The sequence below is a fragment of the Homo sapiens genome, chromosome 7, assembly GCF_000001405.40.
Source record: "Homo sapiens chromosome 7, GRCh38.p14 Primary Assembly".
Lineage (NCBI taxonomy): Eukaryota > Metazoa > Chordata > Mammalia > Primates > Hominidae > Homo > Homo sapiens.
Window position 1 is genome coordinate 38144149 of NC_000007.14, and position 487587 is coordinate 38631735.

At 39.6% G+C, this 487587-nt stretch overlaps 3 protein-coding genes, 1 long non-coding RNA gene, 10 pseudogenes, 13 gene segments (V, D, J or C) and 1 further gene, besides 70 other annotated features; 3 read left to right on the top strand and 25 right to left on the bottom strand.

Annotated features, from left to right (window-relative positions):
* Positions 3046-3145: a silencer, noted in NCBI's record as "silent region_18108". NCBI's record gives its function as "represses an Ori minimal core promoter by ATAC-STARR-seq in GM12878 lymphoblastoid cells {active_cell/tissue: GM12878}" and the evidence as "EXISTENCE:reporter gene assay evidence [ECO:0000049][PMID:35858748]".
* Positions 30797-31996: an enhancer, noted in NCBI's record as "BRD4-independent group 4 enhancer chr7:38214547-38215746 (GRCh37/hg19 assembly coordinates)". NCBI's record gives its function as "activates an origin of replication core promoter dependent on BRD2, P300/CBP, MED14 and CDK7 cofactors, and independent of BRD4, by STARR-seq in HCT116 cells {active_cell/tissue: HCT116}" and the evidence as "EXISTENCE:reporter gene assay evidence [ECO:0000049][PMID:35650434]".
* Positions 33744-33823: an enhancer, noted in NCBI's record as "active region_25864". NCBI's record gives its function as "activates an Ori minimal core promoter by ATAC-STARR-seq in GM12878 lymphoblastoid cells {active_cell/tissue: GM12878}" and the evidence as "EXISTENCE:reporter gene assay evidence [ECO:0000049][PMID:35858748]".
* Positions 34074-34353: a silencer, noted in NCBI's record as "silent region_18109". NCBI's record gives its function as "represses an Ori minimal core promoter by ATAC-STARR-seq in GM12878 lymphoblastoid cells {active_cell/tissue: GM12878}" and the evidence as "EXISTENCE:reporter gene assay evidence [ECO:0000049][PMID:35858748]".
* On the top strand, positions 34097-86521 carry STARD3NL (STARD3 N-terminal like). 13 transcript variants are annotated; one of them, NM_001363340.2, is made up of 10 exons: positions 34097-34272; positions 34942-34997; positions 63299-63581; positions 70209-70286; positions 70880-70957; positions 72877-72930; positions 73040-73157; positions 75417-75512; positions 84651-84723; positions 85775-86521. In NM_001363340.2, the coding sequence occupies exons 3-9, from the start codon at positions 63357-63359 to the stop codon at positions 84704-84706; spliced, it is 705 nt and encodes a 234-aa protein (NP_001350269.1). In that variant the 5' UTR covers positions 34097-34272; positions 34942-34997; positions 63299-63356; the 3' UTR covers positions 84707-84723; positions 85775-86521. The 13 variants fall into 13 exon arrangements, with proteins under 13 accessions (NP_001350269.1, NP_001350275.1, NP_001350268.1 ...); NM_001363346.2 differs by lacking the exons at positions 34942-34997; positions 72877-72930 and adding exons at positions 57566-57818; positions 57922-58049; NM_001363339.2 differs by lacking the exon at positions 34942-34997 and adding an exon at positions 57566-57818.
* Positions 38339-38633: a silencer, noted in NCBI's record as "tiled region #13548; HepG2 Repressive non-DNase unmatched - State 23:Low". NCBI's record gives its function as "represses a minimal TATA promoter and a strong SV40 promoter by Sharpr-MPRA in HepG2 cells {active_cell/tissue: HepG2}" and the evidence as "EXISTENCE:reporter gene assay evidence [ECO:0000049][PMID:27701403]".
* Positions 43955-44004: an enhancer, noted in NCBI's record as "active region_25865". NCBI's record gives its function as "activates an Ori minimal core promoter by ATAC-STARR-seq in GM12878 lymphoblastoid cells {active_cell/tissue: GM12878}" and the evidence as "EXISTENCE:reporter gene assay evidence [ECO:0000049][PMID:35858748]".
* Positions 89129-89208: an enhancer, noted in NCBI's record as "active region_25866". NCBI's record gives its function as "activates an Ori minimal core promoter by ATAC-STARR-seq in GM12878 lymphoblastoid cells {active_cell/tissue: GM12878}" and the evidence as "EXISTENCE:reporter gene assay evidence [ECO:0000049][PMID:35858748]".
* Positions 95076-95276: a silencer, noted in NCBI's record as "peak6494 fragment used in MPRA reporter construct". NCBI's record gives its function as "represses an SCP1 promoter by STARR-seq MPRAs in K562 erythroleukemia cells {active_cell/tissue: K562}" and the evidence as "EXISTENCE:reporter gene assay evidence [ECO:0000049][PMID:32103011]".
* Positions 95876-105424, bottom strand: TRGC2 (T cell receptor gamma constant 2). The segment is given in 4 exon segments: positions 95876-96018; positions 98280-98327; positions 101035-101082; positions 105095-105424. Coding segments are annotated over 4 exon segments (569 nt in total), but the record flags the coding sequence as incomplete, so codon positions are not given.
* TRG (T cell receptor gamma locus) lies at positions 95876-223907 on the bottom strand.
* Positions 109232-109281, bottom strand: TRGJ2 (T cell receptor gamma joining 2). The segment is given in 1 exon segment: positions 109232-109281. A coding segment is annotated over 1 exon segment (50 nt), but the record flags the coding sequence as incomplete, so codon positions are not given.
* TRGJP2 (T cell receptor gamma joining P2) lies at positions 112189-112248 on the bottom strand. The segment is given in 1 exon segment: positions 112189-112248. A coding segment is annotated over 1 exon segment (60 nt), but the record flags the coding sequence as incomplete, so codon positions are not given.
* TARP (TCR gamma alternate reading frame protein) lies at positions 115495-129488 on the bottom strand. Of its 2 annotated transcripts, none has more exons than NM_001003806.2 (4): positions 129439-129488; positions 121201-121530; positions 118023-118070; positions 115495-116082 (listed from the first exon to the last, which is right to left on the bottom strand). In NM_001003806.2, exons 2-4 carry the CDS (start codon positions 121343-121345, stop codon positions 115940-115942), a joined length of 336 nt encoding a protein of 111 aa, NP_001003806.1. In that variant the 5' UTR covers positions 121346-121530; positions 129439-129488; the 3' UTR covers positions 115495-115939. Both variants share the same exon structure in this region, with proteins under 2 accessions (NP_001003806.1, NP_001003799.1).
* On the bottom strand, positions 115940-121530 carry TRGC1 (T cell receptor gamma constant 1). The segment is given in 3 exon segments: positions 115940-116082; positions 118023-118070; positions 121201-121530. Coding segments are annotated over 3 exon segments (521 nt in total), but the record flags the coding sequence as incomplete, so codon positions are not given.
* TRGJ1 (T cell receptor gamma joining 1) lies at positions 125343-125392 on the bottom strand. The segment is given in 1 exon segment: positions 125343-125392. A coding segment is annotated over 1 exon segment (50 nt), but the record flags the coding sequence as incomplete, so codon positions are not given.
* On the bottom strand, positions 129439-129500 carry TRGJP (T cell receptor gamma joining P). The segment is given in 1 exon segment: positions 129439-129500. A coding segment is annotated over 1 exon segment (62 nt), but the record flags the coding sequence as incomplete, so codon positions are not given.
* TRGJP1 (T cell receptor gamma joining P1) lies at positions 132111-132170 on the bottom strand. The segment is given in 1 exon segment: positions 132111-132170. A coding segment is annotated over 1 exon segment (60 nt), but the record flags the coding sequence as incomplete, so codon positions are not given.
* Positions 147468-147930, bottom strand: TRGV11 (T cell receptor gamma variable 11 (non-functional); annotated as a pseudogene). The gene is given in 2 exon segments: positions 147468-147781; positions 147888-147930. Coding segments are annotated over 2 exon segments (357 nt in total).
* Positions 147777-147781: a sequence feature (TRGV11 leader sequence).
* Positions 147888-147930: a sequence feature (TRGV11 leader sequence).
* TRGVB (T cell receptor gamma variable B (pseudogene)) lies at positions 151615-152085 on the bottom strand (annotated as a pseudogene). Its single transcript is given in 2 exon segments — positions 151615-151931; positions 152043-152085. Coding segments are annotated over 2 exon segments (360 nt in total).
* Positions 151921-151931: a sequence feature (TRGVB leader sequence).
* Positions 152043-152085: a sequence feature (TRGVB leader sequence).
* Positions 155662-155981: a sequence feature (TRGV10 leader sequence).
* Positions 155662-156132, bottom strand: TRGV10 (T cell receptor gamma variable 10 (non-functional); annotated as a pseudogene). Its single transcript is given in 2 exon segments — positions 155662-155981; positions 156093-156132. Coding segments are annotated over 2 exon segments (360 nt in total).
* Positions 156093-156132: a sequence feature (TRGV10 leader sequence).
* LOC103689914 (coiled-coil-helix-coiled-coil-helix domain containing 10 pseudogene) lies at positions 167160-167830 on the top strand (annotated as a pseudogene).
* TRGV9 (T cell receptor gamma variable 9) lies at positions 172869-173344 on the bottom strand. The segment is given in 2 exon segments: positions 172869-173188; positions 173299-173344. Coding segments are annotated over 2 exon segments (366 nt in total), but the record flags the coding sequence as incomplete, so codon positions are not given.
* Positions 173175-173188: a sequence feature (TRGV9 leader sequence).
* Positions 173199-173344: a sequence feature (TRGV9 leader sequence).
* Positions 174778-174957: a silencer, noted in NCBI's record as "silent region_18110". NCBI's record gives its function as "represses an Ori minimal core promoter by ATAC-STARR-seq in GM12878 lymphoblastoid cells {active_cell/tissue: GM12878}" and the evidence as "EXISTENCE:reporter gene assay evidence [ECO:0000049][PMID:35858748]".
* On the bottom strand, positions 178298-178715 carry TRGVA (T cell receptor gamma variable A (pseudogene); annotated as a pseudogene). Its single transcript is given in 2 exon segments — positions 178298-178593; positions 178673-178715. Coding segments are annotated over 2 exon segments (339 nt in total).
* Positions 178583-178593: a sequence feature (TRGVA leader sequence).
* Positions 178673-178715: a sequence feature (TRGVA leader sequence).
* TRGV8 (T cell receptor gamma variable 8) lies at positions 186195-186673 on the bottom strand. The segment is given in 2 exon segments: positions 186195-186505; positions 186631-186673. Coding segments are annotated over 2 exon segments (354 nt in total), but the record flags the coding sequence as incomplete, so codon positions are not given.
* Positions 186495-186505: a sequence feature (TRGV8 leader sequence).
* Positions 186631-186673: a sequence feature (TRGV8 leader sequence).
* Positions 190893-191366, bottom strand: TRGV7 (T cell receptor gamma variable 7 (pseudogene); annotated as a pseudogene). The gene is given in 2 exon segments: positions 190893-191202; positions 191324-191366. Coding segments are annotated over 2 exon segments (353 nt in total).
* Positions 191192-191202: a sequence feature (TRGV7 leader sequence).
* Positions 191324-191366: a sequence feature (TRGV7 leader sequence).
* On the bottom strand, positions 196552-197023 carry TRGV6 (T cell receptor gamma variable 6 (pseudogene); annotated as a pseudogene). Its single transcript is given in 2 exon segments — positions 196552-196861; positions 196981-197023. Coding segments are annotated over 2 exon segments (353 nt in total).
* Positions 196851-196861: a sequence feature (TRGV6 leader sequence).
* Positions 196981-197023: a sequence feature (TRGV6 leader sequence).
* TRG-AS1 (T cell receptor gamma locus antisense RNA 1) lies at positions 197273-234492 on the top strand. Its single transcript, NR_040085.2, has 4 exons — positions 197273-197651; positions 201873-201979; positions 206198-206302; positions 231409-234492. It is a non-coding gene; the product is annotated as a T cell receptor gamma locus antisense RNA 1 (long non-coding RNA).
* On the bottom strand, positions 200882-201351 carry TRGV5P (T cell receptor gamma variable 5P (pseudogene); annotated as a pseudogene). The gene is given in 2 exon segments: positions 200882-201194; positions 201309-201351. Coding segments are annotated over 2 exon segments (356 nt in total).
* Positions 201182-201194: a sequence feature (TRGV5P leader sequence).
* Positions 201309-201351: a sequence feature (TRGV5P leader sequence).
* Positions 205204-205253: an enhancer, noted in NCBI's record as "active region_25867". NCBI's record gives its function as "activates an Ori minimal core promoter by ATAC-STARR-seq in GM12878 lymphoblastoid cells {active_cell/tissue: GM12878}" and the evidence as "EXISTENCE:reporter gene assay evidence [ECO:0000049][PMID:35858748]".
* TRGV5 (T cell receptor gamma variable 5) lies at positions 205207-205676 on the bottom strand. The segment is given in 2 exon segments: positions 205207-205517; positions 205634-205676. Coding segments are annotated over 2 exon segments (354 nt in total), but the record flags the coding sequence as incomplete, so codon positions are not given.
* Positions 205507-205517: a sequence feature (TRGV5 leader sequence).
* Positions 205634-205676: a sequence feature (TRGV5 leader sequence).
* TRGV4 (T cell receptor gamma variable 4) lies at positions 209567-210035 on the bottom strand. The segment is given in 2 exon segments: positions 209567-209877; positions 209993-210035. Coding segments are annotated over 2 exon segments (354 nt in total), but the record flags the coding sequence as incomplete, so codon positions are not given.
* Positions 209867-209877: a sequence feature (TRGV4 leader sequence).
* Positions 209993-210035: a sequence feature (TRGV4 leader sequence).
* TRGV3 (T cell receptor gamma variable 3) lies at positions 214364-214831 on the bottom strand. The segment is given in 2 exon segments: positions 214364-214674; positions 214789-214831. Coding segments are annotated over 2 exon segments (354 nt in total), but the record flags the coding sequence as incomplete, so codon positions are not given.
* Positions 214664-214674: a sequence feature (TRGV3 leader sequence).
* Positions 214789-214831: a sequence feature (TRGV3 leader sequence).
* Positions 218716-219180, bottom strand: TRGV2 (T cell receptor gamma variable 2). The segment is given in 2 exon segments: positions 218716-219026; positions 219138-219180. Coding segments are annotated over 2 exon segments (354 nt in total), but the record flags the coding sequence as incomplete, so codon positions are not given.
* Positions 218806-218855: an enhancer, noted in NCBI's record as "active region_25868". NCBI's record gives its function as "activates an Ori minimal core promoter by ATAC-STARR-seq in GM12878 lymphoblastoid cells {active_cell/tissue: GM12878}" and the evidence as "EXISTENCE:reporter gene assay evidence [ECO:0000049][PMID:35858748]".
* Positions 219016-219026: a sequence feature (TRGV2 leader sequence).
* Positions 219138-219180: a sequence feature (TRGV2 leader sequence).
* Positions 219239-219338: an enhancer, noted in NCBI's record as "active region_25869". NCBI's record gives its function as "activates an Ori minimal core promoter by ATAC-STARR-seq in GM12878 lymphoblastoid cells {active_cell/tissue: GM12878}" and the evidence as "EXISTENCE:reporter gene assay evidence [ECO:0000049][PMID:35858748]".
* Positions 223438-223907, bottom strand: TRGV1 (T cell receptor gamma variable 1 (non-functional); annotated as a pseudogene). Its single transcript is given in 2 exon segments — positions 223438-223745; positions 223865-223907. Coding segments are annotated over 2 exon segments (351 nt in total).
* Positions 223735-223745: a sequence feature (TRGV1 leader sequence).
* Positions 223865-223907: a sequence feature (TRGV1 leader sequence).
* Positions 223933-224022: an enhancer, noted in NCBI's record as "active region_25870". NCBI's record gives its function as "activates an Ori minimal core promoter by ATAC-STARR-seq in GM12878 lymphoblastoid cells {active_cell/tissue: GM12878}" and the evidence as "EXISTENCE:reporter gene assay evidence [ECO:0000049][PMID:35858748]".
* Positions 226007-226056: an enhancer, noted in NCBI's record as "active region_25871". NCBI's record gives its function as "activates an Ori minimal core promoter by ATAC-STARR-seq in GM12878 lymphoblastoid cells {active_cell/tissue: GM12878}" and the evidence as "EXISTENCE:reporter gene assay evidence [ECO:0000049][PMID:35858748]".
* Positions 230340-230634: a silencer, noted in NCBI's record as "tiled region #15414; K562 Repressive non-DNase unmatched - State 12:CtcfO". NCBI's record gives its function as "represses a minimal TATA promoter and a strong SV40 promoter by Sharpr-MPRA in K562 cells {active_cell/tissue: K562}" and the evidence as "EXISTENCE:reporter gene assay evidence [ECO:0000049][PMID:27701403]".
* A 5063-nt stretch (positions 234493-239555) lies between the features above and the next one.
* On the bottom strand, positions 239556-487225 carry AMPH (amphiphysin). 8 transcript variants are annotated; one of them, XM_011515271.4, is made up of 21 exons: positions 487135-487225; positions 390783-390863; positions 359502-359556; positions 350285-350379; positions 346902-346997; positions 332714-332821; positions 331183-331268; positions 322025-322100; positions 321319-321401; positions 318827-318965; positions 317135-317263; positions 292124-292240; positions 288041-288064; positions 284908-285429; positions 282806-282838; positions 278273-278329; positions 273677-273802; positions 249857-250066; positions 247600-247869; positions 245656-245757; positions 239556-240777 (listed from the first exon to the last, which is right to left on the bottom strand). In XM_011515271.4, the coding sequence occupies exons 1-21, from the start codon at positions 487201-487203 to the stop codon at positions 240670-240672; spliced, it is 2586 nt and encodes an 861-aa protein (XP_011513573.1). In that variant the 5' UTR covers positions 487204-487225; the 3' UTR covers positions 239556-240669. The 8 variants fall into 8 exon arrangements, with proteins under 8 accessions (XP_011513573.1, XP_016867484.1, NP_001626.1 ...); XM_017011995.3 differs by having other exon boundaries at positions 283690-285429; NM_001635.4 differs by lacking the exon at positions 284908-285429 and adding an exon at positions 285694-285717.
* Positions 249034-249203: an enhancer, noted in NCBI's record as "experimental_98536 CRE fragment used in MPRA reporter constructs". NCBI's record gives its function as "activates a minimal promoter by MPRAs in K562 erythroleukemia cells, with activity observed for the non-introgressed 7:38432867 variant allele {active_cell/tissue: K562}" and the evidence as "EXISTENCE:reporter gene assay evidence [ECO:0000049][PMID:34662402]".
* Positions 249831-249880: an enhancer, noted in NCBI's record as "active region_25872". NCBI's record gives its function as "activates an Ori minimal core promoter by ATAC-STARR-seq in GM12878 lymphoblastoid cells {active_cell/tissue: GM12878}" and the evidence as "EXISTENCE:reporter gene assay evidence [ECO:0000049][PMID:35858748]".
* Positions 250388-250557: an enhancer, noted in NCBI's record as "experimental_98538 CRE fragment used in MPRA reporter constructs". NCBI's record gives its function as "activates a minimal promoter by MPRAs in K562 erythroleukemia cells, with activity observed for both the introgressed and non-introgressed 7:38434221 variant alleles {active_cell/tissue: K562}" and the evidence as "EXISTENCE:reporter gene assay evidence [ECO:0000049][PMID:34662402]".
* Positions 250830-250999: an enhancer, noted in NCBI's record as "experimental_98539 CRE fragment used in MPRA reporter constructs". NCBI's record gives its function as "activates a minimal promoter by MPRAs in K562 erythroleukemia cells, with activity observed for both the introgressed and non-introgressed 7:38434663 variant alleles {active_cell/tissue: K562}" and the evidence as "EXISTENCE:reporter gene assay evidence [ECO:0000049][PMID:34662402]".
* Positions 250830-251090: a biological region, named in NCBI's record as "Neanderthal introgressed variant-containing enhancers experimental_98539 and experimental_98540".
* Positions 250921-251090: an enhancer, noted in NCBI's record as "experimental_98540 CRE fragment used in MPRA reporter constructs". NCBI's record gives its function as "activates a minimal promoter by MPRAs in K562 erythroleukemia cells, with activity observed for both the introgressed and non-introgressed 7:38434754 variant alleles {active_cell/tissue: K562}" and the evidence as "EXISTENCE:reporter gene assay evidence [ECO:0000049][PMID:34662402]".
* Positions 252291-252460: an enhancer, noted in NCBI's record as "experimental_98545 CRE fragment used in MPRA reporter constructs". NCBI's record gives its function as "activates a minimal promoter by MPRAs in K562 erythroleukemia cells, with activity observed for the introgressed 7:38436124 variant allele {active_cell/tissue: K562}" and the evidence as "EXISTENCE:reporter gene assay evidence [ECO:0000049][PMID:34662402]".
* Positions 259223-259392: an enhancer, noted in NCBI's record as "experimental_98547 CRE fragment used in MPRA reporter constructs". NCBI's record gives its function as "activates a minimal promoter by MPRAs in K562 erythroleukemia cells, with activity observed for the non-introgressed 7:38443056 variant allele {active_cell/tissue: K562}" and the evidence as "EXISTENCE:reporter gene assay evidence [ECO:0000049][PMID:34662402]".
* Positions 262167-262336: an enhancer, noted in NCBI's record as "experimental_98548 CRE fragment used in MPRA reporter constructs". NCBI's record gives its function as "activates a minimal promoter by MPRAs in K562 erythroleukemia cells, with activity observed for both the introgressed and non-introgressed 7:38446000 variant alleles {active_cell/tissue: K562}" and the evidence as "EXISTENCE:reporter gene assay evidence [ECO:0000049][PMID:34662402]".
* Positions 264964-265133: an enhancer, noted in NCBI's record as "experimental_98550 CRE fragment used in MPRA reporter constructs". NCBI's record gives its function as "activates a minimal promoter by MPRAs in K562 erythroleukemia cells, with activity observed for both the introgressed and non-introgressed 7:38448797 variant alleles {active_cell/tissue: K562}" and the evidence as "EXISTENCE:reporter gene assay evidence [ECO:0000049][PMID:34662402]".
* Positions 289852-290070: a silencer, noted in NCBI's record as "fragment chr7:38473600-38473818 (GRCh37/hg19 assembly coordinates)". NCBI's record gives its function as "represses an EF-1alpha promoter that drives an FKBP-Casp9 reporter gene in an ReSE screen in HepG2 liver carcinoma cells {active_cell/tissue: HepG2}" and the evidence as "EXISTENCE:reporter gene assay evidence [ECO:0000049][PMID:32094911]".
* Positions 309240-309409: an enhancer, noted in NCBI's record as "experimental_98556 CRE fragment used in MPRA reporter constructs". NCBI's record gives its function as "activates a minimal promoter by MPRAs in K562 erythroleukemia cells, with activity observed for the introgressed 7:38493073 or rs74932767 variant allele {active_cell/tissue: K562}" and the evidence as "EXISTENCE:reporter gene assay evidence [ECO:0000049][PMID:34662402]".
* Position 309325: a transcriptional cis regulatory region, noted in NCBI's record as "Neanderthal adaptively introgressed variant 7:38493073 (GRCh37/hg19 assembly coordinates) or rs74932767 in the experimental_98556 CRE". NCBI's record gives its function as "modulates activity of the experimental_98556 enhancer by MPRAs in K562 erythroleukemia cells {active_cell/tissue: K562}" and the evidence as "EXISTENCE:reporter gene assay evidence [ECO:0000049][PMID:34662402]".
* Positions 310126-310295: an enhancer, noted in NCBI's record as "experimental_98558 CRE fragment used in MPRA reporter constructs". NCBI's record gives its function as "activates a minimal promoter by MPRAs in K562 erythroleukemia cells, with activity observed for both the introgressed and non-introgressed 7:38493959 variant alleles {active_cell/tissue: K562}" and the evidence as "EXISTENCE:reporter gene assay evidence [ECO:0000049][PMID:34662402]".
* Positions 312423-312592: an enhancer, noted in NCBI's record as "experimental_98567 CRE fragment used in MPRA reporter constructs". NCBI's record gives its function as "activates a minimal promoter by MPRAs in K562 erythroleukemia cells, with activity observed for both the introgressed and non-introgressed 7:38496256 variant alleles {active_cell/tissue: K562}" and the evidence as "EXISTENCE:reporter gene assay evidence [ECO:0000049][PMID:34662402]".
* Positions 315261-315430: an enhancer, noted in NCBI's record as "experimental_98569 CRE fragment used in MPRA reporter constructs". NCBI's record gives its function as "activates a minimal promoter by MPRAs in K562 erythroleukemia cells, with activity observed for both the introgressed and non-introgressed 7:38499094 variant alleles {active_cell/tissue: K562}" and the evidence as "EXISTENCE:reporter gene assay evidence [ECO:0000049][PMID:34662402]".
* Positions 319522-319601: an enhancer, noted in NCBI's record as "active region_25873". NCBI's record gives its function as "activates an Ori minimal core promoter by ATAC-STARR-seq in GM12878 lymphoblastoid cells {active_cell/tissue: GM12878}" and the evidence as "EXISTENCE:reporter gene assay evidence [ECO:0000049][PMID:35858748]".
* Positions 320624-320793: an enhancer, noted in NCBI's record as "experimental_98573 CRE fragment used in MPRA reporter constructs". NCBI's record gives its function as "activates a minimal promoter by MPRAs in K562 erythroleukemia cells, with activity observed for both the introgressed and non-introgressed 7:38504457 variant alleles {active_cell/tissue: K562}" and the evidence as "EXISTENCE:reporter gene assay evidence [ECO:0000049][PMID:34662402]".
* Positions 322297-322466: an enhancer, noted in NCBI's record as "experimental_98575/98576 CRE fragment used in MPRA reporter constructs". NCBI's record gives its function as "activates a minimal promoter by MPRAs in K562 erythroleukemia cells, with activity observed for both the introgressed and non-introgressed 7:38506130 variant alleles {active_cell/tissue: K562}" and the evidence as "EXISTENCE:reporter gene assay evidence [ECO:0000049][PMID:34662402]".
* Positions 327574-327743: an enhancer, noted in NCBI's record as "experimental_98581 CRE fragment used in MPRA reporter constructs". NCBI's record gives its function as "activates a minimal promoter by MPRAs in K562 erythroleukemia cells, with activity observed for both the introgressed and non-introgressed 7:38511407 variant alleles {active_cell/tissue: K562}" and the evidence as "EXISTENCE:reporter gene assay evidence [ECO:0000049][PMID:34662402]".
* Positions 331035-331204: an enhancer, noted in NCBI's record as "experimental_98586 CRE fragment used in MPRA reporter constructs". NCBI's record gives its function as "activates a minimal promoter by MPRAs in K562 erythroleukemia cells, with activity observed for the non-introgressed 7:38514868 variant allele {active_cell/tissue: K562}" and the evidence as "EXISTENCE:reporter gene assay evidence [ECO:0000049][PMID:34662402]".
* Positions 331496-331665: an enhancer, noted in NCBI's record as "experimental_98589 CRE fragment used in MPRA reporter constructs". NCBI's record gives its function as "activates a minimal promoter by MPRAs in K562 erythroleukemia cells, with activity observed for the introgressed 7:38515329 variant allele {active_cell/tissue: K562}" and the evidence as "EXISTENCE:reporter gene assay evidence [ECO:0000049][PMID:34662402]".
* Positions 333207-333376: an enhancer, noted in NCBI's record as "experimental_98595 CRE fragment used in MPRA reporter constructs". NCBI's record gives its function as "activates a minimal promoter by MPRAs in K562 erythroleukemia cells, with activity observed for both the introgressed and non-introgressed 7:38517040 variant alleles {active_cell/tissue: K562}" and the evidence as "EXISTENCE:reporter gene assay evidence [ECO:0000049][PMID:34662402]".
* Positions 339153-339322: an enhancer, noted in NCBI's record as "experimental_98599 CRE fragment used in MPRA reporter constructs". NCBI's record gives its function as "activates a minimal promoter by MPRAs in K562 erythroleukemia cells, with activity observed for both the introgressed and non-introgressed 7:38522986 or rs1558617 variant alleles {active_cell/tissue: K562}" and the evidence as "EXISTENCE:reporter gene assay evidence [ECO:0000049][PMID:34662402]".
* Position 339238: a transcriptional cis regulatory region, noted in NCBI's record as "Neanderthal adaptively introgressed variant 7:38522986 (GRCh37/hg19 assembly coordinates) or rs1558617 in the experimental_98599 CRE". NCBI's record gives its function as "modulates activity of the experimental_98599 enhancer by MPRAs in K562 erythroleukemia cells {active_cell/tissue: K562}" and the evidence as "EXISTENCE:reporter gene assay evidence [ECO:0000049][PMID:34662402]".
* Positions 365326-365495: an enhancer, noted in NCBI's record as "experimental_98607 CRE fragment used in MPRA reporter constructs". NCBI's record gives its function as "activates a minimal promoter by MPRAs in K562 erythroleukemia cells, with activity observed for the non-introgressed 7:38549159 variant allele {active_cell/tissue: K562}" and the evidence as "EXISTENCE:reporter gene assay evidence [ECO:0000049][PMID:34662402]".
* On the bottom strand, positions 386894-387190 carry RN7SL83P (RNA, 7SL, cytoplasmic 83, pseudogene; annotated as a pseudogene).
* Positions 445599-446160: an enhancer, noted in NCBI's record as "OCT4-NANOG-H3K4me1 hESC enhancer chr7:38629347-38629908 (GRCh37/hg19 assembly coordinates)". NCBI's record gives its function as "activates a minimal SCP1, AML or CMV promoter by ChIP-STARR-seq in naive and primed H9 embryonic stem cells {active_cell/tissue: H9 hESC(naive and primed)}" and the evidence as "EXISTENCE:reporter gene assay evidence [ECO:0000049][PMID:30033119]".
* Positions 487226-487587: the final 362 nt, after the last annotated feature.

Sequence of the window (487587 nt, forward strand, 5' to 3'; positions counted from 1 at the left end):
TTAAACAATAAAACCAAACTGCTTGATAGGATGGATGGATGTGGTGTATATAAACAGTGCCCCCAACAAATACATGAAATATAAGCCTTTTTTTTTTCTTCTTTTTTTTTTTTTAAAGACAGAATCTCACTCTGCTGGCCAGGCTTGAGTGCAATGGCATGATCATAGCTCACCACAGCCTTGAACTCCTGGACTTGAGCATTCCTCATACTGCAGCCTCCTAAGCAGCTGGGACTACAGGAATGTGCCACTACGCTCAGCTAATTTTTTAAGCTTTTGTAGAGATAGTGTCTGACTGTGCTGCCCAGGCTGTTTTCAAATTCCTGGCCTGAAGCAATCCTCCCACCTCAGCCTCCCAAAGTATTGGGATTACAGGTGTAACCCAAAACACCGGCTGTGAAATATATTCTTTTAATGTGCACATAGATTATTCAGAAAAGTTGAAATGCATTGAATATTCTTTGCTGATATCTGGTCAAAGAATTAATAGCATGTAAATTGTGACCTCTGACTATAATACAATGCTATTAGAAATAAACACTAAAGATTATTTAAAAGGAAAATTTCCCTTAAGCTTCAATATTTGAAACCTTTAAAATGTAATGAGGCTATTACAATAGAATAGTCATAAATTAACACTTATAAAAGTACTATATATCAAAATGTATGAGATGCAGCTAAGTGGCATTTAGAGGTAAATTTATTAGAATCGAATGGATATATTAAAAACTAAATGACTGAAAATTAAATCTTTAAATCAAGATATAAAATAACAAGAATATTCTGAAGAAAAAAATAAGCAATAAAGATTAGAATAAAAATCAATGCAATAGAAAATAAAAGAAACAGCAGAGGGCATTCACAGTTGCTTTTTAACACTGATATTCTAATCAAAACAATAAAATAAGAAAAATAAATATATGACACAAGAATTGGGAAAGAATGGATGAAACTGTTTATATTTTCATATTCCATTATTGTCTACAGTAGTCCTTCCTTATCAGCAGGGGATACGGTCCAAGATCCCCAGTGGATGCTTGAAACCACAGATAGTACCTAACTTTATATATCATATGTTTGTTTCTGTACATACTTACCTAGAATAAAGTTTAGTTTACAAATTAGGCACAATTATGAATTAATCTGGGTGGCCAGATTCCCCAGTTTCAACTACCCACCATCAATCAAGGTCCAAAATAGGTGAGTACAGTATAATAAGATATTCTGAGAGAGAGAGAGAGAGAGAGAGAGAGAGAGAGAGAAAGATTTCATTCACAAACTTTTTATTACAGTATATTCTTATAATTGTATTATTATTAGTTATTGTTAATCTCTTATTGTGCAAATCATTCTAATGATCTTTTACAAAGAACAGCAAAAAAACAATACTGAAGCTTAGAAAAAAGAAGACATAAATTAATGGGAAAATTACCAACTCCAAAGATTGGAAAACTCTATATGAAAGAGTCTGTAATTATCTTTAAATAAATCTACAAATTAAATATAAACACAAAGTCTTACCTGACAATTTCATTGAAGTTGACAAAAGACTAAGAATTTCAAAGACAAATTTGAAGAGGAACAAGAAGGGGAGGGGGCATATTATATAAAGCAATAGTATTTAAGACTGTCTGGTATTAGCTCAGGGTATTAGCTCAAGCAAGTAGAAGTGATAGCTCAAAAGTAGATCTACTCACATATGGAAACCATATATGACAGATGTGTGAGAATAAACACACCATTCAATACAGAGGGCTGGGGAGGGGAGGACATGGAGCAAGATGGCCAAATACAACCCTCCAGCAGTAGTCTCCCACTCCCCTGAAGGAACACCAAATTGAACAACTGTCCACACAAGAAAGCACCTTCATGAGACCCAACTCTCAAGTGTGTGAACACAGTACCTTGTTTTAACATCACGACATTTAACATCATAACAAGAAAAGAGGCACTGAAGAGGGTAGGTAAAACAGTCTCGAATTGTTGTCACCACCCCTCCTTCATTCCCTGGCGGTGACTTTGTGGCACCAAGAGAGAATCTGTATGCTTGAGGGAGAGAGAACAAAATAATTGTGGACTTTTGCATTAGAACTCAGTGCTGGCCTGTCACAACAGAAGGCAAGATAGGGCAGAATTCAGCTGGCATCCAAAAAGGGAGCATTTAGCCAGCCCAAGCAAGAGAGGAATCATTCATCCCAGCAGTTGGAACCTGAATTTGGGCTAGCCCCACTACTGCGGGCTGTAGGGCAATGGGCTCCTAAATAAATTTGAAAGGCATTCTAGGCCATAAGGACTTCAATTTCCAGGCAATTCTTGGTGCTATGCTGGGCTCAGAGCCAGTAGTCTTGGGGTACACATGACTTAGTGAGATACCAGCTGGGGCAGCCAAGGCGGTGCTTGCATCACCACTCCCCCAACCCCAGGCATCACCACCCACAGCTCTGAGAGAGACTCCTTCCTTCTGTTTGAAGAAAGGAAAGGGAAGAGTAGAGAGAATTTTGTTTTGCAACTTGGACACCAGGTCGGCCACAGTATAATAAAGCACTAAACAGAGTCCTAAAGCCCAGAATTCAGGCCCTAGTTCCCAGATGACAGAAGGGAACCCACTGCCCTGAATGGAAAGACCCAGTGATGGCAGGATTCATCACTTGCTGACTAAAAAGCCCTTAGACTTTGCAGAAACTTCAGCAGTAGACAGGCAGTAGTTGCCACAGCCCCTGAGAGAGACCCATTAGTGTACTGGCTTTGGGTGTAACTCTCTACATTCCCAGCTATGGTGACCATGAGGAGAGACTCCTTATTTTCGAGGAAAAGAGAGGGAAGAGTAAAAAGGATTTTGTCTTGTGGCTTGGGTCCCAGCTCAGCCACAGTAAAACAAAGCACCAGTTAGATTCCTAGGATTTCCAATACGAGGGCCTAGCTCCTGGATGGCATTTCTAGACCCACCCTGGGCCAAAAGGGACTCTGTTTCCCTGAAGGGAAAGATCCAGGCCTGGCAGGATTCACCAACCTGCTGAGTAAAGAGCCCTTGGGACTTGAATAAACATCAGTGGTAACCAGGCAACAGTCACTACAGGTCTTGGGCAAAACCAAGTACTGTGCTGGTTTCAGGCATGACCCAGCACAATCCCAGCAGTGGTGGCCATGAAAGTTCTTGTGTCACACCTCCCTCAAGTCCACTCAGTATAGCATGGGGAGATAGACTCTGTTTGTTTGGACGAAAGTAAGGGAAGAGAATAAGACACTCTGCCTTTTAATCCAGGGAATTTTTCTAGATCTTACCCAAGATCACCAATGTGGTACCACTACAAGTCTGCAACAGCCACAGTGATACTGAGCTTGGGGTGTCCTCTAATGCAGATATAGCTACAGTGACCAAAGACTTAGATGACAACACTCAATTTCATTTGAATACCTGAAAAGTATTCTCAAGAAGGATGGGTACAAATAAGCTAAGACTGCAAACATTAGAATACATACATAACTGTTCAACGCCCAGACACAAACATCCACAAGCATCAGGACCACCCAGGAAAACATAACCTCATCAAACAAACTAAATAAAGCACCAGTGACCTATCCAGGAGCGACAGAGATATGTGACCTTGCAGACAGAGAATTCAAAATAGCTGTTTTGAGGAAACTCAATGAACTTCAAGATAACACAGAGGAGGAACTCAAAATCTATCAGATAAATTCACCAAAGAGATTCAAATAATTTTTTAAAATCAAGCAAAAATTCTAGAGCTAAACAATTCAATTGAGAAACTGAGGAATGCATTGGATATCTCAATAGCAGAATTGATCAAGCAGAGGAAAGAATCAGTGAGCTTGAAGACAGGTTGTTTGAAAATACACAGTCAGAGAAAACAAAAGAATAAAAAATAAAAAAGAATGAAGCATGCCTTCAAGATCTAAAAAATAGCCTGAAAAGGGCAAATCTAAGAGTTATTACCTCAAGGAAGAGGTAGCGAGAGATATAAGGGTAGAAAGTTTATTCACAGAGATAAGAGAAACTTTACAAACCTAAAGAAATATACCAATATTTAAGTACCAGGAGGTTATAGAACAACAAGCAGATTTAACCCAAATAAGACTACCCCAAGACATTTAACAATCAAACTCCCCAAGGTCAAGAATGAAGAAAGGATACTAAAAGCAGCAAGAGGAAAGGAACAAATAACATACAAAGGAGCTCAAATACATCTGGCAGCAGACTTCTCAGTGGAAACCATACAAGCCAGGAGAGAGTCGCATGACATATTCGAAGTGCTAAAAGGAAAAAAAACTTTTATTCTAGAATATTATATCTGGCAAAAATATTCTTCCAATATAATGGAGAAATAAAGACATACCCAGACAAACAAAAGCTGAGGGACTTCATCAACAGCAGACATGTCCTACAAGAAATGCTAAAGGAAGTTCTTCAGTCTGAAAGAAGAGGGCATTAATGAGCAAAACAAAAATAAAAACAAAAACAAAAACCCTGAAGGTATGAAACTCACTAGCAAAACTAAGTACACAAACACAGAATATTATAACACTGTAATTGTGATGTGTAAACTATTCTTACCTTAAGCAGAAGTACAAATAGATGAATCTATGAATCCATAAAAATAATAACTATACAACTTTTAAAGACATGGAGTAATAAGATATAAATAGAAACAACAAAAAGTTTAAAAGTAAAGGGGATGAAGTTAAAGTGTAGAGTTTTTATTCATTTTCTCTTTGCATTTTTTTTGCAATGAGGGCTAAGTTGTCATCAGTTTAAAATAATGATTTATTTGATGTAATGTGCAAACCTCATGGTAACCCCAAATAAAAAAAACCTATAGCACACACACACACACACACACACACGTGCACACACACACACACAAAAGCAAGAAATTAAAATATACCACCAGAGAAAATCACCTTCACTAAAAGAAAGATAGGAAGGAAAAAAGAAAGAAGAAGGAAGGAAGGAAGGATGGAAGGAAGAAGGAAGGAAGGCAGAAAGGAAGGATGGGAGGAAGGAAGGAAGGAAAAGAGAAGGGGAAGGGAAGGGAGGGAAGGAAGGAAGGGAAGGAAGGAAAGCAAGGAAAGGAAACGAGGGAAAAGAAGGAGGGAAAAACATAAAGCAACCATACCACAAATAGCAAAATAAGTCCGTCCTTACCAATAATAACATTGAATGTAAGTGGACTAAATTCTCCAGTCAAAAAATCAAGTGACTGAATGCATTTTTTTTTAAAAAAGACCCAACTATCTGCTGCCTACAAGAAACACATAGAAATTAAAACAGAGCAGGACAGGAGCAGCTATACTTTTATCAGATAAAATATATTTCAAGACAAAAACTGTAAAAAGAGGGAAACTGAATCATTATTTACTAACAAAGGGGTCAATTCAACAAGAAGATATAACAGTGGTAAATTTATATGCCTCCAACACTGGAGCACCCAGGTATGTAAATAAAATATTATTAGAGCTAAAGAGAGAGGTAAATCCCAATACAATAATAGTTGGAGACTTCAATAGCCCACTATCAGTATTGGACAGATCATTCAGACAAAAAAAATCAACAAAGAAACATCAGACATAATCTACACTGTAGACCAAATGGACCTAATAGATATTTACAGAACATTTCATCCAGAATATACATTCAGCAGAATATACATTCTTCTCCTCAGCATATGGATCATTCTGAAGGATAGACTGTATGTTAGGCTACAAAACAAGTATTAAAATATTCAAAAAAACTGAAATCACATCAAGTATCTTCACTGACCTCAATGGAATACAAGTAGAAATCAATAACAAGAGAAACTTTGGAAACTATACAAACACACAGAAATTAAACACTATGTTCCTGAATGACAGTTGGGTCAATACAAAAATTAAGAAGGAAATTGAAAAATTTCTTGAAGCAAATGAAAATGGGAATACAACATATCAAAATGTAAGAGATACAGCGAAAGCAGTACTAAGAGGGAAGTTTATAGCAATAAGTGCCACATCAAAAAGTGTAAAAACTTCAAGTAAACAACCTATTGACATATCTTAAAGAACTAGAAAAGCAAGAGCAAACCAAGCCCAAAATTAGTAGAAGAAATAATAAAGATCACAGCAGCAATAAATGAAATTGCAACAAAAAAGAATAGAAAAGATCAACAAAATGGAAAGTTGTTTTTTAAAGATAAATAAAGTTGACAAAAGTTGAGACAGACTAAGAAAAAAAGAGAGAAGACCCAAATAAATAAAATCAGATTGAAAAATTAGACATCACAAGTGATACACCAGAAATTCAAAGGATCATTATAGACTTACTATGAGTAGCTATGTGCCAATAAATTGGAAAACCTGGAAGAAATGGATAAATTCCTAGATACATGCAATGTACCAAGTTTGAACCAGGAAAAAAAATTTCAAAACCTGAATAGACCAATAATTAGTAACAAGACGGACACCATAATAAAATGTCTCCTAGCAAAGAAGAGTCCAGGAACTGATGGCTTCACTGTTAAATTTTACCGAACATTTCAATAACCGATACCAATCCTACTCAAACTATTCTGAAAAATAGAAGAGAAGGGAATGCTTCCAAACTCATTCTATGATACAAATATTACACTGATGGCAAAACTAGACAAAGGCACATAATAAAGAAACTATAGGCCAATATCTCTGATATAAAACTGGTCATTCATCATGACCAAGTGAGATTTATCCCGCTTGCAGAGGGGACCAGCCTGTCTCCCATGGGTCCCACACCCTACCCCAACCCTACAACTATGTGTCACTGGACAAGGAACCCCTGGCTTGCTTGGGCTCACAGCACAGACCCTCCAATTCTGGGCTGATTGCACTGACTAATTGCTGACACACATCTCTCTGGAGTAGAGCCCCCAGTAAACAAGCAAAGTGGTGGGGCAGCAAGCCAGCTGATACGGAGCCCAGAGGGTTGGGTGCAGGATCATGGCCAGGGACAGCCATCCCTCTAAGCTTGACTTGCTCCCATAAGAGACTTTAGCTTTAAGGGACCTGTTGAACCTGACCTCTGCAGGGTGGTCTTGCATATCAGATGGAGCTGGTCGGACCTGAGCACTCCTTGGTCTGCTGTCCTCTCTTGGGGCCCCAGCCTGGCCATGCATGTTTATAGGGCAGTCTTGGGTACCCTGGAGGCCCTCCTCATAGCTTCTGCCCTGGTGAACTGTGACTGACTGGAGGAGGGCTCCAGTGAGGTGGCTCCTACAGCCACACACCCGTCCTCACATTTCCTCCCCATACTATAGCTTCCCCAAGCCCACATCAATTCCCCACATCACTTTGCTGACACATGTCTGCAGGGGCAGGTTTTGTTTTACTTGCCCAGCCAGCACACGGGAGTGCAATAGGCCCCTCCACTCCTGCTAACTGCCACTGCAGACAAAGCCTTGGTGGACACAGAGCCAGCAAGCCCTGTCCCCACCAGCACCCCTCCCTTGTGCTACACTGCAGAAAGAACAGGGGATCCTCTCACACCCTGAGAGATCACTCCTGCTCGCAAGGCACAGAGAAGGCACCCAGACCTCCAATGGCCAGCACCCCACCCCAAGCCAACACCAACTCCAGGGCAATAATGCAAACAGGATTATGTAAAGAGACTGAATCTACAACTGATTGTTCTACTTGAAAGAGATGGGGAAAATGAAACCAACTTGGAAAACATATTTCAGGATATCATCCATGTGAACTTACCCAACCTAGCTAGAGAGGTCAACGTTCAAATTCAGGAAATTCAGAGAACCCCACTAAGACACCTCACAAGAAAATCATCCCCAAGACAAATGACCATCAGATTCTCCAAGGTCAAAATGAAAAAAACAAAGTTAAAGGAAGGCAGCTAGAGAGAAAGTTCAGTTCACCTTCAAATGGAAGGCCATCAGACTAACAGTGGATCTCTCAGCTAAAACCCTACAAGCCAGAAGAGACTGGAGGCCAATATTCAACATTCTTAAAGGAAAGAAATTCCAACACCGAATGTCATATTGGCCAAACTAAGCTTCATAAGCAAAGGAGAAATAAGATCCTTTCCAGACAAGCAAATGCTGAGAGAATTTGTTACCACCAGACCTCCCTTTCAAGAGCTTCTGAAGGAAGCACTAAATGTGGAAAGGAAAGACCATTACCAGCCACTACAAAAACACACTAAAATACACAGACCAGTGACACTATAAAGCAATCACATAAACAAGTCTGCAAAATAAATAGCTAACATCATGATGACAGGATCAAATCCATACATATCAATACTAATCTTAAATGTATATGAGTTAAACATTTTAATTAAAAGACATACAGTGGCAAGTTGGATAAAGAAAACATTGGTATGCTGTCTTCAAGAAGCCCATCTCACATGCAGTGACACACATAGGCTCAAAATAAAGGAATGGAGAAAAATCTACCACAAAAATGGAAAACAGAAAAAAGCAGGGGTTGCAATTCTAGTTTCTGACAAAACAGACTCTAAATCAACAAAGATCAAAAAAGACAAAGAAGGGCATTATATAATGGTAGAGGGTTCAATTAAACAAGGAGATCTAACTATCCTAAATCTATATGTACCCAAAACAGGAGCACCCAGATTAATAAAACAAGTTCTTAGAGGCCTTCAAAGAGACTTAGACTCCCACATAATAATAGTGGGAGAATTTAACACCTCACTGACAATATTAGACAGATCACTGAGACAGAAAATTAACAAAGATATTCAGAACCTGAATTCAGCACTGGATCAAATGCATCTGATAGACCTACAGAACTCTCCACCCCCAAACAGCAGAATATACATTCTTCTCATCACCACATGGCACATACTTTAAAGTCGATCACATAATCAGAAGTAAAACATGCCTCAGCAAATACAAAAAACTGAAATTATAGCAAATAGTTTCTCAGACCATGGCACAATCAAATTAGAAATCAAGACTGGGAAATTCACTCAAAATAATTAAATTACATGGAAATTGAATAACCTGCTGCTGAATGACTTTTGAGTAAATAATTAAATTAAGGCAGAAATCAAGAAGTTCCTTGAAATTAATGAGAACAAAGACACAACATATAAGAATCTCTAGGATACAGCTAAAGCAATGTTAAGAGACACATTTATAGCACTAAATGCCCACATCAAAAAATTAAAAAGATCTCAAGTTAACAACCTAACATCACAAATAAAACAACTAGAGACCCAAGAGCAAAAAAATTTCAAAGCTAGCAGAAGACAAGAAATAATCAAAAGCAGATTTAATCTGAAAGAGAGAGACACATGAAAAATCTTTCAAAAGATCAACAAACCCAGAAGCTGGTTTTTTGAAAAAAATTAATAAAATAGATAGATTGCTAGATAGACTAATAAGGAAGAAAAAGAGAAGATTCAAATAAACACAATCATAAATCATAAGGCAGATATTACCACTGACCCCACAGAAATGTAAACAACCATCAGAGAATATTATGAACTCTCCTATGCACATAAGCTAGAAAATCTAGAAGAGATAAACTACTTCCTGGACACATACACCCTCCCAAGACTGAACCAGGAAGAAATTGAATCCCTGAACAGACCAATAACAAGCTCTGAAACTGAAGCAGTAATAAATAGACTACCAACTTAAAAAAGCTTGGCACCAGATGGATTCACAGCTGAATTCTACCAGATGTACAAAGAAGAGCTGATTCCATTCCTACTGAAACTAATCCAAAAAAATGAGGGGGAGGGACACCTCGTAACTCATTCTATGAGTTCAGTATCATACTGTCATCAAAACCTGGCAGAGATACAACAAAAAAAGAAAACTTCAGGACTATGTCCTTGATAAACATTGATGCAAAAATCCTCAACAAAATACTGGTAAACCAAATCCAGCAGCACATGAGAAAGCATACCCACTACGATCAAGTAGTCTTTATCCCTGGAATGCGAGGCTGGTTCAACATACTCAAATCTATAAATGTGATTCATCACATAAACAGAACTGAAGACAAAACCTACAGGATTATCTCAATAGATGCAGAAAAGTCTTTCAGTGAAATTCAACATCCATTCATGTTTAAAAATTCTCAATAAACTAGGTATTGAGGAACATACCTCTAAATAATAAGAGCCATATATGCCAAACCCACAGCCAACATCATACTGAATGGGCAAAAGCTGGAAGCATTCCCCGTGAAAACCAGCACAAGACAAGGATGCTTTTTCTCACCACTCCTATTCAACACAGTATTGGAAGTCCTGGCCAGGATAATCAGGCAAGAGAAAGACATAAAGGGCATCCAAATAGGAAGAGGGGAAGTGAAACTATCCCTGTTTGAAGATGACATGATGCTATATCTAGAAAACCCTATAGTCTCAGCACAAAAGTTCCTTAAGCTTATAAGTAACTTTAGGAAACTCTCAGGATACAAAATCAATGTGCAGAAATCACTAGCGTTCCTATAAACCAACAATAGTCAAGCTGAGAGCCAAGTCAAGAATGCAATCCCATTCACACTTGCCACAACAAGAATAAGATGCCTCGGAATACAGCTAACTAGGGAGATGAAAAATCTCTACAAGGAATACAATAAAGCACTGCTCAAAAAATTAGAGACGACACAAACAAATGAAAAAACATTCTGTGCTCATGAATACAAAGAATCAATGTTGTTAAAATGGCCATATTGCTCAAAGCAAGTTATAAATTCAATGCTATGCCTATTAAACTTGAGATTCTTCACAGAACTAGAAAAAACTATTTTAGAATTCACATGAAACCAAAAACGAGCCTGAATAGCCAAAGCAATCCTAAGCAAAAAGAACAAAGCTGGAGGCATCATACTACCTGATTTCAAACTATACTACAGGGCTACGGTAACCAAAACAGCATGATACTGGTACAAAAACAAACATATAGACCAATAGAACAGAATAGAGAGCCAGAAATAAGACCACACACCTACAACTATCTGATATTCAACAAACCTGACAAAAACAAGCAATCGGAAAATGACTCCCTATTCAATAAATGGAGCTGGGATAACAGGCTAGCCATATGCAGAAGATTGAAACTGACCTCTTCCTTACACCATATACAAAAATTAACTCAAGATGAATTAAAGACTTAAATGTAAAACTGAAAACTATAAAAACCCCCTAAAAGACAACCTATTCTGGACGTAGAAATGGGCAAAGATTTCATGACAAAGACTCCATAAGCAATCACACAGAAGCAAAAATAGGCAAATGGGATCTAGTTAAACTAAAGAGATTCTGCACATCAAAAGAAACTATCAATAAACAGACAACCTACAGAATGCAAACTATGCATTTGACAAAGGTCTAATATCCAGCATCTATAGGAAACTTAAACAAATTTACAAGAGAATAACAACCCCATAAAAAAGTGAGCAAAGGACATGAACAGATACTTTTCAAAAGAAGACATACATACAGCCAAAAAGCATATAAAAAAAGCTCAACATCACTGATCATTAGAGAAATGCAAATCAAAACCACAATGAGATACCATCTCACACCAGGCAGAATGGCTAATATTAAAAAGTCAGAAAATAACAGATGCTGGCAAGGCTGTAGAGAAAAAGGAACACTTATACATTGTTGGTGGGTGTGTAAATTAGTTCAACCATTGTGGTAGACAGTGTGGCAATTCCTCAAGACCTAAAGACAGAACTACCATTTGACCCAGCAATCCCATTACTGGGTATATACCCAAAGGAATATTAATTGTTCTATTATAAAGACACATGCATGCATATGTTTATTGCAGTACTATTAACAATAGCAAAGACACGGAATCAACCTAAATGCCTATCAATGGTACAATACATAAAGAAAATGTGGTACATATACACCATGGAATATTATGCAGCCATAAAAAGAACAAGATTATGTCCTTTGCAGGAACACGAATGAAGCTGGAGGCCATTATTTTTAGGAAACTAATGCAGGAACAGAAAACCAAATACCTTATGTTCTCGTTGATAAGTGGCAGCTAAATGATAAGAACACATGGACACATAGAGGGGAAAAACATGCACTGAGGACTACTAGAGGATGGTGGTTGGGAAGAGGGAGAGGATCAGGAAAAATAACTAATGGGTGTTCGGCTTAAAACCTGGGTGATGAAATAATCTTTACAACAAGCCGCCATGACAAAAGTTTACTTATGTAACAAACCTGCACGTGTACCCCTGAATTTCAAATAAAGGTTTAAAAAACCTGCACATGTATCCCTGAAATTTAAAAATAAAAGTTAAAAAAAACATGTTAATGCTGCTTGCTTAACTAAAGGAGAACAGAGATATACAACTAAATGAAATCAGGAAAACAACGGATGAATAAAATGAAAATATCAATAAAGAGATGGAAACATTTTAAAAAAACAAATTCTGGAGCTGAAGTGTACAATAGCTAAACTTTAAAAATTTACAGTAGGTATTTAATAGTAGACCAAGTAGAAGAAAGAATCAGTAAACTTGAAGACAGCTCATTTGAAATTATTAAGTTAGGGAGTGAAAAGAAAAAAGAAAGAAGAGAAATGAGGAGAGACTAAGGGTCTTATAGGACACCATCAAGCCAACCAATATACACATTATAGTAATTCCAGAGGGAGAAGAGAGAGAAAAGAGGAAGAGAGTCTGTTTGAAGAAATAATAACCAAAAACTTCCCAAATTTGAGGAAATAAATGGACATACAAATTCAAGAAGCTCAAAGAACTTCAACTAGGATAAAATAAAAAAGAATTACACCAAGACATACTGTAATCAAACTGTCACATCACAATGAAAAAATCCTGAAAGCAGCAAAAGAGACTAATCACTTATGAGGGAACCAACTCTGTAAGATAATCAGCAGATTTCTCAGCAGAAACCTTGCATGCCAGAGGGAGTGGGGTGATATATTCAAAGCACTAAAAAAAAAAAAAGAAAATAACTGCCAATCAAAAATACTATCCAGTAAAACTATTTTTCAAAAAATTAAGTGCAAATTAAGACTTTTCTAGATAAATAAAAGTTAAGAGAATTTAACACCTCTAGACATATCCTACAAGAAATGCTAAAAGGAGTCCTTCAAGTTGAAATGAAAGGACACTACATCTTAACTTTTAAAAAAATTACAAAGTCTTTACAAATTTGGAGAAGGAAGCTGGGTGCGGTGGCTCATACCTGTAATCAGCACTTTGAGAGGCCAAGGCAGGTGGATCACTTAAGGTCAGGAGTTCAAGATCAGCCTGGCCAACATGGTGAAACCCCATCTCTACTAAAAATACACAAATTAGCTAGGTGTGGTGGCACAGGCCTATAGTCCCAGCTACTCAGGGGGCAGAGGCAGGAGAATCACTTGAATCTGGGAGGCAGAGGTTGCAATGAGCTGATATCGTGCCACCGTACCCCAGCCTGGGCATCAGAGCAAGACCTGTCTCAAAAAAGATTTGGAGAAGGAGACTTTACTTATTGTAAAGGGTTACAGCATGCAAGGTGGCCATTCTTCAGGCAGGGAAGCATGGCCTCTGACAGAGACCCAGAAACTGGCACTTCAAAGGAATAGGGGTTGGGGTAGGAGGTTTATGCTGAATGAGTTGGTGAAACATACATATTTAACAGGTTATAGGAGGAGCTATGAATATTCATGAAGGTGGTTCTAATGCATGTGTATTGAACACACATGCACGTTACATGGTCATACATAGCCCATGTTCATTTTGGGATGGAGCCTTAACATATAAATGTATTACAGTTAGGCCCTAAATGTCAAAGGATCTTTTCAGAACACAAAGGCACTCAAGTGCATAACCCCTGTAAACTGGCCAGAAACAGTACATTGTTGGTGGTCTTCTTTTCAGGGGAAAATAACTAAAATCAGTGTCTTATTCAATCAACACTGTATTTACAGCTTGAGGAACAGAGGGACTCAGTTAGTCAGTGTTTGTTGGTTGGTGAGCTGCAAGTGCTTCAGCATTGCTTACCTCAAGGCCAGCGCTTGTTTAGCTGCTAGAGAAAGAGAAAAACCTTGTGGCACTTAAAACATAGTTTATTATCTAAGTGTAGAAGTACATGACTTAAACCATTGCTTGCATGGCCTTAGATCCTATTTATAATTTGGTATCTTATGGCCCTAGAGAGCCAGTTCTGTCAGTCTTATAATCTCTATTTTAATATTAATTCTGGTCAGTTTTTGTATCTAAACCCCAAAAGGGAGGGAGTATGAATGAGGCATATATGATCTCCCACCCCATCATGACCAAGAACTCAGTTTTTAAGGTCTTTCTGGAGTCCCCTTGGCTGGGAGGGAGTCCATTCAGTAGTGAGGGGCTTAGGTTTTTATTTTTACTTTACAACAGCAATATAAAAGCATATGAAAATGTAAAGTTTTCTGGGAAAGGTAAATATGTAAATAAATATAGAATCCTCTAGTATTGTAATCACTTTTATTCTGGTATAGAAGTTAAAAGACAAAAGCATAAAAATAACTATACATCTATGTCAACAGATATACAATATAAAAAATGTAATTTGTGATATCAATAACATAAAATCAGCAGGGGACAGAAACGTAGAGTAGTTTTATATGCAATTGAAGTTGTTAGCAGTTTAAAATAGATTGTTGTAACCTTAAGATGTTTTACATACTTCCCATCCTAACCACTAAGAAAATTTCTATAGAATATCCACAAAAGGAAGTAAGAGAAGAATCAAAGCATGACACTACAAAAATCAACCAAACACAAAAGGAAGGCAGCAAGAGAGGAAAAGAGGATTAAAAAAAAATAGCTTCAAGACATACAGAAAACTAGGAACAAATGGCAAAAGTCTTTCTATCAGTAATTACTTTAAATGTAAATGGATTAAAACACCAATCAAGAGATATATTTGGCTGAGTGGATTTTTTAAAAATCCACTTATATGCTATCTATAAGGGACTTTAGATCTAAGGACATACATAGACTGCAAGTGAAAGAATGTAAAACTATATTCCACACAAATAGTAACCAAAAGAAAGCAAAGGTGGTGTGTTAGTTCATTCTGATATTGCTATAAAGAAATACCTGAGGCCAGGCACAGTGGCTCACGCCTGCAACACTCTGGTTGCCAAGGTGGTTGGATCATGAAGTCAGGAGATTGAGACCATCCTGGCTAACACGGTGAAACCCTGTCTCTACTAAAAATTCAAAAAATTAGCCAGGCATGGTGGCGGGAGCCTGTAGTCCCAGCTACTGGGGAGGCTGAGGCAGGAGAATGGAGTCAACCTGGGAGGCGGAGCTTGCAGTAAGCCGAGATTGTGCCACTGCACTCCAGCCTAGGCAACAGAGTGAGACTCCATCTCCAAAAAAAAAAAGAATACCTGAGACTAGGTAATTTATCAAGAAAAGAGGTTTAAATGGCTCACAGTTCTACAGGCTGTACAGAAAACATGATGTTGACATCTGTTCAGCTTCTGGGGAAGCCTCAAGAAACTTACAAACATGGCATTAGGCAAAGGGGGACCCAAATTCTTACATGGCAGAAGCAAGGGCAAAAGAGATGGAGGCGGGAGGAGCTACACACTTTTAAACAACCAGACCTTGTGAGAACTCACTCACTATCACGAGAACAGCACCAAGTGGATAGTGCTAAACAATTCATGAGAAACCACTCCCACGATCCAACCATCTCCCAACAGGCCCCATCTCCAACACTAGAGATTACAATTCAACATGAGATTTGGGCAGGGACACAGATCCAAGCCATATCAGGGGGCTATACTTACATCAGACAAAATAGACTTTAGTCATTTATGCCTAGTGTTCCATTATTGGAATGCTAAGCTGTAGGAGATCTGTCATAGTGGTGGTAGAAACTATAGGGAAAGGAGCAGGCCTTCTGAAAGGTTGGAAGGCTCTGCAGAGCTTTGGGGGGAATAGCTGAAGGCAGCTGTTCTCTAATCCTGAGACAGAGGCCAAAGAGTATGTGCAAGGGAGTGAAGGGGAAGTTATCTTGATCAGGCTTGTTTGTTTGAAGTTGTCCAGGAATTGACCTTTGAACATCCATGCACGTGATGTTCCCTGAAAGGGGAATATATACATGTTAATTACCCACAGATAATACACGTTAATTACGTGCACATTGTGTTTGCTCCAGGCTCTTGGCATGTGCCTGCACTGAATAAAAGCAAGCAGCTCCAGCTTCTCTAGGCAGCACTTTGGCCACTAGAGCCAGGCAGTCTGCTAGCTGTTCTTACACGGCATACCTGTGTCTGAGTACTCATTTCATCCATCAGCCAGGGTCTGTGGGACAGACTTGGCAGGTGGTGCCCCATCTGAGGAATGCTGCAACGGATCATGACAGAATCCTCAAAAACAAAGGTGAAGTGACTGTGCAGTAAGTAATTGGTGCCTGCTCAGGATTTCCAAGTTCAAGGGGATTTTCAAGCTAGGGTTTCACCATGAGACAACAGTTATCATCTCAACAGCAACAGTATATAAAAGTATTGAAACAGCTGCTTAAAGCTATTGGATCCTCTGTCTCAGAGGCCTAATTAAGGGACCTAATGCGAACTGTTGTTTCCCATAACCCATGGTTCTCAGAAGAAGGCACGCTAGACTTAGAGCTCTGGGAACAAGTGGGAAGAAATCTTAAAAGACATCATGCACAAGGGCAACGGGTCCTAGTAACATCTTTAATGTTATGGGCGTTAGGTAGGGCTGCTTTGTCCCTGCTCTATACAGAAGAGCCTAAAAAGGGAAGGGAAGAGGAACCATCACCTACCTTACTGCCCCCTCCTCCTCCCTCAGCCCTGCCGTTATGGGTATAGGTGCCACAGAAGAGACAGAGAATTTTCCTGAGCCCCCTCCCCCAATAAATTGGAAAAAAGACAAGGGATACACTACGGGACGCTCTCTTAGGCAAGTGGCATTAGAAGGGGAGCTCTTGGCCTGCCCAGTGATGCAAGATCAACAAGGCAATTGGGTACATGAACCCACTACTTTCAACACTTATAAAGAAATAAGAAAAAGCATTAGAGAAAACGGAGCTGCTAGCCCATTTACAAAAGGATTAATTGAGGCCATAGCAGATAACTTCCATATGACCCCATGGGACTGGTCATAGCTAAAACAACTTTAGAGGCCAGTCAATACCTCCTCTGGAGGGCAGAATATGATGAATTGTGCGAACAAGAAGTCAACCAGAATCAATTGGCCAGGCAAAACATAATGGCTGCTATGCTCCAGGGGAGGGGTCCCTATGTCAATGTACAACAACAATTAAATTTTGTCCCCCAAGCCTAAGCACAAGTGTCCTTGTGCACCCTCAGGTTTTGGGACTGAATCCCCAAAGATGGAGTTCAACAGGGATCTTTTGTAAATGTAGAACAAAGGCCTCAGGAGCGATTTGTTGAATTTATAAATCAGTTAACCAAGGCAATTAAGAGACAAATTAGTCATGCCCAGGCCACTGATATCTTATTGTTGCAACGGGCTTATGAAAATGCTAATGTAGACTGCCCGCAGACAATGCAGGTAATCAGAGGAAAGGCAGCTACAGTCGGGGAACTTATATGAGCATGTCAGCTGGTGGAGACTGAAACATACAAAGCCAAAATATTGGCTATGGCATTAAAGCCTCCTTCCCGCTGGCAAACTACTCCAGTTCTTATCTTATATTCCTGTAGTTATACCTACAAAGGTAGTTCACTACCCCATATCTAATGCTTTAACACTTTTCACTGATGGCTCTGGTAAAAATGGAAAAGCAGCTATCTGGTGGGAACCACATAACTCCCTCACTCGATCTGGGTTTACTAGTACTCAGAGAGCTGAGGTTGGAGCCCTGGAATATTGGCCCTGGAATCCTTTTCCACTCAGCCCATCAATATTGTTAGTGACTCTGCTTACTCCATTTATTTATTGCAAAACCTTGAAACAGCCCTCATTAAGTCCACTCTTGAGCCCACCTTCTGTGTCCTTTTTCTTCAACTTCATTGCTGGATCAGCATACACATCCTATTTTTATTACACACATTCAGGCCCACAGCTCACTGCCCAGTCCACTAGCTCATGGCAATGATCAAGCAGACCTGCAGGTTATGACGTCACTGCTTGAACAAGCCACCCAGTCACATCAATTTTTCCACTAAAATTGGAGAAATTTAAATAATTTCAGTTAACCCAAAGACTAGTGAAACAAATTATCCTGCAATGCCCTGATTGCCAGCTCACAGGCCCATCCCCTCCTTCAACAGGTGTTATAACCCTAGATGACTAGAACCTAATGAGTTGTGGCAAACAGATGTTACGCACGTCCCTGAATTTGGAAAACTAAGACATGTACATATATCCGTAGATACCTTTTCCCACCTAATTAGTGCACATGCTCTTCCTGGAGAGTCCACCCGATATGTCATTAAACATCTTCTCTTAACTTTTGCGTTTATGTGGCAGCCCACAAAAATTAAAACTGATAATGGTCTGGCTTACACCAGTTCACAATTTCAACAATTTTGTCACACATGGAATGTCCAACATTCCATGGGTATCCCCTATAACCCCCAAGGACAGGCCACAGTAGAACGTGCCCACTCCACCCTTAAAAATATGCTCAGAAAATAAAAAAGGAGGAATACGAGTAAGGACCCTACAACACTACTAGCACAAGTCTTATTCACCCTTAATTTCTTAAATTCAGATAGTAAATTTTAATCAGCCATATAAAAGCACTTTGCTAAAACCTCCCAAGATGTAAAACCTTTAGTTTTATGGAAAGATGTAAATGGTAATCTATGGTGCAGTCCAAATGATTTATTAACATGGGGAAGAGGATATGCTTGTGTTCACACCCCCTCAGGTCCTCTTTGGATTCCAGCATGACACATCAAACCATACCACGGCATGGCTGGGACCCAACCTGGTACCAGAAATGAAGGAAATGATCCTGCAGGACCCACATCCCCAGATGATGCAGCTTCCTTGGACAACACAGGCCCTGGACATTATGCTGATGGAGACAACTCAGAAGGCTGAGCAAATCCTGCTCCAGACACAAACACTGTTCACTCCAGATAATCTGTTCCTTGCTATTCTCTCTGTTGGACATTGCAACTCTCGTAGGGTATTGGTTTTTCTTATTCTCTCACTCTACCTGCAGCCTGTACCTGCTACACTCTATTAGGTCCATCTTCTAGATCCTCCTTTCTTCCACTCTGTTACTTTGGTGGACACCCCCTTCCCAGCTTCTAACAATGGGACTGCTTGGCTAGGAGGGATTAATATACCCCTGGTGGGGTTTCTCAACAACAACCCTATAGAACAATGTGCAAAAACACCCCTGCTGGATAGACCCCCACTCCTGGGGGTCACTCTTTAATTGGAAAAAAATATTACTGATTATACTCATGTTTGCCTTATGTTATCTACTGGTTCTAGGATGCAAAGCCAGAACACAACTGTAACCACTGTGCCTGTCAAGCCTGTCACTGTGCACATCTGTGTGCTACTTCAATCAACAAAACCTGATGCAAAAAACAGAAAAGGGGGGGATGTAGGACATCCATTAGAGTGATGGGAGAAACTATCGGGAAAGGAGCAGGCCTTCTAAAAGATCAGAAGGCTCTGCATAGCTTCAGGGGAGAATAGCTGAAGGCAGCTGTTCTCTAACCCTGAGGCAAAGGGAGAGGAGTATGTGCAAGGAAGTGAAGGGGTGATGTTCCCTGAAAGGAAAACAATAAATGTTAATTACTCGCAGATTGTGTTTGCTCCAGGCTCTTGGCATGTGCCTGCACTGAATAAAAAGCAAGCAGCTCCAGCTTCTTGAGGCTGCACTTTGGCCACTAGAGCCAGGCAGTCCCCTAGCTGCTCTTACACTGCATACCTGTGTCTGAGTACTCATTTCATCCATCGGTCAGCGAGGGTCTGTGGGACAGACCTGGCACTAAGCATGTGGGAGTTATTTATATCCTACTGCTCAAGATCATCGCCAAGGTCTGATTGCAAAAATTCAAAAAATTGCAACCTCAGGCATAAATGAGTTAAGTCAGAAACTGCCCTAGAAACAAAGAAGGACACTTTATAATGACAAAATGATCAATTCTCCAGAGAGCTATCACAATCATAAGCAAATATACTCAACATCAGAGGTCCCAAATGTATGAGGAAAATATTGACATAATTGACAGGAGAAATAGACAACAATAAAAATAGTAGAAGGCTTCAATATTCTATTTGTAATAGTGAATAGAATAATCAGACAGAAGATCAATAAGGAAACAGAGAACTTGCAAAACACTATAGCTCAATGGGACCTATAGACATATACAGAACACTGTACCCCAAACAGCAGAATATACATTTTTCTCAAGTGCACATGGAAAAATTCTCCAGGACAGACCATACGTTAAGTCACAAAACAAGTCTTAACAAATTTAAAAAGATTGAAATCATACCAAGTATCATTTACAACCACAATGTAATAAAACTAGAAAACAATAGCAGAAGGAAAACTGGAAAGTTTACAAATATGTGGAAATTAAACACCAAACTCTTAAACAAACAAGGTCAAAGAAAAAAATCATATAGGAATTTAGAAAATATCTTGGGACCAATGAAAATGAAACCACAATGTACCAAAACTGATAAGATACAATGAAAGCAGTACTAAAAGGGAGGTTTATAGTGATAAATGCATACATTGGAAAATATGAAAAATCCCAAATTAATGATCTAAAGTTACACCTCAACAGAACAGATGCAACTGATGCAACAGAAATGAAAAGGATTATATGAGATTGCTATGAACAATTATACAACAACAAAATAGAGAACCTAGAAGAAATGGATGAATAGCTAGAAACATAAAACCTACAAAGACTGAATCATAAAGAAACTAAAAATCTGAACATATCTATAACTAGTAAGGAGATCAAATTCATTATCAAAAATCTTCTCCCCAAAAAAGCCCATTATTAAATGGCTTTATTGAAGAATTCTAAAAAATATTTAAAGGACAATTTATACCAAAACTCCTCAAAATCTTCTAAAATATTAAAAAAGAGGGAACACTTCCAAACTCGGTTCATGAAGCTGACATTACCCTGATAAGAAAAGAAAACTTACTATAAGAAAAGAAAAAATTCAAACCAATATCCATAATAAATATTAATGCAAAAATTATAAACAAAGTACTAGCAATTCGAAATCAACAGCACATTAAAAGAATTATACACCATAACCAAGCAAGATTTATTCCTGGAATGTAAAGATGGTTCAAGATATGAAAATCAATCAATGTAAAACATAACATTAACAGAGTGAAGGATTAAAAGCACATGATCGTCTCAGTCAATGAAGAAAAAGCATTTGACAAAATTTAATACACTTTCATGATAAAAACACACAATAAGCAAGGAAAAAAAGGAATGTACCTCAATATAATTAAGGCCATATATGCAAAGCCTTCAGCTAACATCATACTCAATGGTAAAAAGCTGAGTTTTTTCCTCTAAGATCAGGAATATGGCAAGGATGCTCATTCTCACCACTTCTATTCAACATAGCACTGGAAGTCCTAGAACAATGACACAAGAAAAACATATAAAAGGCATCCAAATTGGAAAGGTAAATGTAAAATTATTCCTGTTTATAGATGATGTGGTTTTATATTGTAGAAAACCCTAAAAGTTCAACAAAAAAAGCCTGCCAGAACTGTTAAACAAATTCAGCGAAGTTGCAGGTTACAATACCAACACATAAAATTAGTTGCATTTCTATAAGCTAACAACGAACAACCCAAAAGGAAATTTAAGAAAACAATTTCATTTACAAAACCATAAAAACGATCCTTAGGAATAAATTTAACCAACAAAAATAAAAATATGTACACTGGAAACTACAAAATATTGCTCAAGGAAATTGAAAAAACACAAATAAATAAATAAAAACATATCCTGTGTTCATAAGTGAGAAAGCTTAATATTGTTAAAATTTCCACACTACCCAAAGCAATCTACAGATTCAAGGCAATCTTTATAAAAGTAGCAATGTCACATTCTTTGCAAAAATAGCAAAAACCATCCTAAAATTCACACAGAAAATCAAGGGACCCCCATATAGCCAAAATATCTTGAAAAAGAAAACAGTTGGAGGCCTCACACTTCCTAATTTCAAAACATTATAAAGCTACAGTAATAAAAACTATGGTAATGGCATAAAGACAAATGTTTTGACCAATGGAACATAATATAGAGGCCAGAAATAAACCCTTGTGCATATGGTCAAATGATCTTGGTCAAAGGTGTCAAGACCATACAATGAGGAAAGGATTATCTTTTCAACAAATGGTGCTGGGAAAATTGGATATCAACATGCAACAGAACAAAGTTGGGCATTTAAGCTACACCATAGATAAAAACTAAATGGATTAAAGATTTAAACATAAGATCCAAAACTCTGAGACTCCTAGAAGAAATTATAGTGGAAAAGCTTCATAATATTGGATTTAGTAATGATCTGTGTATAGTGAATGAGTTCACCATGAATGAATATTGATTATTATGATGTTGTCTGCTTGTATTATGTTTCATTTTTTAAAAAGCAACTTTTATAGATAGCATAATTTTATGAATAAATTTTTATATCAATATCGTGCAGCCAAAAGTTAAAAATTATTAACAGTGCTTTCATTTGAATTCTTTTTTAACACAATAATTTGTTAAATTATTTTATTATGACACCAAAAGTGCAGGAAACCAAAGCAAAAATAGACAAATGGGACTATATCAAACTTAAAAACTTATGTGCATCAAAGGAAACAATTTACAGAGTGAAAAGGCAACCTACAGAATGAGAGAAAATATTTTCAAATCATATGTCTGCCAAAGGGCTAATAATTGAATATATAAAGGACTCCTACAACTCAACAGCAACCAAAAAAATCCCAAGTAACTTGATTAAAAACCTGGCAAAGGACTTACATATATATTTCTCCAAAGAAGATATACAAATGGCCAAAAAGCATATGACAAGATGCTCAATATCATTAAACATTAGAGAAATGCACATCAAAACCACATAGATATCACAAAAACAAACAAACAAAATATACCAGGAAATAACAAGCATTGTCAAGATATGGAGAATTGGAATCCTTGTGCACTGCTCACAGGAATGTAAAATTGTGTAGCTGCCATGGAAAACAGTATGAAGTTTCTTTTAAAAATTAAAAAGACAGTTACATATGATCCAGCAATCTTATTTTGGATATATATCCAAAGAATTGAAAGCAGGATCTTGAAGAGCTATTTGCACGCCAGTGTTCACTGAAGCATTACTCACAATAGCCAAGAGGTGAGAGCAACCTCAAATGTCATTTAAAGGAAGAATGGATTTTTTAAAAATGTGGAATATATATGTGACGAGACCAGCTCAGTCCGGGAGACCCTAACCCAGTGGCGCTAGAGGAATTAAAGACACACACACAGAAATATAGAGGTGTGAAGTGGGAAATCAAGGGTCTCACAGCCTTCAGAGCTGAGAGCCCCAAACAGAGATTTACCCACATATTTATTAACAGCAAGCCAGTCATTAGCATTGTTTCTATAGATCTTAAATTAACTGAAAGTATCCCTTATGGGAAAGGAAGGGATGTGCCGAATTAAAGGAATAGGTTGGGCTAGTTAACTGTAGCAGGAGCATTCCTTAAGGCACAGATTGCTCATGCTATTGTTTGTGGCTTAAGAATGCTTTTAAGTGGTTTTCCACCCTGGACGGGCCAGGTGTTCCTTGCTCTCATTCTGGTAAACCCACAACCTTCCAGCGTGGGCGTTATGGCCATCATGAACATGTCACAGTGCTGCAGAGATTTTGTTTATGACCAGTTTTGTGGCCAGCTTATGGCCAGATTTTGGGGGGCTTGTTCCCAACATATATGCAATGTTATTCAGCCTTAAAAAAAATCTCATCACATGGTACAACATGGATGAACCTTGAAGACATTATGCTAACTAAAATAAGTCAATCACAAGCAGATGGTCTTATTGATTCCTTTTAGATGCGGCACCTCAAATAGTTAAACTAATTGAAACAGAAAGTAGAATGGGGGTTGGGGAAAAGGGGAAAGTGGGTAGTTTTTCAACAGGTATAAAGAGTTTCAGTTTGTGAGATGAAAAACTTCTAGAAATCAGTTGTACAACAATGTGAATACAGCTAACACTATTGAACTATGCACTTAAAATGGTTAAGACGGTAAATTTTATATTATGATGTGGTGTGTGATTTTTTGGCCACATTAAAACAAAACAAAACACCCTGGCCCAGAGCCATCTTACAAAAGTTCATTAACATTAACATCATTCCTGTCTGACTCTCTCCCCGACCTCTCCTTCTCCTCCATTCTCACCCCTCCAGCTCCAACTTCAATTGGGATCAACCATCACTGTCAGAGAGTGGGCAAGGATGCTATTAGAAAGACAGAAGAAACAGACAGCATCCTTTTATCCAGGAGCAAGTTGTCCATATGTAAAGGACCTGGCTAAGAGAAAGGGGATGGCTTTCCTCTGAGAGGAGAATGAAGTGCTGATCAACATAAAAGACTAGGCATTCGAATTTCTAGTATAGGACTATAGTTTACAACTTAGAGTAAACTAGGAATGAACAGAAGAGTCAATAGACACACCCAGTTTTAATCTGTTGGCCAAAAAAAAAAAAAAAAAAAAAATCCTACTTAGCTTGTTTAAGGAGACAATAGGAAACAAAAATAAAGATGTTTTAAAATTATAGCCTGCATATTTTACCTGTTCAATATACTGGTTTAAAATATTAATGCATACAATGTTAATACAGACAGAAAGTTGGAAAGACTGTACCTAGATGGTTAACAGTTAACAGTAATCATCTTTGGGGAGGGACTGGAAAAGGGTGTGTTTGAAAGGAGATTTTCACTCTACACTCACCACATATTTATGCAAGCAGTATGTATTCCTATGTCACTTATGTAAGTGATGTGGTATTTTTAAAGTCAAAAGTTGAAATTAACATATTGTGCAGGTTTATTTCATATAGGTAATGGGTCTAAGTACTGTCTAACTTTGTTATAATCAGATATTAGTGAACCCCTGTGAAACACAAACTTTTTTTGAAACTGTTAGAACCCAGCATTGATAATAGAGCCAGATGAGAAAACTGTTTTTCTAGATTTTTCTTTTTTCTGTAGCTAAAAGAGGAAGAAAGAAAAGAGGAAGGAAAGAAGGAAGGAAGGTCCAATTTCCTTTTCCCTAAAATTTTAAACAGGCTAATTTTTAAAACAAACAAACAAAAAGTACCTCAATAACTCTATCAGTTTCTGATTATAGGAAGTGAGTTCACCACAAATGAATATTGATTATTATATTGTTGTCCGTTTGTATTATTTTTCCTTTTCAAAAAAGCAACTTTTATGGATAGCATAATTTTACGGAGAAACTTTTATATCAATATCTTGCTGGCAAAAGTTAAGAATTACTAGCAATGGTTTCATTTGAATTCTTTTTTAAACACAGAATCAGCATCAGGTTTCACATGCTTACAAAAAGACTAAGAAAACCCCCAATAACTCCAAAAGGCAATGTGGATAACTTCCTTTGAAAATAATTAATGATAATTGTAAACATTGCTTTCCTGGATATTCTGCCATTATGTTGGCCCTTCCTCACACGTTACCACTAGAATCTTTAGGAGCATCTTCTTGCCAACATAAACTGTGTGAAAACTTTACAAACACAGCTGGGAAGAATAGACCAATGACCTCTGTATGACTTCTTGGCAGCTTTGCAAGTCAGAGGCCTAATTTGAAGTGTGGAATTGGTGGTTTGACCAGTTTTGGCTAACACTGGGTCCACATGTCAGAGAGATGCAGCAGCTCCCTCCCCGGGTCACCAGCTCAGTCCCATGCATGGTGAGTCACAGTGGCAGAGGGTGCCTCCTTCCTGGCTGTCTTGACTCACTCAGTGGAGCAGGAGAGGATTTTCATGGGAGTTGTGGTCCTGTGTTACATGACAGACCGCAGTGAGCTAAACTGCTTCACCAAAATGCAATCAAATACCTCAAAGAAGGAGAGAACAGGATGGAAATGACCAAATTTACTGATGGTTTGGGTTGGCAAAGTTCTATTAAGTTCTAACATTAGCTCTGGGCTCATAAATCATCATTAGTTCTGTCTCCCACTTCTGATAGTTAAATTGCTGCAGTTGAAGTTGACTTTTCAATAAGTTCTATAGCAATTTACATGCAGTCAAGGTCGAATGGATGGTAGACTCGCACGTTGTTCCCTCCATTTTTCTCCTGTAATGCTTGTCTTTCTCCGTCTTCCACTTACTGTCTTACTGCTTTATATCACTTATATCCTTGAAGATTAAAATTGCAGCTGATCTATTTCAGTAAATATTCCCGTATTTGTGTCATTCTGTTAGGATTTCTATTCTGTGTTCTCTTAATTTTTGCTCCATATCACTTATTACTTGATTTAAAGTCTTTATCACTTCGCACTCAAAGCACTATATTTTCTAGTCACTCCCTATGTTTCTTCTCTCACCTGAGTTCACTGTGTCCATGTTTCCTTTTGGTCTCTTCTGCTCCAGCCTACTCTAAATAATGATATTCCCAAGATTCAACCTTGGTTCTCTTTCCTTCTCAATCTGTACACTCACTTTGAGCAATAGCATCTATACGCATGCACATGATGATGTCTCTCTTGAGCTCTCCAGGTTTATCATCTAGTTGCCTTCTAGACATCCAGATGAACTACACCTATCTCAGACATGAAATGTTGAAGAATGAGTTTATAGCCTTCCTCCTGAATTCCTGATTTAAGTTCATGGCAAAATTCCTTAACCAATCACCGTTTACCCACCCCTTTATTTTCCCAAATAAAGACAATTGTCAGCTTTTGTCAATTCCACGTCTTTAATAGATTACATATTTAAAACTTCTTTTCCATCTACCCTAATGTGTATTACTGATTTCCATTATCAATATATTTCTTGCAAAACTTCAGGATTTCATCATGTCTCATATGGATTCAGTAGAGGCAACGTAGAGAATGGATTTGATAGAAGCATTGTGTTTACATGAAATTATAAACTAATATGTTCATTGCATCATTTATTCAACAAATATTTCTAAGCCCCAGTTCTGAGGCAAAAAACAAAAGGTATACCTAATTTAAAATGCAAAGTGGGAGGATGAGTGGCAGATGAATTGGGGATATAATGGTAGAACTTTCCCTAGTAATTTCAATGTTGACATTGTCATAATTTAAGTGAAAAATTGCAAATATTTCAAGTAATTTAGATAGTTCTTTCATATTTACAGTAGCTATAGATCTCCCTACTACCTCAGCTCCATGAAAGTTTGGGAAGGAGATAAAACCTCTTCTGAACATATTTCTTTTGATAGTAGTTGAGACATTGACATTGAATTAATGTTTTTTAATTGAGTTGAAATTCACATAACATAAACTTAAGCATTTGAAAGTGAAAAACTCATTAGGGTTTACTTAGTATATTTCAAATGTCGTACAACTACCACTTCTGTCTAGTTTCAAAATATTTTCATCACCTCAAAGGAAAACCCCTTATCCCGTAAGCACTTTCTCCCACCCTCCCCCTACTCCCAAACCCTGATAAGCACCAATCTGTATTCTGTCTGTATGGCTTTACCTATGCTTAATATTTCATATAAATGGAATCGCACAATATGTAATCTTTTGTGTCTGGGTTCTTTCATTTTGCATAATGTATTCAGGTTTATCCACATTGTAGCATGTTTCAGCACTTTGTTCCTCTTTATGCTAAATAATATTCCATTGTATGTATACATCACATTTTTTTCTGACCATTAATCTGTTGATGGATATTTGGGATGTTTCCAACTTTTGGTTCTTGTGAATGGTGGTACTATTAACATATATATGTACATATACTTGTTTGAGTACATGCTTTTAATTCTTCTGGGTATATACTTAAAACTGAAAATGATGAGTCATATGGTAAATCTATGTTTTATTTTTGAAGAACAACCAAACCGTTTTCCACAGCAGCTTCCCTATTTTACATTCTCACCAGAAGTGCACAAGGGTTCCAATTTCTTGTCATTCTAGCGGCTGTGAAATCGTACCTGTGGTTTTGATTTTCATTTCCCTATTGACTAATGATTTTGATCATGTTTTCATGTCTTCTTGGTGATTTATATATCTTCTTTGAAGAAATGTCTATTTTGTTTCTTTTCCTATTTTTTAGTTGTGTTGTCTTTTTATTGTTGAGTTGAGGAGTTCTCTATATATTCTGGATATTAGAACCTTATCAATTAGATGATTTGCAAATATTTTCTTCTATTCTGTAGATTGAGTTTTCATTTTCTTGATAATGTTCTTTGATGTAAAGCCCTTTTAATGTTGATGAGTACAGTTAATAGCAAAATTTTTGTTGTTGATCTTTATGATTTTGTTCGGCTATCAAGGAATCCACTGCCAAATTCAAGGACTTGCCAAGATTTACTCCTATGTTTTCCTCTAAGAGTTTTTGGTTTTAGCTCTGATATTTAGTCTTTGGCCTATTCTGAGTTGATTTTTGTAAATGGAGTGAGGTAGGGGTTCTCATTTCACTCTTTTGCTTATGTATTTCCAGTTGTACCAACAACATTTGTTGGTGAGATTATCATTTTCTTCATTTGGTGCCCTTGTTCAAAATCAAGTGGAAATAGTTGTATGGGTTTATTTCTGGACTCTCGATGATCTATATGTCTCTATACACCAGTGCCATACTTTCTTGATTACCATAGCTTCTTTGTAAGTTTTTAAGTCAGAATATATGAATTCTTTAACTTTGTTTTGTTTCAAGATTGTTCGGCTATTTTAAAATTATTGTTAAATTCTTGTAGAATTTAACAATGACAATTCTATATGAATTTGAGGATTAGTTTTTCCCTGTTTGTAAAAAGGCTGTCGAAATTTTGACAGAGATTTCACTGAATCTATAGATGATATTAACATAAAAACTTTTGAGAAATTAAATTTAACAGCATTTGAGCAAAGAATGATTCATGAATTAGGCAGCACTCAGAATAGAAGAGGTTCAGAGCTCCACTTTGCAATATGGGCAGTATTTATAGACAGAACGTGATGTAAAGTGCAGAAATAGCTCGATTGATTAGAGCTAGACATTTGACTGACATGGACATGGTCTGATCAGTTGGCTGCCTGTGATTGGTAAAGATCAGGCTATGTGTTCTAAAAATCAGACCCCCAAGTTGTTTCTTTATGTACTAAGTTAGATTGTGATGCACTATGAAGGAACTCAAAGTATGGAGACAGCATCAGGTCAATGGCCTCCTGTTTATTTAATTTAACAATGGCGATCAGAAATATTGCCATCTTAACTATATTGTCTTCAATTCTTGAATACGGTATGCAATTCCAATTATTTATGTATTAAATTGCTTTTAGCAATGATTTTTAGTTTTCAGTATACGAGTCTTTCATTGTTTAAATTTATTTCTAGGTATTTTAATTTTTGAATGCTTATGTAAATGAAATTTTCTTAATTTACTTTTCAGTTTGTTCATTAATAGTGCAAAAAATACAACTTAAATTTGTGTTTATCTTGTACCTGCAACTTTGCTAAATTATTAGTTTTAGTTGTGTCATTCTTGTTTTTTCAGATTCCTTGGAATTCCCTAGATATAAGACCATGCCATCTCTGAATAGAGAGTTTTACTTTTTCCTCTCTAATTTGTATGCATTTTATTTCTTTTCCTTGCCCAACTGCTCTAACTAGAACTTCCAGTACAATGTTGAAGAGCAGTAGTAGAAGTGGGCATCCTTGTCTTGTTCTTGATCTTAGGGGGAAAGCTTTCTTTATTTCATTATTGAGTATGATGTTAGGTAGGTGTGGGTTTAGGAATTTCCCTTCTTTTCTTAGTTTCCTGAGTGTTTTTATCAAGAAACAATGTTGATTTTTTTCAAATGCTCTGTGTCAATTGACATGATCACATGGTTTCTTTCATTTTATTATTATGATGTGTTAAGCAAACTGATTCTCTTTTGTTGAACCACCCTTCCATTACTAGGATATACCCCACTTGGTCACAGTGTATAACCTTTTAATATGCTTTTGGATTCAAATAGCTGATATTTTGTTGAGGATTTTGAGTCTATATTCATATAGGAATATTGGTCTCTAGTTTTCTTATGGTGTCTTTGTCTGGCTTTGGTATGAGAATACTAGTGGCCTCATAGATTCAGTTAGGAAGTGTTCCCACCTCTTCAATTTTTTGGAAGAGTTTGAGAAGGATTGGTGTTAATTCTTTAAATGTCCAGTAGAATTCACCAGTGAAGCCATCTGGTCTTTGACTTTTGTTTTTTAAGGTTTTGTTGTTGTTGTTTTTAAAGGACTGATTAAATCTCTTTGTTATAGATCTGGTTATAGTTCCTATTTTTTCTTGAGTTAGTTTTGGTAATTTCTGTGTTTCTAGGAACATGTCCTTTTCATTCAGGTTATTTGTCAGCACACAACTGTTCACAGTCAAATCTTACAATCCTTTTTCCATATATAAGTTTGATATAATGTCTTCACTTTCATTTCTCATTTTATTTAATTGAATCTTATCTTTCTCTTTTCAAATTTGGGGAGTTCTGAGACATTTTTCTCCGCTAATGTAGTTTTTCTTTTTCTCTCTTTTCCTTGTGTGACTTCTGTAATATATATTTCGGTATCCTTGTTGATATCCCATAGGTTCCTTAGGCTTTGCTCATTTTCCTGTTATTTCTTTCTGCTCCTAAGACTGGATAATTTCAGTTTTCCTATCTTAAAGTTTACTGATTCATCCTTCAACATGCGAAAATGTTTCTTGAAATTCTCAAGTGAAGTTTTCACTTCACTTATTTGTACTTGCAAGCCCAAGATTTTCTATTTGGTTCCTTTTGATAATTTCTATCTTTTTATTGATATTTTCCTTTTGTTTATACATCATTACCCTAGTTTCCTTCAGGTTTTATGTTCTTGGTTTTGTGTCTAGAATTGGTGAGTTTCTTGGTCTCGCTGACTTCATGAATAAAGCTGCGGACCCTCACGGTGAGTGTTACAGTTCTTAAAGATGGTGTGTCCAGAGTTTGTTCCTTCTGGAGGGTTCATGGTCTTGCTGACTTCAGGAGTGAAGCCACAGATCTTCACAGTAAGTGTTACAGCTCTTTAAGGTGGCATATCCAGAGTTGTTTGTTTCTCCCGGTGGGTTCGTGGTCTCGCTGACTTCAGGAGTGAAGCTGCAGACCTTCGCAGTGAGTGTTACAACTCTTAAAGCAGCGCATCTGGAGTTGTTCATTCCTCCTGTTGGGTTCGTGGTCTCCCCGGCTTCAGGAGTGAAGCTGCAGACATTTGCGGTGAGTATTACAACTCATAAAGGTAATGCGGACCCAAAGAGTGAGCAGCAGCAAGATCTATTGCAAAGAGCGAAAGAACAAAGCTTCCACAGTGTGGAAGTCGAGGTGGGTTGCTGCTACTGGCTCGGGTGGCCTGCTTCTATTCCCTTATTTGGCCACACTCACATCCTGCTGATTGGTCCATTTTACAGAGCGCTGATTGGTCCATTTACAGAGTGCTGATTGGTCCGTTTTTACAGAGTGCTGACTGGTGCGTTTACAAACCTTTAGCCAGACACAGAGTGCTGATTGGTGCATCTACAATCCTTTAGCTTGACAGAAAAGTTCTCCAAGTCCCCACCCGATTAGCCAGACACAGAGTGCTAATTGGTGCATTTACAAACCTTTAGCTAGACACAGAGTGCTGATTGGTGTGTTTACAATCCTTTAGCTAGACAGAAAAGTTCTCCAAGTCCCCACCCAACCTAGAAGCCCAGCCGGCTTCATCTCTCAGTTTCCTTTAGTTCTTTGAGCATATGTAAGACAGTTGACTTAAATCATTATCTAATAAGTCCACTATCTGGGCTTCCTTAGGAATGGTTTCCATCAATTTCTTTGAGACTTCAGAGGCTACACATGAGTGAATGCAATTAAATCCACAATGTGATGCCTCTACATATTCACCAGAATGTATAACATTTAAAAAGGAAAAGAAAAAGGAAGAACACAAAACACAAATGAGTATAGTAAGTGTTGGCAAAGATGCAGAGTAACTGAAATTTTCATTCACGACTAGGGCATGTATAAATTAGTAAAACCTAAAAACTATTTGGCAGTGTCTATTAATGTTGAATATATTGAATATATACCCTGTGCATAGTAACACTACTTCCAGGGATCTTCCAAAATCAAATGTGTAACTATGTGCATCATAAGACAGGTACAAGAATATTCATAGCAGCGTCATTTGTAATTACCCCAAACTTTAAATAATCTAATGTCAAACAACAGTAGAATAGGCAAGTAAATTTTAGAATTATATACAAAAATGAAAATGAAACTATTATATTCTTGAATATGGATCAATCTTACAAATATAGTATTAAGCAAAAAGAGCCACATAAGAGTGCGTATTATGTATGACTATTTATAAACATTCAGAAGCAGGCAAAACTAATTGGGTGGTAGGATTCAGAATTGTGCCTATCTGTGTGTAGGGGTATAATGACTAAGACTGAGCATGAGGAAAGCTTCTAAATTGCTGGTAAACATTTAAAATTTTGCTGTGAGGCGGTGGTTACACAAGTTTGTTCACACTGTCACTAAGACAAGCACTTATGATTATTACACTTATTTTGTATATGTGTTATGCTTTAAAAGGTTTTCACATCTATCAGTTTATAAAATTTTTTTAAATTGTATTTTATCAGTATTGGCGAGGATACAGGGAAAAATTGCTCAAATACTAGCAGTGGGAATGTAAGTTAAAACAACTACTCAGGGGAGCAAATCAGTGAAATCTATTAAGGATTTACATCGTGCAAACTCTGTGATCCAGTACATTCTCTTGTTGGTATCTGCACTCTAGAGAAATACTTGGACCTAAGTACAAAAAGGCATCTACATATATATTTATGGTACCATTGCTTCTCATAATAATATTAATAAACAAACGTGAGGGTGGGGGAATGGTACATTAATTATGTATGTATATATATACACATATTGGTTCTGAGGACATGCAGCATTTTCAGAGAATGAGGTAGATTTATATACAGATATGGAAAGATTTCAATGCTAAGTGTAAAAAAGTAACATCTACACTTGCAAATGCACAGGAACTAGGAGTCATCATCTACAGACTGGGTTTGTAATTAGGGCCTAAAAGGGATATAAGCATAATTGTAACGTTTAAGCTTTTTTTTTTTTTCGCATGGACAAAATCTTACTTGTGTAATTTAAAATTAATAACGGTACTTAGAATGACTTTGGAAAAATATACAAATAATGAAATGGGGATCCAAAGAATGTTCACTGTATACCTCTGTACTTCTAAAAATGTGAATAAGTGTAGCATCCGTTGGGAGAAAAGTTTAATTAAATTTTAAATAAAACAATAAAAGGTGCCTAACTTCGTGTGAAAACAGACATATAGATATAATTAAATGTGACTACCGCTTAGAGATGTTAGTTATGAACTAGGAGCGCTGAGAAAAGGTATCCTAAATAGGTCTGGGGGAAGTGAGAGTTAGAAGAGGTGACTCTTGAGCTGAGTACCGACATAGAAATGGTATGCCCTGTTTTTATTCCTGGAGGGCTCAGCATGAGGTGCCCAAGAGGCCCTGAAACCCATTTCCATGACATTTTCCCACGAGCTGGAGCATAAACCCCCACCGAATAACTGAAGGGAAGCGGAAGGCGCAGAAACGCGGACGAAGAGGAAGCGGGCGCTTGTTAAACCGTGCGATGCACAATGCGGGAAAGTCCAACCAGCTCCGTGTTTCAAAGCTGGATGCCCAGATTTCCCACCCATTCCTACAGGCAGACCGGCTCGCCCTCTCCCTCCTTCCCGCGTCGTTTACTGGTCAGTAGAAGATTGACATGTCATCTGGCCAATAGGTTGGCTCCTCTATGGAGGCACTCAGGAACCAGTCGGGTCTTTGGTCCCTCGAGCGAGATGCGAGCTGTGTGCGTCGACGTCAGCGTGCTGACGTCACGGGCCGGAGGTCCCGGGGCTGCTGGGTGCGGGCGGTGGGCTGCGCGTTGTCCGCTGGACTGGGTCCCGGTCACGCCCCGCCAAGCCCCGCCCCTCAGGCCGGGGCGCGACCGCGGATCCGCAGTTCCCGGGCCAGCCTGGGGCGGCCGGCCAGGAACCACCCGTTAAGGTAGGCTGGGTTTCTCGTTCCCCTATTTGACAGGTTGGAAAACTGAGTCTCCTGGGTCAGATGACTTACATGGGGGCGTACAGGGGACCCGCGGACGGAGGCCATATCCTGGTCCTGTTCTGTTTCCTGAGTCCTGCGCGAGCCTCCAGGGGAGGAGGAGGGGCGAGGCAGGCTGTGCTCATAATGGACACAAGAGTGAAGTTGCAGAATGCTGAGCCCCGCTGCTCCCACGGCGTGGGCCGGGATTCAGGGATGGATATAGGTAGCGGGAGTGTCCTCATTCCTCCAGCCTGCGGACCCTGAGGAGTCCCCGGTGGGGTCGGCCCCGGGCTGGCGCCATGGGCCCCCAAGAAGGACCAAGAATTGGTGACTGGGTGTAATGCGTGGGTTGTCCAGACACAGGCGGTTGTGAGTCTCTTCTATTCATTGAGAAAAGTCGTGTTCAAAAAAAAAAAAAAGAAAGAAAGCACGAATCATGAATGTTCTCCCTGTGGTTTCAGTTAACTGCTTCACCTACTCGTAGATATCTCGCCATTGTTTGAAATCTTAGTTGCTTGAATACTTTTGATTTAGGGTTAGGGATTTTTCCCCCTCTCTTTTAGTTCAAACATGGGTGGACATTGTGGAACTTTTCTTTGTTCACTGTGTCATTTGTCTTCTATTTCACAGATGGAATCACTGAATTCATCACTTGACACAGTACTAGTTTGGATAAGTTTAGCAAGGTAACCAAGTAACGGGTCTAATTAAATCTTTACTGGAATTAGTCCAGTTTGCCACATTTCCTTGTTAGGAAGAATTCTGAAAGGTAATTCCCGTCTGTATACCATATCTACCCATACGCCTCTTTCTAGAAGCAGGATCTCACAAAACGACTTATGGTATCCTTGTTTTATTGATGGATTCTGATAAGGTGGTGGATTATTCATGTTCATAAAATGAAAACATACAATATGTTGTCGTGTAGAAGTCACTGTCTTTAAAATCTAACTGTCTCAAACATTGGTCTTTTAAAACTGCATTATTGCATTGCCTAAAACTGCATGAAAGAAATGAAATGAAACAGCCTCTGAGGGATATTACCTTACTTATGTTCACAGAAGGATGGTGATTAACATCATTTGGATTTATTCAATGGACAGTTTGCCTGAGTGATTGTCTATGCCACTCATTGTTTTAGGTTTTAGAGATTGAGTAGTGAGCAATTTAGATAAGGCCCATACCCTCAAAGACTTTAACTTTTGTTGGAGAATATAATAAACATGTAAATCAAAGAGACAAGTTTAGATAGGAATAAATGTCAGAAAAGATACTACTGGGTAGAGAGTTTGAGAGTGACTGGGTTGTATGGAGAAATGGGATGGTCAGGGAAGACCTCCCTAAGGAGGTAACACGAGGTGACATTTTGGGTGATAGCTGAATGTTTAGCTGAGTCAGCCATGAGAAAATGGGCTGGAAGTTTCTAGGCAGATATAAACAGTGTAAAGGAGCTAAAGGAAGAATGAACTTGGCATGTTCCAGGGACAGAGGGAAGCCCGTGTGGCTGGAGCTGAGTGAACCTAGGGGAGGGTGAGGTGAGGAGACAGTGGTCAGAGGTGACACTGGAGAGGTGTACAGGGATTGGATCATCTTGTATCCCATGTGAGCCTTACAGGCAGGCAAGGGAAAGATAATTTGTGTACTGCAGAGTCTTGTTTTCTTTTAGTGATACTCATAAACTCTAGCCAACTTTCTGCTTTGTTTTGGTTATGAAATCATTGCAGTAATTTATTGTGTATATATTTTTTCTCCAGAGGCCCTCTTAATGAAAAGATCTTGTTTCCTTCAGCACCTTATCCGATGTAGTTTGTTTCCTTTCCATTGTTATATGCAGAACTCAAAGTCTTTGCTTTTTCTTAAGCTCCCTGCTTTTAATCCTTTCTACTTCCAACCGTGAATACTCTTTCTTATTACCTGTACCTGCCTTCCACTTGGAAAGCAGTGGCAGTTGGTCCCTGCTCTTCTCCAAGCCAAATTCTAGGAAGCTGCATTGGCAAGTGGATTATTGTTCTTCATTAGAGCTTGTATTACTGACCAGGAACATAACGCTTGCCTTTTTTTAGTACCTACGATATGCCAGGTATGTTACATACATTCTATTCCTTCCAACTTGTGGCAAAGGAAAATATTAAGCCTTTTTGATAGTGAGGGAAACTTACACTTCAGCTACTGAGCTAGTACTGATGGAGCTTGTATTTGAACTCCCATTAGGTTTACTTCAAAGCCTAATTCATTCTACCCCACCTCCTGTTAACCTCCAACCTTGCTACCCTGAGCAGCAAGTCTCTATTACTTAAAATTATGTTTTATGATGTGGCATTTTAGAGATCACATGATTCACCCCTCTTAGTTTAGAGCTAGGGCTGTGGAGGCCCAGAGAAGGTCAGTGAGTTTTAAAATAATGCATCTAATGGCCAAACTTCTATCAAATTTTCACCCTGCTCATTTTCAGGCTAGTGTTTTTTCTGCTTTATTTTCTTCATGAAAGTCCCCTATCAATATATTTCTGTACATATAAAAATATAATATTTCAACAGCATGAATTTATTGTCCATAAACTTGTAAAAGTTAATTTTAAAGAGATGAGACATTGCTTCTTCTTGGGCTACAATAATCATTTGCCTTATTTTCCTTCCCTTTTCTGAACAATGAACAGGTATAAACTTTCTGGATGAATCTAGTCTCTGTTAATAGAAAGCTGTGGTTTAAAAATGACTTTTAAATTTTTGTTTTAATTTTAGAAATGTTTGAAAAGGAGTTTAAAATGTGTTACTATTTTCCTAGCCTTAATCTTACGCTTAGAAGTATGGGAATATTGCCTACAGTTTGCTAACTCATAGTTTCTCTTAGCAAGTAGAGTTTCTTCCTGTTATTGAGGAAGCCCTTAGGTCAGTGATATAACTTCTTTTTCTTAGTAATATGTTATGTTTAAAAATAAGTCAAAATCAGTTTATAAATTAATATGAATAAGAAAGCTGTTAACAGTGGTCTTAAAATTTAAAAATGCCCATTATTTATTTCTAAGGTTTGCATATTTTAGTAATTATGAGTGGAATATGGTAGATGAATAATAACAGACTAATAAATAGCTTAATTTACTTTCTGTATGTCTTTTTGACTCTGCTGTAACTTAATAGAATTTATCTTTTTCTTTAGAATAATTTTAATGGAATTAGTATCTTCTTTTTTAAATATTGGAAGGTACTTAAGTTTAAGCAAAAGAGAGTTTTTGCTCTTTAGGCCAAAATACCAAACCTAGACATCCTGGCTATCTCTATTCTTTAAGATCGTTCATGCAACTAATGCCCATATTCTGAAGACCCAGGTCATCATGATTTGACCACCATCTTCTGCCATGAGCCTAGTGCCCCAAATTGGACTCCTGGTCTTTGCCTCAGGCTTTCCAGCTTCAGTGCCATTACTAGTTCTGCTTGGAATGCCCTCTGGATAGACAACTCCAGCCAGCCAAAATTCTACCTGTCCCTCTAAGTCCACTCAAATGCTGCTTTATCAATAAAGCATTTCCCGTGTCTCTATAACAGAAGCCTTCTTTTCTCATAGCACTTTTGGGAGCCTCTCTTTGACACCAGTTACCAATCCTGATATCTTTAGTATTGTACTATTACATACACAGGTGTTAAAATATATGTTGACTTGAGCTTAAAAAACTTGACAATTTGTGTTATATACGTGCACAGTTTTTTGCAGATTGTAGAGCCCTGTTATTTTATTTACACTTTTATCATCTTATCTTTGAGAGACACACTGTTAGGCTTTTCTCAGCTTTGGTTCACAGAACCTGTTTTCTGTTTTAGTTAAGGGTCTGCCTTCTGCAGTTATCAAGGGGTCCTTTGAGAGGAACTCATGTCTTTGGGCTATAAATGTTGAAGGCACACTGTCACAAATAAAATCAGTGTTCTCTGTGTTTATGGTATTGGAAAATACTAACAACGATTTCCACTTTTTAATATTATAGATGAGAAAACTGAGGCCCAGAGAGACTAGCCCTGTGTTACTTGCAGTGCTAGGCTAAGAAGCCTGGTCAGTACCCCTGGTTCATGGCTGCAGAGGCTTGTAGCAGGCTGTCATCAGTTCTGATGTCCTGTGTTGGAACTCCTGGCAGCCTCTTACATGATGTATCAGTACAGCTCAGGCCTTTCCAGTTGTTTTGCTTGCTTTATTTGTGAGCTGACCTGGATCCGGAAGATACCTCTTGTGGTGAATCAAGATTAAAGCTTTAACTCTGACCAGGAATCCCTGACTCTGAGCTATTTAAGCCTGGAGGATCTTCCTGAACAGGCATGGGTATGGAATCAAGTTCAGTAGGCTCTTTAGTTTAAAACCCTTCTCTTCTTCCTCTCTAGTTACAGTTTTCAAAATAGTATTGTGAGACTAGCGAGCATCCTCAGTGTATTCAATCTGGAGTTTGGAGGAATCTGGCCCAGGACCTTTCATGTTGCAGTAATCATAGGTTTCTCTGTCCTATATTTTCCAGGACGGTATACTTTTCAAATACTGTGCATTATTGCTCACCAAAGTATATTCTTGTTTGCTTTTTGTTTCAGGAAAATATATTCTCAGAATTATTTTTTAAAATTAAGCATTTATTAAATTAATGATGTAGAAACTGAATTTCAAGTACCTTTTTCTATTTTAATTGTATGTTAAATTCCTCAAAGGTAACACAGAGGACGTTAGACTTTTTTCTAGCCCAGGGAGGAACACCAGCCAAGACTTGCCTTGGGCATTGGTGGTAATAACTGATGCATATAGAGGGCTTTCTTTGTGCCAGGAGTTGTTCTAAATGCTTTATTTCAGGGCCTCTGTTCCTCAGCACTGTTGATATTTTAGGCTGGGTAATTCTTTGTTGGGGACTGTTCTGTGCATTGTGGGATGTTTAGCAGCATCTCTGGCCCCTACCCACTAGAAGCTAGTGGTACCTCCTCTAGTCCATGTCTTTTCCATTTTATTTCCTGCATAGCATTTAGCATAGTGTTTTACTTATGAGAGATGCTTAATAAATATGTCCATTTGTTTGGGTTAGATGGGTTCCTACTCATGTAGTGATTTCTTTCTGTTTCTATATACTTGTATTCATTTTTGTAGTGTGTTGTTAGAATGACTTCACTAAATAGCATTCAAAATATATTGGAAAGAAAGATTACCAATTTAGTTAATTTGGGAGAGTTGGGAACATTTTTATTAATTTCATTGTAAATGAAATTAACTGGAGATTAAATATTCTTAGCTTATTTAATATACTGCTGACCCTTGAATAATACAGAAACCTGTCTAGTTGTATGTGAATTGTTTTAAATAAAACAGGGACCTGACCTAAAATAGTTTTCACAGCATGTGGAACCCATGTATGCAGGTGGTTCTGGAACCAATTCCCTGCATATAATATACCAAGGGAGGACTGTACCATATTGCAACTCCAACCATATGTGTAAGTTTGTCTAACTTTAGTTAGCAAGTACTCAGATGACTTTGTGCTTTCATACAATGATAGTTGCAATTTTTAAACTAATTGAATACCTAACACATGCCAGGCATATCTTTGGGTGCTAAGAATATAGAATGTTCTCTAGGAGTTTTCAGTATAGTACTGAGAAGAAGACATGAACAATATGTGAAACATGTGAAAGACTGGAGGTGCTCTTAAAGGTATATGGGATATATATTATACATACGTGGTCAGAGAAAGTTTCATCCAGGAAGTGATACCTAAGCTACCTTGAACAATTAATAGGCTTATTCTTGCTGTTAATATGATAGTTTGGTGGTTCAAGGAAAAGGCATTCCAGGCAGAGGGAGAACTGGGGCAAAGGCAGGATGGCGAAACTTCCTGTGTCAGTCCATATGTGTCGCTTCCTATAGATACTTTAGGCTGGATAATTTTATAAAGAAAAGAGGTTTAATTGGCTCACAGTTCTGCAGGCTGTACAGGAAGCATGGCTCGGCTTTTGGTGAGGCCTCAGGAGGCTTACAGTCATGGCAGAAAAAAAAGCTGGAGCAGCATGTCACATGGCAAGAGCGGGAGCAAGAGAGAGAAGGGAGATGCCACACATTTTTAAACAAGCAGATCTCATGCAAACTCAGAGTAAGAGCTCACTCATCACCAAGGGGATGGTGGCAAGGGGATGGTGCCAATATATAGTATATGATATATACTATATATAGTATATAACCGATATAGTATATAATATATACTATATATATAATATATAACCCATATAGTATATAATATATATATAATATATAACCCATATAGTATATAACATATACCATTCTTGAAAAACTTGCTCTCAAATAATGCAACAAAACAAGCAATAAAGAAAATTATGACTATGGAAATACATATATATATAGGCAGCATATATACTATATATATGTATTTCCATAGTCATAATTTTCTTTATTGCTTGTTTTGTTGCATTATTTGAGAGCAAGTTTTTCAAGAATGCTGCTAGTTTCAAACTTTTATTGAGAACTTTATGAAATTAAAGAGATCCTACTACTTTTGTTGTATTCTCTGCCTCTGTAACGTGCTCTGAGTCTGTTCTTATTATTAGACTGTAAAGCACACTTTATTTTCTGAATATTTTAGCCTGTAGTTGAATTGAGTCTTGTGATTAGTGGTCTTTGTGTGATTCTATTTGCTAAAACATGAGTTAGGCTGATGATAAAGGGGATCACGAGGTTACTTCGGTTGCTGATCTTCTTGAGGGTCTGATTTTCTTTATGACTGCCTAAGAAGTCTTTCAGAGAAAAGGATACTGGTGATTTTTAAAACCTAGGCATCAAGATTTTGAGACTGACTTTCCCTGTCTGTCACATGCACTAATCTTTGGACTACAAACCTTTATCTGTGGTATGATTCATAATTTCTTTTTGGACCTATGTGCTGTTCTTGTATATCACATCATAGGAGATAACATATGTAACTTCTGCCTGTTGATAGATACCCCTGGGCATAGATGTGAATGGCACACCTTTCATTAACCTGCTCTATTTTGTGACATGGGGAGTTGGTCTCAGCTGTCTCCTGGGGCAGTTAAAGTAACATCTTCCCTAGCATTGCTGTTAGTGTGCCACTTCCACCAACCAAGAGCCACCAAAGGGACAGTGAGTAGAAGATGGCTCTGTCAACTGGAGTGACATTTTCAGGAACACTTATCTCCCGCATTCCTGAGGAGTTTTATGTTGTTGAATGAAAAGAAACCTAGCTTGTCTATGAATAGCTGTGCTGGCTTTGCTGACTACTTATCAGCTGGCCCCTGGGAATTCAGCTTCTGTTTTCTCTGTATAGAAAGATAGGTCTGGGGAGGCGTTGAAGAATGTGTGGTGAACACCTTCTTTGGGATGAAGGATAGTTACTAAAAGAAGGTACACTTTTAGCCACTTGCCTATGATTCCTGGGAGAGCAGTGAGCTCACCACTGTGGATACTATTGATTTTCAGATCTAGATTAATAAGATCTCAAGTCCTGTGCTGAAAGTTGACAGCATTTGTTTGAAAATTGCTTGTAGTAAGTATCGAAGGAATGACATTATGTGATGCAGAGATGTCCTCATATGCATTGGAAAATATTTCAAGTTCCTTAATTGAGGGACCTTCACCTGTCTAGATAGTAATATGACTCTTGACTCCTCCATTGCCAAGGCTGGTGATACATCTCTAAGAGGAAGTCGTAAATATTCATAGGAATATTTATATGTACACTGAGGAGCAACACGACTCCTTGAGTGCTGGTCTGCTGATGGTTGACAGAACTAATGAGTCAAAATTGGCAAAAATAATGGTAACTTCGCACTAGCCATCAGGTATTTTATAACTGATGTATTGTGTGATTTTTTAGGACGGCTAAAAGTAGATTTTGTTATGAGGGACCAAGGAAAAGTTCTGGAAAAAGATAGTCAACAACTGAAAAATCAGCAGTATTTTGTACTTGTGGAAGTGACCTTATTAGTCTCCTAAAGGAAAAATTGGGTTACAAATAGCTCTATGACCTGGAAGATTAAAACAAAGGAGTTTCTAGGTGAGCTGTGGAGAAAATACAGCCATGTGCTGCATAACAACATTTAGGTCAACAATGGACTGCATATATGATGGTGGTCCCATAAAATTATAATACCATATTTTTGCTGTATTGTTTCTGTTTAGATATGCAAATACTTCTCATTGTGTTACAGTTGCTTATAGTATTCAGCACAGTAACATGCTGTACAGGTTTATAGCCTAGAAGCAATAGGCTGTACCATATAGCCTAGGTGTACAGTGGGCTCTACCATCTAGGTTGTGTCAGTTAACACTGTGATAATGAGGAAGTCACCTAATGACGCATTTCTCAAAATGTATCCCTGTCATTAAGTGACACATGGCTGTATTTAAGTTTAGGAGTTAGAGCCAAAGCTGAGAAAGGGGGAAAAAAGCTGCAAAATCAATTTGAATGCCAGGAGAAACCACTGTGAGAATAAAAGGTTGGAGACAATAGAAGCTGGAGGAAGGTAGCTATAGAGACCCCGTTGTTTCAGTTACTTTGGGCTACCTGACAGCAGCTTCTAAAAAAAAAAAAGAGAAACAAATGAAAGAACATTCTTAATCCTCAGGGCCCATCTTGAGAGAGACTTGCGTTGAACGAGTGGTGAGACCCAGCTCCAACATGCCAGCTGGCTGACTCAGCCCATGCTAGTGAAATAACTGACTACCAAGTTGTTGACCCCTGCAGGGTTGATGAGCTAACAAGTATTTCATACCACCCAACATTACTGGGCAGCTGTGTGGCATCTTCCCATTTTGCCAACCTGTAGTCTATGGAACAACTTATATACATTGTCAAATGCCTTTCTTCTTTCTGGCTTGCTCTTCTTTGCCTGGACCAAGCAACAGTCCTAGTGGTGTAGTTATTGTCAATAATATATACTTGATTTTTTTCCCTCTCTTCAGTCATTCCCTTGTATTATTTATATATCTTCCCTATTGACTAGATGTAGGTTCTGCTGAGAGCATGAGAACTCTTGTATTACCTTTGAATCCTTTTAAATGCCTGTGTGGTGTTACATTTTTTCGGTGCTCAATGCTTATGGTTTACTAAAATGGGAACTCTTAGTGGACTTACATAGGGCCCACTTCATAATTGTTTTCTGTTCTACAAATAGATACAATTTATTAGTTTTTTTTTCATTTTTATGGCATAGAAGAACATTCTTATTTCTGCCTATCTTATGTTTTAAAATTTCATCTCTATGCTCCCCTGAATTCCTGATTCATATCCAACTGCTTACTTTATCTCGACTTGGATATTAATAAGCATCTCATGCTTTATGTCTAAACTGAACTGGTATTCTTGCTCAAAACTGCCCCTTGTCTAGCTTCCCGCTTTCACTAAATAGCACATCCATCCTTCCAGTTTCTCAAGCTCTAAATTTTGCAGTTCTGTTTTAGTCCTCATTTTCTCCCATACCCCATGGCTAATCTGTCGCCAAATGCTTTGGGCTCCTTACTTGGAACCAATCTATTCTCATCCCCTCTACTGCCCTCACCCTATTCTATGGAGTCAGTACGTCATCTCTCTCCTGAATTATTGCTGCTGTCTCCTAACTGGTTTCCCCACTTCTTTGCTTCTTTCAGCAGAGCCTCTTAAAACTTAAGCTACATTATTTTTCTCTTCTACTGAAAATCTTCCGGTGTCTTCCCATCTCATTCAGAGTAAGACTTTACAGTGGCCCACACACAAGGCCCAGCCCTTTGTTAACTGATCTGTCATCATCTGAGGTGCTTCCCCTCTCTCACTTGGCTGCAGCTTCGCTGGCCACCTGGCTGCACTCCTCTGTGACCAGCTCCACCCCTCCTCAGAACTTTTGCCCCTGTTCTTCCCTCTATCTGCAGTACCCTTCCTCCTTGTATCTACCTGGCATTTCTCCCTTATCTCCTAGTCGTTGCTCAGATGCTGCCTCAATGAAATAATCTCGACCCCTCAGTTTAAAATGACCATGTTTCCAGCCCTACTTTGTCTTCCATCCCCTTCCTGTAGAAGGTAAACTCTGTGAGGATAGATGTTTTGTTCATCACCATGGGAGTGCTCAGAAGGGGACCTGACACAATTTTAGTGCTCAAACATATTTGTGGAGTGAATGAAGTAGATGTGGTATATTCTTGGCAAACTTGAATTTTCAAACATTATGAAGTGCGGTTCTTAAACCATGTAGTTCACATCCAGATTCAGCTTCTCAATGTATATTTTAGGTTTGTCTCGTAAATTATGAAAACATTGATATGCATTTACCCAGCCATCTTTAAATCTTAATATTTATCTCTGCATTACATGTCAAATGAAAGTTTAGTAATATTTTTAATATTCCTATAGGAAATAGATCACATAGAAATTGCGTTGCTTTAAAAAACAGTCGGAGTTCGGGAGATAAATTAATGTCTGCCAGAGGAGTGACTTAAAAGCACCATGACATGTATTTTTCCCCTTAAATTTTTCTAAGTCATTGATGTTAATTTCTAAATCAATCTGAGTCTTAAAGCAGATTGTTGAAAGGTTAAGTTCTGTTATGTGCACACAATTACTTTTATCTGCTGATGGTAATAGAAATCATTGAATGAGACAAGACTACAAAACAATGACCAAACTTTAACAGGCAGCCTTGGATGTGTGTGTGTGTGTGTGTGTCTGGGAAAAGGGCAGAACACAAAGCATTCAAGAGTGAGAAGATTTATTAAGATGGAATGAAAGCATTAATTACATCCCAAATGAATATAAATAACACTGGAAAATATGATGCCTAGAAAATAAAGATTAAGAATAACACCGTGGAAATAATATATAAAGATGTTACCATGGAGTTGGGCTGTCGAAATTCATAAAGAAAAGTAAGGAGAGGAGCAGAAGGAAGTGCAGTTGAAATGTGCATCCAAGTGTAATAAGTCAGCCATGTGAATTAAATAACACATGGTGTGTCTGAGCCTTGGTAGGTGGTGCTTTGTAAAAGATCTGTCTTTCCCCAGGGGTCCCTGAGTTCTAGTGCAGGGAACAAATGAAGGAGCAACTTGGCTTGTAAAAGCTTGTGGTGTATGTTGTACACGTTTTTACTAAAGACCTGAGCAAACTTTAGACCCCAAACCATTGGATGATGTGACTCCACTATTTCACATACACCTTATAGCAGCAACAATAATAAAACACCATTTTCAGTTATATAAGTGACATTGGCTCAAAATGCAAATAGAATGACTTCTATCTATTAGTCATGCATGCTTTAGAAGCCTTTAACTACCTCCATTTGTGTTTAGGTAATTTGATAGTTGTATTAAGGGCAGAATGATTTGGGTATCTGGAATTCTTATATGGCTTTTCCTTTAAGTCTATCAGTGCAACTCAAACTTGTGTATCTAGGAATTTTTATACAAAGGTACGTGTACAAAATTCATATGCATTCTGTTTTATAGCATGATTTAAGAGGTTTTTGAGGATGTTTGGTTTGTCTTTGCCTTTAAGTGTAGCATACTTAAGAGCAAAGTTGGTCTCATGATTTTTTTGCCATGAAAATTTGCCTTTGCTTTCTTTGCTATACAATAGTTACCTCTTATCCATGGACAGTACATTTCAAGCCCCCCCAGGGGATGCCTGAAACAACAGATAGTACCAAACCCCTATGAATATTTTGGTTTTACTTATACAATAATGGGCAGATAGCATATGCAGTGTGGCTATTCTGGACAAAGGGGTGATTCATGTTCTGGGTGGGATGGAGTGAGATAGTGGGAGATTTCATCATGCCACTCATGATGACACACAATTTAAAACTCATGAACATTTATTTCTGGAATTTTCTATGTAGTATTTTTGTAGTTCAAGTGCTTCAGGTAACTGAAACTGGAAAGTGAAACTTCAGATAAGGTTGGGGAGGGGGATTATGGCACATACATATGCTACATGTGTGTATGTATACTGTATGCATCTTATGTTTAAATGTATTCATATTGTGTGTATGTGTGTATATACTGTGTATAGATAAACAGGTACAGACACAGCAGTGCCATCTCAAAACAGCCTTATGCCCTTACGTTTTTCCGAATGAATCAGAAATAAGTTGCATACATGATGACACTTATCCTTCAGTACTTCAGCGTGCATCTCCTAAGAATAAGGGCACTCTCCTGCATAACCATTACTAAACTGTAATCAATTCTCCAATTGACTTTTGTGGCTTTTGTTTTTAATTCAAGATTCATTCTAGGCTTGTGCATTGCATGTGATGCTCGTGTCTCTTTATGCTCTTTTCTATTTGAAGAGTATTCACACCACTATCCTTTTTATTTTTGTTTTTCACCACATTGACTTCTCTGAAGAGTCCAGGATAGTCGCCTTTAGAATGTCCCATATACTGTTTATTATTGTTATTTTTAATGACTAAATTCAAGTAAAACTTCTGGCAAGGATTTATCACAATTGATGTTATATAGTTCTTGTTGCAACGCATCAGAAGGCAGGTAATGCCAGCTTGCTCCAGTATTGGTGATGCTGTTTGATTACATGGTTCAGATGGTGACTGCCAGATCTCTCCACTGTAAAAGCATATTATCCCCAATGAAATTATTAAATAATCTGAGAGATGCTGCTTTGAAACTACAATATCATATCCCCCAACAACCTTTTAATAATTGCCAGCATCCATAATGGTCCTTGCCTGAATCTGTTACTACACTGGGAGTTGCAAACCACTGATTTTTCTAATTTTATTATTCCTTTTACATTTTTATGTGACTTTTTTCTGTATAGAAGAACTCTTCCCCTGCCATCTGTCTTTTATTTACAATATTACCATGGACTCATGGAATTTTTAAATTTGTCCAATGTAAATTCCAACATTACTGTCATTATTCATTTTTATGTTTAAGTTGTCCCAAATGGACCAGGGGGAGCCCCTTCATGACAGCCTACACAATTTTTTTAATGGTTATAACTTTTTGTGTCTTCTTTAAGAAATCTTTGCAAAAAATATTGCAAAAAAAATTGTCCTACACATTCTTCTAAAGCTTTGTATTTTTAATTTTTACGTTTAGGTCTGTAAATCGTCTTAAATTATTTTTTACCTGGTGTGAGTTAGGGTTTGAAGTTCTTTTCAGTTTTAATATCTGGTTGTTTTCTTCACTGTTTGCAGAAAACAGACTTTATTTTCACCATTGGATTACTTTGACAGCTTTGTCAAAATTGAAATGACCATATATGTGTGGGCCTATTTATATACTCTCTATTATGTTCTATTGACCTATTTGTTTATTCTTATGCTAGTACCATACTGTTTTGATTACTGAAGCTTTGTGGAGTCTTTAAGCTAGGTAATGTGTCTTCTATTTTTGTTCTTTTCCCAGATTGCTTTGGACAGGCTTATTTCTTTGCATTTTGTATACATTTTAGAATTAGCTTGTCAGTTTCTATTAAAAAAAAAAGCATGGTGGGATTATGATTGGGATTGAGTTGAATCTGTAGATCAGTTTGAGGAGAATTGATATCTTAACAATATGAATTCTTCCAATCCATGAACATGGTATATCTCACGATTTATTTTCAACTACTTCCATTTCTCTCAGCAGTATTATGTAGCTTTCAGTTTTGCAATATTGCATATCTTTTATTAAATTTATTCCTTAGTGTTTTGTTTTTGATGCTATTTTAAATGGCTGCCTTGCCTTTCTTTTTTTGCTTTCTCTTTCTCTTTCTGTGTCTAGTCTTTTCCCACTCCCCTGGATTGAAGGAATTGGTAAATATATGAATCACAAAATCATAAAAGTGAGCTCTTGTTAACAAAGTTTTGTTGTTGTTGTTTGTTTCTTGCTTTTTTAAATGGAAGGCAAAAGTATGCGGCATGATAGATGTAATTATAGAGGTCTGTGTACACTCTTCTTTGATAGGGGCAGAGAGGGTTAGAAGAGTAAGAGGAAACAAAGGTTTCCCTGAGAAAATGGGCTTTGAATTAAGGCTTATCAAGTGGGTCAGAACTTTACAGATAAGGAGAGTGGCACTCAAGGTGCTACTGGAGAGAAAAATGCAAGCAGAGGTTTGTGAGAACATAATGTCTTTAGGGAACTGCTTGTGATTTTTTACCATGATGAAGTGGCTATGGAGAAGTAGGCCAGTGTTAGGTTAGGCAAAATTAAAGAGTTTGAGCTCTACCTGAATGAAGGTCCCAAGAAACCATTTAATAAATAATCTCATAAATTTAATTTGCTTCTCTAAAAAATCGGCTGCTGTCAACTAAGTGCTTTTTTAAAAAAATGAACTAATGCTTAATATTTGGAAAATTTCCTGTTACAATTCAGATTTCTGGCATCCACTGATAAATATAAGTCTGCCCTCTCTTTCCACACATATAGCCCCTGAAGATCGGGCGCACACTCCTCTCCTGTTTGTTCTCCTTGTCTCCTGAGGCCAACTGTCAGTTTCCAATTTTCTTTCAGCTTACATTGTTGTTGGTTTTTTTTTATGTCAGGGATGTGTTTCTCCCTGGCTCTTTCCAAAATCCTTCCCTCTCTATGTGTTTCTCTGTGTCTCTTTCAGAATAAGAGACTTAGCCACATTTTAAGAGAGTGAAACAGATATCCACTTGGAAATGAAGAGTTGTCCTACAAAATTTGAAATTATGCAAGTTCCCCCTGCCACCTGCCTCCAATTAAAAACCAATCAAAATGTACATAATTTCAAAGCTTTTGGCCTAAATGAATTGTAAGTTGTGTTCGTGCATGCTTTTGAAATGCAGTGAAACGTTTTAATGAGTAAACAGAAATGTCTGTCCTCCTATTAGGATTAGTTTTTTGTTGTTGTTGTTGTTGTTGTTGTTGTTATTTTGAGATGGAGTCTCGCTCTGTCGCTCAGGCTGGAGTGTAGTGGTGCGATCTCGGCTCACTACAATCTCTGCCTCCTGGGTTCACGCCATCCTCCTGCCTCAGACTCCCGAGTAGCAGGGACTACAGGCGCCCACCACCACGCCCGGCTAATTTTTTGTATTTTTAGTAGAGACGGGGTTTCACTGTGTTAGCCAGGATGTTCTTGATCTCCTGACCTCATGATCCACCCGCCTTGGCCTCCCAGAGTGCTGGGATTACAGGCGTGAGCCACTGCGCCCAGCCAGGATTAGTTTTTATCTATATGTGTTTTGAATTATGTGAGGTTTTAGGAATAAGCTCTGATATGTTTGTCTGACTTGTGGGAGCGGTTGTGAGGTTTAAATGACATAATGTATCTTAAGTACTCAGCATTGTGCCTGACACAGTAAGTCCCAGTGTGAGGAAGCTCTATTCATTTTGTTATTGTTAATATATGATATACAATGTTATGTAATATATAATTATGTTATATTAATATGTGTGGTTAGTTTATACTTTTGTCCTGTAGTATGTTGCAATCTTTAATATTCTTGTGTTGTTACATGTTCTTGTTCAGATAATGTCAGTATTATCCTAGCTTTATTTAATAATAGGATAGATTTCCTTTTTAACATTCTGAATCAATATGTAGGATTTTGTCTTTTATTTCAAATATTGAAATGCCCATAAAACTGTCTGACTCCAGTCCCTTTGCTAGGTAATTATTTTTCACTATTCTTTTTTTGGAATGGTTTATTCTATTCAGGTCATTTGCTGCTTCTTAGTGTAATTTATATATTTCCAGAGTATTGACTTTAGTTATGGTTTTCAAATGGAATTAAAATATTACTTATACTTTGAAAGTGACCTCTTCTATAGTGGTACTTGTATTCCTTTATTAGTACTCCCTTTATTAGTACTTTACATTTGCCCTTTTAAAGGACTGATCATTGGATTTATCTATATATTTTAAATTTGTTTATGAAGTGTTCATCAGGCACAAAAGTAGAGTTTTTGTTATAAAGAGTCACATTTTTCCCACTCCCCAGGTTGCAACAGTTATCATCATCCTCCTTTTGGATTTACTAATTGTATTCATTGTTTTTCTTTTTTCTTTTCTATCCTTTTCCATATAGAATAGTTGCAGCTTTCTAACCTTATTATTTAAATGCCGAATTATTTAATTTTATTCTTTATTTTAAAAGTAGTAAATTACTTTAAGGTAGTGATTTTGATAGTAAGCCCAAGTTTACAGCTTTCCATTGTTTTTACTGTCATTTTTTTCCAATAGTTTGTTTTACTTTTTAAATATTTTTATCTCAATGTTATTTTAGTAAATAGTACTACGTTATGGAAGTCTATTTTATGCACTGCTCATTCTCTATAGAGTTCCTTATTGCAAGATTTATTACGTGTTTTTTGGTGGTCTAGTTTTGTGATCAATTTTATAAATATGGCTTACCTCCTCAACATAGTATATAGTCTATGACTGTAAAGTTAAAAAATAATTATCTGTCTTAAAAATTTTAATTATAGTATTGAAATAATCTGTATTCGTATCATTAAAATATCAAATAGGCTAAAAAAGTAAATGTCAAAACCTTTCATTGTGATTATAATCTTCCATTTACATAGCATTTGCCTTTTTTTTGTTTTTAAAACATTTTGTATCTCTGTTCTTTCTGATAAAGCATACACTGATACTGAGTGGTGAATATTAAGCCTAATTTTATATATATATTTGGACTGAGTCTTGCTCTGTAGACCAGGCTGGAGTGCAGTGGCACAGTCTCGGCTCACTGCAACCTCTGCCTCCCTGTTCAAGTGATTCTCCTGCCTCAGCCTCCTGAGTCGCTGGGAGTACAGGCGCACGTCACCATGCTTGGCTAATTTTTATATTTTTATTAGAGACGGGTTTTACCATGTTGGCCAGGCTGGTCTCGAACTCCTGACCCCATGTGATCCACTTGCCTCGGCCTTTCACAATGATGAGATTACAAGCGTGAGCCACTGCCCCTGGCCACACTTATCAGTTTTTAAAAATCCCAGTGTTAGCCATACTTGCTGAGTTGAAAGAATATGTGTCAGAATTTGCAGAGCTTAATTATGCACCTTGAGTTATTGTGGACTTATTAAAAGCCTTTGTGTGAGCTGTGAACCTCCTCTGACTTTTATTGGTGTGAATTAGTAATCATACCCAAATACTTGCAAGTCAGAATAAACAAATTATTGTATAGTCAAGTTCAGTGATTCTAGCTTTGCTTTGAGCTTGCTAACTGTAGTCCACTTAATAATTCCAGTTAAGGAAAATTATTGATAATTACCTGTAAGTTTATAAAGAGATACTGGGGGAATATCTGAGTGATGATACAACCTTTCTATAATTCTTTTTTTGGAATTACCACTTGCATACCATGTACAGAATGTGCGAGTATTTTGTAATAGCTATCCATCATTTAGACTGTGTCTGAATGATATCTCTAGAAGTTCCCAAAGAGTAGTTTGTAGCTGATGGTGCCAATGTAGGTCATTAGAAATATCTAGACTCCATCTCCCAAGAAACTACTCCGTATTATCACATTGGTGACATTATTCGTGTTTGAACCCAGCCCTTCTCCTTGTTAACTGAGAAACCTGATTAGTCAGCAGCTTAAAGAGCCCACTTGCAAGTGGCTTTGCCTTGCATGAGTAGGCTCATGTCTCAGTGTCTGCAGTGAACACCTTAACTGCCATGTGGACTGAATGTTTACTTCAACCTGACCAGCCTGTTGTTTCCTTACGTAAAATGTTACATCTTAATCAGAAACATGGAATTAGAAAAAGGATGTGGGAGGCATGCAGAGGATTATTAAATTAAATTGTTGTCAATTAATTATAGGAATCACTTGGCCAATGGATGGGAGATAGTTGATGCAGTGTCACATTGGATCATGACACTCCTTTTCCTGTGTTTTCCTGGCTGACCCATCCTCTTTCTGATGGGCACATTCCCTCTTCTCCTCTTTAGACTTGAGCATGTGCCTGTCAGCTTGTTCTCATTGCTTGGCTTGTGAGCTATTTTGTTTCTTTGAGGATATAGCACATCTACTGTGATTCATTATGTGTTTTTTTAATAGTGTAACTCTCAGTATTCCTTTGTTTCAAAATTATTCCCCATTGTAGACCTGATGATATATATCTATGGAATGCTTTGTAGAGTTTCATACATAAACTTCTTTTTCTCTGTTTCTTTTTTTAAAATTTCACTCGTTTTCACTTGGCACGTTAGGAATTTGCTGACAAAATTTGATTCTTTGACTCCAAAAATATTTTTTAATTTGAAGTAATACCAAATAACTGGCCGAGTGAGTTTATTTAAATGCCTTATAGAATTTTTCACATAATATTTTGAGATGACTGGTTTTTACCCAGATTTCTCTATATAGTAGCTTTCTATTGCCTCAGCTATTAATTTGGATGTAATTTATGAAATAAATTTTTAGAAAAAATATTTCTAAAATTGGGACTACTGGATTTAAATTTTAAACCCCTGTTTTTTTCTGGACATTGTATTTAATATGGATCATATAGGGCACACAGGAAAACAAGGCTGCTTTGAAATGTCAACGTAATTGTAATGGGCAGTTCGCCAAAGAAAGATTTGTTTGCTTTTGGCTTTATGAAACTTTTCCTGTAGAGCTTCGTGGTGAAGCTTCTCAGACTCAGGAGGTTGGAGTGTCACACACATGCATCAGCTCCCTAACCTTGCCCACTGCCAGTCCTTTCCCTGTGAATTTCTGATCCTGTGAGATAGCATTACCTTTTTTCTTTCTTTCTTTCTTTCTTTCTTTCTTTCTTTCTTTCTTTCTTTCTTTCTTTCTTTTTCTCTCTCTCTCTTTCCCTCTCTCTTTCTTTCTTTCATTTTTTTTTTCTTTCAGGGCCTTGCTCTGTCTCCCAAGCTAGAGTGCAGTGGCGTAATCTTAGCTCACTGCAGGCTGGAACTTCTGGGCTCAGGTGATCCTCCTGCCTCAGCCTCCCGAGTAGCTAAGACTACAAGTCTACACTGCCATACCCAGCTAATTTTTAAATATTTTGAAGAGATGAGGACTCACTGTGTTGCCCAGGCAGCTCTCAAACTACTTAGCCTCCCAAAGTGCCAGGATTATATTTGTGAGCCACTGTGCCCAGCCACTTGTTTCTTTTTTTAAGAATAGCTTATCTACAAACCATCTTTGAGGTGTTTTCAAAATGTAGACAGCCTCATGTAGGCAGACATTAAGCAGAACTTTTTATTTTATCTAAGTTTGAATTACTGGTTGAATTTGACATATCAGTTTTCCAGGTCTTGTTAGCATGCCATAATGTTCCTCATGTCACATGGGTGCCTTTAGAATATGACGGTGACGCTGTCTTGCTGTGTTTTAGTACTCTGGATTAGCTTCCTTCCCACATCTCTCTTCTCTAAGCATGCTTATTTTTAAAGCATCTGTGTTTTTTCAGGCCTCTTTCTCATACTAGCAAGGTAAGTTTATAAATGTCAGGTTATTCCCTCACTGTTCCCATTTCCTACTTCTAGCTGCTTCACCTCGGAAGGTGAGGGCTCTAAACAGGACTTTTGTGTCATTAACCAGGTCTCATAACAGTGGGGGGCCTTGCAAGACAGCCAGCTCAGGCTGCTTCCTGCTTCCAGGGGCACCCAGTCCCAGGATACAGTGGTCACAGCCATGGCAGTCTGTCCTTTGGGACTCTCAAATCCCATGACTGTATTTCGCACACCATGTGAACACTTCTTGATGTGTCTCCTACTTTCTTCTGTGAATCTGGGGTAAGGCAGGACGATAGAGAGGAAAGAGCCAAGTTTTAATCCTAACTATACACTATCTTGAAATATCTCTTAGATGGATCCATGTAGGCCCCACCGTTTTTGCCTGTAAAAAGAGTCAGAAAGATCAGGCTGGCAAAGTCAATTGCCTCCAGGCTAGGTGAAGATTGAGGCCAACTGGAGAGTGCGTGCCCCACTGAAAGTGGTCAGCAGCTTGGCTTTATTATCATGGTAAGAGAATGCAGACCTGGTGATTCTATATCTTTTGACTTTTCAAGAGAAGCTGGAAATCTGGGTAAAAAATAATTAATTAAAATGTTAGCAGTTAAGTCAGTATCTTAAGAAACACTGTACAAGACCAAGAAAACATGTCTCTAAGCCAAATCATCTCCAAAGACCTTTAGCTAAGATGATGACTAAGGCCTTTCTAAATTAAATATTTTTAATGTCTATTATTCCAACATTCTTTTGGAGGAAAACATACAGTGTCCTGGCTGCTGCCATAAGTAGTGCTGAGAAGGCTGGGTGGTTGGGTTGAGAGACTTGGCTTGGCTGTCAACAGGAGGTGCACAGTCTCTCTCTTCTCCTCCTAGGAAGGCTGAGAGATTGTGGGGCTCCTGTAAAATGCAAGTAGTGGTAGCTCCTGCTCCATAGCAGCTGCTGTCCACCATCTGGGTAGTGTCACTTCTGTGTGGAAGCAGATGGAGCTGATGTTTTGACCCGGCTCTGTACCCATCATGAGGTGCAGCCTAGATCAGGTGAAATTCAGGCAACGTACAGACCTGTGAGCTTGAGAATAAATGTATAGGTTACTTTAAGCCATTGAGTTTTTAGTGATTTGTTAATGTAGCATAAATAGAAATAGCTGACTGATAATGTAGTATAGAGGAGGATAGTTACACATTGGTATAAAACAAGACATCAATCTCTTTTTCAGAAAACAACCAAAGGGGATTCTCATCTTCTCACCCAAATGTTTTTCTTTATTTTCTAATTCTTCACTCCCATACTTCCCACACAGTTGGGATAAATTCTGAATTGCAGATTTAGCTTCCTGTGTATACAGCCAATCAATACTTAGCACCCTCTTTAGAGAGGTATGGCTTTCCTTAAGCCAACCCCAGAGAGGATCTCAGTACCCCGGATTGAATATTTAATACTTCTGAAATGACATCTGGAAAAATACCCAAGCTTTTCCTCAGAAACAAAAACAAACAGTTGTAATCTCCTGAATTCAACAGAGATTGCTGAGAGCCTACTCTCTGCTAGTATATGTGCTAGATGCTAGATAGAATTTATGCAGTTGATATTTGTTCTGTTCCTGCTGTCTGTCGTGTGCTGTGGTCAAATTCAGAGCCTTTAAGGAATATACTAGTTAGTGGGAGAGGCAGTGAAGTGGATAATTAAGGCCTAGTGTGGTAAGCAGTATCATTAAGTGGCACATCCACAGACTTAGGGGAGCTTGGGGGAAATGCATCTGACTGCCTGGAGGTTGGAATATGGGGAGCATTCAGAAAAGTCTCTCTGAAGGAACTCACCCTGTACTTCAGCTTTCTGAAGGATATGGTTAGGATGAAATCCAATAACCAGACAGTAGAAAGTGGCTGTAAGGAATGATCCTTCTCTTTACTCATTAAAAGGAAGGGCTCTTTCTCAATGAGTGTCAGAATCACATGGTTCAGGTATTGGGGATTAACCAAGAGCCACATGTGATATTGGTGCATATGCACACCAAAAATTTATAACTTGATTGTGTATGAAAATTCCATGACACTTTTTCTGCACTTTCTCAGACTCTCTTGGCATTGCCTCAAGAACCTGCAGCCACGGGCTTTGCTGGGCAGGCAGCTCTAATCTAGTCTGTGGGGTTCCAGCACCTAGGCTAGCCAGTCCCACACACAGTTTTTGTATCTTCCCTCAAGACTCGAATGAAATGCCATCCCAGAAATGTGTAATCTGGCTTTAAGAGAGGCTACCTTAGGCAGATGAAGCAACTAGAAATGTAGTAGAGTTAACTCACTGTCAGGAGGAATTTGACAGGTGGAAATAGGCAACAAGAAGCAGCTGGGTAGATGTAGTCCTCCCCACTGTTCCCCTCAAAGCCCCCACCCCAGACTGCTCTGAGGCATGGTTTCTCCATTTCACCCATCTGGAAATGTATCACCTGGCTGAATGTACCTGTCTGCCCTTAACCTGCTGTGTCGCTTCAAGGCTGGTGAAGAAGCTAGTGCAGTGCTTCTCGTTCTTCCCTGTTCCACTATTTTTAATTCTCATTTAACCTATATATTTTTTAAGGAACTCAGGCTAAACGTTCTATGTGTTAAGCCTGAGTTCTTAAAAACATTTAGAAGTGTATCTAGTATATTAACTCAAATACATTTGTATTTAGAATGTTTTAACTCAACAATGAAATGAGTCACAGAAAAAGAAGCCAGTCTTATTTTAAGGGCTAATAATGCAGAAATCAAGAGTTTCCTACAGAGCATAAATTAGCTGATATTTCCTTAGTATTTTTCACCAGTGCTTCCCAAATTTCCCAGTTTACAGTCTGCTTTGTAGGAGTAAGAAAGATTCTTGAGCTCTCCCTTCCCACTAGTCCACAGGCCCTTACCGATCCCCCAAATAGATTATCAATCAGCAGTAATTGTTTTTTTGGGGGGATGGGGAGTAGAGCCTGTCAACTTTGTTGACCTGCTGTTGTGTGCTGCAAGAGGCCATATGTGACTGTTAGTTTCACCAGCAGTAAGGGAGATAGAAGACAAAGATGGCCAAATGTTTCTGAGTTTGAATAGTATGTTTCTAACATGAGTCCCTCAAACTAATTTTTCTTCTTCTCTAATTTTTCTGTTTTTAAGTAAAAGTTTCACTCAAAAAATTAATTCTAGAAGTCTGAACCATATGTTTTCATAACCTAACAGAGATTAACCTTGTCATTGGTTACATCTAGACCAATTAATTCACTGGATTAAGTAGGTAAACTATAAAGAAAAAGAAAAGCAAGCTCACTCTCCTTTTTACAACTTCCCTTTTTCCCAGAGAAAGATCAGTTTGATTAGAGCCAATCTGCTCAGAGATGTCTCTGCTTTGTGTAACTTTTTTTATTGAGGTGAAAGTATCTATAAATTCTTGCTAATTAGCAGTTACACATATACATATGAAAAATAATGTAATGATTCTCATTTCCCAAGCCATGTATTTCCATTGTGTATTTAATGTCTTTTTTTATTTTGAAATATATTTCACATTTCTGAGATTGATACGTTTCTTAATCTTTCTTATTCACAAGAAGTGGGTTTGTGGAAGGAAAAAGGAGTGAAACTAAGAAAATGATTTAATTTCCTTGAAAATGATCTTCCTCCTAAAATCAGTCCTTGGTTTGAATTTTGAATTCGTTCAATTTTCTGTACATATTAGTGAATTTAATAATTTAAATTAATTTTAAAATATAGCTGCTAATTATTAGACTGGCTTAGAATTATTTGAGTTGCTTTTTCATAATGTAGGATATATTGTTGCAAAAATATGTCTGTATTCATTCATCCAGATTTCTTTTTTTTTGTTTGTTTTGTTTTGAGACAGGGTCTTACTCTGTTGCCCAGGCTGGAGTGCAGTGGCACCATCTCAGCTCACTGGAGCGTCTGCCTCCAGGTTCAAGTGATTCTCCTGCCTCAGCATCCCAAGTAGCTGGGACTACAGGTGTGCACTACCACTCCTGTCTAATGTTTGTATTTTTTGGTAGAGACAGGGTTTCCCTATGTTGGCCAGTCTGGTCTTGAACTGCTGGCCTCAAGTGATCTGCCCGCCTCGGCCTCCTAAAGTGCTGGGATTACAGGTATGTGCCACTGCACCCGGCCTCAGCTATTTTCTTAAACTTAAAATATGTGTTTCATCACAAAAGATGTATTAATTACATTCATATTTACTTACTGTTTCAGAATTAACTCCTAGAATTCTGACAGGCGGTAGTGCTTTGCAAGCTTTGTGTTAAGAGCTGCTACTGGGGAATATGTTGTTGCTGTACCTTCCACTAGGGTGGCATTGATCTCATTAAGACAGAAATTATGTAAGAATGCTTTTAATTTGGGAGCTTATTATTTTCTTTCCTTTTACTAAATGCTTAAGTGGCTTCTTACTGAGTTTTTCAAAATGCTTTGCTGATTTGCTGACTCTGAGGAAACAAATTGAATGACAGAGACACATTACCTAATGTTGCCTATATTGGCAGAAAAGAAAGGGAAAGGCTGCTTAGGGTTCTGAGGACATCTGTACAGAACCCCAGCAAAGTGATGTTTGAATTTAGTGCCTCTCATTGTAAACATATAACAAGTGCAAAAAGTGTGAAAAAGGCCAAAGGAGGGGGAAAATATAATCTCATTAGTCCGAGAGAATCATTGGTAATATCTGATATATTTCTTTTTTTTTAACATTTTTATTTTTTTATATTTTATTTTTATTATACTTTAAGTTTTAGGATACATATGCACAACGTGCAGGTTAGTTACATATGTATACATGTGCCATGTTGGTGTGCTGCACCCATTAACTCATCATTTACATTAGGTATATCTCCTAATGCTATCCCTCCCCCCTCCCCCCACCCCACAACAGGCCCTGGTGTGTGATGTTCCCCTTCCTGTGTCCAAGTGTTCTCATTGTTCAATTCCCACCTATGAGTGAGAACATGCGGTGTTTGGTTTTTTGTCCTTGTGATAGTTTGCTGAGAATGATGGTTTCCAGCTTCATCCATGTCCCTACAAAGGACATGAACTCATCATTTTTTATGGCTGCATAGTATTCCATGGTGTATATGTGCCACATTTTCTTAATCCAGTCTATCATTGTTGAACATTGGGGTTGATTCCAAATCTTTGCTATTGTGAATAGTGCTGCAATAAACATACATGTGCAAGTTGGAAAACACTCTGCAGGATATTATCCAGGAGAACTTCCCCAATCTAGCAAGTCAGGCCAACATTCAAATTCAGGAAATACAGAGAATGCCACAAAGATACTCCTCGAGAAGAGCAATTCCAAGACACATAATTGTCAGATTCACCGAAGTTGAAATGAAGGAAAAAGTGTTAAGGGCAGCCAGAGAGAAAGGTCGGGTTACCCACAAAGGGAAGCCCATCAGACTAACAGCTGATCTCTCGGCAGAAACTCTACAAGCCAGAAGAGAGTGGGGGCCAATATTCAACATTCTTAAAGAATTTTCAACCCAGAATTTCATATCTAGCCAAACTAAGCTTCATAAGTGAAGGAGAAATAAAATACTTTACAGATAAGCAAATGCTGAGAGATTTTGTCACCACCAGGCCTGCCCTACAAGAGCTCCTGAAGGAAGCACTAAACATGGAAAGGAACAACCGATACCAGCCACTGCAAAAACATGCCAAATTGTAAAGACCATCGAGGCTAGAAAGAAACTGCATCAACTAACGAGCAAAATAACCAGCTAACATCATAATGACAGGATCAAATTCACACATAACAATATTAACCTTAAATGTAAATGGGCTAAATGCTCCAATTAAAAGACACAGACTGGCAAATTGGATAAAGAGTTAAGACCCATCAGTGTGCTGTATTCAGGAAACCCGTCTCACGTGCAGAGACACACATAGGCTCAAAATAAAGGGATGGAGGAAGATCAACCAAGCAAATGGAAAACAAAAAAAGGCAGGGGTTGCAATCTTAGGCTCTCATAAAACAGACTTTAAACCAAGAAAGATCAAAAGAGACAAAGAAGGCCATTACATAATGGTAAAGGGATCAATTCAACAAGAAGAGCTAACTATCCTAAATATATATGCACCCAATACAGGAGCACCCAGATTCATAAACATAAAGCAAGTCCTTAGAGACCTACAAAGAGACTTAGACTCCCACACAATAATAATGGGAGATTTTAACACCCCACTGTCAACATTAGACAGATCAACGAGACAGAAAGTTAACAAGGATATCCAGGAATTGAACTCAGCTCTGCACCAAGCAAACCTAATAGACGTCTACAGAACTCTCCACCCCAAATCAACAGAATATACATTCTTCTCAGCACCACACTGCACTTATTCCAAAATTGACCACATAGTTGGAAGTAAAGCACTCCTCAGCAAATGTAAAAGAAGAGAAATTATAACAAACTGTCTCTCAGACCACTGTGCAATCAAACTAGAACTCAGGATGAAGAAACTCACTCAAAACCGCTCAACTACATGGAAACTGAACAACCTGCTCCTGAATGACTACTGGGTACATAACAAAATGAAGGCAGAAATAAAGATGCTCTTTGAAACCAACAAAAACAAAGACACAACATACCAGAATCTCTGGGACACATTTAAAGCAGTGTGTAGAGGGAAATTTATAGTACTAAATGCCCACAAGAGAAAGCAGGAAAGATCTAAAATTGACACCCTAACATCACAATTAAAAGAACTAGAGAAGCAAGAGCAAACACATTCAAAAGCTAGCAGAAGGCAAGAAATAACTAAGATCAGAGCAGAACTGGAGGAGGTAGAGACACAAAAAACCCTTCAAAAAATCAATGAATCCAGGAGCTGGTTTTTTGAAAAGATCAACAAAATTGATAGACCGCTAGCAAGACTAATAAAGAAGAAAAGAGAGAAGAATCAAATAGATGCAATAAAAAATGATAAAGGGGATATCACCACCGATCCCACAGAAATACAAACTACCATCAGAGAATACTATAAACACCTCTACGCAAATAAACTAGAAAATCTAGAAGAAATGGATAAATTCCTCGACACATACACCCTCCCAAGACTAAACCAGGAAGAAGTTGAATCTCTGAATAGACCAATAACAGACTCTGAAATTGAGGCAATAATTAATAGCTTACCAACCAAAAAAAGTCCAGGACTAGACGGATTCACAGCCGAATTGTACCAGAGGTACAAGGAGGAGCTGGTACCATTCCTTCTGAAACTATTCCAATCAATAGAAAAAGAGGGAATCCTCCCTAACTAATTTTATGAGGCCAGCATCATCCTGATACCAAAGCCTGGCAGAGACACAACAAAAAAAGAGAATTTTAGACCAATATCCCTGGTGAACATCAATGCAAAAATCCTCAATAAAATACTGGCAAACCGAATCCAGCAACACATCAAAAAGCTTATCCACCATGATCAATTGGGCTTCATCCCTGGGATGCAAGGCTGGTTCAATATCTGATATATTTCATAGGTACCTTCTTATAAGAATTCGGTTTAGGTTTATTTTACAGAGTTCTGAACATACTGTGTCTGTGTGTATTCCATTTAGTATTTGATTTTTAATTTAGTTATCATAACCCAGGCATTTTTTCTAAGTCATTATAAATGCTTCATAAACATTTATTTTAGTGACTATACTGTGGCTATACCATGATTTATCTAATTATTCTAATTAGTTATTTAGGTTGTTTTCTAATTGATACTATTATAGATACCTTATGATAAAGTCTTTTAATATGGATTTTTATTGAAATATAATATACACTATTCAGTTGTGTATACATGTATATACTATATAGCATTTTGAATTTTTCATGAGCCAACACATGACTAAAACTACTGTGTACATCAATAAATTATCACTAAATGAACACAACTATGTTACCACTACTCAGGTAAAGAAATAGAACTTTACCAAGTCCCCTAAATATGCCCTCTACCCTCTGCCTTCTAATCACTGTTTCTTTCCTCTTTCTTGAAGATAATCACTAACCTGACCTTTAAGGCCATAGATCAGTTTTTGCTTTGAAGGTCTGTAGTTTGATTAATTTCATTTAGATTTAGGGTTACAAGATCAGGAAGTATGGAGGTTTTAAAGTATCTTATTTCACATAATCAAATTGCCTTCATAAATGCTGTGCCATTTTACCACCACATTGTTAAAAAGTATGAGAAAGACTTTTGTTCCTGAGTGTGGAAAGGAAGAGAAATCAGGGTCAAGTGTAAAGAGACGAAGTTCTGGACAGTGAATAATAGGACCAAATGGGATCATATTGCTTTAGGGAAATCTCAGCTGTCTGTTTCTAAATTCTATTTTATGGCTTTGAAAATCCTCTTCTTTACCTAGACATTGCCAGTCATTGTGGCAGAAAGAAAGGAGAGTGTGGTGAGCCACATACTGGCGATTCATGTACCAGCTCTGGACACAAGTGGCATATGAACTTCTGCCCACGTTACATGCCACGTTCATGGCTAAAGAACAGATAGGAGTTCAGTAGAGCCAGGAGTATATAATCCCACAGGGAGAGGTCCTACAGGAAAGGAAACTAGGCTGCTTGACAATCATACCATCCACCACACTTCGTTTAATGTCTTTGTCCCATCCATAAGCAGATCAGATTATTTGGATTACTCATTTTTAATTTTTATTATAAAAGTGCCCTCTGGTCTTGAGGGGCCTGCATCTCTGTATAGGACTATATCTTCTGTAATTATTGGTCAGGTGGTTTGCATAGTGCTAAACTTTTTGTTTAGTGTGTGCACTTCTTTTCCAAGAAGAGGCCTAGAAACATGCTTGTTCATTAAGAGGATGGGGAAATGCTAACTAACTTTAGTTTATAAGGTACTTTTGATGGAAAGAAATTCCTCCTCAGGAAGTAAGGATATTTGTGTGATTTTTGTTTTTCGTTTGAGGCAGTGTCTTGCTCTGTTACCCAGGCTGGAGTCCAGTGGCATGATCATAGCTCACTATAACCTCAACTCCTGGGCTCAAGCGATCCTCCTATGCAGCTCCTGAGTAGTTAGGACTATAGGCATGTGCTGCCATGCGCAGCTGATTTTTCTTTTTTCTTTTTTGTACAGACAGGACCTTGCTATATTGCCCAGGCTTGGAAATAAGCTTTTTTATAGCTAATTTACACATTCTGCTTACATGCTCCAGGAAAGCATTCAGTAGATGATTTTCTAGCCCATGCACAGTTATACTTACAGGACTGTGGAGGTTTTCTCCCTGTCACAGCAAGGTAACTGAGTCGTTCACCAAGAGGTTTGGTCCAGGTCATCAGGAACACCTTTCAGTTGTAGCTAACATCCTGCCTTCACCCTTTCCTACAGTCAGTTTGCTTCTTCTCTCTTGCCATTCTTTGCTAAAACAGCTATTTTGTAGTATTGCTCTAAAACATTATGTGTTGCTTCTCATTTCTCTTTCTCTTTATGTCTTCATGAAAACATAAATCAGTCAAGGTACTCTGTTGTTCAGTTAGAGAAATAGTTGCACAGTGGAGAGGGTTGCACAGTTATATTTGATCAGCTTGGATTTAACATGGTGTCTCTTTTTTATTTCCCAAAGGTGTCTTCTCTTTAGGGATGGTGAGGTTGGAAAAAGGCTCCTGTAACCCTCCTCCAGGATGAACCACCTGCCAGAAGACATGGAGAACGCTCTCACCGGGAGCCAGAGCTCCCATGCTTCTCTGCGCAATATCCATTCCATCAACCCCACACAACTCATGGCCAGGATTGAGTCCTATGAAGGAAGGGAAAAGAAAGGCATATCTGATGTCAGGAGGACTTTCTGTTTGTTTGTCACCTTTGACCTCTTATTCGTAACATTACTGTGGATAATAGAGTTAAATGTAAGTTGGTGGTTCTTTCATAACTTTTTAAGAAGTGTTTCCAGAGACAACAGGGTTTTTTTGTTCGTTTCTCTTATCATTTGTTTCATTTAGTAATTTCCATCTTTTTCCAAATGAAGCCATTGCTTTTCTCCTCCTGATTTGGACCTTTCTTGTTCTTTAATATTATTGTTTAAGGCAAATGTGATCAGTTTAAAACTCATGTTGTCTGGGGTTTTGAAATTTGAATTCCTGGTATTTTGCTCTGTAACAGGAGTTGACAAACTATAGGCTGTAAGACAAATTCAGTAGGCCTGTTTTAATAAAGTTTTATTGGAACGTGGCCAGGCCTGTCTGTTTACATATTGTTTATGGCTGGCTTTTGCACTGAGTAGTTGCAGTTGAATAGTTGTGACAGAGACCCTCTGACCCACAAAGGCAAAAATATTTGTTCTCTAGTCTTTTTCAGAAAAAGTTTACCCATCCTTCCTCCAGAAAATGTAGAATGCTTTTGGAATATGTTTTAGATGTTTCATGTACTTTTCTAGTTCCTAGGTTTAAGATTTTGCACATGTTTGTTCTTTACTTTCTTGCAAAGAGATTACTTATTTATATTTCATCGGAAAAGTTGTCCTGGAGGCATTTGGAGGTTTATGCAGTTATTCTGTATTACCAACTAATTGTTTAGACCAGTACTGTCCAATAGAAATATAATGCAAACTATTAAATATGTAATTTAAAATTCTCTAGTTGCCACATTAATAAAAATCAAACAGATGAAACTCATTTTAATAATATTTTTTATTTAACCCAATATATGTGTTTTCTTCCCAAAGCCTTTGGTCTGATTGTTTACATTTCTTACCAACCAATAGGTGAGCTCCTCCAGGAGGTTTTCCTCACAAGCAAAAAGTGTCTGCTTTCCTATTTTCAGCAGTTCATTTATTTCCAGGAAATGTTTGCTAAGACCTAGGTAGTAATCATTATTCCCTGTTGTTTATTTTTAGGGGGTTACTCTTTGCTAGGCACAGTGCTAGATGTTTTATGAGAATTTATTATAATACAAAAATATGAAAAGATGCTGAGATTCCTGTTTGAAAATTATTTAAAATTTTGCCTTTTAACAGCAAGAAGCAGCATCTTAATCTAATTTTTGATTAGTATTCTAATTCATAGCATAATTTCAATTCTAAACTCTATTCTCTTAATAATTAGGGTCACTGAATCTCATTTAATTTCATCATGAATCCTAATAGAGGAACTAAACTCGTTATGAAAGCAGACAGTTACATTAGAAAATAATATTTGTCCCATAATCACAGTGACATGGAACATGAGTCCACTGTTAAGTTTCTGTTTACAGATTTTTCTTCTGTTAATTTTGCACTGTGGGATTGTTAAGTTTTGTTTATAATCAGACAGCCCAGTGATATGACATAGTAATTTAGAGTCTCTTTTTGCTATGTGTTCCACATATGCACATTAAAGAAAATATTTTAATTAATGTATATTTTAAAGGAGTAATATGATTTCAAAACTGTAGCTATGTAATGAGAGATGAAAAGGAAATGCGTCTTTTTTTTTTTCTTTTTTGAGACAGAGTCTTGCTCTGTCACTCAGGCTGGAGTGCAGTGACACGATCTTGGCTCACGCAACTGCCACCTCCTGGGTTCAAGCAAATCTCTTGCCTCAGCCTCCAGAGTAGCTGGGACTACAGGGCGCACACCATCACGCCTTGCTAATTTTTTTGTATTTTTAGTAGAGACAGGGTTTCACCGTGTTGGCCACACTGTTCTCTATCTCCTGACTTCATGATCTGCCTGCCTTGCCCTCCCAAAGTGCTGGGATTATAGGTGTGAGCCATCGCGCCTGGCCGGAAATGCATCTTTTAACAGGAAACACATCAGTAGTTTTAAGGGGGCACACTTTAAATTTATTTTAACGTCAACAGCAAGTCCGGGCATTCATTGCTTTGGCTGCTTATATCACTGTATGCCTTTAAATGAGGAAAGTCATGGGGTAGAACTGTGGTGGGGTTCATGGGATCACACTTCTCATTTCTCTCCTTTCTGTTTTGTCCAGGGAAGTGGAAATGAAGTAGGCTGCCCCCTGTTCTTGTTCACAGACAAGTTATCTGTTTACATCTGCATGCAACGTGTTATAAATGAAAAATCACCAGGCCTAGCAATTTAGAAATGTGTTTTTATCCTCACTTTTCCACCAACTACTAGTTTCCCCACCTGTAAAATTAAAAGATTGGAAAAGGGTATATGATCAAGCAAGAACATCAGGACTTTTTTTAGTATGATTGTTTTTCGATGCCCAATTTCTAGTTCTACTTGTTTTGAATTGTCAGTCTTGACCTGGTGTTTTCACTACACGCAGTACCATTCATTTTGCTTTGTTGTCTCTCTGTAACTCTCTAATCATTCAAATCCATTTTTTTAAACATGTCTTTACATTTACCAAATGCCAGAGAACAGGCTTCTAATTCAGGTGTTGCAAGCTCTACCAAAAAAAACTATATGGGATTTAGAGTTTAGCTGAATAAATATGGCACATAATCTTATACTGCCTTGTGATGTAGTCTTTAAAAGAAGAAAGAAAATGTCATAAAGGGTGCTTAGAGCTTTAGAATATGGAGAACCAGCTGTTCTTTGCAATTATAACAATAACCAAACTACTTTGCCTTCATGTATGACTTCCACCTTAGCCACCTTCCCTCCTTGCCACAGGGACCTGACTGGCACCATCCCAGCCTCAAATGCAGGGCTCGGTGAGCCAGAGAAGCCTAACACCACCTTAGTTCATTTTCCTTCTAGAAGATCTTAGGGCTGCTGATCTCTTTTCGGTCAATCAAAAGGATGGTTTTGATTCTATCCAAGGCCTCTTGGTCCACCTTTGAGTAGACTGATTTCCCAAGTTGGATCTGGAATTAATTATGGCTTGCGTTCCCTGAGGACTCTTTTCCCTCTGCAGACTCTCTCCTACACTCTGTAGACAGTGTGAACAGGGATCAAAGTAGTGACAGTTGAAAGGAATTTGGTTTTCTTTTTAGCTTTTGATACTTGATTGAGACTATGGTTCAAAAAAAGCCTTTATCAATGCTTAGTGACTTTTTTCTTACTATTTTCTAACTGGCGTTCTAGAAAATGTCATAACAGTCCTAATTTGACTTAGAGCTGTCGTGACCAGGTCTTTGGCCTTGGGCAAGCTGTTTAATAAGTTCTCTGGGCCTTTTGATCAATTTAATAAACTAATACTGGTCTTGCCTTCCTCATGGGTCCATGTGAAGATCAAATGGAAAGATGTATACAGCAGCCCCTTTGAAGATACAAAGGTCTGCATGATTATAGTTCATGTAATTTATTAATAACTAAAATAAATTTAACCCAGAAAGAAGAAAAAAATGCAGGTTACTGTTTTCTCACTATTGTTACATTTAAGTTTCAGGTACTTATTACCCTGCTAATTCTGATTCTATTACCTCATTCCTACTATGCTCTATAAATGGTGATGACCAAGTATAATAGAAATTCAGATGAGGTAGATCAGTGGCTTGGACTGTTTGAGGGAGTGAATGGAAGAGATGGACTGTGAATTGGATTTGGAAGGATAGGTGGCAGTTAAGATGGGAGGATGATCTGGGAAGGATGATCCTTCAGTGTGGGAGCTTGGGGAGAGGGTTTGGAGATCACGGCGCATGGAAGTACTGAGGCAGGAGTGAGTGCTTATGTGTGGGGAGTACGTGCTCAAGTGCTTGTATTTGGAGGGAACAGGGACAGAGGCTAAGAAAATACTAGCTTGGTTAGAAAGTAAGGTGCCTATTGGAAATGAAATTGAATAGGTAGGCTGGTGCTAGATTATTCAAGTTATTAAAAGGTATATAGAAGGATTTGTATTTACTGCAATGGTGAGCTGTTACAGATTCTGGAGCAGATTGGACAACATGATTTTGAGATTTTCCAGAAGTCAGTGACTCACAGTCTACATCACAGCCTCCTTGACCTGTCCAGTTGGATGTCTGACTTAACATGTTTCCCCCAATGCATACACACACCTGCTTTCCCCCTTTTTCATCAGTAAGAAAATGCAGAGACTTAGGCCAAACATGAAAACGCATTTTGATTTGCTTGTTTTGTATTTTTCATGCTTCATATCCAGTCTAAAAGTAAGTCCTGTCAAATCTGCCTCTAAAATATATTCAAAATGTGACCACTTCTCTTCTTTTCCACTGTTTCTCCTTTTCCACTGTTTCCCTTCTTTTCCACTGTTTCCCTTTCTTTTCCACTGTTTCCAGCTTCAACCAAGCCACATTATCACTCATCCAAACTGCACTCCTGGCTGGTCGCCTGCTTCCTCTCACCCTGCAATCCATTCTTCTCACAGTAGCCAGGGTAACCTGTGAAAAACAAAAGTCAGATCATGTCACTTTCTGTTACAGCTCTTCACTGGCAGGCCATGCTTTTAGAATAAAATCCAAATGTCGTACTTTGGCTTGCAGAGGCCCCAGAAGCCTCTCAGACTTCCTCCCCACCCTCTGTTCCTGGCTCACGGTAGATGAGCACACTTGCCTTCTTCTGTTCTCAGAAAGGAATAAGCTCCTTTCTATCTTGGGACCCTTCTACTAGTTGTTTCTTCTATATGAAATGATTAATTTCCTTTATCTTTTTATAGAATTCAACTTCTTATTTTGCTAGTATCAGTTTAAATGTCTTCATTATTCTGTCACACTGTCCTGCTTCTGTTGTCTGTGTAGCATTTGTTTTCTTATTTGCTATCTCTCTCACCTTGCCAGAATATAATCTCCATGAAGACATATTATTTTGTTTACTGAAGTATTTCCTATATTTAGAACAGTGCCTGGTGCGTAGTAGATGCTCAGCAAATATTTGGTGAATGGATAAAGATCATTGTGGCAGTGGTGAGCAGGTGGGACAGATTGGCAGTAAGAACATGAATTCGGAAGCTGTTGCAGGAATGTCATGGAAGGCGGTGGGAATAGGAAGGAAAGAACTAACCTGAGAGTCACTAAAGGAAGGAGTATGAGAAGACTTGTTGATAGGCCGATTTTATCATCCCCAGTATGCAAAGATGACTCTAAAGTTTCCAGTGATGAACTCTAGAAGAGTAGTACCAGAACTGACTGGGAAGGGATTTTGTGTGAAACTAAAGATAGTTTATTTAAGACATCTTGAGGTAGAGACAAAAATTTTGAAATGAGGATTTAGAGTATAAGTTAGGGATAGAGATATACATTTTAGATAATGTCTGTTTAAAGCCAACTCCAAATCAGAGCATTTTAAAGTATGCAGATACCAGAGAAAAGCTATGGGCTATTTATTGCAAAACTCTATGGGCTGCTTTGATTCCTGTTCTCCCAGGAATAGCAAGGGGAGGTCTCTATGTGGTAGAGAACTCCTGTTTGCTGTAGGCCGCTTGGAATAATCATTCTTATAATATTCTGGATGTTGACAAGTTTCCTTAGTCCGGAGAGACAGTAATGAGACTAAATGGTTGGGTGTCTTTCAATCATTATTCCTCCTTCCTCCCAGGTTTTCAATTCTATTCATTTGTAGAGGTCTGTAGCCAAGCAGGTCTACAGAGGATCCATACTAATTACAAAGAAATGTAGACCTCCTTAAGGGATTTTCGGGCACAGGATAGTATTTATGGTATGCTTTCATTTTTGCATAACAAATACAAATATGTGAAATGATACCTAAGCTAGGAATACCCTTCCCTATGGCAACTTTCATTCGAATTTGAACCTGGCAAAGGTGTTCCTTAATGTTTTCCCTCTTATCCAGGTCTCTGGTTAACTGTCCTTCCATTGGTCCTCTTTTAAACCCTCTGCATTTGTTTGCTCCCTCTGATCAGGCTAATCCAGGGGCTCTGACAGTTACCCTGCTTGGGTGCTGCATTAGCTGCCGACACATGTCCCCTTACTTGATTTTTTAAAAGTATTATGCTCCATAGTTTCATTTGTCGAATTTTGAGCTCGATAATACAAGATTTATTTTGACAGTAGCATTGGGAGAGGACAGAAAGTTGTATCAGGTTTGAGTCTAGTACTGTCCTTATTTCATTATCTATTCATGTTAAAAATATATTTAAATTGATAAAAGTGCAGAATCTTTAAATGCCAGGAGAAATAAAAATGAGAAACCACAGAGAATGTTTACACTTCTATCCTGTGTCATGCTAATGGCCATCATTGACGTTTGCCCGGATGTCGGGGAGTCTTGGCCTTCCAAGACCTAAGACAGTGGAGCGTGATCAGAAAGTAAGGTAGTCCTGGATAAAGGTGAATTGCCTTCTTTAAAAATATACTTTTGTATGATGGAAGACTTTATCTTAGAAGGGAAAAAATAATTTTCTTAACATTTTAATTTTCCCAACTATGAACTACAGAAGCCATTATTTTTCACTATACATTTATATCTGTTGAGTGAATGAATTCAGAGTTGAGGAATTGGAGAGTGCCATCTAGCCCTTTTCTATTAAAATTATGAGAGTTCTTTTCTTCGCACTTTAGCATTTCTGGGTTCTGAGAAGATAGGCAGGAAAGTTGGATAGGAAATCTTACCTTGTTTTATTTCCACACATAAACCTCTCCTTGTTTTTGCTTCTTACTCTCCTTTCTAGGTGAATGGAGGCATTGAGAACACATTAGAGAAGGAGGTGATGCAGTATGACTACTATTCTTCATATTTTGATATATTTGTAAGTATTTTTTATGTTTCATTTCAGATGTGATAAAACTGACCCAAAAGGCAGATTTCCTCTAAATAGACTTCAAATTCCATGCCCTTTTTTCCTCTTTTGAACACTGACCATATTTTCCTTTTCTTTTAATTCCCCACCCATTCAATGTTCTCTCTCTCTAAATAAGGAATTGTGTCATCATCTCAAGGAAATAAAAGATTAATGACAGATAAGGGAGGGCAACAGAAGGAGCCATTCCTATTTTCTTGTTGGAGAGCCTTTATTCTTTCAAATGGCTCAAATAGAACCCATTGACATATCTAGTCACTGAAAGGAAAATTCACCTATTTGTATAATAAGATGATGAAAATGACATCTTTTTTTTCTTGCCTTGTTTTTTCTTTCATAATGGGAGATTAATGTGAGACCTAATTTGCTATTACATTAAGTTGTAGAGCAGGGATTCCCAAATGCTGGTCTACAGACCAGTGCCAGTCCCTGGTAGTCTCCAGCTAAATCACAGTAATGAAGACAGTCTGGTGAGTTTTTCATAAAGCTGTGTCATTTTTGTATATATTTTTTAAAACATCCCTTTATTTTCTTACTTTCAGCTTCTGGCAGTTTTTCGATTTAAAGTGTTAATACTTGCATATGCTGTGTGCAGACTGCGCCATTGGTGGGCAATAGCGGTGAGTATGCCCTGCATGAGTGGGTCATCTCCTCCAGTGCTGGTGGCCAAGTCCTGCTCTCAACAGGCCTGGGCTGGGAGAAGATACAGTTCTAATGCAGGTGGAATCCCACCAGCTTTCCTGAGTCCCGTTTCCTCCATACTTAAGTAGGTTTAATACTCCAGGGCTTCTTTCCAATGTTAATGAGTAACTAGATTTGTCTCTTGGTGCTGAGCCAAATGAGGAATCTAGAAGCCCAACAGTGATTATTGGCCAAGCACCAAGCCACCCTCTACCTCATTTTGCAAATAAGAGATGAGAGGAGACCTCTGTCACAGAGATATTTGGAAAATGTCTTATTTGGTTGAAACTGCTTAGTGATTGTTTTCATGACATGGTCTGTACTTATTTAGGTAATTGCCTTACCCCCTCCTTTCTTCCCCACAACCCCCTGTCTTGGAGGGAAAAGCTCTCAGTCTCTCTGTTGTTGCCTTGGACTTCTCAAGGACAAGGACTTTTTTACTCCTCTGTTTCCTGGCATCTAGCACAGAGAGCTTTGGTATTCTTAATAAGTATTTAGAGATTGATAGAATTACTAGCAGTTCTGCCTGACAGATGTCTGAATATTTGCCTTTTGTAAAGCTTTAATAAGTCAGTTCTATGGGAAGAAAATGTGGAGCTCCTCAGACTAGAGAGAGCTGCTCAGAAATAACCTGCAGTTCTGCAATTAGAGGGTGAGAGCTCGGGTCTGGGTGGCCCAGGCCTGGGTTTCTCCAGCTGGGAATAGGACTTGTGCTGCCCTCCTGAGTCCACTAGGGGGCGATGTCTGTCTGGGCCATGTCTTCTGAGCATTCTCAGAATCACGGGGCAGCGGTCAGACCATCTGTTAATCCGGAAGCTCTCATTTCATGGATATAGGCTGACAGTCTTGGCCAGACTTGACTCCCTTTCCTGAATACTCTTTTGCTGATATCATCATAGCTTTTGATGATTGTACCCTCCCATTTTTCTGCATTTTCTACAACAGATCCCTTTGGGATGTTGTATTCCTGAGTCCCCATATGTATGCTAGTATTTGTCAGACTATCCCTCTCAATGTTTGTTTTAGAAAAGTGTTTGACATATAGATATTCAGTGAGAGCTGTAAGACAGTATCTTCAATATCTGCTTTCAGATTATCTGAAGAATAAGTCTAATTTAGCAAATCATTTTATTGCTTCTGATTCTTGTTTTAAAAAACATTTGCAGAGAAGAGTCTAGAAGCTGGAAGGAGGAGAAGTCAGCTGGTATTTAAAGAGTGCTTAGTGTGAGCCTGTAAAGTTAATTAGTGTCAGAATATAAAATGCTAAACTGCCTCCTCTCCCAAGCAGCTCTGTGTGTGTGTGTGTGTGTGTGTGTGAGTGTGTGTGTGTGTGTGTCTGCAACTTTGTTAATACTTATTGAGCAAGATACTTGGTGTTCCCTGTCCTCCTTCTGTCAGTCAAGCTACTATTGGTATTCATTTTGGTCAGGTTTCACCATGCTAAAAATATTAGTTGAAGGAACAGTGACAAGGCTCAGGTATTATGGTATCTCTGGACTTCACAACCCCTGGCGAGAGCCCTACCTATGCACTTTACCAGTCTCTTCATGTGCTTGTAGAGGCTTTGGAATTGTACCTTCTGGTGGATCAAACTTAGTTACCTAGCACACCAGCCTGCTGAAATGTGGGAGAATAAACCACACACAGTCATTTAGGGATTGTGTCACATGTAGAAGCCCATTTTGCCCCAGTGTGGGTCTAGGGGAGAGAGACTGAGTGATATGGGAAGGAGCCAGGCTAGGCACAGGTTTTTCAGGCCTTGCCTGCTCCTGGCTCAGACGGGTCTCTTGTGAAGAGGGAGGTACCTTCACAGTGTGAGATGCCTAGTGTGAACAGTGCTGGATTATGTGTCTTGCAGTTGACAACGGCAGTGACCAGTGCCTTTTTACTAGCAAAAGTGATCCTTTCGAAGGTATGGCCTACCACTTTTTCTATACAGTTACCATCTTCAGTGATGAAGCCTCGTTTTTCAGTGTGAGTTTGTGGTAACTGCATTTCCCTTTCCTGGTCGTATTTTCCAGCTTTTCTCTCAAGGGGCTTTTGGCTATGTGCTGCCCATCATTTCATTCATCCTTGCCTGGATTGAGACGTGGTTCCTGGATTTCAAAGTGTTACCTCAAGAAGCAGAAGAAGAAAACAGTAAGTTCCTCTCAAAGTCAGCCTCCTGAGGCGGACTGGATACCAAGCTGGGAGGAAGAGATGTGGTTTCTTGGTGTGAATGGGGCTGCAAATGGGTAGAGTTAGGCAGTGGTGGGGTCTTCATTCTTTAGTGGCTACAGCAGAAATCGAGAGAAGGGTTGGGTGGATGAAAGGGTAAGTAACAGAAAGCAGCTCCTCTCTCCAGCTATCAGGCCAGGCTTCCCCTGGAAGAAAATGTGAACACTGGTGAAAAGGGCATTCAAGCAATAACAAAAAATAGCCAGCACTTTTTTCTCCCCAGACAGGTTGTTCTTTTCTCCCTGTTAGCAATAGACAGGACAGTAAGCATTTTGTGCATGTAAACAGAACTGTGCTGTTTAGGGTCAGAGAAAATAAAACCAATTTTAAGTGAGTGGAAGCAACTATTCTAAATACAAGCCAGTGATTCTCCAAAGTCTCCCATTGTGATCCATACAGCAGTTGGTGGCTTCAGATGGGCCTCTGTTAGAACAGTTAAATGCCTAGGGCTGGGGACCATTGGTGGGTTTAGGATGAAGATTATTCACAGGAGGATGACAGCAAGCCAGAGCGACGCTCAGCCTTTCACCATCCTCTGAGTAGCTGAGTCATAGCTAACAAGGTGTACTCATGAATCCTGCCAAAGCTGCTATAATCTCATCATGGCTTTCAATATCCCAGAATATTCACTAGGAAGGCCAAATGATTGATTAAGCTTTATGGTAAATTACCAAGCTGAAATTCTTCTCCACATAATGTCCTTAATGGAAGCCCACATGCCCCACCCACCCATCTTAAAGGTGAAACGATCAAAGCTCATTTCAGACACCCATGCAGTTTCAAGACATGCTGTTTTTATGCCTCTGCTGGCCATCTGGCTCAATTTGCCCTGCCTCATAGGAAAAAAAAAGTATCTTATAGAAAGTTAAGCATGATTATAACTTCAAAAAACAGCAGGATGCAAAATAATCTTGCAAGTGGTTTTATTTTGGAAAATCTCATTTACATAGAAGAAATATATAAGAAAAGGATAATTCAAGAGTAGATTTTAAAAACCCATTAATCAGACTGAGTTGTACCTTCTATCCTGTGCCGTCTATTCCTTTGTGAAAGTGTATCTTGGAGAAGTTATAAGTAAAGCTAATGAAAGTCTTTTTTAATTGTATATAAATATAAAACTGAACTTTGTTGAAAACATATGAACTATTACTATGACTGAGGCTTGAATGGTTATAGGATTAAACCACATTCAAAGTGACTAATAAAGCAGAACACACAATTAATGAAAATTTTAAATTAGCACTTATTTTCATTGTCAGTAGCATGTATGACACACATACCTGGTATCTGCTATTTGGCCTGGTGCTTCCTCCGACTTTATCCTGAGGTTAACTCAGCTTTCAGTCAAAAGAACTTAAGTGTTGGTGGCCTTGCGTGTGTTAGTGTTCCTCAGCTGTCCACGTCCTGCTTTCTTACCTTTTCTTTGCTTTTTTAAGACACTTTTTTTCTTTTGAAACCTTCTTGTTGCATAAATATTTGTCATCTTGATTGTTCTTTATATATTTATAAAAGGCCATCCCTGTATTGCACTTTACATCTGGCATCTCTCTAACCAGATGTAGCCAGCAGACCGTTTGTAGGAACTGACCATGTTTTTTATTTTACTTTTTGTTTTGGTTTTGATACTGTGCTTTTTTGTAGGAAGGCAGGTACTCACAAGGGAAAGATGTAAATACTGAATTATTTATTCTGAGACAGGGCCTCACTTTGTGAAGTGCAGTGGCACAATCATGGCTCACTGCAGCTTTGGCTTACTGGGCTCAAGCAATCCTCCCACCTTAACCTCCCCAGTAGCTGGGACTACAGGCATGCACTACCACACTCGGCTAATTTTTAAATTTTTTATAGAGACAGGGTCTTGCTATGTTGCCCAGGCTGGTCTCAAACTCCTGGGCTCAAGCGATCCTCCATCCTTGGCCTCCCAGAGTGCTATGATGACAGGTGTGAGGCACCATGCCCAGTCTCATGAGGCACTTATTTAAGCTGCTTAGTTATCTGTCTTTACAGTATTGTTTGTCATTTGTTAATGAAACTTATTGTTTGGTTGAAACATTTTTAAAGTACCTCTTTTTCTAAAGGTATTTCATTGTAATAATAATACCATTTTATTTTACTTAATCTTGCCAAAAAGCTACCAGAAAGGTGACCTCATTCCCAACATCTGAATTTCTTCTCTTCCAGGACTCCTGATAGTTCAGGATGCTTCAGAGAGGGCAGCACTTATACCTGGTGGTCTTTCTGATGGTCAGTTTTATTCCCCTCCTGAATCCGAAGCAGGTAAAAAACTTGATTATTATTTGTGCTTGTATCTCTCATTCAAAGGCTCTGCTCTTCCTTCCTTTCCCTACCCCCTCTGTTTCTCAATATACTTAGCTAACATCTAACATGCCAGGCATTAGGGATATGAAAATAGGTGAGACACGGTCTCACATGAAACCAGTGGTAAGACACAGAGTTGTAAAAATAAATGTCATGGAGGAGTGATTAGACACCATGATTTGTGATATGTATCTTAGAAGACACACAGACAAGGGGAAGCGTCTCAGTGCTCTCATTATTGCGGTTCATCACCAAACCAACCTCCCTCTAGGACTCCCATATCTGAGAATGGCAGCACTGTCCAGCCAGTTGCCCAGCTCAAACACCAGAGCCTCACTGTTGGCTTCACCCCGTTCTTATGGCTCACATCTCATCATTCACAAAGCTGTTTCCATCCTCTCTCCCTTATTTCTACCTCCATTTTCTCATTCAAATCCTGCCACTTCTTATCAGCTCCAACCTCATTTCAGCATTACTTTCTGCAGTTTCTGCAAGAGCCTTTGTCTCCCTGCCTCCAGTTTTGTCTTTCACTAACCAGCAACCAGAGTGCTCTGTTAAAAATAACAATTACACTCAGCAACAAAAATAAACAACCTGATTAAAAAATATGCAAGGGTTTTGATAGACATTTCTCCAAAGAAGATAAACAAATGGCCAATAAGCACATAAAAGATGCTTAACATCACTAATCATTAGGAAAATGCAAATCAGAACCACAACAAGATACCGCTTCATACCGATTAGGATGACTGTTACAAAAAGCAAAACCAAACAAAAAGACAGAAAATAAGTATTGGTGAGAATATGGAGAAATTGGACCCCTTGTGCATTACGGGTGAGAATGTAAAATGGTATAGCCCCAGTAGAAAACAGTATGGTGTTTCCGTAAAAGATTAAACATAGAGTTACCATATGATTCAACACTTCTACCCCTGGGTATGTACCCAAAGGAAATGAAAGCAGAGACCACAGCAGATATGTGTATACCCATGCTCATAGCAGCATTATTCACAGTAGCTAAATGGTGGAAACAAATCAAACAGCTGTCAGCAGATGGGTGGATAAACGACATGTATGTACATCCAATGGAATATTATTCTCCATTAAAAAGGAATGGAAAGCTGGGCACAGTGGCTCATGCCTATAATCCCAGCACTTTGGGAGGCCAAGGTAGGAGGATCGCTTGAGCCCAGGAGCTCAAGACCAGCCTGGGCAACATAGGGAGACCTTGTCTCTATTAAAAAAGAAAAGAAAAGAAAAGAAAAGAAAAGAATAGAATTCTGACACATACTATAACATGTATGAACTGTGAACACATTATGCTAAGTGAAATAAGCCAGACACAAAAGGACTGTCGTATGATTTCACTTAGATGAGATACCTAGAGAAGTCAAATTTTCAGAATGGTGATGATGGCTGCACAACAGCATAGATGAACTGAATGCACTGGATGGCATGCTTAAAAATGGTTAAAGTGGTAAATTTTATGTTAAATATATTTTTCTATGGTAAAAAACCCACTATTTTTAAAATTGCTAACACTTTTTTAAGTGTCAGGTGCTGTTCTAAGCTTTATTAATATTCACTCATTTACTCCTCCCTTGTCTGCTTATCTTCTGAGATACAGATCACAAACCATAGTGTCTAATCACTCCTCCATTACATCCATTTTTTATAAGTCTGTGTCTTACCACTAATCTCTTGTAAGATTGTGTCTAACCTATTTTCATATTCTTAATGCCTGGCATATTAGATGTTTGCTAAGTGCCTCCACTCTGTGATGTAAAACTCGTATTATCCCTAATGTAGAGATGAGCAAATGTGGCACAGAGAAGTGAAGCAATTTACCCAATATCACACTAATAATAAGTGGTGTAGCTGGGATTTGAAGCTGGGGTCCAGTGCTAGAGTTCATGCTTATAACTGCTAAAGTATATTAGCCTCTTGGTGTTTATGAAAATATAGACTTGGTCATGCCAGTCCCCTGCTCAAAAGCCTTCAGTAGCATAAAGGATAAAGAAATCAGTAGATCTTAGCCTGGCTGGAAGTGCCCCTGTGGGCACTGTCACCAGTTGTCTAGCTTCTCACCTTGTGACTGCCTTCTGGTGTGCTGTTCATAGCTCTTCTGAAAATGTTGTGCTCTAGGGCCCTCCAGCCATTGTCCACCTTGCTGTTTCCATTCTGAGCATGATCTCCTCTGCAATCCTAGTGTTTGCTCACATGTTCCCATGTTCTTCCCAGCCATGCCTACCCTTCCCATCGCTCCCGGCAGTCTTAGAACATCCTTAGCATGTTCTTTGGAACCTCTTCCACAGCCCTGTCATCCTGTGTTGTCTGCACTGCCTTCAGCGCTGACCTGGTCTGTTTCTACTGCGGGTTGTAAACTTGAGTTAGAGACTACATCATTGTATTCCCTACATTAGGCCTAGTTAATATTTTCACACACACACACACACACACACACACACACACACACACACACAGAGTGGTAAAAGGGATTCCAGACAGAAAGAGCCATGAATGATTGAAGATTACAGCCATGTGAAATATCAGTGTACTGGAGGAACTCCAAGTAACTTGAGATTCTGGACTATTGGTGTTGGATCTGAAAGCAGCATACAACACAGAAACATAGAGCTAGATGAAATACAGATATGGATTTGTAGAAAATCTGTTTCTAAAACAGTAAAAACTAGAATTTAGTATTAAATTGTTTATTACCTCATAAGGATTATTTCATTGAGATGTTTTGTGTCATAGGACTTTACTCTTTGAAAAAAGGAAATTCATATTAGAGTTCATGCATCTCTACTTCTTTTTCTAAGACTAATACAGGTTCTCAGTACTAATGTATTTTCTTAACTAGAGTTCAGAACATAGAATAGTAGTGATACGAGGAACACGGTCTCAAGCATGCCTCATCAAACTTTCTAGTTCTGGGATCCATCTGCATTTCACCTTTATCATTTACCACCACCTAGTGGTACCTTGGAGCATTACCATTTCCTTGAGTCAGGAAGGTAAACAAAAACAAAACATTTTCATGGTGTTCCACTGTGTAGCTGCTTTGTTTGACAAAAGACAGGTTACTAATGGGCAGAGAAGGAGTGGTCAGAGTGGACTACCTTATTATATTTGCATTGTCTGAATGTTCAATTTAGGAAAGAATTAAAAATGAAAACTGTTACTGGAATTAATATGCCTAGAAAAAAAAGACTACTCTAGAGCAAAGCTTTTCCCTTATGCCAATAGCTAAAAATTGAAGCCTTTCAGTAGCTTGAGGTTCTAAGCTGCTGTTGCCCTGCTACAGCACTGACTTCCCTGGTACACATGAGGGCGTCCGAAAAAGGCCTGACGTGCCTTTTTTTGTCTTTTTTTCCTCCACCACCTAATACAGTACCTGGCTTATATTAGACTTACAACTGTTGAAGAAAGGGATGAAAAGAAAAGGGAAAGAAATAGGAGGCACCATAAACAAAAATGTTAGCATTTTTCCTTGTAAAGGAGCAGCCTGAATTTTAGTACCACAGGGATAGCACGGTTTATTAGATATACTTGTAAAGGATATAAAAATAGTTTGTTTGCAGGCTTGCTTGTTGATCAGACCGCATCCTGCATCCCTTTGTATTAAATGGAAAGAATTAGGAAGCATGATCCTCTCTCAGATGACTGGGTTGAAATTATGTGTGGTCAGAGAGCTTAAGTGAACCAGTTATGAAGCTGAAGAAAGGGTAATTTTTCACTTCCTAAACCATGGAAAGATTAACTTAAAATGAGGAATTGCTCAATTGCATAATATAGCCTGTCCTGTGCAAGTCTAGATAAGGCATTCATTACAATTCTAAGTTGCCACCTCCCCAGAGTAGCCATGCATCCTGGTTTGCCTGCAGCAGCCTTGCCTTCTTCTGGTTGCCCCATATAGTTATTATTAGAAGCCCTTGTATCTCTCAGCAGTGTTCTTGTTTAGATGATCATTTCTATGATCACCCTATGTGTCGTGAATAGATTCGAAACACAGCTTTTTCCTTTTAATCAAAATTTTGAAAATTATTGAAAAGTCATTGCCAGGGATACTGAATTATATTGACTTTTTAAAAAAGCTTGATTGAGGTGTAATTTGCATATAATAAAACTCATCCATTGTAAATGTATAATTGCATGATTTTTAGTAAATTTATAAATTTTTAATCAATATTACAGTGTAATTTTGGAAGTTTCATTACTTGAAAAACTTCTTTCATGCTCATTTGCAGTTAATCCCCACTTCTACCTCTAATCCTAAGTAACCACTGATCTTCTTTGTATCTTGACAAATTTACCTTTCCTGGGCATTTAATGTAAATGTAGTGATATGATACATGGCTTTTTGCATCCAGCCTCTTGCTTAGCATAAGGTTTGAGGACCAACCATGTTGTAGCATATATCAGTGTTTTGCTCCTTTTTGTGGCTGGGTATTATTCCATTATATGGATATACAACATATTGTCTGTATCCACAAGTTGATGGACATTTAGATTGTTTCCACCTTTTGGTTATTATAAGTATATCCAGCTATGAACATTCATGTACATGCCTCTGTGTGGATGTTTATTTTTGTAATTCTTGAACAGATTTCTAAGAGAGGATTTGCTGTGTCATGTGGCAAGTTTCTGTTTAACTTTTTTTAAAATTGTCAAACTGTTCTTGATCGTGGCTGTTTTATTTTACGTTCCCTCCAATAATGTACAGTAGTCCTTTCTTATCCACAGTTTCACTTACCTGAGGTCAATTGAGGTCTGAAAATATTAAATGGAAAATTCCAGAAATAAACAGTCCATAAGTTTTTAATTGTGTGCCGTTCTGAGTAGCATGATGAAATCCCACACTCTCCTGCTTCGTCCTGTCCAGAACGTGAATCATCCCTCTGTCCAGCAGATCCACACTGTATGCACTGCCCACCTGGTAGTCACTTAGGAGCCATCCAGGTTATCAGATTGACCATCCCAGTATCACAGTGCTTGTGTTCAAGTAATCCTTATTTCACTTAACAATGGCAAAGTAGTAATTCTGGCAATTCATATATGCCAAAGAGAAACCATAAAGTGCTTCCTTTAAGTGAAAAGGTGACAGTTCTCAACTTAATAAGAAAAGAAAAAAAAACATATGCTGAACTTTATCATGTTCGTCTTATGGCAAACTTTTTCATAGGTATGTATGTATAAGAAAAAACATAATACTGATAGGATACAGTACTATCTGTGGTTTCAGGTATCCAGGGATAAGGGAGATTACTGTGTATGCATTTCAGTTTCTCCATATATTCACCAATGCTTAGTATGGGGTCTTTTTGATCATATCCCGGCTAGCAGATTTAAAGTGGTATCTCATTGTGGTTTTAATTTGTATGTTTGTAGTGATACTGAGATATTTTTCATGTTTCTATTATATGTAATTCATAAGTCTTATTTAGAGAAAAATCTATCTCAAGTCTTTTGCCATATTTTTAATTGTGTTTTCTTTTTATTATTGAGTTGTAAGAATTCTTTACACATTCCAGATAAAAGTGTTTTCATATATGATTTACAAATATTTTTCCCAGTCTATTATTTGTCTTTTCATTTCTTCCTAGAGTCTTTTGAAGCACAAGTTTTAAATTTTGATTAAGTGTAGTTTATGAATTTGTTCTCTTATGGATAATATATTTGTGTTCATATCTAAGAACTCTTTAACTCTATGACATGAAGATTTTCTGCTACATTTTCTTCTAAAAGGTTTTTTAGTTTTACATGTTTCAATTAAGATTACAATACATTTTGAATTGATTTTCAAATATGGAGGAGGTAAGGGATTAATTCATTCTCTTGCTTTTGGATACTCAGTTGAACAGCACAAGTTCTTGAAAAGACAACCTTTCCCCATTGTACTGATTTGACACGTTTGCTAAAATCAGTTTACTATAAACTGATTTTGTGCCAAACCAATTTTTATTTTTTTAATTCTGCTTTCTTAAGGTGAATACTTATATGATTGATTTGATACTTTTTTTTTCTTTTCTTATATAGCCATTTAAAGCCATAAATTTTCCTCTAGGAATTGCTTTAGTGATATCACATGAATTTTGATATGTTGTGTTTTCATTTGAATGCATTCCTTGGCTTTCAGCAGGTTGACACGGATGTGTCTGCATGTGGATCTCTTTGTATATATCCTAATCTGTGTTTATTCTCCTTATAAAATGTGTGGATTAATATTTCTCAGCCAATTTGAGAAATTTGAACCATTAATTCTTCAAACATTTTTCTGACATTTTCCTCCTTCTGGGATTCCCATTACATGGTTGATTGATATGCTTGATGTCTCTGAGCACTTCAACTTTTCTTCAGTCTTTTTCTTTCACTCAGAGATAGTTTGTTTTGACTGTCATTTTTTCCTGGGAATGGTCACACTTTCTTGAATCTTTGCCTATCTTGTTTTTTTTTTTTTTTTTTTTTTGATGAAAAGTATTTTGCTGAAAATAAAGTAACTCTGGATTCTGATTTTTTTCCTGAAACATTGCTGTTCTTGCTCTTTGTTTAGTAAAGAGCTATATCTTTATATAGCTGTGCTAAATCTGTGAAATCTATACACCCTAGGATGTGTGGCTGCTTCTGTTTTCTCTCAGTTTTTTGTTTTATTGTCCATTAATTCTTGCCTATATTTTTAAGCCTAGCTTCCTAGGAGTTACCCATGTCTAGAGCCTACTGATTAGGCAGAGCCTAGCTAGTGATTACACAGAGGATTGCACTCAAATACCTGGATCAAGGCTTCCATCCTCTGCCAGGTAGAAATGTACATGGGTTGGATAGCACCTTCAGCGTTCAGGCCATTTTCAAGTCCTCCCCAGCTTTTACTTTCTGCTAAGTCCTTTCCTGCTCTCTCTGCGTATGCTTAGAGCTCAGGCTAATTGGCTGGCTTGGGCTCTCTTGGGTCTCCTCTGTGCATGGAGACAACACCAGCTGGGCATATGCTTGTCCCAGTGGTGACCACAACTCAGCCTCCCAGAGTAGTTGGCCCTTTCTGCTCACCTCCCTCTGAATTTGTCACTTCACTGTCAGTGTCACTGGGCATGAGCATGGCTCCCCACTCCAAACTAAGCGATCTCCCTTCAACTGAGTAGCTTTACTGCCAGTCCCCATGGCCTGCCTCACCCTAGCAGAACCTCCATGCCCATTGAGCTGGGTACTGGGAGGTTGGAGAAGAACAGGAGCAGCTCCAGGCAAGACACAACTGCTATTCCCTGAATTCTGCAGTGTTTCAAACATAAACATTTCTCCAGTTGTTGTGTGCTTTTGGTCATTTCTCCAGTGGTGAGATGGCTAGTTTTGCCCATTTTGCCACATTTTGGGGGTGCCTTTCAGGGAGAGGATTTATTGACTTCTTCACTTGGCCGTAGCAAGAAGTCTCTTTTAAAATATGTAAAGAAGACATATTGTTATATTTTAATTAAGGGTTTAGCTTTATTTAGGACTCCCAAATAATTCCAAGACATGGCAACTCACTGTGGTTTCAGTGCCACTGGCCTAGCAGATTGAAGTGAGCTTGGGAACAGGAAGATCTGATGTGACCATCTTCCTCATCCTCCTTCCACAGTAAGGACAGGCAGTTCCCCACCTCCTGTCTCTATGATGGACAGTGTGTTAATAGGGTAGAAAGTAAAGTCTTCAACAGTTAAGTCTTTACCTATTCATTTTACTACAAATTCAACCTAACCGTGTGACATTTATGAGGTTAAAACGTTTTCTTCAGATTATCAGGCATTCTTTCCCTATAACAAATTTGTTCTTGGCTATAATTCAGGTAGACATTCTCCTTAGGGAAAAAAAAATGTCCTTTTTAAAGTATCTTATCTAACAAGGTTCAGGCGTAGTTGAGAGAGGCTGCAGCTTTTACGTGTGAATTGATGGCATCTCTCACCCCCTACTTTGGTCTTCTCTCAGGGCCTCCTCTGCTTTTTTTTTAATTCCTCTTCCCTGATTATGAAAGCCATGCATTTAAAAAAGTGGAAAGAACAAAAATTAGAAATCACGTATCCTTCAAATTATTTGGTAACATCAGTATTGACAGTTTAGTTTCCTTCTTGGGGTGTGTGTATGTGTGTGTGTCTGTGTGTTTAATCTCACATCATTGTGCCCATGCTGCCTATATTATTCATATTCTGCTTTTTAAAAATATAATTTAAAAATTATTAATAAAGTCAATTCAAGTTTATTGTAGAAATGTTAAAATATCCAGAAAAATATATAAAAGTTACGTGGTTATTTTCTTCTACTCTTTCTCGTTTGCACACATATATTTGGTTTTTAATTTTATCAAATGTGATCTCATGGCATTTAAAGTTTTATTTGCTATACATTTGCTTTTACCTTACAGCGCATGCATTTTTCATGTTATAAATTCTATATAACCATAATTTTAAGTGGATACAAGATATGTTATGGAACTACAGTATTAACCTTTCTTCTATTCTCAGACACTTAGCTTTCTTTTCTAATTTTTAGAGAGAAAATCTACATAATGAATAATAAGCATTATTTCCTCAGGGATAGGTCTATCCTAAGGAAAGAATTCCAGAGCGGAATGACCAGGTCAAATCTAGGAATATCCTGAAGCTCATGAGACATTGATCCAGAAGGGCCAGACTGTGGTCACTGCCACAGTGCTCTCTCACTGCTCTCTCGCTCGTCTGCCACAGCCATTGTTAGAAACACCTAGATTCAATTATTTGTACCAAGCTCAACATTTTTGCATGTAAAAAAATATATGCAAGCTTGTCAGCAAAGAGGCAGAGGAAGAATAGTGATTGATAATAGTTATTGGTCTGCATGAATATTCTTAGTACATAAGTGAAATCCATTTTGACAGATTAGTGTAAGTGATAGATTATTGTTTAAAGGTTTTCCTGTTACAAGAAATAAATAAAGCTTTCAAATAGCAGTTAACCTAAATCTCTTGAGGATTAAACATATGTTTAATGTTTTTATGTGTATATGTTATAATTTTAAACCTATTTATTTAAAATAGTTTGTTACTGTAATGGAATGAAATACTTTTTCTTTGTCCCCTTCTCCACCACGTAGGATCTGAAGAAGCTGAAGAAAAACAGGACAGTGAGAAACCACTTTTAGAACTATGAGTACTACTTTTGTTAAAGTAAGTGTTTGAAATGAAACCATAACAACAAAGTAGTTAAGTATGGAGATTTCCTTTGAGTAGAGTCAAAGTAGAATTCAAAGAATAAGAGTGTAAGGATAGCCAGAGTTATCTTACTTGCATGAATTTATCAGTCACATTTTATTAATGCCAAGTGTCTTAACATTTTTTATACAGGTATACATTTATAAGGTTTTGAAAATACCTCAGATTTCTAAATTTCTAAAGAATAGAGATGAATTTATGTTAATTTACTTAGCCAGAATGTCTACATGCCAGTCACATGTCATTGTTTTAATGACAGGTACTAATCTATGTTAAGAGGACAGCAGTCCTGTGAGATGCAGGTGCTGTTATCACCTCCATTTTACATTTGAAGCAGCAGAGACATAGAATGGGTCACTTATCCAAGGTTGCACAGCTAGACGAGGCAGCGCTGGGGCTCAGGCCCACACTTTCTGGTACCAGGTCCACTGCAGCCCCTCACTGGGACATTTCTCAAGGATTTTGGAGCCTCTGAGATGAAAGCTGCTGTACATCCAAAGCAGTCATGCTTAATGGGCTCCAAAGTGGAACACATTGTTAAATCCCTTTAAGTCATCAAAGAAAATCATTTTAACCTCATAAATAGAAGGCAATTGAAGTAAATTGTAGTAGCAGCAAATCTGCCTGACAGTTTAACCACAGAAGGAAAAAGCTGCCAGATTGTGAGTCATTGGGAAGCTGGGATAGAAGCTGACTGGGTGGGAGAGGTAGCCAAGGTCACGGCGCATGGAGCCCCAGTGCCTGCCTCCTCAGCCCCCAGCACACCTCAGCCGCATCTCTCCACCACAGTCATGTAGACGCGAAGCAAAAATGTGGGCATGCTCGTAGTTGAGCCTTTTCTAAAATGTTTTAACATGAATTCTAATGTGACCACACGCATGGTCCTTCGTGTGTCTGTCACAGCCCCTCTTCAGCACACAGACTTTTATGTACATGTAAGGTGACCGTGGCATTTTGCCTTTTAATGCTATTTATTAAATACTTTTGTCTTCTCTCTTTTTCTAAGTGTGAAAAACCCTCACAGAAAGTCATCGAGGCAAAAAGAGGCAGGCAGTGGAGTCTCCCTGTCGACAGTAAAGTTGAAATGGTGACGTCCACTGCTGGCTTTATTGAACAGCTAATAAAGATTTATTTATTGTAATACCTCACAGACGTTGTACCATATCCATGCACATTTAGTTGCCTGCCTGTGGCTGGTAAGGTAATGTCATGATTCATCCTCTCTTCAGTGAGACTGAGCCTGATGTGTTAACAAATAGGTGAAGAAAGTCTTGTGCTGTATTCCTAATCAAAAGACTTAATATATTGAAGTAACACTTTTTTAGTAAGCAAGATACCTTTTTATTTCAATTCACAGAATGGAATTTTTTTGTTTCATGTCTCAGATTTATTTTGTATTTCTTTTTTAACACTCTACATTTCCCTTGTTTTTTAACTCATGCACATGTGCTCTTTGTACAGTTTTAAAAAGTGTAATAAAATCTGACATGTCAATGTGGCTAGTTTTATTTTTCTTGTTTTGCATTATGTGTATGGCCTGAAGTGTTGGACTTGCAAAAGGGGAAGAAAGGAATTGCGAATACATGTAAAATGTCACCAGACATTTGTATTATTTTTATCATGAAATCATGTTTTTCTCTGATTGTTCTGAAATGTTCTAAATACTCTTATTTTGAATGCACAAAATGACTTAAACCATTCATATCATGTTTCCTTTGCGTTCAGCCAATTTCAATTAAAATGAACTAAATTATACTGTGTGCTGTTTTTTCAAACATGAATATTCCCCTTGACTCAAGGGAAGTCAGGATGTCTGTTAGTTTTCTTTCATCATTCATTGTGTCATTGAAGAAAAACCTAATTGCCTGTAGTGGTGATGATGCTGGCTTGGGTAGAAACTGACCTTTTGTGCATATCAAGTCACTTCTGAAGGGGTGGCCTGCCCCTCCACACCTGTGGGTATTTCTAGTCGGGTGGGGCGAGAGACTGAGAAAAGAAATAAGACGCAGAGACAAAGTATAGAGAAACAATAGTGGGCCCAGGGGACCGGTGCTCAGCACACCAAGGACCTGCACCGGCACCGGCCTCTGAGTGTCTTCAGTTTTTGTTCATTATTATTTTCATTATTTCAGCAAAAAGGAATGTAGTAGGAGAGCAGGGTGATAATAAGGAGAAGGTCAACAAAAAACGTGAGCAAAAGAATCTATATCATAATTAAGTTCGAGGGAAAGTACTATGCCTGGACGTGCACGTAGGCCAGATTTATGTTTCTCTCCACCCAAACATCTCAGTGGAGTAAAGAATAACAAGGCAGTATTATTGCAAACATGTCTCACCTCCTGCCACAGGGCAGCTTTTCTCCTATCTCAGACTTGAACAAATGTACAATCGGGTTTTATACCGAGACATTCAGTTCCCAGGGGCAAGCAGGAGACAGTGGCCTTCCTCCACGTCAACTGCAAGAGGCTTTCCTCTTTTACTAATCCACCTCAGCACAGACCCTTTACGGGTGTCGGGCTGGGGGACAGTCAGGTCTTTCTCATCCCACAAGGCCATATTTCAGACTATCACATGGGGAGAAACCTTGGACAATACCCCGCTTTCAAGGGCAGAGGTCCCTGCGGCTTTCCACAATGCATTGTGCCCCTGGTTTATTGAGACTAGAGAATGGCAATGACTTTTACCAAGTATACTGCTTGTAAACATTTTGTTAACAAGGCACGTCCTGCACAGCCTTAGATCCCTTAAACCTTGATTTTATACAACACATGTTTTTGTGAGCTCCAGGTTGGGGCAAAGTGGCTGGAGCAAAGCTACAAATTAACAACATCTCAGCAAAGCAATTGTTTAAAGTACAGGTCTTTTTCAAAATGGAGTCTCTTGTGTCTTTCCTTTCTACATAGACACAGTGACAGTCTGATCTCTCTTTCTTTTCCCTACAACTTCTATCTGTGCTTGTTCTAAGAGTGGATCAGATCTCAACAGTGCAACAGGGAGGCTTGCTGGGAGGCTGGAGTCTAACCAGGATGAGCGTCTCATAGTGGAGAAGGGGCAAGGAAAGTCTCAAATGTCTGGCCTTGAGACTAAAACCTTAGAACTCAATGGTGTTATGGGAGTGAGAATCTCCTGTTTCAGGATTGGAGTTGCATATACACCAACCTCATAGATGATGCTTAAGTTGCCAATCAGGTTGTTAATTTAACCTGAGAAGGAGCTCTCACCCAGACATGCTGGGGGAACCGGTAGGATGTTGCCAATCCTCAGAGGAAGCCAAGTCTGGCTCAGAAGTCTTACCTCTCTAAGCACAGACCAAGCGGAATGAGGTATAGTATTTGAATATGCTAGGAAGTCAGACTGTGGGAGCCTACAGTGATTATCTCAACGATTGAGTTATATATTCTCCTGGGACTGCATAGATTCAGCCCAGGGGCATGGGCACCCACTCTGCCATGTTTCGGTGGGGTAGGAGTGGAGACATTTGTCCTTTATGCTCACATTGCTGAGCAATCCTCTGATGGACCCTTATCACTCATTTATCTGATGTTATTGTCCTCTAGTAATCCTTGGTCTGGTTGATGCTGAAATCATTTTGTCTCTGTAGAGGGACTTGATGTGATTCCATTTATGACATTTGTTACACAGTTGAACTCAGGGCTTCTATATCCCTGGTTTCCTGTGGAGAAAGAAGCACATCACTGTTGCCCACATCTGTGATCTACCTGTGCTAATAGGTTCATGAGTCTTGTGTCACCCTGTTTACACTGAGGAAATGAAACCAAAGGTATTAGTGTCTCTGAATCAGGTGCCTCTGGAAGGTACAGATACTGGGTGGAATGTTAGGATCATCTCCGTGCTGCAAGATGTCCTCTGGTCTTCAGGACAGTGTCATGGGAGTGGACCGAAGGTGCCATGTCTGAACAGTCCTGGGCATCAGATTCCCAACTCACCTGGTAGCTAATGAACCTTGAATATCAAATGCAGGGAGCCCCACCTACCCACAGGGTGGAGAGTGTGTTTGATAGTAATCTTGTATGTGTGAAGATGGATATTTTATTTCCATTAGCTGTGGGCTCTTGAAAGTGAGCAAAGTTGGTTGTGGTTTAACTGTCCTCGTTTTGTCTTACAACACCCTAGCCACCCCATGCACAGCCCCAACCAGTAGGGGCCGGTTTGACTTTGAGCATTTTCCATGAATCAACCACATTTGCCAGAGCACGTAAACAAAAGAAGCCTGAGAAAATAAAACACCATCCGCCACATCAGCGCCCTCCCACCACCCACTCTGCCTCCTCCACCACCACCACTGCATTCTCTCTCTACATTGCTGAAGTTCGGGGCAGCCCAGCTTGCGTTGGGGAAGGAAATCGCTAAGAAGTGTGAAACCACAGGAGACATTGCCCAGTACCTCGGCTGGTGATATCAGCCCCACAAAGCCCTTAGTGATCTGAAAGTTTCCTCTCCCAGTGCAGAAATCATTCCAGATTTCTCTATAGAGGCCAGGTATTTGCCCTAAAGAGATTCAATCAATTCATGAGAATCAAGGAGTAGATCTAAATTAAATTTGATCTTTCTTAAGTCTGGTTGGTCTTGCTTTGTTTACAAGTAGGATTCTCTACTTGGTTTCCAAAAGAACATGTTTCACAGAAACAAGCTGATTGTAGGCAAACCAGAAAACCTTCCCAATGTTCAGTAACACATTGTTTTAATTCTAATATATAAAAATGTTTACTTTAAAAGGATTCACCGGAGAAAACAGAAAACACACAATCACTTATTTTTTCACCCACATACCAACAATGAACATTGTTTTATCTTTGTCTGCAGAAATACACAGACACACATATAAATGAATGGCATGCCTATTTGTGTTATTACTCAGTAGAAAAAATGGCCAAAGGACATGAACAAATATGGCACAGAATAATATAAAATAGACCTTAAACATAAAAAGATGTTTATCTTCACTCACAGTAAGAAAAAAAGCAAATTAAAACCACAATGCAGTACTATTTTTACCTGTCAAATTAGCAAAACCCAACATTAAGCAGTAGGCTGTCAGCACTCACACACATTGTGGGAGAAGGGGTTAGGGCCATTTCTATGGAGGGCAGTTTGGCAGTACCCATCAAAATTACCAGTGCATATGTTCAAATGACATAAAACACTATCATTCATTTCAGCATTTTTTATAATAGCAAAAGACTGGTACTAAACCAAGGCACCGATTGAAAGTATGTTCACCAGTGAAAAATATCTGTATTTAGCTGGGCACAGTGGCTCACACTTGTAATCCCAGCACTTTGGGAGGCTGAGGTGGGCGAATCACTTGAGGTCAGAAGTTCGGGACCAGCCTGGCCAACCTGGTGAAACCCTGTCTCTACTAAAAACACAAAAATTAGTTGGGCATGGTGGTGGGAGCCTGTAATCCCAGCTACTCGGGAAGCTGAGGCAGGAGAATCGTTTGAACCCAGGAGGCAGAGGTTGCAGTGAGCCGAGATCAGCCACTGCACTCCAGCCTGGGCCACAGAGCAAGACTCTGTCTCAAAAACAAAAAAAAGAAAAAAAAAATACCTGTAGTGAAGTGCCCCTGTATATAAACATAAAAAGAGCTTTAAGATTTATAAATGGAAAGAGATGTGCAGATTAATATATGCTATATACTCCCTGTGTAAAAAGGGGAAATGAGAACATATATACATGTACATGGATACTTATATATGTACATCCATATTTAACTAAATAAAAATTGGAGTGTTTTCGAACCATGTAAGTGTTCAAATGTATTTATCTCACAATAGGATTTATGCTATGAATATTATTTTTCAACTCCATATCTATTTATTTTCCAGTTTTTAACCCATTTCCTTTTTGCCCCAAGAATACTCATTTCTAATCCTAATGCAACAGAAATGTACATGATGTTACATTAGGATTAGAGAGAAGTTCTGTTTAGAAATAACTCCAAGAACAGTTTTTGTTTTGTTTTGTTTTTAAGAGAGAGAGAGTCTCACTGTGTCGCCCAGGCTGGAGTGCAGTGGCGTGATCTCAGCTCACTGCAACCTCCGTTCCGCCTCCGGGTTCAAGTGATGGTCCTGACTCAGCCTCCTGAGTAGCTGGGACTACAGGTGCACGCTGCCACTCCCGGCTAATTTTTTGTATTTTAATAGAGACGGGGTTTCACCGTGTTGCCCAGGCTGGTCTCGAACTCCTGAGCTCAGGCAGTCCACCCGCCTCAGCCTCCCAAAATGCTAGTATTACAGGCGTGAGCCACTGCACCCAGCCCAGGAACAGATTTGACATTTTATATTCACGTTGAAAATCAGTCATATTTGCTTCAGCCTCAAAAGAGTGTGTTTATGTAAAAACAGCGAGCTGCACTTTTTTCTAAATGGGAAATGGGTTAAAGAATCTATACTTTTTGGAAGATGCGTATTTGTCTATTTATGAATTTCTGATTGTTCACCTGGGTTAATTTGGGGCTGTTTGAAATAACACTATCGTGAATGAACATCCTTGCACATAAATCTTGGTACACCCCTTTCGTTTCCTTGGGAAATAAATGGGTCCCATGATAAGAACACCTTCCAGGTGGCGTGTGTTCCACCCGTGTGTAGTGAGCTCTGAGATGTTTCCTTACGGCTTGTGTGGAGCACAGCTGGAGTTCAGGCACTATTTCAGTCACTTGCTGGCCTCCACCCTGGCTGCATATTAGAATTATGAAAAGAGGATTTTCCAAGGTCCTGATGCCTGGCCCGTGATAAAGGCTCCCATAAGGAGAGCCCCTGGTAGGATGGATAAGGCAGCAGGTCTTAAGTCAGACAGTCCTGGAATCATGTGAACTCTGGGACTCACTCAGTGGTTAATTGGGCATATTTTTTAACCTCGAGATCTGGTTTTCTTATCAGTGAAATGAGCATAATGGCTGTAAGGTGATGCAGTTGAGAGCATTAGAGAGAGAGGACGCAAGCTGCCAAGCCATATTTCTGCTGCTCAGTAAGTGGTTGGTACTCACTATTCCTCAAACACAACAGAAAAAGCAAATAAATGAAAAAGAACCTAACAAATCATGGTGCAAGCTACGCATCTACTCAAATAACTTTTCATGGCTAATGAAAATCTTGAATTTCTAGCTGTTTGGCTGAATTATATGGGTGTAGTGTCTCTGGTTATCTCTTATTACTCAGAATTTCTCACTGGCAGTTATATAGGACTTTGATTAGTATAATGGGGAAAACATTAATCGTGACCTTCTTGAAAGACCAAAAACCTTCAAAAATAAAATCTATGAGGAAAGGAATTCCAAAACAGTAGAAAGAATAAATAATTAGAAATATTTTGAGAACTGTTGAACTGAAGTTTTACTTTTTTATAGTTGAGAAATATATGGAGTTTTTTTATATATAGTTTTTCCTTTTTTTTTTTCTTTCTTTTTCTTTTTTGAGACAGAGTCTCGCTCTGTCGCCTAGGCTGGAATGCAGTTGCGCGATCTCGGCTCACTGCAACCTCCGCCTCCCGGGTTCAAGTGGTTCTCCTGCCTCAGCCTCCCAAGTAGCTGGGATTACAGGCACAAGCCACTACACCTGGCTAATTTTTGTATTTTTAGTAGAGACAGGGTGTCACCATATTGGAGTTTTTTTCTTTTTTATTTGACAAGCGTGTGGAGTATGCTAACTCTGTAGTGACTATTGAGATACGTGTTTTTGTGTAGAACTGTATAAATCTTTGCCTAATTTTTCCATTGCACACCTGTGGGCACTGCCTGTTCTGGTACTTATTTTGTCCAACCATGTGCTTCGGTCTTTAATCACAGAAGTCCTATATGATGGATGGGAGCTCAGCATATAAAAGTCTTCCCAGCATTGACAAATTGGCAGGTTGGCTTATAACCCTCTAATTATCTGAACAGCATTGGAGCAAGGAGGGGAAATGTGAACAGCCAAAGAGGCAATTTCCTTCCTACTTCATAGCCTAATAAGGAAGGACATTTTCATGTGTTAATTGAAACTACAAGTAACCTGTTTTCACTCTAAGAGGAAATAACATAGAAGGTAAGAGCGGAGGTCCTGGAGCCTGGCTGCTTGAGTTCAAATTCCAGCCCTGTTTCTTAGTAGCTGTTTGATTATGCGAAAGTTCTTTAGCCCCCTCTGCCTCAGTTTCCCCATCCATAGAACAGAGATAATTGTACATATAGAATTTTTGTGAGAATTAAATGAGTGAACACGTCCTTAAGCCAGGACCGGGTACATGGTGGGCACTGTATTTGTGATTGCTATCATTACTTCCTCAGGGTGGTAATCACTGAATTTGTAACTTTAGGTAGAAATCTGAAATTATTTAATCTAAACACATTCTTCTAAAGACAGATGAACTTAGGCAATGTGGGATGGTTAAGAACAAATTGTGGCCGGTCATGGTGGCTGAAGCCTGTAATCCCAGCACTTTGGGAGGCCGAGTTGGGCGGATCGCCTGAAGGCAGGACTGAGGTTAGCTGAGTGTGGTGGTGGGCACCTATAATCCCAGCTACTTGGGAAGCTGAGGCAGGAGAATCACTTGAACCTGGAGGTGGAGATTGCAGTGAGCCAAGATCATGTCACTGCACTCCGGCCTAGGCAACAGAATGAGACTCCTTCTCAAAAAAAGGAAAAGAAAAGAACAAATGGTACAGCTTGTTAGAGCCAGACCAAGTGGCCAGGGCTCTAACTAGCTGTGAAGTGTGACTAGTATTCCTCCCACACCATGTGACCTCCCGATATGTGGTAGCTGTGCCATGGTGGAAACGTACTGGACCAAGAACAATGCATAACCTTCTTCTACCTCCTACCTCAGAAATGCACGTGGGTGTTCCAGAATCTCCTCCAAGGTGATTCTGCAGAGCTCTGAGCCTGTTTAGTCTCTGGAAGGAGCTGGGGTGTCAGAATGTTATACATACCCAGAGAGCACCATGAACCGTCCTGCTGTGTCTGAAATTTACAGTCCATTAGCACCCCCAAAAAGAGCAGCTGCAGATCTAGGACACACACTCACAGGGGTAGAATTTCTATACTCTTTACAGCCAAGGAAGCAATAATGGTAATTCCAGAGTAGGCCAATTTTACCCAAAGAGAAAAAACAAATGGGAAATTAGTGACAAACCAGTGGCCTGGAGTGTAGATAAGGAGAAAACACAGGTGCACCATTATTTCCTTAAGAAAATTCTCATTGACTCTGGTGAGGATGCCTTTAGTAAAGAAACAACGCATGTTTTGTTTTGTTTTCCCCAGTTGAAAGTCGGTGAAAGGAAAGTCGTGATGTTGGATAAATGTGTGTGTGTGTGTGTGTGTGTGTTTAAATATATGGGCTCTGGGTTCAGAGGGACCTAGCTTTAAATTACGACTATTACTTTAAAAATAGTGACCTTGAGTAGGTAATTTAATCTTTCTCATCTGTGAACTGTGAGCCTTAATTGTACTGACCTCAACTGGCTCATCAAGGATTTCGGATGCCTAGTGCATAGTAGACACTCACTGGGTCCCTATTCCCACCACCTAACCTCTCTGCGGAGAGGTGAGAGTAGAGATAACTGTTAGTGCTTTTGCATATGTGTGGAATCTACTATGTGAAAGGAAAAGAAAAACTCTGGATCCCAATTCATCATGCTATGTTTTAGAAAAAAATAAGCCAAAAGCTGGGTCATGTGAGAAGCTGCCTTTCCTTTTGTGCCTAAACAGAGAGCTACAGATGAAAGGTGAAATAGCTCCAGAGGTAGCTACTCTATGTTAACCATATCTTATGTAAAGTGCTGATTTATTGAGCGCAACATGAATACATAATTGGCAGTTCCCCTACCTGCTCCCTTGCTCTTGCAACATGTGGATAATTATACCCTCCCTCTCTCCCCTCCAGCCCACTTTCCTTTTTTAAACATTGAGGCCCTCAATTTCATCTTTGGAGAAAGGTGTAGACCATAGACTGTTTCTGTGATTCCATGTTATTTTCTTCTGATCATGCCCTTAGACTAGGCAAAATAAACTTCTAAGTTGATTGAGGCCTGTGTCAGACACTTTTTGGTTTATTACTGTCTCTAGAGCACCAACAGTGCGTGCCGATACTGTGGAGGACTTGCATGTGCCAGGTGTCATTAACTCATCTAATCCACATAACTTCAGGAAATGGGGCATTATAACTTCATTTTACATGAGGAGATTATGGCACATAGATTTCCTGGAACTCACCTGAGGTCACACAGATACGAAACACCATACCCAGGATTCCTGGGATCAGAGAGCATGTGCTGAACCTCTCCATCACGCTGCCTCTCTGCTTTTAGGGCAGCTCTCACGGGGGTATCGTGAGGATCAGGAAACACAGTGTCTGCGAAACACTCTACAGCTGAGCTCACACGGTACGCGTCACAGTAGATAGTGTCCTATAGCCACTGGAATGTCCTAAACCAGATGAATCTGACTCTGGTGACCTTTCAAACAGAAGCCACATGGGCTCCTTCGTTTGGTTGTAGTTCCTCTTAGAAGGTGTGATAACCACGATCTCAGGGAAAGAATTAGAAATGGGGTGTTGGACCATTCTTACAACCAATACAGAATTCCACAGCCCAATTGCCATGTTGTTTCTTACCTTGGATGTTCAATTTGATGTCATCCAATTAAAATACCATGGACAAAAGTCAACTTTTCATTTTTTTAAATTTATTTTGCTTATTACGGAAAAACACACCACATAATTCAACTAGCAAAGAAGACTGCTTCAGGGCGTGTAAAATGAAAGGCTTCCAGGCAGTTATCTGATTAAAGAACACTAAGAGAGGGACAAGGCTAGAAGCCGCAGGCTGTCTACACTATAGCAGGCGCTATTTGGGTTGGCTGGAGGAGCTGTGGAAAACATGGAGAGATTGGTGCTGGAGATCGCCATGGCTATTCCTCATTGTTATTACAGAGTGAGGTTCTCTGTGTGCCCACTGGTTTGAAAACCATTATACAATAATGATAGAATAGTACACACATGAGAACTGAAATGGCCCAAACCCAGAAAGAAAGCCCAACTAGATCCTCAGAAGACGCTTCTAGGGACAATAACCGATGAGGAAAAGATGGCCTCCTTGTGCCACCGTCTGTTATGATTTCTCTCCATTGCAGCAGAAAGCCGTTCTTCTAAGCAGACAGCAGGTGATGATGGCAAAATAGACCACACTCTTGAGGAGCAGGAGGAGGTACGTGTAATATGCAGAGGTGTTTGTGAGCTGCAGCAGTAGTGTATCTAAGAGAAATTGCACATGTTCTTTTTACAGAATAAGATATATTAATGCGAGAGGGGTTCACAAATACTTATTTCTGATGATTTACGTTGAAGTGATATTCCACCACCACCAAAACCTAAAAGTAAACATCTACTGCTACCAGCACCACCAAGAGTCAGACAAGTCAGAATTCAGCTTTCAAGTTGATTAACAACCTCTGCTAAATTCACTTAGAACATTCCCAACTATTAAAAAGTAAGGTTGCATTGTGGAAAATCAAAGAAAGTGGTTAATCCAGATTTGCTGATGTGTTAGGTAGTTGTGGCACACTCACCTGTCTTTCCTAAATGCCTCTAATTATGGCTATGCTATTATTGGGTGATTGCATTTAACATTATTTGAGGTTTTACAAGAGATATGTGATGTCAAGGAATAAGTAAAGACAGTGGGGGTGGACCACTAGTGCCTACTCAATGAGCTACAAGAGTGAGTCTCTTCCTGCAGAAATTTCCATTTATATGTTTTGTCTTCATAAAGTGAGAATTCCAGAAACATCAGTCCTTGGTGTGGAAAAGGATCTCAGGAAGTGATGTGTCCGTGACTCCCTGCCCTTGGTCAAGTGAGGTGGTACTGCCCCTCCTTGCCTGGTGTGGCAGCCTAAGTCAGAGCCCCTTGGTATTGGAAATAGAGGAAAGTTGAGCAGGGCTAGAGCCAATGCTTCTAGTCACATTCTTTGTGCATATGTAGAGAGAAAAAGCCAGAAACAAGTATTCATTCTGTGTCTGCTAAATGAGATACCCTACGCCAGACATCTCACATTCATGCCCTTATCTCTTCAATAACTGTGAATCTGGTGTAATTATTCTTAGTTGGCTGATGAGAAAACTGTTACTCACAAAATGTAGGTCACTTACACCTAATCATTAAAAGAGCTGGAATGAAAGTCTAGTCTGCAAAGCTCATGCACCCACCCAGCCCCACATTATGTCCCTTTCGTTTCAGATTCCTGCCTTGTAATGTCTTGCTATCTGTAATTCTTGCTATTTTTTCTATTGTAGAAAAAATAGAGGACTTAGTAACTGCACGAATTCTTTGTTTGATGTCCTGATTTGAAATGCCAGACCTAGCTGTGTGACATGTATAAGGGATTTTTATAGTTATTTACTTTAAAGGGACTGTAAAATGGGAGAAAATATATTGTACTACTTTATAGGAGTATTAAGATGATTAAACTAGAAAATGCAGAACAAGCCCTTCTGTGTAAAAAGCACTTGATAAACACTAGTTCGTGTTATTAGCTACTAGCAAAGACCAAAGACTAAAACAAAACAACTCAAGAAGCAACATGGTATCATGTTTTCCCCAGTCATTATAACAAAAGACAGAAGGCCGGGCACAGTGGCTCACGCCTATAATCCCAGAAGTTTGGGAGCCCGAGGGGGCAGATCACGAGGTCAAGAATTCAAGACCATCCTGGCCAGCGTGGTGAAACCCCATCTCTATTAAAAATACAAAAATTAGCCAGGTATGGTGGTGTGCACCTGTAGTCCCAGCTACTTGAGAAGCTGAGGCTGGAGAATCGCTTGAACCAGTAAGGCGGAGGTTATGGTGAGCCGAGATCGCGCCACTGCACTCCAGCCTGGGTGATAGAGTGAGACTCCTCCGTCTCAAAAAAAAAAAAAAAAAAAAAAAAAAAAGACAGACGGATGAATAAAGTCTGTTTTTTGAAATAACTGAAAGCATATCACTGTACCCTCTAATTTACAGTCATCTCATACCCGAAGCAGTAGTTAGGTTTGTTAATACAACTCCTAGAAAAAGAGGGACTAATTTAAAATATCACTAGGTCCATTCTGCAGCATCCAACCTAGCAAAATCCATTCCCTGATTTTTCTTTTTTTTTTTTTTTTTTTTTTTTTGAGACGGAGTCTCGCTCTGTCGCCCAGGCTGGAGTGGAGTGCAGTGGCGCAATCTCGGCTCACTGCAAGCTCCGCCTCCCGGGTTCACGCCATTCTCCTGCCTCAGCCTCCCAAGTAGCTGGGACTACAGGCGCCCGCCACTAAGCCCGGCTAATTTTTTGTATTTTTAGTAGAGACGGGGTTTCACCGTTTTAGCCGGGATGGTCTCGATCTCCTGACCTCGTGATCCGCCCGCCTCGGCCTCCCAAAGTGCTGGGATTACAGGCGTGAGCCACCGCACCCGGCCCATTCCCTGATTTTTCAAGCCAGAGAAGTTCAAAACTTAAAATGATCAGGAGGAAAGGAAAAACACAAAAGCTTACCATTTGCATCTTTTGACCAATTGTCTTTGGGATCCATTGTGATGACATCTAGAAGAATGAGAGCAAGTACTAGTCAATTGTTCATGTCCATTATTTGTCAAGGTGTGTGTGTGTGTGTGTGTAATTAAATGAATATTTATAAAACCTGTCAACAGAGAGGCAGGAGGACAGTTATTAAAAATATGAGCCCTCAATTCCAGAAATAATTGGTCTGATTCTACGTAATCAGGTAGATCTAATTTATATACTATGTTTTTGCATATCAAAATGTTGAAGTTCGTGAAGAATACATTTTTCTTTTTTATCACAACTGGAGTGTAGTATCCAAGAACATTTGGTTTTCCTTCTGTATTCATGGCTCCTAGCACAGTGCCTTTTTATTTATCAAAAACAGACCACAAAGTATGTTTTTGATAAATACTTGTTCAGTGGAAAAATAAACTGATCAAGTGGCTACTTTACACCCTTCAGCACACACTGCTGACCTGAAATCAGCAAAAACAATAATTTTGGGGTTTTTTTTTTGACGCAGAGTCTCACTGTCGCACAGGCTGGAGTCGAGTATAGTATGGTGTCATCACGGCTCACTGAAGCCTCAAACTTCACAGGTTCAGGAGATCCTCCCATCTCAGTCTCCCGAATAGCTGGTAATACAGGCACACACCACCAAGCCAAGCTAATTTATGTACTTTTGTAGAGACAGGGTTTCGTCTTGTTGCCCAGGCTGGTTTCAAACTCCTGGGCTCAAGCAATCTTCCTGCCTTGTCCTCCCAAAATTCTGGGATTACAGGGATAAGAAACCACACCTGACCAAGAATTCTTTCCGTCCTAGAATCCACAACAGAATCTTACATATTTGAAGGAGTCTGGCTTAGAAAAATTTCTCATCTAAGCAGAAAAAAGCAGTCATACCTTTCCAAATCATGCATATCCCCAACATCCCAAGCAAGTACCCATGATTTTCTGGAGGTATAGTGTTTCCGGACATAACAACAACAATATTAATAAAATCTAACATCTACTGAGTGCTCATTATTGTGTCAGGCACTATGTTAAATGCTTGCCATGCATTTTTTTGTTTAATTCCCCAGTAACACTTAAGTGAGCATTATTACGTAATACTCACGTACATGAGTATTACATGGCCCCATGTTCTGAATGAGGAAATAAAGTTTAAAAAGTGCAGGCAACTTGCCGAGAATCATATCAGCAAATAGCAGAGCCAGTATTCAGACGGTAGTTGTAGGGGAAGAAAAGAAACTGGACATATGAAAAGTACTTTGTAGGAATAATCCACAGAAATAGATAGAAAGTTATTTATAAAGAGACAATATAATGTCACCATTGTGTACTCTAAGAAAATCTCTTTCAGTATGTTAATTACTCTCAGCAAATGGTCATTTTTATTACAGGAGCTCAGCATTTCAGTGCGATTCTTTCTGGGACTAGAAAGACAGAGGCCAAGTCACATTGACAGTTCTCTCAATAAAACCTGAGGTGAGAGTTGAATTTATCTGTGATGTTAAAAAAAAAAAAGGAAGAAGCAAACATGCATACAAAGACAACATATTTTAAAACAGAAGAAAACACAGTTGCATTGGTGTGTTGGTTTATTATTTTTCTAGTAGATGTGTTCTTGTCTATACGGATATGATTCTGGTGCGCAATTTTATGCACTCACTGAGATCTTTATTTCATGAATTCTAAAAACATGGACTTGAGGTATGGGTTTTGGGTAAGTCTCAAGAATGCAAACGTTAGTTATCAAGTCTGCATGTCCAAATATCTTTAAGGGCTAACTTTAATGGGTTTTCAATGTCTTTTTATTTTCCTCATGGTGACTTCATTTATTAAAAGATAAATGAATATGACTATCACTTATTTCCATGAATTGATTGAGGAAAAAAGAATAAAGTAACTATTCCCCATAATAAAATCTCCAAGTGTATCCTGAGTTCTCTCTCTCTCTCAATCAAGGTTGGTTGCAAACGTGGACCAGATTAGTTTTATCTCCTTGAAAAGCACTTCATTGATTATACAATATGATCACTTCCATGTTATATTTTTAGCTTTTCTCAGAAAAACAAACTTCCAAGAAAGAGCATTAGAAATCTACTGTAGAATGACATTAAGAGAAGTGTCCTCCTTAACGTAGTTGCCTTGAGAAGCGCATGAAAGACATTTTACTGTTAGGCCGGGCACAGTGACTCACGTCTGTAATCCCAGCACTTCGGAGGGCTGAGGGGGCAGATCACGAAGTCAGGAATTCTAGACCAGCCTGGCCAACATAGTGAAACCCGGTCTCTGCTAAAAATACAAAGATGACCCGGACATGGTGGCATGTGCCTGTAGTCCCAGCTACTTGAGAAGCTGAGGCTGGAGAATCGCTTGAACTCCAGAGGCGGAGGTTGTAGTGAGGTGAGATCGCGTCACTGCAATCCAGCCTGTTCAACAGAGCGAGACTCCGTCTCAAAAAAGAAAAAAAAGAAAAGAAAAAAGACACATGGATGAGTAAAGTCTGTTTTTTGAAATAACTGAAAGCATATCACTGTACCCTTCAATTTACAGTCATCTCTTACATGAAGCAGTAGTTAGGTTTGTTAATACAACTCCTAGAAAAAGAGGGACTAATTTAAAATATGATTAGGTCCATTCTGCAGCATCCAACCTAGCAAAATCCATTCCCTGATTTTTCAAGCCAGAGAAGTTCAAAACTTAAAATGATCAGGAGGAAATAAAAAACACAAAAACTTACCATTTGCATCCTTTGAATAATTGTATTTGGGATCCACTGTGGTGACATCTAGAAGAATGAGAGCAAGTACCAGTCAATTGTTCATGCCCATTATTTGTCAAGGTGTGTGTGTGTGTGTATGTGTGTGTGTCTGAGTGTGTCTGTGACTGTGTGTAATTAAATGAATATTTATAAAACCTGTCAACAGAGAGGTAGGAGGACAGTTATTAAAAATATGAGCCCATAATCCCAGAAATAATTGGTCTAATTCTGTGTAGTTAGGTAGATCTAATTCATATATTATGTTTTTGCACATCAAAATGTTGAAGTTTGTGAAGAATACTTTTTTCTTTTTTATCACAACTGGAGTGTAGTATCCAAGAACATTTGGTTTTCCTTCTGTATGCATAGTTCCTAGCACAGTGCCTTCCACAAAGTACGTTTTTGATAAATACTTGTTCAATGGAAAAATAAACAGAACAAGTGGCTACTTTACAGCCTTCAGCACACACTGCTGACATGAAATCAGCAAAAAGAATAATTTTGGGGGTTTTTTTGAGGCAGGATGTCACTGTCACCCAGGCTGGAGTGGAGTATAGTATGGTGTCATCACGGCTCACTGAAACCTCAAACTGCCCAGGCTCAGGTGATCCTCCTATCTTAGCCTCCTGAGTAGCTGGGAGTACAGGCACTCACTCCCATGACCAGCTAATGTTTGTATTTTTTGTAGAGACAGGGTTTCGCCATGTTGTCCAGGCTTGTTTCCAACTCCTGGGCTCAAGCAATCTTCCTGCCTTGTCCTCCCAAATGATGAGATTACCAGGATAAGCCACCACACTCGGCCAAGAATTCTTTCAGTCCTAGAATCCACAACAGAATCTTACATGTTTGAAGGAGTCTGGCTTAGAAAAATTTCTCATCTGAGCAGTAAAGAGCAGTCACTCCTTTCAAAATCATGCATATCCCCAACGTCCCCAGCAAGTACCCATGATTTTCTGGAGGTATAGTGTTTCTGGACATAGCAACAACAATATTAATAAAAGCTAACATCTACTGAGTGCTCATTATTGTGTCAGGCACTATGTTAAATGCTTCCCATGCATTTATTTGTTTAATTCCCCAATAACACTGAAGTGAGTTGTATTTTGTATGGCCCCATGTTCTGAATGAGGAAATAACGTTTAAAAAGTGCAGGCAACTTGCCGAAAGTCATATCAGTGAACAGCAGAGCCAGTAGTCAGTCAGTACTTGTAGGGGAATAAAAGGAATTGGACATATGAAAAGTGCTTTGTAGAAATAATCCACAGAAATAGATAGAAAATAATTTATAAAGAGACAATATAATGTCACCATTGGGCCATTGTGCACTATTCTAAGAAAATCTCTTTCAGTATGTTAATTACTCTCAGCAAATGGTCATTTTTATTACAGGAGCTCAGCATTTCAGTGCAATTCTTTCTGGGACTAGAAAGAGAGAGGCCAAGTCACATTGACAGTTCTCTCTCAACTGAGGTGAGAGTTGAATTTATCTGCGATGTTTAAAAAAAAAAAGGAAGAAGCAAACATGCATACAAAGACAACATATTTTAAAACAGAAAAAAACAGAGTCACCTTGGTGTTTTGGTTTATATTTTTCTAGTAGATGTATTCTTGTCTATACGGATATGATTCTGGTGTGCAGTTTTATACACTCACTGAGATCTTTATTTCATGTATTCTAAGAAATGGACTTGAGGTATAGGTTTTGGGTAAGTCTCACGAATGGAAATGTTAGTTATCATGTCTGCATGTCCAAATATCTTTAAGGACTGACTTTAATGGGTTTTCATTTTCCTCATGGTGACTTTATTTATTAAAAGATAAATGAAAATGACTGTCACTTATTTCCATGCATTGATTGAGGTAAAATGAATAAAGTAACTATTCCCCATAATAAAATCTCTAAGTGTATCCTGAGTTCTCTCTCTCTCAATCAAGGCTGGTTGCAAATGCAGACCAGGTTAGTTTTATCTCCTTTGAAAGCACTTCATTGATTATATAATATGATCACTTCCATGTTATTATATTTTTAGCTCTTCTCAGAAAAACAAACTTCCAAGAAAGAGCATTAGAAATCTACTGTAGAATGACATTAAGAGATGTGTCCTCCTTAATGTAGTTGCCTTGAGAAGCACATGAAAGACATTTTACTGTTAGGTCCGGCACAGTGACTCACACCTGTAATCCCAGCACTTTGGGAGGCTGAGGCGGGTGGATCACTTGAAGTCAGGAGTTCGAGACCAGCCTGGCCAACATGGTAAAACCCGATCTCTACTAAAAATAGAATAATTAGCGAGATATGGTGCCAGGCACCTGTAATTTCAACTTCTCGGGAGGCTGAGGCAGAAGAATCGCTTGAAACTGGGAGGTGGAGGTTGCTGTGAGCCGAGATCACACCATAGCACTCCTGCCTGGGCTACAAGAGTGAAACTCTGTCTCGGAAAAAAAAAAAGACATTTTACTTTTAGAATTTAGTGTAAAGTAAAACACATTATAAAACTGTAACTTGTCTCCTGTATGGTATTCACTGCCCTGGAACTTACTATGCTTTTTATTTCACCCTGATCACTGGAAAAATCAGAACACTTAAGCACAGTGGTAAAACTACCCTCAAGCTTTGCTCTTTTGTCTCCTCTTTGTGTCTCAGCAAAGGAAATAGAAAATTGGGACTGTTTTTATAACCCCACTTCAGTTAGTTTCAGGAAAGGCTATACCTAATACAGTAACTACACGAATGAACACATCCATGCTACCATTTTGAAAGCAAGCATTTTCCCTGCCATTGTTTCCTTTGCACTCCATTATAGCCCCAGGAGAAAGTCAACGCAACTGTCCAAATCACATTTGATCATTGCAGAAACTCAGGATCTGAAAAGCTAAAGACTTACCCTAGAAATTTGGAATGGTACGTGGCAAAGATCTTCAAACATTTTGTTAATGCTTGTTCCCCCAGGCTAAAAAGGACTTGTTAACCACAGGAAAAAGCACAAAATGAGTCCTTTTCATGCCCACTCTTGAGATGTTGGACTGTTATGTTCATATTCAGGATGTTGACATATAGTGACAGACTGGACCACTGGGCCAGAGCACATTCAGCCCTTGGACCAATCGTCTAGAGATGTACAGAATCTGCATCAAAGGCACTGTTTTGGGACCTCGCGCATGAATCATGAGTGACCCTGAGTGATCAGGAAGAGAGTATATTCTCTGCACTGTCATGCATCATCCTTAGGACAGTAACTCATCCTTGTCTGTTCATCCACATTTCCACTAAGCCTGGCGTGTCATAATTGTACAATAAATGTTTATTGAGCTGCATTCACCAATGGCAGGAAATGCATTTATTATGGAAAATGGAAGAATGTTTGTACATGTAAGCCTTACCAACCTGTAATTATGAAATGTTACTTTATGGTGATATATAAAATGAAACTCTGAAAAACCCAAGGCCTCTATAAAACTGCAGTGACCAAGACTATTCTATGTTTTGTAGAGCCACACTCCACAGATAAACATTATCTACAGATAAATATGATCTACAGTTATCTTCAGATAAACATTATTTTGTCAACAATGAACCCGTTGTTTTTAGGTTAAACTTTGTGGGTAGCAAGATTGAGGTGAGTGACTCTCCTGCTTGGGCAGAACATTCCTGAAAGACATATATATGTTATTTCCTGATCAAGTAAAGTCATCAAAAGAAGGGAGAACACTTTTTGAGCGTTTACCACGTGTCACGTTGCTAGATGCTTCTGTGTATGTTGTTTCTTTAATCCATCTAACAACCCTAAAAACCAGCACGTGACTTTCTTATTTTGGATAATGGAGCTGAGGCTGACAAACCTTCAGCAACTTTTTCAATTTTGTTTTCTCCAAAACCTATACCATTTTAATTCTATAGAAAAGTAGCAGGGCATTTACGCTACCATTAAATGTAACAATTTTTAAGAAAGATTTATGTTTTTCATTAATACTGAAAGGAAAAAATGCAGCATTCACTTTCAAAGAAGTGTTCTGACAGATGATATGTGTAAACACATACCTGTCTTTATTGGAGGAAAGATAATTTCTTGATCAATTCCGTTTTTATTATTCTCATGTCTGACGATACATCTGTGTTCTTTGTCCAGTGACTCTTCTGGCACCGTTAACCAGCTAAATTTCATGTATGTGTCGTTAGTCTTCATGGTGTTCCCCTCCTGGGATCCCAGAATCGTGTTGCTCTTCTTTTCTTGCCAATGTATCTTAATAATATCTGGGAAAAATTTCTCAAGAAGACAAAGGTATGTTCCAGCCTTCTGGAGTTTTGTTTCAGCAATCGAAGGAAGAAAAATAGTGGGCTTGGGGGAAACATCTGCATCAAGTTGTTTATCTATGGGGAGAAATGAAATATGAGTTTAAAAGAATCATTAGAGAAACACACACATTGCACGGTTTGGAGTGGCCTAGTACATAACCATAAAAAGAGAAGATGCCATTGAGCTGGTGTCCACCGCGGCCTTTCATCCAGGATAGGCTGCACAGTACTTATTATTGTGCTTATTTTACAGATGTTGAAAAGAGAATCAAGACATTAAATAACTTGCCAAAAGTCACAGCTCTCAAGTGTCAGATGCTGGACGAAAACCTGGCCTTTGTTTATTCTGCACATGCTGTGATGAGTGTGATTTTTAACTGCCTCCTACCAGGGCTTCCAAAGTTCATGAGCATATTTATTTTATTTTTAAATCTCTTTTGTTTCATCACAGTGAAGCAGGTTTTCAAGGTGGATGGCAGGGGAAAGTGGAAGGTCAGAAAACCTTAATGATCTCTCTACAGATGAGACTCTTTGGTCCTTTTCTCACTTCCCTTTTCCATCCTTTGTAACTTATGTTCTTTGGCCAAATATGACACATTCTCATGTTCTGCAATTTCGTGTACTTCCACTCTTCATTTAACTGATTCTGCGATGCACCATATTTATCTTGTTATTTATCTTATTTCCCATATGAATCAATGTCAAAATTTTTGTTGTTGTTGTTGAGACTGGGGCTTGCTCTGTCGTCCAGGTTGGAATGCAGCGGCAAGATCATAGCTCACTGCAGTCTCGACTTCCCAGGCTCAAGTGATCCTCCCACCTCAGCCTCCCAAGTAGCTGGGACTACAGGTATGCATCACCATGCCTGGCTAATATTTGTTTTTTCTAGAGACATATTTCACCATATTGACCAGGCTGGTTTAAAACTCCTGCGCTCAAGTGATCTGCCTGCCTCAGCCTCCCAAATCCTGGGATTATAGGTGTGAGCCACCATGCCTAGCCATTTTGTTCACTTTTATTTTTAACATACACAGTCACTTGTTTTAAAGAGAATCTACTTCCGCATGTACATACTGTCTATCAAGTTGACCATGTAGCTTCAATGTGTATACCATGAGCAGTCCCCCTAGTTAATATCTAACTTTATATAACATCTCAATTTCACATCTGCACCCTCCAAGTTTTGGGATGCAGCAGTACTTACAGCTGTACCTCCAGATTATTCACCATCTCTTGACTTTAGAAACAAAATGGCAACATTTCCAAAATTCTTATTTAAATTTTTTCTTGATTATTTTCAGAAATACTCTTGTGTTAATCTTCTCCAGTAATGCACTTATCAAAATTTCATTTTGCTTTAGAAAATATTCACCAAAAGCACATTTTATTTTGGAATTTCATTTGAAGTTTAAGAATGACTAAGAATGCACCAGGGGTGTAATTTTTATACTGGTTTTTATATAAATTTACCCCATTAATGAGAAGGTCTATGTAAATCAGTGTATCTATATTTTGACTCTTTATGTCTCTCCCAGAATTTGTATCTGTCCTAATATGCTATTTAACTGTTTTAAATCTCCATTATTCTCTTTGTCTTAGCCTGCTGAATAAAATGAGTATGTAATTGCTCTATTAAAAGTCATGATTTCAGAGCTTCTTATAGGGATAGGGTCAAGATACATAACAAAGCATCATATGTTTACAAAGGCATATCACTTGAATCTGGGATGTTAATGGGTTATACACGTATTTTTAATCTAATAACTGAAATTATAAATGTTACAATTCTTTCTATTTTGATTTCCCATTGAAACTCCAATGCTTTGGCTGGTTTGAAGTGAGTTTAATAATTGAACAATTTCTTAAGAAAATAAGAATTAAATTTCTCATTTCAGAAGAAAAGAAAACAATCTTGATAATTTCTGTCTGTGTAGCAAAGCTTCTGATTTTCATACAAAATTAGTAAACATATACAGAAATATTAATTTGTGAGCATGCTATAAATTTAATTAGGCATAATGTGCTCATCTTAATTTCATACTCTTTGCTTTTAGTGCAAATAGTATTTTACTTGTTATACTTGTGAGACAGTGTATATTTCTCCACCATATAGTTTGCTTCTAATTTTAAAAGCATGTTATAAAATATGAGTAATTTTTCAATTGTACATTATATTTATATAATTTTAGTCTCTAGTCAATGTATTTTCCAATCTAATTTTCATCCTAAGAACTAGTGTCTCTTCATTGAAATACTTCTAATTCATTGTACTAAAGAAATTAAAAATCAAATGATAAACTTGGACATTTTCTGTACGGTACCACAGCATTCATTGTCTCTTGCCCCTTTCTTTAGCTAGATTCTTTAAGTTTCATTCTTTTCAGGACAAAATGAATCTGGAACTTCCATAACTTTCTCAAGGTAATAGTTAACGAATCATTAAATAGCATACTCGATTATACATGGTAAGGGCCGATATTCTGGATCATCCTCTCACATGATTTTTAAAATACTACTTTTAAAATGTACATATTAAGAGTGTTTTTTATGGTCAAGTATGGTACATTTTTACTTACTTCAGTAACAAATAGAATATATATATTTTATTTATTTAAATAAACCTGTTGGATTCATTTATATACATTTATTTGCATAATCAAATAGTATATTTGAGTTAAATTGCCTAAGTTGTTTGTAGTTTATTAAAATGCAGCGTTGTAAATTTACCAAGTATCAACTACAGTTTTATAGACGGTATGATATATTAAATCTACATGTGGATATTTATTTAAGAGTTCTCTATTTCTTATTTTTTCACTAGCTAAATAGTTATAGCCATTTTATGTTTAAATATGTATTTCAGATTTATGATGTTTCCAACTGGATTTAATTGATTTGATATCTTGACTATTTTTGGTAAGATTTTAACCTTTTTTTCCTGAGACATATGAACAGAACCCTAAACTAATTGGCTATAAATCTTAGGACCAATATGTTGGTGTTAGAAATGATATCAATTAAGATAAAGGATTAAGTAAAGCACATAGAACAACAAAAATAAAAAACAGACATCTTAATACAATGTTTTTGCCACGTGATTAAAAAGTCTGCTAACAAGAAACGAATCCATAAGTTCAATTTTTGTCTGTGAGCTGATGTTAAGATAACCTTCCATTTGAGCAGTTAGAAGTACAGCTGAATCCTCTGGAGAATTGCTGCTCTGTAAATTAGATGGACTGAGAGCAACTCTCCATAGTAGATCCCATTGTCTCTTTACATGTGAATCCAGAAAACATTTGTTGGGCACCTATTTTGGGTTGGACAATGTGCCAAGTACTTAATTCACACTATGTTGTGCAATTCTTATACAACCCTGCTGAATTCATACTGTTATCCCATTTTATGGATTAGAAAACTGAGGCCAGAGAATAATCACTCAATTTCACTAAGCAGTGAGTAGTGGAGCCAGAGTTCCAGGTGGACCTGACTCCAACACCCGGGCTCCTTCACAACAAGAGTCAACATCTCTTTGACCATCAGAGATGAACATGTGTCCGCTTTATAGAGTCTATCACAAACTAACCTGTCATAATACATTTGGTCTCAGGGCCAGACATTTTAATGAGATCATTTCATACATTACATATGAGCCCTTTATGGAAGTCCGTATATGCACAAAGCCAAATCCTATTATGATATCTGTGCCATGTTATCTATGTTCTCTTTTAGTATGAGCATTTGTTTTAAAGTCTCTCCTAGGATTTCTACATCAAATCCCCATCCAATTCCTCTTTTTTCTAAACATTATTACATTATTCCAGTTTAATCATTTCCTGCCTTCCCTCTATTACCTTGGAAATGTTGTATTCTTCCGATACTTACCTGTGACAACAAGTGTTGTTCCACTGCCAAAGAGTTTCTTATAATAATTCCACAGTGATTCAGTCCATATCAAAAACTCTAATTCAGTTTCCCTGAGTTCTTCAAATTCTGGTGGTCTGGGATTCTCAAAAGACCAGGGTTCCAGTCCTGGTTCATTTTGCTCATAACAAGTTCTGTTGCTCCACAAATCAAATAACTTAAAGCTTTTGGTGTTTTATTTGTCTAAAAACAGTGATGTTTCAAAATCAGTTCAACATCGCTACCAACACTGAAGTGAGACCAAAATGAAACAAGATATAAAAAAGCAATTTGATTAAAATGTTATAGGTCCCAGTGCAGTGGCTCGTGCCTATAATCCCAGCACTTTGGGAGGCTGAGGTGGGAGGATTGCTTGAGCTCAGAATTTTGAAGCCAGCCTGGGCAACCCAGTATCTAGTGAGACCCCATATTTACTAAAAATACAAAAAGCATTAGCTGAGCATGATGTGCACGACTGTACGCCCAGCTACTCGAGAGGCTGAGGCAGGAGGGTCACTTGAGCCTAGGAGTTCGAGGCTGCAGTGAGCCTTGATCACACCACTGCACTCCCGACTGGGCAACAGGGGAAGACCCTGCCTCAAAAAAAAATGCTGTGGAAATATAAGAGATTATGATGAATATGGTGTCATTGTTATGATTGGCAATCTGTTTGCTATGATTGTGTGCCTTGACATGACATTTTAACCCTATAGGACCAAGCATTGCCCTTACTAAAAAAAATTCAGCATTTTGGAGTGGCAGTTAAATCCATAGCAATTAAGCAGGAAGAATAATTTCTCAGTTCCTCTGTTTGCATTCCACTTTGCTCTGGGATTCTCAAAGCCATCGTCCCCATCATCACAAGAAACATGCCTTCCACACACCCAATCTTTAATAGGTTATCCTTTGCCTTACCTGCCGTGTTAAGAAAATCAAAGGGAATATTGGCTAAAGTCTAATATATGCAGTCAGTGTCAGTGTATGGAAATTCTTCACTTGTGTTTTTCAAAACAAGTGAGCCTTTTTCTAATCAGCAGCACAACTTATTTGCCTTCCAAGTTTCACCAGAAACTTCAGCCTCAAACTGACTTCTGTCTAGTTTATGCCAAAGTCCCGCTCGAAACACCTGGCTTGACCCTTCAAGGGAGAATGGGTAGAGAAAAGGCAAGAGGCCTGGTCCTCAAATCCATCTCTCTGTTGTCACTTTAGATCACTACATGTTATCTGCCTGACCATGTCTGCTGAGCATCACCATCTGCGCATTTCATTAAATGTCAGGATGCCCATAGCACTGATGCAGTGGTAATATGCAGTGGGTTTTTCATGACCATTCCTTTCATTTTCCAAAATGGAAGTTGAAGGCACTGCCCACTCTTCCATTTCCTTCTAAAGGACTCATGCATTGAAGTCTTTTTCCAATTTAGTAATAGAAAAAATATGATATTTGAAAATTTGGTGTGCTTCTTTTTATCAATTAGTAAGATGTATGTATTCCCCTACCTTTTTCTCCTTCTTTTGAGCATAAAATTTTAAACTGTGCTCCTCACTAGGTAATCACAGGCCTTTTTCCTTCTCCTTTCCTTAGGGCTTTAGATCATCTGTATATATTTAATGGTCTGACTGTGCTTGTGTATTTTAATTTAGGTCTTCTCAAATAGATTTTAGAAACAGATAGCTTAAATAAATAACAAAGAGTTTGTGCATTTAGCATGTTTCTCTTTTGTCCCCAGGAGTTGATGGTTTTGTAAGGTCAAGCTCAAATAAGACACAAGGAATGGAGAATATGTTTGCAAATCCTAGCTCTGTGATAGGGACACCTACATACTAAATTTAGATAGAAAGTGCCAGAACCTAAAATGAGGCTTTTTTTCCAAAATTTTTCTCTCACAACATGGGGAGGTGCCTTATGTATGGTACAGTCTTTGTGTAAACTCTCATATTAAAAAATGTTCTTCTAATACTCTGCTTTGATCCAGAAGGACTAACTGGAGGAGATACCGACATGAAATGAACTCAATGAATGCTAGTTTTGGGGATAGCACTGGTAAAAGGAAAAAAAGCAAAGAAATTTATCATGGATTTGGTCATTATTACTTGGAGCTAAAGTCCCTGTAGTTCTTACTTACTTCATACAAGTGTAGAATAACAGAATAAATCGGAAAAAATAATTTCCTTTTATTTTGTGAGTGGATCATTGTTTCTTAGAGTAAAATATTCAGGGACATCATCATTTGAGGAATCCAAAATGGACACTGAGACCTGAGATGCCTTAGAAAGTTGCTCTGAGATAGATGCTTTACATGCATGTGAAGCATAAAACAAAAATTTTAATGAAATATAAGGGCAAAAAAGGCAATATTTCTCAACTGATATTGGTATTGATATAATCTTTAACTTTGAGGTATGATCCAGTTAAGAAATTGAATGTTATAATTAGACATTTCACTTTTTTACTTGTATCCCTATAAATTTACATATTCAAGTTGGGGGAGGGGAAAATACATATTTTCTTAAACTTGTATAAATTTTCTCTGGAAAATGAAAAATCACCTTGTATTCAGGCAGATCATATTTGAGATAATACGTAAAACATTCTAATTGCTTTTAGAAGCAGGTACAATTAGGCTTTTAGAAATAAAAAGCATTTTATGAATAGTGACATTTCTTCTGAAGTGAGCTGTTGAATAGATGGGGATTGATACATTTATCTGTATTCCTGAGTGTATAAAGACCTCTCTTGGGTAGTAACTTGAATTCTGGAAGAGGAAATAATATTTCTATCACCTACCAAGTGCCAGGCATTCAGCTACCCTGAAAAATTGCTGTTCGTATACTGAGGCCAGGAATGTGACATATTCAGGTAAGGTTGATCATTTTTTTCTAAAAAACATCTATCAGTTTTTCATTACTGGAATAAAAACAGAAAAAAAATTACTTACCAGGCGAAGTTACTATGAGCCTAGTCCCTTTTGCAAACGTCTTGATCCAATCACTACTATCACACTGGTCTAAGCTTCTACAAAAATCTCAACCTTCTGATCCTCATGACATGACTAGCAATCCAACAACTTTGAACTAGCAATTTCATCTTCTGGCTTTTTTGGAAGTCCTTGAATATAGGTTTTGTGACATGTGATAGTTTGTAATTTTTCCTCATAAATTGCCTGCTTTCTTCTAAGGCAGTAATTCTTGAAAAGCATCAACAGAAAAAAGAAATGTTAAGATAAAAAACCAACAACAACAAAAAAAGAAAGGCCGGGCGCAGTGGGTCACGCCTGTAATCCTAGCACTTTCAGAGGCTGAGTCAGGTGGATTGCCTGAACTCAGGAGTTCAAGACCAGCTTTGGCAACACAGTGAAACCCCGTCTCTACTAACATACAAAAAAATATTATCCGGGCGTGGTGGCGTGTGCCTGTAGTCACAGCTACTCGGGAGGCTGAGGCAGGAGAATTGCTTGAACCAGGGAGGCAGAGGTTGCAGTGAGCCGAGATCGTGCCATTGCACTCCAGCCTGGGCGATAGAGAGAAAAAAGAGCAGGCTCAGTGGGTCAATGCACTACTTTTCTAAATTACCAGGAAAAGTATTCAGAGAATTGTCGTTTTTTTTCTTTTTTAATTTCCAGGGGTTCAATTGTGTTGAAACTGCTTTGAGATTACATCAAAGGAAAAGCCCTTCTGTTCCCACAAACACCAGGGCCTGTTAGTAATTTGGGAAGATACTTCTGAAAGGAGGAAGCTCTTTAGTAACTGAAAATGCAAATGTGTCAACACAGATATACTTGAGAAATTTGAACAAAGGTCTCCACTTTCAAAAAGCCACTTGTATCATTTGGCAACACGATGCTTTACCAAGGCAATGCCAAATGAGGAAATGTTTTCCACAATGACTTATCATTTTTCCTGGAATAGCAGAAGAAATTTGTAGAATTCTATGTCCCATGAAGTAATACATTCTTTATTTAAACTATGGCATAACCAAAAAAAAAAATTTAGTTATCTGATATGTTGAAAAATCTGCCATCTTAAGCTGGTGTCGGCTGTGTGATCTCCTGTGTACAGATGAGGTGTTCAGTTGCAAGGACTGAGGAGGACAAGCCTTGACAACCTCCATGTCCACTCCAGATCCACCCTGCTCCAGCCTAAGTCTCCTGAGTCTTCATTCAGGAAGGTATGAGTGAGGTCACAGAGGGCACCTATCCATACACGGCAGGCCACAGCCCCCACAACAATGGAGAAGACAATGGGGCTGGGTGAAAATTATGTTTGGAAAGGGTTTCTTCTTAATAGAAAATTCAAAATTATTATGTGGCGCTGTCAATGACCCTTTACACCTGTGATAGATGGAATGACGCCCACTCAATCTCTTTTTGTCCTCTGGCCTTCCTTATTTCAGGACCATGAGGGGAAGCATCAGAAGTCTTAGCAGCTGTCAATATTTCAAGAGCCATGAAGGATTTAACTAATAAAATGTGAAGAAGTAATGAATTATAAAATCTTTTATTAAATTTACCAAAAAAATACAAGAATGATATGAAGAACACAGTATTTAGTTTTCCTAAGGGCATAAAATAAAACCTAAATAAATGGAGAAACATACATTGATGAATAAAAAGCTTCTATCATAAAGAGGCCAATACACCCTAAATTCATCTATAAATTTCCAGCAATTTTAGTCAGAATTACTACGACATGTTGTTGTTCTAGGGTGTGAGGTTTAATGTTAGGCTAGATAAGTTGATTTTAAATTCTACAGGAGTGAATAAATATGAGATGATTGAAAAAGAATTTTCTGAAAAATGGTACAGTGAATAGACATTTGGCATAGTAGATCTTAATACTTGCCACAAAGCTACTGAGATAATATGATAATGATACAAGAATAATGAAATAGACAAATAAAACAGAAATTCTCCAGAAAATGTGTCAAATATGTGTAGCTATTAAAAACATGCTGGAGCATTTTTAAATTGTAAGGAAATGGTGGATTATTTGGAAACAGGCATTAGGCAAATAATTACCTGAGAAAATAAAAATATCACTCTACCTCATCCCAGATAACACAGGGTCCAAATAGATTAAAATTAAAATGACAAAGCTACACATGGCCAGAAGGAACATGTAGAAGAATAATTGCATCCATTGAGTAAAGAGGCATGGGATGGAAATGGAGTAGGAGAAACTTAAAACACATTAATTTTTAAGAAGTAAGAATGTGGAAAATTTTCTATTTTAATAGTATTTTCAAATAAATGTTTTTGAAAGAAGAATAGACAATGAGGACTTGCTAAAAGATTTAGGGAGGAAAGTCACATGATCACATTTGCACTTGAGGAAGATAAATGTGCAAGCAGAAAGGAAGGGGCACTCCCCAGGACAGCAATTTGGGTGAAGCAGATGGTTTTATAGGTGGTCACCATAAGCCAATAAGAGGCAACAAGGACCTGCGTTGTTGCAGTGATGGTGGAGATGGACAGAGTGGCTGCAGCAATAAACATTAACAAGTTTACTCGAGTTTTTAAAATATTCTTATGAAATAAATTATTATCTCAGGAAGTTGGGCATGCCCTTAACATAGGCAAAATAAACTTCTAAGTTGATTGAGGCCTGTGTCAGATACTTTTTGGTTTATTACTGTCTCTAGAGTAGAGCTACCAACAGTGCGTGCCGACACTGTGGAGGACTTGCATGTGCCAGGTGTCATTAACTCATCTAATCCACATAACTCCAGGAAACGGGGCATTATAACTTCATTTTACATGAGGAGATTATGGCACATAGAGTTCCTGGAACTCACCTGAGGTCACACAGATACGAAACACCATACCCAGGATTCCTGGGATCAGAGAGCATGTGCTGAACCTCTCCATCACGCTGCCTCTCTGCTTTTAGGGCAGCTCTCATGGGGGTATCGTGAGGATCAGGAAACACAGTGTCTGTGAAACACTCTAGAGCTGAGCTCACACGGTACGCGTCACAGTAGATAGTGTCCTATAGCCACTGGAATGTCCTAAACCGAATGAATCTGACTCTGGTGACCTTTCAAACAGAAGTCACATGAGCTCCTTCATTTGGTTGTAGTTCTTCTTAGAAGGTGTGATAACCACGATCTCAGGGAAAGAATTAGAAATGGGGTGTTGGACCATTCTTACAACCAATACAGAATTCCACAGCCCAATTGCCATGCTGTTTCTTACCTTGGATGTTCAATTTGATGTCATCCAATTAAAATACCATGGACAAAAGTCAACTTTTCATTTTTTTAAATTTATTTTGCTTATTACGGAAAAACACACCACATAATTCAACTAGCAAAGAAGACTGCTTCAGGGCGTGTAAAATGAAAGGCTTCCAGGCAGTTATCTGATTAAAGAACACTAAGAGAGGGACAAGGCTAGAAGCCGCAGGATGTCTACACTATAGCAGGCGCTATTTGGGTTGGCTGGAGGAGCTGTGGAAAACATGGAGAGATTGGTGCTGGAGATCGCCGTGGCTATTCCTCATTGTTATTACAGAGTGAGGTTCTCTGTGTGCCCACTGGTTTGAAAACCGTTATACAATAATGATAGAATAGTACACACATGAGAACTGAAATGGCCCAAACCCAGAAAGAAAGCCCAACTAGATCCTCAGAAGACGCTTCTAGGGACAATAACCGATGAGGAAAAGATGGCCTCCTTGTGCCACCGTCTGTTATGATTTCTCTCCATTGCAGCAGAAAGCCGTTCTTCTAAGCAGACAGCAGGTGATGATGGCAAAATAGACCACACTCTTGAGGAGCAGGAGGAGGTACATGTAATATGCAGAGGTGTTTGTGAGCTGCAGCAGTAGTGTATCTAAGAGAAATTGCACATGTTCTTTTTACAGAATAAGATACATTAATGCGAGAGGGGTTCACAAATACTTATTTCTGATGATTTACGTTGAAGTGATATTCCACCACCACCAAAACCTAAAAGTAAACATCTACTGCTACCAGCACCACCAAGAGTCAGACAAGTCAGAATTCAGCTTTCAAGTTGATTAACAACCTCTGCTAAATTCACTTAGAACATTCCCAACTATTAAAAAGTAAGGTTGCATTGTGGAAAATCAAAGAAAGTGGTTAATCCAGATTTGCTGATGTGTTAGGTAGTTGTGGCACACTCACCTGTCTTTCCTAAATGCCTCTAATTATGGCTATGCTATTATTGGGTGATTGCATTTAATATTATTTGAGGTTTTGCAAGAGATATGTGATGTCAAGGAATAAGTAAAGACAGTGGGGGTGGACCACTAGTGCCTACTCAATGAGCTACAAGAGTGAGTCTCTACCTGAGAAAATTTCCATTTATATGTTTTGTCTTCATAAAGTGAGAATTCCAGAAACATCAGTCCTTGGTGTGGAAAAGGATCTCAAGAAGTGATGTGTCCGTGACTCCCTGCCCTTGGTCAAGTGAGGTGGTACTGCCCTCCTTGCCTGGTGTGGCAGCCTAAGTCAGAGCCCCTTGGTATTGGAAATAGAGGAAAGTTGAGCAGGGCTAGAGCCCATGCTTCTAGTCGCATTCTTTGTGCATATGTAGAGAGAAAAAGCCAGAAACAAGTACTCATTCTGTGTCTGCTAAATGAGATGCCCTATGCCAGACATCTCACATTCATGCCTTTATCTCTTCAATAACTGTGAATCTGGTGTAATTATTCTTTGTTGGCTGATGAGAAAACTGTTGCTCACAAAATGTAGGTCACTTACACCTAATCATTAAAAGAGCTGGAGTGAAAGTCCAGTCTGCAAAGCCCATGCACCCACCCAGCCCCACATGATGTCCGTTTTGTTTCAGGTTCCTGGCTTGGTAATTTCTTGCTATCTGACTCTATTGTAGAAAAAGAACAGAAAACTTACTAAGTACATAAACTCTTTGTTTGATGGCCTGATTTGAAATCCCAGATCTAGCTGTGTGACATGTATAGGGATTTTTATAATTATTTGCTTTAAAGGGACTGTAAATTGGGAGAAAAATATGTACCATTTTATAGGAGTTTTAAGAGGGTTAAACAAGAAAATGCAGAACACAGCCCAAGCCCTTCTGTGTAAAAAGCACTTGATAAACACTAGTTCGTGTTATTAGCTACTAGCAAAGACCAAAGACTAAAACAAAACAACTCGAGAAGCAACATGGTATCATGTTTTTCCCAGTCATTAAACAAAAGACAGGACAGGAGGCCGGGCACAGTGACTCACGCCTGTAATCCCAACAGTTCGGGAGGGCGAGGGGGCAGATCACGAGGTCACAAATTCGAGGCCATCCTGGCCAACATGGTGAAACCCCAACTCTACTAAAAATACAAAAATTAGCCGGGCATGGTGGCACGCGCCTGTAGTCCCAGCTACTCGAGAAGCTGAGGCAGGAGAATCACTTGAAGCCGGGAGGCGGAGGTTGTGGTGAGCTGAGATACTGCCACCGCACTCCAGCCTGGGTGACAGAGCAAGACTCTGTCCAAAAAAAAAAAAAAAAGAAAAGAAAAAGAAAAAAGACACATGAATGAATAAAATCTTTTTTTTGAAATAATTAAAAGCATATCACTATACCACTGTACCCTCTCTAATTTACAGTCATCTCATACCCCAAAGCAGTAGTTAGGTTTGTTAATACAACTCCTAGAAAATGAGGGACTAATTTAAAATATCACTAGGTCCATTCTGCAGCATCCAACCTAGCAAAATCCATTCCCTGATTTTTCAAGCCAGAGAAGTTCAAAACAAAATGATCAGGAGGAAGGGAAAAACACAAAAGCTTACCATTTGCATCTTTTGAACAATTGTCTTTGGGATCCATTGTGATGACATCTAGAAGAATGAGAGCAAGTACTAGTCAATTGTTCGTGTGTGTGTGTGTAATTAAATGAATATTTATAAAACCTGTCGACAGAGAGGCAGGAGGACAGTTATTAAAAATATGAGCCCACAATTCCAGAAACAATTGGTCTAATTCTGTGTAATTAGGTAGATCTAATTCATGTATTATGTTTTTGCACATCAAGATGTTGAAGTTGGTGAAGAATACATTTTTTCTTTTTTATCACAACTGGAGTGTAGTATCCAAGAGCATTTACTTTTCCTTCTGTATTCATAGCTCCTAGCATAGTGACTGCCACAAAGTATGTTTTTGATAAATACTTGTTCAATGGAAAAATAAACTGAACAAATGGCTGCTTTACAGCCTTCAACACACACTGCTGACATGACATCAGCAAAAAGATTAATTTTGTTTTGTTTGTTTGTTTGTTTGTTTTTTGAGGCAGGGTCTCACTGTCACCCAGGCTGGAGTGGAGTATAGTACGGTGTCATCACGGCTCACTGAAGCCTCAAACTCCCCAGGCTCATGAGATCCTCCCATCTCAGCCTTCTGAGTAGCTGGGAGTACAGGCACATGTCAGCACTCACTCCGAGCTAATGTTTGTATTTTTTGTAGAGACAGGGTTTCGCCATGTTGCGCAGGCTGGTTTCAAACTCCTGGACTCAAGCAATCTTCCTGCCTTGTCCTCACAAAATGCTGGGATTACAGGGATAAGCCACCACACTCGGCCAAGAATTCTTTCAGTCCTTGAATCCACAACAGAATCTTACATATTTGAAGGAGTCTGGCTTAGAAAAATTTCTCATCTAAGCAAAAAAAGCAGTCATTCTTTTCCAAATCATGCATATCCCCAATGTCCCCAGCAAGTACCCATGATTTTCTGGAGGTATAGTGTTTCTGGACATAACAACAACAATATTAATAAAAGCTAACATCTACTGAGTACTCATTATTGTGTCAGGCACTATGTTAAATGCTTCCCATGCATTTTTTGTTTAATTCCCCAATAACACTGAAGTGAGTTGTATTATGTATGGCCCCATGTTCTGAATGAGGAAATAAAGTTTAAAAAGTGCAGGCAACTTGCCGAGAATCATATCAGCAAATAGCAGAGCCAGTATTCAGACAGTAGTTGTAGGGGAAGAAAAGAAATTGGACATATGAAAAGTACTTTGTAGGAATAATCCACAGAAATAGATAGAAAGTTATTTATAAAGAGGCAATATAATGTCACCATTGTGTACTCTAAGAAAATCTCTTTCAGTATGTTAATTACTCTCAGCAAATGGTTGTTTTTATTACAGGAGCTCAGATTTCAGTGCAATTCTTTCTGGGACTAGAAAGACAGAGGCCAAGTCACATTGACAGTTCTCTCAATAAAACCTGAGGTGAGAGTTGAATTTATCTGTGATGTTAAAAAAAAAAAGGAAGAAGCAAACATGCATACAAAGACAACATACTTTAAAACAGAAGAAAACACAGTTGCATTGGTGTGTTGGTTTATTATTTTTCTAGTAGATGTGTTCTTGTCTATACGGATATGATTCTGGTGCGCAATTTTATGCACTCACTGAGATCTTTATTTCATGAATTCTAAAAACTTGGACTTGAGGTATGGGTTTTGGGTAAGTCTCAAGAATGCAAACGTTAGTTATCAAGTCTGCATGTCCAAATATCTTTAAGGGCTGACTTTAATGGGTTTTCAATGTCTTTTTATTTTCCTCATGGTGACTTCATTTATTAAAAGATAAATGAAAATGACTATCACTTATTTCCATGCATTGATTGAGGTAAAAAGAATAAAGTAACTGTTCCCCATAATAAAATCTTCAAGTGTATCCTGAGTTCTCTCTCTCTCTCAATCAAGGTTGGTTGCAAGTGTGGACCAGATTAGTTTTATCTCCTTGAAAAGCACTTCATTGATTATATAATATGATCACTTCCATGTTATATTTTTAGCTTTTCTCAGAAAAACAAACTTCCAAGAAAGAGCATTAGAAATCTACTGTAGAATGACATTAAGAGAAGTGTCCTCCTTAACGTAGCTGCCTTGGGAAGCTCATGAAAGACATTTTACTTTTAGGCTGGGCACAGTGGCTGACGCCCATAATCCCAGCACTTGGAGGCCGAGGTGGATGGATCACTTGAGGTCAGGAATTTGAGACCAGCCTGGCCAACATGGTGAAACCCCATCTCTACTAAAAACACAAAAATTAGCCAGGTGTGGTGGCAGGCGCCTGCAATCCCAGCCTGTCGGGAGGCTGAAGTAAGAGAATCACTTGAACCCGGGAGGTGGAGGTTGCAGTGAGCTGAGATCATACCATAGCACACCTGCTTGGGCAACAAGAGTGAAACTCTGTCAAAAAAAAAAAAAGACTTTTTACTTTTAGAATTTAGTGTAAAGGAAAACACATTATAAAACTGTAACTTCTCTCCTGTATAATATTCACTGCCTTGGAACTTACTATACTTTTTATTTTGCCCTGATCACTAGAAAAATCAGAACACTTAAGCACAGTGGTAAGACTACCCTCAAGCTTTGCACATTTGCCTCCCCTTTGTGTCTCAGCAAAGGAAATAGAAAATTGGAACTGTTTTTAGATAAACATCATTCTGTCAACAACAGATAAACATCATTTTGTCAACAATGAACCCGTTGTTTTTAGGTTAAACTTTGTGGGTAGCAAGATTGAGGTGAGTGACTCTCCTGCTTGGGCAGAACATTCCTGAAAGACATATATATGTTATTTCCTGATCAAGTAAAGTCATCAAAAGAAGGGAGAACACTTTTTGAGCGTTTACCACGTGTCACGTTGCTAGATGCTTCTGTGTATGTTGTTTCTTTAATCCATCTAACAACCCTAAAAACCAGCACGTGACTTTCTTATTTTGGATAATGGAGCTGAGGCTGACAAACCTTCAGTAACTTTTTCAATTTTGTTTTCTCCAAAACCTATACCATTTTAATTCTATAGAAAAGTAGCAGGGCATTTATGCTACCATTAAATGTAACAATATTTAAGAAAGATTTATGTTTGTTTTTCATTAATACTGAAAGGAAAAAATGCAGCATTCACTTTCAAAGAAGTGTTCTGACAGATGATATGCGTAAACACATACCTGTCTTTATTGGAGGAAAGATAATTTCTTGATCAACTCCGTTTTTATTATTCTCATGTCTGACGATACATCTGTGTTCTTTGTCCAGTGACTTTTCTGGCACCGTTAACCAGCTAAATTTCATGTATGTGTCGTTAGTCTTCATGGTGTTCCCCTCCTGGGATCCCAGAATCGTGTTGCTCTTCTTTTCTTGCCAATGTATCTTAATAACATCAGGGAAAAATTTCTCAAGAAGACAAAGGTATGTTCCAGCCTTCTGGAGCTTTGTTTCAGCAATTGAAGGAAGAAAAATAGTGGGCTTGGGGGAAACATCTGCATCAAGTTGTTTATCTATGGGGAGAAATGAAATATGAGTTTAAAAGAATCATTAGAGAAACACACACATTGCACAGTTTGGAGTGGCCTAGTACATAACCATAAAAAGAGAAGATGCCATTGAGCTGGTGTCCACTGCGGCCTTTCATCCAGGATAGGCTGCACAGTACTTATTATTGTGCTTATTTTACAGATGTTGAAAAGAGAATCAAGACATTAAATAACTTGCCAAAAGTCACAGCTCTCAAATGTCAGATGCTGGACGAAAACCTGGCCTTTGTTTATTCTGCACATGCTGTGATGAGTGTGATTTTTAACTGCCTCCTACCAGGGCTTCCAAAGTTCATGAGCATATTTATTTTATTTTTTAATCTCTTTTGTTTCATCATAGTGAAGCAGGTTTTCAAGGTGGATGGCAGGGGAAAGTGGAAGGTCAGAAAACCTTAATGATCTCTCTACAGATGAGACTCTTTGGTCCTTTTCCCACTTCCCTTTTCCATCCTTTGTAACTTATGTTCTTTGGCCAAATATGACACATTCTCATGTTCTGCAATTTCGTGTACTCCCACTCTTCATTTAACTGATTCTGCGATGCACCATATTTATCTTATTATTTATCTTATTTCCCATATGAATCAATGTCAAAATTTTTGTTGTTGTTGAGACTGGGGCTTGCTCTGTCGTCCAGGTTGGAATGCAGCGGCAAGATCATAGCTCACTGCAGTCTCGACTTCCCAGGCTCAAGTGATCCTCCCACCTCAGCCTCCCAAGTAGCTGGGACTACAGGTATGCATCACCATGCCTGGCTAATATTTTTTTTCTAGGAACATGTTTCACCATATTGACCAGGCTGGTTTAAAACTCCTGCGCTCAAGTGATCTGCCTGCCTCAGCCTCCCAAATCCTGGGATTATAGGTGTGAGCCACCATGCCTAGCCATTTTGTTCACTTTTATTTTTAACATACACAGTCACTTGTTTTAAAGAGAATCTACTTCCGCATGTACATACTGTCTATCAAGTTGACCATGTAGCTTCAATGTGTATACCATGAGCAGTCCCCCTAGTTAATATCTAACTTTATATAACATCTCAATTTCACATCTGCACCCTCCAAGTTTTGGGATGCAGCAGTATTTACAGCTGTACCTCCAGATTATTCACCATCTCCTGAATTTAGAAACAAAATGGCAACTTTCCAAAACTCTTATTTAAATTTTTTCTTGATTATTTTCAGAAATACTCTTGTGTTAATCTTCTGCAGTAACGCACTTATCAAAATTTCATTTTGCTTCAGAAAATATTCACCAAAAGCACATTTTATTTTGGAATTTCATTTGAAGTTTAAGAATGACTAAGAATGCACCAGGGGTGTATTTTTTATACTGGGTTTTATATAAATTTACCCCATTAATGAGAAGGTCTGTGTAAATCAGTGTATCTATATTTTGACTCTTTATGTCTCTCCCAGAATTTGTATCTGTCCTATATGCTGCTTAACTGTTTTAAAGCTCCATTATTCTCTTCATCTTAGCCTGCTGAATAAAATGTACATATAATTGCTCTATTAAAAGTCATGATTTCAGAGCTTCTTATAGGGATAGGGTCAAGATACATAACAAAGCATCATATGTTTACAAAGGCATATCACTTGAATCTGGAATGTTAATGGGTTATACACGTATTTTTAATCTAATAACTGAAATTATAAATGTTACAATTCTTTCTATTTTGATTTCCAATTGAAACTCCAATGCTTTGGCTGGTTTGAAGTGAATTTAATAATTGAACAATTTCTAAGAAAATAAGAATTAAATTTCTCATTTCAGAAGAAAAGAAAACAGTCTTGATAATTTCTGTCTGTGTAGCAAAGCTTCTGATTTTCATACAAAATTAGTAAACATATACAGAAATATTAATTTGTGAGCATGCTATAAATTTAATTAGGCATAATGTGCTCATCTTAATTTCATACTCTTTGCTTTTAGTGCAAATAGTATTTTACTTGTTATACTTGTGAGACAGTGTATATTTCTCCACCATATAGTTTGCTTCTAATTTTAAAAGCATGTTATAAAATATGAGTAATTTTTCAATTGTACATTATATTTATATAATTGTAGTCTCTAGTCAATATATTTTCCAATCTAATTTTCATCCTAAGAACTAGTGTCTCTTCATTGAAATACTTCTAATTCATTGTACTAAAGAAATTAAAAATCAAATGATAAACTTGGACATTTTCTGTACGGTACCACAGCATTCATTGCCTCTTGTCCCCTTTCTTTAGCTAGATTCTTTAAGTTTCATTCTTTTCAGGACAAAATGAATCTGGAACTTCCAAAACTTTCTCAACGTAGTAGTTAACGAATCATTAAATAGCATACTTGATTACACATGGTAAGGGCCGATATTGTGGATCATCCTCTCACATGATTTTTAAAATACTACTTTTAAAATGTACATATTAAGAGTTTTTTATGGCCAAGTATGGTACATTTTTACTTACTTCAATAACAAATAGAATTTACATATTTTATTTAAAATAATAAATAAAATTTATTTTATTGTTGGATTCATTTATGTACATTTATTTGCAAAATCAAATAGTATATTTGAGTTAAATTGCCTAAGTTGTTTGTAGTTTATTAAAATGCAGCATTGTAAATTTACCAAATATCAACTACAGTTTTTAGAGACGGTATGATATATTAAATCTACATATGGATATTTATTTAAGTGTTCTCTATTTCTTATTTTTTCATTAGCTAAATAGTTATAGCCATTTTATGTTTAAATATGTATTTCAGATTTATGATGTTTCCAACTGGATTTAATTGATTTGATATCTTGACCATTTTTGGTAAGATTTTAACCTTTTTTTCCTGAGACATATGAACAGAACCCTAAACTAATTGGCTATAAATCTTAGGACCAATATGTTGGTGTTAGAAATGATATCAATTAAGATAAAGGATTAAGTAAAGCACATAGAACAACAAAAATAAAAAACAGACATCTTAATACAATGTTTTTGCCACGTGATTAAAAAGCCTGCTAACAAGAAACGAATCCATAAGTTCAATTTTTGCGTGTGTGAGCTGATGTTGATAACCTTCCATTTGAGCAGTTAGAAGTACAGCTGAATCCTCTGGAGAATTGCTGCTCTGTAAATTAGATGGACTGAGAGCAACTCTCCATAGTAGATCCCATTGTCTCTTTACATGTGAATCCAGAAAACATTTGTTGGGCACCTATTTTGGGTTGGACAATGTGCCAAGTACTTAATTCACACTATGTTGTGCAATTCTTATACAACCCTGCTGAATTCATACTGTTATCCCATTTTATGGATTAGAAAACTGAGGCCAGAGAATAATCACTCAATTTCACTAAGCAGTGAGTGGTGGAGCCAGAGTTCCAGGTGGACCTGACTCCAACACCCGGGCTCCTTCACAACAAGAGTAAACATGTCTTTGACCATCAGAGATGAATATGTGTCCACTCTGTAGAGTCTATCACAAACTTACCTGTCATAATACATTTGGTCTCAGGGCCAGACATTTTAATGAGATCATTTCATACATTACATATGAGCCCTTTATGGAAGTCCGTATATGCACAAAGCCAAATCTTATTATGATATCTGTGCAATGTTATCTATGTTCTCTTTTAGTATGAGCGTTTGTTTTAAAGTCTCTCCTAAGTTTTCTACATCAAATCCCCATCCAATTCCTCTTTTTTCTAAACATTATTACATTATTCCAGTTTAATAATTTCCTGCTTTCCCTCTATTACCTTGGAAATGTTGTATTCTTCCGATACTTACCTGTGACAACAAGTGTTGTTCCACTGCCAAAGAGTTTCTTATAATAATTCCACAGTGATTCAGTCCATATCAAAAACTCTAATTCAGTTTCCCTGAGTTCTTCAAATTCTGGTGGTCTGGGATTCTCAAAAGACCAGGGTTCCAGTCCTGGTTCATTTTGCTCATAACAAGTTCTGTTGCTCCACAAATCAAATAACTTAAAGCTTTTGGTGTTTTATTTGTCTAAAAACAGTGATGTTTCAAAATCAGTTCAACATCGCTACCAGCACTGAAGTGAGACCAAAATGAAACAAGATATAAAAAAGCAATTTGATTAAAATGTTATAGGTCCCAGTGCAGTGGTTTGTGCCTATAATTCCAGCACTTTGGGAGGCTGAGGTGGGAGGATTGCTTGAGCTCAGAATTTTGAGGCCAGCCTGGGCAACACAGTGAGACCCCATATTCACTAAAAATACAAAAAGCATTAGCTGAGCATGATGTGCACGACTGTAGGCCCAGCTACTCGAGAAGCTGAGGCAGGAGGGTCACTTGAGCCTAGGAGTTCGAGGCTGCAGTGAGAATTGATCACACCACTGCACTCCTGCCTGGGCAACAGGGGAAGACCCTGCCTCAAAAATAAATGCTATGGAAATATAAGAGATTATGATGATGATGATGTCATTGTTATGATTAGCAATCTGTTTGCTATGATTGTGTGCCTTGACATGACATTTTAACCCTATAGGACCAAGCATTGCCCTTACTAAAAAAAATTCAGCATTTTGGAGTGGCAGTTAAATCCATAGCAATTAAGCAGGAGGAATAATTTCTCAGTTCCTCTGTTTGCATTCCACTTTGCTCTGGGATTCTCAAAGCCATCGTCCCCATCATCACAAGAAACATGGCTTTCACACGCCCAATCTTTAATAGGTTATCCTTTGCCTTACCTACCGTGTTAAGAAAGTCAAAGGGAACATTGGCTAAAGTCTAATATATGCAGTCAGTGTATGGGAATTCTTCACTTGTGTTTTTCAAAACAAGTGAGCCTTTTTCTAATCAGCAGCACAACTTATTTGCCTTCCAAGTTTCACCAGAAACTTCAGCCTGAAACTGACTTCTGTCTAGTTCATGCCAAAGTCCAGCTTGAAACACCTGGCTTTACCCTTCAAGGCAGAATGGGTAGAGAAAAGGCAAGAGGCCTGGTCCTCAAATCCATCTCTCTGTTGTCACTTTAGATCACTACATGTTATCTGCCTGACCATGTCTGCTGAGCATCACCATCTGCGCATTTCATTAAATGTCAGGATGCCCATAGCACTGATGCAGTGGTAATATGCAGTGGGTTTTTCATGACCATTCCTTTCATTTTCCAAAATGGAAGTTGAAGGCACTGCCCACTCTTCCATTTCCTTCTAAAGGACTCATGCATTGAAGTCTTTTTCCAATCTAGTAATAGAAAAAAATATGATATTTGAAAATTTGGTGTGCTTCTTTTTATCAATTAGTAAGATGTATGTATTCCCCTACCTTTTTCTCCTTCTTTTGAGCATAAAATTTTAAACTGTGCTCCTCACTAGGTAATCACAGGCCTTTTTCCTTCTCCTTTCCTTAGGGCTTTAGATCATCTGTATATATTTAATGGTCTGACTGTGCTTGTATATTTTAATTTAGGTCTTCTCAAATAGATTTTGGAAAGAGATAGCTTAAATAAATAACAAAGAGTTTGTGCATTTAGCATGTTTCTCCTTTGCCCCCAGGAGTTGATGGTTTTGTAAGGTCAAGCTCAAATAAGACACAAGGAATGGAGACTATGTTTGCAAATCCTAGCTCTGTGATAGGGACACCTACATACTAAATTTAGATAGAAAGTGCCAGAACTTAAAATGAAGCTTTTTTTCCCCAAAATTTTCTCTCACAACATGGGGAGGTGCCTTATGTATGGTACAGTCTTTGTGTAACTTCTCATATTAAAAAATGTTCTTCTAATACTCTGCTTTGATCCAGAAGGACTAACTGGAGGAGATATCGACATGAAATGAACTCAATGATGCTAGTTTGGGGAATAGCACTGGTAAAAGGAAAAAAAAAGGCAAAGAAATTTATCACGGATTTGGTCATTATTACTTGGGGTAATGTCTCTGTAGTTTTTACTTCATACAACTGTAGAATAACAGAATAAATTGGAAAAAAATATATCCTTTTATTTTGTGAGTGAATAATTGTGTCTTAGAATAAAATATTCAGAGACACCATCATAAGAGGATTCCAAAGTGGACGCTTTGACCTGAGATGCCTTAGAAAGCTGTTCTGAGATAGATGCTTTACATGCATGTGAAGCATCAAAACAAAAGTTTTAATGAAATATAAGGGCAAAAAAGGCAATATTTCTCAACTGATATTGATATTGATATAATTTTTAACTTTGAAAGTATGAACCAGGTAAGAAATTAAATGTTATAGGTAGACATTTGACTGTTTTACCTGTAGCCCTATAAATTTACATATTCGAGTTGGGGGAGGGGAAAATACATATTTTCTTAAACATAAATTTTCTCTTGAAAATGAAAAATCACCTTGTATTCAGGTAGATCATATTTGAGATAATACGTAAAACATTCTAATTACTTTTAGAAGCAGGTACAATTAGTCTTTTAGACATAGAAAGCATTTTACAAATAGTGATATTTGTTCTGAAGTGAGCTGCTGAATAGATGGGAGTCGATACATTTATCTGTATTCCTGAGTGTATAAAGACCTTTCGTGGGTAGTAACTTGAATTCTAGAAGAGGAAATAATATTTCTATCACCTACCAAGTGCCAGGCATTCTGGTAGGTAATTTCCATATTTAATTTCATTTAATCTTTATAACATCCACTTTAGATAAATAATCTCCATTATCTTCTTTGTACAGATCAACGTGAAAACAGAAGTTTCAACTTTGTTCTGGTATTGAAAAATATTAAGGACATTTGAAAAGAATGTTTATGAAGCAGTGTGAAGTGAAAAAGCCAGATCTATTATTGTGTATCTAGTATGATTCCAACTTTGTAAAACAAACAAACAAAAAGCAGAGAAAAATGTTTAAATAAAAATATAACAAAATGATAATGTGATGAGGGTCAATATCAAATTATAATTTTTTGTTTATTTTTGTGTTTTCCAATTTTTCTATAATGAACCAGCATTTTTATAATTTGAACAACTGGTAAATCAAAATACACTTCCTAAAAGGGAGTTACATAGAAAGTGCTAGCTCCAGGAGTCGAGAAACAAAGTCCATACCTTTTCTTGCACCGCACTTTCCTGAAAAATCACTTCTCAGAAAATTACAAATTATGAATTTGATTGCTACAATTCTCATTAAGTCAATTGGATAAAAGAGAATCGGAAGGTCACTTTTTAACTTATAAGTTCATTTTATCATAAGATCTCAACCACTAAGGAATTAAAAATGTAAAACTGCTTTCATTTTTTCCGATGCTTTATCAACTTTGTGAAAATTCTCTGAAAACTTTCATTTCAGTGGATCTAACAGACTAAGAGTATCTTTATGAGATGTTTTCTCTCATCCAGGCAAAATTACATCTTTAAACTTAAGCTAACAAATAATAAACAAACTCATTGGACCAATTTAAATAACAATAAATGCAGCTTATGTTACTTCTAAATATGGTCACACCGAGAAATATTTTAACATTTGATATTAACCATTCTTTGGTCAAATTATCAAATATTTCATCTTTTGGTGACCAAATAAGGAGGGTAGCTGATTTTACTTTTTTTTTTTTTAATTTTTTCCATTGGTTATTTTTAGAACTGAAGAAATAAAATCTCAAAACTAAACTTGTTCACAAAACTTTCAACAGAGAGATACCAATGGAACAACATAAGGCCTCCATCCTTTAGAGATTTGCAGTTGGTCTAAGCTCCTTAGTAATGTCTCCCATGCTAGGGCAGGAAAAGTTCTGACTCCTAAGGCATGAACCAAGTCACCTGACCTCTCTGGAGATTTCACCATGATTAGTGACCAAGGAGGGAATCCTAGAATTCTGAGCCAGCTCCTGCCTGCCAGCCTCCCATCCCTTCTTTACATTGCAAAATTTAAAGAAAACTTACCTGTAATGATAAGCTTTGTTCCGGGACCAAATACCTTGATTTTTTTGCCCAACTCTTGCCCACCACCTGAGAAGCCTTTATAAGAATCTCCCTTTGTGTTTGTCTTAAAATTGTGCCAACATTTTTTTCAATATTTACATAAATACATAAAAATTGGCCCTGCTGACGTTAAGTCAAGACAAAGGTCAAACAAAATCACACTGGATCTGAATGTAATCAGGAATTTAAGAACTGACCTCACCTTGCCCTGGGCACTTTGGGCTATGTACATTCTCTCCTTGTATCCCATACATTAGAGAGTCTGATTTTACCTTTTCTCATGATTTTGCCTGAATCTTCTAAATCTTCCCTAAAAAGTTTTCTTGTATACACTTTGTCTTAAGTGTAATTTAGAGTTAATATTTCCTTAATTTTCAAAGAGAGACAATAATAGGATTCCTATGTTTGACATTTAATAAATAGATATTCAATATGATTTATAGGTATTTTGGGATTCATATGTATGGAGGGATGGGTATCTAGATTGATTCTAAAATAACTTCTTTTTGGCCAGGCACAGTGGCTCATCCCTGTAATCCTAGCACTTTGGGAGGCTGAGGCAAGCGGATCACTTGAGCTCAGGAGTTGAAAACCAGCCTGGTCAACATGGTGAAACCCCATCTCTACTAAAAATACAAAAAAAACCCAAAACATTAGTTGGGCGTAGTGGCAGGAGCCTGTAATCCTAGCTACTCAGGAGGCCGAAGCAGAAGAATCTCTTGAAACTGGGAAGCGGAGGTTGCAGTGAGCAGAGATGATGCCACTGCATTCCAGCTGGGCGACAGAGTGAGACTCCATCTCAAAAAATAAAAAATAAAAATAAAGTAAGTTCTTTTTAGAATCCAGTTCTCACTGATAGAATACTGATGAGTTGTTAGAAAATATGAATTCTTAATGATGATTCATTGCTGAAAGACTGCTACTTTTGACTTGAAAATATCTATACAGTTTCATCAAATTAAATCGTGTGCTACTCAACAGAGAATCTGAGGCAGCTCTGAGTTATGCGACTTAGCACTGCAATATAGCATAGCTGCGATAGCTCCTACATCAGTTTCAACATATCTAGCAAATTTGATGCCAATACAGAAAGACAGCTGAGTGGAATGACGTCAAAATGACTCATTCTACAGAAATACCCTAAAAATTATATTTTGAGTATTTAATAAATGTATATCCCATATGACTTTTTGGAGGAGAGAGGTCATTTCAGTGCCATAATTAGAAGTAGAAGAATTGTATTAATACACAAATAGTAATACAAATTGGGAGTTGTTACTAGAAAAATAGTCAACTAAAGAGTCCATTCATAGGGTCAAGCTACAGAAGAAGAAATATTCAAAGTATAAAAATATGACTTAATATTTCTAAATATCACATAAGGGTCCAGACCAGGCACTTTGGAGTAGACAAGCTTAGATAGATCCCAGACTTTTCCACAGTGACTAGTCATGTGACTTTAAGAAAGTAACTGAGCTTCTCTAGGCCTCAGTTTCCTCATCTGTGAAATGGGACTAAGAGGATCTCCTGCATAGGTCTGATGAGGAAGGAGATAAAGCATTGAAACTATTTAGCATGGTGTCTGGCTCTCAATAAACTTTGCTAATATTAATTTTCTCCTTAAAAGGACAATATTGGGTCATTTTATCAAATCCTCCCACCAAACGCAATACATAGATCTTATAAGCAATAACTGCTACACAAATTAAGAAAGAAAATGAGCTCATGAACCCAAGACCTTCTGCTTCTCCGGCAGCCACAGGCCAAAGAACGTGGACAGGGCCCAACCAAGCCAGAATCTAGAATACTTATCTGCCAGACTGGCAGCTTTTGAGTGTTGAGACTGTGTCTTCTTTGCCCTTTTATCTCTAGCATCCAGAACAAAAACTGTTTTTGATAAATATTTGCTGAGAGGATGAATGAACAAATGAAGATGTAAAATGATGAAGACTCTTTTCATTGACCTTGGAGCTGACATGGCTGGTTGAACTTACAAATTCTATTAAACCGGGCCATTTCCAGGTGATATAACAAGAGTCCCAATTGCATAAATTTTGACTGACTTCAGCCTCCCTCAAAGAAACTAGAACACTAATAAGTGGGATGTATTGACCTTCTATAGTAATTTACTATAAGAAGTAATTTTTTTCTATACTATTTCTCAGGATGAGATCAAAATCAATAACATGGGTTTGGCAGGCTAGCAGAAGAAGGGAGCACTATGTTATATCTCAAAATACAGAGAAGAAGTAATTAATAAAACTCCATTTTTATGTCTCTCACTTAAAAGACCAACAAAAAAGTAACTTGGACCAAGGACTTACACTAATGGTGTATAGACATGGGCCTCAAAACATTTTAATTTCTTGCCAGAGTCTATCTTTTGTGTGTGTGTGTGTGTGTGTGTGTGTGTGTGTATTCTTAAAGTAGAATTTTAATCCGCTTACAGACAGGGAAGGGAAGATATCATGTACAAAATCGTTTTGTTTCCATATTCAGCTAATCTGCAAAATTGCTGTTCGTATACTGAGGCCAGGAATGTGACATATTCAGATAAGGTTGATCATTTTTTTCTAAAAATCATCTATCAGTTTTTCATTACTGGAATAAAAACAGAAAGAAAAGTTACTTACCAGGTGAAGTTACTATGAGCTTAGTCCCTTCAGCAAATATCTTGAACCAACCAGTGGTATCACACCGGTCTAAGCTTCTACAAAAATCTCAGCCTTCTGATCCTCGGGACACGACTAGCAATCCAACAACTTTGAACTAGCAATTTCATCTTCTGGCTTTTTTGGAAGTCCTTGAATATAGGTTTTGTGACATGTGATAGTTTGTAATTTTTCCTCATAAATTGCCTGTTTTCTTCTAAGGCAGTAATTCTTGAAAAGCACCAACAGAAAAGGGAAATGGAAAAAAAAAAGCAGGAAGAGAAAACAGCAGGTTTAATGGGTCAACCCACTGCTTTTCTAAATTACCAGGAAAAGTATTCAGAGAATTGTCTTTTTTTTTTCCAGGGGTTCAATTGTGTTGAAACTGCTTTGAGATTACATCAAAGGAAAAGCCCTTCTGTTCCCACAAACACCAGAGCCTCTCTGCTAGCAATTTGGGAAGATACTTCTGAAAGGAGGAAGCTCTTTAGTAACTGAAAATGCAAATGTGTCAATGCAGATATACTTGAGAAATTTGAACAACGGTCTCCACTTTCAAAAAGCCACTTTTATCATTTGGCAACATGATGCTTTACCAAGGCAATGCCAAATGAAAAAATGTGTTCTGCAATGACTTATTATTTCTCCTGGAATAATAGAAGAAATTTGTAGAATTCTATCTCCCATGAAATAATACATTCTTTAATTATACTGAGGCATGACCAAAAAAAACAAATCCAGTTATCTAATATGTTGAAAAATCTGCCATCTTAAGCCGGGGTCAGCTGTGTGATCTCCTGAGTACAGATGAGGTGTTCACTTGCAAGGGCTGAGGAGGACAAGCCTTGACAACCTCCATGTCCACTCCAGATCCACCCTGCTCCAGCCTAAGTCCCCTGAGTCCTCATTCAGGAAGATATGAATGAGGTCACAGAGGGTACCTGTCCATACACAGCAGCTCACAGCCCCCAATTCAATGGAGAGGACAATGGGGCTGGGTGAAAATTATGTTTGGAAAGGGTTTCTTCTTAATAGAAAATTCAAAATTATTATGTGGCGCTGTCAATGACCCTTTACACCTGTGATAGATGGAATGACGCCCGCTCAATCTCTTCTTGTCCTCTGGCCTTCCTTATTTCAGGACCATGAGGCGAAGCATCAGAAGTCTTAGCAGCTGTCAATATTTCAAGAGCCATGAAGGATTTAACTAATAAAATGTGGAAAAGTAATGAATTATAAAATCTTTTATTAAATTTACCAAAAAAATACAAGAATGATATGAAGAACACAGTGTTTAGTTTTCCTAAGGGCATAAAATAAAACCTAAATAAATGGAGAAACATACATTGATGAATAAAAAGCTCCTATCATAAAGAGGCCAATACATCCTAAATTCATCTATAAATTTCCAGCAATTCCAGTCAGAATTACTACGACATGTTGTTGTTGTTCTAGGCTGTGAGGTTTAATGTTGGGCTAGATAAGTTGATTTTAAATTCTACAGGAGTGAATAAATATGAGATGATTGAAAAAGATTTTCTGAAAAATGGTACAGTGAATAGACATTTGGCATAGTAGATCTTAATTTTTATCACAAAGCTACTGAGATAATATGATAATGATGTAAGAATAATGAAACAGACAAATAAAACAGAAATTCTCCAGAAAATGTGTCAAATATGTGTGCATATTTAAAACACGCTGCAGCATTTTTAAATTGAAAGGAAATGATGGATTGTTTGGAAACGGGCATTAGGAAAATAATTACCTTAGAAAATAAAAATACCACTCTACCTCATCCCAGATAACACAGGGTCCAAATAGATTAAAATTAAAATTACAAAGCAACACGTGGCCAGAAGGAACATATTGGAGATTTATTGTATCCATTGAGTAAAGGGGCATGGGATGGAAATGGGGTAGGAGAAACTTAACACATTAATTTTTAGGAAGTAAGCATGTGGAAAATTTTCTATTTTTATAGTATTTTCAAATAAATGTTTTTGAAAGAATAGACAATGAGGACTTGCTAAAAAATTTAGAGAGGAAAGTGACATGATCACATTTGCACTGGAGAAAGATAGATGTGCAAGCAGAAAGGAAGGGGCGCTCCCCAGGACAGCAATTTGGCTGAAGCAGATGGTTTTATAGGTGGTCGCCATAATCCAATAAGAGGCAACCAGGACCTGAATTGTTGCAGTGATGGTGGAGATGGACAGAGTGGCTGCAGCAATAAACATTAACAAGTTTACTCGAGCTTTTAAAGGATTCTTATGAAATAAATTATTATCTCAGGAAGTTGGGAATGAAGAAAAAGACACTTTAAAATTGGAAAACCCAGGTTCAGATTCCAGTTCTTCCACTCCTGGTGATGTGCCCTTGGGCACACACACTTCTCAGAGCCTGGGTTTCCTCATCTTTTAAATGGAGAGAATTAGACCTATTTCCCAGGACTTTTGTACGATATTTATAATCGAGCATGGGACACAGTAGGGGCTAAAAACTGTTTAATTTTCTCTTATCATTTATGTAATAATTCAGACAGAGAGACTTCACTTCATAAGGTAGAATGGAAAGATCTTATTTCTGTGTCTTTTTATCTGAAAATAATAAGTTATTGTTACTTCGTACTGTCAATTACCCTTTGCACCTGTCATAGATGGGATGATGCCCATTCAATCCCTCTTTGTCCTCTGCTTTTCCTTATTCCAGAACCATGTGGGGAAGTATCAGAAGTCTTAGAAGCTGTCTACATTTCAACAGCCATGAAAGATTTAAGTAATACAATGTAAAAAGTAAGTAATGAATTATAACATATTTTATTAAGTTTACAAAAAAAAAGAACTATGTGAAGACCATGATGTTCAGTTTTACTAAAGGCGTAAAATGAAACCCAAATGAATGTGTATAAAGATAAGCAGTTTCGCCTCTAACCCTGTGTTTTGGAACACATACATCCTCCCCGCCACATTTGTCATGTCTTGAGTTAACAAACTGAGGCAACTTAAATCCTGCTTCCAAGAAGATGGGTTATGAATGAACAAATATATAAATAACAAGTAAGTCAAGTGAGGTAAAGCACAAGTTGATACTGCATTGCTTGAAGTTTTGCATCACTTTTTCAAGTCTGATGATAATAATTTTCATAGAGAACAGCTTCAACCAAATTTGTTAGACCATCAAAAGATACGAAAATATATCTCACATTTCATTTCAGGGTTTGGTTGCCAACATGAACCAAAATAATAATTTGCACATTTTTTTCACATTGGTTTATCTTTCAGAAATTGTAGTGGATCTTAATTAAATCAGGTACAGCAGTAAGTTAAGACACTTCTGAGAGAGACCACCCTCTGAAGCAAAAAAAAACACATTATCTGACATGTACAAGAGATAAAAAAATCACATACTGACAATCTGTGGACCACTAACTTTCATAAATTAGCATAATTTGATTTCACATATGTCATCACTTAGATAATATCAGATATGTTACAATATAGTCCAGTGGATCTTCACTTGTTTCTAAAAACACCAGGGCAGTGTTTGGGAGAGGCCGGGTCACTGCACTTTCAATCAGATTCTCCCTTTTAGCAATTGTGCCACCTGTCTTCATTCTTAACCTGAAGATTTAGTCTTTTAGGGTTTCTTTTGCACTTGGGGTACTTAACATGCCACTATGCATATTGTAGATTTATAGATACTTTTCAACTGATACTGCTCCCACAGGCAAACATGCCTGGTGAAACACTTGTTTCTTTTTGGCAAACAAGAAATGTTTGCATAAAAGACTCGTGTCTGGAAAAATGTCTTGAGAAATTGATATGCTACTCTAAGCCCCAAATCTCCTTTTCACTTACCTTCCCCCTGCTGCAGGATGACAATCCATGGGCCTGTGCTTTCTGATAGTGAAAGAGAAGAAAACTCATAAATATAGTGTCTACCATGAGTCAGGCACTAACTATGCATTTATCTCTTTCTGCTTTACCCTATAAATGGTTATTACCATTAAAAGTCATGTGAGGAAACAGAATTAGGGAGTTCAAACTGAGCCAGGATTTCAGTTCAAGTTTTCCAGATCCCAAACCCTGTTCATCAATTACTTCACAGTTGGAGAGATATGTGTGGAAGGAACGCAGTTCCCAAGTATAGTCTAGGTCTGTATAATATAGAGAATCTGTATCTCAAATGGCCATATAGAGGATGCTGGGTATTGCTTTCTAGGAATCACAGAACATATTAAACGAAATAAAAAGCAGATGAAATGGTTGATTTGCATATTCTAAAAAGCATTGAGTAGTCAGTGACAACACCTAGCAAAATAATCTGTGAGGAGCGGGGCTAGTTGAATCTGAATATCAAATTATATCTCACAATTTACTTTCTTTTTATTTGTCTTTCAGTGACACCAGGAGATTATACATCCATGGGGCCATTTGGGCCATGCACTTCAGAATGACAATCATTGCCGTCATGGCTGGCCTATTGCCCTGCACATGTCAGGGGGAACACAAAGAGTTTCTAAACCTGCAGTAAGTTAGAGAGAAGACTGGGTCTTCCCTGCATTGGGTCTGTAGTGTTTCGGTCAGGGGCTCTGTTGAGACAGCCTACTCCAGTCTCAGATTGGACCACACAGGGTTGGGCCTGGTTTGTGGGTGTCTTTCTCGCAGGTGAAACCATAGCTTCAAGAGCTCCTGTAAACTCCCTTCAGATCTCATATCACAGGAAACTCAGTAATAGTTGGGTCTCTGCACTCTTCTCTCATTACTAGGAGAAACAAAAAACACAGAAGTCAACAAAACACTATCTGCTTGAGAAAACACCCTTGCCATTCCATCAGATGATACAATATACTGTTGCCATTTACTGCAATAGGAAAGTCTGGGGAGGAAAATAATACATGCTTGGAGATTGGGGGAAGGGAGTGGAATTGGAATCAATAATTTTTTTGGCTACTTGTCAGACATCCAAAAAGAGAGGTACTGAGCTAAATGTAATGGTATAGATATGGTTGCTACTATTGTTCTTGCTATTTTCTAGGTGTGGCTGGTAAGGCCTTGGACATGAACAAGTCCTAGGTCACTCTAAGAAGGCAGAAAGCAGGCCAGGACTACCCAATTTGAACCAAGTGTGTGGCCAGCCCCTTGGGATTGGTTCCAGCTTTCAGAGTGAAGAGTAGGAAATTCCAGCCTTGGTTCAGCAGGTCCTTCTATTATAAGAATTTACTAATCTAGTCAGAAAAAAAGCTAATCTCTATGTCCCACATGCCCATATGTGTGATGGGCATACCAGGGAAACTGCTCTGATTAGTAAGGGATTTCAGAACAGTTAGGAAGCTGTAGAAACAAAGGGCAGTAAATAGCTATGGGAAGACAACATGGGTAGATGGGTCAGAAAGAAATGCAGAGAAAACAGTCACTTTTTGTCCCCACCAACCAGAGACAACTACTATTAACAGTTTGGTGTATTCCCTTACAGGCTAATATCTGCTCATCTTTTTCATTTGCTTCACATAGATATAATATGTGTGCTCGATTTTAAGCTCTGTCTTTATAACTTAAGGTAACACCAGGAATATTTTTCTGCTCTGTGGTTACTTTCTTATCACGTTCTGACACTTAGCAAGATTCCCTGGTTCACTACCACACTAACCATCAGATCACATAGGGGTCTGCAGATTTTATTTATTTTACATGGCCAGTCCCACGAATTAAAGGAACAGAAAAACAAGAAATTATGATTTAATTGATCTGTTAGGTTTTGAACTTCTATGAGGTTCCTGTTGCTCATTTAGTATCTAATTAATGAAAGTAATTTAATTATCTGCCTTCCTTTTCTTAACATCATCTCCTCACTCTCCTACTAGTCTTCCTGTGTCTCCCAAACAAACTAGCTGTCCTCAAAGCCTGAGGCTCACTTCCTGGGGGAACTCAAACTAAGACCGGTTGGCTGTGTCCCTTTCAATACAGATACCCTCCCGGTTGTTATAACAGTTCCATGTCCCTCCAGACTTAAGAGTAGCAAGGACTTTTGTGTTGCAATAGCCCATTTGTGTAGTTACAACAGAGACTATGTTGTCCACCAACGTAGAATATATTTACTATTGGGTCCTTTGCAAAAATAGTTTGCCAACTCCTGTTTTAGAGCAATTAAGGTTTAAAGGACTATGTTTTACCTTCATTTATTTTATTTCCAGTTCTTATCATTTCCTTGTGTGAATTCAAGTTTTTGACCCATATCATTTTTTTTTTTTTTGCCTGAATAACTTCAGACATTTCTTGTGAAGTGCAACTGCTGGCAATGAATTCTCTCAGTTTTTATTTTGTCTGAAGCTGTCTTTATGCCAAGTGACAGTTTTTTCATTTAACACTTTGTAGATTTCACTCCAATGTCTTCTTGCTTGCGTGGTTTCAGATGGAAAATCTGCTTTTTTCCCTCTAGCTACCTTCAAGAGTTTCTCTTTATTTTTGGTTTTCAACAGTTTAAATCTAATATGTCTAGGTATTTTGTTCTGTTTTTAATATTTATCCTGGTTGGTGTTTTCCTAGCTTTTTTGTTCTGTGGTTTGGTATCTATCACTACATTTGGAATACTCTCAGCCATTATTTTTTCAAATATTTGTTCTGCTCTTTGTCTCTTTTGTTTCAGGGATTCTAGTTACAAATATGTTTGAAAATATGATATTGTCCACAGTTCTGTTCTTCCATGAAGATATGCTTTCTCTCCTGTTCTTTCTTTCTCATCTCCTTGCATTGCAGTTTGGGTCATATCTAGTGGCCTATCTTTATGTTAACCAAATCTTTCCTTATCTCCATAGGGTCTACTGGTGAGCCCTTCAAAGGCATTCTTGATTTCTGTTACTGTGTTTTTTTTTTATGTCTTGCATTTTCATTTGAATTTTTTTATGTAATTGCTGTCTCTTTGCTGAAATTCTCTGTCTGACCTTGCATGTTGTCTACCTTTTCCATTAGAGCCTTTAACATACTCATCAGTTATTTTAAACTCCCTGCCTGACAGCTCAAACATCTGAGTCATATCAGAGTCCGATGCGTATGATTGCTTTGTGGCTTCAAGACTGTGTTCCTTCTTGTTTTGGGGTAAGGTACTTAGATTTTTTTATTGAAAGGGGACGATGTTGTATAACACAGTAGATACTGAGATAACTATATTTGATGCTTAAAAATGCCTACATTGGCCAGGCACGCTGGTTCATGCCTGTAATCCCAGCACTTTGGGAGGCCAAGGTGGGCAGATCACGAGGTCAAGAGATTGAGACCATCCTGGCCAATATGGTAAAAACCCCGTCTCTACTAAAAATAGAAAGATTAGCCAGGCATGGTGACGCATGCCTATAGTCCCAGCTACTCGGGAGGCTGAGGCAGGTAAATCACTCGAACCCGGGAGGTAGAGGTTGCAGTGAGCTGAGATCAGCCACTGCACTCTAGCCTGGGTGACAGAGCAAGACTCCGCCTCAAAAAAAAAAAAAAAAAGAAAAAAGAAAAAAGAAAAAAAAAATGCCTGCATCTTTCTTTCTGCCAGACCTTTAGTGTGGGAGTTTGTGTTAATCTAGTTAGGAGTTAGACTGGGTTAGAAGTTTGTTGTTGCTACTAAGTTGTCTGGATTGGAGTTTGTTCTTCATAGGACATTAGAGACTTTAGATTTCTCTAATCATCCCTTGTTCTTGGCTTTGAGCCATCCCTTTGTTCTGCTCCCCAGAGACAGTCTGTCTTTTGAAGCTCTCTTCACTGCATTCTACTGTTGCTTTTGCTCAAGGTAGTATGGTGGTGAGGTGAGGAAGGGAGCCATTCTCTGCTATTTTCATTCAGCTTCTGTCTTAAACAGGCAGGGTCAAACCGGGACTTGAGAATGTAACTTCACAACTGTTGCTGCTCTTATTCCAGAGGTGGCACATTTCCAGTCATAGGAGGCACCCACCAGTGTCCTTGGGCTATGATTTTGACACCCACCCTTCTGCACATTAAAACTCATTACTCTGTGGAGATAGGGATAAAGTATTGGGCAGAGTTGATGGTGGCTTCCTTTTCCCTCCCTCAACTAAAATGAAATTCCATAGAAACCTTCTCTTGCAGATTAAGTCCTTCTACAGTGGAGAAGAGGTGGGGTAGGTCTGGGTGAATTTAGACAGTGGCTACTGTTCCCCTTCTAAGCCAGTACCAAAAAGGGGAGCTTTCTCTGGATTCTCCATGCTCTTCCCTGCAAGAGCCTGCATAGGGTTCCTGGAGAAAAAGTCTAAAAGATGGTGGGAAATTCCCTAAAATTTTGGCCCCCAGCGGCTCACACTCTCCCACTAGTCTGCATTCAGCCTTTATAATTTCACTAAAATGTCTAGTTTAATTTCCTATCAGTTTTCTTTCTAGCCGTAGAGACCACATATTAGATGCTATTTTTACCTCCTCTCTCAGAGTCAGGACACAGCGTGGTTACGAGGACAGACGCTGAAGCCAGAACCCCAGCCCCTCCCCCCCCCCAGTTAAGAACTCTGACCACAAAGTAAATCACATCGCTCTGCCTCTGTTTCCTCCCCCGTAAGATGAGAATCACAACAGACCAATGTGAAAAGATGTCCCAAGGATGAGATGAGTTACATGTAAAGGATTTAGAGCAGTGCCCAAGAGGGAGCAGAGTACCCTGAATAAACGGCTGCTGCAATCACAGGCAGAAGCCGGGAAGAGGATCCATCCTGGTGGGGATCCACCTTGTCGGTGGATCATCTAATGCCCCCTCCCTTCCCTAGGAGGATCTGAGACCTGTGCAAAGGAAGTGTGCTGGCTGGACTGTAGGAGGATCCCTCAGAGTGGAATGAGCCTGAGGAGAGGGCAGGAGCTTCATTTCACACTCACCCCCAACATGAGTGGAGCAAATGAATGCTAACTTCTTCAAGGTCACAGGACACAGCTGAGGAAACATGGGCATTTGGGGTTTAAGAAGGTATTTTATCTTTCAAATTATTTCATATTAAAGTGGAAAAAAATGAAGATGACATTGCGAAAGTATTGCAATGGTTATATAAGATGTGTAAGATACCCAGCACGTTTCCTGCCACTCAGTGATTCCCTCTTTGAGTCTGGATCATATAAACTTTCAGGTAATCCCTGGACCTTGAGCACAGAGTACACTGATTTCTGTATGTCCTAATGTGTGAACATAATCAAGTTTCCAGAGGTTGAAGGGGAAGTCCTGGGAGGTGCAGTCCAACCCTGACAACCCTGCTAAGCCTATGCTCCTGTTGGAAGGGGGCTGGTACACACAGACCTAAAGAGGGATTCTGTGCGGGTGTCCTGACATCTCTCATCTGTGATTCCAGCAAGCACATAACTATCTCCATTTCCTTTTTCCTGAGAATTTATCTTGTAGGTCAAAACAGATCTAGGAACATCATTTTCAGCTACAGCCCCTAAGTGAATTGAGAGGGTCATGTTGTTGAGGAAAATGCATCAAGTTATGTCTCAGCCAGTATAAGCGGCTAGATACCACCCCAGATAGTATTTGGACTTTTAATATTTTTCTCTGGAAATTAATATTTCAGGTTGCTCCAATTTCTTGTATCCAAAACAAGCTGTAAGCAAAGAAGAGAAATCCATATGAAGACCTGAGGTATAAAGATGCACCATTAAATAATTTACTTGCTCTCTCCTCAAGAGTCAAAATGATGGGGAACCCGTAAGAGTCCAGAGAGAGGAAAAGATGATGCTTCCAGCAACGACATCCTGCTGTGTCCCAAGGAGAAGGCAGGGAAGTGTGTGCTTGATGCCCAGTGGGCTCAATAATCACAGCAGTAAATGACCTCATCTTCATGTTTGTGAAATTTACTTTCAAGGTTGAAGTGGAAGGATGAGCATCATTGTAAGCCACAACACCTAATGGACCCTGAGCAGGTGCGATTGTCAACACACATCCAATGCCGACTTAGGTTTCAGCTGACACCAGTATTTGACTTCATTTTTAGTCTTGGCTGGATATTTTACAAGGTATAAAAGCATCCTTATCTTTTGCCCTGGGTATTTTAAATTTGTGCCAACTTTAACGCCCTGAGAATAACTGTAAGCAAAGAAAATTAATTCTCATGAACACCTGATATGTAAAGATGAAGTGATAAAGAATTTCTTCACCTGATATACAAAGTGAAATGACTGGAGCAAACCCCAAGGTGAATCCCTACATGCTCCTGGTGCTGACATGCTCTGGTCTGCCAGGCTGTGTTCCCAAGAAGAAGCAGGAAAGTGAGGATGCCTGTGCCTAGAATGTTTAGTGTGTGGCAAGGGTAGCTTGGTCTGAGCAGGTGTCAGGGAAAGAAGTAGTGGGTCACAGTGATTCCCTGACAACCCTTTCTGTAGAGTGCAGCGTTGTCAGATCTGAAATGGCTGGCCCTCTAAATACTCCAGTGCCCAGGAGATCTGGCAATATGGTGATGGTTAGAGGAGAACTCTTCCTATGAAGGGTGAGGTGTGGGTGAGTGGTGACAGTGGCAATTAACTTCAATTTCTCTCCCCTTCCCTGTTGCCTCCTATTTCGTTTTTCAGTAGCCCTAGTGATATGAGGATATGTGATATGTGGATATGAGGATACAGTGATATGTATTTTGTACTCAAAGCAAAAATTACTCTTCCTGTGGGTTGAATGTGGATCTAAAACTCAAGGTTATAAAACACCTGTATTTCTCACTATATAAAATACTGAAAATTTGTGCTGATTTTATAACAAATTTTATAAATGAAAATAAAAGTACATATACGTGGACAATTGAGTATATTTGTTTAATTAATTGGGAGGATGCCATCTATTTCAGCCCCAGAGAGGCCAAATATCAGTTCAATATTGCTCTCCAGAAATTAGAGAGGACACTAGACACAACCATCCTATGGAAATGGGATTGGCTTGCACTTGTACCAGACTGTGGAGCTTATATCTTGAACAGTTTGGCCCTTAGACTCCCACTCCCCACACCATAGTATGTAGGAGGGACCTTCTGAAAAGAGCTTCTGACGCAGTAGGCCTGGGCTGAGGCTTGACTGACTGGATTTAAAAGAAGCTCCTAAGTGAAGCCAATGCTGCTGGTTCACAAATCAAACTTTGAGTACCAAGGACTTAGAGTATTAGTCTAAATAATTTTATTTTCTAATATGCAATAATAACTCATATGATTAATGTAGTGCTTCAATTTGTTGAGCATTAGGCATGCCCCAAGCACTTGCAAGAACTTTATTTGTATTATTTAAGTTACTTTTCTCAACAGTTTATTTGAGTAATCATTATTATGTTCTCCATTTTACAATTAGGAAAATGAATCAAATATATGCTAACTAATTTATCTGAAGTCACACAGCTAATATGGGGAGGGTGGATGTGTAACAAAGGGTCATTAAAGAAAAATTGAGAAATTGGGAAACACTAAATATGAATAAATGTCACTCATGAGTCTATCACTCTAGGACAGTGACTGAAAATCATTTTCTGTAAAGACCCAAATAATAAATATTTTGGGCTTTGTGGGTCTCTGTTATAGCTACAGTCATCTCTCAGAATCTTCAGGGGATTTGTTCCAGGATCCCCGACAGATACCAAAATCCATGTATGCTCAAGTCCCTGATATAAAATGGCATAGTACCTGCATATAACAAATGCACATCCTCCTCTACACTTCAAATCATCTCTAATTATGTATAATACCTAATACAATGTAAATACTATGTATGTAGTTGCTATATTATATTGTTTTTATTTGTATTATTTTTATTGCTGTATTGTAATTTTTTATTTTTTTCAAATATTTTTGATCCACTGTTGGTTGAATTCGCAGGTATTTAATGCACAGATAGTGAAGACTGACTGAATGTACTCTACCATTCAAGTGCAAAAGCAGCTAGCAAAAGCAGCCATAAACAATATATAAATAAATAGGCATGGTTGTATTTCAATAAAACTTTATTTACAAAACTGGAGACTGCTGGTCATAGACATAGTTTGCTGACCTTCTGCTCAATAGTAACCAGTATTAACATGAAGGTTGGTATTTTTGTTTTTTTTTTTCTGAGAGCTATAGAGTAGTGATATGATTAAGTGGAAAAACATAAAAATAATTTTAAGTGTGCCATATATAGTTATATTTTATGTTGTTATATAAACAGTTTCATTATTAAATGCATGAATCAATAAAATATTGAAGCCATTATGGCATACATCTTTAAAAGTAGTAGCAGCTTTTTGTTACAATGTGTAAAATCTGTGCAAGTACCAAGAAGATGTTAAAATCACCCATCCTTTCAGAGACACCCACTCTTTAAACTTTGGAGAATTTTTTTCCTTTTGCTCGTTCTTCAATATATACATGTATGTACATGAGAGCTTACTATTTAAATCAGTTCTGTGTTCAATATCCTCCTGCTAAATACATGGTGAATATTTTCAATTTTACTTATAGTTCTTCAAAAACACTGCTTAATTGCTACATAGTATTTCATTACTTTAAATTCACACAGATACGGTGTCTCTTTCCTTCCTCTTCCTCACTCTAGTGTGTCTCTAAGTTTTCTTCCCCATAAATCTCCCAGGAGTCTCTTAAAAAGTCAAAGTGACTGCATCTTCTAAGACCTGACCTTGTGTGGCCACTACAGTCACTCTACACTGCTCTTTTGAGGATTAAATAAAATAATCCATGTAAAATACTTAACACTGACATTGTGAAAAGCTGAATTCCATCTTTTCATTCACCTATTTCTTGAAAAGTTCATGTTCTCAGGCTCTGTATTTCCTTAACAATCTTCTTCCCTTTGCTTTTATGTATGCATCAGGTGAGAGGTGAGGTCTGTTGAGGACTCACTCAGGCGCTCAGGTCATTCTCCCTGTGGACCACCATGGTCAGGAATCATGGCGGACAGGATGCGGGACTCCAGATTCTGAGTCTGCACCTGGAAAGGGGCTGACCTGCCATGGAGGCTCCTGGTATTCCCTCATTGGGCTTTCAATAGCATTTCTCCTCTTATCCTATCAGGATGGTACAAGCTGATTCTCAGAAGGGAGAATGGAGAAAAAATACGTTGCAATTACTTCAAGGACTGTAAGTAGACTGCATGTATGGCAATATGCTGTCAGATATCCATAGTACTAAAGGTATAAATAGGAGAAAATCTTTGAAACTCCGGATTTTTCATCATTAATTTGTTGTTTGAAAGTTTCAAAGAAGTGAGAGAGGACTTTTACAGTTTTACAGTTTTATATTTTGTTTCATTATTTTTTGAAAGTTCCCAACCACCCAATGATTAATCATGGAATAAACATAAAATAATTGTCAATCATTATTTCTTATTTATTAATTTCTGAGGGGTATTATTATGGTTATTTCCTTTACCGATGCAGGAAGCATGTATTATCTTTCTTCTTAACTATCTAATCCTATTTTACTCAGGATTTTTAGTTTTCTTTGCAGAACCCTGAAAGACAAGATCTCCAAAGCATAGCCCCCATCCTGAGATCCCCCACTGTGCCTAGGAGCTGGGTTCCACTGCACAGTGCTTGTTTTGTCCCAGCACTGAGCCCTGAGTGTGAAGTGAGCTGCATGCTCTTCCTCTAGGACACAGGATTTATACTTTCATCTCTCATATACCCCAAACAGGTGATTGTTTACTTACAGATCTACTTACTTGTCCCTAGATTTCTTCAGGATGGCCTCAGGTGCGAATAAAAAGCACACAGTTACTATGTTTGACAGATCACTCTAACTTTGAAAACCTCCAATGCTCATGAACCAAATGGGAAAATAATGATAACAGCAGGGAATATCTATGTAAAATATATACTGCTTCCTACTTTCATTCTGAACCAGTTACTAGAAATCTCTACGTAGCGAATTACTAGACAGATGAATTTTGCTCTAAGCCACCCACTCTGTATTTTCAGAGTTCCCAGATATCCTAATGTTGTAGGAAATAGTGTCAAAATGTCCCTAATTTGGATCCTAATTGCTGACACTGATATGGGATTGGGGGAGGGAAGTGCAGGGAAAGGAAGGACGTGGTCCCTGTCGAGGGCCCCACTCCCAGGCCTGTGCCCACGGACCTAGGTGAGGACAGGCACTCCTGCCTCCACGCCCAAATGTTGCATTTCCCAAGACCACCCTGGCCCGCCACGCCTCCATCTTGTGCCTATAAAACCCCTGAGACCCTAGTGGGCACACACACAAGTGGCTGGACATCGAGAGGAACACTAATGTGGAAAAGCACACCTACAGAGACTGGCGGGCTGCAGGCCATCGACTGGCAGAACAAAGCAGAGTTTGGCGAGACTGGCGGGCTGCAGGCCATCGACTGGCAGAACAAAGCAGAGTTTGGCGGGGTGGTTGGAGGAAAGCCTGGCCGCTGAGCAGTCAACTCCAGGGGAAAACCACCTTCCCACTCCATCTCCCGTCTGGCTCCCCCATCTGCTAAGAGCTACTTCCACTCAATAAAACCTTGCACTCGGCCAGGCGCGGTGGCTCACACCTGTAATCCCAGCACTTTGGGAGGCCGAGGTGGGCAGATCACGAGGTCAGGAGTTCGAGACAATCCTGGCTAACACGGTGAAACCCCGTCTCTACTAAAAATACAAAAAATTAGCCAGGCATGGTGGGGGGCGCCTGTAGTCCCAGCTACTCGGGAGACTGCCCAGGAGAATGGCGTGAACCCGGGAGGCGGAGCTTGCGTGAGCCGAGATTGCGCCACTGCACTCCAGCCCAGGCGACAAAGCGAGACTCCGTCTCAAAACAAAAACAAAAATAAAAAACTTGCACTCATTCTCCAAGCCCACATGTTATCCAATTCTTTCAGTACACCAAGGCAAGAAACCCAGGGATACAGAAAGCCCTCCGTCCTTGCAATAAGGCAGGGGGTCTAATTGAGCTGGCTAAAGCAAGTCACCTATGGACAGCCAAACTAAAAGGACACCTTGTAACACAGGCCCACTGGGGCCTCAGGAGTTATAAGCATTCACCCCTAGACACTGCTGTGGGGTCGGAGCCCCACAACCTGCACGTGTGCATGCTCCCCCTAGAGGTTTGAGGAGAGGGGCACCAAGAAGGGAGCCACATCCTTATCGCACGCCCTGAGAGGGAACAAGAAAACTTTTCCCGTTTGGACACCATGAATCACCAATGTGATTCTGCACACCAAGGGAGCAGAATCTAAGATGTCTTCCTGCAACATTCCAGAAGAGCTGCAGGGAGGGCAGGCTCCGGCTGGGCACCCAGCTGAGCAAACCGCTGTGGTTGCCCACATGGAGAAGGATGTGGACAGGCACAGACTCGGAGATAGTTTCTGTGTAGGTTATCTTGACAACTCTAACACTGTGGTGCCTAATCCAGCAGGCACAGTGGTACACCACCTCATCTTCTTTCTCTAAGAACTTTATTTTCAAAGTGGAAGTGGAAGTGTGAGCATTTTTACTTACCTCAAGTTTCTTAGTCTTCCCACCTGAGCAATCTTGAGCAGAGATTGTCAAGAAGACATGTAATAAATATTCTAAGCCTTTGTTTGGTTTCTGCCAGTACCAGTGTATGATTTTACTGCTAAAGCCTTGGATGGATGCCTTCCAAGATATGTGGGCACTCTTATTTGCTGGTCTGGAAATAGATATTTCAGGTTGTTCCAACTGCCCAAGTGCAATTGCAAGTGAAGAGAAATTCCCATAAGCCAACGATACGTGAAGAGGTAATAATACAGAATGACTTCAATCTCTTCTGTAGACTGAAATGATTAGGGGGCAACTCACAAACCCAGAGGGAGAAGAAGATAACAGCTACTACCAGTGGCATGCTTTCTGCCAGTCTGGTTCCCCAGGGAGAAGGTAACCCTGTTCACTGGAGGTCTCAAGTCAGTGGCAGAAGGCGGGGCTGTTGAGGTCTCTCAGAAGTACTAGATGAGGTGGTTCCTTAGGGTTCTTCATGAGCTGCTACAGTTATGAGCAGTTCCAGGGTTTCCTGCATCCCATGAGTGCTGGGCAGATCGGGTAAGTGGGTTAACTATCTGGAAAGAAATACCTAGTATGAATGTGTACCTCTAGGGGTGGGGCAGGGATGTTCTCTTGCCCACTCTCCCATTCCCCAGCAGTACCATATTGCAGAAATATGGCTTTGAAAATGTGAAGATAAACCTGCAGTGTTCTGTCCCAATGACTATCTTTCTGTAATTAGCTGTTAATTCAGAACTGCAGTAAGAAACTTGACAAGCATCTAATATCCATTTACAACTTGCTACTTGTCTAGATGTTTTCTTATATTATTTTACTTGATCCTCTCAACAGTCCTGTGCAGTAAGTTTTATGATTATCTCCATGTGTCAAATGAGGACAACGGCAAACAGAGTTTGAGTGACTCATTCAAAAACACAGAGCTGGTAAACATAAGAACTCAGGTGAGTAGCAGTCATCCGTTAAGGAAAATCTGAGTAAAATGAGATATAAAAATTGACAACAAAAGGCACCCATCATTTACTTTTCCTTTGAATTTTTCTCAACATATTTATGGTTGGAAATAGAATAGCTTGGTATTGTTCATTGCAGCACTATTCACGGTAGCAAAGACATGGTATTAACCCAAATGCCCATCAATGATAGATTGGATAAAGAAATTATGGTACATATATACCATGGAGTACTATGCAGCCATAAAATGGAAGGAGATCATGTCCTTCACAGGAAAACGGATGAGCTGAAAGCCATTATCCTCAGCAAACTAATGCAGGAACAGAAAGCCAAACACTGCATGTCCGCATTTATAAGTGGGAGCTTAATGATGAGAACACATGGACACAGGGAGAGAAACAACACACACTGGGGCCTATTGGCGGGCAGGGTGTGGGGAAGGATAGCATTAGGAAAAATAGCTAATGCATGCTGGGCTCAGTACCTAGGTGATGGGTTGATAGGTGCAACAAACCACACAGCACACGTTTACCTATGTAACAAACATGCACATCCTGCACATGTACCTCAGAACTTAAAAGTTAAAAATTTTTAAAAAAGAAATAGAATGGCTTGGTATTATTTATACATATGATATATGTATATATTTCGGTGGGATTTACATATTTGGCTTTATACTCTCTTATTTTGGTTACTTTATTATCATGAGCAATACTGCAGGTCTTGAGTCTATGTGCACATTATTTTTAGTGACCGAATACAATTAAACACTCCTATACCACTTAACCCTATAGAATGTGGGCTGAGTTATTTAAGCTCTTGGGCCTCAGTTTCTACATGTGTACCTTGCCTACATATATATCTTCTAGAGGTACTAAGGGGCTTATATTATCGTGTTACACAATGGTAATGCATAAAATACTCAGATATCAGTACCTGGCACAGCATGAGTCCTTAATGACGTTATCGTGTCTTAGTATTACTACCAAACAAGAGAAAATTACTTTGTTAAGTATATCTTACAACAAAGCCTTAGTATCTCACTTAAGAAAATATATAAAAATTAGTAAAAGTACATAGAATAATTTAAATAATTATTCCCTCGGGAATAATTATTCTAAAATTTTGGATAATTTCTTTCTGTTTTTAAAAAATTATTCTATCAACACAGACATTTATATTTTTAAGAGGTTTTGTACACTTCAAGAACTTTTCTTTACATTGTATTGTGAAGATGTTTGAATTTTATTAATAAATGCATACAATATCATTTTCACAGGCTGCATAGTATTCTGTCATTTGAATGCACTATGAATCTAGTATCTCTTTCTCTGTTTCTCACCATTTAGTCTGATGCCTGAAAGGCTGCAGGAGAGCTCTGCTCTATGATCTGGACACAGGGATCTGGCAGTGGATACCTCATTGCTGCTCTCTGAGGCTGTTTTGAGTAGTAGATGAGACAACCACGAGAAGAGGGTGACACAAGTATTTCCGCAAGCCTGTCTATGCATCCCTGTCTGAAAACAGCTTATCCTCTCAGATTCGCTGTGTTTTTCCTCAGATCTTACTGTCTACTTTAGCTAATATTAAAGTTAACAAGTAAAGGCCCATATAGGTTCAAGAAACCAAGTGTGGCCCACCCTGAGGGAATATGATGGTCAGGAATTACACAGACAGGATGTGGATCACAAAAGGCTGAGTGCATCGGGGTGGGAGGATAAAGGATGACGGATTGTCTGATTCCAGCCCCAGGTCAGCCTTTCCTGGAACCCCCTTTATTTCCTTCAGTAGCCTTCCTGGCTCCTTGGAAAAGGGGATGATGAGGATGAATATGTTGTCCTGACCTTGGAAATTATCGAATAAGTAAGACAACACGTGGCACGAATGCAAGGTGGTATCTATATTTTTCCATGGGGGTGCCTAGTATGTACTGCTATAGGAAAAGTACATGGATTAAAGGTATTCTTCATTTCTTTCTCAATTATTTTAGAGATGGCATCATAAAATAATCGAATTTGTATCACTTTATATTTTGAAAAAATGGATAATTTATTGGTATTTCACTTATTCAACAAGGATTCCTAATTGCTCAAATTCTGGTCACCTGATTCAGTTCAAAATAATAATTGTGCCAGTAAATGTTTTACAGAAGTTGTCAGTATTGTCTTCTCCATGGGAGTAGGAACAATGTACTTCTCTTTACCCTTCTGTGACTGAGGAGTACAGACTCTGGAGCCAGACTAGCTGGGTCCAATCCTACACTGCCATGAACCAGCTGTGTGACCTGGATGAGTGGCTAGGACAAATAGATCTCACTTACCTGAGTAAAATGCACTTCTGTTCATAACAGAACAGACCTCAGAGGTTGCCAGAGGTTAAAGGAGTTAATAAATGCAAAGTATGGCTCATTTAACAGTCCGATGCCTGGGGCTCTTTTCTGATGATATCACACTGTCACACCCCTTAGTGTGAAGTGAGGAACCATCTTCTTCTCTACAGAAAAAAGACACTTGCTCCACCCCAAAGTCACCTCAAAGAGTCTGTTGTACAACTGTGACTTTTAGATATTCAAGGTGGCCTCATGATCCAGTTTTAAAAAACAAAAAACATGCACTTCTCAACTTCGACCAGTCATTTTGAACTTGTAAGCTTTAATTTCTTTATTAAAATGGGCAAATAATAGTTCTGTTGCAGAGGTGTTGAAATAATTATATATGGGATTCCTATACACAACGATTCTCTCCCTTGGCCTAAGCCGTTTGCAGTTAATAGAATTATCTGGATGCTGACAGGAATGGGACCTTAGCCTGTGTCCACTCATTCCCAGGCCAAACCTTAATTCATTAGGAAGTAGTGTTCAATGAATATCTGGGAACGTCATGATCAGGCATGCTTCCTGCTTAAAGCATTAACCCAAGATGGCTTCCCAGAAAGATCCAGAAGTGCCGCAGAGAAGGCAAGGCTGAGGGTGGGAGCCCAGCTAGGAGTCCATAGAGTTTGCTCCCATGGGAAGGATGTGGTTGGGCAGAGACCCAACAGAGGTTGTTGTGTGGGACAGTGTGGCACTGATGCTGTGGGTCCTAAGCAGTGCAGTAGTAAATGGCCTCATCTTCCTTTCCTATGAAGTTTATGGTAAAGACTGAAGTAGACATTTGAAAATTTGTTCTTGCCTCAAGTTTCTTGTTTTTCTCACCTAAGCAAACTCGAACTGGGGCTTGTTATTGAAGTGATATTTGTCAGATGGCTCATAATTTAGATTCAGTTTCTGCTGGTACCAGTGTATAACTATATTTACAAAGTCTTCAGTGGACACCACACAAGATACCTAGACACTTTTATCTGTTGCTCTGTTGACAAAAATGTAGTTGACATTTTTTATTGCTTTAAATTTAACTTACCAAGTTCAACTGCAAACAAAAAAGAGAAATCCCCATGAACCTGGGACATAGAAAGAGGAAATGATAATGAAACACTTTCATCTGGCCAGGTGTGGTGGCTCATGACTGTAATCACAGTACTTTGGGAGGCCAAGGAGGGCAGATCACATGAGGCCAGGAGATCGAGACCAGCCTGACCAACATGGCAAAACCCTGCCTCTACTAAAAATAAAAAAATAAGCTAGGCACAGTGGCGCATGCCTGTAATCTTAGCTACTTTGGAGGCTGAAGCACAAGAGAGAATTGCTTGAACCCAGGAGGCAGAGGTTGAAGTGAGCTGAGATCACACCACTGCACTCCAGCCTGGGTGAAAGAACGAGACTGTCTTAAAATAAAAGAAAAAAAGAATCACTTTCATCTCTCATCTATGTTGAAATAATTGAGGAGCAACTCACCGCTGCAGAGGGAGAAAAATATGAATATTCTCAGCAGGGACATCCTGCTGTCTGCTGAGCCATATCCCCAGGAGAAGGACCCTGGTTGCTGGCTGGCCCCAGTCAGTGGGGAGACAGCATGGCATGACTTGGTGAGAGAGAAAAATGTGGTGGGTCAGGTGCCCTCTGGGGACTTCATGGCCTACTGAAGAGCTGAGCAGTTCCCAGGAGCATTACACTGACCACTGACGGGGTGTAGGGTGCATTACCTGACAAGAATGTGTCTGTGGAAAGGGATGGGAGCAGCTCTGGAGTTGAACTAATTCTGCTTCAAACTTAGCTGTTCTCTCCTTGATTTTCAGACTGTACAATATTTTTCCAGATATATAAGCATATAACTTTCTTTACCTCACGTAAAAATTGATCCCTCTGTTAATGTTTTGGGGATGCAGGACTCAGGAGTATAAAACATGGACAGTATTTTACAATTTTAAAAAAGGCAAACTGAAATTTTACACTAGCATTATTCATACCTCATTTAAAAAGCTATAGTCATTTCTGTTTGAAATACAGTAAAGTATTTGGTTTATAATTAATTGGGATGTCACAATGCAGATTATAACTCAGAGAAATCCAATTTCACTTATAAAGAGGGTGCACCTCAAGAGGAAACTTGATTGAAATTGCTGGAGGGACCGACAGGGCAGTCTGTGGGAACTCACCTTGGACTTCAGAACTATCTCATGAACACTATGTCACAGAGAGGGGTGTTTTTAAATAAAGTTCATTTTTATGTGTAATCATAAGCCTTTAAAATTAACGTTATATCAAACATCTATTGTAGACTTGCTAACATTGTTCTAAACGTTTTCTTCCATTACTTCCTTCACACTTCTCACCAGCGTTGAGAGGCAGTGGTATTATTATCTCTCTCTGATAGACAAGAACAGTGTGGCACGCATGACGTCCCAGATCACAAAGTTGGTAAACATGGGAGCTTGGATAACTACCCAATCCTCACTGAAGAAAACCTGACCAAATGTTGCAAAATGATGAAAATATTTTGAGAAGACTCTAGTAGAACATTAATTAGTTAATTAAAATAAAGAAAATAAGAGCAATCAGAATTTACTTTTAAGCATGTTCTCTACACATTTGTAGATAGTAATATATTTGTTTGGATCATTACACAGGATCACAGGATTAAATTTTTTTTTTCTTTTAGACAGAGTCTTGCTCTGTCACCCAGACTGGAGTACAGTGGCACGATCTCGGCTCACAGCAACCTCCACTTCCCGGATTCAAGCAATTCTCCTGCCTCAGCCTCCTGAGTAGCTGGGACCACAGGCGTGCACCACCACACCCGGCTAATTTTTGTATTTTTAGTAGAAACGTGTTTTACTATATTGGCCAGGCTGGTTTCAAACTCCTTACCTCGTGATCCGCCCACCCTGGCCTCCCAAAGTGCTGGGATTTCAGGCGTGAACCACTGCACCCAGCCATGATTAAACGTTTTTTAATGGGTTTTACATTTACAGTTTTATATTCTGATCTTTTAATTTTATATTTAAAAATATATCAGGTCCTTCAAAAGCTCATCTGAATATTACTATTAATGACCTATGACAATATGCACCCTTCTAGACTACTTACCCTATCTAACATCAGCTGAGTTATTTGAAATCTTTAGGTCTCAGTTCTACATCTATAAGTGCCTAAATGGCTTCCAGAGACTTAAGAAATTTACATGATCACATAATAATGATAATGAACATGAAGTATAGATAACAGTACCTGTCACGTACCTAGATATGGAAAACCCAAATTTCTTATGTTTTTATATTGAAAAGTCAATCGGTGGCCGGGTGCAGTGGCTCACGCCTGTAATCCCAGCACTTTGGGAGGCCAAGGCTGGCGGATCACGAAGTCAAGAGATCGAGACAATCCTGGCTAACACAGTGAAACCCCGTCTCTACTAAAAATACAAAAAATTAGCTGGGCGTGGTGGCGGGCGCCAGTAGTCCCAGCTACTCGGGAGGCTGAGGCAGGAGAATGGGGTCAACCCGGGAGGCGGAGCTTGCAGTGAGTGGAGATGGCGCCACTGCACTCCAGCCTGGGCGACAGAGCGAGACTCAGTCTCAAAAAAAAAAAAAAAGAAAGAAAAGTCATTTGGTACTTTATTGGCATTTTACTTGTTCTCTGAATACACCTAATCACTGGAACCCTGGGCACAAGTTTCAGCACACGGTAGTAATGTGTGTCAGTTACTGTTCCATGATGGTCAGTTCTGTCTCCTCCATGGGGACAGGAACAATGTGTCTTTTCTTTTATACTCCTGTGATTCAGAAGCAGTTTAGTGTCATATTCAAGAGGAACCAGATTACCTGGGTCCCTCCCTAGGCTGTCCTGCCACCTATCAGCTCTGTGATTTGGACAAGTGCATGAACTAATACTCCACTTATTTCAGGAGTTAGATATGTTTGATGAGAACAACAGAGCAGACACTATAGGTAGTGTGGGTTAAAGGAGCTAATATATGCAAAGAATTGAGAACACTGTAGAGAACTTACACACACACACACACACACACACACACACACACGATACAATTCTCTCTTCCTTTACAGGTAAGACCAAAGGTTATTCCAACATGAAGGGTCTCATCCAATGGCCCCTGGGATGACTTGGAGCTCTATTCTGACGATCTCATGCAGGCAAATTCTCCTCCCTACCCCTCCCAGAAAAAAGGGCACTTACTCCTTCCCGAATTTATCCCAGATATCCTAGCATTTACTTAGAGAATTGCAATCCTTAAACTGTTCGGTGTGGTCTCATAGACCAGCTCAAAGACATGACTTGTCTGGCAGATCATGCAACCTCAGTTCTCTAAGCTTTCATTTCTTTCATTGTAAACTGGGCCAGTGATAGTTATATTGCAGGGGGGTTGTCTTGACTGTACGTAATAAGGATCCCTGTCTCAACTGCACCTTGCTACTTACTGGAAGTCTCTAGGTGGTGATATGATGGACAGTGGCACGACCTATGTTCTCTCAGTCCCCAGACAAGTCTTTAATGCATTAAGAAACAGTGTCAAATAAAGATTCTGGAGCACAAGTCCTGGGATCAGGTGGGAACGAAGGTATAACCCATAACAGCTTCCTGGAAAGCCCCGGAAGAGCCTCAGAGAAGGCGAGCCTGAGTCTGGGAGCCCAGCTGGGGACTGGCTGTGGTTGCCCCTGTTGGGAAGGATGTGGTGGGCACAGACCCTGGGAGGGGATTTTGTGCATGTTGTTTCAACAGTTCTAGTATGGTGTAATCCCACGCAGCACAGTAGTAAACGGCCATGTCTTCTTTCTCTACGGACTTGATGGTAAGGATTGAAGTGAGAGTTTGAGAATTCTTTCTTGCCTCCACTTTGTTGCTTGTCTTACCCATGCTGCGTCGAGCTGCGGATTTTGTTGAGACAATATAGATCAGGTGCTCCAAAGCCTGATTTGGTTTCTGCCGGTACCAGTGAATGACATCTGTTTCAAACCTTGTGCTCGATATCTTGCAAGGTATGTCAATACTTTTCTTGACTTCCGTGGAAATGGATAGCTGGAACTGCTCCACTTTTGATAATCCAAGTCCAACTGTAAGTAAAAGAGGAGAATTTCCAATGAACATCTGACAGTAGAAGAGGGAAACATTGAAGAATGATTTTGGTCACGCAGCTAGACTGAAATGTTCGGACAGCAACTCAGGAGCCCAGGAGGAGAAGGCAAATGCTTCCAGCAGTGACATCCTGTCTTCGGGGCGGTGTACCCAAGGAGAAGGCAGGAAAGTGCGGACCTGGTGGCTAGACGACTCTGGTCAGGTTCTGGAGGGTGTGGCCTGAACTGGGGAGAGAAAGAAAATGGTTTTTTGGGCCCTTCAGTGCCTCCTGCAGGCTCAGCACTGAGCCCCCCTCCTGCTCACCCTGCTTATCTCAAATCAGGCTAGCAATCTCGATGGTGTTCTCTGCACGAATGTGAGGGGGCCATGGGGGTTGCTTAATTTCTGTGGAAATGAGAAGGATTTCTAATTGCCTAGGAGTTGTTCGTGAACACTTTTCCTCAGCATAATATTTTAAATTGTTGCATATTTAATAAACATTAACTTTTATAATAGCAAATACTTATTGAGCATTTTCTATTTGCTAGCCTTTTTTTTTTCTAAACGTTTTTCACCTTCTAATCTTCACAATGATCACTTAATATGGGTACTTGGAATTTTCATTTTTTGGATGAGGGAATGAGGCACAGAGTCATCAACTCCACAGAAGTCACACAGCTGATAGGTAGAACATGCTGGTAACAGTGCTCATTGAAGAAACTCAGAGCAATGGGGAAAGATAACAATAAAAACATCTACGGTCATATCACAAAGGCCCACTACTATTCACATTATCATATGCTCACTTGTAGATATTTTCATTTTGGATACATGAATATTAATATGATTTTATGGACTATAGATATATTTACATGTATAGTGTTCTGTATTCTTTCAGTTCAGCTTATATTCTGAGCAACTTCCCATGTCATTGGAGAATTTTTTCTTTACATATATTTTTTGAGACAAGATCTTGTTCTGTCACCCACCCTGGAGTGCAGTGGCACACTCATGGCTCACTGCAGCCTCAACCTCTGAGGCTCAAGCAATCCTTTCATCCCCAGCCTCTTGAGTAACTGGGAATACAGGTGCACACCACCATGCCTGGCTAATTTTGTATTTTTTGTAGAGACGGGGTTTCACCATGTTGCCCAGGCTGGCCTCCGACTTCTGAGCTCAAGCAGTCCACCCACCTCAGCTTCCCAAAGTGCTGGGATTACAGGCGTGAGCCACTGCACCCAACCAAAACATGTTTTAATGTCTAACTGTTCATCTTTATCACATAGGGGCTGTCTGACCCTGTGCAAACTTCTTAATCTCTTTGTGCCTCAAATCTCTCATCTGAAAATGGATACAATAATAACACTGGTATTAAAATTTTATGCAGACTAAATAGCTAAGTACACCTAGTATAGTTCCTGACATATAGTAAATTTTCAGTAATTATTAGATATTATTACTACTACTCCTACCACTACATTTTTATCTCCCCTCCACTTCTTATTTTTATTTTTGTAGAGATAGGGTCTTGCTATGTTGGCCAGGCTGGAGTGCAGTGGTGTGATCATGGCTCACTGCAGCCTTGAATTCCTGGGCTCAAGCCACCCTCCTGCCTCAGCCTCTTGAGTAGCTAGGACAACAGGCATGCACCACAATGCACAGTTTCCCTCCACTTCCAGCCATTTAATTTCCCCAACAGCTTTCATTGTTAAAATGCTTTGCTGACTGTTTTGAAGTAGTAACCTGGCTAAATCAAGGGAAAACAGTCAAATATTGTTAGTACTTCATTTTTCCACATTACAGAACTTCTCTTTTCCTCCATTCAGCTCCATTTTATGATTTCCATGTGGCTTTCTTGGAGATCTTCTGGTGCCTCAGGGCTCACTTAACCTTGGACAGTGGTTGTCCCTGTCACTTTTGTCCAGCTCTGGCTCGTGTTTTGTGGGACAGGTATGAACTCCGACAGCTTGGGTCCTCCCTAGGAGACAGGAGAGGAAGCAGCTGGCTCGGATGGCTCCTCCTAAAGCAGTTGCCCTGTTCACCCTCTTTTCTGAAAAATACTGTTTTTGAGACACTCAATGCTGGGGAGTCGAATATTGAGGAGGTGGAGGTCAGCAGACCAATGGGCCTGTGGCTACAACTAGAAGGACTCACTCTTCCCCTGCACAGGATGTGTCCTGGGAATGGGAAGTAAGAGAGAGCGCCCATGCTGCAGATTGAGCCAGTCTGCAGGGCCCGGCTTAGAGCCCTGGTGCTGCCACAGCCAGGGCAGCCACGGCCACGCTGGAACTCACTAGGCACCCTGCACACTCCATCCCTGCCAGACAGTTCCTTCCAGACCCTGCAACTCCAGCAGCCGTGTGTGTGTGTGTGTGTGTGTGTGTGTGTGTGTGTGTGTGTGTGTGTAATGGAGGGGTTGTGAGGAGTGTATCTAATTGCTGGAGTCCATAGTCTACCTGACTACCTGGAATAAAGGCTGAGAAAATGCATCAGGCATTCTTCTTTTCTGTAGAGGGAGATGAATTCATTCACTCACCAAAACCCATGAGGTGAAAATTCCCTAAACACAGGAAAGCGTTACTAGGAGTCAAGAAGAAAGACAAATGGACACTTTTAAGACACTTTTTTGTTTGGTTTTTTATTTGTTTTTTCAAACAAATAAAGTGAACAAAGGCAGAATTTATATTATTGAAAACATTGTCAGAAAACAGATACTCACTTTTCATAATATTAATAGTTTGCATTAATTGAAGGCATTGTCTGTAGCAGGCTCTGTGCTGCAAGCAACTTTTTCCATTATCTATTAAGTGAGGATTCTTATTATTGTTCCCATTTTCTAGGTGGGAAAATAGAAGCTTTGACCTAGCAGGCATTTTATTCAAGATCAAGGCATTTTTACAGAGCAGGCATTTTGTTCAAGTATGCACTTTGTTCTGGCAGGAGTTAAGTGACAGGACAGTAATTTGCGACAGAGGGTCTAACTCTAGAACTTGTGTGCTTAATGAAACCTTTTATTTCTCCCAAATATATCAATTATACAGATATATGTATACACAAACATATATATGTACATAATGTACTTGTGCATGAATAAATTTATTCTTCTTTTCTGTTGCAGATATAAATATTTCTGATTGTGCCATTTTGATTACCCAACTAGGAAAAGAGACAGAGAGACAGAGAATAACATAGGCTTTTGAATGAACACCTGAAATATCAAAAGAGCACATTAAATTCTTTTTTAAAAGTTTCTCACATAATTTGAGCAAAGAGAAAAGCAATCTCAATAGCTCAGAGGAAATTGCAGAAGATTGCTGGTAACCAGGCATCTTGTCTACCCAGTCTTTGCCTCCGAGGACAGGCCAGAGGCTTCAGGTCAGTGTCAGGTGTGTGTGATTGTTGGTGTTAGGAAAGGAGGTAAATGGTTCAAGCAGGGACTGCCATTCCATGCCACTCATGAGGTTTCAGATATGTCTGGATAACATTAGCCAGGCTGCAACAACAACAAACCCACCAGTTCATTTATAAATAATTAGATAGATAAACAACAGGAAGATAGAGATAGAGACAGAGAAGAGATGGAGGTGAAGGTGGAGGTGGAGGCGGAGGTAGAGATAAGTGTATCTAGTGAAGATTGCAATATCAGCAATGTCCCTGAGGGAAAGTTTTCCTTAATTAATTATCCAAACCATTTCACACAAGGGAATGTAGACAAAAGTGAAATTAAATAACAAATACTGGTAATGAGTACTTACTTGAGACCTTTCTCTACTCTAGGTTTGATGCTCAGCATTTTGTATTTATTATCTCAACTAATCCTCACAAGCGTCACTGGAGTGGGCACTACCATCTCTGCAACACAGAGAGTCAAAGCTGTGTCTTCACAGTCAAAGCTGAAGATGCTCAGGTTGACTCAAGCCCTCTGACTCCAGAGTCTGTGCTCCTTGACTTCACACCATGGTGTCACTTGTGCGAATGACTTTTTTTCATGACTTTTTTTTCATCAGTTTTTCTCAAGGCTCTGGAATGTAATGTCTGGTGGCTGAATTCAAACATTATTTTCATTAGTTCTTTAATGATTATTTTTGTGTAAACTAATTTTGTGTTTCCATGGGGTTAGGAAGCTTCATAGATTCAATTTATTTAAATTGAATCTATCTTGTCTGTGTGGTTCTATCACGAATTACCTCCTAAACAGCACCCCCACTCTGCAGAGCACAAATAAGGCTTCCTTTTACTAATTAACAAAAGGCATGCCCTTAGGCAGAATAATTAGACAAAGACACCTTTCTCCAGCATGTCACAGCCCAACTCCAGAGTGTGCAGGGGGTGGGTGTAAGATGGGATTTTTGGCTCCCACGGGCGCCCCTCACCCAAGTGACTTTGAGCAGGGCACAGCCACCCAGCTAACTTTGAGCAGGGCACAGTGGTGGAACACGCACACGCTATCATTCAACGCAGAGGGGAAATGTACACAACCTATACCTGTCGTCTCTTGCTCGTTCTGATATTGTGGGGAGGCACTAAACTTACCAACTTAAAATAGTTTCCACCAGGTTAGAGCAGCCTCTTTCAGACGGGCTCGGTCTCTTTGTGGTGCCTGCTTAGGCTTTTCTGCGTTTCTCTGTCTTCCTCCTTCTCATCCCCAGGATGACATCTCTACACAGGGGCAGGGTGTGTGAGTGAGTTCTCAGAGGTGTCTTCCTGCTACTCTCTGCATCCTCGACAACTTCCAGCATTTTGCCCTGCTGATCTTGGGGATTTCACTCTTCCTCTGAACCGGCTGATGTAAAAAACCAGACTGAACTTGCCACTATTGACTCCACACCATGCCCTTGGGGTGCAAAGTTCCCTTCCTGCAGCTTCTCATCCAAATCCCAGGTGCTGTGCCCTCTGGCCCCCTCAGTAGCTTTGTATCCTCTCAGAGACCCTGAGAAGCATCTGGGCCTTCTACATGGACAGCCTGTGTGGAAAGGGGTGCTGGTTTGGGCTCACCTTTGCAAATGCCTTCCACTGTTGATGAAGTTCTACCAGGGCTGTATTAGGGAAGCTTGACAGGAGACAGACACTCGCAGATTCTCCTTCTTCTATCTTGAGTTTCTGTTGGGCTTTCTATCCCCTCTGGCATAAGACCCTCAGACGCAAGGGAACCGGGAAGTACCTCCACATAATGCTCTACTCCTCTCTCTCCCCCCACCGGCTCGCACTTCCCAGCCAGAAGGAACAGCGCTTCTCCCTGGGAAGGTATTAACGTCACCGATATCATATGCTGAGTCTTCATATCTAGCAGCTGTAATAAAATTCTGTGTTGTTACTTTGCCAGTGTGGCCTTTTGACCTATGAATGAGAGAATCACAACTATAGAAAACTCTTTAAAAAAAAATTGAACCTGATTTTCAAGCCCAACATCTCACAATTAATTCAAAAAGTGAGTTTGTGGCAGGCTGTGGTGGCTTACGCCTGTAATCCCAGCACTTTAGGAGGCTGAGGCGGGCGTATCACGAGGTCAGGAGATTGAGACCATCCTGGCTAACACGGTGAAACCCCGTCTCTGCTAAAAACAAACAAACAAAAAAAAATTAGCCAGGCGTGGTGGCGGGCGCCTGTGCGCTGCACTCTAGCCTGGGCGACAGAGTAACACTTCATCTCAAAAAAAAAAAAAAAAAAAAAAAAAAGTGAGTTTGTTCTGGGCAACTACCATCTCTTTCTATGGGTAGTAAATATCATGGATTAGCTACAATAAAGAAAGGACAAAAGGTGACATGATTTATTTTAGAGAATAAAAATATGTTGGCCACATTTCCAAAACATGATCCTCATTACACATTTTGATCATTTACTTAAGTCTGGGCTGTGAGGTTTTGATCCCTCTCCAGGTATCCCACCCATGATATTATCTGCTAAAGCAAGTTCACAAGAACAGAGAGGGTTTTCTGTTTTCTTAGCCTTTTCCCCTCCAGTGAGAAGAAGGGTCCTAAGGCAGAATGCCGGTGGGGAGCAGGGTGGGGGTGGGGTGGGGGGTGGGAACTCTTCCAAATGTGTGTTCAGCATGACCCTTTAGCCATGGCTTCTTGAGTCACTGCCCATTCTGTCTTGAGTCACTGCCCATTCTGTCTTGACCTAGCTCTGCAGGACTAGGCAGTAAGTCCGGGCCAGCGCATAATTACCCACAAATGCCACAGTTCATTCCTATAAAGTTTTGTTTGTTTGTTTTTGAGACAGAGTCTTGCTCTGTATCCCAGGCTGGAGTGCAGTGCTGCAATCTTGTCTCTCTGCAACCTCTGCCTCCTGGGCTCAAGTGATCCTCCCACCTCAGCTTCCGGAATAGCTGAGACTACAGGCAAGCTCCACCACACCTGGTTAATTTTTGTGTTTTTGTAGAGATGGAGTTTCACCATGTTGCCCAGGCTGGTCTTGAATTCCTGAGGACAAATGATCTGCCTGCCTCAGCCTCTGAAAGCGCTGGAATTATAAGCCTGAGCCACTGCCCCTGGCCCTATTTCCATTAAGTTAATAAACCCAAAGGGTATTCAAAGTGGCCCAATAGTGCACTTGAAAGAGCATGAACTATTTGTTTGGACAGATAACTGCCCCTGTCTAAACATCAGTTATTTCTTTCATGAATAAGTTTATTTACCAGGTTCTTATGACAATCACCTGAAATTCTGAATATGTAGAACATCTATCCCATTTTCTGGCAGCCAGTGGGAACTGAGTGGATATGAATTCCATCTTGTTCCTTGCTGGCATCTTCACCCTGAGCAATTCACCATGACTAGAAGTTTCTAAGAAATGATATAATGGACCTTGCTTTCTCTCTGAAATAATCATGCAGTTTCAACAAACATAGTCTCTAAATAGGAACCTAAGTCAATAGGAAATGATGTCAAATCAGACACTTGGGGGTATAGGTACTGGCATTTGTGGGGTGAAATTGATAGTCATCAGACTCCCTTTCTGGTTTCCTGTGATCACAGAGGCATCATCTGAGGAACACAGGAAGTGCTGCAAGCTGAGGCTGAGGCCTAGCTGGGGCAGAGGGCTGGACGAGGCTCTTCCACATTGGGAAGGATGTGGTCGCAGACATGATAATGGGGCAAGTGCCCATTACCTCAGCTCCAATGTCATGCTAGTTTCCTGGGGGCCATTATATTGGGTCATCATGTCTTTCTATTTTTCTAGGAATTTTATATTAAGAACTAAAGGGAAGTAGACAGAATTTTATATAGAGAATTTATATACAGAATTTTATATATGGTTGCAGCTCTTTGCCTGTAATTGACCTGGAACAGGGTTTTTTTCCAAGTAAATATCAAATCCTCAAAAGCCTGATTTGGTGTTGGTCAGTACCTGAGTGTGTATGAAAAGTTCTATCTAAATACCCTACAGTGAAAATATATGCTTCATTTCTGCTAATGAAATAAAGATTTTTACTTGCTTCAATTGTTTTTACCCAATTTCAATTAGAAACAAAATAGCATTTTCAATGAAACCAAAGTTATCAAGAAATGAGACATTCATTTTCAAAAAAATCCCTCAGCCAATCTGAGAAGTAGGAGAACAAGTTCACATTCCCAGAGTGAAGAACAGGTGCATATCTGTAGCTGTGACGTCCCGTCTGCTCAGGCTGAGTGCCTGAGACAAGGCTGAGGAAATAGGGAACCTGGAGCAGGAGAAGCTGCACCAGGATGAGGAAGGGGAACCTCAAAGAGTGTTCACAGAGAAAATGGGTGTCCTTAGGCCCTGCGCCCAGATCAGTCATTTCTGAGGTTGCTGATTGGTCAGGATCACATGGGAACTTTACCCATAGCTGTATGACACCATGATAATCAGTCCATTTGCCAGGGTAAAAGTTATTCACCTTGTTATCTTGCTAACTCTTAGAAACTTTTAGAAAGATTCTTTTTCATTATTATTATTTCATCATGATTATCTAACTGATTTCAGGGGAGAGTTGGTCCAAGTTACCACGTGGGCTATGACCTGAAGCCACCTGTCCACTTTTCCAGGTGAGAGTCCTCACTGGTTTATCTGGCCACCAAACGCTCACGGCACAGACCCAACACTTCCATGACCCACACACAGGGCTCTGCTCTGGACCCATGGTGGATGTAGGACCTGAGAGTCCTATTTGGTGTGGAAGTAGAAGAGCTACCTCATCACCTCCTCACTGGGAGAGGAGGGGGTTTCCAGGGAAATCCCAACAGTGCTTTTCAGAGAAAGTCTTTGCAAAATTAGAGTCCCCAGGAAAGCTCTTACTGTAATTAGCCTGGATATAGCTCATGAGCCAAAGGTTGGAGTCATCAGTTTTGTCTACCTCTTAGCAAGTCTTTGAGAAATATGGCCAACTACCCCAGGGTTTCTCAGCCTCTGCATTATTGACATTTTGGGCTGGATAATTCTTTGTTGTGGGGCTGTCCTGTGCATTGTAGGATGTTTAGTAACACTTCTGGCCTCTACTCACTAGATACCAGTAGCATTCTCACTCTGTTTGTGACAGTAAAAAATGTCTCAGACATTACCAATGTCTGCTGGAGAGGGGCTTGCCCTCCACTGTGAATCTCTGGTTTTGTCCCCTTCTTTTGTATTACTACCATTCTCCTGAGCTTAGAGTGTCAGCGGAGATTGGGACAAAATGAAACTCCCACTGAATATCCAGTATGTAAAAATTCTCATCATTTAATGAGCAATATCACTTAATCTTCTTTGCCACCATCTATTTTCTTGAGGAATTGGAGTGGATGTTACAACAAATACCTCTATCACTCAGCATATAGCACTGCAGCTTTGCTAGACCACTTGTTACCTGCTACTTTCATATAACACATGCTAGATTTCGTTTTTGTTAAGTCAAAGTCATAAGTTGTAGGGATTGTTAAAGCCCCTTATTTCATCAAGAAGGATGCCTTCCCTATAGTGGGAGCTCCATAAATATTGACTATCCTTAGGAGATAATTCATATGAGAAATCATATTAGAATGAATGAAAATGTGTTTAAAAAAAACTATAACTCTTTACTTTGTTATGGTGTCTACAATTTCCAAAACTCTTTTACAAACATTGGCTTATTTAATCCAAACAATATTTTGAGGCAGGAAGGGATTCCCCATGGGGAAGAGGGGGTAATGTAAGGCCTCTCAGCTAGTAAATGGTAGAGCTGGAACTAAAACCTATTTCTTCAATGCCAAGCAAATCCACGTAGTGTGCTATACAGGCGAGCATGCAATCATTCAGTCCTGCTTTTAATTCCAGTTCAGCCTGCTGTTAGCTTGACTTGTTGCTATCTGACACCCAGTGCCCTCAACTATGAAAATGAAATTGAAATCCCTATCTACCAGCATTGGCTTAGATAGGTGCATAATACGCCTGGAATAAAGTGGGAGCTCAGTGGGTTCCATATCTTTCACCTCCTTCCTCTCTACTCTGCCTCCTTGTTGAAGCAGGATGAGCACAGAGCTACTGTTAGGAGGCCTAGTTTGGCTTTGGGGTATGCTCTTTTTCTTAGGATTTTAGTTCCTTGACTTGAATGACAATAAATAACATCTCTAGACAGAGGAATTCCCCATCATGAGGTGTGGTGGGGCTCTCAGCATTGCCCTTTAAGTGGAGGCTTTTTGTGGTGGGGCCTCACGACCAGTCGTCGGGCTGCTGCACCCATCCTCTTCCCCCAGAGAGGTTCCCCACATCCACGCCCCACCTCGCAGCAAACATGGGCAAGGAGGAAACTGGCTGCAAATGTCCCATTTATCCTGTACCTGAGGAGGTGGTAAAAATTAATTCACTGAAGAGTTTGATTTAAAAAAATGAAGTTCTATAAATAACAACATACCTATAAATTTGGGATGCTTTTTCCTAAAATATGTCCTTTCGATATTAGAAAATGTGATGATGACAAAAGCTAGTTTTTACTGTTGCAACCAGACTGTGACAAAAATGAACTTTCTCCTTTTCTTGTTTGGCAAGACTTTTACTTGAATCTTCTGGCTCTATGAAGCCTTCCCAGTGATCCATTAACTTCTTCCTTCTCAGAACATTTATCTATGTCATGGAATCAAGGACTCATTAGTTTCATTTTTTCCTTTGAAGAACAAGTGAATGGTATAGTGGTATTCCTATTGATATTCACTCAAAAGAGTCGGGCTGTTTGATTGCTGCATTATGTTTCATCCAGCAAACTGGAAGTCTTCCTGCTTCAACCTTTTTCTTTAAAGGACCAAATTCCCAACTTGGGTACGCTTACAGGAACACATTCCACATCCTTGTGAATATACAGAGAAGTCTGAGCCCCTCTTCCCTCCCTTGTCATTTATTCCAGTTCTTGCTGGGTGAGTGTGGTGTGGTGGGAAGAGAGTAAGTCTTATGGACCGTCACACTTGCTCTACATCCCTTCTCTGCTACTAGTGATGCCTGCGTGATCTTGGAGGCTACAGAGTCTCTCTGAATCTCTGGTTCCTCCTCTGAGAAAGGAGATGACAATATTTAAGTGAGAAAAGCATGTAAAGTTCCCAGCCTGACACTGACTTGGCCCTCTGCCCATCCAGGCCCTCCCTGGGCAGCCAGGCAGGAAGCAGAACATGATGTGGCCATCTCAGGCCAGGCTGCAGTTGGGTCTCAGCCTTTCCACCCTTTCCCATCCACCTTTGGATAACATTTCTGTGCTCCCCAGCGGACTGAGGGTAAGGGAGTGCAGCGGAAAGGTGATAATCAGGGGGAATATCTCTGTGTTCCATCTCGCTGCTTTTCTGTTGCTCAATAAACACAGTTTTGGTTACGCTTTTTTTTCTTGTTAAAAAAAGAAAAAAATCTTAGAACCCAGAAGTCAGAAAAACTTGATTGCATAAGAAAATTCTCTGTAGAGAATTCTCTGCAGATTGTCTGTAAGTAAACACCGTTAGCATCAATTTAACTAACTTCATGTGACCCTGGGGAAAGGAGCTTAAGGCCGCAAATGAAAAAAAAAAAACTCATAAAACGAATTATAAATTTTTTTATTTCCCCCTGAAATGTCTCTATTTAAAAGTTCGTGTTTGGTTTTGTTTTTCTCATCACTGTAGGAGATCAAGGCAATAGATTTTGTAGTCAGACAGACCTGGATTCAGATCCCAGCCTCGCTGCTTACTATCAAGTATCTTAATTTATCAAAGTCTCAAATCTGTACTTAGAAAATATCTATAAAGGGCATTTGTCCCCGCGACAGAACCGCTGCCGCCATCGCTGTCATTTAAGATCGCCCGGGTCCCTCCGCCGCCACCATGTCTCTGGGAAGCCGCAGCGCGGCGGTCCGACCACCCAGCCCCCTCCCGCCGCGCCCTCTGCCCACCTGCCCCCACACAGCCACCGCCTCCGGCAGCCGCCCCATCTCCGCCCCTTCCGGCCAGCCGAGCCTCATGGCTTAGATGGCGTCCATGGCCGCAGGGGTAGCCGTGGGCTCGGCTGTGGGACACGTCATGGGCAGCGCCCTGACCTGAGCCTTCAGATGGGGGAGCTCGGAGCCCGTCCAGCCTGCTGCCCAGCAGACCCCCACACGCGCTGCCCCCCAGCCCCTGCAGATGGGGTCCTGCGCCTACGAGATCCGGCAGTTCCTGGACTGTTCGACCACGCAGAGTGACCTGTCCCTGTGTGAAGGCTTCAGCGAGGCCCTGAAGCAGTGCAAGTACAACCATGGTCTGAGCTCCCTGCTCTGAAGAGGTTGGTGCAGACTGGGGGGCCAGCCCTGCACCCACCTCTACCCTTTGCCGACAGCTGGACCACAACACCAGATTGTACCAGATGGCTGGGATTGGAAGTGTGGAGGTTTCTCACCCCACGAATAACCCAAGACACAAACGTGCAAATAAAAGAGTTTATTAAAAAAAGAAAATATCTATAAAAATGAGATAATAATAATGATAGTATTTTGTTAGGCTCAAATGACATAAAGCATGCAGTATAAAGTGCCATGCACATAAGAAGTACTCAATAAACAATAGCTACTATTACTACACTCATAAGAATATTTATTACATTATTCATTTTCACATAGAACTGAGCTCTTTCAGAGAATAGTCTGTACATTTAATTCTGTGCATGTAAACTCACTGATTTTTCTGTTTTTCTGTGGCTAAGCAAAGAAAATAAGGAAAGTCAGAGAAATCTGCTGACCTATGGACTGCAAATTCAAATTCTGCCAATTTCAGAACACAAATATGGAGTTTTGATAATTACTCTGTAACTTTAGTTTATAAGTAAAATATAAAGAGAACGGGACTACAGTAAAGTATAGCACGTGATTCAATCTCTCTGAATCCCTTAGCACTTTGCTAATTTGCTAGTTAAAAGTTGACTTAAAAGTGACAAGAAATTAAATTAGGGATCTACAGAAGAGACACATCAATTATAGCAACAGGGGTGAGGGGATAAATTCTACTTGACATGAACGTGACAGGCATTTCTCTATCCTCAATCATCTAATGAGAGTTGAGATTGTTTCTCTATTTTAAACTTAGTTGTTGTAAAGAACACTACGAGCACAATTGGATTAATCATACTATCGATTCATGAAGCACTACAAGCATAAAGCACTATAATCATTTATCTAAATGTGTATCACTTTTATGTTTCTTATTTGAGTCTACTACATGTTGGTGATTTATTTAATGAGTCAACAAATACCTAAGACTCCTTCACTTAACTCAAGAACAAAAGCATTATTAATAATCTACATGCTCCTCCATATTAAGAAATCAACTAAAGAAGTACTAATTAATGATGATCTCTCAAGATTTGTCCAGTTTCCTGTTTTTTTACTCAAGGAACAGTCACACATCCTGTTCTGTTGGAGATGGGACCTTGGTGGTTTTGTGGAAAGTGAAACAAAACTAATAAAACCTTCTGGCTCCCTAGCTTGTCCTACTTATCTGAAGTCAAACATAATCCACTTATTGGGCCATCTGCAGGATTTCCTCCTTGGCTCATCCAAGTCCATTTTCCACATAACTCTGCCTTAAAAGTCTGACCGCCCTGGGCTGCATGGATGGTCTTCCCTATCCTGCAGGTGTTGTTTGGGGGTAGAAAATGGAAACATCAGCAGGCAGCTGGGAAATAGGAGCGTGGGGTCAGCGTTCCCTCCCTGAAAAGGGGCCTTAAGTTGGCTGCATCCTCCCCACATTGGCCAATATGCAGTGCCATTTGCCCCACAGCCAGAGCTGATGTCCAGGATCCAAGAGGTGTGGGTAGGAGTCGCCATTCTCTTCTATTTCAGTTAGCTCACTGAAAAAAGTTGTTTCTTTTTTCCCAAGACCTTTGATCTACAGGCTTGAAAAATCCTAGTGTTCCAGGAAGACATACAAGCCCAATAAGCTGCCTTGAGCATTCAAATCACTAACATTTTCTTTAGCTCAGCACAGTGATCAGTAGGAAACAGGAGAAAAGGTAAGATTTTGCTTTTTACAAGAAGCAAACGTTGTTAGAGAAGAGGAAAGAAAAAGTAGTCAAGCAGAGCCCCTTCCAGGTCCTTCTAACCAACACATTTTACATATTGTCTCTAGGTGCTCAATAATGTGCAGGGATATGTTTAATATTATAAAACAGGAATTCTTTTTTTAAGTCAATTTTAAAATAAAATTAAAAAGTAATGTGTTTTCTATTAGACCATTTCAAAAGTACAGAAATGACACAGATAAAAATACTCATGAGCGCAATGTCTGGAGATAAGCATTTCAAAGTCTGTGCCCTTTTTTTGTCTACCCCAGTCTGCCTCTTGTGAACCCCTTCACAGGACTGAAAGCAAAAAGCACCCGAGACAAAACAGTCAGCATGGATTTCCAGGTGGGTACAGCAACTTCTAGAATTGTGGTTTCTATAAGATGACTCCTGGGCAGTAGACATTACTTTTTCCATAGTACTTGTATGTGTGGGGAGTTCGGCAACAGATGATATGGTTTATGAAAATATTGCTTTCCAAGATTTCCTTAGATTTTATTCAGATTTTATATTAACTAGATAATATAATGTTGATTCTATTATTCAGAGTCATTGTAGCTCACCCACCTCAGGTAGAAAAGAAAAGAAGTCGAACCCAAATCATCAGAATATTCAGGGCATCCATCCATACAACGCGTTGACCCATTAGGTAAAATGAACCCATCAATAATAATGAAAGTATCAATCTCAATTCAACAGATATTCATTGAGCCCCTACTATATGCAGTACAGTATATTCTAATAAGATGCTGTCAGTGTTTCTGTGAATCCAAAACTTAAACCATTTAATTGGCAAATATTAACTTAGAGCTGGTTTGCCTCTGGCTAGTTTTCCTTTGGTGTGGCGAAAATGTTCCTGGTGAAGCTCACCTTAAGCAAAAGGAGAAGGGCAGGAGGAGTAAAGGACTATGAATTTCGACTTGTTTTTCCCCTATAATGGTCATCTGCACTATGCACAAGGCCACTGTCCTGTCCAGCTGTGTGTGAGTCAAAGGTCTTAGGGAACCATGACCAAAAGCTTAGAATTAAATTAATCTGGGATAACCTCTTGTAAGAGTTTCTTCATACTTAGCTATTCTCTCTATAAAATGTAATAGCCACACTATGATAGACGTAGCACTAAGCCCTGGATATATAAAGATGTGTATATGGGCCAGGCGTGTTGGCTCATGCCTGTAATCCCAGCACTTTGGGAGGCCGAGGTGGGGTGATCACGAGCTCAGGAGTTCGAGACCAGCCTGGCCAACATGGCGAAACCCCATCTCTACTAAAGATACAAAAAATTAGCCGGGCATGGTAGTGCGTGCCTGTAATCCCAGCTACTTGGAGGCTGAGGCAAGAGAATCGCTTGAACCTGGGAGGCAGAGGTTGCAGTGAGCCGAGATCGCGCCATTGCACTCCAGCTTGGGCAACAAGAGTGAAACTCCATCTCAAAAAAAAAAAAACCAGATGTGTGTATGTGTGTGTGTGTGTGTGTGTATGTTTTCTTGTATATATAGTCATACGCTGAATAATAATGTTTCAGTCAAAGATGGACAAATTATAATGAAACTGCCCTACACATGTGTAGCATTTTTTTTATATTCTATTTTTACTGTACCTTTTCTATGCTATGTTTAAATACACAAATATTTATCAGTGTTACAATCGCATATAGCATTCAGTACAGCAACATGCTATGCAGGTTTGCAGCTTAGGAGCAATAAGCTATACCATATATCCTAGGTATGTAGTAGGCTGTACCATGTAGGTGTGTGTTAAGGGCACTCTACAATATCTGCACAACAAGGACATTGCCAAAGGATGCATTTCTCAGGATGTTTTCCTGTCGTTAAGGGACACATGACTATATATGTGTGCTTGCTGTTATTTTTTTGTTGTATCTAGTTTTGTCTCTTGTCAGATAACGCTGGGCTGTCACAATATGCCAAGCACTAGGCCAAATCCTTGAAATGCATCATGTCAGGAGTTCTCACAGCCACCCATATGATAACCACAGGACCATTGCCTCACAGGTGAGGAAATGGGGCTAGAGAAGCTCAAGGCCTTGCCACACAGCTTATCCGTGGTAAGTAGAGCCCCATTTGGACCTATGTCCTTCTGACATGACAGGCCCAGGTCTTGACCACTTTGTACATTATATGTATACTCAGATAATTATTGAGCTGTTGAAAAATCAAAGTATCAGAGAAATTTGAGAAGATGAGACTAAGGATCATTCATCTCTGAACTCTTTCCCAGTGGAAATCTACTTTTCTCTATTTTATATTTGTAAGATCACATTTCAAGAAAGGGTTTCATGGCAAAAACATAAATTAAAACAACACCATCAACAATAATAAATTGCAAAGCCTGAGTTGAACTAGAAGTAACGAAAATTCATAAGAGACTTACAATCATGAGTTATATTCAAGTTGAGGACTGCCATTTTAGTGGTGAATGGCAGCCCAGTAGCAGAATGTGGTTCAACAGAAGCAACCTCGGGCCTTTGCAGAGCGTATGGGCCTTGTAATTTCTGCTGTGCATAATGCCTGGCTCAGAGTAGTCTATCAAAAGCTCATGGTTGGATGACCAGGCACGGTGGCTCACGCCTGTAATCCCAGCACTTTGGAAGGCTGAGGTGGGCAGATCACGAGGTCAGGAGGAGATAGAGACCATCCTGGCCAACATGGCGAAACCCCGTCTCTATTAAAAATACAAAAAAATTAGATGGGCGTGGTGGCACGCACCTGTAGTCTCAGCTACTTGGGAAACTGAGGTAGAAGAATCGCTTGAACCCGGGAGGCAGAGGTTGCAGCAAATGAATTTTTTCTCAAACCCCAATCCAAAGTGGACTTTGACTTAGATTCGATTAGTGGAAGTGTTTACGGATTTTGTACAAAATCAAACATCACCACTCAAGGCATGCATGTGATAGATTTGTCATTGCAGTCTGCCCTGCTCGTGGTTAGATCATGCTGCGTTTGTTACATGTTAACCTCCAGAAAAATGAATACCATTTAATGTCATATCCATTTTTTAATCGAGAGAAATAGGAAGGTCAGAGAAAACTTATGTAATGCATATTGACTAGTACAAAAGAATCACACTAAAAATGTGTATATATTATACCAGAAAAAAAATATATAATGAGTAGGAGAGGTTGAACCAGAAAAATAAGCATGGGTGACCTAGAAAAGCTGTTGGTGAGAGAGTACAACCCTGAAAAAGAGGAGGCTGGTCACTTGTATAGACTTATGCAAAGCTTCTGCTTTGAGAAAATATGTGGAATTTGGCAACTCCAAGTAGAGTCACCACATGAATGTTTATCTTAAAAACTGTTTACAAGCACACTGGTGGTAACTGTGGCTTCCCAATTCGTAATTATAAACAAAGACTCAATAAACATTTATTGAATGGGATGGCTCAAACTGTCTGCTGCTGTGCACCTCCCACAAGGCACAGTAGTAGGTAGCTATGTCCTGTTTCTCTACATTGTGAATGGTGAGAGTGGATGTAGACGTTTCAGGTATCCTATCCACCTCAAATTTGCCTGACGGAATGCCGGATTCCTTTCTGACAGTGCCGTCATATGAAATGGACACCAGGAACTGTATGACTTCACCAGGTCTCTCTCGATACCAATATACAGATGTTGCAGAAATTGTTATTCCAGACACCACACATTCCAGGCGGGCTGTTTTTGACAGCGTTTTAGTACTGGAAATTTGAGGTTGCTCTAGGTGACCTGCACCATATACACACACTGGGGAAAAAAATGGGAGGGAGTAAATAAACCAAGAATTTGGAATTTATAAAAATATATAACAATAGAGAATATCAGTCCAAAGTGATTGGGGGAGCAAAACTACTTACGAGCCCCAAGGACTGCCAGCGTTGATGTGTGGAGCAGTGACAGCATGTCTGCAGGCACTGTGCTTTCTGCCAGGGCAGCCTGAAATCACCGCAGAGAAGCGTTAGACCTCTGTGGCTTGGCTGAGTCCACCAAGTCAAACTTCCCATGGGTGAGGGTGACATGGGGCCCCCTGCATCGTTGTAAAGCGGTGTCCTCACCACCTGTTAGCACTTCCAGTCTGTGTGAAGACAGTCCTGCAAGGTCTGCAGCCTGAGATCAGACCACATAGTTTAGACGGCCACCTCAGACCACAAGGCGGCCACCCCAGCAAGTTGTCAGGCTGGTGTTGTTGGTTGCTGGGGCTGTGACATGCAGCATTGTCTTCTGAGAGCTTGTCTTCAACCAGCTGGAGAGATGTTGGTCCGTCAAGCCGCTTAGCTCTGCTCAGCTACCCACACAGCCTGCAGCACCGGGTCCTTCTGGTCACCTTCATGAGGCTGGGCCCTCCATCCCAGTTTGTTTGCTTCTGTTGAAGATTCAGGTTCCTGTCCCCTCCCTCAGCTACCTGAATAATGTACATCTCCTGAATCCCGGCTTCTCCTCAATGACAGTTTCCTATTGTCTGTTGTTCTTTCTCTAAGCCAAGACATTTAATCCGTCCCAAGGTATTTTTACAAACTGCTCTCCCCAGTGCATCCCTTAAAAGCTGCTGTGTTCCAGATTTCCATGCTTAATTTACCCACTGGGAGCTGCAGCTCACTGCCACTGCCCAGCATCGCAAGAGAGTATCATAACCTTATATCACTGTCCTGGGGAAACAGCAAAGGTCAAATTATGTTTTCTACCAAATGCGTGTCACTTTTGCACCATCATAAAGTAAAAAAAAATCTTAAGTCGGACCTCAGTTAAATCGAAAGCTGTCTGTACCCATATCCAGCTAACTCTTGGACATTTTCAAGTACGTCTGACATGGGATCTCAAACAAAGTCTGCTCATAGCCAGAGTGAACTCATTCCCTTCCCCCAAACCATATCTTCTTCCGAGTTCCCTGTATGACATAACTACCCACATTGCCCAAGCCAGGAGCTTGAGCATCAGCCTCAATTCTCCCCTCTAATTCACCGCACTCTAATTCCTGAGGATTCTACGTCCTAAACATTTCCTGGCTCACCACTGCCTCCACCTCACGCACCTCCATACATCCCATCTCGGCCCCTCCCACCCACCTTCCCCATGGCCACTAGACTGACCTGGTCCTTTTCCTGCTCTAAAGTCCTTGCTCTCTCTACCTTGCCTCTGAAGATGAAGTCCAGAGTTCTTAGGATAAGAGGTTCTCTGTGATGTGGCCACCCCCTCCCTGTCCTTCCATCTTCATTTAGTCACTTTCTGCCTGGAATTCCACGACCCACTTCTATGGATTGACTTGAATTTTTTTGTGTTTGGACTGCATTCTACTCCACATTCCCTGGCTAATTCCTGTTTATCCTTCTGGGCTCAGCCCCAGGCAGTCTTCCCCAGGAAGCTTACCTCACCCAGTAAGTCCAGGATGGAGATGCTTCAAATTGCTTTCTCTTCACGCCACCTAGTGCCTTCCTCTCTCCTAGCACCTCCTACCCAAGTCTTGGCCTGTTTACCCATTTCTCTCTCATTCTAAACGACAGTTAAGAGTTCCCAGGGGAGTAAGATCATGTGCTGTTTATCTCTCTATTCCCAGGTGTTTGTTGAATAGATGAAAGGGTGGAGTGAGGGAATGGATGGCCATTGTAGTATTTTTTTGTCGTTCTGATGTTAACAAAACATCACCATTTAAAATACAGTTTTTAAAGAGTTACCAAGCAATGGACACTTAGTGAATGCCTTAATGTGTCAAGCAGTTTGTAGCCATTATGATGTTTAATACCATAAATTTAGTATAATCTTCACAAAGCCCTACTCAAAGCAGGTCAGGTAATGGGTCAAGGTTTAACAGCTTGTTGGTGACAGATTTAAGATTAATTCTATCGGGCTGCAAAGCCTGAGCTCTTTGAGTAGTTCTCTCTGCCTCTGTTTTCTTATCTACCAAAGGAGAATAAAATCACAGCCTACCTTACTGGATGTTGCAAAGAATAAATGTTTGCCCAGGTAGACTGTTTAGGGCAATGCCTGACACAGAGCAAGCCCTTGGAAACTGATGGTGATTTCTGTTATACTCTCCCATGCTGCCTTCTGTGAACTTGCCCCTGCTCACCAGCAGCAATGCACCAGCTATGCCCTTGTCTTGCTAAGACAGACTAGCTGGGAGGCTCCCTAAAGCAAGAGACGATGAGAGGGAAAGAACTTGGGACCATTTCTAAGAAACAAAACTTGAAAAGTCTGGTGATGATGCCTCTGAAGGTGAGATCACTTAGGAAAGATAAAATCTTGGTCTCTAAGCTGGTCTATCACCCTGGAGGTTGAGGCTGAAACCAGGTAGTATAATTCAGAGGGAGATTGATTTTGGACATTGCTGTTTTCTTTATTTTGGAGATGAGGAAACTGATGGCTAGGAAATTTAAGAACTCGCTCAAGCTCACAGCATTCATGAAGAGTACAGCAGGTGTTGGTGAGGAGTGAAGGTGGAGGTTTGTGGTGGTGAAGGTTCACTGCAGTGGCAGAGTCTCCTCTTGAGGAAATGAAAGATGTTGTTCCATAAGGAGGTGACTGGGGAGCTTGCGCCTCCATTTGGCCACACCCTGATAGTCACCATTTCACCAAATTTACTCTTGTTTGGAGTAAAGCACTGAGAGAGGGGGCAGGCAGAAGAGGAGGCATCTCCTCTCTGTGCCCATTTGGTTTTATCAGCACAATTAGAAAAATGAAATGAAGGAACAACTCCAAAACAGAATGAAAGTTTCCTCCTGTATGGCCTCTGTCCTTCTCACACAAGTTGGAAGGCCTTAGCCGTGAACTGAGCCTTCAGTAGAGGTTAGAGACGCTGGGCTGTTTCAGAAGCAAGGCGTAGCGTTTTTTTTTTTTATTTCTTGTTGCTCAGACTGGAGTGCAATGGCACGATCTCGGCTCACCACAACCCCTGCCTCCTGGGTCCAAGTGATTCTCCTTTTGTTTTTTATTTGTATAAATTTAAGGAGTACAAGTGCAATTTTGTTACACACATATAATGCACAGTGGTAAAGTCTTGGCTTTTAGTATACCCCACACCTGGATAATACTCATTGTGATGTGAAATTACTTAATTTCCATCTGTATTCCTTCTGCCCCCCACCACCCTTACAAGCCTCCAATGTCTGGTTCCACACCCTATGTCCACTTGTACACATTATTTAGCTCCCACTTATAAGTGAGAACATCCAGTATTTGTCTTTCTATTTCTGAGTTGTTTCACTTTAGATAATGGCCTCCAGCTTCCTCCATGTTTCTGCAAAAAACAGGACTTCATTCTTTTGTATGGATAAGCAGTATTCCATTGTGTGTATATACCACATTTATTATGGATGAATAGTACTCCACTGTGTATATATACCACATTTTCTTTATCCAGCCATCCACTAATGGACATTTAGGTTGATTCCATATTTTTGCTATTATGAACAGTGCTGTGATAAATATATGAATGCAGTCTAATATAATGATTTATTTTTCTTTGGGTGGATATCCAGTTATGGGATTGCTGGATTGAATGGTAGTTCTATTTTTAGTTCTTTGAGAAATTTCCATACTGTTTTCTAGAGAAGTTGTACTAATTTACATTCTCATCAACAGTGTATTAAGCATTCTCTTGAAAAGGCATTTAAATTCAGCTTAGACTTCAAAGAATTTCTTTTTTTTCTGCACATAGAGCAGCAGAGGGGTTTCCTGTTTGGTGCTGGAGGATCAGTAACACAGGCTTTCTTTTTTTTTCTTTCATTTATTCTATGTTAAAAAAGACTGCTTTATATGAAGGTAGTGGGCATAGTGATCTTATGTGTATGGCTTTGCTTTAATACAAAAATCATAGTCATATAACTTAGCAGACATTTGGCTAAACCCCCTCATTTGTCAGATAGGAGAACAAAAGTCTAGAGAAGCTTGGGATACACACGTGTTCCACACTGGGGTGCTGTTGAAGGAGAAGTGGAAGGTAAATGTCTCATCCAGGGAGGACTGCATCACCCTGCCATGGCGACTGTCTACTCACATCAGTTCCTATGCAGCCCGCCCACGGGTGAAAGTACTGAGAAGTGGGCAGTCATGTTTCCCATGCTTCTAATTGCTGACTCTATTGCAAAATGATAACAGTCCCAGGGCCAAGAGCTTGGAAGCTGGAAACAGGAGTAGGCTTCTAGTCTCAGCTTTTCAACCATTTTGTGGTAAATCTCAGCAAGTCCTCCACCCTTGAAATCTCTTCCAAAATATTTTATTTGTGCATTCTTCAGGGGAGATGGTCAGATTCTTAAATGATCAGTCTCTAACAGCACTGTCCAACAGAAATAAATGAGTCACCAATGTGAGTCACACACTTTAATTTTTTTAGTTGCTGCATTAAAAAAAGTAAAGAGAAACAGGTAAAATTAGTTTTAATGCTATTGGCTTTAGTCCAAGATACCTAATCATTTCAACTTTTGATCATTATAAGAGTTATCTCACTTTTAACACTAAAGCTTCAAAATATGATTTTAGACACACAGCCCATCTCAGCTTGGACTATTGCACTTGGTATGTTTCCCATGCTCAATAGCCACAGGTGGCTAGTGGCACCTGCATTCAGGAGCACAGGTCATCCTGCAAAGGCTTCAGAGACACTGAACTGGAGCATCTTTAAACAGACCCCTTTCGATGAGATATAGATCACTGAGTCTGCACAAGCTGAAAGCCTCATCTGTAGTGGGACCGGGGAAGGGACCTCCAGGATAGATGGGGAGGTGAGGGACAGGGGATAAGACTTTTTTCTTCTATGCCACAGGGAAACCCAAGGGACCAAGAGTAAGTGAAAATGCCCAAGGCCTTGTTGGATCGGGAGGAAGAGTCCTTTTGTGTAGGGCTGGGGCAGCATGCAAGGCTGCGCAGGGCCCAGGTTGTGCAGTAGTTCATGCCCTCGATGCCTGTCTCCAACTTCAGTACTGCCAAGATAGAGCTGCTGCCATCCTTGGCTATGATTTTATCTGCTTTCAGGATGGAATCCCACTGCACATCCAACTTGGACATGGCCAGCTGGTGGAGTGCCTCAGGGACCTGGCCCTTCTGCTGGTACCAGTGGGTGTAGCTGATCCTGGTGCGGACCACGCACTGCAGGATGACCAAGCTTCCCTAGTGCCCCAGGACATGGGCCAGCTGCTCCGGCCTGATGAGCCACCAGCCAGCTGTCAGGGAGAGAGCAGTGAGGTAGGGATGTCCCAAAGCCTCGCCACCTCTACACAGGTCCTTAGGTAGGAGACTGACCTGGAAACAGGATGACCCAAAGGAAGGCAGGGCAGCCCACCATATCTCTGATCCTGACTGGGGGAGAGGAGCCCAGAGTGACCTGTTTCAAACTATGGACCTGAGCCACACTTTCCTGAGTTATGGTAGCGACCAGCTTAGGGCCTGAACTGCTATTTCCCTGGTGGTGCAAGGAGGTAACTGATGAGAGAAATGGGGGAGGAAGAAAGAAGTTCCAGAGGAGAGACAGAAATCTGACCACAAGGTGAAGGGAGGGATGACCAATGGCTAGAGTGCTGAAAAAGGCTTAAAGAGTGTTGCTGGTATAATTAGCAATAATAGCAATCATTGGTTGGACACCAGCAAAACTCTTGCACTGCACTAATTGGTTTAGGGCCATTGCTTTATTAAATCCTAAAATAACTCTATAGGACAAATGTTATCTTCAGTTTAGAAATGAAGGAGTAAGGCTGTTATTTTAAGTAGCTTTTCCAAGGCTGTAATACCTAAAGAGAATCAGAGTTGGGAGAGAAGCCAGGCCAGGCTGGTGACAAATTTCTGCTTCATGTAACCATCTTATACTCAGAGAACAATGAGTGTGCTGCTTGCTCCAGAGGAAGGGACAAACACAAAACAGCAATCCCTAAAAAAACCCATGCCAACCGTCTGAGCCAGCATCGGAGCGTGTCACCCAGAGGTCCTAGTAGAAGGAGATTTTCAGTGCCCTAAAATAACATGATAGCTGTGTAGTCTTGGGCAAGTTGTTTCACCTCTTTTTCCTCATCTGTAAAGAGAGGTGTCATAGGGCCACATGGACAGTAAACAGGAGAATGTGAGCAGAGCACGCAGCACAATCCCAGCTGCATAGACCATGCTCAAGAAATGTGGGGTGTTGTTGTTTCACCTGGAAACTGGATGGGTTCCAGTAAATGATCTCTGGGGTTCACACAAAGTAGAAATTATAGGGACTAATGCAGTTTTCAAGAACCAGGTGTGTGCGTGCGTGTGTGTGAGTGTGTGTGTGTCTCCAAAGGAAGAAGGCTAAGTCAGGCCAGCAGACAGAGAGGGCCTGGAGGCAGGACCAGCTCATCCTCTGCCAGTGGCACGTCCTTGGAAATGGTGAAGACTGTGCATTGGGAAGGGCCAGCGAAGGACACACCTGCCAAAGGCTTGGAGAAATAGACCCAGCCTTGAGTTCCTACTGAAATGAAGGTTCATTTTCAGCTTTGCTAATGACACCCAGGACCTCCTGAGTAGTCAAAGAGATGGCCATGAGGGGAAGGTTGTGGGCATGGCAAGAAAAGGGGTCTGGCTTGGGAAGGGAAGCTGTGAGTCCCTGGGCTCCCACGACCAGACCCAGTTCCTGAGCTTCTCTTCGATGGCAAAAACTGAAAGTCATGATTCCAGTTTTCAGCATTCTCACATGCAGGGCTTAGGGTTGTGCTGAGTTGGTGAGAAGGTGGTCAAATACAAAGCTAGCAGAACGTTTTGACAGAGGGATATTCTGGGGCTATCATTTATACACTCTATAGACCTTTAGCCCAGGGGTGGGCTAGGGTAATGGGAAAGAAAGTGACAGCTATGGTCAGAAAAGGTCAACGCAGGGAAATGACAGGTAGAAAGTGCAAAATACAGACAGTGAGCAATGGAAATGGGCAAATTATTTGTCTTCAATCTTTCTCTATTTTCTAGATTTTTTTAGAAATAAGAAAATATTATTTTAGAGGAGAAAAAAATTATAACAACTACATATGTTTTCAATATTCAAATTGGTTATTTAATTGCACCTTGTGCTTATAAGGTGCAATATGCACATGAAAAAAGTGATATGTTTCATTTTAGTCTCGTCATAACAAATCAAACCATATTAGAGTCACATCTGAGGTAATATACCAAGTCAACATGGCATTGCATAATGAAGTGCAGTGGAAAGCCTCATCCTGAAGGCATATCTTGAAGGTAAATTTAATAGAAAAAAAAAAAACTTCAGTAATGCTTACAAGATACTTATGTCATCACCGATTCATGCACAAATTTGGTTATTACTATTCTATAATAAATTTGGTGACATTTGGACAACCTCATTGGTGAGAATAATTTTTGTAAAGTTTCCGCTTTCTAATTTTTTTGTTTGTTTATTTCAATAGTTTCGGGGGAATAGGTAGCTTTTGGTTACATGGATAAGTTATTTTGTGTTGTCAGTGTTCAAAACTATGTTTCTCTCAATTGTTGTTTTAACCGTTTTAATTCAATTACTGATCATTAAAGACTCAAAAGTTGTTAGCAATAGCCAATCAGCCAATCATAGATTTTTTGTTTGTTTGTTTTTTGAGACAGGGTCTCACTCTTTAGCTCAGGCTGGAGTGCAGTGGTGTGATCTCTGCTCATTGCAACTTCCACCTCCTGGGTTCCAGAGATTCTCCTGCCTCAGCCTCCCCAGTAGCTGGGATTACAGGCGCGTGCCACCACGCCTTGCTAACTTTTGTATTTTTGGTAGAGACAGGGTTTTGCTCTGTTGGCCTGGCTGGTCTTGAACTCCTGACCTCAGGTGATCTCTCTGCCTTGGCCTCCCAAAGTGCTGAGATTAGAGGGGTGAACCACCACACCCAGCCCAACCATAGATTTTAATAGAATCTGCTGTAAACCTGCAGCCATACATTCTGTCTGGTGACATTTGCTTTCCTTTCCTCTACTTGTCTTCCCAATTCGGTGGCCCTGTGCTCTTCTCAATGTAGCACTTACAGGTTCTATTTGTCTAAATTAGACACGTTTAAAATAATAATATGGGGGAAATCTTGGGCAAAACGCAGTCAAGGTGTAGGAGGGCTTGCCCTCTCAAGCCCTGGGTGGCGTTTGAAGGATTCTGACCAAGATCCCAGATCTCCAGGGAAAGAGAAATGCGATGCTGGGCGAGGGAGAGGTGTGTCCTCTCATCCCATGTCATCCAGTCACTGCCCAGGTGGAAGCAGACCTCAGCCAGCGTGGGATAGGGCTGCAGTGGTGAGGAAGAGCAGATCCAGGCTGAGGCGGCCCCTGCATGAAGATCCAGGGACTAAGGGCTGGACCTTTAAAGTCACGCATCCCCTGCATCTTCCACGTGATTTATCCGACCCAGGACAGTGCTCTTCTGGCCATGCTAGAATCTGAGAACTCATCTAATCAGACTTTGTCATTTTGTCATGTAGGATAAATTGGGTATTCCCAGGATGACAGTTATTAGCAAAATTGACAAGACTGGGACACCAGAAAGAGGAATGCCACTGAAGGGTTTTGATGAGAAGACTGTGGATGAAATTTTATTTCTTTTGTTTCCAATTTACAACTTCATAGCACTGTTTGTTGAATAAAAGTTTTTGTTAAATCTGTATTTTGTGGGAATTAGTAATCCCCTCTTTCAGCTTTATTGAGGTATAATTGATAAATAAAATTATATATTCCAGGTATACAACATAATGTTTTGGCAAATGTATACATTGTGAAATGGTTACCACAATCAAGCTAATTAATACATAGTTCCCTTTGGGTTTGTGTGGTGAGAACATAGTTACCTTTGGGTTTGTGTGGTGAGAACACTTGAGATTTACTCTTTCAGTAAGCTTCAAGTGTACAATATAGTATTACTAAGTATAGTCACCATGCTGTATTCCAGATGTCCAGAACTTATTCATCATAGAACTGCAGGTTTATATCCTTTGACCAACATCTGCACCTCCCTACCCCTATTATTTTTGTTATGTTTTGTAATATACACAATGCATTTCTATCCTAGTTCATGGTTCATAGTTATAAATAAGTGTACATATATAAGGGGTTTATTCTTCAATAAAAGTATGCTTTTTTGAAAAAACAAAAAAGCAAGAAAATTTGATTATGAAAAACTATTAATTATTTTTTTAAAAGCTATAGCAATTAACATATTGTGCTTTTGCACAAGGATATACAACATAGGGACTCAGCCCCACATGTAAAGTTGAAGTTGTGCACACACAGCCACCCCACCTCTGGTTGTGTCTTTAGAGAAACTGGCAAAAGTACAAGCCGACATGCACAGTAGAGAAGAAGAGAGAGCAGAAGGGGCTGAGTGAGCATGTGGAAGCTTCACTATCACAAAGGTGGCCTTGAACTGGGGGTTAAGGATGGGTTAGGTCAGTAATTTGGGAAGAAACTGGCTCTCCACTTTAAGATTCCTACCTAACTCCCACCCCACGCACAAAAGGCAGATCAAACAAATACATGTGCAGAAGAAAACCTTCAAGGTATTGGGAGAATAAAAATGAGAATATGTTTGTGCTTCAAGGTAAGGGACAGGCTTTCTTAAAAAGGTGTGATCCCCGAGGAAGGAGAGCAAGTTAAAGCAGATTCATTTAGTACACAACTTTTTCTTGCGTGAGGTCACAGGAAGCCAGAAGGAATTGCAGTTGTGGGATTATCATGCAAAAATGTGAGAAACTGTCAAAGCAGCTGCTTTGAGGGGCTGGGGGAGATAAGAGTGAGGCGGATTTGGTGGGCTGCGAAGGAGCCTGTGAGCAGCTTTCTAGAACACCTTTCTGTGTCAGGCTCAGGACAGCCCCTCGATCTCTTGCCACTAGTGCAGCAGTTTTTAAAAGTCAGTTTGAATAAGAATCAGCTCTGGAGGTTATTTTAAAATGCACATTTTCACCCTTCATTCCAAGATTCTGTCTTATTGTGTTGGATGCTTCCCAGAACCTGTACTTTTTTTTTTTTTTTTAATTAAAAGCCTCACGTGCTTCTTATCCAGGTGGTCCGTGGAGTACACTTTGAGAAACACTCTTCTAGGAGCCAGGACTATAAGGCTGATTCAAGGTTTAGGGTTCTGGAAGAAAGAGGATCCAATAGACAAGAGACCAGATAAACATGAACCCAGCACTGCTCCCCTGCAGTATTCTGGACTCTGGATTTCTTGTAGACTCAAGCTTCTCTATCATTATTCAGAAACCTCTTCCTCATGACCACATTTGTTTAATCTCATTCCTGCATACCGGGGCCTTTGACACATCAGCTGTGATATTTTCTAAACGGAAATTAATTCTTCAGGGTAAGCGTTGCTTCTCTGCTTTCTTCTCCTGCTGTTTCCTGGCTTATAATTAGTTTCTTATTCTTTACACCAGCCATGTGCTTCCAATTCATCAATCAGAATGAAGGACTGCATTTTGAGACAGGAAGAGTCATTTTCTAAGACCTGCCTCAAAGTCAAGATATTTTAAAGAGAAAAAGATTTAAGACAGGTTACAATAGCCAGACTGTGAGCTCCAGTCAGTGAAAGAGAATAAGCCATATGGGTTCCAAATGAAATAAAGGAATGAAGGCTGCCTGGACTATCCGGGGGTAGGGGGGCAGCCTCCTTATTTTATGTCCATTCATCATATCCACTCTGATATCCTCAGACACAGGGTAGAGACCACAGTCAGTCCATCCACCTATGGGACTGCCCTTTTAGATAGACTTGGGCCTTTAAAACTAGCATTAGAGGGGGAGCTTCTATGTGTCCTCACTCTAATGGGGGACCACGTTGACAGTATGCATTTCTTGGTATCAAAGTTAGCTCAGATGCCGTCTCCAACAGCCTTGAAAGACCTAGTTATTCCCCTTCCCTAGGTGTACAAATTTCTCAGGTAACTAGTCTTCGATCTTTTGGGGGAAAAGGCTCGGAGAATCACTGCCATATATACTTGCTAGAACATTACAAGGTTCTCCCTCAAGGCAATCTGCCTTCCCCTTCATTCAAAGGACTCTGAGTTGGAGAACAGGAGGAGCTGACATCATTCTTTCATTCATCTTCTCTTAATACGTTCCAATTACATATATATATATATATATATATATATATATATATGAGAGAGATATGTATTATGTATATATGAGAGAGATATACATATCTATATCTCATATATATCTCATATATATATCATATATATCTCATATATATCTCATATATATCATATATATCTCTCCCATATATATCTCATATATATATCTCATATATATATATATATATATGGGAGAGATATATATGTATATATGGAATACATATGTGGAATACCACTGTGGTAGCCCAATTTCCTTACCCCTAGGAACACTGTGGTTTATTAGCTGTCACCCCAGATTTCTGTAGAGCAGGGCTCCTTGGCTGCTTTTCTGGCTTTATGTCTTCTCACACTAATTCTGCCCATTTGGACTCTTATTTTGAAATTACATCATCTCCATTGACCCTTGGGAGCTAATTCCTTAACAGCGTCTCCTATAGTCAACCCTGCCCCACAGGGCACAGCTTCCACCAAGACTCTCAAGAACGCTGATTCCTCCCATTTCAGAACATGCCCTTCTTTCCTAATTCAGAGGGTTCTCTGGGCTCTCGCAGGGAATACAGTTATCCAGTGAGTTCTCAGGTTTAGTGGGAAAGTCCACTCTAGCATGCCTACCTCTCGAAGCCTTTTAATGCCTCCCTCTGTAACTGTGTCCAGGCAGCTCCAACATCTCCGTATCATGTCATGCGACCAAGGTTTCCTCCATGTTTCCAGGGAGCCATCCCAGGAGTGTCTAAGGACCAACACCAGGAGCCCTGTCAGGGTACTAAATTATGAAAGCACCCCCGTAGAATTAAACTCTGCTTCTTCAGGCTTACATTCCACAACCCACCACTGAGCACCCTCCAAGTCTGCTTCTAGGCACGTTCTCCATGTCGGCCCGGAGGTGTGAACTCCTTGAGTGGATAATCCTTTTTATCTCTCAGCAGGGCTGTAGTGTTCCTCAATGGCCCATGCTGAGACCTGATCCAAATTATCAGTCTAATATCCAGAGGGGACATGGAATGAATTCTGCTGCAGGGCAAGGGTCAGATCCTTCAGATACTTGCATTAGGGCAGGGATGCTTGAAATGGTTGAAAACCTATGATATGACCCACAAGTTGGCGTACCTATGACTATCACTTTTTTACCCATTCTCCTGCAGACCAATAGTACCATGATTTGTTATGTAGAAAAAAATGTCAGTGTGTCCAAAAGATAGCAGATCTGATACACGTTAGATGTCTTACTGAAGTGCAAAGTTGTTATTCCAACATTTATCCTGAGCAATGAATAAGCACTATTTTAGCCTATAGACAATAATTGGATAAATGCTTGAGTGAAGCTAGTCTTCCCATATAGTCTCCTAAATGAATCCCTTTACAGACCAGTCCTTGAGGAATTTGTCTGTCTTAGGAAGCAGGTGGAATGGGTCTCCACCAGCCCATAGAAGAGCTGAAAGAACTTTGCTGTCAGCAAGGCTGCTTGGCTGACACAGCTGGGAGATTGTAGTTTGGTCTTTAGGTAACTCATGAGGGTGGGGTGGAGAACAGGGTGCAGCTGCCGCCAGGGGAGTGTGATATTAGGGGAGAGATGAGGAGTTAAGCTGTGTTTCTCTTTGTACAGAATACAGTGAATTCATGGGCAGGAAATGAGATGAGGCTGGTCTATCTTGTGTACCAGGAGTAGTCACAAGGCAGATTTTCAGTGTGGTGTAGCACAGGTCTGAATCACTGTGCCTATCCCAGGTGGCACAGTAATAGACCCCAGAGTCACGTTCAATTAGATTTTCCAGTATAAATTTAAGGCTCTTCCCTGTGCTTGCATAAGTATGATACTTTTCTCGACTGATTCCTGATTCCAACACAACCCTGGAGTTGTAGGAGTCATAGTACAGAAGACGCTGTGGGGCCTTCCCCTCCTGGTGTAGGTACCAGTGGGTGTAGACGGCATTTTCTACAGGAAGATCACAAGTGATTACAGCTGATGACCCAGTTGGCCTGGTGACTGACTTTGTTCTCCCTTCCAAGTTGGAAGATTTCTGACTGGCTGCAATGGGAACAACACAAAATGTAATGAGGCATTTCTTAGTATGGTATCCCTTGCAAAAGAAGAAAATAAACAAAACGAAACAAAATAAAACCTGTGAGCCTCTCTGTAGGCAGCACTCTTACCAGGAGGCAGGAAAGCTAGAAGCAGAGCTAGAGCCAACAGCATGCCTTCCTCTCTGGGGTCTTGGAAGTAAGGGACCAGACGAAGAGGAGCAGAAGACCCTCTCAAAACTCAGGTCCCACTCAACAAGGAAGTGATCCCTAACACAGAAGACAGTAGGAGGAGCTGGTCTTCCTGATTCACAGGCAGAGATAAGTGATTGAGGATCTGTCTTAGGGGACTCTGGGTGGTGCCTAGGAGGACCTGCAGAGGAGTTTCTGCCTCTCTGCTCAGGCCAGTTCTCCAGCGCCCTCTGTGGCGGCTGAGAGCAGGCCCTCTAAGGAAGAGAGCTCCGGGCATAGAGAGCTCAGGCCTGCAGCAGAGGGAGTGCAGATGTGGGGGAAGCTGACCCTGGAGTTAACAGGCTCAGACCTTAAAGGGGGTAGTCTCACAGCAGGTTCACACCCAGCACTTCAGAGTTTCAGCAAGTAAGGCAACTGCAAGACCCTCATTCTGCCGGGAAGCTTCTGATTAGGGCCCTAAACCACCATCCTTTTCACATCTGCAAGGACACTAGAGGCAACACCCAGGGTCACTCTGAGAGGGCCTGAACCTGCTTTATTAACAGGATCGAGGGTCAGGTATGTTGGTGGGTCTTGGACTCTCCTCTAAGGTAAATGGGTGTGTGGGGGTGGGGCGGGTGTTTGTGTGATCCTCTGTGAGTTTGTGTGTGTGTGTGTGTTGGGAGTGTATGCCTGTGTGTGTGATCTCTTTATTAGAGGATTTCCGTTCATTCAAGTAGAAGTGTGAGTTTTTTTTTTAAAGTAATACAGGGTGCCATGTCATGCAATATTTGGGACATACTTCAGCTAAAAACTTGTTATTTATCTGAACGTCCAAATTTCCTGAGTATTGCATATTTTACTTAGCAACCGTATCCTCAGAAAGCTGACTGATGTCTGCAGTGGACCTGGACTCATAGATGGAGATACAGGTGATAAAACAAGTATAGTAAAATAATTGTGAAAATTCAGTAGTGCATACACAGATTTTCACTTCGGTAAAAAAAAAAAAAAGTTTGGACACATGTTTAAGATATTCATAAAACGTAGAACAATGTCCCTCTTGGTTGTTGTTTTGGCCTAGCTCAGAGAGTTCAGTTTTTGCTGACATCACAGCTGGGAATGAGAAAGGCAGGGGGCTCCAGTTGGTCTCCCTCTGCCTCTCCACCACACGTACAGGACTTGAGGCTGCCAGGGGAGGAGCTCTGAAAGCTGAGTCATTGGGGTCCTTGTGAAGGAGGGAAGCTCACCTGCCTTGGAGCCAGGAAAATCCTGCCTGGGACAGAACTCTCATGGTTTAAAAATGAGAAGGGAGAGAACTGCCATCACATTAGAATGCACAGAAAATCCTTAAAACAAAAAAGTAATGAGAGAAACAATCTCCACTGGAATATAAAATGAACTACAAAACTACAGTGCTGAAGATGTAATGCCCAACCGTGTTTTTACTAACCCTGTTTTTAGACTCTCCCTTTTCCTTTAATCACCTGGCCTTGTTTCCACCTGAATTGACTCTCCCTTAGCTAAGAGAGCCAGACAGACTCCATCTTGGCTCTTTCACTGGCAGCCCCTTCCTCAAGGACTTAACTTGTGCAAGCTGACTCCCAGCACATCCAAGAATGCAATTAACTGATAAGATACTGTGGCAAGCTATATCCGCAATTCCCAGGAATCCATCTGATTGATAACGCCCAAAGCCCCAAGTCTATGACCTTGTAATAGTCTTAAAGCCCCTGCACCTGGAACTGTTTACTTTCCTGTAACCATTTATCCTTTTAACTTTTTGCCTACTTTATTTCTGTAAAATTGTTTTAACTAGACACCCCTCCCCTTTCCAAACCAAAGTATAAAAGAAAATCTAGCCCTTTCTTCGGGGCCGAGAGAATTTTGAGCATTAGCCGTCTCTTGGCCGCCGGCTAAATAAACGGAATCTTAATTTGTCTCAAAGTGTGGCATTTTCTCTAACTCATTCAGATACAACAAAGAGAGGACAATACTGGCACTAGACTGAAAAGATTCATGGAACACAGTGGAAAGTCCAGAAAGAGAGCCACGTGTATGTAATATTTTATCATGTCATAAAGTTGTATGTTAATATCCACAAGGAAATACTTGATTATTTACTATGTTCTCCTTTGGGAATTGACTTACCATATGGAAACAAATATCCTTGGGTTGCTAACTTAAAAGGTACAAATAGAGATTTAGTTGTAATAAAACTGAAAAAAGGAAATCAGACTTAAACGATGATGAATTGCACACTAATTGTAGGTGACATTGGTCTCGCTGAGCCTGACATCATAATACAGACCCTAGAAAAATTGATAGATTTTATTAAAAGTAATATACAAAGTTCAGTTCACCAAAAGGTGCTGAAAATAAATAATAGCAAATGATGAGAAATATTTTCAACACGTTTGATAAAGGATCAATATCTCGAAAATGGTGTATATTAATTCTTACAAACAAATAAGAAAAAATTAATACCCCAACAGAAGGATAGGCAAACAGTATGAAAAGGCAATTCACAAAAGAAGAAGTATAAATGGCCTATAAAATTGTAAAATAATGCTAGTATTCATAAAGATAAGAAAATGCAAATTGAATGAACAAATCTCATTTTCTGAACCCCAGAGCTTGGATTGCAATTGCTATCAAATTAAACTATATGACTTAGGGAATGTTAGTTAACCCCTCACTTTCTCATCTGCTATATTCAATGTTACTTAAACCCGTTGATAAGGTTTCTGTGAAGATTAAATAAAATATACATGTAATGTGCTTAGTACAGTAACTACCGGAAAGTCAGTACCCATATTTATCATCAGTATTATTATTATTGCTATAGTAATTATTGTATAAAAATTCCAGATAGATCATATCAAGTAATAAATGAATAAAATATTAATGAAATGATATGAATTTCTTTAGGCATACTTCTGAAGTATGTTCACCTTTCCAAGTAGGACACAAAATCCAGACACCAGAAACTAAAAGATTGATTGAAATGTATAAAAACAGAATATCAGAACAAAAACATAAATATGCCATTCAAATAGAAATAATGCATACTGCACATATATGACAAGCAAAAGAGGTATTTCTGTAATAGTGATAGACTTCTGAATAAATAAGAAAAAGTGAAAAAGTTCAACTGAACTAATAAAGATATTGTTACCTATAGGGTGAGACACAGAAGAGAAAAGAGAATTCTAGAATGGAAGCTAAAATCTCTAAATTGATCTTGTTTTATAATTTTGACTTCAGTTCCATGTAAAGGTTTTACATATACAAATCAAAATAATACAACAGATTTCCAAAATATAAAAATGAAAACTGAACGAATAAACTAGCTGTATCAAAGTTGGCATGAACATATAGAGAATGATTCTGTATTCTGATTGTGTGCCCAAAAAAGAAAGAAAGAGAGAGAAAAGGAAGAAAGGAAAAAAAGAAGGAAGTAAGAGAAGGAGGGAGGAAGAAAGGAAGGAAGTAAGGAAGGGAAGGAGAGAGGGAGGAAGAAAGAAAGGAAGGAAGTAAGGAAGGGAAGGAGAGAGGGAGGAAGAAAGGAAGGAAGGAAGGAAGGAAGGAAGGCAAGCTAGGGAGGGAGCTAGGGAGGGAGGGAGGGGAGGCCAGAAAAAGGGATGTGTAGAAAAATAGCAAGTAACCAAGAAAGTAGAGAGAGAGACAAAAAGGAAAGCAGAGGGAGACAATGTTCAACTGCATACCTAGGCTTAGTGTTATAGTGGTAATTATACTATTGCTTATATTGTTATAGACATAAAGAATAAGCAACACTCTCAGCTGTGATCTCTAGATATATGATTCAGTATAAATATCCTTCCCATTTGCTGTCCAAAATATCTCGCTTCGCAGTTGGACCCTAGGTGTACCTGTTGGTCCGAGGAAGCAGAGTGAGTGGGCCTCCCCCATGTCCTCGGAGAGCTGAGAGAGTCTTGCTCTCAGCCAGGCTGCTTGGCTGAGGCCTGAAGATGACAGCTTGTCTTCAGGAAAGTCCTGGGGGAGGGTGGGGAACAAGGTGCAGCTGCTGCCAGGAGAGTGTGATATTAGGGGAGAGATCAGGAATTATGCTGTGTTTCTCTTTGTACAGAATACAGTAAATTCGGTGGCAACAAATGAGAGGGGGCTGGTCTATCTTGTGTACCAGAAGCAGTCACAAGGCAGATTTTCAGTGTGGTGTAGGGCAGGTGTGAATCACTGTGCCTGTCCCAGGTGGCACAGTAATAGATCCAGAATCATTTTCAATTAGATTTTGCAGTATCAATTTCCAGCTCCTCCTCATGCTTGCATAAGTAAAATACTTTCCTCTACTGATTCTTGATTCCAACACAACCCTGGAGTAGTAGGGGTCATAGTATGGAAGATGCTGTGGGGCCTTCCCCGCCTGGTGCAGGTACCAGTGGATGTAGAAGGTATTTATTACAGTAAGATCACAAGTGATTACAGCAGATGACCCAGCTGGCCTGGTGACTGACTTCCTTCTCCCTTGCAAGTTGGAAGATTTCTGACTGGCTGCAATGGGAACAGCACAAAATATAATGAGGAACTCCTTAGAACGGCACCCCTTGCAAAATGAGAAAACAAAACAGAACAAAATAAAACCCATCAGCCTCTCTGTAGGCAGCACACTTACCAAGAGGCAGGAAAGCTAGAAGCAGGGCTGGGGCCCACCGCATGCCTTCCTCTCTGGGGTCTTGGAAGGAAAGGGACCAGATGAAGAGGAGCAGAAGACGCTTTCAAAACTCAGGTCCCACTCAAACAGGAAGTGTTCCCTAGCACAGAAGGCAGTAGGAGGAGCTGGTCTTCCTGAGTCACAGGCAGGGAGAAGTGATGGAGGATCTGTCTTAGGGGACTCCCCAGCCTTCCTCCCAGAGGGGTGGTGTCTGGGAGGACCTGCAGAGGAGCTCCTGCCTCTCTGCTCAGGCCCCTTCTCCAGCGCCATCTTGTGGCAGCAGAGAGCAGGCCCTCTGCAGAAGAGAGCCAGGGGCATGGAGAGCTCAGGCCTCCAGCAGAGGGAGTGCAGATGTGGGGAAAGCTGACCCTGGCGCCAGCTGGCCAGGGCCATAGGACGGGGCAGTCCACAGCAGGCTCACACCCTGCCCTTCAGAGTTTCAGCAGTTGATGCTGCTTCCAGGGCCTTGTCCTGTCAGGAAGCTTGATTTGGTCTTTCAACTGCTTTCCTTTTCACATTCGCAAGGACACTTGGAGGCAAAATACCCAGGGCCACTCTGAGAAGGCCTGAACCTGCTTTATTAACAGTGTAACACCTAAGGTTCTTGCCTAGCCACGCCATAGAATTGGTGTGGCGGCTGACCGCAGCGAGTGATAGAAACACGGACCGAGAGAGAGAAAAAGCTGTAGGCTTTATTGAGCAGAGTGAAAGTACAAAGCTTCCAAAGCATGGAGGGGGTCCAGAATGGGTAGCCAGAGTTAGATTATAGGATTGCCTTTTAAACTCTTCAAGGCGGGAAATACCTGAGGCGGGAAGATGTTACCAAAGCGAGAAACAAAGGCAATTAACCATTTGTAACATGTCTTAGATCTTGAGGAAAACCGGAATTGCAACTTAGGTTTTATCTACTTTATGACCTTGCAGCGTCATGGCAAAGGAGACAGGATCTTACAGGACTTTACAAAGTATGTTTACAAGGAATTGGAATTGGGAGTATAGATAAGGTCTGCTGGTTACAGAAAAACGGGCAGTTAACGTTATTTTACTTTAGTTTTGGGGCAGGGGGAAGGAAGAGAGGGAGAGAGAACACAGGGAAACTTACAGGAAAATTTTCGCTGTTCATAGCTTTCATGGGGAAGAAAACACATGCACAAATCCTGGTGTTCGGAATATTTTAAGCATATATCTTCAATATTATTCATCCAGGACCGAAGTAAGTCGTGATGCAGGAAATGAGTGCGTTTCACAGCTTGCTGAGCCCCTACTCGACCCAGGAAGCCCAGCTGGCCCCTCCTCTCAACAGGAGTGAGAATCAGGTATGTTGGTCGGCCATGGACTCTCCTCAATGGTAAATGGGTGTGTGGGGGTCAGGAGGGGGTGTGTGTGACCTTGTGTTTGTAACCTCTTTGTTAGAGGATTTCTGTTCATTCTCAAGTAAAAAGGCCACATCAAGTAGGAGTGTGAGATTGGCTCACGCCTGTATTCCCAGCACTTTGGGAGGCCGAGGTGGGCAGATCACGAGGTCAGGAGATTGAGACCATCCTGGCTAACACGATGAAACCCTGTCTCTACTAAAAATACAAAAAAATTAGCCGGTTGTGGGGGTGGGCACCTGTAGTCCCAGCTACTCAGGAGGCTGAGGCAGGAGAATGTTGTGAACCCGGGAGGTGGAGCTTGCAGTGAGCGGAGATTGTGCCATTGCACTCCAGCCTGGACAACAGAGTGAGACTCCGTCTCAAAAAAAGAAAAAAAAAAGTACAGGGTGCAGTGCCATATGCAATATGTGGTACATACTTGAACTCAAAACTTATTTGTTATTTATCTGAACTTCCAATTTACCTGGGTATTGCATATTTTATTTGGCAACTCTATCCTTGGAAAGCAGGCTAATATGTGCAGTGCACCTGGATTCATAGATGAAGATATGGGTGATAAAACAAGTAGAATAAAATAATTGGGAACATTCAGTAGTGTATACACAGATATTCACCTCCTCTATAACAAATATGTTTAGATTCATGTTTAAAATATTCCTAATAAGATGTAGAACAACATCCCTCTTGGTTGTGGTATTGGCTTAGCTCAGAGAATTCAGTTTCTGCTGTCATCACAGCTGGGAATGAGAAAGGGAGGGGCTCTGGTTGGTCTCCCTCTGCCTCTGGAGCACACGTGGAGGACATGAGGCTGCCGCAGGAGCAGCTCTGAAAGCTGAGTTCTTGGGGTCACTGTGAAGGAGGGAAGCTCAGGTGCCTTGAAGCCTGGAAAATCCTTGCTGGGACCGATGTCTCACGGTTTAAAAATTAGAAGGGAGAGATTTGCCATTACATTGCAATGCATAGAACACCCTTAAAACAAAAAAGCAATAAAGGAAAGTAACTCCACTGTAATGTCAAAAGAACTATACAGCTACAGTGCTGAAGAGACGGCAATACTGGCACTAGAATGAAAAGATTCATGGAACACACTGGAAAGTCCAGAAAGAGAGCCATGTGTATGTAATATTTTATCACATGATAAAGTTGTACGTTAATATCCTTGAGAAACTACTGGATTATGTAATAAGTTCTCTTTTGGGAATTGACTTACCATATGGAAACAATTTTTTTTTTTTTTTTTTTTTGAGACAGAGTCTCTCTCTGTCCCCCAGGCTGGAGTGCGGTGGCACAATCTCGGCTCACTGCAAGCTCCGCCTCCTGGGTTCACGCCATTCTCCTGCCTCAGCCTTCTCAGTAGCTGGGACTACAGGCACCTGCCAACATGCCCAGCTAATTTTTTATATTTTTAGTAGAGATGGGGTTTCACCGTGTTACCCCGGATAGTCTGGATCTCCTGATCTCGTGATTCACCCACCTCAGCCTCCCAAAGTGCTGGGATTACAGGCGTGAGCCACTGCACCCGGCCAGAAACAAATCTTCTTAAGTTACTATGTTGCCAGCTACAAATGGAGATTTTCTTGTAATAAAACTGAAAACAGAAAATCATTAGACTTTAACCATGATGAATTGCACACATATTGTAAGTGAGATTTGCCTCTCTGATCCTAACATCAAAATAGACCCCTTAGAAAAATTGATAGGTTTTATTAAAAGTAGTACACAAAGTTCAGTTCACCAAAAGGTGCTGAAAATAATAGCAAACCACGAGAAATATTTTCAATACATTTGATAAAGGATCAATATCTCTAAAATGAGGTGTATTAATTCTTACAAACCAATAAGAAAAAAATGATAACCAACAGAAGAATAGGCGAAGAGTATGAAATGGCAGTTGACAAAAGAAGAAGTATAAATGGCCTACAAAGTTGTTAAGTAATGCTAGCATTCACACAGGTAAGAAAATGCAAATTGAATTAACAAATCTCATTTTCTGAACCCCAGCGCTTGGATTGAAATTGCTATCGAATAAAGTATATGACTTAGGGAATGTTAGTTAAGCCCTTTATTTCTCATCTGGTGTATTCAATGGTACTTTAACCCCTCAATGGGGTTTCTGTGAAGATTAAATAAAACTTACATGCAATGTGATTAGTACAGTAACTACCAGAATGTCAGTACCCGTGTTTATCATTAGCATATTATTATTACTACGGTAATTATTGTATTAAAATTCCCAATAGATCAGAGATGCCATCATTAAATAGTCTATGAATAAAAGCATTCAAATAAATGATATGGACTTCTTTATTCATACTTATGAAGTGTATGCACTTTTAGAGGCAAGACACAAAATCTAGACACTGGAAGATAAAAGATTGATTAAAATGTATAAAACCTTATCAGAATGAAAATATAAATATGACGGTCAAATAGAAACAATATATACTGCACTATGACAAACAAAAGACTTTTCTGTAATACTGAAAGACTTGTTCTGAATAAGAAAAAGTGAAAAAGTTCAACTGAACTGATAAAAATATTGTTACCTATAGGGTCAGGGAGAGAAGAGGAAAGAGAAATCCAGAATGGGGCCTGGTGAGGTTGCTCATGCCTGTAATCCCAGCACTTAGGGAGGCCGAGGCAGGGGGATCATCTGAGGTCAGGAGTTCGAGACCAGCCAGGCCAACATGAGGAAACCCTGTCTCTACCAAAAATACAAAAATTAGCTGGATGTGCTGGCGGGCACCTGAAATCCCAGCTACTTGGGAGGCTGAGGTAGGAGAATCTCTTGAACCCAGGAGGCGGAGGTTGCAGTGAGCCGAGATTGCTCCACTGCACTCCAGCCTGAGTGACAGACTGAGAATCCGTCTCAAAAAAAAAAAAAAAAAAAAAAGAGAGAGAAAAAGAAATCTAGAATGTAAGTTAAAATCTCCAAATGCATCTTCGTTAAAATTATGACTTTAGTTCCATGTAAATAGTTTACATATGCAAAACAAATATGAAACAAAACAAAATAATACAACAAATGTCTAAAATTTTAAAATGAAAACTGAACAAATAAACTAGCTATATCAATGTTGGCATGAACATGTAAAGAAAAATTATTTCAAATGATTTTGTTGAAAAAATATTCGGATTATGTACCCAAAAAGGAAAGAAAGAGAGAGAAAAGCAAGGAAGGAAGAAATGAAAAAAGGAAGGAAGGAAGGGAGGGAGAGAGGGAGGGAGGGAGGGAGGGAAGAAAAAATAATAAAAGCAAGCAAGGAAGTAAGAAAGGAGAGAGAATAAAAGGGAGGGCAGAGGGAGAGAGTGTTTAACTGCATATCTAGGCCTAGTGTTTTAGTGGTATTTATAATATTGCCTATATTGTTATAGACATAAGGAGTAAGCAGCACTCTCAGCTGCGATCTCTGGACCATGATTGGATACATGATTCAGTATAAATACCCTTCCCATTTGCTGTCCAAAATATCTCGCTTCACAGCTGGACCCTAAGAAACAGAGTGAGTGGGCCTCCCCCATGTCCTAGGAGAGCTGAGAAAACCTTGCTCTCAGCCAGGCTGCTTAGCTGAGGCTTAGCTGAGATGGCAGCTTAGTCTTCAGGAAAGTCCTGGGGGAGGGTGGGGAACAGGGTACAGCTGCTGACAGGAGAGTGTAATATTAGGGGGGAGATCAGGAGTTAAGCTGTTTCTCTTTGTACAGAATACAGTAAATTCAGGGCAGGAAATGAGAGGGGACGGCTCTCTCTTGTGTACCAGAAGCAGCCACAAGACAGATATTCAGTGTGGTGTAGAGCAGGTCTGAATCACTCTGCCTGTCCTAGGTGGCACAGTAATAGACCCCAGAGGCATTTTCATTTAGTTTTGGAGGTATAAATTTCCAGCTTATCCTTCTACTTCCATAAGTATCATGCTTTCCTGACTGACTCCTGATTCCAACATATCCCTGGAGTTGCAGATGTCATAGTACAGAAGATGCTGTGGGGCCTTCCCCTCCTGGCGTAGGTACCAGTGGATGTAGAAGGCATTTTCTACAGGAAGATCACAGGTGATTACAGCAGATGACCCCATCTGCCTGGTGCCTGACTTTATTTTCGCTTCCAAGTTAGTAGATATCTGACTGGCTGCAATGGGAACAACATAAAATATAATGAGGTATTCCTTAGTATGGCGTCCCTTGCTAAAGAAGAAAAATCCAAAACAAAACCCAACCTGTGAGCCTCTCTGTAGGCAGCACACTTACCAAGAGACAGGAAAGCTAGAAGCAGGGCTAGGGCCCACCACATGCCTTCGTCTCTGGGGTCTTGAAAGAAAGGGCCCAGATGAACAGGAGCAGAAGATCCTCTCAAAACTCAGGTCCCACTCAACAAGGAAGTGATCCCTAGCACAGAAGGCAGTGGGGAAGGCTGGTCTTCCTGAGTCACAAGCAGGGAGAAGTGACTGAGGATGTGTCTTAGGGGACTCCCACGCCTTCCTTCCAGAAGGGTGGTGCCTGGGAGGACCTGCAGAGGAGCTCCTGCCTCTCTGCTCAGGCCAGTTCTGCAGCACCCTCTGTGGCAGCTGAGAGCAGGCCCTCTGCAGAAGAGAGCCAGGGGCATGGAGAGTTCAGGCCTCCAGCAGAGGGAGTGCAGATATGGGGAAAGCTGACCCCTGGAGTCAGCAGGCCCAGCCCTAGGAGGGGGCAGTCCCACAGCAGGCTCACACCCTGCCCTTCAGAGTTGCAGCAGCTAATGCTGATGCCAGGACCTTGTCCTGCCAGGAAGCCTCTGATTAGGGCTGTGAACCAACTTCCTTTTCACATCTGCAAGGACACTTGGAGGCAACTGCCCAAGGCCACTCTGAGGAGGGTTGAATGTTCTTTATTAAAAGGACTGAGGATCATGTGTGTTGGTGGGCCTTGGACTCTGCTCTAAGGTAAATGTGTGTGTGTGTGGCGGGGGGCGGGGGGGGGGGTGCCTGTAATCCTGTGGGTGTGATCTCTTTATTAGACAATTTTTGTTCATTAAAGTAGGAGTGTAAGTTTGTTTGTTTGCTTGTTTGTTTTTAAAGTAGTACTGGGTGCCATGTCATGAAATATTTGGAACATACTTGAACTAAAAACTTGTTATATATCTGAACTTCCAAATTCCCTGGGTATTGTATATTTTATTTGTCATCCCTACCCTCAGAAAGCAGACTAATATCTGCAGTGCACCTGGATTCACAGATGGAAATAAGGGGACAAAACAAGTACAGTAATATAATTGTGAAAATTCAGTAGGGCATGCACAGATTACCACCACCTCTGTAAGAAGTATATAGAGACACATGTTTGAAATATGCATAATGAGATGTAGAACAATGTCTCTCTTGGTTGTTGTGTTGTCCTAGCTCAAATTTTGCAGTTTCTGCTGTCATCACAGCTGGGAATGAGAAAGGGAAGGGGCTCCAGTTGGTCTCCCTCTGCCTCTGGAGCACACGTGGAGGACATGAGGCTTCCGCAGGAACAGCTCTGAAAGCTGAGTTCTCGGGTCCCTGTGAAGGAGGGAAGCTTGCCTGCCTTGGAGCGTGAAAAAGTCTTGCTGGACAGAAGTCTCACGGTTTAAAACTGGGAAGGGAGAGGATTGAGATCACACTAGAATGCACAGAAAATTCTTAAAACAAAAAAATGAGAGAAACTTCATCAGAATGTGAAAAGAACTATAAAGCTACAGTGCTGAAGAGAGGGCAATACTGGCACTAGAATGAGAAGATTCATGGAACACAGTGGAAAATGCAGTAAGAGAGCTGCATGTATGTAATATTTTATCATGTGATAAAGTGATATATTAATATTCACAAGGAAATAGTCAATTATTTAATAAGTTCTCTTTTTGGTATTGACTTACTGTATGGAAACAAATATTGTTGCATTTCTACCTTACTAGTTACAAATAGTGATTTAGTTGTAATAAAATGAAAATCATTAGACTTAAACGATGATGAATTGCATAGAAGTTCTAGGTGAGATTGGCCTTTCTAAGCCTGGCATCAAACTAGACACCCTAGAAAAATGGACAGATATTATTTTATTTTTCAAAGTTCAATTCACCATAGGTGCCAAATGTAAATAATAACACATGAGGAGTAATATCTTCAACACATTGGATAAAGGGTCAGTATCTCTAAAATAGTATATATTAATTCTTACGAACCAATAAGAAAAAATTAATCCTCCAAAAGGAGAATAGGCAAAGAGTATCACAAGGCGATTCTCAAAAGAAGAACTATAAATGACCTATAACGTTGTCAAATATTGCTAGTACTCCTAAAGATGGGGGAATGCAAATCAAATTAACAAATCTCATTTTCAGAACCACAGAGCTTGGATTGCCATCATTATTAAATTAAAGTATATGACTTAGGGAATGTTAATTAACCCCCCAATTTCTTATGTTACATTCAACGGTACTTTAAACCCTTAATGAAGTTTCTGTGTAGATTAAATAAAATGTGCATGCAATGTGCTTAGTACATTAACTACCAGAATGTCAGCACCCATATGTACCATCAATATTATTATTATCATTATTCATTTTTTTGAGACAGAGTCTCACTCTATTGCCCAAACTGGACTGTAGTAGTGTGATATTAGCTCACTGAAACCTTCACCTTCCTGGCTCTAGAAATTCTCCTGCCTCAGCATCCAAAGTAGCTGGGATTACATGTGTGCGCCACAACAGCCGGCTAATTTTTTGTATATTTAGTAGAGACAGGGTTTCACCATGTTGGCTGAGCGGGTCCAAATCTCCCGGCCTAAGTGATCCTAATGACTGGACTGGCCAAATGCTGGGATTACATGCATGAGCCACCGGGCGTGGCCAGTATTATTGTTATTAATACAGTAATTATTGTATAAAAATTCCTGATGGATCAATGATGCCATCATTAAATAATCAACACATAAAAACATTCAAATAAATGATATGGACGTCTTTATGCATACTTATGAAGTATGTGCACCTTTAGAAGTAAGACACACAATCCAGACACAGGAAAATATAAGATTTATTAAAATGTATAAAAACCAAATATCAGAATGAAAATATAAATATGGCATTGAAATAGAAACAATACATACTCTGCTATGACAAACAGAGTGAAACAGCTCAAGTGAACTGACAAAAATATTGTTACCTGTAGTGTCAGGGAGAAAAGAGGAACAAGAAATCTACAATGGAAGCTAAAATCTTCAAATGCATCACCTTTTATGATTTTGACTTCAGTTCCATGTAAATATTTTATATATACAAAACAGATTTGAAACAAAACAAAGTAATACAACAAATTTCCAAAATGTAAAAATGAAAACTGAACAGTTAAACTAGCTGTATAAATGTTGGCATGAACAAATAGAGAAAAATTATTTCAAATGATTTTGTGGAAAAAGTATTCTCATTATGTACCCAAAAAGGAAAGAAAGAGAGAGAAAAACAAGGAAGGAAGGAGGAAAACAAGGAAGGAGAATGGATGGAAGGAAACAAGGGAGGAAGGGAGGAAAGGATGGATGGAGGGAGGGAGTTAGGGAGGGAGAGAAAAATAAAAACAAGCAAAGAAGTAAGAAAAAAGAGAGAGAGAATAAAAGGGAGGGCAGAGGGAGAGAATGTTCAACTGCATACCTAGGCCTAGTGTTTTAGTGGTCATTATACTATTGCTTATATTGTTATAGACATAAGGAATAAGCACCACTCTCAGCTGTGATCTCTGGACCATGACTGGATAAATGATTCAGTATAAATAACCTTCCTATTTGCTGTCCAAAATATCTAGATTCGCAGCTGGACCCTAGTTGTACCTGTCTGTCATAGGAAGCAGAGTGAGTGGGCCTCCCCCATGTCCTAGGAGAGCTGAGAGAACCTTACTCTCAGCCAGGCTGCTTAACTGAGGCCCGGAGATGGCAGCTTGATCTTCAGGAAAGTTGTGGGGGAGGGGTAGGGAACAGGGTGCAGCTGCTGCCAGGACAGTGTGATATTAGGAGGGAGATCAGGAGTTAAGCTGTCTTTCTCTTGTTCAGAATACAGTAAATTTGGTGGCAGGAAATGAGAGGGGGCGGCTCTATCTTGTGTACCAGAGGCAGCCACAAGGCAGATGTTCAGTGTGGTGTAGGGCAGATCTGAATCACTGTGCCTGCCCCAGGTGGCACAGTAATAGACCCCAGAATCATTTTCAATTAGATTTTGCAGTCTCAAATTCCAGCTCCACCTCCTCGGTGTATGAGTATAATACTTTCCAAGACTGAGACCTGATTCCAACACATCCCTTGAGTTGGAGACATCATAGTGCAGAAGATGCTGTGGGGTCTTCCCCTCCTGCTGTAGGTACCAGTGGATGTAGACGGCATTTATTACAGTAAGGTCACAAGTGATTTCAGCAGATGACCCAGTCGGCCTGGTGACTGACTTCATTCTCCCTTCCAAGTTGGAAGATTTCTGACTGGCTGCAATGGGAAAAACATAAAATATAATGAGGTATTCCTTTGTATGGCACCCCTTTCAAAAGAAGAAAACAAAACAAAACCCAACCTGTGAGCCTCTCTGTAGGCAGCACACTCACCAGGATACAGGAAAGCTAGAAGCACCGCTAGGGCTCACCGCATGCCTTCCTTTCTGGGGCCTTGGAAGGAAAGGGACCAGATGAAAAGGAGTAGAAGATCCTCTCAAAACTCAGGTCCCACTCAACAAGGAAGTGATCCCTAGCACAGAAGACAGTAGGAGGAGCTGGTATTCCTGAGACACAGGCAGAGAGAAGTGACTGAGGATGTGTCTTAGGGGACTCCCAAGCCTTCCTCCCAGAAGGGGTGGTTCCTGGGAGGACCTGCAGAGGAGCTCCTGTGTCTCCTCAGGCCCTTTCTTCGGCGCCCTCTTGTGGCAGCTGAGAGCAGGCCCAGGGCAGAAGGGAGGCAGGGGCATTGAGAGTTCAGGCCTCCAGCAGAGGGACTGCAGATTTAGGGGAAGCTGACCCTGGAATTAACAGGCTCAGACCTTGGAGGGGGCAGTCCCACAACAGGCTCCTACCCTGCCCTTCAGAGTTGCAGCAGCTAATGCTGATGCCAGGACCTTGTCCTGACAGGAAGCCTCTGATTAGGGCCCTGAACCAAGTTCCTTTTCGCATCTGCAGACACATGGAGGCAACCACTCAAGGCCACTCTGAGAAGGGTTGAACGTGCTTTAAATTAAAAGGACTGAGGATCATGTGTGTTGGTGTGTCTTGGACTCTGCTCTAAGGTAAATGTGTGTGTGTGTTGGGGGGGGTGAGTTGTGCCTGTAATCCTGTGTGTGTGACCTCCTTATTAGAGGATTTTTGTTCATTAAGTAGGAATGTGAGTTTGTTTGTTTGCTTGTTTGTTTTTAAAGTAGTACTGGGTGCCATGTCATGCAACATTTGGAACATACTTAAACTAAAAACTTGTTATTTATCTGAACTTCCAATTCTCTGCGTATTGTATATTTTATTTGTCATCCCTACCCTCAGAAAGCAGACTAATATCTGCAGTGCACCTGGATTCACAGATGAAAATAAGGGGACAAATCAAGTACAGTAATATTATTGTGAAAATTCAGTAAGGCATTCACAGATTATCACCACCTCTGTAAGAAGTATATAGAGACACATGTTTGAAATATGCATAATGAGATGGAGAACAGTGTCCCTCTCAGTTGTTGTGTTGGGCTAGCTCAGAGAATTCAGTTTCTGCTGTCATCACAGCTGGGAATGAGAAAGGGAGGGGGCTCTGGTTGGTCTCCCTCTGCCTCTGGAGCACACATGCAGGACAAGAGGCTGCTGTAGGAGCAGCTCTGAAAGCTGAGTTCTCGGGTCCTTGTGAAGGAGGGAAGCTTGCCTGCCTTGGAGCGTGAAAAAGTCTTGCTGGACAGAAGTCTCATGGTTTAAAAATGGGAAGGGAGAGGATTGAGATCACACTAGAATGCACAGAAAATTCTTAAAACAAAAAAATAATGAGAGAAATTTCATCAGAATGTGAAAAGAACTATAAAGCTACAGTGCTGAAGAGAGGGCAATACTGGCACTAGAATGAGAAGATTCATGGAACACAGTGGAAAATGCAGTAAGAGAGCTGCATGTATGTAATATTTTATCATGTGATAAAGTGATATATTAATATTCACAAGGAAATAGTCAATTATTTAATAAGTTCTCTTTTAGGTATTGACTTACCATATGGAAACAAATATTGTCGCATTTCTACCTTACCAGTTACAAATAGTGATTTAGTTGTAATAAAATGAAAATCAATAGACTTAAACGATGATGAATTGCATACAGATTCTGGGTGAGATTGGCCTTTCTAAGCTGACATCAAACTAGACTCCCTAGAAAAATTGATGGGTTTTATTGTTTTTTTTTCAAAGTTGAATTCACTAAAAGGTGCCAAATGTAAATAATAACAAATGAGGAGTAATATCTTCAACACATTGGATAAAGGGTCATCATCTCTAAAATAGTACATATTAATTCTTACGAACCAATAAGAAAAAATTAATCCTCCAAAGGGAGAATAGGCAAAGAGTACGACAAGGCAATTCTCAAAAGAAGAATTATAAATGACCTATAACGTTGTCAAATATTGCTAGTACTCCTAAAGATGGGGGAATGCAAATCGAATTAACAAATCTCATTTTTGGAACCACAGAGCTTGGATTGCTATCATAATCAAATTAAAATATATGGCTTAGGGAATGTTAATTAACCCCCCATTTTCTTATGTTTCATTCAACAGTACTTTAAACCCTTAATGAAGTTTCTGTGTAGATTAAATAAAATATGCATGTAATGTGCTTAGTACATTAACTACCAGAATGTCAGCACCCATATGTACCATCAATATTATTATTATCATTATTCATTTTTTTGAGAGAGAGTCTCACTCTATTGCCCAAACTGGACTGTAGTAGTGTGATCTTAGCTCACTGAAACCTTCACCTTCCAGGCTCTAGAGATTCTCCTGCCTCAGCATCCAAAGTAGCTGGGATTACATGTGTGCGCCACTACAGCCGGCTAATTTTTTGTATTTTTAGTAGAGACAGGGTTTCACCATGTTGGCTAAGCTGGTCGCAATCTCCTGGCCTAAGTGATCGTAATGACTGGACCACCCAAATGCTGGGATTACAGGCATGAGCCACCGGGCCTGGCCAGTATTATTATTACTAATACAGTAATTATTGTATAAAAATTCCTGATAGATCAATGATGCCATCATTAAATAATCAATGCATAAAGACATTCAAATAAATGATATGGACGTCTTTATGCATACTTATGAAGTATGTGCACCTTTAGAAGTAAGACACACAATCCAGACACGGGAAAATATAAGATTGATTAAAATGTATAAAAACCGAATATCAGAATGAAAATATAAATATGGCATTGAAATAGAAACAATACATACGGCACTATGACAAACAGTGAAAAAGCTCATGTGAACTGCCAAAAATATTGTTACCTATAGTGTCAGGGAGAAAAGAGGAACGAAAAATCTACAATGGAAGCTAAAATCTTCAAATGCATCATCTTTTATAATTTTGGCTTCAGTTTCATGTAAACGTTTTATATATACAAAACAGATATGAAGCAAAACAAAGTAATACAACACATTTCCAAAATGTAAAAATGAAAACTGAACAATTAAACTAGCTGTATAAATGTTGGCATGAACAAATAGAGAAAAATTATATCAAATGATTTTGTGGAAAAAGTATTCTGATTATGTACCCAAAAAGGAAAGAAAGAGAGAGAAAAGCAAGGAAGGAAGGAAGGAAAACAAGGAAGGAGAATGGATGGAAGGAAACAAGGGAGGAAGGGAGGAAAGGATGGATGGAGGGAGGGAGTTAGGGAGGGAGAGAAAAATAAAAACAAGCAAAGAAGTAAGAAAAAAGAGAGAGAGAATAAAAGGGAGGGCAGAGGGAGACCATGTTCAACTGCATACCTGGGCCTAGTGTTTTAGTGGTCATTATAGTATTGCTTATGTTGTTATAGACATAAGGAATAAGCACCACTCTCAGCTGTGATCTCTGGACCATGACTGGATACATGATTCAGTATAAATACCCTTCCCATTTGCTGTCCAAAATATCTCGCTTCACAGCTGGACCCTAGTTGTACCTGTGTGTCATAGGAAGCAGAGTGAGTGGGCCTCCCCCATGTCCTAGGAGAGCTGAGAGAACCTTGCTCTCAGCCAGGCTGCTTAGCTGAGGCCTGGAGATGGCAGCTTGATCTTCAGGAAAGTTGTGGGGGAGGGGTGGGGAACAGGGTGCGGCTGCTGCCAGGACAGTGTGATATTAGGAGGGAGATCAGGAGTTAAGCTGTCTTTCTCTTGTTCAGAATACAGTAAATTTGGTGACAGGAAATGAGAGGGGGCGGCTCTATCCTGTGAACCAGAGGCAGCCACAAGGCAGATTTTCAGTGTGGTGTAGGACAGGTCTGAATCACTGTGCCTGTCCCAGGTGGCACAGTAATAGACCCCAGAATCATTTTCAATTAGATTTCGTAGTATCAATATCCAGCTCCACCTCCTGGGTGTATGAGTATAATACTTTCCTGGACTGAGTCCTGATTCCAACACATCCTTTGAGTTGGAGACGTCATAGTACAGAAGACGCTGTGGGGCCTTCCCCTCCTGGTGTAGGTACCAGTGGATGTAGAAGGCATTTATTACAGTAAGGTCACAAGTGATTTCAGCAGATGACCTAGTCGGCCTCGTGACTGACTTCGTTCCCCCTTCCAAGTTGGAAGATTTCTGACTGGCTGCAATGGGAACAACACAAAATTTAATGAGGTATTCCTTTGTATGGCACCCCTTTCAAAAGAAGTAAACAAAACAAAACCCAACCTGTGAGCCTCTCTGTAGGCAGCGTACTCACCAGGAGACAGGAAAGCTAGAAGCACCAGTAGGGCCCACCGCATGCCTTCCTCTCGGGGGCCTTGGAAGGAAAGGGACCAGATGAGGAGGAGCAGAAGATCCTCTTAAAACTCCGGCCCCACTCAACAAGGAAGTGATCCCTAGCACAGAAGACAGTAGGAGGAGCTGGTCTTCCTGAGTCACAGGCAGAGAGAAGTGACTGAAGATGTGTCTTAGGGGACTCCCAAGCCTTCCTCCCAGAAGGGGTGGTGCCTGGGAGGACCTGCAGAGGAGCTCCCGCATCTCCTCAGGCCCTTTCTTCTGCGCCATCTTGTGGCAGTTGAGAGCAGGCCCAGGGCAGAAGGGAGGCAGGGGCATTAAGAGCTCAGGCCTCCAGCTGAGGGACTGCAGATGTTGGGTAAGCTGACCCTGGAATTAACAGGCTCACACCTTGGAGGGGGCAGTCCCATAGCAGGCTCCCACCCTGCCCTTCAGAGTTGCAGCAGGTAATGCTGATGCCAGAACCTTGTCCTGACAGGAAGCCTCTGATTAGGGCCCTGAACCAAGTTCCTTTTCGCATCTGCAGACTCATGGAGGCAACCACTCAAGGTCACTCTGAGAAGGGTTGAACGTGCTTTATTAAAAGGACTGAGGATCATGTGTGTTGGTGTGTCCCGGAGTCTGCTCTAAGGTAAATATGTGTGTGTGTGTGTTGGGGGGGCAGGGGTTGTGCCTGTAATCCTGTGTGTGTGACCTCCTTATTAGAGGATTTTTGTTCATTAAAGTAGGAGTGTGAATTTGTTTGTTTGCTTGTTTGTTTTTAAAGTAGTACTGGGTGCCATGTCATGCAATATTTGGAACATACTTAAACTAAAAACTTGTTATTTTTCTGTACTTCCAATTCCCCCGGTATTGTATATTTTATTTGTCATCCCTACCCTCAGAAAGCAGACTAATATCTGCAGTGCACCTGGATTCACAGTTGGAAATATAGGGGACAAAAAAAGTATAGTAATATTATTGTGAAAATTCAGTAAGGCATAGGCAGATTATCACCACCTCTGTAAGAATATATAGAGACACATGTTTGAAAGATGCATAATGAGATGTAGAACAGTGTCTCTCTCAGTTGTTGTGTTGTCCTAGCTCAGAGAATTCAGTTTCTGCTGTCATCACAGCTGGGAATGAGAAAGGGAGGGGGCTCCGGTTGGTCTCCCTCTGCCTCTGGAGCACACGTGCAGGACATGAGGCTGCTGTAGGAGCAGCTCTGAAAGCTGAGTTCTCGGGGTCCTTGTGAAGGAGGAAAGCTTCCATGCCTTGGAGCATGAAAAAGTCTTGCTGGACAGAAGTCTCATGGTTTAAAAATGGGAAGGGAGAGGATTGAGATCACACTAGAATGCACAGAAAATTCTTAAAACAAAAAAATAATGAGAGAAATTTCATCAGAATGTGAAAAGAACTATAAAGCTACAGTGCTGAAGAGAGGGCAATACTGGCACTAGAATGAGAAGATTCATGGAACACAGTAGAAAATCCAGAAAGAAAGCCGCATGCATGTAATATTTTATCATGTGATAAAGTGATATGTTAATATCCACAAGGAAATAGTCAATTATTTTATAAGTTCTCTTTTGGGTATTGACTTACCATATGGAAACAAATATTATTGCATTTCGTTCTTACCAGATATAGATAGTGATTTAGTTGTAATAAAAACAAAATCATTACACTTAAACAATGATGAATTGCATAGAAATTCTAGGTGAGATTGGCCTTTCTAAGCTTGACATCAAACTAGACACCCTAGAAAAATTGATAGATTTTAATGCTTTTTTTTTCAAAGTTCAATTCACCAAAAGGTGCCAAATGTAAATAATAACAAATGAGGGGAAATATCTTCAACACATTCGATAAAGGGTCAGTATCTTTAAAATAGTGTATCTTAACTCTTACGAAATAATAAGAAAAAATTAATCCTCCAAGAGAGGAATAGGCAAAGAGTATGACATGGCAATTCACAAAAGAAGAACTATAAATAACCTATAAAGTTGTGAAATAATACTAGTACTCCCAAAGATGGGGGAATGCAAACTGAATTTACAAATCTCATTTTCGGAACCACAGAGCTTGGATTGCAATCATTATCAAATTAAAGCATATGACTTAGGGAATGTTAATTAACCGCCCAATTTCTAATGTTACATTCAACAGTACTTTAAACCTTAATGAAGTTTCTGTGTAGATTAAATAAAATATGCATGTAATGTGCTTAGTACATTAACTACCAGAATGTCAGTACCCATATGTACCATCAATATTATTATTATCGTTATTCATTTTTTTGAGACAGAGTCTCACTCTGTTGCCCAAACTGGACTGCAGTAGTGTGATATTAGCTCACTGAAAACTCCACCTACCAGGCTCTACAGATTCTCCTGCTTCAGCATCCAAGTAGCTGGGATTACATGTGTGTGCCACTACAGCCAGCTAATTTTTTGTATTTTTACTAGAGACAGGGTTTCACCACGTTGGCTGAGCTGGTCACAATCTCCCGGCCTAAGTGATCCTAACGACTGGACTGCCCAAATGCTGGGATTACAGGCATGAGCCACCGGGCCTGGCCAGTATTATTATTACTAATACAGTAATTATTGTATAAAAATTCCTGATAGATCAGTGATGCCATCATTAAATAATCAATGCATAAAAACATTCAAATAAATGATATGGACATCTTTATGCATGCTTATGAAGTATGTGCACCTTTAGAAGTAAGACACACAGTCCAGACACAGGAAAATATAAGATTGATTAAAATATATAGAAACTGAATATCAGAAAGAAAATATAAATATGGCATTCAAATAGAAAGAATACATACTCCGCTATGAAAAACAGAGTGAAACAGCTCAAGTGAACTGCCAAAAATATTGTTACCTATAGTGTCAGGGAGAAAAGAAGAATGAGAAGTCTACAATGGAAGCTAAAATCTTCAAATGCATCATCTTTTATGATTTTGACTTCACTTCCATGTAAATGTTTTATATATGCAAAACAGATATGAAACAAAACAAAGTAATACAACAAATTTCCAAAATGTAAAAAAGAAAACTGAACAATTAAAGTAGCTATATCAATGTTGACATGAACACATAGAGAAAAATTATTTCAAATGATTTTGTGGAAAAAGTATTCTGATTATGTACCCAAAAAGGAAAGCAAGAGAAAAGCAAAGAAGGAAGGAAGGAAAACGAAGGAGAATGGATGGAAGGAAAGAAGAGAGGAAGGGAGGGAAGGAGGGAGGGAGAGAGGGAGGGAAGGAGGGAGGGAAGGACGGAGGGAAGGAGGAAGGGAGAGAGAGAAAAATAATAAAAGCAAGCAAAGAATTAAAAAAAGAGAGAGAGAATAAAAGGGAGGGCAGAGGGAGAGAATGTTCAACTGCATACCTAGGCCTGGTGTTTCAGTGGTCATTATAGTATTGCTTACATTGTTATAGATATAAGGAATAAGCACCAGTCTCAGCTGCGATTTCTGGATCATGATGGGATACACAATTTAGTATAAATACCCTTCTCATTTGTTGTCCAAAATATCTTGCTTCACAGCTGGACCCTAGAGGTACCCATTTGTCCTAGGAAGCAGAGTGAGTGGGCTTCCGCCATGTCCTAGGAGAGCTAAGAGAACCTTGCTCTCAGCCAGGCTGCTTCTCTGAGGTTTAGCTGAGATGGTGGCTTGGTCTTCAGGGAAGTCCTGGGGGAGGGTGGGGAACAGGGTGCAGCTGCTGCCAGGGGAGTGTGATATTGCAGGGGAGATCAGGAGTTAAGCAATGTTTCTCTTGTTCAGCACACGGTAAATTTGGTGGCAGGAAATGAGAGGGGGCGGCTCTATCTTGTGTACCAGAAGCAGCCACAAGGCAGGTTTTCAGTGTGGTGTAGGGCGGATCTGAATCACTGTGCCCATCCCAGGTGGCACAGTAATAGACTCCAGAGTCATTTTCAATAAGATTTCGCAGTATCATTCTCAAGTTCTTCCTTGTGCTTCCGTAAGTATCATACTTCCCTGGGCTGATTCCTGATTCCAACACAACGCTGGAGGTGTAGGAGTCATAGTACAGAAGACGCTGTGGGGCCTTCCCCTCCTGGTGTAGGTACCAGTGGATGTAGCCGGTACTTCCTTCAGCAAGATCACAAGTGATTTCAGCAGATGACCCAGTCTGCCTGATGACTGACTTCGTTCTCCCTTCCAAGTTGGAAGATTTCTGACTGGCTGCAATGGGAACAACACAAAATATAATGAGGAATTCCTTAGTATGGCAATCCTTGCAAAAGAAGAAAATAAAGAAAACAAAACCCATGATCCTCTCTGTAGGCAGCGCACTCACCAGGAGACAGGAAAGCTAGAAGCACCGCTAGGGCCCACTGCATGCCTTCCTCTCTGAGGCCTTGGAAGGAAAGGGACCAGATGAAGAGGAGCAGAAGATCCTCTTAAAACTCAGGCCCCACTCAACAAGGAAGTGATCCCTAGCACAGAAGACAGTAGGAGGAGCTGGTCTTCCTGAGACACAAGCAGAGAGAAGTGACTGAGGATCTGTCTAAGAGGACTCCCAAGCCTTCCTCCCTCCCAGAAGGATTGGTGCCTGGGAGGACCTGCAGAGGAGCTCCTGCCTCTCTTGCTCAGGTCCGTTCTCCGGCGCCCTCTTGTGGCAGCTGAGAGCAGGCCCTCTGCAGAAGAGAGCCAGGGGCCAGGAGAGCTCAGGCCTGCAGCAGAGGGAATGCAGATGTAGCGGAAGCTGACCCTGGAGTCAGCAGGCCCAGCCCTAGGAGGGGGCAGTCCCACAGCAGGCTCACACCCTGCCCTTCAGAGTTGCAGCAGCTAATGCTGATGCCAGGACCTTGTCCTGCCAGGAAGTCTCTGATTAGGGAACTGAACCACCTTCCTTTTGGCATCTGCAAGGACACTTGGAGGCACCACGCAAAGCGTGTGTTTATTGCGGCACTATTCACGATAGCAGAGACTTGGAACCAACCCAAATGTCCATCAGTGATAGACTGGATTAAGAAAATGTGACACATATACACCATGGAATACTATGCGGCCATAAAAAGGGATGCGTTCATGTCCTTTGTAAGGACATGGATGAAGCTGGAAACCATCATTCCGAGCAAACTATTCCAAGGACAGAAATCCAAACAGTGCATGTTCTCGCTCGTAGGTGGGAATTGAACAATGAGAACACTTGGACACAGAGTGGGGGAACATCACGCACTGGGGCCTGTAGTGGGGTGGGGGCAGGGGGGAGGGATAGCATTAGGAGATATACCTAATGTAGATGACAAGTTGATGGGTGCAACAAACCAACATGGCACATGTATACATATGTAACAAACCTGCACGTTGTGCAAATGTACCCTAGCACTTAAAGTATAATAAATATAAATAAATAAAGAAATAATAAAAATAAAAGAACTGAGGATCATGTGTGTTGGTTGGTCTTGGACTCTGCTCTAAGATAAAGGTGTGTGTGTTGGGTGTGTGTGTGTGTGTGTGTTTGTGTGTGTGTGATCCTGTGGTTGTGATCTCTTTATTAGAGGATTTTTGTTCATTGAAGTAGGAGTGTGAGTTTTTTTTGTTTTTTTTTTTCTAAGTAGTTCAGGGTGCCATGTCATGCAATATTTGGAACATACTTAAACTAAAAACTTGTTGTTTACCTGAACTTCCAAATTGTTTGGTATTGTATATTTTATTTGTCAGCCCTACCCTCAGAAAGGGGACTGAGATCTGCAGTACACCTGGATTCACAGATGGAAATATAGGGGACAAAGGAAGTACAGTAATATAATTGTGAAAATTCAGTAAGGCATACACAGATTATCACCACCTCTGTAAGAAGTATATAGAGACACATGTTTGAAAGATGCATAATGAGATGTAGAACAATATTCCTCTCAGTTGTGGTATTGGCCTAGCTCACAGAGTTCGGTTTCTGCTGTCTTCACAGCTGGGAATGACAGGTGGGAATGAGAAAGGGAGGGGGCTCCGGTTGGTCTCCCTCTGCCTCTGGAGCACACGTGCAGGACATGAGGCTTCCACAGGAACAGCTCTGAAAGCTGAGTTCTCGGGTCCTTGTGAAGGAGGGAAGCTTGCCTGCCTTGGAGCGTGAAAAAGTCTTGCTGGACAGAAGTCTCACGGTTTAAAAATGGGAAGGGAGAGGATTGAGATCACACTAGAATGCACAGAAAATTCTTAAAACAAAAAAATAATGAGAGAAACTTCATCAGAATGTGAAAAGAACTATAAAGCTACAGTGCTGAAGAGAGGGCAATACTGGCACTAGAATGACAAGATTCATGGAACACAGTGGAAAATCCAGAAAGAGAGCTGCATGTATGTAATATTTTATCATGTGATAAAGTGATATGTTAATACCCACAAGGAAATAGTCAGTTATTAAATAAGTTCTCTTTTTGGTATTGACTTACCACATGGAAACAAATATTGTTGCATTTCTACCTTACTAGTTACAAATAGTGATTTAGTTGTAATAAATAGAAAATCATTAGACTTAAACGATGATGAATTGCATAGAAATTCTAGGTGAGATTGGCCTTTCTAAGCCTGACATCAAACTAGACACCCTAGAAAAATTGATAGCTTTTATTGTTTTTTTTTCAAAGTTGAATTCACCAAAAGGTGCCAAATGTAAATAATAACAAATGAGGAGAAATATCTTCAACACATTGGATAAAGGGTCAGTATCTCTAAAATGGTGTATATTAATTCTTACGAACTAATAAGAAAAAACTAATCTTCCAAAAAAAGAATAGGAAAAGAGTATGACAAGGCAATTCTCAAAAGAAGAACTATAAATGACCTGTAAAGTTGTAAAATGATGCTAGTACTCCTAAAGATGGGGGAATGCAAACCAAATTAACAAATCTCATTTAGGAACCACAGAGCTTGCATTGCAATCATTATCAAGATAAAGTATATGACTTAGGGAATGTTAATTAACCCCCCAATTTCTAATGTTACATTCAACAGTACTTTAAAACCTTAATGAAGTTTCTGTGTAGATTAAATAAAATGTGCATGCAATGTGCTTAGTACGTTAACTACCAGAATGTCAGTACCCATATTTACCATCAATATTATTATTATTATTAGTCTTTTTGAGACAGAGTCTCGCTGTGTTGCCCAAACTGGACTGCAGTAGTGTGATCTTAGCTCACTGAAAACTCCAACTTCCAGGTTGAAGAGTTTCTCCTGCCTCAGCATCCAAAGTAGCTGGGATTACATGTGTGCGCCACTACAGCCGGCTAATTTTTTGTATTTTTAGTAGAGACAGGGTTTCACCATGTTGGCTAAGCTGGTCGCAATCTCCCGGCCTAAGTGTTCCTAACGACTGGACTGCCCAAATGCTGGGATTACAGGCATGAGCCACCGGGCCTGGCAAGTATTATTATTACTAATACAGTAATTATTGTATAAAAATTCCTGATAGATCGATGATGCCATCATTAAATAATCAACGCATAAAAACATTCAAATAAATGATATGGACTTCTTTATGCATACTTATGAAGTACGTGCACCTTTAGAAGTAAGACACACAGTCCAGACACGGGAAAATATAAGATTGATTAAAATGTATAAAAACCAAATATCAGAACGAAAATATAAATATGGCATTAAAATAGAAACAATACATACTCCGCTATGACAAACAGTGAAAAAGCTCAAGTGAACTGCCAAAAATATTGTTACCTATAGTGTCAGGGAGAAAAGAGGAACGAGAAATCTACAATGGAAGCTAAAATCTTCAAATGCATCATCTTTTATAATTTTGGCTTCAGTTTCATGTAAATGTTTTATATATACAAAACAGATATGAAGCAAAACAAAGTAATACAACAAAATTCCAAAATGTGAAAAAGAGAACTGAACAATTAAACTAGCTGTATGAATGTTGGCATGAACATATAGAGAAAAATTATATCAAATGATTTTGTGGAAAAAGTATTCTGATTATGTACCCAAAAAGGAAAGAAAGAGAGAGAAAAGCAAGGAAGGAAGGAAGGAAAACAAGGAAGGAGAATGGATGGAAGGAAACAAGGGAGGAAGGGAGGAAAGGATGGATGGAGGGAGGGAGTTAGGGAGGGAGAGAAAAATAAAAACAAGCAAAGAAGTAAGAAAAGAGAGAGAGAATAAAAGGGAGGGCAGAGGGAGACCATGTTCAACTGCATACCTGGGCCTAGTGTTTTAGTGGTCATTATAGTATTGCTTATGTTGTTATAGACATAAGGAATAAGCACCACTCTCAGCTGTGATCTCTGGACCATGAGTGGATACATGATTCAGTATAAATACCCTTCCCATTTGCTGTCCAAAATATCTCGCTTCACAGCTGGACCCTAGTTGTACCTGTGTGTCATAGGAAGCAGAGTGAGTGGGCCTCCCCCATGTCCTAGGAGAGCTGAGAGAACCTTGCTCTCAGCCAGGCTGCTTAGCTGAGGCCTGGAGATGGCAGCTTGATCTTCAGGAAAGTTGTGGGGGAGGGGTGGGGAACAGGATGCAGCTGCTGCCAGGACAGTGTGATATTAGGAGGGAGATCAGGAGTTAAGCTGTCTTTCTCTTGTTCAGAATACAGGAAATTTGGTGGCAGGAAATGAGAGGGGGCGGCTCTATCTTGTGTACCAGAGGCAGCCACAAGGCAGATTTTCAGTGTGGTGTAGGACAGGTCTGAATCACTGTGCCTGTCCCAGGTGGCACAGTAATAGACCCCAGAATCATTTTCAATTAGATTTTGCAGTCTCAATATCCAGCTCCACCTCCTGGGTGTATGAGTATAATACTTTCCTGGACTGAGTCCTGATTCCAACACATCCCTTGCGGTGGAGACGTCATAGTACAGAAGACGCTGTGGGGCCTTCCCCTCCTGGTGTAGGTACCAGTGGATGTAGAAGGTATTTGTTACAGTAAGATCGCAAGTGATTTCAGCAGATGACCCAGTCTGCCTGGTGACTGACTTCGTTCTCCCTTCCAAGTTGGAAGATTTCTGACTGGCTGCAATGGGAACAACACAAAATACAATGAGGTATTCCTTTGTATGGCACCCCTTTCAAGAAGAAAACAAAACAAAACCCAACCTGTGAGCCTCTCTGTAGGCAGCGTACTCACCAGGAGACAGGAAAGCTAGAAGCACCAGTAGGGCCCACCGCATGCCTTCCTCTCGGGGGCCTTGGAAGGAAACGGACCAGATGAAGAGGAGCAGAAGATCCTCTTAAAACTCAGGCCCCACTCAACAAGGAAGTGATCCCTAGCACAGAAGACAGTAGGAGGAGCTGGTTTCCTGAGACACAGGCAGAGAGAAGTGACTGAAGATGTGTCTTAGGGGACTCCCAAGCCTTCCTCCCAGAAGGGGTGGTGCCTGGGAGGACCTGCAGAGGAGCTCCTGCATCTCCTCAGGCCCTTTCTTCGGCGCCCTCTTGTGGCAGCTGAGAGCAGGCCCAGGGCAGAAGGGAGGCAGGGGCATTAAGAGCTCAGGCCTCCAGCTGAGGGACTGCAGATGTTGGGTAAGCTGACCCTGGAATTAACAGGCTCACACCTTGGAGGGGGCAGTCCCATAGCAGGCTCCCACCCTGCCCTTCAGAGTTGCAGCAGGTAATGCTGATGCCAGAACCTTGTCCTGACAGGAAGCCTCTGATTAGGGCCCGGAACCAACTTCCTTTTCGCATCTGCAGACTCATGGAGGCAACCACTCAAGGCCACTCTGAGAAGGGTTGAACGTGCTTTAAATTAAAAGGACTGAGGATCATGTGTGTTGGTGTGTCCTGGACTCTGCTCTAAGGTAAATGTGTGTGTGTGTTTGTGTGTGGGGGTTGTGCCTGTAATCCTGTGTGTGTGACCTCCTTATTAGAAGATTTTTGTTCATTAAAGTAGGAGTGTGAATTTGTTTGTTTGCTTGTTTGTTTTTAAAGTAGAACTGGGTGCCATGTCATGCAATATTTGGAACATACTTAAACTAAAAACTTGTTATTTATCTGAACTTCCAATTCCCCCGGTATTGTATATTTTATTTGTCATCCCTACCCTCAGAAAGCAGACTAATATCTGCAGTGCACCTGGCTTCACAGATGAAAATAAGGGGACAAATCAAGTACAGTAATATTATTGTGAAAATTCAGTAAGGCATTCACAGATTATCACCACCTCTGTAAGAAGTATATAGAGACACATGTTTGAAATATGCATAATGAGATGGAGAACAGTGTCCCTCTCAGTTGTTGTGTTGGGCTAGCTCAGAGAGTTCAGTTTCTGCTGTCATCACAGCTGGGAATGAGAAAGGGAGGGGGCTCTGGTTGGTCTCCCTCTGCCTCTGGAGCACACATGCAGGACATGAGGCTGCTGTAGGAGCAGCTCTGAAAGCTGAGTTCTCGGGTCCTTGTGAAGGAGGGAAGCTTGCCTGCCTTGGAGCGTGAAAAAGTCTTGCAGGACAGAAGTCTCATGGTTTAAAAATGGGAAGGGAGAGGATTGAGATCACACTAGAATGCACAGAAAATTCTTAAAACAAAAAAATAATGAGAGAAACTTCATCAAAATGTGAAAAGAAGTATAAAGCTACAGTGCTGAAGAGAGGGCAATACTGGCACTAGAATGAGAAGATTCATGGAACACAGTGGAAAATCCAGAAAGAGAGCCACACGTATGTAATATTTTATCATGTGATAAAGTGATATGTTAATACCCACAAGGAAATAGTCAATTATTTTATAAGTTCTGTTTTGGGTATTGACTTACCATATGGAAACAAATATTATTGCATTTCGTTCTTACCAGATATAGATAGTGATTTAGTTGTAATAAAAACAAAATCATTACACTTAAACAATGATGAATTGCATAGAAATTCTAGGTGAGATTGGCCTTTCTAAGCTTGACATCAAACTAGACACCCTAGAAAAACTGATAGATTTTAATGCTTTTTTTTTCAAAGTTCAATTCACCAAAAGATGCCAAATGTAAATAACAACAAATGAGGAGAAATATCTTCAACACATTGGATAAAGGGTCAGTATCTTTAAAATAGTGTATATTAACTCTTACAAACTAATAAGAAAAAATTAATCCTCCAAGAGAGGAATAGGCAAAGAGTATGACAAGGCAATTCACAAAAGAAGAACTATAAATGACCTATAAAGTTGTGAAATAATGTTAGTACTCCCAAAGATGAGGGAATGCAAACTGAATTTACAAATCTCGTTTTCAGAATCACAGAGCTTGGATTGCAATCATTATCAAGTTAAAGTATATGACTCAGGGAATGTTAATTAACCCCCTCAATTTCTAATGTTACATTCAACAGTACTTTAAACCCTAATGAAATTTCTGTGTAGATTAAATAAAATATGCATGTAATGTGCTTAGTACATTAACTACCAGAATGTCAGTACCCATATGTAGCATCAATATTATTATTATCGTTATTCATTTTTTTGAGACAGAGTCTCACTCTGTTGCCCAAACTGGACTGCAGTAGTGTGATATTAGCTCACTGAAAACTCCACCTACCAGGCTCTACAGATTCTCCTGCTTCAGCATTCAAGTAGCTGGGATTACATGTGTGCGCCACTATAGCCAGCTAATTTTTTGTATTTTTAGTAGAGACAGGGTTTCACCATGTTGGCTAAGCTGGTCGCAATCTCCCGGCCTAAGTGATCCTAACGACTGGACTGCCCAAATGCTGGGATTACAGGCATGAACCACCGGGCCTGGCCAGTATTATTATTACTAATACAGTAATTATTGTATAAAAATTCCTGATAGATCAATGATGCCATCATTAAATAATGAATGCATAAAAACATTCAAATAAATGATATGGACGTCTTTATGCATACTTATGAAGTATGTGCACCTTTAGAAGTAAGACACACAGTCCAGACACAGGAAAATATAAGATTGATTAAAATATATAGAAACTGAATATCAGAAAGAAAATATAAATATGGCATTGAAATAGAAACAATACATACTCCGCTATGACAAACAGTGAAAAAACTCAAGTGAACTGCCAAAAATATTGTTACCTATAGTGTCAGGGAGAAAAGAAGAATGAGAAGTCTACAATGGAAGCTAAAATCTTCAAATGCATCATCTTTTATAATTTTGACTTCACTTCCATGTAAATGTTTTATATATACAAAACAGATATGAAACAAAACAAAGTAATACAACAAATTTCCAAAATGTAAAAAAGAAAACTGAACAATTAAAGTAGCTATATCAATGTTGACATGAACACATAGAGAAAAATTATTTCAAATGATTTTGTGGAAAAAGTATTCTGATTATGTACCCAAAAAGGAAAGCAAGAGAAAAGCAAAGAAGGAAGGAAGGAAAACGAAGGAGAATGGATGGAAGGAAAGAAGAGAGGAAGGGAGGGAAGGAGAGAGGGAGAGAGGGAGGGAAGGACGGAGGGAGCGATGGAGCGAGGGAGGAAGGGAGAGAGAAAAATAATAAAAGCAAGCAAAGAATTAAGAAAAAAGAGAGAGAGAATAAAAGGGAGGGCAGAGGGAGAGAATGTTCAACTGCATACCTAGGCCTGGTGTTTCAGTGGTCATTATAGTATTGCTTATATTGTTATAGACATAAGGAATAAGCACCAGTCTCAGCTGCGGTTTCTGGATCATGATGGGATACACAATTTAGTATAAATTCCCTTCCCATTTGTTGTCCAAAATATCTTGCTTTACAGCTGGACCCTAGGGGTACCCATTTGTCCTAGGAAGCAGAGTGAGTGGGCCTCCCCCATGTCCTAGGAGAGCTAAGAGAACCTTGCTCTCAGCCAGGCTGCTTCTCTGAGGCTTAGCTGAGATGGCGGCTTGGTCTTCAGGAAAGTCCTGGGGGAGGGTGGGGAACAGGGTGCAGCTGCTGCCAGGGGAGTGTAATATTGCAGGGGAGATCAGGAGTTAAGCAATGTTTCTCTTGTTCAGCACACGGTAAATTTGGTGGCAGGAAATGAGAGGGGGCGGCTCTATCTTGTGTACCAGAAGCAGCCACAAGGCAGATTTTCAGTGTGGTGTAGGGCGGATCTGAATCACTGTGCCCGTCCCAGGTGGCACAGTAATAGACCCCAAAGTCATTTTCAATTAGATTTCGCAGTATCAATCTCAAGTTGTTCCTTGTGCTTGCGTAAGTATAATACTTCCCTGGACTGACTCCTGATTCCAACACAACCTTGGAGTTGTAGGAGTCATAGTACTGAAGACGCTGTGGGGCCTTCCCCTCCTGGTGTAGGTACCAGTGGATGTAGCCGTTACTTCCTTCAGCAAGATCACAAGTGATTTCAGCAGATGACCCAGTCTGCCTGATGACTGACTTCGTTCTCCCTTCCAAGTTGGAAGATTTCTGACTGGCTGCAATGGGAACAACACAAAATATAATGAGGAATTCCTTAGTATGGTACTCCTTGCAAAAGAAGAAAATAAAACAAAACCCGTGATCCTCTCTGTAGGCAGCGCACTCACCAGGAGACAGGAAAGCTAGAAGCACCGCTAGGGCCCACTGCATGCCTTCCTCTCTGGGGCCTTGGAAGGAAAGGGACCAGATGAAGAGGAGCAGAAGATCCTCTTAAAACTCAGGTTCCACTCAACAAGGAAGTGATCCCTAGCACAGAAGACAGTAGGAGGAGGTGGTCTTCCTGAGACACAAGCAGAGGGAAGTGACTGAGGATCTGTCTAAGAGGACTCCCAAGCCTTCCTCCCTCCCAGAAGGGTTGGTGCCTGGGAGGACCTGCAGAGGAGCCCCTGCCTCTCTGCTCAGGTCCGTTCTCCGGCGCCCTCTTGTGGCAGCTGAGAGCAGGCCCTCTGCAGAAGAGAGCCAGGGGCAAGGAGAGCTCAGGCCTGCAGCAGAGGGAGTGCAGAGGTGGGGGAAGCAGACCCTGGAGTCAGCAGGCCCAGCCCTAGGAGGGGGCAGTCCCACAGCAGGCTCACACCCTGCCCTTCAGAGTTGCAGCAGCTAATGCTGATGCCAGGACCTTGTCCTGCCAGGAAGTCTCTGATTAGGGAACTGAACCACCTTCCTTTTGGCATCTGCGAGGACACTTGGAGGCACCACGCAAAGCATATGTTTATTGTGGCACTATTCACGATAGCAGAGACTTGGAACCAACCCAAATGTCCATCAATGATAGACTGGATTAAGAAAATGTGGCACATATACACCATGGAATACTATGCGGCCATAAAAAGGGATGCGTTCATGTCCTTTGTAAGGACATGGATGAAGCTGGAAACCATCATTCCGAGCAAACTATTCCAAGGACAGAAATCCAAACAGTGCATGTTCTCACTCGTAGGTGGGAATTGAACAAGGAGAACACTTGGACACAGAGTGGGGGAACATCACACACTGGGGCCTGTAGTGGGGTGGGGGGAGGGGGGAGGGATAGCATTAAGAGATATACCTAATGTAGATGACAAGTTGATGGGTGCAACAAACCAACATGGCACATGTATACATATGTAACAAACCTGCACGTTGTGCATATGTACCCTAGCACTTAAAGTATAATAAATATAAATAAATAAATAAATAATAAAAATGAAAGGACTGAGGATCATGTGTGTTGGTGGGTCTTGGACTCTGCTCTAAGATAAATGGGTGTATGTGGGGTGTGTGTGTGTGTGTGTGTTTGTGTGTGTGTGATCCTGTGGGTGTGATCTCTTTATTAGAGGATTTTTGTTCACTGAAGTAGGAGTGTGAGGTTTTTTTGTTTTTTTTTTCTAAGTAGTTCAGGGTGCCATGTCATGCAATATTTGGAACATACTTAAACTAAAAACTTGTTGTTTATCTGAACTTCCAAATTGTTTGGTATTGTATATTTTATTTGTCAGCCCTACCCTCAGAAAGGGGACTGAGATCTGCAGTACACCTGGATTCACAGATGGAAATATAGGGGACAAAAGTAGTACAGTAATATAATTGTGAAAATTCAGTAAGGCATACACAGATTACCACCACCTGTGTCAGAAGTATATAGAGACACATGTTTGAAAGATGCATAATGAGATGTAGAACAATGTCTCTCTTAATTGTGTTGTTGGCCTAGCTCACAGAGTTCAGTTTTTGCTGTCATCACAGCTGGGAATGAGAAAGGGAGGGGGCTCCGGTTGGTCTCCCTCTGCCTCTGGACCATATGTGCAGGACATGAGGCTTCCACAGGAACAGCTCTGAAAGCTGAATTCTCAGGTCCTTGTGAAGGAGGGAAGCTTGCCTGCCTTGGAGCGTGAAAAAGTCTTGCTGGACAGAAGTCTCACGGTTTAAAAATGGGAAGGGAGAGGATTGAGATCACACTAGCATGCACAGAAAATTCTTAAAACAAAAAGATAATGAGAGAAACTTCATCAGAATGTGAAAAGAACTATAAAGCTACAGTGCTGAAGAGAAGGCAATACTGGCACTAGAATGACAAGATTCATGGAACACAGTGGAAAATCCAGAAAGAAAGCTGCATGTATGTAATATTTTATCATGTGATAAAGTGATATGTTAATATCCACAAGGAAATAGTCAATTATTTCATAAGTTCTCTTTTGGATATTGACTTACCATATGGAAACAAATATTGCTGCATTTCTACCTTACCAGTTACAAATAGTGATTTAGTTGTAATAAAAAGAAAATCATTAGACTTAAATGATGATGAATTGCATAGAAATTCTAGGTGAGATTGGCCTTTCTAAACCTGACATCAAAGTAGACACCATAGAAAAATTGATAGATTTTGTTTTTTTCAAAGTTCAATTCTCCAAAAGGTGCCAAATGTAAATAATAACAAATGAGGAGAAATATCTTCAACACATTGGATAAAGGGTCAGTATCTCTAAAATGGTGTATATTAATTCTTACGAACCAATAAGAAAAAACTAATCCTCCAATAGAAGAATAGGAAAAGAGTGTACAAGGCAATTCTCAAAAGAAGAAATATAAATGAACTGTAAAGTTGTAAAATGATGCTAGTACTCCTACGATGGGGGAATGCAAACCGAATTAACAAATCTCATTTTCTGAACCACAGAGCTTGGATTGCAATCATTATCAAATTAAAGTATATGACTTAGGGAATGTTAATTAACCCCCCAATTTCTAATGTTACATTCAACAGTACTTTAAATCCTTAATGAAGTTTCTGTGTAGATTAAATACAATATGCATGCAATGTGCTTAGTACATTAACTACCAGAATGTCAGTACCCATATTTACCATCAATATTATTATTATTATTAGTCTTTTTGAGACAGAGTCTCACTGTGTTGCCCAAACTGGACTGCAGTAGTGTGATATTAGCTCACTGAAAACTCCACCTTCTAGGCTCAAGAGATTCTCCTGCTTCAGCATCCAAGTAGCTGGGATTACATGTGTGCACCGCCACAGCCAGCTAATTTTTTGTATTTTTAGTAGAGACAGGGTTTCACCATGTTGGCTAAGCTGGTCGCAATCTCCCGGCCTAAGTATTCCTAACGACTGTACTACTCAAATGCTGGGATTACAGGCATGAGCCACCGGGCCTGGCCAGTATTATTATTACTAATACAGTAATTATTGTATAAAAATTCCTGATAGATCAATGATGCCATCATTAAATAATCAACACATAAAAACATTCAAATAAATGATATGGACGTCTTTATGCATACTTATGAAGTATGTGCACCTTTAGAAGTAAGACACACAATCCAGACACGGGAAAATATAAGATTGATTAAAATGTATAAAAACCAAATATAGGAACAAAAATATAAATATGGCATTGAAATAGAATTGATACATACTGCGCTATGACAGAGTGAAAAAGTTCAAGAAAACGGATAAAAATATTGTTACCTATAGTGTCAGGGAGAAAAGAGGAATGAGAAGTCTACAATGGAAGCTAAAATCTTCAAATGTGTCATCTTTTATAATTTTGACTTCAGTTCCAACTAAATGTTTTACGTATACAAAACAAATATGAAACAAAACAAAATAATACACAAATTTCCAAAATATAAAAATGAAACTGAACAATTAAAGCAGCTATATCAATGTTGGCATGAACAAATAGAGAAAAACTATTTCAAATGATTTTGTGGAAAAAGTATTGTGATTATGTACACAAAAAGGAGAGAAAGAGAGAAAAGCAAGGAAGGAAGGAAGGAAAGAAAGGAAGGAGGGTGGGGTGATGGAAGGAAAGGAGGAAGGGAGGGAGGGAGAGAAAATGATAAAAGCAAGCATGGAAGTAAGAAAGGAGAGCGAGAATAAAAGGGAGGGCAGAGAGAGAGAATGTTCAACTGCATATATTGGCCTAGTGTTTTAGTGGTCATTATAGTATTGCTTATATTGTTATAGACATAAGGAATAAGCACCACTCTCAGCTGCGATCTCTGGACCATTATTGGATGTATGATTCAGTATGAATACCCTTCCCATTTTTGTCCAAAATGTCTTGCTTCACAGCTGGACCCTAGCTGTACCTGTCTGTCCTAGGAAGCAGAGTGAGTGGGCCTTCCCCATGTTCTAGGAGAGCTGAGAGAAACTTGCTCTCAGCCAGGCTGCTTAGCTGAGGCTTGGAGGTGGCAGCTTGGTCTTCAGGAAAGTCCTGGGGGAGGGTGGGGAACAGGGTGCAGCTGCTGCCAGGGGAGTGTGATATTGCAGGGGAGATCAGGAGTTAAGCTGTGTTTCTCTTTGTACAGAATACAGTAAATTCAGGGCAGGAAATGAGAGTTGGCTGGTCTATCTTGTGTACCAGAAGCAACCACAGGCAGATTTTCAGTGTCTGAATCACTGTGCCTGTCCCAGGTGGCACAGTAATAGAACCCAGAATCATTTTTAATTAGATTTTGCAGTCTCAAATTCCAATTGCTCCTTGTGCTTCCAGTGTCATACTTTCCTGGAGTGATTCCTGATTCCAGCACAACCCTGGAGTAGTAGGGTTCATAGTACAGAAGACACTGTGGGGCCTTCCCCTCCTGGTGCAGGTACCAGTGGATGTATAAGGTACTTGCTCCAGGAAGATCACAGGTGATTTCAGCAGATGACCCAGTCAGCCTGGTGACTGACTTCGTTCTCCCTTCCAAGTTGGAAGATATCTGACTGGCTGCAATGGGAACAACACAAAATATAATGAGGCATTTCTTAGTATGTCGCTCCTTGCAAAAGAAGAAAATAACAAAACAAAACAAAACCCGTGATCCTCTCTGTAGGCAGCGCACTCACCAGGAGACAGGAAAGCTAGAAGCACCGCTAGGGCCCACCGCATGCCTTCCTCTCTGGGGCCTTGGAAGGAAAGGGACCAGATGAAGAGGAGCAGAAGATCCTCTTAAAACTCAGGCCCCACTCAACAAGGAAGTGATCCCTAGCACAGAAGACAGTAAGAGGAGCTGGTCTTCCTGAGTCACAGGCAGGGAGAAGTGACTGAGGATGTGTCTTAGGGGACTCCCAAGCCTTCCTCCCAGAAGCGGTGGTTCCTGGGAGGACCTGCAGAGGAGCTCCTGCCTCTCTGCTCAGGCCCGTTCTCCATCGCCCTCTTGTGGCAGCTGAGAGCAGGCCCTCTTCAGGAGAGAGCCAGGGGCATGGATTGCTCAGGCCCACAGCAGAGGGAGTGCAGATGTGGGGGAAGCTGACCCTGGCGCTAGCTGGTCATGGCCCTTGGGAGAGGGCAGTCCCACAGCAGGCTCACATCCTGCACTTCAGAGTTTCAGCAGCCAACGCAGCTGCCAGAACCTGGTCCTGCCAGGAAGCTTCTGATTAGGGCCCTGAACCACCTTCCTTTTCACATTTGCAAGTCCACATTTGCAAGTCCACCCAGGGCCATTCTGAGAAGGCTTGAGCCTGCTTTATTAACAGGACTGAGGGTCAGGCATGTTGGTTTGCCTTGGACTCTACTCAAATAAAAACAACGGCAGTGGCTCTCACTAACCATCGGTAGGACATTTTAAGCACCAAAAGAATAACACCTACACAAATTCTTGAAAAACATAATATAGCAAAATAAAGTCTCCTCTGGAGGTTGCTAAGACACCATCTCATTCTGAAAACAGAAAAGAAAATAATCAAGCATTTACCTTGCCATTTCTGTACAAACATTTTAGAATACCACAGAGCTTAAGAATGAAAGTTCTTTTTTTTTTTCTTTAGATAGATAGAGTCTCGCTCTGTGTCTCAGACTGGAGTGCAGTGGCACAATCTCAGCTCACTGCAATCTCCACCTCCGGGGTTCAAGCAATTCTCCTGCCTCAGCCTCCCAAGTAGCTGGGATTACAGGCACGCGCCACCACACCTAGCTAATTTTTATATTTTTCATAGAGATGGGGTTTCACCATGTGGGCCAGGCTGGTCTTGAACTCCTGACCTCAAGTGATCCACCCACCTCGGCCTCCCAATGTGCTGGGATTACAGGTGTGAGCCACTGTGCCTGGCCGAATGAAAGTTCTTTTGTGGAAGTATTACAACCAATAAATTTAGGAGAAATGTTAAAATGAGAATATTAGCATTATGCAACCGTAATGATATGTTGAATTTAGACAACTACCATGAATTGCTTTATAGCTTTCACGTGCCCTGGCTCTATTTCTCTCTCTACTATTCTATTTCTCTATCTCCTGCATTGCTTTCTATCACTATGTCCTTCCATCTCCGTCTTTATGTCCATATTTCTTTTTTCTCTGTCCCGTTTTTGTTCCTCCCTTTACATTTTTCCTTCTATAGCTCCCTCTTACAGCTCTCAGTCTCCTCTATTTTGCTTTAGTGCTCCTGTTTCTTACTCTGTTCATATCTTTATGTTTCTGTCTCTCTATCTGCCTATCTCTATTCATCTCTTTTTCTATTTCTCTATTTGTATCTCTCCTATCTATTTACTTTCTACCTCCTTCTCTCCTCCTCTCTTTCCATTTCTTCCTGTGGTCACTATAGCTCCTTTAAAGTCTTTGTTATTCCAACACCTGTGTCGTGTCAGGATTAGCATCTGTTGTTTGGCTTTTCCGTTTGGAGATGCTAAGATTTTCCTCGTCCTCCACATGCGGAGTAATTTCGGATTAAATCCTGTACACTTTGAATATCATGTTATAGAGCTCTGGGCATTGTTTAAATATTACACAGAATGTGGAGGGGGTTTTTTTGTTAGCAGGCAACTGACGCAGTTAGGGATTACAACTTCCTACTGGTGTTTGGTGGGCAGTTCCAGTCAGTTCCGTTTTCCAGCCTTTGCAGTACTTGTCTTGTCAGACCTGTCCTGTGTGTGCGCCACCCAGTGGCCATTCTAGGACCTGGGCAGTGCCTACTCCTGCTTCGGTTTGCAAGGCCTTTGGCTTTGGAGCTGTTTAGGGTCACGTTTATGCATGCACAGCTAGTGGGTGAGCCCAGGAGTCCAGACATCATTGCATGATGTTTCTTGCTTAATCTTCTTTCTCTCTGCAAGCTCTGCAATACTTTCTAGTTCACAGGAAATGCCCCTCCAGTCGTCTGGCCAGACAGGTGTGGCTTTAGCACACTGCATTTCCCACCATTGTGTCTCCCTCCAGGGCCAAGTGGTGAGAGGATAGAGAACAAAAACCACCAGGATTCTCTCTCAGGGCCACAGCTTCCCTGGTCAGAGAGAAGGATCCCTTTCCTAAGAGCTTTAGGCTCCTGGCTCACCATAGCTGCTGCCACTGCCACTCAGATTGCCTGGGGGCTGCGAGAGAATGGAAAAGGACAAAAAACAGAAAACCAGGGCTCTCTGACCACAGAGAGTCCCCCTTTCTCTCTGTCCTCACCTGGTGTACAGTTCTGCATTTCAGATTATCTTTGTACATATACTCTGATTATCTGAGTACAGGCCAGGGGATAATTGAGGAAAAATAAATAAGAAACTTACTGGGAATTCATAGTGCTTCACTTTCCGATTTCCTTCTCCAGTTGACTTGCTATCATTTATTTTTCAAAGTCCTCAGATTCAGGGTTCATAGTTGCATTTGTGAGCCAGACAAGGCAGTGTGGGCTCACTGCAAATTTTCCAGAAGTGGAACTCATTCTTGATAAGTCAAAGCTCCTTCGATTAAGAGGCGCCGTTTATGCCCCCCGCCTTTTTTTTTTTTTAAATACAAGAAGAACTCATAGGGCTCCAGTTCTGAATTGAGGCTTCAAGTGGCCTGATGTGCTTCTGCTAGCTCTTTGCTTTCTGTCATTGTCATTAGAACAAATCCAGGCTAGCCTGTTGGAGGATGAAACCCTGTGTGTAGTGGAGCTGATTTATTCAGACCCAGGCACTTTGACCAGGCAGTCCCCCTCCCAGCTAACCCAGCAGCTGCCTGACATGTGGCCAAGCCCAGCCAAGATCAGATGAGCTTGGTTTAGATCAGCAGAACAGTCTAGCAAACCTACGCATTTGTAAGAATTTGTAGATGATTATTGTGCTAAGCCACTGAGTTTGGGATATTTGCTACATGGCGTTATTGTGGCAATAGTATGGATAGACAGACAGACAGATAGAATATATGAAGAGAAAAGGAAAGCTAGAAATACATATAATTTTTTTTTTTTGAGACGGAATCTCGCTCTGTCGCCCAGGCTGGAGTGCAGTGACGCGATCTTGGCTCACTGCAAGCTCCACCTCCCTGGTTCATGCCATTCTCCTACCTCAGCCTCCCGAGTAGCAGGGATTACAGGTGCCCGCCACCACACCCGGCTAATTTTTTGTATAGAAATATATATAATATTTTATATATAACATATTATACATGTATAAATACATTTATGTATATTTTTACAATATATAAATATGCATATTTCTTTGTTTTTTCTCTTTATATATATTTTTCTATCTCAATATTTACCATTATTTCTGTATATTTATCTCTATCTTCCTAACACTGCCGCACTCTGTGTGTCCACGTGTATGCTTCTGTCTCCACAGGTCTATCGTTCTCTCTCTCTCCCTATCTCTCCCCCTAACTCCAGTTCTCTCTTCTTGTATCTTTCCCTATTTCTCTGTCTCTCTCCATCACTGTCCCTGTCCCTGTCGCTATATTTATATCACAGTTTCTCTCTCTTCTCTGTTGTTTTCTCTCTCTCCATCTTCCCTCCCTCTCTCGCTGTCTCTCTGTCCCTTTGTCTCTCACCCTCTCTCTGTGTTTTGTATTTCTTTCTCTGTTTTCTCTCTCTCTCCCCCGCCATGATAGAGAACTATACCTCTCCACGTGTCTCTGTCTCTTGCTCTTTTTGCTTGTATGGCCACTGTCCTAGTCATTTTCTTTCCTTCTCACTTCCACTCTGCTCTCTGTCCCTCTTCAACTTTCTACTTTCTGTTGCCGTCACTGTCTCTATATCATGCCCTCTCCCTCTTCATATGAACACTCTGTCCCCTCTTGTGTCTCTCCTTTTGTCTCTATCAAGTCCTCCTTGCCAGTCTTCTGGGGTCCTGAGGGTGTGATCTGCTCACTATGGTGGGAGAGAGGTGCAAACTCACAGATGTAAATGTTCTTCTGCTTCTCCTCGTAATTGTACCTTTACATATCAAGAGGTCAGCATTATGATGATGATGATAGAAGAATTGTTTAAAAAAATAGCACTGCCTTGGGGAGAAAGTTCTAGTGCGCAGACAATTGCTTGTATTTCTATTTCAGTCTGCTGTGAGATGTTCCCTAGCAACACTATGGGAAACAATCTGCTTACCATGAATTATTAGAATTTCCTCACCTCTAAATGGTTGTCTGGGCTCTCTGTATCACTTTGTGACCGCAGTGACGCAGGTCAATAGTGTTTTCAATGAGCTTAAGGGGGCACACACCTCAGTATCAAGAGCACACAGCACAAGGCCTGGAACGTAGTAGGCATTTAATGTGTATCAATGAGGCTGGGCACGGTGGCTCATGCCTGTAATCCCGGCACTGTGGGAGGCCGAGGCAGGCAGATCAGTTAAGCCCAGGAGTTCCAGACCAGCCTGAGCAACATGGTGAAACCCAGTCTCCACAAAAAATACAAAAATTTAGCTGCACGTGATGGCACACGCCTGTAGTCCCAACTACTTGGGAGGCTGAGGTGGGAGGATCCCTTGAGTCTGGGAGGTCAAGTCTGTAGTGAGCTGTGATCGTGCCACCGCACTCCAGCCTGGGCAACAGAGTGAGACCCTGTATCAAATATATGTATATTTGGATGGGATAAATGATCAGGTGTGTAGTTTAGAAGGCTATTATAAGGGTGTCAATAAGGCTGAATTATATAACATATATTCTTTCCATAGAAAATTAAAAGGAAAAATGAAAAATTCTGCAAAGAACAGGGTTTGTATATGCTCAGTCTGGGCTGGGGCATAGATGGGAATGAGTAACTCATGCACATCATCACTGATCATCCCGGGCTAAAATAGGAGTGGACAATGGAGAAGATACGAAGCCAGAGTGGATGGATGAAGGGTCCCCAGTTTACGTTCCTGTGTCCTGTGCTGCTCACTGGCCGCTGCATGTTCCCAGAAGACAGCAGCATCTCCTGCCAGTGCTGTGGCCAGGCGGTGTCAGGCATCGTTTCCAGGGAAGTTAAGTGTGTCCCAGAAACCTCAGCCAAAGCTTCACTTCCTGCCTGCTCTTCTTACAGGCCCTGTGGCTGCCTGGTGCCCTGGGAATGGTCCGGTCATGGGCCTCAGCCCAGGATGAGCAGCCAACAATGCAATCCCACGAAGAGTGTGCGGAAGGGAGAGGTTACTTCTCAAGATGGAGCTGCCAAATAGGGACACTTTGGAGAGTCTGGCCTGAGAACTTTTAGTTTCAAGAATGTATTGCTTTGGAAAAGACAGAATAAAAGTCCAAGCACTGCCACTTAGAGGTTGTATGTCCTTGGGAAAGTCACTGTACTTGGCAATTATAACCTTTACCCTGGATACACCATTCATCTCCTGGGGCCAGGGGTTGTGCCACCTTGTTCATTTCTAAACTAAATGATATCTAAGCTAGTCTTTACCACAGTTTAATTCTTACAATAATACTCCAAAGGAGATATAATCAACCACATTTCACAGATGAGAGAGTTGGAATCTTAAAAAGGTTAAACTCTTCGAGGTCATTTGACGAATAAATAATGGAGCCTGGATTTCAACTGAAGTCTAACAAATTCCAAAATCCTGGCTACCGGCCATTTATATTCGTGTGTGTGTGTATATATATATATATAAATTATATAACATATATACATATATCATATGTATATATATTATATATATTTCTTTTTAAGTTATAAAGTATAAGAGACCATGAAGAAAATTTCAGAAAGATTTTAGAAACTCAAGGGTCACTCTCAGCTGCCAGTAAGAAAACAACCTAAGATACTGTTGAATAGTATTCATTCAGTTAATTATGGTGGACCTCAAAAAGTCATAGGAATTTCCTCTAGCACTGTTAAGTAAATAGTTAATGGCCTTTTATTAAAAGACTAATTTTTAAAGTCATAGCAGAAATTCTTGATCCATTAAATGATAGCAAATACCCTTTGAGTGTCAAACATTGTATATATTTATTCTTTTCTTGCAAGCAGAAAATAGGTGTTACTTATCCCCATTTTTCAGATGAAATTGAAGCTTACAGAGAGGTTAAATAACTCCTCGAGGTCACCTAGCTAATAAACAGCACACCAAGAATTTGAACCAAACAGACAAGTCTCCAGAGCCTGTACCATAAGGGAACTGCTTGGCTGTTTATGATTCAGGGATTAATTTCTGTCTTCATGAAGCTGCTGCATTTTGATACAAAATGTTATATTTCCGATTTGATTTCAACTCCCAGCTTCATGCTTTAAAAGAAGTAGTGTTTTGACTGCATTTAGTTATTTGTACAAACCTGTAGCACCCCCTCCTGGCCATTCGAGGTATACCATACATGTTATATTACCCCAATATTAGACCCCAACGAATGGCAAAGACTTCGTATAACGAATGGAAAGGTCCCCAAATGCAAGGCAGGTTCCAACTGCACACCTTATGTGCTTGATAGTTTTAGGCAAGAGACTCCTTCTTGCAGGGCTGTCATTTCCCCCGCCTCAAAATCAGAGGAGTGGGTGATGTTTTTGGTCTCTTCTAGTTCTAATTGTGATTCTGAATTGAATTGATAAACTGGATATTGAAGGAATAGGTGTGGTGAAATGAAAAATGGAAGCTTCTAGTTTTTATTTTGATCCAACAATAATGCATGTTATTTGCTTCCTCTTGACTCAACATTGCTCTAGGAAAAGCCTATTCTATATAGACTCCTTAACAAAAACATTGATTCCTAAAGGTCTTCTGAATGTTTGGATAGCCAATGGCTTTGCAGCCCAGCCTGGCCACTACATGAGGCCGATGACTTTAACAAACTTATTTCAGGCCAGTGTAAATGCAGTGTTCAAAAATCCCACCTAAGAAGGATGGGAACACGGAGGTTTGTGTAGGTAACATGCAGGTGTGTGCACATGTACCCAAGAATGCACACACACATACATGGACACAACTGCAATTGATACAAAAGGCTGAACTGTGCTGATTCTTACAGGTACTTGGTTCTGGCCCAGTCTGGAAAAAAAGAAAAGATCCTTAGTCTAAACATGCATACAAAATAGAATTCCCACCATGCTTTGATGTTATCTATTTATAATTTTCAATGTTTCAATGTTTTGTGGTCTTAAAAATTACAAGGATTATTATCAATAATCCTTGTACCTAATGTGCCTTGACTCTGAAGGACATGGTAACTGCCTGTGGTTTAGAAAATGTTTTGGCTAAAAGACAAGTTCTCCTCCCTCCTCTCATTTTTATATCACAGAGCTGCACGGGGGCTTGGATCAATGCCTGAATCCAGTGTTCCTGAGTGCAGAGCATCTTTGCTCTGGGTGAGCTTTGACCATCCTGGAGAAGAAGGCTGCTGCGGGGGTGGGACAAAGCCAAGACCAATGCCCAGCGGCCAAGGCCAGCCAGATGGCTCTGTGCTGGCAGCCAGTGTACACGGATTTTACCTGAAGGAAAATGTCACATTTTCCACAGACAACTGAAGAAAGAGAGCTCTTTGGATTACCCTAATTGTGATTTACTCATTGGAACCACTGTTTTGGATTGTCCAAAATTAAGTCTCAAAGCTTAAATATGAGGCTTCAGGGAGTTATCCTGAAATCAGTGCTTGGTATCTTCTTGTTTTTTGCTTGTTTTTTAAAACCTTAATTCTCATATTTTTCTGTCATATTTCTCAGTGCCTGGTACATTATCACCATTAATCCATGCCAGTTATGTACAGTTTTGCATGTTTGTTTTTTATTTTACTCTTTTCTCTCCTTCATTCCCTATTCCTGTTCCCCCATAGGTGCCCAGTCTAATGTATTTGATATCTGTCCTTAGAGCCTCCGTATCTGTGAAGACTAGAGTCATGCACTTCATCACATTTCAGTAACGATGGGCCGCATGTACCACAGTCCCATGAGATGATAGAGGTGCAGAAAAATTCCTGTCATCTAGTGACATCGTAGCCATCATAACATCACAACACGACTCTCATTTGTGGTGACCCTGGTGTACACAAACCTACTGTACTGCCAGTTGTATAAAAGTCTAGCACATCCAGCTACGCACAGTACATACTTGAAAATTATAATAAATGACCATGTTACTGGTTTATGTAATTACTATATTATACTTTTTAATCATTATTTTAGAGTGTACAACTTCTACTTGTAAAAAAAAAAAAAGTTAACTGTAAAACAGCCTCAGGCAGGCCCTTCAGTAGGAATTCCAGAAGAAGGCACTGTTGTCCTAGGAGATGACAGCTCCATGTGTGTTACTGCCCTGATGACCCTCCGTGGGTACAAGATGTGGAGCTGGACTACAGTGATATTGAAGATCTCGACCCTGTAGGCCTAGGCTAATGTGTGGCTGTGTCTTGATTTTTAGCAAAAATGTTTTAAAAGTGAAAATGTTAAAAATAGAAAACAGTTTATAGAATAAGGATATAAAGAAAATATTTTGTACAGCTGTATAATTTTTTTTTGTTTTTCTTTTCCTTTTTCTTTTTTTTTTTTGAGACGGAGTCTTGCTCTGTCGCCCAGCTGGAGTGCAGTGGTGTGATCTCGGCTCACTGCAACCTCTGCCTCCTGGGGTCAAGCGACTCTTCTGCCTCAGCCTCCTGAGTGGCTGGGACTACCGGCAAGTGCCACCATGCCTGGCTAATTTTTGTATTTTTTGTGGAGATTTTCACCATCTTGGCCAGGCTGGTCTTGAACTCCTGACCTGGTGATCCACCCGCCTTGGCCTCCCAAAGTGGTGGGGTTACAGGCGTGAACTACAGGGCCTGGCCTGTTTGTGTTTTAAGCTAAGTGTTGTTAGGAGTCAAAAAGTTAAAAAATAAAAGTTGCTAAAGTAAAAAAGTTACAGTCAGCAAAAGCTAATTTATTAATGAAGAAAGAAATGTATGTTTTGATCAATTTAGTGTAGCCTAAGTGTCCAGTGTTTATAGTCTACAGGAGTGTACAGGAACGTCCTAGGTCTTCACATCCTCTCACCACTCACTCATTGACTCACTCACCCAGAGTAGCTTCCAGACCTGCAAGCTCCATTCATGGTAACTCCCCTATACAGGTGTTACAGTACTTAAAATTTTATATCCTATTTTTACTGTAGGTTGTCTCTGTCTAGATATATTTGGATACACACATACTTACCAATGTGTTACAGTTGCCTGCAGCACTCAGTACAGTAACATGCTGCACAGCTTTGTAACCTAGAAACAACAGGCTACACCTATAGCCTCTGTGTAGTAGGCTGTGCCATCTGGGTTTGTGTTCTACAACGTTGCATTCTACAATGTTCACACAAGGATGAAATCGCCTAAGGACACATTTCTCAGAATGCTTCCTCATTGTCAAGCAATGCATGACTGTATATAGAATTGTTCATAAATACTGTGTTTTTCATCCATGTAAATGGCATGCCATTTCTACCTATCCACGTCTGCACACCAGCTCATGCCCCTCATTCATGCTCCTTTCTGCTGCTCACCGCTCCACAGCTGGCAGCCCCTGCATTCCATCCATCCATTCCCCCAAACATGGGCATGTTGCTATCAGCAGGGAGCTGTGATGGACCCCTCACAGGGTCCTCTTATTCCTCGTGCAAGCCTTTCCCTGGGAAGTTCCTCCCAGCATTGCTGGTCAGGGGGAACACACACTCACATCTTCACTAAATGCTACCAGTGCTATGGTGTTATCAGAAACTTTATTTATTTATTTTTTGCCAATATGATAGCTATCAAGCTACCCCATCTCTACTAAAAATACAAAATTAGGCCTTTAGTAGAAACCCTGTCTCTAGTAAAAATACAAAAATTAGCTGGGCATGGTGGCACACACCTGTAATACCAGCTACTTGGTGGCTGAGGCAGGAGAATTGCTTGAACCCAGGAGGCAGAAGCTGCAGTGAGCCAAGATCGCACCACTGCACTCTAGCCTGGGCAACAGAGAACCTGTCTTAAAAACAAAAACAAAAAAAATGGCACAGGTCTGATTATTAGGAAGCTGAGGTTCTTTTTTATACTTAGTATTCACTGAAGTGTGAATTACCTTTCATGTCCTCTAAACATACCAACAAGGAGGCTGGAGTTAGGACTTATGTTAGAGCCAGCCTGCCTGGGGCACAGCCTGGCCCTGCCATTTATTGACTGTGTGACTTTGAGAAAGCTTCCTCATGTAACTCTATCTTAGCTTCCCTGCCTGTAATAAGTAAAAACAGCAACTACCTCATAGATTTGTAAAGATTACATAAAATAATACATGCAATGCATGGCAAACGACAGTCAACGAATGTTATTATTATATTAACTATTGCCATATTATAAATATAAATAAATATAAATGATATAAACAAACTAATAATAGTAATTATTCATTTATTCTTGACTTGAATGAGATCCTTGTGTACTTTAGACATTTATCCTTTGTGAATTTGGGATGGTACAAATATCTTAGGCAAGTCTATCATCTGTCTACCAACTAACTATCTCAAATATCTTTTCATTAAATATAAATTCTTAATTTTGGAGTCAAACTCTTTTTTTTTTTTTTTTTTTGCCCATATACTTTGGGTGTTTCCGAGTCTCATTTAAGAAAACTTTCCCCTCTCCAATATCACAGAAGTATTTTGCATTTTCTTCTCACACTCAGTTTCAAATTTTATTCCATGTTGATCCTGGGATTAGGGTTTCTGGACTTCCCTGAACTAATCGTTCAATCAGCCTCTTGTTCGTTCACTCAGCACACAAGTATACAAGATCCAGAAGTGAATACAGCATGCAGAGAAGGTTGGAGACAGTGTGCCTCTTGGTAGGGGAAATGAAGGGCTAGGGAGTATCATATTTACTCTAAATGTGGAAAGAATGTAGAAGGATGAGAGGACGGGGGATTTTGAGGATACAGGGCTTGGACTACGCCTGGGGGATGGGATTAGAGGCCAACAGGAGAGGGGAAGGCATCCCAGGAGAGGGGTTTTGCAAAACGGCAAGAAAGGTGTATAGCTGAGGGGGAGAAGGCGGGTGGGGTGCTGAGGAGACGCCTCTGAAGCAGGCAGTGGATGAATACTGGGGAAGAGGTGAAGTTCAGCTCTGAAGACCAAGCAGAGGCTCCTGGATCTGGTATGACATGCAGCAGATATTCATCATTTGTGTATGTGTTTCTGAGAGGGAGAGGCGAGGAGGGAGTGGGGACCTGTTGGGTACTTAAAATGGGTGGGCAGTAGGGTACGAGGAAGACAAGAAGTCAGGTGGCAAGGGAGACAACAAGGATCCAATTTGTCTTCTCTGTCAGTGTGAAGAACAGAACCCCGACTAGATTAAAGTGCAAGGTTGTATGTTTTGCAGGGAAATCATAGCAGGTGCCCCAAATCTGGAAAATGATGCACAAAGGAAGCTCCCAAGTCTTCAGGCCCAAGATTCTGAAGAATGGAGGAGCCCCTCAGTGACGCACCATGGAGGGGTTTGGAAGGAAGTCCCTCAAGCGTGAAGTCTAAATCTTATGAATGCGGTCCCCATGTACAGTAACTGACACTTAGCTGGTGCTTGATATATTTTAATGAACAAATGAACATGTGGACTTGGAAGCAATAATTGGACACTCCAAAGGCAACATTCCTTGGACAACTGGAACACAAATTGAAGGACAGGTCGCTATTGCCCCACCCCACTTCCAGCAACCACAGGAAGGAGGAAAAAAAATTAGGAACAGTAACAGAGAAGGAACAACAAGAGAGGTAAGAAAACAAGGAAAGTTCGTATCTTGGAATCTTGGGGGAGAATTGGAAGTTTGGTGGCATCTCCAAATGCCACAGACAGCACTTTGTGATCACTGGTAGGGTTTTGGAGAGCAGAGCATAATGACACAGAGTTTAATATTTACTGGTGGGAGAGGGTGTAGGGTATCAGCCATGTGGCAAGGTGCGTATGGACAAGGCACTCCTGGGCTGGACTGGTTTTACAGGGCATCAGAGTGCAGCAGGGAGGGAAATAAGCATGCAATTCTGACCCAACCCTCAAGAATCAAACAACCTGAGTGTTTGACCTGAGATCGGGGGGACTGGGAATTAACTGGATTTTAGGAAACAAAGATAAAATTTAGATTTCTTTGGAAAGAGCTTCAGGGTACCTACCTGGCCTTCCTCTCAATTTGCATAGATGTAAGGGTTATGTCTCAAATATCTTTTAAGTGGAAAAAGTCACTATTTGCTGCTGCTTGTTAAGTGATCCTTAAAAGGTATTACCAATGAGTCACAAAATATTTGGATGGAATATTAAGCTTATTCGCGCATGGTTTATTTGGCTTTATGAACAACTTATCAACCCCCTACTGTGTGCCTTGAAGAACGCTGCCCGTGAACATCCAGGCGGTCTCCTCCTGGTGATTCAGGACAGGATCATCATCAAACAGGGATGCACCTGCAGGGCTCAAAGATGAACAAAACCACCTGGATCTCCATTTTCTAAGTCTTCCAAGAGAATATTGGTCATTGTCTTCTCTGTGCTGTTACCAAATGTCCGATTCCATTTACTGAAGTCCTAGGAAAGTCTCACACCAGGAAGACGGTAGCTACAGCACTGTGTAGAAAAGCTGTGCGATCTGCTCATCTCCAAGTTCTGACACGTTTGTAAGGTTTTTAGTTGAGTTCCAAGTAAAAACCAGAAGGCAGCTGTTAGTTGGGCTCCTTTGAAAAGAGGAGTAGAGTCCTATCAAGGCCAATCCATTGGCCAGTCTATTTCTAAGGCTTCAAGGTGTTCAGCCATGCAATTTTGCATGGAATAAAGCACTGAGCTTCCGCCATCTTTAAACTCATTGAGTTCTCATAACTTTTGTAGTTTCCCGAAGGCATTTTCTTTAATGGGCCATCTGAATGGGCCATGGGGTCATGCTGGGATTGTTCCAATGACCTGGTTAGAGGCTTCTTTATGTAAGAAAAGAGGGCTCAGAATTCTAAACGTGCACACTCCACTGGGCAGCCTAAGATGTGATGGATATGGTTTTCTGGCTGACTCCAAAGCCACCCCAGCTTTGTCAGGAAGAGCAGGCGTGGTGGAAGCAATGCAACAGCATGGTATGGGAGCTTTTACCTGTCCCAGGGGCCCTGGCTACCCTGAGATAGTGTTAAAAATTGAAATTGCTGGCCAGGTGCGGTGGCTCACACCTGTAATCCTAGCACTTTGGGAGGCTGAGGCCGATGGATCACTAGGTCAAGTTATCAAGACCATCCTGGCCAACATGGTGAAACCCTGTCTCTACTAAAAATACAAAAATCAGCCAGGCATGGTGGCACGCACCCGTAGTCCCAGCTATTTGGGAGGCTGAGGCAGGAGAATTGCTTGAACCTGGGAGGCAGAGGTTGCAGTAGGCTGAGATCATTCTACTGCACTCCAGTCTGGCGACAGAGCGAGACTCTGTCTCAAAAAAAAAAAATTCAAATTGCCAGGCAATTTTACTTTGCAATTATATGCATCACACAGGTTTACATGAGTGACTATTTGTCATATTGGTAGGAATGCCAGGTAGGTGTATGTTTAATAAGAACTACTGGCTTTCTTTCCAAACAGTTCTGACTCATAACTATTTGAAGGTCTGCATGACATTGGGTTTCTAAGAAGAATCTTAAATCATGGAGAGGAAGCTCAGAAAGGACCAAGGCCTGACTGGGTGTGGTGGCTCACGCCTGTAATTCCAGCACTTTGGGAGGCTGAGGTGGGCAGATCATGTGGTCAGGAGATCGAGATCATCCTGGCTAACACAGTGAAACCCCATCTCTACTAAAAAATACAAAAAAAATTAGCCGGGTGCGGTGGCGGGCACCTGTACTCCCAGCTACTTGGGAGGCTGAGGCAGGAGAATGGTGTGAACCCGGGAGGCGGAGCTTGCAGTGAGCCGAGATCACGCCACTGCACTCCAGCCTGGGCAACAGAGCAAGACTCCGTTTAAAAAAAAAAAAAATGAAAGGACCAAGGCCTGGTTCAAGGCCATTTGGGATACAATACAAACTTGCCATTATATGACTGGGTGATGTGCCTAGGATGGGTTGGTGGTGTGAGAACTTGAACGGAATAACTGAGAAAGAGAAGTGGAAAGAACTTTACACTAGTAATCCCAGAAAGTCCTTGAAACTAACATTCCTTAGAAAATCCACTGAAATGGAAAACAATGTTCACTCCACATTCAAGGACATTTCTGGGGAATGCCACCACCACACGCCCATCCCCTCCATCTCCTTCATTTTCAATGCATTAGGAATTCTTGGATTTTGGCAATTCCTGAAACAAACAAACAAAAAATCTGATAACTCTTATTTAGTGTAAAAAAAAATCCAAAGGCATTTTAAAAAACAGGACTAAATAGCTAATTAAAATCACGTCATTTCAGAAGAACTTGTTACATTCATCTAGGAACATTCATCTAGGGCTACAGTTATCTGGGCCATGTCCTGGCAAACTGTACACTGTGAGCAGCCACTGTGGGCAGGAGGGTGAAAGGAATTTAAGAATGATTCATCACATCTTCTGCTCCAGGAGATGTGGCAAGCCAATTATCTTTGCAGAACATTAGGTGCATTTTATTATTAGAGCGAATTTTTCAGTCTTGGCTTTTAACATCCTGTGTGTACTCTACTGTCAGGAGTGGCTTTCTATTACGAATCTTACATTGCTGCATTCCACTTGCTGAATTATCAGTCATGCTCCTGGGCAGTGACATTTGCTTTTCTTGCACTAGAATAGCATTCATGATGACCCAGCTTCTCTGTATATTAGCCCCTGGAAAAATCTTGGCTCAAAAACAGTTATTTCCCTATTCACACTTAAAACAACAAAGTCAGTAATACACCAGGAAGATTCAAACCATGAATCAGGAATACATACTAAATCTAAAAGTCTAATAATATACATTCTTGATCAGCCTATGTTGTATAAAGAATTATATTAGCAGAAAAGAGTCCAAATCAACTAAAAGGATTTGCGTTAAGAATTCTCTTTTGGAAATAATGGCCAAGTGAATTCACTTTTCTATTCCAACTGATCTAATTTTTATGTACCTACGAACATAAACATGCCAAAAAGGAAAGTGACCAGAAAATGAAGCTGGTGTGAGAAGAAATTGCTGATTATGAAGGTCGTAAGATTATCAGTGATTCACGGACTGGGAGTCTACAGCCGGCACCTTTAAGGGCTCTCCGTTGGCAGCTGTTATTGGTGCTGCAGTAATTGCTGGATGTCAGGGAACACCGAGTGACCAGCAATGACTGGAATGAAAGAAGTGGGGAGGTGCGGTGGGGGCGTGGAGTGCAACCTAGTGGAAGAACAAGCATATTTCTGCACAAATAACAACTCCAATACCAACTGTTTCAAGCAGAGTATCCGACTGGAACAAAATTTCCAAAAAAAAAAAAAAAAAGACTCATCAAAAGGAATTAGGGTAATCGTTGAAGATTACCAAAGGTTTATTTGGAATGACACAGCACTGAAAACATAATTGTTACAGATGATTTGTGGATACAGCATACACCATCTATTTTACTTTAGAACAATCTGTGAAGATGAGTTGCATAAATAGAAAGAGGTGGAAATATAGAGGAGCTGTTTTTATAGTGTTCTTTTGGGGGTAGATGAATATGCCCCATCTTTCTACCCAATCTCATAAAGGCAGAAGAGAAGACTGCTTAGCTGCCCATCCCAACTAGCCTACCTCCAGCCACAGCGGCTGGACAGCTAGATAAATCAGGCCCTGCCTTCTCTGAGGGTGCCTCAGTGTAGTCGTGCTATCTGTCATCTCATCCTGAAAACTGCACAGTACAAACACAGATACTGTTGACTCTTTTGCCAATGGGATGGCTGGTTTTGCCATTAGGCAAAACTGCAATTGTAATGCCAGACAGAATAAGAGCAATGCATGTATCAATGACAATTGAGAGGCAAAGAGCTACAATGGAAAGGAAAGAAGCAACTATGTATATGTAGCCTTCTGCATACACATAGATCCAGGAGTCATGGGAACTAGCTTGCGTGACTGTGTGTCCATATATATATAGATGTGTTGGAAAAGAACATTGAGAACTTTTGCAGCAGTTTAGTTTTAAACATAGTAAACCTGAAAGGGAGCGAGAGCACGTGCTCACACCTGGGCAGGGGAATAAGATAATCTTGTACTACAGGATAATTCATCACATCTTCTGCAGGGCAGCCACTCAATACGATACACCTGATGCAGAGAAATTAAAGTCTGATCTGGAGAAAGCTACTTTAGAATTGGTGGGAGGGGATCAAGTACAAGAGTCTCCACAGCTTGGACAAAGCACAAACAAACCTGTTATTGACAACATGGGAATGAGTGAGGATTTTTTCCTTAATTTACTTTTTTTCCTCTTACATTTTTTTGCACACATGCTCCATTGATACATCTTCCCAAGGTTTGTCTGGCATCAGTCTGTAAATCATTAAGAGCATAATAACAAAAGTGAACTCTTCAGGTTTTCATGAAGGTTTAAAAACCCCGTAACTGAGCTCCTTCTTGCAGTACTTGTTGCCCTAATCTAAGCGTCGGGTGAAGTTCTCTGGAAAGAGGCCTTTGTAGGTGGCAAGGTCTCTGTACTGAAGCCAGTCTGATTCCTTCACTCCCACCAGCCAGCCTGCATCCTGAAAAACAATGACAGAACTTTCAGGGTCCAGCAAACTACTGGAAAATCCACACTGCCACAATTAATTAATAATGTGTTACATTAGTGTTGTGGTTCTGAACCAGGATGTCACATTACAGGTAAAGTGCTGTGCCGTGATCAATGGGAAGGCCTATCCCAAATAAGTTGTTAGTTAAAAAAAAAAAGAAAAAGAAAAAGAAGGAATAAACATTTGCAATGACTTATTGACTGTATAAAGTATAGCTAATGCTTTGTACATTGTGACTGTACAAAGCATAGTTAATTGATATTAACTGGATTATAATATGAGTTCTTAAAGAGGAGAAAAGGATTACAATTACAACCAGTGCAAAGACAGGAATACCATGTGAAAGCATTTCATGCACAAGAGCATGACCTGTTCTGGGGTCACAGTGTAAAAAAGGTTTGAGGTTGCTTGGGTTAGAATGGAATACTGATGAGGCCATGGAATATCTTATATTTCATCCCAAGCCACTTGCTCATAAGAAAGAACTCTGACCCCCAGCTCATATCCTATAACCCCAATAAACTACCTATGTAGATGTAGGGCTCATCAAATACTAAAAGCTAGATGTGTGTTGCCTTATATTACTATTTTTGTTTTTATAATACCTAATTTTTCAAGTTTATATAAACTACAAAGCAGTTGGATGTCATGGCATTCTTGCTGGAAGCGCTCCTATATCCTTTATAAATTATTCCTCATAAACATTTGTCTGTCATATAGAAGTGCCATCACAAAAATGAAACAGTTTGCCCCAGAAAGGGTAAAGAACCCATCCATATATGGTCATGCAGAATGGGAGATGATACTTAAAACTGAGAAACAGAGGCTGTGGTCTGCCCTTGGCTTCCTGAAGTTAAGCAGAGTCTAGCTGGAAAAGCTGTGTTGAAAGGAACAGTGGGAAATGAGACCATAGGAAGTGCAAGGAGTGGGAAATGACTATCTTTATTATGTTAACCAGTGCAGAAAGGAAATTCCAGTTCAGATGAGGGATGGCCAGGTTTAGTCTGAACAAACCCCCAACATAGTTCAAGTATATCAGATAAAATGAGGCCTCAAAAATTAAATGAAGAAGCTGAATTCATTCCCTTTTGATATAATCTGAGACTCTAAATTGATGCTGCCATATAGACAAGAAATATAAGTATTTAGACAGCCCAATTTTTGAAGGCAGGAAAAAAACCGCTGAGGAAAAAAACGACTCAATAAAATAACTGATAATATCCTAGCTGATGAGGAAAAGTGCCCTCTTTAAAATTATGATGTCATATATGTGAAGGACAAAGCTATGCTTAAAATAAAAGATGATAGCTAAATATTTTCTGAAGCTCTAGAAAGCATATAAAAGGTCATTTTTCCCCCACAAGTGTCTATATTTGACTTTATTTACAGTAGGTGAAAAATCTAATGGAGCCAAGTAGAGTTAAGCACTTAAAAATTGTTTCAATAAAGAAAACAAGTAAAGGACTACACAAACCCACAATCAAGATATATTCCAACACATATAATCTGAAAGACAACTTGTAAAGAATATTAGCCAACATCAATCTTTAGCTGAGGAAAATATAAAAAATTAAATATTAACTGCTTAAAATATGTGGTAGAAAAAGATTTCCTGTCTTGGTAATGGTAGAATGGCTTGTATTAGACAACTCCTTCTGGAGAGAATAATTAAAAACATTGGAATAACTATATATCTCCAAATATCTATATATACACATATGCAACTATTTATATAAACAAACAACTCTTGGTTATACAATATATAAAGTGTAAATTTATATATAATGGGATGGGTATAAATAATGGGTAAAACTATTTGAAGATGCTGGAAATGACCAAAAGGAGGCAGAAATTAGAAAGTATTTGACCCTTGAAAGTAGAGAACTGCAAGGGGTGAGATCTATGCTGATACAGCTTTTCCCCTGAGGATTATCCTCACTCAGTGTGATGTGGGGCATTCACAGCATAGAGTGTAAGGCTCCCAGAGAAGCTGTACACTCAGGGGGGTTATCTTGAAAAGAAAGGAATCACTGGGGGATGGGTATCCTAACGTATGTGGATAAACTGCCTTGAAATCCTGGGCTGACCCCCAAGCTGTGCATGCATAAAGGGTACAGACCCACCCTAACAAAGTATAAAACCAACTCCCATCAATTCAAGGGAATTATCCAGTAATTTATATGTCTGCTAAAACAAAAATAAGCAATTTTCAGATATAGAAAACAGAGTCAGACTCTTTACCACGTATGGTCTACCTACTATGTCTAGTATCAATTAAAAAATTATTAGACATGGAAAAACAGGAAAATATGACCAAAAGATTAAAAAGCAAACAATAGAAATATGCCCTGAGATGGCCCAGCTGTTGGAATTAGCAGTAAGAAATTTAAGGCAGCTATTATAAATTTGTTCAAGTATATAAATTGAGAGACAGTAATAATGAAAGACTATAAGTGGGAAATCTCAGCCAAGAAATGGAAACCCATATGAAATAACAATATGGAAATGAAGAATTGTAAGAATCTAATATCTGAGATGAAAAAGTCACTGGATAAATTTAACTACGAACTCAAAGTAGCAGAGGAAACACTCATAGCACTTGAAGGCAGATCAATAGAAATTATCCAACCTGACTACCAGAGAGAAATAGTGAAAGAAAAAGAACAGCATCTTAGCTATCAAGAAGTCCAACTTAAGTATAATTAGAAACCCAGAAAAAAAGAACAAAGAGAATAATTCAGAAAAAAATTAAAGATAAAAAGCAAATGTAGTGAAAAACATTAGGTTACAAGTCTAAGGATCTCAGTGATTTTCAAGTATGAAGACCATAAAAAAAAAAAACCTACCCAAGCACAATATATTTAAACTGATGAAAATCAAAGATACAGCGAAATTTATTAAAAGTAGTCAGGGAAAGTCACTTTGCATACAGAGAAGCAATATTAAACAAATGACAGCTGATTTCTAATTATAAACAATAGAGACCAGAAAACAATGAAACATGTTTAAAGAGTTGAAAGAAAAAAAAATCAACTCAGATTTCTACCTTAGTGAAAGTATTGTTAAAAATTAAGAATAATAAAGACATTTTCAGATATACAGAAGCCAAGAAGATTTGCTGCCAGCAGACTAGCACTTCAGAAATAGCTAAAGGAAGTTCTTTAAGCAGAAAGGAAATTAAGACCAGATAGAAACTCGGACTTAAGGAAAGAATGAAGACCTGGAAATGGTAAACATGGTGGTAAACATAAAAGACTAACTTTTTTTCCTTTTATTTCTTTACAAAATAACTTCTGGTTAATGCAGACAAAAATCCCATTATAAATGGGATTTTTAATATCTTTGAGATGTGTGATGCTGACACCTTTTCTTTGTATTGGTAATTTATGCTTTGTGACTTTTCTTTCTTGAGTATTTCTAAGGTTTTAATAATTTTGTTAATCCTCTCAAAAACCTACTTTCGGCTTTATCAATTTTATCTGTTATAGTCCTTTATTGCATTCATTTGTGAATTTATTTTTATTATTTTCTTCCTTCTATGCATTTTTCTATTTAATTTCTATTTAATGATCATTATGAAATTTTTTTTTAACTCACACTATGATTTATTTGACCCATGGGTTATTTAGAAGTGTATTTTAAAATTTTTAAATCTTTGGGGGCTTTTAAAGATATATTATTGTTATTAATTTTTTGTTTTTTGAGACGGGGTCTTGCTCTGTTACCCAGGCTGGAGTGCAGTGGTGTGATCATGGCTCACTGCAGCCTTGAATTCCTGGGCTCAAGTGATCCTCCCATGTCAGCTTTTTGAGTAGCTAGGACTACAGGTGCACACTGCTGCACCCAGCTAATTAAAAAAAAAATTTTTTGTAGAGATGAGGTCTTGCTATGTTGACCAGGCTGGTCTGGAACTCCTGGCCTCAAGTGATCCTCCTGCCTTGGCCTCCCAAAGTCCTGGGATTACAGGCATGAGCCACCCTGCCCAGCAGATTATTGTTATATAAATTTCCAATCTATTTTATTGTGGTAGAGACTGCTTGACCCAACACCTGATGTATCTTGGTAAGTGTGTTGTCAAAAGAAAGAACAAAATGTTGAACATATTAAGTCTTAACCTCAAAGGCAGTGATGCTTGAATTTATTTTTTAAGGGGAGAGCTCATAAATCTCTTTGAGAATAGTATGGAAGTTAGAGTTTTTCTCTCCAGAAAAATATGTTTACAGATGCATTTACTTGCTCTGCATACCATTTCAAGGGCTCACATATTTTATGAATGAGAACAAGATGGGAGTTCTCAGTACCTTACATCAGACCACTCTTTTAGGAAGTGATATTTTTAAAGAATCTCTTTAAGTTGAGGTATAACTTAAATACTGTGTAATGCAGAGATGATTAGGTATATATAGTTCAATGAGTTTTGACAAATACATGCAGACATCCCTCTCAAGATACAAAGCATTTCCATCACTCCAGAGGGTTCCCCAGGTTCTTTCCTCATCAATATCCACACACCCAGAGGCAACCACTTTTGAAGGGGTCTTTTAGTTCACATTCATAGTGTCTGCATTTCCTGAAGACAGGTGTTACAGAGATAACATTCCCAGAAAGTGGTTACGTGATAAGAAACAGTCAACTGTTTGTATTATATAAAAAAAGAATGCAACAGCATCCCAAAAGGGTGTCCTAGAAACCTCGTTAATGATCTATGCTGTCACAAGCCCTTAAGCCCTTTTCAGATGGCTTGTAGCATCTCAGAAAATAGAAACATCTTTAGGAAGTGATTGTGTCCAACAGACCCTCAGAAAAAAATCAACGTAGCCCAAAGCATCTTCCTATCTTTTCTTTTACCTGATCAGCTTCTGAATCTGAGGGGACCACCAGCACCACATCACCCCTTTGTAAGGTAAGTTCATCAGAATTTGCTGCCTCAAAATCATGCAGTGTTTCCACCTGCAGAAGATAAGAATACATAAAAATCAATTTCCCAGCCAGATTTCAAGCAGACACTCTTACAAGTCACTCTCCAACCTGGATGAAAAGAGGAAGATATTTGCCATATCCCAAGGAGGAAGAAGGCCTCTAAAGCCAGAAGGGAAGTCCTATTCTCTGATATGAGGCCATTCATATGTATATTTATTAATAGTAATGCAATGCCCTCTACAACAGGGAAAAGCACTATATTAATCAAATTTTAATTCATCTTATTTTTGTTAGAGATTTGCATTTTATTATCGCTGATGCTTTATTACTGTTTGTTGTTTAACTGGAACCCAAAATGTCTAAAGCTCCTCTAACCCCAGCTTCTGTCAAATAATAATAAGGAAAACCACCACTTGCAGGTTATACAGTAATTACTACTAAATAAAACTCTGTGATCAATTCTGTGTAAATATATTTCCTTCCTTCCCTATCCTACCTTATATACAATGGCAACCAGTTTCTTTTCCTTTCCCATTTTGAAAAAGATTTCCTTAAAATTTTATTATAGAAAAATATTTTAAAGCAGAAGAAATAACATAATGAACCCCTATGCGTCTGTCACCCAGTCTGAATCACTCTACTGTCATGGCTGATTTTATTTTTCCCACCTTTCCCTCAACTCCACCCCTGAGAGTAAACATTGGCTTTTAAAGTGTGTATTTTGCCATTGAGCATATTCATAGAATCACAAGCTGTCAGAGCTGGAAATGGATTATGTTATCCCTAAATTAATTTTTCTGATTGGAAAACTGATACCCAGAGAGAGGGTCTATATGGGGTGCCTTAGGTTATTCTACAGTTAGTGAGGAGGCCAGAATGGGCCCAGCAAGCTCCAGCCGTGCTTGGCACAAGGCTTCTTGGACTGCTTGTGCTCCAGTTAAAACGGAACCTGGCAGGAAACAACCCCTTATCTAGAGGTTTAGCTTTTCCTCCAAATTAATTTATTCATAAATCCATTATAGCCACCCCTGTCCCCACAAGAGGTAGCAAGGTAGCAGTTACTTTCTAATGGAGAGAGACAAAGACAGAGAGAGAGAGAGAGAGAGAGAGAGAGAGAGAGAGAGAGAGAGAGAGAGAGAGAATGATACAACATTTTACACTTTAGAAGAAAAAGAGCTGATTTTTAAATGTAAAATCAAATTTAAAAACTTAAAATTCCTTTTCAGATTCTATCAGGAAACATCTGAGACAGGAAACACTTAGGTTAAGCCAGTGTTTTTAGGTATTTACTAAGTTTTTTTGGTAAGAACCCTTTGGTTTATGAAGGCTCTAAGTAGCCTGTCTGAGCAAAACCTTCTTCCCATTAACTTAGCCGCCTTTTTTTTCTGCCTTTTGGTGCAAGTTCATTCATACATGAATCCATTAATTTACCAAATATTTATGGGCTCCCTACTCTGTGTCATGCACCCTACAAGGTGCCAGAGTTGACTGAAGGATTGCTGCCCGACCCCCAGGGGATATAGCCGAGTCAGGAGCTCTTGGTGATTCCAAGGCCTGGTCTGAGCCAGGCTCCACAGATTCACAGGCACCTGGGGGAGTAGAGAGGAGGGAGGGCTGGAAAAGACTCTCCCATTCATTACCCAGGGGCATACTGTTTGCCCTGTGGTGAACTTCCCTTTAATTATTCTTTGTTAAAACATGAAAATCTATTACTGTAGTCCTGGCTTGTCCAAGTGATGTTGTGGTGAAGGGAAAGCAGTTCACAGAAATAATAATTGCAAAAAGTAAAAGTAAAAACTGGAAAACCAAAGGCTTGAGCAAAAGGGCCTTAAAGCAAAAAAAGGATAAATGAGACTTAAAAAATAAGAATACCTTGTAGAGAAAGCCAGGAGGCAATTCCTGAGAGGCCTCCCTTGCAGATGCTAGCTGGTCAGCAGCCCCCATGGCTGGTGCAGAAGGCGTGGGCTGAGGGTCCTGGATAGGCTTCTGCTCCGTAGCCAGCTCCGGTGTCTCGCTGGTGGGGCCCGGAGGAGCCGCGTCCTCGGTGGTCTCCTTGGGCTCTGCACCTATAGTTATTTCGTTTTCTCCTTCCTCTTCATGGTTGGAGGCAGGCTCTATGACCACCGAAGGAATGACCTTCTCCTGGGGGAAGAAAAACCGTGGCGATGCCCGGCAGGGCCTGGAAAACAGAACCTCCTTGTCCTGCACAACCTGCCTTAGCCCCCAGCCCAAAGCTGGGGCTGCCACTTCCATACTTCCCCACTAGCCAGACTCAGGTCTGGGCCTTCCGCTGTGCCACACAGCCTCCTTCTGTTCCTCCTGAGGCCTAAACCCTTAGTGGAATTAATTTCTGGATCCTTGAATAGCCAGGCAGTTTGGTAAGCATGAGGTTTCGGTGGGAATTGGGAGGAGGGATAGGGGATGGGAGACAGAGTCTTGAAGGGTGAGGGAGGCCATCCTGAGAGGGATTGCAGGAGGAGTCAATGCAGGCCGGCCTGGTTCTTTTTTTTTTTTTTTTTTTTTTTTTTTGAGACAGAGTCTTGCTCTGTCGCCCAGGCTGGAGTGCAATGACGCGATCTCAGCCCACTGCAAACTCTGCCTCCCGGGTTGACGCCATTCTCCTGCCTCAGCCTCCCGAGTAGCTGGGACTACAGACACCTGCCACCACGCCCAGCTAATTTTTATATTTTTAGTAGAGACGGGGTTTCACCGTGTGAGCCAAGATGGTCTAGATCTCCTGACCTCGTGATCCGCCCACCTCGGCCTCCCAAAGTGCTGGGATTACAGGCGTGAGCCACCACGCCCAGCCCCGCAGGCCAGCCTGGTTCTTGTCCCACGGAACCCTAACTCTTGCGGTTGGCAGTTCACCTCCTGTGAGCCCCTTCCTCCCCTCCCCCAGTCCCAGGAGGCCCCCAGTGCCTGAACCATGCTTGCTGATGAAGATCCAGCCGGGGTTTGGAGATCATCCACTAGTCCTTCGCTTGTGATTATCATTCCAGCCCCACACTGCTGTGGCCGCTGGAGGGACCACACCTCCACAATCCACTCCAAGTACTCTAGTGTCTGAACCAAAGGATTAGGACCACCCTTTCATTTGTTTAACAAAGATGAGCATGGAGGGGAGTTTCATCAGCAGAACGGGAGTCTTTCTATATTCCCTCTGCTATCAGCAGACTAGAGCACTAACATTCGTCAACTTGGAGAGATAATACCGTCTTTCCATGAGTAGAACAACATACACAAAAACACTCTGGGCACTGTGATGAGAAAATCTAAGGGGAAAAAGGAATATTCTTTTAAGTTCCTTCTCCCATAACACTGTTATCTGCCTCAGCCCCCAGCCCAAAAAGGGATAATGAAAGGGATAATTCAGTTTCAAGTTTTAAGTAACCCTGGAGAAATTTTTGAAAACTTATTGGGAGTAAAATCATCAGAAGAAAACAATGCATACCATTAAGCCCTCTCTTAATGTTGCCTTCTAGAATACCGAAGAACCAGACAATGGAGGCAGGCCCTGGGGTTGGAGGCCCTCGCAGTGGTAGAGTATGTGGCTTTGTGGCCTCTCAATGCTGCTCTGAGGCAGTGCCGAGCAGGGCCCCCTCCCGCCTCATGCACGGACCTAATGGCCCTGGTCCCTTTGTTTCCCTTCTCAAAGTGCCACCCAGTGGTGGGCTCTTGGTAAAAGGGGCCTGATGGTGAATTTGGGGCACTCTAATGATAATAATAACCACCAAACAGTAATAAGAATAATAAGATCTAAATACTATTGAGTTCTCCCTGGGCTGAGTGCTCACTTCATCACATTCTCTTTCTCCCGGCTCCATTCTCATCCTTTTCACTGTCCTGCTTCATTCCTTTCTCCACGTCACCCCAGTTTCCCATTCCCGTTTCCATGCTTAGGCCCAGTCAGCCACAGGCCCTGAGGGCCTATATGCAACATTGCAATGCTGATACTGAGCAGCTGGGATTAGTCTTTCTGAGAATCTGATAATAATGTTGTTTGGTGGAGTCACAAAATTGCTACAAACCTATTATACATCCAAAGAGTTATCACCATGAACCAACCAACAGAGCACCCAGCCCATGCTACTTCCCAGGAGCTCCCCTGGCTGCGACATGGGACACTCACCTGAGGCACTGTTGCTTCGAGCTCCTCTGCTTCAGGTTGGGCACTCTCTGCACCCTCAGTGGTTTCAGTTCCAATTTTGGCCTCCTCTAAACTTACTCCTTCCCCGGCAGGGACAGTGGCCTTCTCCGCCTCTGCTTCCTCTCCTGGGGCCCCCTCAGCTGCTGACACCAAGGTTCCAACAGCTGCATCAGCATCAGCTCCAGGTATGATCTGCAGGGCAGAAACCAGCAGGCCACGTCTGCATCTCCATGGGCCTCTGCCAGGAGTCAAACTCAAGCCTATTTCTAATCTCCCCTCTGTGGAGGCTATTCAGATTTGGAACATTCTTTGCACTCCCAGGATTTAGGTACAGCAGAATCTGCCATCTATTCATCAACACTCCGACTTCTCTTCTGCTGAGCTCCCAACAATTCTACACTCCTCAGCTTTCCCTGCTGTCAGGTGTAGCAAATGGGATTAGAATGGAAGTGACATACACCATTCCAAAGACATGGCTTTTAAGGTGTAGGTGGTCCTCTCCACAAGCTATTTCCATTTTTATTGGCTGGAAGCAACAAATGAGGCCTTAGGGGAGTGAAAGAAATAAAATTGAATCTCGGGACCTTAAACTTACCATGCCAAAGGAAAGCTAAGCTTGGGAACGGAGTCACACGAAAACCACCTTCCTTTTGTTCCCAAACACAGGGCTGTAATTTCACACACTTCCTTCATCTTATGTAACATGCAGAACTACAGAGCATGAGATGAAGGCATGAGTGAGTTTGTCCCCACTCCCTCTTTTCACATGTAAAATGTAGATTCACTGAGCGCTAATCAGAGCCTCACAAGAATGTGACACTTGCCTCATTGCCTAACCACCCTCTTTTTAAAAAAATTATTTCCTTCTTGCTTGCTATTTCCCCTTTAAATACTGAAGTTCTCAAAACTCTCTTCAGAAAAAGCACACGTCACAGATCCTCCTTTGACTCGTGTCTCTTTTTCCTGGGTGCATCCTTAACCTTGGCTAAATAAGCCTCTCCATGACTAAGACGTGCCTTGGTCACTTTTTGATTTACATGGCACATCTGGGTCACAGGATGGAAGTGGCCTGGGTCAGAGAGAAAAGCCATATCAGAAAAGCATCCTCATCACACAAAGTCAAAATTTAGAAAGAGTGCATTTTAGTATAAACTTTCAAATCTTTGTGAGGAAGGTTCCAGAAGCCAAATCACTTTCACAGGAAAAAAAAATACATAAGGAAGCTTTCTCAATGAAAACCCTCGAGAATGAAGGGGAAATCATTTTTGTAATCAAATATGCATGGTAATGCTCCAAATAGCTGTAGAGCCTGTTATAGGCAAAATGCCAAAATCATAGTTTAGGTCCAGTAAGGAGAAGTGAAATAGAAAAAAGTCAGAATTTTCTTTCTAAGGTAGAAACACAGAAGAAGAGTTTTAAGTACTATTTAAAATTTGAGATAATGAAATAAAGGAAATGCAATCAGAAATTTTAGTTTTGAACAAATGGGTTGGAGTCCAACTCTTTAAACAGGATTCTGACAACATCAGCTTGGCAGACTTGATTTGAGAGGTTCACGTGAGAAAGACTATGTTAGAAGAATCTCAGGTTGATCTTATATAATATATCCGGGACACATATTTCAAAAATGGCTCTTACTATCTGATGGGATTAGGATTAACTATTTTTTCTTTGTTGAATACATTCTATCCAGTTCAACATCTTAAGTTAGGAAGGCCCTAATATTGCAAATATTAACTTTCAAACTCAGAAAACAGAAAAGGACAATGAAGAGTACCTCCGAGTGAGCATCAGAAATCGGAGATGAAGAACATGAACCACACATCTACACTTATAACAAAGCAGTTTTAAAAACGTTTCTGCTGGCTCAAAGGTACAGGTAATAGTTTAAATAAAAATGCCTGTTACAGAATATATACAGTACATTTTTCTATAAGATAATATTTTATTTGGGAATGAAAAAGAAATGTTAACAGCTATACTACTCATTATATGTCCAAGTATTTACTCATATTCTTAGAAACTTATTTCCCTCTCTTATGAGAATCTCCTATTACGAGGATGTGGCTCTCCAAATGTGCAATCCCTAGCCATGACATACTTCCTTCTTTCTGCCCTGTCATGAAAGTACATGTGACATGGTTTGGCTCTGTGTCCCCACCCAAATCTCATCTTGTAGGTCCCATAATTCCCATGTGTTGTGGGAGGGACTTGGTGGGAGATGATTGAATCATGGGGGTGGGTCTTTCCCATGCTGTTCTCATGATAGTGACTGGGTCTCACCAGATTTGATGGTTTTAAAAATGGGAGTTTCCCTGCACAAGCTCTGTTTTTGCCTGCTGCCATCCATGTAAGATGTGACTTGCTCCTCTTTGCCTTCCATCATGATTGTGAGGCCTCCCCAGCTATGTGGAACTGTAAGTCCAATAAACCTCTTTCTTTTGCAAATTGCCCAGTCTCAGGTATGTCTTTATCAGCAGCATGAAAATGGACTAATACAATATGGGTTCACAAAAGTAATGATTTCTCATGAATTGTAACAGACACTTATTTAAAGTGAATTATAAATGCTGATCATTATTGAAGTGGGGTAACAAGTACATGAGGGTTTATATTTTGGCAAATGGCTGAAAATTCCTATAATAAAAAGTTTATTTTGAAATCGAATAGACTTTCATCACTGTTTTAAATAAGCACCGACCTTTTTATGGATGCTATTGTTACTGTTGTCAAGAGAATAGTAATCAGAACATAAATTAGTAGGGCATCTTAATCCTGAGAAGAACAAGGAGCAATTGCTCATAGCTTTATTGTCGGAGACATTAACAGGATTTCTCTACGACACTAAGGACCTAATAAAGTTTCTTCTATGTTAAAAACTATACTGAAAGAAAATGTGCATGCAATAAACTTATGAGCTCAAATGTAGAAAATAAGTTGTGTCATGATTACAAGCTTATTCTCTCCATCTGTCTGGAAAATCACACCTATGAATATCCCACTAGTTTCAACAGCTTGGAAGCAGATGGACTCTATCTACATGCAGACGGTATGGACAAACAGAGCAGCAGACACCACCACTACACACACATGCAGCAGAGGCACTGCTACAGATGAAAAAGCAGACAGGATGTTATTCCATGGGCTACTCTCCCAAGTGATTATGCATAAATCCTTTTATACATATATGTTCCAACCACACATTATTACTAATTGGCTTTTAGTCTCAGTTGAATTGATACTACATCTCTGGGAGAGGATATCTTTCCATGACCTATAGATGGTGTTGCCACAGGTGATTTTTTAAACTTGTTCCATACGAACATAATGTTTATTATTAACCTGTAACTTGTCTCTAGATATCTATCAATTTGGTTGTATAAGATTTTACCATCACTAAATATACATGTTATCACCTTTCCTTTGCTAGATAATTTAAGCAGGCAACGAAACTGGACTCCTATCTTTTGCCATATACAAAAATTAAATAAAAATGGATTAAATACTTAAATATAAGTCTTCAAACTATGAAACTACCAAAAGGAAACATTGGGAAAGCTCTCTAGGACACTGGACTGGGTAAAGATTTCTTGAGTAATATCCCAAAAGCACAGGCACACAAAGCGAAAATGGACAAATGGGATTACGTCAAGTTAAAAAGCCTCTGCACTGCCAAGGGAACAATCAACAAAGACAACCTGCAGAATGGGAGAAAATATTTGTGAACTACCCATCTGACAAGGGATTAATAACCAGAATACATAAGGATCTCAAACAACTCTATGGGGAAAAAATCTAATAATTCCAATTAAAAAATGGGCAAAAGATCTGAATAGACAGTTCACAAAAGAAGACATAAATAGCAAACAAGTATGTGAAAAGGTGCTCAACCTCACTGATCATCAGAGAAATGCAAATCGAAACTACAATGAGATCTCATCTCACCCCAGTTAAAACGGCTTTTATCCAAAAGACAGGCAATAACAAATGCTGGCGAGGAAGTAGAGAAAAAAGAAACCTCATATACTGTTGGTGGAAATGTAAATTAATGCAACTATTATGGTGAACAGTTTGGAGGTTCCTCAAAAAAAAAAAAAAACACAAAAACTAAAAGTAGAGATACCATATGATCCAGCAATCCCACTGCTAGGTATATACTCAAAAAAAAAAAAACAAAAAAAAAAGGGAAATCAATATATCAAGGAGGTATCTGCACTCACATGTTTATTGCAGCACTATTCACAATAGCCAAGATTTGGAAGCAACCTAAGTATCCATCAACAGATGAATGGATAAAGAAAATGTGATACATATATACAATGGAGTACTATTCAGCCATAGAAAACAATGAGATCTTGTCATTTGCAACAACATGGATGGAACTGGAGGTCATTATGTTAAGGGAAAAAAGCCAGGCACAGAAAGACAAACTTTGAATGTTCTTACTTATTTCTAGGTGCTAAAAAGTAAAACAATTGAATTCATGGAGACAGAGAGTAGAAGGATGCTTACCAGAGGCTGGGAAGGGTAGTGAGGAAGTAGGGGGGATGGTTAATGGGCACAAACAATAATTAGAAAGAATAAATAAGACCTAGTATTTCATAACACAAACAGGGTGACTACAGTCAACAATAACTTATTGTACATTTTAAAATAACTAAAAGAATATTACTGGATTATAATGCAAAAAAAGGATAAATGCTTAAGGAGGTGATAGATATATTTACCCTGAGGTAATTACTACATGTCATATATCTGTATCAAAATATCTCACGTACCTCATAAATATATCCACCCCCTACGTACCCACAAAAGTTAAAAATAAACATAAAATAAAATAATAAAAAACAGGTATTAGCTGCTGTGACACCAACCACCAGCAGGTGGCGGCCAAAGGCTCTGCCTGACTGCTCTGACGTTCCTGACGTTGTAGGAGCAAATACCTCAGCCTCAGCACCTCAGCTGTGATTTTTGTCACATAAAAAAGAACTGCAGCATGCAGAAAACGAATTTTAAGAATGATAAATAAATATCAGGAAAATACCGAAATTAACAACTCTGGCAAAGGTAAGGTGCTAAGGAATTGGCACTTTAGACTTTAAAGAGAAGCCAAACAATTTTAATGATCTACTTGGAAAACAAACAACACTCCTACACCCTACTTTGAGTCCATTAGTAATGAATTCCCATTTTTCCAGCTGCTGTTTACTTACCACGTTGATTTTACAGGGCTTAAAAACTACATAAACAGAGAAGGATCATCCACTATCTGCGTATCCTCATAGCTTTCTGTTTCTGACACTAGTCTGATGATCAGGGGGCATCAGTCCTCCCTTTATGTCTGGAATCTGGTCCAGATGTTTTGCTCTTACCAAAATACTTCCAATGCCGTATTTACTGACCGCAAGAATAGAACAACATAAAAATACAATGGAAAACAGGAACCCATTTGTTCAGATTAGGTGTTAGCTGTAGATAAAATCAAGGAAAGAGTAAAAAGGTTTTCATCAATGAAAGTTATACCTCTTATTATTATTGTTGTTGTCATGCATTTCAATTTGTTAGCTATTTGTAGAGCTATAAAAGAAAAAACATTTTCTATGCTCTGCTTGCTACAGTACATGTTATACCTGCTAGGAAAAACCACAATGATAAATGACTACCATTTGCTTTTTAAAAAATGTTACTCACAAAGACCAGGGACTGAATCTGCTGAAAGTACTTCAAGCCTTTCATACCCAGTGCTATCAAATGTTTCTCTTCACTCTAAATGTTCAGAAAAACACAATTATCCTATCTTCTGCCCAACCTATACTATCTATTGGTCAAATATATTTATGGGGGAAACAGCTATTGCAAACAGAGACTAAAAATGTTCTCCTTGACCTTGGGCACATATTTACTATATCCATGAGGTCTATGAGGTGCAGAAACTAGGAGTATTGCTAAACCGCCTGTCCATCACACAGAAATCACAGCGACCAGCACAAAACCTTCTGGAGAGAGTAGGTGGTGGCTCTCTGCACCATACATACCTCATTGCTTTCTTTTTTCTTTCTTTTTCTTTTTTGAAATGAAGTCTCACTCTTGTTGCCCAGGCTGGAGTGCAATGGTGTGATCTTGGCTCACTGCAACCTCCGCCCCCCAGGTTCAAGCGATTTTCCTGCCTCAGTCTCCCGAGTAGCTGGGATTACAGGCACCTGCCACCACACCTGGCTAATTTTTTTGTATTTTGAGTGGAGACAGGGTTTCACCATGTTGGCCAGGCTGGTCTTGAATTCCTGACCTCAGGCAATCCACCTGCCTTGGCCTCCCAAAGTGCTGGGATTACAGGAATGAGCCACCGTGCCCAGCCCCTCATTGCTTTCTAATCTTCTGTCTCAATCATCTCCTTAGTGGAAAGCCACATAATTATGGCATTCATGCCAGGGTCCCCTAAACACCAGTTTAAATTTGCTTTAGCAAAATTTTCTGGAAATGTAATGACATGAATGAAATGCAACAATAGCCTAGGTTATCAATCATGTAAAATAGGGAAACACAACTGGGTGACAGAAACTAGCCAGTCCTGCTATGAGATGGTGCTATGAAAGCAGGTCAACAAGGACCAAGACCCCCAAACATGTCAGAGTAGTGATAGGCTCAAGAGAACTTGTCGTCTCTGAGGTTTATGTCATGCATTCATACATTCATTCACTCATTTATTTACTTATTTGCTTGTTTTCTTTGTGATATTAGCTCTGACCAATGCCTGAAAGTAGTGTGTCAATCACGCAACTGGTCGGGATGAGACAATTGAAGATACTTTCATTATCCTTCTGCCCAGCATGAAATTCCATACTTATTTATAAAGTAGGTTATTGTAACTGATCATAGGCATTTTTCTAATAAAGCAATTAAAAAATTTTTTTCTAACAAATTTTAAAATAATAAAAGAAATAATTTATGGTAACATTTTGATATATTTAGTTGTATTCATTTTCTAATCATACAAGGGTTTATCTTACAAAACATGAGTCATGTTTCTGAGAAAAGTTATAGTAATGGATATATAATACTTTATTGCTTATTCTATTTATCAAGTTATTTAACAGTTCTATTAGCATTAAACACTAGTTGGTTTCATTTTTAAATGTTACTCTAACACTGTGAGAAAGATCTTTGGTTTGTAACCCAACAATTATTAGGTTACACATTTCAATAATTTAAATACTAAACACTGCTCTATTTCTTTATGATGTCTCCATTAAACATGTTTTGGGGGTTTCTGCTCAACATTATAAGAAATTTTTAAAAAATTTCAAAAACATAGAATCATACAATGAACTTCCAAGTGCCCACCACCTAGGATCCTCAATAGACATGTCACCACATTTGCTTTATCACGTCTTCCCACCTATCTGCCTTGATTTGAGTCATCTTCCAGTCAATTGCAATATAGCTTCATAAAATGCTTTTTAGGAATTCTATGGAAAGTCTCTAGCACCTTATGTAATTGGTAATGTCTTTCTGCTGCTTTCCTACATGACCAACTATTGACTTGGGGTAGAATTACTGTATTGTGTTTCTTTGTGCTCAAAATTTGTATGTTGTTCTAATAGCTTCTGACCTTTAGTACTGATATGGATAAGTCAGAGAACAACCTAATTGTTGTTCATTTGTAGTGCTTTCTTATTTCCAACCTAGATGCTTGCAGAACTTTTTTTTTAAACTTTAAACTCAAATATTTAAAAGAATACATTTCAATGTAGTCTCTCCCCATTAAGTTTGCTTTTTTTGGTGATTTCTTATGATCCACATGCAGGAATTCCATCAACTAGGAAAACTTCAGTTTGAGCATGTTTTTTTCTATTATACTGGCCACTTCTGCTTCTGTAACATTCTTATAGTCTCTTCTTCAGGATGAACTTCTACCCATGAGCTGTATCTTCACTCCTTGGTCCCTAAATCTATCATCTTTGCTTGTGCTTCTCTTTATGTGTTGGGAGAACTCCTCCAGCTTGTCCTCATATCACTAAATCGATTCTCTATAGTGTTGCTTCTCGTCTTTACCACATCTCATGCAAATTTTAATTCTAATATTACATTTCCTCCCCTTAAAATCTTTTCTCATGTTATTGAGTTCCCTTTTCATCTGCCTTTCAAAGTGACTTTCTTTTCTTCTCAATATGGTTGCCTTATCATCTCACCCTTCATCTTTTGTTTCACCTATCGAGGTCATCTTGAGTTTTACTGACAACAAAAAGGAAGGCAATTTTCAAATTTTGTCTTTGTATGTCAGGTAATTTTTGTTATTGTTGCATGTTCTCTAAAGAAACTTTTAACTCTGGCATGCAATAATTATTTTTTCTTTTGTATTGCTCTATAGGTGTTTGCTAATCTAAAAATGTATTTACTTGCTTAGTTTTCTCAAATCAGGAGAAATCTCTATAGGCTTGATGTTTACAGTAGACGTGGAAACATTTTCTTTGTTCCATTTTACTCGCTATCTGGGGACTCTTAGATATCCTTTTCAGAACAGGAGCTGGAGAGGGATTTATCAAGTCTTGACATAGAATCACCTGCTCTGAATCCCCTAAATATATGTGTCAAAGGATATACTTCTGTGAGAGTAGCAGCAGGCCCCAAATGGCCTGGATGCTTCAGAAAGGAATCCCATACTCATGGCGGGGTAGATGCGAGTTGTCTCTGATCGAGGGTGGAGATGGATGACACTCTCAGATATTTTCCCTTGCCTGGCTCAGGTATTATGCGTCAAGGATCCATTTATACTTTGTTTTATGGAAAATTATCTTGGGTTTAGCTAACATTTCTAGAATATACTTTTGAAATGTTGACTTTCTTTTTCTATATGCTGGGTTTTTTCTTTAAGAGTAAAATCATTAAAATGAAAACAAAAAAAACTAGTAATAGTGAATCTGATTTTTTGAGTGATTTTTAAGTGTTTTCAGCTTTCTCGTGAATCTTCTTTTACACATCCCAATGATAAATTTCATTTTTTTAAAAAAATGCTCCAAGGTTTTTTTGTTGTTGTTGTTGTTTTTTCCAAGATGGCTGACTGGAGACGTCAGAAGCCAGTTCTCTTCAGAAAGGGGATCAAAGTTACAGACGAGTGGCCATGATCTGAATGGAAAGCTGAGAGAAGAGAGCCAGGACCTGTTGGAGTTCCCATGGAAATAAGCTGGGGTGTAGAAAAAGGAAAGCTACGAGAGTCTGGCAGAGACTGACTCTTAAGGAACTTAGAATTCGGCAGAAAGGGTAGGTGGGGGTGCTTCTCTACTCCCCTCCCTTCTGTGACAAACTGCTGACCACTAAATTGTCAGAGAGCACCTCTGCCCTTGTGACCTTCGGCAATGCTGTTGGTGGCAATCTGAGAACTTCCTGAGGACAGAGCAGCAGTGGCCAGCTCCTCCAGGTGCACTCGGACTCCCCGCAGGCCTGCACTGAAATGGCAGGTGCCATACCGGCTGTGCACCCAGTGTAGGTCACTGCCTGCCTGAAGAACCTGCCTGTCTGTGTCACCAGACCCCTGCAAACATACCTTAGAACCCACTCTGACTTGGCAATGATAGGGGACTGATAGGGAGGATGCTGGGAAGCTCTGGGTACTCCAGAGAGCTAGCTCTTGGCAGAGGCCGCCCCGAGGGAAGGGGGAATACGGCCTGCCAAAGTGCCCCTTGGAACAAAGGAAATGCAGGCATGGTGCTGATTTCTGAAAGGGGTAGCACCAGTGGCTGGGAAAGATCATGGAAAAGAGGCCATTTCCCACTTCCCCCACCCACCATTGTGGATGCAGAGCAGACTTCCCCTACTGGGGCCTTGGGCAAGTGCACTTGGAGAAAGCCTTTTCAGTGCATTTCCAGATGGCCGCACCCCCAGTGAAAGTGAGCCTATGCCATTTGGGTTTGCACAAAGGGCAGAGCCCATCTTCCCCTCCCTAAACAGAGTGGGCAGCATGGTGGCAACAGAGGACAGACAAGTCACAGAGCTGTCTGCTCTGGATTGGGGGAAGAAGCTGTGCCCCAAGGCCATTTTGCTGATAGCCACCAGAGAGGTCCTTTCACAGACCTCAGTCACACTGCAGACTGGAGTCAAAGGACAGCATCTATGTGAACTGAAGGTCACGAGTCCTGCAACAGGAAAGTGAATCACATCCCTGCCTATCTAGGATGGGAAGCTGCTGCAGCCCCCTAACCCTTATCCCCAAGAGCTCAGCACATCCTCCTCCTGTCACCCTTGTCAGGGCAGGTGCCTCCATTCATCATCCAGCTACCCAAGGGTAAGCCAGCTGTCATCCTTAAGTGCCACCTACTGGACTGGAGACTGAAGACCAAATAAAAAACCTGCTGCAGAAGGGCATAGTGCTAATGTATGAGATAAACTTCTTGAGACCTCCACACTCCCAGCCCCACAGAAGACAGTGTATCAGTTCATACACCCAATATACTGCTACAACAAGCAGTGTTTGAGAAAGCCACCACACAACAGATATCCATAACCAAGGAACCCATGTAGAGCCTTGGCCTCCTGAAAGCACCTAGAAACAAAGCCAAACAATCATATACAACAAACTCCACAGCCATATCCTCAAGGGAAAAAAGAGTAAAAATTTAAATGTCCCATCCAAAGGATGACTAATTTAAAAATAAGAAGTGACAGCTTCTTCACATGAGAAAGAATCAGCAGAAGAACTCTGGCAATACAAAAAGACAGAGTGTTTTGACACCTTCAAAGGAGTGCAGTATGTTCCCTCAAACATATTTGAGGGAATGATTCAGAAAAGTTTTCCTGATCTTGATAGAGAAGTATTTATTCAGATACAAAAAACTCAGAGAACATCTGGGAGGTACTATATGAGATTAACATCATCAAGAAATATAATCAACAGAGTATCCAAGATCAACACTAAAGAAAAAATCTTAAAGGCAGCTAGAGAGAAGTGTCAAATTTACCTGCAAAGGAAATTCCAACAGACTAACAGTCAACTTCTCAGCAGAAACCTTATAAGCCAGAAAAGATTCGGGGCCTATTTTTAGCCTTCTTAAAGAAAAAAAAAATGCCAGCCAAGAATTTTATATCTTGTCAAGCTAAGCTTCATAAACGAAGGAGAAATAAAGTCTTTCCCAGACAAACAAATGTTAAAAGAATTTGTCACCACTAGACTGGTCATACAAGAAATGCTGAAAGGAGTTCTCAACATGGAAGGGGAAGGATGATACCACCATAAAAGCACACATAAGTACAAAGTTCACACATCCTATAAAGCAATTACACAACTGAGATTATAATGCAACTAGCTGATAACACTATGATAGGAACAAAACCTCACATGTCAATATTAAACTTGAGCATAAATAGCCTTAATGTTCCACTTATAGATTAGAAAATTGGATTAAAAAAACAAAACCCAACCATCTGCTGCATACAAGACACCCATCTAACATGTAATGACACCCACAGGCTCCAAGTAAAGGGGCTGGAAATGATATATGATGCAACTGGAAACAAAAAGAGCAGGAGTTGCTATCCTTATGTCAGATAAAACAGACTTTAAGCCAATAACATTAAAAAGACAAAGACAGCATTATATCATAACAAGAGTTCAATTCAACAAGAAGATTTAACTATCCTATATATATATATGTAGATATATAGAGAGATACATATACATCCAACACCAGAGCACCCAGATTTATAAAATAAATGCTACTAGACCTGAGAAAAGAGATAGTCATCACTACAATAATAATGGAGGACTTCAATACCCCACTGATAGCATCAGACTGATCACCAAGGCAGAAAACTAACACAGAAACTCTGGACATAAATGTACTTCTAACCAAATGGACTTAATAGACATCTATAGAACATTCCACCCAACAACTGCAGAATATACAATCTTTTATCTGCACATGGAACATTCTCCAAAATCAACCATATGCTTAGCCATAAAGCAAGTCTCAATAAATTCAAAGTCCTGAAATCATACCAAGCATCTTCTCAGACCACAGTGGAATAAAATTAGAAATAAATACCAGGAGAAACTCTAAAAACCACACAAATACTTGGGAATTAAACAACTTGCTCCTGAATAACTTTTGGGTAAATAAGAAATTAAGGTAAAAATAAAAAAATAGAAACAAATGAAAATAGAGACACAACATATCAAAACTTCTGGGATACAGCAACAGCAATGCTAAGAGGAAAGTTTATACTGTTAAAATACTTACATCAAAAAGATATAAAGATCTCAAATTAACAATCTAACGTCACACCTCAAGGAACTAGAAAAATAAGAACAAACCAAACCTAAAGCTAGCAGAAGAAAAGACATAACAAAGATCAGAGCGGAACTAAATGAAATTGAAAATTAAAAAAAATCTTACGAAGGATCAACAAAACAGAAAGCTGGTTATTTAAAAGGATAAATAAAATTTATAGACTGCTATAATAATTAATATTAGGTGTCAACTTGACTGGATTGAGGGATGCCTAGATGGTTGGTGAAGTATTGTTTCTAGGTGTGTCTGTGAGGTTGGTGCCAGAGGAGACTGACATTTGAGTCAGTGGACTGGGAGAGGAAGACCCCTCCTCAATGTGAATGGGCACCATCCAATCAGCTGCCAGCATGGCTGGAACACCAAGTAGAAGAGGGGGATAAGCTTGCTTGCTCTGAGTTCTCTCTCCTCTCCTCTCTCTCTCCCTTTCCCTCTCTCTCTCTCTCTCTCTCTCTCTCTCTCTCTCTCTCTCTCTCGTGCTGGATGCCTGCTTTCTCTCCTACTGCCCAAAACTCAAGGTTTTGGGACTTAACACCAGTGGCCTCTTGGGGGTTCTCAGGCCTTTGGCATCACACAGAGCTTCATTGTCAGCTTCCCTGGTTTGAAGCTTTCAGACTTAGGCTGAGCCTTGCTACTGGTTTCTCTCTGTCCCCAGCTTGCAGATGGCCAATCGTGGGACTTTGCCTTGTAATTGCATAAGCCAATTTTCCCTAATAGACTCCTCTCTCTCTCTCTCTCTCTCTCTCTCTATATATATATATATATATATATATATATGTGTGTGTGTGTGTGTGTGTGTGTGTGTGTGTGTGTGTATAAATATATAGACATAGATAGATAGCTATAGAGATATATCTATCTATATCTATCTATCTAGCATCCAGCAATTACTCTCTCTCCCTCTCTCTATATCTATCTATAGATAGATAGATATAGAGATATATCTGTATCTAACTATCTATCTATCTAGCTAGCTAGCTTTCTATCTATATAGAGAGAGAGAGAGACAGAGAGAGAGGAATCTATTAGGGAAAATCTCTCTCTCTCTCTCTTTCTCCCTATAAAAGTGAGAACACCACATGTTCTCACTTTTGAGTAGAAACTAACCAGTGGATACACATTGACATAAAGATGGAAATAATAGGCATTGGAGCTCCAAAAGTGGAGACGGAGAGGAGGCTGAAGGTTGGAAAATTATCTATTGGGTATAAAGTTCACTATTTGGGTGATGGTTTAATAGAAGCCCAAATCTTACCATTGCACAATATAACCATATAATAAACCTGCACATGTACCCTCTGGATCTAAAATAAAATTTAAAAATTTTAAATTAAAAAAATTCAAAAAATTAAATATACACTAAGGTAAATTATACAAGCCATAAGTACAGAATAAAGACATATATATTTTAAATTTTAGCCAAATGATATTCTTCCATGGCTATGGAACACTTTATACTACAGTTAGAGAACAGCCATCTTCCTGGCATTTGCTCTTACAGAGACATTTGACTACAGGACCACTGAATTCAAGGCTTACTGATTTACCCCAAAGATGGAGAATAATAATTCTGATTCTGATTCATAAGCAGGTTTCTGCTTGACAGTTTTGATATATGCACATTCTGTAGACTGAGGGGGAAATGGATATTTATCATGAATTTACAATTTTCCAGACTGTATCTCAGGTGGTTTACATTTATTACACATTATTCTTCCAACAACCCTATTAAATATTCCCCCATTTTCAAGAAAAATTAACTAGTACTTCAAGTTTAAGTAACTCACCTAGTCAGTAAACAAGGACTGAAACAGTTTGTCTAACTCTAAATTCTGTGTTTTCTCACACCATCCCATAACCAAGAAGACCACACATCTCTCAAGTAAGGGAGTTCCACGGAAATTCTGAGACCTCCTAAATAATCTTTGGTTCCCAAGTGATGTTTGACAAAGAATGTGAGTGTATTCTTATAAACAGTTGATACATTCACTTAAATTGTTGGAATGCTACTCTTTAAAGTGAGATGCATAGATTATAATTTTTTTTCTTTATTCATGTACACATACTATCTGGGCATCAAAGCAAACATATCACAAAATGCCTCTTAATCAATAGCAAATTATACAATAAAAAGATATCAAGAAGAGTTTGGTTTGATAGAATTTCTCCACATTACTTAGGCCGGGCGCAGTGGCTCACGCTTGTAATCCCAGCACTTTGGGAGGCCGAGGTGGGTGGATCACGAGGTCAGGAGATTGAGACCATCCTGGCTAACATGGTCAAACCCTGTCTCTACTAAAGATACAACGGCGTGGTGGTGGGTGCCTGTAGTCCCAGCTACTCAGAGAGGCTGAGGCAGGGGAATGGTGTGAACTGGGAGGTGGAGCTTGCAGTGAGCCAAGATTGCGCCACTGCACTTCAGCCTGGGTGACAGAGCGAGACTCCATCACAAAAAAAAAAAAAAAAAAAGAATTTCTCTACATTACTTTTGCCTACTTTATTATTCTACATTATTTTGTCCTGTATTTGTTCTATAGATTTCATTTTTGTCCTGTGGATTTCATCGTTAAGTTATGTACAGGCTGGAAAAGTGGAAAAGATGACCAGTTGATCCATTGCACTACAGAACTACAACTGAGAACATTTAGAAGTTTCATTGATAGCTATGTTCACAAGTTAGAGATTAATCTGATCCCATGGCTGGAAGGACCATAGGGCCCAATGTTCTCATTTTAGAAGGGAGGAACTATTATAAAGTAGAAGCAGCACTAGAGACAGACTAGAGATTGGGTTTTAGTTTTGACTCTTCCACTAATTTGCTATGGAGCTGGAGGAAGTCCCTTTGGGCCTAGCTGTGTAAACTCATGGGGAAAAGTAACAAAGGAGAATAAATACAGCGGGAATTCTGGCTGCAGGGCACCATTGCCTTTTCTTGCCCATCTCTAATTCTAGATCCAACTTGAGCTCTTGACTTGTCTGAAGTTCCTTGGCATTTTAATGAAAATACAGCATTTTCTTCAGAATCCATTTTAAGGAAAAGCCCAAGAGGTAGGTAGGGTATCCAGATCCTCATTATGGCCCCAAATAGAAGATGATTGGACTATGGCACAGGCTGGTGACTGGTAAATCTCTTCACGTGAACTATATTTAAAACAATTCAGGTCATAATTTTCCTTCAGTGTGACTGTAGGGGCAAGCTCTCTCATGGTACCCCCGGTCCCTAGTAGCGTTCCTTTCAAAGCTGGCACTTGATACCGCAAATTTCATTTGACACATTTATGCGCTTTTTTTCTAATAAAGGAATTTAGTGGTGTCCCCCTCACAACCTTCAGCTCAATCATCTTTTTCAATCTGCTCTCCTGGTATTGCCTGCAGTCCTATCATGAACCCTCAGCAGCCGGGTCCCAGAGCAACTCAACTGCAGGCAGCACTGTTGCCATGGCAACGTCTGTTAGAACTAGCTCCATCACTTTCTTCAAAAATTAAAGTCTTCTACAGAGATCCCAAAGTTAATGAATTTTTGGTTAATTTGGCCTTTAAGTTTGTGTCAGTATATCCAATAATAATACAGATCAGTATTTAAAGTTTTAATTAGTGATTTATCCGCAACGCATAGGGGAGAAGTGGATAGGAAAAGGGGACTTATCTTTTAATGCAAACGTAAATACCATGTATTGTTCTCTCTCAGAGATGAGGAGATAAGCACATACTAGTTTTTGGAGCAGCCGCCGTGGACAGCTTCAATGGGGATTGCAAATAGTTTGTTAAAGAGATTGCTTAAGGAAGACACATTTATGGTACAATAAGCATTTTTCTATGGCTGGCTATGTCATCTTTGAATGATATGTAAGGTGCCTGCTGTTACACCTCAAACTGCCTTCTCCTAAGCAGGCCCAGGCTCAGGTTGGCAGAAGGCAGAGGGAAGGCTGCCAGACATACCCAGAGACTAGACTGAGAAACAGTGATCTGCAAATCACCTGAATGTCATTACACTTTGTTGGCAAAACTCCCAAACCTGACCCTGTCAAGCACGACATATATCTCACCGTGCAACCTGGGACCCAACCCAGATGGCAGTGTGGGGCCTGAAGCTTGAGGAGGGGCAGGCAGCTGAAAGTCACACTTGGAAGGCCTGACTGCCAACCTCTGAGTTCACAGCCTTTGAACTGGCCATGGCATTAGTAAGTAAAAGCCACTCCACAATGATATGTCATCCCGATGGCCTAGCAAACAGAGGCTGGAAAAAAGCCATAAACACAGGGTGCTCTTGTTACTACAAAGAATTGTTACTACAAGGAATTTTTAAAGTAATACATTTTGATTTTGGGGGAGCAGGAAGAGGTTATCATGTACAACCCTCTTAAAGGAAGAATGAGAAAACTGGCACAGAGGGTAAAATGATTTCCCTAAGGCCACTTCACTGGTTGACCATGCAGTTAGTTCCCCATATTCCTAATTCAAGGTCTTTCAAATACATCCCCTTTGAAATTTGCTTTGCCGCCAAAGTGGAGGATTAGGACACACATTATCTCTGAGAAGCTCAAGGTTGAGGCTGCACAGAGTTTCTGTTTCATTTCAACTCCTCAGCCACAAACCAGGAACATCCATCAAGTCTAAGCATTCGTTGTGGGAAGTCTTTGTGTCCACTTGGACCCTAAGTTGTGACCCTAACGGCTTTAGTTAGATGTGATATGAGACGTGTTGATAAATATATTTTTATAAAACCTCCTCTTTTTAAAAGCATCTGGAGTAGTCAGGAGATAGACAGCTATGGCTTAAAATACCAGGATTTGAATCACATGTCACTACTTTCTAGATGTGTGATCTTGGTTAATCAATTAATCTCTTTGTGTCCGTTTTCTTAATCTGTAAAACGAGGGACCTGATGCCTAAATAATCCTATTTCACGGGACTGCTGTGAGAGAATGCATGACAATGCTACTGCTCCCTAGTATCTCTTATCACAGTATGGCCTTCTTTACTATCACCTTACTCTCTTTGATCATACTCCTTCATTTCAGGACACACACAGTAGTCCTCAAAGGCAGTATCTGAACTGCTTGAGCACCGATGCTGGAACACAAGGCAACTTGCTGGGGAAAAGGAAGGGATCTCTAATCTCAAATCAAGCACTTTTTCCTGATCATGTTTAAGGTCCAGCTCATGTCTGTGGAGGGCTAGCAGGAGGGATTCATGCAAGGGCCTTTCTATCGTGCAGGTGAGGGATGGACAGAACAGGAACAGGCAAGAAGTGAATGAGAACTCAGCACACATGGTCTAGGGGGTTGGTTCCATATTATCCATGGACTAAACAAATCCCAACACTGCCACCTGTAGGGGAAGAGGAGTGAGCCAGTAAGTAGAACACATCTGTAAGGCTCTTGTAGGTCTAAATTCTGATTTCTGGGGTGGGACTGGGCTTCATATTGGGGTGGGGCTTTATTATCTCAACAGAGTTGTCTTTTTAACATCTGAATGGGTCTGGTCTTACATAGGCTACCCAATTGTGTTGATGACCAGGAATGGTTTCAATGAGGGATTATGAATTGGGCCCAATACATATTCAGAAGACAGAATAAGAGTTTCTTATCCTGAAGCTAATGATAACTAGTCATATTAAATATATCAAGCTAAAGCTCTAGATTTAGTATGTGACAAAAAGTATACACCAAGGCAGACACAAAACCATCTTATAATCATGTGTTGTATGATTCCATTTATATCAGCTCTCTAGAATAGATAAATCCATAGCACATTGGCAGGTACCAAGGGCCTGGGGAGGGGAAGATGGGAGTCACTGCTTAATGGCTATGGGGCTGTGATTTGAGGTGATGAAAATGTTTTGGAACGAGATAGAGGTGATGACTGTACAACACTGTGAATGTACTAAGTGCCAGTTAATTGTTACTTGAAAATGGTTAATTTTATTTTATGTGAATTTCACCTCAGAAGAAAAGTACATGCCAAAAGTAATACTTAAAAGTCACTGGGCATCTATCACCTAAAAATGGCTCCTCAATAGTGGAAGAACAACCTGAATCTTGAGTTCATGTTCACATAGATTTATAACAACACTCTGAATAAACAATGACATTTATTAAAAAGTCTCACTTGGCCCTGTTTGAGATGGGGCTTTGGAAATCACACTCCAGAAGGCAGGGAAGATGCCGCTACTAGCAGTTGGTAGGTGGTTAATGAATACTTAATATCAGCCACATCTCAAAACAGCAGTGGCCCCATATTTCAGAGATGGCCACCTACAAACCCAGATCAACCTGCTCTGTGAGGTTGGGGGAACTGATCACTGTGTTGTTACTTTCACTTTATTCTTGGCTAATTTTATCTCTTCCCTATGACTTCCTGCAAAGACAGAGAGAAAGATCTAGGTTCAGTTACTTGTATCAGATTTGGATGTATCATGTTTGTAGATCATCTGCCCTTCTTTTTCCTTCTACAACCACATGGAAGGAGGACGCAGCTGAGAGGGCACTGCCAGTTCTCTGAATACTCACATCTCCTGGGCAATGAAGATAGAAAAATTCCCTATTCATTCACTGAGTATGAAGGTGCCTGGAAAAGGGGAAGTCTTCTTAGAAAGGACAAAGAATTTTGATGGGACACAGCTTGTTTGGGAACCACATGGAAATTTGTGTTGATGGAGATCTAACAGGGACTGGGTCCATTGCCATTTCTGACATGAGGCAACACTGGAAGAGGGGGCTGTTATCTTTGCCTCTGCTGCTTTCTCCTCCCCAGAGTACATATTTCACATGCTTCTGCTTATTTGCTTCTCACCAACTTTTCATGACGATGATAACAATAATGATATCACCAAACTGTCATTAACTAATAACCTCTGCACGACAGATGTTGAAACTGACAACATGTTTTATTTCTAAGCCCTCATGGGAAACTTTTAAGGTGATTATTATTAACTCCATTTTATATTTGAGGTAAGTGGGGCTTAGGTGTCACAGAGCTGTGGGGCAGAATGAAAAAACTGACATTGCTTTTGATCATAATAACTGGCTTGCTTTTCCTAAATATAAAAAAAGCCAAAGTATCTGAATGAAAAAAAAAAGAGAAGGAAAATGACCATATACATATTTGTACTTTAAGAAATCAAACTGCAGCCCCTTTAAGGACCCCAAGACTGCACTGTCAACTAACTAACAAATCAATGACTTAGAATTTGATGGGCATGGATTATGCACTCTGCTGTGTGCTTGGTATCATGAACAAGAGAGAAACAGACACTTATTTAGTTTGAGGGGCATTGAAAATGTAACTATTTGCTAATGGGAATACAATCAAACTCAGAAAATAACCAATTCTGTGATTTTTTTTTCTAAGAAAGGTAAACAGGAACATCCATCTCCAAGGTTCTCATAAAAAAAAGAAAAATCCATATGTATGTTTCTTGACATCTTAAAGCATGCTTCAGTGTAAGCCCTTGGAGTTGGAAGATCATTCTATGTTAATAAGGGCAGACAATAATTCAAGCTTCCTGGCTTCCTCTGATCTTCAATGTCTTCTTCTGACATACTGAGAGATCACATCTAGAGGCACAGGGGAAACGCTAGCTCTCATGTTTACTCTGCAAAAGGATAAAACCCAAATGCTGTTTCCCGTGAACATGAGTGTCACTGAAGGACACCTCAACCTCTGTGTAACGTGCATCTCAACCACCAGTCTGTGGAAACTAGGAGGCAGGAGCCATATCTATTTACCACATCTCTGTATTCTCCAGATCCAGAACAGAGCCTGACACCTACAGAGGACTCAAATATATCTGTCAACTGAGTAAAAGAGGAAGTGAGCACATGCATTCTGTTCAGACAGAAATATTCTAGCAAGATGAAGTTGATAGACTATAGTCTGGCAATTCTGATATGTATATATTTGTTGGTTTAAATTGGTCTTGACAAGTTTAGTGGTAAAATTTTTAAAAAACAAAACACAGCAAAAACCAAAGTTGTCCCCAGAATAATGGGTCAATAATGTTTCATAATCCAGGATTCCCCAACAATTCTAAGAACGTCTTTACCACAGTCTTCCTTACATTTATATGTTCTAAAAACTATGCTAACTCTAAATTTAATTACACGGCATTATTTTGAAAAAATAATAGGCAAAAAAGAACACTGGTATAATTCACATCATTTAAGCAAAATACAGGCACTGACAGAAATTTAGAGAAAATTAGAAGGGGCCTCTTTAGAAAAAAATGGAATAAATGTGGGTAAAAATCTAACCATAATTAATTGTAACCAAATAATACATTATGAATTGGCTCTGTGCTCATCTTTACCTGCTTTACAACCTGATTCTCTAACACATATTGAAACGAATATTGAAATCATATTGAATTTTTTTTTTTTTGAGACAGAGTCTCACTCTGTCGCCCTGGTTGGAGTGCAATGGTTAAGATCTCAGCTCACTGCACCTCTGCCTTCTGGGTTCAAGTGATTCTCCTGCCTCAGCCTCCCAAGTAGCTGGGATTACAGGCACCTGCCATCATGCCAGGCTAATTTTTGTATTTTTGTAGAGATGGGGTTTCATCATGTTGGCCAGGCTGGTCTTGAACTCCTGACCTCATGTGATTTGCCTGCCTTGCCCTCCCAAAGTGCTGGGATTACAGGCATGAGCCACCACACCTGGCCCCAAATCATTTTTTTTCTAACAAATATTTTCATTATTTACATAACATAGAAACATCTGGAAAAGTAAAGACAAGAGTGTTGTTTTTTTAAATGCATCCTGTAGACATACCAGTAAAATTTGATGTTGTTGGGAAAAACTGAAGACAATACTACCTATATGAGAAATAAAACAACAAACAAAAATGTAATAATTAAACTTTTCTTAAAAGCCCTAGGTTTCTTTTGGAAACACCGTTAAAATTTCCCATGTTTGAAATTATACGTGCCTCTTTACAAAAACAAAACAAAAACCAAACAAACAAAAAAAACCAGAACAATCACAAACTTCATCTCAGGTGAAATGCATTCTGTCAAAACTTGAACTAATAATTATGGTGACATTTCAGTAGTGAAAGGGATTACCTCAAAAGGTCATGTCAACTCAACGCTGACTGACGACAACCACAGCCAGCCAATTAATTAATGCTAGGGACACAATGTGGATTTTTGTTTTTACAACTAAATACCACGTATCTAGCAACCTAATAGACCTTTCTCCAGAGAAATATAACCCTAATATTATGTTAGATTATTATGACCGGAAGGAAGAAGCTATAAATCTACTTTAGGAAACAAAAATACATTTTATCTGATTCTATTTTCCTAAGGAGAAGGGAGAACGAGGGGAAAAATTGATTTCATCCAAGTATGTCCATGTTAAAAACATGGAAGGCAGCCACTACTGATGACCATTAGGCAAACTAAATTGCTGTAAACTGTCTCCTCTTAGTTAACATTGTTACTATTATTTTTCAGTCCATATGGAGAAATGAACTTGAATTTTTTCTCTGTGGAAAGCGTGGATCACACTGTGAGCTCTGCACCTATGATTCTTGCATCACCTATGGATCTCAGGAAGTGCCTGAATCCTTCATTAGACTGTAAATTGCCTTATATTTTACAAGGAATCAAAATTTTTGATTCTCTACAGTTCACCTGTGAGCTTCAGGAGAAAAGGTATTTTCAGAATGAAGCATTCTTCCAAACAGCTGCTTACCCAACATGAGGGAAGCTGGTTTGAGTGATGGTTGGTGCCTGTGCCACAGGGTGTTGAATATTTTTCATATTACCCTTAGTTTAAACAATGATCAAACATATGAATATATATATATATATATATATATTAGCTATTACATAGTAGGTACTTAATAATTGGTGGCCACTAATATTGTCCACTGGAAAACCATAAACCTGGATTCTGAAAAAAACAAAAGCCTACTTAGATCGGTTTGTTGAAATGAGGATGGGTGTGGGAGGTATATGAACATGACACTCTTAGAAGGGATCATAGAGAATCAACATTCAGCCGTATTGAACACAGTAGCTTGTCTATTCCACATTTCCAATCTATTGCACAACATCCAATGCTGCCCCTGCTCATGGGCATGATGGCATTAAGCCTTACACTGAATAGTCTTGGGCATAAAATCAATGAACTAGTTTTAAAACATTGGTGAAGATGAAGTTGGTGCTGCTGTTCAAAATAGGGATTTGATGAGAGCTTTTTCAGAATCAAAACAATTTCCCTCAAAACCTAAATCAATATCTTTTTAACTCCCTGGCATCATCCACATTCCTTTAAAAATAAATTATCTTCTTAATTATAATAGTAACGAAAAATTAAACTCCATTTTTCCCTTCCTTTGTTATTTAAATAATCTTAAAGCTAAGGTGAGTAGACAGATCACCATTGGACACCAAGTGAAAAAGCACTGTCTGCATGGACTTGCTGAAATCTCCAGTGAATCTGGGAGTGGCCCTGGACACAGCACTCCCTGGTCTAAAGTCCCTGCAAGCAATGCCTCTAGGAGAGATTCAGTCCAGCTTTAAGTATTTTCCATTACTATCTTGCACTATTATTTATTTTTCTACTTGATTAATGAACTGTTGATGTGACAGATGACCTACCATTTTCCCTGTAAAATGACTTAAGGCACCAACGACATGAAGTAAGACTCATTTCTCTAGGTATCTAATCTAGGGAATGTTATTTTTGGTAATAGAGAAATTGTTTTTCCTATTTGTACAGTCTATGAAGGGTAAATGGTACCCTGATTGAAATTGTTGGAAGACATTTTTCTGCATTTCATAAATAAATGACTTTTCACTCGCCATGGGTATTTGGTACTCTACACTTTCATGGGTATTACAATGTCCAATTCTACTTGGTACATATCAGAGCTCAGCCCAGTTTGCAATGTGGTGTTCTTTATGGCTGCATGGATTAGGGTAAGAGCAGGTTTCCAGGCAGACAAATGGATCCCCATCCCAGCACAAAAACAAAACATCCTCAAGGTCCGTATTATTATGAGTCATCAGCAGACTTAATTGTGAGCAAATGGTGGTGCATATAGGAATCCTTACAGATTCATGGAGTTGTGATATGGGATTTCAACACCTCATTGGACCTTAACCAACCTATGAAACTAATATTGTAAGTAATCAATATGTACACACAATGAACAAAGTTATTATTCTGTTTATCACATGCAAGTTCCCTAATAAAGGCACGTCTCCAGCTGTCACAGGTAGAACAAAGCATTAACAGGTCTGATTACTCGCAAGTTCTACAACCCTTCTACTGTGCTATACCTGTGGCTATGTACAGTTTTCTTTAGATCATAAGATCAGTTATCTGGATATCTTCCTTAATAAAAAATGAAAGAGAACAGGCATGAAGGCTATTTGAACCTGGGAGCTACGACAGATATGGAGCATGTTTGGCCCAAGTGAGGCAAAGATGAGAGCGATGCATATGGTCATGAGATGAGCATGGCTGTGGCAGCGAGGCAGATGGAGGGTGAGAGGGAGGTGGTGCTCACCACTGCCTCCTCCACTGGCTCCTCAGCCCGAGTGTCCATTCCAAGGTCCAGACCAACGGCAGGTGTGACAGCAGCCAGAGGCTCCTCTGCTTTTGGCTCTGTGGGTGGAGCCTGTTCAGATTCAGCCTTGGAGTGTTTGTTTTGAGGGTTAGAGGAAAAAGATTCAACAGGTAAATAGATAACATTACAGAATACTGGACAATTAAGATTTTCTTTGTCATCCCATAGGCAACTAGCTTCATGAAATCCGTGCTGGAGAAAAGCCCCCATTTGCCATCATAGGCTTTTAGAGAATGGAAAAGACTAGAAATAAAATCTTATTAAGCTTCTGCTTTACCATCATCAAGACTGTCATTTCCCTTGAAGTCAGGCAAGACTTACCATTTTACCTACCCATTTTACTTACTTGCAACATTTTGACTACCCACTTACCTATGATAGCTATAAGAGGTTCTGCTATTTTCCAGAGAGAGAGAGACAGAGACAGAGAGAGAGAGAGAGACAGAGATAGAGACAGAGACGGAGGCAGAGACAGAGAGAAAGGATTCTAGGAGGACCCACAATTACTTGCCAGTGGGAAGGAGTAAGGAAGAAATCGCAGGGCACACAGTTCCAGGGCCTTTCAGTTTTATGAATATGCATTGCACCAAAAAAATCAAAGAGTCATTCTAATAGTCAGACTAAAATGCATTCATTTGACCCAACAGGTCACCATGAAGCTAGTGTTCCACTTCCAAGGCTGGGAAGAACAGAATCAGCTACCTGGCTATTTGCTACTACAATCATAGATACTTTACTGCCTTGTTGTAAATTCCTGTTCAGTCCCTTTTTCCCTTTCTCCCTCCAACAAAATCCTTAGTAATGCATTTATTTCATATAATAGTTGTTTAAAGAACCACAGGGCAGTATTCTCCATGGTTTCAATTATACCCCCTGAATTGTGTAGGCAGGGTGAGGTCTTTTTGTCCCAACAAGACATATAAACATCATCCTGATTTCAATTACATATATGCTGAATCAGGCTTCTGGCATCTCTTAGATCAAGGCCTTTTTAGTTTTAAAATTAGCAATATAAACTAACAGCAAGCCATTAAAAGCACCACAGCCAATGCATGTTACTACAAATACTGAAAATATTCCTTCTTTTTCCATTCTTATTAATATAAATAAACATATTTATCTAGTATGATTCTTTCACTAAATGAATGGCCATTAGAGGGCTCATAAGATCCTTTTCTATCACCAGAACACTTAAACTAAAAAAAGTTTAAAAGTGATTTCCCAGTGGAGTAAGAAGTCTCTAATTAATGCTGTGATTGGAGAAATCAGTAACTTCTATCCAACTCACCATAAGCAATCAAAACACACCTCTATTTGTCCTGTACATTTATCTGAGTCAGTGCACATGGCAAGTTCCACAGAGAAGTGCTGGAAAAGTTATGCTGAGATAATACAAAATGAATATGAATAGCCTAGTGTTGGACAAATACACAAAGTATTTGTCTTATGTTTCCCACCAAATCATTCCATTTTTATGCATGCCAGGATCACACGACTATTCTTTTCAAAAGGACATAATAAATTCAAGGGACTGGTAGACAAGTGTGCAGACATTTGATTTTTATGGGCTTTTTTCAGCTTTAAGAGGTGGCCTGACATAATTTTTAAGGAAGAATGAGATAAAATTCACACTAATATGCTCTCAAGAGTCCTTTATGGAAAAATACTTCACTTTTATTGTTTGAAAAGAATTATCTTCATAGTGGAACAAGTTTTCATAACAGCAAATAGATACTGTAAGTGCTCAGGGAATGATCTTACCATTTGGGAAGTCAAGGTGATTTGCTATGACAGCCTGGTATCAAATGACCTTCACAATGAAGGATAAAAGGGTAATTTGAGAAAACACCAAGAAATCCACGAGCAGATGCTGTTCACTGCAAACTGAGTCTACTCTATGGAAGAAGTAAGATCGAAGCCAGATGAGAAGCCAAGAGATGTTTTAAAACATGAGCCAAAGAAATATAACATCATATATTTTATAAAATGCAAAGATATCTTAAAATGCAAAAAATATTTGCACCAGAGTCTGGGTTTCTTAGAAGTCTGAAGAAATTCTGACATTTTTTATAAGGCAAGAATAAATAGCTAGGGTGATTTTATAAATGAGCCCAATTGCATTTGCTTGTTGAAATTTGACAGTGCAGCTGTGGTCTAGTATAAAGAGAACATAGGATTGCTTATGTTCCCCACAAGTCACAAGATGTTTCACATACGACAATAACACATGAAATTTTACAATATGGCATTACAACTTAACCTAAATTCCAGGAGGATAGTATAGCTCACTAAATGATGAGTAACAATGAAGCATGGTTATATATAAAATCAGCTACCCAAATTTAGAAATAGAGGCCACCTTTCTATTCCAAGATAATGTAAAATTCTAAGTATTTTGTCAAGAAAGAGGGAAAAGCAAAGATAAAATGTGAGCAACCGCTTGTGGAGAGATTTAATATAGTCCTGTGGGAATTGTGCCCTACCTTCACTGTTTTTCCTACAAGATGCCTCCCTTGAAAGACATTGCAAATGGGTTGATCCCATGCCACACCTATTTTGGAGTGCTGAGAATGATTTCCTATTGTTTGCTTCAGTAGCAGTCATTACACACTCAGAGAAGAGGTACATCCTTTACAGATATTGGTGGCAGCAGATGCCACAATGGTTTAACTCTGAGGACCATAAACCAATTATTCCTTTAGAATAAAATGAGGAGTGTAGCCTTGCAGCACCTTTTCTGGTATCCTTTGTGATAAGATGAAAGGCGGGTCAATACAGAGGAAGAGGAGATGGGTTGGGACAGCAGGGGCAGAAGTCTAGTCACATCCAATGTGGCCTTGTATCCAGTTTCTCCAATCCTGAGAGAACTAATTTAGTGAGAACTCCAAAGGGCTTTAGAGGCAACCCTGAGCCCCGAGCAAGAGTTACTGATTCAAAAGGGTTTAAACCTGTACTCAAAAGATGTCCTGCGGGGCTGTATGATGCAGGCTGGGAGATGTACAGCTGATTACCAACTTCACCCCCTACCTCGCTCAGAATAGTCAATGAGCCAAACACTGGGGCGTTTTCTTGCTCCTGGGAAGATCGTGTACAATCACGACTCACTGGGAGACATCAGTTCACTGTGATTTCCTAGATCAGAGGGCAGGACCAAGGTTAGCAGCATTTGCAATGCTGAACATGACAAAGCTAAGTTCCCCATGGAAAGAAGGGGCAAGATGTCTGCTTCAGAGAATACATACAAACAGAAGAGAAAGACAAGCATGGAAGCTCCTAGGACCAGCCATGGATGACAGGGAAAGGTTCACTGAAACTTAAAAACCACTGAATTCTAGACCTGAATCTTTTGCATCCGTGTAGTAGGTGTGAGTTTAATTATAACCAATTGCCTTTCCTTTTATACTGGTATTTCTCCATTTCTCATAAACCATTCATGATTGATAATTAAAAATTCCGTTCTCCATCTTCATCACTCAGCTGGAGAATCACCAATGAACATGAAGAATGAGCTTCACTGGCTCCATTACTAACACAAGTATAATTTGTATTTGAAACATTTAAATATTTATTTGCAGGCCAGAGAGACTCTGCCTTTCAGCTGGTTGCCCAAAAGGCAAAAGTGTGACAATCTATTGACAAGGTATGAGAGACACACCTGTCTTTGCAAATATATCAAACCAGCCTTGAAGACAAACTTTCCAGAAGAGAATTCCTTACTTAAAATAGTTTAAAAGAAATCATTCTATTTAATCTCAATTCCAAGCATCCAATATGAAAGGCAGGAGCTAGGATAAGTATGCACTATTCCCATGAGAAAACCATAGTGCTACAAATAACCCTCATGAACTAGTCCTCAAAGAGCCCAAATCCTCTGAAGTGTAGCAATGACATGCTCAAAAGTGATATCTCTTAAGGTCTCTTCATTCATCTTTACTAGTAAGCTTTAAGCTGTTGCTAAAAATGTTTCCCATCATAACTGCAACACTGATCTTTTAAGAATCTTCTCTAACGCCAGGAGTAACTATTTCTATTTCTTACTCATCCCCTAACTAAGCTTTTCTCTCTCTTCTCATTTGGTATCAAATTAGGAATCACAACTCTACTATGCATTACTGCTTTCTACCTCTCACAAAGTGGAGGGATGAGATGATAAATGGGGTAGTTTCACGTTCAAGAAACAAACAAGGATTTATTTTGAAGCATGAATTCTTGAGACAATTTCACTTTAAATACTGGAACTTAAGTTATATTCACATGGAAATATACATGTCTTTAATGGATTCACTGTGTTCTGCTGGGGTTCATCATTAGGAGACTAGTTTTTGCTGGAATCACTGTGCCTGTGTGAATAGAAATAACCAAATGCAAAGTCACACTGAGGTTTTACAGACACATTCTCTCCTGTTTTCTAGAAAAGTACAGGATCCAGAAACCACATTCTGGATATTCAAACTCTAGACAGCCTAGAATGATCAGCTTTAGAACATTCAGTGATAACTAACAACTTCCTGAGAGCACAAACCCAAATCAACTTACCAAGTTGCAGATCATACTCTGGTCTGTCTGCATTGTGAATAATGAAGTATCCTGGGGCTGAAAATCAAGGATAAAAATAGAAGATGTTTTTTAAAGATATTTAAATCAGCTACCATCAATTGTGTCTGCCTACGTATCTATCTATCTATCTATCTATCTATCTATCTATCTATCTATCTATCCATCTATCTATCGACACTCTATCTATCTAATTTTTTTTTGAGAAAGGGTCTCCTCTGTTCCCCAGGCTGGAGTATAGTGGTATGATCATGCTCACCGCATTCTCCACCTCCCTGGGCTCAGGCGATCTACCTCAGCCTCCTGAGTAGCTAGAAGTACAGGCGCACATCACCACGCCTGGCTAATTTTTGCATTTTTTTGTATAGACAGCGTTTCATCATGTTGCCCAAGCTGGTCTCGAATTTCTGGGCTCAAGCAAACTGCCGAGCTTGGCCTCCCAGAGTGCTAGGATTACAGGTGGGAGCCACCATGCCTGGCCTCAATAAATATTATTTGAAACATGTTCAAGTCCCCTTTTATTTTAAATCATTAAGTCAAAACATGCAAAAGTAAGTTTTAATAATAGTTATTCTAAATATAAGTCTCTGCTAGCAGAATACTATGAGAGTCATTAAACAGAGGCCACTGGCTTCAGGGGCATCTTTAGTCCACAGCTTCTCTTCTGGCCGTTGATATCAAATCAGAAGTTAGTGGTTGAAGCTCCAAAATTTAAACTTTTTAAATGTTGTGAATTCAATCTCACTATATTACTTAAGTGTTCCTTCTATGGGTTATGTATGAACCATATGTTAACATTTCATAAAATATGTTCATTGACCTAAACAAATCAAGCTGGAGGAAATCTAAAGGAAAAGTAATCTCTAAAGGAAACTTCATCTCTCATTACATTGGTAGCCAGGCTTGCACCCTCCAAACAGGAGACCCAGGTGTCTTTCCTGGGAAATCTGCCAGCTCAAGGAAAAAAACAAAATGCCTGAAGAAATTGACATCAGGGGATGCCTAACGGAAAAGATGAGCCAGTGCCTTTTGGTTGAAGATGGTGTTTTGAACACATGCAGTTGCCTCTGTTACCTCCTGAATCCAAACTAAACAACAATAAAGGGATTTTTAAGGCATCAACCTATAAGAATGAAAAGAATGAGAAGAAAGATAGAAACAACAAAATGTTGAAATTGGAAAGCAGATGAAAGAGTAGTAACTTGGTAGATCAAAGAAATCTGTATCCTAAGGTGATGCTAGAAATGCTGCAAATCAGTCCGATTTGTTCCTTAGAACTCCCAGTGGTGAAAAATTAGAAGCATAAAGAGCCACAGGAAACAGGAGTGAGGGTGGTGGTAACAACAGAAGAATAGTAAAAGTCTATTACAAAGTCATCAGACCTCAAGATATTCTTACCTACTAAGAACACCAAGCAACATCCTTGCCTACCCTAGCAGAAGACTTGAGATTAATTATATAGAGGCTGAAACAGGGTCCCTGGACTGGGGAACACACAGGCACATCAGGAAGGTAGAAGCACTGAGTACTTACATAATAAATATTGAGACCATGCACCCCTCTCTCGCCACTCTGCTCCCATTTTTTCCCCAATCACCTCCATTACACTAGTAGTCAGACTTGAACTTCACAGACAGGAGACAAAATAAATCTTCCCTGGGAAATCTGGCCAGCCCAAAGGAAAAAAAATGCCTAAAGAATCTGACTTCAGTGGCTCCCCAACAGAAAAGATAAGCCAGAAAGTCCTGCAACAATGCCCACAGTCAATGAACTCTATCTACCTGTACAAGGTTCCAGTCAGCTTTTCAGCATCCCACTTTTAAATATGAATATTCAGTCAAGATCACCAAACATTTGAGAAGTCTCAAATATAAAAGAGAGATGGAATAGAAAGGGTTAAGCAAGAGGAAGAAACAAAGATTTTGCAAAAATAATTCAAAATGATTATTAATACCTTCAGAGATATAATGGAAGAGAATCATTCATGACACAAGAAGAAGATGCTATTGGAAAATAAATATGCAGTAAACAAAAAGAGTTATTGGAAATTGAAAAAATTATAGGGTGAAAAACCTGTTAGAATAGTTGGCAGAGAAAGTAGAGAAAGACAACAGAGAAAAGGAAACAGCAAAGAAACAATAATAGAATACTAGTCAGGAAGTTAAAATATGAAAAAGAGAAGTGTTATGGAATGAGAGAACAAAGGAAAAAAAAAGATAAAGCCATGAAATATTTTTTTAAAATTCTCCCAAACCAAAACCCATAAATTTTGAGATTAAAAAGGCTTATACAGTGGATGAAAAGAGACTCAGACCATAGCCCATCATTGAAACATTTCAGAAACACTGAAGTAAAAAGAAGATGCTACAAAGTTCCAGAGAGAAAGAGAGAAAAGGAAGATGAAAGAGGTAGGAGGAGGGAGATAGAGAGAAAGAATGAGGAGAGGAAGCAGGTTTCTTACAAAATATCAAGAATCAAAATGACAGTTTCTTGAAGGCAACACTAGGTGGTAGGATTGAGTGGAGCGATGGCTGTAAAATTATAAGGGAAAATGATTTACAGCTTCGAATATAATACCCAAACTAGCAGTCCAGTATATTAATATATATGTAGGACATGTTCAGATGTGTAACGTCACAAATATACACCTTCTGTGTATGCACTTTTTTCAGAAAGCTACTGGAGGTTGTGCTCCACCCAAATGAATGATTAAACCACAAATGAGAAAACTTGCATCAGAAAACAGTGGAAGGACAGGAAAGAGAGGTGAAGGCAGTCCCCATGACCAACAGGATGGAAGAGCCAGTGAGAACAGCTCTACAGCAAGTCACAGTCATAGAGTACCCAGTTCAGCCCACAGCAGCCCAGGAGAGGAGGACAGATAGGCAATTTCTTCAAGAAGATGAAACTGATTGAATGTCTAGTGTTTTCAGCAAAATAGGAGATTTGTATAACTATAGAGTATGGGGTTGAATATGTGATAAGTACCTAGAAAACTAAGCATATCAATCAAAAGGCAAATAAATTAGACCCACAATTTTTTTATAATTACCACAAAGGAAAACAAAAAGTTGGCATGAAACAAAATGTGAAATTCATGACTTGGCTGTTAATAGCATTTTCATCACTATTACATTACCACAGATTGCCTGGATGGCTTTGATGGAACTCTATCAGAGGAAGGGCAGGAAGCAGAAGAGGGGGCGAATTGGGTGGGTAGGAGGTGGAAAATACTTTAAGTCTTCACCTTCCAGAGAGATGAGTCAATAGATAATACTTTAGAAATCAAGAAGCAGCATTATAAGAAACCCATGCACACATATAGGGCGGAAACAGAGAATTTGTTGAAGGAAGTGAAACTATTTACCTCTAAGAAACAGGAAATGAAGGGAGTGTATGGTGGTCTGAAGTTTTAAAATAAAAGCCCTTATAAAAGTTGTTACTTTTAAAATTATGTGCATTAATAACTCTGATGGAAATACAAACCTGAAAAGAATGAGAAATTGATGACAGAGCCTATCATAACCTTTCAAAGGAATTTTCTGAAGATGGAAGAGATGCATTAACGTCTCTTTGTATTTGTGTGTATCTGTATTTGGATGTGGGAATATCAGTGGGTTTTTATCTTTTTACAGGTAACATGGGAAAATAATGAAACCTTTAAATACAGAATTCTATTTATGAATATATTATGAATATATATTTAGAGAATTATAAATGCTAAATTATTAGAAACTGTGCATGTCTGACATTCTGAGACAAAGCAGGCATCACAGACAAGCCTGTCTGAGGTCTCCATTGAAGAGGTTGTCAGAACTGATCCAGGAGCCTGAGAGCCATGTGGCCGGCCTTTTACACAGGTTACACCTGCCTACCTGTTGGGACATACACATACACTGTCCTAATGGGACAGTTCATCTTGTGGTTTCTCTTTCACAGACTCTCAAGAAAAATACTGCCTTATTGGACACAACCAGCCTATGGTTTCTGATCTTCCAACAGCTCCTTCCTGGAGAACTGCTGAAGAGGTAAGGCTCTGTGCAGTGTGGCTCCTATAGGAATCTCTAGAAGGAAGCTCCTAAAACCCTCTCACATTTTCTAAAGATCCATCTCATTAGTTCAAAACAATCCTAGCTCTTCTTTAGAACAGCTGAATCCAGTGGATCTCTCAGATCAGAACAACTTCTAATTTCTAGTAGAGGAATCGGTAGAAGGTAGAAGCCCATGGTATAGCTAATCATATTAATAAAAGCTAAACTAAAGTCAGGGAGAACTTAGTGTGTGCTAGCCTGCTGGGCTAAACACTCTGTTGCATAGCTCATTTAATCTTCACAATAATCATACAATGTTGCTACTATTCTGTTTCCATTACTCAGTCTGTAAGTAGTGGGGTCCAATTTTGTGCTGATATTCTTAATCATTACGCTATACTAGTGGCACAGAGAACCAAACCACATTGAAAAAAATGTGCATCATTCTCAGCAGATGGATCTTGTAAGAAAACAGATTCCTTACCTGTGTGAATCCATTAAATGAACCACCAGAAGCCTAAACAGAAACGAAAATCAGATTGTGTTATTATTTTTCATTATCATTTTGTAGGACCAGTAAATATCCATTAGACAAGTTGGAAAGTAAAGACTATCACAAGTTTTAAAATAATACAAAAGGTTGCTGTGCATGAAAGAACTTAGGAAATGCAAAGGCCACACTGTATGATTTTAAATAGGCTGACAAAAAAAAAAAGAAAGGTTAATTTTACAATTATTGCTGCTGCATTATTGCTTGGTGCCAACCAAAACCCACTTTCTCTATAATGAGAAGATGATTCCAGAAAAGGGCCATTAGGAGTTAAATTGCTTGTTTTTCAGGCCATTGATAGAATCTAGAAGAAACTTCTCCAGTGTTTCTACAATGCATCATTTTGATGAACAGCAATTATGATATTTTACAGTTTCAGTGGGCCTGGGTTGAAACATTTCGTGTGTTCTTTTTGGAGTGGAACCACTTCAGGAACAGTAAATTAGTCTGTGCTGCTCTTGGTTTAGCACATTTTTAGTACCTGCATAGTAAAAGTGAAAGTAGGGAGAATAAACTCAGAAAATGAGATGGTAACATAGACTGTCATTAATTCCCAACACAATCATTCCGCTTTGTGTGTATGTGTCTATGTTGTTGGGTTCTTTTTGTTGTTGTTGTTGATGCTGCTGCTTTTTTTTTTTTTTGGTCAACCTATTTGTGTTTGGTTTGCACAGATTTCAAGAAGTACATGACAATCTGTTAGAGAGATCAGGCCTCCTAGAAGATAGTGATGGATAATGAAGTAGGTGACAGACATGAGGAAAAACAGAGCCTACAGAAGTCTTTGGCTAGTCTATGCTACAGACCAGGGTAAGTACCTCGTCTTTGTCAGCCTCTATTTCTTGGTACAACAATCCATATCTCTGGTTAGCAATTTCATCTTCAGATAAATCTGAGTTGTTGATGTCCTGGTCTCGGGAACTAGCAGAACTCTCAGTGCTAGCATTCCAGGAGGTCCCCAAAATCAATGGTCTTGCTATCTCCTGGCTTTGTTCCCAGCAGCTAGCAATGGCTTGTTCCCTACAATCACCTGCTAGTAAGTCCACCTTCAGTTCTTCCTTGTGCTCAACTACATCTGAATGTGTCCAGCTATTATCTAAGCCTTCTGTATCTCTGATAGGCCAGTGGTTAATAGAATCCAGACAACTGGCAAATCCACTTGCTTGGCCATCTGGTATACCAGAGAATCCTGTTATATCCAAATTATTCATTGCTGAATCCAAGCTTGGCTGCCAGATTTGACCTGGATCTGTTCCCCAAGAGTCTATCTCTGCAATTCTTGGCAAGTTAACAGTATGACTACGGTTCTCAGTTACTGTTCTTTCAGACCCTTCTATTAGTGAACTTTCTGCCTTACATGAACATAAATCTCTTCTGTTTGCATCTCTTCCCAGAGAATAATTAAGGTCAGTCCTAGACTGAGCTTCTACTTCAAGTTTTATTGATAAAACAGCCTGATTTTTATCCCTGTCACCTACAAGAGCATTTAACACAGTCTCACACTGAATTTCTTCAGCATCTGTACTGTCTTGTGCTGGGTAAAATATCATATCATGGTTGGGAGTGTCTATTGCATTTTTCTTTATGTCTTTTCTAGTCAAATCCCATCCCTCAGGGCTGCCATCTTCAATATTAGATACAGAGTAGGTCTGGAGAGATGGATTCAAGATATCTGGGTGATTGGCAGGTTTGGCTCCAAAGCCTTCTATCATTCCACAATTATTGATTACCTTTTGAATTCCATCATGTAGACCTTGGTCTCTGTCACTAAGTTCTTTTGCCATATCTCCTCCTTCCATGTCCTTTTCTAATAGGTCAGTTTTCTCAAAATAATTTTCATTGGCGTTTGTACTTTCCTTATACCCTGCTCTTAGATCTTTTCTAGTTTCCACTTCATTAATTTTTAAGGTCTTATGGTCTTCCTTTCCTATGGTATTAAGAAGTTCTACCACTCTGTTTCCTGTCCTTTCACATGCTTTCTCTTCAAATTCCTCTGTACCTTCTAGTGTCTTGATATCAATAGCTCCAGTGTCTACCTTTTGACACGCCTCCACACCTGCCCACAGAGAATCTTCCATCTTCTGTTTCTCTTCCTCTTCATCTGACTTCTTCATATCTTCATGACTTTCTTTGAACAGGCCAGCTGTGTCCATGGCTGGCATGTCTGAGTCAAGTGGGTCATACAGCTGCTCCATCTCCACACAAGCAGCAATGGCAACTCCAGCCTCCGGCGCAGGCTTTGGGGGCAGTTGTTCATTTCCACCTGGAAAGGCTGGCCCCGGGGCATGCTCACTCTCTTCAGCTACAGTGGGCCAGTCAGCAGACGAAAGCAGGCTGGTGGATAATCTTATGTCTTGCTCTGTTTCGGAGGGACATGCAGAGTCTTCTCCAAACCCACCTGAGGTAACTTCTTGGCTGACCCTGTCTGTACTAGCGTCAGGGCCCCAAGTAAATGCACCTATATCATTTTGAGATCTTTGAATTTCTTCGGCCAACCCACTGTCTGGAGTTTCCTCCATGATCAGGTTACACAAGGAAAGACTTTCTGAAGAGTCAGTCTTTAAAGTATGCAGAAGAGCAAAGGAAAAAAAACAAAAACAAAAGATGAAACAGAACATGGTAAGATTTGATGAGAAACACAAAGCTCTTCAGGCGAGTAGCACCAGTAAAACCAAACTGGAAAGTGATTACATTCATTGGCTTAAGGTTTAAATCTATGACTAGCAATGCCATGGGGAAACAGTTCATTCTAGAAAATATACTATGTATGTAATGCATATCAAATACCAAAAAAATCCAGAATGATCTGGATATTTACCTACCGGCTGTACCAAATCAGTGCTTGTCTGTATGGGTAAAGAAAATAGTAACAATAAGGCGAGAGAGAAAATTCACTAACACAATAAAATCCTATGCTGTCTAGAGTCAACATTCTGCTGAAGGCTATAGCTTTTACTGGTTTAGGAACAAATTTTACAACTTGTTTTGTGATAGGAATGATTTTTGTTCCAAAATTGTTTAAGACCACCATAGAAAAGGCACAAATGAAACACAAAGAAAGCCTCTTTCACTTTCTAGCATCAGCAAGGATGTTTTATGGCTAGTATATGACTTCTGCTTTAGCAGACTCTGAAATGCTAAGTTTCAAACACATAAGCAAGTTTGAGAACATCGGAATAAGATCAAGCACTAGAGGTCAAGAAATTACACAGTAGCACACACTTTGACACAGTATCAGAAGAAAATATTCCCCAAACTCATCCTATACTTGGCTCTGTCTTTGAGATGGGTGTTTAGATGGAGAATGGTCTGATATTAACCAGTCTGACTGCCTGCAGAGTTCTCTTGATGTCATTCCCCCAAATTAGCAGCCATTTTCTCCACATAATGAAAAAATCTTGCAAAGTTGAGAAGATTAATAGCTGTGAGCAACTATGTTCAGAAAGCTGTTGTTTTGCATTTTGATATCGCTACCATTCCTAGCAAGTTTGTCCTCTGAAACGTTCAAAAGCTCTTTTTAGACGATACCTTCACCCTCTCCATACCCTCCCAGCGAGGGAAGGAAAATGTGTTACAGTTCCACTAAAGATATAAAATATTGGAATAACAAAAAATAGCATTGTCTTTTTAATCTCCAAGGAAATTAACACAGAGTTGAAGTTAGAATTCAAATGACTCGAACATCAATCCATGCATGCCTTTTTGTGAATATATGAGTAAAACTTTTCACTAGAAAAGATATAACTTAGTCATTGGTGGTTTCAATAGACATTTTTAATCTCTCTTCTTGAGCACTTCCCTTGATGCTCCAAGGATCTTAAAGAGTGCAGTATGAGCCCTGCAACTGCAGAAGGAAGGGACAGACATCTTTTTGTTTTGAAGGGAGAAAGAAAGTGGCAATGTCAATTCAGAAGTGGCATTGCCCATGAATAGCTAGATCTATCGAACTTTCCTTTTTCTGCCTCACAATAAAAGAAGAAAACATACAACTTAAGTTGAGTTCTTAAGACCACATCACCAGGGCTTTTCTAAAACAAAGACCCTGCTCCAAGGGATATGAGGCTGTAGAGGTGTGTGACCAATCACCTAATTTCACAGCACCAATGAGACCACCACAAAGCTCTGTTTGTGACACTTTCCCAAGTCTAAATTATGGAGTAGTTATCCTTACACATCAGATTAGCTGAAAAAACATCAGTAATAACATCTACCTTTTATTGATACACACCAGACACCATGCTACATACTTTACAATTATCTTATTTAAACCTCACACAACCTTCCGAGGTAGGCATCATTACCCTTATTTTATAAATGAGAAAAAAATGATGCTTAGAGAGTTTTAGAAATTGCTCAGGCTGGCCGCAGTGGCTCACACCTGTAATCCCAGCACTTTGGGAGGCCGAGGCGGGCAGATCACAAGGTCAGCAGATCGAGACCATCCTGGCTAACACGGTGAAACCCCATCTCTACTAAAAATACAAAAATTAGTTGGGCGCGGTGGCGGGTGCCTGTAGTCCCAGCTACTTGGGAGGCTGAGGCAGGAGAAGGGTGTGAACCCGGGAGGCGGAGCTTGCAGTGAGCCGAGACAGTGCCATTGCACTCCAGCACTCAATGAAACAGCGAGACTCCGTCTTAAAAAAAAAAAAAAAAAAAAGTAATTGCTCAAAGTCTCAAGGTTATGAGTAGTAGAGTTTGGACTAAAATCCAGGGCTATCTGGCTCTAAAACTCAAGTTCTTATTAACCCAAGCTTCATTGAATACAATCACTTTTTTTTAAAATGGTACCATGTGCCAAGTAGCCCATCTCTTCCATTTTCTCATTCACACTTTCCTTGTCTTCTATTTAAGTGTGTGTGTCCTTCACTGCAACAGCTCCTTTTGCCACCAACCACCACAGAAAGAAACAAAGGGCCAAACTCTTGACCATTATTCAAATTATTGACCATTATTCACCCAGGAGTCTGGTCCACTGTACTCTTCCTTCACCATCATCTTCCGGTTCTGATAATGCTCAAGACTTTCAGTGGCCTAATGATCATTCTAGGGGACTATATCATCATTAAATGTATGTGTCTTCTTTCTGTTGCAAATGAAATAAAATATAACAAGGTTTCCAAATTTCTGGGGATCAAGATACATGAAAAAACAGAGTTATTAGTGGCTTACCGTCCATAGGTCCCAGGGCAATGTCTGAAAGCAAATAAACAAAAATACTGTTAGTTATACAAATCTAAAACATAAAAAAATGCTGAGGTGACAAAAGTTCTTGAAATCATAAGCATTTTTTAAGCATTTTGTACAGTACTGTTCAATAAAACTTTTTTTGGTGAAGGAAATGATCCATATCTGTGCTTATCCAGTATGGTAGCCACCAGTCACATGTGGCTATTGAGCACTTGAAATGTGCTAGGGTAACAAAACCACATTTTAAATTTTACATAATTGTATTATACTTAATATAAGCTTAAATGGCACTTAGCTTTGGATAGCACAGGTCTAATCAATCTCAACTTTCACTATGTGAGTAGAAAACTATATTTGAAACACAAATGAGGTTATTTTAATACACACACACACACACACACACACACACACACACACCTCATTAAAATGAAGTAAACAAGGTGTCCAAATTTTAGAGCTTGTCACATCTTTGAGGAAATGCAGGCCCTAATCACTGCTAATGCTATTTCCTTCCCATCTCATTCAAGAGGATGTAGGATGACCAGCTTAATGGTAAATGAGCCCCAGAAAAATAGTTCTTCAATATGTTAAATTAGATGATAACACACTGCTCAATGAATTGGTAATCATACAAATTGGCAGAGCACCCCCTAAGACATGAATGAATTACACTTACTACTGGTATTTTAATTATAAAGCTTATGAATCCCGGGGAGTGAGGCCAGATGGTTCAAATGGCTTCCACTATGGGTGAGGGGAGCAGGGAAGACTTCTCTTTCTTATTTCCTTTATGATTGAGAATTGCTGCTAAAGCCACATCCGATTATGCCCATGTCTTTGTGACTAGAATGGATCCACGTTTATGCACTTATTTTGAACTACTAAATGTCAACAGCAAACTAGAGAGCCTGGCATTGCCACCTTAAAAATATGATGGTTTTCGGTTGAGATTGCAGAGGCCTCATTTGGGCTCCGTATTATAGAAAGCAGGCCCTGTGGTTCTGATACCCACCCACCTGGTTGGGTCCCATTCTAACCGTTCTGCATGGCCTGCCTTGCATCTCCATGCAGCCTGCCTGGTCTCTTGCTTAGCATTTTCTCGTAGGATGACTAAGACAGGAGAGAACAGCTCCATGGAAAGCCACAGTTTTTTGTACATGGATCTAATATATGTTTTCTGATTATCTAGATGATTCTCATTTCATTGCTTCATAGCCACTTAAGAATCAAAGATCATGGCCGGGCGCGGTGGCTCACGCCTGTAATCCCAGCACTTTGGGAGGCCGAGGCGGGCGGATCACGAGGTCAGGAGATCGAGACCATCCCGGCTAAAACGGTGAAACCCCGTCTCTACTAAAAATACAAAAAATTAGCCGGGCGTAGTGGCGGGCGCCTGTAGTCCCAGCTACTTGGGAGGCTGAGGCAGGAGAATGGCATGAACCCGGGAGGCGGAGCTTGCAGTGAGCCGAGATCCTGCCACTGCACTCCAGCCTGGGCAACAGAGCGAGACTCCGTCTCAAAAAAAAAAAAAAAAAAAAAAGAATCAAAGATCATAAAAGCTAGTGCATGTCTCTGTATAATGCACACATCACCAGTTATTTTCTTTAAAAGGAAGGCAGGAAATATGAAATGTCATGTTTATCAGTCCTCAGGATCATGAAAGGATGCGTTAGCGTGCACAGATACTGCAGAGATCACAAGATGAGGTGTTCTGCTAGCAGCAAGAACACCACTTGAAAACATGGGGTCAGGTGATGGGTAAAGGAGGTCATTTTGAGTGAAGAGGAAAGAAACCAGGCAGACCTAACAGTGCTATGCTTTTTTTGTCATTCAGTCAAGACTTTTGTTCTTAGCAAAAGAGGAGAGGTATGATCAAAGCTGGACTGCAGGACAACTATAGTGTAATGACTCAGTTATGGCCACCAGGAGGCTAGAGGGTTTTATTACCTGGCCCTGAGGAAGAGCACAGGGACACACACAGCTTGCCGTCACTGCGGTGATATATGTCCTTCAGAACTAAAACTTTTGAAGATTAAACCAAGGTCATTTTTGTTTAATTTTGAAGAATCTCTTAGTCATAAGGCCACACACAGTTTCATGATTTATGGATTAATGTAATCATGAATTAACATAAAAGAGGTTTCTCTCCTGATTCAAACTTGTAGACAGAAATGCTATGAAATCTCACCCACTAATCATTCCAGCATCCACTGCAGAAACTTTGCATCTGCCACAAAAGAAATGAAGCATGGGCCGGGCATGGTGGCTCATGCCTGTAATCCCAGCACTTTGGGAGGCCGAGGTGGGCAGATCACGCGGTCAGGAGATCGAGACCATCCTGGCAAACATGGTGAAACCCCACCTCTACTAAAAATACAAAAAATTAGCCAGTCGTGGTGGCAGGCGCCTGTAGTCCCAACTACTCGGGAGGCTGAGGCAGGAGAATGGCGTGAACCAGGGAGGTGAAGCTTGCAGTGAGCCAAGATCGCACCACTGCACTCCAGCCTGGGCATCAGAGTAAGACTCCATCTCAAAGAAAAAAAAAAAAAAAGAAGCATGGAGAGTAAGGCAGAGGAAATCCTGTGAATTCTGCAGGCTGTCTATATAATGAGAAATCTCTGAGAAGGAAGTATATTCAATTATATGTACATTCACTTTGTACTTTTCTTGGTCACCAAGGTGGAACCCTCAAACTTGTTGACAATACTTTAGCATTTCTCAAAATATTGTTTTAGAGAACATTCCAATGAATATTAAGAAAAGTGTAGTTAACATAGATTTCTGTGGTCAAACAAATTTGGGAAACTCTAAGTTAAACAAATATAAACAGTTTTTTTAAATTGCAGAACTTCTCAGCCTTTAATATTCTAATGCACATCATGAATCTTCTAGAAGAGAGTTAATACAGGAGGCTTCCTGGAACTTTCACCTAAGAGACCCTTTTGTTTTTTGCAAAGCATCTTCAAGGCTAGTGTTTAGACTATTAATTTCTTACTTTATTAACACCTTGGACATTTATTGTTCATATTGCACAACAGGAAAGCCTTTAGAAGCCCAATCACATTCTAGAAAAAAGCATGGACTAGACATAATCCTTATTTATTAAGGTTCATATTGAGCCATTTATTCCCTAGCAGTTTACTGTGATATACCAAGAAGGCTTCAAGGCCAGGGAATCAAGCTAGGTCTTAATTCCTAGGTTGAATGTTACAATATTCTTGTACTAATTCATTTGAAGCATACTCTAGCAACTTTGGATTTGCCTAAATTCATATGTGGGGCTCCAACCATATGCAAAGTACTTATATAAACAGTTTCTGTTTTGTCAAATTTTGAGTTAACTTCCTTCTATTAGCACAGACAGTTGTAAACTAACTATATTTCAGAGGACCTACCCACAGGTCATTATGGCACCTACCACCAGTATCCTCTGACAGAGAATGTAATGACAGTTACTATAAGAAAGGAAGAAATATGGAGTGTGAGGGAGTGGTGAGCAAAAAGGCTTGGGGAAGCAAGGCGACTCTCCATCAAACCATAACCATGATCACAGGAGGGGAGCTTCTTCAATGGGGAGGATGAACACAGCATCATCAAGTTCAGAACGATCAACACTGAAAACGGCTTCTGCTGGCCCGTGCTTTCATGGTCATTGCAAACACACTTTAACTTGCAAAGTATGAGGAAGGGAAGTAGAGAAAAGAGCAAGAAGAGTAAACCCAAAACCAAAAGAAAGAGCTTCATCCAGGGAAACCATAAAATGTATCCTGTAAACCTGAACAGTTCTGAGTGCAACGTGGGCACTGGTAACAATTACTCTGGGGGAGAAAACAGGAATGTATGGTTATGCCAGCTCTATGGGTAGAGAAAGCTGATGGCATGGGAGTCTTAGAATAACTGATATAGATAAGGTCCCCTTTCTACCCCTCTTTCCTATTAGGAAATATCTGTCAACCAAAAATAAAAATAGATAGTAGTCATGAAAGGTATAGGGATCATTGGTTACCACACTGAGCTTACTGAGGTTTATGAAATATCTCCAAACATCCAAAAAGCACCTGATACCTGAGACATGGGTGAGTGGGTCACTCCAGCAGAACCTGCAGGTGTCACCTCGGGCTTGAAAGGATCAAAGTCCAGATCCAGCAAAGTCTCCTCTTTCTTCACCTCAGGGACTTCATTCTGTTAAAGCAAACAACAAAACAAAATAAAACATGTATTAGCTTGAATCTGATAAGACCATGATATAGCCCATGTATACTCTCTCTAATATTATTATTGAGTATCTCCAAAACACACTTTTATAAGCATGGTGGCTCACCCATATGCACCCAGTCACTCAGCTAAATGCAGTGAGAAGGAAATAACTAACTCTGGCCAAGTATAACCTAAGTTGCCCTGGAATGTGTCCCAGGCTCTAGCTCTTGTCCTTTGTCTAGCTCCAAGTCCAGTCAACAGAGAGAATGTTCCAAGGATGTATCCTAATATACCAAGATGCAAGGAGTCTCCTCTGTCAGCTCAGAGAACTTGGATCAAGAAATTACAGATGACCCAATCGATAAAATGGGCCAAGATCTGGACTCATTATAGCAATACTGCTGATGTTCTTCTGGGAAGCTAAAATTTTAAAAGGAAGGTGCCATTGTGTACTGCTGACCACATCCCAACGGCCTCATTCCCTCACTGGTACCCTACCCCTTGATTTGGTTATCATTTGATCCAGTCTTCATCCATAGCATTGTTAGTTTCAATTGTGTATGTGTATGAGTGAGGGTGAACGGGAGGGAGAGAGGAGAGAGACAGCCATGCCTCCCAACATTTGCTGCAAAATGAGCTCCCATTAATAATATTTTTGGATTAGAAAGAAGGTAAGCCAAATAAGACACAGGACGAAAGTCCTGCTTTGATAATACAAAAAAATCTATAATACTAAACATTATCATTTGTTCATTTATTTGTGGTATCATAATACATGAAAACAATGTGGGCTTGAAGTCAGCATAACCCAGGCTCAAGTTACACAGTAAAGGGCCAGGCTAAGACAAAGTCCCATAAAGTACATCACAGAAAAGGGAGTTGGGGTCAGTTTTCATACAATTTAAATTACATGTGTTTAGCATTCAATATAAAATTCTTTTTAAAAAAACTTTGTTGCCTAGAAATTGAAACGTCAAACCAATGGGTAAAGTATACATAAAAACAGATTTTTGGAGACAGATTTTTGAAGAATAGGAGTTATTCTAATTAATATTCATCACAGACATTAAAAACTGAGAAATGTATGAAAAGTGAGGGCCAGACACAGTGGCTCATGCCTGTAATCCCAGCACTTTGGGAGGCCGAGGTGGGCAGATCAGGAGGTGAAGAGATTGAGACCATCCTGGCTAACATGGTGAAACCCTGTCTCTACTAAAAATACAAAAAAAAAAAAAAAAAAGAAAAGAAAAATTAGTTGGGCATGGTGGTGCATGACCGTAGTCCCAGCTACTTGGGAGGCTGAGGCAGGAGAATCGCTTGAACCTGGGAGACGAAGGTTGCAGTGAGCTGAGATCATGCCACTGCACTCCAGCCTGGGTGATGGACCAAGGCTCCATTCCCCCCCAAAAATAAAAAAAATAAAAATAAAGAAAAGCGAGGTGGTATAACCTAAATACTTTCCTTAGCATATCCGTACTCATTGCAGAAGAAAGCTGCTAATATGTCATGCTATTAGCCTTGCATTTTCTATTCTGCAGCACAGTAACTCCCCATATATACTTTTTAAAAATTTCACAAGGATAATGCCCTTCTGAGAGCTCTACTTTCTTTACTAATTACAATCACAAAACTATCAACCGATTCCCTATTCAAAATCTGCATAAGCTTTGTTTTTCCCCAACTTTTATGTAGGTAAAAATTATATTTTTAAAATGTAGTAAACATATTATACTTGGAGTATGATAGGCACTGTTCGAAGAACTTTACACATATGAACATTACCTCATGTTAACACACTTTGGTGCAATCTAATGTTGACAACACTTTATTGCCTTTAAAGCATTTATCTTGCCATGTTCTCCAGACTGCATTGTACCTGCCTTTTCAAATATAATCCTTACAAAAAATTGAGGGAGAGATGGCAGCAATTCTCCATTTGGGAGAATGAAGAGAATTGGCTGAATGGTGATCTATTGTCATGGCCCCCAGCTGCCATGTAGCAGAGGTAAGACTGTAGTTGGTACCTCTGACTCCAATGCCTGCCAGGCTGTCAACTGATGCCCCAGACCCAAGTTTCTTAATTAGGAACCCCAAAAATCTGCAGAGGAATTCTCAAAGTTCTGCAAGTTCTCCATAAAATTTTAGGTCATGGGAATATATTCATTATTTCCTTTTAAGCATAATGAATCCCCTTAAGGAAGCTCAAATGGGAATTTAGAGATGAAGGATGAAATGAGGCATCAGACTATAATGGGCTATGCTCAGACTTTGATTGAGATCAATCTGTGGTTATACCCCAATTTTACCACTTGCTAGCTGTCTCTCCCTGGCCAATTAATTGAGCTTCTTTGAGCCTCGGTTTCTTCATGAATAAAATGGGATTAATAAGACCTAATAGGATTACCATGAGTAGTAAAGATGATAAATGCACATGTACGTAATGTCTAGGAAATACTCAAAATGGAAATGGAAGCTAATGTTATTAATTACCATTAGCAACAATGCATACATGTGATTATAGTTTGGCTCTGTGTCCCCACTCAAATATCATTCAGATTGTAATCCCCATGTTTGGTCAAGGGAGGAACCTGGTGAGAGGTGACTGGATCATGGGGGTAGTTTCCCCAATGCTGTTCTCACAATAGTGAATGAGTTCTCATGAGAGTTGATGGTTTTAAAGTGTGGCACTTCCCCCCTGCTGTCTCTCTCCTGCCACCATTTAAGATGTGCCTTGCTTCCCCATAACCTTCTGCCATGATTGAAAGTTTCCAGAGGCCTCCCTAGTCATGTGGAACTGTGAGTCAATGAAACCTTTTTTTCTTTATAAATGACTCAGTCTCAGGCAATTCTTTATAGCAGTGTGAAAATGGACTAATACAACATGTGAATATGTAAAATTACTGTCATCAAATATCCATAATGCCAATTGGACTGCCTTCAAAATATGTGGCTGGTTTTTTCAGGCTCAACTTCTACTTAGCTTTGCCCTCTTAATCTTGAGAATTATCCCTTAAGGTACTCATGTCAAAGAATATTCTGGTAAAGCTACAAACATAGCAAAAGGATTTTGCCAGCTTATATAGTATTCCTTTTTAAAAGGGCAGGAACGTACTCACAACTCTGTCACCACATGTTGAAACACAGAAAAGTGTAATTTTCCTTAACAAGACAAATGAATCCTGTACACCTTCATCACAATTAGAGTACACATGGTATGGTCTCAACATTCTTAGCTTTTTGGGAACTTGATTGTAAGTACTGCTTTACCATCAGAAATCTACAAGGGGTGACTTGGAATGTGCTCCTAAGAAAGGAGACCAGCTGTGGAAACCACAGTGGGAGAAAATCTTCCAATAGGAAAACATTGCCAATTATAATCATCTGTACTATGTTTCATGAGGTGTCTTCTACTTGGGACATCTAAGTTTATCAGTAAAGTACCGGACCTCTTCCAGTGCAGATGTGCAATTTGAGCATAATCGGCATGCCTAGCCTTGCCACGGCTTCGTGATAGATGGATTTTACTTCCCCATCCCTTACGTGGGGTTGACCATATGTCATGCTTTAGCTAATGGATATTAGTTAATGTAATGCAAACAAAGGCTGGAAATGTGCTTGCATGTTTGGTTGGTTGGTTTGTATTCCGCCATTCACCGTGAAAAGTAGAGCCTTGCATAGCTGCTAGTCCAAAAAGAATGAGAGACACATGAAGCACATGTGGACCAATCATAATCTAATTTTCTAATCAGTGTTAAAGATAAATTCATAAAAAGAACCAGAGAAAAGAAGACATTTCACTAACAGAGGAACAACATGAAGGTAGCAGTAGATTTCTCACCAGAAATAATGAAGCAAAAAGACAGTGAGGCAAAGTACTGAGAAAAAGAAACTGCCAACTTATAATTATATGCCCCTTGAAAATACTTTCTAAAATAAAAATTCAATGAAGATTTTCAGACAAACAAAATCAGAAAGAATACATCACCCTCATATACACACTACAACTAATGTGGAAGATATCTTTCAGGCAAGGGAAAAATGATAACAGAACTATGCATCTACACAAAGGAGGAGAACCAGAAATAGTAACTGCCTAGGTAACTATATGTGAGTTTTTATTATTTAAATCTTTTAAAAAGATAATTGGCTGCTTATACAAAAATAATAACAAAATAATGTGAAGTTTAAAACGTAGATAAACTAAAATCAATGACAAAAATTGCATAAAAAACAGAAGTGGAGAAATGTGAGTATATTATCATTAGATTTTTATACTGTACCTTAAATGACATCATATAATTGAAAGTTAGACTGTGATAAATTAAAATGTACACTAAAACCCTAAAGTAACAACTAAAATGACAAAACAATGTTATAGCTAATAAGTAAATAAAGAAAATTAAAGAGAATAAAAAATGTTCAATTAATACAAAAGAAAGCAGAAATGGAAGGGTTAAATGAACAGAGAGACAATGGAAAACAAGTGATCAATGTGCTAGATTTAAACTTCACCATATGAATAATAACCTTAAATGAAAATAGTCTAAATCATGCAATTAAAAGGCAGAGATTATCTAATTGTACAAAAAAGCAAGACCCAACTAGATACTGTCTATAAGAAACTAACTTGAAGTATGTAGACACAAATAGGTTCAAAGTAAAAGGATATAAAGGATGCACCATGCCAATCTAACAAAAAGAAAGCTGTAGTAATTACATTAACAATAAAAAAAGTAGATCTCAAATCAAAGAATATTGTCATGGATAAAGAGGATCATTGCCTAAACATTTATGCACTCAATTAGAGAGCTTCAACATAAAGCAAAAACCAAGAAAGCTGTAAAGAAAAATAAAAAAGCACACACACTTTTATAGGAAAGACTTCAATATTCCTCATTCAATAATTGAAAGAACAAATGGAGAGAAAATAAGCAATGGTATAAAAGATTTAGATAACACTGTGACTAAATTTGACCTAATTTACACTTATAACATTCTATCCAACAACAGCAGAATATATATTCTTTTCAAGTGCACATGGAAATGTAACATGATAAGCAGTATTCTGGGTCATCAAATAGGTCTCAACTAATTCTTTTTTAAAGGTCCTATCTGAGATTTTATTTCCAAAAACAAACAAACAAATGAACAAATAAACACAATGGAACCTCTTTCTTGCACAGACACCAGAGACAATGCTAAAGTTCCCAGTATAACTCTATTATAAAGACACATGCATTTGTGCGTTTGTCGCAGCAATATTCACAACAGCAAAGACATGGAATCAACATAACTACCTATCAATGAAGGCCTGGATAAAGAAAATGATATATATGACAGATATATCATATATATATCATATATATGATATATATCATATATCTGTCATATATATCATATATATATCATATATATCATATATCATATATATCATATATCATATATATCATATATATCATATATATCATATATATATCATATACATACACACACACACACGCCATGGAATACTATGCAGCCATAAAAAGAATGAGATCATGTTCTTTGCAAGGACATGGATGGAACTGGAGGCCATTGTCCTTAGCAAACTAACACAGGAACAGCAAACCAAATACCACATGTTCTCACAAGTGAGAGCTAAAGGTTGAGAACACATGGACACATAAAGGGAAACAACACACACTGGGGCCTATTGGAAGTGGAAGGTAGGAGAAGGGAGAGGATCAGAAAAAATAGCTAATGGGTACTAGGCTTAATACTTGGGTGAGGAAGTGATCTGTACAACAAACGCCCATGACACAAGTTTATCTTATGCAACAAACCTACACTTGTACCCCTGAACTTAAAAGTTTAATAAAAACTTGCCCTGTTAAAGAGTACAGCATGAAGGTGGCTGCCATATGCTTACTCAGTCCACTCTTGTCCTAGTGGCTTCATCAAGTGAGATACAGCCTTCCTCCTCTCCCTGGTAGTCTATCCTTTGTTTTAAGACCCCATGTGTCCCAGCTGGAAAAAACTGTCACTGAATCACTTCTGCCTTCAACTAATTTAAAAACATTCAAGCCACATAAAGTATGGTCTCTGACTACACTGGAATTAAATTGGAAATTGTTAACAGAATGGTCTCTAGAAAATCCACAAATATTTTAATCATCCAAAATGATCTCTGCAAAATCCACAAATAATACTCTTCTAAATAATTCAATGAGTCAAAAAAGAAATCAAAGTGGAAATTGGAAACCTGAATGGAAATGAAAACAATATATCAAAATGTATGGGATGCTGCTAAAGCAGTACTTACGGAAAATTTATAGCACTAAACTCCCATATAAGAAAACAAAAAGGTCCGAAATTATTAACCTCACCTTCTTTTTACCCTGAATATAAAAAAAAAACATAAACAGAGCAATAAAACCCAAAGTAGAAACTGGAAATTATACAGATTAGAGTGGAAATCAGTGAAACAGAAAACAAAAGACAGAGTGAGAACAAGAAAAAGAGAGAATCAATAAGACCACAGGCTAGTTATTTGAGACGATCAATAAAATTAATCAACATTTAGCCAGTCTAATTGGAGTAAAAAGAGAGAGTGAACAAGGATGCAGATTACCAATATTAGGAATGAGAGAGGGAAACATCATCATAGATATTAGAGATATCAAAAAATAATAGTAAATATGATGAACCACTGTACTCCAAATACATTTGGCAATTTAGATGAAATGGACAGATTTCATGAGAAACACAAACTACAAATACAAAAATCTCACTCAAGAAAAATAGATACCCTGAACTGCTCTATATCTATTATATAGAAATATATCAAAACAAAAGAAAACACAACAAAACAGAGCCCAGATGAGTTCTCCGATGAATTCTATCAAACCTTTAAGCAACAAATAATACCAACACAAACTTAACCAGCAATTGATTTTCAGTTCAATTCATTCAATACCATTACCCTAGTATTAAATCATAAAAACCCTTTTCTTAAAAAAAACCTATAAATTAATATTCCCCATGAACAGGAATGTAAAAATTCTAGACCGAGCTTTAGCAAGCTGACTAAAAGATACACAGATAAAAAGGATAACATATCATCACCAAATGGGGTTCATCCTAGGACTTCATGGATGGTTTACCATTGGAAAACCAATAAGTATAATTCACCATATTAACAAACTATAAAGAAAACTCATATGATCATCTTAACAGATGCAGCAGAGCATTTGAGAAAATCCACATTAATTCCTGTTTAAAACTCTTTAAGTAGGAATAAAAGGCTACTTCCTCAATCTGATAAAAGCCATCTAATAAAACCTACAAGTAACAAACACCATGTTTAAAAGTGAAATACTACATGCTCTTCCTCTAAGATCAAGACAAGGGTGACTGCTTTACTACTTTTACTCAATATTATTCTGGTGGTACAAGAATGAAATAAGGTAGGAAAAATAAATAAAAGGCACCGAGATTGCAAAGAGAGAAGTAAACTTTCTTTATTCATAAAAGATATGATAATATATATAGAAAAATCCAATAAAATCTACAAAAAAGCTATAGAAACTAATAATTCAGTTTAGCAAAGCTGCAGACACAGCATCAATATACAAAAACCAGTTGTACTTATAGACAATAGTGTGAACAACCAGAAAAAACAAATTTAAAAACATGATTTATAATAACAATATAAAATACTTATGGATAAATCCAACAAAAGATGTATAATGTCTGTACATTGCAAACTGTAAAACATGGCAGAGAGAAATTAGAGAAGACCATTAATAAAGGGAGAGATATACTGCGTCTATGCGTCAGATGACTCACATATCATTGATCTATAGACTCGGTGCAACATGATTCAATATCTGTACTGCTTTGAATAGTATTTTCCCCCACCCCCCAAATTTCATGCCTATCTGGAACCTGTAAGTGTGTCCTTAACTGACAACAGGGTCTGAACCAATGTAATAAAATAAAGATTTTGATTAGAGTGGGTCCTAATCCAATGACTGGTGGCCCTGTAAGAAGAGGAAAATTTGGATATGTAGACGCAAGGAGAATGCCATGTGAAGACACAGAGCCCACAGACACACAGGGAAAATGCCATGTGATGACCAAGGTGCATATTGGAGTACTGGAGTGATGTATCTGCAAGCCAAGGAACCCCAAGGACTTTCAGCAACCACCAGAGGCTAGGAGAGAAGAAAGGATTGATTCTCCCCTAGAGCCTTCAGAGAGAGCATGTCCCTACTGACACCTTGATCTCAGACATCTAGCAGCCAAAACTGTTAGAGAATTTTTTTGTGGGGGGTTTTGTATTTAAGCCACTCAGTTGTGGTACAGCAGCCCAGGAAATAATACAATATCAACTTACAGTTGATTCTGAAGTTCATATGGAAATTCAAAGGACCTAGAATAGCCAAAACAACTCTGAAAAAGAACAAAGTTGAAAGACTAACCCTACTGACCCTGATTTCAAGATATCATAAAATGACAATAATCAATATAGCATGCTACTGGCACAAAGGTAAGCTAAAAGATCAATGGATAATCACATGGTCCAGAAATATATCCATATATATACATATATATATATATATATATACACACACACACACGGTATATACATATATATACATATATAGATGGTATATACATATATATATACACATATATACATGGTATATACATATATATTAGATAGATAGATAATTGGTTGTCTGATTTTCCACAAAGGTACAACTAATTTTCCACAAAGGTACAAAGGCAATTTAGTAGAGTAAGAATACTTTTCAACAATGGAATATTCATTTCTAAAGAAATGAATTCCAACACACACTTTGTACCACATAAAAAAATTAACTCCAAATTGGTCACAGGCCTAAATGTAACACCTGAAAATAAAACTTCTAAAAAATATTAAGAGAAAACCTTGCGATTTTTATCTTGGGTTAGGCAAAGACCTTTTAGATGTTACATGAAATATATAATCCAGAAAAAAATGGATAAATTGGATTTCATCAAATAAAACATTTCTACTCTCCAAATTACACTGCCAAGAGAATGAAAAGAAAGCCACATGCTGGGAGACAGTATTTGCAAATCTTATCTAATGAGGGAGTTGTATACAGAATGGATAAAGAGGTCCCAAAACTCAGTTAAAAAATAAATACACGAGAAAAAGTTTTTAACAGGCACTTCACCAAAGAAGATATATGGGTGTTAAATAAGTACATGAAAAAATACTTAACACCACTAGTCATTTGGGAAATGCAAATTAAATCAAAATGAAATACCACTATCACTTACTAGAATAGCTAAAATTAAAAACACTAACCGATACGGTTTGGATTTGTGTCCCCACTCAAATCTCATGTCAACTTGTTATCCCAGTGTTAGAGGTAGGGTCTGGTGGGAGATGACTGGATCATGGGGGCGGAGTTTTCATGAATGGTTTAGCACCATCCTCCCTTGGTACTGTATAGTGAGTGAGTGTCAAGAGATCTGGTTGTTTAAAAGTGTGTTACACCTCCCTCCTCTCTCTCTTCCTCCTGCTCCTGCCATGTTAGACACCTGCTCTTGCTTTGCCTTTGCCATGAATAAAAGCTCGCTGAGGCCTCCCCAGAAGCAAATGCTGCCATGCTTCCTGTAAAGCTTGCAGAACCATAAGCCAATTAAATCTCTTCTCTTTATAAATTACCCAGTCTCAGGTATTTCTTTATAGCCATGTGAGAATGGCCTAATACATTAACCATGCCAACTGTTGGCAAAGATGTGGAAGAACTAGAACTCTTATGCGATGCTGATGAAAATAGAAAATGGTACAAACACTTCAGAAAATCTGTCAATTTTTTAAAAAATTAAATTTATTCCTAACATATGATCTAGCTAGTTTATCCCTAGGTATTCGCCCAAGAGAAATGAAAGCATGCATGCACACAAATATTTGTATACAAGTGCTTATAGTGCCTTTGTTTATAATAGTCAAAAATTGGAAACAACTCAAACATCCATCAGATAACTTGTGATATATCCATACAATGGAATACTACTCAATAAGGAGGAATGATATGTGCTACAACATTAATGAATTTCGTAATCCAAAAACTATGCTTTCTGATACTATATGATTCCATTTATATAAAATTCTAGAAAATGCAAACTAATGTATAGCAACAGAAAGATGAGTGTTTGCCTAGAGATGCTGGCGCCAATGGGGAGGAGCAAGAGAAATTAAAAAGTGGCTCAGAAAACTTCTAAACTTCTTGGGGTGACATATATTCATTATCTTGATTCTGGTAATGGTTTAATAGTATATACATATGTGCAAACTCATCAAATATGTGCATATGTAAACATGTACAGTTTATTGTAGATCAATCACACATCAATAGAGCTTACTAATAACATTAAAAAAAATCTAATAGTGGGAGATGGGTTAAACCTACCATAGCACATTCTCTTAACACAGTGCTCTGCTGCTATTTAAAATAATAAAATAAATACTAAATTGACATGGAAATACTTTTGTTATATTTGTACTAAAAATCATAAATTAAAAACCTGACATAGAATGATCACATTTCCAAAAATATACATTTTGGTTACTATTTTTTTTTTTTGTTTGTTTGAGACGGAGTTTCACTCTTGTTGCCCAGGTTGGAGTGCAATGGCACAATCTTGGCTCACTGCAACCTCCGCCTCCTGGGTTCAAGCGATTCTCCTGCCTCCGCCTCTCAAGTAGCTGGGATTACAGGCATGTGCCACCATGCCCAGTCAATTTTGTATTTTTAGTAGAGACAGAATTTCTCCATGTTAGCCAGGTTGGTCTTGAACTCCCAATCTCAGGTGATCCGCTCACCTTGGCCTCCCAAAGTGCTGGGAGTACAGGCATGAGCTACCACGCCCGGCCACATTTCAGTTACTATTTAAATGGAAAAAAGTGGCATTTTACACACAAAATTAGTAAAAGTGAGTTTTGCTGGGGAATAGACTTTTACTTTTGAAGTTTTACTTTTTGCTTCTCTGTAATTTACTATTTTTTTACATTAACTATGCATCCTTTTGGGCATCATTTTTATAAGCATATCAGGTAAAAGAGATTTCAATATATAACTATAGCCATAAAACATTTAGTAGTGATGCATCTGTAGGTAGTTTGCAAGTATTTGATTGACCCAGAAATCTAGCCTCCAGAGCACACACACAACACATTTTCTGAGGATCTTAACCTTTAGAATTTGAATAAAATGTATAAAATCTGTAAACACCTCAAAAAAACCACTTAGAAGTAAAACATATAGTCTCCAAATCATCCTCATGGCTGCATGCAAACAGACAGATAAACACACACACACACACACACACACACACCCATACACAAAATTTCTTTAATCATAACACAGTATTATAGTAAGCCAGATTACCATGAGGGCATAGAGATTTTCATCTTTTCTTCTTCTAGAGATTTTCATCTTTTATTCTTTCATTAAACATATTTTGAAAACCTTTACTATATCCTAAGTATTGTGCTGGACACTTGTGACTTCCCAATGAGGCAAAAGAGGTAGAGTAGGAAGCTTAAGACAGAGAGGTTAAATAAAATCTTTAGGAACAAGGCCAATCAGAAGTTATCTTTTATGTAATAGAAATACCTTTCATGTAAAAGTCACAATTTACAATTTCTAACAGTGAGTAAAGTTTTAGCATTTCATCAACAATTACAATGAAGCAGTGGCCTAGGAAAGTTTACCTTCGTGGTTAGAAGCTTATAACAAGATTGCTCCAGATGGGTACATTACAGTTAATGTGAGTCATATAGCACATGGACAGGGTTCAAGTGCTTTATATTGCAGTCTTAGAATGGAAAATCGTTCAGTCATTTAAAATGATGTTGCCAAGTATTTGTTCCACAAAGTTTATTGTAGTATACTAGTCCTTCCTTATTTGGAGGAGTTATGTTCCAAGATCCCCAGGGGATGCCTGAAACCACAAATGGTACAGATAGTACTGAACCCTATACACACTATGTTTTTTCCTATACATACATACCTATGATAAAGTTGAAGTTATCAATTAGGCATAGTAAGAGATTGATGACAACAGCTAACAGTAAAATAGAACAATGATAACAATATACTGTAATAAAGGTGAATGTAGTGTGAATGTGAATATAGTCTCTCGCTCGCTTGCTCTCTCCAAATATCTTACTGTTATGTAGTATTTTTGGATCATGGTTGACCATGGGTAACTGAAACCATGGAAAGTGAAACTGTGGATAAGGGGAGACTGCTGAACAGAGAATTAAAAGGATAGTATAATGCAGATCCCTTTACTCACAATCTAGACCTATCGATTGTTCTCTCACATTTGCTTTATGTGCATACCTATATTTACATAATCCTGAAATGCTCTAGGAATGAGTTGACACACAATAAACTAGACCTTCTAGGAAATTGTTTTCCTACTTTGTTTTGTTTTGACTTTGTTTTTTATTAGAACAAGTTGGTAGGCTGCAAAATCATTCCTAGTGTAGCACGTGGGTTTTGTTCATTGCTTTTACATATATTATGACTAATTGTATAAAGGCTGACAGTCATGAGAATAGAGTCAGCAAGGAAGAGGGATAGGGCCTATGCTTATAATGAGGTTCTACTCTGACTAGTGGAAAGACAGATGACTAAACTGGTTGAGTAAAGGCCCTCCTACCACTATATCATGGTATTTACCAATAATGCACTGATATGTAACAACCTGAAGAACTTTGCTAATATCAACACTCAAACGAGTTCTAGAGAACCTGCATCCTGGATACTAAGGATAGAAAGAGTGATATCGATTTGTTCATTTACTGAATGCCCGGTACTGCTCTCTTTCGGGTGCTTACAATGCTGTCACACATAGCCTACAGCATTCTGCTTTCCACTTCTGCACTAGGAGAGGCAAGGTTCAGCAGAAAGACGGCAGGTTTGCTCTTCTAGAAAGTAGGACTAATGACATGTAAATCACAGGATTGATGTCAAGGTTAAACTGAATGAGACCTTGCAGAAAGATATTTAGTAGCTTTCCCTGTTCTGTAGACAGAAAAAGCCTAGGCACTGTTAGCAGCTCTGGAGTCAGAACCTTGAAAGATAGTGAAGCCTAATGACCCAATGATTTTAAAACATTTTCAGAATACCAGATGATACATAAACTGCACTGCTTGGTTACTCCTGCTCAAGGAATGGAACAATGATGTTGGTAATCCACCAGGGCAATGAACTGACTAAATTTGGGCTTGAAATGCACTGTGTGGTTTTTCTTCCTTCTAATTTTCATCTTACTAATTCTTTCTGTCTTAAAATAATGTTAACATGTTTACTTTGAAAAATAGCAAGAGAAAGAAGAGGCAGCTGGTCCAGAAATATGTTATGTTGAAAAGCCAGTGTGGTATTTAGAACCAGGTTACAGATACCCAGTAAGTGAGAGATGCATATGTTCATAACTGCAGGCTGGCCTCTCAGGATTACATGGGTGAAAAAACCATTTCATGGACTGATTCTGCAAGTTGAATTCTATTTCAGTTCAATTGGCTAGGGAAAACAGCATGATTTAATGAACTTAACAAGTAAGATGCAGTATTAGGCTGGAAAACAGAGACATAAGGGTAGAAAAGCCAATGGTGCTCAATTGGTCCCAACACTCAGGATTGAAAGGCTGTGCTCATGTCTGCATGGGAGCATGGTAGGCATTCCTATGGCGTGATAAGCAGGGCTTGGAGAAATAAGCTTGGATGTTCAAGGGATAATTCCTCTGGATTTGTAAAGGGGAAATCTTTGATCAGAGAAAATATGCAATATCATAGTTGGAGAAAGATTTAGGAAAAATAGTTGGGGGTATCTGCTATGAAAAAATCCTGAGACAGGCAATATTTTCTTCCTCTCTGCCACTGGACACAAAGATAGACTCTGGCAAAGAGGGACCCTGCCCCAAGCCCTGAATCTAAGGGGACCGTCATGCTTTTGAGCACCTTTCTTACAGTTTCCTAAGTCTTCCTCTGGCAGAAGGGACCAGCTGCAGCTGCAGTGCCATCTGGTCAGGGCATCCTGAGAGCCTGTACCAGGACTGGGCTTTGGTTGCCATATCTCCCCTTCGGAGCACTCCCCAACACTACTCCATGTGTACGGTCGATTATATGCTTCTGGAACTCTAGGGCTCCTATCCACAAAGGTGTTGTGAGCATGAAGATGGGGCCTGTTTCCAGGAGGGTGAGTGGTAAGATGGTGAGACTGTTCTTTTTGGTCAGCTTGGCATTTCACTTATGGAAACCCCTGAGACTGGCCATCAGAATGTTGCTGATAAGCTTATTTCAAGTGACTCCAACTTTTTATATGGAAGAGGTCCCCAGCAAAAAATATTTGCTCAGGGCCATAATCCTAAAGGGAGGGTGAACATTGGATTTAAAATCCAGTCATCAAGTTAGAAGAAAAGCCAATCCAAAACACTTTCTTTTTTTTTTTTTTGAGACAGGGTCTCGCTCTTGTCACCTAGGCTGGAATGCAGTACTGTGATCATAGCTCACTGTAACCTCGACCTCCTGGGCTCAAGAGATCCACCTGCCTCTCAGCCTTCTGAGCAGCTGGGACTACAGACACATACTGCCATGCCCAGCTATTTTTTTTTTTTTTTGTAGAGACAGGGTCTCACTGTGTTGCCTAGACTGGTCCCAAACACCTGGCCTCAAGCAATCCTCCTGCTTTGGCCTCCCAAAGTGTTGAGATTACAGATGTGAGTCACCATGTCTGGCCCCAAAACATTTTCTGAGGACAAGAATTGAAAAAGAGAGAGAAATAACCTTGCACATACACACATATTTATGTGTGCATATACATGTATATATACACATGCACACATATATACGTGTGTATATACACATATATACACATGTATATATACATATATACGTTATATACACGTATATATATGTGTATATACACATGTATATATACATATACGTGTGTATATACACACATACATGATTGCTTTATTTTTTGTCTTGATCTCTTGTTAGAATCATATTTATATGGAATAGATTTGATTTCCAGGGACAAAATATCTTTTAAATCTTTATTTCTTAAAGTGTTTTACCAAACACCCATTTCCTAGGAAAGCATATTTTGGGGGTGAAGGAGAGACTGAGAAATTCTTCCCTAAACAAAGTTGAATGGAACTTTGTTACAGAACTTTTCAGAGCCTTAAACATGCCGATGTAAACTGTGAAAAATCAAAAGGGATGTAGCCCCTCAGTCTCATGTAAACAGAGACTCCCTTTTCAAAGCATCTAATGATACTAGTTTTCCTCATAAACATGCTTTGGAAAATGCTGTTTTAAAAGAATAATGTAGGGACACAAACACACAAAGAGGAAGGGAAAGAAAAAGAGAGAGAATGGATTTCTAAGTTCTTAGGATGGAAAAATAGGGAACAATTTTTTGGACCTTTGGAAGATCTGTTTTTGTAAACACAAAACCAGAAAAGCAAGTAAACCATTGGGTCATAACCACGGGGCATCTCCCTACAAGCAGATAAGAACATTTACCAGAAAAAATTCTATGCTACATTTAAAGTTTGGGCCATTAGAGGGCTCTCCAGATCTAATGGATTTCTGTCTTCAATCCCAGGACACACTCAGGAGAGAATCATCACCGTGATGGTGCTTGGTGGAGGAGACAAACAAATCCATCTGAGACTGGGTACATTTCAGTCATTACATTTTGAGCTTCTGGGCAGGAATAACACAAATGCTTTTCTTCCCCCATTAAGTGCATGATAAAAATAGCAAGCTGGGGACATAGATCAATCTTCTAAATGTAAATGACTCATTTAAAAAAATTAAAATAAATGTAGACGGATCATCCTATATTGCTATATGTGTCAGAGAAAACCTTTTCAGGTACATCAAAGCTGTCTAGTTTTCAATGCTGTACTTCCTTGCAGTTAGCATCTCATTTTTCCCAGGTATTGTTATTTATTCTCTTTTATCTATTTATCTGTAGATTATCAAATACATTATTGTCTGGATGATACAGTTCATTCACTTATAATACGTAGCTCGACCTATAATCTGATCAACACATCTAAGGTTATAAGCACTCATGTGTATGTGTATGTGTCCAACTACCCTAAATATGGAAGACTTTGAGTCACACTAGTTTTGAAGGGAGCAGTTATGAATGGTCAGTCATAGCACACACTTGACTCAGCTGGGTATTTCTCTGGAATAAATCTATTAATTCACTGTGGTGCTTTGTTAATGGTCACTGATTAGTGCCATGTGGAATCCTGATAACTTTAAACAGTGGCTCCCACAGTGTGGTGCCAACACCAGCAGCATTAGCAGCATTTTCCTCAGAAATGCAGATTCCTGACCTCATCCCAGACCTGCCAAATCAGAAACTGCTGGATGGGCTGAAGTAACATAAAATGGCTATTTATAGCTACAGAGGAACAAGCCACTGAAGAAACTGCCAAGATGCTTCAGGGAGAGACAGCATCTGTATATTTTTAATTAAAGCCAGATTATGTCACTCAATAAACCAGAAAGCAGACAGAAATATAAATCCCTGTTTCACTCCCGCTTTTGACATCTTGACATGAGACAAATGGTCATTTAATCCATGGAAACACTCCAAGTCATACTCTGTGGTCCAGCTGCTAGAGCCATGTCGCTTTTCAGATTTAGAAAAATGGCAGAAACCCCTTTCTGACTCCTCCCCAGATTAGAAGAAAACAATATAAATAAGGCTGTGCCCCCGAAAATGCACTCCTATAATGTCTCTGGTGCTTAGTTCTTCCAAAATTGCCTGGAAGACTGAAGGATGTGACACACAGCCAGTGAGATATAAGAGGTATTGATGGAGAGACACTGAAAGCTCCCACATTCCTTTCCCAGCAGCCTTGGGGTTATGCATAAAGCACTAGCAAAGCCTAGGCAAGCAGACCCGGGAATAGTGTCCTCACAGGAGCTGCAGCTGGAACATGCTTCTGTTTGGAAAGGCACTTCCTCTGCCCCAGTTCTTAACTTTTCCCATCACTCTCACTCAACAGTACCAGCAAAAGCGAATGCTCTTTTAAGTACTTAGGGGACTCTCCTGGCATCTGTAATTTTCAAAAGTGCTTTGATCCTTTTTCCCCCCACCATCAAGTGTCCTTACCTATGAGCCAGCAAATTACAAATACAAAGAAAAAACATTTAAAAAGAAAGAACACTTCTGAACCTCATCTTTACTTCACAATGAGTCTGCATGTCATGTTGTCTCTACTTCAGTTGCCTTGTCTACCAAATGGGGATGTCCTCAGCTAAGCACACAAGGCTTCTAGGTGACCAAAGTCTCTATTTGTGATGGAACTGAGAGGATGCTCTTGGAGGGTCCAGGTCAAAGCAACTGAGTAAGGGTATTGTTGCCTTAAAACACTCCCAGTTCGAAAATTCATGTAGCGAACAAAGAGAATGAAGCTGGGCAGTAGCAAATGCAAAGGGACTGTACAACTTTGGAAATTAGAATTGCTCAAGTTTGTCCCAGGACAACTGGGAGATGCTGGGTAAGATCCTTTGGCACTAAGACAGCTATCCCTGGCGGCATCTCGGTATCCACAGACATACAATCTGGCCATGCACCGATAAACACCATTCTCAAAGGAGCTGCTAAATCACATCTCAAGCCCCAGTTAATTTTATCAAACTCAGCATCTTATGCATACAACAGAAGAAAGAAAACAATAGCTCAAAGCATTTTGCCTATTGATAAGTGTGCTTGAAAAGAATGAAAAATCATGATTTGCCACTGCATTGTGTCTGAGTTTTTATTTTCTGAGGTCCCTATTATTATCAATACACCATCTCTGCTATTATTAATATGATGTGATTATAATCGGCATATTACGCATAGTGTAGTGATTGATGTACTCAGTAATTATAGTACTGCATTAGCACCTCTTGTAAAATGTAAATATTATTCCAGACCCTGAGAACACTGAGAAGAAATAGTATCACCATGACTTCTGTATGGTCTTTTACTTGTAGAAAAAAGAGATAGTTTCAGTGACACTAGAGGCAGCTCTGGAAGTCATGATAATTCTTGAGTCAATTAAAAAAAAAAACACAAAAAACAGCCACTAGCAGGAACAGGCCTGCAAGTAGCTGCGGTGGGATATGTGAACCCAGGTATATTCAAAATCAGTAGGAACACTGACTTTCATTTGCCAATTCATGTAAATAATATGCCCCTGTTGAAGGACAAAAGACTTAAAATTATTCACCTCTTTCAATTTCATTTCCTATCTCTACTAAGAATCAATAGAAGACATAAACATGAAATAATATATAAAGAGATGTTTATCGAAGTGCTGGTGAAGCAACAAAAAAGTTGGAAGCAACTTGTGGCCAATAATCAGGGGTTGGTACAACCAACTGAGAGAATACTATGGGCAAATATGTTTTTGCAAACACAATATTATGACATGAAAATATGCTCAATAAAATTAAGTAGAAAGGTCAGAAATACATGATAGTACAGTCTCAATTTTATAGTGCAAAATTGATATATACTCAGTGATTTGGGAAGACTAAAAGAAGACAGACCAAAGGGCACTAGTGGTCATGTCAGAGTGGTATGATTTAAGTGATTATTAAAATTCTTTTTTTTTTTTCCTGAGATGGAGTTTTGCTCTCGTTGCCCAGGCTGGAGTGCAACGGCACAATCTTGGTTCACCGCAACCTCCGCCTCCCACCTCCTCCTGCCTCAGCCTTCCGAGTAGCTGGGATTACAGGCATGCACCACCATGCCCGGCTAATTTTTGTATTTTTAGTAGCGACAGGGTTTCCCCTTGTTGGTCAGACTTGTCTCGAACTCCTGACTTCAGGTGATCTGCCCGCCTTGGCCTCCCAAAATGCTGGGATTACAGGTGTGAGCCACTGCGCCCAGCCTACAATTCTTTATTCTGGGAGATTCTCAAGATGGCCGACTAAAGAAAACTAGTACATGCTTCTTCCACAGAGCGGAAGCAAAATAGCAAGTAGATGTTCACACTGTGAATAGATCACCTAAGAGAGAACACTGGGATTCAACAGAGAAGTGATGGGAAGCACTGAAAGCAAGCAAGGAGAGGGCAGCAAGGCTTTCCTCAGCTGGGATCCAGGAGAAGCTCCCAGATGTGAGGAAAAGATAAGTGAGAATTCCCAGGACTCCACATACCCACCACCATCTTTTTACAACCCTAGCTATGGGAGAACCCCTCAACTGATATGGGCTTCAAGATTTACATGGGTAGCTGCCTAGGGACCACACAGAGACATTGTTCCAGAGAGAGAACTCACAAGGAGCCCCATAGGCAACCATGTCCTGAGTGGCTGCAGCTTGTAGGCATTCTGAGCTAAGCCCCCAAAAGGACTGCATTCTGCTCTGGGGCAGATACTGCCACTGTCATGGCCAGGCCAAGAAGGGAGAGGAGAGGCCTCGCACTTTCATGTACTGCTAGGAGAAATCCTATGCACCTCTGAGGGCTGCTGTGGAACCAAGAAATGAGAAAACTGCACTCCCCACAGACCCACAGCTACCTGCCTATACTACACCACCTTAGAGGGGCCCCCACCTTCCCCAGTTGCAGTGGGTGCCATTCTGAAAGCCTAGCTTCCAAAGGTCTGCATCCCTCCCTGGGGCCAAGGCTGATGCTACTGCTGCTACCACCAGGCCAAAGAGGGAGAGGGGAAGCCAGGCACTTGCAGACACTTTGTGGACAAATCCCACTGCTGCTGCTGCAGGTTGCAGCGGGACCAAGGCACAAGGAAACTACGTGTCCCACAGCTACCTCCCTACACTGCTCCCACCATGAGAGGCTTTGACCTCCCTAATAGCAGGTCCGCAGGGCAGTGTGGTGCCTCCTACACCTGAACATTTTGTCAGCAGGCTGGAAACCACCCTACCCAGCATGTCACAACCAGTGTCAATGTAGCTTGACCTCAGGACAAGCTATTGGATCAATCTTGTCACCCCAGTGCTTCAGCATGCTGTTCAGGGGCCTGGAAATCTCCCAGCCCAGTCTACCACTGTTGGCACCTGAATATTCCTCCTGGGTCTGAGATTGGGCCAGCCCAACCTGCCAAAGCTACCACAGGTGGCACCCACCAGAATGCACCAGCAGCAGGCCAAGGGACTGGCACACCCCACCTGTCATAGCTATCACCAACACCAGAGTGGACCACTTGGGTTCCCGTGGGTTACTCCACCACCGCTACTGACATCACCCACATCACAGCAGCTGCCCAGAGATTTGAGAACCTGACCACACACTCAACCTACTGCTGCCACTACCAATATCTGAGCAAGCCACCTGGAGCCCAAGAATCAGCCTGTCTGGACTCACTAACACTGGAGCTAGTGTAACCCACATTGGAGCCAAGCACAAGCAATGCTCAGTCTACCACTGCCTCCACTGGGGCCCAAAGACTGGTCAACCTGGCATCCTTGTCCTCAGCAAAACTTTACCCTGGCCCCCTGCTAGCAAATGCACCCTAAGTCATTGAGGAAATCACAAGTACAACTGACACTATTTACAGCCAAATAAATTATACAAAGATCACACTACTACATGTGGCCAAAATCAAAGCCAAAATGTCCGACCCAACCAACAACATATATACATCTTCAGAGAAAAGCCCTCCCCTACAAAAACCAATTTCAAAGAATTGGAAGAAGCAACCAGATTGGAAATTGGAAGTTATACCAGATGCACAGATATCAACACAATGAAACAGAATCATAAAACAGCAAGGAAATATGACACTTCCAAAGAAACAAGATAAAGAATTCAAAATATTGCTTTTAAAGAAGCTCAGTGAGATACAAGAAAATTTTGAAAAACAAAGAAATCAGAAAAACATTTTAGGATATGAATGAAAAATTTACCAAAGAGATATTTTTTAAAAGAAACAAATAGAAATTCTGGAACTGAAGAATTTGTTGACTGAAATACAAAACACATTTGGAAGTTTCAACCAGAGGCTAGATCAAACAGATGAAAGCATCTCAGAACTTTAAGACAGGTCTTTGAAATAACCCAGTGAGACAAAAATAAATAAAAAAGAATGGACAAAGCCTTCCTGATATTTGGGACAATATAATGCAATGAAATATTTGAATTATTCGTGTCCTTGAGGGCCAAGAGAGAACAAATGGGCTAGAAAATCTATTTAATGAAGTATTAGGTTGAAAACATCCCAAGTCTAGCAAGAGACCTAGCCATCCAGATATAAGAAGCCCAAATATCCTTAAACAGATACAATGCAAAAAGGTCTTCTCAATGCTATATTACAGTCAGACTATGTACTAAGGCAAAAATAAAAGACAGAATCCTAAGAACAGCAAGAGAAAAGCATCTGTTTATTTAGTCAGTTTATCTTTTAATTTAATCTGTTTTCTTTCAAGGCTATTACTAATATGTGAAGTTTTGTGACTGTCATAATGTTAATTGTTTTCTGGTCATTTTGTATGTGTGTGTGTATATATGTCACATATATATGTCATACAATGACATATATGTCACCATGGTTTGGTAGTATACTGCAGTAGTACCACTTGAGTCATTCCTCTTCCTCATTTGTGTGTTTGGTCTCACAAAAAGATTGCGGAGGGATGGAGGGAGGTGGGCAAAGGTAAAATACTACCTACTAGGGACTATGTTCACTATCTGGGTGATGAGATCATTAGAAGCTCAAACCTCAGCATCACGCAATATCTCCATGTTACAAAACTCCACATGTATCCCCTGAATCTATAATAAAATAAAAATAAAGAAGTCTCCCAACAAACAGAAGCCTAGAATTAGTTGAATTCACAGCCCAACCCTATCAATACCAGTCCTCCTGAAACTATTCCAAAAAACTGAAGAGGAAAGAACTCTCCCTAACTCATTCTACAAGGCCAGCACTATCTTAATACCAAAACCAAACAAAAACACCAACAACAAAAAGAAAACTATAAGCAAATATTCATGATAAACATAAATGCAAAAATCCTTAACAAAATACTAGCAAACCAAATCCAACAGCACATCAAACAGATGACACACCACGACCAAGTGGGATTTATATCAGGGATCTAAGGATAGTTTAACTTATGCAAAACAATAAACCTAATATATCACATCAACAGAATTAAGCACAAATCTACATGATTATCTCAATAGATTGAGAAAAAGCATTTGATAAAATTCAACACTGCTTCATGATGAAAACTCTCAACCAACTAGGAAATAGAAGGAACTGACCTCAAAATAACAAAGGCCATATATGACAAAAGCACAGGTAGCATCATAGTGAATGGGAGAAAAGCTGAAAGCCTTTCTTCTATGAACAAGATAAGGAACAAGATAAGGATGCCCACTTTCACCTCTCCCATTCAATATAGCACTGGAAGTCCTAGCCAGAGCAATCAGGCAAGATAAAGAAATAAAAGGCATTCAAATTGGATAAGAAGAAGCCAAATTGTTCCTCTTTGCTGATAGTATGACCTTATAGCTAGAAAAAATGAAAGAATCCACCCAAAAAAAACCTCCTAAATTTGATAAATAAGTTCAGTAAAGTTGCAGGATATGTAAAAAAAATCAACATACAAAAATCGGTAGCATTTCTGTACACCAATAAAGAGCCAGAAGGGAAAGAAATCAATATGGCAATACCATTTACAACAGCTACAACAAAATAAAATACCTAGGAAGAAATTTAGCCAAGGAAGTGAAAGATCTGTATGAGGAAAACTACAAAATACTGATGAAAGAAAATTAAAAGGACAAGGATCAGAAAAATTAATATTGTAAAAATAACCATAATGCCCAAAGCAATCTACAGATACAATGCAACGCCTACCAAAATACCAACAACATTTTCAGCAGAATTAGAAAAAATCATAAAATTTGTATGAAACCAAAAAAAGAGCCAAAATAGCCAAAGCAATTCTGAGCTACAAGAACAAAGCTGGAGGCATCACATTACCTGACTTCTAAACATATTACAAGTCTATAGTAACCAAAACAGCATGACATTGGTATAAAAATAGACACGTAGACCAATGGAACAAAATACAAAGCCCAGTAATAAATCCACATTTTGACAGCCAACTCATTTTCAGTAAAGGTATCAAGAACATATACTGGGGAAAGGACACCTTCAATAAATAGTGCTGGGAAAATTGGATATCTATATGCAGAAAAATAAAACTGGATCCCTGTCTCTCCTGATATATAAAAATCAACTTAAGATGAATTAAAGGCTTAGACATAAGACCCAAAACTATAAAACAACTAGAAAAGGACATAGGGAAACACCTCAAGACATCAGTTTAAGGAAAATTGCATGGGTAAGACCTCAAAAGCACAGATAACTATAATAATAATAGAAAAAATGAGGCTATATTAAACTAAATGGCATCTGCACACAAAGGAAACAATAAATAGGGTGAAAAGACAACCTGTTGAATGGGAGAAAATATTTACAGACAGACATTCAACAAGGGAATAATATTCAGAATGTACAAGGAACTCAACTCAATAATTAAAAAAACAAATAATCCCATGAAAAAGTGGGCTAAGGACATAAATAGACATTTCTCAAAAGAAAACATACAAATGGCCAACAGATATATAAAAACATGCTTAGCATCACTAAGTATCAGAGAAATCCAAATCAAAACCAAATTGAGATGTCATCGTACCCCAGTTAGAATGGCTATTATTAAAAGAACAAAACATAATAGATGCTGGCAAGGATATGGAGAAAAAGGAACTCTTATACAGTGTTGGTGGGAATAGAATTGGTGCAACTAGTACAGAAAACAGTAGGGAGATTCCTCAAAAAAACTAAAAATAGAACTACCATAAGATCCAGCAATCCCATTATTGGGTACTTATCCAAAAGAAAAGAAATGTGTATATCAAAGGAATACCTGCACTTGCATGGTTATCACAGCACTATTGATAACAGTAAAGATAGAGAATCAACCTAAGTGTCCATTGATGGGCAAATGGATATAGAAAATGTGGTATAGACACACAATGGTATAGACACACACACACTACTGAATCAAAAAAGAATGAAATAATGTTGTTTGCAATAACATGGATGGAGCTGGAGGTCATTATGTTAAGTGAAATAAGCCAGGCACAGAAAAGACAGATGCCACAAATTAATAATATATGGGAGCTTAGAAACAATCGATCTCATGGAGATAGAGGATAGAATAATAGATACCAGAGGCTGAGAAGGATGTGTGGGTGGAAGGAGGAGATAAAGAGAGGTTGGTTAGTGGATGCAAACATACAGTTAGATTGAACAAATAAGCCCCAATATTCAATAGCAGATTAGGGTGACTGTAGTCAGCAACACTGTATTAGGTATTTCAAAGTAGCTAGAAGAGACGACTTGAAATGTTACCAATGCATAGAAATGATAAATGCTCAAGGTGATAGATACCCCAAATACCCTAACTCGATCATTCCACATCCTATGCATATAACAAATACATGTGTCCCATAAATATGTAAAATATTTGGTATCAATAAAACAATTTTTAAAAATAAGATAAATTATTCATTTTACACTTTTCAATATTTTTCCAATTTTCTATAAGTATATACTACCCTTAATTAAAAAAAAGATAATTTTCAAATACCGTACATCTCCCATGTAAGAATGCTTCAGACTAACCAAGTAATTAAAACAAGCCTGAATGACAATTAAAATTATGTTGTTGGTTCTGGAACCGCCACTTTCTTTAGGGCTAGCCCCTGAGAGTCCTTCCACCATGGGACTTTCATGGACATACCAGCCCTGAACCAGGCACTTACCTGGGAAGGTGTTGTCACACTGATTTCTGGAACAAAGTTGTCCTCAAAGAAACTGATGATGTTCTCCTGCTGCAGTTCCTTTGTCGGGGTGACTTTAGGTAGAGGTGGGACAGGAGGCCCTTTCCTTGTCTAGGAAGCATTAAATACAAACATTAATCCAGCCAAAGACAATGTGTCAGACACGAAGAAAGGTCACATGAACAGAGCTACATGGACAGATTGAGCTCTGATTGAAACTTGTATCTGCATATAGCAGCAAGCCTATCTGATACAGGTAAAGAATGCTGTCTACTTGTGAGGCTCTCTGAGCCCTGATAAGCCATGGTTCAAGGCAAAAACAAAACTGAGGCTATAAGAGTCCATTCATCTCAACTCAAGTACAATACACAGAGCTGTAGGGCCAGGCACATATACTTTAAAGGTTAAACTAGGGCAATACCCTCTTCTGAACTAAACTGAAAATAATTTCTCATTTTGGAAATAAATTAAAATTTCAAAACTAAAGCAGCTTTTCATTTGAATTGGTGAGACCTACTATAGGCAGCTTACATTTCACTTTCCATTCAAGGATTTTGAAAAGTAGAAAACTTTAAAGGTCTGTTTAATGCATGTATCTTCCCAAGACTTTCCTTAGTTCAACTACATATAGATGGTCCTCAACTTATGATGGTTCAATCTATGATTTTTTTGGACTTTAGGAAAGTGTAAAAGCAATAGGCATTCAGCAGAATGTGTGAAAACACTCTCTCATGAGGCGGGGCAGTGGCAGTGAACCACACTTCCCAGTTAGCCCTGTGATCACGAGGGTAAATGACTGCTATTATGTTCTACAGTGTACTATAGTCAGTAAATTACACAAGATATTCAACACGGTTATAAAATAGGCTTTGTGTTACATAACTTTGTCTAACTGTAGGCTAATGTTAAGCGTTCTCGGCGCGTTTAAGGTAGGCTGGGCTAAGTCATGATGCTCAACAGGTTAGGTGTATTTAATGCATTTTAACTTGCAATATTTTCTACTTACGATGGGTTTATCAGGACACAACCCCTTTGTAAGGCAAGCAGCATCTGTACAAGAAAGCTTGAACTGGACTGGGGACTATAAATTTTTCTACAGAAATTTCATTTTCACCCAACATAGGGAGAATAAAGGTGGTAGTTTCTCTCTACAGTTACCTTTGCCCAGCCCTTATTGTTTCTCTTCAATTATTTCTTCAATTCAATTTTATTAAGTGGCCACTCATATGCAAGTGTGTGTACTAAAAAATGTCCAGGTGTACCAAAAAATGTGAGATGACATATAAACATAACCGCTTTTCTTGGCAGTACCTGCCAACTCTAAACCACTAGGAGAGGGAAGGTTTCATGCAGAGGTAGGATTTAAATGGAGCATTGAAAGAAAAGAGTTTTGTAGCAAGAGATAGGAGAAGAGAGAGCATGCTCGCCTGAGCATGCCGAGAACGTGGTAAGAAGTCCCAAAAAACTTGAATATAGGGCATGTGAGGAAATATCAAGTCAAATAAGAAAAGCAGGTGGATACCTTCATGACAATCACAATGCCTAAAGCCTCACATCTCAGTCTCCCTAACTGGAAACTTCTCTTAAAGCCCCGGCACCGTGGGATTATCCTAGATGGGGCCACCTTCATCTCATCATGAGCTCTATCCCCCAATATATTTGACCTCTTCCTACCTGTGAAGGTGACCGAGGCCGTGCTGGTGCGGGAGACGCAGGTGCTAATGTATGATTTGGACTTGCTGTCGGGCTCGGGAGGGGTGAAGGCTCCTCAGGCGGTGATGGTGTCTTTGCAATGCGGAGAGGACCCGAATCACTAGAGGAACACAGGGGATTGGGCAAGGGGCCTTCTCAAGAACAGTATTCATCTAATCAGGGGTTTTCCATTTCAGAGAAACCCAGAAGCCTAACAGGTACTGTCTGTTGTCCTGCTCTCCCCTTCCAGGTTAATTCTGGTTAATTGCAACAGTGATGGTGATAACTGGTACCATTTATTTGCACTACAGAGACCTCATTCATGTATTATCTTTTGTCTTCACAGTAGCCATGTTTTATTGTCCCCACTTTACAAGTAGTAAAGTGGGGCATAGATAGGTTAAAAATAAAAACTCTAAAATCACCCAGCCATTTAGTGAATCTGAATTCAGGTCTTAGTAATGCAAGCCCTCTGTTCTTTCAAACAAGTTCTGCAAGAATCTTCCAAACATAAGCTGAATTGATTTTACTCGTTTCACTTTCTATTTACAAGAGAATCTTGCCATGTCACAATCTATAAAAAACTATGAAAATTGTAACTTTTATATTAAAAGGTAACCTTAGGATAGTGTTAGTAAGGATTTTGTAGAAGTGCTTTCTAATAACATTTGGAAATAAACTCACTAATTATTTCTCTTTCTAGACCTTATAAATAACTACTCAACTCAGGCATCTTGAAATGTGCAACAAAATCAGACAAGATTCAGTTTCGTTTACTAAGAACCCACCATGTTCCTGGCATGCGGCCAGACGCTCGGGAACAGCCCAAATGTGATGACTAAGAAGCACTCAGGACACATCCTACTCTCTAAGAATTTCTAAAGTCTACAGCTCGAAGAAACAGAGTCTGTACCCCAAAATAAAAGAGCATGTACACAGCAGCATGGTCTACATATTCAAAGGGCTGAGGAAACTGGGTCCTTTAGCGAGAACACAGACATGCCACATGATTGGGGTCATATGCCAGCAATCATGGCCTCAGATGGAAACATAGCCCCAATCTAAGCTTAATAGAGATGCCACTGAGCTCACTCACCACCTCATTCTGCAGAGGAATGTTGAAAAAAAGTGAAAGGAACATTCATTAAGTGGTCATGGCCCCGCTTTTTCTTCACTGTATCTCATTTGGCAACATTACAATTTTCAGATGAATTTGTCCCTTTCATTTCCATGTAAGGGAACAACCCTAAATTTTTTCATGCACTTCATTTTTAAAACACTCAAATATCATTCTGATATTCCCATTCCAATTCTTCCTTCGTGCCTAGCCCCATACTGAAATAACCATACTGAAAACAGTAACTCTGCCTCTCTTATGTATTCTTTCAGGCAATATTCTTTCCCTTAGAAAGAGAAGATATACTACTGCTTACATAGTATAGAAACCATAGCAGAACCTATAAGTAGGGCTAATCCAAAGAGCAGGGAATAAGAAAATTAACAATCTCTAGAGGGATCCAAACATTAACATATGTAGAAGTTGGTTCATGTGTATGACTATGTGTGTTTTCATAAATGTATGCAAATAAGTGTTTGTATTAAAATGGCAAATATAGAATGTCAGGACTGTATATTACCTTGGAAACCATGTAGTTCAATAGTATCTTTTTTTTTCTATTGAATTAAAAAAAATGAGACCTCTAACCAGAGAGGTTTTGAACTTACTCAAGGAAGGCAAAGCAAGTTAACTGCAAAATCAGAAAACCGAAAGCTGGGTCTTCTGACTCCCAGCTCACTAGCCTTCAATCTCTGAGTACGTAAAGTCTACGAAGGATGGAATAAAAAGGATTCCAGAATCACTGGAGAAAGCTGGTGTGCAGCCGAACCCTGGCAAGGTAGACAGGTCACCTATGGATCATTGGGGCTCCGGGGTATTTGACTGGCATACTCATAATGCAACGTGCAATAAAACAAAAACAGCACAGTGTTCACCAGATCAAGAGTCAGGAGGTAAGAGGAAGATGAGATCTCACCTACTTCCTCTTTCCTTTCCCAAAATGGATTCATGAAAGACGTCAGCATCAATGATAACAATCAAGACAAACTGTCATAAACTTTGGGAATTCCTTTCTTCTCCGGAGAAAATATTAAGTGCATAACAAATTATATATTACAACAAGCATATACATTATATATTAAAATTTCACACTGTTGCTATCAGGCCTCATGGAAAGCAGAGAGAGGCAGAGAGGCAGAAAGTCAATGCTGTTGTGACAAGAAGAAGAATCCTAGTTGGGTCACTGAAGGCCAGACATAAATGTAAAAGCACAAAAATAAAATTAGTGTCAGCTTCTAGGGTGAAAAGGCTCCTGTGGGACTTTTGTAGGATAAATAAAATAGTACAGGCTGGTCCACAGATTGAAGAAATTTTAGCAAGCAGGACATTACAGGTGCTCCAATGAGCAGGGGCCTACCTGGGCGCTCCTTGGATGGTGAAGGCCTTGTCGGCGTGCTGGTCACCCAGTTTTGTCATCACTTCATACAGTTTGTGGCAAAGCTAAGGGGACAGAGGCCACTTGTCTATTAGTCACATGTCATTCTGGTGCCAATTCAGGCTATTCTCCCCAAGAAAGAAATTGCTTATTGAGAAGCTATAAATTTTATGATAGCTTGGATGGCCTCAGGATAACTGAAATTCTGTATACGGTTCAAATTTAAAATCTATGTCAAAACTGAAACAAACGAAACACGAGTAAACTAAATATATATGTATATATTTATTAACCAGAGTACAGGGCAGAAAACAAAAGCTTACTGTTTACATTGACTCCACCCTTTTGAACAACAACAACAAAAAGCAATCAACAACAGAGTTGATTATCTAAATACTTTGAGAGCAATTTTTCATTAGCCTAAAATACCACTGGGAATTCCAACTTTATAAACTGCCTGGTAAAAGAAACAACACTGTAAAACTGTGGCAAAATCTTCAAAAGATACAAAGAACTATGTGATCACTATGAAAAACCGTAGAAATGTTATCGAGGGTAATAACACACTGCTAAAAGAAACATACAAAAGGGTGAATTCTTTGGATAATTCTATCCCATTTCATTTGCTTCCAAAATAAACCTTCCTTTACTTTATATTCCATATGCAAAAATTATCGTCATGACTCACCACCGCAATTTCCTTATGAAACTTGGCTTCAAGGCTGGAGACGTTTTTGAAAGTATTAACATAAAATCCAACTCGTCTGCCATGTGGAAACACAAAGAGGAAAGAAGAGAGAGGGAAAGACCAGTCAGTAAAAATAATTTTAATAGCAATGAAATGTATGAAAACCCAGGTTTCTTTTACACCATTTTGAATAACTTTGGACTAAATAAAATACTGAACCCAAAGCAAGCCCAACATTTCCTCATCTGTTAATGAACAAAAACAAGTATCTTTTGGCATAGAGCATGACCTCTCCTAAAATTCAGTGCCTTAAGACAGTGATTCTCAAACTTTAGTGTGCATGAGAACCACCTGAAGGGTGTGTTTCTGATCTAGTAGGTCTGAACATGAAGACTGAGAATTTGTATTTCTGATGAGTTTCTAGGTGATAACTGATGCTGCTGATTCAGAGACAACGCTTATGGAACCCCCGCCCTGAGAACTTATTTATATTTTAGTTACTGTTTCTTGCTTTCAAGATTTGAGAAGTTCATTATTAACTTTTATAAACTATAAATGGTCTAGTTATTATTATGTGTTTGGACTCTGAAATTTGTTTCATAGAAGGAAATACAAAACCCGTAAATTAATTCTAACTGCTCATCAAAAATAAGAGCGTGTCATCACTGAGTAAATGAAAACATAAGCTGCCCCTTCATAATAGCAATGAGATTAACTTCTTCTATGGCTTATCTTTACTTAAATCCCTAACATATTTGACTTAATCTTAAATTTCTATACCTACAGTGATCATGTGACCCTGACTTCATATATTTTTCTTTTAATTGATTTTAAAAGATCATATACTTATTCATAAATACATGTGCATATACCTATTCATATGCATACAAATACACATGCATATAGACATCTATTCATTAATAAAGAAAATCCTCCACAGTGTGTTTGGGAAATGGTAAGCCCCCAGGAAGATCAGACCAGAGCCTGGGAGAGGAAAGCCTAGTGAGGAAGCAGATGGTTCTCTGGGGCAGAGGTCCTTGCCAGACCACGAAGCACAATATTTATTGGCAGGCAGTGGGCAAACCCTAGATGTGTCTGAGATAGGGCAAAGGAGAACACTTGCACCTGTATTTGAGGAAGCTAATTAAGGCAGCAGCTTGACAGGCAAGGAGAGACCCTACAGGCTACCTATACATTATGCAGAGGGACCCCACTCGCAGTGTTTGCAGAGAAGTCTTCTGGGGTACTTTGAGTGGCAACTCATGACCCCTTCTCCAAGGCCCCAATCAACTGGGACAGTAATTCTTAACACTTTTCTTCCTTCAATTACTTCCTTCAATTACTCAACAAAGGACCTATCCAACTCTGGGTACATGCACAGTGGTAGGTGAACATGTCTCTAGGAACGTACAATCCAGTTAGAGAAGCATCCAGAGGGGCTGCTCTATTTATACTTACAATGGAAATATGTGTGTGTGTGTGTGTGTGTGTGTAAGAGAAATAAGCAGATTTTATATATATGTGTATATATATATATTAGAAATAAGCAGCTTATAAAACCACATGGGAATGTTAAGTTACAACAAGAAGGCATACATGATTACATATCAAAAGTGAGTGGATATGGGCAGAAACAGAGAAACTGAGAAGAGAGGAGAGCAATGGGCCCTGTGACAGCTGCAAACATCTGCTTAAGAGGACAAACTTGGGCTGCAGAAAGAAGTGTCCAATTTAAATAGAAGGTGGGTACAGATGGAAGAGGTGTGTAAGCTGAACTTCACTGGAGAGTATTATTTTATTTTTATTAATTTTTTTCTATGGTAAATAAAACCCTAATGAATATCTATGATTAAGGTTTTGTACACAGCTTATTCATTTCCTTAGGACAGATTTCTTGAAGGTATTTGCTGGTAAAAGGAGTGAACCAAATAAGCACTGATGTTCACCGTCAGACTGCTCAACTGGTCGCACTAGACTGGGCCACTTATAGTCCCTTACATTACCTTACATACAACCTTTATAAATATGATAGCCAAAAGTTAGCATCTCACTGACTTTGAAGTTTATATTTCTTCAATTAAAGTTAACACTTTCATTCATTTATTTATTGCTCATTTGTATTCCTTCTTTTGTGAATCACCTATTCAAATTTTTTTATTTCTTAGTATTGTTTTTCTTATCAATATGTAATGGCACTTCTATTAAACATATTTAACTTTGGATGCATTAGGCAAAAACAAAAAAGAAGTCCCATTCTTCTATATTTCAATTTTGTTTTCTGATATACAGCATATCTTAAGTTGTCAAATCAATTATTATCCTGAGAAAATGGTATAGTATCAGAAATATCTTATTTAGAATAACTAAACATCTATTTCTAATATTTTGTTTTTTAATTTAGAAATTAACTAGCATGTATTTAATTAGGATAAAGTGTCCAACATTTTTGATACAACTGATAGTGATTTTCTCCAATTTATGAAGTCAGAGATCCTGCAAAGAGGGGAATGCCTTTAACTAGTTCACTATTACAGCCCTAGCACCTAGTACACGGCAAGCATGAGTAAATGAATAAATTCCATAAATGAACAAACAAGCCAGTGAATGAAGAAACTTGGCACTCATTCCACTATAAGAGCATATTCCGATGTGACCCTGGCTTGTAAAAACTTAATGTAACCAGCAGTAGAACATACAGACGGCCGGGCGCGGTGGCTCACGCCTGTAATCCCAGCACTTTGGGAGGCCGAGGCGGGTGGATCACGAGGTCAGGAGATCGAGACCATCCCGGCTAAAACGGTGAAACCCCGTCTCTACTAAAAATACAAAAAATTAGCCGGGCGTAGTGGCGGGCGCCTGTAGTCCCAGCTACTCGGGAGGCTGAGGCAGGAGAATGGCGTGAACCCGGGAGGCGGAGCTTGCAGTGAGCCGAGATCCCGCCACTGCACTCCAGCCTGGGCGACAGAGCGAGACTCCGCCTCAAAAAAAAAAAAAAAAAAAAAAAAAAAAAAAAAAAGAACATACAGACACAGAGTACCAGCATACCAGGCTCTTGATTCTGATATTATCTGCTTAAAAGTTTCATTTTGCACAGGGACTCTGAGACATCACCATTTCCCCAAATGTGGCATCCTCAGGACACTTCTTATTAGCTGTCAAAACCAACTTAATTTCTTTATTAAGATGTTTCTTTGTTCTCAGAAATAAAGGAAAAATTAAGTTGAGCTTATCACAGCTACAGATTGCAGACCTGAGCACTCTCCCCTTCGCAATGCCCTAAGGAAATCTGCCTCCCTGGAGGGGAGTGTCAGTGCTTCCTGCAGACCCTCTTGCAGTGGAGGAGGCAACCCTTGCTGTCCTTCACTTACTATGGAGATGGAGTATGAGGAAGAGTTTTTTCCTAGCTCTCTTCTGATCCTCTAAGCTCATTTACACTCCATTTCAGGATTAATGGCACTCATATTAAACCTCTTCAAAGCTTAATATCAACCTCTCAGCAAGACTCCTCAACCCCAACCACAATCCACAATGGCATGCCTCATGGTTTCCCCTCTCTCCCTCACCAAATCCTAACACTAACACAGTAGATCTCAACAACCCTATGACTATCCAGCCAAAACATGAGCCCTCTAACTAGGGACCCCAGCATTCTATTTATACACATTCTGCATTGGCCTCTGACATCTTGGATCTTGCCATGACTCACAACTATTTCACCTCTGAAATGGGGCAGATTAGTGGCCCACCCACTAACCTAATTTCCTGGGCCATGAGCTCCCTCATTCATTCATTTCCATTCCACCTGCTTCTTTCAAAACCTCTGTGAGATCAATGCACTTTTCTTCCAGGCCACTACCCTTGATCAGGTTGAACATCCTGCTTTATCAAGCTTGGGCCCTGTGGTATACCCCTCAACACTCTCTGGTCAGTCCTATCAACACCCTTCCTCCTTGTCCTGATCCCCTGTTTGCCCCACATATCTTCAGTCCTAAATTATTCCACCTTTACCACAACTATGCCATCTTCTCAAAATGACAAAAGTTATTTTTAGAAAGCTCCCCTTGCCCTCTAATTTCCCTATACCAGCTGCCACAATTCCTCAGGCCCATCATAGTTAGAATCCTCAAAATAACAGACACTGTTGCTGCTTCCTCATCTCCAATGGAGTCTCCAATGCCTATAATCAAGCTTCTGATCCCAACATCTACTGAAACCCCTCTGGACGTTTACCAAAGGTGATGCCTCTTTAGTCCTCATCTGCTTGATACCTCTATTGTAAATGATAGTCCTGGCACTCCTCATTTTTAAAATTCTCTCCATTCTTGCCTTTTTGAGATATCCCTCTGTCATGGCTCCTTCTACATCTCTGATTAATTTTTGGAAGGCTTTTCCACAGTCCCCTCTTCTTTTGCACATTCCATAAAATATTAGTGCTCTCAAAGGTTCTGCTTTGATCCTCATCTTGCCATTTGATCTATCCGACCATCTAATTCATCAACTCTCATGGCATCATTACCACCCATATGGTAATGACTCCCAAACCTCTCTTCAAGCTTTAGACTTAGCTTAATAGACATATCTTTTTGAATTTCCTAATGATTCTTCAACTCAACATATATAAGCCAGACTCAATCTTCCCAAAATTTCCTTTTCTTTACATATTGTCTATCTGTTTGAGGGACAACTTCCCTAAACATCCAAACTATAGTCTGAGTTACACCATCTCATGTCACTCTCTACTAAATTATCGTTTTTTAAAATTTTTTCTGCATTGAACTTATTGTCTGATATCTTATTTTTCATTTCTTTTAAAGATAACTGCCTTTCCCTGTCCTTCAATATAAGCTCCAAGCAAACAAAAACTTTCAGTACAGAATCTTTAACATCTAACAGAGTTCTTCACACACAGTAGGTGGTCAATAAATATTTGTTGAATGCATGATAAATGTATCTGATCCCTATCTTTCTCCTGCTTCATCACCACAAGCCCCTCCTAGACACTATCACTCTGACCCTGAGTTACATTAGACTAAAGTTCCATGAACCCAGATATCTGCTTCAACCCACAGGCCTTTATTCATACTCTATGTCAGCCTAGAATATCCTTTTCACTAAATGGTGGTTTTACTTATTTTACAAGATTTACCTCAAGAATTCTCTTTAGAGTCCTTCCTTCTTGGTGATACCACTCTATCATCTCTATCTATATAATCTATAAGCTCCTTTACAACCTGCAATCATATTCTAGTATTTCCTTTTTTAAAATTGAACCTGCATCCCCCTCTAAGCAGTAGTTCCATTTCTCCCTCATGAACTACTAATCTTTGAAGATCAGTTTAAATCCAAAAATTTGAAAGTTTTCTACACTTGGCAGTAATGGAGGAATAGAGAAACAAAAAAGACATAAGGCACACGAAGCAATTACCAAAATAGTAGACAGAAAAGCCTACATTTTGGTAACTATATAAAGGTAAATGGACTGAGCACAGCAATCGAAAGGCAGAGGCTGGCAGAATGGATAAAACACACACCATGTGCACACACAAATGATCCAACTAAATACTGCCTACAAGAGACACAATTTAAATTCAAGATAGGTAGAAAGTTTAAAAATGGAAAAAATAATATTCCATGCAAAGAGTAATGAAAAGAGAGCTTGAATGGCTATAGTAATATCAGACAAAATAGTCAAAATTATTAGAGACAAAGAAGGACAGTTTATAAAGAAAAAACAGTCAATCCATCAAGAAGATATACAAGTTATAAACATATATACACCTAACAAAAGAGCCCTAAAATACATTAAGCAAAAGCTGACAGAAATGAAGACAGAAATAAGCCCAATAATGGTGGGAGACTTCAATATCTCACTTTCAACAAGGCAGAAGATAGTAAGGAAATAGAAAACTTGAACAACATATAGTCAACCTGAACCTCACAGGCATATATAGAACATTCCACTCAACATTCTGAAGGATTATAAATAGTTTGATGCATTAATAACTAACATGTAATATGTTTATTACTTCATACCCAGTATTATGCATTTCCTCATAGGAGGCAAAGAAGATACAAAATACTAATTTCAATTTCAAGGTTGAGTAATATGGCTTGTTAAAGAACATATGTATTTATGGAATAACTTGAAAAATTATGACTAAATGCAATCTCATTTTAGATAAAGAGAGGCCCTAGATAAAAGCAGCAGGATTCACATGAAAACAAAACAAAACACCAAAGTGTTTTTAAATGCTACCTTTAGGATTTACAAGCTTAACAACCTAAGGTAAGGTATTTAATTAATATGATCTTTAGCTTCTCATCTGTGAAATGGAGAGATCTGTAATTGTAATGATTAGAGGTTATACATGTAAAGTACATAAAATGACAGCTAGCAAATAGAAAGTATTCCAAAAAATGATCTTTGGTATACAGCATACACAATGCACACAATTATTATGGTTGAGTAATCTGGATTTCATTAAGAAATATGCTACATAGAAAGGAAGGCCTAAGTCAGGTTTTGATCGAAAGGCAGGATCTGGATTGAAAAACTAGTTTTGACTGATGTTATTTCCTAAGTGCCAGAGTGAGACATTAGATTGATTTCAAAAGCATTGAAACATTTATACTGCGTATGACCAGAAAAGGGGAAAGGTTTCTTTCCAAAATTATCCCTCAGATATTCCCTTTGTTTTTAAGTCCCTACAAAGTCTTTCACGCTACGAGACACTCCAACAATTACTTTACTTTGAATAACCAAATACAACTTAGGAAGGGCACAAAAGACTGAAATAACATCAATGCTAGTTTTGGATGTAGTAGAGATCACTAGAAAAACCTTAGTTATATACCCAATACATATTAAGGCAAATAATAAATATCTGTCTCTTGGCAATTCTGGCAATTTCCCCAAAGTTTCATAATTGGCACTGGCAATTTCCCAGGGGTATTATCTCATAATTGAAAGCCTTGAACACTGTGGTACCCAAGACTTTTTGAAGATCAGTTTAAAAAGCGATTAAGCAATTACATTAGAAATCATAAAAAATTCCTTTACAGGGGAAATAAAAAGTATAACTGTCTTAATTGTATGTAAATGACAACCTGTGTTTGGAACTAAATAGCTGTTGAAGATGATGATAAGCTCTGGAGAACTACTAGTTGAGATGATGAGTATCTTAAGTAAGGACAAAAACAAGTGATGCTAAAGATATATGTAAAGATTTTGGATAAAAGTATTCCATGAAGGCCGGGCGCGGTGGCTCACGCCTGTAATCCCAGCACTTTGGGAGGCCGAGGCGGGTGGATCATGAGGTCAGGAGATCGAGACCATCCTGGCTAACAAGGTGAAACCCCGTCTCTACTAAAAATACAAAAAATTAGCCGGGCGCGGTGGCGGGCGCCTGTAGTCCCAGCTACTCGGGAGGCTGAGGCAGGAGAATGGCGTGAACCCGGGAAGCGGAGCTTGCAGTGAGCCGAGATTGCGCCACTGCAGTCCGCAGTCCGACCTGGGCGACAGAGCGAGACTCCGTCTCAAAAAAAAAAAAAAAAAAAAAAAAAAAAAAAAAAAAAGTATTCCATGAAATGTAAGAGCAAAAAAGTAATATCTGTATTTTTTAAAAAAAAGCCATAGCATCATATAATTTGTGATTTTAAATAAATGTGAATAACTAAATAAATTCAAATCATAAATAGATATTTGTTTTATCTCTATCCCTAAAAGTTGTATATATTCAGGTTGTTTAAATCCTCTCTGGGGGAGAGAAGAGGTCTTCTTTAGGCACATACAGTGAGGTCCTAAGCAGGCCACAGAGATGTCAAGGTGGAGCTTCTGAAAGAAAAGGTGTACAGCAAGAGGTCAAAGAAAGAAATGTAAGGGCAAGACTACCATCATAATACACAACAGGATGACGAGGGTTAGGGTGGGGACAGTGGGACCAGAGAAAGGGAGAGTGATCCAGAAGCCCACACCAAAAAATGATAGATTGATTATTTTGATGGCTCTTTGGTTTCCTGTAGGTAACAATTGCAAAGCTTTGAGGTTTCGGAACCCAGAAATAATGGCACCAAAAAAATAAAATAAAATAAAATAAAATGAAATAAATAAAAAGAAAAAGAAATGCAGATGTAGAGAGAATGAGTAAATTCAGATGAACAATGACATAATTTCACATGTTGGACTTTGGGTGATGGCTGGACACTGAGGTAAAAACTAGCCAAAATTTCATCCAGATATTTCAGTTCAGAGAGAAACACAGAGTGCCTTTTATTGGCAAAAATTAAAAACACTAGCGATGAACACAAAAATGGGCAAACTTTAGTATAGACCCTCAAAATGCTTACAATTTTGGTGGGTAAATAGAAGCTCTAGAATTTGTATATAGGAAGGCTTTAGAGGCAAATCCATCTAGTTGGAAGTTAAGAAATAGAGGACCTGATTTAAAATAACGTGGCATTATTTTAAGCACAACTCTGGCTAATTTGGGGTGGGAGCATGAGGATGCTGACAGAGATTAAGGATCATAAGGTCCTATTTCATCCAACAACTTCTTTGTTCTACCACTGAGTAGGAAAAACAGAACAACTATTTCAAAATGCACGTAATTCCACGAGAAATGCAGAGTAACGTGTAAGTAAGAATATCTGGTGCTTAAAATACAAATACAGTTCAGATTTAAAAGTCAGGGCTTAAAGTAGAGGCTTACCATCTAAGCCAGATGACTAGATGAGCTCTTGGAATAAAGGAAGTTCCTCCAAGAACTGAAAGGATATTATTGTTAAGTTTCAAGATGAAGGGCAGTCCTCCTAATGCCTCTAATTGAGATTTAGGTCTCCACTTGAGAAATAGATCAAGGTCTAAAATTGTGTCATCCTATATGGCAGCTACTAGCCACAGGTGGTTATTTAAATATAAATAAATTAGAACAAAATAAATTAAGTTTAAAATTTAGTTCCTCCTTTTTAATCCTAGCCATATTCCAAGCAATCAATACCCACTGGTGACAAGTAGCTACCATACTGGAAAGCGCAGATAAAGAACACTTTCACTGGACAGTGTTGAAATGTCACAGTAATAATAAAGACAAGATAAGGGATATTCACTGATCTTGAATTTCTAAAAGGAACATGTGCAACCCATAGAGAAACATTTTTACCTTGACCATAATGATGGTAACTCTTCTTGTAAGTCAACGTTAAACTCTTCAAACACTTTCTGTGCTTTCTGAAATTCTTCTTCTGCCTAGGAATGAAACATAACATGTGTTTACACTAAGAAAGACCATTTCTATACACAACAGCATCATTTAATGTAAAATAAGAATAGTCTTATGGCATCTTGGAAATATTTTGAGAAGGAGAGTATTTGGTTAAAAGCATATCCTTGTTTTTCAATTAAACATGAAACACTAAGACTCCCTAAAACTGGAAACCGGATTGATTACAATGGTTGCTCTTGCAGTTTCTGGCTGATTCATTTATTCTACAAAAATGTGTTAGCTGCCTGCCATGTAGACAGCTCTGCTATGGATACTGAACATGAATGCATCCCCAGGAAATTCCCAGCCTAGTGGAAAGTCTAAATAATTACATTACAGGATGTATTTACAAAAGGGACTTACAATGTGTTATAGAGCATGCTATATGGAAGGTGGTGCAGAGAAGAGAGAAGGTAATTTTTTAACTGAATCCTAAAGAATCAGAAAATGTTTGCTAAAGGAGGGGGTAAGAAAGACATTACAATACATAAAGGTGGAAAGCCTTGAAATGGAATTCCAGCTTACCATGTGAACTTGTCAGACTGCTTTACCACTGTGTACCTCACAGGTTGTTTTGAGTATTAAGGAAAGTTAATGTAGATGAAGTGTTGAACAGAGTGCCTGGTATCCAGGAGGCCTCTCATGAAGGGCATTTGTTATTGTGAACTGCTCAGAAACTGATGTGTAGTTCTGGCTCATGGTATGTTTATGGAAGAAGGCGAGGAGGGGAAAGGAGACTTGAAAGTTGATCAGGATGGACAGGTGAGTTACAGCCAAATTGTGAGGATCTTTTATGCTGTACTAAGAAATAAAGTATTTTTTGTAGAGGCAATAGAAACCATTAAAAGACTTAAGCAGTTGAGAAACATATCTCGATGTAGAAAGACCATTCAGGCAGCTGTGTGTAGGCACATAGGAAAAGGCATGACTGGAAGAAGAGGGTATAGTTAGGAGGTGACTTCAGTTAGTCGGCATCTGTAACTTGCTGACATACATGGTGAAAGCTACTAAAAAATGTTTTCTAACAGAAAATTTGTTTTATGCAAATCCACACATCCGTACTCTCAGACAATCAAAAGTCACCTCTGAGAATTTCAGCTTGGTGTCCCATCTGCATCTGCATTTCAGCACTGAGGGTGGACCACAACCATCTAAGGAAGTGCAGACACACTACTTTCTTTGATCCCGCAACATTGTAGGTCAAAGTTTATTCTGATCAAAATGTGTGAGTCAGTATCCCCCATATGAACTGTACAATATAATGAAAAGCCTTATTTTAATTAAAAATAATAAAAAGCACTATGTTTCAGTTTAAATTCTGTTCAGATTCCAATCTCCTTTTATAGAGGAGGCATTTAATTTTAAAAAGTAAAGCTGCAACAGGTCATAAAATACGGAGAGTGGTATTCACCATGGGCTCAATCCCTACCTTAGAGATTCGACTCTCATCCTTCCTCTTGGAGCTCTGCAGAGCTTCCAGATGGTGGCGGGCACTGTCATAGTCCACTAGCTTCCTGCTGCGCTTGGCGATGCGATTCTGTCAACAGGAAATGCACTCACTAAGAAAGAAGCATGGACATAAGAGTCTCCCTTTGACAGCCAGGTGCCAAAATGCTTTCCTTGGCCAGAGCTGCTGAGGATCTTGACTGGAGATCAAGATGGGCTGGAGTTTCACTAGCTAAGTGACTCCTGAAAATCAGATGAACACCTCCAATCCTTTGTGTTGAAGCCATTAGATAAATATCTTCCCTTTTGATAATAATTAGGCTAATCACAAGCAGCTGAGGGCAGAGTTTGCAGTCAAAGACCAGAAAATAATCCAGAATTGGTCAGGGAGAGAAGGCAAAACTATACTCATTATTCTCTAGTCGAAATCTTTAAATGTTCTATTCTGAAGATAGTGGGAAACTATGTTAGATTTGGTTTTATAATTCTGATAACACTCACACCAACAGCAATTCTATAAAAACAGATTTACTTCCCAAGAAATCTCTTTTCCTACAAGTGATTCTCAATACTTTGTTCATTAGAATCCCCTGGACTAATGTGTCATTTGGAATAGCTGGTGGCCAAAGACACAGGGCCAAAGGCACAGATTGTGCTAATGGGCAAGCTCTTTCCCATGGGTCAACATTGGAAGCCATGAGAAAGTCTGAGAACAAGACATTCCCTTGCAGTGTGGATGAGAATGAGGTGATATATGGCTGCTAGGGGATAGGCGTAAAGCCCTGCTCATTTCTATGGAACATTTCCTCTTAACAACAACAACAACAACAACCACAAAAACAAAAAGCTTTAAGCCGCTTGAGGAGGGGGCACCAAACCCTTCTACCCACAGGTGCAAGCAAAGATCTACTGCTTCTCGGGGAGCAATAAAAGTAAAACCAATGTGGCTCTGGTAGAGATGGAGAGCCTTCTGACCTCTAGATTTTAGGCAAAAATAATTGCTGTAGGCAAAAGGGTAAAAGAAAAAGTCTCAAGGGGCATAAAAGCTTCCTAGGCCCAAGACCTGACTCCTACAACAAGTAGTGGACTGCTCCAACTTGGGCAGGGAAGGAAACTCTCGCTCAAATCCAACCACAGATATGAGGCTGACTTTGCCTAAAACAAGGCCGGGAAAGGATTTAAAACAAACAAACAAACAAACAAACAAACAAAACAACAACAACAAAAACAGCCCTAACTCCACTACAAGCTATAACACTAAAAAACAAGCAATAGTGGCCTACCACTGGAGGAGGACAGTGCAAGGAGAGAGACCCCTTCTGCAGAGGGGTCTCTACAGGCATACAAAGACAACTAAAATCTAATAAGCAGCAGCCACACTGAGAGAAACCCTCCAGCACCTAAGGGCCCCCAAGTCAGGCTTCAACCTAAGAATTTGAAAATATTACAGATATTAAAATATAAGTACAAGGCATTAGCAGTCCAATTCTGGAGGAATTTGAAAGCTGCGGTGCACTGAAGTAACAATAGCAAAAATAAAGACCCAATGCAGCTCAGGTCCTGATTAATTGATTCCAACTCTCACATTAACGGCCTGACAAAAAGGCTGGCCAATTTCCAGACATAAATATTATTTCAGTACTCACTATCCTATACATGATGTCTGGCATTCAATCAAAAATTACAAAATACACAAAAACAAAAAAACAACAATCCATGAGAAAAGGTAAAGCAAACAACAGAGACAGACTCAGACATGACTCAGATGTTGGAAGTAACAAACAGGAATTTTAAAATGACTACGACTAATATGTTAAAGTATCTAGTTTGAAAAAGTCAACAACAAAGATAATCAGATGGGGAATTTCAGAAGAGATATAGAAACGTTAATGGTCAAATAGAAATCAAATGGAAACACTAGAAATTTTAAAAATGTTATCAGAGAGGAAAAATTGATTCAGTGGGCCCATTACTAAACTCGAAAAAGCTGAGGAAATAAATAGTGTACTTGAAGACAGGTCACAATAAATTATTTCCATTAAAACACAAAAAGGAAAAAGAATTGAAGAAAACAGAGAATTGAGCATCTAAGACCTACAATGTAATATAAAATGGTCTAACATAATATAATTGAGGTCTCAAAAAGAGATGAGAGAATAATAAGCAATATTTCAAGAGATAATGGCTGAAAATTTTTTTTAAATAATGAAGACATCAAAGTATAGATGCAAGAAACTCAGAGAATACCAAAAAGGAAAAATACCAAACAATACACATCTAAATACATCATAGTCAAACTACTTAACATCAAGAATAAAAGAAAAGCATACAATAAAAAGGTAAGAATTACGGGATGCTAATCTTCAGAAACCATGCAAACCAGAACACATTGGATGATATATTTACAGTACTGAAAAATAAAAGTTAAAAGAAATCTGCCAACTCAGAATTCCACACCCAATGAAAATATTTACAAAAGTGAAGATGAAATATTTTTTTTCAGACAAACAAAGGCTGAGGGAATTCATTGCCAGCATAAGAATTTTAATATGAAGTGGAGCTACACAGAAAAATGAGTACCAGAAATGATAAAAATCAATGTAAAATATAAAAGATTTTGTTTTCCTACTTTTAATTGCTTGAAAAGGTAACTGATCATTCAGAGCAAAAAAACATAACTAATGTATTGTGGGGTTTATAACATGTAAAAGAAAAATGTATGACAATAACAGTGCAAAGGAAAGGAGGTGGGAACTGAAAGTGTACTGTTGTACTGTTCTTAAATAATACATGAAGTAATACATCATTTCAAGTTAAACCTAATATGTTAAAGATGTATATTATACATTATAAGGCAGCAACTAAGAAATAAATTAATAAAGAAGTATCTACGTGCCCCATAAATATGAACAATTATTATATGCCAATTAAATAAATTGTTATACATCAAATAAATGAGAAAAATGTAAAAATAAGTAGAACGAATAAGGAAGTATCATAAAATATATTGACTCCTGAGCCCTACACTAAGAGATTCTGATTTAATTAGACTGAGGCAAGCCCTAGATATCTACAGTTTAAAAAAAATCTTCCCCGTAGTCCAGTTATGCCCAGCTATTTGAAAAATAAGAACTAACCCAGGAGGAGATGCTTTAAAAAATTTGATATGGTAGGAAAAAGAAAAAAAAAACACAATAATATAAATGGTTATGGCTTACAAGGCATTGTCACATCTGATGGATCCTTCTAGCAACCTACAGAATGAGTGTTTCAGGGATTATCTCCATTTTACTTTTAGGAAATGTGGAGCTGCATGAGATAACCTCTAATTTGTCCGAAATTGCTCAGCAAGTCTGTGGCAAAAGTGAACTGAATTAGAAGTTGGCCCCAGTGACCAGCGCCAGGAGTAGGGTGAGGCAGGTGAGACAGGGCACAAAATTTAAGAAGGCCCCTTACTCTCAGGGTCATGTGAGTGCAGGGTTAGCAACTTCCTCCCTCTAATTTGCACCACGGGTTCTTTGCTCACCTCATCCAATCTCATCCCTGCTTCTCAGTCTCGGTTAGTGCTTCTTCCAACAGCTCCCACCATTTCTCTGACAGACTTTATGAGTCAACTACAACCTGTCACTCTATGCTATTCTTCTACACACCCTTCAGGACTGGTGAGAGGTGGGTTGGGGCAGTTAACCTCTTTGGCTATTTCTAATTGCTTTCATTTTCCCTGCACCTACCACTTACAACTAGTATACTAGCAGAAAGCATGGAGATACACACCCAGTCACTCAAAGTATGCAATGAGTTAGCCTAGGCAGAGTAGAGTGGAAACCCTTCAATTAGGTATGGTGAACACCATGTGCCTATAAGGTGACAAGGCTCATTACTTTTAGCAAAAATGTGTTACCTTCAAAGGAGGCTATCCCTTGAAGCAGTGGCCTACGTAACTATATGCAAACTCTTATAAAGCTCTTCCTTATGGACTTGCCTTCTAGCCTGGGGCATTCCTTTAATATCTTCCAAGTAGCAAATCTTGATTCTCTGAAGATGAATTTGATTTTTGAAAGCATCTATGAATCAATAACTTTTAAGTCTTAGAATAAGATGGAAGAGTGCACTGGGTAATCTTATTTTTGTTCAAAAACAAGAAGCAAAGTAAATAATGTGACTCATTTTCTTATGTAATTTTTAAGTCAATTACAAGGATAGCTTACCATGGTAGAAATGACTATTTTGAAGAATATCACTCATTTTGATGCATACATTTTGGGGTTAGAAAAGATAAATCAATCTTATTTCCTTACCTATCTGATATTTGGGAAACTTGGGGGGAAAACCCAAATCTCCTAAATAAGGGTAAGGTTGACACACATTAGCTTTTTTTAATGGAAAATTATATAATTCTCTTATTTAACCATCCAATAGGAAACTTAATTAAATTACATTATAAATTTAACTTACATTTCTTGAAAAGAGAAAAAGAAGTTGTTGAGATTTCTCATTGTGCACTGAACCTCTATAGTTAAAAAATAAGTTATTATACATTTTTTAAACTTCCATAATAATCCCAAATTGGAATTCATTTTGGTACACTGCAGTAAATACATGCTTAGTTGCTCATGCATGGCTGCCAAGATAGAATCCAAACTATATTTTACAATAACTGCTCACAGCTGTAAGCCTGCCTGGGTTGGTGACAAGCAGGCTCTTATTATAACAGTGATTTCAGATGTCAATGCTGCATAACAGAAACCATAACGCAGGGTATCCCGCCAATCACAGCTGGAAAAGTTAAACATCATCCCCTCATGAATGGTCCTTCATAGCCCTCACTGATGGGCTCAAGTAAATATTTGGAAATTTGCCTGAGGTTTTAACTGCACATGGCCTGTTGATTTCAATAGGAGGCAAGGAAGTCAACTGTGTTCCATGCTTTAAAAATTCTCCACTGAGTATTTTTGTAAAATACTCCACCGAGTATTCTACTAATAATTACTTTAAATGTAAGTTGATTAATCTTCCTTTCCATCATAGCTCATTCATTACATAATCACTCAACACTATTTTTATAAAGTGATGGAGTCTATATCTACTTCTAACTTCCCTTCACTGAATAAAGGCAGACAGAATAACTTAAGTCCATTTTCACAGAAAAACTTCTTTCAAATATTAAATACAGCTATCTTCTCACTTTCCAATTCCAAATTATCTCCTTTCCAAGTTAATAGCATAGCTATTACAAGTTAATAGCATTTTGATTTCCTCAACTGTTACTTGTGTTATATGGCTTCACAATTATCTATCTTGGTTGATAGCCTCTATGTATGCTCCAGTTTCCTAAATGTGGCTTGAGGGAGACAGAGAGAGAGAGATTCAGCCTCTTTCCATGATACATAGAAAACCTTAACGTATATTTACCTTACCTTCAGGGCATCCAGCAAAAGATCTAGATGATATTGTTTCCAAATCTCTACATGGTTCAGAAACTGCAGGATCATCTTTGTATATGACCTCAACCATGGACCTCAATAAAAGAATTGCTCAAGGAAAAGTTATATTGAGCTCTTCATCTTTCTGACATGGAATAAACTGAGAAGACCAGCCAATATAATCTGTCATAATTTTATTTTAATCTTTCTGTGTTTCAATAAACGTAATTCTGTATGTGCTTGTATTCTGAAATTACATGCTCCTAGACAGTGTGGCCAATTTCTAAATATAGTACAATAACTAAGATCTTCCCATTTTATTAATGATACTAAGTTTTTGTTCCTGAAACTCAAAAAACTTTCAGATGTTTGCTTCTCTAGTTAGTCACAGCCTTTATTTGCTTAGCTAAGTCATACTATGAACATATATCATATGAATAATTTGAACAAGTTGTAAGCTGCTTTGGAATTTTCAGGTAGGAAGACACAATTTAACCTCTTCTGATTTCTTAAGTATTGCTTTTAAGGAGATTAAATTACCATGCAATAAAGGTGATGGTAGCAAGATGGAAGAATAGGAAGCCCTGGACTCTCCTTCCCCACAAACATACAGATTTAATACCAACACAGGAATCAATTTTTGTTTGTAAGACACCCAGAAACTCGTTGAATAGCTCCTTAACCCTTGGCAAGTGCAAATCCAGCCACATTGAAACAAGCAGGAAAAGGGGAGCTACATTCTTGCTATCCCTAGCACAGTGCCATATAATGAAGAGGGAACCTCCAGCTACCTACTTCTCAGTGAAGAGTGAAGAAATAGGACAGCACATCTAGCATCCCAACTTTTCTGACTTCTACCCAAGGGAGTGCCTTCTACTTGCCTGTCTGGGATAGCTGTCAGGTCCAGCATACACTAGTCCCTGGGGTCTACAGAGAATAAACAGAGGTTTGAACATGAATGCAGGCACTTGCCATGGCTCCTCTCCCTAGGTTAGTGTAGAGCAAGCAGGAGGAAACAAATAAGCAAATAAAAACACACTTCTAAGTAGTATGGCCTACCATACAACTAGTTGCCACAGCCCCTCCCCTCAACTGAGGGATAAAACAAACAAACAGTAAAAAACACCCAGTTTCCTGCTTCTATCTATGCAGGGAAAGAGTTGAACAAGCATCCAACGATACAACCTTTGGGGGCTTCCCAAGAAAATGGCTTCCAAAGAAAATGAGTCTTGCTTGTCTCAGAGCACTGAAATGACCCAGCATTCTCTAGATGCCTAGGGGGTGCTAAGAACAAAGAAAACTGTCAGAATAGTCAAAAGTTTGAGAGGCTTCCAAAATCTATGACTGGGATGATTGGTGAAGGTCTTCTCCTATATGGAGCTAGTCCACAAAGATTAAAAGAGGTGGCTGTTTTGTCTAATATGAAGATATCAACATAGAGAACCAAGGTAAATTTAAAAACAGGGAAATATGTTTCAAACAAAGAAACAAAATAAATTTACAAATATCAACCCTAATGAAATGGAGATATATGATGTGCCTGACAGAGAATTCAAAGTAACTGTCACTCAGATCAGGAAAATAATGTATCCGCAAAGTGAGAAATTAAACAAAGTGATATAGAAAATATCAAACAGAAATGACAGAACTGAAAAATACAATAAGTGAACTGAAAAATTCACTGGGGGGGCGTTCAGTAGAATATTAGATCAAGCAGAAAAAAGGATCAATAAACTCAGACAGGTCATTAAGAATCATTTGGTCAGAGGAACAAAAAGAAAAACAAATGCAAAATAGTGAAAACAGTTTAAGGGATTTATGGGACACCATTACATAAACCAATTTATGCATTATGGGAGTCCCAGAAGGAGAAGACAAAAATAATCAGAAAGCTATTGAAAGAAATAATGACTGAAAACCTCCCAAAACTGGGAAAGAAAATGTTCATTCAAATTCAGGAAGCCCAAAAACTCCAAATAAAATGAACCCCTAAAAGTCTACACAGGGACACATTATAATCAATTGTCAAAGACAAATATGGAATTTCAAAGTAGCAAGAGAAAAGTGACTTGCTCACATACAAGGGAATCTCTGTAATACTATTAGTGGATTTTTAGCAGAAGCAGGCCAGAAGGGCGTCAGATGACGTATTTAAAGTGATGAAAGAACGAAAAAACTGTGAAACAAGAATACTTGTTTCTTGCATTCTTAAAGAAGAGATAAAGACATTGCTAGACAAACCAAAGCTGAAGGAGGTCATCACCATTAGGCCTACCTTATAAAAAATGCTAAACAGATTTCTTTAACATGAAATTAAAGGACACTAAACAGCAAACAATAGCATAAAAAAGTATAACATTTGTTGGTAAATGTAAATATATAGACAAATACAGAATACTTTATTACTGTAACAGTGGTGGGTAAATCACTTTCAATTCTAGTATAAAAGTCAAAAAGACAAAAACGCTAAGCATAACTATAACTAAAAAATATATTTATGGAAACACAATATAAATATATGCAAATTTTGACAATATAAAGTATACATGTGGTGAAAATAAAAGTATAGAGTTTTTATAGGTGATTGATGTTAATTTAGTTCTTAGCTTAAAATAGACTGTTATAAAATATTTTATCTAAATTCTGTAATAACCACAAAAATGCATATGGAAGTTACACGAAAGTAAAACAAAAAAATCAAAGCATATCAATACAAAGAAACAACAAAATACAACAGAAATTAGCAAGAGAGGAAAAGAGGAACAAATGAACAATAAGACAAACAGAAAACAATGAACAAAATGGTAACAGTAAATCCTTTCCTACTAATAATTACTTTAAATGTAAGTTAATTAAATTCCCAGTCAAAAGACATAGAGTGGCTAAATGAATTTAAATAAAAAAAGATCCAACTATTTATTGTCTACAAGAGATTTACTTTAGATTATAGAACACACTTGGCTGAAAATAAAGAGATGCAAAAAGATATTCCATGCAAATGGTAACCAGAAAAGATTAGGGATGGCTGTCCTTATCAGACAAAATAAATCTAAATTCCAAAACTGTCACAAGAGAAATGGAAGGACATGTAATGATAAAAAGGTCAGTCCCTCAGGAAGATACAGCAATTATAAATATAAAGCATCTATATATGTAAAGCAAAATGACAAACTGAAGAAAGAAACAGACGGCAATATAATAATAATACAAAACCTTAATACCCCTCTTTCAATTATAGATAGAACCACAATTTCAATTACAATTTCAATTATAGACACAATATCAACAAAGAAACAGTAGACCTGAGCAACTATCAAATGGACCTAACAGACATATACAGAATATTCAATCCAACAACAGCAGAATACACATATTTCTTAAGTTGCACATGGAAGATTTTTCAGTATAGAAAGTATGAAGGGTCACAAAACAAGTCTTAACAAATTTAAGAAGACTGAAATTATACCAGGTATCTTTTCCAACCACAATAAAATAAACTAGAAATCAATAGCAGAAAGAAAACTGAAAAACTCACAAATGTGTGGAAATTAAACAACACAATTTTGAACGACCAATGGGTCCAAAAAGATATCAAAATGGATATTAAAAAGTATCTCAGCACAAATGAAAACTAAAACAAGTAGCAGAAAAAGCTGTACTAAGTGGAAAGTTTTAGTGATAAACGCATACATTAAAAGGAAAGATCTCAAATAAACAACCTAACTCTACATCTCAAGGAACTAAGAAAAGAACAAATGAAACCCCAAATTGGCAAAAGAAAGGAAAGATAAAGATTAGAGTGGAAATAAGTGAAATAAAGATTAGAAAAACAACAGGAAAAATCAAGGTAACTATGAGTTTTTTTTTTTTTTGAGCAGATAAAATTAACAAACTTTTATCTAAACTAAATAAGATAGAAGACTCACATAAATAAAATCAGAAATGAAAGGTGATATATTACAACTGATGCCATAGAAATAAAAAGGTTAAGAGACTAATATGAACAGTATATACTGGCAAACTGAATAATATAGAAGAGACAGATAAATTACTAGATACATACAACCTAGGAAGACTGAATCATGAAGAAATGGAAGGTTTGAACACATCTTTAAGTAGTAAGGAGATTTAATAGGCAACCAAATACCTCCCAACAACAACAAAACCAAGACCAGATAGCTTCATTGGCAAATTCTACCAAACATTTAAAAAAGAATTAATGCCAATTCTTCTCAAGCTCTTCCAAAAAGATTGCAGGGGAGAGAACACTTCAAACCTCATTTTCTAAGTCCCTGATATCAAAGTCAGACAAAGACACCACAAGAAAAGAAAACTACAGACCAGTTTCGTGATTAACATAGATGCAAAAAACCGCTACAAAATACCAGCAAACTGAATTCGACAGCAGATCAAAAGGATCACCCATCATGACCAAGTAGGATTCATTCCTGGGATGCAAGAATGGTTTAACATATGAGAATCAATTAATGTGATACACCACATTAATAGAATGAAAGATAAGAATCGCATAATCCTTTCAGTAGATGTAGAAAATGCATTTGATAAAATTCATTATCCTTTCACGATAAAATGCTCAGCAAACTAGAAATAGAGGGAAAGTACCCCAACATATCAAAGGCCATATATGAAAAGCTTACAGTTAACATCATATCCAGTAGTGAAAAAGTGAAAGCTTTCCACTGACATCAGAAACAAGACAAGGATGCCCACCCTCACCACTTCTTTTCAAACGAAAAAATTAGGCAAGAAAGAGAAATAAAATTCATCCAGATTGGAAAGGAAGAAGTAAAATTGTACCTGTTGGCAGATACTATGAGGTTCTACATGGAAAACCCGAAAGGCTCTACAAAAAAACTGCCAGAACTACTAAACAAATAAGAATAGTTGCAGGATACAAAATCAACATAAAGTAATTAGTTGTCTTTCATCATACTACCTGACTTCAAACTATACTACAAGGCTACTGTAACCAAAACAGCATTGTACCGGTACCAAAAGAGATATATAGACCAATGGAACAGAACAGAGGCCTCAGAAATAATGCCATACATCTACAACCATCTGATCTTTGACAAATCTGACAAAAACAAGCAATGAGGAAAGGATTCCCTATTTAATAAATAGTGTTGGGAAAACTGGCTAGCTATATGCAGAAAACTGAAACTGGACCCCTTCTTTATACCTTATACAAAAATTAACTCAAGATAGATTAAAGACTTAAACATAAGACCTAAAACTATAAAAACCCTAGAAGAAAACCTAGGCAATACCATTCAGGACATAGGCATGGGCAAAGACTGCACGACTAAAACACCAAAAGCAATTGCAACAAAAGCCAAAATTGACGAATGGGGTCTAATTAAACTAAAGAGCTTCTGCACAGCAAAAGAAACTATCATCAGAGTAAACAGACAACCTACAGAATAGGAGAAAAATTTTGCAATCTATCTATCTGACAAAGGGCTAATATCCAGAATCTACAAAGAACTTAAACAAATTTACAAGAAGAAACCAAACGACCCCATCAAAAAGTGGGCAAAGGCTATGAACAGACACTTCTCAAAAGAAGACATTTATGCAGCCAACAAACATATGAAAAAAAGCTCATCATCATTGGTCATTAGAGAAATGCAAATCAAAACCACAATGAGATACCATCTCATGCCAGTTAGAATGGCGATCAATAAAAAGTCAGGAAACAACAGATGCTGGAGAGGATGTGGAGAAATAGGAACGCTTTTACACTGTTGGTGGGAGTGTAAATTCGTTCAACCATTCTGGAAGACAGTGTGGCAATTCCTCAAGGATCTAGAACCAGAAATACCATTTGATGCAGCAATCCCATTACTGGGTATATACCCAAAGGATTATAACTCATTCTACAATAAAGACACATGCACACGTATGTTTATTGCAGTGCTATTCACAACAGCAAAGACTTGGAACCAACCCAAATGCCCATCAATGATAGACTGGATAAAGAAAATGTGGCACATATACACCATGGAATACTATGAAGCCATAAAAAAGGATGAGTTCATGTCCTTTGCAGGGACATGGATGAAGCTGGAAACCAACATTCTCAGCCAACTAACACAGGAACAGAAAACTGAACACCTCATGTTCTCACTCATAAGTGGGGGCTGAACAATGAAAACATGGACACGGAGTGGAACATCACACACCGGGGCCTGTCGGGGGGTGGGGGGCTAGGGGAGGGATAGCCTTAGGAGAAATACCTAATGCAGATGATGCGTTGATGGGTGCGGCAAACCACCATGGCACACGTATACCTATGTAACAAACCTGCACATTCTGCACATGCATCCCAGAACTTAAAATATAATAAAAAAATTATTAGTTGCCTTTCTATACACTGGTAACAACCTGAGAAAGAAGTTACGAGAGCAATACCAATTACAATAGCATCCAAGATACTAAAATACTTAAGAATAAACCTAACTGTGGAAGTGAAAGGATTTATACACTGAAAACTATACAATATTCAAAAATAAATTAAAGAAGGCACAAACAAATGGAATGGCATCCTGGGTGCACAGACTGAAAGACTTACTATTGTTAAAATACCCATACTACCCAAAGTGATCTACAGATTCAATGCAATCCCTATCAAAATCTTAATGGAATTTTTAACAGAAAGTTTTTTTTAATTCTAAAATTCACATGGAAGCACAAAAGATCCCAAATAGCCAAAACAACTTTGAAGAAGAAGGATAAAGCTAGAGGCATTACACTTCTTATTTCAAAATTTGTTACAAACCTCAGTAATTAAAACAGCATTGTCCTGGCATAAAGACAGTTATACAGACCTCTGAAACAGAATATAAAGCCCAGAAGTAAATCCACAAATATTCAGTCAACTGATCTTCAAAAAGGGTGCCAAGAATACAGAACTGGGAACAGGCAGTCTCCTCAATAAATGGTGCTGGGAAAACTGGATATTTACATGCCAAAAAATTAAATTGGACCTTTATCTTATACCATACACAAAAATCAACTAAAAATGGATTAAAGACCTGAATTGTAAGCTCTGAAACTGTAAAACTCCTAGAAGAAAAGTTGAGGGGGGGGGAAGCTTCATTTTCTAAATGAAGATGTTTTAAAATAAACATTGGTGTTAGCAATGATTTCTTGGACTTGACACCAAAAAGATAGGCAACAAAAGCAAAAATAGACAAGAGGAACTGCATCAAAGTAAAAAGCTTCTGCTCAGCAAAAGAAACAATCAAGAGTAAAATGCAAGCTATAGAAATGGAGAAAAGATCTGCAAACCACATGTTTGATGAGGAGTTAATTTCCAAAATATACAAAGGAACACCCAGAGCTCAATAGAAAAAATAACTAATAATCTGACTTAAAAATCGGCAATGGACTAGAATAGACATTTCTCCAAAGACCTACAAACAACCTCAGAGAAGCAAAGAATACATAGAATGATGGTTGCCAAGGGCTAGAGAGAGTTGGAAAATGACAGTTGCTAATTAATGGGTATAAAATTTCAGTTACGTAAGATGAATAGGTTCTAGAGATCTGCTGTGCCTACAGATAACAATACTGTATTGTGCAGTTCAAAATCTGTCAAAGGGTATATCTCATGTCATATGTTCTTACCGCAATAAAGTACAAAATATAAATTAAATAAAATAATTTTGAAAATAATTTGCCATGCAATAAACAGTACTCTGAAGTGATTACTATTGTGAGACTGTCTGCTCCACAAACATTACAAATCCCAAGGCAAAAATTGAGTGACTAATCAAAATTATCTGAAGATGTCTCAAAACATGTTCCCTGGTGCACATGGTCTTACAGAATTTTTAACAATTTAAATTTTTAATTTCTCAGAGAATTTTTAAAACCCAATTCACACCTGTTAATTAGGTTGCATTTGCCCAACTACTTAGTAAAGCACTTTGCTGCCTAATATGGTAACATCATCGAAAATCTACTGTTTGGATTTGCTCTATGTGGCATTTTGTCAATAGGTCTAACACATTTAGTCAGATCCATTTAGTTTCATTTACCATATACCAACCCTGATAGTTTAAAAGCCATCTTTACCTCCAGAGTCAATTCCAAATCTACAATATTCAATCCTTCACTTGTCCATTTACCTCTGTAATAGATTCAAGGGTCAAATAAGATCAATGTTTCAGACACAATATTTTTAGGTCCAGATGCAAATGTATTTAAAATGCTTATATCTTAACACTTTAACTTCAACCTGAAAATTTCAGTGAGAGAAAAACTATCCAGGTTCACTATAAATGCATGCAAAATAGACAGTAAAGAAGGAAAGATCAGGTTTTGCTCTCATATTTACAATGAAATTTCTCACTTCCTTGTGACCACTGGTTATTCTAATGGAAATCCCTGTCAAATGCTATATAATAAAAGTTTTGATTATAAAGAAGATTGGAACTTTTGGTAGCTCTGGTTTATGATTTTATATCTATAGGTTTAAAAAGACTTCTGTAGAATAATAAAAGCTGAAGCAGTTCACTAAAAGCGAAATGTGATTTCTGTAATGACGTTTCTTTTCAAACTGATAGGAACAACATAAAAATCCCACGCTTAAATAAATGAAAAGTTACCAACTATCTTTGATGTCAGTTTGAGGACTTGTAATAATTCTTCTCTTGCCCATGTTTCAATAACTACATGACCCCACTCAATCCTTCCCTTTATAGACACAGAGTAAAATACCTTTATGTCAGGAAATTGCCCCAGGTAGGTATCCAGTGTTAGCAAGGACCCATCCACGAGTTTTTGATGGAAGTCTTCCCACAGCACATCACATTTCTAAAAGAAATAAAGAGACCACTGCTGAATTATTTTAATTGGATACCTTTCACCAAACTTCTAAAAAAATCTGAAACTATAAAATTAGACAAGTAATACTTTCCCAGATATGAGATGCTAGGGGAAAAATGAGAATCATTTAATAATGCAATAAAATTTTAAGGCAATTTGGCCACTGGTTCTAGTTAACAAAACAGGCTAGCTCAGAGCTCAGCTCATTAAAACTGTATTTCTGATTCTAAATTACTAAAGAATGCAGAAACTTCAAAAGATCCCCATAACCCTATAGATGGACTTTGGGGCTAAGAGACTGAGAATAATTCCACTAAGACAGTTTGCTTTTGACGCACTCCATGAAATCAGAAAAAAATCCACCACTGAAACAAACAACAAATCATTTCTGAAGCCTCCCCAGGGAAAACAGAAAAGTTACAGTCATATTGGGAAAGGTCTTACCATTTATGGAGTATCAATTATGTTAAACGTACAATGAATATTAGGTATTACTATTATTACAACTAGTATTCCTACTGTCACTATGTTAAGGCATTCTCAAAAATTGTTTTATGAGAAAAGACTTTGTTATTTCCACAATACAGAAGAGGACACTGAAGCCCAGAGATGTCACATAACTTGGCCAAGGTTATAAAGTTGATAAATGACAGACACAGGCTTCAACTCAGATTTGTCTCCTTGAACTCAAAGCCATGATATGAAAGTCAGGAAATGACTATCACACCAGGCTGCCTCACCAGAGGACTTTTTATCCCAGCTGTGTGACTTTGGGGAACTAGACCTCCCTGAATTTCAATTCCCCCAGTTATATGAGTTGGCAATGTAAAGTGCTTCACAGAATTTCAGGCAAATAGCAGGTACTCAAGAATGTCATCTTCACATTTCTCTCACTAGCACATTCCAGGTCTCTTGACACAGTCTGCTATTTGTCACCAATCTCTACCCTTTCTTCCTTCCTACTAACTGAACCTCCCATTTTAGCTCGGCCCTTGGCCACCTAGGATAAAGACTCCACTTCCCAGACTCCTTTGCAACCAGGTGTGGTCATGTGGCTGTGTTCTAGACAATGGGATGTACTTTCAGGAAGTGTCCTGAAAAAGAGGGAAGGAGTGGGCTGTCTTCCAGACTTCATCCTCCTTGCTAACTGGCATGCAGAAATGAGAGCTGATGGCCAGTGCTCAGAGAGTCACCTTGCCCGTGAAGGCATGCTAAAAATGGCAAACTTGGGCCCCTCATACTTGTGGGGCCAATATGCAACACCTGGACTGCCGACCTTTAAATTCCTCTATGTGACACATAAGTTTTCATCTTGTTAAAACACACACACACACTTTTAAAATTTGCTTTTGTTTCTTTCTCACACTTTGAAAAGTAGTCCTAATTTTTACAAATCTCAATTCAAGAATTTCATGCAAACCAAAACATTTAAATCCACTGTTTAGAAAGGCTCAACTGCTGACGTGAGTAGACCCTCTGAACATGCAGTATTCAGTTTCTTCATCATCACAAGAGCCTATGTTTGCATGTGCAACTGAGGATTCCAAAAAACCGGGCAGCTGCAAGAACCAAGGTAGGATAACAGTCATTTCCTTTAAAAAAGAAATGGCAATAGTGACCTTTGCCACACATAGAAGGTAACATGGTGTTCTGAAAAGTTATTAACACAAGTTTCTATTATTTCCTTAAAAATTATTTTTTTGTGATGAATTTTTAGTTATACCACTAATTAGAAATTTACAAAGTATTTAGCAACATGATGTTGAAATACTGTGTTTTAATTGAAGAAATGTGAGAAGATGCAATTACTTAATAATTGCATCTGAAAGTAATGTGTGCGGTCTGCTTTGGCCAAATCTACATCCTGAAAGTTTTTGAAAGATGTAAAGGAGCCAACAAATGCTTTCCTCATAAATAAATCTCTGTTAGCATCTCAGTTATAAGAAGATTATGAAGCTCAATGTCAGGGTGTCAGAATATCCATGGAGCAGCCTAGGACTCCACTGTTAACGCAGGTTTTCCAAGGCTGCACAGACATTCAGTGCATCACCTATCAGACCTTCCCCTGAGCTCTGGCTGCCACATCAAATTTAGGTCGTCTGTGCCTAAATGAGCTGCAATAACTCACCTGGAGTAGAGGACATGACAAACAACTGCTCTTCGTTTTAACAAAGAACTTGGATGTGAGACAATCTGTGACTGGCAGTTGTCTCACATCAGTAATCATAATATGTACCAAACACTGAGTAGGTAGAGGACATCCACACAAAGGCAATAAGTGTCTTATTAGTAGATACATTTTTTTTTTATTTTGTAGATGAGGAAACTAAAGCCTAAGAAGATCAAAGAACTGGTCCAACGTCACACAGCGCTACTCAGTCTCTGGTCCATTCTGCTTTCCAGAGAACAAAACCCACTTGCTCACTCCTGTCAGCCAGAAGCCTGATTTCAAGTGTTAAGACATGTCTAGGGCCAAAGCCTTCCTGAAGTCAAATTCCTTTTCACAGTCTGACTTTGTGCTTGTCTTCGTGAAGTGAAGATTTGTGAACGGACTAGCTGGTATTAAAGTGGAATGGATGCTCTTCTGAACTCCTGTCCCTGCATTTGGGGAGGCATAGTCAATAGGGGGATTGAGATGAACGGGTGAAGTTGGGACAACACAAATCACACCATGATCCATGTCTGCTAGAAATGGGCTGTTAAGGCTTGTAGTGAGGACAGAAAAATGATATTGTTATTTTGCAAAAAGGAATCTTAAAACACTGCTCTCTACCCAAGTGGTTTTATGATCATCTTCACTTTTCTTTTATTTTCTTCGAGATGGAGTCTTGCTCTGTTGCCCAGGCTGGAGTACAGTGGTGCGATCTTGGCTCACTGCAACCTCCACCTCCTGGGTCCAAGCAATTCTCCTGCCTCAGCTTCCTGAGTAGCTGAGATTACAGGCGTGTGCCACCATGCCCGGCTAATTTTTTTGTATTTTTAGTGGAGACGAGGTTTCACTATTTTGGCCAGGCTGATCTTGAACTCCTGACCTCAGGCAATTCACCCGCCTCGTCCTCCCAAAGTGTTGGGATTACAGGCATGAGCCACCGCACCTGGCCCATCTTCACTTTTCACTCTAAGTTTGGAATCATCAGGCAGCAGAACTGCACAGTGCCTTCTGAGCACACTGTCTTGCCTCATGATTAAGACTGTGAAGTGGAAAGAGCAAGTCAGGGGACAGGTGGACTGAGCAAGGGTCGTGGGAGCCTCATGGAAGCCACCCCAGCTCTTACCTCACCAACCATTTTCACATCTTCCCGCCCATACCAGTCAGGCTCATAGACTTCATGCAGCGACTCTGTGAGCTTCATGGAGGCCTCCTGCATGCCTAGTGTTGGAGAGAAACAACTCCCGTTACACAGAAATGAGTGAGGATTCTCTTCTCCCTTCCTCCACTTTCTTAAGTGAGAGAAAAATATTGTACTTGCTAAACATTTAAGGAAAAACTATAAAGGCACAACTGCTGCTTGTATCTGCTGTTGTATCTTTCTTTGAGGGTCTCTAAGACTTATCACATTGCACATTTTCTATTATTCACTTGATAATGATAGATATGGGGTCTCGGGAAAGATCAACAAGTATCCTACTCTGAAAACTACAATAATCATAGTGTGTCCTATTACGTGTGCTATCACTTGCCAAGTGGTATCAGATGCTAAGAACACTGGTCCATAAAACTGCAGAGTTCTCAAACTAAAATTAGTCCTAAATGAATTTAAATACATGGCATAAAGCATTTTTAGAAGGGACTAGAAGTAAAAATCAATAGGATTATAGGGCATAACAGTCAAAAGTGGTTAAGTGGCCTAAAATGGTAAACACGGTTAAAGTGGTTAAATGGTTAAGTTTTAAGTGGCCTAAAATTTTTACAAAGAACAAAGAAAAAAAGTTTGTCATTTTCCAGTATAGTAAGTCCTTACTTAATGTCATCTATAGGTTCTTGCAAAGTGTGACTTTAATTGATACGATGAATAATGAAACCAATTTTACCCAAGGCTAATTCATATAAATAAGAGTTAAGTTACCAGGACATATTTTTCGTCACAGACACATCACAAAACTTCTAACTAAATGTCAAAACACTTCTAATATTGAACATTGAAATAAATGAGAGCAGTACACACATTTAAGGAAGATTAATAAAAACAAGTAAGATAATTATTTACTTACTTACTCCAGTTTAGGGTCATGGGTGACCAGATCCTCTCCTAGAGGCTCAGAGCACAAGATGGGAACCAGCCCTGGACAAGATGCATATCATCGCAGGGTGCACTTACAAACCCACACTCACTGACATGCCAGTAAACTTCACCTGTATATCTTTGGGACGTGGGAGGAAGTCAAAGTACCGAGAGAAAACTCAGTGTACAAATTCCATACGGACAGTGGCCCTGGCTGAGATTTTTTTTTTTTTTCTCATCATTATTGTAACAAAATGATGTTGAATGAAACAATGCTATTTGAAGATCTGCTGTATTATTTAAAACTATGAATGAAGTTTTAAATCAAAACTCTTAGAAATTTTAGGGTTCCTAAGCCTTTGGGTCTGAATTTTCATTAGGGATACATTTGATATGTTGCAAAACTATGGTTTGCAACATTAAAGAATAGCATTAAAGATATATGCTTCTGAGCACAACATGGTGACATAAAGTATCACCCAGTCCTTTTAGTCTCTCCCAAGGACCCCCTGCACAAAGGTTAATGAATGTACTGAAAAGCCACGAAGACAGCTCATGGCTGAGAGCAAAACAAGGGGCCAGGAAGAGCTGGGGACTTGGAGATGCGCCTCCGGCAGAAGACTCTCCCCGACAGCCGGAAGGTGGGACCTGGCCACATTGATGTCTTGGCCTTTGTCACTACGGGGGATAAAAGGGGGCTGGAAACAGGGAGAGGAGAGGAAAATCAGAGCACTGTCATGAGAAATAAAAAACACATCCTGTAAACTTAAGGTCAGTGAATCCTAAGATAAAAATCATTTGTTAAACTGAAAACTCAACATTCTTGCTGGATTGGAGGTAGCTAATTCTGGGTTCAACTGTGAGAGAAAAGGACAAACTAAAAGATGTCTGAAATGACAGAAGTACATCCTTGAGGAGTATGTATAAAAGTCCACATGTAACTTGGTGTTTCATAGCACTTGTGCTCTCTTTAGACACAGCCAACATCTCCCTTCCCTCAGAGCATCGCTGGGCACATTCCACGAAGCCCTTGACAATGAGGTGTCCTGCCTACATGAGCTGAAGAGACTTGACCACCATCGGACGAAGCCCTTGCAGAGTCTGGGGTAGGAAAAAAACAGTATGACTCAAGACTCTGGGGACTCTGATGAAACAGAGTCGTGCAGGTGAAGGGACAGCAAATAGGAGACAAAACCTGAATCCAACCCATCGCACTCTGAATCCAAGCAAGGGGGGATGCGTTCTCTCATGATATGGTCAACACTGAGGTGGAAGCTACATTATGCCAAGTGTCCAAATTCACCCTCACCCAAGTACAAGCAAATCTCTATCAAGAAATATACCCCTCAAATTCATAACAAGCGTTAGTCACTAGTGGACCCCCTTCTATAATCCAGATGCCAAAAAACTTCTGGCATTTTCTTTAAATCTTTGTCTTAAGTCTGATGGAAACTATACACAACTGTGTAGATAGGTTTTTAACAATGTCTTAAGAGAAGAAAAAGAAATTTGGCACTGTAGACCAAATAATCTTTGTGATGAAAAATAAAATCATGAATATAACCTTAAAATAAAATTATATAAGATTTTAATCATCAAGACTAAAAGCATGATGTTGCAGTAAATATGTCTATTAGCAGCCAAAAGAACTACTAATTACAGGGTGGATAAGTGGTGATGGATCATTTGGACAGAAGCCATTTTGACATGGAAATTGTTTTGAGAACATCTACTCCATAGGATGCACTTTGATGGATACACAGGTGAAAGGCTTCAAGCCTAGCTCCAGACTGGCAGAGCTTTTAGGGATTTAGGGATTACTCTTCTGACAGAGTATGATGGGCGAAAAAAGCTAAAATACAAGTTCTCTTCAGAGTAATTTGGAACATCAAAGCAGAAAAGGTGCTAAATGCTACCTCCGAGATTGAATAATATACAATATCCAAAATTTTCTTAAAAGATTAGTGATTTCTAAAACTGTAAGACAAATGCCCAGCATCATATACAGAAGAATTATTATTATTTTACTACTGGATGGGAACCACTTCACTCTTTTCAAAATTTTGGACCTTCTCCAAGACATTTCATATAACATTGTCTATTCCCATTTGCAGCCAAATTTGTGAGCTTCTATTTTCATCCTTTAAGACTTGTTGCATAGATTGCACTACTTTATAAGTACTCCTTGCTTAAATAGCCTGAGAGTATGTGTTTTAGTTAAAAATAACATCAGTTAAAATAAATTACGATGATAACAAGCAGCAGCGATAAACCATTAAAAGAACGTCTAAAATACTGCAAGTATCTAGCAGCTTTGTCCCATTGCTTAGACGAGAGCTGTGTAAAAAGACAGCAGCTGCCTCAAAGGAAAGCAAGAGTGGGCATCTTTTTCTTAGATTCTTAAGGAGAGCAAGGATGGGAACAAGAGTTGGAATAAAATAGGCAGTTGGTGAGGTAGCTCAAGAATAGTCAACCCTACCCCTTAGTCATGCCTACACATAAGACACATAAATGAAGAACTATTAATGACACCACGTGCACTGTGCTCCATTTAGAGAAAGATCTGGCATGTTCATCATCCCTGTGTCTGGCCTCTGCTGCACCTGCATGCCAGTGACTCCCAATTCTAAATTCCTACTGGACATCTCCACTTGGATGTCTTACTAATACCTCAAACTTCACATGTCAAAAACAAACTCTTAATTTTCTTGTCCAAACCTGCTTCAACTCCTTTTCTCAGTTCTCATGAATGCCATCCAGTTGCCCCAGTTCAAAAACTAGAAGTTATCCCAGATTCATCCTCCCAAAGCTGAGTCACCAATTCCACCTGATTCTTAAATCTAGCCCCTTCCTTCCCTGCCCACTGCCCTTCCCTGGATTAGATACTCATCACCTACGATTTAGATTAGATAACCTAATCCACATAACACGATTTAGCAAAGTAGTTGGCACAAGCAAATGTCCAACTGTCAGCCATCACAATACAAAATATTTTTGGAGGCAACATAACAAAATAATTAAGACTATTATTTGCAATTAATCAGCCTTTGTTAAAAGCTTGGTTCCATTACATGTGATTCATGTGATTTTAGGCAAATTATTAATCATCTATAACCTCAGTTTTCCAAGAGGTAAAATACTAATAAATAAACCTGCCACAAGGTTGTAGGGAAAATTACATAAACTGAGACATGTCAATGCTTATCTCAGTGCCTAGCATATAAGTGCTCAATAAATGTTAGCTAATAGTATTATTGAACTATTGGACTAAACTTCTACTAAATCTCCATGCAATTTCACTTCTTCTAGCCTGAATTCCACACAATCACAATAACTATTTTTCTAAAATGCTAATCTGATCATGGGACGTTTTCCCTTGTCTACAATAACTCTAACAATGACTCTCCTGTCTATTGATAGAATAAAATCCCCATATGATATGATACATGAAGCACTTCTTTATATAAATGCTGCTGCCTTTCCATGTTTCATCCAGCTCAGTTTTCTGCTTGCATCTCACTGCTCTGTTTGTTCCCTCAAGAACCCGTGCTTCCTTCTGCTTCCTGGCCCAGTTGTTTCTTCCACCTGCAATGTCCCTCTGAAATCTATCTTTCTCTAGAAAACCTAATGACTTGATGGCCACCTATGACCCCACTTCTTGGGTTCATTCAAGTGTAAGTTCCTTGGAACAACCATTCCTGCCCCAGTCTCTTGCCTCTCCTAAGGTGTGAATCTGTCCTCTGTTATGATGGCACTCAATGCACGTATCTATTAAAATACATATTACTATGCCTATCTGGCCTTTTTATTTAAGTGTCTTCTCACTCTGCTGTGAGCTCCTTGCAAGCAGGCACTATGTCTTGTTCATCTCTGCATCTCCCTCTCCTAGAACAGTGTCAGGTGCACAAATGGAGCTCCAGAGATGTTTGCTGCTAAAATGAATGCAAGCATAAGATCTGCCTCACAAAGCCTAAGCATCAGCAGAAATCATAAAGACCCATAGAGGGGAAGCCACCCAGAGATCAGTCACAATAAAATGATTAGAATTCATTTAACCCAACTTCACAGAATCCCAGTTTTGGGGCCTTTAGGGGCTTCTGAGAGAACTGAAACATTTAATAGATGAGGAACCCAAAGCAACTAAGAGGCTCAATGATTTTCCCACAATTGCCCCAGGACCCATGACCCTCCAGGGCCAAATATCACTTTCTCCTATGCTGCCCTGATGCTACCTGTGTTATAGCAGGATTAGTGAGCCAGAGTTGTCCTTGGGAAAACAAGAAAAATTGCCCATGAAAGCCTTTGAAAATGTAAATTATGATCTACTTAAGGCATTGATATGGTTTGGCTCTGTTTCCTTACCCAAATCCCATCTTGAACTGTAATAATCTCCATGTGTTGTGGGAGGGACCTGGTGGGAAGTAACTGATCATGCGGGCGGGTTTCTCCCGTGCTGTTCTCGTGATAGTGAATAAGTCTCATGAGATCTGATGGTTTGATAAAGGGGAGTTCCCCTGTACATACTCTCCCTTGCCTGCTGCCACGCAAGACATGCCTTTGCTCCTCCTTTGCCTTTGCCATGATTGTGAGGCCTCTGCAGCCATGTGGAACTGTGAGTCCATTAACCCTCTTTTTCTTTATAAATTACCCAGTCTGGGGGCATGACTTTATTAGCAGCGTGAGAACGGACTAACACAGGCATATACCTTGTTTTCAAGTTTGGTCCCAAAACCCAAAATGTGTTCCCAGGAACAATATTCATTCTTCACGAGGCTTTGAGAAGAGAGAAGGGTCCTGCAGTCAAATAACTTGGAATTCCTGCCTGTCCCACAGGACTTCTGAGTTGACTTTAGCATATTAAGGGCTCTGAGAAACTCAGTAGTAGCCTGTTTAAAAATTCATTCCAATCAGCTGTGGACAAAGTAATTTAAGCAGAGATCTCTTTTTTGGAGCATCGCTTGTTAACATAGTCAATCAGCAAACCCAAGATGGGGAAAAGCTGATAGAATTCCTTTCTCCGTCATATGGAGCTGTGGCCACTAGCCCTGGAGTGCAGGTGCCGTCTGCCAGAAAGGCTTATCTGATGCTTCACCCAGCTTTTCTCTGGAGCTCAAGCCTCATCCTCAGGGAATTCTTCTAGATCACATTAAGGAAAAGAATTATGCCAGTCTCTATAAGCAGCACGCTCCACACCAAAGAGGCAGCATAGACCAAATCAAATAGACTTGGGAAAGAGAACTCACTCTTTCATTCAACAAACTTATCCACATTTTCAAAAAAATCAACTAACCCAGAAAAAGTCCTGTGCTTGAAATGACTTCCGTGTTCAAATCCTAAATCAATAATAAAAGAAATACCTAGAGTGGCTTCTATTTTCTGACTGAACTGTTACAAATACTTAAGGTTGATTTGGGAGTAATTAATGATGAGCTCCATCAAACTGTGGAAGTTAAATTCTCTGAGACTTACTTCTTTGCAAATGTAAAATCAAGTTAATGACATTGATAATATGGCTATGTTGGGAAGTTAGAAACAGGTAATATGCCTAAAATGCTTAGCACAGACTCTAACACATAGTAAGTGCTCATGAAAAAGTAATAGTAGTAGGTTGCCATTATTCCATTGTATAGATGAACTCTGACTTGTGAAACCAATGCCTTACCATTGGTCACGTAGTTCAAAGGCAGTAAAAGACAGTAGATAAAACCAGGGCTCTGGAGAAACACAGAACGAAATATGCAATCTGGCCCTGTTGTTTCCTTGGCATGCAACCTTGGATGAGCTATTTAAACTCTATTTTAAAAAATCACTTTTTCTTTTCCTTTTTTTGAACAGGGTCTCACTCTTTCACCCAGGCTGGAGTGCAGTGGCATGATCTCCACTCACTGCAACCTTCACCTCCCGGGTTCAAGCAATTCTCCTGCCTAAGCCTCCTGAGTAGCTGGGACTACAGGCATGCGCCACCACACCTGACTAATTTTTGTATTTTCAGTAGGGTTTTGCCATGTTGCCCAGGCTCATCTTGAACTCCTGGCCTAAAGTGATCCACTCGCCTCAGCCTCCCAAAGTGCTCGGATTAAAGGTGGTGTGAGCCACTGTGCCTGGCTGTAACTCACTTTCTTATCTATAAAATGAAGATAATAAAACTACCTGCCTTATAGAGCTGCCATGAGAATTAAAATGATATGCCTGGACTATAAAATTCATAAATATCTTTTAGTTTAAAAATCAATTTTGCTAATTTTTATTATTTTGGCCATTTTTAAATTATTGATATTTTTATTATTTCATTATTTAATAACATGTTTATATTCAGTTCTATACATCCACATTAAAACTGTGAGAATAAATTCTTAGAATGAAACTGGTATGTTAAAAAGCATACCAAATAAATAAATAAATAAATAAATAAATAAATAAATAAAAGATTTTACCAAATGCTCTCCAGAAAAGCTATCCTCCCAGCAATACATGAATGGAGTCCACTTCCCAGAGCTTTACCAATTCTAAATATGACAGTATTTTATTTGTAATGTGTTTGAACATTTGGAGGAAAAATGATAAAATCTTCTTTTCAATGCTACTTAATATTATTTGATTATTCATGAGGATAAGGCTTTTTTGCGTTTATCATCCATCTATAGTTCTACTTTGGCTAATTTTCCCTTAGAGTTTTCTGCCCATTTTTAATTTAACCAACTGACCTTCATTTAGTTTACTCACTGAGCTCTTTATATCTTGATTTACTTTCACTATGTTGTCAAAATGGTGTTTTTAAAAAACATATTAAGTTTTACATACTTACGACATCAAATCTCTTCATCTTTATGGAGAGATTTATGGGTTTCTGCCTTGCAAGTAACCCTTATAAAGACCTTCTCTACAGCCTAGAGACTAAATTTACTGTATTTTATTCTAGTACTTTAGCACATTTCTTTGCACAGCGATGCATAGCAGACACACCTGACAGTGATAACTTAGGCATCCCCTGAGAATCACCCTGTATGGTAGATGCACCTGAATATGTGCTCAGAGTTCTGAGCTAAGGAATCTGGGAGTGGCCAACCGAGAGATTAATTCCTTGTCTACAAGGAACACCTGAGCCCTGAGCCTGTCCCATTGAAGGTGAGTCATACAGGGGATTGAGGCCATGTGTTTTGGGTTAAACGAAGGTTGCCAGGTGGAGGTTGTTAGGTAGAGGATGCTAAGCAAAAATGTTACAGAAACTGCATTGCTTTTTGCAAACGGATGTAGTTCTCCTGCCCAGCCTGCCACCACTTGGCTGTGCAATACTCCTGCCCAGCCCTGCCATGACTGGGCCCACTCTGTATGTAAGTTTCCCACTAATAAAACCCTGTGTCTTGTTTGCTGACTCTGGGTCCCTTCTTCGGCCCCTTGAACCTGGTGCCATCCCTACTGAAGTTAATAGAGTCCAGTACAACAACATATTTACATCTTTACTATATCTGGAATTAGGAAGGAGGGAGTAAAGCGTGAGGTTGAGAATTTCACTCTGTTTTCTAAGTGTTTGGCCAGTTTTCCCAATACCCCTTGTCAGATGATCCATTCTTTCCCCACAAAATCTGCCTTATGATACATCATATCCGTGGGCACACTTGGCTGTGACTCAGGGCAGGCAGCGTGATGATGGATAGCAGGCACAGGCTGAGCCACCTCCCTATTGCTCTCTTCTCCCTCCTCCAGTGGCCTCATTTCCTTGCCTTACATGGCTGAGTCCAGAAACTCATGCTAGGGCCTCTCCATGCCTGTGCATTGCACGTCGGTAGGGATGCAAGCGCTGCTAATCCACACAAGTCAAAGCCAGTCCAGGGCCATGTTTGCTGATCATCTTCCACCTACCTTTGCCACCATGTCTTGCCCCTTCCAGTGAGAGGGCTTAGGTGCGTGTCTGTGAGTGCTCCACTCTTGGCATGTGGTCTCCCTCAGGAGGTAAGCCGGCTGCAGCTTTTCTTAAACAAGGTCTCAAGCTCACTCTAAGAAATTTTCCTGGAAATCTCTGGCATGTGGGTGGCATTTATTTCTAGTTTCCAGCATAAGGGCACACATATTTTTTCCTTATATATTCTGATTATCATTTCAATGGGAATTTGGGGCGGGGGGGTGGGTGGTGGAATGGAACACCTGTGTTCAAGCATCCATCTTGCCAGGAAGCCAAATGGCTTTGTAATTAACACTCAATCCTGTCACTCATGAATTCCAAGAACAACCTGTGCTAAGTAACATGCAGTAAACAACTCATACACATTACCTTTGATTGCTGCTAAATATCCTCGGAGTTCTCGCTGAAGTCTGGTACCCTCTGCCTAAAAAACACAAGCACAGATGCTAAATATCTAGTCTATATTCTGCATGAAAACATGTAAGAAGTGCTAAGTCTCAAAGTTACTATTGCCAGAAGCTCATTCTTGGAAAAAAACATAAATATGTGGACACAGACTAAACAAGGCAATAATGTCCATCAGTCTAGATATTTATAGAAATTTTGTTCCACTTCAAAGAGCAAAAGGAGAAGGCAAGATTTTGCTAATAGATAATACAATTCATTACACATCTTCTAATTCAAGAGCTATCAAATTTCTAGATTTTGACACATGGGTTATAATAGCAGGGAAGTGATCACCATTATCTAACATGGTAGCCACAAGCCACATATGGCTGTTGAGTACTTGCAATTGAGATGTACTGTAAGGGTATTTTCCATTTACAGTGTAACTGTATTTTATACAACATATTTTAGAGACTGAGTACCAGAAAAACCTCATTAATTTTATATAGATTACATGTTAAAACAATAATATTTTGGGTATATTGAGTTAAACTACATTATTAAAATTTCATCTCTTTCTTTTCACTTTAAGGATGTAGCCACTAGAAAATTCTAAACTATGTAGTTTGCATTATATTTTTATTGGACTGCATTGAAATAGAGAAACTGTTAAATTGTAAATGTTGACATATGAATGCCTGTTTTGGTTTGGATACTTTTTTAGAAACTCCGAGACTCTCTGAAACTAGGATGAGACTGCAAATAGTTTAATTTGGAGTTAGTCAAAGAAATGCCAATAGGAGAGTAGAGAAGTGAGGCAGAGAAGGGAAGATAGCTGATACAGACAGCGTTATCAAGCAAGTTACCACTGTGGGCAACTGGACCTCAGTTCCACTCGGGAACTCTGGAAGACAGTGTCAATGAAACACCCTATAGATACCCTAACTGAAAGGCGAGGAAGCTGAGGCGTTTATCCAATATCTCCTGTCAGCTATGTTTCTAGAGCTGCTCCTAGGGGACATTAATTCCCCAATATATCTATATAGAAGCAGAGAGGGCTCCAGAAACCAGAGAAGCCCTCAGGCAAAGAGTTGCCAATGCTGGCACGTCAGTCTTGTGGGCTCAGAAAAAGGTACTAGGGGCATATGTCTGAGCACCAACAGTAGCTGCTATGACTCTACAACTGAAAGTCGATTTAAAACATGCATGCATTTTAATTGCATAGTCATTTAACAAAATTGCAGAGAGCTAGCATACAGGACTCCACCTTGAGCTCAATAATAGGACAGCAACTTCAATAGCCATGTTCAATTTAACAAACATTGTTAGTATTTGCCCAAAAGAGTGGTGGTGGGGGGACCCTCTTTCCTCATTATAATCTAGTGGGGGAGCTAAAATATATAAGCAAAAAACAAAACAATTGCACTGCAAGGCATATTACATTTAGCATTGCAACAGCCATTCAAAGTGTTGAAGTACAAAAACAAAATGTCCATCACATTTAAAGATAATGATTAATACAAATAAACTGACAAGAAATAATTAAGACTATGCTTGACGGCAAAAGGGATTCTGAATTAGGATATTTTCCATATAACACTTGCATTGTGCAGGTATAGTGGCATTATTTCCTTGAAATCTATGTAACACTCAGGTGAGGTATTCTGTATTTGAGTTAAGCTCAGGTTATTTTTGCAGCTCTATAAACCCGGTTACTACCAGACAAAAGCTTAGGATGAGTCCATTTGCTGGCACGTATGAACTTCAAACAGAATGGTTCTATTCAGAATGGCAAAGCAGAAATCAAAGTGCTAAACAATTGACTCCCTTTCTAGTGTCTCAACATGGTTTTAAATCAAAACTCAAGGTTTCTATTCCCTTGTTGAAACATGCAGAAAGTTTGTGTGATGGCAAACTTCCATCAGCTAGAGAAAATAAAGCAAATCATGGTGGGGTTCCAAACAGCAAAGTGTAGTAGAAAACTATTTCCAGAGAGAGGAAGAGGAGAATAAAGAGAAAATGCTGATGATAAACACTTGAGTAAAAGCAGTCGATGAAGAGGACCCAGAGAAGTCAGGATGAAGTTCTCAATACCACCAAGAAAAGCATATTGCAACAAAAGAAGTGGGTCTTTCCCCTACTAAATATCCATTATATGAGAGCATTGTGTCACATTCTGAGTACATAAATAGTGGAAAAAATATGGCTTTGGTAGATTTTATTGTCAATCTATGCTGCAACTCCCTACCAGATCTGTCATTGGAGAAAGATCATACTTCCTGCCTCAGCGACATCAGGCTTGGCTGTAGGACTGTAGACAATGAAACTTAAGTGGAAGTAACATGTGCTACTTTCAAGCTGAAGCTATAAAAGCCATCACATGCTCCTGCCATTTCTTTCCTCTCCCCATACAGAATTTGTTTCTTCAATCTGGATCCCAGAGTGAAGGGACCACAGAGCACAGCCACCACCTGCATTTTCATGAGTGAGAAACTAACCTCTGTTGTTGAAAGCCACTGAGATGTTGCTACCATGGCATAACCTAGCCCAAACTGCCCAGTAAAATGATTCACCATCAACAGAGGAAATGCTGAAATGTGGAGAGAGGCTGAAATCTAACCACAACAATAAAAAGCCCAATAGAATTAGTGAACAGAAAAGAAATAAAAGCATTTACAGAAACATTTCAGAAAAATCAAACTGGAAAGATGAAGGACAAACTGAACGGTTCACAAATGGAAGCCCAAGTGGTGGTCAAGCAACGGAAAGAGATAGAATGGAACTGAGAGAGAAGCAAGCTCCAGAATCATTTGTCCCATCAGATTTCAGATAATTTAAGAGAGAATAATATCTGAAATTTACCTGGACAAATATAGACCCAAACCAATCTAAAGCCTAAAAGCCCTAAAAGGTACAATTAGGAGGGCTTGAATCCATTAAGGCCACATTTCTCAAACTAGATAATTGTAGAATCTGGGGGCATTTAGTGGTTTGTCTAGGGCACATACATCCACAAAACAAAGCTAAAAGATCTGTCTGGAACATCAATTTATTGAGGTGAAGGGAAAGAAATGGAAGAGAAACCATTATTTTACAACCACTAAGCCACCTCTTAAGAAGTCGGATAAAAAAATAGCATGGGGATGAAACACAGAACTTCACAGATTTCTGCTGCTTTCAGCTGTCTGCTTTAGGATTCTGCTGTACCAGTCATGGTCCTTCCATGGAAATGTGTGAGGGACACCGAGTTAAGCAAGGCTCACTTCTCACCCAGAAGGATGTGTTCCCTCAGTTATACAGAGCCGGCCATGAAAAGGGATGGTTATGAGTCACCAGGATTGCTCAGAATATCCAGAAATAGCAAAAAAGTAGCAGGGAAGGGCATTCTTTTCTCAAATGTTCAAGGAACAAAGTTATGTGAAATTAACCCCACAATTAACTAATTGCCTTTTCCTTCAGTAGAAATAAAGTGAAATAATTCAGGCTCCAATCCATATACTGGATTCATCTTGTCGAAGGGAAACACTGCAGAGTTTTTTTTTAAATGAAATAAGAAATCTAGAAGAGATTTTTTATATAAGAGTGGAACAAAGTTCAAAATTGTACAATAATTGCTTAATAAATGAGTTCAAATTAAGCAGATAAACTAAAGGCTGATTTAAATGACTTTCTTCTTTTCCAATTATTAAAATTCTTAATTTTCCCCATGAGTATTTCGGTTTCATGAATCACTCAGTAATAGCCACACTGAATTTCATCTAAAATTCTACCTTAATCAAAAAGGTAAAAAGCTCTGGAGAAAAATCCTCCACCTACAATATGCCATAAAGTAGTTTCTCCTGTACAAAACTTATTGCACAATAAAATTTCCTTAAGATTGTTATTCTGCAGGAATAGCAGATGTTTGAAATTAAACAAATTCTTATAACATTGCTCAGATTTCACTGAATTTGAAGCTGATTCCAAATCCCTTTGTAAAGTATCATTTTAGTAATTCAGCCGTGAATTATGTATTGCACATGTGTGTGCAGAAAACAAAGTTCTACACCCTTGAGATTATATGCCTGTATTTTCCCTTCTTGTTTCTTTATATCATTTTCTACAAGACATCAGGAAATTATTGTTCTATGTCCTGGTCACAGGGATCATGGCAACAGGAGGGCAGGGGAGTCTATTATAATTAAGTTGTCTGAATTGCCTAGTAATACTCCTTCTTAGAGAAGATCCAACTGCATGAAGGTGCAACGGGTGTGGGAAATTATTGAGTCAAGCTGTTTTTTGTTTAGATACACTAAATTCTGAAGCGCTGCAATATATTAATATTAGTAAATACATATGCCAAGACTTCAAGAGTCTTTAAAAAGGTATAATTTTGTTAGTTTACCTTTAACTCAGTTATTTCTGCCCAGAAGAAAGGAGCCATAGTTGAGGCATTAATTTAATTTAGTTGTGGACAAAATTCATAGAATGAATTAATGATTTCTAAGGAACTAAACTTAGGGCAGCAGCAACCACTGCACAATTTAGGGGCACCATTCCCATGTACTACCTACTACCATGTGCATGACACCCCGGGGCAGGGGTGTGCATCACTATGGCCCCAAATGCACAAGAAAAAACAAACCCTGTGGATTTTATTATTAAGGTTAAGCAGGTCTGGAAAATATCTCAAAGCAATAGGAGTTTAATACCTGTTAAATAGGCAATGGCCTGTTGAATTGGCTTGTTAATATATGGTCAGTGTAGCACTAACTTATGTTTATAAGTAACTTTTGTTATAAAAAGAAAAAGAAAGACAAGAGGAAGAAAATATCACACACGGTATGGAAAAATTTTTCATTAAGTTGCCTCTCCAACTCAGAAACTGTAAGCTGACATTTTGAAAAGGGCTCAGGTGGAAAGCCAGCAGTACTAACATCTGCATGAAAGGTGGATCTTAGGAGACATAACTTCATAAAGTTGCAATTTTACAAAGGTGAGTCCTGTCATCTCATCTGTGATCATAAGCCTATAGACATTCCCAGAGTTACATTATTATTTTTGGCCTTTGATGACATTTTTCTCTTGAAAATGGCTGAAGTAACATATCAAAATTAAAACTGGCTCAATTTCTCAGAGTTCAGACAGGTTAACTCAATCTTGAAAGCAATGATAATAAACTTGCTGATCATTTTTGAAGCTTAGAAGAAAATTAGATTATCAAGGAGATGAGATTTAATGAGGCCATAATCAGCACCTTGATTAACAGATGACTAATAACATAATATTTGAATCCACTTATGATCAAAGACATTAGGCCACTGAGCACTACAGGCACTCCTGGCTTACTAAGAAATAGAGCTCTCCCTATGAAAAGTTCAGGTGCTGTTAAATGGGAAGATGTAAAAGCGCCCAGGGTCTCTGAAATTTACATTTCTGTTTCCTTGCTTTGAGCTCTGTGCACTATTGGAGCTGTCTGTCATTAAGAACCCAGCACTGACTTCATAAAACAATTCCTCTTCTTTTATTTCTTTTTTTCACAGATATTAATGCAGAAGATACAAGATAAAGATGAAATAAGACTGGATATTTGCAGTCATATTCCTGGGATGATGAGGCAGGGAGTGCATGGAAGGAAGAGAAATGTCAAAGAGAACATCTCAGTTTCCACAGTTTTATCCAAGATTCGTGGCCCAATTTCCAACTATCCCTGTCACCAATTCCAGGAATATCTACGATCTGAAGACTGATGATCACATACTTTCTAGCTTCAACAAAACAAAGTTAGAAATCTAGCTAATAATCATATGTACAATCTCTCCATTTATTTCCCTTAAGCCAACTAACTTTTTTGAGTTTATACAGATCTCCATTCGGATCTTCTGGAAAAGCTAACCCATAGTGTGTTAAACCGCCATCAAATCATCACAGCATGCAGACTGGATACAGCTGGAAGATCTGCTTTATTGCCTTGAATTTGTGACCCTTGAAAAACCACTCAGTTGTTTTTCTCTCTGTGTGTGAGGAGACTTGACTTATAAGGTGCATCATGGGCATTATTTAAAATCTTTTCAGCCTTTACCTTAATAGCTAGAGCACAGTATTTAATATACTGGTAGGGGAGAAGCACGGAGAGCTGACCCAAAAATCAAGGGCGACTTTAAAGGAGCCCCACTTCCAGTAGCAACTCCTCCTGTGACTTGCTGTTCGGTGTCTCCTGCTGTGGGTATAGATGCTAGCTCTATCTATAACATTCTATCGTGACCAAATCAGACAGCACGTACAAGGACTAGAAAAACAACTGCTGTGTCAAGGCACAGAGATGCACTGATGGTAGAGAAGGAAGGGCCTTAGCTATCATTACTCCAGGCCTAATCAACAGCCAGAATGTTTCTGAAACTGCCATTTATGATGTCTGTATTAGTTTGCTTGGGCTGCCACAACACAAAACCACAGACCAAGTGGCTTTCTCACAGTTCTGGAGGCTGAAAGTCCAAGATCAAGGTGTTGGTAGGTGCAGTTTCCCCCCGTGGCCTCTCTCCTTGGCTTGCAGATGACCACCTTCTTGCTGTGTCCTCGTGTGGCTTTTTGTCTGTGTGCGTGCGTCCCTGTTGCCTCTCCCTCTTCTTATGAGGACACCAGTCCTGCTGGATTAAGGCTCACATATATGACCTCACTTAACCTTAATCACCTCCTTAATGGCCCTATGTCCCAAAACAGTCACATTCTGAGGTACTGGGGATTAGGAATTCAGCTAATGACTCTGAGGAGAACACAATTCAGTCCATGATGTAACAATGAAAGTTTTTGATCTGGCAAAATAATCACAAAGTCTAACACCTACTGAGTGGCCACTTTGATCCAGGCATGGTTCTAAGTTTCACAATTCTGGTAGCTCATACTCCTCACAATAATTGCATATGGTTGGCACATTATTATGAGAAAACAGAGGCACAGAGGCTGAGAACTTGCCCAAAGTCACACATCTAATAGGTGGTAAGCCAGAATTGGAATTCAGGCAGGCTGAGTTATTTTAGCCGTATGATCCGCCTCAAGAGCCCACCAGCTTGACCCCTGCTCTCCCACCTCTGTGCCCCAGGCTGTAAAGGATGATGAAGGATAAAGCTGCCCAACAAGAAGCAACTGTTGATAAATGAGGATAATGTAACCAAAGGCACCATTCTCCATGCTCTCAGGATACAGTCCTCATCTGTGAATAAAGATATCAATTGTTCACTAGTTTTTCTCAAAGTCCCATAATTCCATGGAGTTTATTCCATGTGATTCATATCACAGAGTGGTTAAGTCTACAGGCTCTGAGATCACACTTCCTGGCCTTAAAATCTGAGCTCTGCCACTTCTAACCATGCAACTTGGGGCAAGTTACTTAATCTCTCTAGGCCTCCGATTCCTCATCTATTAAATGAGGATGATAACAGTACCCACCACCTAGAGCTATCATGAAGGTTGAGGGAGACGAGTTACATAAAGTATCTGCTGAGTGCCTGGCACATATCATGCACTCAGGAAATGCTGGATAACACTATTATCACTCAACTAACACTTTGTAAATGATAAATTATGCAAAGGGTAGGTGTTTCATAAATGCTTGATTGACCGAAGTTCTGCTACATGTCATACTGCAAACGAATATCTTCATGAGGAAGATGCATGATGAAAAACCCTCCCAAAACAAGCTACTTGGGAATTTATAATGCTTCCTTGTTTTTTCATTTGTACTTTTAAGTATCAAAGACACAGTTATATTTTTCAGAAAGTTATTTTATAGCTTTGAATATTGCAGTAATAGAGGCTCCCAGAGTATACAAGAACAATTTATGCAGATGTAAAAGAACCAACTAACAATGGATATGAGAAAAATCAACGGAATATGATAAACTACTGCCTGAGGAAACAAGAAAGCATGAATACTAAAGGAAAAAAGAATAAGTTCATTTCCAAAATGAAAATTTTTATGACAGATACTCAGTTTTCTCACGTAAAACAGAATTGTAATTATGGATTGCCATGAGAATCAAGTAGATAATATACAAAACGCTTTCTAAATGTCAAAGTCCTTTGTAGAAAGTCTTCAATATAAAAATACTTTGTCACTGCTTTTGCCTAAGCCAGTCAAATAAGGCTTGGAAATTTGGAAATTGTTAAAGCCCCTTGGAAGATTCTTATAACTAATCAGGTTTGGGAACATATTCCAGCAGATATGCAATCAAAGAAGCCATTATCTTTATTATATGTGTGCAATCTCAGGCTTATATCCAAGTGGTTAACATCATAGAACGACTCTTTAGAGACACAAGTCAAATGTGTGACTTGACTCATAAGTCTGAAATAGGACCCAAGAATCTGTATTTTAAAAAGCCTCCAGGTGATGGTTATTGGGAAACTTTAATTTTTTTCACTGTGTCTGTCACTTAATGGACACTTAAGTGTGTATGTAGCTCTAGTATGAGATCCCTAAAAAGACACTTAAAAATATGTCTGGTTCCAGGTTTCAGTCAGTCACCATAAGACATTCCTTCTAGTGTATGTCCTTCCTTTAGATTGCTATGCCAATGGCAAAATCCATGTTGGGGCTTACAAGGTGACTTATAAGAGAGAATCACCATCAATGGGAACCAATAAAACTCATGCAAATCTGAAAACCAACTGCAGCTCATTTCTGCAGTTGTTCAAAACCATTTCCGATAGTCTCCCTGGGCTTGGATGAGAGATATGCCTCATTCTCTGCATCCCATTACCAGAATGGTACAGTCAACCTGGGAATCATTGAGACAGATGCATCCAAACTAAATAATGAGTTTAATTCACAAGGGGAAGTGGAAAATATATGGAATTAGTCTCTAAATAAATGCTGAGGAATGGGACTCTAAACCCTCCCTAGTTGGCATGGTTAATTAATATTGTAGGGTAAAATGCAACTAAAGCGGGTAACAGAATAGGACAGATAAAAGGAAACCATCAGAGAAATAACATGAAGAGCTTCCTCTAGGAGTGATTTCTTAAACTGGGGACAGGCTTCATAGGAAATGGCACAGTAATGTCTGTGACATCTGCAATTTGACTGGGTCAATTTTTAGTTCCGCTTAAATTAAGGCTTTTCATTTAGATAGGCCAGAACTGAAGAGATGCTCTTACTGATGAAATAAAATAAATAAGAATAAAGAGGTTAACAGATAAACAAGTTAAACAAATGTAACAAGTTTTTGTTTTCTTCCTCCTGTCTGGCACCATGGACAGCAACACCCTACAATTCCCATGAAGTAGGCAGACTTACTTGCCAGTGAGGAAAGAGGAGATTTATTGGATGTGATGGAAATGAAATAAATAGAAAGACTATAGATAAATGCAGAACAGTTTGAAAAGCAAGGGCCGTTACATTCTTTTGACACCTACAGGTTTCCACTATCTGCTCCCTCCCACAGAAGTCAATTTTATTGGCAATCATAGCCGTTTATACTTATATTTTAAAAACTTTAAATCAAGATTGTGTAATCAAAACACATATTTCCAATAAGAATAATATTACCAAGGAGAGTGGCAGTCTTAACTAAGAGCTCAGTGGCCACATTCTCTTGTTTTTTGCCATATAATGAATACAACTATATCTAAATTAAACTAAGAATCTCATAGCCAATCACACAACAATTTCATACTATTTAGCAAGCTATGTGAACAGCTTTACAGGGTGATGATTTTTGCAGAAACGAACAGGAGACACCCATTGAACCTGGGAAGTCTAGCTGAAAATGGGATTGTGGAAAGGTATAGAAATCATTTCTTCAAAGAATACCAATTGGGTTGAGAGAATACTCATGCACAAATGACAAGTGATGAAACTAGGATATCAAAATATATCATAATTATGGAAGTATAGTGACATCATCAAGAGATTCTGTATCTTTTCCCTACTACTTTAATTGCTTCAAAAGAAAGAAGACTTTTGTGCACTAGACCACAAGCTTGACCAAAACAGAAATTTTTCTCTAAATTGTTCATTTCTTTCAGTGCCTTGTACAATGCCTTGAGTCAATGAAGAATCCTTTTGATAAAGATTTGTGTATAGGGAATTTATTCTCTGTTACCTTAAAAAAAGTGTCCTGCTCCTAGCTCAAGTCAATTCCTCAGTTGTGTATTAGATACTTTCTCCTCCTGCCTACTCAAGGGAACAGATCAGCTGTTCTTCCCTTTGTCTGATGAATCACCACATTTTCATTCTGGTCTAAATGAGTCCCTTTCACATATTTCTGCCTTCTTAAGAAAATGTTCTTTTGACCCTCACTCCTTCTCCCAGCTATAGTCTTGGTCTTTGACCCCCCTTTGCTTCAAAAGGCAAAACTTGAAAATTGCTGCCTCCAGGCCTCTAAATACCATTCCCTTTGCTCTGCTTATTCTTGCCTTACTTGGTTTTCTTTCTATAGCTCTCATCATTTTCTAGCAGACAGTATAATCTACTTAGTAATTGTGCTCTATTTATTGTCTGCCTCCCTGTTTTGGAATGTAAGATCCACAATGGCAACGACCTTTGTCTGTCTTGTTCACTGAAGTTTCTGGAATAGCTAGATCAATTCCTGGCATGCAGAACACACTCAGTAAATCCATAGCAAATTCATGCCTCAATAGTTACCTGCTATTGTTTTAAATGGGCCTCCACATGATATCATCTATCAAATAACCTAAAAACTTCCTTAAAAGTTAATACTAAGATGAAACACTTTAAAATTTGGAAAATATTTACACAATAAGATGGTTTTCAACATTAAAGAACTCCTGCAGAAATTTACAGCTACAACTAAGAGTATATGCTATGGTTTCAATGTCCCTGCCAAAACTCATGTTGAAATTTAATTGCCGTTGTAACAGTGTTGAGAGGTAGGATTTTTATGAGGTGATTAGGCCATGATGGCTTCACCTTCATGAATGGATTAATGCCATTATCATGTGAGTGGCCTAGTTATCATGGGAGTGGGCTCCTGGTATTAAAGATGAGTTTGGCCTGACTTCTTTTCCGTTTTGTGTACTTGCTTTCACCTTCTGTCCTTCTGCCAATGTCTGAGCAGATGCTGATGCCACGCCCTTGGTCTTCATAGCCTCCAGACTGTGAGAAATAAATTTTTCTTTATAAATTACCTGGTCAGTGGTATTCTATTGTAGCAGCAGACTGAGACGGAAAATTTATACCAGAAAGTGGGGCTGTTGCTATAACAAATACCTGAAAATGCAGAAGAAGCTTTAGAATTGGGTAATGGATAGAGGATGGAAGAGTTTGGAGCAGGCTAAAAAGAGCATTTATGGCTGTGAACAGAGCATTAAGGGTGATTCTCGTGAGGGCTCAGAAGAGGAGAGCTATAGGAAAAACCTAAATCTCCTTAGAGATTACTTAGGTGGTTGTGACCAGAATCATAGTAAAAATATGGACAGTAAAGGCCATTCTGGTGATGTCTCAGACAAAAAAGAGGAACAAGGCATTGGAACCTGAAGAAAAGGGAATCCTTGTTATACAGTAACAAAGACCTTAGCTGAGTTGTGTCCATGCCCAGCGGACTTTATGGAATGTAGAAATTGAGGGTGATTGATATGGTGTGGATTTGTGTCCACACCCAAATCTCATGTTAAACAATAATCCCCAATGTTGGAGGAGGGACCTGTTGGGAGATGACTGGATCATGGGGGTGGACTTCCCCCTTGCTATTCTCATAATAGTGACTTCTCATGAGATCTGATTGTTTAAAAGTGTGTAGCACTTCCTCCTTCACTCTCTTCCTCCTGCTCCAGACAAGTAAGATATGCCTCCTTCCTTTTCACCCTCCACCATGATTGTAAGTTTCCAGAGGCCTCCCCATCCATGCTTCCTGTACAGACTGTGGAACTGTGAACCAATTTAACCTCTTTTCTTTATAAATTACCCAGTTTCAGGTAGTTCTTCATAGCAGTGAGAGAATGAAATAATATGAATAATTGGCACCAAGCAGTGGGGCATTGCTATAAAGATACCTGCAAATATGGAAGTAACTTTGGAACTGGGTATTGGGTAGAGGTTGGAAGAATGTGGAGGGCTCAGAAGAAGACAGAAAGATGAGGGAAAGTTTGGAACTTCCTAGAGACTCATTAAATTGTTGTAACCAAAATTCTGATAGTGATATAGTCAATGAAGTCCAGGCTGAGGAGGTCTCAGATGGAGATGAGGAACTTATTAGGAACTGGAGCAAAGGTCATTTGTGTAATTTGTTAGCAAAGAGATGGCAGGCATTGTGCCCCTGCCCTACAGAGATGATTTAAGGTATCTGGTGGAAGAAATTTCTAAGCAGCAAAATGTTCAAGATTTCACCTGGCTGCTTCTAGCAGCCTATGCTTATATTCATGAGCAAAGAAATGACCTGAAGCTAGAACTTATGTTTAAAAGGGAAGTAGACTGTAAAAGTTTGGAAAATTTGCAGCCTGGCCATGTGGTAGAAAAGAAAAACCCATTTTCTGGAGAAGAATTCAAGTTGGCTGCAGAAATTTGCATAAGTAAAAAGGAGCCAAGACAATGGGGAAAATGCCTTGAAGGCATTTTTTTTCAGAGACCTTCTTGGCAGCGCCTTCCATCACAGGCCCTGAGGCCTAGAAGGAAAGAATGGTTCTGTGGGCTGGCCCAGGGCCCTACTGCCCTGAGCAGCCTCGGGACACTGCTCCATGCATCCCAGCCACTCCAGCTCCAGTCATGGTTAAAAGGGCCCCAGAGAAGTCTCAGACCACTGCTCCAGAGGATGTAAGCTATAAGGCTTGATGACTTCCATACAGTGTTATGCCTGTAGGTATGCAGAGGGCAAGAGCTGAGGCATGGGAGCCTCTGCCTAGATTTCAGAGGATGTATGGAAACACCTGGTCCAGGCAGAATTTTGCTATAGGAGCAAAGCTCTCATGGAGAACCTCTACTAGGGCAGTGCCAAGAAGAAATATGGGATTGGACTCCTTACACAGATGCCCCACTGGGGAACTGCCTAGTGGAGCTGTGAGAAGAGGGCCACAGTCCTCCAGACCCCACAATGGCAGATCCACTGACAGCTTGTACCCTGCACCTGCAAAAGCTGCAGGCACTCAACACCAGCCGATGAAAGCAGTCTCAGGAACTGTGCCCTGCAGAGCCACAGAGGCAGAGCTGCCCAAGGCCTTGGGAGCCCACCCCTTGTGTCAGTGTCGCCTGAATATGAGACATGGGGTCAAGGGAGATTATTTTGGACCCTTCAGATTTAATGACTGCCTTGCTGGGTTTCAGACTTGCATGGGGCCCATAGCCCCTTTTTTTGATCAATTTATCCCTTTTGGAATGGATATATTTACCCAATGCCTGTATCTCTATTGTATCTTGGAAGTAATTAACTTGTTTTCTATTTTTACAGGCTCATAGGTGGAAGGGTCTTGCTTTGTCTCAGATAAGACTTTGAACTGTGGACTTTTGAGTTAATGCTGAAATGAGTTAAGACTTGGGGGACTGTTGAGAAGAAATTATTGTATTTTAAAATGTGAGAAGGACATGAGATTTGGGAGGCCAGAGAAGGAATGATATGGTTTGGATTAGTGTCCCCACTCAAATTTCATGTCAAATTGTAAACCCAAGTGTTGGAGGAGGAACCTGGTGGGAGGTGATTGGATCATGGGGGTGGACTTCCCCCTTGCCATTCTTGCCATTCTCATAATAGTGAGTGAGTTCTCATGAGATCTGGCTGTTTAAAAGTATAAAGCACTTCTCCCTTCACTCTCTTCCTCCTGCTTCAGCCATGTAAGCTGTACCTCCTTCCTCTTCACCTTCTGCCATAATTGTAAGTTTCCTGAGTGCCCCCCATCCATGCTTCCTGTTCAGCCTGAGGAATCATGAGCCAATTAAACCTCATTTCTTTATGATTACCCAGTCTCAGGTAGTTCTTTATAGCAGTGTGAGAGTGGACTAATACAGTGATGCACAAGGATATCTGGTGGAAGAAATATCTAAGCAGCAAAGCATTCAGGTTGCTGTGTGGTTACTTTCAACTACATATAGTGGAATGCTAGAGAAAAGAAATTACTTAAATATGCAATTTATAATTCAAAGGAAACAGAACAAAAAGATTTGAAAATTCACAGCCTGACTATGTAAAGAATAAAAAGCATGTCAGAGAGACAATGCTAAGGGTATAGCCACGTGATCCTTTGTTAAAGAGATTAATATGAACAAAAAGAAGCCAAGTGCTATTCATCAAGACAATGAAAGACCCCACAATCATTCTGAAAATTTTCTAGGCTGCCCCTCTCATCACAGTCTCAGCGCTCTAGAAGGGCTGAACAGTTTTGGGAGATAGGCCTGGGGCACCCTCCACCCTCCACAGGCTCACTGCCCAGGACAACCAAGGGACTCTGCTCCCCACTTCTCAGTGCAGCACTCTTTGCCCAGCCCAGCTGTGGCTCAAGTGGCCCCAAGAGCAGCTCAACCCACTGCTCCACATGTTACAAATGGTAAGCCTTAGTAGTGTCCACATGGTGATAATTCTACAGGTGCACAGAATGGAAGAACTTTGAGGAAATGGCTTCTTCCTCCCATAATATTTCAAAGGATTTCATAAAAAGCTTGGAACTCAGGCAGAAACTTGCCACAGAAGCAGAGGTGTCACAGAATCTCTACTAGGGCAATGTATAGTGGAGCCCTGGGGTCAGGGCTGCCAGTGAAAACATAGAACTTGTAGGGCCACCAGCATGGAACTCCAACCCATTAAAGCTGGGTGAACTGAGCCTAGCAAAGTCACGGGGGCAGGACTTCCTGAGGCCATGGGGGCCCAACCCCAGCCACAGTGTATCCGGTAAATGGGATATAGAGTCAAGGGTGATTATTCTCCAGCTTTAACGTTTAATGTTTTCTCTGTTGGGTTTTGGGCTTACCTGGGACCAGTTATCTCTTTCTTCTTGTCTATTTATCCCCTTTAGAATGGGAATGTCTGTCCTACGCCTGTCCCACCATTGTATTTTATAAGTAGATAACTTGTTTTGATTTCACAGGCTCACAGCTGAAAGGAATTAGCCTCAGGATGAATCATGCATTCAGTCTCATCCACATATGATTTATACAGGACTCTGGACTTTGAACTTTTGAATTGATGTTGGAATAAGTTAAGACTTCTGGGGCTGTTGGGATGGAATAAATGTATTTTGAATTGTGAGAAGGACATGAGTTTTGAGGGACCAGGAAGGAATTCTATGGTTTGAACATCCCTGCCAAAACTCATCTTGAAATTTAATTACCATTGCAACAGTGTTGAGAGGCAGGATCTTTAAGAGATGATTAGGTCATGCGGGTTTCACGCTCATAAATGGATTAATGCCATTATCATGGCAGCGAGCTAGTTATCATGGGAGTGGGCTTCTGATAAAAAGGATAAGTTCAACCCAATTTCCTCTGTGTCACGTTAACTTGCTTCTACTTTCCACCCATCTGCCATGGGATGGTCTTCATCAGATGGCAGAGCCAATGCTGGCACCACATCCTTGGACTTCCCAGCCTCCAGAACTGTGAGAAATGAATTTCCTTTCTTTATAAATTACCCACTCTGTGGTATTCTGCTACAGCAGCAAAAAACAGACTAAGACAGCATCTCTAGGTAAACTTTATTTCCAGCGATGCAGACATGCACCAATTCACTTATAGAATACTGCGCAATTATTGAGTTTAAAGATTAATGGAAATCCAGTATGAATTCAGGCAACAAAACTCATAATTACAAAAGAAGTTTCTCATACCAATTAATTGATATCAATTAAATATATTAAGGCTCTCTGGTAAAAATATTATCCCATAAGAGAATAGTCTTACTCCAAAACCCAGTATATTAAAAATATTTTAAAATTGTACAAATTGAAGAACATAACTTGGACTTAAAGACAAGAAAAACATTCTTAGGCATAATTAAAATTATTTATTTTATTGTTTGTAAATGCATGTAAAATTCTTAGAAGACTGAAACAACTGTGTCCACAGATACCTATGGGCATCATGGAACTAGGGCAGCTTTTGAACCAGGAGTGACCAAAACTTTGCTCTAGTCTCTGTAGTCCAGGTTAGGATCAAGCCCAGGCCATGTCAGGCATTCTCCAATGGATAAAAGAGGTATAGTAAATGACAATATAAAAAGAGGGGTGTTGACAAATGCACTCACATGTTCATTGCAGTACTATTGACAACAGCAGATTTATGAAATTAACCTAGGTACCTATCAGTTGTGGATTAAATAAATAAAATGTGGTACATATACACCACAGAATACTATGCAGCCATAAAAGGAATAAAATTGTGCCCATGAACCCTCTGAATCTAAGAAGTTGAAAAATAAATAAATAAATAAAAATCAAAAAAATAAAAAATCATCTTGGCTATTATAACTCCTTTGCCTTTCTCTCTCTCTCTGTCTCTCCCCGTATGTGTGTATGTATATATATGTATATGCATATAATCTTAGAATCAGTTTAACTATATCTATAAAACATTCTGTTGGAATTATGATTTATATGGCCTAAATTCTATTAGACATCAACTTATCAAAAAAAATGTATTCATCTGGGAAACAAACCATCTACATTCCAGGAATAAACTCTCCCTAGTCATAGTATATTATCCTCTTAATATAGTGATGACTTCAATCTTCAAAGTTTCATTTATAAATGTTTTGCATGTATAGTCATAAATAAAGTTTACATAGAGTTTTTAAAAAGAGGGCTTTGATATTAAACGAGTGAGGCACATAATATGCAAAGCAAAGGGTAAATACAGAGAATAAGTGTGACAAGCAGGCAAGTCAAAACTGGGATGTACTTATTAGGCACCTAGCAAGTACTAGAAGCCATTGAAGGTTTGTAAAAATGACTAAACGTTGAGTCTTCCTTTAAATATTTTACAATTGAATGAGAACATAGATACACAGCTAAATTACTATCATGTAAGAAAACTAGATAACAAATAACGTACTACTGAAGTAAACAGAGGAAAAGAGACTCCTGACTGAGGGGATGGGGAAAATACCACTAGAATATTCCTTGTGAGTTGACCTTAAAGAAGATGGGACTTGAACATAAGGAGATGGCAGATCCGGGAAGGAAGGGCAGTCAAATCATATGGAAGTAGCTGCAGTGAGGGAAGTGGAAAAGAGTTTGAAAGCCAGCAATTCAGTCCCAAAATTACACTATCAGACATAGACCACCAACTATTCACTGCACCAACTTCCTTTCTGCCTTTAATTACATCAGAGCATCTTAATTCAAATCAGCCTCCTTAACGGGATCCCTAAAGAGAAAAGCCATTTACTTGGCTGATAAGCAGTTGAGCTCTGCCAAAAACTAAAAGGGGAAGTGTGATCAAATCCTTAGGGATGGCCAAAGAAAGATTTAGTACTATGAATGTGAGAGAAAGCCCAAAGCAAACTCTAGGTACAAATAATTTGTGTCCTATAGAGTGGGCACTGAACAAGTAGAATTTGCTCCAAGTCATGTAAATATATATTCTTAAGAGGGTATCTTAAGGAAACTACCCCAGACAAGAGGTCAGAGATTTTTCTGTGTAAAAATGTATGTGTGGGCCGGGTGTGGTGGCTCACACCGGTAATCCTAGCACTTTGGGAGGCCAAGGCAGGTCGAATCAGTTAAGGTCAGAGGTTCGAGACCAGCCTGGCCAACATGGCAAAACCTGTCTCTACCAAAAACACAAAAATTAGTCAGGCGTGGTGGCAGGCACCTGTAATCCCACCTACTCAAGAGGCTGAGGCAGGAGAATCGCTTGAACCCGGCGGGCAGAGGTTGCAGTGAACAGAGATAGCGCCACTTCACTCCAGCCTGGGTGACAGAGCAAGACTCTGTCTCAAAACAAACAAACAAAAAAGTATATGTGGAGCCAGATACATTTTTTAACAAATGAAAAAAGGTAGAGAGATTTTTGGAAAAGTGCAGATTGAGTAGAACATACCCCTCCATGCATCATCTCTTTTTTTTTAATACTTCATTAAAGGAAAGGAAATATTATCATCCACCCCATTCCTATGTTGCTTTCTTGATCTACAGAATTTTCATTCTCTGTTGGAGGGATTCCCATCCCCTCAGTCAGGAGTCTCTCTTCCTCTGTATACTTCAGTAGTACATTCTTTATTATCCAGTTTTCTTACATGATAGTAATTTAGCTGTGTATCTATGTATCTGAGACCAGGACATTCAGTAGGCGCTTCCCATGTACACTCTTTGCTGAAATGTCACCAGACATTGAAAATTCTACTGAGATTTCCCTCAGTGGAACAGGGGTAATTAAGGCCAAATCTACCACCCTGTGAAATGTATTACTACAGCTATCATAGGAAACTCCTGATGAGGTAGAGTAACACTGGTTACAATGAGCTGCTTGGGATCTGTGGGGTCACTGCATGAGGTGGAGAAAAAAGAGACCTCAAGCAAGGATCTTGTACTTCCAAAAACCAAGAACCACATTTTAATTCTTTTAGAGTAAATGCAACCAAACCATACATTTTATATTGATAACTGCCATCCTATTAAAGCCTAAAAAGCAAACTGCTCGCTAAGTTAATATGGCCATATATTAACTGTTACCTTTTCCTCGGGGCATTAATAATGCTTATCCTTTAGTACACTTATATGTGTAATAATGTTTGTATGTTTAGTATTGTTATAGCCCATGGGTCAAATTTGTTCTATTGACATTGATTTATTTTACAGACTCCATTATGAAATTGAATTAGGTGCCAGTATTTTAAACAAGCGGGATACTTCCTGTGATGCACAGGCAGAGTGAGTGAGTATAGCGGGGAGACTCTCAGAAGGCATGGTGCAAGGAGTGAGGGCAGAGAGAATGCAGCAGGCATACCATCAGCAAGTGGGAACTCAGCTACGGTGCTAAGCGGGCAGAGATTCTTGGTCAGCAGGCCTCCAGAGGGGAGAGAAGGGGAAAGTGTAGGTGGGTATGAATCAGCCTACAGCTAGAGAGCTAGAGAGCAGGGGACCCTGGACTGGTGCAGCACAGGAGACAAAGAGATGGCCCACATGGTCAGGAGGCTGGTTACATAAGGGAGACTGCACAAATAAATATACGTATATTGAAGATAATGAAAGCAGGTTTCTCACTCTCAAAGAGGGAAGTACAAATCTAGAAAGGGGGAAGGCCCAGCCAGGCGTGGTGGCTCACGCCTGTAATCCAGCATTTTGGGAGGCTGAGACAGGCAGATCACAAGGTTAGGAGTTCGAGACCAGCCTGGCCAACATAGTGAAACCCCCATCTTTACTAAAAATACAAAAATTAGCCGGGCGTAGTGGTGGGCGCCTGTAATCCCAGCTACTCGGGAGGCTGAGGCAGGAGAATCGCTTGAAACCAGAAGGCAGAGGTTGCAGTGAGTGGCGATCGCACCTCTGCACTCCAGCCTGGGCAACAAGAGTGAAACTCTGTCTAAAAAAAAAAAAAAAGAAGGTGGGGGAGAGCCCAAATAAAGCAGGAGACACTGAACTGCAGTTGGAAGGGTCACGGTTTCAGATAGATAGATAATATAGATGTCTGTGTGTATAAATACTTGTATATACACGTGTTGTGTGTGTGTATACACACATATATATCCTGTCCACTTAGAAGGCCTAGAAGTATGATACCCTAGAAACAAAGAATATACCTAGAACCCAGATCTTGGTTTCTAAATCCCAGTCTCCACCAAAAGAAACCAGGATTTCTTGGAAAAATAACTGATTCCAAGCTATTTTGGCAAGGGAAAGCACAACAAGATCCTGAAACATATTGTACCAAAAAGGTAAAAATGTTGTCAGAGAATGATGCAGGTCTGTCAAAAGGACAAAGGAGTCAACTCCTAGGAGCTTCCACTGGCTAAATTTGGAGGAACTGCACTCCAAAATGACGAATAGTAATGTATTATAACCCAGTGAATAACATAGGAATCCATAAGTACATGCTGATATAATTAATTAATTAAGAAAGAAAAATTTTTACCAGGAGTGAGGGCAGAGATAACAACATTTTGCGAAATGATTGTACAATGTCACAATACTCAAAAATTTTACCACTGAGTAGAATGCTAATTAATAAGTTTAGAAGGAATTCAAAATAATTCACCATGTAGCAAGCATCAGAGTAACAGCTGATTTAAAGAAGTAGCACTAGTGGATAAAACTAGTAGGTGACAGTTTGATGAGAAACAGGACATGTACAGTCTCAAACTATATCCCCACAAAATATTTATTAATATTACTTATTAAATATTTATTAATTTTGAGAGAAAATATTTATGTATTAACTCTATACTAGAGATACCTGGCAGATATCATCTTATCTTACTAGAGATACCTGCATATCATCTGTTGAGCTCTGCCATTACAAAGTGATAAAAGTTAGCATCACTAGCAGTGGCACAAATTAACATGATGTGTGTTCTGACAGCATACACTGGGCATCACTTTCTTCTGTAGTAATCTTCCCAGAAGCTAATTATTAACACGAAGCTAATTATGAGAAAAGTATCGGGCAAATCCAGAGTGAGGGACACTCTACAAATAAACACTGGGCAGTACTCCTCAGAAGTGTCAAGATCATGAAAGGCAAGAAAACACTGAAACACTCTTCCAACAGAGTTAGTTTAAAGAAACTAATGAAACCTGACAATTAGGGGCAACAGGTGACCCTGGATTGGATACAGGCCCTTTAAAAAACACAATTAGGGCATATGTTGCAAACATTTTCTCTGGGCCTCTAACTTGTCTTTTCATCCCCTTCACAGAGTCTTCTGCATAGCAAAAGTTTTGTCATAGGCAAAATTTGGGGATCTGCAAATTAGATGGTAATACGGGATCAAAGGTAATTCACTGACTTTGACAGAAGGAACTACTGCTGTGTAGGATAGTGTCGTTTTTGGATACTAATGGATGGATGGATGGATGAATAGATGGTTGGAGGCATGGAGGCATGGAAGCATTCATATATAGATAGAATGATACAGTAATTGGGAAGTCTAGGTGAATGGTACACAGCAGTTCTGTATACTATTATTATAGCTTTTTGTAAGGTTAAAATTACTTCTAAATTTAAAATATACAAAATAAAATTGGGAACTTTTATTACAATATGAATTTAATCTTTTCTTGAAAATCTGATGTGGCAATATGGGGCCCACATCCTCCTGAGATTCGTGTGCACTGGAGTTGACAGCTGCTTCTTTAGGTCCCATGAATCCTATAATTCAGCACAGTCCTCACCACTCCTTACTGTTTTATACCTTGCCTACTCAGCTTGTTTATGTTCCCTGACACATCTTGGCAAGAATGTGAGTCTGTGGCTTCTGCCTTCAAGTGTGTTTGTTCTGACAGAGGCAGTGAGGCAGTATGCTTTTTCTAGGTAAGCCTATGAAAGGGGATATATTTTAAATGAAGTTTCAATGATGTAATTATGGAATCATTTGCAGTTGTGTGTGTGTGTATATATATAGTTGTGTTACTTGTGTGTATATATATATATAGTTGTGTATATATATACACAATCTTATATATCATCTATTATATATAATATATAGTTGTGTATATATGTAGTTGTGTGTGTGTGTGTATATATATATATATATATAGAGAGAGAGAGAGAGAGAGAGAGAGAGAGAGAGAGGGAGCCTTTGCATCCTGTACTCAGTCTTCCTTCACAGCGACATTTTACAAAATTATTGTACAATGTCACAACATAGATGCAACCTACCCATCTTATTCAGCTTCTCCCAGTTTTACCTGTACTCATTTGTGCGTGTGTGTGTGTGTGTGTGTGTGTGTGTGTGTGTGTTTAGTTTTATGCGATTTTACCACATGTGTAGGTTCATGTATCCATCACCACAGTCAGGATACAGAACTTTCCAGTCAGGACAAGAATCCCTTGTATTGACTTTTTATAACCACATCGACCCCAAACCCCCCTCACTCACTCTTGGCAACCACCAAACTTTACTCCATTTCTGAAATTCTGTCATGCCGAAAGAGTCACATAAGTGGAATCCCACAGTATAAAACCTTTTAGAATTGGATTTTTTCACTCAGAATAATTCCCTGGAGATTCAAGCAGGCTTTGGTGTGTGGCCGTAGTTATTTTCTTTTCATTGCTTACTAGTATTCCATAGTATGGATATACTACAGTTTGTTTAACTATTCACCCCCTGAAGGACATCTGGGGTGTTGCCAATTTGGAGCTACTATAAATAAAGCTGCTAAGGGCATTTGTGAACAATTTTTTTGTGAGAACATACATTTTCATTTCTATGGGATAAATGCATAAGAGTGCAGTTTTTGGGTTGTATGGTATACATGTCTAATTTTTTAAGAAATAGCCAAACTGTTTCCCACAGTGGCTATGAATCATTTCACACAATGTATGAGTGATTCAGTTTCTCCAAATCCTTGCCAGCATTTAGCATTGTCACTAGTTTTTATTTTAGCCATCCTGAGAGATGGATGGTGATTTCTTGTGTGGTTTTAATTTGCATTTCTCCGATGGCTAAATAGGTATTAAAAATCTTTTCATATTCTTCTTTGCCATCCACATATCTACTGCAATAAAATATATATTCATGGTTTCTTTTCTTTTTTTTTTTTTCTGAGATAGAGTCTCACTCCGTCACCCAGGCTGGACTGCAGTGGCATCATCTCAGCTCACTGCAACCTCCGCCTCCAGGGTTCAAGCAATTCTCTCACCTCAGCCTCGCAAGTAGCTGGGACTGCAAGCACCCACTACCATGCCCGGCTTTTTTTTTTTTTTTTTTTTTCAGTAGAGACGGAGTTTTGCCATGTTAACCAGGTTGGTTTCGAACTCCTGACCTCAAGTGATCCACCTACTTCGGCCTCCCAAAGTTCTAGGATTACAGGCGTGAGCCACTGCACCCGGCCTCTATTCATGGATTTTGCCCATTTTCTAATGGAACTGTTTAACTTATTTTTACTACGGAGTTTTAAGTTTCTTTTACGTATTCTGGATACTAGTCCTTTCTTGGATATGTAGTTTGCAAATATTTTCTCCCAGTCCATAGCTTGTCTTTTCATTCTCTTAACAGCTCTTTTGCAAAGGAAGTTTTTAATTTGGATGAGGTCCAATTTATCACATTTTCCTCTTTTGTATTGTGCTTTTGGTAGCAAATCTAAGAACTCTTTACCTAACCCTAGATCCCAAAGATTTTCTCCTATTTTTTCCCAAAAGTTTTAAAGCTTTATGTTTTATATTTAAGTTCTTGATATACTTTCAGTTAATTTTGTATAAGGGTTAGTTTTAGGTCAAAGTTCAGTTTTTTGGCCTATGGATGCCCAGTTACTATGGCACCGTTTGTTGAAAGGTTATCTTTCTTCCACTGAATTGTTTTTAAACCTTTGTCAAAAACCAGTTGAGCATATTTGTGTGGGTCTATTTCTTGGTTACCTATTCTGTTCTATTAATCTACATGTCTATCTCTCTGCCAATACAATGTCTTGATTATTTCACCTATGTGGTAGGCCTTAATATTGAAAAGAATTTTTCCTCCTACTTTGTCTTTGTCATTGTTTTAATTATGATAGGGTCTGTGCATTTCCATGTAAATTTTAGAATAAGTTTATCTATGGTCATAAAAAACATGCTGTAGAAATTGCAGGAAATTGCATTAAACCTATTGGTTAATTTGGTGACAACCAACATGTTTACTGTGTTGAGGCTTCAAATCCATGAATATAGTACATCTTTCCAAGTATTTAGTTCTTTTTGATTTCAGTATTTTATAATTTTAAGCATATAGATCCTGTATGTGTTTTGTTAAATTTACACATATATATTTCTTTTTCTTTGGAGTGATTATAAAAGTTGTGTTTTTAATTTTGATTTCCACATGTTCATTGTGAGTATATAGAAATGTGATTGATATTTATGTGTTGATCTTATATCTTGTGACCTCACTGAACTCATTTATCTGTTAGAGTAGTATTTTCGTTGACGTCTTGGGATTTTCTATGTACATAATTATGTCATCTGCAGACAAAATGAGTGTAATTTCTTTATGAGCTATACGCCTTTTGTTTCCTTTCATTTTCCTTATTGTACTGGCTAGGACTTCCACTTCTACATTGCATAGCATTAGCGAGAATGGACATCCTTGCCTTGTTTTCAATCTTTGGAGAAAAGCATTCAGTCTGTTACCATTAATTATGATATTAACTGTACGTTAGGTTTCTTTGTAGATGTTCTTTACCAAAATGAGGTAATTCTCTTCTATTCGTAACTTGCTGGGCATTTTTATTGTGGAGTGGGTGCTGAATTTTGTCACAAATTTTTTCTACATCAATTTATATGATCATATGATTTTTTTCCTTACCTTGTTTATATGGTAAATTACATTGATTGATTTTGGAATGTTAAACCAGCCTCGCATATCCTGAATAAATCCTATTTGGTCAAGGTGTATAATTCTTTTTACACATTGTTAGATTTCATTTGCTGATATTTGAAAGATTCTTACATGTAACTTCATGAGACATATTGGTCTGCAGTTTTCTTTTTTTCATACTATTGTTGTCTGGTTTTGGTATCAAGGTAATACAGCCCACATAAAATCAATTGAGAAGTGCTCCCTCCTCTTCTATTTTCTGAAAAAGATTATGTAAAATTGATATCAATTCTTTAAATGTTAGAATTATCCAGTGAAACTATCAGAGGGTGTGGAGATTTTTTTTCAGATTTTAAATCACAAATCCACTTTCTTTAATAATTATTAAACTATTCAAATTGTCTATTTCACCTTGATTAAGTTTTAGTGGTTTGTGATTGTAAAGGAATTGATCCCCTGTGGTTGTCAAATCTGTAAGTATAAAGTTGCTTGTATTATTCCCTTATTATCCTTTAGATGGCTACAGAGGCTATAGTAATATCCTTTGTTTCATTTCTGATGTGGGTGATTTGTGTCTTTTTTCTTGTTGTCAGTCCTGCTAGAGGTTTATTAATTTTATTGACTTTTTTCCAAAGAATCAGACTTTTGTTTCATTTTTTTCTCTATTGTTTTCCATTTTCAGTTTCATTGATTTCTGTTCTTTTTTTATTTCCTTCCTTCTGCTTGCTTTGGGTTTATTTTCTTCTCTTTCAAGTTTCTTGAGGTAGGAAATTAGATTATTGATTTAAGACCTTTCCTTGTTTCTAATGCAAGCATTTAATGCTATAAATTTCCCTTCCAGCATTGCCTCGGCTGCTTCTGGACAAGACACTTTCATTTCCAAGGCCTTGTATTCGCTGAACCTGGTTTTCCAGATAATCAATTTTTTTCCCAGGACCCTAAGTCCAGAGTTCTAATGCCTTCTATAATTTCCCCTATTACACCAGACTATCTTAAAAGAGCTTCATGAAACTCCTTCTCATTAAGGTGTGAGCAGGGACTTTCATTTCTTAACAGGGCATCCAGCCTCCCGGCTCTACAACCTTGGAAGAAGCGAGTTCCATCACTACACTCAAAAATCATGCCTGTTAAATATCAGATCATCTTAGTTGATTTGATCTATGCAGATCACAGATAATCCAGAACATGACCACCAAATCTTTATCCATATTTATATCCATATTTATAGACACTAAAGATAGACATCAAACATAGGATTAGAAGTTTCAAGGACAAACCAGAGGAAGCACTTGTAAAAACTTGCATGAGTAGATACAATGCATTAGTCCTCAATGTGTTGTCCCTGGATCAGCATCACTGGCATCACTTGGGAACTTGTCAGAAATGCAGATTCTCATGCCTCACCTCAGACATCACCTGCATTGAAGGCATTGGTACAGCACAGGCTGCTGGGTGCGACCTGCTGTACCATCACCTTCCAGGTAACTTCAAGGCAGCTAATGTTTGAAAAACACTGCTCTGGAGGGCACAAAACTTGCCAGCTTAGGTTCTTATTCAGAATCCAGAAGGTCTAGTAACCTGACAGGATGCTGTGTAGGGCAACTGAGGCTCTCCATACTGCCATTTAGAATTGGATCATTATTTAAAACAGATCTGATGGGATCACATTTAATCAAGGCAGTGGCTATCTCACAAGAAGGTCAAGATTAATATTTAATGAAAGGTAGATACATTAATATATTCACATCATGGTTATCTGTGGCAAAAACAAATGTTCTAAGGTATATGCTAGGCCTATCTGCTCAAGCAAATTGCAAAAAGCTTCTGAAGGTAAGTATAATTTATCGTAAATTAAAATTTTATCCACACATTAACATATATACTGTGGCAGTATATTTTTATTTTACACTCTTTCTTAAAACTTCTAAAATTTTTCTCTTTAGTCATTTATATGTACATATACCAGGTTCTTAAAAATGTCACGAAACCGCTTGCAAAAATACATACCATATACAACATCTCTTCCATCCCAGAAATAAAAATGTACTCCAGGAATGCACTCAAAGTGATAATTTCTGCCACTAGTTCAGCTTCAAGTTTAGCAAGCATTTGTTAAGTTTACTTGCAAAGCACTAGCTCCCATGGAAATAAAAACATAGAAGCAGCAAAACAGGATCGCTGTGTCCAGGAGGTGTGAGTTCAGTCTAAGGAGAGGACGTGGCCCAGCTTTAAACATCTGCTAGAGCATCCAACTCATGGGAGGCTGGTCTGAATTCTCACCACTGGAGAGGATTTCAGGGTCCCAGGGTCTCTTCTCTTTTTGGTTCATATTACACAAAAGTTAGCCTATCACTCAGTCGTGGCCATGGAGGAGCTGCACAACACTGCTATGGTATTTCAATGAGGGAATGGAAGCCTATGGAGATGCTAGAAGGAGAACCAAGGCTCTCTCTCCTTTATTTGAACTATTGTTCTTAGATGGGACCTGGATGAGGGTGCTCCCACCTGCACTCACTAAAATGTGTCCAAATAGTTGGTTATCTGGGCTCAACCAGCCCTCAAGGTATCTTCTTTTAATTAGCACACTTGCCACAGGTGCAGCATCTTACTGGGCGAGTTTATTAGCAGGAAGGAGGGAGAGAAACCAAGGACCTTCTTTCCACAGTGGGACCTTTTTTTCTGCTCATTAACAGATCTGTCAGCAGAAAACTGGTAGAACTGAAAGCAGGTGATGTTCACACCAGTCAATTTTGCTACTTGTTAACAGCTTTGATAAGAGACCAAAAATAGAACGGGGAAGAAAGGCCCTCTGAGGAGGAAATGAAATCAGATTTTGTTCTTCCTGCTGGATTTCTAAAATCCTTGCTCTCCTTAGCATGCATTGTCATGGAAAATTCCAAGTTTTTTGTAGAAGAGTTCATTCTATTCCCTGATGTACTACTCCTAATTCCTTCCTTCCTTCCTTCTTTCTTTCTTTCCTTCCTTCTTTCCTTCTTTCTCTCTTTCGAAATGAGGTCTCACTGTGTTGCCCAGACTGCAGTGCAGTGGCTGTTTACAGGCACGATCCCAGCACTGATCAGCATAGGAGTTTTGACCTGCTCCATTTTCAACCTGGGCAGGTTCACCCCTACTTAGGCAACCTCGTGGTTCCCCGCTACTGGGAGGTCACCATATTGATGCTGAAATTAGTGCAGGAACCCAATTAGCATAGCACACAACAGCCCAGGACTCCTGGGCTCAAGTGATCCTCCAGCGTCACCCTGCTGAGTAGCTGGAACTACAGGCACGCACCATGGCACCAGGCTCTCCTTGTTTTAATTAAGTAGTTTATGAAACATGAACCACAAAAGCTACAGCAATTGGGAGTCCAATGGACAAAACAAAGTATGTACAGACCCTTTATCGATGCTCTCAGTCTCACACAAACCATGTTGAAGGAAAAGAAGTTTGAGATCAAAAGGAAAACTTAGAGTTGGAATAAAATAAAGAAAAGCCCCAAGCCAGAGTTCAAACACAGACCTTTCTGCCACTTTTGTTTCCAACATGAACAAGCAAGGAATATATCAATAACTATAAGGATCTTATGATTTTATAAAAGGAATCTAAAAGCAAGATAACTGAGCCCCCATAAATGTTTGAATAATTCTAGAACATCCTAGAATGGTCTACTTCTTTATTAAGCACTACTTGAGTGTGGTCAGGGGACTATAATACAATGCACAAATCCAAATATGGTTTCATTTTATACTATCAATAGTATCTTTTGGGATATAAAATATATATACTCGTAGAAAAAATATGGAATCTAGGTTTCCTAGATTAGATAATGCCTTTAGAGTATGTAGCCTTTAGATAATGCTTTGTCTCTTCAGAGTACTGATTCACCATCACATTAATACTAAGAATAATAGACCTTGCAGATGTAACCATAATCTTGGCAGATCCTTCCTTCTAGGTTAATGTTTCTACATAAGTACCACTCCTTTTTCAGCATACCCAACACATGCAAATTGATCACCAATACATATTGGGGGTAAGAGGATTCTTCTCTCCGTAGAGCATTAATAAAATCAGTCTTCAGCTACACTTCTCAACCTTTAATATGTTTCAAAAGAAAATTAATAAATCCCTCCCCTTCTCTTCCTTCTATCCTCCTTCCCTTTCTCCTTGTCTCTTCTAATATACAAACAGGGGTAAGGCACTCTCCTTCCTCACTCCACTATAATGATTATAAACTTTCTTTTTCTAATTAAAAAAGATCAAAATGAGGATAGGAAAATGCTAGATATTTTAGATGCAAAAATATTTTCAAAGTGAACCAAATGGGGTCAAGAGACTCCCTGAGAAATAACATTCCCTATATTAACAGTCTATTTGCCTTACTCTTATGAAATAGAATTACTTGTTCAAATTTCCCCAAGTTTTGAAGTTTCACACGTTTTAAAATCTGCTAATATTTCTTGGGAGAACTAAGGTGGTAGTCTTCATGGGTGCTAATATACTATGCCCCATAACATTTGAAGATGAGTATTGTATATAGTGACCAAAATAGATAGCAGGACAGCAGTTTAAAGTCACCACATGCTGCTGCTGCTAGTGGCACAAATCATTCTGCCAATGTAGTTGATGATTTAATCAAATTGCACTTTTCTCTAGTACCTTCAACAAAAAACAATCCTCACCTGGGGCAGTCAAGAAAGCTGGGAAAAAAAAAAAAACAATGAAAATTCACTGTAATCGGAAAATGCAAAGTGCTTCCTGGCATGACTGCATTACTAAACCTGATGCTTCCAAAGTTAACCTTCTAGGGTGCTAACAACATTAAAGTGCCATAAAAGTGATAGAGAAAAACTCCAAGAGCAAAGAATTAATTAGCTCCATGGGGACATGCCAGACAGGAAAACAAGGTTTCGAAGGGTACAGTGTGAATCCTTAGGTAGGGAAAACTGTAAACATGAATCACTTCTTCAATCTAAATCCAATATTTTAGAGCAGACATTTGGGATTGCCTGCAAAGTCACAGGGCACTGATGGACAAGTTTGTGTATGGGAAGTTCCTGCAATCCAAGACAATGATCTATTTGAGAGCTACCCACACGCAGGAGATGTGTGAAAAATCACCAAATGAGAACAGAAGTTGATGTGAAGACCCTCTTCTCCTAGAGGAGACTAGGAGACTACTTATTCTGTGGGCCCAAGTCCAACATTTCTCTAGGAATTCTCTTTTCTACCTTTATTAAGCCAAAGCTCTCTGTAATATTTGTTCATTTGGCCATGATCAATTTTTCTCTCCGTTACTGTTTTGTTCTCTAGCTCCCCTCTCCCTTTTCTCATGTTCAGATATAACACGTTTGCTATCCCATTCATGGTAAACTGACTACCTATCGCACATGCCAACACTTAGTCTTGGGATGAAACTGGAGACATTCAGGAATGCGTTTTGGCAAAACTGATCTACCTGGCTCCATACCTGCTGAAATGTATAATCCCTCTTGGTAATGAAAAGAAATAGAATGTCTTGGTGAGAGAAAGAGCAGGAACCCTGATACACAAATGGAAGAAAGAAACCTCCAAGGTCAGGAGCAAAGGGAGCAAAATAAAACCTGTGATGATTTCCCATTATTGGTGTCATCTCTGAGGCTATAATTCCCTCTGTGGACACTGGTAACTCCACTGACAGCAGGAAAAGAAATCCATGTCCTTATATTGTTCCCCACATAATCTGACTTTATAATGCGCAAACCCCATTTCCCAAGCCCTTCTCAGCCTGCCTTCTTCCTACCCCACCTCTAAGATGATCTCTAGATTTGAGGCTTCTAACCTCAGACGGCCCCACTCCTATCTTCCCCTCCCCAGCCCTTACGTGTGTTACCTAAAGAGAGATATTCTAGCCAATTATCCAAGCCTTAGAGATCAAGACATAGTTTAAAAATAGTTTCTATATCCACGTGTCTGTTAAACACATACACTAAAGGAACAAACATCACAATCTGTTTCTCAACCTCTTTTTCATTGTCATCTCCCCAAGGAGTCTTTTAAGACTTTTTTTTCTGAATTACACCCCCTGTAAAATTTTAATACCGTAAGTATACTATATGTCTGCTTATCTAAGATATGTTTATCTATGCTTTATACACTAAAAAGGTTTTCTTCACCCACCAAGAACCAATTTTCAGCCCCTTAGGGAAGATATTAGTATAATCCCTGTTGCGAATGCATGCTCTTGAAGCATGCAACAATTAAGGTCATTTTACCAGAAGTGTTAAACTACTGCTTTTCTAATGTTCAATGAAATATAAATCTTCAGAAACACCAGCATTCCTATAGATCCGTCATCTGTATTACAGTGGTCGGAGACCGGGCCTGGTAGCTCACACCTGTAATCCCAACACTTTGGGAGGCCTAGGTGGGTGGATCGCTCGAGTCCAGGAGTTCAAGACTATCCTGGGCAACATGGCAAAACCCCATCTCTACTAAAAACACAACAAAATTAGCCACATATGATGGTGTACACCTGTAATCCCAGCTACTTGGGAGGCTGAGGTGGGAGGATCACCTGAATCCAAGGATGTTGAGGCTGAAGTGAGCCAAAATTGTGTCACTGCACGCCAACCTGGGCAATCTGAATGAGACCCTGTTTCAAAAACTAAAATATTATAAAAAGCTAAAGCAGTCCAGGACAGCAGAGTCTTTATCTCCTGGGATTCCAAAACCTACTCTCTATGGCTCTTTCCCCGTCTTCAATAGGAAATTCTCCAGAATTAGCAAGTGTTACTCTCAAGTTAGTGCCAACTCCATCTAGTCTTTTTTTAATCTTAATGCATTTTACTTACATACTAAGACACAAACACATTTAAACAATTTCCCACTCCAGAAACTAAACAAATGGACTCACTTCTTGCCGTTTGAAGTTCTGGACATATTCTTCGAACTGTTCGTCTTTTGTCTCATCAGCTTTCCCCAGCTTTTGGAGGACCTAATTTGCAAATAAAACAAAATGGTTTAATTTAATAATGTTTTCAAAGAAAGATGTGCATTTTCTGTTAATGGAGCAAGGCTGTTGTTTTGCTCTGAGGAGTAGAGCAAAACTATCAGCACTTCTAATTTTTCTGTTCTGGAAGCATCTTGGCTTGGCAGCTCTGGAGTTGAACAAAAAAAAAAAACTGAATCCCAGTCCCGCCCCTCACAGGCTGTGTGGCTTTGAGCAAGTGTTGTGCTACACTGCACTTATTTCTTTATATAACTGTTTCCTTTAGCAGGCTGTGCGTGACTTAGAGACAGAAGCTATGCCTTATTTGTCTTTTTGTCCAAAGCATCTGGCACAATGCTGAATGCATAATTGGTACTCAACTGCTTGTGAACAGTAGACCAAAGCTGTCTGACTAAAGCATTCATCCACTTCAGTGGTCCCCAAACTTTTTGGCACCAGGGACCAGTTTCATGGAAGACAATTTTTCCACTGACCAGAGGGTGGCGGGGGGAATGGTTTCAGGATGACTGAAGCACACTACATTTATTGTGCACTTTATTTCTATTATTATTATTACATTGTAATATATCATGAAATAATTATACAACTCACCATAATGTAGAATCAGTGGGAACCCTGAGCTTGTTTTCTTGCAACTAAATGGTCCTATCTGGGGCTGATGGGAGACTGTGACAGAACATCAGGTATTATATTCTCATAAGGAGCTTGAAACCTAGATCTCTCGCATGTGCAGTTCACACTAGGGTTTGCTCTCCTATGAGAACCTAATGCCGCTGCTGATCTGACAGGAGGCGGAGCTCGGGTGGTAATGCTCCCTCACCTGCTGCTCACTTCCTGCTGAGTGGCTGGGTTCCTCACCGGCCACAAACTGGTACCAGTCTGAGGCCCAGGGTTTGGGGACCCTTGATCTACTTCATAGGGACAGTATTAGAAGCCAGGATGATGGTAAGTTCCGTCTCACCATCTTCTGATACTCCCTTCAACTCAATAAACACTCAAAGAAATCATGGGATACTCAAGGCCCCATGCTAAACACGGGTCACCCAGAAATACTAAAAAACAAGGCCCCAACACTTGATCCTAAAAAATGTATATTTTAGCGGAATAGACAAGGCAGGTCCACAAATAACAAATCAAGGATAAGTTAAAGACACAGCATAGAGTCTCTTTGGGACACAGGACATAAGTAACAAATTGTACTTGCTGCCTTTAAAAAGTAGGGCAGAAGGAAGATAACTAATATACTTTAGGAATACAAGAACTCATTTTCCTGCATAACAAAATAAACAATACACATCCCTTTTTTAACTAGACATTTTCATAGCTCGTATATTTTCCCCAAGATACATTTATAATGTTATATTAATAAATAAACCTAAGTATCAAAGTAGTTACCCAATAAGTCAGAGTTCATGCAGATTTCTTCAAGAGGTCAATTTTCTTCGGAGCAAAAGTAATTATTCTAAACGAAAAATGATTTTGTATTCTATTCTAAAAATAGTTGCTCATAAAATGTGCTAGTATTTCTTCCTTTTCACTGTCATTAATAAAGATATATGTTTTAAATAAAATTGTAAACAGATTCACACATGTATTACCAATTATACAATATCACTCAATTTCATTTCACAAACCAATACTACATGTAAGTAATATGAAATATGCTATTTTTCATTGTAAATGTATTATTTTTCAGAAGCTGCAGGAATCTAGTATCATAAATATTAAAAGGACACATAATCACTGTATTAACTAATACTCTCCTGTCACTTATAGCAGGGTTTCTTTGAAAGGTGGAGCAGAATACACTGCATTTTTGGAAGAATAGGGCATTATAACTAGGGAAGACTTGATAAACATAAGAAACATGAAATTATGTATATATGTAAAAAGACTATAACTATGTTAAAAAGTTAATAGTGGCTATTTCTGGGTGATAAGATTAAGAGTGATCATTATTTTCTTCTTTATAACTTTCTATATTTTCCACAGTTTTCTCAATGGTTAAAGTAACAAGAAAATTCATTAACATAAATACGCAAGAGTTTAACATACTATAAAGTTTTTGTAAGAAATGTACACATTAGATTTTAGTACAAGTTAAGTGGATGTATTAGTAGCTGGTTAAAAACTCCCAGCAAAAAAAATTCCCATCAAAAAATATTGATAAGCAAATTAATATAAACTGAAAATAAGACTTCCAGAGGCAACCATGAGGGACCTATATCTGATTGAGTGGCTCACATGTAAGATAAAGATATTAATAGTGCCTACTTCACAGTGTTGTATGGAACCACCAAGGATACACATGGAAATACTAAGCTATGATGGCCAGCATATAGTTAATGCTCAATAAATAATATCTATTATTATTATAGTTATTTTTATCTAACCCCACTGAACTTCACCAATGTATAAGCTTATACTGAGAAAAAGCCAGGGAGAATGTTGAAAATGTTACATGACCAGAATCAGGATTCACAAAAGACCTTCTTTAACAAGATGAAATTCAACAAGGATAAAATTTAGGACAAAAACTTAACTATACAAGCACCAGATTTATTACTCAACTTGCAACCAAAATGCAACAAGACAGGTGTTAGGGATGGGTGGTTTCCACCCTTAAGTAGAAGTAAGGGATGACTTAAACAGATCGTCAATATGAGCCAACAAAGTGATGTTGCTGCCAAAGCATCTAACGTAATCTCAGTCTGCACTAACAAAACTTAACAGCTATCAGGAAAGTGGTCCTGGACGCTTCCAGAGGTGGACAAGTTGGTAAACGCACAAATACACAGAAAATCTGGAGCCAAAAAAAGGAGCTCTCAAAAAGGCAAAGATAGTTGATACTATGTGATGAGAAGAACACTTGATATGATTTGGTATATTAGCAGGGAGAAGAAAAGACCCAAGGAAAAGAGCACAGCCATCCTCAAACACTGGAAGGACCATCAGAGTAAAGAAGGATCAAACTTGCTCTGCCAGGAAGACCCAAAACTCACATCAGCAGGCAAAAAGTGCATTAAAAATTTGTTTTCACAAAAAGTTTTCATCATAGTTTCCTAGAAATTAAATAGTTTGTTGCTAGAGTTAATGCGCTCACCATTCCAGAAGTTACATGAGCTTCACCAATAGTTAGGGTCTCAGAGAAGAGACTTACTCATCAAACAGGTAAATAGACTAAGTCACATTTCAAATACATTCTGAGAATCCATAATAAATGTATTACATTAGGCATTTTCCCTAGTGAAGAATGCAAATCACAATGAACAGTAGCAAAGAAGAAATCCTCTTCATATTTACTAAAGACTGTGTGTCAAACACTGGGCTAAGGGGCTGCAGGAATAACAGGCTGCATTCTAGGGACTGTGATCTTTCAATAGTATTCAAGCCCAGGGTGGGAGGTGTGGAACTGGAGTGGACAAGGGTGGCATGATAGGCAGAGGACAGATTTCAGAAAGGCTTAGGCAGTAAGAATCAGAACTTTGATTTTCTTGTACAGACCATGGAGAGCCAATGAAGTGTTTCTCTGGAGGAAGCCACATGGAGAGGTCTGCACTCCTTGGTGACAATGTTAGGGACAGATTAGAAGAAGGCAAGATAGGAATAATGAGACCAGTTAAGAGGCTTTTTAATAGTCCAAGCAATAAACGACAGAACCGGAGCTAGGAAACAGATCAGTCTTTAAGAAACATAATGCACAGTACATAATGGCTTATGGGATGAAAAAGATGAAGGACAGAACAGAGTGAAGGATGACCTCAGATTTCTTTGGGGGAGACTGAGTAGGCATTGATTCCTTCAAACAAATTAGACATCATTTTGGACATGCAGGGTTTGAGACAGCTCTGTGGCATCCAGGTAGAGATATGGTAAATAGCATGATATGGCCAAGGTTCTGAGAGATGCTCTGAGCTACACTTATACTTTGGAAATCACCAGAGTATGGTGGTAGTAAAGCTACTAGAGTGTATAAGAAAGCCCAGAGAAAATATGAGGTTCAGAAAGAAGTGAGCTGAAGACAGTCCAGAAAAATCATTATTTGAAGAACGGGCAGAGGAAGAGAATCCTTGACAGGAGACTGGGGACCCAGAGGTATGGTCAAACCAGGAGCAAATTCATAGAAACCAAAGGAGACAGTTTCAATTGCTACAGAGAACTCAAGCAAGTTAAAAACCAAAAGCCCTGAAAGTGTCCACTGGATTTAGGAACCAGAAGGTTCCTGGGATCCTTCCCAAGGGCTATTAGTGGAATGGCAGTCAGAAAACAGATCACAGTAGATTGAGCAAATAGGAGGAGAGGAATCAGAAGAGCAAGTAGGTACTCTTTCCAGAACTTGGGGGCATGAAGAATCAAAGGAGCAATACTTGACCCTGTTTCTAGGCCAGAGGGAACTGATCAAAGGAGGCAAGAGCTATAAGGGGGTCACACAGTAAGAAAAGTTTCAAAGGGGGTGGCAACTCAGATTCACCAGAAAGGACCCATCTTACTCAGGAAGAGGCACAGCCATTCCTCAGAAACATGAAGGATTTCTGAGAAGGCAGGGAAGATTGCCTTTGTAAAGGCCAAATTGGAAGGAATGCACACACAGCAGATCCATCTCTCCTGTGGGGTAAATGACCAGATCATCTGCTGAGCAGCACTGGGGTGAGGTCACGGGAAAGGTCCCCAGGAGAGGGGAGTGATTCAGATGTGGAACTGGAAAAGATGAGAACCAGAAACACATGACATGAATTTTACATGAAACTCTAGGCCCCACTGAGGCAAAGACCATGATGTGCAGTTGCCTACATGTAAGCAGTTTTGTGATTTTTCTCCAGCAGCCTCAATGGAGGTGGGAAGACTGATCTGCTATATAGAAAAGATCTTAAGACACCAAAGACAGTGAAACCTAGAACTGAGATGACTAAAAACATCTTTTGCCTTGCTCTATGTCACGAGTATTTGACAGTGAGCTGATAATTTAAATGACCTCTTTCATTAACCACTCCTTTGGCAGTGTTGAAAACACCAATTAAACCTGAACAGTGTGGCACTATTGATATTACAGGAGGATTACTATGTATTTATGTATTTGATATGCAGATTTTGACATCAACATGACACATCTTCCACCTACAGGCAAAAGGAAGAAAGTTCAGTGCCTCGTGCATTTTGGTTTAAGACTTGAATCTTTTTCTTCAAAGACAATTTCATCTACATTGACACGTTAGTATTTTGAAACAGTAAGATTTTTGTTGTTACTTTTAGTGCTGCTGTTTTTCAAATGCAAAATAATACACTATGTTGACTAAGCTTTTCAAATTCCACTTCCTTTCAGTGAGATTCTGACATATTCTGTTAGGGATGTGTGCTCCTCCTCCAACCCTCACCCCAAGCTCAGAAGTTGTGATCTAGTCCTAAAAGACATCATGACATAGGCAAGTAAAAAAGTAAATAGGAAGGAAAAGCAGGAATATGGTAACTTGGAATATTTCATCTTAATTGCCTTCTCTTACCATTTTAAGTTAGGAGTGGAATATTGTGTTGGCAGCTTTCAAAAAAGTGGTTGGCATTTAAAGTCAAAGATAAAGTTCACAATCTTCCATTCCACACAGAAATAACTTCTGTTAATCAGGGGAAAAGATCAAAGAAAAGTCAAGCTATGAGAAGGTGTGACCCCAAGCAAAAAAAAAAAAAAAAAAAAAAAAAAAAGCTAGTCCTACAATCAGAAATGGGGCAGTTGACGAGAGGAAAGGCTGCAGGCCACAAAGCAGTTCAAGGTGAAGGCCAGGCATGGCTTGTTACTGAGACAAGAATGATGGCAGGGTTGGCCACCAAGATGCCTTAGTGGCATTCATCCATTTGATGAGGGCTCCAACTAGACAAATTTTCAACTCTGGGTGACTCACGCTTCCTTGAGCCAGACTCTAAAAGTCAAGAATAAAATCACACAATTTAATTAGTCTTCTTTAACAAGGAGACACCTTTCTCTTCACACTTTCTGTTCTTAAAAAAAAAAAAAAAAAAAAAAAAAGAAGAGCACATAAAATAATGTGTACATTCTCCATGTAGTTAATCAGGAGTAAACTAAATCAGAAGGCCATGGCCTCTTCTGAACAGGACATGGAGGGGTGGTCTTCTACTTGTGCCCATGTCCAGATGATTCATTCATTCATCAGTCCATATACCCACCTATCCATCAAGAGTTCTTATCCTGTGCTCACCCTAACACTACAAAGTCCCATAACTTATGACTGGAGAGGCCATCAGGGGAGGTAAGTGCAGGGTAGCTGCTTGTCCTAAAGCTTCCTGCTGGGCACGTCCTACACTGTTTCCCAAACTTCAGGGTACTAGTCCTTTGACCTCTTTCCGAGTGTGTGTCAGGACTTAAGGAAGTGGATTTAATTTGCCCTAATGTGAGAGGACTAAGATGAAACACTAGAAATGCATCCTTCGGTGTGGTTCATGGGCCTTTAAGGTCCTCACATTGTCCTCCAGCTTCCCCTCTGGGGGATTTATTTCTATACCACTATGACATCTACTTCTTACCTTAGTAGATTTTAACAGTGCATTAGCCATCACGTCATCAAAGCCTCTGAGGCTGGCATGAGCCTTCCTGCCAATTCTGGGAAACACTTCTGGGAAAGTAAACAAGAATAGATAAGAGAGAATATTCACAGCCTCTGTCCCATTTGAATGGCCTTCAGACTTTAAAAGGTTGAGAATGACATACAGTAATTACATGTCTCATACATGAGTAGGTTTATCCTAAGTGGGACAGAGGCAACTGGGAATTAGAAAACTAGGGAGAAAGGACAGAGGCAACTGCGAATTAGAAAACTAGGGAAAAAAGAAAATTTAGTCCCTAGATGGGAACAGAGGTAAGTGAGAAGGGCCCTAAAAGGCAGTGCAGTAAGCACCTGCCAAGGCTGCTTTCCAATCACACATCTACCTGAAAAGGTATCATGTTGCAGAATGCTGCTCTCTTCTCTCCTTCCTAACCCTTTCAATTTCAGGACATTTAGTCCTCTGACTTCAAGAGAAAAAAAAATATTGGTGGGGAAAAATAGCTTGAGGAATATTGATCTGGCAAAGATTTGAGTCCTAGCATCCAAGATGGTCCTCTTCTCCAGGAGTTGCTGCCTGCTGGCTCTCCCTCCAGATTGAGTCACCTTGTCCCAGAATTACTTTTTCATGAACCTGATATCCTCAGTATCCAACCCAGAGTATAATAATTATACCAAAATCCAGTGGAAGTCTGCTAAAGCCTGTGAGTCATCCCATGAGACTCGGATAAACACCAGATTTTCCTTCTCCAGTGGCCCCATTCACAAACAGAGCACTGTCTCATGTCATTATTGCACAGAATAATGCAATGAATCTCCAACCTCTTTAGATCATGTAAATTAGTCCTCATGTTCCTTAGCTAGGCAAAGGGATCCTCCATATACTACCAGCCAGATGTTTGAGAGCAAGCTTACATCTGCCACACTGGTAGTAATCTATCCTGCATCAGAGCTGCTGTAAACATACGTGACCACAAAAGCCAGAGAGGGTTCTACATTTGGGAAATTCGCCACAGAACGGGTCTGTTCCTGATTGCTTTATACAGATTCTTCAGGCAGTTTTCATGTCAGTCATCCATTAGACCAATAAAAGATGAGTTAGCAATGTAAAAACTGACCTCCTATAATCCCAACACTTTGGGAGGCGATGCCAGGAGAATTGCCTGAGCCCAGGAGTTGGAGACCAGCCTGAGCAACATGGCGAGACCTCATCTCTACAAAAATTAAAAAAGAAAAATTGTCCGGGTGCAGTAGCTCACACCTGTAATCCCAGCACTTTGGGAGGCTGAGGCAGGCGGATCACAAGGTCAGGAGTTTGAGACCAGCTTGGCCAATATGGTGAAACCCTGTCTCTACTAAAAATACAAAAATTAGCCAGACATGTTGGTGCACGCCTATAGTCCCAGCTACTTGGGAGGCTGAGGCAGAAGAATCACTTGAACCCAGGAGGCAGAGGTTGCAGTGAGCCGAGATCGTGCCACTGCACTCCAGCCCAGGTGACAGAGCAAGACCCTGTCCCACAAAAAAAAAAAAATAGCCAGGCATGGTGGCATGTGCTTGTGGTCTCAGCTACTTGGGAGGCTGAGGCAGGAGGATTGCTTGAGCCCAGGAGGTTGAGGCTACAGTGAGCTATGATTGCATCGCTGCACTTCAGCCTGGGTGAGAGATCAAGACCCTATCTCAAAAAAATAAAAAATAAAAAAACGCTGACCTGCTGTACAAATATTAAAGAAGATGTTGACTCAGGTAGAACAGAAATTCCACAAAACTCTACCCAGGATTTCAAATGGGAGCTGTAAGTTCCCTAAGGCAAGAAGGGGCTGCTTGTGATGATGGGTATGAAACAGATGAAGCAGATAGATAGAATATGTTCTTGCTTTTTTTCCTCTTATAAAAAATGCCCACTTTACTAAATCTATAATTCTCTAATTTATTAGCTATGACCTATGGAAATTTACAATATATCAAGCACAGATCTAAGTGTCCTATATCTAAAAATGTATTTAATCCTCCTGATAATCTTGTGAGTTAGGTTACTATGATTGTGTTCATCTTACTGATGAGAACACTGAAAATTAGAGAGGTGAAGTAATTGATCTCCGTCATACAGCTGGTATGTAACCAAGTTTATGTAAGGCTAGGATTTGGTTTTCAGCTACCCTTCTGATTTACCATGATCTTTCTGGAATAGTGTTTCCCAAAATGTGTTCCATGGGAAATAATCTCAGGAATCTCTATTCAAAAAAATCCAGGCGATTCTGTTTGAAAAATACCAAAGACTATATATCCATCTACAGAGTCTCAAAGAATACTGTTAAAGAAAAAAAGGAAGAAATCGCAATACCCATAAAGTACAATGTGAACATGATGTATCAATCAATGATTAATTTTTTACTCATTAATTAATGAGGAAACTGGTAAGATTCTAACCACTATACTATAATGCCCTAAAAACAGGAGCAGAGAAAGAAACACAGCCTGGTGACCACACTCCTCTACTTTCCCCTTGACAATTAAGTCATTTTCCTCTATTTTAGATTCTACTCTGACTAACCATATCATATTGTCAGGAACTCAAATGTAATAACTGCTTGATCCATACTTTTGTTAAATGGAAACTATATGACATCATCTCCCTCCCAAAATAGGTTATTGTATTAATTCAAATACCCTAGGAGAGGAAGCAAGTTATACAAAATGTATGTTCTCCCTACTCTGTCATCACTTAGAGGAACCTAATTAGCCTCTGATGAGCAAAAGGCCAAAGAGGACATCCCCTCCTTGTAAGAATATTATGGATCAGGCCACCAAGGTGTCCCATAGGAGCAGCAGGAAAACACAAATGACCATGGCCTTTCTCTAGATACTGGGTTCTATATCTGGGGTCCATGAACAGATCCCAAGATGTCCAGGAATTGCCTGGAATTGTGGCTAATATAATACGGCTGTGCCTTTTATCAGGATGGGAGGAAGGGTCTCCTGGTTTCTGTAAGGTGAAGAACCACTGAATTTTAAGAGACTTCATGGGTACAAGTGGAAAGAAAATAAGTGCTAATATCAAACAAAACTGGGCCTCACTTGATCACTTTTGAGAGCTGGATAAACTTTGCAAAATGATTAACTTGGTTGAGCCTCAGTTTCTTCATCTTTAGAAATGGGAGGATACCAACTCTAGGAAGACTAAGTGAGAACACAAGCAAAAGCTCCTAGCTTGATCTGAAAAGTGTTTAATGAGGGTTTATTCTTTCTTTTCTCCTTGACTTCATATCTTCACTTTAAGTTGCAATATCAAAGGTCTGACAGGGAACTTAGATCTTCCAGTTGATCCAATGGAAGAGATTCTTAAGAGATTCTTACGTGTTTGGCCAAGCTCACATCTTCGACTTTCTATGATACAGATGGATCTTTTAGAGCTAAAGGGATACTGTAGAGTCTATGGAAACATCTGTGCTTAGAGAATTATTTTCTGGCAACTCTCTTTCTGCAGCTCGGTAAGTGTCTCTTGAGCAATTCTATAATTTCAAGAACCATACATGTGCCAGCAATGTTGCCAATGCAACCAAGAAAGCCTAGAGTGGTGGTCTACATTCCTAGAAATCATCTTTACTGGTGGTTTCTCACATTTGAGCAGACTTTTGTAGCAGCAGGAAATGGAATCCTTCCATGTGACCCCATTCAAACCTGACCAAATCCCTCCATCAGATCTGCTAATACCTGTCTTCCTGTACAGGAAAATCTGGGCTTGGGGAATAAGGGTGGATCCGGCTTTACACCAAGAACAGCTTGCTTTTTCCCCCTTAAGGTTTATTTTCAAGACTTAAAGCTATTTGAAAGTTCAGTTTGTTTGTGGCAGAGGCGGGGCTGTTGTGATTTGGTTTGGTTTTGGTGGAAAGAATAGTGTGACCAGAATTCTCACACCAAAATTTCCACTGCAGTCCTACCTGGGGCCACTGAGTGACATCAGGAGGGCCACCCATCCTCTTTGAGCAAACTTTCTTCCTGTTTTTATTAAATGATGCCTTTTGGTAATTTGCCTCACAAACACATCATAAATGAAGAAAAAGAGATAGGCTACACGGTACTTACGTAACTTTTGAAAAAACATTCTGCATAATCTCAGATTGGTAGATGTTCTGCACAATCTCAGAGTGAGGTACCACCAAAATTCCACAGGTTCTTAAGTGGTCCCCCAAAAGGCATGCAATATGCCCCAACTGCCAGGACATAATTACCAAGGATTTCAAACAGATCCAGCAGGATGTGCGTGATCACAAAGGCAATTTCACCGATGGTTTCTATATTTAATGTTTATTGATCCAAAAATAAAAATAACCTGATACAAAACAAATTATACATACATTGCAGGTTTGAATGGAAGTTAAAAAATACAGGGGGGGATGATTGCTAATAGACCAAAAAACCAAACCCTACTTCCTCTGGTAATGACTCCTAGTTGAAGGCTGGACACAGTATTTTCAGTTCAGTTTGTCCACGTGGTCGTTTTCTAAAGATTGCTCAAGAAGGAACTCTGAGTGCCTTCATAACCTTCCTTGAGAACCTGGACAGAGGGTAACGGAAGGTAGCAGAGAGATGCTGCCCCTTCTGGCTATCTGAGGCTGCCTATGTCAGAGCACACAGCTTCCAGCTCTGGAAGTACCAAAAGCTGAAAATACTTCTCACCAGCAGAACAGGCAATCAACACAAATGAATAAACAGACAAATGAATGAATTTGTGAAGCACTAATTATTTTTGTATACATTTCTATACTTTGATCTGTGCTTTGATTTTCCACTTTACACAGCTGTTTTAAAGTCTGATCTGCATGAAGTGAATTTCTAAAAAAAAAATTAAACACTATTTTGTAGGAGACCTATGTTTCAGATTTAATCTGAGCTTCTCAAACTGAAATTTCCATGTTCATATGATTAACATGGATATTTTATAATAAAAAGTTGGATACAAAACCTGCAGGAATTTTTTAAATAAAATTGGGACTTCAAAGAAATATTGTGTTACCAGTATGTGCTTTGGGCAATATCATCACATTCTCTTGTTTGCTATTTGGGTATCCGGAGGGGTATGTTTTACGATGCAGTGTTTGGGATATAAGAATGACTGCATGATAGATGGGTGGGAAGGATAGAATTCTATTCTGGTGACCCTGGGTAACACACCTACCAGCCTTGCATACAGATAAGTAAAACGTGATACTGGAATTGCATTTCGCTAGCTATTTACACCATCTGTAAATACTGGCAGACACTTCTATGCTGCATTCTCTCCAGTTGCCCCTCCAGATCCATTCTCCACCCTTCTCCACACTGCTGGGTGCTCCAGGAAGCTAATCCCTAAGAACCGCATCCTGCCCAGACCCTCTGGCTTCCCTCTAGTCTCAACCAATGGTAAGCATCAGCAAGAGATGCAAGGGCGGGCAAAGGTGGGAGGAGGGAGAGCCTGGGGTTCTGGTTCCCCTGGCTATCTCCCAGCCAGCCACCACCAGCAGCCATCTCATCCCCTTGCCTTTCAGGTGGCCCCAATAATTGCATCTCCTCTCCATATGCTTTGATAAAAGCTCCCTCCCCTTGCTTTTAGGCCTGGGGAAAAATGTCCCCAGCAGCCTCCACTGCCCCTAAATCCCTTGCTGGTTTCCCATAACCCTCCCCACAGAGAATCTAGAAATAGAATTTGGGTCTCAAAATTCTTAGCTCAAAATCTTCCACTACCTTTGTACACTTAAACTATGAGAAGTAATGAATTAAAACAATCCAACACACTCCTAAAAAAGCATCACTGTGCGTTACGGTGTAGAAACGGTGCAGAAACAAACTGGTACAATTCACCAGACCAAAAACAACTTGCATGCTAAGCAAGCCTGAGTATACTAATCCCACAACAATGGGGTCTGCCAATCACACACTTTTCAGGAACATAAGCCCTGCAGTTGACAAAGGATAATTATTAAAAAGTGTTTAGTAGGATGTGTTCAGCTGTGAACCCAAAATATCTGAGACAAGTCTCAGTCAACTTAGAAAGTTTATTTTGCCAAGGTTAAGGACAAGCTATGACACAGGCTTAGGAGGTCCTAATGACATGTGCCCAAGGTGGTTGGGGCACAGCTTGGTTCTATACATTTTAGGGAAACATGAGACATCAATCAATATGTGTAATATGTACATTGGTTCCTCTGGAAAGGCAGAACAACTTGAGGTGGAGAAGAGGGCTTCTAGATCATAGGTAGAGAAGAGACAAACAGTTGCATTCTTTTGAGTTTCTGATTAGACTTCCACTGAATATACAACTTACAGAAATAGTCACTTACGCCTTCACTGGCTTAGTGAAACAATAGGGCAGTGGAAGCAACCAGATATACGCATTTGTCTCATGTGAGCCTCAGGGTGATGACTTTGAGTTCTGTCTGTCCTTTGCCTACTAGGAATTTCCTTGTGGGCAAATTTTTTTTTTTTTTTTTTTGTGACAGAGTCTCGCTCTGTCGCCCAGGCTGGAGTGCAGTGGTGCGATCTCCGCTCACGGCAAGCTCCACCTCCTGGGTTCACGCCATTCTCCTGCCTCAGCCTCCCGTTTAGCTGGGACTACAGGTGCCCACCACCACACCCGGCTAATTTTTTTGTATTTTTAGTAGAGATGGGGTTTCACCATGTTAGCCAGGATGGTCTCGATCTCCTGACCTCGTGATCTGCCTGCCTCAGCCTCCCAAAGTGCTGGGATTACAGGCTTGAGCCACTGCACCCGGCCCCTTGTGGGCAAATTTTGAGGGAGGTATGCAGCCTTTTTATCTTTGTATTAAACAGCTATGTTATTTAGGAATAAAATGGAAGCAAGTTTGCCTGACACAGTTCCCAACTTGACTCTTCCCTTGGCTTAGTGATTTTGGGGTCCCAAGATTAATTTTCCTTTTATATGTCCTTTGACTGGAGGTATCTAAAATGAAGTGGCATCATTCATCTGGGGTAATATCCAAGGTTCATTGTCCCATGCCAAGGAAATCAAGGTTATGAACACACAAGGAGTGAGGTTAAGAGAGGAGGTTTAATAGGCGAAAGAAAGAGAAAAGCTCTCTGCTGCAGAGAGAGGGGGTCCCGAGCAGGTCTTCTGGTCCATAGTGAAATGCAGATTTTATAGATGAGCTTGAGAAGGCAGTGTCTGATTTACATAGGGCACAAAAGATTGGTTGGACAAGGTGTGCCACTTGCACACGTGAAGAACTGGTTAGGACTAGGTGTGCCGTTTGCATAGTGCACAAACAAGCTGGCTGCCTCACCCTAATCTTTTATTACGCAGTTGAGTTGTCTACGTGGCCAGTGCCATGTTGTCTGCTTTTTCACTGTGGTAACAAAGAAACAGAAGATGGATCCTCCATGTTGAACATGCCTGGTTCTCAGGTAGCCCTTTTCTATTGGCACAGCTGCCGGCATTCACCTGTGCAAGCTTCCAGCTTGCTTATCTATGTTGGCAGCTCAATTTTTCAGGCTGATTGTTTTTAGAAAAGCAATGATTTAGGGGCTTTGTTTTTTGTTAAAAGGGAAGCCTTGCTGAGGACTCCTTTACCCTCACTATCTGCCTAAATAATTTATTTCTAGCTGCTGTATCAAAAGGGCAGAAGTTGTTTTCCCCTTTTAATGACTGCAAGACTTATCACAAAAGTTTACACAACATAGCTTCATCATTATTGGTAAGATGTTGATTTTCCTCCATTGAGAATGCAAGGCAATCACAACCAATTTCATAGGTACATAAGAGACAAGGTACATAAGATCTGGCTCTTTTGAAGAAATTAACAAGCTAATTCTCAAAATCACCTGAAAAGGAAGAAGATGCAGAATAGTCAAAACAATTTTTGGGAAAAAGGAGAATAAAGAAAGGATGCTACATCCCACTCCAAAGCTCTTCAGAGACAAGAAGCCCAACCTTCAGAATACAAAACTGAAAATGTGATGAGTTATTTCTGCCCTGCTAAAAAGGTAGTTTCATTCAAAACCTTTGACCCTAATACCTAGAAAAGACTAAGCATAGTAAAACTAAACAACCACAAACAACTAACTTCCTATGAGCCTTATTTCATGTCCACAGGGAAATCAAATCCCACATATGGTCTTGGTGTAAAGCACAGGGGCTGTAAGGTATTAGAAAAATCGGTGTAGAAAAAAGCTGGACTGTTTTCAGAAAAATGACCAACCATGTTACTAAGACAAAACCTCTCTCTATGGACTGCATTCTCACAAGATAATTACTTTAGATTCACCAGATATACTGGTTCTACATCTTATTATATGAAATAATATGGAAGTATTTCTCTGCCTTCTATTTAAAATGATCGAGATATGTTTGCTTTCTAAAACTTTAGGTTTTGTTATTCCACTCCTGTGTATCTGTTAAAGCCATAATTTACAACACTTAATATTTTATTAGTGAGAACATTGAAAGAATGTTGTTGTCTGATCAATACAACATCCTGGTTATCCGAAAGGAGTAAACACTTCCAACTCTTGTTATAGCATAGCTTCCAAGAATAAGTTAGTCATCTTGATGAATGTATGAAGCAATAAGTATGCTGATTCTTTATTGGATGAAATCCTTTCATTCCCTTACATTTCCTCCCCTAAATCCTTGCCACTTAAAGTGGGTCCTCACACCAGCATCAGCCTCACCAGGGAGCTTGCTAGAAATGCAGTATCTCAGGCCCTATTGCACAGTACAATCCACAATTTAACAAGATTCCCATGCAATTCATCTGTGCACTAAAGTTTGGAAAGCCTGTTCTAAATTACAAACTCAATGTCAAGCCCTACAGGTAAATGGAGGAACCAACGTCATTATTCTGGGCATTTGATGTTGATGCAGACAAAGATCAGATAATCAAATTGAAGCTGTAATGATCACACGATACACCACAAATGCTGGTTATTAAAATACATGCATGATCTCTGTTTCGCATTTCCCTCATTCTTTTTTAAAATTATTTTTATAGATTTTGGGTATATAAGTGTCATTTTGTTACATGGATATACTGCGTAGTGGTGATGTCTGGGCTTCCAGTGTAACCATCACCTGGATAGTGTGTATTGTACCCATTAGGTAATTTATCATCCCTCCTCCCTCTCCCACCACTCACCTTTCTATGTCTCCAATGTCTATTTAAGCAGAGGACGGAAATATTTCCAAATGCTTAAGTGTTTTGGATGGTTGGCTGGGTTTCGGTTGTTTGTAGTTTAATTTGCATTTTAATGAAGCCATCACAATTAGATTTGTATAAAAAGATGATTCCGCAAATCTCCACAGGAAGTGGAATCATTCTGATTAGTCACATTTTTCACATTTTTGTCGTAAAAATGTGAATTAAATTTGAATATCTGGCTCAGTGACACTCAAAAACTTCACATAAATGAAACAGTAACATCCATGAAGCTATTCCTGACCATGACCCAAAATGATAAACCATCAGTGGCTTGCTCAAAACCCCTGTGGATGATCCTGCCCTTTCATGTGGAAACAACAACTGAAACCAGATGAGCTGCACCTGGTTTTGGATTTCAGCACCACTGTTTCAAGCAACTCAGATTACAAGCAGGGGATTTTAACATCAGGCAAATCTATGTCAGATTTCCTACGATGACTTTTTACATAAAATAAGAAATAGGCTTTAACTCTATCTTGTGTGCCATAGCATCATTAACAATGAACCAATCTTCACTTCTTCCTCCAAAACCTAAGGAACAATCAGCAACCAAATCCCTCCTCAGCAAGTGGCTGTGAACAAGGCACCATGTCTGCCCTGTTCTGATCATCTGCAAATAGGAAGAATAGTCAATGCTTCTTTCACATTTACAGTTGAAGTAAATGCAGGTTTTCTCTCCCCATCATTTATTGCCTTCTTTCTTTTTTCCTTTCCCTCCTCACCTCCTATTAGGAGTCCCCAGACTTTGTTAGCATACAGTATATTTAAATTATGCTGCGAAAAGTGGCCAGTATTAGAGAAGAAACTTTCATTTTGTATAAGTGTCTGTCTAAAGAGTCTGAAGGGCTACACATCCTCCAAGAATGCCCAGGACCTAAATAGTGCAAATACCTTCCCCCACGGCCCATGGACCCAGGGATGTGAGTGGAGAGCCAAAGGGATGCTAAGGAAAGAGGAGAGAGGAAAAGAGAAACAGAAAGAATGAGGGAGAGAAACATCCGTGGCTGCACATCCCAGGTAGGCTGCCTATGAAATGTTAAGCAACAAACTGTTAGAAAATTGGAAAAGTAAAGAAATGTCTGCATGACACTCAGGAATTAACATGGGTGCAAGAGCAACTGAAATGCACTTCCTTTTAAATTCCTAAATTCCTTTGTAATTTAGAATATGGAGTGGACATACACTGTCCTCAGTGTTGAAGGCCAAACTAAAGGATTACATAACTAGTTGGAAAAACAAAAGATAAAAAGTGTACATTTAAATAATTCACTCTCAAAGAAAATTATCCAGGAAACCAGAAAACTTCATACAGACTTAATATGCCAAGTACATTTTGAATCTCCAAGAGGAAGATGCAGAATGCAGTGTTCTCCAATTTTTCTTTTCTGACAAGAGAACCCTTTTGTCAAAAATGAGTATCCTGCAAGACTAATCTGTACCAAATGGACTTGGAGGGAACTCTGGGCCACACCATAGAGATCCAGACCCCAGGACCCCCTGCACTTCAGAAACAGAGCTCCTTGGCCTGGCTGGCATAAGGACCAGCTGGCAGGCTTCTGATGCAGGAGGTCTGCACAGATCATTTGGATGAGCACCAGAACTGCTCTCATTTGCCAGATATGGGCAAATCCCTATGCATATTCCATAGGAGTAATTATTTTAATTTAATACCCAATTTATACAACACCCAGAAGTAAGCAACATGAACTAATAATTAGATGTCTTGATTTTACCAAGTGCAAGCTCTATCACCTGGAATAAGTCACCAAGGCTCTGTGAGCCTCCTTTCCTCCTCTGTTTACTGACCTGCATCTCCAATCAGGGTCCTGAAGACCACTTGTGCCCAAACACAATCTCTACATTATAATCCCTGCCAGGTGTATGTCAGGTTACTGGGATGCACACATCAGCACCATTAATTTCCCTATGTAAATAATTCAATATCAGCCAGGCTCAAATAAGGGAAGGGAAGAGCTTTGGAGAAGGTTCATGACCTTGACCCTGTTCTGCCAAGTAGAAGCTAAAGTTTTCTCATCTCCTCCTCTTCTCTTTCTCTATCGCTCTTTCATGATGCAAGTGACAACTAATTAAATAAAACTATCTGTGAAATACATGTGCATTGAGACCTCCCAGAGACAAAGATGCAACCTTCTGCCAGCCCCAAATCCAATCTCTGCTGTTCCCTGTGCCCAGGGGAACGGACCCAATGGACTGCATTACCCAGGTTCCCTTGATCTTAACTTCCTGTAAGCCAGTGGGAGAGGCACCAGCAGGAGAGGAAAGGTCAGGCCCTGCTCCATCCTGCTTTGAACTATTTCTGGCAGTCCCTAGGTCAATTCATACCTGTCTGGAGACCTCTCCTTTATGACTTCTGATCTCACTGGGACCAGTTGTACCATTTTCTCTCCTTGCCTCTTCCGGCCTTGCAGTGGTTATAGCTTCATGCTATTGTTACTGGTCTTTGGGGGCCTCAACTCCACTGTGGATTCCCTTAACACTTCCCACACTTCCACAAACACTCCATGCAGTAAAGCCTCTTGAACCATCTGTGCTGAACTCTGCTTCCTGCCTGCCGAGCTCTGGCTGATAGAGTCCCAGACCATCTCTGGCCCTGGGGATCATCACTGTTCCAGTGTACCCATCCTGAACCCAAGGGGGCTGCAGACAACCATTTTGTAGTTTTAAAACACACATGCAAATATACATAGTCACGGAATAAAAAACGATGTCTGGAAATAGGTTACTGAGGGATCACACGTGCCATTTTAAAGCACATCAAGCAGTGTGCATTTAAATATACATTACACTGAGTTAAAATTCTAAAGTCCTAATTGCAAAACAAGCCTGCACCCAAGGAAGGACAACAGATATTTATTCAGATTAAATATTGTCCTCCTGAGCTTTCATTACACTTCATGGGGCCTTGAGTATTGCCAAAATTTGATTTCTGTAAAATAAAACTCCAAAACTCAAATTGATACACATTGGAGCCTGGTGGTTTTCACAGCAAAGCCCTCTGGGCAGGGCTGGAATCACATGCTTGGAGTCTCATCCTCCAACCCTGCAGGCTAAAAAAGAGTTTGGTTTTGGCTACAGATAAAAAAGACAGATCATTTCCTGGTTTCACCAGAGTTGTTAGGAGTATTGAGCTTATTAGAGAATTTACAACCAAAGAGCTGGGGCTCTTTAAGCATCACTAGACTCTGCCTCCAAAAGAGCACTCCTCATAAGGTGCTGGGGGCCTTAGTGACCCGCAGCCCCAGCTGCATCGTTTCTGCCACATCACATTCCATTGTCCACACTCCTCCAATTCCCCTGCCTGGCTGGGACTAGCTTCCTGACACCAGGAAGATGCACAGAGCCACATTCTGGGCATTTTCATCAAGCCTACCCAAGCCTCTTTCCCTTTGAAGCCCATGAAGAATCTTGGATTTGTGCACATTATGATTTCTGGTGGCTTCCCAAATTCAGCAGATAACCAGGTAAATCTGAAGCTCAAGTAACTCCAAATGCATCCTGGGCCTTCCTGTCTGCTCCATGTGTATGTCTCAGAAGAATTCACAATCATGTTCTATAGAAGGCTAAAATCAGTAAATGAGCGTTTTTGTGAAGTCACAATGTGATTTAGCCTTTCTGGAGTACACTTTGGCAGCATTTATCAAAATCCCTTAAAATGTCTATACTTATTGACCCAGCAATCCTACTTCTATAAATATGCTTTAAAAAAAATCAAAGATATGCCCAAAGATAAGACTACAAGAATGTTCATTATAAATACTTTACTTATAATAGCAAAACAGTAATGGCAAACTAAATATCCAAAAATAGTTAGTTAAATATATTACTGGCATTTCCACTTCTTAAATTATGAGTGGGCTAGAAACCCAGAACAACTCTCCAACTCAAAATTTCCAGACAAAATATAAGCTTGTTTTCAATGCATTGCTGAGCTAGCAGAAAGTCAGGAATTCCACAAGGCCAATAAAATGGTGTGGGAGGCTTTAGCCCAGAGGGCATCTTCCACTGTTTTGACAGCTGCACTGGTGGGACCAATCAGATATAAAGTTTAGATACGGCTAAGCCAGAGTGAGAAGTCTACCAGGAGATGCACACCCTCTTCTCCCCAACCTTAACCTGCATAAGGTTAAGACCCCAAGGGGTTACACTTTCAATGTGAATTAAGGTACCTGTAAATGGTGAATTAGAATTATACCTGTCCCCAGAAGGAGAGCATAAAGAAAAGTTGCCTGTTTTGACCTGGCTATTGGGGGAAGTGGAAAGAAACCCTTTCCTTGAAGTGGTGAGCACAACTTGGCCATGGCATTTGAGGTCCACAGTCCCATGTCAGGGCAAGAGTTAGAATCTCAAGTGGAGAATTTCATTTAATGCAGTTCTTTGGGAGACCAGTGAACAATCACTTGAGGCCAGGTATTCAAGACCAGCCTGGGTAGCATAGTGAGAACCTGTCTCTAACACAATTTAAAAAAAAAAAAAAAAATTAGCCAAGCATGGAGGCTTACACCTGTAGTCCCAGCTGTGGGTAGGAGGATTGCTTGAGCCCAGGAGTTTGAGGCTACAGTAAGCTATGATCATGCCACTATACTCCAGCCTGGGTGGCAGAGAGAGACCCTGTCTTTAAAAATAATAAATACATACATTCATAAATAATAAAGCAGTTCTGAGCTGATGAATTCATAGTCCCCTCATTGATGGTACCTGCAAGGGCTGGCCTTGACAAACAAAAATCTCCTCTGGAGGAATTTAACTTCAGCCCCATCTTCAAAGAATTCCCATGTGTTAGGTTCTAAGGAATATTATAATAAGGAATGCTAGGCTTAATAATAAATTCATTTCCAGAATCTTCATAAACACAGGAAAATATTCACAGTATTTTACTATGTGAAAAATTCTGTATGATAATAAGAAAATTATAAAAATTAGATAGATCTGAAGGCTATGAGCAAGTATGTTTCCACTGCCTAAAGTCAACAGGGATCAAATTATGGGTTTTCCCACTTTTTTCTCATAATTTGTAGTGTTTTCCAAATGTTCTATAAGCATATATACTTTAGATATTAGAAAAAAAATTTATTGAGAAAGCCAAATACCACATGTTCTCACTTATAAGTGGGAGCTGAGCATTGGGTACACATGGACATAAAGATGGCAACAACAGACAATGGGGACTCCTAGAGCTTGTGGGGAAGGAGGAGGGAAGGAGGAGGCTAAACTAACTATTGGGTACTATGTTCAGAATCCATTGTACCCTAAACCTCAGTATCACACAATATACCCAGGCAACAAACCTGCACATGTACCCCCTGAGTCTAAAATAAAACTGGAATAAATAAAATAAATATTAAAAATAAAAATCAAAAGAAGATAAAATTAATTGTTTTAATTTGAAAAGAAAAAGAAAGCTATTCAACAAAACAGCCTTGAAAAGAACATCCCAACCTTTAAAAAAATGTGATCGAATTCCTGCTATCTTTTGGTTCCCCTAAAGAAAATACTAGCCGAAGCACTGATGTGAGCATTGCATAATTTTACTGTTATTAGACACCTGCTGTATGCCAGACCCTGCTAGGCATAAGAGGAAAAAAAATGAATGAGAAACTGCCCAGGCCTTCAGGAGCTCACAGCTGAGATGGGGTTTCAGAAATGAAGTAAGTGTAAAGCCCAGTGTGCCTGACGGGCTCACTCACCAGATATGGGGAGATACCAGCGAAGGCCCTCACTCACTGTAGTCCCGCAGTCAAGGAGGGCTTTCAGCCTTCTTCTTAAAGGATAACTGGGGGCGACTCAGGCAGAAGGGAAGGGAAAAGGTGCTTCTGGCAAAGGAGAAAGCACATCATTCACACCACCCTCCACTCCTGCACTCTCTGCCCCCTGCTCTGCTTTATTTTTCATCACAGCAAATGTCACTACATTATTTATGTAGTTGTTTCCTCATTTGGTATCTGTTTCCCAATTCCACTGTAAGTTTCATGAGGGAAAGGGCTTTGTCTGGTATACCGCTATCCCCATTATGTGCTAGACATAAAGACGGCAACAACAGACACTGGGGACTACCAGAGTGGGAGGGACGGAGGATGGCAAGAGGGGAAAACTAACTCTTGGGTACCATGCTCAGTATCTGGGCGTACATATGCTTAAGCAAATTGACTTGGATGAATGAATGAAAGAGAGGCAAGAAAGAGAAGCATGAGCGTAGAACAATACTATGCTTCAGTTCATTGTCTTCGGACCACAACACCAAATTCCCAAGAGCAACAGGGATCCCTTGAGGAGGACAAGGGGATGATATGGTCCAGGACAGCTGTGTAGAGGACTGATTTGGGGTGGGAAACAAGGGAAGCATGGGACAAAACAGCAGGCAAGAAAGAGAAACTGAACAAAGGCGCGGGAATAGCTATATCCACTCATTCATCCCACAACTACTTAAACTACACGTGATTACATGAAAGTGACACAGCTATAGTAGTTATCACAGCCATGGGTATAGTAGTTCCTAACCCAGGTGATGTGGTTTGGCAGTGTCCCCACCCAAATCTCATCTTGAATTGTAGCTCCCACAATCCTCACATTTTGTGAGAGAGATGAGGTGGAGATAATTGAATCATCAGGGCGGTTTCCCACTATCCCTGTTCTCATTGATAGTGAGTGAGTTCTCACAAGTTCTGATGGTTGTATAAGGGGCTTTCCCCTTCACTGGGCACTCATTCTTCTCCTTGCTGCTGCCACGTGAAGCAGGATGTGTTTGCTTCCCCTTCGGCCATGATTGTAAGTTTCCTGAGACCTCCCCAGCCATGCTGAACTGTGAGTCAATGAAATCTCTTTCCTTTATAAGTTTCCCAGTCTCTGGTATGTCTTTATTAGCAGCATGAGAACAGACTAACACACCAGGCCCTGCTGTAATCTCTGGAGATAACGGCTGTGAACAAGACAAAGGCCCTCCTCCATGGAATTTATATTCTCTTGTGAGAGACAGTTAAAAAAAATTGAATAAAATAATTTTAAATAGTAATTCATCCCAGCACTTTGGGAGGCTGAGGCAGGTGGATTGCCTGAGCCTAGGAGTTTGAGACCAGCCTGGGTAACATAGCAAAACCCAGTCTCTACTAAAAATAAAAAAAAATTAGCCACGCATGGTGGCACACGCTGTGACCCCAGCTACTCAGGAGGCTGAGGTAGGAGGATTGCACTCCAGCCCGGGTGATAATGAAGCCCTGTATCAAAAAAAAAAAAGTATTTCATGTTATATGAAGAAAAATACAGGAAAGGAAAAAAGAGAAAGATCCATGAAACATTTAAGAGGTAAAAACCGCAAGACAAAGTAACCACAAAGCTGCCTATGAATTTTCAGAATGCTCCATCTTGACTTCAGTGCTAAAGTAAAGAATCTTCCTGAACACTCTAAGCACAGTTTCTAGAGAAAGTCCATCTAATCAAGAGCACATAACAGATGGTTCTTGATCTAGTTCCACAACACACAGCTCAAGGGCAATGCACTGATGGTTTGGGGCTGCCATATACCAGGGGTTCTGCACCACCCACAGGCGACAGAAGCAGGTGGAGTGCACCTGGCCAAAATCCATTGCTTGGGATTCCAAAGAGAGAGCCTTTGGCAATGCAGCTCTGCAATTAGCGGTCTGGTTTTATACTGCATCTTTGCTCGCTCAGAGAATTGAAACTCTTCTGGACCTAAGGAGTTGTCTCCAATGCCAAACGTTAAATCTGAGGAACAGTTTTAAACACTGATTAATGCTATTTTTAGTCTGCAAGATGGTGGGAAAGACAGGAATAATGATGGGAAGGAGGGAGGAGGTGGTTAGTAAACACCTGGTTAAGAAAGACATAAAGCATTTCCTTTTAATGGAATGTTTGTTGGTTAAGAGATATAAAACAACATGTTATGTAACAATTTTCCTATCTCGAAGAAAGTTGCCTTAGAAAGACGCTGATGCTGGTTCAGCATTTGTCCTGAGACACATCCTGCTGACACACTGTACTCCGGTGACCCAGGCCAGTCAACATGGGGACAAAAGGCATCTAGAGTGACAATTGATGAAAGAAAATAACAGTCTCCTGTTTTTGCAATTGGCACGTATATAAGAAACAGACCTGCATAAAGAAGCTTATTTTGCATTCTTCTACTTGTAGTCACTCCTTTTAATCTATACTGGCAGCAACATACCAAACAGGAAACAGTGAGACATAAGGAAATTTATATATAGATTCTGAATCCAAGAACAGTTCATTTAATGAAAAACTAAAGTCACAAAGGACATGCCCTTTCCATGTTCACGTTGTCAAACTGTATAATTCATGTGTTTTCCAGCCTTCTCAGGTTCCTAGGGACCCACAAAGTGTGCAGCTTGCCAGCTGCCAGCATTTTGTAACACGGCCTGTGGGCAAACCCAGCAGGCCCACTACTGAAATCACAACCAGTTACCCAGCCGTATTACTTCAGCTTCTCTCCTGATTATGGCAACAGCAAATAACAGAGCAGTCAAAGGACTGCCTCATTTACAGCTCACCCGCACAAGGTGAATATAGATGAAGGACGATGAGGTGTAAATCTAATTTTTAGGCCGGAGAACAACAGACAGTGGTTTCTACAGAATGTCCTGGAAGAAAGTCAGGCACACTGGGTTTCCCGATGGAATGGGGAGCCAGGGATCCCAGCAATACACCCCAGTCAGCCCTCACTGACAATAGGCTCACATGACCAGCTGGATCCCTGAGTCAGACTATATAGAAACAAATGGAAGTTCCACCTTGTCTCTCTGACACTTGGGGATGTCTAATTTTCACAACTTCACTTACTGAATACTTATGCTGTGCCAAAAACGGTGCTGCATGCTTTATTTCACTTAAGCCTCACAAATACCCTATAATATAGGTACATTACTAGTCCCATTTTACAGATGAGAAAACTGAGGCTTATAGGTTGGAGTAATTGGCCTAATGTCGCATAATTAGTAAGTGATAGAACTGGGACTAGAATTCCAGATCTGTGCTTTCGATAACCTATTCCTGCTTCAGTATGCCGAGTTTGTGGATCATCTCAGGTCAGGAGATCCCATCATGCTCCTCTTGCAGCTGACACCTATGGCGCCTGTATACATGGATTAGTGGCTGGGATCACCTAACCAGTCCACTTGAAGCACAAAGCAATATGATAAAACAAAAGTGGCATCCACAGATAATTCTTCTGTTTCATATGGAATTCTGCTCATTGGTATACTGTGGTTACAAAAAGGCCCACAAAATCTTTCATTTCCTGTATGCAGTCTGCTTCGCAGTGTGACCCTTCAGCTCCTCCCATGAAGAGGTGAAGGCTATCTCTCCACCCTTGAATTTGAAATTAGCCAAGTGATTTTCTGTGGCCAATGAGAATTTAACAAACTATAGGCAAGCGGAGGCTTGAAAAGTCCCTACTCATGATTATACTTTCTTTTGCTTAAGAATCCTGGGCCCTCCTCTCTGTGGACAAACCCAGGCTAGTTTGTTAGATGATGCAGTACACACAGCCATCTCATCCCAACCGCCCCAGCCAATAGCGAATCAACCACCTATCAGTCCATCCAGCCCCAGAAACTTGCAACCTCAGTTGATATTAGCTGAGACAGCCCAGACCAGGAGAATTCCCACCTGGCCCATGGAATTGAGAGAAATGATAAACATTTGTTGTTTTCAGCCACTAAGTTTTGGGATGGTTTGTTACACAGTGCAAGCTAGCTGGCACAAGAATTTAGAAAGTAAAGCTCTGACATCTTTGCAGTATTATCAGTAGCACAACGTAACTTGGGCCACATTCCTCTCATCCAGACAGCACTGCTAGATGGGTTATGTCTGTTCAAGAAGAGAACTTGTTCTAAATCCAAGCCAGTAGCACAATGCATGTTTGTTTGTTTTATTTTGTGTTGTTTGCAGCCTACCTCATTCCCAACAGTTTTGAATTGAGTACCACTCCTAGGGTGGTTCCCAAGGCTAGCTGCAGCACAGCACAATCACCTGGGTAGCTTCGAAAAAATACTGATGCACTAGGCCCATCCTCAGGGATGCTGATTTCCTTGGTCTGGGGTGAGGCTGAAGTCTGGCTATTTTATTTTCTAGAATCAGAATGTGATACCTCTGCCATTGGCTAAATGATATGTTATATTTATTACTTGTTCTCTCAAACTTGGGCTATCAGGAAACTTTAAAAACCCATGCTTTCAATTAAAGCAAGTTAACTCTTTCACTAGGAAAAGTTATCTTTAATGAAGCATCAACAGATGCTTAGCCTTTCCTGAAGCACTTAAATGTCAGTATTTGCAGGCCAGTAACCAAGACCCACAGCAGGCATGTGGTTAAACTAACAGGGAAGGCATATGGCCACTGCCATGTGAGATCTCAGCAAGTCACTGAACCTCTCCTATATTCATCTTTCCTATTTGGAAATAGGTAGGTGTTGAATAACGAACCACGAAGTTCCCCTCCAGCCCTGAAAGCATGACTGTTTAATAGTTATCAACATTCCAAGCTAAATGAGCAATACCTGGTTCCTCTCATGAGGTTAGACTGCTAGCCCTGTCTTATCCTCCAGAAAGTGTCATATGTACAGCCCAGAGGTACCAGCACAATGGGTCATGCATCAGTCACTGACTCAGTCAAGAAGCAGAGTGCCAACATGTGTCAAGCATTGTGCTAGGCACTGCACAACAGAAAGAGGGCGAAATGCTGGCATTCCTGAGCTTATCCTGTTTAGAGAGAAGCAGAGGAGAGAAAAATAAAACCACAGAGCTTCATGACTGGCACTTGATTGAACCCTCAATGAAGGAGAAAGGTGGAACCACTTCCGGTTCAGATGAAGGAGGGTGCTGAGAACTGAATGTTTGTGTCCCAGCGAAATTCATATGTTGAAACCCTAATCTTCAATGCCATGGTACTTGGAGATGGGGCCTCTGGGAGGCAAATAGGTTTAGATGAGGTCCTTGGGATGAAGCCCCCATAATGAGATTAACGTCCTTATAAGGAGAGGAACAGACACCAGCGTTTCCTCTCTCTGCCATAAGAGAACACAGCAAGAAGGTGGCCATCTGCAAAAGCAAGAAGAGGCTTCTCACTAGACCCAGAATCTCCTGGCACCTTGATCTTGGACTTGTAAGAAAAAAAAAAAAGTGTTGTTACTTAAACCACCCAGTCTATATGTTTTTTTTTTTTTGTTATGGCAGCCGAGGCTGACTAAGACAGAAGACTTTTCCAAAAACGGTGGGACTTCAGATGAGGGCCAAGTAGAAAACAAGGTGGGGAAGTGAGATAGGTGGAAATGAAGGAGAGGAAGAAAAAAGTCATTTCATGGAAGGAAACGTGAGGCTAAAAGAGAAAAATGAAAAAAGTCAGCAAGGTAAGCACAGAGCAACCTCCCTAGACAGAGAAAGAAAAAAAAATGGTTTGTTTAATCCTAAGCAAAACACATTGACACTTTCTATTCTTTCCAATAAACCTGACATTCAAAAGAGAAAGTCATCATTGTCTGGCAGCACTAAGCAGCTAGTTGTCTGACAGGGAGAGGCCATGCTAACTGCTTTAGAGTTTCCTTTTCTAATTAAATCAATTAATTTTAAAGCACGTCTTAAATTGGGGTGATGTCGTTTATAATACTTTGACAGCATCAAGAAGGAATCGCTAGTTCATAAATATGTATTATCAGCTACTGGCACAGCAGAGAAGGGAAGAAAGACTTAAAGGCCTTTCACACCATGAAAGTGACAGATCCGAGGCAAAAGTTGAGGAATCCTAAGTCCAGAGGGGCTGGTAAGACTCACAGTCTCAGCCTCTGAGGCAATATTGGGATTGTAACAAAATACTCAAAGGAATCATGATATGAGCACAAAAAGAGGGAGAAGAGGGGAGGGAGAGGAGAGGGGTATGGAGAAAAGGGGAGTGAAAATGTAAGAGAAAGAAAAAAAAACCAAAAGCATCTTTTATTTGTGATGTGCCATTATTAAGAATATTGCAGCTAAAGGAATAAACAAACAAAAATCAGCAATGCAAGGAGTGTGTCTTCATACTTATTTTTCCTCTTCTTTAAAGGGGTAAAGCTTAACTTGAAACAGAATTCCAAGCCATCATTAGTCTCAGATACAGCTTACCTGAATGTTTCTGTAAGTTCTCCTTACTGAGCATAGCCACGAGTACCTGAATTCAACCCTAGTACCTTGAAGTCAACTACATTTGCACCCAGTTGGGAAACCAATTGTTAAGCATGTTATGTTTTCCTATTTGAATTAAAATGTGTTTTCTAAAGAAAAGGCATTAGAAAGAGATTTTTCAGGCCTATCACTACACATGCAGATACTTGTTAAGCACTGAATGATGAATGAATGAATGAATGAATGAATGAATGAGTGAATGGATAACTACTTTCCATGGTTCACCCAGGGGCAGCCTATTAATTGCACACATAAATGCCCCCATAGAACCAACCAGTCTTCTGTAAGGAGAAGACTCTCTAAACCAATTCTTTTTCATTTATTTATTTCAATCACTTATTCTCAAATACTATTCTCAAATTCTATTTGAGAACCTACTAAGTCAGATGCCTTAACAAACACATCATGATTAAATTATTTCATTCTATGGTATTTGGTGAGTATTCACACCTCAATTTCCTAGGAGGCTATGAGCTCCACAAAAGGAAAGGCCTGACTTAAGTAACTTTCCAAAAGTCATACAACCAAAAAGTACTATAATTGGGTTTTGAGTCTAAGAATCTGGCCCCCAGGATCTGAATAGCTGTGAGCTACAGTCTTTCTCTTGGGGGCTCAGTAAATATTTGGGGAATGAAAGATTTACATATGATCCATGACTTTAAAATACCTTGAGAAGAGCAATAATACACATTACTTTTAAATGAATCATATTTGAAAACAAAAATTATCCCAAAAGTGTTAGGAATAATTCTGATTTAGATATAAGTGCTCTGTTACCAAAACATGGAAAGTCTAAAGAAAAGAAATATTTCTTATCTCAAAGACCAGCAAACACCACCATTAGCATTTGACATATTTTCTTATGTTCTTTTACTGCGATTACTTATTTATTTTTACACTTCTGGAATCATGTTTTCCTTCAAATTATATCCTAAGAATGTTATCACCTCACCACACATTTTTCAAGCATCTTAGTCACTCCATAATATGTTACCCCATGAATAGACCCCAACTGGTGTGATCAATCATTCCCTTCTTGACAAACACTTGGGTCGCTTCCAACTTTTTACAATAATGAAATAATTCTTTAGGGTTATTCTCCTTAACTATTCTTTCACAGTTTCTCTATTGAATTAGAACAAATCCCTAGCATTTTTAATTAAATGTGTAGTTGAAGTAAAATATCTCCACAAATTATGTGAAAGCAAGGGCATAACTAGGGTTTAGATGCTGTGTAGTTTCAGATGATGGGTCTGGGGCTCCATCACCATCACCCAGGGACTAAAGTGGAGATGAGGTGACAGAACCCCTGCACACGTCAAGCAGGGATCAGGGACTATACAGACTGTGACCCACTTGCAGGGCAGTGTGAGAGATGGGAGGGCTGTGGAACAGCCTGACAGAAAAGCAGCTGCAGAGAAAAGTCCTCAAGTGGCAAGGTGGTGGCCACCTGGACCTGGTAAGAGGGCTGGTGGTGAGGTAAGAGGAACAGAGCACAGGTGAGAAGAGAAGGTACTGAGCATGTGGACCTGGGGACCAGAGAGCTGGTGCCCAAAGACCATGGGGAACAAGCCATGCCTCAGGGCCACCATCATGAACAAAGGACAGCACAAAACCAGGAGACCCTCAAAGATGCTGGGATGATCCAAATCCTCAGATATTCAGCTCACTCCTATTACCTAATAGATGGAAAGTGAATTACCATCTACAGGAAATAAAGTGTCTCCTTCCCAATACTTAATATACTGCCTCTGTTCTCAGGCATCCTTCTGAATTAAGAATGGCTATTTGTAGGTCGAAGTGGTGAAAAAACCTTATCAAGGTGAACATAAGTTTTATCTATAAATGCATACCATAAAAAGAAAAGAACCGGCCGGGCGCAGTGGCTCACACCTGTAATCCCAGCACTCTGGGAGGCTGAGGTGGGTGGATCACGAGGTCAGGAGATCGAGACCATCCTGGCTAACACGGTGAAACCCTGTCTCTACTAAAAATACAAAAAATTAGCCGGGCGTGGTGGCGGGTGCCTGTAGTCCCAGCTACTCGGGAGGCTGAGGCAGGAGAATGGCGTGAACCCGGGAGGCAGAGTTTGCAGTGAGCCGAGATCGTGCCACTGCACTCCAGCCTGGGTGACAGAGCGAGACTCCGTCTCAAAAAAAAAAAAAAAAGAAAAGAACCTTCCTGGGATGAATCCTACTTTGTCCACATAAATGATTCCTTTAAATAATTTAATATGATTTATTATAATTTTATTTAGAGTTTCAAGCCATATTATTCCAAGCCCCTGTTTTCATGAGCTATGCTTCTTAAGCTAAGAAGTGTGTATAATGGTTTGCTAGGGCTGTCAATAACAAAATACCACAGACTGGGTGGCTTAAAACACAAACATGTACTTTCTCACAGTTCTGCAGACTGGAAGTCTGAGATCGAGGTGCCATCAACTGTTTCCTCAGGATGGTTTCTCCTTGGCTTGCAGGTGGCTACTCCCTAGATACCTCTTCACATGGTCTTTTTTTCTGTGCACGTGCTCTTTCATAGTTTCTGAGTAAAGTCTAAATCCTAATCTCTTTTTATAAGGACACTAATTATGTTGGATTAGTGCCCATCCTAATGACCTCATTTTAACTTAATCACCTCTTTCAGGGCCCTAGCTCTGAATACAGTCACATTCTGAGGTGCTAGGGGTTAGGGTTTCAACATATGAATTTGGGGGGTGGGGAGGTCACAATTCAGTGGGGGTGGGTGGGGAGGTCACAATTCCCACGTCAGTGGGAGATGAAAGCAAAGGGAGGCTGAGCTGCAAGAGTTCCGGGTCCTTCACCTCCTTCAACCCATCCCTCTCTTTCAACCAGTCATCACCCATTCTTATCTTTTCCCCTAGTTTTATCAGCTTTTTGTAAAACAGTTCCATTTAAAAGAGAAAATGCTACTAGGCTAAAAACACTGAAATAATAGTCAATGCAACATTTACAAAACTATCACTTTCCATTTAAAAATCAAAGAAAAGATATCTTCATATGAAAATATTAACAGGGACCACCTTTAGAAGAAATGTGTTTTTTCAAAACTTTCTTCCTAAGTCCCCCACCACCTGCTCCTTTCCCTTACTCTCTGTTTTTTATTTTTGCTTTTGTTTTATTTCAGGGACCTGTTTGCTTTTGTAGTATTTTCTACCTATTTAGAGGTAAAACTTCTTAACTGCTATGACCAAAAACAATAGTAATGATTTTGGGAAAAGCACCTTGAGACAAAAGCATCTCATCCTAATGTTGTCAGGCTATCAAGGAGCTCAAAATCTCTTGAAACTCATTAATGTCTTCTTTTGTCTTGTTTATTGTTTTTTTTTTGTTTTGAGACAATCTCTCTGTGTTACCCAGGCTGGCCTCAAACTCCTAGCTCAAGAGATCCTTCTGCCTCAGCCTCCCAAGTCATTAGTTATTAAAATATGCAAGGACCTAACACCATAAAAACCGTAGAAGAAAACCTAGGCAATACCATTCAGGACATAGGCATAGGCAAAGAGTTCATGACTAAAACACAAAAAGCAATGGCAACAAAAGCCAAAATAGACAAATGGGATCTAATTAAACTAAAGAGCTTCTGCACAGCAAAAGAAACTATCATCAGAGTGAACAGGCAACCTACAGAATGCGAGAAAATTTTTGCGATCTACCCATCTGACAAAGGGCTAATATCCAGAATCTACAAAGAAGTTAAACAAATGTACAAGAAAAAAAACATCAAAAAGTGGGTAAAGGATATGAACAGACACTTCTCAAAAGAAGACATTTATGCAGCCAACAGACACATGAAAAAATGCTCATCATCACTGACCATCAGAGAAATGCAAATCAAAACCACAATGAGATATCATCTCATGCCAGTTAGAATGGTGATCATTAAAAAGTCAGGCAACAACAGATGCTGGAGAGGATGTGGAGAAATAGGAACGCTTTTACACTGTTGGTGGGCGTGTAAATTAGTTCAGCCATTGTGGAAGACAGTGTGGCAATTCCTCAAGGATCTAGAACTAGAAATACCATTTGACCCAGCAATCCCATTACTGGACATATACCCAAAGGATTATAAATCATTCTACCATAAAGACATATGCACATGTATGTTTATTGTAGCACTATTCACAATAGCAAAGACTTGGAACCAACCGAAATGCTCATCAATGATAGACTGGATAAAGAAAATGTGGCACATATATACCATGGAATACTATGCAGCCATAAGAAAGGATGAGTTCATGTCCTTTGCAGGGACATGGATAAAGCTGGAAACCATCATTCTCAGCAAACTATCACAAGGACAGAAAACCAAACACCGCATGTTCTCACCCATAGGTGGGAGCTGAACAATGAGAACACATGGACACAGGGCGGGAACATCACACAGCAGGGCCTGTCAGGGGTTGGGGGCTGGGGGATGGATAGCATTAGGAGAAATACCTAATATAAATGACGAGTTGATGGGTGCAGCAAACCAACGTGGCACATATATACCTATGTAACAAACCTACACATTGTGCACATGTACCCTAGAACTTAAAGTATAATAAAAATTAAAAAAATAAAATACAATACACAAAGATAGAACTATTATCACAATGCATTGCTATCCATGAATCCTTCAAATCATATTCTGTAAGAGTACCTTTCTGCCCATGCAGAAATATGTTGTCATCAAATGGATGTTACTAACCTAAGCTTTCAACTGCAGGAAAAGCTTATGTTTTAGCTGCTTTGCACTATTCAGAAAAGCTCAAATTGAAAATAATTAGAATAGTTTTTAAGCCAGGAAATTGAGTTTTGTGTTTACATCATTCCTCTAACCTCCATAGTAATAATAATAATCAACCCATGTGATTATTATGACTCTCCATTTGAATCTATATTGAAAATTTTGATAGCACTTAAAATTAATAAGGCAGCTGTAACAATATACCAAGTATGAATGAAAATATTTATATATTCTATTATTCATATTTATATTTTCCTGTTACATATTATTTTGATCTAGATTTCATTGGCAATACCCCTAAAATCCTACAGATTTAATAAATGTCATTCCAATTTAACTTTTCCAAGTGTCTTCACGCTCCCCAAGCTTTTAAGAAACACTAACTTTAAAACAAAACCAATTTTTCCTTATTACTGTTGGGGTATTACGTGCAAATTCAAATTAAGCCAATTTAGGTACACCATTTACATAATGTATACTTCCTAATATGTAAAGAATCCTTTAGGAGGCCGAGGCAGGCGGATCACGAGGTCAGGAGATCGAGACCATCTTGGCTAAAATGGTGAAACCCCGTCTCTACTAAAAATACAAAAAATTAGCTGGGCATGGTGGTGGGTGCCTGTAGTCCCAGCTACTCAGGAGGCTGACGCAGGAGGATGGCATGAACCTGGGAGGTGGAGGTTGCAGTAAGCCAAGATTGTGCCACTGCACTCCAGCCTGGGCGGCAAAGCGAGACTCCGTCTCCAAAAAAAAAGAATCCTTCCTTCTAAAGCTATGACTACTCTGTAATGGGTTTGAGCTAATATCTCCCCAAATTCTGAAGCAAATAAGTGTTATCACACATGGCTGCTGAACTGGTGAAGAGGCATTATTACGGTTACTATGACTATACTAATTATTCTGAAGTTGCTCCTTGATGCAACAGGAAGAGTGCTGTATTTGATTATTGATGTCTGTCACAGGCATAAGGGGCAGGCACAGAAGTGCAGGCAGTGCCTAATATCCACACCAACTCCAGGACCATGACTGACTTACCACACCTTGTGCCCAGCAGCAAGACATCTAGTTTGCATTAGGCCATGTGTGCAGGAGGGACCAATGGAAGGGAATGGAATTAATGAGAGCTGAACCCTGACACTGGCGGGTCTATAAACATGTAAGAATTGCCCAAAGGAAACTCAATGATTTTGTAACAGCTCTACATAATGGGTGATACAGATGCTATTATTATTGAGTTATATAAAAACTGATGCTTAGAGAGGCACAAGGTAACATCTGGGTCAGAATGAGACTCAGAAACCAGGTTCCTCCAACAGCAAAGTCCATGCTGTTCAGCTGTAACTATATTGCCATTAGAAGCTACATGTTTTAACATTACACTTTTAAAATGATAATGTAATCCAACCCTCATCTATTTTTGCTGATAAATATAACCTGCATCATATGAAAGTTGAGAAATAATTTATGCTACCTAAAGTAATAGTCTAAAACCCAGAAATGACTTTTGTACAAATACTCTCATCTTATCTTTTTCTACTGTTTAAAAAAAAAAAAGAAATGCCCCCAAATTAGGAACACTAAGTATGCAATTTACAATCATAAAAAGTATTTTTTAAATTACTATACACATAATTTCTAATGATAGCTAGAATTTTAATATGTGTATTCATATCTATCTATATTACAAATATCGTATTTGTGTGATTATACCTTTGTATCTAAAGAAAACAAACACCAACTCACATATGAAAAACAGAACCACCTGATAGAAGTACTTGCCGTTAGTGCAAAGCATAGTAGAACCGAAACAGAAAAAAAAAGGAACATAAAGAAAAATAATGGCTGGAATAGGGCTGCTTCCATTTTATAATAAATTGATATAACATATATATATATAAAATGAAAACACTTTTTTAAAAGAAATTTTCAAGGAAGTTAGAATTCAGAAAGTTTTGGGATGAAAAGCAAATCCCAGCCAGGGTTTTGACAGGTGGGGAGGTATAAACAGAGTAATCCGTGTGAGAGGTTGGTTATGAGTACCATTTTGATTAGGCTGACCACAGCCTTAGAGGCAATAAAAAAGTGGCATTAATAGGTCTTTTGAGATATTATGTATATGTTCTTTCTTATTAACATAGAAATGGAAGCAATTTTCATAAAAACAGAAAACCAAAATATCATAATTATGTTACATTTGTCAGGTCATAAGTTTCTTGGAAATAAATTACTGAAACAAATGAATTTCATTTTTTCAATCTAAATGGTAATTCTCCATGACAGCAAAAATCTTACACAACACTGTACTGAGTGTAAATGGATGTTCAAGTAGATTATAACACTGCAACCTGCCCGGAAGTTGCCTTAACGAGTCCTGGAATTGGAGGCCCAGGACTCCAAGTCTGTTGGCAAGACTCAATCTCAACCTAAATGCAGTCTTTTGGTGAGAAAATAATACTCAAAGAAGTAGCACAAAGAACAATTTTAAACTAAGTAATGAATCCTATATTAGCAATGCAGACTTGATGGTGAGGCCAGTCTTCAAGCTTCTCATTGGTTTTTATTTTGCAGATTAGTGAGACAACATATGATCATCCAGAAACCTCCTGGATTAGTGAGTTCTGATGTTTGTATCAATCAGAAAAGCAGAAACCACTTCAAGGATTTACAGTACAGTCATGAGCCGCATAATAATGTTTTGTGTCAAAGACAGATCAAATATCTAATGGTACTCCCATAAGATTGTAGTGGAGCTGAAAAATTCTTACCACCTAGTGATGTTGCAGCCATAGCGATATCATGGCACAATGCATTACCCACGTGTTTGTGGTGATGCTGGTGGAAACAAACCTGCTATGCTACCAGGCATATAAAAGTCTTGCATATGCAATTATGTACAGAACATAATGATAGTGATAAAAAATGGCTAGGTTACTGGTTTCTGTATTTACTATACTTCTTATCATTAGGGTGAATTCCCATCGATTAAAAAAAAATAACTGTAAGTCAGCCTTGGGCAGGTCCTTCAGGAGGTGTACCTTCCAAAAGAAGGCATTGTTGTCCTAGGAGATGACAGCTGCATGTATGTTAGTGCCCTGAAAACCTTCCAGTAGGACAAGGCGTGGAGGTGGAAGACAGTGATACTGGTGATCCTGACCCTGTGTAGGCCTAGGCTAATGTGTGTGCGTCTCAGTTTTTAACAAAAAAATTTATATATATATATATATTTATATATATAGAATATATATATAGAATATATATATATTCAATATATATATATTCATATATATAGAATATATATATTCATATATTGAATATATATAGAATATATATATTCATATATTGAATATATATAGAATATATATATTCATATATTGAATATATATATTCATATATACAGTATATATGAATATATATATTTTTATATATTTATGAATATATATATTTTTATATATTTTTATATATGAATATATATATTTATATATAATTATTTATATATTTTTATATATTAATTATATATATAATTATAAATATATATTAAATATATATTTATATATATATTTTTATATATATTTATATATGAATATATATATTTATATATAGAATATATATATTTATATATAGAATATATATATTTACATATAGAATATATATATTTTTATATATTTATATATATTCTATATATATAGAATATATATATTTATATATAGAATATTTATATAGAATATATTTATATAGAATATATGGAATATATTCTATAAAATATATATTCTATATAAATATATTCTATAAAATATATATTCTATAAAATATATATATTCTGTATAAATATATATATTTATACTTATACATAAATTTAAAACTAGAAAAAAGCTTATAGAATAAGGATATAAAGAAAGAAAATATTTTTGTACAGGTGTACAATGTGTTTGTTTGGAGCTGTTATTACAAAAAACCTCTAAAAATTAAAATGTTTATAAAGTAAAATGTTACTGTGAGCTAAGGTTATAGTGAAGAAAGAGAAGTATGATTTTGATAAATTTAGCATAGCTTAAGTGTACAGTGTTTATTATCTACAGTCATGTGCTGCCCTAGGCCTTCACATTCACTCACCACTCACTCATTGCTCACCCAGAGCAACATCCAGTCCTGCAAGCTCCATTCATGATAAGTACCCTATACACGTTTATCTTTTTTTTTTTTTTGAGATGGAGTTTTGCTCTTCTTGCCCAGGCTGGAGTGCAATGGCACAATCTCAGCTCACCGCAACCTCTGCCTCCCAGGTTCAAGTGATTCTCCTGCCTCAGCCTCCCAAGTAGCTGGGATTACAGGCATGTGCCACCATGCCTGGCTAATTTTGTATTTTTAGTAGAGACGGGGTTTCTCCATGTTGGTCAGGCTGGTGTCAAACTCCCGACCTCAGGTGATCCGCCCACTTCAGCCTCCCAAAGTGCTGGGATTACAGGTGTGAGCCACCACACCTGGCCAGGTGTACCATTTTTTATCTTTTATACCATATTTTTATTGTGCCTTTTCTATGTTTAGATACACAAATCCTTACCACTGTCCTACAGTTATCTACAGTATTCAGTGCAGAAACATATGGTTCAGGTGTGTACCCCAGGAGCAACAGGCTATGCTATACAGCCCTGGTGTACAGTAGGTGCTACCATCTAGGTCTGCTTAAGTACAATCCATGATGCTCACACAACAATAAAATTGCCTAACGATTTCTCCTCATTTTACCCTCATCATTATGCCACACACGACTGTACAGGGGATGCAGGGGCTGAAAAGCCAATAAGGAAGAGTCAGGTATTCCAAAGATTAGCAAATGTGGAAGGCTGTTCCCATATCTGAGCTGAAGGGATCAGGGAGGAGGTGATGTTATTAATGAGCCCAAGGGCCAAGATCACCTGAAAGAAGCTGGCACCAGAAGCCAGTCCATGGGAAGCTGCTGGTAAAGCAGCCACCCAATGTGAAGTGGGAGCAGGAGGAAGACCTTGTTTTCTCACTTCCTCTGACCCTCTGGTCTCCCAGCAGGACCTCTCATTGGCCAATCCCAGCCAGAAGCCAAGAAGCCAACCAACAGGGAGTGTGGGATAGGAACAGCCTGCAGTGTCCATCCCACCCCCAACACAGAGGGCAGAGGAAGCGTGAGCATGGCCTCTGAAGACAAGCAGGCCCAGGACCGTGGCCTCCAAGCTCCAGCACAATATCAGCATCCCCAACAGCAAAAAGCGCCTTACTGTACCCTGCCTTGGTGTGGTAGCATCTCCTACACCCAGAGAATGAAATATGTCATCATGATTAGTGTTATTGACAAAATGGTGTCAAGATTCCGATTCATTACATAGTCCGTACTCTCTTTTGAAGGCTCTGAAAAGAAATTTTCTGCTGTTGTCAATATCAAAAATATTTGTACCTCCCTGATGTAATTACAAAGACTGGGGCTTGTGGACACTGGGCTGTGGCACTGCTCGGGCTTCCCATGTCACACTCTCCATCATGGCCAAACTGGTTCAGCCTCAGTCCTCCTTACATGGTTTCTACTTTTTCTTTTTTCTTGTTTTTAATTTTTGCTATTTTGTACCTTTTGTATTATTGTAAACTGACTTAAACAGTTTATGGATAAAGCAGGAAAGAAATACATACATGTATGTATACACATACATACACTCCTATGAGTGGCACACAAGCATAATTTTGAACATGGGCTAATGACAACCAAAATATAACATGAATCCAAGGTGTGAGCTTTGGTGTCACAGCATATTGGGTTTAAAGCCTATTAACTCCATGTTTTTCAGACATGTTGTAACTATTGTGTGTCTTTATTTACTTTTCAATATTCTAAAATTTATACTTTGCTTTCTTGACATATACAATACAGACTTCTAATGTTCATGTAGTCAAATCTATCAGCCCTCTGTGGTTTTTTGCACTGATTGCATGCTTAGGGAGACTCTCCTGATCTGAATTTATTTTTCCTTCTGATTAATTTATATTTCCTTCTGATTATTTCATGGTTTCTTTCAATAAAAATAGTTAATGCTTTAAAGCACTTAATAATACCAAACAATTGTATGGAACCTGCTTTGTGCCAAATATTGTTTTAGATTATAGTTCTAAATAGTAACTAATGTAGTAACTCATTTAATTTTCATGACTGTCCTAAGGAAGTAGCTACTATTATCATCCCCATTTTACAGATGAGGAAATAGAGGCCTATAGAGGTGAAGTAACTTGACCACTTGCTAATAAGTGGCACAGCTTGGACTGGAGTCCAGGTTCTACATAGATTTCAGTGCTCAAACACAATGCCATGCTGCCTCTGGAATGGATTTTGATGTTAAGTATAAGGCAAAGGTGTAAAATTTTGTTTTTTGCTATCCTGAACAGTCAGCTAACAACCCTAGCAACATTACTGAATCATCTTGATTTCCCACAACGAGTGATGCCAACTTTATCACATATATTCTTATTTTCCTTGACATCACATATGTGCCAGACGACAGAGATGAAGCAGTCTGTTATTCCCATTGCACACTTACAGATTCAATAACTAAGACAACTGAGAGGTGATTTATCAAAACCTCTCCACTGGAGACTTCTGCTCCCCACGGCATCTGGCCGGCAGACCATGAGTCATGCTCTCCAGCGGCCCCTCTCAAACAGCAGGATCCTCAAGATGCAAATGAACACCCAGAACAACACTGAAAATTAGAATTTCAGCCAAACTATTGCTCCCTCATTAGGATTTCCTCTAATTACAAGATTTAGGAAGCTGAAATGAGATTTGCAATTGCAGCTGCTGTTCACACAGCCTCTGCCACTTACAAGGGAGAGAAAACGGGTGGCCTGAAAAATGTAACAAAGAACACTTATTACAAGAATAAATATTTAGGGATAAATAAAAGAATAACAGGAGTGATTATCAACATTATGTTCATGTGGTAGGACGATGGGTGAGATTTTTATTCTTCTATTCTATTTTTTTCTAGGCCTTCCAAATTTATCATTCAATACTATTACCTTAATAAAAATCACTATTAAGGCCAGGCGCCGTGGCTCACACCTGTAATCCTAGCACTTTGGGAGGCCGGGGCGGGCAGATCACGAGGTGAAGAGATCAAGACCTTCCTGGTCAACATGGTGAAACCCCGTCTCTACTAAAAATACAAAAATTAGCTGGGCATGGTGGCACACACCTATAGTCCCAGCTACTCAGGAGGCTGAGGCAGGAGTATCACTTGAACCCAGGAGGTGGAGTTTGTAGTGAGCCAAGATTGCGCCACTGCACTCCAGCCTGGTGACAGACCGAGACTCTGTCTAAAAAAAAAAAAAAAAAAAAAAAATCACTATTAAAACATTTCACAGTGATGGAAAAGTGTAAGTATACCCAGATCTCAAGTTTCCTGTTGCATCTTTCAAACATGAACAAATACGTACTTTCAACTCTACTCTATATAGACCCTCCATTGGGCACTGGGGATATAGTACCAAAAAATATTTAGTCTTATCTATAACAGTTTAATTTTTTTAACCTAGATAATACAGTCATTAATACTGGTATAATTAAATATTAATTTTCAAAATGTTTATGAATGTAGAAAATGGAGAATGAGCATTATATTGTCAAAGCAAGGATTCTAAGGGAAGTCTCCAAAGGACATTTATTTGGTTTGGCTGTGTCCCCACCCAAATCTCATCTTAAATTGTAATCCCCATGTGTTGGGGGAGGGACCACATGGGAGGTGATTACATCATGGGGGCAGTTACCCTCATGCTATTCTCATGATAGTTAGTGAGTTCTCATAAGATCTGATGGTTTTATAACATTTCACTCAAACCTCTCAAACAAAGTTCATTTAAACCTCTCCTTCCTGCTGTCATGTGAAGAAGGACATGTTTACTTCCCCTTCCACCATTATTATAAGTGTCCTGAGGCCTCCCCAGCCATGCTGAACTGTGAGTCAATTAAACCTCTTTCTCCTACAAATTACCCAGTCTTGGGCAGTTCTTTATAGCAGCATGAAAATGGACTAATACAGCCGTCTTGATGCTCCTTCCACTTTGTTCATCTCCACCTCTCGATCGCTGCCCAGGCTCTGCTACTCACTTTCATTCTATTCCTAAGGGGAATTCACCTGAAATCAGAGCCAAGCAGAGAAGTGGCTGCCCTGCCTTTCCTAACCTGGTAGGGATATGGTGGCAAAGGCACCCCCTGGAACTTCCTCCACCACTGTTATAGTTTTTATTTAGCTTCTGTAAGTTACTCTCTTAAAAGGAGCCTTCGAATTCTAAGTTGGCAAACATTTTATAAGCCTCTGGGATAGACTGCCTAGTGACTAGAGTTCCTGAACACCTATTGAGATGTGGTGCTATGTAAGATCACAGGACATAAAGAACACAATTGACAACCAAACACCTTCGCAACATGCCTTTGATGTAACCATCATTGCTGGAGAATTCAAACCTTTCAAAGGAGTCCATATTACTTTGGAAAGGTCTAATTAAAAAACAAATAAATGAACAAACAAAACAAAACAACTTCTTAATATTGAGCTCCACGACTCATGCTTATAATTCTTTTTATTGGTCCTCTTAGTTTATATCCCCAGGGCAGAAGTAATAATCCCTTCTCCACACAACAGTCCTTCATGTTTGATTTAATATCCTCAGATACTAAACTATGGCAATTTTCATTATAATGTATTGCTGCTCTATCTTCATTATTTTTCTTGTTTTCATACTTAGCCACCCGAGAATTCCTAGAATTAACCATCTGAGGCCTTCCAGGAAATCGTATGTTAAGTGCTGGTTTTCAGGAGAAAACTGGAGAAAAGTGTGAATTAGATGGCCAGATAATCATGATCTTTGTCTTATTTATCAGAATATAGGAGATAAAGGCAAAAGAATAGGGCATGGGGGTTGCTCATTGTTCTTTTCTATTTTTATGTTTTTTTAAAACAGGCTAAAGAAACGAGACAGAACCCCCAGACTCATGCCTGAGAGATCTCACTTAAGTCTTTACTATGTCTAACACAGGGACAATGTGCTAGGCATGTGGTTACAAAGCTGGACTTACAGTCAGAATCCGGACCCTGCTAATCAACAGTTGTGTGACCTTGGGCAAGTCATTTAAGCTTCCTGAAATTAGTTTTCCCATCTATACAAAGGAAATGATAATATCTACCTGGCCGGGCTGTTCCGAGAAACCAAATGAAATAATACATCTAGGGCTCATGATATGCTTTTGATAGCTAGTAGTGATTATTATTATTTCTTAAAGAGGATTTATATGGGGTTCTGGTCAACCACCTTATTCTTTTCTAGTCTACATACAAGTCAACTGTACCAGTGTGTAATTCAGAAATTCAGAAATAGATGTTTATGTAGCAGGCATAGGCAGAGGATATGCTACTTTATTATAATTTTTCTAAAAACTGCTGAACAAATGACATCCAAAAACTAATTTGGAAAATCAAAATAACAAGAGAAGCATGTGGACAAATGTACACCTGTGGCCAGGTCTCCAAACTGCATGCAGTGGAGTAAATCGCCTTACTCCCATGACCTCCCTCTTCATCCCTAGGCTGTAGTTCCAGCCCCCGCCCTGTCAGTTACAAGTTCTCATACGAGTCTTCGCTTCTCCATAAGCAGATGCTAAGAAAGGGTATCCACTGGAATGCCACCCCACTCTGAACTAGCACATTACCATTGTGGTTTAGATTCTTTATTCCCTTGCGAGTTTGATTAGCGTAAGTTGACTGCAAAGAATTCTGGATACTGACCAAGTTTCCTGAAGGCAAGAATATCACCTTTTTTGTTTTCTCCTGAAAACCAGCACTTAACATAGTGTCTCATACACCACAGAATGAATGCAGCAAACAGCTGTTGAACAAATAATAGGGAGGTGGTGAGAGAGGAGAAGGGAGGGAGGAAGGAAAGAAAGAAAAAAAGAGAAAGAGGGAGGGAAGAAGAGAAGGAAAGGAGAAAAGAAGGAAGGGCACAAGGGAGGGAAGGAAGGAAGAAAAAAGGAAGGAAGGGAGAGAAAGAGAAGGAGGAAGGGAGGGAAAAAGAGAAAGAAGACAGGAAGAAAGGAAGGAAAGGAGGAGGGAAGACGGAACATAAAAGAGGAAAGGAGAAATGAATGAATGAATGAGTCAAGATAATACCTGTGAAGCCTCTTGGAAGTCATCTCTACATCCCTCTTAGCAAATACCAAGGGCTTAACATTGGAAACAAACACGATAGCTGCGTCACCTGTGCAGGCTCTGCTATAAGTGACAACACACGACTACACTGTACTTAGTGATAAATGACAGAGATTGGGCTGAAATCAGTTGTTGACACTGCCACACACTTATAGGTGATGCCCTTCCAGTAGCCCCCAAACTTTTCCAGGAGAAAATCATACCCACCACTGCAAAGTCAGAAAGAAAGACATCAAGAATAATCAAGTGTGCAATTACTTATTAAAGTTGGTTCCAGTACCCACTGAACAGGCAGTAAGAAGAATTGCAGTGTCTCCACCCTCTCCCCAAACAGCAGGTGCTAAAACCTACTGCAAATACAAGGACTTAGCAAGTTATGTTGTTAGATTTAGTAAATAAAAATACATGCAATATTTGGGAAATACATGTGCAGAAAACAATTCCCAAAGAACTTTGGCTTATGCAAGTGATATGTTAGTATTTATCATATTAGATTTTAACGAAAATTTTTTTTAAATATTGCATCATTTAAACTCACAATAGGTGAACTGCAGAGCCTCACATCTGTAATCTCAACCCTTTGGGAGGCCAAGGTGGGAAGATTTTTTGAAGCCAGGAGTTTGAGAACAGCCTGGGTAACATAGCAAGACCCCCATCACTATGATAACAATTATTTTTTAAATTAACCACATGCTGTGGCATGTGCCTGCAGTCCTAGCTACTTGGGAGGCTAAGGCAGGAGGATCACTTAAGCCCAGGAGTTTGGGTTGCAGTGAGTTATGATCACACCACTGCACTCCAGCTTGAGCTACAGAGTGAGACCCTGTTTCTAAAAAATACAAAAAACAAATTAAAGAAACCCCTAACAAACTCATCACATGTCAATATAATAACATCTTATGACATTTTAATGGTTTTTTCTTACATTTTTACAAATATCTTTACTGTTTACTCTCCAGCCTAATAAAAAACAGCTAGATTCTTTTATTTACTTCTGCTTTGAATCTGTTGAGATATTGCATGTCATACAGCTTCTGGAAAACTCCATTGTACACTTGTAAGAGAATGAGAGTGATGAAAGCAAATCATATCTTAGTGTTATTATGAAAATAATGCTGGCCTCACAAAGCCCCTGAAAGGGTCTTGGGCTGCCCCAGGAGTCCCTAGACCAAACTGCAAGAACTACAACTCTAAGCCAACTAAGGACAGATAGAAAGACCACAAAACACCCAGAAGAGATTTCCATACCTGCTGTGCTGGTGTCCATCACCGGTTTCTAGCTGTTCTGTAGTGTGCAGTGTCTTTGACAAGGGGAGAGACCAAAACACCCATTCTTGGCCCCAGTCCAGGGCTGTCTCCAGTGGCCACTCTCCACTGGGATGTTGGTCCAGTGGAAACATGGCCAGACTCTCTACCACCTGTTGGCTTTGCTTTCCCTTCCAGTGCCATTCTTCCCAGATCAGCATCCTTAAGCTTCAACGTAGGTATGGGTGACAAACCAATCAAGTTGGCTTCATTTCCAAACCCACAAATCCTAAGTTGCTTTACAATGTAATATACATCAAGTATAGGCTATCTTCTCCAGAGCAGTAGCTACAATTGTTAGTGTATATTATCTTGACTTATGTTCAGGTATCGGTTGGCATGAAGTGAAATCTTAAGAGATAACTCAATATCCTAAGACTTAAGAAATGCCTGGTCCAAAACTCTTCTTACAAAAGAGGCAACAGTTGTGTCACAAGTGCAATGACATTTATGTCAATTGTTGTACTCCCAGAATAATTCCTTAGAGGAGAATGAAATAATCAAAGTTGATCATGGGAAGACATCTTTTATATCTGTACCAAATCTGAAGTATTGATGTTAATCCCTACATAACCTAAATGTAACATTGAGCTAGCTCCTCTCTCACCAAACCTTTTGTGTAAATTATGCCTAGGGAAAGAGAAACACAAAAGATCAAGAAAATGTACACAATGTTCGCCAGAAAATGCATACCAGTCCCAGACTCATGAATAAACACTCAGGTAAAAAGCACTGTCACATAAACACATTGATGAATCTCCAAAATGTTAATCTCCAAAATGTCCAGTCGACTTCTGATGCTCACATACATTTACAGATTCTCATCAGAGCACTACATCAATTTTACATAAATAAAATACCCTCCTAGATTTTGATCCCAAACTAGGAAAAAATGCTTAATTATAAGACTTTTCTACTTACTTTTTATGCCTTTCTCTTCCTAATATTGGAGGCCAGAGGAAAGATGAAAAAAATTAACAAATATAAATAGTAAAGCTTCATTATTATATTCCTGAATTCCCCCAGTGAGATGCTACAAGAACAAAAGGCTCTGAATTCCATTAAGCATGTAAAACCCTGCATTCTTTATCTCCTTATTAGGGGTTTACAATGCACAATCGCAAAATAAAGGCCCTGGGAAAACAGAAACTTTAACTGATTACCTCCCAGATTAGTTTCTCTTGAACTTCACCTCTTTTTGCACAACATCTATTGACATCACCAAACCCCTGTGGCCCACTCTCCAGGTTGGACGTCCTCCCATATCAAGCCTGGGGTCGCCAAACCCCAGGAGTATTAGGCATGATGCTCTGTACGAATGGACCAGATTTGTAGCTGGCCCACTTTCCTCAGCCTGTGATATTCACCCTCCATATCAGTGCTATGACCTGAGGATGAGAAGTCCAAGAGATATGGGATGATGATGATGATGATGATGATGATGATGATGATGATGATGACGATGACGATAAGGGTCTGAGAAGTCAGGAATAGTTGTACTTGTTCTCAAAGCAGAGCCCCACACTGAAGTTCCTCTACCACAAAATCCATTTATGCCCAAAGCACCTAACTTTGTAGGTATAAGTCTGTACTTTAACCTCAGAATAAAATTAGGACATTCCTTTGATCAAAGTCACATCTTATTACAAAAGACTTTTTTCAATTATACCTTATTTTGCATACTCTGGAAAAACTTGGAGTTTAGACTGGGTTAAGCCTATTATATTTCTTTGATATGTTTATAAATTATTTCTCAACATGAAGACATAAAATGGTCTACTTTCCATTCATTCATTCACTTCAAATATTTACTAATACTCTAGTAGGTGCCAGGCACACTCAAGGCTGAGGAGCAATAGAAGAACAGACAAAAGAAATGGCTGTCATAATAGATTGTTCAGCTGTGGTTGGAAAATGAGAGGCAATTATTTTAAATAATAATTAAAATACGTCATACATTAAATGGCAAAAAAAAGTGCCAGGGAGAAAAATAAAGCAGGAAAGGGGGGAAAGAGTGTTGGAGGAATTGCAATCTTAAAATGGGTATTAAGGGAAGGCCTCACTTGAGAAGCTGATATTTGAATAATGATCTAAGGTCGACAACAGAGTGAACCCTCCAGATAAATGGGGACGGGCACTCTAGGACGATGACACTGTAAGTGCAAAAGCCCAGAGGTCCCACAAGGATGTCAGTGTGGGTAGAGGGGAACTGGCAGGGAAGGGTTATAAGAGGTAATGGAAGTAGGGATCAGGTCAGATGGGGTTTTGTGGGCCTTTTTAAAGAACCTTGGCTTTCTTTCTGAGTGACATGAAAAGTTGCTGATATGTTTGGGACACGATAGAGCCTCACTCACCTTTTAACAGGAACAGACTGATGGCTGTGTGAAGAAGAGATTCTAGTGGAGCAAGGAAAGGACAAGGGACGGTTAAGAGGCTCTGCAGTAACTCAGGCAGGATGTTACGGTGTTGGTAGTAGTGGAGGTGTAAAAATGGTAGCATTCTACATCTATTTTAGAATTTGATGCAGATGAGCTTGGCTGATGGACGAGATGAGAAGCATGAAAGAAGGCCTCGAGAATGACTCCATGTTTCTGGACTGAGCAACCTGAAAGATGGGATTTGCTGAGGTGAAAACGACTATAGGGGGAAGAGGTTTGCAGAAGACGGAGATGGGGTGCTCATTTTTTCATGCACTAAGTTTGAGATGCTATTAGATGCCTAAGAAGAGATGTCAAGTAGGCAGCTGGATACACAGATCTCAAGTTCAGAAGAGAGGCTGAGGCTGGAAATACATGCCTGGTATATAAAAACATGAGGTTGAATGATGTCCCCACAGAGTGAATAACATAGATTAAAAAAAGAAAAGAAGCCCGAAGCCTGAGCCATGGGAAACTCCAACATTAAGAAGTCAAAGAGATAAAAAGGAACCAGCTAAAAAGGAATTGAGTCTAGTACCCTGGAAGCCAAATGAAGAAAATAGTTCAAGGATGGGTAAATGATATATTGTGCCAAATAATTCTAAGAGATGGAGAAGTGACCACTTAATTAAACAAGGTGGAGGTCACTGATGACCTTGACAGCAGTTTAAGTGCCATGGTCATGTAGAAAGCCTGACTAGGGTGGGTTCAAGATAGAAGAGGAGAAATAAAAAAGCATATAGATCAGGAATTATTAGATCATGTCCAGGCACCCCTGAGGGGTTCCCAAGAGCTTTCCATGCATCAACAGAGTCAAAACTACTCTTATTCTTTCATAAGTTTATGGCAGAGTTGTTCAAAGATTCCATGACATATAGATGACATCCTGTACTGACAGCTAATGAGATGTGTGCTTGTGTATTATGTTTTAAATGTTTTTAATTTCTAATATGGGAAATACTAATGAATATAACCAAAATAAACTACAATTCTTTGGAGGTGTTTTTAAGAGTTGTAAAGAGGTCCTGAGATCAAAAAGTTTGAGAATGGCTGAGTAGACAGACAGACATGCATGCATATACTTATAGCAAAGCTTTAGCCTCAGAAGTCACATCGGGGACGCACAGGGTCCTAGTCAAAAGCTGATTCTATTCAGTGCAATATGTGACTGTCTGAAAAGCTCTAGCCTGAAACAACCTTATTTATTCAGGGCCGGATGTCAAAATGAATAAGACCATCCTTCACTCAAGCACAATTTGGTCCATAGATTCAAATTCTCTTTAGCATTATTATATTTTTGTCTAAGGGGAAATTTAGTTTAGAATGGTTCACCACACATAAGAGTCAACAATGTATTGACAATCTCATGGTTTATTACTGATGGGAATAGGGAATTATTTTAATAAAAGATTAAGGTTAAAAGAATCACCACCATCCCGCTTATTCATTTTCAAGGATAATATGCATCAGAGCTCCCTTTCACTCAAAACATATGAAGAGCCCAAGATTACATTTCTGTATCTCTGTGTAGTAAAAAGAACAGATAACTTTAGAAATCAACAGACCTGGGCTTGCCCACTTCCTAGTTCAGTGACTTTGGCAACATACTTGACACCTCTGAGACTTTATTCTTCAATCTTTCAAGTAGAGATTTCATAAGTTCGTGACAATCAAATAAAATATGCTATACAAAGAACCTAATAGAAAGCCTAGCGAAAAGTAGCTATTCAATAAATAGTGAATTTTTTTTAGTATTTCAGTAACTAAGCACAAGCCACACACCTTTTAATACTTAAACTTGAAATAATAATATGAAAACACTTGTTCAAAGCAAGAGAGAATAAAGGATTTATTGAGACAATACTTACATGTAGACATTCATAGTGAAGCCTTCTGCATTCATTTTGAGGATGAACCCCTCTGTACAGGATAGACATATTCTATCAGGTATTTATTTCCTAAATGCTATTGTGTGCCAGGCACTGTGGTGGACAATAAGAATACTAAAGAAAATAAAGCAGAGCCCCTGCCCCCAGGGAAGCTCACAGTCCACTAGGGAAACAAATTCTGAACAAAACTGCAATAGAGAGGGATAAAGCTGTGTCAGCCATGCACTGGGTGCCCTGGAGGCAGAGTGAGGGGGGCCAGAAGCCCCTGCACTGCTTACTACCCACCAAGTCCTATAATCTTCCTTCCAGTGAGTAACAACTCTTGAAAAATATCCCTAAAGAACCCTGCTACTACCATTGCCATTGACACATCTCTGAACTTACTGAGTTCTGCTCTATAATGACAGGGTTAGAGAGAGACAGGATGGTCATGTGTTTCCGGGGTTTAGAATTTGATTAGCAACAATCTAAATCCATGGAAAAGACTTGCTTATAACCAGTTTATTTTTACATGTGCATTTCTTTTTTTAAAAAAATAAGGTCATTAAGAGCCCATTTGTTTTTATATATTTGACTTGTTTCAATTCATTTTAGTCATTGTCCTTTCATGCTCTTATTGCAGCATTTCAGGCTACTGGGAGCACCTTCATGTTGGCCTCTGTGTCCTTTTGAAGTGACTCCAGGTAGTCTTTGACAGCCTCCTTGCTTCAGGGGATAACAAGCTATTCCAGATGCATCTTATACATTTCCTACCCACACCTAGAATCAGCTATTTCTGCAAGGAGCCCTGGTAGTAGGAAGTTTTAGTAGGATATGGTTTCGTTTAGTAAGAAATGTGGCACTGCTGCATGGCTGTCATTGCTTTGAGGCCTGAATATCATTCAAGATGTGGTCATGTTCATGAGATGTCGCCGCAGTGAGGTTAGTCATTTACTACCACCTAACACCGTCCTTTTCTGACAATGCCGTCCATGAGGGGATGTCCCCTGAAGGCAGTTATTCTGCCAAAAATCAAAGCTCCCTGCAGAGATATGCCATTCCTGAACTGGTAGGTCACTCTTGGCATATGATCATGAATCACGTCATGTGGCAGAAAAGGAAAAGAACCTCCTAGAGATTTGGAAGGCCAGTTTCTGACGAGAGAACTAGGGAATCAACATTCCCAGGCATCAGCCTTCCTGGAAATTTTCCCTCTGCACTCTCCGGGGCACACGGCCTGATTCCATCACTGCCTCAGCAGAGACCTGAGCAGATGGAGCTGAAATCTTGCAACTTCTACCTAAATAAAATGGCCATTATGTAAATATCGGGCTTGAATCCAGTGTGCAAGGGCATATGTGTATTTCAAATAGCCATCAGGTCTACATTTCTCCCACGTGCTTCAAGCTTTAAACAAAAATTTCCTATCCCTTCTGAGTAAGAATTACAAAGTTCATCTCTGAATTCTCCATGACAACCAAGAAAGGTGGCAATTTCCAACCTTGGGAAACAGCAAGCTACATGTTCCAACCCTCAGACTTCTCAGTCCATGATTCATCATCATAATCATCATCACAATTCACACAACTGTTTATTTACGGGGTGCCAGTTAAGTAAGAAGTATCTCATTTCCCCTCACAAGAACCCCATGGCATAGATACCACTATTATTCCATTTTTACAGTGAGGATTCTGAGAATCTACAAGGCCATGTGTTTCAAAACTATTAGGAGGCAGTGCCAGACTCAGGTCTGACTCGAGGTGGATGCCCTTAGCCATTACTCTGAGAAAGAAGGGAACAAGTATCCTTTCTCCAGTTGGCAGGACATACAGTAGGGAATATGACTTGGCCACTAGCTCCCAGCTAGTGGGGAGTGGAGATGCATAAACTCTGCTAACTAGGGCACTCACAGGGGCTTTTGCAAAGTAAGAAGATGCTGTCATTTGATGGTGACAGCCGCGCTCAAGTCATCTGTAGTACCAGGTCCTGACGACACAAGCCTGGCTTAAGAAAAATACATTCCCTTTACACATATGGATCTTTGAGGAAACAATGCAGAAAAAGTGCTTTATACTAGGTTCTGCTGTTATTTTACACACCACAGAGCCAAATTTAGCCTAAGCTTTTAATACATGGATCTGTCCAATAGCCTCACGGTCCACCGTGCCAGTGGAATTTTCCTGTCTACTCTTAATAGGCTATTTAAATGCAGCAAGGGCTATTTTTGAAACATTTTTCACCATTTGAGTGTGGTATATGGTAGAATTTCTAAATCTCAATAATGCTTCAGCACTGATTACTTCTTCTGATGGGAACATTAAGTATAAATGTATGCATAGCTGTGGATACACAGAAGATTTCATTTACATAATCCTTAAACCAGGGGATAGTGAAGTAGCAGCTAGCCTGAGAGATTTTTTTCTAAGCTTCATCTCTTTGCACTGAGATAACTTTCACACATTTCTTTTGAATTTAGCTTTCACCTTTTTCACCCTTTAAAATAATCTTATCCTACAAATAATGGCATGCTACATTAAATTACACCTAAAAGATGGCCACATGAAGTCCAGACATGGAACTAAAATATGCCTGGACTTCCAAATATTTCAACAGGAAGGCAACCATCCCAGCATTTGTTTAAATATGAAAATTTTCATCGTGGAAATTTTCCAACGAACACGTAAGTAAAGAGAACAGTATAAAGAACCCCCACAAACCGTTTACCCAGCTTCAACCCCTTATCAACATTCTGCCATTCTTGTGTCACATGTCAATCTCATCAGAATTTTTAAAAGGGCATTCTCTGAGCAAAACAAGCCTTCTGTCAGAACTACAGTGGTGTCTCAAATTTTGTATTTTCTATAATAACATAGATTCTTCTACCTTGTGGTACCAATCACAGAATATATCAACTCAACAGCATCTGCTCAATTTCAAAACTACTCTAAACAGTAACTCACATTTGCAACAAATCAAGATATGAAAGGGCCAATTGCTAGTGAGTTAGCTCTAAGCAACATAGACTGATCTTTTCTCATATATATATATCACATTCATGTAAAAATACAAGGTCTGACATGGAAGGAGGGGTCTAGAGCTGATGCAGAGTACAAGTGACAGCAGGTGGCTCCAACCAGAAACACAAAGGTACACACAGTCTACATTCGGCCACACCAAGTAGGGGACACAGGTCCCAGTTCTGCTTCTCATCATTATCCTCATCATGACTATTTATTGATGATCTGTGCTATCCTGCACCCTGTGCTAAGCACTTTACATGTCTTCTCTTTCATCTCCAACAGGATAGATCTATTTTATCTTCAACTTGCAGATGAAGAAACAGAGGTTTAGAGAGATTTCATGGCTTGTTCAGCAGAGTCTAGATTAGAAACCAGGTTGTCCTAACTTCGAAGTCTGCATTATTTCTCCTATCACACACTTTGGTCCCAAGTATTATTGACCCAAATATTAGGAATTGTGTAAATACACACACACACACACACACACACACATAAAATCCACACCTATTCTGAATCTCTAGTGTGCTAATGAATAAAATGACCAGTACCTGTGCAATATCTGGTTAAAATCTGAGACTGTGGGGCTCTCACCAATTTTATAACTTTTTTCGCTCCTGAAGAGAATAAACAAATCAAGGAGCTGTGGCCATGCTCATCTGGACACTGAGTCGACACTGTTTACTGTACTTCAAAGCACCTTTAATATTAGGAAACAGCTCTGGGTGCTAATGTTTCCTGGGGCAGGTGGGTCAGGAGGTTTCAAAGCTGTGACTATTTAGTGCCAGCAAAAACCAATCTTGACATCGATCTAAACGTGCTTCAGAAGAGGTGGTTCCAGGAGAAACTGTCAGCTTAAACTCCCTGAGTTATCTGTGGTATTTAAGTCCAGGTAATAAAAGGCTCTCTGATATTTGGATCACATTTTGTACTGAAATCACCTGAAAGGGTATTTGGGGAGATTTTGACAGTTAAATAATGAAAGTTTGCAAACGAGAAAGCACTATGTTATAACCTAAGATATTCACAGGGGGCTGGGAAATGCAAAGGTAAGTCCTCTGAACTTAATTCTTTGAAGAAAATATTTAATTAGCAAATGTCTTACATAATGGAAAAAACCTTCAAATAGTACAAGAAGGTGGTGCAAGAATGGCCCTGATTTGATATACTGAAACATCATACCATGTGTATGCCAATGTCTTCAGTCCATTCCAAAAGAAAACTGTCATAATAATTGTGCTGCCAACGGTGCTCATTCTCTAACCCTAACCTACAGTATTTACTCTAATATTAATCTCCTCTATAATCGTGGGTGATCAGCTAGGCTCCACAGCTTCAAAATGCTGAACTTTAAACAGCTTATTAATTACTGTGTGTGTGTGTGTGTGTGTGTGTGTGTGTGTGTGCGCGTGTGTGTGTGAGAGAGAGATAGGGTCTTACTTTTTCACCCAGGCTGCAATGCAGTGGCGTGATCTCGGTTCACTGCAGCCTCGACCTCCTGGGCTCAAGCGATCCCCCCACCTCTGCCTCCCAAGTAGGTGGACTACAGGTGTGCGCCACCTCACCTGGCTAATGTTTTTGTATCTTTTTCTAGAGATGGGGTTTGGCCATGTTGTCCAGGCTGGTCTCAAACTTCTGAGCTCAAGTGATCAGCTGTCTCGGCCTCCCAAAATGCTAGGATTACAGGCGTGAGCTACCACGCCTGGCCTTATTAATTACTATTAATTAAGATGGAAGATGGGATAATATCTTCCATCTTATCCCAAATAGTATTTTTCTCCCAACTTTAGTTCTGCATCGCTCTCTCAATAAGCCATACATAGTGGGGATCCATATCATCTTGAATCTTCTCCATTAAATCTTGGTTTCCTAGATATAAGAAAGCTTCAGAACACCAGGCATATGTGTAATCACCATACTGCTTTTCCTTTCTTGGTGAACTGATCTGGGAAAACAAAGGGCACTAAAATTTACTAAATGTCTACTGTATGTGCCAGACATGTTAATGGCACCACATCAAAATGAGCCTGTCAAGATGTAAAACTCCTTTTTTAAAATTTTTGCCAATATGCACTACTCACATCCCTGCCTCTGTTCTGAACCTAACCAACTCTCCAATTATGGGGCACCATATTGGATTAAGAGTTATGTGTATTTATTAGAAAAAAAAAGATAATCGGGGGGAAAAAACAGATATTTTCAGAAAACCTATTAGAACTGGCTTTGATTCTAAATGTTATTATTACTTCCAAACTATCATTATAAAGAAGACTTGTAATACTAACTTGAATATATATTTTACTAGGATTGAGGCCATAATTGTTAAAAATTAATTGAATACTTAATGGGCATCTGAAGTTCAAACACCCTCCTCCACACCCTCTCCTGCCCCCAAACAACCACTGACTACTACACAGTCAAACAAATATAATTAATTGAAATAATAATTTAACAAGAAATTATAAGAATAATTATGATTTTAATCATATAATTAAAACTCACAAAAGTAGGTGAGTCCATTCTTTAGAATAGAAAATACCATATTCCTATTGATCAAATTCCAATTTCAACTAATAAATTTAATTGATATTGAAGTCTGACTATCCAACATTAAAGTAGAAATAAGATAATCAGAGATTCAGACCATAAAAACTGCAAGTGTGAGCAGAACACTTCATAAAGAACAAGCAATATCCTTTTCTAGAATAAATGAATATGGTCAACACTCAACTCTTGGTGAGGTATAATTTTACTTCTAGATTGCATCTAATTCTCACACCATCACTTACCCATCTCTGAATCCCACCGAATTCCTCATTCCATCTCTCATTCCTACTTTTACCTTAATCCTCATCTCAGGGTTGATGTGACTGTAAAGCTTACATATTGGATAAGATTGCCTGTCTCATACACTAGTTGGTAATTTTTTTAAATAGCAGAATGTTTAATGGCTTGGCTTCCAGACTGTGTCAACCTACCCCGAGCATCAAAACAGCTGCATCCAAACCATAATGGTCACATAAAATGTCATGTATTCTTGCCACTAGTTATTTCATCACAACAATTTTGTAGAATACTGTTTCTGCCCAACCTGAAGATGAGGTTTTATTAAAATTATATCTCTAAGAATACAGGCTTTGCATTTGATTGCTGACACAGTATTTCATATTACGTAGCTCTCAATTATTAATTGAGTATGTGAAAGTTTAGTTTGGCGTAAACACACCAACCTGATACATCCTTAATCAATGCCAGTTTTATATGCCCAGAAAGGGCACCTGTGAACACAAAATTGCAAATGTTGGACCTCCTCATAGGCAAGATTTTAGAGATCACTTAAAACAATTCAGTGGGTGGAAATCACCAACAATCACAGAATGGATAAAAACAGTAAACTGTCTTAATGAGTTCTTGTTGCTCGAAATAAAATTTCAAGGGACACTATCACACAGGGCTTCAAAGAGTGCTTTATCTGAAATGACATTGATGGAGTGTTGAAGTGTTACTGGGGGGTCTTTGTTCTTCCAGCTCCCAAGATGAGGTGGGCCTTTTGTTCTCTGACCCGGGGTTCTTGGCCTCACAGATTCCAAGGAATGGAACCTTGAGCCATGCGGTGAGTGTTATAGCTCTATTAGAAGCTGTGGATCACAGAAGAGAACCGTGGAACCCAGCGACTAGTGTTCAGCTTGATTAGGACGAACCCAGGCACTTAGCTGTGCAGGAACAATGGTGAGCCTTTAGCCCAATCAGGAGCAGCAACGGATGCCTCGCTGGATCAGGAGCACAGCCCACACCCTGCCAGATCTGGAGGGGTAGAAGTCAGCAGCGGGTCTGTGATGGCGGCATTCAGCAGTGGTGGATGGTGAGTGAAAGCTCAGCTTGAGCCAGAACAAACACAGACCAGAAGAGTGTGCAGTTGCAAGCTTTAATAGAGTGAAAACAGAGCTCCCATACAATGGGAGGGGACCCAAAGGGGGTTGCCCACTCCCGGCTCGAATGCCTGGGGTTTATATCCCAATCATTGTCCCTCCCCCTGTGCTCTCAGATGATAGATGATTTGACTATTTCTTTACCTCCTGCTCTTAGCCTAATTTGTATTTTAGTGAGCCCTCTTTACTACCTGATTGGTTGGGTGTGAGCTGAGTTACAAGCTCCGTGTTTAAAGGTGGGTGCGGTCACCTTCCCCAGCTAGGCTTAAGAATTCCTAGTCAGCCTAGGAAATCCAGCTAGTCCTGTCTCTCAGAAGTTCCCTGGAAAACTAAGTGGGATAACTCAAAAGGTGGCTCTATTGAGGACAATGACCACAAGGCCATAGATGCATGTGAAAGACTAATATAACTTTCATAAAATGTAAGAGTAAAAATGTCCCACCTCGAAGGTAAGATATAATTTTATATTATAAGCGATTTCAAAATGTTACTAAATTAATACACTAATATTGTAAGTTGACATTCACCTATTTGCAGTATAGCCTTAAAAGTTCATTTATAAACAGGAGGGATATTTTGAGAGGGAATCTTCTCACCAGTTGTCTTATATTCAGGAGAATGCGGTAAATATCATTATCATAGGGCTAGGTTACCAGGTCTCCTCTGATTCCCATGGCAAGCTCTCCAGTTCCCTAAAGCTAAGGGAATTTTCAAATATAAATAAATTATGCCAAACTGTCTTTCTCAACCAAGAGAGAATAATTTAAGAATCTTGGAAGCCCAATGCCTCCTTTCTTTTCTTTTCTTTTTCTTTTTCTTTTTTTTTTTTTTGAGATGGAGTTCCTCTCTTGTCACCCAGGCTAGAGTGCAATGGCATGATCTCAGCTCACTGCAACCTCTACCTCCTATGTTCAAGTGATTCTCCTGCCTCAGCCTCCCTAGTAGCTGGAATTCCAGGCGTGCGCCACCATGCCCGGCTAATTTTGTATTTTTAGTAAAGATGAGGTTTTACCATGTTGGCCAGGCTGGTCTTGAACTCCTGACCTCAGGTGATCTACCCACCTTGGCCTCCCAATGTGCTAAGATTACAGGCATAAGCCACCACGCCTGGCCCCAAATGGCTCCTTTCTATAAACTCGGCTCTCATAAGTTAGAAAGGGTCCCAAAAGTGGAACGATTCTGCAAAGTTCCCCCAAACCTTATCATCCCTCCACCACTAACAATAAACACATAACCAAACTGCGGACAAGCCTACAGCTGTCCTCAGCATGCCATCTTTACCACCTCCCTAATTCTGTTCACTGCCCTGACACTTGTCCCAAGGAACCAACTATATCCCTTGAGGTCTGTGTAAAGCCATTCACATTTCTCTGATGTCTTTCGCTGCACATATTGCTGAGACCAGCTTGGTCGTGGAGACCCTAACCCAGCAGCGCTAGAGGAGTTAAAGACACACACACAGAAATATAGCATGTGGAATGGGAAATCAGGGGACTCACAGCCTTCAGAGCTTAGAGCCATGAACAGAGATTTACCCACATATTTATTTACAGTAAGCCAGTGATAAACAGTTTCTATTATAGATTAACTAAAAGTATTCCTTATGGAAAACAAAGGGATGGGGCAAAACAAAGGGATAGGCTCTGGCTAGTTATCTGCAGCAGAAACATGTCCTTAAGGCACAGATCGCTCATGCTATTGTTTGTGATTCAGGAATGCCTTTAAGCGGTTTTCCACCCTGGGTAAACCCACAACCTTCAGCGTGGGCGTCATGGCCATCATGATCATGTCACAGTGCTGCAGAGATTTTGTTTATGGCCAGTTTTGGGGCCAGTTTATGGCCAGATTTGGGGGCCTATCCCAAGCAAGGTATGATCATTCCCTCTTCACAGCTACCATGGCCCCTTCTGAGCCATGTTTGATCAGAAAAAGAAATGACCTTGGGTCCAGTGATCTCAGTTAAAATTCAGTTTCTGGGCCCGGCATGTTGGCTCAAGCCTGTAATGTCAGCACTTCGGGAGGCCAAGGTGGGTGGATCACCTGAGGTCAGGAGCTCAAACCAGCCTGACCAATATGGTGAAACCCTGTCTCTACTAAAAATATAAAAATTAGCCGGGCATGGTGGTGGGCACCTGTAGTCCCAGCTACTTGGGAGGCTGAGACAGGAGAATTTCTTGAACCCAGGTGGTGGATGTTGCAGTGTGCTGAGGTCATGCCACTGCACTCCAGCCTGGGAGACAGAGCAAGACTCCGTCTCAAAAAAAAAAAAAAAAAATCAGTTTCTCCCACTGTGTGGTCTCACCTGGTGATCCTGGGCCAGCTACTGAGACTCCCTGCATCTCGGTTCACTAATCAATAAAGAGGAAATAGCAATACCTGCTTCACAGCTGAATAAATAGGAGCATTGCTTTGAGAAGCCAAGGCCAACCTGCGGCATATTCTAGCCCCAACTGCTGTTAAAGCTGGGGCTCTGTTATTGTACTGACACACCTCCTCTTGTAACTTCTTCTGAACCTGCATTATCTCTCCAACTAAATTGCAAGTGATCCAATTGTAATTGAAATCCAATTAAAGTTATTCAAGTAGTAAAACAATGCAAGTACTTTGTTTCACTACTTCTCTCTATATCTTACAAAGCACTTGGCACACAGTAGAGGCATAATAAATATGTTGGCTACATGATACAAATGAAAGGCTTTTTATAGGCAAGAAACCATAAAGCATCTTAACAATAGGGTAAACATTTACTTATTTTTGTATCTGTAAAAGGATCTACTTCACTCTAGTGAAGCAGAAACTATTCTTTCAGTGTAGAATCATTTCTACTAATTTTCTTTGGCAGTCTTCAAAAACAATAAGATAAAGAAAAAGAAAAGAAAAAAACAAAAGCTCAAGCAACTCCCAGTGTGCCCTACCAAATGTACGTTTCAAGGGAGCAAGCCCGGCTGAATTAACAGAGGTTACATCCAAAGGGTAACAAGCAGCGTTCCTGAGTGGCTCTTACATTAAGTCAAATGAAAATATTAAAGGACCTGTAATTTTCCCTTTATTGCTCTCAGTTCCATCACAGGAGCTAACTGCCTCTATAAAAATAACAAATGTTAATTTGCTGCATTACTTGATAGCTTTGCTCTGCAAAGAAGAATGCCACATTCGGTCCTGCTTTGATTCACTTTCATTCGTTCATCAACAAACATGTATGGGGCACCCACTGAAATGCTGCATCCTGTTCAGGGATCTGGGGATACAGTAGTACAGTAGTGAACACACAGTCAAAAATCCCCACTCAGAGCTTGCATTCAACTGGGTAGAGAAATAACAAGACAAGTAAGTAAAACACATAGTGCGTGAGATGATAGTAAGGCTCAGGGTATAAGAAGGAAGCTAGACGGGAGAGAAAAGGAACAGACAAAGCTGGCGGGAGGGTGGTGGGAAATGAGGTCAAAGAGGGAACAAGCAGCTAGGTGATGAGGGCCTGTAGGACATGGCGAGAGCGGTGGGTTTACCCGGACAACATGGAGAGCCAACCGGGGCTTTGAGAGGAGGCCTGACAAGCTCTTGGCGTTAGCATGCTGGTGGTCGTGTGGAGTAAGGGTGCAGGGGGTCACGGGAAGAAGCAGGAAGCGAAGCTGGGAGACCAGTTCCATAATCAGGTAAGAGATGATGGTGCCCTGGGTCAGAGTGGTGAGGAGCGATCGAATTCCAGGTATGTCCTGAAAGTAGAGCTGCCATGATTTATTGATGTTATGGATGTGGGGCAAGAAAGAAAGGAGTTTAGAGTGACAAGGTTTCTGCGAGGTCCATATTACAAGATACATGAATGATCCCAGTGAATTCCAAGTTCCTTCCAAGTAACTTCTACTGATGTCCCGAAGACACTTTCCTAAAACACCCTTTCCTCCTAACCCTAGATACCAGCTGTTTGGAGGACAGCAACCTACACTGACTGCTTCCCTACCTGGTATCAGACATTGTGCAAGGTGCTTTGATTCCATGTGATCTATTAACAACCTGTGAGGTCTTGGTTATTGTCCTGTTTTATGGTTAAGAGACCTGAGACTCAGTAGATGTAGGTGATCTGCCAAGGCTTCATCTGGGGAAGAAGGGGTACGTATGAATGGGGTGGCATCTCTTCCACTCCAATGGTTTGCTTTCAAGAGGGAAAGCCAAGCCAGTATTACCACATTTTCATATTTTTCTAGAGAAATATGAAATCGAGACTACTATGTGGATTCTCCTGATATTTACATGTATAGTTTAAAAAAAAACTATGGGCCAAACAAACAAATCTGCATCCCAAATTTCCCCTAAAGGAAGCAAGATAAAGACATCAGTGCTGCTTATTCTAAATTATTTCTAAATTTTTAAGCAATATTTTTTTCAAATGATGATCTTAGGTGATGCAAAGGCAATTAAACCCTTTAAAGAAATCTAAGGCAGAGATTAGATGGAAGTAAAAAAACAAGGGGGGGAAAGAATTTTAAGACGGATGCTTAGGCCACTGTTGTGGTGTACATTACATGTGAAATGTACCAGAAAGAACACAAACAGCCTTTGCCCTCCATGAGAGAAACTTGCTAGAGGAAAACAGGGACAGGAGTCTGCTAATGGCCAGGGCTCTGAGCTCCATGACCAGGGAGGGACAGAGGGGAGTTGTGCCCTGGTTGCCCTGGTGATACACAACGACGCTGCCCCGCCCCTGCTTTGGGGACACAAGCAAACTGCTCCCCAGGGCTTCACTCCTGTGTGTCTTCCCTTCCTCTCCTCCACATATCACAGCTCCCCCTTTCCCTCAGCAGGAGGCAGATTAGGGGCCCAGGTACATGGGGTAGTGCTGTACAGGTGGGAGGTGCTGGGAAGACAAAGGTCATGCTGAAATTAGGCTGTATGAAAAAGATATGTCTGCAGTCTGGGCTGAAGGGCTCTATAGCCAGGAGGATAGTCCCTGCCATGTTTCTCTCATAGATAAAGGGTATCACAATGGCCAGTGAAGCCCGAATACAGAGTAGAGGTTGTGGAGAAGTGCAAGAATCCTCCCAAAGGAGTTTTAGGACAAATATCAATCAGGGTGTCCAGAAAAGTCCAACTTTATTTTTTTATCTCATTTTTAATTTTAGATTCAGGGGTTACATGTACAGGTTTTTTACATGGGTATATTGCTTGATGCTAAGGTTTGGGATATGACTGTACCCATCACCCAGGTAGTGACACAGTACCCATTTGGTAATTTTTCAACCCAAGCTCCTACCCCCACCTCTAGTAGTTCCCAGCGTCTACTGCTCCCATCTTCATGCCAATGTGTGCTCAGTGCTTAGCTCCCACTTATATGTGAGAACATGCAGTATTTGGTTTTCTGTTCCTGCATTAATCCCTTTAGGGTATTGGCCTCCAGCTGCATCCATGTTGCTGCAAAAGATATTATTTCATTCTTTTCTATACCTGCATAGTATTCCATAGTGTATCTGTACCACATTTATCCAATCGACCATTAATAGACACCTGGATTGATTCCATGTCTTTGCTATTATGAATAGTGCTGTGATGAACATATGGGTGCATGTGTCTTTTTGGTAGGGTGATTTATTTTCACTGGGGTATATACCCAGTAATAAGATTGCTGGGTCAAATAGTAGCTCTGTTTAATTTCTTTGAGAAATCTCCAAACTGAGAAAACTCCAACTTTAGCTTGGATGTGAGCAAGTGTGAGAGAACAGCTACTGGTGTGAAAGGTTTGAAAGTGGCCGGGAAACAGGAGTTATTACTTGCCCTGTGGGAGAGAAGGAATAAGTCTATGGAGGGGTAGAGTTTGCTTACAAGCAACCAGCTTCTAGGAGCCAACAGTGGGCTTCCTCCAGCCTCTTGTCTCAGTTCCAGCCTGGGCACACACAGGATTGGCTCTTCAGACAGAAATCAGGAGCCCGGGGAATTATTAGTCCTATCAGGCAAGAAGTATAGGCAGTAGAGGGTAAAAGTTTTGTATGTTGAGACACTACTGAGAGGTGGGAGGACATGAAAGGGAGAGGGCAGAGTGGATTATTCACACCCAAATCTTAAACTGGGACCCTACATTATAAACATGCCCCAACTTGTGCTTTCATGTTGTAATTCTATAATTTCATGTTTGCCTGATGCAGTCAAACACAATCAAACAAAAATGAAACGTGACGGGAAGGGAAAGATGAGAAAGGATGGGATTCTGAGCCTCTTCCTCTTTATTTATTTTTTCAAACCAGAAATCTAAAACTGTCCTTTACCATACCTCTTGCCCACTCCCACATGACAAATCTCACCAATTCTACCTCCCAGTGGACCCTCCATTCCATCCACCACCTTCAGGCCACTGCCAGCACCCTGAGGTAGATGGCCTTCTGGCCTATGCATTTATCTCTCTGTTTTCAGCCCATTCTCTACTCCAGTGTCCAAATGACCTCTCAAACACATGCATCTGATCATACTTCTCTCTGGCTTCAACAGTTTCCCACTAACTCTTACAGAACAAAGTCCCCTGCCGCCCGGCCCATAGCAACAATGCAACAAATAGTCATTGAATAAGTGAACATTTTGATTTTACATCATTTCATGTATGCTACTCCATTTTGAGTCAGGATAAACCTCTGAGCTGACTATCAAAAAGCACACATAGTTCTTGTCAACCATTAAAGTAAACTAAAAGGGCAGGGAAAAAAAACAGCCCATGGTTTTCATACAATAAATAATAAAAGTTTCAGATTCATAGTCATCCATTTGATTATGACATATGAATTCATACAACTCATGCAGATTTGTATATATGATTGTATTTCCATTTAACAGGAATCTGTCATCATGAAAGTTATATTATGTTAAATAATTGCCCTCTACTGAATATTTGCCCCATAAGAGGAACAGGAAAAGGGTTATAATGAATCACTGACATCAGAAGATCATGTATTTGACCTAGATGCCTCTGAATCAGCTCTGCAACTAGGACTTCAAGGTAAAACATATGTTATACAGTCAAATATGAATATTTTAATTCAAGAGATATGCTCTGAGGTAATTCACTGTCTGAGATTTCTTAAGCAGAATTAAATACTGTATACATTCCCCATGCTGAGGTGAATTATCTTTTTATTTTTTTCCACAATGAAAATAGATTTTTATCAACTCTCACAAGCAGAGGCAAAAATTACTCCTACCAAATACCAATGATACTCACAGGATGTGACATTAATGTCTAATAGGCTTAGCCAGTCTTAAAAAACCCCACCCATCACAACTCAATGGAAAATACTAATACCATATGCTGAGATATCTTAAAATTTGAAAATAGCTTTATCTTTCCATCTTGTTTATGGTAACTTGTATTCTTGTTTTGTGTTTCTATGGGGTGGAATCTGGCAATCTTTTCAGGTGTAGTATCTGCCTTGGCACCTGGCTCAGAAAGAGTTCCCTTTCCTCAGTCCCTGCATGTGCCCACCCTTATCCTCTGAGAACATTTATTTTATCTTCCTCACATTAGTCTTCATCTTAGCTATGAACTTATTTTTGTATAGAGCATATAGAATAAAGCTGGGGTCATTTTTTCTTCAAATGATGAGTTGTTGGCCCAAATAGATTTATTGAATGATTCTTACATACCTTTGACTTTATGTTTTAACTTTCCATAATTTTCCACTGATTTGTCTATTTATATTTGTAATATTTTAATATCCAACAAGATAAGGTCAACTTCCTTTTAGTGAAAGCAAGTTGTTAAGTTAGTCTGTTTAAGTCATTACTTGTGTTCGCAATGTTTTTTGTTGTTGTTGTTGTTCTTTTGTTGTTGTTGTTGTTGTTGTTTGTTTTTAAGACTGAGTCTTACTCTGTCACCTGGACTGGAGTGCAGTGGCATGATCTCAGCGCAGTGGCATGATCTCAGCTCACTGCAACCTCTGCCTCCCAGGTTCAAGCAATTCTCCTGCCTCAGCCTCCCAAGTAGCTGGGATTACAGGTGCCTGCTACCATGCCTGGCTAATTTTTTGTATTTTTAGTAGAGATGGGGTTTCGCCATGTTGGCCAGGCTGGTCTCGAACTCCTGACCTCGTGATCCACCTGCCTCGGGCTCCCAAAGTGCTGGGATTACAGGCGTGATGCAATGTTTTAATATCTTACAACACAAGGTCTACTTCCTTTCACCAAAATTTTCCAATTTATAATTTATATTTTATAGGTTTATCAGCCTGTTTCTAATTCCGTATTTTCTTGATGTGGCTTCCAGCTTCTGTTCTTGATTTGTCATCTTAGTTATGTTTATTTTATTAGCCTTTTCAAAGAATTAATTTGTACTTTAACTGATTAATTTTTTGGTATTATTTTATTGTCTCATTCCTTGATTTCTGCTTGTAATCTTGATATTCCTTTCTCCTCCTGTCCTTAGATTGGGTTTTCCTGGCTTCTTAAGTAGACACTCATTTTCTTTAATTTTATCTTTTCCTGTATAACATAAAAGCATTTAAAACAACTGCTTTTTCCCTGAATATAGCTTTGCTTGTCTCCCATGACTTTAGTGTGTAACGTGCTCAATGTCATTAATTTCTATATAGTGCCTAAATGTAGCTTTGATTTCCTCTCTTTGACTTAAGTTACTTAACATAAATCTTTCTAATTTTTCAAGTAAATTGTGATAAACCTTTTCAATTATTTTCTAATTCTTTGAGTTGTGGAGAGAATGTGGTCTATGTGATTTCTGCTTTTAGCAATGCAGGGACATGAACTTCATTGTTTCTATATACCGTTGACCCTTGAACAACACAGATTTCAACTGCACTGGTCCATGGACTTTCTTCCACCTCTGCCACCTATAGGACAGTAGGACCAACCCCTCTTCTTCCTCATCCTCCTCAGCCTACTCAACGTGAAGATGTTGAGGATGAAGACCTTTATGATCATCCAATTCCACTTAATGAATAGTAAATATATTTTCTCTTCCTTACGGTTTTCTTAACATTTTCTTTTCACTAGCTTACTTTACTGTAAGAATGCAGCATATAATACACATTACATACAAAATATATGCTAATCAACTGTTTGTACTATCGTTAAGGTTTCCAGTTAACAGTAGGCTATTAGTAATTAAGTTTTTGGGGAGTCAAAAATTACACGTAGATTTTTTACTGCATTGCGGGGTTGGCACCCCTAACCGCCACATTGTTAAAGGGTCAACGGTAAATATATATCTACATATTACATCTACATAAATTGCTATGTTCTTATACATCAAATTTGGTCTGTATTTGGTCTGTATTTGTTCTGTAGCATGCACTTGTATTAATATTTTATCATTAATATTAAATTTGAAATATTTTAAATATTTATGTATTGTAAATATTATTTTAATAGTAAAATAATAAATAGTTTTAGTATAAATGAATTAACAAAGCCCCTACTTTCCAATAGTATTCCAACAGTCCACTGTTATGAGTCTCCTCATACAGAGCACTGTGATATAAAATATCGTTGTATCTTTTTATTTTCTTATAATATATTCCTAAGAGTGGAATCACTGAATCAAAAGTTGTAAGCATCTTTAAGGACCACTCCCAAACAACAATTTGAGAGTGGCCTTTGGATTCAGTCCTCGCCAAGAGGTAACAAGGTTTTTAAAATACATTTTTATTTGTGATAGTTTAAAAAAATAAAAGATAAAAATCCCACTTTAAATGCATTTATTTTATTATTAATTAATCTTACCTTTCCCATACCTTTCTAAATTATTTTTATTGCTTCTTTTGAGAACAATCTAGGCCAATCATGAGTTTTAAGCAAATATTTAAATTTTTCTTTGTATCTGTTTATCATGTCACATTCCTGTTATAATATTCCTTCCATTCCATGCCTCTTTGAGTTACCCAGAAATTCCAGATTAACATTAAAAAATAGTATTTAATGGTGGAATCCTCTTCATATTCCCGATTTTTAAATACAATGACTTCAGTGTCAGCATACTCTGATGTTCTCGTAAGATTAATATTAATATTTTTACCATAAAAAAGGTTTTATTTTTAAAACAGGAATGAGTGGTGAACTTTATCATAACTTCTATATATCTATTGAGATTATTACTTACTGATTGGCTACACTTTTATGTTGAACCATAGGAAAATGTCAATCTTTGACCATTTTTTACCTAGAAAGTATGGTAATTTTCTATTGTTCAACCTAACATATTAAATGATATGCTAAATATTAAACCATCCTTGCACCGAAGAGACAACTCCTACCTGGTTACAGAGGTTAATTCTTTCAGTGCCCTTTTAAATTCAGTTTGTCAGTGTTTCTATATGAGATTTGGTATCTGCATTCATGAGTTAGCTTTGGCTGGGTGTTCTTTATTCAATCTTTGTTATAAGGTAATTTGCATAAGACATTAAGACACTGTTATAAAGTGACAGGTACTACCACAAACATTACCCATGCTGGCAGTGAGCCACAGATACAGCTTGTCTTCTGCCAAGCAGGAAACTGTACTCAAAAGACGATTACAAATGATTGCTCATTATGCCAGTTCACATCTTTTCCTTGAAGCTCATTAGCACAGAGACGCCGAACTCTCCTGAGGTCCTTGTTATCCAGTGGATCTCCTCTCCTGCTCCAAAACAGCCTTTCCCATTGTCAGTGAGCAGTGCCACCTTACCAGCTGTGCCCAGCCATAAACCTGCCCTTCTGTAATAGAAATCAAGAGAGAATGTCCAGGCATCCAAATGTCAAGGCCTCATCCACAGCCACCATGGCTGGCCCTTCTTCGCTACTGCAACAGTTGTCCCGAGAATTCACTCTGATACTAATTGGAAGCCCTCATTCCCAAGAAGCAGGTGTCTGACTACACTTCTTTCTCCAGATCTGTTAAAATAGCATCTCATTAAAAGCAACCTCCCTTGGGAGATAAGGCCAAAGACCTCTGTCTTATTTCACACTTAAATTATTTTTTCTCTTTGCTTAATCCAAGTTCCATTTTGTGAAGGGGCCTTTAAGCTCAAACGGTTACTTTTTTCATGATCTAGGACACTCAAAGCTGTATTCTAATAATTAAATTTATGATATTTGAAAATCCAAACTATGCCTTATTCATTTTCTTATTCTTTCAAGCCCTCCCAGTATCTATAGCACAGTTCTGCTCAGTAAATGCTTGCTGGATTCAAAGTATTAACATAGTCGTATTTTTCAGAGGTAAGGTAATGGAATGGAAAGACTAGGACCTCAAAATGCTAAAGATCTGCCTGGAAATCCCAGCTCCACTGTGTAACTTTGTCTGAGTGACTCAAGCTCTCTGAGTGTCTGTTTTCACTTTTGCAATATGGACTAATCAGATTGCTGGCAGCTCTCAAGAAGAAAGCAAACATAATTTATATAATATTTGAGGTGAGCAAGCACTCTCCTCACCTTCTCTACTCCCTCATTATAAGATCCTATAAAGAACCCCAGAAAACTACCGAAGGCCTGTGTATTGCTCAGATCCCAAAAGCAAAACCATAACTACCTGTGGGTATCAATGCAAAACCATTAGCAAATTTTCTATGTGGATCTAAACGCCCTAAGGAAGGCAGCAAATAAAAGTCCTTCAACCTGGTCATCTCACCCTGTCTATGCCATTGATAATGGAGGATGTTAAGCACAAGCCATCTGAGGACAGCCCAGACACTCTACAGCCCAACAGTGGGCAGCACCACAGACGCCAATAAGGGGGATGAGACACCTTGTCCCAAGGTCCACAGAGGCCCACCCTGACCACCTGGCAGCCCTCTCTCAGAGCCTCCTCCACCTCAGCTCAGTAGCCCAGCTTTCTAAATTGATTTCTGTGTCTGTTTCCCATAGCTGTTATAACAACTACCACAAACTTTGTGGCTGGAAACAACACAAACTATTTGTTCTGGGGGTCAGAAGTTTGAAATGAGTCTTACCAGGCTAACATCGAGCTGTCGGCAGGGCTGTGCTCCTTCTGGAAGCTCTAAAGGAGCATCCTTCCATTGCCTTTTCTAGTTTCTGAAGGCTGCCCATATTCCTTGGCGCATGGCCCTGCATCACTCTGACCTCTGCTTCATGGTCGCATCTCCTTCTCTGACTCACTTGCCTCCTTCTTGCTTTTATAGCAATCCCTGTGGTTACAGTGAGCCTACCCCAGTAATCCAGAATAATCTCCCCATCTCAAGATCCTGAACTGAACTACATCTACAAAGTCTCTTTTGTCAGGTAAGGCAAGATATTAAAAAATTCCGGAAATCAGGATGTAGACATCTTTGAGAGTACATTATTCTGCCTACCACAGTTTTCAATACCTTGACGTGACACCCTGAAATGATGCACCAAGAACACTGCTTCTCTTCTGTGGTATTCCCACTGAAATTGTGTAGCCTAAATCATGGTATCCTGAGGAAACAGACTGCCCAAATTAAGACACATTCTCCAAAATTACTGGTGTATCGTCTTCAAAAAGTCAATATCCCGGCCCAATGGAAGGCTGAAAGTTGCCTGAGATTAAACTAAAAGGATATGATGTTGTAAAGAGCACAACTGACAACACCTGAATCAGGTCCAGAGATGAGAAAATAGTACCATATCTATTTCCTCATTGCAAATATTGAACCTACTTTATGGCAGGTGGATCACTTGAGGTCAGGAGTTCAAGACCAGCCTGGGCAACATGGCGAAACCCCATCTCTGCTAAAAATACAAAAATTAGCTGGGCATGGTGGCATGCGCCTGTAATCCCTACTACTCAGGAGGCTGAGACAGAGGAATCCCCTGAACCTGGGAGGTGGAGGTTGCAGTGAGCCAAGATCAAGCCACTGCATTCCAGCCTGGTGACAGAGTGAGACTCTGTCTCAAAAAAAAAAAAAAAAAAAATTATGCCAAAATAAAAAGTTAAAATCAAGCCAGAAAATATCACATAAAAATCACATTAAGAAACACAATCCTCATTTCTCAGAATTTCAAAGCAAAGAAAGAGGCTACATGAACCAGCTTTGAAATGCTTTTCTATTCTCTCAACCTCCTTTGGACTCCATGGGTGCCAGATCCTTCCTAGCACCCGAACCATATTTGGTAGTTAGCTAGGTACAAGCTACAGCTACGAACGTACATGCTTCCATGGTGGCTTAAAACAGTGGTTGGTTTCTAACGCCCCTAGACTATGCAAATGGAGTTACATGGAGTGTGCAGAAGAAGAGCCAGGCCTCCATATCAGTCTTCCATGGAGGTTCTGAAACCCAGCATGCCAAGGGCTTGTCAGATCCAGTAGACCAAGCATCACAGCTCAGCCCTCCCTGCTCATGCAGTCTGGTCATTTATGTGACACTTCCCTGAGGCCTCAAAGGATTGCTAGGTCCCAGAGTGGACAATGCTACCAATCCAGCTAAACTGTATTCAGACCGTGCTCTCATCCTGGAAGCAAAAATAAGAAAAGAGATGCACATTTTGACAAATCTGACAAACATGTGACTGTGTAATTCAACAAACGTGATGTCCTTTCTCTTCAGTGAATGCAGGGTGGAGCAGAAAGAATTTAGGTTACATGTCAGAAATAATTACAGTAGGAGAATTATATCCTATACTGATTAAGATGTTGAGAGAATTTCCAGGAAGCTTCAAAAAATAGACACACAAGTGTGATTGTGCCTGTCTGAAATGGGATGATGTGGTCATTTGTGAAAACCACATCTGGGGAAGATGAGTGGTCCTCATTCACCTGTGCTCTAAGATCTTTGTAAATAGGAGATTTTTGCACTATCTCCAACAAGGCACACACAGAAACAATGCATAGCAACAGATCTAGAAAACGAATAATCATACATTGTGCAGGCAGACGAATTTTGACTATCCAATGATGGCAGGACAGATTGCAACAAGAGCAAAGGACAAGGTGATAAACCCTCCTATCCCCCAGCCCAGAGCCTCTGCACCTTCGGCAAGCCCAGCATGTCTGTGGACTGGGCAATGCTTGTGTGCTGATGTGGGGTAGAGAAAGGAGATATGCAAGAATGAGGACGAGCACACACTGCCCCAGCCCTGCACAGGGCAGTTGAGAGCTTGGGATGAGTCTACGGGCCTAGGTTGGGATCCTGGCTCAGCCATGTGTTGCTCACATGAGTAGAATAGATTACTTCATCCCATGGAGCCTCAGCTTCCTCAATAACTACCTCCTAAGGTTCCTGAGAACTGGAAGAGTCCTTCATCCAAAGACCCAGCTCTTATTATTATTACCAGGAATCTACCCTGTTATAAAAGCTCTACACCAAATGAACTATGTTCCCTCTTCAATCTCCCCTCTGCCTCAGGAGGACTGACTTTGTCATCTAAAGCAAATGATGGCCGATTCAAAGTTCTTTTTTCTCACCCTTTTCTTCTCAGGCTGTCTCTAAGAACAGCATTTTCCTTCATTTTTTTTTCCTAATAGTTTTCTTTATTTGGAGGTACGATGTGATTAGTCAAAGTAGACTATCATTTTTATTCCCTCCATCCTTCATAAAAATGACAAAGGATTAACAGGTGATTCATTTGGAAGTTAGTAAAGATTAATGAAGGATATTTATCACATAAACACAAATTTCTGTGGCAAAGATAAAGCAATTAGCTTTTCTTCAGTGAAGTCTGAAGCCTTTTGGGTACTGATCCCATAATAAGTATGGCTACAGAACCAGAAAGGCCTAGACAGAGGATAAACTGTTATGCAGTAAGGAGGCAGAGCCACTCAGAGCAGAAAGGGTGGGAGAAGGGGACAAGAGAGGAAAGGTGAGGGGACGAGGGGAACATGGGCTAAAGTTTGGGTATTGAGAGAGAAAGCAAGAGGAAGAAAGGGGTTTTTAGGGGGCTACACTGCCATGACACATGAAATGATGGAAAAGAGATGAGACGGAAAGCATCTCTAGAACATTCTGCTGTATATTAGTCAATGTACTTTGCCTTTGGGCCCCTTTTTGAGAACCTTCAGCAGAGACTTCTGGAACTTTCTAAGGCTTTTGTGGAGGTCACATTTGGTTCTCTGTGAAAATGTAAGGTAGAGTCCATTTAATATTTCTTTTGATTTTTAGAATTTTGATCCAATATTCACTGGAGACTTATAATGGTTTTCTTTTCGTTTTTTCTTTTTCTTTTTTTCTTTTTCTTGAAACGAAGTTTCACTCTTGTCCCCAAGCAGGAGTGCAATGGCACGATCTCGGCTCACTGCAGTCTCCGCCTCCTCAGTTCAAGCAATTCTCCTGCCTCAGCCTCCCGAGTAGCTGGGATTACAGGTGCCCACCACCATGCCCAGCTATTTTTTTTTTAAATATTTTAAGTAGAGACAGGGTTTCACTATGTTGGCCAGGCTAGTCTCAAACTTCTGACCTCAGGTGATTCACCCGCCTCCCAAAGTGCTGGCATTACAGGCGTGAGCCACCGCACCTGGCCTTTATAATGTTATTTTGAGTGCTAGAAGTCTAAACTCGTAGGAAAGAAAGCCCCTCAGTGCGAGTCTATGGCCATCCCTCATATGCATGACCTCACTTACTCCTCACAACTGTGTGGTGTAGAAAACGCTCGTGTCCTTACATTACAAATCAAGAAATGAGTGCTCAGAGAGATTGTGGAACTCGTGCAAGCCTGCACAGTAAGTAAATGGGAGAGCTGGGACTCAAACCTAGGTCTTGTACTAGGTCAGTACAAGCCCAGTCCCCATGCTTTAGGTTTTGGGGTATCTTTGGTTTAGGGATTTGTTTTTTGCTTTTTGCTTTTTAAAAAAATTGTGGTGAGATTCAAATAACATGAAATTCACCATTGTAACCCTTTTTAAATGTGTAACTCAGGGGTATTTAGTGCATTCACACTGTTGTGCAACCGTCACCACTGTCTAGTTCCGGAATATTTTCATCATCCCAAAAAAGAACCCTGTATTCATTAGGCAGTGAGTCCCTATTCCTCCCTCTCCACATTTCCTGGCAAACACTAATCTGCTTTCTGTCTTTATGGATTTGCCTATTCTAGCTATTTCATATAGGTGGAATATCTACAATACATTATGTGGCCTTTGGTGACCACTCCTTTCACTTAGCATGTTTTCTACATTCATCCATACTGTGGCACGTCTCAGAACGTCATTCTCTTTTTTTTTTTTTTTTTTTTTTGTGAGACAGGGTCTCACTTTGTCGCCCAGGACAGAATGCAGTAGTGCAATCTCAGCTCATTACAGCTTCAAATTCCTAGGCTGAAGCCATCCTCCTGCCTCAGTCTCCTGAGTAGCTGGGGCCACAGGCAAATGCCACCACTCCTGGCTAATTTTTTAAACTTTTTTGTAGAGACAGGGTCTTGCTATGTTGCCCAGGCTGGTCTTGAACTCTCGGCCTCAAGCAATCCTCATGCTTTGGCCTCCCAAAGCACTAGGATTACAGGTATGAGCCACCGTGCCAGGCCAATCATCCCTTTTTAAAGCTAAATAATATTCATTACACTGTATGAATTTTCACATTTTATTTATCTTTCCTCAGTGAATGGACATTTGTGTTGTTTCTACCTTTGACTGTTATAAATAATGCTGCTGTGAACATTCAAGTCCGAGTTTTTGTTTGAACACTTGTTTTCAATTCCTTTGAGAAATCCCCATGTTTTTCATCATTACAGTGCCCAACTCTTCAAAATGTGACTAATTCCCATGACAACCACCTAGCTTTGAGGGATCCAAGGAGGCTCAGAAAAGCATTCTTTAATGGAGATGGTGACTTAGAAATGACACATTCAGAGAAATGCCCTAAATTCTACCAACCGAAAATTTCTCAATTTCAGTACTAATTTCTAAAGGTCCCAAATATTCATAGAAGATCCACCCAATATGAAAGCAACTAACCAGCACTTCAAATCACCTCATTTTCTTATTACGAGCTCCACTTTAGCTAAATTTCCAAAGCAGAACATGCAAAATGCTAACATAGTTAAATGTCTATTTGGTTATACATAAATGGTGCATGTCCATTAATGTATAATACATTTTGAATGCAAAAGGTAAATACCCTTTATGATTTCTCAAGCTACCATCAAAGAGGCTCCAGTGGTCAACAGCAGGAGGGTGACAGACCCCTTCAGGGACCTCAGGACCCCCGGTGAAGCAAGGTAGGAGTATAGTAAGTGGAGGAAAGCAGTTGAGGAAAAGAAACCAAGAGGCTCTGTTTCTACTACTGGAAAATGGTTTAATTAATATCTGCTAAGTCATCGATATCTATGACTGCACAATAAAATGAAAGTGCAGGGGGTCCAGATGCTATAAGGATGAAGACAAGGAACCCTGCACAATGTTCTCAGTTTATTTGAATTACATAGGCCACTGAAGGCACTGAAAATAGGACCTGAGACTTCCAATACCCAGGACTTTGTGGGATGAATTCCTGATGTTAAACTCCATTTACAAAGCCTTATGAAAATTACTTAAAACACAGAATTTTCTTTTAGCTTCCCCCTTGGAGAAAAGGCTGATATAAGTCAGTGATTTTCTTTTTCTTTTCTTAATTTGTCACATTGATTTTATTTCTCTGCTTTTTTTAAATTTTTTTCCATTTCAATTTTTAGTAGAGATGAGGTCTCACTGTGTTGTCCAGGCTGGTCTCAAACCCCTAACTCAAGTGTTCTTCTTGCCTCCACCTCCCAAAGTGCTGGGATTACAGGCAAGAGCCACCACGCCTGGCCCTTCAGAGATTTTCTGTGGCTCTTCTTAGAACCCCTGTAAGAGCACCCGTGGGTGTTGCTGTGCATAAGACACAGCCTGGGTGGCATTCAGGATTGTGAGTATCTGAGCACGGCTCCCGGTCAGCTTTCCCAGGTGCAGCTTCACAATCACTGTCAGCAGCTCTGACCATCCAGCCCTTTATCTCTCTGCTCCTGGTGTCCTCATGGGTAAAACTGAAGGCAACGTGCTCTCTCTGCCAGTGAAGATTAACTTAGACAATAAACAATTGCCTGGCAAGGTATCTCTCCTCTCTGCCCCCTTCTTCCACCTTTTTTCACTGGGGAGCTCCCTGTCTTCCTAACATACTATTTTGACCCCTCTCTAGGCTTTTGGGGTTCTGTAGCACATCTATTATCCTGGTCAGCTCCCTGAAAACCCTCAGACTTGAAACGAGAAAGGCTAACAGTTTTTGCCTTTGCTGTGTATCTCCCCAATCCTCCAATATATTGATGCCAATAATTGTCACTACAGACACCAATAATCAATACTGACATCAAACAGGAGAAAGAAGGCTGAGGGCTGCAAGAAGTGATGGTGGAAGGCCTGGCCCCCAGACACTGTCATCTGTGGTGTGATTCATGGTTTTAACCCACATGTGCAGTACACATCAGCAATCGAAATTATGCAATGACCATGTTCTTCAACCTGTCCATTTCCCCTAGGCAAGCCCACATTAGGAATATTCCTACAGAAGAATTAGGGCAAAGGAGATATGAGAGTTCTAAGCAACACAACGGGCAGTTTAAATGAGCTAGTGTCTTTTTGTTGCTATATGAACGTGCTTTACGTAGTCAATGATAAATCATCATGAGGCAAAGAGCGATATTTTAAGCCAAAGCAAAGCTTTGGTAAAAGCCCAGTGGGCTCTTGGCCCCAATCCCATTTGCTGGAAAGGTGAGATGACTGTGAGAAGAGGGTGATCATTTGATCACAAGGCGGAGGGAGGGGCCAGTTGCTGAAATCAGCTCTCTGTGTTCAGGCTCGACTCGGATAAATAGGAACTGTTTTCAGAGCCAGCTAATAGTATCAAAGTCAGCACAAGCAGGAATATGCACGCAGCACACAGGAGGGCAAGAGCAGAGCTGGTTTTGGAGAAACACAGGCTCTCTCCTTCGATGGAGGTTTCCTTTTATTTCTGTTTAACTTGGGTGCCAATAAAGGCCCTCGAAGTCACCCTGAAAGGCATCTGCTAAGCCTCCCCACCATGCTTGATTATACCTAGAAATCCTCCTGCCCAAACTCAGCCACAGTGACCACTGGCTGAAGCACTTTAGGCATTTTGTCAGAAACTGTTGGCACACTGTAGAGAGCCTGAGGACATCCCAGGAATTCCACAAAGGCAGTCAGTGAAGAATTGGGTCCAAACAATGGTCCATCCTTATTACACCCATTAAAAACCACATTCTCCAAGTGGACCGAACCAAGAGGTGCTAAGCAGAAAGATCTGGATCTAAGGCTATCTTCTGTATGATCTCAACTTGTAAAATTTATCTTTTTTTTTAACAAAGCTGGGGCCATACTGTATAAGGTGTATATATACATTTAAATAGTGGTTACCCCTGGGTAATAGATTGCAGGTGCTGTGTTAATGAATATATATTACATTCACAATTGTAAAGTATCTATTTCTAAAAATGGAAATTTAGTTACAGATCATACAGACAGCACTCAATAATCATTAATTCATCCAGTCCATAAGCTTTTTCAAAAACTTACTCTGTTCAAAAACCAGTAAAAGGAGGAAAGCACATAATATAAAAGAAACTCAGCTGAGAACGGTGGCTCATGCCTGTAATCCCACCTGAGGGATCCCACCTGTAAATCCCACCTGTAAACCTCACCTGAGGTCGGGAGTTCGAGACCAGCCTGACCAACGTGGAGAAACCCCATCTCTACTAAAAATACAAAACTAGCTGGATGTGGTGGCGCATGCCTGTAATCCCAGCTACTCGGGAGGCTGAGGCAGGAGAATTGCTTGAACCTAGGAGGCAGAGGTTGTAGTGAGCCAAAATCGCACCATTGCACTCCAGCCCGGGCAACAAAAGCTAAGCTCTCTCAAAAAAAAAAAAAAAAAAAAAAAAAAAAAGAAAGAAAGAAAGAAAGAAAGAAAGAAAGAAAGAAAAGAAAAGAAAAGAAAAGAAAAGAAAAGAAAAGAAAAAAGAAAAGAAAAGAAAAGAAAAGAAAAGAAAAGAAAAGAAAGGAAAGGAAAAGAAAAGAAAAGAAAAGAAAAGAAAAAAGAAACTCAGTGAGTTACAGAAAACACAAATCCACAGAGGGGCACATACAAATAAAAAGCCAATTTTGTTGACATTTTATTCTAATAAAAGTATAAAACACTAGTCTTGGATTATTAAAAAAATAGAACCTACCATGTTTTGAGAACTTACTATATTCCAGGCACTATGCTAGACTTTTACTTGCACTATCTACTAATCTTTCAGTTATCCTTTAAGTTAAGTGTTTTACAAATGTTACAAATGAGGAAAGTGAAATTTAGGGAGACTCCATTGCCAAATAACAAGTAATTGGAAGAGACACATTTTAAACATGTGTCTATCCATCTTGATTTGCCCTATAAATAAATAAAAAGGAATGTAAAACATTTAGTAACATAGCAAACAAAAAAAATCATTTAATTTCAACTTATGAGCTCATAGAGACAAGAGTTAAGGAGTATAAGGACAGAGCAGCAGAATGAGAGAATAGAAAGGAAGAAAAACAGAGAAGTGAATGGTACCCAGACATTAGATCAAATATCAAGTTTAATGATCCAGCAATCCCACTCTGGGTATTTATCCAAAAGAACTGAAAACAGAATCTTGAAAAGCTATTAGTATTCCCATATTCACTGTGGCATTATTCACAATAGACAAGAGGTGTAAACAAACCAGATGTCCATCAGTAGATAAATGGATAAAGGAAATGTGATACATACATAAAATGGAATGTGATTCCACCTTTAAGAAAATTCAGCAATATGCAAGAACATGGATGAAACTTGAAATTAAGCTAAGCGAAAGAATCTCATCACAGAAAGACAGATACAGCATAATTCCATTCATATGATGTATCTAAAACAGCCAAATTCATAGAATCAAAGAGTAGAATGATGGCTGCCAGGAGATGCAAGGGGGGAAATGGGGAGTTGCTAATCAATGAGCATAAAGTTTCAGCTTAGCAAGATGAATAAGTTCCAGAGATCTGCTGTCCAACACTGTACCCTATAGTTAACAATACTGTACTGTACACTTCAGAATTTGTTAAGAAGGCAAATCTCATGTTAAGTGTTCTTACCACAATAATTTTTTTTTACAAGACGTAAACATCTCTTATCTGGACAGTGAAATCATATTTGTTCTCCAAGATTGTGAATATCTGATTCACCTCTACATACAGCCTTAATGGCTAAACCTTCAGTCTCCATTGCGGAAGGCAGAGCCACAGTAGGAAATACCACTTTGGCTTCTGTACCCTGGCTGGAACAATAATTCCACACCTGTTATTTGCAGCAGCCCAGCAGAAATTAAACCAAGAGTTGAGTTCTACCCACTGGCCACAGGTCCTCACACCTAACTTTTCCTGCTTACATTAGTTCATCTTGCCTGCAGGTGTCTCAAATATTTTTCCGGTGCATGGGACTCAGAAGGTTTCATTAATTCCCTATACCATAAATGTTAGTAATAGGAGCTAATTATTAAAACCTTGATTTTACTGACAAGATAGCTAAATCACAGGAAAAGAGATGAACCTTTGGGTGTTAATCCTCAAACACGGTCTGTCTACACAGCTTAATAAGTGGACTAAGTAAATGACCCAGGTCTAAGGACACGCCTCTGATTGCTCACTTCTGTTCCAGCTCTAACATTCTAAGTTCAATAAACACTGCTAAGACTGATTTTTTGTCTTCTTCTTTTTTTTTTTTTTTTTTTTTGAGATGGAGTTTTGCTCTTGGGCAGTGGCACAATCTTGGCTCACTACAACCTCCACCTCCCAGGTTCAAGTGATTCTCCTGCCTCAGCCTCCCAAGTAGCTGGGATTATAGGCATGTGCCACTACACCCGGCTAATTCTGTATTTTTAGTACAGACGGGGATTTTCCATGTTGGTCAGGCTGGTCTTGAACTCCTGATGTCAGGTGATCCACCCACCTCGGCCTCCCAAAGTGCTGGGATTACAGGCATGAACCACCGCACCCGGCCTGTTTTTGTCTTTTTACAAATATCACTGTGAAAATGCCACTGGAGTTTCACAGGGGGCTTTGGAGCTTCAATAGAGGGCAAGGCTGGTGTCTTTTACATCTTACCCACATAACACAGTCCTTTTCTACAGCCTAAACAGTTTTCTCAAAGGGCCTCAGAAACACTGATATGGATAGATTATCCATATGAAAGAAGAGCGAGAGAGGAAATGTCTTTCTATCTTGGTCTTATCTAAAGATGGTTCTCTGCAGGAAGGGGAATCAGGGTTTTTCAAAAGGTCCAGTGGGTCTCTTTCCCCATGGTTGAAGATGAGGGTACCCGAGAGCCAGTAGATGATGTCAAATGGTCTGTCCCCATCTGCAGTTCTGGGACACCTCTTTAGAACACTTGGGTGTGACCAAAGGAAATATGTGTTATATACTACGTGTTCAAAGTTTAAACAAGGTGCTTCCCCATTTGGTTCAAATAGATATGTGGGTTATACACTTAGATCCTCTTTTATGCCATCTATTCTAAAGGAAGGTTAAAAGCATATAAATATAGCCCTAATTTGCCACCTTGAGAAAGACATTGAAATCCAAAGAAAATAAAAATAGCTACCATTTACATTCTATGGAAATACTACATACCGTGCCAGTACTTAAAATATTAGTTCTGACTCTAACTGCAACCTTAAAAAAAAAGCATCATTTTCTGCATTTTGCTAAAGTCGAAACATTGGTTCAGAGAGACTTGACCAAGACCATACAGCTGAGAAGTGAGAAGGTCAGGATTTGAATCCATAATTGACTCATTCCAAAGGTCTTCCCATCATTCTGAACTGCTTCCAAATAAATTGTACCAAAATCTTTCTGTAATTCTAGCATTTCAGCTTATATTTTACCAAAGTCACCCTTTCTAAAACGTCTTGGCCAACTCCAAATAGTCCCCTTATAGCATCATCATACCTACCACGGCATAGGACCCAATACAGGTAGAACTTTCACCTCACAATTCAAGTAGAAATACTGCCCAGGGGCCAAATTGTAAAGCTCTGTATTGAGGTGGCTGCCTTCCAACCAATTAGACTAAAAGTACCTGACAATGCTTCCAAGGAGGTCTTAACTAAAGAGATCAATCTTTTTAACAGATAATCGGGATAATTTCTAAGCAATCAAGCACCTGCTCATTATCCGCTGTTCTGAGCGGAGAGTATTTCTCCACCGTGCCTGAATCATCTCTGAACCTTTCATAAAATGCTCTCCACTTCCACAGTATGCAGCCTCAGACAGTAGGTGCAAAATTCAATTTTTACAAGTGAAAGTATATTCTTAAGTTGAACTGTATGAGATTGCTGATATTTGACAAATTTTGTTTCACAAAAAAATGGCAATTTCAAACGGTTCAAAGTAAACCTTAGGACAGAGGTTTAGCTGCAGGAATAAAAGCCAAAAAAAAAAAAAATAGCAGCTTCTGTAGATATAGAAGTCTCCTGCTTCCTCATGCAACTGTGCTAGTGTAAGGAACCCAGGATGCCACAGCAGTTCCATAGTACAGAGGACCCATGCTCCTCCATGCTCATATTCCTGCTGTACTCAACATGTGACATGGCAGGAGTCCACCCCATAGTCTAAAGGTCACAGCCCCACCTCCCACCATGACATCCACATCCAAAGACCGGGAAAGGGAAAGGCAGCAGTGGAACACAAACCTCTCCCCTTAGGATCAAGACCTAGAAGTTTTCTATGCACCTTCTGCACATCTCCCACTGATGAGAGCTTAGCCACATGACACATCTAGCCACAAATGATGCTGTGAAATGCTATCATTTATCATATATGGGTAGTTATATCCCAGCAAAAGTTGGAATTTTATTACTAAATGAAAAGGGAGGAATTGATACTGGGGGCAACCTGCAATCTCTGACATATAGTAAGGAAAAGAATTGCAATTGGCAAACAATCCTGCAGTTTCCATGATGGATCATGTAAAATTGACTGAACTGGAAAGCTCTGGAAAAGCACCTGGAAAGATGAAAATTGAGCTATTGAAGTAAGCTTAAATTAAGTGGAAATCAGAATTCTTGGCATATGGAAGTTGCTAAGAAGCAGATATAGAACACGCATGAGTTCTCTGATGGCCTGGGAAACATCTGCCCTTTGGAGAAATCGGCCCTTTGCCAATTGGTAGAGCACATGCATCCAGGCTTTGCTCTCATCTTTCTCAGTCTGTAAGGTCATATTTGGAGGCACATCTTTATTTCTGGTGTTCAACTTAAGATGAGCTGTAAAGGTTTTGTAAGATGTTCATCTTGTAAGAAATGAAATTAACTCAGATACTCAAGCATTCTTTATGATTTTTCCAAACCATCTTTCGAGGCACTAAGGCCCCGAGGTAGAAGTGCCTCTTTCCCAGATCCCACAAGACCTTAGGCATCAGATTTATTAAAGCAGTTTAAGTTGCTGGGATATAACTACTGTGCAACCAAAAAGAGCTGATTATCACATCAGTTTGCCCCACTTTAGGAAAGTCCAGTATATTAAAGAAAACCCTCTCCAAAGTTAAAAAGAAGGTAACTGGAAGGTCCCAGCGATATAAGTATAATGACACGTAAAGCAATGAATGAAATGTAAAGGCATAAAACCTTTTCAGGTGCCAGACCACTTGGAATTACTCCCCTACACTACATGACACCTGACATTCTCTCAACTCAATATTGCAGAATAACTTCACCAGAACTGATGAAAAGAACATTGCACTGCAAAGTCAAATGAGACTTCCGAGATCAATTCCATACTTAACTAGCTAAGTAGTCTCAAGCAAATTGCCTAACCATTCATCTCTGTGCTTCAGTCTGTTCATCTGTAAGATAGGGATAATAATAGCACCTACTTCATAGGTTCACTACGAGGGTGAAATGAGTTAATATATGGGACTGCTCATCACAGAGCCTAGCAGGGGAAACACCCAATTCTTTATTCTAACTGGACTTGGCACAAGAATTAAGATACCTTGAGTGCAAATTTTCCATTACCCTTCATTAAGTCTAAAAAGGGAGATAAAACCTGGAAGCCCCAGCTCATAGAGCCCTCTTTCCCAAAGTGGAATGAACGTGCCCCCTTCATCCATGGTGCCTGGCAAGCTCTGCCACAGGAGGATATAACAGAAGGAAGAAGAAAGCCTTCCCCTCTGCAAAAAAGAGTAACAAAAGTGGAAGAAAATATACCCCAATTTTCTCCTCTCCTCCCTGAGAAGTGAGGATAATGTCAGGGTCAGAGGGGAGCTACAGTCCTTATGCCCCACTGAACACTCTGGAAAGATCACTTCTTGGGCTGCCCCTCTCACCAGCCTAGGGCACAGTTACATCCTGTAGCTGCACAGTGTAGCCAGGCTAAGGAGACCTGAAGTTGAGATTACCCCAGCTGCCCTTAATACTCATGTAGTGAAGACACAGCAGGTTAGCTACTGTAGCAGTGGCCACGTGGTTCTGTAGCAAGGGCTGGGGATCAGAGCCCAATGTCAGTGCAGCCAGATGGCAGAGCAATGAAGGTGAGCCTGAGCCAGTGGGTGCATGCCATGCCACTGGCCTCTGCTAGAGCCAAAGATGGAGATCGTGAGTTAATGAACCACATATACATGCAGGGAATACCACTCATGTGAGCATAGGACACTGCTCCCAGAGGACAGGAGGCAGAATATAGCACACCAAAGAACCTCTGACACCACGAGATTAGCTGTATCACAATCCTTCCCCCAATCATCTACACAGACACCATGTGTACATCTCCTCTGCACAAGCAAGTCGTAGTCTGAGTTTAAAATGGTGACCACTCCCCCACCTGATTCAAACACAAAATGTGGACAGTTCATGAGAGAAACGTCCCTACGATTATGTGTGAAATATATAAAGATAAAATCAATTATCACTAAACAAATATGAGTCCCATGGGGATGCAGGAGTGAAAAAAATACAACTCAGCGAAATCAAACTTAGAACATGAAAATATAGGCTTTCTAAATTCTCACAACTGTGGACAGGACTATAAATTTGATGCAACTTTGGAAAACTGTTTGGTACCATCTCTAAAAGCTAAAGAGGGCCTACCCTAATGAATCATTCATTCCACTCTCAGGTATTAACCCAAGATAAATAAGTGGTTTTTTCTACCAATAGACATGTATAAGATGTGTTCAGCTGCCTTATTCACCATAGCCTAATACTGGAAACAGACAAAATGCCTAACAGGTGAAGAATGGGTAAATAAATTGTGGGATATTGTACACTATAATATAATTTATCAATAAAAAAAGAAGGAACTGCTCCTACAGATGGCAATACGGATGAATCTCAATACATGATGAGGAGCAAAAGAAGTAAAATTCATAAGAGTATATACTATATGATTCCATTTATACAAGGTTCAAGAACAACTGAAATTAATCTATGGGGTTAGAATCAGAATAGTGGCTACCTGGTAGTAGGAAGTGAGCAGAGGAGAGGAGGTATTAGCTGGGAAGAGGCATGGAGGAGCTAATGGATTCTGGAATTACCCTGTGACTTCATCTGAGTAGCAGTAACACAGGATAGATATAGATAAGATATAGATACAGATAGAAGTAGATATAAATATAGATAATGTAGATGTAGATATAGATTTTGATTTAGTATTTTACATAAAATTTTTACATATATAAAAATGTATGAAGCTGTACGGCTAAGATTTTTGCTACTTACTACATGTATTTCATACCTCATTATAAAAGCTTCAAAACAACATACATGCACAGTCTTTTCCACTTCAATTTAAGGAAGCAAGGTGTGAGAGGAATGTGTGTTACCCCAAGGGGGCTGATCTACACCCAAACTCTACAGGGCATCATCTAATGTACGTTGGAAATAAATGTAGACTTCCCCTGGTCACCTCTGATAGAGGGTTCCTCTCATTTACCTGGGCCACCTCTAAACAGAGATCTCTAGATGCCATGAAATGGACAACTAGAAAAAGTCATAGGCTGTGGTGACTCAAAAACTGAATTACCTTAAGAAATTTTGTTATCCCTTAAATAACAGATCAAAATAATTATTTTAGAGATGTGTGACAAGGAACCTGGAGTGGCAGAAGGCGTGCACCACGCATTTATGTTGAAACTATCACAATACTTGGGCCAAATCCTGAGGGACCTAGAAAATCTGAGTCTTCAAGGGCAAGGACCATAACCAAACCAAGAATAAACCATGCTGGGTGCCCAGGTGCCAGCAGCTCTGTCATCCACTGATGACTTAATTCTCCTTCCTGCTCTTCAAGTTTTGCAGAAATATTTAAGCCAAGAGTCCCTTAATACTTTAGACTCATTGTTGGTGTTTATGCTTTTTAAGTCACAGATCTTTTTGAAAACCTGATAAAAGTTACAGGCACCCAGAAAAAAGTTATAAGATGTTGCATATATCTTGAGGTATCATAAGTAATACTTAGTAGCTCCTAACTATGGAATGGAAAAAAAAACTGGAATTGTAAAACTACTAAGGGGAGTATGAAACATTTCCTCAATAATCCAAACCAGTTAGCAGACAGTAAGTGTAACTTTATTTATACTATGGCTAAAAACTAATTAGTTCCTTATATTACTTTACTTTATGTTTAGCTGGAGTTATGCTTAATAAATGTGTTAGTAACACTGGACATCTCGTACTATGATCTTGCTTTATTTTTTAATGAGCAAATGAGTTAATAATTGTTTATTAAACAGAGTCCATTTCATAAGAAAAATATATTTTTGAAATATGCAGTAACAACATAGGTTAATGCAAAAGACAGTATAAATGCATTATTGCTTATAACTCATTATGATTCTATCTGATTTAAAAGAGTTGCATAGGCCAGGCGCGGTGGCTCACACCTATAATCCCAGCACTTTGGGAGGCCGAGGCGGGCAGATCATGAGGTCAGGAGATCAAGACCATCCTGGCTAACATGGTGAAACCCCATCTCTACAAAAAAAAAAAAAAATTAGCCACGCGTGGTGGCATGCACCTGTAGTCCCAGCTACTCGGGAGGCTGAGGCAGGAGAATGGCATGAAACCGGGAGGCAGAGCTTACAGTGAGCCGAGATCATGCCACTGCACTCTAGCCTGGGTGACAGAGTGAGACTCTGTCTCAAAAAAAAAGAGTTGCATAAAGCAATTACTATAAATCTTGTTGACGAACATAAAATATATAAACATGTAAGGTGTTTGACAATCACAATACAACAAAAGAGAGAAAATGGAGCTACACAGGAGAAAAATGTTATATACTATTGAAATTGAGATAGTATTAATCTGACCTCTATTGTGACAAATGTAGATGTTAACTGTAATCCCAGGGCAACCACTAAGAAAATAACTCAAAAACTATTTGTAAAAGAAACAACAAGGGAATTAAAAGACCACACAAGAAAATATCTATTTAACACCAAAAGCAGGCATGAAAAATAAAGCAACAAAGAGAAATAAGATATACATGACAAACATAAATCCTGTCTTTTCAGTTAATTATGTAAAATGTAAATAGACTTAATACTCCAATTAAAAGGCAGAGATTGGCAAAATTGATCCAAAAAATCTAACAAAATACTGTCTATGAGAGACAACATTTAGATTCAAAGACACAAATAAGTTGAAAGTATAAGGATGAAAAAGATATCTCATGCTGCCAGGCATGATGGCAAGTGCCTGTAGTCCCAGCTACTCAGGAGGCTGAGGCAGGAGGATTGCTTGAGTCCAGGAATTCGAGGCTGCAGTGAGTTATGATCGTGCCTGTACTCCAGCCTGAGTGACAGAGCAAGACCCTGTCTCTTAAATAAAAAAAAAGATACATCATGCAAATATTATAGTAACCAAAAGAAAACTGGAATGGCTATAACCGTATCAGATAAAAATGGACTTTAAGACAAAAGTTACTACTAGAGACAAAGAAGGACATTTAATAATGACAAAAGGTCAATCTATGAAGTAGACGTAACAAATGTAACTATGCACCTAATAAAAGAGCACTAAAATACATGAAGGATAAACTGACAGAGCGGAAGAAAGAAATAGACAATTCAACAACAATACTGAAGACTCCAATACCTTAGTTTCAATAATGGATAGAACATCTAGATAGAAGATCAACAAGAAAACAAACCAACTCATCCTAACACACATCTATAGAACACTCTACCCAACAACAGCAAAAAACAGTTATTCTCAAGCGTACATGGAAGATTCTCCAGGATAGGCCATATGCTAGACTATAAAATGAGCCTCAACAAATTTTAAAAGATTAAAGTCACATAAAATATTTTCTCCACCTACAATGGATTCACTGTCTATGCTTAACAGGAACAACTATGGGCCAATATACATCCCCAGGAGAGCCCTACAAGGACTTAGGTCTCAACCTATAGTTTAGGAATGCCAGTGGTCCCCATGGTCACAAGCATTTTGTAAAGGGATGGAAACAGAACTCTGGATACCATTTTCCTAGAGACTCTCAGAGAAAATATTGTGTTATAAAATCTGTAGGTTAAAAAAGTAGGATGTCTTACACAAATGTCTCATATATTAAAGAATTACAGAGTAATTACAGAGAAAGGTATTAGACTGTTCTTCAACATCCTAGGAGTGCTGCCATTAAGTTGGGAGATCCTCCCAAGGTTTGGACCATCTACGCTATTTAAAGGTTTGTAACCATTATCAGATAGAGGAAAAGATTGTCTGCTATGAAAGATTCTCTTCCCTAATTTAGGATTCCTTCCAAGCTGCAAATCACCTGAAGCTGATTATTCCTAAGTCCAAGACCACTGCCTGCAAAATAATCAAGTCAATACCCATAATTAAGTCAAGTTGCCAGCCTTAATTATATTTCTCTCTCGCTCGTTCACTCTCTCTCTCCTTCCCTCCTTCCCTCTCTGCCCCACCCCCGTGTACATTATATACCAATTCATTGGAGATATATATATGTGTGTGTGTGTGTGTGTGTGTGTGTCTGTGTGTGTGTGTTAAAGAAGCAGGATGTCTTACACAGATGTTTCATATATTGAGGAATTACAGAGTAATTACAGGGAAAGGTATTACACTGTTCTTCAACACCCTAGGCAGTGCTGCCATAAGTTGGGAGATCCTCCCAAGGTTTGGACCATCTATGCATCTATGCTATATATATACATACATACACACACACACACACACACACACACACACACACACACACACGTGCAATTGATTAAATGTTGATTAAATGTTAGGCATCCAAATGCAATTAAGACTTTTAAAGACAAAAGCATCTTTATAGATGGGTGACACTTAAGAATTTGATAAGGGCTTTCTTTTTTTTGGATTTCTGATGGTTTAAAATAAGAGACCCTTCTCTCAACAAATCCATGAAAGCATACTGGGTTGGAGTTTACTGCTGTTGTAAAAAAGGATTTTGGATGACAGATAGTTCAGAGGGCAAGTCAGCTCTGAACCAGTGTCCTGGCTCTGTGTCAAGGGGGCAACTATGCCCCAGAAGGACCCTTCAACAGGTAAGGGTAAAAATCTGATCACACAAACGAGGGACTGCTACCACAGCAGTGGACCCAATTAGGGTCCACTTTGCCTAGTTAAATATCCAAATGAGAGAAGAGATCATTTATAAGGCCAGTGTCTGCAGTCAATTCTCTATTCTACAGTTCTTATTTATGCTCAAGGAGTAAGGACAAAGTGTCAGAGGTATAGAATGCTTCCTGACTCCTGTAATCAGCACACCCTTACTCCTCTTGTCTGATGGCTACAATTCATTCTTAGGATCTTAGCTTGAAATCTACCTACTTTAAGTAACTGTGTTCAAATCCTCTGACTCTAGATTAGTTCCCTAGTTACAAACTGAACTGTATTTTTATCATACATAAGTTAAAATTACTATTTTTAACTAATAACTATGTACTTAGTAGTGTGTGCAAAAGTTTATCTCACTATCAACTCCTGCTGCTCTGTATGCTCAACCAGGACAGCTCTGTCAACTGCTATATTATGAGTCTCTAGAAAGTGCCTTCCACATATTAGATTCTCAATAAATGGCTCTAAATAAATGAATTCTACCAAATTGACTTGACAATAGAATAGATAACTAATAAAGCATATGAATTTAACATCCTTTACTCAACAACTTTTAGGTGCCTTGATAAAAGTGCATTTATGCATGGGTCTATGCATATTTTATTAAATCATTATAGGCACGTAAAGATAGGGAAAAATCATATATATATTTATTAATTTGTTAAATTATTATATATTCAAGCTCTTCCCATTTATGAACTCAGCTTTCAACTAAATAACTGCATGAGAGTAAGATGTAAATGACCAAAATGGTGGTTTTCTCGTTTTTGTACATCTGTTCTAAGTAGGTTCAGGGTGATCAAAATTGATATATGATTATCACATAGCAAATATTTCAAAACTAAGATCTTATCCATGGCTTTATACGACATCATTCCTCAAAAGAGATTTGGTCAATTTGTGTTCAGGAAGTACATCTACAGCCAAATAGTACACTTAAATTTAGATCTCAAATCAATAAGAATGATGTTTCAGCATTTCCATGTGGAAAGGTGGCCCATAGATGCAGTCTCAGAAAATCGTGATTATTATCACTTCAATTTTGCATGATGCTGTATAGATGGTCTTACTATATTCTTTCATGGGTAAATTCCTTAAACTCTGTGGTGACAGCATTTCCATTATGTAAATGTTAGCCATTTACTGAGAATGTAGGAAAAATTATATCTGCAACACAAGGAATCTTTACATCTTTTGTCCCTTTTACAGGAGCCCACTGGGCCACTTATTTTCTCAGAAGTTCTATGCAGGTGGCCCCTAGTGTAAATGGCTAGAAAGTCTTTTAAAATTGTGTTTGGACAGTAAGGTGGAAATTTCCAGACTTTAAAATATCAGAAAAATGCATCATTTTAAGAAAGATTCTTTCCCTTCTCTACTTATTTTCTCCTAAGGTACTTCACAATATTTCCTGTTTGAAATTTAGTCATATATATGAATGTATGTAATATATGTAACTATATATTTGTATGTATGAATACATACACACACACACACACACACACACGCACAAACACATCCCCTTAGATGAACTGCAATGGCCCAAAAGATAGTCAACTTACAGGAATGGATACCAGAGGTCCTCTAGGGTAGTGTTTTTCAAATTGTGGGCTTAGAATAAATTTAGTATGTCCCAAAGATAATTTTCTCAAAAGTGGAAGAGTAGAGTGGAATGAAATAGATAATTCTAGGCACAATGTGTGAGGATATTGAATCTTTCCTAACTTTGGAACACGGGCACTATGAGCAAATCTTGGGGGAGGGGGAATTTGTATGTGTATATGCACAAGTAAATTTGAGAATGGCTTGTATAATTTGGGAATGGTTTGTATAATATTCATGGATATTCATTTGTAAAGAGCTCACATATGTGGAGCTCAGACATACTGAAGCTGAGTCTAACCCAGGAGAGAGAGGCTTCCAGCTCCTGCCTCCACCCTAAGACCCACTGGTGAGGGCACCGTACTGTGCTCTTGTTCCCTGCAGTGCTCATCCAGGGATAAGAACGGTATCCGAATGCTGGACTCACATTAGGGACCCTTTCTCACAAGGCTGTAGTAAAAACCATTGACTCATTTAAAGAAGGGAAACTCACCATGGGTTCCTGAAATTATCACAAGAGACAGGGACCCCTGGGAGGAGTAAGAGATTTTCATAATAATTGGGTAGGAAGGAGAAATCATTTAATTCGAATATTTAAAGAAATGGGATCTAATTTCATACACCAAGTAAAGGGGGCCATATTGTTTATACAAATATCTCAGCTATGACAAGTTGTTTGGTCTATTAAAAAAGCTAGTTTTCAAATGTAACCAAATATGCTTGTGTTAAAGGAGAATGGTAACTTTTATTAATGTTAAAATCTGAGTTCCTACAGTTCTTATTTTCTGTTGTACTCATTCCTAGAGAAAGAAGGATACATTAGTATATATATGTTTGCATTAATAAAAAAGGCAGAAGAAGGAAACTCTACTCTGTTAAGAATGTCCCATAATTATTATTTTTAATTTTTGAAGTTTCTAATACAGCCAGAGAAAATAACCCTAGTGGAAAAGAAGGCATAAGCTTTGTAAAATATAGATGCAGGCAACAAAAGAGATTTCAGATGATCTGAAAAAAGAGAAACCCCAATATGTCTCAGAGATTTGGTCTCTGAAGTGTCCTCGGAAGTAAACGTGGCCATATAAACTACTCTTCTACAGATGGGCCCTGGGCCTCACAGTACAAATCTCCTTGACAGAGGAGGATCTTCCTTTGCCCATTCTTTTTATACATGCACACCATCCACAATATTTCTCCTTGAGAACAAAAAATGCAGGCATCGGCAAAGCGACAATCGAAAAAGAATCCAAATGTCACACAACCAGACAGATGGAAGGAGACAACATTGTTTTCTTACCATATCACTCAATCAACATTGCACTGAAGCACATGACTCTGCCAATATTTGACTGTTTGACTCACAAATATGACAATTCCACATGATTCAGCCTAATATTTATAGCATTCCCACCATGTATAGAATCCATAAGGGTAATTACATTTGCTGTACTATTTTCACAAAATGACAAAGCAAATGACGATGAAACCCTTATGATAATTTCACAAAAGTCACAGAAAGAATTGTGGAAGGATTCTTTAAGACAATGTGTTTGCAGGAGTGGGAGGTTAACAAGCAAGGACATGGAAAGGCAAATCAGTACATCGTCACTGAGTACATACAATTCGCAAGATATTTGGTCCTTGTCCTCAAGTACCTACAATTTAGTTTGGAAGATGTAATGCATGAAAAAAAAATTGCACCTAAGACAATTATATAATAATCACTTGGGACAGAGAAAATGACACAAAGAATATCAAACTGGGCAGGTCCTTAGAATTTAAATAGTCTAACTCCCTTATTATTATTATTAGTATTAGTATTAGTATTAGTATTATTTTTGAGATGGAGTTCGCTCTGTCGCCCAGGCTGCAGTGCAGTGGCACAATCGCGGCTCACTGCATCCTCTGCCCTCCCGGTTCAAGCGATTCTTCTGCCTCGGCCTCCCGAGTATCCTGCTCACTACAGTCATGGTAAAAAAAAAAAAAAAAATGTTTAAAGGCAGTGCTTCACTGATTTAAATATTGTATAGAGGTCAAAGAGAGTTAAGACCAAATAAATGCCACTGGATTTCACAAATAGAAGAAGATGGGCAAAAAAATAAATAAATAAAAATAATAAAAAAATAAATCCCAGAGAGATCAAGTATTTAAATAAAAAGGCATTTCGTTAAACATGGCAGGCTGACTGCATGTGCTTATTTCCATCTCATTCCAAAGCCCAACTAAGGCGACAGTAAAGGAATAAAAAATTATGAACATACAAGGACAAGAACAGGAAAGCCAGCATTAGTGAATACAAGAGTTCCATACATTTTACAGATGCTAAAAAAGATGAAAGAATGGAAACAAGTCAGCAGAATGGAGGAAACTATAAGAAAAAAAAAAGTGTGCCTATACAGGAACAACCAATGAAAAAGCAACCAATTATCACCACACAGTTACACACACAAACACACTCAGGGTTAGGACCTGGTCCCACCACACACCACACACCATAGAAGGTAAGAATGAAGCACAACACTGACAACAGGGGACTGTTTGAAAGCCCGGGAATATAGGATACTTGAGATTTCAGGTCCATTCCTCAACCCCAACACTGGCAAAAGAAGACCCAGGATGACATGTATGCAACAGGTCTACAGAAAAATCAGCCCAGATTACCACAAAAGGGCAGAGGCATCCAAAAAGGATATCTCCAGGATGAGAAAATGAGCAATTACATTATTTGATATATTGAACCTCGAACAATAATATTGATAAACATTTGACATATCTGATGAAGCAAGAAGAAACAACTTTTTAAAGTTCATTTAAAAAATAAGCAAATTTTTAAAGGCAAGGCAATTATTAACTCCAGGAAAAACAAAAAGCTGCATGAAAAACTTAATCCTCACATAAGACTTCATGAAAACTTTAAACTGCCACTCATCAAAGGGTACCACTAAGAAAGTAAAAAAGCAAGGCACTGTCTGGAAGAAAATATAAGATGTCCACCTGATAAAGAACTCATATCCTGAATACATAGAAAACTAAACAGCAACAGAAAAAAGACAAGCAACCCAAATAAAATACTGGCAAGAGACTTTAATGAAACTTCACAAAAGAAGATATCAAAATTACCAATAAGTACATGTAAAGGTGCTCATCAGGGAAAAGAGAGTAAAGTAATTTAAAAGGTATGAACATAAAAAGACAAAGAACAAGAAAGGCAAAAGAAATGGTAGGTAACTGGGATGGAAGAAACATTCTGTTACTTATCTGGGTGGTAGCTATGCAGATATCCATATACATAGAAACTCATGAAGCTGAACACTTAAGATTTGTGCACTTTATTCAATAAAAATTGGACTTCAATCTTTAAAATGTAATCTTTTGCAATAACAATTTTTGTTCAGTGTATAATTGGGGGAAGAACTAGAGGAGAAATAAAAAAGTTAAATTTACATATCTTCACCATACATTAAAAGATAGATCAAGAAATAGCTGTATAAGCATATTTTTGAGAAATCTCATGGTTAGCACTATTGCCTCTAACAAGATTGTAGGTTGAGGAGAGGGGAACAGGGGACTGTTATTTTTCTTTCTTTTTTTTAAATTTTACCTTAAGTTCTGGGATACATGTGCAGAATATGCAGGTTTGTCACATAGGTATACATGTGCAATGGTGGTTTGCTACACCTATGAACCCCATCATTTAGGTTTTAAGCCCCACTTCAAACTATACTACAAGGCTACAGTAACCAAAACAACATGGTACTGGTACCAAAACAGATATATAGACCAATGGAACAGAACAGAGACCTCAGAAATAACACCACACATCTACAGCCATCTGATCTTTGACAAATCTGGCAAAAATAAGCAATGGGGAAAGGAGTCCCTATTTACTAAATGGTGCTCGGAAAACTGGCTAGCCATATGCAGAAAACAGAAACTGGACCCCTTCCTTACACCTTATACAAAAATTAACTCAAGATGGATCAAAGACTTAAATGTAAAACCTAAAACCATAAAAACCTTAGAAGAAAACCTAGGCAATACCACTCAGGACATAGGCATGGGCAAAGACTCTATGACTAAAACACCAAAAGCAATTGCAACAAAAGCCAGAATTGACAAATGGGATCTAATTAAACTAAAGAGCTTCTGCACAGCAAAAGAAACTATCATCAGAGTGGGAGAAAATTTTTGCTATCTATCCATCTGACAAAGGGCTAATTATCCAGAATCTAAAAGGAACTTAAGCAAATTTACAAGAAAAAAACAACCCCATCAAAAAGTAGGCGAAGGATATACAGTTTTTCATGATAAGCTTTTTACTAACATATTTTTTAACTGCACACATAAAAATGTTAAACAAATATTAAATATGTGATTATTTATATAAACCTGGGATGGAGAAGGTCTTTCAGGGACGCCTCTGTGAATATCATTTATTTTGCCACCCAGTGTCCACTCCCCATTCTGTACTCTAAGTTCCCTACCTCCTCCACTAAGAGTCCATATCGTTCAGGGGAATCTTCATTCCTGGCTTTCGCACTGGCTCATGACTCAGGCCCAATTCAACCAGTCCAACCCGTGGTCTTGGCCCTTGCTCTCAGAGATGTTTTTTCTTCCAGAGATAGGCACAAGGCCCAGTTTGGGCCACTGAGAGTTATACCAAAGAGTTCTGTAAAAATGCTGAAGGAGGCCGGGCGCGGTGGCTCGCACCTATAATCCCAGCACTTTGGGAGGCTGAGGCGGGCAGATAACGAGGTCAGGAGATTGAGACCATCCTGGCAAACATGGCGAAACCCCGTCTCTACTAAAAATACAAAAAAAAAAAAAATTAGCCGGACGTGGTGGCAGGCACCTGTAGTCCCAGCTACTAGGAAGATCGAGACCATCCTGGCTAACACGGTGAAACCCCATCTCTACTAAAAATATAAAAAATTAGCCAAGCGTGGTGGTGGGCACCTGTAGTCCCAGCTACTGGGCAGGCTGAGGCAGGAGAATGGCATGAACCCAGGAGGTGGAGCTTGCAGTGAGCCGAGATCGCGCCATTGCACTCCAGCCTGGGTGACAGAGCGAGACTCTGTCTCAAAAAAAAAAAAAAAAAAGCTAAAGGAAAGATATGGTCTGCATATACTTTTACATATACATATGTATAAGAATATGTATATAGGCTACTATAGGTAAGATATTCATATATCTTATGTGAATATATAGCTTTTATTCATTAAAAGCTAATCTAAATTTATATGTACAAGAACCATATATAAATTGTTAGATATTATTATTATTAGCAATTAAATTCCTTTTTTCCTTAAGCCAGTTTGGGTTGAGCTTTCTGACACCTGCATGTAGCAGGATCCTGACTAATTCAACCACGCAAAAGAGAAACCAGACAAAACCAACCAATAGATGTAAGCAGATATACATAAAACATCAACAAAAACATTTTCTCAGTAGAAATCACCAAACAATTTAAAAGTAAATAGAAAAGGAAGAAAGAATGGTTGTAACCCTTAGGCTTGATAAAGTTTTTGCCCTTACTAATAACAAGACAGAATTGCTACAGAAAACGGGCAGAAATATAAAAGCACAATTCAAGAACAAAAACACGAATGCACAAAAGTTTGCTTTTTAAAAATCAAACAAATGAAATTAATCATGAACAAATTTTATCCAATGACATAGCTAAACATTGTTTTAAATTTTATTATCCAGAGTTGGCAAGTGTCTCATGGACTGCTGATGAGAATGTAAATTGGTACACCTTTCTGGAAGGCAATCTAGCTATAATAAAAATAGGCAAACCTTGGATGCAATAAGTCTTCTTCTAGGAATTTATCTAAGGAGATAATTAAAGAGGTGTGCAAACATTCTCCCTACAAATTTGCTCACTGACTTGTATTTCCATATAGAAACACTGGAAAAATGAATATTCAAAAGATAAGGCATTCAGTATAATCCATACATTCCAATAGTGTTCAATAATTTAAAATATTGATGGAAAATATGTACATGTATAGAAGGATGTTCATAATTATGAAGTGAAATAAACAGGTCTTCAACTATACAGCAATGAGCCTGTTTTGGTTGTATAAATACATACACACATGGAAAAAGATCTACTCAGATACATATCAAATGGTAGTAAAATTTCCGAGTAGTAGAATTATGTGCTTCGTAATTTGCTGGAGTTTTTTTCTGCTTATATGTACATTTCAGCCTTGTGGTTTTTTTCTGCTGACTAATACATTTCAGCCTTTCTCCAATGAATCTTCACTGACTTTCAGTAAGAAAAAAACGTATTTAAAATTCCTAAAAAGCCATGTCACCTCTAAAAGTGATTTCAGACATGCAGTTGGAGCCTAAACATATGCAAGCTTTTAGGTGAAGCACAGATGATAAGAAAGTCAAGGGAGTGGACTCTCTTTTAAGAAAATTTGGTTGTAAAAACAAGAAGCAAAGGGTCTCAGGGACATATATGGTCTATAGTTATTGGGATGAAGAGTCTTCTCTGGAGAAGAGGAAGAGGCCAAAGGTGTAGAAAGAGGGAATCACGTGGGGATATGTCTAATGGAGCCTCTGACAGTAACATACTGTGCTTTCCTTTCTCCAGCAGCCTCCATTTGGGCTGGGCTGCTTTACCTGGATGCCAACATGCCCTTTTCTCTTTGTGCCAAGCATATCCTGATGCTACACAGACTCAGAAAGGGGGGCAGAACTCACCCTGGGGAAGAGCCTATACTCTCAGCCTCTTAGTGTTTGAACCTCTATACTAGGTGCGGCAGGCACTTTTCATCAGCACCTTTCCCCAGTGAAGAAAATAGGACGCTTGAAACCCCCAAGAGGGTCTCTCACCCCCGCTCCCATAGAAGACTGACCACCATCCACAACTGCAGTCATAAAGTACACTTGACCTTGATCGTGAAAAAGTGAGTTTTGACAATTCACAGGACTTGAATGCTCCGTAAGAGATTAGGTTTTCTTTTCATTTATTTTGAGCATATTAACAGCTGGTGACCTAGATTAAGAAATAATTCAATATGTGAAAAGGCAGACCATATCACTAAATTCCTTCACAGATGGAAAGTGGATTCAGTGAAAAGCCTCAGACCGAAGAGTCAAGTAATTACTTGGAAGGCAGGAGGAGGAGTACCTACAAGTGGGTAAAATGAAGTGTGGAAAAAGGATGACAAAACCTGGCCCAGATCCCAAGCCAGCAGATCCCTGGCTACTTTCTGCACAAGTAACCCGGGCCTGGAAGGCAGCAGGCAGCCTTGCTAATTCAGCTGCGGAGGGAGAGGCAGGAGGAGGATCACTTTAGTTCAGGATGAGCTTGGGTAGATATTAAAAGAAATACAATCCTCTTACTGCATGGAGAGTGTGCATGTGTGGAGGGAGGGACTAGAGGCAGCCACCAAGCCTCTGGGCCTGGGGACAAAAGGGATCAGTGCCCCCTCTGCTCAGCAACTCATGGTCAGCCGGAACTGGGAGGCAGCCTGAGATTGAGATTGGGTCTGAAGAGGGAAATTCATTGCCATCCTGAGCAACATGGCAAATCTGACTTCCAGTAAAACAGGAAAACGCTAAACACCCCATATCCTAGGGACGGAAAATACTGCCACGTGAAAGAGAACACAGTTCAAGTGATACCAATCATGGGGCTCATTAGCCGGTGTTGATTTTCAAGTACAATGCTCAAGCTACAATATAAAGGAAATGTCCTTTGCTCAGGACACAAATGAAGACCTCAGGGCCGTCATATACAGCAGTCACCAGGGAAGCCAGGCAAGCCTGGTGCCTGGTACAACTCCCCTCCACCTGCTTTGGGCTGTGCTTGCTACGGACCTGGGTTTCATTCATGCACGTCTCTGGGGAAAAAAAATAAATTACTGTGCGCAATTTACTGAGGGACTTGCAAAACAACAGAGAACCCAATTTGTGCAATCTGGATTTTTTAAAATGCAATAAAAGGTCCTTCTTTGTGCAGAAATATGCAGAAAGGAACTATTAGGTTCAGGTCATATTTATTTTTGACCTTCTAAAGAAGGACACTGGAGTCAAAAGGGACACAAACATATAGACCAAAATTAAAAGTGTGTATATCTAGATCTCTGTTTTGAACTCCAGAACTCACCAGACAGCACTGTGTGATCACGATCCTACCCTATTGGTCCTGGGAGATTTTTGGTGGCTTCTCTGTTAAATCGTTCGTGTCTGCTGCACTTAAGTAGCCACAAAATCCCCCGCAAGAAGGAAGGCTGCTGCAATCTCCCGCCCCGATCTGCGGGCCGCGTCCCCGCGAGCTGCCTGCGGGCGCGCTGGGAGCCGGCCCGGGGAGATGCGAGCGCAGGGAGATGCGCTCTGCTCCGGGCGCAGCGGGCAAGCTGCCGCACCTCCTACTTCTGTTGCCTGGCTTGGGGCCAGGAGAGCGGCAACCCGGGGCCGGCTCCGGAGCTGGACATATCCGGCGTCTCCGGGGCCAGGGTCTGCGGGTCCCCGGCGCTGCGTCCTCCCGACCCGCTCCCCGCGGCGCCCGGGTCGCGCCTTGCGGCAGTCACCGAGCTGAGGGCAGGGCGTCCCAGCGTCCCTGGCCCCGGCCCCGCTCCGCAGCGCGCCGCACCCCGAGGCTCGGGCCCCGCACAGCTGCAGCCGGTGCCCTCCGGCCAAGCCCCCGCCTGGCGTCCCCGGCCCCAGCCCCGGCCGCCCGCCGCTGACCTTTTCCTGCGCGCGGTTGAGTCGCTTCTGGACGTTCTTGGCGAAGATGCCCGTCTTGATGTCGGCCATGGCTGCGGGTCCGGGGAGCTGCGAAGAGCAGAGCGCGCAGCGGGGCTGGCGGCGGCGCGGAGGAGCGGGAGGAGGAGCGGGAGGAGGAGGAGAGGGCCGAGCAAGGGAGGAGCGGGAGAAGCGGCGGGGAGCCGCGGAGCGCGGAGGGGTGAGGGCGGGGCGCGGCGGCGGGACCAGCTTAAAGCGACAGAGCGGGGGCGGGATGCGTCGGGACTGGCTGTGACATGGGGAGAAGGGGCGGGGGAAGAAAGAGAAAGAGGCCAAGAAAAAGAGAGGGAAAAGCCAGAAGCCAGATTGTCTCCTCGATGATAGAAGAGTTTCGAGAGGAGAAAGGGAACCAAGCCTAGCAGAAGTCCCTGGGCCCAGGGGCAGCTCGGGGGTTCT

Bases quoted from the DNA above. Each gene is read 5' to 3' on its own strand.
- STARD3NL (NM_001363340.2), top strand. From the start codon at position 63,357: ATGAACCACCTGCCAGAAGACATGGAGAACGCTCTCACCGGGAGCCAG. The intron at 70,958-72,876 runs GTGAGTATGCCC...TGTGTCTTGCAG, and splicing joins GCCATTGGTGGGCAATAGCG to TTGACAACGGCAGTGACCAG. The intron at 73,158-75,416 runs GTAAGTTCCTCT...CTTCTCTTCCAG, and splicing joins AGAAGCAGAAGAAGAAAACA to GACTCCTGATAGTTCAGGAT.
- TARP (NM_001003806.2), bottom strand. From the start codon at position 121,345: ATGAAGACTAACGACACATACATGAAATTTAGCTGGTTAACGGTGCCA. The intron at 118,071-121,200 runs GTATGTGTTTAC...TCATTCTTCTAG, and splicing joins CTTTCCTCCAATAAAGACAG to ATGTCATCACAATGGATCCC. The intron at 116,083-118,022 runs GTAAGCTTTTGT...AATTTCTCTTAG, and splicing joins TTGTTCAAAAGATGCAAATG to ATACACTACTGCTGCAGCTC.
- AMPH (XM_017011995.3), bottom strand. From the start codon at position 487,203: ATGGCCGACATCAAGACGGGCATCTTCGCCAAGAACGTCCAGAAGCGA. The intron at 288,065-292,123 runs GTATCAGGTGCT...ATTTGCTTTCAG, and splicing joins CCCACTCACCCATGTCTCAG to ACATTGCCCTGGGACCTATG. The intron at 278,330-282,805 runs GTAAGGAATCTG...CTTGATTTTCAG, and splicing joins CATTTAATGGATTCACACAG to CCCCAGGATACTTCATTATT.